At 32.7% G+C, this 511146-nt stretch overlaps 5 protein-coding genes across 5 annotated transcripts; 2 read left to right on the plus strand and 3 right to left on the minus strand.

Annotated features, from left to right (window-relative positions):
- The first annotated feature begins 71214 nt into the window (after positions 1–71214).
- LOC128996764 (zwei Ig domain protein zig-8-like) lies at positions 71215–363571 on the plus strand. Its single transcript, XM_054422217.1, has 7 exons — positions 71215–71330; positions 355694–355887; positions 356778–356879; positions 357404–357512; positions 357918–358078; positions 358873–358996; positions 361983–363571. The coding sequence occupies exons 1-7, from the start codon at positions 71255–71257 to the stop codon at positions 362090–362092; spliced, it is 876 nt and encodes a 291-aa protein (XP_054278192.1). The 5' UTR covers positions 71215–71254; the 3' UTR covers positions 362093–363571.
- A 2189-nt stretch (positions 363572–365760) lies between these two features.
- LOC128996277 (transportin-1) lies at positions 365761–398962 on the minus strand. Its single transcript, XM_054421483.1, has 21 exons — positions 398617–398962; positions 392812–392887; positions 389388–389644; positions 388512–388645; positions 388094–388175; positions 387515–387637; positions 387046–387225; positions 384945–385113; positions 382523–382675; positions 380211–380386; positions 379772–379921; positions 379155–379316; positions 378919–379026; positions 377534–377692; positions 377079–377166; positions 376721–376819; positions 376468–376563; positions 370795–370870; positions 368716–368890; positions 366240–366360; positions 365761–365833 (listed from the first exon to the last, which is right to left on the minus strand). The coding sequence occupies exons 1-20, from the start codon at positions 398719–398721 to the stop codon at positions 366253–366255; spliced, it is 2676 nt and encodes an 891-aa protein (XP_054277458.1). The 5' UTR covers positions 398722–398962; the 3' UTR covers positions 365761–365833; positions 366240–366252.
- A 4736-nt stretch (positions 398963–403698) lies between these two features.
- On the minus strand, positions 403699–431692 carry LOC128996312 (DNA replication licensing factor MCM4). The gene is made up of 19 exons (XM_054421556.1): positions 431541–431692; positions 430250–430466; positions 429811–429932; positions 421686–421849; positions 421121–421348; positions 420678–420776; positions 419867–420002; positions 417592–417834; positions 416702–416826; positions 415781–415884; positions 415090–415284; positions 414603–414779; positions 414403–414490; positions 410497–410657; positions 410144–410261; positions 409361–409471; positions 405457–405587; positions 404950–405160; positions 403699–404161 (listed from the first exon to the last, which is right to left on the minus strand). Exons 2-19 carry the CDS (start codon positions 430462–430464, stop codon positions 404066–404068), a joined length of 2724 nt encoding a protein of 907 aa, XP_054277531.1. The 5' UTR covers positions 430465–430466; positions 431541–431692; the 3' UTR covers positions 403699–404065.
- A 3521-nt stretch (positions 431693–435213) lies between these two features.
- Positions 435214–441054, plus strand: LOC128996952 (peptidyl-prolyl cis-trans isomerase F, mitochondrial-like). Its single transcript, XM_054422501.1, has 8 exons — positions 435214–435417; positions 435571–435732; positions 436312–436434; positions 436794–436966; positions 437339–437491; positions 438330–438451; positions 439495–439631; positions 440897–441054. The coding sequence occupies exons 1-8, from the start codon at positions 435355–435357 to the stop codon at positions 441020–441022; spliced, it is 1059 nt and encodes a 352-aa protein (XP_054278476.1). The 5' UTR covers positions 435214–435354; the 3' UTR covers positions 441023–441054.
- A 5875-nt stretch (positions 441055–446929) lies between these two features.
- LOC128996716 (repulsive guidance molecule A-like) lies at positions 446930–487156 on the minus strand. The gene is made up of 4 exons (XM_054422161.1): positions 486949–487156; positions 459267–459367; positions 456109–456593; positions 446930–449961 (listed from the first exon to the last, which is right to left on the minus strand). Exons 2-4 carry the CDS (start codon positions 459313–459315, stop codon positions 449302–449304), a joined length of 1194 nt encoding a protein of 397 aa, XP_054278136.1. The 5' UTR covers positions 459316–459367; positions 486949–487156; the 3' UTR covers positions 446930–449301.
- Positions 487157–511146: the final 23990 nt, after the last annotated feature.

Raw genomic sequence — 511146 nt, forward strand, 5'->3', positions numbered from 1 at the left:
CACCTTCTCAGAAAATTTAGGAATGAATTGTGAATAGTGGGAGAACATACCAAGAGCTCTGTGAAGAGAGTTTGAGTTGGTTGGAATGGGAAGATCTCGAAGTGGTTGCAGACGATCTGGATCTGGTCTTATTGATTTATGGCTGATTACATAACCTAATAGATGGATCATGGCTGTAGAAAACTTGCATTTATGTTTGTTCAAGGTAAGATTATATTTGGAAACAGCTTTCATAAAATTGCTCAAGTTCCTGTCATGTTCAGCCTGATCATTGCCACAGATTGTTATATCATCCAGATAGACCTGAACACCTTCAAGTTTTTTATAAGTGATTATGTTGGTTAACGTACGTTGAAAAGCAGGGACACCATTACGAACTCCAAAAGGCACTCGTGTGAATTGGTACAAATTCCCGCAAGCTTCAAATGCCGTGTAAGGTTTGTCATTTTCTGTTATTGGGATTTGACGATAGGCACTCTTAAGATCAATAGAACTATAAACTTTGTATGAAGCTACTTTGTTGACTATGTCATCAATCCTAGGGAGTGGAAATGCATCAAGTTCTGTAAAACGATTAATTGTCTGTGAATAATCGACAACCATTCTCCGTTTGTGGTTATCTGATGAAACAACAAGGACTTGTGCTCTCCATGGAGACCTGCTTTCTTCAATAATACCCTCTTTTAACAGTAATTGAATTTCACTTTCAATAAACTGTTCGTCAATTGCTGAGTGCCTTCGAGATTTTCTTGCAATAGGCTTACAATCTGGAGATAGATTACGAAATAGTTCTACTGGCTCAACATTAGCTAAAGCCACACTACATATGTTGAGAGGCGACTCTTTTCCTCCAAATTGTACTTGTAAACTTGAGTGTCTTTTTAGAATGTCATGTCCTATAATAATGTCAGAACATAAGTTTGTGAAGACCACATTCTTGTAAGTATGATCTTGTAATTTAAGATTGATTTTACAGTACCCTTTTATTGAAGAACGCAGAGTTGTGGAAGCCATTGATACCTCTCCCCCATTACATGGAATGACAGGGATGTTGAATCTAAGTGCTGAGCTTTGATTGATAAAACTACCAGAACTACCAGTATCTATAAGAGCGTATGCATCGACTCCATTTAATTGTACTGGGACTACAGCTTTACTCAAACACGATGGTACTGAGGCAATACAATTTGACTGATGGACTGATGCGTTTACTGTAGAAGTTGGTGTTTTGGATTTTCTACATACCTTTTGGTAATGACCTTTAATGCCGCATCCTCTGCATATAGCTTCTTTAGCTGGACAAACAGCTCTATTGTGTTTCTTAAAGCCGCAGAAGTAACATGTCTGATTGAGTGAACACGCTATATTTTCTTGAGATGGATACGATTCTGGCTTGGCAGCAGAAGGTGTTGGATCAGGACTGGACAAGTATGGATTCTTTTCAGTGATAGGTTTTGAGGCTGCAGCGTTGATTGTTGGTAAGCACTTGTCTAAGTTGTACTGTTCAGAGTGATATTTAGCAAGTTCGAGTGATCTGGCTTGAGAAACTGCTTCATCTAAAGACAAAGTAGAGCTTTCCAACAACCGTTGACGAATGTGAGGTACTAGCAAGCCATCAATGAATGTGTCTCTGATATATTCATCTCTACTTGATACAGCATTGACAGCTTTAAAGTTACAATCTTTGGAAAGTCGCTTCAGAGATTCTACGTATGTATCAATGCACTCACCAGACTCTTGTCTTCTGATTCTTAGTTTATGACGTGCATAAATTGCATTGACAGGTTTCAAGTACAACCTTTTTAACACATCAATTGCTTGTTTGTATGTTTCACAGTCATTTACATATTCATAAACGGATGGTGAAATGAAATTGGTTAATACTTTAAGCCTCAATTCTTCACTGATTTTACTAGTTTCAATAAAGTTTTCAAAAGTGTGAAACCAGTGTTTCCAATCTTGACTTGCATTGACTTCATTAGGATTGGCATTAAATCTTTCAGGTCTGAGTATCCGTTCCATGAAAAAGATTGATGTATATTTTAATAAAATCTTCTATGTTCAATAAATTGTTGTAGATTGAATGAATAAAACCATTATAAACGAAATTACCTTTAGTTAGGCTTTATTGAACATATAATCTACCATGATATAGAACTAACAATATGAAACAAACTAACATCATAGTAAACAAAAACAACTTCTAAACATTTGAACAGATGTTACAATGTATAGATAGAAAGGAATTATATGACAGAGAGGATGGTGATAATTTAACAAAAAAAAAAACTCTATAAATGAATAGTATTTGACTGTAGTCTTTTTTATGTCCTCAAAACACCACTGCAACCAATTTAATTATACACCTGTACATATGTCAAAGTGACATTATTGTCGCTGATCTTATACTTATTGCATGGCAATAGCTTGAATGATTTAAGTGCAATATTTCATAGAAAATTCTACTATTAATCCAGATTTCAGTAGGGGTACCCTAAAGATAGCCAACCTTCCAACAGTTAATTTTTTCCCACAGGTTTATTAATTATGCCAGGCTTCTCGACGCATTAACTTATTTTCTGCGTAATATCTGGCAACTTTTATAGTCATAAGTTTCCACACTAAGCGTCAGCTGGAGACAGCAGATGACGTCATGTAACCTGTTTTCGAGGAAAAAATTCACTCTTTCTAACCAAACACTCTAAATATCGTAAATATTTAAAGTTAAATTGTGTTACTGTACCTTAGGCTATTGCATCCGTTAACTAGTTTCATTGATGGAAAATTTTTTGTATAAATGAAATATAGTCAAATTTTAATGAATACCTTCCAGTCTAAACGTTTCAAACAACAGACTTCACTGTTTGAAAAATTCAGTTTTCTCTGTTAAAAAAGCAAAATGAGTTAAAACTGGTTAGTTTTAATATATACAGGGTTTAGTAAACTAGGAAATACAAAACAGCTGTCTAAGTAAAAGTATCTTTGTAACTTTAAGTTATTTTACTCATGATTCCAAATAAGATGTTCATGAGAGCTGTTCATGTTAGAGCTTACATCATGTTTTATTTTAGAGAATTGCAGTATTGGTATTGGTAAAATGTTAAAATCGATCATATTATACAAAAATTAATTCATTAAAAAGATAATCACAAAAAAACTAAATCGTCAATCTTGCTGTAACGGCGGATAAAAAGATTAAAAATTAAGACGGAAAAAAGTGAATAATGCCTAAAAAAGAGTTATTGGAGAGTTAAAAGAACTTATAAAAGTAATTTACTCTAAAGGAATGAACGAATTCTGCCAATAATGGAGTTTTATCTTCAAAGCGAATCCTTCCCAACTGAGAGGAGTAGTTGGCTTTTTTCGTTCGTTTGTTACTATAATTTGGTAATCATGAAAGTCGTCAAATGTACTTCTTTTTGCTCTTACAAAGAGAGTAGATAATTATTATGGATAACATACTAATTTTATAATAGTACTACGATAGCGTATAACCATCATTTTAAGTTTGAAAGAAACTTAGGAAGAATTAATCATTTTATGAGTTCACTTTTTGTTATTTGAAAGCTAATAAAAAAGACCAATGTTGGTTATGATGTTACTATTTACATTAATTTGTTAGTGTGCATAGCGAAAGATAAATTAAAGGCAAATCTGATATTTATCATCTTATCAGAATTTCACGTAACTTTGATTTGTTCTTGCATCATCCCAGCAAACAGTTAAATGTATTTGTAAACTTGTTAAATACATTATATTCAACATAATACTTAATATTGGTGTATCGAAAACTATCAAACTGGTGAACACAACTGAAAGGCAACAATTTATATTGGATCCCCCGTAAACTTCGAACAATTTGAAATTTATTATTACGTTTGTGTTCACATTAGGTTTTGTGAATATATCGTGCTCTGTTTTAATTATTTTCTCTCCTGTTAATAGTTATATATTATTTATTTTAATATAACTCCCTTGTACCCCCTAACCATACCTTTAAGTGCTTCAACTATAAAATTAAAAAAATATGTAGCATTGGATGTTAAAATGACATTAAGGTTAATTTAAACTTATTTCAAATCTTTTTTCCATTGGTATGTCATTTTTTGTATGCAGCACAGAAACACAAAATATAGTGTGTAAAACCCGTTAAACTAAAAATATTTATATTCTTTACTTCAAATAATATACATCTAAATGTAAAGATTATTGATTTTATCAGAATATTATTTTTTAACTTGTCATTAACTCTATCGTGTGAGAATCTGGTCTAGTGGTTAGAGCGCGGGACTTCGGTTCCTGAGGTTCCGGGTTCAAATCCCGCCAAACCACCAATGGATTTTATCTAAGTGATAATGCCACAACCTCTAGATCTAGCCTGAAGTAATTTGAAAAACAATCCCGGGCTTTCAAGTATGCTCATTGAATCAAAAGTGTTGATAAAATTTATTATATGAAATATGCATCAAATAATTATGCAGCACGTTGATATCTGTAAAATATTTAATATAAATTTCTTCAGAATTTCGTAATTAATTTCATTTTCCGCTCAAAGTCGTTGATGAAGACCATCTGCATTCATTAAACATGAAAATGAGCGATTATTTGGTGAGAAATTGCTGTAATTAACTTCCATTCAAATTGATGGGCTTCGAGATTTTTATCCTTAATGTTTGCTTTACTGATTAATTTGTAACAACTTTCAAACGTGTTGTTAAGTTAATATTTAATTTAAATGTTATATATTTACACACTTAAATTATTCTTATTTGGAAGTTACGTTAAAGTATTTAGGATGCGTTAGATGGTTTAGTTTCGGGTTTATAGTGTTCACTATAAAATATTTTCTTAAAGGATTTAGCTGTATTTATAACAAAACTTAATTGTTATATGTTGAATATAAAAATTTAGTATGTACAGACTTCCCTAATTTTGATTTAGATTTATTTACTTTGTTCAGTACCCATTCAACACATTAAAGAAATATTTTGAATAATAAATAGTTTAAGTAATTAAAAATAAATTTTTTATACAAAACATTACTTGCTCTTGGTCTATTGTTTAATATACCTTGAGCCTGTGCATGCCTTTGTTTAAACATAGGTTCAGGATAAGCCTGCTTTGATAAAGGCCAATGAAAGAGATATAAGAAGCTTTGCTATAGCCATAATACTCTCTTACATGTAGGTAACCATTATGTATCAGGATTAAACTTGGTGTTAAGGATGTATTTTAGAAAATCCCTCATAGATTTAAGCTTTTACCTTTAAACACCACCCCATTGGCATTATATATTTCCCCCCAAAAAATCATCGTCATTGAGACTTATTTGTATCTGATACTAAAACTAAAATTTCCATAAAATAATATATTGTTAATTAAAAATGAATTAATTTGTGCAATTCAATACATTGGTTAGAACTATATTTATATTGTCACCCAAATATGTCTATGGCTGGAGCTCCCTATAAGCACTATAGAACTTTTATGAATAGTTCAGGGCTCTTCTACAGTAGCATTTAAATGTTAGATATGCTCACGTATCTAATAAGATCTGTAGTAGTTCTTGGTGCATATGAAAAGCATTAGAGTTGGCTATAAAGGTATTACGTTTTATTTAATAGGTTTAATGCAATTTCAATCTTCCTAGAATTTTAAAGATTTGTATTTGAATAACTTTCAATACTTTTAATTTTCTTTTTAATACATGTGTTTTATGTGATCAGAGGATCAGGGGAACAAAATAAGTATAGTATTTAAAATGAAATCATATGATGGTAAAAAAATCCACTAAAAACTCATTTAAATCTAACATCTAACAGCTGAATAAAACATAAGTACAAAACATTGATGTAGAGATAAGACTTGGACGGGTCTGACTTAGGGGAGGTACGAATGAGGCATTAGTTAAAAATTCCTCCGTGAACGGCGCTGTAGTAGAGAGCACTTTGGCAATGAAGGTTTACTAATCGCAAAAATAGTTCTGATCATAAAATAAAATTATAAATGCCTCATTATTCAATTTTATAATTTTTAATTTATAAAACTACTATCATAACCTAACCGAACTAACCAAACTTGCTGATAAAGAAATAATATAACAAAAGTTTAGTAATCGGAAAAATAATTTTGTTCATTAATTAAAACTAGAAATTGCTCAATTAAAATTTTATAATGACTTAATAATAAAATTAAACTGTCATAACCGAACCAAACCAACCAAACTTGCTGATAATTAAAAAAATCCCAGACAAAAAGTTAATGATGCCAGAGAGATTCGAACCTGAGACCTTCAGCATATCAGCCATGCACGCTAACCACTAGACCACTGAGGCCGATGTCTACAAACCGTATTGTTACGGTAATGGTGTTCCCTCAGCTAATAAGAAGCCCGCAGCTGTCATTGTATGCTCTTCTATACCTCCCTTGAGTAAATACCGACTTGGACACAAGTGTTTCTCTCATAAAATGATAAAACTTTGACAACAGCTGTTGGTCACGTGACCACAATGTGATGACGTCATTGCCAACTTAACCTTTAAATTTTGAGGGACAATGCGTATTTTAGTCGATTATTATATTGTATTTTTCCACCGTTTTACGTTTAATGGCTTTTACTACACTTTTGGTAGAATTTCGTTACTCTGTTACCTAGAATAATTTTTTACAAAATTACAGTAATCAAAATCCTTTTAAATTATTCATTGTAAAAAAATATTATTTGGTTAATAATAGTTAAAACCTATAAAGCACAAATACAACATATGGCTATACACGTAAGAGCCTTTTTTTACAGTATAACATTTTATTGGGTGTAAAACATGGCAACTAAAAATATTTTTTTTAATATTAAGTTTTATGTATCAGTATTTAAATGAAAAGCTTTATGAAAGACAATCAACGGTCTTATCCCAAATTAATGTAAGCTATGGTATGGTATGAAAAATAGTGATGTGGTAGTGGTCTATTGGCAGTGGTAATACTATTTAATTTTTCTCATAACCCGAGAAATAAAAAAAAAACCTTTCATATAATTTACTTATTTTTTTTATACCGTTGTTTTTTAATGCTAACTTCACAGATGTACTGTAGGACAAAATAACAGGTTCGAATATTAAACACGAAATATCTCCAATCGTGTAGTACTTAGAGTTCATATTTTCAAATATTTCATAGAAATTTCCAAAATGTAAAACCACTTAGTTTTTAAATCAACTTAAAAGCTCTGTGTTTTCTCCTGACTTTTCCCCTCCATGAAGTTAAGATGTAATTTATGTAGAAAGCTTCTTGGCCAACTAAGGGGGACTATTTATTAATGCTTAGCCCTTGCTGTAACAGCTGGATGTGGCAGTAGAAAAACAGTAATACTGTAGGGGCACTACTTAGTGTTGGGGAGAAATATTCGATTATAAACAGCTATAAAACTGCTTCATCCACCTTATTTAATGCAACCACTTTCCTTGAAATGCGTTTGTAAAAGACGTATTAAATATAGCCTTTTTTAGGCTTGATCAATAAGAAATTAACCATTTTTTACTTCATACTTGTTACTATGTAGTCGTCTGGCTACTAAAGATTTTAGTTCCACTCAGTATTACTTATAGATCTTTTTGTTTATATCACTAAAAACCACTGTTATAAAAATAACAAAGATGAAATATAAATTATTTTAAGGAATTACAAAATGTTTGTTATTAGTTCCAGTGGGTGCTGAAACATTTGGGCCGTAAACCTCCGCTTTATTGTCCTTTCATAAAATAGTATCTTTAAGTATTTTCAAAACATATAAACTTTATTCCCTTTCACCTACGTCAACATTAATTAATTAATTTTATGATTATTCCAAAAATCTTACATAAACATTGTTTAGCATGATTTACCGAATATGTATTCCTTAAACATACGAGGGTTATTCTCTGCATAATAAAGTTCTACTCTTTTAAAACACAAATAGTTTTATTGATACTTAATTTAAATAATATTTTCTTCGTGTGAAAAATTTTAACTGCATTTGAAATTAATTATGACACCTGATGTATTAACTTTTTTTTAGACCAATTTACTTACAAAATGTAAGCCGTGAATATATATCAAAATAGTCATCAAAGTTAAATGAGTGCAAAGAACTTACAAAATATTTTAAAGGTGAAATAACAACGAAGTTTACCAAAGGCTGAGTTTACACCACTACAACACACTGTAATAAACTGTAGGGATAACATATAAGGAGCTTGGAGGGATTTGTGGTGTCTTCAATGGCGGGATCAAGTTTTAATGGCCGACCTCTTAGGTATAGAAAAGTAGCTTCCTAGAACTGCTTACAGTATGCAATATATTGCATATAATGTTTTCGGAATATTTTATTAGAATATTTTGCCTTTAAAAATTAGGTAAATTTATTTTTTAATATTTTAAAACATTTTATAGTATGCCTAACCGAAATGCAGGTGCTAAAATACTTGCACATCATTCCCAATCCTGCAGTCATATAAACCCGCCTTTTATCCATTTACATACATTATTTCGATTTCATTTTATCAACCAATCATGAACTTCCAGTTTGGCTCAGTTATTGGAATTCCTTGCCAAACACGAAATACAGCTGTTGATTGATTTATTTTAGCTCCTGCTATTGTCTAGTTATAAAGGTATTTTTTACAGTTCACTTAATAGTCAGGGCAGTTGAGTTTTAGCTTTAAAATTTGAAAAAAGTTCTAATGATCCAGATTCTGCAATAAACTTATTACCAAATTTTATTTTATTTTATTATTTTAAGTTTTAGTTCATTTTGAACTATCAAATTATTGAACACAACTGAGATACAACTATTTATTTTGCTGTGCCCGTACTTCCAACAAACTCGAGTTAGGATAAGTTTAGTTTCGACATCAAGTTTTGTGAACATGTCGTGTTCTGTTTTATCAAACTTTTCGCTTCTATTTTGGCTAAACTATCACTGACACTATAATGAAAACGTCTAGCATATAACTATTTATATTTATTTTTTTTAATTTTTCCATTAGGCCTACATTTATATTTATTATTTTTCTAGGTCACCATTATTTTTACTTAATGGCTGAAATTCAAAAGTATTTAAAATTTGTAATTATATTTTTCATACAATTTGCATGCAATAAATATTACCATATTTAACCCGTAATATTGTATTTGTTAATGTATATTTTATATAATCCGTAAACACATATTTATAAAATATTAAAAATGTTAATAATTCTGTTGGTTTAACACATAACAGTTGAGGTTATAGCACTGACGAGTATTTACTTCTTACAATATCCCATTAGGCCTAATTAACTACGGAAAACTACCAATTAACTAACTACAGAATACGTTAACATTCATGGCAACACTAATACAATTTTTTATTCTTATGTTTATCAATAGAAATGACTCAATATACTTAAATTTTGTAAATAAAATTGACAGAACTATTAGCTCAAACACAAAGGCCAAATATTAAATAGAAATTCCCTTTGATTTTAGTAATTAATTTAATTTAATTAATTCATTAAAGTCGTTGATGAAGGCCATCTGCATTCATTAAAGATGAAAACGAGCGATTATTTGTTGAGAATCACTGTAATTAACTTCCATTCAAATTGATGGGCCTGGAGATTTTTCTTCATAATGTTACTTTACTTTAATTGCTGGATGTACCTAAATTCAAATGTGTTGGCAAAACTAAATTGTATAGTAAATATTCTACATTTTGATTTGTAGGTGCAATAGACTCTCTAAATTCTTATCAATTGTTTACCCTTACGACTGTCTTTTTAGTGTTGTGGATTATGGTATTTTTATTTTTATACCCTAAAAAACGTTTGAAATTATAACACGTATTTTTTTTCTAAAACCCTACCTTTTATTCCATCACTGTACAGTACTAAATACCTTTGAAGCCCAACAATTTACATGCCTTTGTTTAAGCATACATAGGTTCAGGATAAGCCTGCTTTGATGAAGGCCAATGAAAGAGATATAAGAAGCTTTGCTATAGCCATAATACTCTCTTACAGGTTGTAAACAATATGTATCGGGACTATACTTGGTGTAGAGGATGTATTTTTGGGGTATCCCTCATAGGTTTCCGCTTTAGGTTTTAAAATCATGTATTATGATTGAAGTATTATTGACGTGGGTCCAGCAGTTTTCCATAATATACTTAATTGATTTATTTTAGGCAATGTATTTGTGTATGTTTTAGATTTTATACTGAAAATGGACACTACTATAGATCAATGATCTATTAACAGGTAGTATTGATACATTTAATGTACTGATCTATGACACTTCAATATTATGTTAACTTGGGTTCATTTAGTATTATAATGTTTAATCATTCAATTTTATGATTATAATTCAACATAATAGAACTAAGCAATGAAGAAGAAAGCATGTATGCATTTTAATCATCATCTTTAAAAACTTTCTGTGTTGTTATGCATCTACATACGCGTGTAAGCTTGGCTGCAAGAATGAAAATATTTACTGTATATTCACTTCGTAGATACAGGGCTCTTACATAAATAAGCGTGATCAAATTTCTATTACGTATATTGGAAATTACACAATAGTGTTTAACTTGCCGGTAACGATATGGTTATCTTACATGAACAGGCGCATTCAATAATTCTTCGCCATTATTTTAAAACAAGCACTTTTGATCTCTGTTAAAACTGTATCATAAATAATGCTTAAATTACCTAATTCGAACTTCATAAAATTTTTACTAATTTAGTTCTCCTTATTTGTATTATATAGCATAGTATAGTATATGAGCTATTAGTATTCAAATTTTGTTTGTTTAATTTAATACAAAAAATATAAAGTTTTTAATTATATTTTGTATAAATCTAAAGAACTGTGTTTTTTTTTTTAAGTCTACGATCAAGGAAGATATTGCAACAATGAAATACACCGTGCCCGAAAAGGAATGGATCAAACCTACAGCTAAATAACAAGGGTTGTAGAAAACTTATCTATGGATGATTTTAAATCTGGCACCTTAAGCACAGTGTATTAAATGGTCTGTTGAGACAACTGTGGTGTGACTGTGGTCTTTTGACTGGGGGTTTGTGAAAGATAAAATATCGTTTGCCGATCTCAAACATAGATAAAATAAACACAAAGATGAAGCAAAGGGAAGCCTTTGAAAAAATATCTAAAAAAAATGCGCCACAATTTGTGGTCAGAGCTGGAACACTGATTCGCTCTTCTTCGAGCAAATAACAAAGAACATGTAGATGTTACGCGGTGAAACCATGGTAGGAAAAACTTAGGAAGTTAAGGCAAAATTTTATATAAATTTTACTTTTTATCTGTAATAATAAAGTTTTTATGCAAGTTTACTTTTGATAACTTTTTTGGGACAACCGGTACTATAGATACCATATTGAGGGGAATTCGACTTATATAATTGATAATTTTGTAAATACAGTGAATAAAAACATATAAAAAAATACTATTTTGAAAATCTTAAATAGCAAAAAAAACATTTTGGGTGTTCGTATGTTTTTATAAATGAATATTTTACAAACATAAAAATTCCAATAGTTATGGAAAAAATGTATTAGTTATGATATAACCCGAACTTTTTTATTTAAAACTTGAAATTCATAGCTAAGTTGTTAAAATTCACTTTTGTACCACGTTAGGATATTTTTGTGAAATGTTTACTTTAATTTCACACTCCAAAGTTAGATTTCAAACTGCATAGATGATAAAGTGGATCTCTTTAAAACAAATTAATTGATTCTAGCGTTAAAACTATCATTTAGAATTTTTAACTAACATAAGTTATTGCGTCCACCCTAATCTGGGAACCGAGCCTCAGGTATTGGACGGGTCGCAGGTGGCGGATGGCGAACGTTCCATCAGATATGGTGGACAGCTGCGAATAAGGGGTAACCCGAATAAGTAGTCCCGGACCGAGGCGGCAGCACCAGAGGGCGTGGGAGGGTGATCTGTGGCAGGGTCACACTCAGCAAATACACATGAGCCCGATGATAGTGTTGTGTCATGGCGAGGAAGTGCCGCCATTAAATAAGCACTGCCCGTACTGCCTTGTACGATAGGGCTTGGATGCCCAAAGGCTAGGAGAAGGACACTCTGATCTAACACCAAGGCCAGGCCAACGTCTTAAAGCTGCAGTGAAAGCAATTGGCCTAGGAGAAGAAGACTCTGATCACAAACTCCTGGTCCTCCAGGTTGGGGGTTGAGCGTTGGGCCGACAACCCGCCTCGGAAAAATCACAATGTTACGTATCACCAACAACAAGCCTCGGAAAATGGACAGGATTTACGGATAACGGAACGGACCCCTCAAAAATCACTTCGATTTGGTTCATGGAACATAAGAACCTTGGCTGTGCCAGGTGCAAGTGAAATACTCTCAGAGGAATTGAATAAATATAAATTGGATGTAGTTGCTTTACAGGAGACAAGATGGCCGCAGGCAGGCAAAATAAACACAAAGCATTATTGTATATATTATAGTGGCTGTGATGAAGATAGATATTATGGTGGAGTTGGTTTTGCTGTGAGTAAAAAACTAGCTAAATCTGTGATTTATTTTGAGGCAGTGAATGAACGAATGTGCAATATTAGGATTAAGGGTAAATTTAAGAATATTTCCATTGTAACTTTTTATGCACCTACTGAAGATAAGGACGAAGAGGAGAAAGATGACTTCTATGAAATGATGGAGCAAGTGGTAGACAAGTTACCAAATTACGATATGAAAATTATAATGGGAGATGCAAATGCGAAAATAGGAAAAGAACCTATATGGAGAGAAGTCGCAGGTAAAGAGAGCCTACATGATATAACAAGTAGTAATGGAGTAAGATTATGCAGCTTTGCAATGGCAAAAGACCTCAGAATTATGAGTACGTCCTTTCAAAGGAAGAATATACATAAAGAGACTTGGATGTCTCCTGATGGGAGAACCAGAAATCAAATCGATCATGTGCTAGTAGATAATAGAAACAAGAGTAGTGTGTCAAATATTAGGAGTATTAGAGAAGCTGAATGTGGATCAGACCATCATTTAATACTTGTCAAACTCACTCAAAGAATATCACTGGAGATAAACCACAGCAAACAAGTTACAGAAGTTTTAGCAGTAGAAAAACTAAAAAAGCAAACCACATTAGTTAAAGAATTTAGGATCAAACTACATAACCGATTCCAAGTTCTAGGTGACACGGAAGAAACAGAGAGTATGGAAGACATAGAAAATAAATGGGAAACGTTCAGAAACAGTATACTTAACACAGCAAAATAAGTTTGTGGTAAAAAGAAGAGAGCAAGGAAGAATCCATGGTTTGATGGAGAATGTGAGCAAGCTATACTGGAAAGAAGCGAGAGGAAAAAGAAGTGGTTGAACAGTAAGTCTAACGAAGATAGAGAAGAATATTTTAGAGTAAACAAAGAAACCACAAGAACCCTGCGTAAGAAAAAGAGAGAGTACTTGAAGGGATTACTAGAAAAAGCAGAAAGAGATCAGAGAGCACAAAATGCCAGAGACTTTTATAAATGTGTTAGGCACTTCAGAAGTGGATATACAGCAAATGCATTTGGCATTAAGGACAAAGAGGGCAATATTTTAGTACAGAAACAGGAAGTGACCAACAGATGGAGAGAGCACTTTGAGGAGTTACTAAATGGGGAAGAAATTGACAATAATGAAGAAATCCCAATATACCATGATGTACAACCTCTTGTTGAGAATCCAAGTATTGAAGAAGTAGAACAAGCATTAAATTCCTTAAAGGATAACAAATCTCCTGGAGAAGATGGTATAGTAGCAGAATTATTTAAAAAAGGTGGCAGGACTACACTAGAAAAACTCCATGATATAATATGTAGAGTATGGAACGAAGAAAAAATGCCAAAAACATGGAAAGAATCTATAATAGTGCCAATATATAAAAAAGGAGACAAAGGAATATGTGGAAATTACAGAGGAATATCTTTGCTCAGTCATGGATATAAAGTTTTATCAAAGATTATTCAAAAGCGACTCGAGGAATACACAAGTAGTATAATAGAGGATCACCAGGCAGGATTTGTAAAAGGGAGATCTACAATGGACCAGATTCACATACTTAAACAAGTTATTAGTAAGCACTGGGAATACAATAAAGAAGTACATGGGCTTTTCATTGATTTTTCGAAGGCCTATGATAGCCTTGACAGGGGAAGAATATATCAGCAGATGGAAAAGTTTGGGATCCCCAGAAAACTGATAAAACTAGTAGAAATGTCCTTGAATGAATCAAAATGCAAAGTAAAAATAGATGGAGAGTTATCAGAAAGCTTTGAAGTAAGAACAGGCGTAAGGCAAGGAGATGGAATGTCACCTATACTATTTAACATAGCCTTAGAAGAGGCCCTCCAACAAGTAAGACAAACAAATATAGGCTTAGAAATGGGAACAAAAATAAACATCCTAGCTTTTGCGGACGATGTAGTAATTCTGTCCAAAAACAGGAATGACCTAGAGGAGCTAACCAGACTGTTCATAAAAAAATCAGAAAAAATGGGCCTAAAGATTAATGATGAGAAGACAAAATATATACACTTCACGAGACAGCCAAATGAAGTGAGGACAAATGAAATTAGTATAGATGGACATACTTTTGAAGTTGTTGAACAATTTAAATATCTAGGGGTAATTATATCAAGCAGCAATAGTGAAGAAATGGAAATAAATTATAGGATTGCTCAGGCCAATAAATGTATGTATTCTTGTAAGAAATTGTTGACTTCAAAGATTCTCTCACATAAAACAAAAATAAAAATATATCATAGTATAATTCGACCAGTATTAACATATGGAGCTGAAACTTGGATTTTAAATAAAAAAGAAGAAAACAAAATGATTGTTTTTGAAAACAAAATTTTAAGAATGATATATGGACCAATACAAGAAAATGGAGAATGGAGAAAAAGGCATAATAGGGAGATAAGGAATATGTACAATGATTATGATGTAGTAGCACACGTGAAAGCAAGGAGAATAAGGTGGGCAGGACACGCACTACGGAGAGAACGAGGTTCACTACTAAAAGAAGCAAGTATAGGAAAGCCAGAAGGGAAACGACCATTAGGAAGACCCAAGAAGAGATGGTGGGATAGTGTTTCCAAGGACGTCAGAGAAGTGGGGGCAGAAGTGGAAGAGGCAGAAGATCGAGAGAGATGGAAAGCAGTTGTTGGTGCGGCCAAATCCCGCCTTGGGCATAAATGGCCATGGGAGTGAGTGAGTGAGTAAGTTATTGCGTTGCTATTTGGGATTTAAAATCGATGGTGAAACACCATTGTTGAAAAGTACGTAGGAAAATACTGTACGCTTTAAATACTCAACATATCAATGGAGTAATATTTAACGTTTGCAGTGACGTCATTACATTGTGGTCACGTGACCAACAGCAGTTTTTCAAGTTTTGTCATTGTTATGAGGGAATCACTTGTGTCCAAGTTTAACTTTCCTACAATCTTTTACACTTATGTTTTATTCAGCTGGTATAAAATACTTTGAACACAAGTTGACCACAGTGTTTAGGTGAAAAAAAAAACATCAAATGATGTTGAATTCTTCTCTGTAAAGGGAAAAATACTGAACTATTCATGGGTTCATTTATGCAAAAATACTCGTCTGTAGAAGATTTTTTAAAATTAATATATACAATTGGGCTATTAGAGTTCCTAAAGAAATATTTTAATTAAAGATAGTTTTTAAAATCTCTTGAGAAATTCATAATATAATAATTTTTTAAGGACTTTCATTCGAAAGCAAAAGTTTCCGTCTAAATAAATGAATTATATAATACTGTATTAATATGTGTAACTAGTGTGCGAAGTGGCACTTTGCTGTAGATAAGAGAAAAATACTTGTGTGTATAGCAGTGATAAGGTTTATTCCATACATATTTATTATCACCATTAGATTTTTTTTAACATTCTAAACAGTTAAATATCTGATAAATATAGTCAAATTTATGTAGGCTGCCTAGAGATTGATTTAGGTGAAGCATATGATACAGTTCTACCAAATCACATGATATAGTAGATGAAAAGCTGCAGTTTGATGAAGTTAGATACGTAAGGAATGCAAACAGCATTTAAAAGACGTTAAAAATATGTACACAATATATTAGAAAATAACTTTAATGAAAATAAAACTAAAGATTTGAGCAGAAAGCAACGAACAATGATAACGTAGTTCCTGCCTTTGGCAAAAGTAAAAAAAAAAACAACATTTTATTGAAAAATAAAATTACACTGTAAGCTATACATATTTGTTGTAAATAAAACACATTTAGAATGCATTTTAAATAAAACCAAGCTTAATGCTGCAATTTGTCAACTAATGGGTTGCTTTATTCTTTAATATTAAATTATAGTAATTAAATGTAACGATTAAACATTATAAGGTTTGATTATACCAACTGGCATATACAGAGTTGTTTCAGCATAATAAAATGAAATTTATCAGTAAGATAAACAAACAATATTATAATACTGAAATATTCATTAGATTAAAGTGTATTGTACAATACTAAGCCAAATTTGAAAATTAAAAAATAAATTATCATAAACCTAAAATGTATCAAAGACTGTGGTTAAAACAATGTAAGAGTTATTCATTCGAAATATTCGTAATTAAAAGTAGAAACTGAAAGCTACTTGGGATTTTCCAAAATACGTTCTTCACAGCAAGTATAATCCCGATACATAATGGTTACCTACATGTAAAGGAGTATTATGACTATAGCAAAGCTTCTTATATCTCTTTCATTGGCCTTTATCAAAGCAGGCTTATCCTGAACCTATGTTTAAACAAAGGTATGCAAAGGTTTAAACTTCAAAGATATTTAGTACTGAGCAAAGATAGAGTAAAAGTACCGGTTTATAAACAATATTACGGTCATATTAATAGAACTATTTATTTGTGTCATTATTTGGAAAAATGTGTTATAGCTTTACAGACAAAATTAAAATATTCACAATAGAATATGGTTTTACCAATACCTTTTAAATTAGGTACGATTAAAAAATTATTAAGTTAAGAAAACATAACTGAGAAAAATTGTTAAACCTATTAATTTGAATGGAAGTTAATTACAGTAATTCTTACAAAATAATCGCTCGTTTAGTTCTTTAATGAATGCGGATGGTCTTCATCAACGGCTTTGAGCAGAAAATTAAATTAATAATAATTTATATGGGAATTTATATTAATTATTGTGCCTTTATATTTGTGTTCGTAGATAAGTTTTGTTGTGTTCAATAGTGAGTTATATCTAGTGATGAAACTTAAACGTAACTCTGCATTAGTTCATGTAATGAATGAAATGAAATATGAGAAATTTTCTCAATTTTAGGCCTTAAAGCATTTTCTAAAATGTAATTACTACTTATTTATAAAATCGCAACAGTTTTACTATTCTACCACCTTTAATGTATTTGTTAAGAAATTAAATAAAGTTCTTAGAAATAATTCTATAAATATCGTAACATAACATAACGTGCAAATACATATTGAAGAAGAGAATTACAAACTTCAAATAGGTTAACATTTCAGTCCTAAATGCATTTTTTACTTCCTGAGTATAAAAGTATAAAATATAAATGTTTTCAAATAGATCAAATAAAAAAAAAATTATTCCAGTTACATGGTAGAGGTTTCGGTTGTAGAAAAAGTGGTATAAGAGCCGAAATAGGCAAACAGAAAAAGTAGTAGCGAACAATTTAATAAAACAGAGCACGACATGTTCACAAAACTTTATGTCAAAACTAAACTTATCTAAACTCGAGTTTGCTGGATGTTTACGGCGTAGCAATATAAATAGTTGTCTTTCGGTTGTGTTCGCAAATTTAATCGTTTCCAATAGTCCCAATTAAATTTTTCAAAAATGTTATCGTTATATTGATAAATAACACTCTTACTCACCTTAATGTGCTTCGTACGATTGTTTAATTTAATATCTTTACAGAATATGCTATTGCTAGAAGGTTTTCAGTAAACCATTTTTTGACGTTAAACCATTCGACGAAAGAACATTTTTGTGTTTTTATATAGTGAAGTAATTTGGCGTTATAACTATTTTACATGAACATTATATTATATTTTCAGCTCTTAATGCTAAGAGCTTACACATTTTTTTAGAACACTTGATTGTCCTGAGCAAAAACTATCGAGAGCTGCAAAACAATTTTGATCCGTGGTACGAACGCTATTTTTCACCACACTAATTTTCTATTGCCACTATTCACCACAATAATAATGCACACTAACAGAATAGTCAACACAACTACAAGTTTGAGGTTATGTGAATAAATTATTTGAGGAATCAGCAAAAATAATAATAAATAGTTGCTAGGCAGCGGTGACAGTAAAACAAGTCTATGCAATGCTATTTATACAGATTGTGTATTTAATATGCATTTTAATGTTTCAAAGTAAGTAAGCGAACAGCGGATTTTCTGCCCTAAGGATGTTAATACCTGCTCGGTCCCCAAATAACAATGGCAGCTTAAGGCTGTGGTTTCCTAGACGCGTAATAGATGCGCAGCGTTTTAGATGCGCTGCGGCTTTTATCCAGGTCCCAAAACGCAGCCGCCGTGAGTGGTTTCCTAGACTGCGTATACACACGGTTGGTGCGTAACATAAGTTCACGGGAGATATTACTAGTGGCTACTATGATGTTATTATAGGATGATTTAGATATAATGAAATAGATACTTTGGTATTAAAAGCTTCGAAGAAGCGTAAGCAGTGAAATGTACATGATTAGGAACTGTATGTGGCCCTCACGGATGTTTTAACCGTAGTATTAAAGCAAACAGGTCAATTTACAATGTAAACGATAAATCTTAATTAACCCTCTCCAGCTTTTGCTGTTATTATGTTTACCTATTCGGGATTTACCGAATAGACGAAAACACATTTTACGAGTGTAACTGCAATTTAAGCATTTCATACTTAATACTTATACGCCAACCCCGTAAGAAGGACGGGCACTCTGCTAGTAATTAATATAGGCTTATTACTAAGATGTTCAGGAGTTCTTAAAATAATTATGGGGGCTCTTATATTTTGGAAGTTGGTGTTATGCTGACTTGAAAAGAATATTTGCCAACATTTGGTTTATTTACAAATTATAGCAATTAGAAAATATGTGGGGACAAATCAATTGTAGGGAACATTTAATAAGGGAATTAAATATTACACATTATGGGGAAATTAACACTACATATTGAATCATATGAAATGTAATACTATAAAAATTTTAATTGTATGAACAACGTACTTCCATTATATGCCATTACAAGAGACAAATTCAATCAATTTTTCGTTGTTGTTGGGAATTTTGCCTTCTGGATAAAATTTACTTCCGAATCCATTGCACAATACATGTCTAAAACGCAGCGTAACTCAGATTCGACTGCTCTGAAAGCAGTCGGTCAAAAACGCAGCTATTAATGCGCGCGTATTAGATGCGCGCGCATTAGATACGCAGCCTTGGAAACCGCTTACACGAAACTCCATAAGACAAGTGTGCTGCGTCTTAGATGCGCACACGCAGCGCATCTATTACGCGTCTAGGAAACCACAGCCTTACATGAACAGCAATACGTAGTTTTCGGCCTCCATCGTTTGTAAAACGGCTAAAACATCGTAGTGTGGTGAAAACTATCTTTTCATCATGCTGTGTCTAATGTAAACGTTGGTAATTATAAAGTGACTTTTAATACTGCCAAAGAGATCTGAGAATAACCAAAAACAAAATATAAATGATTCACAAGGGGCTTGACGAATGGTGATTTGTGTTGACGCGTTTCCAATAATTAAAACAGCTGTTTGATCATCGTTTGTTTGAATTGAAACAACAATCCGACATTGCGTTCGTTTAGAAGTTAAAAACGATGCACTTTACCATCGAATATTCCCCTCATGGTCATTCATGGATGAAGGAAGAAAGAAGATTCAGTGAAATTTTGCTAATACTGTAACTTCAAAAGTTATCAATCCAGTGCTTTTAAAGTAAGATAAAAATTGTTGGCAGTATAGTTTTGTTTCTATTCAATTATGACAGTTAGCCGCTTTTAGCAAATTTTTCTTATAGGAAATAAGCTATAACCGTAGTAATCACGGTAATATGTCCGTTAGCACGATAACTCGAGCAAAAATGACTCGATTTTGATTAAATTTTGTATAAACGTGTAAACCTACATTTATTCGAACGAGTTGGCGAACCGGCATGATTGGACTATGGGAACGGGGGTTTATGGAGGGTTTTATGTGGTAAAAATAGGTTTTTCCAATTTTTGACCCTGAAAACACAAAATTTCACGATTTCTTTCGAGACCATTTTGTAGAGCTAAAAAAACTAATAATTAAGTATATTGAAGCGTTATTGTGCGCCTAATGGTTACGGAGACAGCTCCACCAGTTTTAAATTTAAAATTCCCATGTTATTCTTATGAAGAATAAGTCAACTGTTGTAGTTTGCTTGTTTATTAACATATTTTGATCAAATTTGGAAAGTACATTCATTTCTTACTAAGTTATTGACATTTTACAACAAAAAACCACTTTTTACCCTCCCTGTTGCAGAAATCTTGTACTTATTAAACTAATTATATTTTAATAGGGAATAAAGGTGATATTTTAAATGAGGCATTTTAGTTTAAATCCAATCAATGGAAATTCGCTTAGTCTGCAAGATTTCTGCGGCGGGGGTATTTTAATACTTCGACTTTGGATTTGTTTATGTCTGATGAGTCTAGTTTCAAAATATAAACAAAAGTTATTCATCCTTGGTGTTACTATAGCTATGATACTATAACTGTTGAAACCCATAAAAATGGCTTATAACATTTTATAACAAGCATAAAAGCTATGTTCAAAAGTGTGATTTTAACTAATGATATAAGCTTCAGTTAAAATATTTAACTTAACAGCTAACTTCCTAGCAAATTTTAGACTTTTTAGTAAACTTAGTGTTCTTCTTCTCCCCTCATTCAGTTTCTGACCACGTATCGTGTTTTGTATTCCAGAGTGAGTCTGATCTTCTAACCCTATTTAATGAAGGGACTGACTTGCACTCAATATAACTTGTAAATTTGGTCTTCGTTTTTGTGTGTTTTTTACCAACTATTTACATATTTTTAACGCTATTAGTGTAAACGTAATCTCATATGCCACACCTTTATGTCAACTTAATTAACACAAATTTAGTAATCACCAAATACAGTGAGATGGCGGACAATTAAATATCCCAAAGTTCAGTTTTGAAAGTGAATTTATGTTAAAGATATTGTGATATGGTAAAGTAAAGTGCTAAACAATATCATTAATATGAAAAATTATAGTTATCAATTATGATCGAATATGTTTCTCTGGATAACCTTTTCTAAAAAAGGGATGGGAACGTTTATTTATAGTGAGTTTTTGAAGTGAATAAAAAAATGTTGACTTAACTGGTTGACTACTTAAAATATTGAGTAAAAAAATTACAACACAAATCGGTATGCAAACGATTACGTTCAAAATCCTTTCGTATTCTTATTTCTTGTTCAAATATATATTTAACATTTGAAAATAAAGATTTCTTCTTGTAATATATGCTTATCTTGTAAATAGCTTAACAAGGTTTAACAACTAACTACTTGAACAACAAGAAGATTAAACGTAGTGAAATGTACTGTAAAATTCCAGCTGAGATCGTTAACTAGATTTCAAGCCCTTTGTGGTATTAACTCGTTATTAAACCATTCATGGGGTAAGCTACATTTATTTTGTTCCACCTGCACATACCATAAAGCTAGTTCTAGCCCGGAACTGTTTCACACACTACTACAGGCTAGTCCTAGTGGGTTGCGGCATCATCGCATTGACAAAATCCATTGGCTATTTGCAGGATTTGAAAAAAAAAAAATTAAATTAAAAAAATAATTTAGATTGGGATTTAAATGACTAAGACAGAAACTAAGGATACTCAAACTTTTAATAACAAATAATGACTCCTTTCTTATTTTTTCTTAGATTTACATTTTTATTTTGTGGTCCCCATCAACATTAAATAAAAGAAACACGCCTCAATATCTTCCCTGTAGCAGCATACCTAAGTACTCACCAAAATAATGTTATTTAGATAGGAAATACATCTGACCATTTTTAGGAAATATTTTAGTACAAATCCAGCCAGGTAAATGGAAATTCGCTTAGTCTGCAGGTTTGCTGCGGCGGGGGTATTTGATTTTTGATGTACTAATAAAAAACAGCCCAAACATTGTATGCAAACGCAAACACAATATCAAATGCAGAACACGTAGTTAACTAAGTTATATTTGCATATTTGGGAAGTACTAATAATTTGTATTATTTTGAATACCTCTACACAATTGTACCTTTAAATGTTTTAAAAGTTACCTCTTATTTATCTGTGATTAGAACTTAATTACTTACTAGCCGATATAAAAGAAAGCAATTAAGCTCTATATTTGATTTCGAGAAGGATTTAAATTTAAAAGTTGAATTATTTATTGAACATATGCCATGTAGTGAACCGATTTAATTCATTTATCAGCCTGAACAGGACAGATTGACAGTTTGTGGCTCGACAGATTGTTCCGTAAAGTAGAACACGTGGTCAGTTGCATATGTTATCAAACTGTACAAAGTAGAACACTTCTCGGTGAGTTTAATGTGTTACAAGACTGTACAAAAGTGTGGGGGTGGACTGTTTGAAAATTTGTTTGAATCATTTTCGCTTTCCTTAGCAACATAATTATTTTGATCGAAAATTACTATTTTTCCTAAAAAATATCAATTAAATTTATGCTTTTTTATTACAAAATATTCTTAGGAACCCTATAATTAGCTATTATTAGTGGTTAATAATAAAACAATCAAAATATCTCTTAGCAAAGATTTCAGATTATTTATTTTTGTTTTATAACTAATTATAACCATAGTTCCTATAAAGACTGAATAAAATTACAAACTATTACATTTTGGCATTTCATGGATTGGTTTGGGCCTTTAGATTTTCTGAATTTCATTGCTTATACATTTGGCCAACACAATAAGTAGACTAATTTTAGGTAAACTAACATAAAGTTTGTTACACCTGGTACTTACTTAGACCTTACCTGACACATTACGTTTATTTAATTCCTCAATGGACATATGTCTTAGTAGCATCTTCGAAAATGGTATATATATTGAATCCATGTATTGAAAAGTTAATTGGGTTCAATAAATTGTCCTTGTTAAGCCATTGTAACGCACTAACTACGTTAAATGTGCAATTACTACGTTATTAGCTGGTTAACACATTTTCAAACTTAATTAATGATTTTTGCGGTAGCGCTCAATTTCTTTCCCAAAAAGTAAACTTTGAAATTCGTTGTCACGGATATATCAAACACATGTGTTCAAGTTTTCAGTATAGTTTGAGCCAAGTGTTTCTCTCATAACAATGACACAACTTTGACAACAGCTGTTGATCACGTGACCGCAATGTAATGACGTCATTGTCAACTAAAAACCTATCGTTATAAGTGCATTTTAAATTATATATTTCGTCAGAGGTTTGTTATTTCAGATAATCAGCTGATTGTTATTTCATTATTGTAGTTTGTGTTTTGATTTCACAGTTTTAGTTAACTGTTTACATGCTCAACAAAATGAGTTCATTACGTTAATAGAAAATATGTTATTTTATTGTAACACGACAGCTACTTATAATTAAATCTATTCTGACAATAAAGAAAAGTAGATGTTAGTATTAAGTAGCTCCTAGTATATGTAGATTTTGTTATATTCTTCACATTATTGTATTAAAACCCTTGTAGCATGTGCCTTTGTTTGGGAAACATAAAGGTTTGATCCAAGGTTAAAAAATAATTTTAATCGGAAATAAACTAAACAGTTGTTTAAGACATTATGCATAATATTAAATATGTTGCTGTTAGGTAACAATTCCTCGCTTTGGAGTTTACTACAAATTACATTTGATTTACATTTGAACTAATTATTATATTTAATCAATATACATTTAAGGTTTTTAAGAAGGCCTTTATGTTATATTCGCACTCTTTTGTACCTTGTACAGTAGCAGCCATACGGGTGATTCCATGCCCGAAACTCGCGCCTAGTACGGTGCGGCCCCTACAGTCGACCTTGGGAACTAGTCTCTTGAACTGTACTGCATTATCGTAGAACAGCGGCTGTAGTGTAGAACCGCTGTTTTCGCTCGCCTCAAGTCCTCATACATGTGTTTATATCACTCAAGGGGTCGTTAGTAAAGACAATTTTCAATCAATTTATTATTAACTATTCACTTTTTGTTTTTAAATAAGCTGTATATTTTTATCCTATAACCGTACAATATAGGTAATTAATAATAATTACTCTTAATGTCCCAAAATAAAAATAAAATCATTTTAGCAGTTTAAATTTTTATTTTTGCATATTTAATTATATTTTATTATTTAATTATATTTTATATATATATATATATATATATATATATAATTTGTATTTTTTAGGAATTCATTGAGGTTTTATGAAATACATTGAGGTTGTATAAAAATATATTATAATACAGTATGTATTTTGTAACTTTTGGAAATATGCAGAAAGGAAAAGAATTTCAATTTATCTATTAAATTGTATTATAAATATTTCAATACGTTCAAATAAAGTACGTTATAATACAAAATTGCCAAAACTTTAAATGAAATCTAAGCTAAAAAAATACAGTGGTTTACTATAACCTCAGAGTCTATAACATTATTCACTTACGTTAGTTCCAACTTTTGATTCCTCTGAATATGTTTTCTTTTCTCGGCCAATGATCTTGATTGATCGGTCAATGAAAGCGGGGTTTTACGGGGGGTTTCATAGAGTACAAAATGTTTTTTTCGCATTTTTGATTCTCAAAACACAAAATTTCCGAATTTCTCTCTAGACCTTTTTAAAGAGCTTAAAAACAAAACATTTATTTTATCAAAGTGTTTTTGTACGGTTTTTGGTAACGGAGAAAATTCCAAAAAATTGCATTTAAAATTACCATGTCATTTTCATGGAGAATATTGTTAAATGTTGTAGTTTGCTTGTTTATGGATATATTTTGATCAAACTTGGCAAATTTATTTATTTTATACTAAGCTAATAAAATTTAACAGAAAAATATACTTTATTAGTTTCTTGTAGCAGCAAACCTAGATACTCATTAAACATAATGTTATTTAAATAGATTTAATTAAATATCAATTAAGACATTTGGAAATTCGCTTATTCGGCAGGTTTTATCGGGGGTATTTATATGTATAGTGTAGCTACACTGCAGCCTACCATATTAACGAAGCCCTCTTTAAAAATCCCATTATAAAACTACAAACCTATATCGAAAGAAATAATATTTTTTTGTTAAGATATTATGATATATCTATATCTATAAAAGAGGAACTATGTATGTATGTATGTATGTGTGTGTGTGTGTGTGTGTATACGTTATGGACTCCGAAACCGCTAGACAGATTGTAATGAAACTTTCAGGCATTGTTAAGCATCTTTCAAGGATGGTTCGAGTGAAGTTTGGTGATGATCCGTGAAAAGGGCTCTGCCCTAGAGGGTTTTAAGTGGGCCAATGTCAGACTTTTTGATTTACAATGTTTACAAATAAATATAATTTAAAAGCAGATGTTTACTTTCACAAACTGTTTTGTAGGTTTGAATAATCACAACATTCTGTAGTCATGATTTGAAATAGTGCCACAGTGTTTCTACAGAGTGCAGCACAGAAAACTATTTTACTTCTTAATAAGTCAAAATGTATTAAACCCCAATCGCAGCACACCTGTGCACTCAACAAAATTCTCCAATGTTAAATATTAAGACATAAAAACCTTTATCAAAGTATTATAAACAATAAAAGGGATGACTTTTTTAAATTTATGACAACAGCTAATTTGTAACCAAAAGGTGAGTGAGCGTAGCGAATGAAGTTATCAACCTGGAGATGAGTAAGCGTAGCGAACGAGCTAACCTGAAAACAAGTGAGCGCAGCGAACGATTTCCAACCTGAAGGTGAGTGAGCGTAGCGAACGAACTTCACCCAGGACGTGATTGAGCCATGCGAATACTTATGAAGTTAAGCGGGGCAAAGCCCGCGGGTACAGCTAGTATTATTATAAACACAATAAGATACGCGTAGATACCGGGCAACATATGCACCGCCGTACTAGGTTGCCTTAAGGACTGTTCACACCGGCGTAGCCAGACGTATTAAAACTTTTTCGAAATACGTAGCTGACATAGAGAGTGTTCACACCTACAGCGCTGCCGCTACGCCGGTTAGCTACGCGTAGCTCGCATAGCCGAATACGCGCATGCGCACTAGCACACCGGGCTGTCATCAACACACTTTCCCTCCCCTCATAATTAATTTATTAGTGGTAGATGTTGGACTATAACATAAAAATTCACTTAAAAAATTATTAAATCGTATTATATCTATGACATTCAAACTAGACAATAACGAACTGTATAGGGCCTATGATCAATATAATAATACTTCATCATACGAGTACCTAATGTATTTTTGTTTGTTTATAGTTGCACATCTCCTTATCAAAAACAATGTCTCTCTTAATATGGTTTATTATGGTTTATTATTATTATTCATATAGTGGGCTGACATTTATGAAACATTATTGAATTATATCTAGACATAGGCCTACGTCTTACTTACACCATATACTATTTCATTATGTAATCCTTATGCATGAGCAAAATTATTGCATGTTTTCTGGTAATATGTTTTAATATGATTTTCATAATATAGCGCTAATCTTATAGCCTACTATATACGGCCTAAAATTAGAGTGAAATATTTTTGTCAACATTAACACTTTAATCACACACATAATTAACACATAATGACTTTTCAGGGTAGGTACCATAAAAGCTGCAATGAACCTACCAATCTTATCTGAAATTCATTAAACACTTATGAAAATAAACAATAAATTAACAAATATAAACAAATATAAAATAATATAATGAAATAAACAAACAACAGCCGGCTCACCGGCGTAGCAAGACGTCTGCAGACGTACCTGCGGTGTGAACCAAGGCCCCACTGTGGGGCCTTGTGTGAACAGTGCACTGGCGACGTATTAATACACCGAATACGTCTGCAGACGTCTTGCTCAGCGAACACAGAATGCTACGCCGGTGTGAACAGGCCTTTAGCGGCGCCGATGTATACCAGCGCACGTCACAGAGGAGGGGTGGGAGAGGGGAAGTAGGATAGGGCGGCAGCCGCTAACATCAAAGGAATAGGCTAACCGTTGTATATCTGAATACAGCTGAATAGAGCGGCCGTCACGTTTGGGTGTGAAAACCATTTTAGAGCAGAGCTTCTCAAAATTTAGAAGTCGAGAAGCAAGTGATCCCGGTTGAGGAAGCGTGTTTTCGGTTGTGTTAAAGTTGTTTTATGATGCTGTTGTTGTTTTAACAAATTTCTATCGTGTTAATGTTACGGGTGAAGTTAAAAAAAAAAATTAAAAAAGGGAGCCCCGCAAGCTTTAAAATATAAAAAAGTGATTATTTTATAAGTATTTATAAATACATGCTTCCATAGCCTCTCGCCTCTGTATACTTAGTAGGTGCTTAAATAAATATGTTCATACCCAAATGCTGTGTTGTAAAATGCAATATTGCATAAAATTTGTCCCCTAGGCACGAGCCCGGCATTGTTTTTCACATTACCTGTAGAACCAAAGTCCCGCGCTCTAACCACTAGACCAGATTCCCACTATAGTTTACAAGAATACCACGCATGGTATTAAATAAGCCCGTTTTTAACTTCACTTGGTTTTGGATTTTCTTACAAAACGTGATCGGGAATGATCCATTCATCCAAACCGCTCTTCATTACTTCATATTATGTCATATTCTCTAAACGGATGAGTATATATTAATTTTTCCTACAGTCACCCGACAAAGTTGGCTTCCTTGTACTGTTTTTAGTACAGAAAGCTGCTAATTGCTGCATATTTATACTTTGCCGTACGGTTTATACTTTGTCGTACGGTTTATACTTTGCCGCACATCAGGATTCCAACGAAACAACACAACACAGCGTGGTTCTATTATGCAAGTAATCAAGTAATCAAGTAGTCAAACACAAGATACACTAAAAAAGTTAGGTTTTTCAAATTTCCAATAAAAAATCCAAAAATATTATGTGATGTGTGGGTTACAAATTGTGCCAATGCGGGATATTAGACTTGAATGTCTCTGCGCTGTCTTCACGAATTGTGTGCGAACGTCATTTCGACAAGAGTTGTTTTGCTAGTCCTTCTCCAAAGAGCAGATCAACAGGAAATGTACAGTGAGTAAATTTGTATTTATACAATGAAACGATTCTTGCCATCCAACTAATAATAATTGAACAACAAGAATAGTTACTGGATTTTAAACCAGGTATGAATGCCTGTGAGACACCAGAACTTCGGGTCACAACAAAATAAAAACATCTTATTCCAGAAAAGATTTATTACAATAATAAAGATTAAAATCAAAATAAAATGACAATTCTCAACCAAAACTAACTAAACTAATTTTTCTCTCAGTCAAATCTAATCAATTAAATATCTTCCTATAAAACAGTATCTCCCTTAAATGTGCAGTATTATCCCTAAAATTTTAAGTTACACACAATCTTTATCAAACAACCAATGAGTTCTTTCGATATCGAGTTATCTAGGGGCCCCAACTTAAGAATATCCACTATGTGGTACTCATCCGAAGTGTTCCGAAGAGAGCTCGATCCTTGAGTCTGAGGTAACGCCCAGGTTTGTAGACATCATCCACACGAGTCGTCGACACAGGACCAGAACCACTGGGATCAACAACACCACGACTCCTCCAGCTGGCAGACCACCTTCCAAGGTATCCTTCGCCTCGGGCTGTATCGTCTAGGTCCAAGGGCAGTCTAGGCAGCGGTCGATGTTACCAAAGACAGACGAGCAAAGGTGCACTTCCGGAAGAAATCCATATTCCACAAGATTGAACCCTGTGAACACTCCCCTTGCTTAGCCTTCCGATTTTATTTAAATATATTTAACTCCCTGGTCCCTCACTCCTTAGTATGTTCCCCATACAGAAACTAAATAATACATTTATTAATTTCATTGGTTTACACTTATTTAAAATTGATCTTCATTGCCAATGGCGTAAACTCAAAATTATTTAACCTCAATACTGCACATAAGATATGACCATACAATTTTTCAAAATAATAATAACTAGCCTCAAACTGATTGACAATCACAGTTACTTCTTTCCTTTTACTGAAATAAATTATTCTTTCCAACAAGGTTGAATTTACTGTTCATGACCCTAGGTGACAATGCAATATAGCCACATAGTTACTTCAGCATACTGCACACATTTCAATATAATTGATTTATTACTGTGGTTAATATTTCTTTACAAACTAATTGCTCAACATCTTAAACGTGTTTACATCTTTAAACGCAATATCCTCAATAAAATAAGCAGTTTTTTTAATGAAAATGGACCTGAAAGAACAAGTTTGCAACCATGTGCTCACATATTTACAACTCAAATTACTATTATTTACACATTTTTATCTGGTCAATCTGGTTCAAACTTTTTAAATTCATTCCTGGAATAACTTTTTGTTTTAAAATTATCCTACTAAAATAACATAAAAATTCTTACCTCAACTTGAGGGTTAAACACTTGTAGATATACTTCTTTACAGGACCAAGAGCACAAGATAAAAGACTTTGCATTGGCTAGGGACCCATATATATAACCACTGTTCCCAAGGCACTCAGCAAAAAAAAAAAACTAACATCTGCCAACCAACAAATTTAAGTCTAACACATCCACTGTCTTAGCAAGAACTACCTTGGCCCACAGTTATCAATAGCAAGTTATCCCTCTCCCTCACACACACTCTCTGTCTTTCTATCTCACTTACTATCTCCAAACCCCAATAATAACTTGTCCTGCTAGCACTGAACTAGCTTAATTGAAATTAAAACAAAACTTTACTTTAAAATAATATTTTCAGCATTTTCTTAAACAGTAAAAAAAAACTTGTAACAAACCAATTGTTACAAATCTCCCCTTTCAAAAATAAAACTTTGTTTTTCTACACATAAACAACTTTTTATTTTTCATAAAAACTCCTTTTTTAATGTAAACAAGGAAATCAAACACTACTCCCCTTATTCATTGATAAGTCACCTAGTAAAGGATACTTTTCCCAAAAGATAACCCCATACCTCAGGCTGATAACAGCTTACCACACCAACTGTCTGTCCTTATCTTTCATTCATTGCAGTTATCATACCTATGTTTATTGGTTCTTAATTGAGACTTCTTTCTCATTTCATTCAAAGTTACTTTTAGAAATCATTTGACCTCCAAAATTATGTTTAAACTCCTAGTCCAACCTCTGTTGACACATTATGTTTACATAATAACCTTTCATCTCACTCCCCTTTCATCATCATAACATTGTTACACCACAAATCCGTATTATTTAAAACAACTATATACAACATCATTACATCTTCAATCATCAACTAAATAATCATCACTTTACAAATAATGAAGGTGTTATTTCTTTCCTTTGTTTAATAGAATCCTTAAGACATTTAATTAATTTTTTTTTTTATATATCAGAAGTGTAGACACATTACAAGATAGTCTTCTCCCTTCTTGTATCTCAGATAAGTCCCTGGCCATGAACTTATCCTTAACAAGGCAAAGTAGATTATTGAAGACAAGATAGATGTTTAAGTTTTATGCTCGAAGTCCCTGTGCACCGAGACATCCAAAACATACTCCTTATAATGGTCCTACCTCCTAATTACCACCTTTATTTCCAGATTAATTGTATTACAGAATAAAACCTTCTTTATTTACCATTTCATCCTTATAACCTAACTTGACTAACTACTATTTACAACCCGGGTAAAACCTTTTTACGCTTTTTTCAGCTGATCCACATGAGCTCTCTGGATAGATTTATAATCATCCACCTTCTGAAGTAACACTGTTACAGGAGTCAAGAAATGAATAATTCTAAATTTCTCAGACCACTTGTATGCTAACTTCGCTTGAAACTTGGCAGCTTTATTACTTATGTGATGGAGCTTTACATACACACAATCAAATAAGTTAAAGGGATGCTTTGCCCCCTCCTTCAACATCCTTCGCTCCTTAGTTTTTGCATGGGCTAACTTCAGATTTTTAAGCGCATTATTGAATTTACTTTTAACGCCTTCCTTATCTGATGAATTTCCCACAAGATCCTTAATACCCCACACGGTAGATAGACCACAATTAGGCTCAAAATTATACATCAATTGGAATGCTGTATGTTTAGTGACATCATTGACTGCAGTGTTCAGTGCAAGCTGAATGTAATGTAGATTAGTGTCCCACTTATCATGACAATCATGGTGCAGAGCTACCATACTTTGTTTCACTGTTTTGATGTATCTCTCACTCTTATTTGACTTAGCATTATATGCTACAATTCTATGCAATTTAATCCCATATTTAAAACAGAAGTCCTTGAACCCAATACCTCTAAAATAACTTGCATTATCAGTTATCAGCATTTCCGCTGTACCTACATGTTTAAACACCTGAGTCTCGAGCGCTTTGACAATACTTGAAGTTTTTGCATCCCTCAGGGGAACCAACCACACATATTTTGTAAAATCATCCACTGCTACCCATAACATGCTATTTCCATTCCGGCTCCTAGGAAAACTGCCTGCTAGATCCACATATAATTTACCCATAGGTTTATCGCACTGGTAATCAACTATTTCCCCTTGATATATCTTCTGGGCTTGTTTTGATCGAGCGCAAACCTCACACTGGCGGACATACTTTCTTACGTCCTCATTAAGTTTCTCCCAGTAGTATGTGCTTCTTATTTTATTTGTAGTTTTAGACATGCCAAGATGACACCCACTGCTCACACTATCATGATAATAATGTAAAATCATTTTCTGCAAATTTGTAGGTACAACAATCCATCCCTTTTGTTTATTTGGTGGTTTAAACATCAGAACTCCTTGCTGAATTACAAAATGAGATATATTCTCTCCCCTTTGTATCCTAGTCACAATATCTGTGATCTGCTTATCATTCTTTTGATGTTCCTGTAGATCAGTGAAAGCCAACTGGTAATCGGTCAACACATTGACGTCCTCCTTCTCGAGCACCTTATTTAAGTTATTTACAAACTGAGTCATTTCCATTACTTTCTCTTCTGACACCTCCTCCTCCACTTCAATGCTAGGGTAACCTTCATACATCCTAGATAAACAGTCTGCAATCTTGTTTTCCTTCCCCTTTATATGCTTTACCTTAAAAGGGAGTCCTAATATTAGTTCAGTCCATCGCCCTAATTTTCCCAACTTATTATGATGTGATAGCACCCAGGATAAACTCTGATTATCAGTTTCTAGGTAAAAAGGCATGACTTCCAAATAACTTCTGAATTTCTGTATAGACAATACAACACCCAGAGCCTCCTTTTCATAGACTGACAGATTTAACTCTTGCTTAGTGAACTTCTTGGAGTAATAGTGGACAGGGAACCTCACTCCGTCAATCTCCTGTAATAGGACACTTGCACAACCAATCTGACTTGCATCTGTTTGTAAGATAAAGGGTAGTTCATAATTTGGTAGCCTTAAAACTGGAGGATTACTAATACACTCCTTTAGTTTTTGGAAATTGGTTTCACACTCATCCGTCCATTTAAATTTGGCGTTTTTCTTGCGTAGTTCATTTAATGGAGCACATAACAGGGCAAAATTCTCAATAAATCTTGAATAAAAGTTTATCATTCCTATGAACCTACTTAAGCTCTTAGAGTTAGTTGGACTTTTGTACTCTTTAATTGCCTTAGTTCTGTCACTATCAATCTTCAATGAGTTGTGCGATACTCGATGACCTAAGAAACTTATTTCCCTAGCTGCAAATAACACCTTCGAGGGGTTGACTGTAAGATGAGCGTTTGACAACCGCTTGATAACTTCAGTGAGATGTTGCATATGCTCTTCTGGATTTTTGGAAAAGATGACCACATCATCAACAAAGGAAATTACACTGATGAACTTCATGTCGGAGAATACTCTGTCTAAATAGCTCGATAACAATCCGGACCCTAAATGTAATCCATACGGGCACCTAGTGTATTGGTACAGGGAATATGGCGTGCTGAAAGCTGTCAAATGTCTACTCTTAGGGTCCAAAGGTACTTGGTAATAAGAATTGTTCAGGTCGAGTACGGTATAAATTGAAGCCCCACTCAAGTAATTAAAGGATCCTTGCAACTCTCCGATCGGATGTACAATAGGTTCAATCTTTGAGTTTAATTCTTTGTAGTTAGTAACCAATCGATGACCTTTGCCCTCCCCTTTACTCACTAAAAAACTTGGAGAAGAATAACTAGAGAGACTTGGCTCTATAATGCCTTGTTTTAACAGTGAATCGGTTATTTCCCGCATTATCTTCATATTTGGAGGTGACACAGGATACGGTCTTATTTTAACAGGTGTGGTATCCTTTAACTTAATTTCACATTGGAAATCAATTGCTTTCCCTATCTCATTTGTGAAGACCCCTGGATTTTCGTCAATTAATTTTACTATACGTTCCTTTAACTCTTCACACCCTATCTTAAGTTCTTGTACCCCATCCTTAGTTGGTATTACAACCGGATCCACGCTTACATTTAACTGAAATATATGTTCTGGATCAAAGGTAAAATAACCCTTGTTTTCCCTTAAATTCAGTACTAAACCAGCTTTCTCCATAAAACCCATTCCTAATATCACATCCATATTTAATCTCTCAGCAATCACAAACCTTAGCACCCATGCCTTATCTTGGATTTTTATCTTGAGATTACAGACCCCTAATATTTCAACTGACTCATTTGTAGCAGTTAAACAACTGATCTTATCTTGAGAATAACTCTTTATCAGTTTCTGACCTACTAATTTGTCATATAACTTCCTACTTAACATATTTACAGAGCATCCTGTATCCAATAATGCACATTGTTTTACATCTTTACCGAAATCTATATCCAACATAGGCAAGTTATATACACCTCTCTTTGTCTTAAACCAATGTTTGTTCCTTTCTTTTCTAGCTTTATTTTTTAATTTGATTTTTTCTACTTTAACGTGCTCCTTTACACCTATGTTGTTCAAATAACCTGGGGAGTTACGTAATCTAGTTTTAACCTTCTTCATATTTACATTTACTGTTTTAGGGAAGGCACTCTTCCTACAACCTAGTTTCCCTGTACCTGACTTCCAGAGGTGTCAACAGACTCTTTATTTAGGTTTTCCCCTTGACCCCCTCTATTAAAACTTTGTCTATGATTTCCAGATTGGATTTCACTCTGTCGTTTCCAACAGTTCCTAATAAAGTGACCCGGTCTAGAACAATAATGACAAACTCTATTATTTAGTTGACTACTCTGTTCCCTGGGCTCTGTGATATTATTTACACCATTTCTTATTTGATAACCTCCCCTTGGTTGTATTCTTCCCCTCCTCAACTCTTCTCTCTCTTGGTCATGATAATCAATATTTTGTACAAACATACACATCCTCTCTAGATCTTGAAAGGTTTTTGGAATTCCCTGAAAAACTAGCTTACTCCTATCATTTTGATTAATACCCATTATAATAATGTCAATAAGCTCAGCTTCAGAATAGTCACACAATAAAAGCTCTACATTGTTTTTTATTTCACCTACATACATTGAGAGTGGTTCATTTATCTGTTGTGGTCTGTGGACCATGTCCCTCTTTAGCTTCTCATACATTCCACGTGGTATAAAATACCTTAGTAAGGCATCTTGAGCAAGCCTAAGACTTAATCCAGATTCAATTAAATGATTAATTCTCCCAAGCAAAGGTTCACTTACATAACTAGCTACCACTTCAAGTATCTGTACATCACTCAACTTACCGTGTCGTTTGATTTTATTAACAACATTTATTAAAATTAGGAGTTTCTTGTGATCAAGACCATTTGTGTTTGGCGGAATTTCCTTTAAAATTCTTTCTAAAGGATTAGCTAGTTTTGTAAACAACTCTTGACCATGACTGACAGTAGTTGGAGTTAGGCAACTGTTATCAGTGTTCACATTACCCACAATGTTATCTACCCTTTGACTCTCCCTTGACTCTAATGCTACAGAAACACATTTATCCCTGGGATTCCCTGACCTAACATCTGGGTCAAAAACATCACCCCCCATTTCACTAACATCTACCTCAACCTTTTCTTCCTCCTCCTCATGACTCTGACTTAATTTTCTTAAACTTTCCTGCACTACTTCTACATCAACTTCACTTAACCTCTTACCTAGCAAAGATTCCCACTCTCCCGTTTCTGTCACCCACTGATCTACTATTTTTCTCAACTCTAAACCTAATCTCGACTCCCCATTCTCTAGCAAGTTTTGTAGCCTACGCCTAAGGTGACTTACTCTCTCTTTCAATCTGTGCAACTGCACAGCTTCCTTTACCCCCTCTACACCCTCTAACACACTCTTAAGCTCACCTATCTTCTCCTTACAATTGTCAAACTCAATAGAAACCCTTAGCACTGTAAGATTCTGCCAGTCAGTAGGCACCCCAGTCTTTAAAGCTTTCCTTAATTTCTTTCTCAAAATGGGAACTGTATTATTTACTGTTACGGGGAACCCTCGCCACTGCAATTCATATATCAGCTCATCCTTGAGCAGTAGATCTACATTAAACGACATGACTGATTGATTTACAACTGCACTCATTAAAAATTATTTTGCTCTAACCCAAGCTCCATAGCTAACCCACACACATTCATCCTGATCAGCAGAGTGGCGCAACTTGAAACGATTCTTGCCATCCAACTAATAATAATTGAACAACAAGAATAGTTACTGGATTTTAAACCAGGTATGAATGCCTGTGAGACACCAGAACTTCGGGTCACAACAAAATAAAAACATCTTATTCCAGAAAAGATTTATTACAATAATAAAGATTAAAATCAAAATAAAATGACAATTCTCAACCAAAACTAACTAAACTAATTTTTCTCTCAGTCAAATCTAATCAATTAAATATCTTCCTATAAAACAGTATCTCCCTTAAATGTGCAGTATTATCCCTAAAATTTTAAGTTACACACAATCTTTATCAAACAACCAATGAGTTCTTTCGATATCGAGTTATCTAGGGGCCCCAACTTAAGAATATCCACTATGTGGTACTCATCCGAAGTGTTCCGAAGAGAGCTCGATCCTTGAGTCTGAGGTAACGCCCAGGTTTGTAGACATCATCCACACGAGTCGTCGACACAGGACCAGAACCACTGGGATCAACAACACCACGACTCCTCCAGCTGGCAGACCACCTTCCAAGGTATCCTTCGCCTCGGGCTGTATCGTCTAGGTCCAAGGGCAGTCTAGGCAGCGGTCGATGTTACCAAAGACAGACGAGCAAAGGTGCACTTCCGGAAGAAATCCATATTCCACAAGATTGAACCCTGTGAACACTCCCCTTGCTTAGCCTTCCGATTTTATTTAAATATATTTAACTCCCTGGTCCCTCACTCCTTAGTATGTTCCCCATACAGAAACTAAATAATACATTTATTAATTTCATTGGTTTACACTTATTTAAAATTGATCTTCATTGCCAATGGCGTAAACTCAAAATTATTTAACCTCAATACTGCACATAAGATATGACCATACAATTTTTCAAAATAATAATAACTAGCCTCAAACTGATTGACAATCACAGTTACTTCTTTCCTTTTACTGAAATAAATTATTCTTTCCAACAAGGTTGAATTTACTGTTCATGACCCTAGGTGACAATGCAATATAGCCACATAGTTACTTCAGCATACTGCACACATTTCAATATAATTGATTTATTACTGTGGTTAATATTTCTTTACAAACTAATTGCTCAACATCTTAAACGTGTTTACATCTTTAAACACAATATCCTCAATAAAATAAGCAGTTTTTTTAATGAAAATGGACCTGAAAGAACAAGTTTGCAACCATGTGCTCACATATTTACAACTCAAATTACTATTATTTACACATTTTTATCTGGTCAATCTGGTTCAAACTTTTTAAATTCATTCCTGGAATAACTTTTTGTTTTAAAATTATCCTACTAAAATAACATAAAAAATTCTTACCTCAACTTGAGGGTTAAACACTTGTAGATATACTTCTTTACAGGACCAAGAGCACAAGATAAAAGACTTTGCATTGGCTAGGGACCCATATATATAACCACTGTTCCCAAGGCACTCAGCAAAAAAAAAAAAACTAACATCTGCCAACCAACAAATTTAAGTCTAACACATCCACTGTCTTAGCAAGAACTACCTTGGCCCACAGTTATCAATAGCAAGTTATCCCTCTCCCTCACACACACTCTCTGTCTTTCTATCTCACTTACTATCTCCAAACCCCAATAATAACTTGTCCTGCTAGCACTGAACTAGCTTAATTGAAATTAAAACAAAACTTTACTTTAAAATAATATTTTCAGCATTTTCTTAAACAGTAAAAAAAAACTTGTAACAAACCAATTGTTACAACAAGGTGATCGATTTAGGCCGGTAATAGCATTCACTATAATAATTCTATTACATAATATCCATTGTCATATGTCTTTGAAGAAAAATATTACAGTGCAATGGAACAATTATTATAATAGTTAAACAAACTATATGATTTGATGTATATGAGAATATTTTCTCCTCTTCTTATTTCTCTTCTTCTATTTTCTGAATTGGGCCTAATTTGATACTGTAACATTAATTTTCCTATTAAACATTTCACTTAGATTGTCAACAAGTTTTTTTCCTTTACTTTACTAAATACTTGTAATTTTCGTTTTATATGCTGATTTATGTTCTGTTTAAGCACCAGAATAAACGTTAATCTGCCGTTTAAACTGAATTGTGGTTGAAAAATTGACCAAAAATATGTAATGAATGGACTTATTTATTTTCAATGTTGAGGGAAATGTTGAGATAACAGTTGTAGAGCTAATTATCCACAACGTTCTCGCTGGAAGTGTGTTTGAACCTTAAAATTAAAACATATTTCCACAGGGCGAATGTTTTGAGTTTTGTTACCTCTTTAACAATCTCAATCTATATATATAATACGCTAAGCCGGTTTTCGTGAACAGAACTCCTCCCTCATTTTTGGACCGATTTTGATGATTAAAGTGTAAAAAAAATTGCCCTGATCTGTAGTTTTGCTAAGTGTTTTTAGTTTTTTGATATCTTTATTAGTTTTGGCAGGATCTCCCATAAAAGTTGGATTTTCTCCCATAAGATGAAAATATCCCATTTTTTTCCCATGGGGGAATCTAAATATTTATTTGGAAACTTTGTCTCCACTAATCTGAGAAAACGGCTGGGCGTAGAAACTTGGTAGAGGTGTCCAAAGAAAGGTCTTTGTCTCTAGATGAGTTATCAAAAGAAAAACTACGTAAATTAGCTTAGGGCTTTGCTCCAGAAGCCTCTAAAGATCCGGCAACAGATTTGTTTACATTTTGGTCATGTGGATAATACTTTTTAATAAAACAGCTGTTAATTTTAAAATTGTATTTTAAACAACACACATTTATTGGGAGTTACAAAATAGCCCAAAAGAAGTATTTGCAATGTTATTTTCTGATTTTTAAACTCGCGTAAGCCTTGAAAGTATCCGTCGATTTCGACGGGTTTCACCTAGTATATAATATTTGTTTATTGGCAAATTAAACAAAAAAGTGTACACAGTTTTATTCAGCGTTTAACACCATAATAAATATTATATAACTTTTACATTAGGTGTATTAAACGAGAAGGGCACAGGGTGTTGTGTTGATATCACTATGATATCACGCTCGACAGTCGGACGGACGGAACCGCGAGCTCTGCAAGTCGGTAAAGCAGTATTTTTTACCGCTACAAGGGCGCACTCTCGCCCAGCGCCGACGGAACTAACTGTAGCGGCCCAGAGGCCGGCTACAAAACTGCCATTTAAAAATGGCTGGGGCTGCTTCTCTGTTTTGTTTTATTACTCTGAGCTTGTACCAATATATCGGACTCCTGAGACGCATATAAAGCCTCTGATATCATCGACCTGTAAAGTTTGTACACTATAGGTCCTGATGGTCTACACTGATTATAAACTATAATATAGTATAAGGTTACACCATACTAATGACAGCGCGAATGTGACGCCTAAGTCTGCTAAGGGTTATTCGTAAATTTCAGTAGGATTGAATGGTGTATATAATCATATTGTTATCATAATTCTCACAAAAATAACCAGCTTCTATAGCCAATAACGCAAACCAAAGACCAGAAATTCTTCGAAAGAAATAATGATTTACATTTTCTAGAAAACCTAGTCATCCTAAGTGCATCGTCGGTTTGTGAATATTCCTTTGTCCTTTAAAGCTATTTTCAGATTTATTAAACAGTAATTATTAAATACCCTTTTGAAAAAAATTAAGAAATAATTCAAGGTTTTCTAATCTATCTTCTCAATACACAATTGTCTGAAAACACTATTAAACTAATATTCACAAAGAGCGCCGTTTAATTCAACATAAGGTATAAAGGAACAATGGGTTTAAATATTTCCCAAATTTAGCAAGAAAATATTTTGAACAAATACTATACTCAAGCATTGAACATAATCGCTTAAGTTAAAATAAACCTCCACTACTTAACTAGTTTGCAGAGCGTTTGACCTTTTAAATTCCCGTACAACCACCTGTGTTAATTTAATTAACATGCTGCATTGCTGATATATATTTATGCTCATCATCGTTTGTTGAAATGCTCCAAAAGTGTGTGTTTTATTTATTTATTTTTTTTTTTTTTGAGAGTTTGCATCTAATAATATTTTAATACAAAACAATTTAATTGAAATTCCTCGTTTCAGTGTGTGAAGAGCGTTTGTAGTTCAATGGTTTTTATAAATTTAGAGAATATCCAAGGAAGAATTTAAATAATATTCTCGTCAAATCGATTGTTTTGCTTATTTTATGAAATACATAGAAACAGTTTTTGTTACTAAGATAAAGTCTGAGATTTTTTTTTTAACTAGTGGTGAATTATGAAAGTACTTTTAGACAAAAGCAGATGTGATACTCAACCCTCAATAGTTGTAGTCAGTGTTTGGCATAGAATTCAACTATCCGAGCCAAACTGATGTCTCGAGATTGATTGATAAAATTGCACAAGAATAATTCTAGATTCTCATTTAATGTTTTTAAGTTATGTTGTATTACTTTAAGTATTTATTACATAGTCCTCTGTGCACTTATAATCATAACTTTTCTAGTACCCATCATGCTGTACCAAAAAACGCTGTTCAAAACCTTTTGAGCATTTAGGACAACGTACTTTTTAAAATAAGTAAGACGAGCTTTAGGTATGTACGTATGTTCTCAACTAAGTCGTTTAGAGGGAGGGCACAACGAGTGCTGTAGGGAGTTTTAGTTATATATTTGTTCAATTTCAATTTTTATATCGGCGTGTTAGCTACATTTGTCTTTGATAGTGGGTGTTATAGTAATTATATAGTTCTTTTTACCAAGAAAATTAAATGATATAATGTATAATTAATGCATATAGCCTTACTTCCTTCTACCAAAGGAAAACAATGTACTGAACATTGAGAATTTACTTAAGAACTCTTATTATAGACAACTCACTAAATGAGCCAACATTAAAAGTTTATTTGTAGACTAGCGTTTTTATAAATAACCAGCATCGGTCCTAGTTTATACAAGTAGTGAAAGGAATTGCTGGGTTCAGAGGAGTCCGGATAGAATAAATGCTAACACGGAGTTTGGAACGCTCCCTTTAAAGCGCAAGAAAATCCCATTGGCATAGAAAATTCAGAAAAAAGTCTCTCATTAATAAAGTAGAATTAGAAAAAGAGCATGCTAACTTGAGTCTAAACTCGCTAACATCAGGTGAAACCCCCCCCCCCCTATGTTAGGATTTACCTATTTTTTTCATCTCAGGATTATAGCGTCTATCTTAGAATAATTTTAACACACGTAATACTTCAGACTAGGCATATAATATTACTGAGCTATCATACAGCTGGGACCATTGGTGATAGTCGGGATTTGAACCTGGGCACTCAAGGACAGAAGCCATGCACTCTACCACTATGTCAGCTAGATCCAGAGCTTACTTACAGTAAAGATGTATTTTAGAGATATTAGAAGTCTTCTGACATCTTTAATCAACATGAAGTTTGTCATAGATAAAGAGACAATTTACGACGTTTAATCTTTCCTTCCACTTTAATTATCGTTCTCATAAAAAAGGTTTACTCATATTACTTAAAGGCGAGAAATGATGCACTTTACTTGTACAGTTGTACCTTCTTTACCTGTTATAACAGTATGGGGCACTTTTTGTTTCAGCAGAAAAAATTTGAAGTTAAAAGACAGATTAATAGAAACTTATCAACAATAGAAATTCTATTTACTATTCTTTATTTGGAAGTAATCTAAATACAGTGTCATTTTAAAACCATATCTTAATTTTACTATAGAGGAATGGTATGTTGCAAAACTGGATCAGAACAATGTGTCTGTGACTTATAAACTAATAATATTATACACATTTCACATAGATATTATGTGAACATTACTGAAACCTTTGACTTGAGCTGCGTGATTGTTATTTAAAGGATTTTTCCGTACAGAATATGGTGTACGATTCCCATAATTTATCCAGAGGCTCCCATATTATTATTTTTAATAAGCCTAAGCAATGGCATCTGTTTACCTCTGATTAGCAACAAGGCATAAGTGTTCACTAAGAATACTGATCTTCGTGGTATGGTTTAATTTTTACTAATACTCACCGTGAAAAATCGTTAATTTAAAAACTCTTTGCTCCAAGGATCTCCTAGTTGCTCACTCTAGATAATTCAAAGGCATGAAAATCCACTTGTAAGATTTTCTCGTGGATATTTCTTATCAACTTTTAATAATAAATTTGACCTTCTGTCTATTTCAAAGACAATACTGAGACATTATTACTTAAAACATTGTATTTACATAAAGATTGTAATTAGCTCAGATTGGTATACAAACTTATTTTAAAATAGCCTAAATTTAATTACCTATTGTACATTTTTGCAATATCCATCCAATACCTGGTATTAACTAAACTAACATATAAAGCCTAACACGTGTTTCAGTAATGTAAACTTACCTTTGTGTATCACCTCCCACACACACACCTTTGTTTAGTTTATTGGAGTAGAAGATTACACATGAATGGGTGTGAAAAAAGGGGTTCAAAAGTATATTGTGTTGAAGCAATAGAATAGGTATTTTAAATAAATTTATCATACAATTTTTTTGTAATGGTATTTTTCTAATTATAAGAGCTTATATTACTAATGCATTACTCATGGTTGAAATGTGTCTAAAACAAATATCTGTAGAAAATAGTTTTGTTTACTGTAAAGGTTAGGTATAAATGAAAGAAATATGCCTAAAACAACATTTAAATGAAATATTAGTAAAGTAATATGTCCTAGACTTATTTAAGGGATACAAACAGTTTTGTAAAACACGTTCATTGTTGTAAAGTATGGTTATTTATGCGTATTTAATACATAACATATTTTAAAAAAAATTGTCTATTGTATTTGTTTTGATGATATATTGTATTACGTAATACCATTGTCAAAAAGAATGAAATATAGACTGTCAGCCGTGCTGCACTTACCAGGGGTTCTGAGGCACACCACTGGGAGCGCACTACGTAACTACACGGCACTCATAGCGGTGTGAGATAGATAATATTTTAGTAAACACAGATACCAAAATAATTTGCTAATAATTAGATATTTTGTAATATTTAGAATGTGTTTGTGTGTGTGGTTTGTCCCAAAACAGGTTACTTGACGTCATCTGCTGTCCCCAGCTGACGCTTCGTGTTGGAACTTTTAACTGGAAAAGTTGCCAAATGTTATGCAGTAAATAATGTCATCCGTCAACAGCCATGGTCACAATTAAATTTGCGGAGAAAGTTTATTAACAACTAAGCAAGAAACAGTGAAGTTTATGAATCATGTGATTTACAGTTTCAATTACTTTTATTTTCCAGCTTGAATTATAAGGGTATTTTATTGGCTTGTACGCTAAAATAATTAGCAAATCCTTTATATATATCCTCAGGCGATGCCACGGATATTAGAGGAGACATGGGATGAATCATTTAACATAAACAAATGACGTCACTGACCTGATAGTAAATACGTTCGTATTATATTTAATTTTTTTTTTGTCCTAGAACACTAGGCACGAGCCTGGAATTGTTTTTCACATTACTTCAGGCTAGACCTAGGGGTTGCGGCATTATCACTTCGATAAAATCTATTGGTGACTTGGTGGGGATCGAACCCGGGACCTCAGAGACTGAAGTCCCGTGCTCTAACCACTACGCCAGCTCGCTCCCCCCAGATTATATTTAAATGGAACTGCCTAAAAAGCGTCCAAACTAGTTATAAGTATACGATGCAATTTATATTTGACGTAATTCAATCTTGTTTATGATCCATAGGTACCACCTTAGATAAAACACAAAAGGAGTATGTCCTTGAGGAGTATGTTTTATCTATGGTAGAAACCACTTCTACCATTTTCTACATACAATTTATTTCTAGTGATTATTTTTTTGATAATTATCGCTCAGATAAGGCTATACATGAAAAAGAAAAAGTGAAAGTTCATAAAAATGGAAACACTCTCATGCCAAGCGTATCTGGTTATTTTAAATATTTGGAAACTATTAAGATTAGTTATGAAAACCTTTATGATGTACAATGTGTTTATTACGCTATTATTATCTATCTTCTATCTATATATTAATAGGCAAGCATGTTTCTTTAAAACCTTTTTTCTCAGCTCGTGTTCGTCGTAGGGAAAATCTACGCATACCGTTAGAATACTATTTTCCTGTAGGTGTGCAGAATCCCTTTATAAATTTAAATAGGCCCAAGGATAAGCACAAAAAATGAGTTTAAAAATTTGAAAATATTAACATGGATCTTATGCGTTGCCATGCTGGTAACGAAAATAACAACGAAATATAAACAGAAAACCAAAACAAATGGAAGAAACTCAAATCACATGTTTTATTTACAGTGTGGGGTGAAAATAGATAAGTGAGTACATTACGTATTTTTGGTCGAGTTTCGACCACTGGACGACCTCTCGTATACATAATTCAGTGAAAAAAATATAGATGACAACAATAAACCGAAAACATAAGATAAATTAATATCAAATAACAGGTTATAACATTTTGAGTTGATTTATTTACAAATAGATGAATTAGTGGACTAGTTTTAGCCACTATCCTTCGTAAAACATGTCGGTAATGTATTATGCGTACGATAATAATATATATAAGGTATGTAATATGTAAACCTATTTCATGTTTGACTGCACTATTAAATTAAAATCTTGCAATAAATAGGCCAAACGAGTAAATGATCACAACAATTAATAACAGATAATTACTTCCAGTTATTGAATGACAACCAACTAGAGGAAATTAATTACTGGTAAAAACAATTCATATGCAAAATCAATCAGCTTGTATCAAAAATAGATATGATAGTCCCTTCTGCCATATTGGTAAGCCTATTTATAGTACACTTTTCATAAGATGAAAAGATTAAGTATGATCAATTGTTAAATTGTCAATTGTGAAGATCTAACATGGACCATTCGTCTATATTTACCTGGTACTAAACTACCATAAAAAACTGGTAAAATTAAATTGTTTTTATTGTTACTTGACTTGTTATCCAAGGTTTTGCTTTATCATCATATTTGTAGATCTCTTTGTTACTTAAATTTCCCACCAATGATAAATTAAAACATGATTGATATGTTTGGAATAACCTTTCTCAAAAGCTAGAAGGAGAAGTTCAATACAGTCAATTAAATTAATCTAGAAACATCCATTAAGAATATTTGTCCCTTGTCAGAAACTAATAGTGATTGATGTTTTTCAACTTTGAATGGTCAAAAAACATATTCGAAAGGCAACTGTTTACTATGACATAAATGTTTTAGTTAAATGCCTTTAAAAACGAATAGATACTTTGAATGACCACAGTTGAAGTAAAGATTAATCACCCTATATTGTTCTTTTGAATAATCAACACCTTATTTTTCATTTCTTGATTCTTAACTCTACTTCAATCGAAAATATCACCTGTCTTGCTGCTGAGAATTAGTGCAAGAGGGACGCATTTGGTTTGGCTAGAACTGTTGTGTAACTTGTTGTTTGATGTGATTTATATTCAATCGCTAATCGAGTAAATTATTTAACTACCAATTCATTAAAATAATGATTGTATTTATTTCTTTTTGTGCGTTTTCTACGCCAATGAAGTTTCTTTAAGTTTTTAAAAGGGAACGGTCAAAATACTGGCCTTGTTACTACCCTCAAACTTTTTGTTTGATAACATTATTCATAGCCCAATGACAAATGTCATCTGGGTCTGGAAACAATCTCGCATGTATTAGAACCAGCGACCTTCATATTTGAAGGAAAGAATTGTAGCACCACGGATACACAGACAATTAATTATCTGAAATTGCTGATTCTAAATGAATGGTAAAACGCCTGACTACTCGTTTTACATGGTTAAAGCGTCCTACAAGTCATTATTATTCAGACAGCCTCGCTATCTTTTATTGTGGGATGCCTTATTGCTTTCTTGTCGATTCCGTCGCCTTACTAAGCCACTTTAATGGTTTGCAAATTAACTTATCGTATTAGGATGAATGCAAAATGATACTAATTTATTCTTGAAACCTAAAATGTTAAGAATAGAATTAAATGTGCTAAATATTTAGGATTCAATAAACTATTACACAATTATATAGACTAGGTGTCGTCCAAAGTTCAAAAACTGGACAAAAGATTTGTAACGTACAGAATTCTTTATTTCCACCTCACACTGTAAATAAAACATTATATTGTAATTACTACCATTTTGTTTCGATTTTCTGTTTAAATTTCATTGTTATTTCGTCACCAGCATGGCAACCTGTAAGGCCCATGTTATTTTTTGTTTATTTTAAATTAATTTTTTGTGCTTATGTTTATTACAAAAGGATTCTGAACATCTACAGGAAAATATATTTCCAATAGTATGCGGAGTTTTTCCCTGTGATGCACACGAGCTGAGAAAAATGTTTTAAAGAAACATGCTTTCCTATTAATATATAGATACAGTAAATATGTTTCATAATAGTGTAACTTTATACAAATATATAATAATTACAAATCATACGATATATGAAAGTTTCAAACAACTTTCCAACAAAAAATAATACAATTTCAAGTTTATTACTAAATCTTATTATTAAAATTGGAGTATGTTTCATTATTTTACTTTACTTATACTAGCTATTTACTTATATACCTACTGTACTTACATACTTGTTTATTTCTTATTTTATATACTACTTATTTTATTGTACTCCTCATAATCTTTTAATTATTTTACTTTCAATATTCTCCTGATACTATACAGGGTGTCACAAAAAAGTGTGATGGGCTATACAGGACCTAATTCTACATGCAAAAATAAGTCAAAAATGAAGAATAAAATTTTTTGGATTTCGGCTTAGTTTAGCCGTAATCCGCCATTTTGTTTTTTGGGGAAAATATTTATTATTTCAAAATCCCTTTGAGATATTTTTACGAAACTTGGCAAAATTGTTTACACTATAGTAAGTAACATTCACAAAAAAAAATATTATTTTAACTTTCCAAATTTAAAAATGGCGGCCGTTTGAATTTTTTAATGCCAAATTTCATGAAAACCGGTACCTAAATCAAAATTTTGTAAGACACAAAAGTTTTAGTATTTATTATGACAAATCCAACAAAAATGAATAAAATCGGTTCATAAATAAAGAAGCTGTGTTTATTTTAGTAATTTAGACTGAAATTACTTAATACGTTACATAAATTATTACATTACATTTAATACATTTTAATATTAATAATTTCAGTCTAAATTACTAACATAAACACAGCTTCTTTATTTATGAACCGATTTTATTTATTTTTGTTTTGTTGGATTTGTCATAATAAATACTAAAACTTTTGTGTCTTACAAAATTTTGATTTGGGTACCGGTTTTCATGAAATTTGGCATTAAAAAATTCAAACGGCCGCCATTTTTAAATTTGTAAAGTTAAAATAATAATATTTTTTATAAATGTTACTTACTATAGTGTAAACAATTTTGCCAAGTTTCGTAAAAATATCTCAAAGGGATTTTAAAATAATAAATATTTTTCCCAAAAAACAAAATGGCGGATTACGGCTAAACTAAGCCGAAATCCAAAAAATTTTATACTTCATTTTTGACTTTTTTTTGCATGTAGAATTAGGTCCTGTATAGCCCATCACACTTTTATGTGACACCCTGTAGAAGAATTGCTTCAAACAATACAGGGTGTCCCGGAACTCTCTACCAATATTTTAGGGCATTGTTCCTGGGTAAGAAACATATCTAAATATCATATTTAAATTGTCCGGAAGTCCTTACTTACTCAGATAGCCGCCATTTTGTTTTTTTCACTTATTAATTTTTTTATGAAAATTGGTTAAAAATACGAAGTTGAAACTTTGCACAAACATTTATGACAACTAGACAAAGCTACAAAAAAATTATGACGATTTTTCAAATTCATAAAACAAAATGGCGGCTGTTTAAAATTTTGTTTCTTAAATTACTCGAAAACCGTTGATGTTACAAAAAATTTACAGGAATAACTTTTTTAAGGCAATTTTATTACAAATCGATCGACACCTTATTCATTAAGATCGGACGAGTATTAACTGAGATATGGCAGTTTTAGTGATACGTGACCGCTTTCAGCATGCACTGCAACTAATATCCGGCGGTCACGTATCACTAAAACTGCCATATCTCAGTTAATACTCATTCGATCTTAATGATTAAGGTGTCGATCGATTTGTAATAAAATTGCCTTAAAAAAGTTATTCTTGTAAATTTTTTGTAACATCAACGGTTTTCGAGTAATTTAAGAAACAAAATTTTAAACAGCCGCCATTTTGTTTTATGAATTTGAAAAATCGTCATAACTTTTTAGTAGCTTTGTCTAGTTGTCATAAATGTTTGTGCAAAGTTTCAACTTCGTATGTTTAACCAATTTTCAGAAAAAAATTAATAAGTGAAAAAAACAAAATGGCGGCTATCTGAGTAAGTAAGGACTTCCGGACAATTTAAATATGATATTTAGATATGTTTCTTACCCAGGAACAATGCCCTAAAATATTGGTAGAGAGTTCCGGGACACCCTGTATATTTATGCATTATAAAGGTACATTTCATCCATGAAATAATATTGTATTGTTTAATTGTGTTTGAAATTTCTACAAAAGCTAGCTTTGTTCTTTAAATAATGGAAATGAACTATGTAATTTCAAGTCAGCTTAATCAGCTGAATTCTCTAATCATCATTATTTCGCCTAGGTTGTTGTTTAACACAATTCTTTATTAACAAGATTTAGGATGTCCTGGTCATACAAAATTATAGAACTAATTTTACATCAACTATGAAATACATTTATAAGTAAGTTACCGCAATATTACTATTAAAATATAAAAAACTTGCTTAAGACAAAGATAGTTTACATAAAGGATAACACAGGTGAGTGGTCATTCAGATGAGAATGCGTGGATTGCTTTAGTAAACATTCATAGTTAGTTAGTGGATGGATAGTATGTTGTAATAACAATACATTGTTTTCAATTAATTAAACGTATGTGATACATAGCATATATCTTGTCCTACAATCAGATTTTTCTTGCACACTATATTTGGTTGGTTAAATTTGTTTCTCGTCCTGTTTAATATTTGGAACATGATTGTAAACACACTAATTTAAACCCTTATCTTTCCTGTACCAAAACCTTTCCATTTGGCAAAAAGGGATTTATTGGCGTTTATTTAAATGCTGGTGGTGTAGCTTCATTGATATTCTAACAGAAACCCAAACTTTTATTGTAAAGGTCTTATTGCTTCCCTATCGATTCCGTCACTCAATGGTAGTGATAGCCCTTCACGATTCTGTTTCAAATATATTTCCTTGAACTGGTTTTCGTTTCCTTTGTAACTATTGTCGGATGAATAAAACTATAAGGAAAGTAATTACATATAAGTTATATTAGTTCTAGTTTTCTCTTGTCAGGTTATTTGTAATATCTTGTTAGCTCTCATACAACTCTATAAAAGCACATAATCAAACTAAATTGGGGACAATTAGGAATGGAATTGAAATATCTAGTATTGATAATTCATTATTAAATATGTTAGAGGTTGTAATGATCAATACCATGTCTAAAACTATAATATCAGATGTATCAGAAAATATCTAAATTTTTCAAAAATTGAAAAAATAAAGGTTTGATAAAATAATGTGTTTAAATTACTAGATTCCGATCCCTATTGAATAAAATGGCCGATTCTTTTGTTTTGTAGGCAGAAAGCTGGTCCTTAGGTTGAGCACTAGACTCTTGTCAGACTATTTCTGATTGTGCCTCTATCCTCTGGACCTATGTAAAACGGCCCCGATACAGAGCCAAGTGATCTAGACTTTTAAGGTGTGACTTAAAAAGCTGTGGTTAGTGGTTTATGGAATTAATAAATAAAAAAGCTATTTCTGTACCTTGACCATTGGCGACAAACTAAATAATTTTATCTTAACAATTTAACTGAAGTTTAGAGTATAACTACATGGTTAACGCGTATCATTACAAATACGTACGTACGTGTATTCTCTACAAGTACGTCCGTACGAATATTAGGTCTAACCTGTTAAGCAAAATGTGAGTAATCTATTATATTATTAATATATTTATAAATCGATACCACACTGAACAGTGACATTTTGACAGATTCCGATTTTGATGGATTGTTCTGTGTAAAATTTAACATATCGGTTAGATACATGTCACATTGTGTGATGCCAGACTGGACCAAACGTGAATACTATAATTTTGATTTATAACTATGTTTACGTTTTTTAGTTCAAATCAATAGTTTAATATTGAACTATTGAAAATGGTAAAGGAAAACGAAAATTATGATCTATGGTAATAGTAATAGTCGCCATACCACATTCATTTTCACCTTCTCCATTTATAAATATTTGATTAAGGTTTACACCAAACCAAAATATAAAATCAACTAAAAGATTTAATTTCCTAACATTAAATACTAACTGTCGATGCTAATAGTTTTTCAGACACATGACTTTTTTATATTGACAATGCGTAGCTTGCAATTATTAATTTGGGACGATTGGGACAGATTACAAGGAATGATGCGCCATCTGTTGGAGGGATCTTCATGAGAAACGTCCAATATGTATGATGATTAGCTGTAAACTGATCTCGGTCAAACATACTCGTATAAACTTATTCCCATCCCGTGAGGAAAGTAAAGGCAGTATAACCTGTACTGTCTGTAATAAAATAATTGTATCAACAACATTATCACAAACCCAAAATTTGAAAAAGTTTCAAGAATTAAAAAAAGTTTCCTATTACTAAACAAACAGCTTAGTTTTTTTTTTTTTTTTTACCAATAATACCAGGAAAAGCAAAATAGTAGGACTTGCAAAACGTAATTGGCTAACGATAATAACTATTCATTGGCCAAACAATTAAAAATACTCTTGTTATGAAATAAGTGCCTGATGCAAGCTGCCTCAGAACTATTTTTTTAATTTTTTTTGTACTTAAAAAAACCCAAAGAAAAAAATACTGCAATAAATAACAAATATATTAGAATTTGATACTGATATAATTCCAATCTTACTGATATAATTCCAAAATAAATACAAACGTCTAAATAGCTCTTCTTTCGTCTTGAAGCACTGCTAATTACAAGCTATAAGCCCAGTTTAAGTAAAACTACTTGTGTAAACATGTACGTAATGTTTTTTTTATTAAATCCCAACAAATTTACACAATGCATCTGACATTTTCAGTCATCGACGAAGCAGGCAAGTATCAATTAAGGTTGAGTAACTTCGGTATGTGTCTGGGAAGTATGGTGCTTGAGCGATGTCCAATATGTATGTTGATCCTCTCCCCATTTCACAACCCCTAACTGATCTCCCACCCTTCAACCCAACTTACTTACTTTCAGACGATAGAGGGATTTTTCCAATTGTTTTTGATAATCGTGAAATTATATATAAAATGGTCGTAGATTTATATAAAATGATTGCTATCGTGTTAAAATGTTCTTCACTATTAAGATCTTATATTAATATATTTTAATGCACAAAGGTATTATGGCTTGTAAAATTATGTCACTCCCGAAAAAATTACCCTATAATAATAAACATTATTGAGAGTTTAAATATCTGAAAAAGATCTGTCAGTAGAGGTGTGAGTGTGTGAAACCTAATGATGAAAGTCAATTGAATAAAGGATTGAGAGGAAGCAATAAGCCTTTAACGATAAAGGCTGAAGTTGCTGTAGGAATGGCAAAACCCTTGTCAAACTTAGTAGTAACCTTACTTAAACGAACACTGTGTTGTTATTCATATGTGTTTAAAAACATATGATGTTAGAATATTATTTGTTTAGTTTTTGTTGGTAAACATTCGGGATCTTGATTTATTGTAAAAGCTACCTAATAAAGTATTTGTCTTTTTAAAACTATATTTTAATTTAAATTACGATAACACTACAAACACTTACTGTTTCAAGTCATCAAAAACATTATTTTTAAATTCTCCCCTTATTCAATATGTCTTAATGCAACAATTTTTCGTCAAAGCATAGATATTATATAACTGACGTGCAAAACTTTGCGTTCATCATTATTTTTCTCTTCAAGATTTAAAAAATTATTTAACTAATGACTTTCCCAGTACGATGTATATTTGCATATTCTGCTCTATAAGAATCATTGAGTTATTAAGCTCACATACTTATCTAAGTATAAGAAACTAAGTAAGCAAAATATTGAAATCTAGGTTAAGAGTTTTGATTATTAAAATTTTTGCCAATTACTATTTAAATAACAGAGAAGTTGCGTAATGTGTTAACAATCTGATAAAAAAATATCCAGATAAATCTGAAACTGACCTCAAAAATATCTTTAGGCCCTTCAGATTTAGAACAAATTTAGAATCTATTTTGGAAATTATTTTCACACCACCTTAGATGGATCCTTCCACTCCAATAAACAAAACACAGGAGTGGGTGAGGGAGGTGATGAGCTAAGTTTACATTAGTGAAACACGTGCTGAGTTTAATCTGTTAGTTTAGTTAACAATCACGTTATGATTGATATTTTGGATGTACAACCCATTGATGGATTATTAAATTGAGCGGTTGAAATTCAGTTTACTTGCTGCTAATAATATACTGTTTGTTTTACTAGAAACGTGTTACAATGCTTAAACAGGTTGGCGTGTTGCTAGTTTTCTTTGGAGACGTTAAAATGTAATTACTTTTTTTTGTAAAGTATTAAGTAAGTTCACTTTTTACTGTCCGGATGGAATTTTCCGAGATATAAAAATGTTAAGACAACATCAAGCTACGTACAAAATGATTAACTTAGCTTTGTTCCTTGGAACTGCTTTAGATTGGGGTAATGGTTGTAGTTTTGTAGTTAAAGCTAGTTTAGACACATAAGAATTATCTAAAGAATCTTCAAAAGCTCTCATATGACCAGATTATTCTTATCCATTCCTTCACCACAGTCTAGCGTTCTTTTTAAAAAGCTTGAAGTTCAGAAAGCAGAAACTGAGTCATGGTTACAAAGATTTTTCAATTTGACATATTTTAATTTTCTTAGAGGGAAAAGTATCAGGACAAGAACAGTAATATAAATAAATAAATAAAAGAGCAAGTTAGCAAACAAGGTCGCGGGTTCGATTCTGATAGAACTCAATAGAATTTTGATTGTTCAGAACTATACCCAGCTGTCCCTGATAATAGGGCCTTAAATAAATGACCCTGACTGATGAAACAGCTGGTCTGAGTCAGTAAAAAAGCTACACAGGTAACATCTCACAACATTCTACACTCATCTGTACTCATATTGGGTTAAAATATGCACCTAGGTGGCGTCCCCATCCAAAATAATTGGATAATTGATACAATTTTTACCTGACTGCTAATGTGTGGATATTTAAAATTATTGTAAGTTTCAAAAACCCATCTAATATTAGAAAATGAAATTTCAATCTATTTTTTAACTACATCGTCTTATAAAACAGACGTAGATCATCCCAAATGCAACTTATATATTGGGTAAGTTTCACACACCTCAACAGATGGCACACAGTTTGCACTTCGGTCACTGAGTGATTTATGACTTGGACTTAGACTTGGAGTAATAGTATGCTGAATTGTATGTAGCAAGATGTAGCAAAGAAGAAATGTATTGGAATATATGTAATAATTTTTAAAATATTGTAGGTAATTTATTCTAGAGCATTTTTAGTGAAGGTTTATTTTGTGACCGTAGACATCTGATATCAAAGTGAAGCTGATAATATTGTCAATTGTTGAAATGTTTTAGGAGAAGGGTTAGCACCTTCTGTTAGTTGGATTAAACGAACGAGAATTGCTTAATATATATGTTGATGTCGGTTCCCCTAATCTCTCGTAAAATACTACATGGATATTCGACATTCTTCAGGAAATAATAGCCTAATTCCAAGTCTATAACATTTTCTTAAATTACGTGTTTTAGCTTAATGCAAATGAAATAATAAAGCTGTAAATTGTTGGATGTTGCCTTAAAACTACAGAAAAGCTCTCAATGTAAATTAAGATTTAACAAAACGAATTGTTAGTTTTAAAAGCTATTAGTCTCATTACAACCTAAAATTCGGATACAAATTAAGACCGAGGTGTAACTGAAGTTCAACAGGCTTATTAGCTTAAAGGTTTTTAGTAATAGTAGTTGGATAAACAAAATAAATTTCGTTAGGTAATATCAGCCCAATGCCGTCACCAATAGTATGTTACACTCTTTTGTGTATTTTACCTTTTTTCAAGTATCGTAGTTGATTATATACTTTCCTGTAGATTTATATACCATAGTATGTTACAGCTTATATCGATTTATAAACCATCAATAAGCGGTTTGTCATATTATAATCGTATAATTTTTTAAATATATCAAATCCTCATTGGTGTACAATGCATATTAAGTGCGTTGATATTGGAATACAATGAAAACCATTTTTTACAGAACAAAACGATGTGATTAACAAATAAATTGTAATAAAACAATATTCAGACTATACACCTCAACATTTAGTTAGTATAAATTGATAAATAAATACGATCAATGTGTTAATTGTTGTAATTAGAAATATTAATCTAAGAGTTCTGTAGTCGTAGCGCCTTGAAACATAGTTAAGAAAAACTATTTCCGACAACTGTAAAACCATATTGCTACCAATGTAGCAAATTAGTAAAATAAAAACCACTCAAATTGGTACTATAAAAGTATTGATATTTATTAGATAGTTTGTATGCAGTTGCAACTTTTCGTATGCATCGAAGAACACTCATGAATAGTCCAGTGTTTTATTTCTCTGAAGCTAAGGATGCAACATTCTACTTGTGGTGAATTCTGTCACGTATGTAATAAGTGTGAAATGCATTACTCTGCACGTGCACGTCTTGCAGTAGACTATATTGTGGTTAAAACATTATATTTCTACATAAACAAACTTTTTCATCACTTCTTACCGAAAATAAATATTTTCGATAACAGATTATATATAAGAAAGTAGTTGCTTCCCAAGCTCTAATTTAGAGCGAGGGAAAAACGTTCAGCTGATTTTTCCTCGCTCTAAATTTACTTTCCCTCGCTCTCGATTAGTTCTTCATTTATTCACTATGCACGCTAGTGTTTTGTAAGGTTTGTTTTAATGATTTGAATTAGCTGTTTTTATTGTTGCACAAACTAAATCTATACAGAAACACGTATTAATTTGTATTACTGTGTTTTTACCATGGTGCAAGTTTGAAGTTGCTCAAAGTATGTCTAACATTACTGTTGATTTGATGAAAACAGCTTCAGAGGTAATTAATCACTTTCCACCAGATAAATCACGGGAAAGATAAGAAAAGGAATACAGAAAGCTCATAAACTGGAACAAATTACAAAACGTTAAGTCAATTAAAGTAAGTGACGAAGTACTTATTAATATATTTATCTAAAAAAATCTGCAATTATGAAACCATATATGCACATTGTGAAGTGTATTTTAAATGATAAAGAGTGGTCTAAAACTATTTTAATACCACTGAGATATGTTATTGTGTTCGTGTGTATTTTTGCGTCGTAATGAAAAAATCTTTCATAACACGTACCGAATGCAATTTTCCGACACTTGCTCCATTATTCCCGTCCTCGGCTTCGCCTCGTACGTGAAAATTTTTTGATAAAACTGCCCTGCTAAGCACAGTTGTGGTAACTGACATTTTTGGGGAAAATGAGATATGGTTTCCATGTGATTCTACACATGCTTAGGATCATATAAATAGCCTTAAATGCCTTATATGTTGTTGTATTTATTTATAAAATGCTTATTTTCTTTGCCGTATCTGCAGTTTAGGAGTGTTTTACCAAGCGCAGTTGTTGTAACTTACATTTACTAGGGTATTTAAGTTGTATCCAACAACAGATACAACAATTTCCCTTAGGAATGATATGTTACCACAAAATGCTTTAGCAATCCATCAGTTACGGCAATTTAGTTTAGCATCATCCCCATTATTGGCCGAGTATTCCTATATAAGTGCCGTGTTGTTGGAATCAAAGCTTTTGTCTCTTTGAATTGAGGCGACCTATTATTATCATATAATGAATTTAATTTCCTTTATATTGACATTCCACTTGGTAATATTGATAATAGTATAATTTTTGACTGCAAAATTGTAATAGAGTATCTTGTAGGCCTATTAAATGATGGGCCTTTCTTTAGAAGAGGTCATTTATTCTGTCAATAATGTAAGCATAATAAATTAGGCTGTAAGTTAAGTTTTTACAGGCCAATCTGATGATATAAATTATGACTTGAGTGAAGGGGTTTATGGTTTAGATAATGTAGGCTTGATAAATGAAATTGAGATTTTAAAAGGTCAATCTGATGATTTTAATGAAGATGTACCTACTTATGGAAATTACTCATAACAAAAACGTCTCAAAAAGTGGGTAGTATTTTTTTTACAACCTTGTGCTATAACAAAATCAATGATAGGATTATTCAAGATATGTCTAAGGAAAATGGTGTCTCACCAAAACCTGATGGGAGGAAAGGATGCCCCATAACAAGATTGACAGATCGTCGATTGCTGATCCAAAATGACCATACAAATTGTAAAAAAAATTCAAAAGTTGTATTACAATAATATTGTTTTACAACCATTAAAAAGCATTTGATTTAAACTTCACATTGCAACAATTTTAATGTAAGATTGAAATTATCTTTAAATTGTTTAACAATCAGTTTTATGCAGTATACAAAATAAGTTTTAATACAAGTTGTAACTATTTTAAAACAATTTTAAAATTGTTTTATTTTTAGTTTTGTTATAAAGAATTTTAAAACAATTTTCCAAACAATATTAAAATTGTTTACAAAAGCATTTAACAATTGTTTGTTTAGGTCTAGTTCTTAAAAAAACAAGTTTCAAAAATTTTAAAATCTATTTTTTTACAATATTTAAATTGTTTACAAAACTATTAGACAATAGTTTGTGTAGTTCTTAAAAAACAAGTTTCAACAATGTTGAAATAAATGTTTAATTTGTTTGATTAACTATGAGATTTTTAATCTTAATTAATGGGTTTTATCCCTGTTTTGGCAATTTTTTAAGTCGCATCCATTTAATTTGGATTATATATACTAGCTAAATATGTTTTATCATTCATGTTTATATAACAGCTTATAATGCTTAAAATCTTTTGTTTTAAAATGTAATGAAGTAGTTGAAAAAGTATTAAAATAAAATAAAATATGTTTATCATTATTGCACAGTTAAAGCATGGTAATTAATTAATTCTTATAAAGAATTTTTTTGGAAAATATAATACATTGTTTATAATTTTATACCAGTTATGTAAGAACCTACATGGATTAACATACATATATGTAGTGTCGTGTGCTTCTATATTATAAATAATTATTTAAATAGGAAAATTCATAATGCATAAGTTACAGACTTTTGTGATAAGTTACCGATAACGTTGTGATAGTTGCGATACTAGATACAGTGGTGGAACACCTGCTTAACATATAATAATTAATAATAAATACAAATATTTTTTTTATTATTTAAATTTTCTAACTTATTTGAGAAAAGTTTTAGTAGGTGTTGAACAATTTAAGGGGGAAGATTAATTAATCATATAACAATTATAATAACATCACTAATGGTATAATTCATATATATTTAAATACCAGTATCCTCTCCAACCCCCCATAAAAACAATTCCACAACTTGTTGCCAAAACAGAATCATAGTATCAAAAATATTTCAATCCAGAAATTTTGTTTATTTTGGGATCCTTATATTTTGTTGCATTTGAAACAATAACCATGATTTTGCTGGACCAGTTTGTGGCATCTGCAGAGATACAACATATTGGCTTAGGAAAATTAAGTTGCCACTATATGGCCAAGTATATTTAATTGTAATTGATAAGAACTAAAGCATTATATAATTTCTTAAGTATTTAGAAGGTTTTCATGTTAAAAATAATTTTGGAAAAAGATTTAGCGTTAAAAAATACATAAGATGTGACCAAAAAAATTGTTTTAAGTCAATTTTTGACTGTAGGGCATAGTTTTAAACATACTACCCTTATTTTCTCAATTTTACCCAGATGTCAGTTACCACAACTGTGCTTAGCAGGGCAGAAAACTTGGCGCGCGTCGGAAAATGCCACTTTCGGTCCTAGTAATGAAATATACTATTTTTGGCATTACAACTTTCACTTTGTAAAAAGTGTATCATAGGTTAAACTTGATTGTCTTAATTATACATAGTAGAGTTACAATATATTTTGGCAATACAATTTACTCTGACTCTGTATTACACACTATTGTTATTTAAAGAAACTACAAAGCAAAATGATGTACAAAAAATATTTTGTTCATTAAAAGAGAGGAAGGTGATAATTTAACAAAATACTCTCAACATGAATTGTACGATGCATGTTTTTTAAGTAAGTACCGTTTTTAAATTTCTCCGTTCCAACACTACGACTGGCAATTTCGACATTTGCGCTGTGTGTGGGCATCTATTGGTAAGACCTAGCCGGAAATTTGAGAAAAATCAGCTGTCTTTACATCTGGTTTCAAGCATTCAAAATGGTTCCGCCAATTGACACTGCCGCCGACTGTGAAGTGCACTCTGTAATTAGATTTTGAAGTGCTTAAGGTGTGAAAGCTATGGAATATCATTGACAGATTAGTGAAATGTATGGCGAGAACATTATGAGTCCCATGATGGTACGGAAGTGGATAAGGGCATTTAAATACGGCCCCACCAACGTTCATGATGAGTAACGCACTGGGTGGCGTCATTATTGTTCCCGTACTCAGTGCGTTGCTCATCATGAACGTTGGTGGGACCGTCTTAAAATGCCCTTACCTACTTGCGTACCATTCCGTCACTTATAATGTTCTCGCCATACATTTTTACTAATCTGTCGATGATATTCAATAAGCTTTCACACCTTAAGAACTTAAAAATCTAATTACAGCGCGCACTTCACAGTCGGCGGCAGAATGCTTGAAATCGGATGTAAACAAGGCCAATTATTCTCGAATTTCCAGCTAGGTCTTACCAATAGATGCAGATACACAGCGCAAATGTCGAAAATGTCAATCGCAGTGCAGGAACGGAGAAATTTAAAAACGGTACTTACTAAAAAAAACATGCCTCGTATTTGGCTGTAGTCTTTTTTATGGCCCTCAAAACACCACTGCAACCAATTTAATTATACACCTGTCCATATGTCAAAGTGACACTTTTGTCGCTGGTCTTGTATTTATTACATGACAATAGCTTGAATTATTTAAGTGCAATATGTTAGAGAAAACTCTACTATTGACCCAGATTTCAGTATTGGTATCCTAAAGATAGCCAACCTTCCAACAGTTAACATTCCCCACAGGTTTATTAACTATGCCAGGTTTGTTGGCGGTTGAACTTATTTATTGCGTAATATTTGGCAACTTTTGTAGTTATAAGTTTCCACAAGAATCGTCAGCTGAGGTCGGCAGATGACGTCATGTAACCTGTTATCGAGGAAATATTCACTCTTTCTAACCAAACACACTCTAAATATCGTAAATATTTAAAGTTAAATTGTGTTACTGAACCTTAGGCTATTGCATCCGTTAACTAGTTTCATTGATGGGAAATTTTTTGTATAAATCAAATATAGTCAAATTTTAATGAATACCTTCAAGTCTAAACGTTTCAAACAACAGACTTCACTGTTTGAAAAATTCAGTTTTCTCTGTTAAAAAAGCAAAATGAGTTAAAACTGGTTAGTTTTATTATATACAAGGTTTAGTAAACTAGGAAATACAAAACAGCTGTCTAAGTAAAAGTATCTTTGTAACTTTAAGTTATTTTACTCATGATTTCAAATAAGATGTTCATGAGAGCTGTTCATGTTAGAGCTTACATTATGTTTTATTTTAGAGAATTGCAGTATTGGTATTGGTAAAATGTTAAAATTTATCAAATTAGGAAAAAATGTATTCATACAAAAATTACAAAAAAATTGAATCGTCAATCTTGCTGTAATGACGGATAAAAAGATTAAAAATTAAGACGGACAAAAAGTGAATAATGGCTAAAAAAGAGTTATTGAAGAGTTAAAGAACTTATGAAAGTAATTTACTCTAAAGGAATGAACGAATTCTGCCAATAATGGAGTTTTATCTTCAAAGCGAGTCTCGTCCAACTGAGAGGAGTAGTTGGCTTTTTTCGTTCGTTTGTTACTATAATTTGGTAATCATGAAAGTCGTCAAATGTACTTCTTTTGTGCTCTTACAAAGAGAGTAGATAACTATTACGGATAACATACTAATTTGATAATAGTACTAATATACAGGGTGGCTAAAAGTAACTTACACCCCACCCCCATAACTTTTCAACCATTTGAGATATTTGAAATCTGTTTGAGGCAACCTTCTTAGATATGAGGGGCTACAATAATTATGGTCACGTTCAAAACTACTTTTAATAACCATAGTCTTAATCATTTTTAGCTGCCATTTTGTTATTAATGATCTGATTTCTATCTTCTTTATGTTAATTGTTATGTTTCGTCAAGACCTGTAAAAGGATACCAAACTCGACTATACTTGCTATCGAAAAATTTGAGCTACCCAATACCACCACTACCCCTAAGGGAAAAATTTTCAAAACTGGCCATAATCATTGTAGCCCTTCATATCCAAACAAGCTGTAGAAAACCGATTTTAAATATCTCAAATAGTTAAAAAGTTAAAGGGGTGCAAGTTAATTTTCGGCCACCCTCATGGTTATTTGGGTTTGAAATTTTTAGAGCGCCATTTCGTTGTTAGTGAGCCGATTTTGGTTTTCTTTATGTCAATTTTTATGTTTTGTCAAGACCTGTAAAATGATACTAAACTTGACTATACTTGTCATTTGAAAAATTTTGAGCTACCCCCTACCCCCGCTACCCCTAAGGGCAAGATTTAAAAAAGTTACCATAATTATTGTAGCCCTTCATACCTAAGAAGGTCGCAGCAAACAGATTTCAAAAATATCTCAAATGGTTGAAAAGTTAAGGGGGGGTATAAGTTACTTTTCAGCCACCCTGTATATCAGTTAGCGATAGAAGAGAACCGTTATTTTAAATTTAAAAGAAAAACTTAGGAATCATTTATCATTTTATGAGTTAACTTTTTGTTATTTGAAAGCTAATAAAAAAGACCAATCTTGGTTATAATGTTACTATTTACATTAATTTGTTAGTGTGCATAGCGAAAGATAAATTAAAGACAAATTAGATATTTATCATCTTGTAGGAATTTGAAGTTTCACTTACTGCGCGAATTATTCTTTATACATCTGAGCAAACAGTTAAATTAGTTTTTTAACACGTTAAATACATTATATTAAATATAATACTTAATTGGTTTATCGAAAACTACCAAACTGGTGAACACAACTGATAGGCATCAATTTATATGGGACCTACCAAAAATTTCAAACAGTTTGACATTTATTATTATGTTTGTTTTTACATTAATTTTTGTAAATATATCGTGCTCTGTTTTTAATGATTTTCTCTCCTTTCAATAGTGGTATATTATTTCGGTACTTTCCTGTTAAAGGAAACATTCATTATTATCGATGATTTTTTCGATGTATCGATATTTTTGTTTTCCGATCCATTACAAATTGACAACAACTAACTACTGATCTTGTTAAGGCTAAAACAGTCTATTATATGGACTAAGAAATGAAACTGTTCTAAGCTAACCGTTTGATAACAGAAAAGGCAAGTTAAACATGGAATTTTTAAATGTTACAGCAAGTTTGGTTAGTTATGTTAGGTTATTTTTTTTAGACCGGTTTATTTTATTATTGTTTGTTGATACTGAACAATATTTATCGTAGTTGTCAGCTGATATGTTTCAATTTGTTAATATCGATATATCGAGAAAAAAACCATCGATAATAATGAATGTTCTCTTTAACAGGAAAGTACCATTATTTCCATTAATATAACTCCCTTAATAACCCTACTTAAAAGTACTTAAACAATCAAATTAAAACAAAGATATGTATGCAAAATTAGATGTTAAAATGCCATTAAGGTTAGCTTAAACTTATTTCACAGCTATTTTCTATTTTTATGTCATTTGCGTGCTCAAAGAACAGAGCACAATACTAGAAACTCAACCTAGTATGTAAAACTCCTTAAAACTAAAATATTTACATTCTTTACTTCAAATAATATTCATCAAAATGTAAAGAGTATTGCTTTTATAAAAATATTAATATTTAAAGTGTCATTAACGCTATAGTGAAAAAGCTGGAATATCTATTTCACCATCAACTAACTGTTGCACTACTCGTTAATGTATTAATAAAATTTTATACATAAAAAAGGGTAAAATAATGTAGCACGTTGATATCTGTAAACTATTTAATACAAACTTCTTCAGAATTTCGTAATTAATTTGATGTTCCGCTCAAAGTCGTTGATGAAGACCATCTGCATTCATTAAACATGAAAATGAGCGATTATTTGGTGAGAAATTGCCGTAATTAACTTCCATTCAAATTGATGGGCTTCGAGATTTTTATCTTTAATGTTCGCTTTACTGAGTAATTTGTAACTAATTTTAAACGTGAAGTAAATATTAATTTAAGTTAAATGTTTTATAGTTACATACTTAAATTTGTGTTATTTGTAAGTTATTTAAAAAATAATTAGGATGCGTTAGAGGGTTTGATTCCGGGTTTATAGAGTTCGCTAGAATATTTTCAAAAAGGAATTAGCTGTATTTATAACAAAATTTAATTGTTATATGTTGAATATTAAATTTTAGTGGGTGTATACCTCCCTAATTTTTATATTGATTTTCTTTTCTTTGTTCAGTACCCTTTCAACACCTTAAAGAAATATTTTGAATAATAAATAGTATAAGTAATTAAAAACAAAGGTTTTATACAAAACATTACTTCATCTTGGTCTATTGTTAAATATACCTTGAGCCTGTGCTTACCTTTGTTTAAGCATAGGTTCAGGATAAGCCCGCTTTGATAAAGGCCAATGAAAGAGATATAAGAAGATTAAAAAAGGTTCAAATACCTGCTATTAAGCAATCCAAATTTGTTGTTAGAACAACTAGTTTCGGTGTCTGTGTGACACCATCATCAGGCTGCACAAGGACAGTTTTCTTTCTTCATACGAAGAGCGTCATATTTACACGAAAAATAAATAAACATTTACAGACGACACAAACACGAACACGAGACATTTATGGTAACTGATCAGTTAAGAAAACAGACGACGCTAACCCGGCGGAGTTTGAGTCCAGACTGCGGGTGGTCAGTGCAGTGGTGTACGTCCGTTATCTTATCATCCAGGTTGCGTCCTGTCAATCACACCTCCCCTCTCCAGTAAACCGATGGCAGTGTCATACATAAAATTAGACGAGAAAAATTGTTGGTCATTTAGTACATTATGGTGGTCGGATTTTACTGCCTTATATATCTCAAACTCTTCCAATGTGTTAAGTTTATATCTGTCTTTACAAAAATGTCCGTTATCTTATCATCCAGGTTGCGTCCTGTCAATCACACCTCCCCTCTCCAGTAAACCGATGGCAGTGTCATACATAAAATTAGACGAGAAAAATTGTTGGTCATTTAGTACATTATGGTGGTCGGATTTTACTGCCTTATATATCTCAAACTCTTCCAATGTGTTAAGTTTATATCTGTCTTTACAAAAATGTACATTTTTGTAAAGACAGATATAAACTTAACACATTGGAAGAGTTTGAGATATATAAGGCAGTAAAATCCGACCACCATAATGTACTAAATGACCAACAATTTTTCTCGTCTAATTTTATGTATGACACTGCCATCGGTTTACTGGAGAGGGGAGGTGTGATTGACAGGACGCAACCTGGATGATAAGATAACGGACGTACACCACTGCACTGACCACCCGCAGTCTGGACTCAAACTCCGCCGGGTTAGCGTCGTCTGTTTTCTTAACTGATCAGTTACCATAAATGTCTCGTGTTCGTGTTTGTGTCGTCTGTAAATGTTTATTTATTTTTCGTGTAAATATGACGCTCTTCGTATGAAGAAAGAAAACTGTCCTTGTGCAGCCTGATGATGGTGTCACACAGACACCGAAACTAGTTGTTCTAACAACAAATTTGGATTGCTTAATAGCAGGTATTTGAACCTTTTTTAATATTATTTGGCAATCCGGAGGCTAACAACTACAATGGAGATATAAGAAGCTTTGTTATAGCCATAATACTCTCTTACATGTAGGTAACCATTATGTATCGGGATTATACTTTGTGTAAAGAACGTATTTTGGAAAATCCCTCGTAGATTTCAGCTTTTACACGCTTTTACACGACTGACCTAATCGGCATTCTATATTTACCCCCACAAAATCATTGTCATTTCAGTAAGATGAATATGTTTGAGGCTTATTAGTATCCGATATTAAAACAAGGAATTCTAATAAATAATATATTGTTTGTAAACTTAAAAATTAATTGGTAGAATTCAATAAATTGGAAATTGATAGCTGCCAAAATTATTTTTCTTTTTGAAAAAGTTGTGTTTTGCTGCTAAAAACACTGTTGTACATACTTTTAGTAATATCAACATATTGTAATGTTTTGATTTGAGAAATAATAATATTCCGGTAAGTAAATAACGCTATTACACAGTTTTTTTTATATATCAACCTAGTTTAAGCCTTTGATCTATTAGATTGTCTTAAGAAGGAACTATATTATTATAATCTTACTCGAATATGTCAATGGCTGCAGCTCCCCATAAGCAGCAAAGAACACCTATGAATTGTTCAGTATTTGGTTCATCTTCAGCGAAGATTGCAGGATCAAATTAATGTTAGATACTCTCACGTATCTAATGAGAACTGTAGTAGTTCTTGGTGCATAAAAGAAGTATTGAAGTTAGATATAGACCAATTAAGTTTTTCTTGAATATATATTTATAATGTTATTTAAAACTTCTTAGACTTTAAACATTTTTATTTGAATTATTTTCATTGCAATTTTTTTTTCTTAGAGATGTGTTTTGTGTGATCAGAGGATAGAGGAACAAAAAAGTAAAGCTTTTAAAATAACATCATATAATGAAAATATCCACTATAAACACATTTAAATCTAATGTCCAAAAGCTAACATCGCATTTAACATAAGCATTTCTGTTTCTGGTATTGTCATATTTTCTTACGCTGCTCTAACGGATGGGTAGATTACAAAAGTAATTACTGTAAGAATTTCCAATGATTTTAATACCAGCTGAATAAAACATAAGAACAAAACATTGATGTAGAGATAAGACTTGGACACAAGTGTTGCTCATAAAATGATAAAACTTTGACAACAGCTGTTGGTCACGTGACCACAATGTGATGACGTCATTGCCAACTTTAACCTATAAATTTTGAGGAACAATGCGTATTTTAGTCAATTATTATATTGTATTTTTCCAACGTTTTACGTTTAATGGCTTTTAATAAACATGGTAGAATTTCGTTACTCTGTTACCTAGAATCAATTTTTACAAAATTACAGTATCAAAATCCTTTTAAACTATTCATTGTAAAAAAATATTATTTAGTTAATAATAGTTAAAACTTATAAAGCACAATTACATCATAATTACACGTAATAGAGTAAACAATTTTATTGAGTGTAAAATTTAGCAACTGACAATAATTTCTTTTACATTTTACATTTTTTTTGTATCATTATTTATATGCAAAGCGTAATGAAAGAAAATCAAAGGTCTTATCTCAAATAAAGTAAACTATACTATTGTATGGAAAATAGCTATATGGTAGTGGATTACTGGCTATTTAAATTCTACATAGTAAATTGTAAATTGTTTTATAATACTATTTAATTTTTATCAGAATCCAAGAGATTTTAAATAAAAGTCCTTTAATATTATTTACTTAAGACAATTTAATATTATCTTTTTTTATTCCTAACATTCACAGATTTACCGTAGGACAAAATAACAGTTTCGAATATCTAACACGAAACATCTCACATTGTGTAGTACTTAGAGTTCATATTATAAAATTTGTATTAGAAATTTCCAAAACGATAAGAACACTCAGTTTTCAAATCAACTTAAAAGCTTCGTGTTTTCCCTGACTTTTCCCTCCATGAAGTTAAGATGCAATTTATGTAGAAAGCTTCTCGGCCTACTAAGGGTGGGACTATTTATTAATGCTTAGCCCTTGCTGTAACAGCTGGATCTGGCAGTAGAAAAACAGTAAAACTGTAAAACTGTAGGGGTGCTACTTAGGGCTGGGGAGAAATATCCGATTGGAAAACAGCTGTAAAACGGGTTCATCCACTTTTTTACTTAATGCAGCCACTTTCCTTGAAATGCGTTTATAAAAGACGTATTGCATATAGCCATTTTTAGGCTTGATCAATAAGAAATTAAAATTTTTTTACTTCATACTTGCTACGATGTAGTCGTATCTTTAAGTATTTTCAAAACATATAAGCTTTATTCCATTTCACCTACGTCAACATTTATTATTTAATTTTATGATTATTCAAAAAATCTTACATAAACATTGTTTAGCATGATTTACCGAATATGTATTCCTAAACATATGAGGGTTATTCTCTGCATAATAAAGGTCTACTCTTTTAAAACACAAATAGTTTTATTGATACTTATTTTATATAATATTTTCTTCATGTAAAAAAAGTTGTGACTGCATGTAAAATTAATTATGACACCTGATTATATAATTTTTTAGACCAATTAACTTTAAAAAAAAATATGCCATGAATAATTGTTTTCAAAGCTAAAGGAATACAAAGAACTTACAAAATATTTTCAAGACTGAAATATCAACGAAGTTTACCAAAGGCTGAGTTTACACAGTTACAACACACGGTAATAAACTGTAGGGATAACATATAAGAAGCTTGGAGGGGTTTGTGGCGTCTTCAATGGCGGGATCAAGTTTTAATGGCCGACCTCTTAGGTATAGAAAAGTAGCTTCATAGAACTGCTTACTGCAGTGTATACCATGCAATATTTTACATATAATATTTTTTGAAAGTTCTATGATAAGTGATTGCGCTTAAATATTAAGTAAGCACCTTTAGCTTTATAAGTTATTTAAAAATTATTTATGGGTATTCAAGTAAAATAATACGAATAAAGTTTGTCAAAGCTGATATTAATTATTCAAGCATTAAAATTATTTATGGAACCACAATTATTACAATAATATGTTTCCATCGTAATAAATTATAAACGGAATTAAGTTTGGTTTCAGAGTATTTGTCATACTTTTTTGTTGTCAAAGTTTCTTAAATAACTTCTTGATATTCTTGAAGGTTTTCTTATCATATTAGCACGATTATGTGTTTTAAATATACAGTTTAAAACGTACTAATTTTATAAAGCAATAAAGCTTACCTTATAGCAATTGTGATTTGAAAATTAGACACTTAGAAGATATGAGTATTATTTTATTAAGTATGTTGTTTTATAAATAAATCCAAATTTACCAATACAAATATTTTTGTACGTTAAGTTTCTGTGGAGCACAAATAAAAGAAGAAAGCAACAGAATGAAATGTGAGACCTCAGACGTAAGGTAGAGTTTCTTGCAGTAAATCTCTGAACCACTTGTCTTGTGATCCGGGCTTAACTGCGATAAAATTAGATTTATTCCAACTTGTTGAGATAGTGGCTTCGGATTTGGTGGAAAGTACAGTACTACTTCAAAACCTGACCAAAGGTATACTAAAATAGTAAAACCAGTGTGTGGTAAATTAATAATAGCCTAAAGATTAACAGGTTGAAAATTTACCTTTGGTAAACAAATTAATTTCATAATTGTTTTTTTATTCGTTTAGCTAATGTAATGAATAAAGAAAAAAAATGTTTCATGGCATAAAATGATCTCGTTTATTTGGATTATGTGTTTTGACGCTCATTTTGGTTTGTATTAGGTGGGACTAAAAGTTATTTCTGCTTGTATTTTAAAAGTTAACAGGCTAGATTTTTAAATTAATCATGTGAATTTGTTTTTTTTCACATGGGTGTTTTTATCGAATATTGAGCTTTCATGGTTTTTTGAAGGGTCCTCGTCCTTATAATATTTAAAGTTTATATTTTGTTTGATAGCATTATAAATCATTATCCGAATAACAAACTGTGACTGGAGGGTTAAGAACAGTACTATTTTTATCTAGCAAAACATTAGCCTTTAGATCTTTAACTGAACACAATGATTACTGGGTCAGACAATACCAAAAGAAAGAAACAAACGTAGGTTTATTATTACCAGAATAATCCAAATAATACGTGTTCTATACACTCGTGTTCTGTTTCATGTTATGTTGAGTTACTAGATTAAATTGAGTTAATTTTCTAATTTGTCTTAAATTAAACTTGCTTTATGTGTATCCTTGCGTGTACAGATTTTGCTGACTTGATCCTAATCTGAAGAGTGAAAATAAGTAATTTACTTGCATAACAAACTTTATTTCTTAGGATAGTTATGTAGTTGTGCAACTAGTGTGCGAAATGGAAATTTTGTAAACGAGAAAAAATTTGGACAAAGAGGCCTGCGACGTGTTTAAATTTTGTCCAGTTTTAAAAATACTCTTAACGTGATTTTGACAATATTTTGAGTGCATAGTTTTTTTTATATTTTGTAGCTAAAAATACAATTTGCGAATCAAACGTTATTATGATGTTGTTAGGGTGTTTTGTGTCAAACTGGCATTGTTGAGGCGACTGGATAACTAACATCATAGCCAACCTCAAAGATAGGTAAACCCAAAATACTATCAAACTAAAAAAATTCCACCATTTTCATACATAAATATTTATATCATGTATGAATTTGAATGTAATTTTTATCAAGCATTAATGTAATATACATATGGTACATTTCCTGCTGGTTGCTATTCAATTAATATACATACTATGATATATTCTGCAGATATTCTGAAGTTAGGAGGAAAAGAGATAAAAATAGTGTTTCTATTCTCTTGAGAAGAAGCTTAATTTTTGTATAGGTTCTAAGCACATAAGTATTTAGTCACCAGATAAGGGTAGCCTAATATTCATAACAATGTGTGTTGTGTTTAAATACCCGTTAAAGCACCATTATACTTGAGGGGTGCAGGTAAGGCTGTGCTGGTATGATAACAATACAGTTTAAAGAAACACTTCAATTATTTGTTACTGTAAGAGTAAGATAAGCAGTATATTTAACATTAGCTATAGGATTTATAAACATTTATTTTTCCTCAAGACAAATTTTTCCTAAACATTTATTTTTCCTACAATGCAAATTCAGAGTTATTTCTAAGAACAGCCCACTTTTACTAAGAACATATGTTATGTAAACTATAAAGAAAAAATGTACAAAGTCTAATCTAATGAATATAACTAATATTATAGATCATAAACGTATACAAAAATAAATTCACTATCTCTTTTTGTGCAAAATTCCAGTCCTACGAATTTCATTCACCAGGTGTACAGCCCACAACTCCTTCGCCGACGTCTATTTTTCTTTACACACAAATAGGTATAAGCCAATAAACAAGAATCCATCTTGGGTCACTGTCACTGATGATGGCCAAATGAACAAAGTTGGCAGCACTGACAACCCCCACCGCGGGAATCTTAAAAAAAAACAGCGGATTCCGCTCGGCGGAGAAACTGCATAAAAGGTACATAGATTCCGCCCGACGATTTCGCCCGACCGAAAACGTCGTGCATAAAAGAGACCTTAGTGACTAAGGCCGACATATTCCTTGGACACAGCTGTTAATTAATAGCCCATACATTGGCAACTTAAGGGACCTGTAGTTTATAGTGGAATCCGAACCACATTTTTGACTTAGTATTAACGAATTGTAGAGTGTTTCCCATCGCAAGGGATAAGAATCTATACTACCCAACAATTTCGATTACTGCAGAAAAAAACATCGGTCTTTGTTGGAAAAATATATTTTTCGTTAAACAACAACGTAAATTTAATTTATTTCAAATGAAATAAACAAACATAAAAGATGAAAGAAAAGAAATGTGAGTCCTCAAACGTAAGGTAGAGTTTCATGCAGTTAATCTTTGAACCACTTGTCATGTGATCCGGGCTTAACTGCGATAAAATGAGATTTATTCCACAGTGCTGCGAGGGGTTCGGGTTACAAAAGATCTTCAGAGAAGAGTTGGTTTGAGAAGGTCAACCTTGTTTTTAGTTCTTGTAAAATATCATAAATAATAGATAACTTCATGGAGAGAAAGTGTGAAAGGTATTGATAAGTTTCAAATTATCAATTTTGTTATCAATTACCTTTGTCATTAATTCACAAAGAAACTGTATTGCAATTTGAACAATATTGGGTGATATAAAAGCTCATTGCCTGGTAATCTGCAATTCACAAACTACAAGTTAAACGATAAAATCGTCAATAGGAAATTGTACCAAATATCAATTTCAAATACATTGCAGCTTGATTATGATTAAAACAGCCAATCATACAAACAAAACTTCCATTACTTTTCCAATTTACATTAAAACGCATATCATCCAATACAGCGCCATTATTACACTAAATAGAATCCGAAGTGTGTACAATGTGCCTCAAGCGAGTTTGAAATGGAACGAGAAAAGTTAAACATCATTAGTTGATTGTTGTGTAGTTACGGAAAGCGCCGCGTGCAGCGCTGAACGCGCACAGTACAGTCAGTATGTCTCCGAATACCGTGGAGGAAATACCTGCGAGTTTTCTCTCGATTTTCCGCTGGTGACGCGCCACTCTCCGCAGAGTTTCCATTTAGCGACCCTTATCGGAAAACTTTCGGGATTTTTCACCGGGTGAAATTAATTGTTGAAGTTACTTTCTTCGTGATTTATCTAACTTTCTGCAGTTAGTGTAGATTCCTTTTCCAAAAGTTTATCTAGGGATTTTTAGTATTGTGCATGCTGTACAGTGTGATATAGATTTACCAGTGCTTAAAATAAAGTGTATAGGATGTTTATCAACGTAATTATTGAAAATTTGTTATTTAAAACATATATATATTTGAATATCCAGTAAATATTATGTGTATTGAAATCGTGTTGTCTAAAGTGTAAATATATTTAATTTTATTCGGTGTATCTAATAGTGTACGTAGTTAAGTGAATGTGAACAGTGGTGTGTGGATATGAAGCTGGCCGTTTTGGTTATTCTACTTCTGGTTACTACAGAAATTGCTGGAAAACATCATCACAGATTAAAAGGTAACGTAATCAACTTTTCATAAAAATATTTATGAAATAATTTGAGATTTTATTATTTTTCAAGAATCTTAGCTGCAGTATAATTTGTTTGCCACACTACACTGCTACACTGTTTTAATAGACTTTCCAAGCATTAAATAAGTCCGGAAAACAACTGCTTGCTTCCTGCTTGATGAAATAGGGTTTAATTACGTGATACTGTACTGTAATTAATTTTTACCGGACACCAGGTGATTATTATTCGCAATAAGTCGACGAATCAACAAACAAAAACATCATCCCTCTGAGAAGATATGAGTTGTGAGTGATTGTTAAGTTCTTTAGTCAGTGGGAATACATAACGGATTTGTAGAGTTTTTTAAGTTATTTTAGAGCAGTGTGCTGAAAATATTGTACGTCACTAGTCCAAAATGTGTTTACCGTACTCGAATGGTAATACCGTTCAGGTAAACACCTTTTTTTCTGGACTAATAACATAATATACTATTACCAGACATGAACTAATTATAATCGGTATGTTTTTATAGTATCAAATTTCGCAAACCATGTCCTGCGACTATTCCATATAACTGTAGTTCAATGCAACTGGAGAACATTGTCGTATAGATAAAATTCAATCTTTTTAAGGTACCTATTTAAGGACATCAAGTACAGTGTGCCAGTTAAACAAAAATATAATCCTTAGTCTAAAAATGTGCATGCAAAATATTATACACAGTAAGAAATAAACTTTGGTTAATCGTGAGAATAATAAAAAAATAAAAACGCATTAATAATTGAATAATACATTTGACTTTTTAATCCTGCTCAAGTGGTTATCAATGTCACATTATAATCACAGGTTTTATCAAATAATTTATGTCCTCCTAATATGACCTGATTGATGGAATTAATTTGTTGCACGCTATCATTTAATTGTGTTTCATATGATATTTGACTGAACTTAATTTTGTTCAGTTTAATTAATAATTTTGATTTTCACCTTTCATACGAGGAAATAATGTAAAGTCTAATTAATAAATAAACATTGAATTTTACAAAATCATTTCAAAAAAGAACCTCATTATTAATTACAGTCACCCATTAATACGACGGTTAACATCAAGTTTGACTTTTTCAACGTGATTAATAGATATTTAAATTAAGAAATTGACTATATACAATATGAACCATCAAAATGTATATATGCGATACATGTTTATATGGCTTTTTGATATTTTCCATATGGTCTGTATAACATTGCCCTAACTTTTTACGTGTATAATTAAATTTACCCCTCTATTCTCATCAACCACTATAAGTAAACACATTATACTCTGAAGATTTTTATATGATTGTTCCAGTGAAAATATGCAACCGAGGAGGCCTAAAAAATGTTTCACATTTAGAATAGAGGTTTGCATTGCAAAACACTCATTTTTGTCTACAAATAAATTGTAGTCAATACAGTAATTGATTATTGGCTTACACAAAAGGGTTACTTACAAAAAAGAAAATATCTTAAAATCTCTTTTTTGCATATACAATGTAAAAATAAATAGTTTTTCCTCAGATATAAAGCGAAAACACAGTGCACTATTCAACATTATATCAAATCAGGCTAAGAGTTATGTCTGCCGGTTATTAGACTAAATTGCGTTGAAAGTGTTACGTTTACCAACTTGCATTTTGCTAACTTTGATTATTTCTGGGTGTTGTGGAAACACGTTGGTGGTAAAATAATTTCCAAAATAATATTGTGAACTATGGTGATTCAAGCTTTAACTATTGATACAACTTGACATTTCATCCTCATGTTGAAGCAGTCACCAGTGTTTCAAAAACAAAAACTGTGTTTGGTGGTAGCTGGTCCATATAAGATGTCTACTCCATGTAATAATCAATAATCCATGTTAACAACTAAAGAAATCGAATGTGTAATTTTTTTCCAAAAAGACATTTTTTTGGGATAAATTCTGGAAAGATCCGTTTGATCAATTTACATTGAAACCAGCTTATGTTAAAGCATTAATGTTCATGTCAACCTCAGTAGCTGATTCTACCGTCCTAATATAGGCTACCTTTCATATTGCACATAATTTGACCTCTAAAGCCTAAAATTGAACAACAATTTTTAAACTAGAAAATCTAACCCAATGTGCTAAGTGTTTAGAATCCAAAATTTCGCATACTCTAGAAAACGAATAATGGATCATGAAAGCCACCAATAGGTAATAAATTTCTTTGATATATTAATTCAGATATTCTTCCAATTAGCTACTTAACAAATCGTCCCATCTCAAAAAAGCTCAACCTCCCTACACTGTTACAGGTAATGCCATGCATTATGAAGCATTTCAACCCAGGAAAGAACCCTAGAGGCCCTAGAACGTTTACAATATTTCAAAAGTATATTATGCAATTAAAAGATAAATTTTATATGTATGTGTCAAATACATAGGTAAGCCGTATTTAACAATAAAAATGTCTATATAAAGATTAATTGTATCATACTATAAAGATTGCAAAACCTCTTATAGTACAGTGATCAAATACAGTAAATCTTACTAGGTAATCATCACCATACTTATGGATCGTTTAAACCATTTAAAAAATCTTTCAATTATTCTCCAAACGACATTTACATAATTGTCAACCACATTTACTCACGTTACTGAATTAAATTTGTTAACTTTACAATGTAATTAAAATCTTAATAATTTTTGTAGAAACATCAGAATTAGTTAAATATTCATGTTAATTAACACAGTTTAGCAGTTGTTCAGAACTCAGTCTAAACTTCACAAGACATCCGTCACAGTGATGTTGGATTTGCCCGCATTTGCATATTTTTCCAATTTCAACTTTCTCAATAAATCTCACTCCTTTCCCGGAAAACGGCTGTTCTCTACTGTAAATACTAAATCGGAATATCACACTTTTATACACTCTCAAACACCTTTGTGAAGCAAATAGTTGGGATGATTATTTGTACTTGTAAAGGCTACATATGTATTACTTATACTTTACGTTTTGAATTATGTTTTATTTACAACGGATCTATATTATAATGAGTTCTTCAAAGTGATATATGTGTGTGTGTGTTGGTGACTTTGTTTGTGTGTGTATGAAGGTATATAGAGCAAAACACTACACCCGTGGTCCTATTTTGACGAAATTTGGTATGTGGGTTTTAATCAATTATGCATATGGTTTTATTTTTTTAATCAGAATTTTCGATGGTTCAAATGATTTTGATATCAACCTAATGTTATGGTCCTTTTAACCCTAAATCAAATGGTGTTAACCCCAATGCCTTAAAATGTATGGTTAAAAAGTAATTGCAAGCTATGTGGTTTTACCCATATAATATCATAGTTACTCCCACCACTTACCCATTATGAGACAAGCTAATGGGAGAAAGTATATTTCAATTTGCAGAGACTCATTAATGACTGTTATATTTACTTAATTAGCCATACATGTGCTAACGCATGAAAGATATTTAACGTACATTCGTTGCAAAACTTGGAAAATGTTTCACTTTCAAGTATGGAATTTTCACATTACTCAATTTCAAATTAAATTATATTATGTAAAATTTGTTTGTTCAAATTTTTATTGCATGCGTTGTACTTTTCTCCTTTAAATAAAAATAATAAGATTAAAGCGATCTTACTAAAAGATAAACTGTGTTTGGAAAGAAATATCCTAAAATCCTAGCTAAGACAATATTTTACATTACTATAGTATTGTCTTATACATTAGGTGTTTAATCAACAACAACAGTAAACAATACACATAAGTCATTGCTGTTTTATAATTATGAAAAACATCTTCAGTTAGCGGTCTATTTACAAACTGAAAATTTATAATAACAACTTAGGTTGTTGTTCGAACACTGTATGAAATAATTACGTCTTAATAATTTTCATTCAATGTAAAAGTAAAAGCCATTACTTAGACAACGTAACATGAAAGTTTACATTTATAGTTGACGGTTATTAGACTAAACTGTCACAAACACTTATCTTCTGCAGCTTTTAACTTGCATCAAGCCAACTGTCTTACATTGAAATTTCTCTAAAATGACCTATTTAAAAAATAATGAAATAAATAGATACAACTATTCTGATTTCAACTATTCTGCTTGGTTTTTCTGGGTGTTCGAGATTTCTAAACATTTACTACGCTATTTAATTTTTAAATAATACATATAATATGATTTATAAGTGTTATTGAAACAGAGATTAACAATGTTTCAACGGTTTGCATATACGGTGTTTATTTTACAGAAAATACAGTATTTCTATTCATTAAAATACAGAGTGTTAATGTGATCCACGTGAGTAAATTGTCACAAACTCAGCAACTCCTTTGAAGAATTTAACAATTATCTGTGCTTATTAATCAACACAAAACACTTCAAACGCAGATAAATTTGGTGTTACTCTTTAGCAGTTATCTAATATTTAAATTATAAATCATCACTAAACATTTAAAAAGATCAAATCCTTAAATTAAAAATGTCTTGAACATTTATTTTTGTAAGATTTTAACTCTTTCACTTGTCGCAGTTGTAACAGCTTGCTAGATACTTTGTCTTAACTGCTTTGAGCAACAAAGTGAAAAAAGCTGCAGTCATTTAAGTTGTTTATTTGATCCGTGTATTTTTGTTGTAGGTTATTGTTATATTAACTAATCGTATTATTTGTTTATTTATTTACGGACAATCCATTTTACAAGAAATACAAAGTGACTGTTGTGCTCATTTCACATATTACATACAAATCAACAATACAATCAAAAAGGTGCAACAACAGTGCAGTTATTTAACATAATAGTACTTAAACTTAACAATGAGAGACTTGTGACTAGAATGTAAAAATAGAACAGCTACGATATTACAATAATTTGGCACATAAACACATATATAACTTATACATATTTAATTAAAAAGGCGGACGAGACATAAAAATTATTGATTACGATGAGAAATATTGATTGTTTACTAAGAAAACATCATTGAATTTATAAAAAAAAATTATTTCACAACTTAATACCCAGTGTCATAGAAGAATATTGATCTATGCTCTAACTAATTAAATGAAAACTATATGATTGGTCATTTTTAATAGATTTACTAGAAATGTAGATACAGCCTATGGGTGATTTTAGAAGTGAAGAAAGATAAAGACAGAATATAGTTCAGTTTTTATAACACCAGACTATTATCAAAACACATAATTTTCCATAACATTAAAAGGTACTTTCCTGTTAAAGGGGACATTCATTATTATCGATGATTTTAAATCGATTTATCGATATTAACGAATTGAAACCTATCAGCTGACAACTACGATAAATAAATATTGTTCAGTATAAAAAAAATATTTAAATGAAACTGTTCCAAACCAACCTAACAAAACCAACCAAACTTGTAACATTTATAAATTCCGTTTAATCTTCCCCACATGCCTTTTCTGTAATCAAACGGATTTTTTTTAATGGCACAGCAAGTTTGGTTGGTTATGTTAGGTTAGCTTAGAACAGTTTTAATCGATATAATAGACTAGATTTTAGCCTAAACAAGATCAGTTGTCATTATAATGGATTGTAAAGGGAAACAAAATATCGATATATCGATTAAAAATCATCGATAATAATGAATGTTCCCTTTAACAGGAAAGTACCCATTAAAATATACCACTTTATTAAGTAGATTGTATTTATTTCAGACAATCCATACAATGAGAATAATTATACAAAAGTTACAAAACTGTGGAATAGTTTGGCGATTCACAATTATTAGGAAATTGCACTACAGTTAGTTGGGACAACGAAAGTTTGCAGTTGGCGGCAGCCAATCACAAGACAAGGCTATTGTGACGTTGCCATATCGCCTGTTGACGACACTAATTAAAATACTAAATAATATTTTCAAATCAGCCGGTATTATTAGACTTGGCAACACCGCACTGACCTCATTGGCTCTTTCGAAGTCACGTGGTAAATAGGCTCCTCCCTCAACTGCAGACTCTCGAGGTCCCGACTGTAGAAGGTTTGCTACTATAAACCTATACATTACGTGATGCATCATGTAAAGGAAGTCTATGACTCGAGGGAAATATGACATGTTATGATTGTATATGCTTCGTGGTGATTTTGGCCAAGATACGTTCTCTAATCTTTTGAGAGAGGAATAACGCTTGTGACCTCAAGAGGCTGAGAAAAGATAACTATATTGATCAAAGGGAACTGATGTGTCAGTACAGACAGGCCAAATATATTAACTTACACGTGCAATAATTTGAAATATGATATTGTAATCACAATCATGATATTGTATTTCCAAATACAAATATTGCAAGCTCATGTAAGTTGAGTTTCAACCACATAGGCTATGCAAGTTATTATTATCAAACTGGAGGAGCGAGCTGATGTAGTGGTTAGAGCGCATAACTTCAGTCCCTGGTTCAAATGCTGGCAAATCACCAATGGGTTTTATCTAAGTGATAATGCCCCAACCCCTAGGTCTAGCCTGAAGTAATGTGAACAAAAAATTCCAGGCTCGTTCCTATCGTCTTCGAAAAAAAAAACAGTTGTTACTAGAAAAAAGTTGTTTAGCAAGTATTATGTGTTAAATGAAAGCTCTTAAGTTTGTTAACGATATTTGTGATGTGAAAAGCGAACAGGGACCTCTTGTAGGGAATTTTCGATTTTGAGTTATATATATATTTGATTTCCTTATTAAATTCCGAATCACTGGATGCAAGTCCCATGCATCTACGATTTTTTTTGTTAAAGTTAGGACTTTGAAATTTTGTTATGGTAAAAAATCATTTCGATCAAAACTATTAAGAAAATTTCAAATACGCATAAAAACTGGTTTTACCTACGACCGTTTTTTAAAGTAGCCGTTTCAGTACAGTTCTTAGAATTGAAAAGTATCTCATAACAGCATTGTTTACTTTCATAACAGCATAGTTTTACTCATAACAACACGGGTAACGGACCAATGAGGTTCAAGGATTGAGAGAGGAGAAGCAAAATTGAAATGATTCGAAATTCAACTAATCCGCTGTTCAGGCCAATTTAATTGTTGATTGGTGCAATTAGTGAATTAGTTTTTGATTCCTTGCTTCACTGTCAGTGGCAATGAGAGGTTATAAACAAAAACATAACCTCTCTTAGAAGCTATGAGTATTGATTTTTAGTAATTAAAACAATGTCGTAGGTAAAGTAGTGTACGCAACTCACGTAAATAGTGTTAACGACACTCGTAGAAGTTTTTAAGGCACTCGCCAAGGCTCGTACCTTAAATTTTCTACTCGTGTCGTTAACACTATCTTTACGCAATCGTTGCGTAAACTACTATTTTGTGGTTAAGAAACAATTGTGTTTTATCAAACAAAAAGCTTATAATGTTCTCTTTGGAGGAAATACCAATTTTTGTGTTGACTCACGGTAGTTTTAATTTAAATAATTGTTTTATCAAAGCTTGTCGTAAAAATCGAATTTTAGAAAAGGGGCCTCTTGTCGGCCCTATGTTATTTACCCATAAGATAAGAAAAGGTACCTCTTGTCGGGACTAAAAATTTGTGAGATATTTTGTTCTCCGTAAACTGAACTTTGTTGTAGTTCTCTAAATTACAACTAGAATGTATTAGAATTCATTTTTTGGACTGAAGTCTGTTTATAAATTGAATAGAAATGGGACCTCTTGTCGTTATGGCGAAATGACATTGAGCGACAAGAGGTACTTTTTCTCAGACCGTGCAGAGGCTAACAAAATGATTTATTTCGACCTTTACATCTTCAATTCGATATTTTAACCGATGACCTGTTCTATGTTAAATGATGTGTAACAATCGATAAAATCCCGAATTTTGATATTTGTTACCTCAATTACTTATATTGGCCGTACAGAAAATTTTGCATCGACGACAAGAGGTCCCTTTTCGCTTTCCACATCACATTTTAAGATATTTGCATGTCTGTTATTAAAGGGACCATGCCTTAACAAACAGTTTAGTAAGGAATAAGTCAAGAAAGTAATGTATGAATTTGCAAAACTTCTTTTACATACTTTGTGCTGGGAACTAGCAGTTGGGATTTATGGGGCAATGTTATTACATCTCAAAATTTACCTCCTTACCCTGGATTCTGAATCTTGCTGGGTTTAAAATCTCAACGTGTAAGCTTTTACAAAATGTACATCGATTGAATTAAACGTCCTAAAATAATTGGGGTACGCAATGTATTGGTACTACTGTTTAGGTAAATAAGTTTACCATGGTGTAGAAAGTTACGCTTATAAATGCATCACATTCTTCAATATAGCGATGGTTTTGCACTGATTTCCGGGTTTGTAAAACAGCTGTGTACAATTAATTATAAACTTTTTTGAGTATTTATTTCATTTATCAATTTTTATCATAATTGAAAAAGTTTAATTTTTCTTAGTAAGTAATGGCTCATTAAGTATTTTAACCAATTTCATATTTCCATTCAAAATATTTTCTTATACAAAATTATATTCTAATGTTTAATATGTGTGTAATTAAACTTAAATTTTGGTTTCGGATTTAATTTGATTTTCATCAATGTGCATTTTTTTATTGTATTAACCTGACACCAATAGCCAAAGCTTATTATGCCAAATGTCATTGAAAAAAATCTAATTATATTAAATTAAATGTAATTCTTATTAATTGTCCCTACAGTTCCCATCACATGATTAAGTTTTTTATGCCAAAATAAAGACAAAAAAACAGTGGAAATTAGCTTACAATGCAAGCAAATGTTTTTCGAACAATTTTGAAATGTATGTTACTTCATTCTACCTTTCTAGTGGAACTTTAAACTTGCACCTGGTCATTATGTTAATAATGAAGAGCCAATCAGGGCACGGCACGTGTCGACTACCTCCCTAAGTATTCTGCCAATCAGGTGAACATAGAGTTAGTTACTTGGCCTAAATTGAGTCCTGCTACAAATATCTTTGTCTTAAAAAGATTTAAAAAATTAAATAATTTAAATCGTACACCATCAAAAGATCTTTTAAATAGTTTACGTATTTAATGCAAACTTAAATACCTAGTTGAATTTAAAAAAAAAATAATGTAAACTGATCGAGAAATACAGGTTGCATCCACTGACAACGTTAATAAAAAAAAAATGTGTAATTCAATTAGATTGTATAAGGAATATTTAAAGTTTTATTGAACCAAAAATATTTATATTTAATGAGGTCATTTTTATTAAAAAAGTAATTAAAACATGGTTAAAATGAACATTAACAAGAAAATTGAGGTTGGTATTTTTTAAGCATTAATGAAAATTCCAAACGTTACATTGGCCAAATAATACTTTTTATAAATTTTATATACAAAAGAGTATAGTCTTGATCAAAGATAAATTCTATATTTTTTTATACAAAAAATTAAACACAGTATAAGACTTAAGTGTACTGCAGAAACTAGTATTCGTATTAAACAATGTACATTCCTCATAGAAATTATTGTTTGGAATTCTAACTTTCATACAATGCAAAAAGAATTTGAAAAAATCACAAAATTTTAAAGAATCGTATAAATATAAAAGTATAAATTTATAGTGTAATGAGATATCTTGTATTTTATACAACAAATTAATTTAAACCATTTTCAGTTGTAAATCTTGCGTAAAAAGCTGTAACTGTTGTAGTTTTGAAGGTAAACTTTAACACAGCGTATCTGTTGCTTCCATTTCACCAAAGAATATGAAAGGTTATTGACATCTGCAATCCACAGCTCGAACGATGAAATGTTGTCATGCTATCCAATTTCCAATACGGATATTACAGCTGTTCCCCTTCAGGCAGTTGAATGTTGCACGTGAAACACTTATAATCGAGAAGATATTGAAATATAACTTGCATTCAGCACAACTGCACATTAAATTTCTTATTTATTACTCTTGTCTACGCTGGATGCATTTTTACAGGATATATCTTAGAAAAAATGAATTAACCGCGTTTTTAGGGAGAGCGGCCCAAACCCATGTTGTAGATGTGATGGGAATTGAACCTATCCCTTGTGAAGTCAAAGACGCCAATCATTAGCATAGCAACACAGCATTAAACATGCAATTAGTTTTTATTTCAATCTTAAAAGTACAAGGATAACAATTATTTGTACATTTAGAAATAAAAACCACTAAGAGTTTCTTTTCTTTTAAAATAATTATTTTATTGAATCTCAGTAAGAAAAACTTATCTTTAAATTGATTTCAACTTTTCTATAGTGTGTAAATATTTCCAATATACTTGTAATTCAGTTTCAAAAGGTATATTCACCTACTCCCTCCCTAAAAAATTCAAAATTACTACATACATACAGGGTGAGTTTAATTTTGTCCACCCCAACTTCTTTCTAGATTTTCTCAAATACTAGAACTTTTTTTCAGACCACTTCCAAACATTGTTGGGTAGTAAGTACTTCATTTTAAAAAGGTGGTTATTTCCGGTCGCTATCTTGGATTCGCCATATTGGATGCAAAACATTTTTTCGAATGTAAATGCCCTGATAACAATACCATAAACCGTAAAAAATCTTGATCCATTCTAAAGCTATGAGGGCTTTTTAAACTTCATTTTTAGCCCATTTTAACATTGTGCATTTACAAAGTAAGACCATAATATCAAAATAGTGCTAGATAAAGATAAGTATACACTACCAGTCATGGGATTGATATTTGAAAAAAATTAGAAAAAAGTTGGGTGGGGGCAATTAAAACTCATCCTGTATAATCTACTTTTGTGAAGTGTAAGTTATGCTGACCTATTAAGTGCGAGGTGTAAATAAGTACACATTAAGCTATGTATTAGTGATGAATGTTTTAGAAGTAAAATACACAAACTTGCCAAGCAAAGAGACCAAACGTCAAGTGTCAAGTCGCAAAGGTCGTTCAACACATAACAATTACACGGAGACTGACTCTGCCACTTTCTAACACGAAGTTCACTCTGCGTTCTTGAAACTTGGAGATTCAGGTAGATAGGGAAAGTACCATATTGTGTCATGTGATAGTAGTTTTTGTAAAACTGAAACAACGTACTTTTTATTCTTTCTAAAATGTACACTTAAACAAAATTTTAACCAATTTACCATAAGACTCTTAGATAGGTTTTACCCGCTTTTTGAGGAATATATCATTAACTGGTTTTTGTTTTGATTCAAACATTTTTTCCAGTTTTTTTAAACTCGAATTTTGTTTGTTGATCATATATTGTTTTTGTTAAAAAAAATACTTAGGTAAAAAGTGCAAGAAAACTAAAAGTTGAACTAGAGTAACTCTAAACTAGGGGTTAGTAAACATTTCTCTCGTGTGCAGCAAAGTGCCACTTCGCCCACTAGTTACACAAATAACTATACAGGTCGGCCAACAATTTTAAAGATCCTGTATTACATTGTTGATATTACGAGTGAAATAGAAACTAGTTTTAAGCTTTGCTATATGAGAAGTAAAAATAACATAGTACAACAATGAAAAATCAGTGTATTATTTTGAAATTTGACAAGAAAATTTTATTTTACTAAAGTGTTTTATATTTGATTTAAATAAAAAAAAACAACGCAATTAATTCAGTTAACCTGGTCAAAAACGAAGAGATAGCATTAAGGGATTAATGCCACGACCATCTATTAATGTGGAACGGTTCCGGGCTAGATCCTAACGTCCTAGGATAGGATAGTAACACGTGAAAAATAATATGCATATGTTATATGACCTATTAAGAGATTACTACCAATAAGTGAAAATAAGTGCATCTACATAGGGGTATTCAAACAATTGTAATTTATGAACGAAAAATACAATTAACGTAATGTGTCTTCAATAGTGAAAATGGGATCACTTTAGACTAATGATATTTAGCCCAACAGTCTTCTAACTGTCATAATTATGGGCCGTGAAATATATTTTACGTGATATTTATCCAATATTTGTTCGTATATTTGAAAGTTTGGAAGAGAAGTAATATCGGGTTTAACCACGTTGAAGAGATAAGGTACAACACACTTTGTCCTAAATGGGATAACCTCCATAAACCTTGATATATGTACCTTGTTGTGATATGCCTATTCTACTTTAGTATCTGCTTTGGACTTCTAGATATAACACATAACATAAGGGACATAACATAACACATAAGGGACATAAGGGGGACTACATAAGGGATATTTTTTTACGTAACCACATAAAATATATAAATATATGAAATGACAAACTATTGTTCAATTATTGTTTATTATTCATCGTAAAATTAGGAGGGAAGTAGTCTATTTATGTATACCGTGAAGTACACATATATATATAGGAGCAATATTAACAATAAAGCCTAATTATATTAAATGTGAAATAAAAATTAAGTTTAGTATGGCTAACTCACTTCTAGTTACGGATTTATATTTAAAAACTTTATATTTATTAATAATCCACGCAAGAATGTTAACATACGAATTTTTATTTTGACTTTTATTTTATTACCTATGTTTCGGAACATTAAAACCCCTGGTCTATAGCAATATTAAATTAAAAACTGTTATGGCAGCAAAGAATTAAATAGTGTTCTTAATTATACATTTTAAAAACCACCCATTCTCAATATCGGATGTTTTAAAATTGATAGCTGAAAATAATCGTTTAAGCACTGAAGTACCAAAGAAGGCTTAGGACAAAGTTCGATTCCAATAAGTCTTAAAATATAATGATTTTGTATCTTTGGTTTCAGAAAGATATATTTAATTAATAAAATACTTGATCAAGTCTAAAAATAGAATTTTACTACATTTTATAGAAAATCATAAAACTGTTGTTTTTGGTTGAGATAGGGTTTATGGTTGGTTTGGTTTAGTACCCATATAAAACTGTACCTCATACGCACAGTTATATGCAAGTAAATCAGTAGTAAGAAACGCTGTGCACAAAAAAAGTAATACTAATATCAAACATTGATGTTTACTTTCCCCCTTTTCCTACGTTTATAAGACAAGTTGTGTTAAATTTTGCTCAAAACCCCATTCTTTGTCATTTATCTCTATGTCACGCAACCTTTTCTTTAAATAGTCCACCTCTACAAGTGTATATATGTCCGCATCAAATAGCAGCTGTTAAAAGCATAATGAAAAGGCGAGTTATTTTAGGCAATTCAAATCTAAGTAGTAAATGATAACTGTTCCCCATTAAGCTACAATTTCTGCTGCCGAATCAGTCATACACCGAATATTACTTTAGCCTAATGAGATGAAGAAACTTGGGCAGATTGGTTTAATGAATGAGCTGTCAACTTAACGAATCATGGAGCCAGTTTCTGCAAATAAATTGATTTCTTTGACTAAAATCAGAATGAATTGTTTGAAGTGAAATCCTTTGCAGTAAATAGTTTTGGTTTTTGTTGGGAAAGGACAACGGGGGTTTTTGGACAATTATGTTGCCTCTATATTCCAATTCCAATTTAGAACCTTTGACAAACCTGTTATATATGGCTATCGAAAGTATTGTTTTAATTAATAGAATAAAGGATTGGACATTTATTTAAAAAAATTATCGAGTTGGTCCGGGATTGCGCCAGTTATGTGAGGGTTGAAATTCTGGCACGCACCGGGACTGCACCAACCCTACCACAGGTAGCCGGGTAATCTGGTTGAAGATGGAATGTAACCTAACCTAACCTAACCAAACCTAACCTTACCTAACTTAACCCGCTAATAAAGGGAGGAACTAAAGTTGAACTTGAAGTATTTTCTGAACTTGAAGAACTGCTACATTGGCGCAATGACGGTACATTTGGGGGAAGGGTAAATTAGGCAGTGACGCTTTTCCGGTGTGTACCTGACCCTAGTGGCGCAATCCCGGTACACCGCTCTATGGTGCCAGATAAAAACTTATTGTTGTGAGGTTAGCAACATTGAGCAAGACTTATGGTTATCGTGTTAGCAAATAAAATAATTAACATTATTAGTAAAACTGAAAGGTGACCGAGGGAAATACCTTACCCTACTGGCATCTTTATAGACAATGTCGGACACATTGTTAATAATGCAGGTCCAATCAGGGAATAACACGGTCCTCTCTCTGGAGACCTTACTGTCTGTGGTACACAGAACTGCTTGGAGTAGTTTTGTACTGACCAAATTAAATTGTTAGGTCAAAGGTGTGTGATAAATAACTTATTTAAATATGCCTAATAAAGTTGTTTCCAAACCGGATTTTAAAGTTCTAAGTTTTAAAAGTCATACGGGAAACATTGGTATTTTACTGACATAAAAATACAAACTTGAACGAATAGTGAATTATGCTTAATTTTTTTACAGTAGTAATATTTTACAAAATTGTAAGAAAAGAAATATGTTTACAAAATTGTAGTTATCCAAAGATACTATGACTAAGTAGTAAGTATTACTATTAGTAGTGCATAAATAAATATTTCATTATTTAATGGATCTTTTAAGTTAGAACTATCTTAACTTACCAATGTTTTAAACATGCAAAAATAATGATTGACTCATAAACATCACGTAAAAGTATACTAGTAAATACAACAATGATAAACATACAATCATTTTAAAACCAAAAATTTAAATTACTAATATTAGGAAACGATCGGTGGGGAATGAACTGCAATTAAAATAAAATAATAAAATTCATAAGAGGAAGAAGAAATTTATGTTTTAAAAGATCATGAATTTTGAGGATGATTGTTTTGTTTATAATCAGCAAGTCTGTGTATCCTTTAATTTATATACCTATATCATAGTTTCCTAAGCATTCTACTTCTTACTCTAGGTTTATCAAATCCTTAATATCTTAAATGTAGAGAAACTTAAATGAAAAAATAACGTATTGGTTAAATTGTAAAAGAACCAGCAATGCAAGGTGCTATATGGCAACTAGAGTAAGATTTTCACTACTGTTGCCAGAATGTTATCCATATCCTGAGATTTATGCATAACGTGACATGCCTAGTGCGTCATCTCCGTCACGCAGGGGATATATTGAACTACTCCTTCTGCATATCGTTAATAACAGGAAATAACACCAGTTTCGTTTAATTTCTATATCAAACGTAGTTTTTAAACTTATTTATATATTCTAATTTTAATATTTGTGTATAGTATGCGACATTTGAAGACAATATTGTGACAGAATCGAGGATTGAATGGGATATCACGATTGACATGATTGGTGTAATGTTTAGTGGCATTAATACGAGCCTTGTATATTGAACTAAACGTCAATTACTATGATAACTAATATAACTAATAAATATTTTAATTTTCCACAGCTATAGTTTTTTTCTTTGTATAGTTTAAGATTAATAAAATGTGGGTATTAGTAAGACACTATTGCTATTGTCCGATTCAAAATGCTCGTTATAATCAACAAACATTATTACGTAAATGATTTTAATTGAAGACATAATAAATACAAGTTAGTTTGACTTATTGTACAAATCCTTATCACGTACTACGTAGAACTAAATATGCCCTATGTAGTATATTTTGTTGGTTATGATAAATTTAAATAATTGCAACACAGCTTTTGTATATAAATTCAGTTAACATACTGTCAGCTAAATACAGATTGTGACGTTTTATATACATATAATACCGTTCAATAATAATTTGAGTTTATATATAAAATGACTACAGGATCTACAAGATGTATTAAATAAAACAATATTTCTTTAATTAAAGAACATATAAAAAATAATCGTTTGAAAAATTATACAGAAACTCCATCTTACATTCCTAACTTTTAACATCTCTTGTATTACTTGTTGTTCTAATATTTTTTTACATTGTGTTCTATAGCCATATGAACTGCTATAAAAAACTACACAATTTGAAAATACAAATTAATAAAAATGTGCTTTATTTAAATAAATTAAAATGGTACACCATCATTTCATTGGAGTAACTTTGAAAATAATGCCATATTTTACTCTATTAAATGGATCTTTTTTCAAAATGTCATAATAGATCATAGTGAGAAATGGTCAAAAGCTTAATTGAAGCGTACATACAAGATACAATTATTTTAAAGTTTTCCAACAAATTTAACTTGTATATCAGATATTGCAATAAAAGTATTTATCCTAAAATACAAATAAAGGTAACTCTAGAGTTTTATTCAAGTAAAAAATAATGAAGATCTTTGTACTCAATTAAATGCTAGTATAAGCCAAAACATAACATAACACACGGTTGGCATGTAATATAAGAACAATGGTAAAAGTCAAGTAGGATATAAGCGGTACAGGGTCCGATATTTCCTTGTTTATGGTTCCATACGATATGCACCATTTCACCTTCGTGTTTAAGGGTTGAAGTATTTTTTTATACATTTTTAGTATGATTAACATATAAAATAAATTATTGAAATTTTTAATAAAAACAAAACACACGATTGAAATATCTTTACGTAAATAGGCGTTTCAATCAATCAATTAATAAATTAATTATTGAGAAAATAAAAAATTATTTAAACTGTAACACAGACATTTCATTGAACAGAGAAACTCAGGTTTTACAAAATATTTTGCTATGCTGGAGGATATTTCAATTCTAGTTTGTAAACCGGGAAAAAGATAACCTTTTGCTGCATCAACAATTAACAAACTCCGTGAGATGGAAGTAATGGGAGTGCGTTCTCGTTTAAAAGTTATAAAAGCTTCTCGTTCCTCAATATGAGAGCTTTCATATTTCCTCTAGATAGTATAGTTTTCAGCAACATTACAATGTATCAGCTATATATATTTGTATATGTAACTCTATGCATGTAAATCATACGTAATATATCTATGAGAATCATTCAAGTTGTGTTCGAATGTAGAAGAATAAGCGATTTACTGATTTATACTAATTTCAGTTATGTGTAAGTGAAATCTTGGCTTCAATCATATACATATTAAAAATATACATGTGCATACAATAGGTAGTTATATATCTTATATCTTAAAACTTATATCTTATACTTATATATAACTTATACAGGGTGGCTGGTCATCAGTGTTACAAAATTTTTTTGGCGTAAGTACTAAGTAAATGCAGTGTAATGATGCATATAAAAGGTTCCAAGTCCAAAAATTAGCTTCCCAAAGAATTATTTTATGTTTTTCAAAAATAACTATGTTTTCAAACTTAATACAGCTATTTCTCAATTACCTGTAAATGGATTTGAGTAGACAATGTCATTTTCGTGTTCTACATTAAATTTTGAATAAGAATAATATAAAATGACGGTGTATCAGTTGTAAAAACTCCATTGTAAATAGATTCAAAGATACAAATTAAGATGTTTGAAAAACATTTAAAAAGCATTGGTCTATTGTATTTGTTCACACCCTGTATACAAGAAAGTGTCCGAATATGTTAAAAACTGCTCCATTTTATAAGCTTTCCAACCATATGCTACACTATTGAAGTTTAGATATTTTGTTGTTTGTTTTAGTGGTTTGAATACCAGAAAACAGGGAACTTTTTTACTGTTTTTACTGTTAAAGCTGAAACAAAAATACAACTTTTGCTTAATACATACCGGCTTTCTATGTTTTAAATGTTAAAGACACCCTTTTTTCTGGTATTCAAACCACTAAAACAAACAACAGAATATCTAAACCTCAATAGTGTAGCATATGGTTGGAAAGCTTATAAAATGGAGCAGTTTTTAACATATTCGGACACTTTCTTGTATACAGGGTGTGAACAAATACAATAGACCAATGTTTTTTAAATTTTTTTCAAACATCTTAATTTTTATCTTTGAATCTATTTACAATGGAGTTTTTACAACTGATACTTTGTCATTTTATATTATTCTTATTCAAAATTTAATGTAAAACACGAAAATGACATTGTCTACTCAAATCCATTTACAGGTAATTGAGAAATAGCTGTATTAAGTTTAAAAACATAGTTATTTTTGAAAAACATAAAATAATTCTTTGGGAAGCTAATTTTTGGACTTGGAACCTTTTATATGCATCATTACACTGCATTTACTTTGTACTTACGCCAAAAAAATTTTGTAACACTGATGACCAGCCACCCTGTATATAACTTTAATTTATATATAACTTATATCTTAGTTATATATCTTATTATATATCTTAAAACCTAAGGTTCAATAAAACAAAAGGATGTAAGAAAGATAAATGCATTTAAAATAGTTCTAATTATATAAAATATTTAACACAAAAATGCTCACGTATAATAATTTAAATAATATAATAATACTCCTACCTTTTACCCAGCATAGCTAACACAACATAAATATTTTAATTATCAATATACACCTTTTCTAACAATGTTAAAATATCCTATTAAAAATACTAAAAGTTGAAATGTATCAGTTATGTTTTTGTTATTACTTGCAATTAATCAACCGTTTTTAGCATAGCAAATGGTGTTCCTAATTTTAACCTTAAAATGTGAAGACTAGACTAGAAGTAAAACAATTAGTGGTAAGGCGGAAAAAATTAAGAAATACATTTTCAAATACTTTTTTCACAAACATATTTGTGGGAACCAGCAGTTGGGATTTATGGAGCTGTTATATTAGATCTTAAGATTTACCTCCATTCTATCCAAGATTTCCTAGAATTTACAATCACTGCGTACATGTAATTACAATAGACTAATAAGTGTAAAATGGACATTAGTTATATTATATTAATACAGTAAAATTATACACTGTATACAGTTTTAAAAATAGTATAAGGATTTTTCTTTTTGCACAAATTATGACAAATATCACAATCGCTTTTATGATTATTTATCAATATTTATTTATAATGAAATAGCACACATTTTATACATGAAACAATAATGGTATTACATCCAAACGGTGATGCTAAGATATTTAATTTGTTTATTTAAAAATATGTAAATGTCCAACAACTAGATATTTATCCGCAAATTTTGTTTTGAATAGTTTCAAAATATGTTTATATAAGTAAAACTTCGTTATAAAATTAAAATAAAATAGCTTTGAAATACTATGTATTTATCTTGTATAACTAACTAGAGTAACACATTTTATAGCTAAATAATGTAAAATATATTTAATAATTTGTCAGAAAAAGAGTATTTCATCGTGAGAAAAGCTTTAACAAAGTTTAAAAATTAAGAACAGTCACCTTGTAATTAGTATTTACCTTCTGAACCTCTTAATTATTCACCTAAACGTTTAAGTTCCTTATCGTATTTTCCTAGCGCAGCTTTTATTCTTTACTACATATTTTCCTTTGAGGAATTATATTTTTCCTTTACCTTGTTTGGATTGCAAATGTTTGGTTTCTCCGATCAATAGTTTTATAAGTCAGTTTATAATCATTTTCACTCGTTACACATAATCAAAATATTCAATTGAATCAGTTTTATCACAAGGGAAAACAAATATATTATTCATGTTCATTAAAAATAAACTATAAAATAAAGATCCTGCTTATAATGTCATATTAAAATTTGTATAAGTTATTTAATCGAAACGATGTTTTTATTCGCCATGAAATTGGTCATCACAACACATTATCTTTTAATAAATAAAATACTTAATCTACCATAGCTATTTACCTTCTTGTTATCATAATGTATCAAAAGATACGTTTAAGTTTTGTCGTAGTAAGTCTCAGATTCAGTTTCAGTGTAATTGCATCTGTTGTAAGACCTTTGACACTTGACACTTGACGTTTAGTCTTTTTCTTTGGTGAAGGACTTGTATTTTACTCACGATAAATCTCAATTTATTGTATTTGAATATAACGTTAGTACACTATATGTTCAATACTACATTGATTGGACTGTTTCGTGAACTATGAGTACAAATTAAATCAAATTGTAACTACAAATAAAGTACAAAGAAATTGTAAGAAATTGTATAAATGAGAATTCATTTGGGGTGTTATTTATCTTGAAATCTTGTAAACGGAAAGACGAAGAAAATTTAATTGAAAGGTCTAATAGACTGTTGTTTAGTATTGAAAAAGCTAAAAAAACATAAATCTGTAGCAAATGCAAGCAAAGGTAAAAGAGGCCACCAACCTCTTAAAAAAAATCTCTTTCCATAACGACCTTTTACCGATATCCACTAGTATAAAGCGTTTTAGAAATGTTAGATAAGACCATTATAACAGGTGGCAGGACGAAACATTTCGTGTACTGCATTGTCAAATACAAATTATAAAACACAATTTACGTAATTATAAGTGATTAGTTACTTTGTTGTTAAGTTATTCCAATGAGTGGGGGGCTTCGGTGGCCGAGGTTACGGGTTCAGATCCCGCCAATCACCAATTCATTTTATCCATGTGATAATGCTGCAACCCACTAGCACTAGCCTGAATCAATGTGTAAACAGTTCCAGGCTAGAACTAGCGTCCTAGGTAAAAGTGGGACATAAAAATCATTTTTGTAATTTTAGTTTAAAAAGAAAGGCTCAAGAAGACATTTCTAATTTTAACCTAAAGATCGCATAATTGATGAGACATTAGCGGTGAAGTAGGAAATACCTAAAGTCGAAGTTGTCCGAAGTCGAACTTGTTAAGATGAACGACTGTAAACTGTCGTCAAACACAACTTAACGTCCTGATGTGTCTTTGCACAGGACTAACTCGAGGCAATTACATTACTTGGGTAAGACGAAACAGAAGACATACTTTGTGTAAATTTTACTATAGATTTTAGGAAAAAATCCAAGTTTTTTAACTACTCAACGTAAATCTTTGTTAAAAAGCATCATTAATTGACAACTAATGAAAATGTTTTTCTTAGTACAAAACTATCTGTTTGAAGAGCAGACCAAACTGTCAAATTTGAATGCTAGCCTTAAACGTATCGGCTACCTAGCCAGTTATTACCTATAAAGTAACTTCATCGGTGTTTAATACGTCAAAATCATAAATTTACTAAGTTGGACGTATTCAGTATATGAGGATAAGTCAAATCAGTCAAGAGCTTAAAACACATGAAGACATTTAATATAGGTTTCACTTTAACTTAAAAGGAAGGAGTTGGTCTAGTTGTAGAGCGCGGGACTTCGGTCCCTGATGTCCTGGGTTCAAATCCTAGCAATCACAAATGGATTTTATCGCAGCTGTAATGCCGCAAACCCCTAAGCTCTTAATTTGAAGCAATCTGAAAAAATAATACCCGACTAAAACCTAGTGTTCTAGAAAAAACAATTAGACTTTTAACCTTTTTTTATTTTATGACCCCTCTTCCACAGTGTTCTGGTTATGTTTGAAGGGTGTTGCAACATGTAGAAGCACATTCAACTACCTGAAGGGTAGAATCTGTAATATCCGTATTGGAAATTGGATAGCATGACAACATTTCATCGTACGAGCTGTGGATTGCAGATGTCAATACACTTGTGCTATCTTTCTCCTGTATGCATAATTTATGAAACATACCATATTGAGATATGTACTCTTTCAAAATAAAACTTTTCCAAATTTGTAATACATTGTACAAAATACACTTTCCTAAATATGACTGGTTATAGTAAATGGCAAAATTTCGCTAATCATTGATTGCCAACAATAATGGTTGGTTTTAATGGTAGACTTTTAATTTTTTATAATATTTTCACGAGGCATGTCACTTATAATTGGTGAATAAAATTCTTTTACCATCTTGAACCTCCATTCGATAAAACAAAACAGTATAATATACTAATAGGTCTTAAGTCATAAGTAATTTATTCAACCAGATTTACATAATTTACATGAATTGGTTATGTCTATAATAGCTATACTTAAGGTTGTAGCTCAGCTTAAGTAACAGCATAAAGAATACAAATTGGATAGGACATCAATTTGTATTATTGTAAATAGTATTTACTCTATTGTTCATCTATATAAAAACAAACTTTTTTGACTTCTGACTAATATAACTAAAATTGTAATTTTCTTCCAGTATAGACGCAAACTATAAACAAGACTCACAGAAGTTTGTCAATTAGTCAACGTCAGATTTCAATCAAATTTGTTTCACTTTAATAATTTCCCTTAACCAAAAGTTTGTTACAACGATTGAACGTGGACAAATGATATGAAATTGTCCCAAATATAATGTGTAATATTTCAAAAGAGAATCTTAATTTTTAAATAAAATGTCGCAAATATTTATGGTTATAGAATAACCCAAATAGTCGTTAGTACTTGAATGCCAACAGATAACATATTACCTGTCACTTGTTAATTTAATTTCTCAGTACTAAGCATGGATGTCGAAGCAGTAATATTGCCTAATAAAATACATGTTGAATAACGATAAACAAAACTATAAAATATATTTTCCTACAGTAACCTAACAATGTACACGTTCTCTCACTAATTTGAGAAAGCAAAGTGGCCAATTCGCTCATCAGTGAGACAATGTTAACATTGTCTCACTTTAATTACTTTGTCTCACTCCAGATTTGCAACGTGAAGGCACGAAATAGTGAGCGCGTAACATGCAGGCAACGTCGTATGCGCGCGAAATACGTTGGGAGCACTGGCTGTAAATCAGCTGGTCAGCTGTTGTACTGTTGTATTTGTCACTTCACATTAAATGTTATATTAAAAGTTTACTTCTGTGTAAAAATAGGTTATGTTTCTTCACAAATTTATTTGTTTTATGGTAACTGTAGGAAAAGTATAATGTGCAACTCGAGTTCAAAGTACAATTGCCTCACTCGAGAAACCATTCCTCACTCGCCTACGGCTCGTGAGTAAGGATTTCTCTCGAGTGAGTCAATTGCTCACTTTTCTCACTAGTTGCACAAATAATTATTTCATAATTTTACCGTACAGATTGCTAATATTTCAAATCTAGTATCGAAGAACTTATCTGAAATATTGATGTATACAGCAGAATGTGCGTAAAACAATGCTAAAGTTTCATCGTAAAAGATAAGTGGAACGTAAGCGAATGATTGTTCAATATTTTGCTGTTTACGAGGCCTATCTGATGTTTTGTAGCAGCTGACTCTTAGCTTTACCTATATTTATCCCCCTTAAGCATTGTATTTTACTCTTTTTACATTCTTTATTTGTGCTTCACCACTTAAATTATAACTCGTGGAAATTCTCAATAACCTATTATTATAAACGGTTAGTATTTATAACTCTTACAACACTTAAAAAACAGGTGTTATTTTATTTCACGGTTCTTAGAATAGATCTAAAAAAATGAAGAGGTATTTGTAAAGATTTTGCGTGAGCAGATTCATGAAATTATTATTGATCTTGTACAACAAAAAAGTACACTAAAACATGTTTAGTGTTTTACGCTGTGTTTTTGAAAATAGGCGATTGTGTCCGTTAGCACGATAACTCGAGCAAAGATGGTCCGATTTCGATGAAATTTGGTACAAACGTGTAAACCTACGTATATTCAAACGATTTCGCGAACCAGCATGATTGGACCATGGGAACGGGGTTTTAAGGGGTAAAATTGGGTTTTCTCGTTTTTGATCCTCAAAACATAAATATTCCTAAATTTTTTCTAGAAAATTTTGAGGAGCTTAAACACAATAATTTAGTATATTGAAGTGTTTCTGTATGATTATTGGTCACGAAGAAAATTTTAAATTAAAAATTCCCATGTTATTCCTATGGAGAATAAGTAAAATGTTGTAGTTTGCTTGTTTATGAATATATTTGGATCAAACCTGGCAAATCTATTCATTTTATACTAAGCTATTAATATTTTCTTAAAACACAGTAATAATATGTGGTAGTAACCTCCCTATAGGCAGTAAATCTAGGTACTCGTTCAACCTGATGTTATTTGAATAGATTTGATTGAAAATCAAATCAGGCAAATGGAAATTCGCTAAGTCTGCATGTTTGATGGAGCGGGGGTATTTTATATTAACAGTAATAATTGATTAAAAGTATCTACGCAAGTCATAACAGATAAAATGTTATAATTGCTACAAACCTACGTCAATTAAGAGTGAAGTAGTGCAATATAGCACTCTACATGCTAGGGCTTGTTTCATCGACCGGAAACGAGATAACACAGATGCATTGTTGCGTTTGTTGGACCGGAAATGAGCCCGGTAAACGCAATTGGTTTAAAGCTGAGTCGTTTGCTTTAACCATAAATCTAGTGCCAGTTGAATATGAAATAATAATTTTATATTAATTACAAACAACAAACAAATAGAATAACGAGATATTTCTACACAGAAACTTATAAAAAACAGACGAACTAGTTCATGGAGCAAATTGAGTGTTGCGCTCACTTCATTAGTTCAGATTTTCCTTTTCCAGCAAGATTTTCTCTGTGGCCATTAAGGTCAGATTGTTTGCAATAAGAAAAAAAAATACCAACACTTTCATGCTTATATTAATTTTTTTGTTTAAATCAGTGTGAAAAATTTCCATAGGTAGGTCTTACCATGCTAGGGTAATAACTTATTCCATTAATGGAAAGTATATTGAAGTGAAACTGTTCTAAGCTAAGTTTGAAGATATTAAATCAGGTGTACAGTATGGATAGTAAAGGGAAAAAATATCGATGTATCTAAATTAAATCATCGATAATAATGAATGTCCCCCTTAACAGGATAGTACCGAAAAAGGACAGAGACAAAACAGTCCAAAGCCATTTTTTTTGCCCTTTCGCCTTTTGCCCTTTTTTAACATTTACCCTTTTTGGCCCTTGGCCCTAATGCCCTATACCCCTTTTCGCCCTTCGTCCTTTTTGGCCCTTTGCAATTTTTGACCCATTTCCCTTTTTCATCCTTGGCCATTTTTGGGTCCTTTGCCATTTTTTGGCCCTTGGACCTTTTTTGCAATTTTGCACTTTTTTACCTTGGCCCTTTTTGCCCTTTGCCCACTTTTCCATTGGCCCTTTTTTGACATTTTTAACCCTTTGCTCTGTTTGGCCCTTTGCCCTTTTTTGGCCATTTACCCTTTTTGGCCCTCGACCCTATTGGCCTTTTCCCTCTTTCGCCCTTGATCCCTTTGACCCTTTTCCCTTTTTTATCATTGGCCCTTTTTTGGACATTTGCCATTTTTTTGCCCTTGGCCTTTTTTGGCCCTATGCCCTTTTTTACCTTGGCCCTTTTTTGCCCTTTGCCATTTCTTGCATTTGCCTTTTTTTCCTTTGCCCCTTTTGGCTCTTTGCCCTTGTTAACCTTTGCCCTTTTTGGCCCTTTGTTTTTTTTCTATTGGCCCTTTTTTGGCCATTTGCCTTTTTTTGTCATTTGCCCTCATTTGATCTTTGCCCTTGTTGGCCCTTTGCCCTTTTTGCCATTGGCCCTTTTTTTAGCCCCTTGCCCTTTTTTGCCCTTGGGTCTTTTTAGCCCTTGGCCCTTTCCCTTTTTACCTTGGCCCTTTTTTCCCGTTGCCCTTTTTGGCCCTTTGCCCTTTTTTGCCCCTGGCCCTGTTTTGGCTCTTTGCCCTTTTTTGCCTTTTTGTCTGTTGAGCCCTTGGAAATTGCTATTTTTTTGCCCTTGGCTCTTTTTGCCCTTTTGCCCTTTTTGACCCTTTGCCTTTTTACCTTTGCCCCTTTTTTACCTTAGCCCTTTTTGCCCTTTGCCCTTTTTGGCTCTTTGCCCTTTTTTGCCATTTGCCCTTTTTGACCCTTTGCCCTTTTATTGACCCTTAAGAAAATAACCAACACATACATTAACATTAACATTAAGTTATTATCGATGAGTATCTTGGCACTTTTTTCCCTTTGCTCTTTTTTGCCCTTTGCCCTTTTTTGCCCTTTGCCCTTTTTTACCTTGGCCCTTTATTGCCCTTTTCCCTTTTTTGCCCTTGGCCCTTTTTGGCCCTTTGCCCTTTTTTTGCCCTTTGCCCTTTTTTGCCCTATTTGGCTCTTTGCCCTATTTGCCCTTGGATCTTTTTTGCCCTTGGCCCTTTTCAAATTTTTTGCCCTTTGTCCTTTTTTTCCTTGGCCCTTTTTTGGTTTGGCAATTTTTGGCCCTTTACCCTTTTTTACCTTGGCCCTTTTTGGCCCTTGGCCGTATTCCCTTTTCCCCCTTTTTGCCATTGGTCCTTTTTGGCACTGCACATTTACCCCTTGGCCCTTTGCCCTTTTTTGCCCTTTGCCCATTTTGGTCATTTTATTTTTTGGTGCTTGGCCCTATAGCCCTTTTCCCCTTTTCGCCCTTGATCCATTTTGGTCCTTTAAGGCCCTTTGCCCTTTATGACTTTTTGCCCTTTTTCACATTTAGCCCTTTTTCGCCCTTTGTCCTTTTTTGGCCTTTGCCCGTTTTGTCCTTTGCCCTTTTTGGCCCTTTGCCCTTTTTTGGCCCTTTGCCCTTTTTGGCCCTTGGCCCTTTTTCACCTTTGGTCATTTTTTCCGTTACCATTTTATGGCCATCGGCTTTTTTTAGGCCCTTTGCCCTTTTTTAGCCCTTTGCCATTTTTAGCCCTTTTTTGCCCTTTCGCCCTTTACCATTTTATGGCCCTCGGCCCTTTTTAGGCCCTTTGAACTTTTTTAAACCCTAGCCCTTTTTTGCCCTCTGGTATTTTTGTCCCTTTGCCCTTTTTTGGCTCTTTTCTCTTTTTTCCCATTTCTTCTTTTTGACCCTTGGCCTTTTTTGGATATTTGCCCTTTTAGACCCTTTGCTACTTTTTGGCCCTTTGCCCTTTTTAGGCCCTAGACCTTCTTGGCCCTTGGCCCTTTTTTGCCCCTTTGTCCTTTTAGGCTCTTGGCCCCTTTTGGCAGTTTGCCCTTTTTGGCCCTTTGCCCTTTTTAGGCCCTAGACCTTCTTGGCCCTTGGCCCTTTTTTGCCCCTTTGTCCTTTTAGGCTCTTGGCCCCTTTTGGCAGTTTGCCCTTTTTTGCCCTTTGACCTTTTCCACCCTTGCCCTTTTTTGGCCCTTTGCCCTTTAAGGCCCTTGGCCCTTTTTCGTCCTTGGTCATGTTTGCCCTTGGCCCTTTTGCCCGTTGCCATTTTATGGCCCTCGGCCATTTTTAGGCCTTTTGTCCTTTTTAGCCCTTTTTGGCCCTTGATCCTTTTTTGGCCATTTGCCCTTTTCGGCCCTTGTCCTTTTTGACCCTGTGCCCTTTTTGGCCCTTTGCCCTTTTTGCCCATGGCCCTTTTTTAGCCCTAAGCCGTGAGTATGACCTACTATAATACTAATGATTTTATCAAGTTTCAATACACAACTAAATGAAATCCTGAAAACAAACTTAGTTTATAGCGATATTAAAACATTTGCTTAATATAGTTATTTGTGTAACTAGTGGTGAAAGTGGCACTTTGCTGCACACGAGAGCAATGTTTACGCACGAGCCGCAGGCGAGTGCGGAATGATCTCGAGTGCAGCAAAGGCCTTTTTCACTCGTGTTACACATTATATTTTTCCTACAGTCACTATAAAACATAAATAATTAGTCTTTCAAACACTATACAACACGTTTTTTAGGTTCAGCTAGCAACACAATTACACAAATGGTGCCCTGGAGAAAGTAGTACCCGTGGTCCGTATCACTCCGCTATTTTTCCTCGGCAAGAAATGTGCTCCGTCTTTTGAGAATATAGTTCCGTATGTTTTTGTAATTTGAAGTGGTTTCCGCGCCTAAAAAAAATGCTTTAAAGGTATTTTCTTGTTTATTAAGACCGTAGGAATGTTTTAAAAACGTTTAAAAGAAAAGTCCAGAAAGTTCAGAAATACCAAAACTATAAACACGAAATGACAGGTTAAATCGTAGTTATAATAGTCAATCAGCTGTTCATAGTATTATTATCTTTAAGTGTTGCCAATCTATTTCCAAGCGTACACGGATTACGTGCATAATAAAACCACGCTGTTTTGTGTTGTTTGGTTGGAATCCTGATGTGCGGCAAAGTATAAACCGTGCGGCAAAGTATAAACCGTACGGCAAAGTATAAATATGCAGCAATTAGCAGCTTTATGTACTATAAACAGTACAGGGAAGCCAACTTTGTCGGGTGACTGTAGGAAAAAGATATTTTATCTTGTGTAAGTTGGGTTATTCTATGGCTATTAACGGGGAAAAGGGAAGAAACATAGTAGATATTACAGCCCGTCGCTCATTAATCATGTTTTTACAACACAGTTGTAAAAACAATAGAAAACAGATGATCCATCAACTCACAACAATACAACTGGCTATTAGCAACGAGTTGCTCCCTGACAACAGTTGCCTAAGTGATTGTATTTATCTTCACTTAATGAGAAAGTAACCAAATACAGTAAAAAAATAACTTTTTGTATAAATACACCAAACAAAATGTAAATAAATAAACGATCGATTCAAACACTATTCTTTCCAATGAGTATTTAATCTGTAAATAGTTTTAAGATTTGATTTACTTTATTATATCTCATCCAAAATCTAGTATAGAAAGTTTTAATAAAAAAAATACCCACGACTCGTGAAAATAAAAAATGATTAAATATTACAAGGATAAAATTCAGACTTAATTTTAGAATATATAGCTTCGCCATCACGTTGTTTACTATTCATTGTCTACATATTTATGAAAAATGTAACTTTATTTTTTTAATTGTTTGTATTTGTATAGTAATTTTATTGTTTGAATGTTGATTTTAAAATATTAACAGTATACAAGCCAGCCTTAAGTTTCTTTCGATATCGACATACCCTGTACGACACGCTCAAACACTAGCCTGCATAAGAGCAGTTTGTTCAATTGTTGATCAATTTCAACATCTACTAATGTGTTTACTTAAAATTCATATACAAAACTGAAAGTAGTTCCAAAACTTTGTTATTAATATTTTAAACAATACAATTATATTTTATTACAGTTGAGACTTAAAAATAGGTAATAATAAGATGTTTTTCTACCTCTATGATAAGGTTCTAGTCAAGGCCCCATTAGAAAAACAGGCCATGCTGCAGCACGGGCAGCGCAACACTACGTCCCAGTGGTGGATAGTTGAACCAAACTCTTACCATTAAAATCTTACAAAACAATCAGCCAGCTTGCTTATTTACCCAAAACATATGGCAATGGCAATGAATTTATAAATGAGAATCTATCAACTAGTGTGACGTCACGGATCCTGCTAGCAGCATAGCCTGTCTTTTTCTAGTGGGGCCTTGTTCTAGCCCGGATATGTTTTGCACATTACTTTAAGCTATTCCCAGAAAGGTCGCGGCATTATTGCATGGATAAAGTCCATTCATAATCGGTGGGATTTGAACACAGGACCTCAAGATCTGAGGCCCCGGGATTTACCACTTGACTGGCTTGCACCCCAATCTGTTAAATAGCCATCAATAATTACTTAAGCATATACATAAACTATAGTTACATTCAATGTCTTACAAATATGAAAAAACACAGCGTTTTCACCTCCGTGTTTGTAAGGTTGTAATATTATTAAATATTGAAGGTGGAAAGTATTCCTCAAATATAAAGATGTCTCCAGGAGTACACGTTTCAGAATAAGTTTTTTAAACAAACGAAATTTATAATTTATTTGCTTCATAAACATAGAACAACTTATCAAATAACCTCCTCTTTCAGTTGTGAGGTTTATTGGGCTGCTTTCCTTCTCTCTACATTAACAATTTACGCGCACGTTTCCATTATGTGGGTCTGTGAGCAACGACTACTTTACATACAAGCTTCTAAGTATGTTTTAAGTAGTTAAGGAATAGTTTTCCGTTTGGATTAAATTATGATTGTTTTATGATTTAACGAATTATTAAATATCATTTTAATTTTCGTATTGTTTTCAGAACCTAAAGTATTTTTTTTATTTCCTACATATGAAAAATAGAAACAATGAGGCATTGCTAAATTAAAAAATAATAGCTATTAACCAGTGTTTTTTTACACAGACTTAGGATCAAATTTTGGTTTTTAAGACTTGTAAAAGCAAATAAAAATAAATATTTACGTTTTGTACATATATTTTTTACTTATTCATTATTTTCTGTTTATCTAAGCCTGTGGAATTTTTAAAGTTTTTAAAGGGAATGGTACAAATTCCGGCCTCCTTACTATGTAATATCGACGTGTTCTTTGAGAGCATCATTATTTAATAGCCAAATGTCAAATTGAATCTTGGTTTGGTGTCGATCTCGCTTGGAATCGATACAGCGACCATCAGATTTAATGTGAAAACTGTAACTAACACAATAATTTAATTACCAAAATTGTTTGGGAGTTTCCATTCACAATATACTTTATTTAAAACTTTCAATTTGGCATCTAGTTCACTACAGGAACATTAATTTATATATCAGATCCTAGTAACTGATATTCTTATCTAAACGAACGTGTTTTTTTTTTTTTTTTTTTTTTTTTTTTTTTTTTTTTTTTTTTTTTTTATTTGACAAGAGAGTTATTAATGAAACTTTTATCCATAAATAACATAAATAATATTCCTGTGCCTAGATCGAGTTAGTTATACTTTGAAAACATTCATATTTGCTCTTAAACTTCCCTGAATACACTTTGTAACACGCATATAAATTTTGATGATAAAAAATATAAATATAATTTATTAAATATCAAACACAAAATCAAACATTGTTTCAATTTTCTTATTTAGATTCCTTACCTTGAAGCTATTTAATATTGAAAATATTTAAGTAAAATGTATATTCAAATTGCGGTTTTTTTTATCATAACCCTACCCTGTATCTTTCTTGTTAACAGATCATATTATATGGGCATTTATTATAATGGAAAAATATTTTTACTTAATACTCGACTCTCTAGGAAACGGTGAGATTTTTGTTACGGATTTGTTAAGATAAATCAATGTTAAAAACATTTATCCTGCCTTAAAAAATACACATTACAATGCTTTAACATTACTCTAATACTTTCAAATTTATATGTTACCTACTTCTAAAATAGAAGAGAGCATTTTGTTATACGTTTTGATAATGCAAAATGCTGTAATTGTTGAATTCAAAATTAGTTTTTACATGCCAACAATTTAATTCAATTAACACTTTTGAAACATTTCTTAAAATATCGTCCTCCTTTCATAAGCTTATTTGTTATATTCAAATCAGAATATAAAAAAAATATTGTCATGAACCAAATGTAGTTAAAACAAAACTGTACTATGTTACTCTAGCGTCATGTCTGCCGATATATTTCTCGATTGGAAATCCGTCTGCAAAACCAATATTTATACACCGATACACCGCTTGAAATATGATTCATTTGACGTCACTAAATTTATCGTATTCAGGTTTATAAAATCTCCTTTTAATCGAATAAGCTCTTCTATTCTCTTCTATTCATTATAGCACATTTTTTTACTGTAACACATGTGGTGCACATTGGGACAAATTAATTAATCTATCTCATTAATTAATTATCCAATTAGGATTATTGTCTCAAAGGCATTAATGTCTAAGGTCATTGTACGCAATTAATGCCCGTCCCTAATGTGCTCCTCAAAATTTTAATTCGATATAGACTTTCCTAAGTAAATATTTAAAGCTATTGATGATTTATTGATTAATTGTATTTTCAGGTACGCAACGGAGAAATTCCGGGCCAGGTATTATACTAACTCTTATCCACATTAGAATCAAGGTAGGTTATATATATATAAAACCATATTCCATTCCAAAAAAATATAATCCAAGCAATGTAAATGGTAAATGGTAAGACGATTTTATTCAAACATATTCGTGTACCAACATTTTCAATAATTAAAAGCTATTTTCCATCATAGCTTTACTGATGATTAAATTATGTATCATCACGAAACATTTATCAAAATTTTGTTTGACAATCTCTTCACAAATTAAACTAAACATTTAACTGCAATTGAACTTTGTTCATGTAACTCATTTTGGTTGTTTTTTGTTGTTAATAAGTTAAGTTGAAGTTTGTCACTTTTATGTGTGAAGGGAGAAAATTAGTTTATGTTCAAAAATAAACTAATTTTGTCCCTTAACATAACCATGTATGTGATCCCTATTTGTAAAAATAACCTCTATAAGCACCCTATTTTAACATATTTTACACAACAACCCTATTGTAAAAAAATTTAAAACTAATCTTTGTTAAAATTATTTCAAGTTTTTTACACATAATGATGATGTTCAAAGTATCGATGTGGAATTTGTTTATTAAAAGCTCAGCCTAAAATAAGAAGACTGGACTAGAAATACAAGAAGCGTTAAGGCAAAAATAGATGAAGACATAAATTCTCGAAAACTTCTTTTACATGCATATTTGTGCTGGGAACTAGCAGTTGGGATTTATGGGGCAATGTTATTACATCTAGAGATTTACCTTCATTTTAGCCAAGATTCTGGCTTATGTTAAATTTACAATCTCCACCTTTGTTTCCTTACAAATCATTTATCACAACGTTATGCAACAACGAGTTAAAATAATGAAAAGAATATAGCAGTCTTACAAAACAACTTACTACAAAATCCACTTTTTACTATTTATCCTTATTAATTCTGGACTTTCATAAATTTCCCTAATCTCTAATTCACTACTATATGTGTCCTTATTTTTAATACCTTTTTTACATTATCTTGTTTAACTTTTCAACAATTTTGTTTCTTTAACAGGTAAAGTTTAAACTTTGTTTTTTCTTGTTTTAACTGGTAACATAATATTAACCAAGCAATCGAGTCAAAAAGGTGTGCCAAAATTAAATGTTCCTATTTTAGCTAAAATGTTGTTTTTTTTTAATCATAATTTGATTCTCAAAAATATATAACATACATTTTAAAATAGCCTTACCAAAATCAGGATTTTTAATTTGACAAAAATGCATCACTTCAGTATTTAAATGTTCCTAACATGCACACAAAGGTAGTTGCCACCAGAATCTCATTTTGCCAACATCTCAGTGTTAAGTTCGCCGTAGTAAATTTCAGAGTCAGTGTCCGTGTAATTGTCGTCTGCTGTACGGCCTTTGAGACTTGACACTTGACGTTTATGGTTGGGGGGGGGGCACACCTGGGGAAGGTTTCATATTCCACACATATCATGTTATATCATTTAGTTTTTAGTATCATTTTCTCATTTTATTAGCTGCTAAATTATTTAAGACAATATTTGTTTCCTAGCACAAGGTCCTAGGGGTATAGTTGATAACTTGTATCATTTGGTATCGACAGGAGTTAGTAATAGTACGAACTAAATTCTAAAATGGAGGAGAAACCTTGGGACAACCCCCACAGTAAAGTTGCAGACTTAGCAAGTTTTCATTTGCTTTACGAGCCTTTCATTGCCCAAACTAACTATATATAAACTTTTCGGATGTGTTCCATATTTAATAAATAATGTTTAAGGATTGGTTAGGTTTGCAGCCACAATGCACAGCGATATAAGTGTTTAGTGAAATATTAAAAGCTTGGTATGAAATAAATACAGGAACAGAATGTCGTCAAAATATATCTTTCAACTAACAGAGTCTTATGGTTGACTCATTTTGCAAAAAAAATAAAATACGTTGACATTAATAGATTTAGGAAATTGCATTTACTAAAAGCGTGAACCCAGCTTTACAATATTCAACTATATGTTGTTTTAAGCTCTATAAATGAAATATCAATCCAATTTCTCTGAAACGTTTGCGTTTCAAGTATATAAGATTACATAATTTTGAGGAAAATTTGAAAGCCTGAAGGGATATCCATCAAAAATATGATCATGGTTCGATATTGTAAACTACTTCTTGTAAAAAGTCAAATATTTTGGTTAAAGTATTTAAAATTATCAATACAACTTAGAAAACATAATTGTCAAATTGTTTCCAAGTACTACTTGTTTGTGGTTGGTAAACATGAATATTTATCATAACTTAACGATGAAAGTGCTTACGGTATGTCAATATGGACAGATAAGCACTGAAGATAAATTTTTGGAAGGCGTCATTAAATATAACTTAAGGTTTGAAAACTTCTCAACTTGTGTCAGTTGGGAAATAATGTGCAGCCTATTATTGAAACGGCTGCAAGTAAAACACGAGTTTTTTAAAGTAATTTTCAAGATATTTACTTTTATTCTCTTTAGCTTGTCAAATATACTCTGTAAGGTAACATAATGTTTCTATTTCTACAAAATCATGAACAATATAACGGTATAACCTTAACAATAATGTAATTTGTTAGGGAAAAAAACAGAACAGAAAACCAAAGAAACTTTTGACATCTGACATATATTTAAAATTCAAATTTTGCTTCCGAATGAACTGAAATTATAATTGGGCCTCTCCGAAGTTTTTCAATTAGTTGGCGTCACATTGCAATCAAATTTGTTTCACTTTTACAATTTCCTTTAAAGTTAAAAGTTGTATTGCTATAACAATGAAGTTTCAGCGTTATTTTTAAGTTGTTTCCCCAAAACAGTGTGGACAAATATGATAAAAAAATACACTCTCAATTAAATCCGAAGATAATATTAAATCCAACAAAGATTTATAGTATTGTATACAAGTAACAGAGAAATAAAATTGCTGTTAGCACTCGAATACTTACACCTCCCTTTACTCGCCCCATATATTATTTTAAAGTACCTAAACTATTATTTTAAAGCAAACCACATTTTAAATATCCGCATAAAATAACAATAAAATGTTATAGTTTATTCATAATTCATTCGCTTACCTAAACTGTGGACTTAGCATCAACATATTTGCAATGTATATCAATATACACAGTCAGGGTAAAACAATGCTAAAGTTTGGTCATAAAAAGCAAGTGGAACATAAGCGAATGATGGTTCAATATTTCGCTGTTTACGAGGCCTATCTAATGTTACACTTCCCTGGCTGCCAAGCTTTCTAAAACACTTCGATACTTTGCATCTTATATTGCACTTTTCCACTTTGCGTTATGATAACGGTGTTATTTCGTTGTATGGGTATTGTTTATGGTGCCTTGTATAACGGGTGATTCAAAACAAAATCTATGTTTTGATATACTTATAAAATAGGTGCTTTCTTTCATAGTTAATTTAACACAATGCAGAACGAAAGCGTTCTCATCAATTATACAGGATGTCAACCTACAATATTTTGTTGTTGTTATATAAATCGAAGATTACAACTTTGAAATATTTAAGTTTTGTAAATTAAGTTAGCATTTGTAATAAAACATTTGAGACATTATACCCTGAAAACGAAATGCCTCGGACAACAAATGTTTTTCATACAAAGTTCTTTTCTCGTGTCTGCAGCCAGTATCTCTTGTACCAATGATTCGATGTTTAGTCTATAATAGACCAGAACATATAAGTAAATAATTAATTAGGATTTCCGAAGAAAAACACTTTTATAAGTTAAGAAAGCTAATTTATTGCCTATAGATTTTTTACTTGGAGTAAAAGGATTTTTTCGTTTCTCAGGTAATGTTTAAACTACATGTATAATTTATAAGAATATTTTATAAATATAAACCTTTTATACATAGAGCCCTAACTATATTATCAATAGTTTTAAAGTATAAAGTATGTTAACGTGCAACGGTTTACGTTAGAGATATAATTAAAAAGTTTACAGCTTTTTAGTTGTAGCTGAAATATGTGGTTCTAGTTGTTGTTGGAGTTTTATTGAATATAACTCATGCTAATGACAAGGAATATACTACCGTGTTTTATATTAGTTAAATAATATTACACCCAATAATATTGTGCTATTAAGTCTTTGAATCACTTAAGGGACTTAAGTGCAATTGGTTAATAGGTTAAAGTAAACCTAAATAGTAAAGATTAAGTGGAATTTATTAGGGTACATACAATTAAACCTAATTTAGATGCAATTACATTTTAAACTGCAAATAAAGATTAGAGAACAGAAGTCACAAGACGTATTATCTGAAACTGTCGTTAAAGTGAATTTAGTCTCCCATCAGACTACCTGAAACATTCCAAGCTCTAATGTACCGTGTTACGACCTTTCTTGAGTTCGTTGCGGTTGGAATTGATTTTAAACGTTTTAAGTTATATTTTCTAGAGGGTAGTGAGACGGATTTCGTATCTAGATGACCAGATGATTGGAGGGTAGAAACACTGAATTTGCTCACTTTTTACATTTGGTTTATGAAGAAACTGTTTATAAAATAAAAATTACGAAATGTATATTTAACTTAGTATATTTAAGATATAATTACTTGTTTAATTCATAATATAGTTTGGATGCTAGGAAAGATAGTAGTTTTTGATATAACATGCTACAAAGATAAGCTTCAAAACCTTCTGTTTTAAGCCTTAACTCAGAGATATAAACCAATATTGTAATATGTTTATTTCATTTTTTTTTCAATTGGTTTACCTAAGAATACAACATAAAAATATGTTGCTATTTTAAGTTTTAGTAGTTTACATTCTTAATTTCTGAAAATCTTTGTACCGTATTATTACTATTATTGATATATTTATTTTGTATTCGTTCTGTAATTGTGAATTCAACACCAAAAAATATATTGTATATTCTAAACTGGATAGAATCAAGGAAACTGTATATTATGATTATGGTGAACGTGATAAGTAACATTCAATTTAAATGTATGGAAGGAAAAGAATAAATACCCCCGCCGCAGCAAACCTGCCGTCTAAGCGAATTTCCATTTGGCTGAATTAATTTTCAATCAATCTATTTAAATAACATTAGGTTTAACAAGTACCTAGGTTTGCTGCTACAAGGAAACAAATAAAGTGTGTGTTGTAAGTAAAATAATTATTGCTTAGTAGAAAATGAATATATTTGCCAAGTTTGATCAAAAGATATCCATAAACAAGCAAACTACAACATTTTACAATATTCTCCATAAGAATAACATGGGAATTTTAAATTTACAATTTTTTTAGTTTTCTCCGTAACTAATAACCGTACAAAAACACTTTGATATACTGAATTGTTTGTTTTTTTAACCTCTTTAAGAAGGTTTAGAGAAAAATTAGGAAATTTTGTGTTTTGAGGGTCAAAAGTGAGAAAAACCAATTTTTACCCCATAAAACCCCCCATAAAACCCTGTTCCCATGGTCCGATCATGCTGGATCGCGAACTCATTCAAGTTTATCCCGCCTTACACCTTCAAACCAAATTTCATCAAAATCGGATAAAAATTACTCAAGTTATCGTGTTCACGGACACATATATATATAAATATATATATATATCTATATATATATATATACATATATAAAAATTTGAACGAATGGTATTTTTGGCCTCTGGGGACATCAAAATGAAACAGTAAATCGGTCCCGGGCCTAAGTCTTACCATGAGACCTACGGTAATAGCTACTTCCCTATAGGGAAATTCGCTAAAACAATAAAAATATTTGACGTTGAAACTAATACAGTGTAGAACTTTGAAAAATGCATGTATTTATGTACGAGTTTAATGAATTACCACGCGTGGTGTTTTTACCTTTATTTGTGCATGAATAAAAAAAGAAAATTCTCCTGAATTGCATTTATCTTTTTTAATTCCGTATTAATGATTTAAATGGTTTAAAACACACCTTGATGATATTACACAAGCTTATTTCAAGTTTAAAACTTAAAAATGTTATTACAAAAACCATTACTGTTCAGATTTTATTTAGTTTAAAACGATATTTTGCGCAGTTAGATATTTCTATGTATGCTTGCAAAAAGCAGAAAGATAGCCATTCGTTGCATTAACAATTAACAAACTTCCCCAGCCTGAAGTAATTGAAAAGTTTTCTTGTCGGAACGTTTTCAAACCTGCTTTGTTCTTAAAATGAACTGGTTTTGTGATACAAAACCACAAGGATAGAAAGATTTAAGTTGGTAACTAGTGAAAGTTAGGGAAACATGTTAGGATCGAACAAGTGATTTTCATGTTGTTATATGATTACTATATCCCGTCCACCCATATAACTTTCTCATTTAACGTGGAATCTATGCAATATTATTAACACTGGACGAAATTGTCCTAAAGTTACCTAATTTAATTCCCTTCATGAATTCGTTACAACCTAAAAAGTACCCAATATACTACAGTCATCTTCATACTGGAACAAAAACATAAAACTGAATGTCAATGTTTTGTGTTTACTTGAAGGTAATATAATGTAGACAGTAAAAAGATAAGTGTCCTTTGGACAGCATATTAGAACAGAAAGTATTATTAAAACACTTTTCACTATAAATTGTGTCAGTTTTACCCAGGATTTCCCACACACACTATACCATCGTTGCGAAACCCATTTATAACTCAGAACAGTATGGGAGGAGTCCACGCAATATCTAAGTCTTTTATGATATACGACTCAAAATATGATCAGGATTTTTTATGTTCCGCCCCAACCACTGGCAATACGTTGACTCCTCGGGACAATACGTGTGAAAAAGGAGCTGTTGTTATCATATAATGCACTTAACATTTATTTTTTTAATAACAATAATTACATTAAACAATTATACATCACTGCATCCAATGTACAAACGTAAGTTATCCTTTTGAGCTTCACAATGTGAAGTGGAACAAGAAATGTAAGACTCATCAATCATGATTTTATCAACGCATTTGTAAAAACAATACAAAACTGACAATCCATCAATTCAACACTATACAACTGGCCGTTAGCTGTAGGATGTTCTCTAACAACGGGAACCTAAGTTGTTGGTATCTTATTAGTTTATAAGTGTTAATTTTTACAAAACACGTACCTAATTACAGTAACTGGAAAGGTGTTGTACGACAAACAATTATTGATACATGTAAATTTATTTTACAAAATGTAGACGGTGAGTTTTTTACTACTGTAAACATTCATATACATAGAGAAATAAAAAAAAGAATGAAAGATGTATCTTTCATATACATAAGAGAAATAATGTTTCTTTCTTACATGTCATGTATTAAACATGTTTTAAATATGTAACGCATTTAACATATATTTTAAACTTTGATTATGATTTATGGATTTAAAAGCCTTATATTGAACCGGAGAGAAGGATAGTATTTTACAGAACCAGTTAATTCTACTAGTCCATGCAGACTCGAATACGGATTTATATATTTTCATAAAAATTAATGCGAATCCAAATTACACTCTCCCTGGACATATTAAATATTGACAGAATAAACAGATTGTCATGAAGCTAAGGATGTTGTTAACTACAAAAAAAAAGGAAAATTAACTAAGAATATAGAAACTACTCAGATATTGAATTACTAGTGTGCTATCTTCTCGTAATAAACTAATTGGTTCAAAAATCACAATTTTCTATCCATCAGTCATAAGTTATACTATAAATTATAATATTTTAAAATGTAAACTTTTTAATATTCCTCCAATTCTTGCCTGTAGTGCAATCAAACATCTTTAATTGATGTAAATTCATATTTCCATTGTAATGAGTGTTATAAATTGTTATAATGGCTTTTATTTATAGTGTAATAAGCTCGAAATAAGTATTAGAGCTATACATAAAACATTTCTGTTCAATCATATATGGGGTACACATAGGGATAACATTGATCGATAATGTCTACTGATAATGTCCGTGCTCGAATGCAAAATCTACCTTAAATTCAACTGCAACATTACACGAATAATTGCTTTGATAAATAAAAACAATAAAACAATTACTAGCACTTAGCTCAACTTATCCAGGTAGAAGGAATCATTAATGGTTCGTGCACAGAATATTTAAAACTGTACAAGAAGTATATAGACAGCAAACTAAATCTATTAAAAAAAGAAAAAAAACTAGTTCTATTTATTAGTTACGAAATCAAGTCAATAACGTTTGTGTCAATTCAAACAACCAAAGGCAATGCAAAAAGGGGACTGTGACTGCCTATCTTATATAATGTTATCTATATGCCACATATCTAGTGAACTATGACAGGTAGAGCCTTAATTTTTTTTTATTTTAAATGCCATATGTTTATCTAGTTCCTCCTAGAATATTTTAAAAATATATTTACACCAAGTATTTTTTTTTAATTTTTAAAAAATTACAATTTTTTACATAAAAATTTAGTAAAAAAAAAAATTTTTACGACTCGTGGGTGTAATAAATCAAAAATCAAAACTAGTATATTAAGTATAAAATATGTGGTAAAAATTTGGATACTCTAGTCCTACAGATAGCTGAGAAAAGTGACATCAATGTTATAAAAAGCTAACTTACGGGAATCGTAGAAAACGTAGGCCCATGTGCAAGATAACTAAACAATTTTTTGTTGCTATGAGACCGGGTAAAAACATTTTATTTTATTTTTTTTACTAACTTCCAGTCAAGCTAGGAAAAAAATAACTATACCGTTGTAATCAGAAGATTTTAATTAATAATAAAAGACCAAAAAATAAAAGTGTCAATTGTAGATAATTTTTACGGTCACAGTCCCCTTTTGCGAAATGTAAGTATCGGTGTGGACTGACAGTGAATTTATAAAAACATAAATTTCAATAAAACTTACGCAAGCATCCCTAAAAACGACTTAACTTCTTATTTTAATAGACAGTTATAAAAAATATAATCTTTAGCTGTTAATAATATAAAATTAAATAATATTAAAAACATGACATATTTGTTTAATACATGTGTTATATACTTTACTTAAGTGTTAAGTGATATAATAAATACCATATTTAAAATATGTATGCATTTGCATGATTTTAATTATACACTTGCCACTGTAAAATACTATTTAATTTAGTTTTTGTAGAACTTATGTATAGAATATGAAATAAAAATATGAAATTGCAGATTATTTTCTTGAATTAAAATATGTATTGTTGGTTGTTTATTTTACCTTTTTACAAACTTCATTAAATAATTTTTGTCGGTGTCTGAGGTATATTGGTCTTGTTTTCCTTGTCTCTAAATTAAAAATTTACACGTGCTCCCTTCCATTACCTGGATCAATGAACAGCAACTTCTTTACACTTACAAACCTTTTAGTAAGTTTTAATAAGGTAAAAGTAGTCATATTAATGATTTAAATGTCCATTCTTGTTTCCACATCGATTAATAATAAATGTCAAATAAAATAAATGTAGCATCATAAAATAATATTAAAATCACATAAAAGTACCATATAAGTACCATGACATTAAATAAAAACGGACGTTTACTCGACTTACACCATTGGGTAGTTTTTGTCTGTCCAAGTAGCATGACGAAAACTAATCTCGATAAATGCCTCAATAAAGAAGGATTTTCATTTCATTCATAACGTAAAAAATAGAACTAATAACTTTGAGCAACTCCAAATATCCTAGTACCATTTTCCAACGTACTTAAGAAAACAATGAATGGATAATAAAGGAAGATGGTTCATGAAAGTAAACATTTCAAATCTTATTAAATATGTTTATAAAATTAAATTTAACGAAAAGTTGTAGAGATATGTTCACTCTTATACCACCACCAACAAATATAATTTCCAATGAAAAGTATGTAACAAAAAGCATCCATTTAATACTAATTATACGTAGAACTAATAAATAATTTAATTACCGTCTGTTGTTTAATTTAATTACTTCGAATGGTAACGTATTAAGAATGTAATTTTACAATGATGAATATTCTGTGTAAAGTTAGTAAATTGAATTTATTTACACTTTGCTTGATCACATCTACTCTGTAATGTTGTTTTTATTGTCAATCATGTCAATAAAATATTTTTATTGTAATCAATAATATTATGAAATTAGGTTTATCATTGATTAATCCATAAACACAACTAAGCTGGGCATTCCATTGGATTTATCCTACTGGGATTTTACCATATTCAGTTTTAATTGACAGATAAGTGGAGAATCCTCACTAGTTCATGATTCCATAAAAATAAAATAATATTTAAACGTTGTCAAACAGAGTAGAGTTTTGATTGCCAAAATTGTCAAATTATAAAAATATACAATTTTAATGTTATCACAGTAGTAAATGATTTGTTAAAACTAAACGTTGTTTTTTTACTTTTTGAATAAAAAATTTCTACGTAGGCCTAGAATATTTATACTAATCCACATTGGACTGCCCTCCATGCAAATGTGAATTCCTTTTTAGTTCTTGGAAATATTTTCTCATTATCCTATACAGGGTGTTTCAGAATTCGTGTCGGATATTTTAGGGTATTGTTCCTGGGTAAGAAACAAATCCAAATATCATATTTAAATTGACCGGAAGTCCTTAGTTACTCACACAGCCGCCATTTTGTTTTTTCACTTATTAATTGTTTTATAAAAAATGGTAAGAGATAAAAAATTGAAACTTTGCAAAAATATTTATGACAATTAGACAAAGCTACAAAGAAATTATGAATATTTTTTTAATTCATAAAACAAAATGGTGGCCATTTAAAATTTTTTTTTTTAAATTACTCAGAAACCGCTGAGTTTACAAAAGATTTACAACAATAACTCTTTTAAGATAATTTAATTACAAATCGATTGACACTTTAACCTTTAAGATTAGATGAGTATTAACTGCGTTATGGCAGCTTTAGTAATACGTGACCGCTGGAGGTTAGATGTAGTGCATGCCGAGGCATGCGGCCTAAGTCTGCCACAACAATGCAACTGTCTGCGTCCGCTTTGCAAGTTATTTATAAACGATTTTAGATTATTTCAAACAATAATAAAATATTACATAACCCCAAAAGTGTCTTTTTTATCAATTATCAATCATTAGGATGGCTCAAAAATTTCACACCTATTTAATGTTTTTAAAATTCACACTAAACACCCTAATTTTTTAAATCACCTGTGGTTAAATTAAACATACTTGTTTACAAACTAATCAGCTGATTTTATTTTTTCTAAAGATGTTGTTGTTTATTCAATGTAGTCAGTTACTCTAACTTTTTACACTTACTTTTAAAGTGTACTCTCACTGTATAAGGTTAGAGGTACTGACTACATTGAATAAACAATAACATCTTCAGAAAAAATAAAATCAGCTGATTATTTTGTAATCAAGTATGTTTAATTTAACCACAGCTGATTAAAAAAATTAGGGTGTTTAGTGTGAATTTTAAAAACAGTAAATAGGTGTGCAATTTTTAAGCTATCCTAATGATTGATAATTGATAAAAAAGACACTTTTGGGGTTATGTAATATTTTATTATTATTTGAAATGATCTAAAGTCGTTTATAAATAACTTGCAAAGCGGACGCAGACAGTTGCATTGTTGTGGCAGACTTAGGCCGCATGCCTCGGCATGCACTACATCTAACCTCCAGCGGTCACGTATTACTAAAGCTGCCATAACGCAGTTAATACTCATCTAATCTTAAAGGTTAAAGTGTCAATCGATTTGTAATTAAATTATCTTAAAAGAGTTATTGTTGTAAATCTTTTGTAAACTCAGCGGTTTCTGAGTAATTTAAGAAACAAAATTTTAAATGGCCACCGTTTTGTTTTATGAATTTAAAAAATATTCATAATTTCTTTGTAGCTTTGTCTAATTGTCATAAATATTTTTGCAAAGTTTCAATTTTTTATCTCTTACCATTTTTTATAAAACAATTAATAAGTGAAAAAACAAAATGGCGGCTGTGTGAGTAACTAAGGACTTCCGGTCAATTTAAATATGATATTTGGATTTGTTTCTTACCCAGGAACAATACCCTAAAATATCCGACACGAATTCTGAAACACCCTGTATATTACTATAATTCTAGCCGAAGGGATTACGCTATTAAATATCGTTATATACGTTGTATGCACCATTGTTGAGTTTTAGGTTTTAATTTTCAATAACCTTTCTTCACTGAGTGTAATTAATATAGAGATTAATCGAATACGTCATTAAAATGTAAAAAAGGAAAAATAAATAGCTCAAATAATATTGTGCTTGCTAGGTAAAAAAACAGCTGTTTTCCTTTTGAGACCCTTAAACTCAAGGTCACAAAAACGCTTATTTTCCATACTAGTGTAACATATCAAAAATTATCGTACTCTACTAATATTCTTATGTAAACCCAGGATATTATTGAACAAATTAAAGTTTGAACAATTGAGATATAAAAACAATTGAATCGTCCTATGTTTACCCATCAACATGTTTTCGTAACATGTTTCTCGGTTGGGAGTCGGTCCACAAAACCAATATTTATACACTGCCAGCTGTCTGATACGTTTTAAGTCACTAAATCTATCATATGGATGATTTAGTCTATCTCTTTTCTAGGGAACTTGTTGGTGTTTTAACAATCATAATTTATTTCAGTATACTAATGTCAAATAATATTGTTTATAGCAATAAACTCTGTAGGCAATGTAAACTACTTTGTAATTACGTCTGCTCTATATAGTTATTTTTCTTTTTTCAAAATATTTAATATAATATCATAATAAAACAGCTGAATCAAACAGGAGATGAATCCAGTGAGAGTGTAAGGGTAGACATACCTGATGCAGTTGACATCTTCATTGTGTTCAGATTAATGTTGTGGGCCTAACACAATATTGTGTGAGTTTATATGTTAGGGTGCTTTCCACCCTTATTTATTAAAATGGTTCCATGTGTGTGAGTTTATTATTTATCATTAAAACGGTCAAAACTAGTGATCAGTAGTGTTCGTAATTACTGTAAGATATTTGTAAAATAATTTATTTAAAGTAGCCCTTACAGTTTGTTTTTTAGTATTGAAAAGTTTCACATTCCAGCATTGTTTACTTTCATAACAGCATGGCTTTACTTAACAACACGGGTAACGGACCAATGAGGTTCAAGGATTGGGAGAGAAGAAGTAAAATTGCAATGATTCGAACTTTAACAAATCAGCTGTTTAGGCAAATTTAATTGTTGAGTGGTGCAATTAGTGATTGGTACAATGTTTCTTTGCATCACTGTCAAAGGCAATGATAGGTTATAAACGAAAACATAACATCTCTTAGAAGTTATGAGTAATGATTTTTCGCGTAAATAGTGTTGACGACACTCGTAGACGTTTTTAAGGCACTCGCCATTTTCTACTCATTGTAAATGAGTTTCAAAAAGATCGTGCTGCTATTAAGTAAAAAAATTAAATATAGTCGAATATTATCATAATCCATGTTTTTTAGCCCCGGAACTGGTTCTAAATTGAATACAGGAGCTGGCTGACGATGGTAATATTTCAATTTAGAATACTATCACCTTGAATAATCAAAGGTTAATTCGAACATTACCTGAAATAAAGATCCCAACAAACCACCACCAGCTTATACAACTTTTGATTAAAAATATTACTTTTCTTACAATATAGCAATATTTTGATGAAATGTTTATTACATATTATTGAGTTGTTTTATATACATAAAATAGTGTTATTTGAATTAAATGGTAACTTAAAATATAACAGCATAACTATAAGATTAACAGACATTGAGGCAAGGAATGTAAACATTAATTCTCGAAAACTCCTCTTACATCCATATTTGTGCTGGGAACTAGCAGTTGGATTTATGGAGCAGTGTTATTACATCCCAAGATTTGCCTCCTTTTTAGCCACGATTCCGGGTTTCATCATCATGCTGAAGAGATTGGAAAAATAATAATAAAATAAGAAGGATATTTCATAAGTAGTAAATAAAAACTATTGCAAACGTTCATTTAAATTATTGCCTTAGTTTATATAGGCTGTAACTCAACTTGGTACGGTGGATTTAAGTTTAGGATTTATTACCCCAAAAATCCAAGAAAAATTACGTAATTGGAAAACGGTTTTATGTAACATAGATATAATTTCTGTTCATGTTTCAAAAACTACTAAGCCAAATAGCCTAATACATATAAAATTATTCAAGAAAAGTTGACATTATAATCTAAAGTTTGATGATGGTGTAATGCAGAGTTTTCAGAAATATTTAATACAATTTCATACTTAAACCAAACTGTTTATTTTCTGATTACGAGATCCGTCCTGAGTCAGTTGTGTTCATCATATTATAAATATAAGTTTGATTAATAATTGTGATCGAAATTTTTCATCTAAAATAAATATTTTTCAATGAATTATAAGCTTTTGGCTAGCCGTTGCAATAAATATAGTTTTTTTTACAATACCCAGGGTTTTTTTTATAGGGTAAATAAAATACTTGTTTAACAGTTGGTGAACTAAGAGAAACCACAAAGAACATTAACTTTTGGTGGAGAGATGATGTTATATATCTTCTGCAGGATTCTAACGAAACGGAATTTCTCACTTGGATAGAAAATTTTTAACCAGTTGGATTCCTGAAATAGCGATAGTCGCTCTTAGTACATCACCTACTGTTTTAGCGGTAGACAATGTATTTTATTCACACTATAGAAATAACCTGGGTGTTGTATGGAAAAGTAAGTCATTATTATATTTTGGTCAAAATCTTCCATTGCACCGGCTAGTTGTACTTAAAAGTTAGGTTACAATATATATTTATTGTAAGTACTGATAAAATACTTCAACCTGGGGTTTAAATATAAACCTAATTGGGAAAATATAATAGTTTACGAAATAGGTAACGTTCGAAATTGTACTTAAAATATCTAAATAACCAAGCTACAGTTAACATATAACACAGTTTTTTAAGCGATAACCACAAAAATATCTAACATCAATCTTTTGAATTTCCTACAGTAATAGAAATAATTCATTAACACTCGTTTTAAGGTTGTTGTTGATGATTCTATTTTTGAACACATGGGATCGTAATGAGAAAATAGAGTACAACGCACCCTCACATATAAATACACGGTTCTGATGTGTCCGTGCCATTAATCTTAACACAATGAAGATGTCAACTGCATCTGGTACGTCTACTTACACTCACAATGGTTTCATATTCTGCTTGATTCAAGTATTTTATAATGAGCCGGTAATTGGTAATTTCCTTCTTATAATGAGTTAAACGTTGGATACTAAATCATTCTACCTTCTTTAAGAGAACTGACGTAATAGTTATTAAGAGAAACTGTTTTATCTTTACGACAGCAAATTATGAATACATTATTAGTATTATTTGTACTTTTAAATGTATTTGTCTGTTCAAACAAGAACAGTGAAAGATTAAATATTTTACTTTTATAATTGGGCTCTTCAAAATTTCGAATATTACAGAATAATTAATTAAAGGAAAATTCACTTTGACGACATTTTTATGTATTACATCTTACATTATCCTTATAGCTTTAAAAAACTAATTCATTGAAAACTATAATAAGAAACTAAACAAATTTGAAAAAAATTAGAATAAAGTTTCTCTATTAAAGATCTGTGTTTAAGGAATCCAAAAGAGCAGGTTTACAACGATGTTTGTTTATGTAGTCTATAATATAATAATTTTCATGATATTAGTATTATTCTCAGTCAGCAAATAACGTTATATTATCTTATGTGTCCGTTTAAATTTAACTAAAAAAACACTCTCCGTTTTTATTGTGTTTCTCATTCAATTTGGCAATCATAAATGGAGTAAAAAACGTTTTATTAAAATGAACTAGCCGTCTAAGTGGGGTTATTTGTTATGGTTATTTGTTGACCCGGACACGCTATTTCTTCTTAGATTGATTCATAATATAAGGAAATACAAATTCACTAACCTAAAATACTACCACTAAAATGTCTGATAAAAAACAGAAAAGATCAAATGTGTAGGTTCTCAGTTTCTATTAAGATGTCAAATTATTATTTATAGGAAGAATTTCGGAGCCCTTAAGTTCTATCACTTAAATAACTTAAATAAGTTATCATCATCAAAGTATCATAAGAAAAAACCCGATACAATCTATGACGTTTTAGTAGAAACAGTAGGTGGTATAAATAAATCAACAAACCCATAAAGTATATTCACCGTACCATTTAAGCTAGCCTCAACCTGACGGATATTTGTGGTCATTGTTAGTTTTAATCAAGCAAAATAACACAAAGCGTTCCTTATGGCGTTAAAACAGGTGGAACATTTGTGTTATTATTTGGCTACTGGTTTATCATGGGCCTTAAGGAGTTTACTTTCGTTCAATGTATGTCGTAATATTAAATAACACTGTACCAAGGTGTAGCAAAAACTTAAATAATTTAACTATCAACACTGTTTTCAGATTACTTAATGAAATAAGACTGCTTTGTGACTTTGATTTTAACGTAATATAATGATAAGTAAACTAAGTAATAAACAATTACGTAAACTACTATTTTACATTTTATACCTTAAATGAATATGCCTACGTTTCATTGTTGTTATAAGGAAAATAGGCTTTCCTCAGTAATTTTACCTATTATACCTCAAAAAATATGTTCAGATATGTCATAGGGCAAAGTTACGTAGTAAATAAGTTAAGAACACGTAAGCTCCTAAAATCTTTACTGTAAAAAAAAACTTTCATCATGCCATTATTTTCCTAAAATTTTAGTACTAAAACTTTAATAATAAACGTATGTAAAATATTTATCATTATCAATATTAATTGAGATGGGAAAGCCACCTAGGTGCGTATTTCTACCCAAATATGAGTGAAGGATGGGTGTAGAATAGAGTGAAATGATCTGTGTAATAATCCTGGCCAATAAAACAGCTGATGTTAGTCAGTAACAAAGCTACTGACTAAAATCAGCTGTTTTATTGGCCATGTTTAATTATTAAATATAGTAAAACATGTCCAAAAGGTTTGCTTTCCTGGAATGTAGGTAAATGTTCACTCTGCTATAGATTTAGTGACGTCAAATGTATCAGACTGCTGGCAGTGTATCGGTGTATAAATATTGGTTTTGTGGTCCAACTCCCTACCGAGAAATATATTACGAAAACATGACGGTAGGTAAACAAAGGATGGTTTCGTTGTTGGATTTCAAAATATTTTATTTTAGTAATAACACGTTGGTTTTATATAAGAGGATTTTAGGATTTTAGGTTTTTTAGGATTGTAGGTTTTAGAGGATTCAGTAGGTTCATATGTAAAACTATTTTAACATGTTGCACTTATTTATAGAGATACTGATAGTTTTTTGCATTGAGTTTGAGAAGACCTCAAAATATTGAGTTCAAATTATTTACATGAAAAAGAAAGGTTGCCGTTTCACATGCAGCAGTAAAAACAATCGCTATAACTAATTTATGTCTACTCAGTATAGTAATGTTTACAAATGAACCTAACATAACAATATCAAAGCATAACATCCACTGTTTCTAAATTGACCGATCTCAATCTGTTTTTTGCATACGTTTTCATCTATAATGTAGTCACCTATTTGATTGAATTCTAAAGTTTCTATCTTATTTTAAGGTAAAACTTGAATAGGTTTCATAAAGAATTTAGTTTGTATTTATTTGTAACTGGTATGTAAGTTATAAAATTATGTAAATACTAGCTGTTGTACCCGTGCTTTGCAACGGGAAGAGAACACAAAATAGAAACCTTTTAATCTTTACATCTGTTGCATATAATAGTTACACATCCGCCAACGCTTTTAGAAACAAAATTCAACTTTTATGGCCTTAATAGAAACGTTTAAGTTATGACTTTTAAATCTGGTAAGTAGTGGATACCACCATTTTGGTTTTTATTAATTTAATTTCAAATTTTGTGTAGGCTGATATGAGAAAAACTGACCAAATCTTCTGATAAAACTTTGACATTCATGATCGCTTCATCTCCCATAATTACATATATTTTAATTTATTATTGACATTTTAAATTTCAATGTTGAAGTTGCAAAAATACTAATTATTAAATTTAAATGAACTTTTATTTATTTCACTCTTCTTTATATTGAATCACAAATCCTTCCATCTTTAGTTACTTCACTCACAATAAATTATTAGCAAAACTAAGTCAGCTGTTATAAACTTTAGAAATATTGCTGTGCCTTATAAATACAGTCTTTTGAAATATTAAAGAAACTATATCTATAGGTACTGTAAAAATGTTTAACAAATAATTTAGCATTAAAGACAGCAGGCAAACCTAATATGATTATCAAAGCATCAAGTACTAAAAAATGTAATAGCAAATACAGTATATGTTTCATTGCATCTCTGATTCTACACTCTACAAAAATATCAACAAACAACTTAAAAAATATATATATATACAAACCAGTTCTTTTAATCAGTTCCATCATCCATTGCCTTTACATTTTCACACTTACCATTAAGTAAACATAGTAACAGGTATTTCATTGATTTTAGAAACAAAAGAACACTGTGTACTGCTTAGTTTTATGATATTTTCCTTGGTTTAATTTGATCAGTGGTGTGGCAAAACAAATAATAAATGTATCAAATAAAGTAAATGTGAACTGAAGCTATGTTAAGATAAAATAAGAGTATTTTGTATTGCCATTTGATAATTAAATATATAGGTAGTTACACATATAGGCTACTTCAGATGTTAGAAAACAAAAATCAACGGTACAATTTAGTTATTCGTAATGTTCTTTAGTTTAATTTAAGCATAGGTTTAGCAAAACACGATAACTTTAACTTACCTAAATATACATATAAAAAACAATGTGATGTGCAAGTTATGTTAAGTTAATCTAATATATGTTAAGCAGTTAGAACTTATTTAAAGTAGCCTAAAAAATTTATACAAAACATCTATACATTGTAACTGTCATACTGTTTCCATGAAAACGTATCAATAACATTATTTTCATAACTTAGACACTTTAAAAAATCCAAAGCAGAGCCGGAGTTGATACAGCAACGATTATAGAATCTTTTTATAGAATCTTTTTTTTATAATCATTGACATAGTTTCAGAATAAATAATCCATGATAAAAGGTTAGATTAAAATAAACCTACCTCATAGTTATAGGAAATATTATATTTAATTTCTTTGTATCAGCTGTCTGAAATATGCAGTTTAGCAGTTCTTCTTGTTTACATTTAAATGTCAAAGCAAATGTAAACAAACATTGTTAGTGTTATCATCGCAGCCATGGAGACCAATCAATATTTACTTTTAAAATGTTCACCTCAGAGCTTTATCGAAATGTGAATAGTCCTATAATGGTCCTTGGTATGGTAGCTATATTTTTATAAAATTTAAGCCCAGTTGGTTCAGTAGTTTTTGCACCTATTAGTAATACACATACAGACAGACACCATTAGATTTTTATATAATAGTATAGATTTTAAGTGTCAAATATTGTAAGCCGTGGTAACAGTGCATTTATATCAGTGGTCACTAAAAGTCAAGTGAGTAGCTTTCTCAGCTCATTGTATATTCACAAGTTGCAAACGTCACTTTGATTTTCCCTCTTATTCTTCACCGAGTGTAAATAAATAACGGTTACTCTATTGAAGTTTCATCCAGACAGGGTTAAAATAGTATGAAGTTCATCCCTGTAGTATTGCAATTTACCATCAAAGTATATTTAAGATAAAAGGCGCGAATAACTCAATGAGTACCAAGGTTTGTTGTTCAAAGTATATAAAATAAATTAAATGAATAAGAATTATTATGGCAATCAAAAATATACATAATTAAAATAAAAACTGTTTCTTTTTAAACATTCAGTTCGTAGTTTTTGAACTAACTGCAAGACGAGGTCTGTTTTAGTTTAGTATATACTCAGCAGTTCAGGGACTTTAAAATGGGATTTTAATGATTCCTTTTGCACTTGAAAACTAATTAAACAACTTGTGAATGTAAAGTAGTTTTGTTTATCGATCCAGACAACGGAGACGTGCCCTTGAATATTTAATGTAAAGAGACATCAACCAGTACAATATATCTTTAGAACTGAAGATGGTGATTTAATAAGGTTGAGAATTTTTGTAAGATAAATTACTGAAACATCTGGATTTTTTTCAGAATTTCACTCTTTAAACCTTAAGTTTCATTGTATTTTTTACCAAATTTTGCTTAAGTTTTTGTATTAAATAGCCTTTTATACAGTAATGTAATGATTAATTGAAAGCATAGTATGTGCAGTCAAATGTAATGGCTTTGTGTTACTACAAAGTAAAAAAAAATCGCTTTATTTATGGTGACGTTAGGACTAAGTCATAAAGAAAAACACAGCCGCTTGAAAAAATAAGTCTAAAGAATTAATTCAATATAATTCGCTGTTTAAAATCTCCTTTGATAAGTATTGAAATAAAATATCTCACGGTTTATTGTTTCAAAAATGCTTATTAATTGGAACAAAACCATTTAAAGTGATCCATATTTTGAATGAATTTATAAAACTGGTCCAAACGGTTCTTATCAAATTGTTTTATTTATATTTTTATTTAACTGAGTTAAAGGTTTTTATACTAAATCTTTTTCGATACGTATTTAGGCATGTGGTTAGGTAAAGGTAAAGGCATTAGGTAAAGAAATATACCAACACTTAGGCAACTGTTATTAGCAAGCAAACTGTAGTTAATGGCCAGTTGTATTGTCGTGAGTTGAAGGATCATCTGTTATCTATTGTTTTTATAACCGCGTTGTTATAACATGATGAATGAGCAACGTTTTCTTTATAATTGAACATAGCTTATATAGCTTTTAATATTGGGTATACTTTGTGTTATACTGAAACATATTTATATTTTTACACTTGACCAACACAGAAGGTAAAAATTTAATATAAACTCGTCCTTTTTACACTATTTACCATTATTAGTGGCGGATAAAGGAAAATACCCGTATACTTTGAAGGCTTATTTAGTTAATATATAAATGCTGTAAAGCTGCGCAATGGGTAAATAAACTTGACATTTTCATGGTGTTTTGGTGTTATTCGGATCAAGAAAAAGCGATTCAAATTGACATTTAGTTCAATTTAGCCACTCTTCGTGCTTTTTCTGCAAGTCGGTGTTGTAGGGGATATCTTTTTATTGACTGGTTAGTCATCAAAATATATCCTTACATATTCAGTAAAAATAAAAATAAGATATGTTTCTATAAGTTGCGTTAGTAGAAATTTGTCATTAGGAATATTGCTTGGGGAATATTTTTGACGGTCAAGAATTATAGGTCAATAAGAGTTTAAGGTATAAAATCATAATGACCGCTGTTTTTATCTGGGTTTTTTCAAGGGGTCATCTTTTAGCTGGAGGTTGGGGAACATTAAAAGTAAAATCCAGGTCATATTCCCCGCGTACATCATATAAAGGGTGAGTTATAGCGGAGCCCCTCCCATGTTGTGTACTTCGTGTTCCGCATTGATGGTGTGCGTAGGTCCATAGCAAAAATAACCATTCAAGTCATAAAATTTACCATAGCCAAAAAACATTACCTTTTTGTTTTGTGTTGCCTTGAAGTTTTTAAAAAGATAATTTGTTAAAACTGTTCTTGAATCTGGGTTATATTACAAACACAAAACATTGTTTTCCCAAATCGAGGTGTGCTCCTATAGCCTATTCATCTATAGTTCTACTTTAAACTTATAATGACTCATTAAAACGTTCGAATAAATACAAAACAGCTAACCTAAACTATCTGTATTTAGACGAATGGATACGGTAATTAGCATAATTTGAAATATTTTTAAGTTTTTACTTATTTATAGAGGAAATAGAAATTAATGCTAGTTTACTGTGAGGAACAAGTAAAGTACAGTTGTTTATTATTACCGCAGAAAGCATTTAAGATTAGAAACATAATAATTGATTCAGCTTATAAGATGGGCGAGAGTTATTTCATGAAAATTAGCAATATCGATTAAACATACCCCTAGTGTGTGTATTAACAGGAAATACACTAAATGAAGAAATTCTTCTCAACCAACCAATTACTACTAGTTGCTTTGTTGATTTTCTTTTCTATCTAGTTATTAATAAAATAAATGTTTCAATTGGTTAAACACAAATATTAACACTATTTGTTACGTAATTACTTAGGTTTCCTTCTAAGAGCAAAAACAAGTTAGGTTAACAAAGTTCTAAAAGACAATTACGAAAGTCAAGTAGTTTAAGAATAGGTTCATAATACATTAATAAGTTCATGGTACTTCTATAATTATCAAATAAAATGGTGTTCCTATTTATTATAATACTATTAAGGTGTTAATATTTCGGAAGCAAGCTGATCTAGTGGTTAGAGCGCGGTACTCCGTTTCCTGGGGTCCCGGGTTCAAATCCCGCCAAATACCAATGAATTTCATCTAACTGATAATGCTGTAACGCCTAGGTCTAGCCTGAAGTAATGTGAAAAACGATTCCGGGCTCGTGCCTAGCGTTCTAGGACAAAAAAATATTGATCATAAATGTTTTAGGCAGAGTTTACCTTAAACGTGCAAATTCGATTCCGACCGCAACGAACTCGAGAAAGGTCGTAACACGGTACATTAGAGCTTGGAATGTTTCAGGTAGTCTGATGGGAGACTAAATTCACTTTAACGACAGTTTCACATAATACGTCTTGTGACTTCTGTTCTCTAATCTTTATTTGCAGTTTAGATTGCCATTACTATTAAATTAGATTTAATAGTGTGCACCATCTTTGATTCCGGGTAATCCTTACTAATTGTTTTGTAACACTAAGCCCACTTAATTAATTATACGTAAGTCAACATTTAGAACCTTATTTATATAGCTTGGAACGAAAAATATTAGTGAGTTTTGTTCCTTGAAGTTTGAGCAACGGCACTGTTATAACATAGTATATGCTCTAATATGCATTATTATTGAATTCAATCTAAAACAACTTATAACTCATTTTAACTACAACCATATAGTTGTAACTGGTATAATCATATATCGAACAGAAATTGTTTAGTACTTTAACTTTATATGTACTGTGGATATTTTACTTAATACTATTTTATTGGAAAATACTTTTATGCTAACTTCATTTAAAATGTATAGCCTGTAAACAAATAGAATGTATATATTATTTAGAAGCTCGCTCAATAATGTAAAAGCATCACGTAGTTCTATTTTGTTTTTAAATATTTTACAACCACAAAAGTAAAAGAAGCTGCACGGATATATTCTTTTTAATCTTTTTTATGATTTTTTTCGAAAAGGATTTATAAAAAAATAATTATCAGAAGCTGTGGGTCAAAGAATATACACACATAAAATTCCATGTTTATGATTGACATATCAAGAAAAACTTAATATTTAATGTTACATTGCCGTGCTTTACAATCGTATAATTTCAACATTATTTGCAATCAATTATAGTAGTTACGAGATTACAATATTCTCAGATGTCTTAAATGGTTTAAAAGAACATGTTAAATGCAGTATTTTCTATTTTGAGGCCAGAAATGTGTTCATACATAATCATAGGCCAACAAAAGTAATGAAGAATTGCAAACAAACTTAGCTTTTATATTAGATAAAACATTGTCTTAAATATGTACGCTATACTATAAGGGAAAAGTTTGAGGTTACACGTTTGGCATTTGCAATCTGCAATCCATGGCTTAAACGATGAAATGTTGTCATGCTATCCAATTTCCAATACGGATATTACAGATGTTCCACTTCAGGCAGTTGAATATGCCTGTACATGATGCAACAAACTATACATTAAACAGAAATATATAAGATAAATCCTACTATCGATTTAATCTCTCTAAGATTTTATCAAACATAACTGCAAAGAAAACATACATAGCCACTGTGTACATTTTTCAATTTGTTTAATTTTTTTCATATTATGTATCTGTAGGCTTAGTATCTTGTTTTATTATCCATAACTTTAACGAAATTGAAGAAAAAAAATTATATCAACAGAGGACAAGTTTTATTGGTTGCCAAATGGTTATGATTCTCATCATTAAGGGGTTAATCCTTATTTTGGTAGAATCTTTATCAATTTGCCACTGTCATTTTTTGTAGGATGCTAGCCACGAGCCTGGGATTGTTTTTCACATTACTTCAGGCTAGACCTAGGGGTTACGGCATTATCACTTAGATAAAATATATTGGTGATTCGTCGGGATTTGAACCCGGGACCTCTTGGACCGAAGTCCCACACTTTTGAAGTCCCGCTAGACCAGCTCGTTCCCCGGCAATTGTCATTAGGCTATCCAATAATGATGCAATATAATAAAAGGCTGACGCTAGAGATTAGCTTATCATGTGTTTACGTAATACGTTCTCTTACAAAAACCTATGTTCAGTGTGTCAAGACGAAAAAGTTACATAGCTATGAAAAATTTATATGCCTAAACGAATATAAACAAGGGGTAAAAAAAAAACTCTAAATGATATACAACTACATATCTTCTTGCGATTTATTTTAGTCGAGATATCTACACGATGACATTAAATGCAGACAAGAAGTACAACCTAGAACTAAAAAAGAAAATTAATGTGACAAAAACTATAGTAATAGTATATTTTTATTTAACAAACTCATATTACCAACAACTTAACGACTGATATAATCCATACTCCCAAAGATTGAGTGGAATTTAAAATTAGGGTGATAAAGAGTTGGGTGTGTAATCTGCGGAAACTTTTGAAAAGTACTTTATCTTGTTCAAACAAAAAGTTCTGCTCGAGTAACTTGCATTACAATATGGAAGAAAATTAAAGGAAAATAGTCTTCTTTATATGATTTTGTGTAAATTATATTATTGACTAACATGTAAACGCAAAATCTTACAGCGATGATGAGACTTTTTCGGTATGAACCTTTATCATAACTTCATTTACGTCAGTTATAGTAGTTAAACATGGGAGAAGTGAGCTTATCTAGTGGTAGAGTTTGGGGCTTCGAGGCCTGAAGTCCCTGGATCAAAAACTGCCAATCACCAATGGATTAGATCAATGAGACAAATTCACAACCCCTAGGACTAGCTTAAAGTAATGCGTAAACATTTTCAAACTAGAACCTAGCATTCTAGGATGTGAAGGTGGGTCATACAAATAAAAATAAAGTTACGTAAGTAAAGTAACTAAAGATAATGATTTAGTAAAATCATTTTTATTGAAGTTATTAATATTTATTCGTTGAATTGATTTAATTTTCTTTCAATGTAAAAATGTATTGTTTTTTGTTTGCTAATTAAGAATACTTTGTGATCTTATGTTTGGACTTTGTCTCAAGTTTTAAGTACACGGTTCCAGTTAGATGTGGTTATTGGTTTAAACTAGTTGTATAATTGCCTCGAGTTAGTCCTGTGCCAAGACACATCAGGACGTTAAGTTGTGTTTAACGACAGTTTACAGTCGTTCATCTTAACAAGTTTCGCTTTGGACAGTTTTGACTCAAGGTATTTTCCAATTCACCACTGATGTCTTATCAATGGTTCAATGTTTGTGTTTAACAATAAGCTGTAAATCTTAAAGATGTTCTTTTTGGTAAAACATGTTTAGTGTGGAAAAGTTATTTTAATTATTTGTATATTATTGAACCTACCGTAATGGACAAAGCTATTTAATTACCTTACGGGTTACCTGTATTCAATAAGATATACAGTATTTGCCAAAATATTTTCCAAAAATAATAAGACATATATCAATTTTTCTATATTGCTGGAGCCTCAAACTTATTTATAACACAACTTTTCATTAAATTAACGAATCATATTGATTTTAAAATTAGGCATTTAAAACAGAAAACATTATGTTGATAAACTGAATACATAAAGGGGAAATGGACACAATTTTAAATATTTTCTATAAATCGAAAAACAAATTCTTTTACAATGAATTGTAATTTAAATGAATAAACATCCATATACCGTAATTGATTTGTCCTCAAATTTTTTTCTAGATTTCCAAACAATTTAGAATGTTGAAAGAATTTTCTAATATAACGTATGTAATATTAAATTTGTATTTTTGAAATGAGATTGACACACAATTTTTGTAGTGAATTTTAATTTAAATAACAAAACGTAAATAATGGTAACGGGAATATTTGCACGTACAAATCTTTTGCTGCTTTATTTAGTTTATAATTAAACCACCCTCAAGTAATTCCACATGCCCCATTATTGGTAGAAATTATCCTCCCTATAGAGAGGGGCACCCGTATAATGGTTCCCTGATTAGACCTTGGTTATTAACATTGTGACTGGTTTCCTGTCAAATATGGTGAAGAATGCAATCTTGATTAAATACACAATTTCATTTTTTAAATGGATGTTAATTAAAACCCTACGGGTTTCCTTGTTTTATGCTGTCATCCCGCTATTTTATTAAATAATTTTCAAAAGGGGGATAAAAGCTAGAGCCAACATTATTCTAACAAAATATGTTCAGTTTTGGTTGACCAATTAATGGTTTTTAAGACTACAGTGAAGATGGACTAAAACCCCGTTTGTTTTAAACAATATACAATATACTTTGTAACCAATGCCAATATATTTAAGATGCAAATTCAGTATAGTTTGCATTGAAATGGAACTTAAATTGTATTATTTACTTTAAATTTATCGAAAGGTGAAATTTTAATTGCAGGTAAACATACCCCTTCCTCCCTATTCCTTTTAATTTCTTACAAGTTATGTTATATGTTTTACAACCAAGGATTGATTAAGGGAGTATATCTACTGTATGTACTGTTTTTGAACGCTGTTATCAATACTTTAATTCACTAACAATTCTTTAAGTAAACACAAATTATTAATATAACTGATAAATTCTCAAAGTACAAAATACTTTTATATTTTTCGGCGTTTGTTATAAATTCTATATCGTTCATTTTAACGGAACGGGTAATTTCATTAGGGAGAAAATCCCAGCACATTCATTTTCAAGCCAATCGCCAAGCTTACACGCTTTGAGCAGATTTAGGCCATGCTCAGTTTACGCTATGCTTTTTGTTACTTTAATCCAAAATGGAAAAAGCCTCGAAACAGTTTACTGCTATAAATCAAATATTTCACAAGTTATGTCACCCTAGAAATGAATTTTATTGAAACTTGATCGTTCTTTTAAAGTAGGCGATATACTTTTTACTGTAGTGGACAACATTTGACGCCTTTTATTTAAATTTAAGAATACAATTTTAATTTTGAAACTAATAATTATTAATTTTCATTAATTTAAAGCCGTAAACAGTTTTTGCTGTTTTATAAATCCCAAATTATTAGAATTTACTGTAGTAGTTTACAGAACCTTAACTGAAATGTGAATGATTAGGACACATGTTGGATTCAAGTTTGCGTAAGCTAAAATTACGAAAACTGGAAAAATCAAATAAGGCAAACCATTCAAAGATAGGTCTACTCCATTATAAGTCAAATCAAAGATCATGGTACTTAGAGAAAGAACCTTCAAAACTGCTAAATAGTTATAAATGACGCTATGAATGTGTATGGTCTAATACCAAGACAATAATTATTCAGCACATATAATGTAATTAAGATGATGACAAATGGTGGTCTGTCTGTCAACAGCGATGACGTAGAAAGATGACAAATCGTGGGAAGTTTGCAGACGTCGCAAGATTACAAACTTTCACTTGAGGCAGAAGTGTTATTGATTATGACGAACGTTCTGAGATATAAGAAAATATTATAATCATTTAGATCGTGATACATAATGTATCTTAATATCAAATTTCGTAATACTACCCTTCATTTTTCTATGAGGGCGTTGGTTCGATTCCAAGTTAAATCGTTTCTAGACCCATATTGTATCCATCATTGGTCTATTTTTTGTCATAAGACAATAGGAACCAGACTAGGACTGTTTTTCACATTACTAGTTACTAGTTACTAGTTTTTCGCTAGACCTAGTGGTTGCGGCATTATCACTTGGATAAAATCCATTGGTGATTTGTGGGATTTGAACCCGGTACCTCAAGGACCAAAGTCCAGCGCTTTACCACAAGACCAGCTCACTCCTCATTAGCCTAAAATTCTAATATCTAACCAAAAGTTGACTTTAGATAAAAACAAAATCAATGTGTATTCTGTTCTAAAACGTAAAAACATTCTTATAAACACATAAAAGAAAACATTCTAAATAGTGTAATTTGTTAAATATATGAGAGAGTTTCTTTTACAATATGACTAGTTTTACAATTTTCATTCCGTTAATCTACTGATTTGGTCAACTAAGTATTAAAATTACAACTTTTAAAACTGCATTACTAAAATTGCTTTATCGTATCACTACGGTAAATAGAGCTTCTGAATGCTGTGCTAAAGGGGATTGGGCTCAACTTTCTTTTTTATTGTAGCGAATAGTCAGTCAATTCTTATCATTTTGCATACCTACAACAATATAAAAGCCCTTGCACACAATCTATGATAACAGAATAACATGTGGGGTGTAGCAGTCTTTATATTCATTGATTATTTATATTTCTTAATGTTTTAGCTTGTTGGTAAGTGGTTTAAATACATAATACTCTTTGTTGTTTTTACTATAAACTAGTAGTTAAATTTAAAAAAATAAGTAGCTTTATGTTCAAAGAAATAAAATGATCATTAACTCATTTTTCATAACTCATATTAGACTAATCCGTAAGTGTTTTGTTAAACTTATTTATAATGAGCTCATTAAAGCGATAACCAAATTTAATTTCTGTACAACAGTCGAGTTTATTAAATATTCAGCACATTTTAGATCAACCCATTTATTTTAAGTGCCAAAAGAAGAGCTACACGCAACTTTTCTATTGGATACCGTACTTTCACTGTTTACTACATATCATAACTAATCGTTAATTTAAAAAAAGTACATTAAAAAGTAAATATTTATGCATAAACCATGATCAGAAGAGATTTTTTTTTGTAAATGTAGACCCATGTAACCAATCTATACTTGGAACATTGATCAAAAAGATGTATAGGTTTAAATATGAAAGCTGTTGCAACATCTTATTACGATTTGAATTTAACTATTTTAAGTAGATATAATTTTTATAGAAAGGTATACAACATCATTATCCCCTAGGCCTTTTTTAATTAATAATTTGTGACGAAACTCATGTCGATATTAAACTCTTTTTATCTATAAAGTTCAGTATTTACAGTAAATAAGATTTCCTTTTTTTATGAAATGCAATTTATGGTTTGCTAATTATGAAATAAAAGATTCTTGTATTTCTTAAACAACCCAAGAAAAGGTAAAAAAAGGTAATTACAAAATGTAACACAAAGTGTAAGAAACAACTCGTTAAAACTCACTTTGTCCACTTTTTATCCTATTCTTGTGAAGGACCCGAAGGCGATACGCCAAGTGCAGTTAACCCTCGTAATATATTTTTTATGTGTAACCTTTGAAAAAAAATATTATAAATTTTCAGGTTTAAAGCTAAACGATTAAGAAATCGTTGGGCATGTGAAATTTTTAGACATAAAAACTGTTATGTAGTTAAGAAACAATACTTCTGACTTGTAAACCATATGCTTTTTTACTTTTTCTCCCTTTACATAGTATATGGAGAAAGTATTTTTATCGCAACAATTTTCATGTTTCAATTTTGTGTTGGTGGTTGTATCCCTTTTAAATCAGATTTTGTTAAAGGCGAATAAGGTTTTTGTATGCAGTTCTAGGAGAATATTATTTTGTTAGAATAACAATGAAACACAACAGGCGTAGTGTAGAGGTCGACTTAACAAGCCGATATGCTGAATATACCTTGCAGAATCGGCGATTTTTACCTCCATCGAAATAAGGGTTTCCAATAACCAAGGGAAAATAGAATTTCTAAGAAAGGTTAAAGGTTAACTAGTACTTTTAAGGTGTTACAAATTGCTATGCTATTAAGGTTGCCGGCCCAGGGAATGTGATCGTTAGTAAATTTTGTTACTTTAGTATGTTTCGGTTACTAATTTTGAAAACAACTTTGAATGCCGGATGTTCATAACTATTCACATAATCTTCACTTAACCTTTTGCATTAGGAATCATTGCAAATAAATATTTTCTTATATTATGTACCTTCATTCTTTTCTGATAGCACAGTAAAACACATAGTTAAATATAATATGGAATAGTAGAAAAAAGGCGATTGCATTTTATGGAAAATTCTTTTGTGGTACAAGCAACTTTGTTTCGTCTAATTATTTTCTGGTGTATTTATTTTATTTATTTTTAAATACGTATCTATTTATTTAAACTTATTATTGTATGTAGCTGTGCTTGTTATATAAATAAGTTATCAGATGTTTTCCTTTGTGAATTTTTTTCATTTGATTATCTTTGGATTATTTTTATCGATTCTAGTTGGCATAGAGAAATTATATTTACTAGTAAGTTTTATTGTTCTGGTGTAAAATGAATGTATACTTTGTTAAAGCATTAATGTCTATTATTGTTTTCAATTTGCATAGTGAATTATTTGGAGTAACTATTATTAAGTGTTTCTGAGCGTTTTCACTACCAGAACGGTTTTATTCATTAAAGAAACCAATAACACTGCTCAGATTTAACAAAAAAACGCTTCCATGAATCGTTTCATTACATTTTATTATATAGTTCTATTATTCTAAACGAAATGGTACCACTCCGTTGCTGTAAAATTTATGTATTATAAGTTAATGCAGCTTTTGTGATTTTCCCCAAAAATATCGAAACTACTCCCATCGATTGTTAGTACTGTACCGAGTATTTATTTTGTATATATAAAACCTTCATTTTTTATAATACTAACATATCCATTTAAAATAGTTTCGCCTTCAAAGCATAAATATTCTTTAAGTTAATGTAACATTAAAATATATACACATAGAGTTAATGAAGTTTCATACTAAACAGGAACGTAGTCATGAAGGTTAACTAAACAGCCAAAATATATTCATATTTTATAATTCAAAAGATCGCGGGAGTTAAATAACGTAAGTCTTTGATAGAAGGTAGATTCTCGTAAAGAGGATAAGATGTTTTAGTATTTGAACTCTAAGTCATTATAAGACGGAAATTAGTAATTACAAACTTAGGAATCCATATCTTAACTTTTAAGCTTGTTTAAGTAGAACCCGTTTCAGTGGTTTGGAGTTTGGGAATCGGATACATAATTCATATGCAAATCTGCTGGTTATATATCTACCATATTAATTTACAAAAAATTACATATTTTTGTCCAAGCATTAAAAATATGGTATTGTTTGGTAATGCAATGAACTTGCATTTTATATGAAATTTAGTTTTTGTTTTATTACTCAAAAGCTAAAAGACATAGACAGTGGGTGTACATTGGAAAGTTGTTTATCTTAACAAGACGCTTATTGTCGGGACCACGTAAGTTTGCAGTTGGTGGCAGCCAATCACTAGACAAGGTTAGTGCAACGTTGCCACATCGCACTAATTAAATATACTAAGCAATATATTCAAATCAGCTGGTATTATTAGATTTGGCAACACCGGACGGTTCTCATTGGTTCATTCAAACCCATATGGTAAATAGGCTCCTCCCTCAACTGCAAACTTATGTGGTCCCGACGATAAAACGTTATTTTATTTGACATATGTTGCTATTTGATTTTTTATTTACAAGGCTACCAACATAAAAAAAGAAGTTTTTAGTACATAATTACTCGTATCATTTTGAAAATAACTACATGTGATAACATAATTGTAAAGCTGTGTTTTCCAAGATAACAAATTTTTAATCAGAACTGAAAGATGTTAAGTGTTTTCGAAAATACATGGTAATACGGCAATAATCAAAAAATTCACAAAAATGGCTACCATTTTTAAACGAATTGAGATAATTGAGTTCTGTTTTCACCAAATTGTTGCTATAAGACCTTTCTAGGTTGACGAAAGGTAATTTCGAGATTCGAACCCGTGACCCTCATTTCTGGAACACTGTAACTCCCTGTGCTTGGATCATGTTCTAAGTATTTTAAATGGATTTTTCGTTTGTGATTTAGGGGGAATAATCTAATTTCGCGTTTCTAGGTGTAAAACGTACTTCCGTAAATGTATGTGGACGGGCGGTCTGATTCACCCTGTATAAATATGTAATGACTTAATAATGGATTAAGTATTGACGTCCATACTCTTATTGAAATTTACAGACAATACTCAATCCTTCGTAAGAATAACAGAAGAGACAACCATCATGTTCAGCATCTTACATATGTCAGTAACCAAAGGTTATTTAATGTTTTTATTGTAACCGGTACATGACAATAAGTGTGTAATAATAAATCCCATGGGTTTTATAAACCTTAAATTTTTCAAATCATATGTCCCAAAGCTAGTTTAATGTCCCATTTATAAAGTTAAATAATTAATAAACGTGGCAAGATGCAACCTTTTACATACTTCAACTGAAACATCTTTAATAATCGTAAACCTAATCTAATTTATAATGTAATTAAATACAAGTTTATTATATAAGCTAGTTATAGTGTTCTAAAATATAAGGTGCTTCATTTTGATACATCACTACGATGAAGTTTTATGTTCATATATAAAATTTATGATTCGTTAACTGAAGTAGATTGGCATAAAGAGCTAAGAATTTCACAAGAGTGTTTTCTACTCCCATCGGAAGTACAACAGCTTTAAACCGGAAGCTTTAACGTCATGCTTCCCTAGTAGTGTATGTTGTTGCAAATGCTTTTATAATTTGGGGTTAATATTTTTTATTGTTTCTTTTTAATTGTTTTTCCTGTATTACTTAAGATTGAGAAGCTACTAAAACAGTGTCTGTTTAAAATTTTGGTTTATTCATTAATGGGCCAAGTGGTTTTATTTAAAATACATTACCTACAGATCTATATTTAAACATACAAATTCATTGTTTTTGGATAAATAAAAAAATATACATAACAAGTTTTAAAAGTATTCTATGAAAAACTTTATTGAAAATGTATAAGATTGAGGATTTATTTGCGATATAGTGTTTCAAAATAACGTATCATAATAAACACAAATTATTGGAAAATAAAATTAATTATCATCAATTCAATCAAAATGCCTTTATTCTTGAGCACCTCAACAATACTGATTTACAGATAACTCACGTCTCTAAAACTATTTACAAGACGTTTATAAAATTTAATAGTGTAATAATCTACAGTGTAGTATACTTGTTTAAGAACTGTTTTGATCAATGCCAGGCTATTGTTATCACTCCCACTTACAATCAATTTCTCCAAACCCCACTTATCGTTCACAGATTAATCACCTTTCAACCTATGTTATAAATAGTTACCTTAACTTAATTAAATACAGAATTCGTGACCCCACGCTTTTAACTTTGATGTCCAACAATTAATTATCCTTTCACGGGATAACTAAATTATTCTATGGCAATAATAGAATAATCAATACTTCCTACAGTTTCCTATAGTAACTTTTTTACGTGCACATTTCTATTGCGTAAATCATATCCTTGAATTCATATAATTTTACCCAAATTATCATGAATATTTAATAGTTTCATAAAAACGTGTATTTTAATAAATCATAGTTTACAGAATGTTTTCAATGATGAAAATAACTCCATTTCTTTTGGAGAGAGTTATTATTAACTATGCACTATCTCACCTGGCCCAGTAGTAAAATTTTTACTTTATCTCAGATGTTTTTCACCAATAATGTAATTTAAAACTTTGTTACCTAATAGTATGTAATGAGCTATTAAGCAAAATTAAAAACTAAGGACAATGATTGCGATATTTTTAATTTGATAGTCAATTAATAACAAAATAATTATTCCGTTACAAAATCTGTGCTAGGTTAACTATTGTTTCGTGGCACCTTTCACCATGACATACCCCAATTTTTTTTTTCTAAATTCTACACATCATCAATGCTGACGTATAATTGGCATGCGTAGTACATGTAAATTTGATTCTAATTGTTTGGATGTTTTATACTAAAGAACTTACCATGCACATGTGTTATTTGTTTTCATTTGAGTAACCTCGAAAAGAAAGGAAACTTTTTTTGATTATTGAGAATGGGAATGAATGATTATTAAATATTTCCAGTTTTTGTTTACATTTATAACGCAAAATTACCATATTAGTAAAATATATCCAGCAAATCAATAAAATACAACAAATCAAAATTTGTAATGTGAAAATAAATGTAGGCATTTCAAAATAGCTTATTTATGTTCAGAGCGTTAATCTGTACAAGGCAACGTTACATTTATGTATGAGGTCCATTTAACTATTGAAGGACCATGTGTTGGCAAACTTTGCTAATTAGAGACGACCGAAATGTATTATCCAGATTTGTCGTGCATGTATGATGTAGTTTACAACTCCTAGTTTAATCCTACCCTTTTTCAAAATTTGCAAGGTACTTATTATTTTGTTATTGTGTATATTTTTGTTTTTTTCCTATTTAGGACATCGTTTATTGGACATTTTGGTGGAAATAGATTATTGGTAAGTAAAAAGGTCAACTGAATATTTTTAACATAAGGTATATTACAATCCATCAAGTCAATAATCAATTACCATAACTATGTTTTATTCTTAAGATGTATCGTCTGGCATTGAGAGTAAATTTATGATTTTGAACTAATATAGTAGAATAAACCAATGTTCTGTATAATTTTTTTCGTTACGATCTTAAGCTGAAAAGGATATATTAAAGTTATTAAAATAAAAAGGTAATAAACTAACACTAAACAATAATTCCACTGTAATTGTCATATTATAAAAGAAATTTCACATTAATATTAATTTTACACACAAAACTGTAACTTGCGTATAATTTAGAAATTGCCTTCCTCATTTTAATTAATCATGAAAAAATTAAAATGTTACAAAATTGGTATGCATTTGTTAAACTCTACGTCAAATAAAACTCTGAGAATGATTAGATAAGTGCTAATCCTTTCTTTAAAGTTGTAAGGTTTTATAGAAAACAATATTATCAAGACCTCCAGTCACGTTGTACTAATCTATCTCCTTGTCAAGTGCCTAGGTTTATAATTTGTTTTCCAGCTTTTAGTTGCATGTCAAGTTAGCTTCCGTTGTTTATCTCGTAGTAAACACAAATTATATAAGACAAACATCATTACATCCACTAAGTAAAAAGAACATTACAGTAATGTCGGCAATGATATTATTTCACATATATTTTACATTTTTGCAGATATAAGTTAGGTAATACAAATCTACCTCTTTTACTGTTTCAGGATTTTATACAATTTATATTGTATAACATATCGTAATAGTGTTTTTTTTAAACTTGCATCTTTATTTATGTACAACTAAAGATGTACATTTTTTTATGTCACCCCCCCTGCCCCTAACTAATTTTTTTTTAAATAGCAAGGTACCCCTTCCGACATATCAAATAAAAGAGCATGAAAAAAGAAAATGTTTGATGAAAAAAATTGAAAATCGGTTCATAAATTTGTGAGATATTCCCCCCCTTACCCCCCCGGAACTTATTTTTTTTAAATAGCAAAGTACCCCTTGTGACATATCAAATGAAAGAGCATAAAAAAAGAAAAAAAATGGTGAAATTTATTTTTCATTTGATATGTCACAAGGGCGGGTACCTTGCTATTAAAAAAACAAGTTATGGGTAGGGGAAAAGGGGGGTGATTATCTCACAAATTCATGAGCCGATTTTAAATTTTTTTTCACCAAAAATTTTCTTTCTCTTCTTTTTATTCAAGCCGTTCGTCTGTAATCTGTTTAGGACAGCTTAGAAGATTCACCCTGTATATATAATTTTCTATCTAAGAAATCAATTCTAACAGCTATAATTAAATAGAAAGATGTTATGATTATATTATACGTCAAAAACTTAAATAAATTATACATAGTATTTTTGCAATTGAAACCGTAATATATAGTAATGGCTTGTGTACAGATTAATTACCAAATCAAAAACTGGTTTTAATAATCTTAGTTTGTTAACGGTTGTATTTTTATTAAAAATCACCTATTTCGAAATCGATCACCACTAAAAGCTCATCAAGGGTTGTATCCAACAAAACCATTTAATGCCTCGTGAATTGTAGAGTTCTGCAATCAATAAATGTAGAGAATGGATATCTTGACAAAAATAACTACAAAACTGATTTGTAAATCACATTATAAATAATATTACTAGTTTGCAAGCAAAACACAAACCAGTAGTATTAATTTATATTTAAAATATTTACGGGTAATGTTAAAGAACAATCAAAAGAATGTTAAACGATTTCACAAAAAAATTTGGAGAAAAAACTATTAACGATATAATAACGGACGATTAACACCTGATATATTGGCCAAGATTAAGATAACTGTAGTATTACAGATAATTGTTTAGGGTAAAATTAAGTAAAGACAGCATCTATAATATAGACAATACTTATTGCATTACATAATAAATAGTTAAACCTTGTGTAGTATTTGTAAATTACTACCTTTAAAAAGAATTAACATGCTTTAAAGCCTAAATGGTTACCAAAAGATAATCACTTAATTTTACTAAAATTTAATACAGTAAAGTGGTATTGATCTTGTACACTAATTATTTTCTATCGCAAGATTGGTTTTTTTTCCACAACCCCTAGCCTGAAGTAATTTGACAAATAATCTCGGGCTCGTGTCTAGCGTTTTAGGACAAATAAAACGTTGATATTTTTAATTAGAACAGTTTTATTGAGCTGGCACAGGAGCTTCTGAAAGTTAAACTAATTTTATGGCATTTTTATGTTAAATGATTGTTTTTTTTATGTTATAGATTTAATAGCATAGTGGTAGTTAAAATAGAATAATAAAAATTTTCAGGAGTCAGTGTTTATTGTACACAATTGTAAAGAATCTAGTTAAATTAGAAACTGTTGGTTAGAATCGTATAGTATTTTTTTTATATGCAAAAACTTTCACTCTACCTAGTTTGAAATTGGAAAGGTTATTATAATGTTAGGTTTCTTTCAGTAAATTGTATTAGCATACATTACAAAAAAAATATCCATTAAGGATTGAAAGATACCAAATTGACAAGGATACATTAACAACGGGAAAATATGTCGTGTAAAAAGCTGTGATATTTTCTTTCTTGTAACAGGGGTAAATGTATACAAAGGGAAATACGGGGAATCTTTCAATTAAGCAAAATTACCCAGTAAACAGGGCAGGCGCTTCCCTTTTAGTAATTCAATTAAAAGCTCAAAGGTAAGGGCTTTAAGAGGCTTGGTGCAAATCGTCAGATCTTCAATAAATGTAAATATTCATTTATCTTTCATGTTATTCTTTTTGTTATTCCAAAATGCTGTGGTATGAATCTAAAGCAGTTATAATGAATTTTCTATTAAATAAACGTAGAAAATATTTAGATTGCATGTTATTTTTTGTTGTCATTTAATAAGTCTTTATTGAGGTTTTCCAAATTCATTTCCTCACTAACGTCAAGTTTGTTAAAAATCCTCCTCTTAGAACGAAGTTAAATTACTTATATTCTAAAAATGCATATTTATAGTCTGAGTAAATTAATTTTAACAAAACGAAGCAAACATTTTTAAAGTAGTATTCTAACATTAACTTTACTAATATAATTTATTAGAGCAATTTATTATTAAACAATTAAAATGATGAATGCGAAGGTTGGAATTTATTTAGTCAGGTTAAATCCCACAGATAAACTCAGACAGGTCGGTTCGCATTTTATCCAACTCAATGTCATTCCCTTCTTGACGTTGGCCATGAACAGTTTGGACATTGATGGAAACTAAATGACTGTACAGTGGACGAGTATTCGTTTTAATAAATCAAGTCCATCAAATGACAATAAATTCTAATATCCTGTAAAATTAAAAAATATTATTTATTTCCAGCTGACCAAAAAATATATTGGTTAACGACAGCGTTGAGTCAATCGTGTAGGAACGTGGCTTAAAGTTATAATTTGCGTGTATAAATAAAGAATCGATAATCAAAATAAAATTAAATGAAAATTAAATTTTTTTTTCTGAGGAAAAGCTAAAAAAACACGGCCACAAGGCGTTTCTTAAAATGTCTTGATCTTCAGACATACAAACAAGTTAGGAAAAATGGACGGCCATTCTTAATCTTAGAACATTTGACACCAGGTAAATTAAACCCTGCACAAAAAAAAAAATTTAAAATTTTATCCGGTATTAAAATTTGCTCAGGACCTAAAAATTGGGCGTTTTGAAAACAGCTTAACCGTTTTTTTTTTTAAGCCATCATGTGACCCCTCTATTCAAATTGAATTTAGAAATGAAAAATATCTGCGAAAACAAGAGGCCTCTATCTCGGCCCAGTACAACATGACAAATATTTGACTGTTGAACAAAAATAGCCTACATTTGGGTTCTCTCAGCCAGAAAACAATTCAAACATGTTTATATATCATCTTAAATTGTCAATTGGTAACACCACTTAAACTTAACTTTATTGTCTATAAGTACGTTATGTTAGTCTAAACCTGTACAGTACACTATATGAAATATTTATTTCTATTAATTTTAAGCAAACCTAATCACTGATTGGAAAGATGGCTCAAATTGTTATGTAAATTTAGTATTTGTCTTTCGTCTAAATATTCTTCTTAAATTTTATTGCGTTTTTCGTTCATCTGTTGTATGCAATGTTTTTAGCATTATTACTACATACATCAATACAGCATATTCGTGCATTGTTAGTAAATCATCTGCTGGGGTACACTTCCCTATCTGTTGTCAAAAACAACTGAATGAAGAATTATTCTATTATACAGTATTGATTATTTCAGACGATAAATCGTTTAGTTGGTTAGGTAAGGTTAACCTAACCAACCAAACGATATATCGAATGACAAAAATGACAAGTTGTTAAACCTACCTCTGAGGCAGAACACAAACTCATTACGTTATCAGATAACGTAGCTTTGGTACTTGGAAAGTTAAGTTAGCCCAAACGTGTGTTAAGCATTGTGTTTGAGAATTAGTGCTAATTACTAAGATACATTGTTAAACTTTTCAAACACTTGTAAATAGGTAAATTTAATTGTGTGGGTAAAGAATACATTTTAGTTGCATTGTACGTATTATAAATTTTAGTTACAAAATATTCAACATAATGTAAAGAAAATATAGTGGTAGGTCATGTATTTTTTAAGATTTGATTTAAATCCGTCAACGCTGGTTGTAGAGTGGAGTAATCGTGGAGTGGACAAAATCATTAACGTTGGTTTTTCATTGGTTTTTATCATTTATTTTACGTTATTGTCCAAGTTAGTTTGAACATTACTAAATAGCAATGAAGTAGTAATGAATAATGATTTTGAAAGAATCCTCTTATAAATGTGTTTCATGTTTAAGTGTCGTTTAAACGAATGAACAAGCTTTAGAAACACAATAGCCTGCCACTTAGCTTTTATATTTATGTGGATACTGAAATGTAATGTTTGCAACCTATGCTGTGTTGTAGGGTAATTAAATAGAACAATGCATGATTTAATAACACGTTTTTAAAACAAAGTAGGACCCTTTTCACCAGATTGTATCACATCAAACGGAGTTTAATTTTTTTTACAGAAATAATGTTTACAATGATAATGATGTTTTTCTTCAAATATAAATATGAAAGTGTTCGTCACTCTGTAAGTCTGACAGGAGACACAAAGCAGACAAAACAAACACCATGTGCAAATACGTCGTGTGTCTTCAAAAAAGCTAACATAACATAATAGAGATATAAACATAGAATAATATTTCTATTAAATATATTATTCTATAAAAAAATTGAATAAAACTTTGTAAATTGTTCTTTTGCTTTAAACAAATCTTTTAGTTTCTTTTGTAAATTTAGACTACGAGTGCTTTTAATTAAGAACAGATTCCTGAAATAGTAGGCCTATCTAGCCACATAAAACAAGATATGACAAACAAATTTTTAATTATTTTACATTTAGTGGTGAAAAGTTAAGTTTTTCACAAAAGTGAAATAAATAATATCAGTATTAACAATCCCCATAACTTACAGATACATAGCCCTTTTAACTGATATTCTTCTACAGTTTGAATCCATAATTTAAGTAAAAAATTCTATCATTCTTGTAATTGTATTTTAACACTCCTGCTATAAACAACGACAGCAGATAGTTGTGAACTTCAAGCGAACCACAAGAATGTTCACTCAAAGCAGTTTGACAACAATACAACGACGCTTGAGTAGTCAAAGTAACACAGTTTATCGTCTGCTTCGGTTCCAAAGGGTTTGGAAAGTTTGGAAAGTGCAATCAATCTTTTAAAGAACTTTCCAATTTAATTAGCCATACCGGTACCGTCAATTATACTACATAAAATACCTTAGGGTACAAACAGGTGTCTTCGAGTGGTAATTGTAAACTCCAGTTTTATTTTAGATTATTGATTTTTATTTAAGGTTAAAATAGTGCTTGAAGTAGGGTGCGTTTTTTTTTTTTTTTTGTAAAATACTAGCTGAGTTTTTCAATGTAATTTTTGTGCTACATAATAGTTGAATTACTAACCTATATTGCAAATCACTGTAAAATAATAGTAATTATATTGTAAACAATTTATCTATAGGAAGTAAGAACTGAAGTAATTGCAAAATTCTATAACGTTAAAACCCTAAAAATGACATCGACCATTTAACTGGACGACCTTTAATTAAAATTTACATGTTTTAATATTACTTTGTTACGTAATGTCACTTTTTGTTAACCGACTTCCCCACTACCAACAAAAGGAGGAGGTTCTCAATTTGTTTGTGGCGATGTTTTTTTTTTCTATGTATGTTCACCAATTTCTCTGTGATTCTTTTACCGATCAGTGTGGTTCCACCACCAAAATAACCAGGAGAGTTTCTATTTGGTACCTTATATATTATGTTTAAGTATAATATTTGTTTCAGTGAAAAATTCTGAAAACCTTAAATATTCAACATTTATTTTGTTTACATTTGTGCAGATTGTTTACATTTGTGCAGAGAAGGCAATAAATAATAATAACATTCCTACAGCTGTTAGTTGAAACCATTTAAATGAAGCTACAGAAAATTCTTCATGAAACAGTTGCTTCATATTGATCAATAAACTATTTCTTGCCATGGAGCCTAAATGAATTACATTGAGAAAAATTAATTTTGTTTTGGTTACTATAAAAAATGTATTTTAACGTTTGACCTGATTTGTGTGTACAGTAATTCTGTTTTTATTAGTATTGAATATTCTGACTTACAAAAACATGTATGTTTCAGTGAATAGCTGTATGATATTGACAAATAAAGGTGTATTGTGAAAACCAAAGCATTCGTAAAACAGGTCTAAATATAAATTAAATGAAATTATTCCTTACACGACCTAAGAAGTGTGACAGTGCATAATCGTCAATTGTCTTAAAAGTGTTAAATATTTTAATTACTAAACATGCATTTGCAGATATGGAATGTTTATTGATATTCTCTACCCAGTTACTATATCATATCAATACTATTATGCCTGCTTCGGAAAGTCCTAGAGGAAGATGATTTGCAATTTCGACTAGGCTATATCTTGATCAAACAAAACTACATGGCTTGCACCACTTTTAGCTGAACCAATCTTTCATATACATATTTCATTTGCAGATGTGGAATGTTTATTAATATTCTCTACCCAGTTACTATAACATATCAATACTATTATAATTTTCCACTTTTGAGAGATTTTTTAGTGCTGGTGGCTGAGGAATAACTTTCATATTGTTCCAAAAGGCTTGAGACGTTACTGTATTTCTTTTTATAATGTAGAAGTACTGTACACCGATTGCAGGAAACGATGATGTCTGACATTTCAATGTATCTAGAAAAGACAATTAGTTTTTCATTAGGCCTAATGTAATGGACAACTCTTTCTTTCTTAAGGAATATCTAAAAATGTTTATTTTCATACCCATTGATTATGTAACCTGAACAGGTGACTCAATCAGTTTTAAAATAATGATTGTTCTGTGGAACTTTTGATTGTTTCAAACAGTTTTGCTTATCAAAAAACCTCAAGTAATTAATACATAAAAAATTATACAGTCACTAAAAATCATGAAATAATTTATTTTTGTAAAAAAATACAACCGACTTCAAACACTCTAAAAAGAATGAAATAATTTCAATAAAGTAGACTTTTGTATTAGGCAAGCTCACGTATTTCAAGTCGGCGCGGCTCAAACTGCAAATATGATTGAAATTAAATATTGTGTGTGTATTTTGAAAATCAATAAATTGTAGCTGGATAACATCAATATATAAAAAACATACTGAACTGTTTTGTTTATACAATTAAAAGAAATATTTTCTTGTATTTTATGTTTACTTCAGAATAAATGCATTATGAAAATAGCACACACAAATGTTCTATATGAATAGGAAAATAATTTAGTTTGATATTATGACAGGGAAAAGAAGCTAGTTTAGTATTAAAACATTACTTTTCCAAGTTAGAAACATTTAAATGCGTTATAATCTTTTTAAAGATAGTCGTTAATACCACTATAATGCCGATCTCTGATTACGGTAATAAAATAACACTTAACGCATAACTATGAAACAGACATGCAGATTAACACCTTTAGTTATAGATAGTCACCTGCAATATGGACACCCTCTTTCAATTTTGTATCAAAAATCATCATAGAGCCGCGCCGACTTAAAATACGTGAGCTTGCCTAATACAAAAGTCTACTTCATTGAAATTATTTCATTCTTTTTAGAGTGTTTGAAGTCGGTTGTATTTTTTTACAAAAATAAATTATTAGTTTTAAGTGTTTATATAACACCCGAATATTCTCAATGGATAACTACAAACATTCGTATGTAACTAAGGTATACTTCAACACTTTAAGTTATATTTTATACAACAAATGGAAAATTGTATCCTATATGTATTATGTATATATATCGAAACAATTTCTAGGAAAGATCCTAACATCTTTTTGGCCTTTAATATTAAACATCATAAATACGTGCATACTTAACGATAATTGGGTATATTTAAATATGCACCTCTTCTCAAAATAATTAAAGGTGATATTTTCTACCAACATTTGATATTATTGATTGCCTTACTAGTTTCTTGGCCTTGTATTGACGTTTGATAACGCGTGCGTCATCGGATGTTTTCGTGATGTTGTCTTTCACCTATTTACCTACGAAGACACGATATCCTTTACTAAAATAACACATAATTACACCTTCATTTCTGTATGTATCAAACTTACATCTTTACAAGAAACCTGAAACCAGGTTGTTTCCCATATTGCCAAGGTAAACATTCATTATAATGCTCTTTTTTGAAAAAAAAACACACGTAGATATTTTTTTATGCATGATATTGTTTTCATAAAATATTTAATTGATACGACCTGGAAAGATTAAATGTTTAAAACCTTGACTTAAATTTCAAAAAGGCAAATTGAAGTTACGTTTGTGTATGTTAGAAAAATGGGATTGCATAATTTGGATTACATAAAATTTGGATAGCGTTAAATGGTATTATTATGTTAAAAATAAAATTATTAATTTTACTGAAACATTTATTTGAGTTTAAAATGGTTTCATAGGAAAGAATTTTTGTAAAAATATTTTATAAATATAATTTTATATTTATGTATATTTATGAGAATTGCGTAATTTAATTTTTTGGTTATAATTTTAGAATATAGCATGTATTTAAATATGCATAAATAACTGTTAACAAAAATTAATTCTAGTTTTTGTTGGGTGCAATAAGGCGTAAAGCCATGCGTGATCCATAACTCATACCAAACTTGAGTTTTTCAATAGATTTCTAAATATCACATTACTAGGCCCTACTTACATGTGCTATACTTTTATGAATAGAATTTAGATTCCACCAAATAATAAAATTATGTATTTTTCCAGGTATAGTCGGCACTATATCTAATTCGGTAAGTGTCTAATAATATGTGTTTGACAAAAGACTAATATTGAATTATGTATATCATAGTTTCGGATGAAAGTGTAATCAACGTATAACAATGTAAAACCCCTACCTATGTCCTACCTATGGCCAATGTTATTAGGGATATATATGAATAACAGTTAACTGGTTAAAACTTTGTTTTGAATTACATCAAATGCTTTTAAAGCGATACTGTATCAATATTATGAATTTTTAAATACTTTTTTTGAAATCTAACATATCTTGTACAAACATATTTTCAAAATCAGAGTTTTTTTACGGGGGTGATATTTTTTTTATAATTATTGTTTAATTTGTTTAAATCAATAATGAGAAATGTGTTAAAATTATACTCTTAAATAATGTAAAATTGCTCTAAAACAATGCTATGTTGGTTGTTGAATTTTAGCTTACGTTTTCATTTGGACAACTCTTGTTTAATATGTTTCAAAGCAAATGCTTTTGTAATTTGGGGTTAATATTTTTTATTGTTCCTTTTTAATTTTTTTCCTGTATTACTTAAGATTGAGAAGCTACTAAAACAGTGTCTGTTTAAAATTTTGGTTTATTCATTAATGGGCCAAGTGGTTTTATTTAAAATGCATTACCTACAGATCAATATTCAAACATACAAATTCATTGTTTTTGGCTAAATAAAAAATATACATAACAAGTTTTAAAAGTATTTAATGAAAAACTTTATTGAAAATGTATAAGATTAAGGATTTATTTGCGGTATAGTGTTTCAAAATAACGTATCATAATAAACACAAATTATCGGAAAATAAAATTAATTATCATCAATTCAATCAAAATGCCTTGATTCTTGAGCACCACAACAATACTGGTTTACAGATAACTCACGTCTCTAAAACTATTTACAAGACGTTTATAAAATTTAATAATGTAATGTTTAAGAACTGTTTTGATCAATGCCAGGCTATTATTATCACTCTCACTTACAATCAATTTCTCCAAACCCCACTTAGCGTTCACAGATTAATCACCTTTCAACCTATGTTATAAATAGTTACCTTAACACAATTAAATACAGAATTCGTGACCCCACGCTTTTAACTTTGATGCACAACAATTAATTATCCTTTCACGGGATAACTAAATTATTCTATGGCAATAATAGAATAATCAATACTTCCTACAGTTTTCTATAGTGACTTTTTTACGTGCACATTTCTATTGCGTAAATCATATCCTTGAATGCATATAATTTTACCCAAATTATCATGAATATTTAACAGTTTCATAAAATCGTGTATTTTAATAAATCATTATTTTACAGAATGTTTTCAATAATGAAAATATCTCCATTTATTTTGGAGAGAGTTATTATTAACTATGCACCATCTCACCTGGCCCAGTATTAAAATTTTTACTTTATCTCAGATGTTTTTCACCAATAATGTAATTGAAACCTTTGATACCTAATAGTATGTAATGAGCTATTAAGCAAAATTAAAAACTAAGGACAATGATTGCGATATTTTTAATTTTGATATTAAATTAATAAAAAAATAATTATTCCGTTAGAAAATCTGTGCTAGGTTAACTATTGTTTCGTGGCACCTTTCACCATGACATACCCCAAATTTTTTTTCTAAATTCTACACATCATTATTGCTGACGTATAATTGGCATGCGTAGTACATGTAAATTTGATTCTTATTGTTTGGATGTTTTATACTAAAGAACTTACCATGCACATGTGTTGTTTGTTTTTCATTTGAGTAACCTCGAAAAGAAAGGAAACTTTTTGATTATTGAGAAAGGGAATTAATGATTATTAAATATTTCCAGTTTTTTTTTTACATTTATAACGCAAAATTACCATATTAGTTAAATATATCCAGCAAATCAGTAAAATACAACAAATCAAAATTTGTAATGTGAAAATAAATGTATGCATTTCAAAATAACTTATTTATGTTCAGAGCGTTAATCTGTACAAGGCAACGTTACATTTATGAGGTCCATTTAACTATTGAAGGACCATGTGCTGGCAAACTTTGCTAATTAGAGACGACCAAAATGTATTATCCAGATTTGTCGTGCATGTATGATGTAGTTTACAACTCCTAGTTTAATCTTACCCTTTTTCAAAATTTGCAAGATACTTATTGTTTTTTTATTGTGTATATTTTTGTTTTTTCCTATTAAGGACATCGTTTATTGGACATTTTGGTGGAAATATATTAAATAGCTTGGAAGAAGAATGTTGATCCACATTACATTTGAATTTATTAAGGTTTAGATAAATATAACATACATTTATGATATTTATCTTTGAAAACGTACAAAGAAATTAATAAAATAAAAAAATTAGCTTTAGAACTCTAATACAACGTATAGACATTTTAAATGCAACAATTTTTTTCAAAACAATCAAATTACCTGTATAAATAATTAGATGATAACTAAATACTTTTAGAACTCAATCTTATATTTCAAAATATTTAACATAAATTCATGTATTTTATATAATTATTATAGAAAAGGTATAATTTTACGTACGTAGACATTCTATTGTAAAGTAAAAAGGTCAACTGAATATTTTTATAGCATAAGGTATATTACAATCCATCAAGTCAATAATCAATTACCATAACTATGTTTTATTTTCAAGATGTATCGTCTGGCATTGAGAGTAACTTTATGATTTTGAACTAATATAGCAGAACTGTATTAGTTTTTTCGTTACAATCTTAAGCTGAAAAGGATATATTAAAGTTATTAAAATAAAAAGGTAATAAACTAACATTAAACATTAATTCCACTGTAATTGTCATATTATAAAATAAATTTTACATTAATATTAATTTTACACACAAAACTGTAACTTGCGTATAGTTTAGAAATTGCCTACCTCATTTTAAATTAATCATGGAAAATTAAAATTTTACAAAATTGGTATGCATTTGTTAAACTCTACTCAAAACAAGTTTGAGTTTTTGCGTCAAATAAAACTCAGAGAATGATTAGATAAGCGCTAATCCTTTCTTTAAAGTTGTAAGGTTTTATAGAAAACAATATTATCAAGACCTCCAGTCACGTTGTACTAATCTATCTCCTTGTCAAGTGCCTAGGTTTATAATTTGTTTTCCAGCTTTTAGTTGCATGTCAAGTTAGCTTCCGTTGTTTATCTCGTAGTAAACACAAATTATATAAGACAAACATCATTACATCCACTAAGTAAAAATAACATTACAGTAATGTCGGCAATGATATTATTTCACATATATTTTACATTTTTGCAGATATAAGTTAGGTATTACAAATCTACCTCTTTTACTGTTTCAGTATTTTATAAAATTTATATTGTATAACATATCGTAATATATCGAAGACACGTTGAGGAAGCATCGTGTATTTAAGGTCTCGGTTACATATCACGACGTAGTAATTTAATGGTTTTCATTAACAATTGAATAAATAAACATATTGTTTGATTTAGAGTTGTTTTTATTATTTGATTTTCGCGTTTAACGTCTTTTGCGAATATCATTCATAACCTATAATTATTTTTCTGATCGGAATGATAAATAAAATAGGATTCACTGAATACAAACTCTGTAGTACCTATTACTTATTAAATTGACTATACAGATATTATATTATGAATCAAATTGTGATTTAAGTAGTTAGTAATGTACTTAGTCATCTATTTGTGACGTTGTATTTGAAATTAAACTGCATTAGGAAGTTACTTTTTAAATTCAGAATCATGAACCATGGTATATTGTTTTTATATTTTCATTGGACATTGAAGTACATTGAAAGTCGACACTGCAATAGGATTTTATATTGCGATCGTTAAAAGGTAGTAATTTAGTGCTTTTACTTTTATTGTCACTAGCTGTTAAATAGTGTACGGAGTAATTATCTTTTTAATATTGTACGTGTTGCTTTTACTACCTATTACTTAACAAAGTCGTTCAACTAAAGACAATAACTTGAGTACGTAGTTATAAGTCACAGTAATGCCGCAATATTTATTGGCCAGCAATCTTCCCCCTTTTTCATAGAACATCTTATAAAAATTGTTACAAGAGAGTAAAGTTGCATTTAAAAAGAATAATTACTTGATTTATCTTATTTATTGAATGATTTGTACCATGATACATATTTTTTAACATAGGGCCAGGCTTAAAAGTGACTATAGGATTGCATCGCAGATGGAACAGCTCATTGTGCACATGGTACATATTTGAAGATAGTAGAACATTTTTCACCAATAAGATAAGAAATGCATTGCCAGACTGGGTACAACAAGAGAACTTTTGCTGGGGAGTGAGCTGGTTTAGTAATGGTAGAGTGTGGGGCTTACGAGCTCGAGGTCCTGGGTTCGAATACCGCCAATCACCAATGGATTTAATCTATGTGATAATGTCAATGCCGCAACTTCTAGGACTAGAGTTGTGAAAACTGTTTTAGGCTAGAATCTCACTCCCAGGATGTGAAGGTGGAACTGTAAAATATTTACTAATTTTGTTAGTAGGCGAACTTGGTTTAGGCCTAATAGAAAGCAACATAATCAGTGATCCTATTTTATCATTCTTTAAAAAACTTGTAGGAAATATAACTAAAATGTCGATTAGTCATCACGTCTATGGCTAAATATTTTCAAACATTTAAACATGTATTCTTATATTTATGAAGCGAAAAAATAAATATGTAAATTTGTATAAGGGGGTTAAATGTATGCATCAATATGCACCAATTAACTATTAAAGGACCAGACAAACATTGCTAATTAGGGTCGACCAAAAGGGATTTTGTGGATTAGACATATATTTCTGATGTGGGTTTACGAATGCTAGTGTCTACTGCTTCTTTCTCAAGTAGACCATTTTATAGTGGATTTATTTTGTTATATTATTTCAAATTATAGTTTAAAACTATTAATTGTTTTTTTAGGTAGAGTAGTGTAATACCGTATTTAAATCATTAATATTTAACATTTTGAATAGTGTAAATTTTTATTTACATTTGTTGGATCTAAAAATCAGCATAAAAAACTACCCTAATCAATTTATCAATTCATCACAATTTTTTATGCAACTTTGATAAATAATATATGTCAATTAAAATTATCAACCTTAAACATGATCTATGTTTTTTTTCTTATCATCATTGTTTCCAAAAGAATTATGAAAAACCCTTGTTATAATACAGAATGCCTTTTTCTTAATTTCAAATTCAACATTTATTCATGTACACTTATGGTTAATGTATTTAAAAGTGAATAATTTTTCGTGATAATATGTTAAATAAGACATGTTGTGGGAGTATAAACACACACAAATGTGTCCTCCTTTTAAATAATAAATGTATACAAACATTTCTAGTAATTCACAATGAATAAAAAACTAAACATAAAAAAAACAGATTTCCCATGAGATGTGGTATTTCACCCAAACAGCCATTAATAATGTAATGCAATCTGGGAGAGGCCGGGCAATATCTCAACCTTTATATGACGTAGGCCAAGAAATATAAATCAAGTTTGTGGCATTACTGTTCTTTTACTGATTGTCATCAGGAAAATCTAAATTTTTTCTATTTTTTTAATATTTTTAGTAGGTTTTAGGCACATTAGATGCGTATTATTTATTTTCATTTGATCTCAGATTGAAAATGTGAAGGCAAAACCCCTTTTAGAAAATGTTTAACTAAAAGTTTAAATAAATGAACGAAACTTGATTTTAATAAACAACATTCAAATATATGTTCAACGAATAGTGCTTCAATGCTTACAGCACAAAAATCGAAAGTGTGAAAATCAAATGAAAAAAATTATAAAGTATAAATAATGGACGTTATAAAACTAATGTAAAATTCAGGCAAGAGGTGCACAAAAGGGATTTTAATACCCGTGTTCGTTATTCACCATCCCACTGGACCAATATTATTTTAACATTTCTAGTCAGCACAGAAGGATTATCCAACACTTTTAGTTTTATTATTAAAAACCACACCTGACAAATTTATCAATATTGAATATAAAATTGTGATTTTTATTTGTTCTGCAAATAAATAATTAATGAATGATCTGCTACTTGATCTTCTGGCTTTTAACCCTAACTATCCTTACGAACGTAAAATTAAGAAATAACATTCAAATGATCCATAAAGTATTTAATGAAACATTTAAATAAAGCCTTTTCAATTTATTGTCCCACGTATAAAATAACTATATAATGTTTGACGTGTTTATACCAGTAATTCACTGTTATGTATAATTTTCTATCTAAAAAATCAATTCTAACAGCTATAATTAAATAGAAAGATGTTATGATTATATTATACGTCAAAAACTTAAATAAGTTATACATAGATTACCGTTGATAAGGAAACTGTTGAATTATTTATATTTTAATTATATTCTTTATGTTTATTTAAGTGAAGAGTTACAATTTTTCTACAAGCTTCGTAGTTGAAACTAAATAATTTTATTGAAGTAGATTTTTCAAATATTCTAAGAAGTTTTTACCCAAATCAGTTTAGTAAATTATATGGATCAGTTTAGCCTAACAGATCCAATTGCCAAGATTTCAAACTTCATTTAGCTTAATCACGTAAAAGCTTGGATGTAGCATCCTGAATTTGTGATTACTGATATCCTGCCCTATAATTCCTTAAACTTCTGTAACAAATCAGTAGCCTATATTATCTTCAAGAAATTTTACGTTTTAAATATTTAATATACTCTATTTTTAGGATAAACCTTTCAAGACCAATCAACATTTCTTTGGATCCTTATCATCTTTATCATCCTTATCTTGTTCTGTTTGCAACATAAAGCATTTTAGCAACATTTCCTAGAGACCTAAATAAGAAGTTTCTCTCTGTTTTTATGGGTATTTTCAGATTTAATTCATCCTTTCGTTTCTTGAGGGCTCTTTTAAGCTTCAAAAGTTACAGTGTTCCACGAAGTACAAAGGTATATCCATACGGGCAATGTCGTACATAAATTCTCTGTCAAATTTAAAATAGTTTGTTAGAAATAATATGTAAAAGTTACACGAATGTTATTCAATTAGTAATACCAAAGTATATTCCTCTCATTGCAGTTTTTACCATATTAAATATTATGACTATGATAAATTAAGTATTTCTTAAGATACAAAGTATGTAAATACAGGTATATTAAAACGTTTCCTCAACTTCAATTAGGTACACATGCAGTGAAGCTTGATCGAAAGCTATTCATGTGAACTCAATTGCCTATACAGGTTCTATGATGCACTAGAAGCACTTTAAATGCGTCAATTAAACGAATGGAATTTCGTTTGTAGTGTTCAGAGTTTTGAAGTGGCTTTTTAAATATGACTCTTAGCTAGCCATATTTTCACTTAAAACTGAGTATTTATTTGCTACAGATATTACCGGTACCGTTTTTAATTTTTAGTTTTTACAGTGACCTCGTTTCAATTCTACATTTTCTTCTTCTGAGAATTGATTAAATAGCATTTTTATTTACAACTTAAATGTAATAAAACTCAGAGGAAAGAAAGTCAAATAAGTAAAATTTGATAAACAAAGTATTAGTTTAAAAACAGTTTTCTGCTGTCTGCAACTCATTTGACTTTTATTTGTTATGCAGGAAAATGACCCTTTGCCATCTAAAAAAAAAACTTTTACAACGCAAGATTGACAATACTGCGACCTGTAAATGAATAGGAATGGTATAGATTGGAGATATGAGGTAATTAAAACAAAATTATTTTAAAACCAATCATTGGTGTATATCCAGATAACAGAAGTATTTAAATACATAAGTGATCGTATTTCACCACACCAAAATTCTAATTATTTTACACTACGATGATTATTATAATTTTAATTCATTTCATTGGTTTGTTGGCTTAGAACACTTTCAAATGACTTATGATCTCCAGAAAACCTCTGTTACCTTATTTTTGTTTGGTATGTGATTAGTAAATGAATAATAATAACTTATTTTAGCAAACCTCAATCTAAGCCTATTTTTGGACTATAGGCCACAAAATACATGTTTTAGTGCATTAAAACGATATGGAAAAAAGTTAAATAAGATACACATAATCAGTAAGAAAATTAATTTTTTTTTTATTTTAATTTTTTATTTAAGCCTTTTGATTTTCAGCATAATAGATTTTAGGTTTTATACCTTTAGTTAACTCTTTTTTAATCATAATGTCACTTTAATAACATTACATGTAAACATTCTCCAATGCTAGGATGTATTGTCTTTAATGTTTATGATTGACGGTTATTAAAAAAAACGTTGATGTTTGTATTAGTTTCTCTTCAATATACATGAAAAAATATGTGTTGGAAATAAAAATACAAGCATTCCTGAACTGAGTGCAGGATTTAAATGGACGTATGGAATTAAATCAGGTCCGATGTAGCTTTATGTGACAATATACCAGCTCAACGAAATATTAAAACCTGAGTTTTGGAATGTCATTGAGTACTTTATGGTTATAGTAGTTACTCTTTTTAGCTTTGTATACATTTATAAATGTACAAAAGTCACTACTATACATTATTGTTTTCGTACAATAAAAATGTACGCCAGATCTCTGCTTTTTGGCATATTTAAGAAGGTTTTTTAGGTACTTTTTATAATCGCATCTTGTAAATATATATAAAGTAACTAAAAACAAAACTAATTACAAAAATAATAATGTAACATGATCTGTGAAGAACTTTTGAAGAAACTTATTTAGATGTCAGTTTGATTATTATTTTTCACTCTTTTAATATGAATATGACGAAATTTTAAAACCCTTTACGTGTTGTCCACAAACAGGAATAAAAATGTTTTACACTAATTTACCTAAAGCCAACATTATAGCATCATCTAAATTTAAATATATTTTGGATATTGCATTACTTGGTATAGGCTCAAGTTTGTATTAGACTGTATTATTTTATAAATTGAGCAAATCATTTAACTTGTACTTTTATCACAAAGTTAATACCATCATTTACATCATACTACACAGAAACAGGAATTTTTTCGTCTGTATTGATAGGCTGGAAAGTTGTCCTTAACCGTGCCTAAACACGTAAAAGTAACGTTATATACTTTTACCTAACCCGCCATGTTAAACTTCCCTATTCCAAGCGTGACGTATACAACTTCTTTACTTCTCGAGTGATGTAAAGTTTAAAATCTCACTCGGTGAGGTAATGAAACCCATTTAAATAACATTGAGTGCTTAACTTAAAAAAATATACCTCTATGGATACAACGACGTTCAACGCTAGAAATCAGCTGTGCGCTATTGTTATGTTTTGAAGAATTTTCCTAACCTAGCTTTTGTTTGAAATGAACGTTACTGTTAGAAGATGAGTGAAATGGATAGTGTAAAATATTGTTCGTAACCTCCTATATATTTTCGGGTCAGGTAGGCCTAAAATCTTTTACGTTACACATTACGCAAAAGCGTGTTTACATCACTTAGGTGAATTATGCAACTCGCTTCCGCTCGTTGCACAAAACTCACCTGCGTGATGTGAAAACGCTCTTACTACACTTGTAAGGTAAATAGCTATTGATATACTTAATATATTCAATTTTAATGTACTTTTGTATGTTTTAGCAAATTTCCCTATAAGTAGTTATTACCGTAGGTGGCACGGTAAGACCTAGGCCCGGGAACGATTTACGTTTTCATTTTGATGTCCCCATAGGCCAAAAACACCATTCGTTCAAATTTTTATATATGTATATATATATATATATATATATATATATATATATATACGTCCGTGAACGCGATAACTTGAGTAATTTTTTCCGATTTTGATTAAATTTGGTTTAAAGGTGTAAGGCGGGATAAACTTGAATGAGTTCGCGACCTGGCATGATCGGACCATGGGAACAGGGTTTTACGGGGGCTTTCATGGGGTAAAATTTTTGATCAAAGTGTATTGGTACGGCTAATGGTCATGGAGAAAATTCAAAAAATTGTAAATTTAAAATTCCCATGTTATTCTTATGGAGATTATTGTAAAATGTTGTTGTAGTAGTAGTGCTTGTTTATGGATATATTTTGATCAAACTTGGCAAATTTATTTATTTTATACTAAGCTATCAATATTTTACTAAAAATAAACTTTATTAGTTTCCTTGTAGCAGCAAACCTAGGCACTCATTAAACCTTATGTTATTTAAATAGATTTAATTGAAAATAAATTCAGACAAATGGAAATTCGCTTAGTCGGCAGGTTTGCTGCGGCAGGGTTATTTATGTACTTTTACTTGCACTGCACGGTAAAACACGTTTACAGTACAGCTGATGAAATAAACAGCTAACTGCATAGGCCTATTTTATTTTCTGCAATATAAAAACATTATAATTTATGTTACGTCCTAAATAAATTGTGTTATGCGTTTAATATGTACTAATTATTCTGTGTATTATGATGTAAAGTATCGTACGTTACTTCTCGGGTAAGCTTTAACTTACTCGCATGAAAATGTGCTCGCAAGGTAAAACACCACTTACCGGGCTAGTAACATAAAATACTATTGTGGGTTTTCAGTAAAAAAAAACATAAACGTATTACAAACGGTGACTCTTTATAGATGAATATTTGGTTTGGATCGCTTTGAGAGATTTATTACAACCAGACCTGCGTTGCCATCAGAGCCACAAAACCACCTCCAATCCCATCCCAACCACAGTAAATTAATATCCCTACATGCTGAACTAATAATATACTTTCACGCCACACTACACTGTTTTTAAAGAACTTCCCACGCAAGGATTTATTCCAGAAAACAGCTGTTTGCCTCTAGCTTAATCTAATACTACTGTACTGCAATGAGTTTTTACCGGACACCAGCTGATTATATTTGGCAATTTGTGGCTATAAAAAAATAACCTCTCTCAGAGGTTATGAGTAGTAATTGTTGGTCCTCTAGTCGGTGGGAATATAAGGTATTGTACAGATTTTTTATTGTTGAGTTAGCTTAGTTATTGTTTTATCTTAGTATGGGGTAAAATATCGAACACCACTCGTTCAAAATGTGTTTACCGGAATGGTAATTGAACACTCGTCTTCGTCTCGCACGTTTCCAGGACTAGTAACTTATTACTATTTTCATCGTCGTTGTCTTTCATATGGCTTGTTACATTGTACCGATTTCAAAACATTAGGTAATCTTTATTTAGCAGCAAGAAAAGGGATAGAAGATTTCTTACTTGCGATATGTAAGGTGTGAGTAAAAGAGCAAATGGTTATTCCATGACAGTTTATACAGTTTCAAGCAAATGGAGAGAATTTCACTACAATATTGAGGAGTCTAATGTTTTATTCAGGATGTAGAGACATTTGGCTTGGAGCAATAAGTCAAACAAGAATATATCGACAAATATTCCAAGCTGGAAATAACGTTCTCTCTTTTTCACAAATCCGTAATGTTTTCATATTATTCGTTGAACATTTAACCTACAGTTTCTACCTTTGTAGTTGAAAAGGTAAGGGTTATGTTCTCTTTTTGATAATTGGTAATAACAACCGGATACTAATGAGTATTGAGATTAATCTACTGTTGATTGCTACAAAAACAAGGTTACTGGAACTAAACAAGCTAAACTACCAGATTGTCAACGGACAATGGACAATGGAGTATCACACCGCAGTGAACCAATACTGCAGCGCCAATAAGCTGACAGCAAATACACCAGCGAAAACCGATGAACTGCCAATGTACAATGATGTATTGTCTCACTGTAAATCAATGTTTTGCTGACCATTTTCTTTTTTTTAATACTTTATGTATTACAAGAGTTCAACATAGAAATTATTCCATAATATAGATTTATAAACCGTATATATTCGTCAATGTATTTTCAATACTATCAAAGTTTCAATCTCTCCAACTTATAAATAGTATATACATCTTTGAACGACAGTACCGTTATATGAGAGGTCTACTTATAAAGGAGTTTGGTGTTTCAAAAAATATCTTTGGCACGTTAATCTGATAAATTAGATTTGAAAACTAAGTTTTAAGGTCCTATAGGGAAAATTATGTACTTTAACTCTACTTCACTTAATCTATTATAGTGTTTTCTGCTTTCCCTTATAAAAAAAATAAGTTTATGAGCTCATACAGTCCAGTTCCGAAACATTAAATAGCTAAAATTATCATATTGAGGTCTTAATTTGCTATGTGTCTGACTTACTAACAGATGAAAATGTACCTATGGTTTAAATATTTCATGAAACATGATTATATAAAAGAATTTTAGGCTTAAATCTATAAATTAGGAATTTGGGTGTGGAAATACGGAACCCATACAGGGGTGGATCCACAGCATAAATCTTATACAATGAAGATGTTGACTGCTTCTGGTTTGTTCAACCTAACCTCAGGGGTTATCTTTTGTTTGTTCCAATATATTTGTGGTTTTTTTAATAAATTTGCTCCTCGGAAGATTTAGTTGTATAATCAAATCTATCTTTAATGTACATTGATCAGGTTTACACAAATTGTTACACCATGTACAGCAAGAATCAAATAACGTTTAGAATAGAATGGGCAATAGGTAATAAAAACTATGTTTACATCCTTCATTCGATTAAACTCAGATGGATCTTTTGAGATGGGACATGTAACAATCACCATCAATGATTTCTACATTGAAATAAGTGGTAAATTATCCTGTTTTATGTGATTAATTGGCAAGAGGCTCTTGAGCATACCACAAACACATGTTCAAATTGTGTTGTACACTATCGAAAGGATACAATATAAGATTTCATATTTTATAATTGTATAAATGATAATTTCAAGACATGGGTGCAGAACATCAAGTTCCTCAAACGTCTCTCATTAATTAACTAAAACAGTAGCTTCCCTTTGATATATCTGTGCATTTCAGGAATACCCAGGGTTTTCTAATTACTTTTATCAAATGTTCAATACAGTTCAACATATTTGAACAAATTTTAAAATATGTTAACCATGAGTCAATGGTAAATGGTAAATTGCATAAGTGGATCGTCAAACAATAAGTATGTGACGCTTGTGAGATTCATCTATAAGATAACTATGTATGACAGATTTGTATGACAGATACTACAGGTGACGCTAACTGCTATGTTGTATTACATATCTGAGTCACGTGAGCTAGTTTGTATGCAGATCATCAGATAGATACTCGTGACCTTTGCTATGTACACCATATGTTGTATGCTAGTATATCACTGTTCATCTCAGCCTTGCTAGATTATCTACATCAATAATATCAATTATAAAATGAATGATTAAGGTAACCGTAAGCAATACAGTATACACCTTTTAACCGTATATTTAAATAAAAGATCTTGATTGAAAGCTTTTCCTGAAGGATCGTAAAAAAAAACCTCCCAAGAACACCAACCCGTAACTAAAGGATTTAATTACATAAAAAATATTGAATATTTGTCAGCTGATACATTATAATTTATTTATAACTCTTTTTACTTTCTCCCCCTATACTTAGTTTTTTTCAAAGTGTTGGAATTACGATTGAATCAACGTAACCAATCATCTTATTCCATTTCCAATTCCAAAGCAATATATTGTGTTACTGTTATTGAATCACTCCGCCGACATCATTTCTCATTTTCACCTTACGCCAAATAGATCCTTATGGAGTTCGTTGAATCATTGTATTTCTTTTATTTTATTTTTTACTTTTAAATGTTACAATAGTATAGCCTTATTATGGAATGCATTTATTTCCTTTAAACGTTTTTCAAATAAATAAATATACTCTAGATCTTTAGATGTAAACTTTAAATCGTTCAAATGCAATAATGTTATTTCCTGCAATAATGCTAGCTTTGCAGAATGGACCTTAGGAAACGAATACGTATTAGTTTATCAGCCTGTTAAGCTGACCGGTGCTCGTTGCATATTTTGGTTATTATATTTCCTCACAAAATAATATTCTTTTCACACAACCCCGTGTTTCTAATTTCAAATGAAAAAAGTTATATAAATTTATAAAATAAAATTGTAGTTAAAAACATAAGTCTTCATAGTCTACGTATAAATTCTGTTTTAGGACAAAAAAGTGAAGATGGATTTCTTTCACTAACAAAAATCTAATAAACATCTTTATCCCTCATTAAAAAAAAAAAAAAATACAAGTATAATTATCTTTCAACGGTTGTAAAATAAAATATCTTCCTTTTTAGTATAAAAAAGTATAGTTGGTTATTAATTTTAAAACGATCTACTAGAAATATAGTATTTGAATGTTGCATAAGGCATAAATCTATTGTATATACTCGTACGATGTAACAAGTATACCGTTTTTAAAAAGGGACATTAGTGTAAAATATATTTAAACCCGTAGAATACAATCAGTGTGTAATGAATTAGTTTTGTAGGTGCATTCACTCGAGGAGCTTGCTAAACAAACAAACAAATTAATAGAGTAAGGAACCGATCACTTGGCGAGAGTTCCTGATCATAGAAAAATTATGTGTGGTCTTAAAGATATGTTGTTCTTAACTGCAATTTATTTTAAATATTTCTTTTTCAAACAACAAAATTAGAAATGCTTAGAACTATTCTTAAGGAAATATTTTTTCCACAAGCTATACATTTAAACTCTGTACCTATCACGTCTCAATCGCTGTTTTAATTTTCTATTTTAGGTTTTCCCACTTAATAATTATTATTAATAGTTTTAAGGTTTTAAATTTTAAAACCTTCATTCTATTAACATATTTTTATCCACTTTACCTAAAAGATTGTTAATATACATTTTTTACTGTTTCAAGTGTAAAAATTCGTATAACAATTTAAAATTGGGTAATTTTTACATAACAAATAGCTGCTTTATTGAATCCGTTTGGCTATTGTTAAAAAAAAACATTTAACTCAATATTTTAGTTCTTTTTTTGGGATGGGTTGTATATGTCAAAAACTTTTATAAAAACGTGAGCATATTTTCTAGCCATAGGACATATAACGTAATTTTACTGAAATATTGAGCCACAGCACACCCATTACTAATGGAATATATAAATGGTTGTGACACAAAGATTTATAAAGTGTTAAATTGTCACAGACAACAGAGCTGTGGTGACAAAGATACAAAATACAAGATAAAATTGAGGCCGCTCTCCTTTGGGAATGGGACCCTTTCCCGATACCTGTTAGAATATTCAATCCAGGCCGTATTCATATGTGGTTTCTGTTTGGAGGGATAAAAATCCATCAGGAGATAAAAGTTTATTTATTTTCTGGACATTTTTCCTCATCAAATTTCCATAAAATCTGCAAGATTTAAATATTTGGCAAATTTTTAATACATCTATATTGATCTTGAGAAACACTGTAATGGTAGTAAGCTAAATAATAAATAAATTGGATTTAACTATTTCAAACCTTTACTCTTTGTCCCTTCAATTTTTGAATTGATTTGTTCCTGTAACCCAATTTATTTTAACTGTTATTACCTTGAGTAGGGTAAATAAAAAAATTTAAATGAATATGTAGAGTAATCAATTAGCATGAATATATATTAAACTATATTAATGAAATGTTATAAATAAATAATTAACTAGTAAAAGTGTAAAAAAACTTAAATTTTTTAAAATAGTTAGTTATTTTTGATTTTCAAGTAATTTGTTTAGCTTTTAAAATTAAATATTATAGAGGAATACAAGAAAGTATTATTTCCTTACACCAGCCTATATCGTAACAGCTGCAATTAAATCTAAAATGGTTCGAAGATTTCTTTTTAAATAATAAATCTTAAACTATGAACAATTACATGTAATTATTATACTGTTCAACCTTAACATTTAAAACACTTAGAATTGTATTATGTCTGTCCGCTCAATGGATCAGAGTATGGTGATAAGTTCCTATTAATATGAAATCATTGAATATAAGATTTGAATACGGTATAGGTTAAGAAAATGTGTTTTTATATGTTAACGATATTATTCATTTTTATGTATTTTTATTTCTTGTTTTAGTACTATTTCCTTATTGCGTAATAAAATAATAATACCCCCGCCGCAGCAAACCTGCAGACTAAGCGAATTTCCATTTGACTGATTGGTTGTACACTGAAATGTCTACTTAAAAATATAGCATTTATTCCCAATTTAAATAGAATTAGTTTAACAAGTACTTAGGTTTGCTGCATGAGGGAGGGTAAAACTATTTTTTATTTTTTTTGTAAAATGTTAATAATTAGTAAGAAATAACAACTTTTTCCAAATTTGATCAAAATATGTTCATAAACAAGCAAACTACAACAGTTTACTTATTCTCCATAAAAATAACATGGGAATTTCAAATTTACAATTTTTTGGAATTTTCTCCGTAACTATTAGGCGCATAATAATGCTTCAATATACTAAATTATTTGTTTTTTTTAAGCTCTACAAAATGGTTTGGAAAGAAATTGCAAAATTTTAAGTTTTTTGGGTCAAAAATGGGAAAAACCTATTTTTACCCCATAAAACCCCCCATAAACCCCCGTTCCCATGATCCGATCATGCTGGATCGCGAACTCGTTCGAATAAATGTAGGTTTACACGTTTGTACCAAATTTCATCAAAATCGGATCATTTTTGCTTGAGTTATCGTGCTAACGGACACACACACATATATATATATTATTTTCTTGCATTTTTAGGGCTACCAATATAATAAAATTAAAACATATATAACAAAGTACCCTTTTAGTAATTATTTTATTTTTCATGACGACATGTTTCGGAACTAAGTCCATTGTCAAGTCATTTTTACCATAACCTAATTCTTTAAACTAACAAAATTAAAAATATAATCATATGTAAAAATAACAAAAAAAATGTTTGTTTTACAAAAAAAACAGTTTTACCCTCCCTGATGCAGCAAACCTAAGTATACTAGTTAAACTAATTCTATTTAAATAGAGAATAAATGTTATATTTTTAAGTAGACATTTCAGTGTAAATCCAATCAGTCAAATGGAAATTCGCTTAGTCTGCAGGTTTGCTGCGGCGGGGGTATTTCAATTTTATCGTAGATAGGTTGGTTTAATTTTGGAATCATTGTGTTGAGTATGTTGTTGGGGTCCTTTTTGTTGTGTATATAAATATTTAGCTCTTCTTTTACATTAAGTTTCTCACGTTCTTTTTCAAATTCCAAAATTGTAAGATTTTCTTTCATGTTTTTATAACTGTGGTCTGTGTTCATTATATGGTCGGCGAAGTTCGACTTCATTGTGTTTGATTTTTTGATTTCAATGCTTGTAGATGTTCGGATATAAGGGTAAGTTACAGAACTAAGAACAATATATTCCAATTATAATCAATAAAAAAATCAAACACACAGAAGATAATGAAGACGAAAAGTACAACAAATCAGGAATCTATAAGATAAACTGTAGTGACTGTAGCAATTATTATATAGGTCAAACATCTCGAAGTTTTAAAACAAGATTCAAGGAACATCTACAAGCATTGAAATCAAAAAATCAAACATCAATGAAGTCGAACTTCGCCGACCATATAATGAACACAGACCACAGTTATAAAAACATGAAAGAAAATCTAACAATTTTGGAATTTGAAAAAGAACGTGAGAAACTTAATGTAAAAGAAGAGCTAAATATTTATATACACAACAAAAAGGACCCCAACAACATACTCAACACAATGATTCCAAAATTAAACCAACCTATCTACGATAAAATTGAAAAACTAAAGAAAGAAAGAAAAACATTCATATAGTATAATGAAAAAAAATTAATACCAAAATGTATTAAGATTTAGTTAACATATTTTATTATTTTTACATATGATTATATTTTTAATTTTGTTAGTTTAAAGAATGAGGTTATGGTAAAAATGACTTGACAATGGACTTAGTTCCGAAACATGTCGTCATGAAAAATAAAATAATTACTAAAAGGGTACTTTGTTATATATGTTTTAATTTTAATATATATATATAAATATATATATATATATGAATCTGAACGAATGGTGTTTTTGGCCTCTAGGGACCTCAAAACGAAAAAAAATCGGTCCCGCGTCCAGGCCTTACCATGAGTACTACGGTAATAGCTTATTCCCTATATGGGAAATTCGCTAATAATGAGAACTTTCTAAAAAAGGTAAATGATTAAAAATGGTATTTATATTTTAGATGCTGATAATATTACATTAGAAAATTAGATAGACACGGTTTTGGTTATTGACTTAAAAAAGGTAGCTTTGTTGAAAGATGTATTTTTATACCGTTTAACATTCTTTCACTAAACTAACTTACGCTAACCGTTAGAAATTATACTTTACCTCATCATTAAAATAGCCAAATCTTGTCCGTTTTATAAAACAAAAATTGATATTAGTATTCTGTCAGCTTATAAACACATTCTTGAGTAGACTAAGAAATAACTTAGAATACAAACGAATAACACATACAATGTTGAAAGTCTTTCATGCCATTAGTTTTCTATTCAAAGACATTTTATTCCACTTTTCAAAGTAGAAAATGTTTACAGTTCCACATTAGAACTCTATATTTTTAAAAGATCGCTAACAGGTAAATTTATTATTTTAAGCACAGTTCAGGAAATATTAAGTGTATTTTTTGCCATTGATTAAAGCCATTACTTTATGAAATAAATCCATATTGACAGGTTTGCCGTATAAAACAAAACACAGGCTTAACAACAATGTGTTTTTTCAAGCGCAGTTCATCATTGAATTGACAACCTCGTTATAGCCTTATTGTTATAGCTTGGAGATCGATAGCTTGAAACTCTATTCGAACAGCTTGAATAACTCGTTTTCTTTAGTTTTCTCTCTAAATCGGAAAAACATTAAAGTAGGAATTTAGATTACAAATAAGTATATTTTAATATTACCAAATGAACCCTTTTGAAGTTGGTATATATGTGTAGTTTAATCATAGCTATGTAGATTTTAAACAGTGTATAGCTCTGGCGGTACTTACATTTAACTACTATTAATTTTTGAAATGGCTAAACAATAATATACATAGTTGTGAAAAGGATTTCAAATAGCCTACACTTGGAGATTTTTTTCTCAAATACAAATAAAAATATCTTCATCAGTATTCAAACAATATTATAAATAATAAAATCTAAGTTCTTACCGTCAACGCAATCAGGAGTAATATTCCACTACGGCCGTTTCGGAGATGACTCCATCGTCAGGTGCGTAGTGGTACACTAAACTATAGTCTTGTCACATTTAACACGAGTTTTCTTCATTTGCATTGCGTCAGGGGGTGAATAAATAATACACATATATTTATTTATGTGTATTATTTATTCACCCCCTGACGCAATGCAAATGAAGAAAACTCGTGTTAAATGTGACAAGACTATAGTTTAGTGTACCACTACGCACCTGACGATGGAGTCATCTCCGAAACGGCCGTAGTGGAATATTACTCCTGATTGCGTTGACGGTAAGAACTTAGATTTTATTATATTTTCACGCAATCTGCCACACTCAAGAATATAATATTATAAATGGCTATTTCTGGCATTGTTGACCGTCTTTAATACTTTGAAGCTTTACTATGAAATGGTGAACTAATGAATGTAGGTATTTTAAGCCAAGTATGAATGGAGATGAGTGAAGGATGAGTGGCGCGATCTAGTCTTGTTAGTGACTTAGGCCAACATATTTCTTAAACACAGCTGTTAATTAATAGCCCATACACGACAACTAAGGGACCTACAGTTTAAAGTGGAATCCGAACCACATTTATGCCTTGTAATTTACAAACTGGTCTAATTATCAGTATAAGATTGCGAATAATCGTATTACTCAATAGTGCGAACGTTAATCCACACCAGGGAGCATCGCATCCACAGTGTATGCTTATAAATATCCACAATTCGTGACCTCCAAGTAGCTAGATTACAGGACCACGCTACCGTTCCGGTCTTAACAACACTAAAATGTAAACGCTAATATCCTATTGTATAAAACTCTTTTTATGTCCCTAAATAATTTGCTGCTGTAAAATATTTTGGCAAGAATATAGTACAACAGTTTCCAAATACTTTTAGTAAAATTATCTCAATAAATATATTTTCAAAGTGTCATCGATGTTGCCTTATTTGAAATTACTATTCACAAAACTGCAGTTTCTACAAATTCCACGTCGTTTTTGTTTGAGAATAGCAATATAAATGCAAATCAACTTCAGTCTGCAACTCATAAGCTATATTACAGCTTCTTTGTCAACTCTTAATTGTTAATTTGCAAACGCCTATTACAGTCAATTTGAATGTGAGATGTCTTTTTAATAGTAGAAAAAATTAATTTCAAATAATGTGATGATTTTTAAAATAATTAACGTAACTGCACTATTTTATAAAAAGCACTGTATCTATTAATACTAAAACACTGGTAAGGAAAGGGCTCTAATTCAAAATATTATTACTATACATACGAGTATAGTAGGTTGATTTTACTTCACACTGTCATAAAAATAAATACCAAATATTTTTAATTTAAAAAGTATGTTTTAAAAGCTGTTATAATGCCTTTGTATTTACTTTATCCTTCCATAGAGAATCGCTCAACTTAGCGTACATCAGTTCATGTAAGCAAAATAAATAATTTTTGTAAGCAAAAATTATTTGAAAATATTAAAACATAGATTATTCTTTTCAATATGATGATATCTTCATTCTTCTTCTTACCTATATTTGCAAAATTGTTGATGTGTTAAGAGTCAGAGAGGCCATGAAGAAAAAACATTACTAAACATGCTTTATTATTTTTATTACTTTAATTTCAACAGCACATTTCAAACTACACTAATAGTACGAAATATTTTGTTTGCACGTTTACATTCCGGCGTCCTAGATAAATGCACTATAAAACAAAATAAAGGAAACATTTATAAAACGTACGTCTAACATTTCTCCCCCAATATGAAAAAGTGTGTGAAAAACAATAATTATCTCAAATGCAACTTGCTAATCCACTCTGCTGCCAAGAGCTTCTAAGATTGTTCATGAGGTTGGTACTGTGAATTGTACTCCAGAGTAGAGAGTAGAACTATTTGATTGGTTTTGCTCCATTTTGATAGAACAATTTGTTTATTAATTAAATGCATGACATGTCAACTGTTCGTTATTAAGTATTTCGTTTGACTATTGTTACGACATTTTATCTCCATGTGTAGTTTGTCGCCAGTTTTAAAAAACAAAAATGTCGTAGTTCATGTGAGCCAGCGACGGATTTTGCTTATCTACATCACTGATTCCTGTTGAATACACGATTTTTTACCAAATCAAACTTACTCTGTGAGCTGTAGCAACTGTTATGGCACATAAACTTTGCCAGCAACAAACAATTACGTATAAAATAGAATTTTAGACACTAGCACATCCTGTGACTGACTCACACAACTATGTTCTTTTTAGTAACGAATTGATAACAGTTAATCCATATAGATGGGATGTCTACATTAGAATTCAATAGTCAATTGTCTCACGTTTCGAAAATATATAATTTTATAGACACTCTTATGTTATGCCGACTACACATCATTAGTTTAGGTTAACTAACCAAATTTAAAATTAAAATATATGATAGAGCGCAGGAGTATTGTCCCTGAGGTCCTTGGTTCAAATCCCACCAAATCACCAATATAATTTAACCAAGCAATAAAGCCGCAAACAAACCGCGCTAGTGTCCTAGGACAAAAACCTAATCTAACCAGATGTGGTGGAATATAACAGAGAATACCTAGTGTAGTTGGTATAATGGAAGAATACCATTTTATGTTAAATGTTAGTTTTTGTGGTCCAGTAAATGAAATAATATTCATGTATACTTAAATAAGTAATCCTAAAACTTCTATATCACATCGGAGATCTTTTTTGAATAAATATTTAAATGAATGGTTTTTTATGAGTGAATGTTTTAAACAACAAAAGCTAATTTGAAACTTTACTGAACGTACTTTATATCCAGTTATTTTCCCATTCTCACAACAGAAGTGTTTAAATACAATTTGCTATCTCAAACACAACTTTTAATCCTATTATATTCTCCCTTTATTGTAACAATAGCTTCAAATCCTGGAAACAGAGTAGTGCCATAGCTGATTTAAGTTTTTTTTCTTTTTTAACATTTTACAATGTTTGTCAAAATAAATTTAAAATAGGTTGTAAATATTTTACAACAATTTTCAGCGTCCCCCGAACTATTATTGGTTGATTATTGTTACTTATTTGTTGATTATTATGTATTAATGTTACTTAAACTTTAAATACTATTAATTACTGAATGGGGTGTTACAGAACATATTAACAATGTTTATTCTCTCGTTCATCACGTATAAGAATACGAATCAGTTTAAATATATTTCACTATAATGTTAAAAATAATGAAATGTAAACAAATAGTACATTTTGATATGACAAGGCCGGAAAATGATTCTCATAAATGTGTTTATAATTAAAAAACACCCGTCCTTTCTATGGTTTGACAAACCATCAATAATGCAGAAATCTGGAAGGAGTCCAAGACATAACTCTGCTTCAGCTAGACGTGACATTCCATAAATATTAGGGTACAAAATGAGTTTTTGGACTTAGGTGTAATAGAATACTGTAATATTCATGTTCGTTAAACCTGTAAGAATAATATTATACTTAAAACAAATTAACGTGGCTTCCTTTTCCTTTTTATTTTTCATTCAACTACCAAAGTGTTTTAATTTTTAATTTTCATGATAACTTATTAAAGAATATGTGGTTTTAATTTTCTTAACACTAGGCTTTTGCCTAGTAAAGTTCTACTTACTTTAGGCTAAGTTTGAAAAATTTGAATACAGGTCCCCAAGGAACGAAGTGGTAACTTTTGGGCATAAAGTAATATTAGCTCAATATAATACGTAAATTGTTGAATAACAAAACCCACAAAACTATTTTATAATGAAGCGTTGTTTAACAGTCCCCAAACAAACTAATTAATAATCATAAACATTTTGTCAGTCCTTATAGCAACACCCGGAAGAGAAATGATTCAATGTGTACCTTTATTGTATTTGGCCACCCTTATAAATCTATAGTATAATTATAAGAAGAGAATAAAGCAATTTTCTTTTTCTAAGACTCTAGTATGGATGTATTATACACATTTTTGGTTATGATATTTCAGATTATTGTTGTACATTGAAAAACAGAAAAATATACTAGTAGTATGCAGTGAACTGTGTAATATGCTTTACCTATGACCGTGTTTTACCCTTTCAGTTCAGTTCTACTAATTGAAAAGTTTCACATAACAGCATTGTTTACTTTCATAACAGCATAGTTTTACCCATAACAACAAGGGTAACGGACCAATGAGGTTCAAAGATTGAGAGAGAAGAAGTAGAATTGTAGTGATTCGAACTTCAACAAATCAGCTGTTCAGGCCATTTTTTATTGTTGAGTGGTGCAATTAGTGTTTGTACAATGTTTAGTTGCATCACTGTCAGTGGCAATAAAACGAAAACATAACCTCTCGAAGTTATGAATAGTGGTTTTTAGCAATTGAAACACTGTCGTATGTAAATTAGTGTACGCAACTTGCGTAAATAGTGTTAACGACACGAGTTGAAAATTTAAGGTTCGAGCCTTATTATAGTTATGAGAGTACATCTGTTCGATTAAACATTGTAATATGTATTGGAAAACTTTGTTTTTTTTTAGACGAAAACATGTTTTTAATTCTTTTTAATTAAGTTAATTTTTTTTATTAGGTTTAAAATATTTTTCCTACAGTTACCTAACAATGTACATGTTCTCTCACTGATTTGAGAAAGCAAAGTGGCCAATTCGCTCATCAGTGAGACAATGTTAACATTGTCTCACTCTAATTACTTTGTCTCACTCCAGATTTGCATCGTGAAGGCACGAAATAGTGAGCGCGTAACATGCAGTCAACGTCGTATGCGCGCGAAATACGTTGGCAGCACTGGCTGTAAATCAGCTGGTCAGCTGTTGTACTGTTGTATTTGTCACTTCGCATTAAATGTTATGTTAAAAGTTCACTTCTGTATAAAAATAGGTTATGTTTCTTCACCAATGTATTTGTTTTATGGTAACTGTAGGAAAAGTATAATGTGCAACTCGAGTTCAAAGTACAATTGCCTCACTCGAGAAACCATTCCTCACTCGCCTACGGCTCGTGAGTAAGGATTTCTCTCGAGTGAGTCAATTGCTCACTTTTCTCACTAGTTGCACAAATAACTATTAACCGTGATTACAAATAAACATTAGACCAGATATTGTATCCTTTAATTACAATTTATTTATACAACAAAGCTTGAATCACAAGTTTTGGCCTTCAGCATCCATATAATTGCTACAGTGTCATATTGTTGTTTGAAATAACCACTCATGTTGTAATTCTAGTCCACTCATCCGTGGAAACAGTTCTTTGTCTTGAATATACATTTTTTAAGTGGAAATAGTATCCATAAACTACCACTTTACAAAATATTATACCAATATGTAACTCATGTAAATATACGTTAGATCTTTACATAGGATACAAGATCAGCTGTCACTCAGATAGTCTGTAATTTTCTTGTAAAAAATGTCCACTAAATTCGTTGACAAAATAAAAAAGAAAAGGGGGTGCCTTACTCTTCTTGTCCGCAAAAAATGTATATTTATTTCTAAAAGTACAACCCTATGTTTTTAAGATAACAAGTATTGAAAACGAAATATCAGTATAATCTTTAGCCATGACTGAGATGGTTGTGGCTGGGGACTGAGTAGGATTATCAACAAAGTTTACATATTAGCTGAAGAGATAAATGACGACAAAGAAAAGTGAGTACATAAAACACGCTGAAAAATCACGCGTGTGGGATCAAGTTGATGCATTGAAGAGCTTAGTCCACGTCAACTGTCGTTAGGATTATCTGTGTATATTTGTCTCTTGCGCTTATTTCACTCATTATACAAGTATTTACCCCCTTCTTCAGCTAGTTAGTAGCTTAAGGACCAATTTGACAATTGGTTTTAGTTATTGTAGTAACAATATAAGTATAAATAACAACAATGTAATTTACTTCTTTTAAAGTTTAATCGAGAAAGAAGTTGTGAATTCAGCAAATTTTTATAATATTTCACATAATCTTTTAAGTAATGTGATATATATGTTTTTACCTCATCTAAGATACTTAGTATATTCAAATGACAAATAATAATGTACAATGTTCAAATATATTCCAACATTTATAGTAACGTATGATAAACTACCTTATATTTAAATGGATGATTGAAAGGTCTAAGCTTTTTATTTGTTGTTTTCTAAACCTTAATACAATTTGTAACTTATTTTTTACCAACGTACATATAGTTATAAGGATTAAATATTTCACAAAACATTAAAATCATAATATAAATTAGTAATTTTTTTACGGTTCGATAAAAATCCATTGAGATAAAATTTTTTTTAAGGTTTACTCGACTCAATGGAATATTTATACAAAATATGAGGTCGGAGGGATGAAAGAAAATTTATTAGATATACGAGTATATATTATTTCAACTGTGTAAGACAAAAATATTACTGAGTATGTTAAATTATTTAGCTTATACTCGTAGGCTATACCAACAATGAAAAATTATTGTAAAATCACTGATGAGTAAAATGATTCTTTTTTATAAATATTGTTTTCTATGAACTAAAAATACTTAAAAGTGTACTATATCTATTTTGTTAGATTTTTGTTTGAAACTTATAAGAGACTATTAAAAGAGATTATATGGACGTTATAATTATTTTACAATTTAATTCTTGTTTCAGTACCTCTAGATTGAATCACAGCTTGACAGATTCACAGTGACTCTCGGTCTCTGAGTTGTCACCGAACCAAACGTAATAGATCAGCTGTCTTCTGTGTCACTGATACCAGTAGATGGTTTGTACCCTGACTACAAACTATCAGTATATCGGTTTAACCTTACTACACGTTGACCAATTCCGTATTACAATTGAAAACATGTATAGTACTTAAAGTCATGTTCTTGCATTGTCCTACTTCAAATTAAACCTCATTGTTAATTAAAGCGTCTAATATAAACCGTGCTTTCAAAGATAACTTAATAAATTGCAAGCTGTTGTACACTATTAAATTTAGATCTGTCGTGGTTTAACATAAAAGTGAGGTAAAATTTTGTTGTAAATAGATAAAGCCTTGAAACAAAGTACCTTAGTAAAAGGAGAATTTACATAAAACTAACTCTACCCCTTGTTCTATGATAAAGAATACCCTTTATGGTCTCAGGAATACTATTAAAATTTTATAAATTACATTTTAAAACCCGTTTCACGCGTATTTTTACTTTTATCGTCAGTAAAATCTAGGAAAATATTATCTATTCTTGTTTACCTCCATTATATTTTAAACAAAAAATCATAGTATTTTTAATTTTTTATCATTTCTTTTTCCATTGCACTGTTATTATTTAGTTACATTAATGTTGGCCTAGTTAGGGTTGTTCAGACATAGGGTTGCTTTTTATTCATATACATGGATTATTATTTTTCAAATATGTAAATTTATGAAACATATTTCACATAACAGGTTTCGAATTAGGTATTTTATATTATCGTCAAGTTGCAAATGAGAAAATACTATCCCGGGTGACCTAAAAAAGAAAGTGAACAAAGAGTTTATTTCACAGTTCATGTAACATTGTTTACCTTGTTAATCATTGTGTCTGTTTGGTAAATCAGGTAATCTTTGGACAGTTTTTTTAAACCCTGCTCCTCTTAAACGTTAACTTTATAGGTCTATTCCCCTAATACAGTATATTCTAAAGATATAAGTCAATCAATTGACAATCAAGCTATTTACCCAAAATTATACACATCAATCAAAATTCAAACAACAATCAATTCAAAATCACGAATTTCCTACATGACATAGTCTCTGAGTTACTATTATATGTTGGGACAGTATAAAATACAGTATTACTTTTTTTGTTTTAAGAAAATAAATTTTAATTTAAAATATACAGTTTCACAAAAAAACCCTGTAAACCTCATCTGTAAAAATCTATACTCTTGACTGGTTGAATTTAATTTGTATTCGTCATCAAAACCGGATGTTTAAATACCAGTATGCATGCTATCGAATGTGATTGCGTATACTCATTGTTGTAATTAAATTGTATCCTGATAATTCAACTATATGTTTTCAGAAAAATGGTGTATTATAAATCCATTATTTGTTGCTAAAATATCCAATTAGAGTGTTTTTTTTTTTACATAGAACATTATTTTTGACGATTAAACTTTATACATTAAAATCACTGTAGACTAACCTGTTTAATAGTATTTTTTTGAAAAGGTAAATTATCCCTCATACTCAAATATAAAGAGTGTATTTAACCAACTTTACAACGTTTGTTTGTATTTTTATATGTGATATGACAATCACTAGGCCAACCATGACCTTGTCAAAATGTCCTTCTAAACCTACACGACCTTTCATGAATGTGTTTACATAAATTAAAATACACATAAAAAATTTATTAAATTTATTTTTAAGCCAAAAATATTTTTAATTTTGGACATTTTTACTAAACACGCTAATATTATAAAATATTTATTGTGAAAATATAATGTTTCGGATCAGATAATTGTTACCATACAATCAACGACCAGAAGTGACTCAACTATTTACACATTTAAAAAAATAACTTTATAATTTGGAATGGATTATGCCTACCGGCTACCATTTATTCCAAATACCACAAAGGTAAAAAATATATTAAATAAAATAAAAGATGATCAGTGCAGGGTAAATACATATAATTATAAATTAAAAACTACAAAACTAATTTAACAGTAAATTTGTAAATACAATGCGAAACACATGTTGGGCCCAACAAAACTTTCCAAGTACCAAAACCACGTATTCTGATAACGTAATTAGCTTCTGTTCTGCCTCAGAGGTGGGTAAAATTATCTTGTATTATCATTGCTATAAGGAAACAGTTTATATACCTAATGATTTGTGACTCTTGTAAATATATAGAGTATCCGTAAAAGGGGAATTTTGCATCAAATAAACTTAGCAACATAAAATTATATAAATAATTAATTACTGGGGCAAAAAAGTTTGAAATTTTTGATTAGAACAACCCCACTCTCAATTAAATTCACTTAATATCAAATTGTATAAGACATCAGTCTTGTGCGTTTCTGTTAGATGGTTACATTAATTTAATTATTGCTAAAAAAATTAATAGGTTAAATTTTAACTTCTCCTTTTTCTCCTTTACGATATTTCTTTAGCCTTTTTTTTTCTTTATGAATTTTATTTTTATAAAAAACTAAGGATTTTATTTTGAAATTGATATAAAATAAACTTTAGGAAGATCTCATAATTACAAGTAACAAATGAAACACTTAATCTGATAACTTGATTACTTTGTTCTTCCTCCAAAGCTGATTAAAATGTTGTGCGAGTGTCACTCTTTTAAATTTAAATAGGTGGGCTGGATGGGAGAGCAAGCTGGTCTAGTGGGTGAGACTTCGGTCCCTGAGGTCTCGGGTGCCAACTCTGCCAAATAACCAATGGAATTTATCTCAATAATAATGCCACAGCCCCTAGGTCTAGTGTGAAAAAATGTGAAAAACAATCATGGGCTCCTTGCGTCCTAGGTAAAAAAAGAGTGAGCTGGAAATAACTGTAAAATAAATGTAAGAGATTGGTCAATATAACATTGAATGCTTGTAATATAAACGAATACTCGTCCTCTGTGCAGTAATTTGGTTTCCATCAATGTCCAAACTGTTCATGACTACTGTCAGAGGGGCGAATCACATAGATTTAGAAAAAATGTGAATTCAACTATCTGAGTTTATCAGCGGTATTTATTCTGACATAATACAGCTGCTGATGTTTATTTTATTATTAGAAATATCTGATGTAGTTTATTGAGGAATATATCTTTAAAACCACCTGATATATTTGATTTTTTAAACCGGACAGATTTTGTTATTTAAACTGATCAAAATCTTATTTGGAAGTCGGTTGGTCGATATAATACCAAAGTACCAGGTCGGGTAATGGAACATTTACTTTATAAATATTTTAGAGATGTATTTGATCCATTGGTAGAGTAAAAAGACAGAGCAGTGAAACTTGTTTCGTATTATTTTCTGCTCTTCGTTTTTGTAGATATATTTTGGTTTTCATAACACGCTACAAATATAAAGAAAAGAGATTGAGTTTTCAAATGTACGGTATAGAAGATGCTCAAAACGTCTTCGAGTCTTTGGAAGCTTTAGCTGTTGAGCTTTTAATTGAAAGACAAAATGGAAAGTATCCACCTTATTAAGTCTGTAATTTCACTTAATTGAAAGATTTGCAACCACTATAATGCCGTATACTTACGAATTCACCGAGTTGTGAATAAAATCAACTTAACATCATCAAAGGTAAACCTTAAGCGAATTGAATTAGAATTTAGAATTTAAATGCATTAGTGATTTTTTTATAATTAAGTTGAAGTTAAATATAGCTTATTTAACAAAACTGCAGGTTAATGTCATGAAAAATTTAAGTTTCAACCAAAGTATGAATTTAAACGTATTCTTTCAATACTGGAACTCTTGGTATTTGCCAATAGTAAACTGTTAAAAATTATAACGTATGAAATCTCAAGTTAAAGTATTTGAAATAAGTTTATATGATATTTTGCTTACTTATAAAGGAACTAGTATACTAGAATTAACTAGCTAAATCCTGGCAGTTAAACACTGTTGAGTATAAAATTATATTATTTTAATACTGATTGAAGAAATTCAGTTAGTATATGTAACCTCTCACAATTTTTAGTTAAACTACTCCTCAGGGTGTTAAATCAAATTAAAGTCAAAACATTAAGTAACAACAGAAGCAAACACCGTTAAATTAGAGCAACTTTCAGAGGCTCCTGTGTCAGCTCAATAAAACTTTTCTAATTAAAAAGATCAACCTTGCGATGGAAAATAATTAGTGGACAACAGTGGGGCGACTGGGGTTAATTTATTAATAGATATAATAGTGATATAACTAGCTATTTAATAGTCAATAATATTAACAATGGTAACAACTTGACATATTATGCTCAACAAAACTACCTTTCGTTTCTAATAACCTTATTATTGCAATTGAGTAAATATTGTTTTCATTTCAAATTACGTTTGGGTCAATTGAGTTAGTACAGTTCTCATAAAAACCATATCTGAATTTTGAAGTTGAAAGTTGAAACTATTTAACTTAAACATCGTGTATATAGAAACCATAAATAATGTCCATATCGTAATTATTAAATATTAACAACATCGTAAATTGTACACAGCTGTACAAAGAGAACTTCATTCTAATTATTTTGTAGTATTTCCGGTTTCCTCCGATTGTTCCCAACGCAAAATAACGGATAATTGTGATAATGTTTAGAGTTTCTTTACTGGCAAACAAAATATTCTAAATCTACTAACAACAGGTTGACTTTACACAATAACATTTCGGACTGTTCCCTTATAAAAAAACTTTAGGTATAAAATGCCAATGGCATAGATATACACTGTAAAGGTAAAAGATAATTGAGTATTATTAATATAAAATGCGATTCCTAGTTCCACATATCACTCATAATCCTTCTTAATCCTTACATCATCAAGTTATCAGTACTTAAACGATTAGTACCAAAACTGTCTGAAATCTATTGGGCTGTCTGAAGAAATCTTGGTATTGTTATTTTTTTATGGTTATGGCAATAAAATAATTGTGTGTGCAAGGTTTAAATTGATAAATATGTATTCTCTTTAGTTTGCCAGATTTTTTCTAGCTTAAGACCGTCCAGCTAAAGAGCCTTTTATTGTAGTGACTACGTACTAACTTATAATGAATAAGAAACATTGCTATATAATCTAAAGCTGAAATTAAATGAATTGTTTTTTGCAGTTAATTAATTTAATTTTCCTTCTCCACCCTAATATAAAATCTTGTTATTTGATGTATACATATTTGTATGTATGTATGCTATACTAATTTTGTATTTAAAATATGATGTATATATATAGATGTTGGTTGGAATAAATTCATCGAGAAGACTTAGCCTATTGATCTCAGAGCTCTAGAACTCTCGTGGGATGAAATGTTCCTTGTCGGAAACAACAAGATCGTGATGAGCTTTTAGTAGAAGTTTTGATCTAAATTGATTTTAATACTTAGAGAATAATCACTTTATATATTAACAATGAGATTACACAAGTAATTCAAATCACGAGAAGTTAATTTTTCTTTGGTTCGTTTTCTAACTTTTATTTTTTTTTGCAGGTATGATGGACAATAGAATTCAATCACGTGGAAACTTGTAAGTTATTGTAAGTAGTTGAAGTTTGTCAGTTCAACAAGTTGGAGTTCTAAAATAACATCAATCACTGTACCATAAAGATTGTTCTTCCTTTTTACTTATTTGGTGGTTGGTTCACTTGTATAACCTTAAAATTACCTGTCAACATAGGCCTATTACCTGTACGTGGGACGTATGAAGCAAAGCAAGGGGTGAGTGCACACAGCATTTAAGTGTACTATACTGATAAATTTTATTGGCGGCAGCTAGATTCTAAACCACGACATTGCTGTATTATATTTGTTGTATTTTGCACTGTCTGACCACCGATTCACCAATATACTACAGTAATTCATTACTTTTGTAAAATTCTTTTCAAAAAAGGATATATGAATAATAAACAAATTCTAAAAAACACTCTTATTTAATAAACTTAAATAAGTTAATATTTTGTATGCCAACCACTTAAGTTCATTTTAATATTCCTGCAATAAATTAGTTATAGATTTATAGCATAGATTAAGCATACTCCCTGCCTAATCTATGGTTATAGTTACCAATAATAAATGCTAAAACATAGGAAATATTTTGCCAAGCACTTCAAATACAATGCAAGTATCTTAAGGTGGTCAAGTCGAACAGCATACAGATAAATCACATAAGCTATAAGGGAAGGTATCATACACCATGTGGTGTACATAGGAGAAGCCACGTATACGACATATCTGATGATCTACATACAAACTAGTACACGTGACTCAGATATCACCAGTTAGCGTCACCTGTTCGCGTCATATCTGTTATACAAATCTGTCATACAAAGTTATACACTACGTACATATTGTGAGGGAATACAACACTATACACTATACACTATACCCTATACACTATACATTATACATTATACACTTTACACTAAACACTACAACACTATACACTAAACAATAAACACTATACTCGTGTTTAAACACGGTGAGCTAACATATTGAACAGTTACCAATAAAAACAATGATTAACAGAATGATTAGGATACCCTATTTTCACAAATCACTTTAAAATATTGAACGGTTGCTTACAAGTTTTAGTAAAAAACTATTGGTTTAAACTACAATTAGTCAGAGTTCTGTGCCCCTATGTGCTTCACTTGAGGGCTGATAGTCAATTTCATTGTATTTTGACGAGCAAAATTATGAAACAAACGACACAAACAGAAGCTTTACCCAGAGGGAATGTAAGGTTTGGGCAGACCAGATGATGTTGACATCTTCATTGTGTAAGATTAATGTTGTGGAGCTAACTCATTCTTGTATGGGTTCCTATTTCCACAACCAAATTCCTAATTTATAGATTTAACCTTCATATATTTAATTTAACTATTATATAATTTAACTATATATTTAAATATAGTATATTTAAATATAGTATATTTAAATATAGTTTATTTAAATATAGTTTATTTAAATATAGTAGTATTTGATGAAATAAGTATCGGTGTTAATATATATTGATATTTTAGTAACTTAGACTCATAAAGACTTGAAGCCTTACATTTTTATTGACACATTATCATGGACACATAATTCATTTTGTGGGGTATTAAAAATCAGGCAAGTGTGTTGAGGGAAAGTATGTATAGTGCTCACGTAGTTTAATTATTAGGTTCCATATTCAACCCCGAATTGTTCCAAACATAAACTTAGTCAGCATGGATGACTGAGTTCCAAAAATATTCGTTACTATAGAAGCAGACAATACTATAGTACATAAAGTGATATAAACTTTAAGTAATTCAATTACATCATAGTCACGATTGAGAACCCTAAAAATCTAGGCACATGTCCATAAATTTTAAGATTAGAATGCAAAAATCTCTTTAAAAATTCTGAGCTTATTTATCTTGAGAAAGTATTAAGTTAACTTATTATTAAGTTAAAGATAATAGAGAACGTCTATCAATTAAATACCTACAAATAGTTTATGTTACGAATCTAAGAACGGCTGTATCCATCATAAACGGTAACAAATAATGTCATTGGTTCGAGAGTAAACATTATTTTATTATTTAAATCAAGCTGTCAAACCCAGTTACAGCTATTAGTATATGTATTGGGGCCAGTAACGTCATTTGTTTTTGTTTATGATGGATGCCACTCTCTGTTTAAATATTTGCGGTATCTGTGCTACGGACGAGCTACACAAGAATTATGTGTGTTAAACGTAGAAAATACATCCTAAATACGTTTAAAACAACATTGATTTACAGTGAGGCAATACATCATTGCCTATTGACAGTTCATTGGTTTTCGCTGGTGTATTTGCTGTCAGCTTATTGGCGCTGCAGTATTGGTTCACTGCGGTGTGATACTTCATTGTCCATTGACAGTCTAGTGGTTTGGCTTGTTTGATATCTGTTGGATAATATTTTTAAATCAATAATTGTTTACTAGAGTGTTATTTAACTTGTAGTTCACAACACTCGTTTTTATTGATAAGTTGCTGTGGGCTTATATTTGTAGCGTTATTGGTTCACAGTTTGATGTTTTATAGTCAATTTAGAGACACATGGTTTTGCAGTTAATTATTTATTGTCATCTATAACTCCATTATATTCAATATGTACATGGGAATTGTTAATTAAAAAACTATTTCAACAGTTTCTACAAGATAATAAAATTATTCTTTCTTCATTGCCTTCATTCTTCAATAATCTTTACAGCACCCTTGATGTCTTGGTCGTTTTACATCACGTCTCGTTGGAACAGCTCAAGATGGCAGTGGCCTTGAACATCAATTAATTGCATGTAATAAGTCACCTAACATGGTGGTTAGCTCTTCTTTATTTAATAATCTTTAGAGATTTAATTAGAAAACCTTGGTACAGTATATTATAAAAGTAACCTATGGTAACAAATAGTTAATAAGTCAGCTGTCGCAATATATAAAATACAGAGCATTCATTTCAAATTTAAAAAGTTAAATAACACCAAGAGTTTATATATTAAAAGAATAAAATGTAAACACTTTACACCTATGTAAAAAATTAAAGAACGTTATTTCCAGTTTGGAATCTTTGGCATTGATATATTCTTGTTTGACTTATTGCTCCAAGCCAAATGTCTCTACATCCTGAATAAAACATTAGACTCCTCAATATTGTAGTGAAATTCTCTCAATTTCGTTGAAACTATAAACTGTCATGGAATAACTTTTCCATCTTTTTGTGAAATCTTCAATTTCTCCAATAGAGAATTCATTCAAATTTTGTTCATGTTGGTAAAGAAAAGCAATTTCATATATAATTATCTATCTATGTCCTAAAACTAAATGTTTGTTGTATAATCAAATCATTATATGTGAAGTCTTTCCTAAGTTTATACTTATGTCTTTTAAAACTACATTATAATAGTCGATGAAATTAGGAATTGTAGTAATGTAAGTTTGTTTTATAGTTTTACTGAGTAATTAAATCCGTATGTTATTTATGTTTATCACTTTAAGAGCAATGTCAATAATTGGTTAAAATGTTATCTTTGTATAAATGTTATTTTACATCTCCAAAATACGTCAAATCTTTTTACCTTTCTCATACAAAGGGAAATACAAATCCTGTAACATGACGGACAACGATGTTGAAATTGTTTAATTAGTTTAGCACCGTTTGCAGGGATATTGAATTTCAGTGGTTGGTACGGGATTGAATGTGGTTTTTGTGGCTTTGATGGCTACGCAACGCTGGGTTTGGATATTATAAATCTCCGAAAGCGATCCAAGCCAAGCCATTCACAAATTTTAAAATATGTATAAAAAAAATAAAATTTAACGTATGAAATCCTAAGTATACTACTAAACAAACAATCGCAAGGCTTAACGGCTTTAAAATTATTTAATCTGAGTTAAAATAATATATTTATGTTATTAATAAATTGAAAATAATCTGGAAGTGAATTAAAAATAAAACTGTACTCTCTGAGATATTTTTTGATATTACATATCCCTGAAACCATAGATCAAGAAAATATTAACATGAAATAATTCACTGAGTTTAAATTCTATTCTTATAACCGTTTCAGGGTAAAACGTCAAATTCAATTATTGTAAGGTAAGGTTTCTGCTGTTTCTGAAATGTTCACTGCTTTTTACCTTTGAGGTTTTCTTTTAAAAAAAATAATGTTTTTTACGTTTAGGAAGACATTACAAAGATACCAGTTATAAAGATAATTCCTTATAACTCCACATTTTAGCGTATTTCCCATATGTTCACATTGTATTCATAGCAAACGAGTAGTGTCTTTTGGTTACGCTATACACTAGTGACCCCTCCGCATGTTCTTAATTTCAGGGTATAACGCTTAATTTTAACACATACACTTCAATATAATATAAGAGTCAATAAGCCTTTACTGTCCTTTATGATTGAGTCACTGACTCACAAAAACGGTTGAAATCCGGTGATCCATCATCCAACAATAAGCTCTCTGATACGCCTTACATGTAACTCGACACATAAATTGTCTATAGTACTTTGTTTTATGCTTTTGTTGGGTATATATGTTTAGCCTGTTATGAACTTAGAAAATCGTTATAAGGATTAATACAAAAATTATCATAGATTGTTTGATATATTAACAAGAAAACATTTTCAAAGAAAAGTAAGAAAACAAAATTATTTAATTGGGACAAATAAATTAAATTTTAAAGATTAGTAGTAAGTTTAACAACTTTATATGTCACTTTTTTATATGTCATTTTTATGTCATTTTTTAATATAAAAAAATGTGATGATACTATACTACACTATGACATATAATAGTACGTAATTAAGAACTTGTTTATCATAAATTAATGTTTTCATAAATAATCACAATATCCACATCGAATATAAATTAAAATGCTTTTTCTAATAATCAAATAAAGGTTTTGCATAATCCTGTTACTCAGACTGAAAAATTTAAAACAATATTGGCCCAGTGGGACGGTGAATTACAAACCCGGGTATTAAAATCTCTTTTGTGGGTCTGTTGCCTGAATATTACATTCGTGTTATATGAAACGTACATAATAAATTTGAACGTGAATTTTCATTCTTCTTGTTAAGAGGTCTGAATATTTTCCTAATCACTAAATATATTTTGAATTCAACCTTAAATTATAAAAATGTTTCTTAAGTTCGCATTCTTTTAACATATACAATCCAATTCACTGAACTCCAAATAAGTAGTATTTTATCAAATTATGATTTTAAAATATTTTCAAATATATTATTCTAAGATATGTATTATATTAAGGTATCAGTTACTTGCGACCTAAGAAAGGAAACTAAATATATCTTTCTATGACTTGTGTTGTTACAGTGACTACAAGGTCAAATTTAGTTAAAATATAGTCTGTGAAGTCTGACTTATATAACTTGGTTCCTGTCTGATGAAAACTGTCCCCTGACCAGTGACCCCTCGTCTATCTGGAGAATGACCAATGGTCTGGGCCAATCCCACGCAGGTAGACAGGTCCCATTATACAGACTATAGTCCATTAACGCCATTTGAACAAACGTAAGATCAGTGTTCTGCATCTCCAGGATTACAAAATATCAGTAATTATGGGATATTTTAGCACATACGTCTATATTGGTATTAAATTGTGACCTTTACATGTAATTTGTTCCAACTTGAATCAATAGGACATCAAACTTCGTTTAAATATTACTTGTGTATTTTACTTGACGTAATCTCTTACTACAAACATAAGGGTTGGGGTTAATTTAATGAAACATAATTTTTTAGCTTTCTCTTTATGGGTAATTTTACTGTTCAATATTCATCTGTTTGGTAGAGGTAAAAGATATAACTTTACACACTTTCAACTTAAAAGTCTCACCATTACTACTGGACAGGCATTTAATAATATACAGTAATAAATCACAGTAATTTAGCATTTTAATATCACAATCACTGAGCATTAGAGCAGTAATGCCACAAACATGGCTTATATTTCTTGGCCTACGTCATATAAAGGTTGAGATATTGCCCAGTCTCTCCCAGATTGCATTACATTATTAATGGCTGTTTGGGTGAAACACCACATCTCATGGGAAATCTGGTTTTTTATGTTGTGGTATTTTGTACATAGTGGATTACTGAACAATCTCTTACAAATGTATGTTTCCAAAAATTGCACACTACTCAAATTTGAGCAAAGGTAGCATTTTAAACTAACTGGTTTAGACACCAACAAAAGGAAAAACCTTGAATTCCAATTTAAAAAATATTGAAGAATTAATTCGCTTTTGGACAAAAAAAATATGTCTATATTTTTGTATAAAAGCCTGAAAGCTTGGCATGAGTTCTAGTTAAGTATCTCTCTCAGCAGGTTTTTGCCTATTGTATACAGTTTATTTACATTCGTGTTACACGATATAATATTGTCATTATAACCTTTTGAAGTGCAAATTGCGGCATTGTATTCTACTAAAAAGACCTTTAATTTGATGTGCATATTGACCTATGCTTCCATTTAAGATTTTCTTCCGACTCCTTGTGGGCCGTCCCCCTGAAGAATTATTGGATCACTGAATATGTGTTAAAATAGAGTTATATGCCCTGTAACTTTGTACCAAGTATTTTAGCTCTATCTGCATTATTTTTTAAAATATTTAACCGTTCCGGGACTTTTCTACCACACTGTATATTAACAGAGCAATACATAGTCTGTTACGTGCTACAGTTTAACTCCTGCGTTAAAACCAGGCTGTTCAAACTTCAATAAACTAGGTAACTACAACTGGAAGTAATATCCTGCATGATTCGGCAACTGGCTCCCGAAAACGGTTGAAATCCGGTGATCCATCAGCTGGATACAATAAGCCCTCTGATACGCCTTATGTAACTAAATCCATAAAATGTGAACACTGATAAAAGCACCATTTTATCTATTTGAAAAATTGTACAGTACTTTTAATTGTAAAACGACGGACCTGTAGTGTATATTTCATATGAAACAGGCCTACCAATATTACTGTACCTGGAGCGTGATTAAATCAAACAGAACCTTGTTCGTTAGTGTGGTTGTTAGTGGTTATTAGTTTGGTAGTTTGTTGACACAAACATACCAAAAAGATTTATGTTCAATAATTTTCAAAAACATATTTATTTTGTTTGGTTAAAATTGTAATTAGCCTTCAAAAACTATCACGGATGCAATAGAGTTGGCTAGATTCTCATTTTTATTTTCTTTTATTACTTATTACATTTAAATGCCAAGCTAAATATGTTATAGCATTGGACCTTACTCATAAGTTGTCAAATTTTATGTCTCATTTTAGCAATTAAAAGCTTAGTTTTTCCTTTAAAATACTAAAAGGTTTGCTAAATGTTTACTAAAAGTGTTTGGTATAAAAAGGTTTTGATAACCCAACTAGGTTGACTGAAGTTTTATAACAATCCCCCAGTGGAAAGGTGAACCCAAACTGACATTAGAATCCCTTTCACAACTCTCCTGTCTGGTTTATTTATATGAATTCGTATTTTTATTGTTTTCTAGTTAAAGAGTTTAAGTGTAGATTAGGATTCTTTAATTGCAAAATATATTGCAATATTTTAACCAGACAGGTGACCGTTGACGAGATATAAGTTTTAGCACACGATCTGTCATCAGGGTATGTCAAGTTATACATGGGTAATTCCCGTGCGTGATGCACGACATGGTAGTCGGACAAGAAACTCCGATAGATAATATACGGTTGACGAAAAACCATCAAACTTCTGTAGGAAAATTGAGACGCATTGATTTTTAAACATTGGTTCCACTTTTGGTTAAGTATTTAGTAAAATATCTTATTTGGTATACTTTGTTTCATTCTATTTAATTACTAAAAACAGCTGTCAATATAAATTACAAAAATAGTTCTGTAACCCATGTTTTTTTATAAACAATTTTTACCAATAATATGCTGAAACTACATAGGCTTTTATAGAGTTTTAAATACAATATGTTGGCTATTAGTGGTTGAAAATAATACATAAATATTTTAGTTACAGTTTTACTAACAAAGTGACTAAATTGTACAAAGATTTGTTAAAAAAATAATAAAACACCGTTTTTTAAACTATACATAAAACTTTTTATTGATGGCGAGGACTTTTTGGAATGGCTGAAAAAGTAAGAACTTTTACGTAAGCTTCAGAAGATTAAAGAACCACAATCAGTACTTCCCTTTTTATGTCTGGAGCATTTTCTGTCTACGATTGTTTTACAGATTCAGTTAAGAATGATTACGTAGCAATCACTGAATCTTTGAAGTAAGCTTTCTCTGCTGTTACCAAGCGTATGATAAGTATTAACAAAAAAAAAGAAAGAAAAAAGAAAAGAAATTATTCAAGGCGATTTCTTTTATGAGTCTGATTTGAACAGGTTGGCCAAACTAGTAGATTCGGTGGTCTCCAACGGGTGGATTACGAATTATTAAGAGTCATTGGTGTACCACATTAAACAGCAAATCATAAAAAATAATGTCGTATCTTATATTATTAAGTTAGCTAAAATCTAAATGAAGCTTTTGCCAACAAGGTAAATTAGAATTTCTTTCTTTTACAAAGCTAAAAAAATACTAAATGCTTAAACCAAAATGTATTCCTAAAAAAAAATCATCCTCATCATTAATTTAAAATACTCCTAATTTTTTAACTATTTAACTCAAAAATCTTTTCTAGTGTCTGCTAATTTTTCCTATATCAACCCAGTTTTGTCGTAGCCCAATCAACATCTAAAATCTGACACTTGATATTGTGACAGTAACATAACTCCCAGTAGACATGTTCAGGACAGTCTTTGTCAAAATGTCAAAAGGGCATTCCTTACAACAATATGAGTACTGTGCCATATCGAACCACAGACATATACCATGCAGTTGTGTTGTAAGTATTACAAAATAAACTAGGTTGTAATATAGTAATGGTAATAATTATTGTCAATAGTTGTAATACGTAAATTGGACATTTTTTAACTTTGTTTATGTGAAAACACTTATACAAAGTATTTTCATTTGAAATAAAATCTGGTCAAAATGTCTTAATTCACAAAAAATGTCGTTCTAATAACGTGTTGTTAGATTAAGGATTGTTTTCTTTGCTTTTTTTCTTACAACAAAGCGTTGCAAGCACTAACGTTCAGCATCTACATGAAAATAAAAGATTTGTCAGGCTGATACGATTCAAATGCTTATTAATTGTTGTTCAACAGTTTGAACCGTATTTAAAATGTGTAATGACATGATTTACCGTTTGTCAAATACAACTTTATTGTTGTTTGGGTTTTTTTACAAAACAATCATGATGTTTTGGCCGTACTCATATTTCATAAGCATATTCAATTAATATGGAAATTACTAGAGCAAATCAGTTTCCTTCAATGTCATAAAAGTTCATTAGAAACGACCAGAAGGTGAACATCAATAAGTTGACAAAAAAGGAACCCATCTGTCAAAACATATCGATGGGATTTATTTCTACAAAAAAACCAAGCCTATTTCTGACCGTTGCAATTTATTTTCAGTTTCGTGAAGTTCTAGCTGATAACGCTTAATATATTTTTACTGCTACCTTTGACGAGATAAAATCAAATCAACGTTTAGATATAAACTAGAAGTCGTCCAGTGGTCGAAACTCGACCAAAAATATGTAATGTGCAGACTTCTCTATTTTCACCTCACGCTGTAAATAAAACATGTGTCAGGAATTTCTTCCATTTGTTTTGGTTTTCTGTTTATATTTCGTTGTTATTTCGTAACCAGCATGGCAACCCATAAGAACCATGTTAATTTTTTTATATTTTAAATCCATTTTTTGTGCTTGTTTTTGAACCTATTTTAATTTATAAAGGTATGGCTTTTATATATATAGATTCTGCACATCTGCAGGAAAATACCTTTCTAACAGTATGCGTAGATTTTCCCTGCGATGCACACGAGCTGAGAAAAAAGGTTTTAAAGAAACATGCTTGCCTATTAATATATAGATAGATAACTAAATAGAAAGAAAACTTAAGAATGTTGGTTTGATATGTTAAACTTTACGTCTACTTAAACAACCACCCCCCATTGCGTTAAATCAAATTAAAGTCAAAACATTGAGTAACAACAGAAGCAAATTCCGTTAAATTAGAGTAACTTTCAGAGGCTCCTGTGTCAGCTCAATAAAACTTTTCTAATTAAAAAGATCAACCTTGCGATGGAAAATAATTAGTGGGCAACAGCACTGCCTTAATTGTATTTATTTTAATTAAGGCGAAGAATTTAATGGCCTATCAATAACTAATAAAGTCGCATTGAAGACGAATGTATTTATAAAACAAAGTTAACAATTTAAAAACACTTGGACATGAATATAGTTTAGAACTCTTTTCAAGTAAATAGTGTCACTGAGATTTTTACCAGGCAATCTTAATGGTAACATAAATTTTACTTAATGTATGTACTTTGTTGTGGCTAAAACATAAGGCTTACCTTACGATCCAATTTATTTTATAGTGGTCACCTAGGTTTCTACGTCAAAACGTTATCGTCAGTCCTTTGTCTCTTGCTGTTAGAAGTAAAAGTAATCACATCCCGACTTTGGTGGTTAGGCTTGGTAAAGAAGACCATGGCCATGTATCTAAGTTATTTCCATATATGTCTTTGTAAATATTTATGTGTTCTATGTTTGTAAAAATTATACCAAATCGACAATATCTCAAGTAAGAGATGGAAAACTAAATAGATAACCTATGAGACAAAGAAAAGACTGACGATAACTTTTCGACGTATAAACCTAGGTCTCATTTGAAAAAAAAATTGAATCGTAAGGTACGCCTTAGATTCAAATTCAAATTCAAATTCAAATTCAAATTGTTTATTAAGATGTTAACTATGTTCAACAACCATCCAGAGGATATTCTCTAAATGAAAACAAGTATAAACTTTGTTGTTGAAATTCCTTTTAGAAACATTGTTTCTAAAACACGTCTCTGTAAATAACTGAACGACTAACTAAAGAGCAAGAAACTAATAATGAACACTTATTAGTTGAATTGGATCATTTTACTCGGATGCCTGTTGTACCTGTAAATATATTTAACAATTAGTCTATTTTTATAAGTTAAATACCTCTTTACGAGGGGTATGCTGTATTACCCCAACAAAGTTGGAAAAAAAGTTACAGAATGCAATTAAAATTTGCTAACTAAATCTGTCCGGACTATAAGAAAAAGTCATGATCCGCTAGAACATTAAATGTCCTGCGAGATGTCACAAGATTATATTATCTGTTAGTATTAAAACTGTACTTAGTTAATTGTTTGTATAAACATTATAAAAAGTTATAACAAACTCATATCTAACACGGATAAAACCAAAAAGATATGTCACCTGATTTCTATAAAAGACCTTATGAATCTTTTAACATATAAAAAAAGGTAAATACAGCATAAGAATATTATAACTACCTTGTCAAACAAAGGAGTACACAGAGGTGGCATTAACCCCATGAGAATGCAATGTCACAATCCACACATAGTAATTACTTACTCCCACAAAGAATGTTACTAGTAAAACATAGTTACGGATTCTTTGAGACTTTTGTATGCTGCGAAGCTACCTAGGGGAATTACATCGTTGTTTTTGTTCTCAACACAATAAGGATGCAGTTCCCACTTATACATATTGTAAAAGTGCAGCCATTACTTCATTGACAAGATGAAACAATAGCGCCTTTTGAAACAACAAGTCCATTTCATAAAAAAAAACAATGTTTTGCATGTTCAAAATTTTGTAATGTTTGAATAAGGACGAATAATAACTTCTAAGCTACATTAAATTTCCTAACAACTTCGTAAGTCTGTCATCATCAATAACATTTCTATTTACAGTGAAAGTCTGTAATCTTGTAAGACTCGTCTGCGAAGTTCCAACACTTTGTCATCATTTTACGTCATCATTCTTGACAAATAATGAAATAAAACTTTCAAAATTCCACTTTTTGTGAATACTGTAATTAATTTCTTATAAAAATATTTAAAAATCTTTGATAAGGAACGTATTGTAATAAGACCAACACAGATATTGATATAAGCATGATAATTATACGTTCACATTTATAAAGTTATTTTTGTTATTGTTATTTACGAGTTATAACAATAATAATAATAGTTGTTATTTATTAAATGAACATGCTGGGATTTACCCTTTAAAATGAAATTACCCATTCAATGACTGATAAAGAAAGAGTTGAATAACGAATACCAAAATAGTTTAAGGTATTTTCAATTTTTTGGAATGGTTGAGTAGCAGTATGTTGTTTTTGCTAGATGTTTTTTTGTAAAATTAAATTAAAGGAATATTTTCCACGTCTCCATTTAACAATTGCATATGAACTTTAAGTTTCACTATAAAATAGTTGTGTCGAATTTTTACTGAGCAGTTTTTATGGCACTAAATAAAATTGGAATTAATTTAATAAATAGTTTATTTGGACCAATATTAAATTGTTTAAGTTAAAGTACTCGTAGAGTAACTTTAATTAAAATTGTATAACTTAAATAATTAAATTCAATGAACATAAAAGTAAACCATTTCTATTGTTGTGTCACAAAAGAAAAAAAAGATTGATTTGATCGCGTTACAAAACTCATCACGTCCAATCGCAGCGCGTAGTTATCAAGCCACAAACCACTAATCTGGTACAAACCACTATGATGTAATATCCCTACACAAGGTGCTACGTTTATTGTTTGATTGGCAATTATAAAATCGGAATCTTTCTAGAGGTTGATATATATAAAAAAAAACGCACATTTATACCTTGGTGATGTTGATATTTAAATTGGTTGATTTTTTACAAAATATTAATTAAAAAATATGTTTACATTCTAAGATCAAGAAGGGTTTCAACAAAGCAGTCTCAAATAGTTTTGTGATTAGTACAGATTCATGTTCAAATAGCGTTTTATGGGGTGTTTTTCATTAGTGCCAAGCAGGATTGACAATGATGAAGCATTTTCAATGATGTATTTTGTTGTAAAGTCACTAATGTTTTTCAATCCGAATTCGAATTACACATATTGTGTCAGGTAAAAAAAATGTAATTAGTTAAGTATTTTTTGATGAAGTAACTTATAAAAGATGTCCACCCCTTCAATATTTTATAATTCAAATCAGTTCTTTACGAAATACGTTATGTAATCGGTTCTATAAAAATAGTTCCAAACGGAACTAAATGCTACGGAATAGTAAATTTGATTCTGCTAGTTTAATCAAGTAAATTTGAAGAGCCCTTTATTGCTGTCGTACACTAATTATTTTCCATCGCAAGGTCCATCTTTTAAACTAGATAAGTTTAATTTACCTGACACTGGAGCCTCTGAAAGTTACTCTAATTTAACGGCGTTTGCTTCTGTGGTTACTTAAACTGTTGATTTAATTTAAGTTGATTCCCTGTGGAGCAGTTATTTCAATATAATTACACAATATTTATTTTTTTTCTAAGTTTCATCAGTCATTATAGTACGAATAATAGGAGAAAGTCTAGTTGCTGTACGCTGATTCTAAACTGTCTGGTTTTATTTTATTTCATCAACTCATTTTTTGGCTTACACAAGTCTAAGTAAATCTGTCCTGGGTTTATTTCTTAAGAAAAATTCACTAAAATAGATACGTATCAGATTTCACACCTTTTTTATAAAACTACCTCACTAATGTTAGTCATGTTCCCATTAAAAAAATAACATTTAATTGAACCAATATCATAAAAGTTAGAGTTCAAAAAATCAAAGCATATTATCTGAACATATTCACAATGTCAAGCTCTATGCACACGATTTTGTGGTTTCGATAGTGGCATGTCGTTAGAACCAAAAACCTCATTTCAGGTTCCATGTAAAGATGGATGTTCGATGCATACGGAAACGAAAATAAACGTGTCATTACGTTATTTGAGTAAGGATGTCGTGTCATAGGTAAATAGGGAAAACAACGTCACGAACATATCAAATGACGCACGCGTTGTCTTATAAATGACAAGAATAACCAAAACCAATCAATAGGCAATTTCTGTTTGGGGGACTATACGTTTAAGCTATGTCGTCATAATGTTTTCAGTTAAATCTGTGATTGAGATTTTTATAAGTCCTTGATTTTTTTGTGGCTTAGTCACTTCTGAAGTGCTACACTGTAGTCCTAATGAATGTGAATAATAGAGAAAGATCTGGTCTAGAGATGGATCAGGGGTACTAAGCCCCCAGGGTCTTGGGTTCAAATCTTGTCAATCGCCAATGGTTTTATCCGTGTGATAATGCCTCAACCCTAAAATTGGATACCGTTTGTGGCCTTAAAAGGTTTGGTACAACTCATATACGGTTACCATTTTTTGTCTCCTATATCACGTTTCAAGTTATGTAAATGTATTAAGGTTTTAAATTCTCCTTTACCTTTTAAATGAATTTATTTACATCCATCGTGGTAATTTTACTGAATTATTTATATATTTAGGCTCCAATACAGGTGGTCACGTAGTAGCGCACATTTTTTAATTGGATGTCATTCAAAGCTCGGACATACTCGAAGTTATTAAAGGGTGAGCCACTTCAAAGGGTGATGTTATTTTCATGTTTCCATTGTTTCGATGAGTACTCTGTTAGAGCTTTCAATTAAAATTCCAATAAATTCAGAAATTGTATGTAATAGTAGTGACGCAACGATTGCGTTAACACTAATTACGTTAGTTGCGTACACTACTTTAGCTACGACAATGTTTTAATTACGAAAAATCATTACTCATAGCTTCTAAGAGAGGTTATGTTTTCGTTTATAGCCTCTCATTGCCACTAACAGTGATGCAACGAAACATTGCACCAAACTCTAACTGCACAACTCAACAATTAAATTGGCCTGAACAGCTGATTGCTTTTATAATTTTACTTCTTCTCTCTCAATCCCTGAACCTCATTGGTCCGTTACCCGTGTTGTTATGAGTAAAACTATGCTGTTATGAAAGTAAACAATGCTATTATGAGAAGCTTTTCAATTCTAAGAACTGGAGTGAAACGGCTACTTAAAAAAATTGTCGTAGGTAAACGTTATTAATACGAAAACTTGATATTAAACTGTTTTTTTAACAACATTCGTTTAGAATATAATTTTAACTATTGCCGAACACACAGACTGTCCAACACAACAACTCAACATAATACTTAACTTAAACTGTGCAATAAACTATTAATGCATACCGCAATCAATTCTATATAGATATTTAAATGAATGCAAACAACCTATAATATCCCCAACTTTGAAAGTTTGGGATTGATTGTAATTTACTCAACTTTCAAACCCTTTGGAACCGAAGCAGACGATAAACTGTGTTACTTTGACTACTCAAGCGTTGTTGTATTGTTGTCAAACTGCTTTGAGTGAACATTCTTGTGGCTCGCTTGAAGTTGGGATCTTTCTGCTGCAGAATCTTAATGTTTAAGTTATAACAAGTCCGTCAGAAATAACAATAGTGCGATTCAATTAAGTATATTAGCCATACTTAAATGGACAATTCGTATAATTGTATGCACTAGCATAGTCTAATTAAAAATCTTATCTTAAAATTATTATTTACTGAAACCATTTAAAGGATTTTTGTATTTATGTCAAATTAGGATTGTTGACAGTTATGTTTATGTTTTTAATGTCATGAAGAATTTCTGATTTTTTGTGAATTCTTATAATTTATTTGTCTTTATTGTTTAGGTGATGTGGTAGAACATTATGGCTATGGTAGATGTGTAATACCATTAGTATACCTTCAATTCAAAGAAGCAAATTTTATCAAACTTTGTTTTAATAATAGCTGCAATAATCATTTTTAACTTATACGCCTACTAAAACCCACATCATTTATGCCTTTGTGTACACTGCACAGCCTGCAGGACAAACACGTGGTACAACCTCGTACGAAGTACGGGTACTCTGCTAGTAGAACCTAGTTTCGGAAATGGGTTGGTTCCAAAGTATACAGTAACTAATTGTTTTCAAGTTACTTTTAACAGACAAGTTCTTGTTGGGAAACTTTACCTCTGCTCAGAACTCTTTTTAAACATTGCATTTTCTAACTAGTTAAGTATAGGTTCTAGTACAGCTTTTACAATTCGATTTTTCTCCGTCTTAACCTACTGTTTAGGGTTTTTTCAACGATTTCTTTATATTTATGTTATAAATTAAACTAAACTTTAATTGTTGTTATTTAAGACTTGTTACTGAATTATTGAAGAACGTTAAAATAGTTAGTTAAGTTCTTTACTGTGTGGTAAGCTTGAAAACTACTGTCTTACTTTATAATTTTAGATCTTTTTCTTTAACAGAAAATTAATGGACATTATCCTCACTAAATATTTTTACACAGAATATTGATTTTATATACTTTTGATTGTTTTAGAATCATACTCAAGTTACCTTTGTATTGATCATCGCAGGTATAAAATACTAAACAAATCAAATACAGTAACAACTTAGATTTTTTTGTTCCACATATCTTACGAGATTTTATATCTAATGAATAGTTTTTTTGACAATCATCAATTATTTGTTTGTTGTTGAATAAAACATCATGTTCTAAGAATCGTAAACATAACAACTGTCATTTTTCCTTATATATTTAGAGTCACGAAAGGATAATTACATTTGACTTGTCTTGCCTTTGATCTTTGCTCAATAACCAAATATAAGTTGTGAGCCAGCAGTAAATATTTATATTTCTGACAACGTTTGTACATAGACTGTAACTTTTGGATACAAAAGTAACACTAATTACGTTGACGATAGCTTTACTACAATTTTCTTATTGACTGTAATAAATCGGGCCAGCTACGTATTCCTGATCAGGAAATTGTAATAATTACATTTTGCAATATATCTCAGAAGAGCTGTAAATTTTTTAATAATTTACTGGAATATAAAAATAATTGAATTTTGGTCAGATGTTTAACATGTACTTGGATGCATTTCAACAATGGTGTTACGTTACATTATTTGGTACATAGCCCCAAACCTTTTTAGTAGTAAAAGATGATGTATATGCAAAGGTATCAAAATTAGAGGACAAATTTAGCATTCAGGTCATGACAAAGCAAAGCCTCCGAAGTGGATCCTCGATGTAGCAGTAGTGCCTTTACGAATATAGAATATAATCTTGTGGATTCTATGGAGTATTGAAATAGCTTCCATCTCACCAAATGAAATAACTTCAATACACTGTTAATTTATTAGTAATATACGGTATTCTATATATTTATAAATGTGAATTATACATAGAAAATTGCATGGAACTACGTAGAAATAAATATCTCCAGAATATATCTTTTTATCACAGCCATAGAACTTAAAAAGAAAAAAACAAAGCCTTGTAATAATAGGTCTCTATAGATCACCAAACCACAACCCGTATGAATTTTTTGAAATCACCGACAGCTTTTTACAAAGTTTTTCAAGTAAAAGGAAAAACATAATCATCCTAGGAGATGTAAACTTCAAACTCCAAAACGAAAATGAAAATGATAGTGAAGTAGTACAACTTAAGAATCTTATAAAATCACACAAAATAAATTTGATAAAAACCGCCTATACAAGAATAACCCCAACTTCACAAAACCGCATAGATATCTGTGCAACCAACATAGAACCAAACTTTATACTAGCTAAAGCTCATCAAAACACCATCTCCGATCATGAAATAATATCATGCTTAATCAAAAACTTCTCACCCCTCAAAACTGGGGCTCTGAAAAGAATGCTCAGGCCTATAACTACACAAAATCTTGACTTGCTCAAACAAAAGCTAGGAGAGGAAACCTGGGAAGACGTATTCAACACCCACTCTGTTGAAAACAAATATAACGCTTTTATCCAGACGATCAGAATGAACATGGATGAAATAATGCCAAAAACTTTGAGAAGTATTAAAACAAAATGCCCAAACCGATTCTGGGATGACAACCTAAAAAAACTTAAAGATAGCCTAAACATAGCTCAAAATAAATATAACTTAACCGGACTAGACGAAGATAAAAACACCTACACCAACTTAAAGAAAATTTACGATAGTGAAATAAAAAAGAAAAATCAAATCACACTACAAACCGAATAAAACACTCTGGCAACCAAATGAAGGAAATATGGAATGTAATAAATAGAGAAACGACAAGCAAACCTGATGAAAATCATAGAACACTCTCTTTACAAATACATAATACTCTCTCAGACGATCCAGTTTTGATTAGCAACACCCTCAATAACTACTTTATCTCTCAGGGAAAAAATACTTTAGAAAACCAAAACGAACCTACTCTCAATCAACCGGCAACAAACAAAAACACAGGAAACTATGAGTTATCAACCTTCAAACCAGTAACAATGGATGAACGAAAACAAATATTTTCTCAACTACCACCAAAAACATCCTCTGGATTTGATGAAATCTCAAATAAAATCATCAAACATTGTCAACAAGAAATTGCTTTTCCTCTACTCCACATCATCAACTCTTCAATAGACCAAGCAATAGTACCGAACAGAATGAAATTGGTTACAGTCTACCCTAAACACAAGAATGGCGACAACACTCGTATGGAAAACTACAGACCCATATCAGTATTACCAACACTATCCAAATACCTTGAGAAGATTATCTACTTTCGAATTATGGAACATTTAAATAAACTAGAAATACTCTCACAACAACAACACGGCTTCAGGAAGAATAAGTCCATCAACACCGCCCTCAACAAACTTTGCGAAACAATCACCTCCTTCTGGGAAAACAAACAACATGTCTCTGCAATCTTTTTAGATCTGCAAAAAGCTTTTGACAGTTTGGACCGCAATATTCTAATAAATAAGCTAGAGCAATTAAATATTACAGGGAAAGCCCTAAGTTGGATCAAAAACTATTTTACGGACCGAAATCAACAAGTTGAAGTAATTCACTATAAAAACAACATCGAAACAAAAATTAAATCATCTACAAAACTCACCGAACGAGGAATTCCACAGGGCTCTGTCCTGGGACCTTTCTATTTTATCATCTATATCAACAACTTCCCAGACTATATGTCAACAGATAAAACTTGCATAATGTTTGCGGATGATACGACTATTCTCTACCCAGTATCTACAATACCTAATAGTGAAACAGAAGAAACCTTACAACTAGCTTCAGAAGTATGTTCCACACTGAACCTCTTGATTCTTGATTCTTGAGATAAATAAAACTAAAACAGTCAATATAAACTTCTCAACAAAAACACAGACTAACCCTCAGACTACAAGCTCAACATCAATCACAACTGTATCAGAAACAAAATTCTTAGGAGTCTTTTTGGATGAAAACTTATCCTGGCAAAAGCATATTGAACATCTAGAAAATAAGCTGTTGTCAGCAACATTCGCAATAAGAAGAATATACTCTATAACAGACAAAAGAACTGCAAAAATCGCATATTTTGCATTATTTGAAAGCCATTTAAGATTCGGCATCATAGCTTGGGGTTCTGCTGCAGACCATCTCATACAAAAACTGCTTACAATACAAAAGAGGGCCATAAGAACAATAGAACAGCTTCAATATGACGAACATTGCAAACCATTCTTCATATCCAATGAAATCCTTACCCTACCATCCCTCTACATTCTGGAAACCATCAAATTTTTGAAACTCAACCCCCAAAAGTCAGAAACGATTGCCATAAACTTAATTTAAGAAACTCGAAACTTAACTATAATGTTCAGCTACACAGACTTACCAAAACTAGTAAAAATCCTCAAATAATAGGGTCAAAGTTATTTAATATGTTACCAGAGAATTTAAAACAAATCCACGATGACAAAACTTTCTTGAAAAAACTAAAACAATATTTGCTAAACAAACCATACTACGACCTAAATGAATTTTACGTAGATCACAGCATCTACAATAGACTAAACCATTAAACTGCTCACAACCTACACTAATACAAAAATACACATATATACACTAACAAAAGAAGAATGACGATTCCCTGGTCTCAATGACTACGGTGAAGAGGACCTAGGTAAAGGTAAAGGTAAAGTTTATCAAAAAATAACAAATATAGCGTGGCTTCTTCATCCGACTGTATTGCAAAATATTATGCCATGTTGTGAAATCAATTTAAAGATGTTGCATTTGTGTAAACAATAGAATGGACTAACCAACACAAGTTATATTGTATATTTTATCTATGATAATTGTCTAAAATATTTTGAAAGAATACAAAAACACATCAATCTACATTAATGTACATATTTCCATAAAAAGGTTCAATGCAAAAACTTTAGGATCCAACATTTATTTATACATTCATCCTACTTTTGAACATTTTGACTAAGTTTTTGCAAAAAAAGATGGAACTGATAAATTATTTTAATCAAGTCAACAATCATTTATTAAAACGCACTATTTGGCCCATAAAAAAACAAAATAAAATTTAATAAGCTTTACACGACTACGTTAATGCAACATAGTATGTTTAACTTTTCGTACAGTATTACTTTTTTTACAACCTTTACAACGCACACCCACTCTTAAAAAATATATATTTAACCCCTTTATTCAGACTTTATTACACCTTAATTTATAGCCTCTTTAATTCAGCTTTTCTTTCTCTAATTTTATTTACAAAATATTTGGTCAAATGAAAGCATCCTATCTACGAATTCTGTTATAGTTTTGTTTTAGAGTAGCAATATAAATGCAAAACAGTTTGAACTTGTGGTTGATATGCTTTTGTATAGCTTCTTTGAAAAAGCAACTCTGCTTCTTTGATGGCTTGGTAAGTCATTTGTAAATATAATTTTAAAGAACCTGAAAAAATACAAATATATACGTCTAATAACATTCGTGATAATATATTTACACTTATACTGTTGACTCACAGGATGGTAAATACATATAACAGTTGTAATTGGTGATTGATTTCGATTGGACACTCGAATCATCATCAGACCCAATAGGCGAATTACAAGAATCCAAATGGCGTTCCTTATATACTATTGGTTATTGGAAGTACTGGTCAATAAGTTTTTATAAGTACAACTGGAGTCAAAATTAACTTGTTCAATTGTGAGTTTATTTCAAAGACATAACGGAAAATACCTTTTTGGTTACCATTCGCCCTTCTACTAGATCGCGAAAATGCCACCAAAATTGCAAAAGTGGTTTAAGTAAGACGTCTGAAAGGGGGTGAGACAGACAAACCCCTTATTTTGTTAACTATACAGATAGATAGATATGTGAATATTGCTTGGTTCTACATATCATCATTTTTTAAACTTCCCCATTCAATAGTGACGACAGCTAAGGCGGTTGTAATGAAGTATTCAAAGGCAGATAATGCGGTCACGTAAAAGGTAATTTGACCAAGTCACGAACATCGTAGCTACCAACTAAAAACCGTTTTGTACACGCATAAGATAAGTAATGCAATGATGACGTACGTAATAATGGTTTGGAGACATAATAGTCTTTAAAATATATAACAGTGTCTGCATTACATTTACATTTTTATGTAGGTGAGTCGGTGGCTCAGTTGGTAGCGTCGCGGACTTCGGGTCCAAGGCAGTAGTGTCGTGGGCTCGGATCCTGGTCACTGCCACAAACTTTTATCAGTACAGTTCACCTTTGTACTGTACCGGCTCACCCCTTGCTTTGATGGATACGTTCCACGCACAGATCTGTAGTCTATGTGGACGGGCAAATGCAAGGCCGCCAAACTCTTTTTTTAATTTTATTTGGATAACGTTTGATATTTTACCTACGACCGTTTTTTAAAGTAGAAGTTTCAGTACAGTTATTACAATTGAAAAGGATCTCCTAACATCATTGTTTACTTTCATAAAAGCATAGTTTTACTCATAACAACACGGGTAACTGACCAATGAGGTTCGATGATTGAGGGAGAAGAATTAAAATTGTAATGATTCGAATTTCAACTAAACAGCCGTTCATAGGCCAATTTAATTGTTGAGTGATGCAATTAGTGTTTGGTACAATGTTTCGTTGCATCACTGTCAGTGACAATGAGAGGCTATAAACGAAAACATAACCTCTCTTAGTTATGTGTAGTGATTGTTAGTAATTAAAACATGTTGTAGGTAAAGTTGTGTACGACTCTTGTAGAAGTTTTTAAGGCACTCGCCGAGGCTAGTACCTACATTTTCTACTCGTGTCCTTAATACTTATTTACGTAATCGTTGCGTAGACTACTATAAAGCTGCTACAGTAAATAAAATTACGTTTTTCAATAAATAGAAGATAACACTGGATATAAATGTATGTTTAACTTACTTAATTCACCTAGTTTTGCGATTCAAGTAGTATTCATAAAAAAGGCAAAAACAAAATTAAATTCACGAAGTGCAAAATCACAACTCCTATCCGCACTATGAATAGTTCACAAACTATTTTTTACCTGCACGAGGTGTATACGAAGTGTCTGACACATCCACATTTGACATCTGATAAAAATATTCAAAATTATATTGATACATATGTGCTCGATCGTTTTGAATTTTCAGAGCTAATTTAATGAAATGAGGTTACAAATTCTGGATAGTAATTTTCTATATTTCCCCCCTGGAAAATATTATACCAATCCAATATGCATCTTACCAAAGACAGTTGAAAAAGCTTATTAATTACAGTTAACAAATCGTTGTTAACAATAAAAAATTGGATTAATGAATGTAAAACAACCACAAAACTACTTTGAGTGCCGTTTTGAGAGTACAGAGAGTCGTTCAGTGTTGTTAAATGAAGTTCCCACTCATCGTTTAAAGAGTGCTTGGAAAATACAAACGAGGTATGCAGTTGAACATTTTTTTTGTACTTCAAACTCTGAAACAAATCAAACCCATTCCAGGTTTTAATCACAGATTAAAATACATTTGAGAACGGAATTGTTGTTTTCTTAGAGATATTTATGTGTATATCAAAGACAGTTCATTAAAAAGCTATTGAATTTAAAATTTGTTTACGCCCTCTGAAGAAAACTTTAATATATATCTTTAGCATTTTTAGATACTATGAAGTAAAAGAATACTCCTAATCAATACATGTAATTTAACATTGTCAAGTGAAAAAATAAATATGTTTTTATTTTCATTATAAATGAAACATGTTTGTCATTGTTCTATAGAGAATAGCTTTGCCATAGAAGCCATGGGAATATCCAATGCCAATGTTCACTGTCTTGAGATGTCTTGAGTTTTTCCTATATAGTGTACCAATGCATGACTATCATAAAAGTTCATATAATCGGTTAATACATTATTTGTTTCACATCATATTTATTTTGTTTCAGGTAAAAGGACCGATTCAGTAAGTTTTAAAACATAGAAAATATATACCGTAAGTTTTTACTTTATATTAAGCTGTGTAAGATTTTAACAAGAAGGCTAGTTTCATTTTAGTTTTTGTTTTAGGTTTAAATTAATTTAAAAATAATATTTTTAACACATGGAGCTACTTCTCTACTTCATGGAGCTTGTTTTCTTGGATAGTCTAGATTATTTTTTTCCAACTTTTAGATAAGTGTATGTTTTATTATTTATCAAGTGTATTATCGAGAAAATTTCGAGTTTATATTTTTTCTTCAGTATTATTTAATTATTGTTTGTAACACAGTTTTATTTTTACGTAATGGTATGCACGTTGTACTTTAATCGTTTGAAATCTTTGACGATTCGGGAAATATTGTTATCTGGACACTCAATATAATTCTTATAAATACATTAGAAAAATGTATATTAAGTCTAATCCTAAAGTTGGTAGAAAGTATGGTATTTTATGGGTAAAACCACAAAAGTTGCAATAACTCTTAAACCGTAATTTTTACAAAAATTTGGGTTGTAGCATTGGTTTAGAGTCAAAAGGGCTATAACATACTAAATAGCTATGTGTGTATGTGTGTAATAGCTATTTAGTGGATATGTACTTGTGAATTTACAAATAGACACACACACACACACACACACACTCACGCGCGCGCGCGCAAATGCACTCACACAGGAACGAGTACACTCGTTCGTTAAGCTAGTTCAGGGCTCTCGCATATTATGGACAAACTGACCATCCGCGTTGAGTGGCTCAACCATTTCCATAATGAGAATCGATCAGTTTTACCCTGTATTTTAGCTATTACATTTGTCATTTTTAAAATGATTATACTTCATAAATTATTTCAACTCATAAAATTTAAATTTAAAACTAATTTGATTTAAATTCAAATAAAATAAATTGTACGTTTCGTTAATATAATATAAGAAACTTTGTTATTGGCAATACATTACTTAACCATCAAATAATCAATCCAAGAACCAGAACCAATTGTTATTGTAAGGAAACGGTTTTGCAATCAACTTAATACAATTACCAACCGTTTCCTTACAATAACAATTGGTTCTGGTTCTTGGATTGATTATTTGATGGTTAAGTAATGTATTGCCAATAACAAAGTTTCTTATATTATATTAACGAAACGTACAATTTATTTTATTTGAATTTAAATCAAATTAGTTTTAAATTTAAATTTTATGAGTTGAAATAATTTATGAAGTATAATCATTTTAAAAATGACAAATGTAATAGCTAAAATACAGGGTAAAACTGATCGATTCTCATTATGGAAATGGTTGAGCCACTCAACGCGGATGGTCACACCTCTGTATGTAAATGTGTTTCGGTCTTTAGTTTAACAGAGGACATAAACCCCTTGGACTTGATTCCATTCCTAGATTGGTTACTGAATATTTTCAGGGTGTTTGTAAAATCACAGTGGGCTCAAGAATTGACAATGAAGAAGAGCTATTCCACTTTCTGTCGACTTCAGATGTTCTTGTGAATCATATTTTGAACTATTGTTCTTTGTTTGTTGTTGTTCTTTGTTGTCGTTGGTGTTGTTTTGTTTGTTGTTTGAAGGATTGAAATTCTTATACGGAAGAACACTTATACGGATTTTATCTAGTAAGTATCTGAGTTTAATCTTTTTTTATCGTCTTATCAGAAACAATGTAAAATAAATAGTATATTTAATAACAAGATTGATAAATGATATTTGGGACCATAAAATAATTCTAGATATATCAATCACGTTAAATATGATCAATAATATCTAATAACACTCTTTAACTCATGTTTGAAACGTTACTTTTCGCTACCTTATTTACATTTAAAATAGACATTATCTAAAGTTCAAATTTACATAGATCGTACCGTTTTTGTTGTTGCAAATTGAAACAGTTGATAAAACTATAACAAACGTTTGTTTGTTTTGCCGGCAAAATAAAAAAAATAGTAAACATTACTTTTACATAGTAAACAATGTAATGGCGAATTTTCGTAGGTGATGAGCATAACGAAATCAAATGATTTCACAGTAGTGTAGAGGAAATATTTATACAACATAAATAACACAAAGGACTATAATAATATAATAAAGGCTAATAATATAAAAAATAGGTTAGTGCTTTAATTTAGTTTTGCTTGTACAAAGTCATTGAGAAAACTATGATTTAAAAAACACAAAGAACCCTGTTTTTAATTGGTAAATAGGTGAGGCTAATACTTTTTTTACTTGCTTGTGTGATAATTACTATTGAGGTAGGTCTAATTTTCTGTGTAACCTATGTTGTAATAAACTTTATGCAGAATTATAACCAAAGGAACCTAAGGAATCAAATTGACGGACATGATTGAGGATTCAGGTCAGGACGCTACAGGACACGATGGCCTGAGTGGATTTTCAATATAGCAAGAGTCCCTCTACGACCAATATAATATTGCAGTGGCTATTCAATATAGAAACCACTTTCATCTTTTTAATGCATTTAACATACTTAGTGTGGTAGGTATATTTTTGACATAAATAAAACTACTTATTTAGTTAGTTAATAAGATACAGCTAAATTGTTAAAGAAAAACAAATGCATATATTTAAGACAAAACATTTTTGATACCACGCAAAGGAATCTGTGCAATATATGTGCTAAAATAACTAAACAAATTCAAATCTAAGGCTCACCTTACGATGGTTTTTTTATAGTAGGGACATAGTTTTCTACGTTATCGTCAGTCCTTTGTCTCATCGGTTAGCTAAACCTTTAGTTTTCTTTTACTTGAGTAATTGTCGATTTGGTATAATTTTTACGAACATTGAACACATTTATTCAAAGGACTGACGATAACGTTTCAACATAGAAACCTAGGTCTACACTTTTAAATAAATTGGATCGTAAGGTATGCCTTGGATGTTAACTATGTTCAACAACGATCCAGAGGCTTATAGCCTATAGTTATAGTTATAGCCTATAGTTTATAACATTTCCAAACGATTAAACAGTATGTTTTTAAATCCATAAAATAAATTGGAATAAATAAATAAATTGAAATAAGATACAAAAACATTATTCAAGTGCATATAACGAGTCTAAGAAGAAGTTCGCCATTATAAATAACCGTCCATAATGTTGTATAATTAATACTGTCATTGTTTGAGCTCGTTATGATGAAAAATGTTCTATACATTTGTCTCAGGACAGAACTGAGCCAACGAGCTCAAATTAGCATTTCAAATATCTTAATACTATGGTTATCATTATCAATACTATAAAAGTTTCAACAAAACAACGCAATTCGCTAAAATGTGTTTTACCGATAGGATTAATTTAATCAAGAATATGATTGTTTTAAACAAACTTCAACGATGCAGCATCAATAAAATTATCCTAATTAGCATTTTACCGTCAAATTGTACAACAGATTAAACTTTCGATTGTACACATGGTTGTTCTTTTTTTTCCATAAATGCATGACAAATTTATTAAGACTTTTGCTTTCTTGTTATGGCACATTTACAGTAAATAGATTCCTAATATAAGATTTTATTTAAAAATAATAATAATAAATAGTAAACTAGCTTATTGTTCCAGGCTCATATTCATTACGTCCCAATGTTTCATTTGTCTTTACACACTACGTTCAATTTACTTTACTTTACAATATTTAATTAGTTTTTGTTTTAAATAGGTTCTATTTTTAATCTTACCACCTTATATAACTTTTTAGGTTTTACCAAAAACAGGTTTCAAAATAACTGCTCACTTCTAAATGAACCTAAAATCTTAATATTTTTGTTACAAAAAAGTACTTTTTCATGGGTCCAATCGAACTAGAAAAGCAAGTAGAAACCTCCAAAACAGTGTGCAGAAACAGATCAGTCGATTTGCCTAACCATTATAAACTTAACAGAGAGCTTCATAAAATTAAACCAGATTGTCAGTCAAAGTTCCCTCCACTTTCCAGGCACAGAGCAGACAGCTGATTTATTTAGTTAGGTTAACAACAAACAAACAGTCTGAAAATAAAACTGTTGGGAAAAAAGCTATTCAACTATACTTAAATCTTATGAATGTTATTAATTTAAGAGTGAAAACTTTATGTTATCTTAGCTCAACGTTTAAAATTATTGTATTGTAAATGTTTTGGGCTATTTAATAGGGTTATTATACAAAGCAACCTTTGATTGTGATATTTTTTTAGATATGAATAGTCACGCTAAAGTTTACCAGATTGATTTTACAATAAGACTGTAGGAGAAGTTGTTCTGTATTGGACCAAGCAGCTAATTTTTATTAAAAAAATATTTTTATCTTTGCAACACAAAGTGTTGTAGGAACGTAATAATAAATATTTTATATGATCCCGCTTAAAGTGTAAAATAAAAAAGTCTAATAGTATTTGCATATAAATTTATTGACAACACACAAAATGTTTTCAATTTTATTTTAATTGTGTTTATTTTTTGTTTAATTTAATTTTACATGCTAGATAAAGTCAATATTTAAATAAGTGCAGAAAAAAATTATTACTTTTTTCCCACTTTGCGAAAATAAAGTAAATTTAAGGTACTGTATTTATTGATGTTTAACTTCCAAATTATCTAGCACATTACAGCTTAACTACAACTGATCGCATATCCAATGCAATCTGTTTATAACGCCATGTACTGGCGTCAATTTGTGCGAGGCAGTAACTAAGTTAACTGTAACAGTTCACAATAAATTTGATAATTTTGCACACATAAATTTAATTTTAATATAAATTTAATTCAGTATTGTAGCACAACAGAAAAAGGTCATTAAAAATCAGTACAACTATAGGCCTATTTATGTTCAGAAAATGTTAAGAAGGATTTTAAATATTTATTATTTATAAATATTTTTATCAAAAGGCTTGGAAATTAATAACTAATTATTTTAGGAATACATGCAGGCTTTATTTTTTGTTTATTGTGTCCTTTAAAATATTTTACAACCGATAAAAAAGTAAGTAAATTAAATATTGCCACAAATATGAATGCTGAACTTCAATAATTATTATTGTTGTACACAGACAACGGAATAAGTACGTTTCCTTGTCTATGTTGTATGTACGTACGTAATATTCAGTCCAAAAAAATACAAGTAGTTGGTCAGGAGTCACGCATGTAAGATAAAGTTGATACATTGAGTCATTTTGTCTATGTCAACTTACACCCAGTTTATCTTGTCAAGTATGCTCTATTTCTCAGAATACTTTTAGAATAATACATGAGCAAAATTAATTTTTAGTCTTTTAAATTACAATTACATCTTATAAACCATTATATTTGTATTAAAAACTTCAAATTAATAAAGATAACGGTATTTCTAAACTTTGATTCTATTAGTTGAAATCTATGTGAAATAGGTTGTAAATACTGTAAAGGTGTGACTTAAGTTTTTTCGACTCTATATTTATACAAATATTATGAATAAAGAATATTTTATTTATTATTTATTTTACTATTTATAGTTCAATAAAACGATTGTTTTGGCAGAACGTTAAGTATTGAGAACTTCTACTATTGATTATTTGTTTCTATTATATTGTTTATTTCTATTTTATTACATACTTAATATGTATGTGACCATAGCCACAATAGCAGCGTATTTTTTCCAATTAAAAGATTAAATGCTTTTATGAAGACATGTATTAAATTAACTTGAAGCTACTATGGGATTTGGGTTGAATTATTTGTATAAAATTTGTAAAACTATAGTTTACATGTTTTATCAAATCATTTAAAAATAGTTTTTAGATCTTCCAAAACCATTAAAAACCAAATTGTATAATTCCACTCATGTTTCGTTTCTGTAAGAATTATTTTAGAGTTACCAACATAAAGGTTACCAACATAAAATAATAGAGTTACATATAAAATTTATAGCTTTATAACTAGTAATTTATCCCACATTTATTGTAACTGTAAGTTTATCAAAAAGTTGTAAAATTACTATCAAAATAAGCTAGTAAATTCCAGTAAATAGCTTGTATACAGAGCTGTGTCCCTGTTGTGTATATATTTCACAAAATTGAATATCCTTTTTAATTAGATATTTTTGTAACCAAATTATATTTTTCGAAACTAAACTTGGTACTACACTAATTACTAACGTTGATAGACTTGTTTATGTATATTCAGCAAGAATAATTTATATTTGTGAATTTATACTTGGCGTAAAACTATCTTGAAATCACAATTTAATTTACAAATATTGGAATTTTCAGAGAAGTTTATAAATAAACGAAAAATAAAAATTATTGATGAATGATTGAAAAACATTTGAAATCAATTACTTATTTTATTGTTAATAAAAACACATAAAATATTTCGCAACTTATTGAAAATGTCAGTAGCAGCAATATTTAGACTGTAATCTCTTCGTTGAAAAGGGATTGGCATTTAATATCGGATTTGCAAACTGGCATTTCCAGTTTTTATCATTGATTGCATTTTAACGCTCAATTCAACACTAATTATTAATTCTATTAGTGTTCGTTCATTTCATTACCAAACAAAATATATGTTTTCTATTAATAACTTTTTGAAGTAAAAACGAGTTCAAAGAGTAACTTTACCTTTTGGCTTCCATAATTAATGGACGAAATTAGATTATATTTTGTTAGCTGATTTAACTGGTGGAATTATCGATATTTTTTAGGAGTGTTTGGTTAAAAATGTAATTTTTCCTTTGGCATAATAAATTAATGTTGAACACTGATACACACATACATGCTATTTACTGCATACTTATTTTGCCTTATACATGGAAACATACAAGTTATTGTAGTCGTTAGCCTTAAGGTCAGGATGGCTTCTGTTAATTTGAATAACATTACAATTTGTCGTTACCAAAAGTTACCTTCAACTTATTTATGTAAAATATGGTCCTTAGTTACTTCGTAGTGTATGAAAACATCTCGAGCAAAGCTGCAGAAGTGAGACGATAGGAAATTGAACCATTTCCTGTAGGAAGTCCGAGATGCTCTGTGTATCTCACAGCTGACCGGTCACATATACAGGTGCACTTTATGAAAAGTATTTAATTTTTTAAACTTAAACTCCATGTAATCTATATTATTCTTTTTTTAAACGACAGCTTTTATTTATAAATCATCTACCACTGACTGCATCATTATTGTATAAGTTTTGACGTATATTTTTTTTATAAATTATTATAAATACATAGGAGTATTTGTCAAGAGCAGTTTGCAGACGTTACATTAAATAAATAACTGATTATGTATTAGGCATTTTATTTTAAAAAGAATTAACTGAAATCATAAGCCAAATCACGTTTGGAATACGAAATATCTATTACGTAACAAACTTTAAGGCTATCACATTTTTTATTAAAAAGAAGAATTAATAGTTTTTAAATTTTTAAAAAGTTCAACTATATTAAAGTTGCTATGTCCATAAAAATAAAACAATTATTCTCTTTTTTATTTTCCTATAAAAAATCGGATGAACAAAAAACTTGTCCAAGCTCGTTGGGTAATTTATAAGATTATACACTGGATTTACACAGGTAAGGTGACACTATGAAGAGACAAAACCGTGTTAAGAGACTGTTAAGAAACCTCACTCTGTTTTATTCTATAACGTTTAATAACCAATTAACTCGCATTCCACTAGAGTTAACAAGCTATTGAAGGTTTGTGTTCATGGAATCTCATTCCTAGGTTGAAGGATAACAATACAATTTCATTATCAAGTTACAAAGGTCAGGATGGCTTCTGTTAATTTGAATAACATTACAATTTGTATTCCCTGAGTTCCTGAGGTCTCCTTGAATTCATAAGTGGTTTTATATTTTGATAATTATGTTTACCAAAATTGTACCTACTACCACGACTTTTTTGTACTGCATAACATGTTATGATGTTCATGTTTGTATGCTTTAGAGAATTTCCCATGTAAGGAATAATATTATTATTGATCTTATGGTTATACCTACACCCGGGACGGATGTTTTCGATTGGATGTATCTAGAGGGAAAACATCATCCGGTCAGAATCATATACATGGTGAGTTTTAATTGTCCCCCCCCCCAACTTTTTTCTACATTTTTTAAAATATCAATCCCAGACCACTTCCAAACATTGTTGGGTAGTAAGTACTTCATTTTGACAAGGTGGTCATTTCCGGCCGCCATCTTTTATCCGCCATATTGGATGCAAAATATTTTTTTCAAATGTAAAGGTGGGGTTGTGACCCATTATTTCGAACTAGATTTTTACCCTGATTACAATGCCGTAAACCGTTTTTAAAAAATCTTGATTCATTCTAAAGTTATGAGGCCTTTTTAAAACTTTATTTTTAGCCCATTTTAACATTGTGCATTTACAAACTAAGACCATAATCTCAAAATAGTGCTAGATAAAAATAAGTATACACTACCAGTTATTGTAAACCTATTTCCACTTATTTATGACTGATGTATTTTTTTCGGCCGCCATCTTGGATCCGCCATTTTGAAATGTGATAAATTATTTTAAATATAAAAGGGGTGTTGTGACCCATCATTTCGGATTACTTTTTTAAGCTGAACTCAATTCCATGGTCAATTTTTCATTTTCATATTTTGATTTTGAAATATTAACATTTTAAATATAAATATTGCAATGTTTCATAAATAAAACTTGATAACAAAAAATGGATTGCAGCATTGAGTTTAGCTTTAAAAAGTAGTTCAAAATGATGGGTCACAACGGTCACAACACACCCTTCATATTTAAATAATTTATCCCATTTCAAAATGGCGGTTCCAAGATGGCAGCCGAAAAAAAATACATCAGTCATAAATAAGTGGAAGTATTTTTACAATAACTGGTAGTGTATATTTATCTTTATCTAGCACTATTTTGAGATTATGGTCTTAGTTTGTAAATGCACAATGTTAAAATGGGCTAAAAATAAAGTTTTAAAAAGGCCTCATAGCTTTAGAATGAATCAAGATTTTTAAAAACTGTTTACGGCATTGTAATCAGGGTAAAAATCTAGTTCGAAATAATGGGTCACAACCCCACCTTTACATTTGAAGAAAATACTTTGCATCCAATATGGCGGATCCAAGATGGCGGCCGGAAATGACCACCTTGTCAAAATGAAGTACTTACTACCCAAGAATGTTTGAAAGTGGTCTGGGATTGATATTTTAAAAAATTTAGAAAAAAGTGGGGGGGTGCAATTAAAACTCACCCTGTATATGAATAAATCTGGCAATTTTAAGGGGATACTTTAGTAAAAATCTAACCAAGCAATTGCAAATTAGCTTATTTATCAAGGATAAATTAAACTTACATCAGATCTCAAAAATTCTATTTGATATGGATCGGTCAAGAAACTTGCAGGATTACTTAAAAAATATAAACATATCTTTACTGACAATACCTTTTAAACTGTTAAAAACCTTATGTTGTCTCTTACTTCATAATTTTATCCATATACTATTTTAAAATTATACCTACGCGGCTTAAAAGGTTACAAATAAACAGAATAATATAGTTTAAATATTTCATCTTTGATTATAATAAATCTACAAGGAGGCTGACCATACATAGAAGCGCGTGATATTAAAGTATGTAGATGAAGACCAATATGCCTTGCTGCTGCAGCACTTACTTTTGGATGCAGCACTTACATTGGATGCACCAACTTACATTTGGATGCAGCACTTACATTTGGATGCAGCACTTACATTTGGATGCAGCACTTACATTGGATGCACCAACTTACATTTGGATGCAGCACTTACATTTGGATGCAGCACTTACATTGGATGCACCAACTTACATTGGATGCAGCACTTTTATGCAAATATAGAGATAACTTAGAAATGTGATACTGTACTTACAAATGTGTACGAGGATTTTAAGAACGTGCATAAATTAACATCTGGCATTAAAATGGATAATTTTTCAAAGTTAACACTTGATCAAATACTTCAGATTAAATTAATAGCTCATAATTATGATTAAAAATAAACCTGTAAATGTATACAAGAATTTCAAAATAGCTAAGCTTTTCTTGTTTGGTTGGTTGTACAATTATTAATTTGTATCTAATTTATAATAAAATTTGGCTTATAACTTACTAGATGTTGGGGTTTTGTCTCTCGATGCTGAAAATTAAATAGAGATAATCGTGATTGATTGCCGAAATTTAAATTTGAAAAACTTTATTTAGTTAATCTGGTCAATTCTTTATTACCACTTCACAAACATATTTCTATAAACTTCTTGTTTCCTAAGATGAACCAGCATCACTTACGTAAATAAATTTGTACAAGTTTTATTATTTGGAAAAATTCTGTAGAGCTATCTAATAGATCCAATTTTGTATTGAGGGTCTATTAATTTCATTTATAAAATACGGACTGTATTCCTGGTTCTAACAATGATTTTGAATTGTCCTGTTCTAACAGTGTTTTTAATTGTATGGAAATAAAAGTAAACTACGCAAGCTTAAGGTTCAGCAGTTAAACATCATTGCTTCCAAATGTGTTGCAGTTGTATCAGCATTTGTGTTAATCTGGTTTTTAAAAAAGCAGAGGAACCCATTTTAATAAAAAAAATAGTGTCAAATAAAATAATCTTCGTTGAGATATTTGTCTAAAATAGTTAGGTTCCTTCCTAAAACACCCAGCTCAAATAATTTTATCAAATAATTATAGTTTTTACAGTATACCTGAGTGGTGATTTAAAAAAACATGTTTCTAAATTAAATTAGTATTTTGTAGTTAACATGCTTAAAACACTTAAAGACCATTATAAGAATGAGAAATAAAAACATAATATTTATTTCATAAGTAACATTGATGAAAAGCATAGGCCAACAAATACTATGGAAGTATGTTAAATCTATGATTAAAACCGTGGAATTAAACCTGGAATTAAATTCAACACAATTTTCTTTTATATACAAGAAATTTAACCGTTTTAAACGTATTAACAGTGCTTTAAAAGCGATCCATTAAATATTGCTGGCCAAATTTGATGGCCTTGGACTAATTAAATCGAAACAAAAATTATAAAATTAAGTTATGCATAAGGACAACACCTAAATTAACTTTAAACCTATTTATAGGTTACCACATGTCAACTTTATGCATAAACTAATAAATAAATAAATGACTCGTATGGTGGCGTTGTCCTGTAATCCAGCTACTAGGAGGTCACGAATTGTGGATATTTATAGGCATGCACTGTAGATGCGATACTTCCTGGTGTGGATTAACGTCCCGCACTAGTGAGTACTACGACTATCCGCAGTGCTATCCTGATAATTAGACCAATTCGTTAATTACAAGGGAAACATATGGTTCAGATTCCACTATTCACTGTAGGTCCCTTAGTTGCTATTGGTTGTATGGGCTATTAATAAACAGCTGAGTCTAAGGAACATCATTTCGGCCTTAGTCGCTTAAGGTGACTACAAGATCGCAGTGCGATCATCGCACCACTCGTTTACACTCATCCTTCACTCTTATTTGGGTTAAAATACGCACATAGAGGCGTCCCCATCTATAATAATTGCTATAATTGATAAATTATCTAAGACAATTATCCTATCGCTACAATAACCTATATTATTGTAGCCATTACTAAACGGCCATTTCTATCTCAAGTATATGATTCTATATAATAAAAGTAAGTAGCAAGTAGGGAAGTGATCACATTACAACTCTAGTATACCCTCGCAAGGTGATAAGGGTAATGTTGCAATGTTATGTTTGATCATCGGAGTGGTTTTCAAAGTGCATTAATGCAAATTGAAAATCAATACTATGCATACTTACTTTGATAATGAACAAAGATTGCAAGCGTGGTACTTTTTGTTAAACTATATCGTTATATAAGTAAACTCAATTAATAGATATTACTGGTTTTTTTTTGTTTTTTTTTTTTTTTTTGTTGACTTGCCAAACTTTTAAATTGATTGTGTTACTATAGTTTGTTTTCAAGGAATTGCATTTATCAATGTAGCAATATATGTTTGGCATTCGCTGGGTAGCTCAGTGGTTATAGTGCTCGCCTAGCAATCATAAGGTTGCCGGATCGATCCTGAGCAAAGTGTGTAGCATTTTGATGGTTTCGTACTGGACCCAGCTGTCCTTGGTCATTGGACTTCTAATAAATGATCCATGCTAATGAAACAGCTGATCTTAGCCAGTAACAAAGCTACACAAGGCATCACCATCCATTCAACACTCATCCTTCACTCATGTTTGGGTTAAATTACGTACCTCAGGGGCGTCCACATCCCAATAATTATTATTTGATAACAATAATAGATTTTTAAATTGAAGTCTTCTTTTGAATGCTTTCAGGCACTGCACTATGATTCGTTTACAGGTAAAATAATATAATTAAAATAAAATAAAAAATTACAGCAACCAGCAACAATAGCATATTGTTTAAGTATTTAAGGTGTACAAAAGGTGGTTTGCCATTATTTTGGAGGTAAAACATATTTTCTAATTCGGATTCTTATGCATAAACTTGTAAGAAACCCTGCGTCACAATAATTTCCACTTTACGAATCCAAATCGATTTATAAATGAAAACTAAGCCTTAAATATTTTAAAATTACTAAAACCATTCTATTCATACAAACCGGTAAAAATATAGATGCAATTTAAACTACGTATAAAAAACAATCTCCTACAAATCTGTTGTATAAAAAATCAATACTGTCAATAAATAGAGCTTATCCTGAAAACCTTATTTACATTCAGGAATATAACCAAGGGATCGTGTCCCAAATTACTCTCCTGTTGGAGAATGGATGCTATTATCGAGTCAATGTATATCTTTCAGCAAACTTAAGAAGTTCTTGTAATTTGAACAGATGGATTAAAGCCGTAATTCTTAAAGTAAAATTATTGATTATCACAAGATTAAAGGAGAAATTTTATTTGTTTCTATAAAATAAAAAACGATCATTATTTTAACACAATAATGCAATTATTGTGGATTGTTTTAATAGAAGGAGTGGGAAAGCGATGTCTTAGAAAGTTATTTTGTTTTAAATTTATATTAGGTTTGGAACTTAGTTATGTTATTATATTTAGTCCTATATTTTACGAAAATTAATAATCATGAAAAAATCTGAAATAGTTACAAATTGGGTGTTGTGCTCTTACATAATGCATTTTAGTTAGTAGGCTTTTTGTCTTTTTATATGTGTATTTCAAAATATATATTTTGTGGTAGTACTTGCATGATAAAGTGTTCTCGTGTAACTTAATATGTTAACACATATGTCATTTTTGTAACATAATATGTAACAAAAATGTGTAGAAAAATTTAACATTATACATTAATAGAACACGTAACATTTTAGTCATTACTACTGTTAGTTTAGTAATGAAACTACTGCTGAATATAATACTGAATACTTTACATTTGACCGTTTCTATTGCTAACCTGCTATTGTTGTTGGATTGGGTATTGGTTTGGTGTTTACATTGTTTATTGTTTCAGCAATTCATTGTTTGAGGAAAGCATTCGCCAGTTGTTAAACAACAATGTAATTTAATTATTATTTATGAATTCAATGGTCATTCAATGATTTGTTCTGTCATATTTTTTTTATATTTCTTCAGTAGTTAGCTAATGCTTTAAGCCGTTTTAATGTAGATAATTTGACGGTGTTGTTAATAATAACAATAAATAGTACCAAACCATAATTTAATTTAAATAAATCTTTTAATTTTAGTCATAACTCTTGAAGCAGTTTGTGTTAACACACATTAACACAGCACTCATGATAAATCGTGTTAATGTAGGCTAGTTATTATTCATGAACATCATTTTTTTACTAATGTTAATAAGCATTTATTGTAATCTTACAACGTTATAGTGGGTTTTAATTTTCTTTTTATAAAGAATTATTATTTATACATAGATGTTTTCAGAAGACGTCTATATTTTCCTAACACTGTAAAAATGTTCCTAGTCACAAATATAATTTGAGTTTGTAAAAACAGTTTAATAGAGCGATTTTTTTTCGTGCACTATAAACTAATTGACCATTGCGCAATTAATTTGTTAAGAATTGTTCGTAACTATTACTGTACAACGTGGTACAACTTATGTATGGCAATATTATATTTTCTTTATGAAATAAATACAATATTCACAATTAAATGTATAGGACGTCTTGTGTTCCGGCTAATCCAATGGAAAGTGAAACATAATTGCATAGTCCGTTTTTTGTTTACCAGAACAAAGATATAAACATGATAACGGTATTCAAATTGCTAGGATCTTGCTTCCGCCTACAATATGGTAATGAAGTTGTTTAGACCTTCCGTGTGATAATTGCTAAGGGTGTTGCATTTATTTACATTTTGACCTTCTGAAAGAGTTTAAAAGAAGAAGATTTTTTAGATAATTTGGAAGAAATAAAGGGTGCAACTCTTTATTTAATACATGATTTAATAGTGCGAAAATATACTTAAATATTTCATAATGTTAACGATCGTAAATATATTTTCTATAACAATACCCCACACTATGCTGCTTTATGTAGGAAAGGTTACCATTATGGATATTACATGTAAATCGAATAATTACAGTGAATAATACAAAATCTGCTATTTTATTTACCACTTGTATTTTATCTATATTCTCTAAAACTAGTTTTCTAAAACTAAAACTTAGAATTTACTTCACCAAGTTTTTTGAAAGTTACACTCTATCTTATTCCGTGGTACTATTTAGCACAGTGTAGTTCTACTCAGCTTCAGACAATTAGAATAGAGTTATGTTGGTAAACGGTGCTCTATTAGTAATCGAATGGCGCAATCATTGAGATAATGGCACTACTCCTCGAAGGTACTAAGTGATTTCGATGTGATTGTTCAGTTTATACATTGCAATTTTTTTATATAAAACCAATGTTAATTAAAATTAAAAATTAAATTAAAATTAAATCATATAAAATTAATGTATTAATGTTTACTGTCATTTAATAGCCATGCTCATTTGGAAAGGTTACGATAGCAATATATTCTGCATTGAAACTATATTAACCTCTTTTAAAAGATTTGTTACACGATGCACATGATTTTTCTAGGATTATATGCCTCACTTTTACTACCCTAAAATACTAGTTTATTAATTTAATGTAAAACCATTCATTTTTTTCATTATCCATATTATTTTTATACAGCCAGTATTAAAACAGTCTCGTTTTAATAAATCAACCTAAAATTTAAATAAAGTAGACAACATTGTATTTCCTAGTTGAAGCAAAACATTTTACCTGTTTCTAGCAAAGCGCATAATATCTGGGAATACTTTAAAACGTGTTTTGAAATATGTTTGGGGAATAAACTTGCGAATTTCCTATTCAGCTGGATATAATGTGTGGCAGCTCGAGCACAACCTTTAAGAGCTTCTTATTTGAATATATTTCAAACCATTCACCCGTGTCAAAATTAAGATAGGGTATTCAACTGTTAAGTGTATGAGTGGTGTTAAATCTGAGAGGGGATTTAAATAGTTATATTATTGAATTATTTATATTTTTTTCTCGTTTTCCATGCTCCCGACTTACATAGTGGTTTTATTTGCAATAAATTGAAACACGTTTTTATCTCATCGTTTCCACCACTTCATTGCACTATACAAAGTTTTCTCCTTGAATATTATTTATTTATCGTTACTCTCAGCTCTTTCATTTCTATTTTAATCAACAACTGGCTAATTACACTGCATCATCCAGTATTGACAATATGTTTATTGTATTTGTAAAATATAGAATATATTCCAATAATATTCAATCAGGCCTAATAAGTATTTAATAAATATTGTGTCTTAGTGTCAAATATTTATTTTGTGTATTTTTTGTTTGAAAGTAATATAATTAAAAGTTTTAAAATCTTATGGTAGGTTTTATCATCCTATACTGAAACATGTGATCACACTAAACAATAAATACTGTAAATCTGTTGTTCGTTTAATGTATAGCCAAATAACAGGGTACATATTTGTATCACTAGGTAAAGTATTTTCACTTGTCAAAGTTGTTATATTAATATAAAGTATCTAGGATTACTGTTATAATGCGGTTTTCCACCACTCGAGTCGTTACAGTTACGTTTGTACACACACAATGCCATGCATGATTGTGACACAATAGCAATAGATTATTCAACAGGCTGCACATTTCCTGTCTCATACATCTGCCTGCACAAAGCCTTTGTAACTATCAATGATAAGCCCGACATTTGTACGTAGTAATATATACATATGTGCGTTGTACTTGCAGCTCGGAATGTGTTACTTTGTATTTAGATAATGGAGTAAAGTAAGTTGCGAATTATATATAGCATTTCAATTTCGTATACCAACCCTTTACACTACCTTCAAGTGTGTCATATTGGAACATTATTGATAACTTAAAGAGCATTAAAAGCCTTATGACTTGTTACAAATATTAACATTTAATGTCATAACTTTTGTTAAAATTACTCTTTACGCATTGGGTAAACTAGACTGTGAACTCTTTTGGTTTTTATAGAGTATAAACGTTATGAAATTTAAACAATGTTGTCTCTTAGACAGATTTTTGCAGAATTATTTTTTCGCAATGTATTGACGGAAATGAGATAACGCAACAGCACCAATTAAGCATTTGTGGTGAGATATATATAGGTCCGGTATCGCTGTACCTTTTTTTGTTTAGGGTCCCAAGAAACTGAAAATACAATTTAATCTATCTATAACCATACACTTATAGGTTGAGGCTACAATTCAGCAAAAATAGTGATTTATTTTAATTATGATACTGGTTAAGAGAAAATATAAAAAATCAGTGTTATATTCTCTTAATTTTTTTTTTAACATTTTCTACTAGGGAGGGGAGCGATTTGGTCTAGCGTGGGGCTTCGGAGCCCGATGCCCCAGGTTCAAATCCCGCCAATCACCAATGGATTTTATCTTTGTGAAAATACCGCAACCCTATAGTACCTGCTTGGAGTAATGTGTAAAACAGTTCCGATCTATAACTAGCGTCCTAGGATGTGATGGTGGGGCAAAAGGTCTCCTACTGAAAGAGGAATTAGAACTAAATTCAATTAAATATATACGATGCCACAACAAAGTACTATTACTAAGTGCAATGGTAAATGTTCAGTTTCGAATTATTTAAAAGCGTATGATATTTTTAGAGCCATCATACTTCTTATTACTAAGCAAGCACTGTAGCAACTTAATTACTCAAACAATATAATGACCTTTAATCATTTGTAATGTTTTTCATATATATCTCTATATTAAGTTTGGATTAGCAATATGCAGGGCATACTAACACCTTTGAAGCGTAAAATAATTAAACTAAAAATCTTTTTTAGTCCCATAGAGAATAAACTATTTGTAGTCACTTAGTTTCTCCTAAAATATGTCTACAACAAATCTGACAAGAGGGTAGATTTAGTTAAGTGTAAGTGACCCACTAGTGTGTCATGGATGACACATACAGCTGCTTAGTGAACATACAGACTATCAGCATCTGATAACGAAGGTACGTCAGCATACATCAGCTGATATGTGTCGTCTGCAGCTGCATCAGCAAGATGTATTGTAGTTAACATTTCTGTCACTTATAGCTCATATTTACCAAGTAATTTAATTTGTTCATCTCAATATTTTCTTACCAGAGCAGTCTCAACTAACAAATATAATTGAATTTTGTTTCACGACCAAACATTGGCTCAACACTGATGAAATATTTTTTTTCGATATAATTCGATTTGTTGGAGAGCATAAAATACGACAATGATTTTAAAAACATATGTTTTTCAAAATGTTCTATAACATTTGTTATAATTAATCATTAAAAATATGTACTCAGTGTTCCAAATATTTAAAATATTTAGTTTTTAATCGCAAATGATGATAGGTCTAGAGTATAAAATATAGTAAAATACCTAATGATATATTTTATATGTACATAAATGTATGCGTGTTACATTACATGTAGAGACAATAATAAACATGTATTTAACGTGATATAATATAGATATTAATAGAGATTTTGTTCTTAATATTTTGTTAAAAAATACGTACTGTTTCCAATTTTTCAGTTCATTACAAAATCTGGAACTAATATTTTGTTTAATAATTCCCAATTCTTTTATCAGGTAAAATATAATTAGAATCATGAACTCTTGTATTTCTATAATATTTAATTAATTTATTACAATCAGTAAAATTCAATTTTTGCTTGTTTCAGGCAAGTAAACGTGTTTGATACAATTTTTGTTGGTGAGTTTATTTTCATACTACATGTAGAACAAAGTCCAACAGTAAAAGCGATATAAATTTAATTTAATTTAATTTAATATATTTAAATAATTGATATTTTTAATTTAATTTTGATCTTCTGGCAAATAATGAAATCCTCTTTTTACGAGTTTGCCAGGAGTATAATTGAACATTATAAATACAAGCACAAAGACACTCCCAAGTTAAAAGCCAAGCTGCTTTTTAAATTGAATTATGCCACTATCGTTAAACCTTTTAGCGTAATTTTCAACACGACCTTTTATTCTTATATCTGCTCTTTTGCACGTTTTTATTTTTGTTATTAGCTATTACGTTTGGAACACATATGGCTACGCATATTTGTTTGCATTAATTTAAATTGTGTTAAACATGATGTGTCACATGCATAGCAACAGTTGAAAATAAGTTTATTATTAGTTTTTAACAAAAATATATACAAAATAAACGTACGAGTGTATGGGTCGCTAGGTAGATCAGGGTTGCCTACACTGCTGTTTATTTTTATATATACCAAAGTTTCTGTTTTATACTTGTTATCATTCTAGTTTTTACTATACCACTAGCTTTTATCCACTTTTTAATCCATTCCTTTTTTATCTTTATAAATATTATAAGAGCAGTTACACTTTATTATTTAGGGAAATTAAATCAAATATCGTACAAAAGTGGATAGTTTGAAGTTTGCTTAGTTAACCTATTTCAAATCACCTAAATATGAATAAAATTTAATGACATTTACATAACTACCGTTCCTTACATTTTTTTATTTTTATTTTGGACCATTCCTTATATTTTCAAATTAAGAACTCTCGAATCTAACCTCATGCCATTACATTCTATCTAATTCCTCTAGTTTACAGTATAAGAACTTTAGGTTGACAAATGTGTGGATCATTAAAACATTCTTTAAGACGGTGTTCCGTAATTTACAGTTTACTTTCATACCGAATCATAACTGCTACATTTGTTTTATTTTCAGTAAAATACCATTTTAAACATTTATAACATTTTAAATATAACAATGTCCTTTGTATAAATTTTATCAGCCAAAAGTACTTCTAAAGCCATTGAAAGTATCTCGTTTTGTATTCAAGGAGCAATAATTGTTATTGTGCAATCAAGTGGAGAAATCGATACGATGTTATTCAGTTTTCAATTTATTCAATTGGTAACTATTGTACCGAGTCGAGAGCCTTGAATGCAGATATTGGGTACAAGTAGCTTAAAAGCTATTCATGCAGAACAATTACGACTGATAAATATAGATTTAAAATGTTTTCCTCGTTTTATACCGTGTTTAAGTATCTTTTTTTTACAGACATTTCTACTACGATAGTTACAAGTCATGATAATCTTTTCTCAATGCAAAATAATATGTTTTTTAATTGCATAAACAAAACTTTATAAAATTATCCTTTTGCTTACGGTTTGTACTTCAATATTATTTCAAAAGCTACTGTAAGACTCAAGAACCTGGAAGTCGTTATTCATTGAGTAGGATGAGTAAACTAAAAGGTTTTACTATTAAATAAAGTTTTATTTTTAAACTTTTTTACTATATTCTGAACTAATATAGATGAGTGGAATTGGAGGACTCTGGTGACTATTGGTCTCTTGGTATTATTATTGATCAGCATTGTTTGTGCTATTAAATTACCTGAAAGTAGAAAAAATACGTCAAATATTACTATAGTCCAGTCAAGGAATGAGGTGTAGAGTGCGTGAGCAGGTAACTAAGCGATTCCTTCAGAAACTTGTTCAGGGGGCTTAGGGTGTTAACATACCAAAAGTCCTGACTCCTAGGTGGTGAGCCAGGGGTGGAGAGGGGAAAAAGGGGGGGAGAAAGGTACGCATTTTGGGTTTTTTGATTATATCTCGAAAACTATCAACTTTTTGTATACTATGGTAAATTATAAAATTGAAGAAGATTAAATTTTCTACAAGAAAAGTATATAATGTGTTTATTTTGGTTCAACAGATTACGAGTTATAACTTATTTAATTGATATCTTATTAAAATCTTCTTCCATAAGAAATACATGTAAATTAGTATGCGAAATGGGGCGAATCCTATCCGCCTAAAGGAAATATAAATGATATTCTGGAAATCTTGACAAAATTTCCAGTAATTTGACACTTTAATCATTAAAATTGATCCAAAATTAAGGCGAGGGCGAGGTAACAAAATTTCGAGTTTTGGTGTTTTTTTATTGGAAATATAAAAAAAAACCTTAAATCATCCCATTTTTAAACGCTCACCCTCGCTTATATTTTTGACAAAATTTCATGATTAAAGTGTCAAATTACTGGAAATTTTGTTAATATTTCCAGAATATCAGTTATATTTCCTTTGGGCGGATAGGATTCGCCCCATTTCGCATACTAATTTACATGTATTTCTTATGGAAGGAGTATTTTAATAAGATATCAATTAAATAAGTTATAACTCGTAATCTGTTGAACCAAAATAAACACATTATATACTTTTCTTGTAGAAAATTTAATCTTCTTCAATTTTATAATTTACTATAGTATACAAAAAGTTGATAGTTTTTGAGATATAATCAAAAAACCCAAAATGCGTACCTTTTTCCCCCCTTTTTCCCCCCTCCACCCGCTGGCTCACCACCTAGGAGTCAGGACTTTTGGTATGTTAACACACTAAGCCCCCTGAACAAGTTTCTGAAGGAATCGCTTAGTTACCTGCTCACGCACTCTACACCTACTTTTGGATCATTCATTGACTGGACTACTAGTAATAAAATATTTACACTTATACTCTGAGACGGTAAATACATATAAGTATATGGTAAGTGGTTATCGATTTCGATTGGACACTCCAATCATCATCAGACCCAATAGGCAAATGACAAGAATCACAATGGCATCCCTTATATACTATTGACTACCGGCATTATTACAAGTGTTATTTGGCGTATTTTTTGTACCTTCTAGGTATTACTGTATTTATTACAAGATAAATGAAAATGGTTTACATATAGATATAAGTATGGTTTGTTTTAGTGTTGTTCTGCTTAACCTTAATTTTGAACTAGAAGTACTAAAGTACTGTATAATTCATACTTAAAAATGTTTGATAGCTTCAGGGAAAAAATCTATTTATATCTTCCGGGAGAAATTAAGGGATGAGAATGGTAAGGGTACATATGGCAATATAAGACCTAATATCAACAAATAGTAAGTCAGGCTCCTTCGATGTAACAAGACTCAAAGACTAGAGCCAAGATGTTTGTTAGTTACACATTAAGCTTCATATTCTGTATTTAAACAAGCTCTGTTCAGTTGAAACTCTTGAATTGTAAGTTTAAGTGGTTTGTATTAGTTAATAATTAAATTAAGTTCGTAGGCTTACGCATAAGTAATGCACGAGTAAATTAAAATTCAATATAAGAATTTAAATTTTAGTTGTTTTTACGTTAAAAGCAAATGCAGAATTTAAACTTTCTTAGACCTTCAAAGTTTAAAAAGATAGATAAATTGAGGCAATTAATTTCTTGATTTTCAAATTGTTTAAACAAAATCCTTAATTATAATTATTTTTTTTTTGAAAAAATTAGGTAACACGTAACGAGACACAAGGAACAGATATGTTTTAAACTGTAAATTATTCTATAAAATTTCTAGATAATTTAATAGGTTTTTTATATCGCATTGATAAAATCTGTTGGTAATTGGTGGGATTTGAACCCGGGACCTCGGGCTCCAAAGCCCTGTGCTCTACAACCAGACTAGCTCGCTCCTAATCATTGCATGATAAGCAGAAGAAACTTCATTTTATGATACCGTAAAATATATGTTAATTACTGTAACGGTCTTAATAAAATAAACGAAACATTCTCTACACAAAGGTAATAAAGAATCATTTGACGATTTTGAAGTGAGCAAAGACTATCAAAACTACTTTTATTACAAACTTACTTTATTACTTTTATTGCAATTGCTTTGCTGCCAAAGTAAGGTTTAATATTTAGTAAAATTACAGCGTTATTGAATAAATGTAAAAGAAACATATTTATGGACTAAGAAGGTGAATTAGAGTACGATATATACATTCGTTGACTCTATTTTTTGTAATGTAAAAGATAAGAATATTTACTAAAAGCACTACACCCTTTATCGTGCTGCATGAGAGCTATAAAATAAACGGGGTACTACTAAAGTGGACAATAAAATCGCACCTTCCTTCGTTTACTGTTATTTCTTTATCCGTTACACAAAGTTATTTGATGTTGGTCCTGTATTGATATTATTGGAGATAGCGAGAATTGTATATAATTGTAATAAACTTATAGTTTTCCAACAAAATTGGTTTGTTTTAAGATGCTTAAGTTTGTGACTGGTATGATTATATGGTGAAATGTACGTGATGTACAGTTATCTTCATAAGCCCCCTCTATAGAGTTCAAATGTTTTGAAGCATACTTGATCGTATTTCCAAAACGGATATTCTCTCGATCTAATTCAAGGTTTATCTTTTATTTCTTCCATTTCAACTCTTCGCCAACATGCAATGGGCTTGGGTATTTTAAAAGTAAATTAATAATACGAAGACTACTGGTCAAATATAGCGTAAATTGTTAATATTGTTAGTAACTTTCATTTTTAATTTATCGTTCTTTTGTAATTAAACTTTGGGTTTTTATTTTAATAATTTTTAAAATACCTTTTTTATCTGTAGACTAAGTAAAGTTTATTTTAAATTTATCTTTCTGTTATCATTAATGTTTTGGTTTTCTATAAACGCCAAAAAACATTTATCCGTAGCCTCAGATTATGATTGAGAAATTATTTTCGCATTTTAACAAAGCTTTTAAATGAATCTCCATAAGCACTTTTTTATAATGCAATAATGTCTAAAAAAAAACCCAATACAAAAAAAACTTTAAATCCTAGAAATGTTTACTTACTCAAAATTTCACTATCAGATAATTTTAATAAATACTACTATTGGATTCCTCGTAAATAGAAATAATCTCAGTACTAGGAGGCCATAAAACCTGCAAGATATAACACATTGATACATATTTCTAGCTTATAATTTTAATTGCCTATGTAAGAGATTTTAGGGAGTTATATTTTTATACAAAAACATAACCAGCTATTCGATTTATAAAACTATTTAAATCCGGTATTTTTTATAAAACAACAGCAGTATGGCCTAAACAATAAACAAGTTACAATATCTATGCCATAATCTTAAGAACTTTTAAAATATTTAAATATGTTTTGGCCATTTTTCTACTTTATTGTTAATAATAAAATATTATTGTAGTATAACTATAATTCTAAATATAGGCTAACTTGAAATTTTCGTATCATCCTCAATCTTAAAAGTTCTTTTATAATACTATTAAAACTTAAGTTTTCTAAGTATATTTTAATTAAACTCAACAGAAGAAGACAGGAAGCAATTAACCTTCAAAAGAAAGATCAAATTGCAATTAGAGTAAGACGATTAGGGTGACAATTCTGAGATCCAGACCGTCTTTTGATCCAAAACATATTGTCTGGTCCGATATTGGCTTGGTAGGAATTGATATCTTAGTTATCTACGAAAACTACACAAAATTTGTTTATATAATTATTTACTATTTAAATCATCTGGTAACTGGTGAGATCTACGAAAAATTTGTATTCCCTCTTTTGTGCGAAACCTAACTAAAACCTTTTATAATAGTTTAAAACTAAGTTATGCGAAAATAGAATTTTAATCACCTTCATTTCTCCTACTATAAACGAGGTAAGGCATTTGTATTCCTTGATTACAGGCTACCATTAATGTTAACGTTAATTTTAAATTGATATATATTTTTTTACTGGATCATCCAATTTTATTTTACATATACAGTAGTTTCTATATTACAATATTAACTCTATACATCTTCTATAAATGAGCTTGGGATTGGTTTAACACTAAAGCTGCTTAACAATTTGAAATATTATTGTAGACACGCTACTTGGTTATTTAAAAGACACTAGCAGATCCCTTAAGATATTTAAGTTTATATTATAGAACTAAAATATTACTACTGCCAATGAAAATGTCTTTCCATCTTATGTATTAATCATATTTTAGTAGTCAGAAAGTAATTTATACACTTCCCAGTTACATTTGATGACGTTGATTTTTATAATCACAGTAGTATAAGAAAATAAATAAAATCACATTTTCTTTGTGTTCTAAATGTTCTAAAAAAAAGGACAATACTTAACATAAATTGAACTTAAAATATGTTGAAGTGTTATCTTTGAGTTGAATTATCGCAGGTGCTCCTATAGACATTTTATCCATCTATTACCAACAGTTTGATCACGTGGTTTTGGAGCTGATCGATCATATTGATAGATCACTGAAGGTGATTTCACAGTTGTCGACAATGTAAACAAATCCATCAAGTTTTAAACACACCAGTATTCATGTCAAGATTATGTCGTTTTAGAGCGATTTTGTGTAAAACAAACTGTTTAGGGTCGAAACATAGATTAAAGAAATGATCTATGATTCAACTCAATATGTCAATGATTTAAATTAAACCTGTCTGTACTTGAATCTATGGTTGAATAGAGATTATATGAGATACAAGTTTTAATCGTGGGAATGTCTATAACCTAAAACTTGTTATGTTGATTGAGAATAGGACGAGAATTCATTTATTTTCTTGAAAGCATCATTTAATACATTTAAAAATTATGAACATAGATAGTGGTACATTTTTTATAATTCAAGAATACTATATATTAGGTAGTTATATTTAAACCCGTTTATAATCTATTACAGTAACTGTTTTTATCTAACGCGCTGGCTTTTTAATACTGTAGACCGAATTACCACCATCAACGTTTTATGTCAAGGATTAATTTAACTAGGAGATTTTAAATTGCATGCGAGTATAACATTTCGTTCGTTTTAATAGTACAATTTCGTGCCAATGTTTTATAACATAAGTTGGCTAACACTTTGGCTTTAAACTCTTCTTCGTGTGAACGTGATAAAGATAGAGTATTAGAACATTTTAACTAAAACACTATTTTTGAAGTGAAAATGTACACTTCGCAACAATAAGAATACTGAATATAATAGAGTAGAGTAGTAATATAATAGAGTAGAAGAATACAGAGTATAAAACAAAAGAAAAATTAATTATTTCATTCACTACCTTAACAAATCTTTCTAAGGTTTTTTTTTCGAGGACGCAATGGGTCCTTTGCCAGTTTTTTTTTTTCTGGGGATTTTCACATTACTCCAGACTACACCCACTGGTGTGTAATTATCACTTGGATAAAATGAATTCGTGATTTTGTGGGATTTGAACCTGGGACCGTACAGGCCGAAGACCCGTGCTTTACCACTAAACTACCTCGCTCTACCAGGTTAAGAAAAAATTAAATACGCCAATGTAAGCTTAACAGCTCGTAAATTGTGTCTAACGCTAGCTTAATTTAAATTAACGACCGTTGAATAAAGATACTGAGGTCTGTACGATTTGAATTTGTAATGTGCCTCTATTAGTCTCAAGACCTGAGGGTTTTGAACTTAAGTGTAGTTGTTTCAAAATTACTAATATTTTCCTATGGTTCATCTGGAAAAATGTCTGAACAATATTTTGATTGCTTTTTAGTAAATTAAGTTTTTAACGCTTTAGAAATAGGGGTTGTGGGGGGGTTACTACAAAACCTTAAGCTATTAACGTCTAATAATGCTAACTAAGATTATACGATTTGTAAAAGGACTTAAATAAATGAGTCAACGGATTGATTACAACCAATTTTGTCATAACAAAAACTTCAATGTAAATCAAAATATCGAATCTAATATTAAAGTTATATACATATTTGGTTTATCTTATAAGCTCCATTATTTGGTCATATCACCAAAAAAATATATCATTAGGTCTTATATTTTGAACCTACCAATGTAGGTTCACAAGCTCATTCAACAAAATAAAGTTATCCTGTAATCGTTAATATGTCAGTGTTGTGTATTTTAACCTGATTATGTACTATAGGACATATTGGCCTTAAATCCAAAAAGAAATATCCAAAGCGAACGTTTCACTATAAACTTCTTGGAAACAACTAAAATACTTTAAAGGACTTTTAAATGTATAAATTCGAATACAACTTCAATACAATTTTAAAGTATTATTTTACTTTTATTATTTTTTGTTTTTTTTTATTTACTTTTTAATATTTTTAATGTAGACCAAGACGAGCACAAAAATGGTAGGAATTTTTCTCACAACTGCATAGAAATAATTATCACATTGCCACATCTGTAAACAGTACGTAAAGAAGCTCATTTAAGCTCTAGAGTTGAAATGCATCATTCCCGCTCGCTAAATATGCAGATTTATGAAACTATAACTTTGTAACAAAGGGTAGGACATGTATAATTTAAATACCTAATATTTTTTTTACAAATTAATCCAAACAAAAAACATTCAATTCAAATTTATATAGCCTGAACACAAGGATTGTACACATTTGCTAATAAACCTGTAAAAAATTTCCATAATAAAACTTACATAATGCTTCGGAAAGAGGAAAACAGGTTGCATTTAGAGTAAGGCGATTATAGGTCGAGAGAGAGAGATAAGGAGGAGGAAAACCAAATTGAATCATTTGGCGTGGCTCCATCTAAACAATAGTATTTCGTGATAAAAGAAACCCATTCCTTCTTCTTGGAATTTGTAGTTTCTTTCAGGACAATATGACGTACAAACGGTAAAATACTTTTCACCACATGAATAAAATCGTTATCGCTAAAAATATTAAATTTTATTAAATGAGGCTGTGTTATTGCGTAGCGTAATATACAGGGTGATTGATATAAGTGTGCCAGCCGTTTTATTCGAAAGCTATAAGAGATATCAAAAAAAGTTAAATGGTAAGTGTCTTGGATTTTTTGTTAAACAAATTGTAGTCAAGTCGAAAAAAATATTTTAGCCGCAATTTTTCCAATATGGCCGCCAACTTAGATTTTTCTTAGGGAACACCCTGTATTTTATGAAAATGTAATTTTAAGGCGATTTTATTCTTGTAATTTTTTTCGTAAACCTAACCGTTTCAAAGATAATAATGGTTAAAGTTGTGAAATTTCGAATAGTTTTCGAATAAAACAGCTGGCTTGCTTGCTTAGGCCTTTATCGAAACTCTTTCTCGCGCCAAAATTTCAAGAACTTAACCATTATTATCTTTGAAACAGTTAGGATTATGAAAAAATCACAAGAATAAAATCGTCTTAAAATTAAATTTCCTACCGGAATACATCGTAAAATACGATGTAGCTAATATTTGTACTTACTATATTACTTACTTATATATACTGAATCTAATATACGTACTTAATATATGTACTATTACGTAATATATGAATTAATTTTAAAGTTGTCACAATAAGAAATATATTATTTTACCGTATTTATTATATTTGATAACACTTAATCGGATGATTATAATAAATATTCCACATAAAGTGTAAAGATCTGACGATATATCCTTAAAATTCAATATTTTAAGTTTGTAACTCAATAATCAATTTATTGCAACAAAGTAAAATTGGAATGGATTTCTAGTAGATGTACGATAAATTTTATTTTTTCCCGAGCTTTTGTGACGATGTTTGTATAGTTTCCTATTATAAGTCAATTGGTATAAGTGATTTGGTCATTGTTCAAACTAAAAATTCTACAACGTGACAAGTGCATAATTCAATACAAAAAAATACCCCCGCCGCAGAAAACCTGCCGACTAAGCAAATTTCCATTTGTCTTAATCGATTTTCAATTAAGTATATTTTAATAACATCAGGTTTAACGAGTACCTAGGTTTTGCTGCTACAAGGAAACTAATAAAGTGTGTTTTTTTTTGTAAAATATTGATAGCTTAGTACAAAAAAAATAAATTTGATCAAAATACAAAATATATCCATAAACAAGCAAACTACAACACTTGACAATATTCTCCATAAGAATAACATGGGAATTTTAAATTTGCAATTTTTTTAATTTTCTCCGTTACAATTAACCGAACGAAAATACTTTTATATACTAAATTAATTGTTTTTTTTTAAGCTCTTTAAAAAGGTCTAAAGAGAAATTGGAAAATTTTGTGTTTTGAGGGTCAAAAGTGAGAAAACCAATTTTTACCCCAAGATACAAAGATAGTTTAATAGACAAATTAATCAAGATAATGAAAAATAAGAAAACCCAAAATTTTGAAAAATAGAGAAGAAGGAGTTTATTTGTCTTCAGTACAGTTCGGTATTAAACAAACCAATCAGAAAAGCATTTCAAGCATCAAAATTCAAAATTAGCTATAGATCTAGAAACAACGCAATCTATTTAATTAATAAACTATCAAACAAGAACCCACATACAATTGACAAATATAACAAATCTGGAATATACAAAATTAAATGTCTAAATTGTCCCAAATTCTACATTGGTCAGACTGGAAGAGCATTTTCATGCAGATTCAAAGAACACATCCAAGCCATAAAATCAAACAATCAAATATCTCAACGATCAATGTATGCAGAACATATATTAGAAAATAATCATAATTATGGCAAATTAGAAGAGTGTGTAAAAATTCTAAATTTTGAGAAAAAGGGAGAAAAAATGGATATAAAAGAAGAATTACAAATATACCTTCATTCAAAAGAACACGGCGACCAAATTCTTAATATAAGTTAATGCAAAAACAAAAACAAAATCCAATTCATGAAAAAATCAGACAAATCGGAGAAGAATCTTACACATCTACATGTTAAAAAATACACCTAACCATTTAATCAAAATTTTACTATGAATTCAAACGTCATATGTTATTAACTATTTATTTATTTTAATTGTTTACATACTTTCATAACACTCATACTGTGATCATGGCCTTAGTGCCAAAATACGTATCAGTTTAAATAACAAATTAATTTCAGGGTACTCTGGTTTTTATTATTTTGCTTATTAATATATATATATATATATATATATATATAAGTATATATATATATATATATATACGTATATAAAATAACCCCGCCGCAGCAAACCTGCCGACTAAGCGAATTTCCATTTGTCTGAATTGATTTTCAGTTAAATATATTTTAATGACATTAGGTTTAACGAGTACCTAGGTTTGCTGCTACAAGGAAACTAATAAAGTGCGTTTTTGAGTAAAATATTGATAGCTTAGTACAAAATAAATAAATTTGCCAAGTTTGATCAAAATATATCCATAAACAACCAAACTACAACATTTGATAATATTCTCCATAAGAATAACAAGGGAATTTTAAATTTACAATTTTTATAATTTTCTCCGTTACTAATAACCGAACAAAAATACTTTTATATACTAAATTATTTGTTTTTTTAAGCTCTTTTAAAAGGTATAAAGAGAAATTGGGATATTTTGAGTTTTGAGGGTCAAAAGTGAGAAAAACCTATTTTTACCCCATAAAACCCCCCGTAAAGCCCCGTTCCCATGGTCCGATCATGCTGGTTCGCGAACTCATTCAAATTTATCCCGCTTTACACATTTAAACCCAATTTCATCAAAATCGGACCAAAATTACTCAAGTTATCGCGTTCACGGACGTATATATATATAAATCTATATATATACTAGCTGACCCGGCGAACTTCGTATCGCCTAAGTTATAGGTTTCCCCTAAGACAGACCGATGGAAAGAAAGTACCGTTACGTTTAATTTTCAAGATGATCTCGTTCGCATCGCTCAATCACGTCCTGGTTGAAGTTCGTTCGCTACGCTCACTCACCTTTGGGTTGGAGCTCGTTCGCTACGCTCACTCACCTTTAGGTTGGAGCTCGTTCGCTACGCTCACTCGCCTCTCTCGTTCGCATCGCTCAATCACGTCCTGGTTGAAGTTCGTTCGCTACGCTCACTCACCTTTGGGTTGGAGCTCGTTCGCTGCGCTCACTTGCCTTCAGGTTAGCTCGTTCGCTACGCTAACTCGCCTCCAGGTTGAAGTTCGTTCGCTACGCTCACTCACCTTTTGGTTGCAAATTAGCTGTTTTCATAAATGTAAAAGAAATAATAGTGCTGCACCCTGTTGGTAATCCTTGTAACTTTAATGCTATTGAACATCATAGAACAGAACCAACTTGTTTAATTGAAACAGCTGTTAAGATTCATTAATTCCATTTCTCATAAGGTTAACATGGGAAACTCCAGAGCCACTGGGGCGGAGCCCTTTTAAGAATTTCGAAACGGGAAATATTTTACGTCCGATTCGCATACCTACAGAATTTACACACCAAATTTCATAACGATCGGTGAAGTCGTTCCGGAGGAGTTTGCAGACAAACACTGTGACACGAGAATTTTATATATTAGATATATATATATACATATATAAAATTTGAACGAATGGTGTTTTTGGCCTCTGGGGACATCAAAATGAAAAAGTAAATCGGTCCCGGGTCTAGGTCTTACCGTGCCACCTACGGTAATAGCTACTTCCCTATAGGGAAATTCGCTAAAATTGAACGAATGGTGTTTTTGGCCTCTGGGGACATAAAAATGAAAAAGTAAATCAGTCCCGGGTCTAGGTCTTACCGTGCCACCTACGGTAATAGCTACTTAGAAATAGCTACTAGGGAAATTCGCTAATAAAGTAAACACGACATGTGATATATCGATATTTTGTTTTACCCAAATGTTATTCGTTATTTCTTTTGACTATGATTAAATCTTAGCACGAATATTAGAACGGAAGCGGTATGGATCATAAAATAGGCATTCAGGATGACGTAATTTGTTTATTTTTATGATCCATGTCACTTTATGTTCTAATATTCGTGGATCTTAGTGAAACATCTGTGAAATCACGCCGCTGCTTGCTACAGCAAACCAACGAACAGACTAAACGAACATTTGCTTTCTCTGTTAAACTATTATTTCAACAGGTTAGTAATAAATCAAAATGATAATACCCACAACCAGTTTTAATAACATTTGTTTATTAAGTACTTAGGTTTGCTGATGCATGCATAAAATATATTAAATAAAAAATTTAAAAACATTTCTATAGTAAGATAAGTTTTAAAGAGAACTAGAGAATGAATTCTTATCCAACTCATACTTATCTATTCGTATATGTTTATTTATTTATGAATCAAATCCTCGCTCACCATCGCCTCTTTTCACACCAACATTGGTTGTCCGGAAATCTGTTGTCACCATATTTCACATAGATTCACATGCCATAAATATTTATCAGTGGTTTGCAGAATCGATTGTCGATAACATCACCGTGTGTTGGAGTTTTAACAGATTTTACTAACTAGGAATAATAAAAACACTATGTGGAGGGACAATATGAAAGACGTACTCTCCCTAAAATAGTTTATTTATAATTTTTTATGTCCCACATTTACATTCTAGGACTCTAGGTTCTAGCCCGAAACTGTTTTACACATTTCTTAAAGCTACTCCTAGAGGGTCACTACATTATCACATGAATAAAATCCATTAGTGATTCTCGGGATTTGGACCCAGGACCTTGGGCTCCAAAGACCCGAGCTCTACCACTAGACTAACTCATTCCCCATAATAGTGGCATTGTTCAGCATATCTAAAACGTTTTTCTTTAAATATTTGAGTAACTTCTATTACAGTTCAAACCTATATCAACATATATTTCTTTATCGAACAGGTACAATAATAATAGTGACGCAGTTAGGTATTTCAGTCAATAATGCATTTAACTGGACGACGAATGATAAACATTGTCCAATCACCAACCGTATGTTTACATTACTCTCCAGAGAAAACTAATTGTATGTTTAACGTTCTGCTTATAATAATTATATGTCATCTCGATGATTTAAAATGTTCATGTTTAACCAAAATATTTTGCTGGAAATACAGCCGTAGAAGGCATTATTTATATTATTTGTGGGTGAATGTAAGGTAAATACATATATATATAATCATCATCCTTTTTATATCTAATACAACTAGATTGCAAATTGTTCTTTAATTCCTAAACCATAATTTACAATTTATAATAAAAACTAGGTATAATAGAGAAGTGTTTGAAGTTGGCTCTGAGAATTTATGATGATTTTCCTCTTCTATCAATTTAATATTTTACTCCACAAAAAAACCATTACTAAAAGTTACTATTTTATGTTACATCAAAATTTATATTCCTAAAAATACTTCTTTTATAACGTTAGCTCAGTATGATTGACAAGTTTCATTGTGGAAACTCTAAACTTACTATCTTTAGTATTAATTTTAGTACGCTTACCATAATGCACATGTGTTAGTATTAGCTTAACACTAGTACTGACCCAAAATAACAATTAACAATTTCCAAGATTGTTATCGCTAGTAATACAGTTCAAAAATGTTATACAGTTAATTATGATTCAATTATAAAACTCATCTACAATTAAATATTGTTTTTGAACCAAACCAAAATAATGGTTTAGGTTTTACTTCCATCTAGTCTAATTTGAATAGCTTCCCGGAAGGCAGACAGTTTATAGAACGATAATGTATCTGCTATATAACTTAATTTTCACACCTAGTCAAAAACTAATCACATGAACAACATTTGTAACTTGGCTCCGGTAAAAACTCGTACCAAACCTGTGTTATGAATCCCTAGACAATCTGGGGGCAAATAAACAAAACGTTGTTTGTAATCATGTTTGTCCCTCAAATGTGTTTTATACGTTATTTATACGTTTTAGCAGTGCACAGTAATTTGCAGCCATTTAGGCCTACAACGTTTCTAAATGTAGATGGCTACATAATTATGAACAACATTATTCGCTTTTCAATTTTCAACTTAAAGTTTTAGGGAAAAAATTCCTTATAAGGATTTTTTTGCGTCAAGTTTTCATTTACAATGTGTTTTAGTGAATTTTCCATCTAGGGAATAAGCTATTACCGTACGTCTCATAGTAAGCCCAGGAAATTTTTTTCACACTGATTTATAGTCGCTAAACACAAATTGTTAGTGTAAGCATGAAAGTGTTGGTGATTTTTTTTTTGTTACAAACAATCTGACCTTTAAGTGCAATAGAGAAACCCTTGCTGGAAAAGGAAAAATTAGAGCTAATGAAGTGCAACACTTAATTTGCTCCGTGTCTTCTATGAAGTACCTTGTCTGTTTTTTAAAAGATTTCTGTTTAGAAATATTTCGTTACCCTATTTTTTCTGTATGTAATTAATATAACATTATTATTTCATATTCAACAGGCACTAAAGAGTAGATTCATGGTTGAAGCAAACGGCTCAGCTTTAAACCAATTGCGTTTACCGGGCTCATTTCCGGTCCAACAATCACAACAATGCATCCGTGTTATCGCGTTTCCGGTCGGTGGAACCAGCCCTTGCATGTAGAGTGCTATATTGCACTACATGTACTTCACTCTTCACTGCAATAGGCAAATGCTTGTTTGTAACATTAATAACATTACAGTATCTGTTATGACTTGCGTAGACACCTTTAACATAAATTATTACTGTTAATATAAAAAGGGATTTAATAGGGAGTAAAAATACAAATAAAAAAATTGAAAAAAGTTGAAAAAATTTAAAAGATTTTCTAAAGCATTTGGATGATAATCACTACGTTAGGTTGAAAAAGGTTGCGTTAATATATAACAGCTGGAAGATATAGAATCCTTCAAATAACTATAGGTGTATGGTGTTGGTTATTTTTAAATATAATTAAAAAAACTCACAATGAGAGCCATTATAAAGCATCAACTATCCCATATTGATAAAAAAATTAATGTAATGACACTTTATTTTTGCATGTATTGCAAATCATCCCTTCACAATTTTAACTTAAGCTTTTTTTTAATTTCATCCACCTGTCTTCAAAATTTGAGATAAAGCATATGGAGAATAATGTACTATAAAATAAAAAGTTATATTGAAACATTTTTTTTCAGACTTAATATAATTCCTTATCCTCTGAAAGTTTCTTATTTCCAATTTCATCCAGTAAACAAGGTCAAGCAACAAACAGGTTCACAAATTGGATCTCAAAGGTTTACGGAAAAATTATAACGTATTATAAAAATTAATCTTTTCCCTTCAAAAACATTTTGTGTTTCATCATTTTTGCACCCAAATGAAATTGAGAGTTATAATTTAATAGAAAATTTATTTTTGCCTGAACGAGATAAATATTTGTTTTGTAGCATTTTTATAATTCATACACAGTTTTGTTGAATTTCTCTAGTGGTTGTATTTTTTTAAGCGTATTTTACTTTATGTGTAGATTAAGTAATATTTTTGCAGCTCTAGATTAAATCAAATGTTTTCATTATTTATTTTTAACATAATGTTAAAAAAAAGTTCCTTTTAATTACTCATTGTATGCTATTAGTATCCCCAGGTATATCATATGAACTCATTAACAATTCAATTAGCTAATTAAAACATTAAAGTAATTACAGAATAAAACACATGCAACTGCTCTCAGGAGAAAAATGGAAGATAAACAAATCCTAGCGTTGGTTTGCCTGGGTAATTAGAATTATGTACAAGTAAACTACGGTGCGAAAGTGTTAAATACCCCCGCCGCAGCAAACCTGCCGATTAAGCGAATTTCCATTTGCCTGAATTGATTTTCAATTGAATGTAGCCTATTTAATTAACATTAGGTTTTATGAGTACCTAGGCTTGGTGCTACAGGGAGAGTAAAAAAGTGTGTTTTTAGTAAAATATGAATAACTTTAATAAAATAAATAAATTTTACCAAGTTTGATCAAAATATATCCATAAACAAGCAAACTACAACATTTTACAATATTCTCCATAAGAATAACATGGGAATTTTAAAATAACATTTTTTTAATTTTCTCCGTAACCAATAGTTTTACAAAAACACTTTGATATACTAAATTATTTCTTTTTTTAAGCTATTTAAAAAGGTCCGGAGAGAAATTGGGAAATTTTGGGTTTAGAGGGTAAAAAATTAGAAAAACCAAAAGTAATTTACAGGCATCTATCGTAATGGCATCTGAATATTCACTACTGCACCAATCGTCAGCAAACCATCGTTTGATGTCAGATCACTCAACATTATAAGCCTCTTAGGCTTAGGCGAATAATAATCCTCCATAGCTTGTGGTGATCTGGACTTCCTGTTAGTCAGTTTACATCATAGTCCATGATGATCAGGGCAAATAAGCATTAAGTGTCTTATAATTTGAGATTTTGAAGAGAAATATCGTAAGACAAAAATTCTATAGAGGAGGTGGTACTAAAAAAAATATTAATACTATACTCTGCAATACCATTATCAGTTTCTTACCTTAATTTAATCCAATAAAAGGTGTTAATATTTTCAATTAGTTTTAGTTTTGCATTTAACTGTGATACAATAAAACAGTCCTATCTTTGTACGTTTGGTGTTAGATTTTTACATTGACATCGTTAAAATCCAGCGCATAACCAATACAATGTTTGTATTTTATATTCACTTTTATATTTCATTGTCCTTATGACGACGGTTCAAATCATGACAAACACCAATAGTGCTTCGCTGTGTGATAATACCCAATGGTTCGGAACCCACTTACCTTGTAGATCTTCTCATCGAGTGAACAAATTTAGATCCTCGTAGAGAGAAGAGAAACATTTCCTTATTTAATATATTTCTCCAAAAAAAGTCAAATGGCAAACAATTGGCACTTTGTACAAGTATTTATTTATAGTTTTTTATTTTTTTTATTACTAGAAAAATAGGTAAATTTGACATGAGACATGAATTTTACCATCGATCAATGTGTACTACCTGTTTGTTTATACTACTACTAAATAATTTAATTAACTAGTGTTTAATTACTATTTAGACCTAGTGTCAGAAACCATAAAATTGTATTTCGACAGTATAATGTCCTCTTGCTGTAACATATAAAATATACAGACAGCTGATAATGTAAGCCATTTACATCCCTATGAAATGCAGAACGAACACATTGAATAAAGATGTCGTCTCTTTCACCTCAATAGAAGCCTACGTCATCGTGCTAATGATATTCCCTCTACATCTATTCAAATAGAATTCTATTCCAATTATAATTTTAAAGGTTTTCGTATAAAATTATATTTAATCACAGTGTCGTCTAATTTTATAATCAATTTCTTTACAGTAAATACCGATACAAATCTGTGTCATGGAACGGACAATTTTTTAATAATGGATGTATTGTTATGGTTTTGTCCGGTTTTATATAGTTTTTAGGATACCTGGTTTATTCTTATAACCTCCAGTCATTACAATTATTCATACAATTCATACATTAGTCATACAATTATTTCCTAACGTTTATGCCTAATTTTAGCAGCCTAAATCATTGTAGTTATAAAATTTCGAAGTACACCAAAACAGAATGAGATAGACGGAATTTCTGCGTTATTTTTTCGTCACTGAGATTGTGGCTAATACCATAGATAAAAGGTGTGGAGACAAAGGTTAAATAGTTATATAATTTATGTGTCAAAGCTAAGAAGACATAGAGATTTATATCAGTCAATAGTAAGCACTTTCGTTGTAGGTGTTTAAAAAGTTTAATGGTTGGTTTGAGCATTTTATAGTTTTCAACCAAACAAATGGAATGACAAACTAGAAGATAATAATAATGTTTATGATTGATTAAATCTAAAAAAATAAGATCAATATAATCTCATACAAAAAATAAGTTACGAGTAAAAATCTTTTCTGTAGTTTGTGTAATTTGCGATAGTTTTTAAGTTTTTCATTTTGATTTTATTTTTCCTAATAAGGTGATATTAGGAAGTATTAGTTTGGAAAGCGAAACATGGATTGGGAAGAATACATAAAATGCATTAATAGTAGAGATTGCCGTAAATTAGTGAACTTATGAAAGAGGCGTGGAGAAGGAGTTGGGAATTAATTATCGAATTTAATTACGAATAAATTAAGATGAAGAATGTTGCTTATTTCAAAATTCAGAAAATAATTATATCATAAAAAGCTTGTTCTCCTATCTTATACAATTAATATTCATTGAAATTCAAATAGACTTTATATCTGCATAAACCTATTACCTATTTTAAAATAGATAAATAAAATAAACTTCATGTAAGCAATTGCAATGTTTTTTTTCGTATTGTATAAAATGGGTTTAGTTGGGTATTTTATTTGAGTTTGCTAGTAATCAAGTTTAATTTGTTTTATTTTTATTTCTAAAATGTTTCGTGTCTTTACATACAGGTGTGCTAACCAAATAGACGGTCGTAGACCATTGTATAATTAAGTATATTATGTTGTTATGAGAGGAATGTGTATTTGTAAATTAAAGAACTTTTTCAATTAATTCATTCATTCAAGATGTTGTCGATTATGTTTAATTAAAATAAAGTTGGTAAGTCTTCATCCATTACATGTAAGCTTGAAGACATTCAGTGTATTGGGAGTATTTCTGACATATCTAGAACAGTGTTCATCGGAGACTTGATGTCACTGCAGTGATATAGATTGAGACAGAGTCAGCTGTCAATAAAAGGAAATAGTATTTACAACAGGTACAATTTTTTTCTGTCGATAATATTTTTTTATTTCATTACTTTCCTATCATGTAGTTTGGGCATGGCAATAATATTTTTACTGAAGATATTTATCCTTAATTTAATACACAACTAATAATGACCAAAAACAATAAATGTCACATAATTTCACAAGGGAAGTTATTGTTTTACATCTGGTGTTTAATGTGATTAACTGTTGTCATAAAAGTATCTTTATCGTTACTTGCGTGACTGGTATGTGTCCATTTTTATTTTTATTGTTATTGTTTTATGTTGCTTTTGTTGGTGTAGCAATGTATCAGTATGTAGTATAGATCTTTAAATACAGATAAATGTATGTCCAGGTTATAATAACGTCTTCAAACTAGAGAAGCAGTTCATATAGTTCTAAATTAAAATTTGTTTGTAATTACTTAAAAGATACGTTATATTTTACATTTCTTTCTATTATGAAGATAAATAAAAAAATTTTAATGTTTTTTGTGTAATCAAGTGAGTTCGACAAAAACATTGTGCAAACTTCTCTATTTTCACTCAACGCTGTAAATAAAATATGTGATTGTAATTTCTTCAATGTGTTGATTTTCTGTTTATATTTGGTTGTTATTTTATCACCAACATGGCAACCTATAAGGCCCATGTTAATTTTTATTAGTTCAAAATTCATTTTTGTGTTTATGTGCCTATTTTAATTTATAAAGGGACTCTGCACATCTACATGAGCACATGTTTCCCTGTGATGCACAGGAGCTGAGAAGAAAGGTTTTCAATAAACCTGCTTGTCTATTCATACAGGGTGATTGGTAATCAGTGTGACAAAAATTCGGTGTAAGTACAAAGTAAATTAAGTGTGATGATGCATATCAAATGTTCCATGTCTAAAAATTAGCGTCCCAAAAAATTATTTTATGTTTTTCAAAAATAACCATGCTTTTAAACTTAATGCAGCGATTTCTCAATTACCTGTATATGGATTTGGGTAGAAAATGTCATTTTCGTGTTCTACATCAAATTTTGAACAAGAATAATAGAAAATGACGGAGGATCAGTTGTAAAAACTCCATTGTAAATAGATTCGAATATAAAAATTAAGATGTTTGATACAAATTTAAGAAACAATGGTCCATTGCATTTTTCACACCCTGTATACAAGAATGTGTCAGAATATGTTAAAAACTGCACCATTTTATAGGCTTTCCAACCATATGCTACACTATTGAGGTTTAGATATTTTTTTGTGTGTTTTAGTGGTTTTAATACCAGAAAACAGGGAACTTTTTTACTTTTTTACTGTTCAAGCTGAAACAAAAATACAACTTTTGCTTAATACATGCCGACTTTCTATGTTTTAAATGTTAAAGACACCATGCTTTGTAGTCTTCAAACCACTAAAGCGTACATAAGCAGATATAAAGCTCAATGGTGTAGCATATGGTTGGAAAGCTTATGAAATGGCGCAGTTGTTAACATATTCCGACACTTTCTTGTATACAGGGTGTGAAAAATGCAATAGACCATTGTTTTTTACATTTTTATCAAACATCTTAATTTTTATCTTTGCATCTATTTACAATGGAGTTTTTACCACTGATCCTCCGTCACTTTCTATTATTCTTGTTCAAAATTTAATGTAGAACACGAAAATGACATTATCTACTCAAATCCATATACAGGTAATTAAGAAATCGCTGTATTAAGTTTAAAACCATGGTTATTTTTGAAAAACATAAAATAATTCTTTGGGAAGCTAATTTTTAGACATGGAACATTTGATATGCAACATCACACTTCATTTACTTTGTACTTACACCAAAAAATTTTTGTCACGCTGAGTACCAATCACCCTGTATATAGAATTAGCCCCATGTTAAATCTTCATAAGAAAAGTTGAATTTCCATTTTTGACCATATTAACATAAATATTTTCAAAATGCAAATAAAACTTGCACATATAGGACAGATAACTTTTCTTTTGGTACAATCCGCGTGTAATTGGTCCAGTAGTATGGTGAGACTAACTGTCATAAGTTTTGCAAAAGTTGTTGTATAAGATTAAATGTTTACTGATGTACTTTGTGACGTCAGTTTGTGAAGTCACGTGATGCAATGTAGTGATTGTGATGTATCCCAGAGTCAAGTAGACATGTCACGTTCTTACACTTTCAGTGGTTTACTACGTGATCATTTAGAGTATAAAAATTTTAAAAAGGTAACAAAAACTACTTTAATAGGGTTATTTGTCAATAAATTAATCCTAACAAAGTTTTAAAATATTTACACCCTATGAGTAAGAGGTACGTATTTAATTTGTTAGTAGAATTTATATTTGAATAATTTAACTTTAAGAAATTAACATCATTCAACTGCAGTTTATTACACTATGTGTATATTGTATGCAGCATATGCGTTATGAATTTTCCGTAGTAATCGATCACTTAATAGAATGATAATATTCCACATGAATATACTGTGCCCTCGAATGTTTAGTAATAATTGCATTGCCTTGCTTAATTATTGTATACCGTTATCTAGAAAGAAAACTACTTAACTTAAACTTTAAGATTATTTTAAGGCTTCTCACAACACACAAAATAGTTTGGTTCAGTTTGCAACATAACTTCTTTAATTATTATAATTCATCGTATAAGGTGTTTACTTTAATTAAGTGAGTAACCCATAAAACAAATATTTTGCTGTAGAATATACTACATTAGACAGTAAACGGTTTTAATTTTTAAGAAATCCATTTTTAAGAAAAGCTAATTGGTAATTAATATTTATTCTAACTGTGTCTTCACCCACTAGAATATTTATCTATTACACCACATGGGGTACGGTAACAAACTTTCCACTAATTTCATTGAAACCTATGAAGGCTGAATCAAGCTGTGTAGTCCCGATGTATGCGACGCTTGCATTAATCAGCTGTGATAATTATCCGCTTAACACAAATGATCCGCATGGTTTGCAAATGTGACATTAATATGAGGGAAATGATCCTGAACTCATTACAAGCCATGTTCAGTTCATACGATGTGGAAATTTATCCATCATTTGGTCAAAAAAAATCCTTTCGATTTGAACCAGTTCGGTGGTTTAGCGGAAATTGATTTATTTACTTACCAGTATTACATTAGTTAGTTTAGAATAAAAACGTTATGGTTAATTTATTGATTTCATGTATACCACGCGTAATCCAGATTATAATCAATTACACAATCAACCTTTTAAAGTTAGAGTCTAATATATTTTAACCCTTTTTAAACTGTTAAGAAATAAATTACGATTTTAGAAATAAATTGAAATGTTAAAATGTTTTAAAATAATTAAATAATATAGAAGGAAGTAGCTCTTCATGTTATGAACACTACAACGTCAAAACAAGTTTCAAATATTTCATTATTAAAACATTGTATTTTGTCGTACGTATTTTACTGAACTTTAGATCATTACTAACATTTAACTTCATAAAAACATATTTTGTTTAATATTCATGGTTAAACTTTATTAGCGAAATTCCAAAAAAAAAAACTTAATATTGCGATTGTTTAGATATTTGATTATGTTTTTTTGAGTTTTCACTAATAATTACTGATCTGTTACAGGTTGGTCAGGTTGGTGTGGTTTGACGTATTGTTACGGATGTAAGTATGGAAAATCATTGGTGCATACATTTCATACGGCTTAAAATAATTAAAATTTTAAAATTATGCCTTCTCTATTAAATTTTCTGAATTACGTTAGTTAATTTCATAAATAGAAAAAAATTTACAATTGCTTTAAAGAATATTTATTTTATAATAGTCGAAACAACGCTATTTTCTAATAGAATAATTTCTTTGATGAAAATAACATATCCTAACATACAACTACGTTGATATAGTTAGTAATTATTATATTTTTTATCAATAAACCTTTAGGAAGATCTTTGTCATTGGAATTGGGCAGGGTAATGCAATAACCACCCTGACTTAATCATCGCATTACTCGTGGTTTAGGCTAGTCATTATTTTATCAGTTTATTGGCCAGTGTAAACCAAATGCTGTTTAATTTCCACACCAACAAACAACGCTGCATCTGTGTTATCACATTTCTGGTCCGTTGAACCAATCCTTGTGTGTCGACTATCTATTGTCTAACTGTATTGCAATACAAAGGGATGGTCAATTACATCACTGTAGCACCACTTTAGATGATAATACAGCTAGGCGTTTTAAGCTATTAGTTCATAACATAAAGGAGTATAGTTTGTTTATTATTACGTAAATAATCTCATTTCAATTGATAGATTTTGACTGCTCAAAGATATTCAGCAATGATGGCGAGCAGTTACGGCGGAAAAATATATGAGCTTAAAATTGTACACATGATTATAAACTGTCAAAGTGACTGTGTAGTGTCTAAAAGCTAGAATTTCAATAGATTGCCATTCATAACCAAAAATATAAAATTTACATCGTAAACCTCAAAATGCAATGGTTCCAATAGACTTTTTATTAATATTTTTAAAGTTATATTTTACATTTAAATGAATAATTTGTGTTTAGTGAATCAAGTTCGATTTAAATTGTACTTTCATAGTTAACTTTCAATTATTATAGTCGTGAGAGGGCCCACTTAAATGTAGGCATCCCCTGATACATTTTTTTTACGGATATTTCTATGAATATCACACTCAGTATAAACCTTTATAAAAAATAAAATGCACTTTTGATCGGTATCACAATACGACCGGAATGCCAAATTAGTGTATTTTGTGGTGCAGCTAAAATATTTTAAACGTAAAGCCTCATATAGTGACACCTCACTATAATGGACTTTATTACGGTATAGACGAATATCTACGAGAACCTGAAGTCTTTAGGTCATCCTAGTACAAAAATGTGGTCATCTTAAGTTACATCAGCCGGGGGAACCCAATAGATGGTAATTCACAATGACTGCCAAATCACTCTATGTTAAGATGGAGACCGCTTATTTTGTTGATATTCTTCTGTCATTCTTCTATATCCTTCTACATTCTTCTAATAAAAGACCTTTTAAATTATATGTTACTCAACAAAGATTTAATTTCAATATTTTATTGCTGCTCCCAAAATACCTAAGTTTGGGCTCCCAGAAATAAATAAAAAACAAAAAAGGCACTTTTATACCATATAGAGACGTGAAAAGCTTAGTCTCTCTGTTTTAACCTATTACAGTACTAGAGTGTATTAGAGTACCCATACACACTAGCATTGTACATTTTAATTACAAATAAATGGGATATATAAATGGGTTTGTTAATGGTGTTATAGTCACATAATAATTACAATATGACTATTAAAGAATTTTGTTTCGAAATATTACATTTTATTACGTTATGCCAAAGTAAACCTTAATCTCTCACCTCTGCTACATGGAGACACTCAGGTCTGTTTGACGACGCTAAAAGCATTTTATAGGGACGTCCTGTAACGATAAAGCAGATATTGGTTACTCTATTATTTTATGATATTTTGTGTATAATGAAATGTTATCATTTTCATTTACGTTAAACCATACTATGTAAGATTAATAATAAATAGACTAGCAGCTAATTCACTAAATAAATAAATATGGATTTTTACCAACAAATTTTTTTCAAAAAGAGGTTTCTTAAAAGTGTTGGGATAAGACAATTATCTAAGAGACTATTGTATGTCAGTATCATGTCTTTAAAACTATTTTACAGATACTTTATTTATGAACCTGAGTTTAAACCAGTATGTGTTATGTGTGTATTCTACAAACTACATGTAATTTAAAGTACTTCTTTGATGAACAACTCCAAGTGTGAAGGCAACACGTCAAACACCTTTCAAACGATTGTCCTGCCTTTTTTCATTGCAATCAACTCAAGGTGAAAAATTTTCATGTGTGATTTTTTGTTTTAAGAGTATATTTTGTGAAAGAAAATCATTAAATAGATCTTTTACTTGAATCAAACGAGCAGGCAAGAATCCCTTGGAAATACGAAAAGCTTGAAGGAAATCCTCACCTCTGAGTTAGATGATAGGTTTACCTTCTTCTTGAAATCTCTTTCTTTGAATTTTTATTTATTTTTATACAGTATTAGATGCAGTAGTATAAGATTTTAAACTCAAAATATACAATCAAGCAAGTTGTCATTACAGTAAACAATATAACAACTTTTACTCCTGGACCAGTAAAAATACAGTGTCAGCTGTTAAGCTAAGTATAAATAAATAATTTTTTTGTAAATATTTTGAACCAATGAGTTGCATTACTATACTTCGTTCACAATATTTAGGAGGTTTTATGGGGGAAATCTATCATCTCCAGTCTATACATACCTTTAAACTATAGCTGTTTGAGTAACATACATTAAGTAAAATACCCCCGCCGCAGCAAACCTGCAGACTAAGCGAATTTCCATTTGACTGATTGGATTTACACTGAAATGTCTACTTAAAAATATAACATTTATTCTTGATTTAAATAGAATTAGTTTAACAAGTACTTAGGTTTGCTGCATCAGGGAGGGTAAAACTTCTTTTTTGTAAAATGTGAATAGGTAGTGAGAAATAAAAACATTTTCCAAATTTGATCAAAATATGTTCACAAACAAGCAAACTACAACAGTTTACTTATTCTCCATAAGAATAACATGGGAATTTTAAATTTACAATTTTTTGGAATTTTCTCCGTAACTATTAGGCGCATAATAACGCTTCAATATACTAAATTATTTGTTTTTTTAAGCTCTACAAAATGGTTGGGAAAGAAATTGCTAAATTTTATGTTTTTTGGGTCAAAAATAGGAAAAACCTATTTTTACCCCATAAAACCCCCCGTAAACCCCCGTTCCCATGGTCCGATCATGCTGGATCGCGAACTCGTTCGAATAAACGTACGTTTACACGTTTGTACCAAATTTCATCCAAATCGGATAATTTTTGCTCGAGTTATCGTGCTGACGGACATATATATAAATATATAAATATATAAATATATATATATATATATATATATATATATGAATTTGAACGGATGGTGTTTTTGGCCTCTAGGGACCTCAAAACGAAAAAAAAAATCGGTCCCGCGTCCAGGTCTTACCATGAGTACTACGGTAATAGCTTATTCCCTATATGGGAAATTCGCTAAAAGTGGGGTGAACTTTATATCAAATCACCTAAATATTGTAAGTCAAATATAGTTTAGGTATGGTAAACGAGGGCCAATTTTGAGGCTAAAGGCTTAAAGTATATAAGGGTTATGGCCAATATAATGGATAACCGAGACAAAATATCAATTTTAAGCCAAAGTATTGCATATATTGTCTACAAAAAATCCACTCCAACGGGTACAAACTTGTTTAATATCAAATTAACTTGAATATAAGAATAATACACTGAAGTTCAGTAATCTATTGATTGTATTTTAGGTAACTATAAAACCTTATCACAAGTATATGTAGAAATTTATAGCTTCTAACCTTACAAAACAATAGTTCTATTCCAAACTTAGCCTTCACAATAGGTTGAGGCCTAACGTTGACATTGGAAATGAGCGGTCATTGTAAAGGCCGCCCTTCCATTAGAGTATAACACCCAAGGGTTACAATGGCAGACCGGTTATTTGTATGAACAATCATACGATTGTAAGGTTTAATCTGTAGTGAGTAACATCAGGGGTTGATTTACGAACAAAATTAATTTGTATGACCAAGGCTACAAAGGTAAAAAAGTAAAATAGAATTCTTTGTAGTCTTGTCTGTTCTTAACATACAACTGGGAAGACATCGTAAGTATAAAATACGTTTACTGCTTTACGAGCTTATTATTTGACCATTGTTTTCACCTCTATACATTCCAAAACCAGGGTTACTCTTACTGTAGCAAAATCAATCAGTTACAAAATAGGCTACACCCTATTTAGTTTTGTTATAAATAGTCGGTATATTACTCATACATACCGACATTGAAAACCGTTGCTTTACGGTCAATAAAAATTCTGTAGAAATTCCGTTCCTGATGTTATAAAGTTAAAGTATTTAGTAAAGTGTATCAGAGCTCAACAAACTAGGTCGAACTATCAACTGCTGCAACTATCGCGATTTTATGTACTCCAAGTTTGTCGCCAACAACTCAACTATAACTGAAATTTTTTTGGATATGTAGATCATGAATGCATTGTAAACTTTCGAGTGTTCATTATGTAATATTTTGCATATAAAATCTGCCTTCTCAATAATGTGTACATGAGATGTTTTTGTTATTGTAAATAAACACATATAGTTAAATAAATCTGTTGCTTATTTTCAAATAAGTCTTGTTGATGTTAAATAGATAATCACGATTCAAATAAAACAGTTAGAACCCCTACCAATATGCTCATACGTTAAATTTCTGATTTTCCTCAAATCAGTTTTACTATTGGTTCTTGTTTCCAGTAAAACAATGTTATAACGTTAAAGATTAGTTTTTAAGGTTTCAAACTGGAATCATTAAAAACGAATTAATTCATTCGAAACGGATTAAAATAGCTACAACTTTTCTTTTTAATTTACTTGGAAAAATATAACAAACATAAGAAAATATTCCAACGGCATCACCCAATATCTTAACATACAATATTCTTTTGTGTTCTGTATTTTATTTAGTAGTTTAATTACCTTTTGTTTTTGTCCCAGCTTACAAAATATTTGTATCTACCGTGTCTTTGACTTCAGTTACATCAGGGTCACGTAGGTCATGTCGAGAAATATCATCGTTATGACAGTCCGTCACTTGAAGTGTGTAATAATTATTAATGTATCATGCAAAGAGAAAAGTGAATAAAATAACAAACATAACTCAACATAAGTACAGTACCTAGGACAAGTCTCTTCAGATAAAGGTTACAATATAGAGAGCCATAAAACTTAATTGGGGTCACATGATACAAATGGAGGCCCACTACTGTTGTGCGGAAGATAACAGAAGACATAATACACACAGTTACTGGGTACCTTCTTTATCTTCTTTATACTTTTGGTCCTAGTTCTAATGTTTAGTTTTGTATGAAACTATTGTGTAAATCATTTGTTTGATGATCATTTTTGTTGATAGTGATTTTTAATTTTTGTAAAAAGATATTGATATTTCTTCTAATCGTAATGGGATGTGCGGAACAATGTGTTATATATATAAAACAGTTACATTTATAATTTTAAAAACTGATTTTCTATCTTTTGATACAGATTCCATTTACAAGTGTGTTTTTAGCTAAAAGTCAAATCTTTAAGGAATTGTTTTTAATATTACAGTATTAACCTCTTTTATAATTAAAACTTGAGTGTTTTAACAATCTCCATTGGAAGACATGGACACATGTAAACGTCAAACTAAAATATATCTTTTACAATATAAATAATAAATGTCCCACCTTTACATCTAGGGACGCTAGGTTCTAGCCCAAAACTGTTTTACTTCAAGATAGTTCTAAAGGGTCGCGGCATTATCACATCGATAAATTCCATTGGTGATTGGTGGTATTTAAACCAGGGATCTCGAGGATAGCTAAAAAATACTAAGAATCATATAACTTGATCATTTTTTAAACTCCGACGGAACCTATTTAGTATTTTTCATCCGAGAACCTTAAGAGTACAGTTAATGAGGAATTATGTACGAATATGGTTATGATGTTTTAAATACTGTAGCAGTAAAATACTGTCCAGTACCAAAATAAACTGACAAATAACGTATAAGACACATTGGAGTTATAAACATGATTACATACAACGTTTTGTTTATTTTCCACCAGATTGTCTAGGGAGTCATAACACAGGTTTGGTACGAGTTTTTACCGAGCTACAAATGTTGTTTATCGGATTAGTGTTAGACTATTTGTGAAAACCCGTGTTTTAACAGACAACGTTCCGTAAACGGTGTAATGTTTGCTCTTCTGGGAGGCGAAACTTGATGGCTTAGGATCAAAGTTATCCAATTTTTTTATCGTTTGGATACAAAAAACAACCGTTCTGTGTACACAGGTATTTAATTACCCGATTACTAACTTTATACGACGTTTAAATTCACATGTTTATTTCTGTGGAACATACTAATACGTACTTATGTTTTATGATGAGATTTTCTTTGTTAAATAGCAATACAAGTATTGTAAGTACAACAAATATGTTAGAGACCTAATTCCGCAACGAATTTAGATTATCACATTAAACTACTTTTTACAATGAATTTAACCTTAGTATTTAAAGTATTATGTAACATAAAAGTGTTACATTTTGTTACTATTTTGTTGGATTGACAGATTTAATCGATGGAAAAAAGAAGAACTTAGTAACGGGAATTGAACAATTACTATATAATAATATCCATCCAGAAAAGTACTGTAAACGTTATATTTTCACTGTCTGGTTTTTCAATACAATATTTTGTAACAAACTTTGGCATTACCGAACATCGAGATGAATTATTGTAAGTAAACGTTAAACATACAATTAGTTTTCTCTGGAGAGTAATGTAAACATACGGTTGGTGATTGGACAATGTTTATCATTCGTTGTCCAGTTAAATACATTATTGACTGAAATACTTAACTGCATTACTAGTATTGTAAATGTTCGATAAAAATATATGATTCATTGTTTATGAGTTTAAATCATAAGATAGGTTACATACTTATAGTAAAATGAAGATTATAATGTTTAAAACAATGTTACAGGGCACTTCTTATAGTTTGGGGGTTTATAACCAAAACCATTTTTATATCTGCATCAAAAAAAGTTTTTTGTATTACACTACTTCCAAGTTAGTAAAATCTGTTGAAAACTCAAACACATGATGATGTTATCGACAATCGATTCTGCCAACCACTGATAAATATTTATAGCATGTGAATCTCTGTGAAATATGGTGACAACAGATTTCCGGACAACCAATGTTGGTGTGAAAAGAGGCGATGGTGAGCGAGGATTTGATTCATAAATAAATACGTATTGACGGAAAAGACTAGAATCAAAAAAAAAATTGTTTCTCTAATAACTAAAAATAAACTTTTAAAATAATAATTTACTTTATTATATTTCATGTGGTGCTTGTATCAGCAAACCTACGGCAAGGGCCTCACGGCAATGTCATACATAGCCTACTCTTTTACAAGTAATAACAAATAATAGACATATACAGTATTTTAAATATTTTTTTGCAAAACTAAGATATCCTACCAAGCCAATATTGGACCAGACAATCTATTGGAACAAAAGACGGTCTGTATCTTAGAATTGTCAACCTAATCGTCTTACTGTAATTGCAATTTGATCTTCCTTTCCAAATTAAATTGCTTCCTGTCTCCTGCGGAATTGAGTCTAATTGTACATTCCAAGTGATGAATTCATAAATATAAACTGATAAGATGAGGTTTTACCATAGCAATCCTAGTCGATCCAACGAGATTGGTTTAAACCCCATAGGTTCATCAGTGGGGATCTAGCTTGGTCGACCAAATATCAAAAGTGGTATCCACCCGAAGGGTTTCGTAGAAGTTAAGATAACACTAAATATTTTCTAATAAACACGAATTTGACATATAAATTAGAGACAAAAACCAATGTAAGTTGACCTCACTTTTACTTGGAAACACGTTGCCGGCGTTGGAAACTCGATGGCTGAATAAAAGACTCTTGATTCGGTACAGTGGTTTTCATTGAATAAATTAAAAAATAAGCTACACCGTATTGTTTTCTCCACTTCATTGCACAATTACAATTATTGCTTCCTGAATATAAAACTAGTTGCTTTCAACGGAGTCAGAAGTACATTTACTTAGTAAATATTGAATTATGTCAAGTGCATTGTTAGGTAAAGTAAGTTTTTTTCATAAATATTGAAATCATTTTTAAAATTTAGTAATTTATAATTTATTTATGATTTACTAAGGCAGTAAATAAATTGATAAGTACCTTCATGCACATTATTCCCAAACCGATCTCAAGTTTCTGCCATATTCTAACCTTCGACACTATTAACTATATTTTTCGTGTACAATTAAGTACATTATGAAACGGATCATTTTGGTTTATAGATCGCAATAATCATTGATAACTCGGATATCATAGAGGTTATAATGAAGACAATTGTATATATATATATATATATATATATATATATATATATATATATATATATATATATATATATTACTTTTACTTTTAGATTAGCAAATACGCTTTTACCGTTTTTGTCTATACGTGTATAATATATTATTTTAATATGATTTAGTGTAATTCTGCAGAGTCAATGTTTGAGAAAAAAGATATTTTTCCTACCGACCCGTGAAAATTATCATATTGCCAAGCCGTACGCAAAATAGCTCATTTCCGCTCTAGAGCGGGAACACGATTGCACAGCCGTTTCTGCACCAAACACAGCCGCGGATCCAGTACGTTAGTTAACAACGAGTAAGCAAATACGATAACCTTAAAAAAATATAACCTAAAATTACATTTTATATGGATCTAAAAAGTTAAATTTACAAGCTAATTATGGTGGTAGGAAAAGAAATTATATGTGTATTACGAGCACAATGTCATTGCCCACTTTATATACAGATAGCTAAAATTATTTCATTCAAATCACTCAAATATACAAGAAAAATGAAGGTAATTTAATATAAGAACGAGGTGTTAGCCCGTCCTACGTACGGGAATTCAGTAGTCAGTTAAAACCGTGTACAATTCAGATCAGCTAGTTTACACATATAAAGACAAAGTTTCTTGCAGTTTTAATGTGAAAAATCATCTTGTAAACAAATGTTGTATGACCAAATATGTTTTTATTCCATCATAGGCCTATACGATATGCATTTTAAATCCGATAATTTTACAATAAAACAGCAATTCTGCAATTTTTACGATGTGAAAAGCGTTGAAGTGAGATTTGCAGCCGATTCGCACAGACGCACACTGATTATAAAGTAGCCTACAGTAGAGAGTAATAGTCAATTGAGAAGTGTATAGACCTAGTCAACGATACCACCTTCCATAGCATACCTGCCTCTTCCATGATTATTATCACCACTATACAACTACTATACACAATTTCCAGTAGGTCTGAATAGAAACGACTTAAAATAAAACGATAATATCCAATAAAGTTCACAGTACACATAATTTATCTTTGGTGTCCTAACATCAAAACTAATCGTCACACCTATCCTTTATATCAATTTCACTGCATTAATTGCTAAATAAATAAGTGTTAACAAAGAAAAGTAAAAACAATAACAGTTTGTTTTGAAACAGCTGTTTGGTTCAAATAACATTCATTTGAAAAAAAAGAACTGGGCACATGTAGCAGGAATATAAAAAGTAAACACGCTAGTAAAGCTAATGACGTAATTGTCAATGTTTATTATCCATACCGTTATCAGTTCTTTGGTTCTATCCTTGATAATTACCCACCCTCATTGAATAAATGTACATCGTAATTTCCCATATTAGTTAATTTAAACTACAATATATTCATAGTTGAAATAAAAGTTATAGTTTCACGTTTGGGGGTGCTGATATAGGCACCCCCAAACGTAACCACAACTGAACACGATTTCATAAAAGGATGGTTTGTCTAATTACAGTATCCTAGGTCAATGTTGACGTTGTGTTCAATCTATGTCATCCATCTGTTTATATTTATATAAAACCCGGCTGAGGTTGTGGTGATAATTATTATTATAATTATCTAATTATATAATTATATATAAAATCGTGATTCCTGATTATTCTTGATCTTCTTTTAATTACATCAATATTTCAGGGCCTAATCCTAACAAAGTTAAAGTAGACAAACATTAATTGTAAACAAAAAGCTACCATGAAGAATTAAAACATGTAAACATTGTTATTTTTCTATTCTATTCCTTGAAAAGTGGAGGAGTCAAATAATTTGCATTTATCCTTTTTTATTAAGACTCGTGTACAGAGCCTCGATTTGTACTGTGGTTTAATTAATTTTGGTCTAAACTATTTTAAACTGTGGTCTAATTATCTCTACTAATCTTACATATTTCCTATAATCAATGACAAAATAAGAGTAAATAAAATTACCTCATAGTTCCATAGTTTATATTTAACCAGCTGTTAGTTAAAACAACTTATATTGCTCTAAAACAAATCGAAGATTACAAAGATTGCTTTAAAAAATAATTTGAACATCCTAGTATTTTACTATGTATAATTTAATTTATCTGTCATCCTCTTACAGAAGAATTGAACGTATCAATGATTAGCATTACACATAGTATAAATAAGTCAACTCTAAGTATGTCTTTACATTTGTATCCAAATGCTGAGTTTGTGACACAAAAGCTTAATGTTTACAGCTGTTATGTTAAGCAAATTATTTATTTATGCCAAAAGCTAGTTTAGAATCTTAGCGTCGGCTGCTAGACTTTTTAAAAATTAAAACTTAATTAAAAAAAAACTGGGACCCTAAACTAAATTTATGGCTTCGACATTCCCTAGTTCTCAAAATTGTTTTTCTTTCAACACAAAAATCATGAAAATCCGTCGAGTGGTTGATTCAGAATCGTGAAATAAAAAAACACTGTTTCGTTTTAATATTATAGATAGATTAAAAACACACGTTTGAAATCATGCAAAGCTCAACGATAGTGGCATAATGTAATTCAAAAGGCAACTTGGCTTTTAGCTTGGAAGTGGCTCGGTGCTTTTGCTCTTAATCTACAATTACGCTGCTGGATAGACTTGGGAAAAGGAATTTAATTGGATTAATAAAGGGATGTAAAATTGGATATATCTTTAAATACAAATACTGCTGGTTGTTCAAAGTTAAAGTTTGTGTCATAAGAGACATTATTCCCTAAAATAAATAAAAATGGTGCTGGTAGATACGATAAAATATTTAAACTACATTTACTTTTTGTTATAAAAGCGGGGAGCTTTTTAAAAAGCATATCGGTTTACGTATTATAAAAACCTCTTACACCAACGTATGACAGAACGTAAATTCGAAAGTATTACTTATTGGTATATCATTTTGAAATATTTTTTTGCGATTAATTATTACTGTATTAATGTTTAAAATAACCCTTGGGGTTTTATTAAAAAGGGAGTTGTATATAACAATAATTTTAAATTTTTAACCTTAAAACTTATGACTTCTTGGTCTGAGACTCTGAACAAGTTAGTGGCAAATTCATAAGTAGTTATATTGGTAATTGTATACATTTGAGGTAATTTTATAAATACTTTTTAATTACTTTATACGTGAAGCATATTTTTGACAATATAATGTGAAAAAATCGTTAATGAAAAATTATACTCTTGAGAAAAAAACAAATTAACAAATAGTTAAGTAATAGGTGAATGTAAATAATTATAAGTGACAGAAATGTGAACTTCAATACATCTTGCTGAGTCAGCTGCAGACGACACATATCAGCTGATGTATGCTGACGTACCTTCGTTATCAGATGCTGTTAGTCTGTATGTTAACTAAGCAGTTATATGTGTCATACAAGACACACTACTGGATCATTTACACTTAACTAAATCCATTTGGTTTTTAATCAAACTAATAACACGATTTTTCTCATATATGGTTAGACCTTTTTTTGGTTAATAACTGTTTGTAATCCCTGGATGTATAAAGTACAACGTGTCAAGGACGGAATCTTTTACCATGTAGTTTAATGCAATTAGAATTACAACGTAATTTTACCAACACCACCGTGTTTTAGTTTTATTATTTCCAACTACTAACTAGAACTATATTTAAAACTGGTGCTATTCAACCCAAATGTATAGTTATAGTTTAACAGTATTAAGTTTAATAAAATACAAATACAAACAGCGTTAGACATGTAAAATAAAAATAAAACACCCAACTTCTTCTTCAACGCAAATACACAATGTGGGATGAGATCTACACTTACTCACTTAAAGATATTGTAAAGTGGTCCAACGTCTGAGAACATCTCTTTAATTTTTGTTCAAAGTAACATAGCTGTATGTACTTTATTTGACACAAATGTATAGCTTATGTCAGGTACAACGTTAAAGAGATGTTTGCTGCAAATGTCGGGCTTATCATTGATAGTTACAAAGGCTTTGTGCAGGCAGATGTATGAGACAGGAAATGTGCAGCCTGTTGAATAATCTATTGCCATTGTGTCACAATCATGCATGGCATTGTGTGTGTATAGATGTATGAGACAGGAAATGTGCAGCCTGTTGAATAATCTATTGCCATTGTGTCACAATCGTACTTGGCATTGTGTGTGTACAGATGTATGAGACAGGAAATGTGCAGCCTGTTGAATAATCTATTGCCATTGTGTCACAATCGTACTTGGCATTGTGTGTGTACAGATGTATGAGACAGGAAATGTGCAGCCTGTTGAATAATCTTTTGCCATTGTGTCACAATCGTACTTGGCATTGTGTGTGTACAGATGTATGAGACAGGTAATGTGCAGCCTGTTGAATAACCTATTGCCATTGTGTCACAATCATACTTGGCATTGTGTGTGTACAGATGTATGAGACAGGAAATGTGCAGCCTGTTGAATAACCTATTGCCATTGTGTCACAATCATACTTGGCATTGTGTGTGTACAGATGTATGAGACAGGAAATGTGCAGCCTGTTGAATAATCTATTGCCATTGTGTCACAATCGTACTTGGCATTGTGTGTGTACAGATGTGAGACAGGAAATGTGCAGCCTGTTGAATAATCTATTGCCATTGTGTCACAATCGTACTTGGCATTGTGTGTGTACAGATGTATGAGACAGGTAATGTGCAGCCTGTTGAATAATCTATTGCCATTGTGTCACAATCATACTTGGCATTGTGTGTGTGAACAAAAGTGCTGTAACTGTAACGACTCGAGTGGTGAAAAACTGTTATATAACAGTAATCCTTGATACGTTGCAGATAAAATGTCTTATATGATTCAAGTTAGATAACTGGAATTAGCGGGTTAAATGTAAATACAACGCAATTCAGCCAAAGTTACAAAATTAATTAATTATAACATCGGCCAACAGATGGGTAAAACTCAAAGATTACGTTATTATTCATAAATAATACATTACAAATATTCTATACTAAAATTTGAATGAAATATGCATGAATATTTTAACAAACACGTGCATTTCTACAAAAACAAAACACCTATTGTTTGTATTAACGATGCCCAACTGTATGCAGTGTAATCAAACATACATTGTCACCCAGTATTGTTTGTTGTTTATTGTTGCACTATAATAATGTGCATTGTTGTTTGTAACAATTAATGGCCATTGAAAAAGTGCTTAGTTATTTGGTTTTGCTGCAAAAAGTATTAGGCCTATAAAGTACTATAAACTTCGTAGGTTAAAAAAGTAGTTTTTATTTAAGCTTTATTTTAAAATACATGTTTGTTTTGCTCTTTATAAGCCTATAAAACAGTTTTATAAATAAATTTTTACGTTTATCTTGTTATCAAAACGTGTCCTCCTGTGATTCTATCTAAGTCTGGTCTGAAGTAATGTGTAAAACAGTTCCGGGGTAGATCCTAAGCGCGTCCTAGGATGTGGGAGATTAAAAATAATAAAATCACCGGTAGTGATTACTTACCGTTGAGACTAAATATAGAAATTTCAATTATTGAATAAAATATGTTTTAGTTTGTTTTAGCCCAGTTATTTTAAAATAAAGTCCCGTGTTACTAACAGACTAAATTTACAAACGTAAGAGGGTAATTTCAAATAATGTTAGTGATAGAGTGAGCATTCTCACAGTTTATAATGGGAGTTTTATGTTTTCGATAATTGCTGCCGAATACGACTAAGTAAGAGTATTTTAAGATTCGATTGCTGAGATGTTATACTGAATGTAGAAATACTTAGTTCTAGAAAATAACTTCCACCTAAAATTTACAAACCAATAACCCATTGACAGACAATACTTCGGTACCAAACTCTTAGTGTTTATCTAAAACAATTGATAAATTGACTAAATTACCTTTTAATTACTTTGAAAAAAGCTACCTAGGTTTTGTGTAATTTAAAAATGTAAAGTATGAAATAATATTGATTTCTACCATTACTAAGTTTATTTTTGCTAAACAAATAAATGGCCTTGTACAGAAATTTTAGTGATTCTTAAAACGGTGTATTTGCTGTTTAAGCAAACTGAAGATATAATTTGAGTATATTTAATATTTACACTCAATGTCCACTAAGCTAAAACACTTCTTCACAATTGTTCCGTTAACAATAATAATGCTTGTTTACTTTAAAAGTTCTTTCACAGATAGTTTTAAAAATATTATTTCCAAAATTAATACTTTTAAATATAAATACCAAATATTCATAATTATTTTTAAATAACATTTATTTATTTCGTTTTCGTCATATTTATTTGATTCACATAATTTTTATAATTTATCCGTTTGTTTAGGTTTTACTCTAAAATGAATATGTGTTTTTGACAACGTTCAACTCTGTTGATTAACATTTTTTTTTTCAAGATTAAGGTTGGCATCATTCATCAACATGGCCACGCCAAAACAATTACACCACCCAACGAATGTAAGTAAAAACGTACAAGATATATTGCTAAGTATATTAAAAAATGCAATAGAATAAAATAAATACACACCACATTTGAAATCCATCATACGTATCTTTTAGTATCATCATTCGTGTACCCGAGTTACTATAATATATTAAATATATAAGTATCATTTTCCCTGCGTCACTCTGCCACCCCAAATGTGTGCAACAGTGTGTGTGGTTTCATTAGTGTGTAAACGAACGTGTAATGAAGCACAGCATTGCATTGTTGTGTATGTAGCTTTGACACGCGTTGCTTTATATGATAAAATGTTTAGTGTTCTGAATGTGTCGTGTTTAACTGACTGCAGGGATAGTTTGAAATGCACACTGAAGTCTTTTATGATATAGATGAATGACAAATGTTCAAATTTGAATTAAAATTACAAAATTAGAATATCATTCATCTTTAAATCAGTAGATAATACTGTTATGCTAAAATTCAGCCTGTAGTGTGGGACTTAACGGGTCCCATCCCGTACGGGTGGTAAGGACTTCCACCCATATTGACCAACCCCTATTGAGTGAACCCACTCATTTTGAAGGGCTTGTCAAAATAAACACAATGACGCAAATCCGAGGTGAATACCTAACCCCTGGCCGAAATGGTGGGTATTCCAAAATGGGTGCTTTTTGGACCCACCATTTAGCCATTTTTTTCATACCCACCATTTAGGCTAGGGATGAATTATCTACCTCTGGTTTTCGTCATCGTATTTCTTTTGACATACTCTTCAAAATGAGGGCTCACTCAATAGGGGTTGTTATTGAAAACATAAATTACCACCATCCACTACCCTGTTAAAGGAGTTAAAAAATATTGTTGATTACAAAAATGGGGAACCTATGTTAATAATCAATTCCACAAACAGAATATTTCTAATTATTATGGTTTTAAAAATACAGATTCGTTTCCATATTGTCAAATTTGTGCTTTTCACATACAGTAAATCAAATTTTGGAATACCTGCCATTTTTGCTAGGGGTGCGTCATTGTGTTTCTTTTTAAACAATTTCTAAATTAGGGGTTCACTCAATAAGGGTTGTTATTTGAAAAAAATAAGTCGCCCCCTACCCTGTTAGGGGGTTAAAAAATATTTTTGATGTAAATTGTTACGGAACTTTGTTAACAGTCGGCACAAACAGAATATTTCTATCAATTTTGGTTAAAAAATACAGATTTGTTTCAAAACTTAATTTACACACTGTATATCTTGCTTCAAATTATTTATTTCATTTACCTTCGTTGTCTCTTTATGACCCGTGCTACGTTGTGGTGTCCTGTACTAACCAGTTGTAAATATTCGTACAGCCTCTCGTTATTTCCTTAAATATTTATTATTTTATCAAAGCAACGATTAGTGTTCCAGTTGGCATAACAAATGCAGTCAATAACGAAATTTGGGGGATCGCTATGCTAATCCCAGCAGCCAACCCCTATTGAACGAAGGGATTAGAGATTTGTTGTGCTTCTGTTGACGTTTTCAATGAGAACTAAGTCATTGTATGGATTTATATCCAAAAAAAGATTCAATAAGGACAACACAGTAACACCATTTATGGTATAGGGCTTCAGATTTATTTTCCTAAATAAACATTCAAATGAATTATTTTTAAGTTTTTCCGTTGATACAATTATAAGATATTGAAGAAATTGTGTTTTGGTTTTAATTAAATGCTTTTTATTTCAAAAGTTTTCTTTTTGTTGACAAAACTTCTACTGTATGTATTAAACAATTTTATACAAGTAAAGTATTTAATTTTAATTTGTCGACATTCCATTTACCTATTGATTGGTATGGTCCGAATTCAATAAATTGTAATCTGAAATGTTTATCAAAATAACACTATACAAATTTACTTCAAATTCAATACACTTCTGGCAAAATCGATCTATAAAACTATTTTATCCCTGTAAATGAATACTTACTCGCTAAACAACATTTTATATTCAGAAAATTCGTAGAAAAATCATTCAGTTACTGTACTATTTAGTTAGTAGTTAGGTCTAGTGCCGCTCTGTATAAATTAGCGAAGCTCAACAAACTAGGTCGAACTATCAACTGCTCCAACAATCTAGATTTTATGTTCTCCAAGTTTGTTGCCAACAACGCTTCTGAAACTAAAAATTGTATGTGTATTTTATATACATTATAAACTTTCTTGTTTTCATCCTATTAAATTAGGTTGTAAAACGTTTCTTCCCTTCAATAAGTAGCCTACCAAATAGTTTCTTGATACTGTAAAATAATCATCGAAAACAAATAGAGTACTTTCCTGATAAAGGAAACATTCATTATTATCGATGATTTTTTTCTCGATATATCGATATTAACAAATTGAAACTTATCAGCTGACAACTTTGAAAAATATTGTTCAGTATCAACAAATATTAATGAAATGAAACTGTTCTAAATAAAATAACCTAACATAACTAACCAACTTGCTGTAACATTTAAAAATTCCGTCTTTATAACTTGCCTTTTATCTCGTATCTTGTTTATCTTATATCTTTTATCTTAGAGGTTAACTGTAAGAAAGGACCGTGAGGTCCTAAGTTCGCCTCAATAAAGAAGGATTTTCATTTCATTTCATTTTATATTCAAACCCAAACGGAATTTTTAAATGGTACAGCAAGTTTGGTTGGTTATGTTAGGTTAGCTTAGAAACGGTTTCATTTCTTAATCCATATAATAGACTATTTTAGCCTAAACAAGAGCAGTTAGTTGTTATCAATTTGTAATGGATCGGAAAACAAAAACCACGATATATCGAGAAAAAATCATTGATAATAATGAATGTTCCCTTTAACAGGAAAGTACCACAAATGGTAATTAAATACCTTTGTGATTGTTTATTATGAATAAAACTAGAAAAACAGATGTCTTTAAAAATATAAAATCAATTCACTTCCCTTTTAGGTTCGACTGCCCACCTTTTAAATATATTTTCATCACTTCGTAACGAAAGTAACTATTTTCGATAACAGCTGACTTCAATGAAAGTAGTCGTTTCCCAAGCTCTTATTTAGGGCGAGGGAAAATCGATCAGCTGATTTTCCCTCGCTCTAAATTTACTTTCCCTCGCTCTCAATTAGTTCTCCATTTATCCTCTACGCGGCGCTAGTGTTTTGTTACTGTTTAGTTTAATGATTTGAATCAGCTGTATGTATTGTTAAAAGTTGTTTTATTCTGTTATTTTCATGTTTAAACAAAATGTATTGAGAAATATTATGTAGGTTTCCTTTTAGAAGATTTTATTTTATTTCGATGTTCAATCAAATTAATTGAGAAATAAAGATGTTGTAATATTACTATGAGGTCTGCTAATCTGTGTTTGTGTATTTTTGCGTCGTGATGAAAAGTATCGTTCATAACTCGTACCGAAAGTTATTATCCGGCACTTGCTCCATTATTCCCGTCCTCGGCTTCGCCTCGTACGTGAAATAACTCTCACGTATTCGGCTTCGCCTCGCACGTGAAATTAGGGTTCCCTGTGTTCGGCTTCGCCTCACACAAAAACTTGAGCGCGCGACGGAAAATGCAACTTTCGGTCCTTGTAATGAAATATACTATTGTCTTGTTAGATGATTTTGCCGCAGAGTTTTATCGCAAGCCTAAATTCGTATTTGATTTCCAATATACATGTTATGTTTACAGTACAAAAAACATACTTTGTCTTACAGGGTAGCTAAGTACTTAAAGTGCTCGCCTAACAATCAAAAGGTCAACTGTTAGATCTTGAGAAAGGTCAGTAGCTTTTTTTATGGTTTGAACCTGGACCCAGCTGTTCCTGATTGTTGGGCTTCAAATAACCTATCCTGGCTAATTAAACAGCTGATCTTAGTCAGCAACAAAGCTACACTGATAATCCCACTCCATTCTACACGCATTTTGGGTTATACATACCTAGGTGAAGAGCGAACTGTTCTAGTGGCTAGAGCGCGGGACTTCGGTTCCAGAGGTCCCAGGGTTCAAATCAGAATTTACTCATTATTTAATTACGTAGCCAAAGAATAAAGTTATCAAGCCATCCTGACACTTGAAAATATTACTGAAACTATGGAAGTGAAAAAAATTAATTATTTAAATAGGACACAAACTGAATTGTTTAAAATCTTGAGCAAACCATTTGGCCATTGATATTCAGCCCCAAGCTAAGGATATTGGGTGTTGGGGCAATTAACTTAAGGCGATTACAAAAGCCACTCTCAAAGTTTGTTCAAGCGTTGAATCTATTTATTCTGATATTGAATATTTTAGCCATATAAATTTGTAGTTAAATCACAAATACTGAATATTATAATTGTAGATCTTTGAATTAAGTATATGTTGTTGTTATATATATTGGTGCATGCATCTATTCTATTTATTTTAATTTAAACCATTTCATTAGCAAGCTAGCCACAAAAGGTAATTATTTAAATAAATTACTATAACATAAAAACTCTCCTTTCCTCTCATTTATTTACCCTACCATTTAATATAGGTAAGTTATCATATTTTTTGCTTGCCATTCGCTTGAGTAACAAATTGTTTTGAATAAAATACTATTTATTTAGGTTGTATGATTCATGAAGGAGTTGTATGAACTAGAAACTATCTCTTTAGATTTACAATTATTATGTATTGAGTTTAAAATTACCCCAATAAACAGTTGGATGTTAATTGTCATCAAAATATTCAAAAAAAAACCGAGCCGGTTTACGCCAACGCAAATCCATTTCGAGAACCAGTTATTATATATGCGGAAATGGAAATTGGAAAGACCTTTCCAAGATAGACCAGTTAAGTTTGTGTGCAGCCTAAGTGATAATGCAACTCTTCACCTGATACAATCTTTAAAATACTTATAAACCATTCTTTCAATTTTACTTACACATTATTTATGTTTTTTACTAATGAAAAGGTATCTTATGGTTCTTATCTTATGGTTCGATTAACAGTGTTTTATCTTTTATTATTTTATTGTTTCTTTTGGTGCTAAGAACTTCATAAGGAATTTTTTTTTAATTACATCAAAAACTTCAAAATTAGTTAATAGGCAGCTATTAACTAATTTTTACGTTTTTGGTGTAATTTAAACAAACCTACAGAACAGGAATTCTGTTCACAAACTCACCCCTATCAAAGAATTATACAAGATGTTTTATAACAAGCTAGATGTTTTTAATTAAGTCGGGATACGTGCTCATCCAAAAACTCAGTGTTACGTTAAGTTTTTACAAGCGTTAACAATAATGCGACAGTGATATTTAAATTGTTTACGACCAAAATAAATAGTTTCCAAGACCGCTACAACAAAGATAAAAAGTGTTCAAGCCATTGTTCTTCCTAGAAAAACGTTGAAAGAAGACAAAAGCCTCCACAAAATAAAGTTGAGGACCCTTTTCTTGCCCAGTTGACCGGGATTTTCCATGTACCTGGATGGAAGACCAACTTTTCCTCAGAACTTGTGCCTGCCTTTTCTTTGAGGTAAGTTAACCGAACTGCTTCGTCGAAATATTTTATTGTTTTCTACTCTTGTCTGGTCATTATAAATTTTCAGTTTGTTGACCTATCGAAACGAAAAGGCTTGATTATAGAGGAAGGCTGTATCATGTATAAAGTATGGCTGTAACAAAGTACAGTATTCTATTCATCCTCTTGACACTTTACATTACAAATGTTATATTTTTATGAAGTATAACCTACGTATTGTATATGACTTACTATTTACAACAATTACTGGTACAGCAAATAAATATTACTTCAAACGTTTCTGTTAAAGGGTGCTTAAAAATGCTAAAAAGAGATAAAGTTATAAGCAAACATGTTTTTACAAACAATTATAAAGTAATTCTTTAAACTTATGGGGGAAATTAGCAACCACCTCACAAATAAAATTATTCTCTAATATTTTTGAAGGTTCCTAGGGTTGATTCTTCAGCTTAGGTCACCAATAAGAAGCTGTATATTAACTATGTTTAATCGATATCCGTTTAAAAAATCTCATCGAGTCAATCATGAGTTACTAATCATCAAAATGTGTTAAAGATTTTACAACGAAATGCGAAGTCTACTTGCAGTATCTCAAATAAATATTATGGCTTAGAAAGCACAATTTCACGTTTATGTGTCGATAGTTGAAATAAGTTGTATGTTATATCAACAAACCTATTTTGGCAAAACTTTTTATTCTGCTGTTTGATATGCTTAGAACTTCTGATAAGGAACTGTATTCATATTAGTTATCACTTATCCCCTCATAAACTAGCATTGAATCTCTTATTCTGGTGTTTAACACAAACTTGGAGCTAAAACGTGTCCATCTATCTCAGTAAAGTTTAGCGACAGCTAACTCGTGACATGTCTGATGGTAGTATACTAGACAAATCACACGAACATGCCACTGTGTCACCTCGTGACAGTATACAAGAGTCACATGTTTAATGTGAAATGTGTTCTTTTTCAACTAGACTCTATACCAAATTGTTTTTCATATTAGTTCAGACTACGCCGATAGGTTGCGACACTGATGAATTCATTGGTGATTGGCGGGATTTGAGCCCGGGACCTTGGATACAGATGTGCACTTACGTTTTCACGTTTTTGCTGTATTACATAAATTTTATTAACTAAGCGGAATACCCGTGCTTCAATACGGAAACTTTCAGATTGGTTGACATTCTTAATAAATTAGAGTGATAATGAAAGTGAAGTAAATAAACACTCATCATCTCCTCTGATCACTATAAGTATTAACTTAAAATATTAAATGTCTATTTTCGTTTCCCAGACATTATTTCTTGGGAAATACAATACAATAGGTTTTTATAAACATTTTAGAAAAAAGAAAGTCGGTAAGTTAATGAATTACGCACTTAAAAAATAAAACTCCTTATTCACACACTATCCAAAATTATTTATTAAATAAACTTCCTCTTTTATAAATATAAATACAGCTAATAATGCTAAAAATTTATACAATTCATAGTGCTACACCCTGTTGGTACATTTTGTAACCTTTTAATGCTATTGATCATCACAGAATCAAATTGTTTAGTTGAAACAGCTGTTAAGATTCTTTTCACCACACTATGTTTTTGGCTGTGGTATTACATACGTTAATTGGTGGCTGAAAGTTACGTTTTGCTGGCCATGCCAGCTGTCATCGAAATTTGGGGACCGAGCAGGTTTTTACAGGCCGGGGCCGCAAAATCACCTGTCCGCTTACTTACTTAAAACATGAATGCATTTTAAATACACGATCAAAATCCATAGCATTGCAATAGAATTGTGTTATTGTCACCGTTGCCTAGCAACTATTTATTTTTATTTTTGCTGATTCCTCAAATTATTTCTTTACATAACCTTAATGTTGTAGTTGTGTTGACTATCAGTGTGCATTATTATAGTGGTGAATAGTGGTAATAGGGTATAGTGTGGTGAAAAATAGCGTTCGTACCACGGGCAGAAATGGTTTTGCAGCTCTCAATGGATAAATTCCATTGGTGATTGGTGGTATTTAAACCAGGGATCTCGAGCACCAAAGTTCCGTGTACTAGACCAACTTTCTCCCCCAAAAAATTTAACGTTAAGTAGGATAGCTAAAAAATACTAAGAATCATATAACTTGATCATTTTTTAAACTCCGACGGAACCTATTTAGTATTTTTCATCCGAGAACCTTAAGAGTACAGTTAATGAGGAATTATGTACGAATATGGTTATGATGTTTTAAATACTGTAGCAGTAAAATACTGTCCAGTACCAAAATAAACTGACAAATAACGTATAAGACACATTGGAGTTATAAACATGATTACATACAACGTTTTGTTTATTTGCCACCAGATTGTCTAGGGAGTCATAACACAGGTTTGGTACGAGTTTTTACCGAGCTACAAATGTTGTTTATCGGATTAGTGTTAGACTATTTGTGAAAACCCGTGTTTTAACAGACAACTTTCCGTAAACGGTGTAATGTTTGCTCTTCTGGGAGGCGAAACTTGATGGCTTAGGATCAAAGTTATCAAATTTATTTATCGTTTGGATACAAAAAACAACCTTTCTGTGTACACAAGTATTTAATTCCCCGATTACTAACATTATACGACGTTTAAATTCACATGTTTATTTCTGTGGAACATACTAATAGGTACTTATGTTTTACGGTGAAATGTTACTACATAAGTAGTAACACAATTATTATAAGTACAAAAATAGTTTAGAGACCTTCCGCAACGAATTTATATTATCACATTGAACTACTTTTTATAATGGATTTAACCTTAGTATTTAAAGTATTATGTAACATAAAAGTGTTACATATTGTCACTATTTTGTAGGATTGACAGATATAAACGATTGGAAAAAGAAAAACCTAGTAACGGGAATTAAACAATAACTATATAATATTATCCATCTAGAAAACTACTGTAAACATTATCTTATCACTGTCTTATTTTACAATACAATATTTTGTAACAAACTTTGGCATTACCAAACGTCAGGATGAATTATTATAAGCAGAACGTTAAACATACAATTAGTTTTCTCTGGAGGGTCATGTAAACATACGGTTTGTGATTGGACAATGTTTATCATTCGTCGTCCAGTTAAATAAATTATTGACTGAAATACCTAACTGCATTACTAGTATTGTAAATGTTCTATAAAAATAAATGATTAATTGTTTATGAGTTTAAATCATAAGATAGGTTACATACTTATAGTAAAATAAAGATTATAATGTTTAAAACACTGTTACAAGGCACTTCTTATAGATTGGGGGTTTATAACCAAAACCATTTTTATATCTGCATCAAAAAAAGGTTTTTGTATTACACTACTTCCTAGTTAGTAAAATCTGTTGAAAACTCAAACACATGATGATGTTATCGACAATCGATTCTGCCAACCACTGATAAATATTTATAGCATGTGAATCTCTGTGAAATATGGTGACAACAGATTTCCGGACAACCAATGTTGGTGTGAAAAGAGGCGTTGGTGAGCGAGGATTTGATTCATACATAAATACGTATTGACGGAAAAGTCTAGAATCAATAAAAATTTGTTTCTCTAATAACTAAAAATAAACTTTTAAAATAATAATTTACTTTATTATATTTCATGTGGTGCTTGTATCAGCAAACCTACGGCAAGGGCCTCACGGCAATGTCATACATAGCCTACTCTTTTACAGGTAATAACAAATAATTAAGGAACGCGGCAGCGTTCCGCCCCGCCAAGTCCCCCAGCGGTACACAGCTGCTGCAGTGTATATATACATGACGTGACAAAGTGGCTTTTTACTCGTCTATAGCTCTGAAGAAACAAAAGCTATTAAAATAATTGTTCATCCACTGGATAGGGGCAATCATTCTTGGCAAAATATAAAAAAAGAATTTAAAAAAAGGTTGTGTTTGAGCCAAGAAAAACTAGTTTGAAAATTCACAAATTTTCCGTGTCCTCCTTCTTCTCCTTAAATGTTGACGGACCTACAGCCCAAACCACTGGCTCAATTTTAATGTTTTTTATGTTGTTTGAAAGCCCTTAGCGTGTAGATGTGCCTTTTGTGGGTCACAAGTCGGTGCGTTGACCCATAAACCCTTGGCAAGCCCTCAAAGTACGATTTTGGCCCATTTAAATAACATGGGATTAAAATCAAAACAAAATAAGGATCAGCTGCGATTAAATCTCAATTAATTTAAAATGTTAGAGAAATTCATAGGATCAGCTGAAAAATTATTTTAAAACTTTTATAAAGTATTTTTTTCAGGTATACCGAATGATTTGAGCTACTTACTATATAAAATTACTTAGAGCAGTGATATTCCCCGATACTTCCCATTGAAAAATGCAGTGTACCAATGGTGCACTGGTACAGCAGCTCGTCATTTTTAACAGTTTAATACTACTTATCAAAACATATGAAACATAGGAACTTGAAACTTAGTACTAGTACTAAGGTTAGTTTTAACATTGTTTCTTCATAATATTGCCAAAATTTATTTAACTAAATAAGGTTAGTTTTATGTTTTGATATACTAAAACAAATAAAACAATCGGGAAAATCCGTCTACGTATGTTAAACAAGCAAAAAAGTGAATGTAAAAAGTGATATGTAAATTTAGGATAAATTGAGTTTTTCAATATTTGTTTTGCCTTATGCTATTTCTAACAAACCTAATCTGTTTGATTACATTTTTACTTCTCTAATAAGGGCTCAATTTACACTAGTCTTTAGATATACGGGTTTAATTATCGGAACACTTATGTAACACCAATGCATTTTATATGTAGTTGTGTCCTGGTCTATATATAAGAGAAAAGAGGATTTTATTTTAAATGTTAATTTTCTACAAAAATAAATACAATCTAACAAAAAACCACTAAGTGGTAACACTTCCCCCGCCAAGTCAGCAACCCAAAAAAGACAATAAATCACCACTTTTCCGCCAAGTAAAACAATGTAATGTATGTAAGTTTGGCCACTTGGCGGCAGACTTTTGCTTGATCACTTTAAAAAACACCATAAAATTAGTTTCATTGAGCAAGTATCTCTCCCAATAGTACATTGCTAGATGAGAGCTTATTTTACAAAATTTGACCTTATTTGTGTCACATTTCATAAAATCATAATAGTGATGGTTTTATATTTACTGATTACCTCGAAATTATTATACTTAGTTGGACTAATTAATTAGAGAAGTTGATTTGTGAAATTATCCACCAACGTAACTTTAATGAAAAAAAACAAGCAAAAGTCTGCCGCCAAGTTGCCAAACTTACATACATTACATTGTTTTACTTGGCGGAAAAGTGGTGATTTATTGTCTTTTTTGGGTTGCTGACTTGGCGGGGGAAGTGTTACCACTTAGTGGTTTTTTGTTAGATAGACATATACAGTATTTTAAATATTTTTTTGCAAAACTAAGATATCCTACCAAGCCAATATTGGACCAGACAATCTATTGGAACAAAAGACGGTCTGTATCTTAGAATTGTCAACCTAATCGTCTTACTCTAATTGCAATTTGATCTTCCTTTCCAAATTAAATTGCTTCCTGTCTCCTGCGGAAGTGAGTCTAATTGTACCCTCCAAGTGATGAATTCATAAATATAAACTGATAAGATGAGGTTTTACCATAGCAATCCTAGTCTATCCAACGAGATTGATTTAAACCCATAGGTTCATCAGTGGGGATCTAGCTTGGTCGACCAAATATCAAAAGTGGTATCCACCGGAAGGGTTTCGTAGAAGTTAAAATAACACTGAATATTTTCCAATAAACACGAATTTGACATGTAAATTATGGACAACAACCAATGTAAGCTTACCTCACTTTTACTTGGAAACACGTTGCCGGCGTTGGAAACTCGATGGCTGAATAAAAGACTCTTGATTCGGTACAGTGGTTTTCATTGAATAAATTGAAAAATAAGCTACACCGTAGTGTTTTCTCCACTTCATTGCACAATTACAATTATTGCTTCCTGAATATAAAACTAGTTGCTTTCAACGGAGTCAGAAGTACATTTACTTAGTAAATATTGAATTATGTCAAGTGCATTGTTAGGTAAATTAAGTTTTTTTCGTAAATATTGAAATCATTTTTAAAATTTAGTAATTTATAATTTATTTATGATTTACTAAGGCAGTAAATAAATTGATAATTACCTTCATGCACATTATTCCCAAACCGATCTCAAGTTTCTGCCATATTCTAACCTTCGACACTATGAACTATATTTTTCGTGTACAATTAAGTACATTATGAAACGGATCATTTTGGTTGATAGATCGCAATAATCATTGATAACTCGGATATCATAGAGGTTATAATGAAGACAATTATATATATATATATATATATATATTACTTTTACTTTTAGATTAGCTTTTACCTTTTTTTGTCGATACGTGTATAATATATTATTTTAATATGATTTAGTGTAATTCTGCAGAGTCAATGTTTGAGAAAAAAGTTATTTTTCCTACCGACCCGTGGAAATTATCACATTGCCAAGCCGTTAAAATAGCTCATTTCCGCTCTAGAGCGGGAACACGATTTCACAGCCGTTTCTGCACCAAACACAGCCGCGGATCCAGTACGTTAGTTAACAACGAGTAAGCAAATACGATAACCTTAAAAAAAAACAACCTAAAATTACATTTTATATTGATCTAAAAAGTTAAATTTACAAGCTAATTATGGTGGTAGGAAAAGAAATTATATGTGTATTACGTCATTACCCACTTTATATACAGATAGCTAAAATTATTTCATTCAAATCATTAAAATATACAAGGAAAATTAAGGTAATTTAATATAAGAATTAAAAACACACGTTTGAAATCATGCAAAGCTCAACGATAATGTAATTCAAAAGGCAACTTGGCTTTTAGCTTGGAAGTGGCTCGGTGCTTTTGCTCTTAATCTACAATTACGCTGCTGGATAGACTCGGGAAAAGGAATTTAATTGGATTAATAAAGGGATGTAAAATTAGATATATCTTTAAATACAAATACTGCTGGTTGTTCAAAGTTAAAGTTTTTGTCATAAGAGACATTATTCCCTAAAATAAATAAAAATGGTGCTGGTAGATACAATAAAATATTTAAACGACATTTAATTTTTTTATTATAAAAGCGGGGAGCTTTTTAAAAAGCATATCGGTTTACGTATATTATAAAAACCTCTTACACCAACGTATGACAGAACGTAAATTCAAAAGTATAACTTATTGGTATACCATTTTGAAATATTTTTTTAGCGATTAATTATTACTGTATTAATGTTTAAAATAACCCTTGGGGTTTTATTAAAAAGGGGGTTTTATAGAACAATAATTTTAAATTTTTAACTTTAAAACTTATAACTTCTTGGTCTGAGACTCTGAACAAGTTAGTGGCAAATTCATAAGTAGTTATATTGGTAATTGTATACATTTGAGGTAATTTTATAAATACATTTTAATTACTTTATACATGAAGCATATTTTTGACAATATAATGTAAAAAAAAAATTATACTCTTGAGAAAAAAAACAAATTAACAAATAGTTAAGTAATAGGTGAATGTAAATAATTATAAGTGACAGAAATGTTAACTTCAATACATCTTGCTGATGCAGCTGCAGACGACACATATCAGCTGATGTATGCTGATGTACCTTCGTTATCAGATGCTGTTAGTCTGTATGTTAACTAAGCAGTTATATGTGTCATACAAGACACACTACTGGATCATTTACACTTAACTAAATCCTTTTGGTTTTTTAATCAAACTAATAACACGATTTTTCTCATATATGGTTAGACTTTTTTTGGTTAATAACTGTTTGTAATCCCTGGATGTTTAAAGTACAACGTGTCCAGGACGGAATCTTTTACCATGTAGTTTAATGCAATTAGAATTACAACGTAATTTTACCAACACCACCGTGTTTTAGTTTTATTATTTCCAACTACTAACTAGAACTATATTTAAAACTGGTGCTATTCAACCCAAATGTATAGTTATAGTTTTACAGTATTAAGTTTAATAAAATACAAATACAAACAGCGTTCGACATGTAAAATAAAAATAAAACACCCAACTTCTTCTTTAACCCAAATACACAATGTGGGATGAGATCTACACTTACTCACTTAAAGATATTGTAAAGTGGTCCAACGTCTGAGAACATCTCTTTAATTTTTGTTCAAAGTAACATAGCTGTATGTACTTTATTTGACACAAATGTATAGCTTATGTCAGGTACAACGTTAAAGAGATATTTGCTGCAAATGTCGGTCTTATCATTGATAGTTACAAAGGCTTTGTGCAGGCAGATGTATGAGACAGGAAATGTGCAGCCTGTTGAATAATCTATTGCCATTGTGTCACAATCATACTTGGCATTGTGTGTGTACAAACGTAACTGTAACGACTCGAGTGGTGGAAAACCGTATTATTACTTCAGATAAATTTAGGATACGTTACAGATAAAATATCTTATATGATACAAGTTAGATAACTGGCATTTGTGGTTAAATAGACAACACAAATTAGCCAAAAGGGAGAAAATTAATTAATTATAACATCGGTCAACAGATGGTTAAAACTCAAATATTAAGTTATTATTCATAAATAATACATTAAAAATATTCTATACTAAAATTTGAATGAAATATGCATGAATATTTTAACAAACACATGCATTTCTACAAAAACAAAACACCTATTGTTTGTATTAACGATGTTCAACTGTATGCAGTGTATTCAAACATGCATTGTCACCCAGTATTGTTTGTTGTTTATTGTTGCACTATAATAATGTGCATTGTTGTTTGTAACAATTAATGGCCATTGAAAAAGTGCTCAGTTATTTGGTTTTGCTGCAAAAAGTATTAGGCCTATAAAGTACTATAAACTTCGTAGGTTAAAAAAGTAGTTTTTATTTAAGCTTTATTTTAAAATACATGTTTGTTTTGCTCTTTATAAGCCTATAAAACAGTTTTATAAATAAATTGTTACGTTTATCTTGTTATCAAAACGTGTCCTCCTGTGATTCTATCTAAGTCTGGTCTGAAGTAATGTGTAAAACAGTTCCGGGGTAGATCCTAGGATGTAGGGACATTAAAAATAATAAAAAATAAAAATGTTTAAGTGCAGTACCGGTAGTGATTACTTACCGTTGAGACTAAATATAAAAATTTCAATTAATGAATAAAATATGTTTTTAGTTCGTGTTAGCCTAGTTATTTTAAAATAAAGTCCCGTGTTACTAACAGACTAAATTTACAAACGTAAGAGGGTAATTTCAAATAATGTTAGTGATAGAGTGAGCATTCTCACAGTTTAAAGGGAGTTTTATGTTTTCGATAATTGCTGCCGAATACGACTAAGTAAGAGTATTTTAAGATTCGATTGCTGAGATGTTATACTGAATGTAGAAATACTTAGTTCTAGAAAATAACTTCCACCAAAAATTTACAAACCAATAACCCATTGACAGACAATACTTCGGTACCAAACTCTTAGTGTTTATCTAAAACAATTGATAAATTGACTAAATTACCTTTTAATTACTTTGAAAAAAGCTACCTAGGTTTTGTGTAATTTAAAAATGTAAAGTATGAAATAATATTGATTTCTACCATTACTAAGTTTATTTTTGCTAAACAAATAAATGGCCTTGTACAGAAATTTTAGTGATTCTTAAAACGGTGTATTTGCTGTTTAAGCAAACTTAAGATATAGTTTAAGTATACTTAATATTTACACTCAATGTCCACTAAGCTAAAACACTTCTTCACAATTGTTCCGTTAACAATAATAATGCTTGTTTACTTTTACAGTTTACTTTCACAGATAGTTTTCAAAATATTATTTCCAAAATTAATACTTTTAAATATAAATACCAAATATTCATAATTATTTTTGAATAACATTTATTTATTTCGTTTTCGTCATATTTATTTTATTCACATAATTTTTATAATTTATCCGTTTGTTTAGGTTTTACTCTAAAATGAATATGTGTTTTTGACAACGTTCAACTCTGTTGATTAACATTTTATTTTTATTTTTCAAGATTAAGGTTGGCATCATTCAACAACATAGCAACTCCAAAACAATTACACCACCCAACGAATGCAAGTAAAAACGTACAAGATAATATATTGCCAAGTATATTAAAAAATTCAATAGAATAAAATAAATACACACCACATTTGAAATCCATCATACGTATCTTTTAGTATCATCATTCGTGTGCCCGAGTTACTATAATATATTAAATATATAAGTATCATTTTCCCTCCTTCACTCTGCCACCCCAACAGTGTGTGTGGTTTCATTAGTGTGTAAACAAGCGTGTAATGAAGCACAGCACAGCATTGTTGTGTTTAGCTTTGACACGCTTTGCTTTATATGATAAAGTGTTTAGTGTTCTGAATGTGTCGTGTTTAACTGACTGCAGGGATAGTTTGAAATGCACACTAAAGTCTTTTATGATATAGATGAATGACAAATGTTCAAGTTTGAATTAAAATTACAAACTTAGAATATAGTTCATCTTTAAATCAGTAGATACTACTGTTATGCTAAAATTCAGCCTGTAGAGTGAGACTTAACGGGTCCCATCCCGTATGGGTGGTAAGGACTTCCACTTATATTGACCAACCCCTATTGAGTGAACCCACTCATTTTGAAGGGCTTGTCAAAATAAACACAATGACGCAAATCCGAGGTGAATACCTCACCCCTGGCCGAAATGGTGGGTATTCCAAAATGGGTGCTTTTTCACATAAATTAAATTTTAGAATAACCACCATTTAGGCTAGGGATGAAATATCTACCTCAGGTTTCCGTCATCGTATTTCTTTTGACAAACTCTTCAAAATGAGGGCTCACTCAATAGGGGTTGTTATTAAAAACATAAATCACCACCATCCACTACCCTGTTAAAGGAGTTAAAAATATTGTTGATTTAAAAAATGGGAAACCTATGTTAATAATCAATTCCACAAACAGAATATTTCTAATTATTATGGTTTAAAAAATACAGATTCGTTTCCATATTGTGAAATTTGTGCTTTTCACATACAGTAAATGAAATTTTGGAATACCTGTCATTTTGGCTAGGGGTGCGTCGTTAAGTTTCTTTTGAAAAATTTTTAAAAATTCGGGGTTCACTCAAGAGGGGTTGCTATTTGAAAAAAATAAGTCACCCCCTACCCTGTTAGGAAGGTTACAAATATTTTTGATGTAAATTGTTACGGAACTTTGTTAACAGTCAACGCCACAAACAGAATATTTCTATCAATTTTGGTTAAAAAATACAGATTTGTTTCAAGACTTAATTTACACACTGTATATCTTGCTTCAAATTATTTATTTCATTTACCTTCGTTGTCTCTTTATGACCCGTGCTACGTTGTGGTAAGTTCAGCTATTGTAATCTGAAATGTTTATCAAAATAACACTATACAAATTGACTTCAAATTCAATACACTTCTGGCAAAGTCGATCTATAAAACTATTTTATCCCTGTAAATGAATACTTACTCGCTAAACAACATTTTATATTCAGAAAATTCGTAGAAAAATCATTCAGTTACTGTACTATTTAGTTAGTAGTTAGGTCTAGTGCCGCTCTGTATAAATTAACGAAGCTCAACAAACTAGGTCGAACTATCAACTGCTCCAACAATCTAGATTTTATGTTCTCCAAGTTTGTTGCCAACAATTCGTCTAAAACTAAAAATTGTATGTGTATTTTATATACATTATAAACTTTCTTGTTTTCATCCTATTAAATTAGGTTTGTAAAACGTTTCTTCCCTTCAATAAGTAGCCTACCAAATAGTTTCTTGATACTGTAAAATAATCATCGAAAACAAATAGGGTACTTTCCTGTTAAAGGAAACATTCATTATTATCGATTATTTGTTTCTCGATATATCGATATTAACAAATTGAAACTTGTCAGCTGACAACTTTGAAAAATATTGTTCAGTATCAACAAATCTATATATTAATTTGAAACTGTTTTTCTTTGTCATAGCTAATTTGAGAGAACGGCTGGGCGTAGAAACTTGGTAGGGGTCTCTAAAGAAAGGTCTTGGTCTATAGATGAGCCATCAAAAGAGGAACGAGGTAAATTCCCTTGGGGCTCTGCCCCAGAAGCCTTTAAAGTTGCCTCTTCAAATTTGTTTACCATATGCATAATTCTACACTACTTTTTAATGCAACAGCTGTTAATATTTAAATTGTGATTTATTGAATTTTTCAAAATGAAGTACAGTATTTGAAATGGGTTTTTCTGATTTTAAAATCTATTTTATTCTGCATCGTGTCATGTTTTGCAATATAATGTTCTATTACCAAATCAGTGGAAAATCCTAATATCACAGTAACTATTAAAATTATTTCTTAAGGAGTTAACTTATATCTATTGTATGGCTTGGTTTCTGCCTTTTTTTACCACTTCTTGGAGATTGTACGTAGGTGATATTCTTTGGCGTATTGCATCTGTAGACGGAACTTGGGTTGGTGAAATTATTACAATGGAAAAAAGCGAGAAATCCTGGACAATTTGATATAGGCTAAAAATAAAACTGAATTAACAATATGCTACATTTCTTGAGCAATCATTGAAATAACCGATTTGCAAACAATGGAAACATAGAAAAAGTTATAGAACACAGACAAGTAGAAGAAAAAAAATATTTTTTTTTTCATTTATAATCGTTACTAGCTGAGTACCCGTCCTTCGTACGGGGTTGGTATACAATGCTTATTGTAGTTAAATACTCGTGCTTTGCATTTGCAATGAGAGAGGGCAGGGTTTGAGAAAATTTGGTTTACTATAATCTACGGTATACTATAGTATATAGAATATATCTACCATAGCCATAATGTTCTACCACTTCACCTAAACAATAGAAACAATTAAAGTTCACACACTTAGGTTTTGTTGCTGCTTGGTTCAAATTAGCTTTTGTCATAAATGTATAAAGAACTAATGGTGCTGCACCCTGATGGTAAACCGTATAACCTTTTAATGCTATTGAATATCATAGATAGTTAGATAGTTGAATAGTCATAGGTTTAGTGAAATAGGAATTTTATCAGTATTTAATTTATATGTATATGAATGTGTAATGTATGTGAAACAAAACATGACTAATACCAGTTTTCTTGGCCATAATCATACTTACAACACTAGGCACAAAAATAATTTGAAATTAGAAACACATAAATTAGAATTAAAAAAAAAGACCACATATAAGGGCGCCAAATTCTTTAATAGATTGCCAGAGAGTTTGAAAAGTGAGATTAATATTAAGAAATTCAAAAAAAATTAAAGGCATTCATGATTGAGAACACTTATTATTCAATTAATGAGTTTTTAAATAACAAAAATGGCGTTGTTGGTAAGATTTAGGTATATTGTATTATACTTGTAAATAGGCTAATTTTAATTTTAATGTACTTATTTTTATTTCTTAGAAATAAGATCTGACACCATTCATTGTACATAAATTGTACATATTATGAATAAAGACATATTTGATTTGATTTGATTTGATTAGAAACAAATTGTGTAGTTGAAACAGCTGGCAAAATTATTTAATTCCTTTTAAATAAGGTTAACATGGGAAACTCTAGAGCCGCTGGGGTGGAGCCCGAAAGGATTTTAGAGGTAAGAATATGTCTATATGTTAATCGAGAATGTGAGCTATCATCATACCAAATTTCAACACAATCCGATCAGTAGTTAATGCGTGATTGAACTTCAAACAAACAAACAAACAAACAAACAAACAAACAAACACACAAACTTTCACATTTATAATATTAGTATGATTATAGACAACCTAATGCGGCTATGAGAGGGAAAAATTTGTAGAAACACTAAAAATCAATATCAGCTTTTTGAGAAAAGATAAGATATTTACAAAAGATTTTGATTATATCTAACTGTTGTGTAGATCGTGAGTACTTCCATAATCTTCGTGAGTCGCCTGTAATGCTTCGCAATTGCTCGAATTCGAGCAACAGGTACACTAGTGATATATATTCAATCTAGTGTCAATTAATAATATTCTATTTTCCTATATTTTAATACCAGCTGACTGGTTAATTATTTATTGTTTTCTGTTGTGAGTCAGTTGTACAATTTAATGTTTTGTTTTCAGTGTTTGTACATTTTACAATGTTCAAATATATTTCTCAAATGTTTAAAGTTTATTTAATTTATACATAACATTGGCGACGAGGATGAGTGAAATACTTAAGCTTAAAAAGGTATTAACTGCAGTCAAAATTCAAATTAGGAAAGCTTACAATGCAATTGTACAAAATAAAACAGTTAGAGAAGACATTAGTAGTGATGAAGTCACAGTGCGGTTGTCTTCATTACGGACATATTGGAACAGATTCGAAAATGCTCAATCTGAACTCGAATCATTAGTTGATGAAGAAGATATTGAGCAATTAGCAACTAGCAGAAGTGAAATTGAAGAGCTGTACATTACAACCGAAGTGGTGTTAAGAAACAAACTGCAATCCCCAACCACAGTTACGAATCAGTCTTCAGTAGGTCTACACCCTTCTGTTACATCAAATATTGCTTTTGCTCCGTTCGATGAAGGAGAATCATTTACAAACTTCGTTAAAAGATTTGAAAACTTTATTTCCTTGAAGGAAATTTCTGATGATAAAACCAAACTTTGCACATTACTTGCAGTGCTTCCACCAAAACTACATGAACAGCTTCAAGACCTTGTTTCTCCAGATGATCCATACAAGATGAATTACAAAAATGTGGTAACAGTGTTGAAGGATTATTTGGAACCGTTACCTAGTGTTATATCTCTTCAACACAAATTTTTGTGCCATGTTCAGCAAGACGAATCAACGATGGATTTTTCAATGGAACTGAAGAGACTAGCAAAGGATTGTCGTTTTCAATGTGAATGTGGGAAATCGGTATCAGACATGTTATTAAGAATGCAGTTTGTTAGAGGACTTAAAGATAATGATGTAAGAGGGCAGTTACTACAGAAAGAAACAAGTACTTTCAAAGAATCAGTGCAAGCTGCAATTTCCTTCGAATCCTCAAGACTTGAGAGCAGCATTATATCTAATCCTAAAACAGCTGCTGTTCTTAAGCTAACAGGAAGTACTGAAAGAAAGATGCCGGAACAACAACAATATGCAAGCAAAGGCCCAACCAAGAAGACCGAAAGATATCATACATTGAAGAGTTGGTCAGAAACTGTAAGATATGTTCCCAGAAGAGAAATGAACCTCCAAAAGACAGGAATCACCCTTGGGAAGAACCATCTGGACCATGGGAGAGAATACACTTAGATTTCCTTGGGCCCATGAATGGAAATTACTTCCTAGTCATCATTGATGCCCATACTAAATGGCTAGAAGTATTACATACAAAATCTACTACAGCAGAATGGTGTATCAAAAAGCTACAACATCTATTTACAACGTTTGGTCTTCCAGTGACAGTCGTTACAGACAACGGGACACAATTCACCAGCACGGCTTTTAAAAACTATTTGAAAGAAAATGGAATTTGTCACAGAACATGCGCGCCATTTCACCCTTCTAGCAATGGACAAGCAGAAAGATTCGTACAAACAGTGAAGAAGGGGCTAAATTCAATGGTGGGGGAGAGAGGTGACATACAAACAAAGATCGATGCATTAGTCACACAGCTGAGGAAGGCACCAAGCTCTACAACTGGAATGTCTGCATACAAGATGATGTTTGGCAGAGACATCAGAACTAAACTAAACGTCATGTCAGATAAAACAGAATGGTTTAGAGTTGAACAAAGGAAGATGGGAAGACAGTTCAGTGTGGGACAAAAGGTGCAAGCGAGGAACTATGCATCCAAAGAAAAGTGGAGATTAGAAGAGATCATCAGTCGAGTGGGCAATGTCATGTACAGAGTAAAAATGGACAATGGATTGATATGGACCAGACACACTGACCAGATTCTCCCTCAGAATTAAGAGGGGAGAGTTGATATATATTCAATCTAGTGTCAATTAATAATATTCTATTTTCCTATATTTTAATACCAGCTGACTGGTTAATTATTTATTGTTTTCTGTTGTGAGTCAGTTGTACAATTTAATGTTTTGTTTTCAGTGTTTGTACATTTTACAATGTTCAAATATATTTCTCAAATGTTTAAAGTTTATTTAATTTATACATAACAACTAGTATTAATGAAATGAAACTGTTCTAAATAAAATAACCTAACTAACCAACTTGCTGTAACATTTAAAAATTCCGTATTTATAACTTGCCTTTTATCTTGTATCTTGTTTATCTTATATCTTTTATCTTTTATCTTAGAGGTTAACTGTAAGAAAGGACCGTGATGTCCTAAGGTCGCCTCAATAAAGAAGGATTTTCATTTCATTTCATTTTATATTCAAACCCAAACGGAATTTTTAAATGGTACAGCAAGTTTGGTCGGTTATGTTAGATTAGCTTAGAAACGGTTTCATTTCTTAATCCATATAATAGACTATTTTAGCCTAAACAAGAGCAGTTAGTTGTTATCAATTTGTAATGGATCGGAAAACAAAAACCACGATATATCGAGAAAAAATCATCGATATAATAATGAATGTTCCCTTTAACAGGAAAGTACCACAAATGGTAATTAAATACCATTGTGATTGTTTATTATGAATAAAACTAGAAAAACAGATGTCTTTAAAAATATAAAATCAATTCACTTCCCTTTTAGGTTCGACTGCCCACCTTTTAAATATATTTTTCTAGTTAGATGATTTTGCCGCAGAGTTTTATCGCAAGCCTAAATTCGTATTTGATTTCCAATATACATGTTATGTTTACAGTACAAAAAACATACTTTGCCTTACTGGGTAGCTAAGTACTTAAAGTGCTCGCCTAACAATCAAAAGGTCAACTGTTAGATCTTGAGAAAGGTCAGTAGCTTTTTTTATGGTTTGAACCTGGACCCAGCTGTTCCGGATTGTTGGGCTTTAAATAACCTATCCTGGCTAATGAAACAGCTGATCTTAGTCAGCAACAAAGCTACACTGATAATCCCACTCCATTCTACACGCATTTTGGGTTATACATACCTAGGTGCAGAGCGAACTGTTCTAGTGGCTAGAGCGCGGGACTTCGGTTCCAGAGGTCCCAGGGTTCAAATCAGAATTTTATTCATTATTTGATTACCTAACCAAAGAATTAAGTAATCAATTCAACCTGACACTTAAAAATATTACTGAAACTATGGAAATGAAAACTAATTTAATTATTTAAATAGGACACAAACTGTATTGTTTAAAATCTTGAGCAAACCGTTTGCCAATTGATATTCAGCCCCAAAGCTAAGGATATTGGGTGTTGGGGCAATTAACTTAAGGCGATTACAAAAGCCGCTTTCAAAGTTTGTTCAAGCGTTGAATCTATTTATTCTGATATTGAATATTTTAGCCATATAAATTTGTAGTTTCACAAATAGTGTTACTGAATATTATAATTATAGATCTTTGAGTTAAATATATATATGTTGTTGTTATATATATTGGTGCATGCATCTATTCTATTTATTTTAATTTAAACCATTTCATTAGCTAGCTAGCCACAAAAGGTAATTATTTAAATAAATGACTATAACATAAAAACTCTCCTTTCCTCTCATTTATTTACCCTACCATTTAATATAGGTAAGTTATCATATTTTTTGCTTGCCATTCGCTTGAGTAACAAATTGTTTTGAATAAAATACTTTTTATTTAGGTTGTATGATTCATGAAGGAGTTGTATGAACTAGAAACTATCTCTTTAGATGTACAATTATTATGTATTTAGTTTAAAATTACCCACATAAACAGTTGTATGTTAATTGTCATCAAAATATTCAAAAAAAGCCGAACCGATTTACGCCAACGCAAATCCATTTCGAGAACCAGTTATTATATATGCGGAAATGGAAATTGGAAAGACCTTTCCAAGATAGATTAGTTAAGTTTGTGTGCAGCCTAAGTGATAATGCAACTCTTCACCTGATACAATCTTTAAAATACTTATAAACCATTCTTTCAATTTTACTTACACATTATTTATGTTTTTTACTAATTAAAAGGTATCTTATGGTTCTTATCTTATGGTTCGATTAACAGTGTTTTATCTTTTATTATTTTATTGTTTTTTTTGTGCTAAGAACTTCATAAGGAATTCTTTTAAATTACATCAAAAACTTCAAAATTAGTTAATAGGCAGCTATTAACTAATTTTTACGTTTTTGGTGTAATTTAAACAAACCTACAGAACAGGAATTCTGTTCACAAACTCACCCCTATCAAAGAATTGTCTATAGATGTCATACAAGATGTTTTATAACAAGCTAGATGTTTTTAATTAAGTCGGGATACGTGCTCATCCAAAAACTCAGTGTTACGTTAAGTTTTTTCAAGCGTTAACAATAATGCGACAGTGATATTTAAATAGTTTACGACCAAAATAAATAGTTTCCAAGACCGCTACAACAAAGATAAAAAGTGTTCAAGCCATTGTTCTTCCTAGAAAAACGTTGAAAGAAGACAAAAGCCTCCAAAAAATAAAGTTGTGGACCCTTTTCTTGCCCAGTTGACCGGGATTTTCCATGTACCTGGATGGAAGATCAACTTTTCCTCAGAACTTGTGCCTGCCTTTTCTTTGAGGTAAGTTAACCGAACTGCTTCGTCGATTTATTTTATTGTTTTCTACTCTTGTCTGGTCATTATAAATTTTCAGTTTGTTGACCTATCGAAACGAAAAGGCTTGATTATAGAGGAAGGCTGTATCATGTATAAAGTATGGCTGTAACAAAGTACAGTATTCTATTCATCCTCTTGACACTTTACAGTACAAATGTTATATTTTTATGAAGTACTGTATAACCTACGTATTGTATATGACCTACTTTTTACAACAATTACTGGTACAGCAAATAAATATTACTTCAAACGTTTCTGTTAAAGGGTGCTTAAAATGCTAAAAAGAGATAAAGTTATAAGCAAACATGTTTTTACTAACAATTATTACGTAATTCTTTAAACTTAAGGGGAAAATTGGCAACGACCTCACAAATAAAATTATTCTCTAATATTTTTGAAGGTTCCTAGGGTCGATTCTTCAGCTTAGGTCACCAATAAGAAGCTGTATATTAACTATGTTTAATCTATATCCGTTTAGAAAATCTCGTCGATTCAATCACGCGTAAATCATCAAAATGAGTTTAAGATTTTACAACGAAATGCGAAGTCTACTTGCAGTAAATATTATGGCTTAGAAAGCACAATTTCACCTTTATGTGTCGATAGTTGAAATAAGTTGTATGTTATATCAACAAACCTATTTTGGCAAAACTTTTTATTCTGCTGTTTGATATGTTTAGAACTTCTGATAAGGAACTGTATTCATATTAGTTATCACTTATCCCCTCATAAACTAGCATTGAATCTCTTATTCTGGTGTTTAACACAAACTTGGAGCTAAAACGTGTCCATCTATCTCAGTAAAGTTTAGCGACAGCTAACTCGTGACGTGTCTGACGGTAGTATACTAAACAAATCACACGAACATGCCACGTTGTCACCCCGTGACAGTATACAAGAGTCTCATGTTTAATGTGAATAACATGTCACATAAAATAATAATGTGTTCTTTTTCAACTAGACTCTATACCAAATTGTTTTTCATATTAGTTCAGACTACGCCGATAGGTTGCGACACTTTGATGAATTCATTGGTGATTGGCCCGGGACCTTGGATACAGATGTGCACTTACGTTTTCACGTTTTTGCTGTATTACATAAATTTTATTAACTAAGCGGAATACCCGTGCTTCAATACGGAAACTTTCTGATTGGTTGACATTTTTAATAAATTAGAGTGATAATGAAAGTGGAGTAAATGAACACTCATCATCTCCTCTGATCACTATAAGTATTAACTTAAAATATTAAATGTCTATTTTCGTTTCCCAGACATTATTTTTTGGGAAATAAACGATACAATAGGTTTTTATAAACATTTTAGAAAAAAGAAAGTCGGTAAGTTAATGAATTACGCACTTAAAAAATAAAACTCCTTATTCACACACTATCCAAAATTATTTATTAAATAAACTTCCTCTTTTATAAATATAAATACAGCTAATAATGCTAAAAATTTAGACAATTCATAGTGTTGCACCCTGTTGGTACATTTTGTAACCTTTTAATGCTATTGCACATCATAGAACAGAATCAAATTGTTTAGTTGAAACAGCTGTTTAGATTCTTTAATTCCATTTAAATATGAATACTCAAAAGGTCCACATGGGAAACTCCAGAGCCACTGGGACGGAGCCCTTTTGACGGGTCTGCAACAAACTTCACACAAACCATCCTTGAATAATGCTTTATAATGCCTGAAAGTTTCATTACAATATGTCGAGCGGTTTCGGAGTCCATAACGTTCAAATATACAGGGTGGAACGAAGTTGGTGTTAAAAATTTTTATGTGTTTAACTACTAAGTATTGGTGACAAAATGGCACCAATTTAAGTTTCCATACCCTCACAGATAGGGAATAACGGACAATTTAAGATTTTTTCAAAATATTTGTATTTGCTTATATAAAATGGCCATAAGTGCACTAAATATTGTTTTTATTCCAAATTCATTGTCATTTTTAGAATCCTTGTTAAATTTCCAATATTAATAGTACAAATTCATTGAGATGAAACATCTGCATAAGCCCTTATTTGGCAATGGAAGTTTGAATTTGTGATTTTTTAGAAAAAAGTATTAACTTTTTCCAAAGTTTTTCTATACTACACTTGACTCTAGAGAGTGTCAAATATTACTAAAAACTTCTGTAGTTAATAACCTTTAAAATGATGTATATCTACTGTTCGTTTGATTTGTCGTTCTCAAATTTAAGAGTTTCTCTTCAAAAACACGGAATGGCCAAAATCGCCTCCCTTTAAAATAACATGTATTTGCTTAAATAATATGGCAATAGCTGCAATAACAATTATATTTGAATTGGGTTTATTGTAATTTATAAAATCCTTGTGAGATTTATTATAAGAATATTAAAGATCTATTAGGATTAACATCCATATAAACGTATGTTTTGTAAAAACATGTTAAACTTTTATTTATTTTAATTTTTTGAATACATTGAATATTGTTTAAAGTTACACATGGTACATTTAACTTAAGATTATTTTCTAAGCATAAGCAAATAAATGGAGTAACCTCTAAAATTATGTAGATACTACACTTTACAATGTTGTCAATATGTTCACCGAAAACCCAAAATTAATATAAGTAAAGTATAGCAATTAGATTGTAGGGCTTAGACCCATGCTAATGAAAATCAGCCTAGTGACTTATTTTTTAATAAAATTTTTGTTAAAACCTCATAAATACGTAGTTTAACTTATTTTCACAAAAAAAGTTAATTCTAAAACACACAATATTCGAAACTTAAATAACTGTTCCTTACTTTCCTTACTTCCTGAACGTTTTAATAGTTGCCTTCTATTTGATGCCAACTACTTGAGTTTTATTTTTTTTTTTCAAAATCTTCTTTATTTTCCCCGATATACAGCCAAGTTTTTTGCAAGTGGCACCAACAGTAACATTAAAATACAACGTTCCTCTGACTAGCACATCTGCATTCATTATCCAGTTTTAAATTTCCTTATTATCTTCCACTAAAGATGAGGAGACCAAGTACTCCACATAGCCACACAAAACAAGTCCAGTGGACTTAAAGTCTGGCGACCTGGCATGCCAGCAAATCACACCATATGACCCATCTTTATCATTGTTATCATTGTTCAAGTTGTGTATTTTGCATTAAGTCAATCTCGCACATCGGTTGAATGTACCATAGAACAAACACCGTAAACGATATTTAAGTTATGCCAATATAAAAGAAAAAAAACCTAAATGAAGATACATCACAAAACATAGGTTCATAAGGCGTTAATCCTAACAATACCTCAATATATTAGGAATTTTACAAGGATTATGAAAATTTCAATAATACCCATTTAAACATGATTTTTAAAGCAGCTGCTGCCATATCATTGAAGCCAATACATGTTTTTTTACAGGAAATTAAACATTAGCCGTTCCGTGTTTTTCAAGAAAAACTCTTAAATTTGAGAACGACAAATCAAACGAACAGTAGATGTTTATACATCATTTTAAAGGCTATTAACTGCCAAAGTTTTTAGTAATAATTGACACTCTCTAGAGTCCAGGGTAGTATAGAAAAACGTTGGAAAAGTTATTTCTTTTTTCTAAAAAATTACAAATTGAAACTTCCATTGCCAAATAAGGGCTTATACAGATGTTTTATCCCAATGGATTTGTACTATTAATATTGGGAATTTAACGAGGGTTCTAAAAATGACAATGAATTTGGAATAAAAACAATGTTTAGTGCACTTATGGCCATTTTATGTAAGCAAATACAAATATTTTGAAAAAATCCTAAATTGTCCGTTATTCCCTACCTGTTAGGGTATGGAAACTTAAATTGGTGCCATTTTGTCACCAATACTTAGTAGTTTAACAGATACAATTTTTTAACACTGACTTCGTTCCACCCTGTATATACAAACTTCCTCTTTTATAAATATAGATACGTGTATAGGAACATATTATGAAATATTTTAGCTTACAAATAAACCCACTAAATCCATTCGTCTTTATTGATTATATTTGTATGTCAAAAACCATTTCGGTGACTATGTAGGCCTACTCGTATGTTATTATTTTACTGCAATCTGCTCATATAATTACATTTTAACAACATCTTGTTGAATGTTTCCCATACCCTGTTTAAAAGGATATTGTCTCTAAGGATCTAAAACAATGAGTCTAAATCATTAGTGTAAGAGCTCATAGTCACTTCAACAACTCTTACAGGAATTGATTCGTTACTCGTAGACGTAGTGAAGGACTCGTTACTAAAGGCTAGGACAGTTAACTCAAACGGACTCAGACATAAGTTAGTTGTCATTACAAGTAATTGTTATTGCATCAAAACACATTTCCTATAGCTAAAAATAATGGATCTTCCCATTTAATTTCCTTTTCTTGTTTTTATCAATTTTATTATACAGTCAGTTGTATTGTATATAAGTGAAAGTATTTATATAGTAGGCCTACTAGCTGCTGTATTCGTGCTTCGCAACGGAGAAGATGTACTATACCACCTAATCCATACACTTAATAAGTAGGCCTAATTCGAATTTAAAAAAAGCCACAAAATTTATACAAAAGTGTATAGCCTACATGTAATTATCCTACTATTTGCATGAAAATATATCAAAAATATTGTTTCATAACTTAGATACTTTAAATCAAAATCAGAGCCAGGGTTGATATAGCAACGGTTATCAAGTCTTTTCGGTTTCCAGAATCAATGACATGGTTAGAGTTACATAGTATTCTACCCACGGCCGCCTTTAAATCCAGGCCGCGGCCTTCGAAGTGGCAACGTCGCAAGTAGGGTTGTAACAGCTGTTTTGTTTGGAAGCAGCTAAAGGTATTTGTGTATATACGAGCTTGGTCACTGGACTATGAAAATATTGACTCCGCTTTAAATGTACAGACATAGATTTTCAATTCATATTGTTTGGTTTTCAATTATGTATGTTTTATTTTCAATATTGTAATACATTTATGTTCATAAATTTATATCTAAATCAATAAAGTGCGATTTAATGAGCTGATGTCACCTGTCTTCCAGTCTGGCATGTTATCTTATGGGACGTCTGTCACTCAACAACCCTACTTGCGACGTTGCCAATTTTACCAGGCCATGGCCGTGATTCTATAACATAATTGTGTAAAATATTATATTTAATTTGTTTGGATCAGCTGTCTGAAATTGTCAAATAGGCAATTCGCAGTTCTGCTTGTTTACATTGAATTTTAAATGCAAAGCTAACCCTTGTGAATTTTCTCAAGCTTCCATGGATACCAATTACTAATATTTACTTTTGAAAACCTCACATCAAAACTTTGGGCGTCCAAGGGGCGTAGCCCGAAAGGAACTCTGGAAAGTGATTCGGCCTATGACTTTCCTAAATATGTGGACCATTTTTTGTGCTTAATTTTGGCTGTATCGGTTTAGTATTTTAGTCGTGACAGCTGCCCAGACAGACTGACAAACAGACACCACCTCAATTTTATAATGATATAGATTTAAACCTTTAATATATTTTGTAAAATATATGCGCTTGGATGCATAATTCATCATAATTGCTAATCTCTGTAGTAAGATATAGATAATATTGATATTGAGATATTGATAATATTACCAATCCTGTCAACGGGTAATGAACAATCAGTAATCAACTCTACATTGCCCTAAATATCACTTACGGCGAAATCACATAGCCTTATTGTATCTATTAACTAATTACGAATTTACAAATGAAGTTCCAAGTTAACCATGCAAGACAATGCATTAATTTTCAATGTTTCAAATACACAAGAAAATTTGTTTTGATTGCTATAAATATTTACTCATTGTTGTGGCTTGCCCCTGAACTGGTAAGACAAATATAAAATAACTCTTTGAGTGTTCTCCTGTCGGCTCCTGCGACGGTACAAATTCATTTTGGTTCACTACAGGCCTGTGTTCCGTCCACGAGAACCTTTTATTTTAATCAATGTACGTGTGTGTTTATGTCTGTGTCCGTGTTTGTGTAAATATGACGACGTCCAAGCGACCGACTATGACAAGATACTTCTCGACTTGCTAACTACGTGACCATGACGCAACTAGCGTCGAAACCATGGTTGTAGATATTACAACTTTTTATTGAACTGGGACTAAAGTAAAGGTAACCAAATCACTATTATTTTATGTATAAATATTCATTTTAAAAATCTTGTTTTTGAAAAAATTGTTTTTGAGAAAGGCCGTTGATGATTGGCCGGGTTTGAACTCGGGGCCTTGGGGACCGAAGCGCCACATTACACCATTAGACAAGCTCACTCCCATCCCTAACACTCCTCAGATTGTATTGTTACAATTTATAATTAAGATATTATTATAAATTGATTTTTCACCAACTGTCCATCATTATGAAACAATTATAACTGATGTCCCTTCTACCCCTATTTATTTCCCCTACCTTAATGATAAGAAGGTAAACAATGAGGGAGGGTTGTCTTCTCGTTACATCAAGGACTCATCAGCTGATGTTACTAGGCTTCGTCTTGAACTTTAAAAAATCATCTCGATCCGGAAAACCCTAATTTTCTGTCCTGGTCACGAAATATACTATTTTATCTCAATTGTATTTAACTGCTCTATTTAGAATATGGAGAATAGGTACTGCCACTTTCTAAGAAAAAGATACCTAATATACGAAAATAGTTTACGTTCGAGTATTAACTTTAAATATCGTGAATACCAATTAACCACCGTTTATCTGATGCAGTAGGTGGATATGTGCTTTTAAATTCTGGCCGAAAATTCGTCCGTTATATTGCATGACTTAAGGACTATTAATTAATTTGACGAGGTTAAACTGAAAAATTTACATATATCTTTAATGTACTCAAATGAATTACCAGTTTTAATAAATTGGTTCATATTGCTAATTATCATAACACATTACACATATAGCCATAAGAAAAACTGGAAATTAGACACTTTAAAATAGCTTATTAAATGAAAAAATGTATATACATAAATTAGTTGAAAATGTTGGATTCCGCAAAATTAACACCTACCATCCTGGTTTAGGGGTCAAAATAAATTATAAAATATATATATTGTTTATTATAGGTTTATTTTTATTATATTAACTAATGTTTCCCCACAGCTTAGCAGTTTACAACTCTACGTCTAGAGTACAAAATGTTTTGAATTACAAATAGTTAGACTCGTGAACAATATCAGGAAAAAGATTGCAAAAATTCCCAATCATCTTTCAAGTCCTCCAGCTACTTTTCAACTGTTCATTTTTCCTTGAGCTTTACAATGGAAATTTACTTATTCCCCAAATTACGGGGGAAGCCCAGACAAAATATTTGTACGATTTGTATTCAGTGTTTTTATTAGAAACTTAGCTACAAATTCAAAATAGACGTAAATTAGCACTAATTATGTATATTGTATATGTTCGTAGTTGAGCATTAAAATACCCCTAGGTGAAGAAGGATATCTTTGCCTAAAACATCTTTAATTTTTACCTTCTCCCCTCTTAGCATAGTATTTGTATAAAGCATGTCTATCATTTACTTGCAGAATTGGATGTACTTTTATCACAGAGTGTGTTTTACTTGTCAAACAAAATGCAATAAGAATGCAAATGACCAAGTCACCTGCATTAGCAGACACACCTGTGTTGATGTCAGGACTCTAATGGAACTGCGTTGAATATGGACTTTCTCTCCGAGACAAGCTTCAGTTTTCCCTGAGATTATTGAGAAAATTATATCTTCTTTTGAATTTCGTAGGAATATTTATATTAGGTAACGCTAATTATGTAACAGGTTTGGACATGTACATTGTACATTGTTAACCTAAAAATACAGTTTAATTGGAAATCAGTGAGGTTTTGAAGAATCTCGTACAGTTTTACTGTTTATAAGTCAAATTCACAAAAGATAAAGTGTTTACCAACCAGATATAAATGTGTACTTTAATGTTTAAAGGACACTATAAGCAGTATTGTTTTGTGAATTCTTACATCTGAACAAAAACTCTTTATCCTGGCCATTTACTAGAAATATATACTTTTTTCAAAATTAACTCAAAACTGAATCCAAATGTCCTCGATCGTGGATTCTTCAATAAGTTAATAGTTTTAAAATAATGATTGCTTTTTTACAACTCCATAAGTGTGAAATATATTTTATGAATAACAATGCTATATCCTACTTTGGTTTGTAGTTCTTTAGAGGTAAAGGGTAAGAATATCTGTAAGGGTGAGTTGAAACAAAAATAAGGATACGGATGTTGAACGCAAACAAAGCCTATGTTCCTTTATAATGAGGAATAAACAAACACTGTTGTTAAGAGACATGACACAACGATAAACCACCCTTAAAACAAAACGCTCCTCATCATCTTCCCTTTAGGATTTTCAACTGGTAAGAAAACAGTAGACTTAAAACTAACAATCCCGCAATTCGTTGATTTTGAACTTTTAATGGAGACATTTATTTTGAATAAAATATACACTAAAGTTACTAGTAGCTCTGCCACAAAAGACTAAACGTATTCTTCTAAAACGCTATTAGTCGGTTATATCTATGAATATATAAGGTTTGTATTCATTGGTTATATTGGATTATTTTATATTTTACGTACAATATAATCTCTTCTACTGTGTTTCCTTCAGGTTTGGCTTAACGAGGATAGCATGAGGAAAATTCCAGTAGAGTAAGTAATATTATTTATAAATGTAAACGTTTCCCATACAACATCATTTTTTTACTTAGGGTAGTATAAGTTTTTATTTTTGAGCCAAATATAAACCACAGTGCAACATTAAGCCGAATATAAACAGCCCCGTTTTATAGTTTTTATGGTTTAAGTATACATTTCAAAAGTTTACAGTGTAAAAGTCAAAGTAAAAACAATCAAAGCGTTAGAGTTAACCAAAGTATAAACGTCAAAGTGTTACAGTTAAGCCAAGAATATATCAAAGTTTTACAGTTAAGCCAAGAATATATCAAAGAGTTACAGTTCAACCAAGTATAAACGTCAATGTGTTACAGTTCAACCAAATATAAACATCAAAGTGTTACAGCTCAACCAAGTATAAACACCAAAGTGTTACAGCTCAACCAAGTACAAACATCAAAGTGTTACAGTTCAACCAAGTATAAAAATCAAATTGTTACAGTTCAACCAAGTATAAACATCAAAGTGTTACAGTTCAACCAAGTATAAACGTCAAAGTGTTACAGTTAAACAAAGTATAAACATCAAAGTGTTACAGTTCAACCAAGTATAAACATGAAAGTGTTACAGTTCAACCGAATATAAACATCAAAGTGTTACAGTTAAACCAAGTATAAACATCAAAGTGTTACAGTTCAACCGAGTATAAACATCAAAATGTTACAGTTAAACCAAGTATAAACATCAAAGTGGTACAGTTCAACCAAGTATAAACATCAAAGTGTTACAGTTCGACCAAGTATAAACATCAAAGTGTTACAGTTCGACCAAGTATAAACATCAAAGTGTTACAGTTAAACCAAGTATAAACATCAAAGTGTTACAGTTCAACCAAGTATAAACATCAAAGTGTTACAGTTCAACCAAGTATAAGCATGAAAGTGTTACAGTTCAACCAAGTATAAACATCAAAGTGTTACAGCTCAACCAAGTATAAACATCAAAGTGTTACAGTTCAACCAAGTATAAACATCAAAGTGTTACAGTTCAACCAAGTATAAACATCAAAGTGTTACAGTTCAACCAAGTATAAACATCAAAGTGTTACAGTTCAACCAAGTATAAGCATGAAAGTGTTACAGTTCAACCAAGTATAAACATCAAAGTGCTGGTTGAAATCGTCAGGTGGAAATATCGAGACTTCACGGCGCCTTGAACACCTTCTTTAGTCTCTTTTGACTGAGAGTCGTTATATAGAATTTTTCTCTTCTGTAATTCAATTTAATAACCGTTATGCATAATAACCAATGGAAATTTACAATGGAATTTTACAATCACATAATAGAACAATATCCCTTTACTGTACAAAAATATCGTACAGTAACCTGCTTTACTGAAAAAACTTTTCAACCTTAACTTCATAACTTAGATACTTTAAATCAAAATCAGAGCCAGGGTTGATATAGCAACGGTTATCAAGTCTTTTCGGTTTCCAGAATCAATGACATGTTGACAATTTTTAAGCTGATTGATGAACGGTAGCTGATAGTTATGATTGTAGAAACAGGGCTAGGTTAAGCTGTAAGCTTTACTGTCCTGTAATTCTTTTAACTTGCTTTGATGTGGTTTTCATTACAGTAGGTCAAGTAATCCATGAATATGTTATTTCATTTTATTCTAATCCCCCTTATATTTAACAAAGATATTTAAGATATTTAACACAATCTAGATATTTTATCGAATGACCTTGAATATTTTATACGTATTATATTTGAGTAAAATTTTCCTTAGTCCATCGTAAAATGGCAAGGTTAACTTACATTTGGAAGGATATAGAACTAAAGTGGTCTGGGTGTATTTGTATCAACGTAAATATTTTACAATTTATTGACTAATCAGGTAATTACTAAGCTGATATTGATTTACTCAGTAAGAAAACGTGAATGAAATATGAATAATTCGTAAATACTTTATCAGAAGGTTTAATCTGAATATTTGAGGTGTACTTAAACTAAATGTATACGAAAAGCTACCATGAGTTCGGCTTTTAATATCATAATAATTTCTTTTAAATTCTAAAACTATAGCCTCTCATTTGTGGATAACTACTTTCTGTTAGATGTAAAACAAATTTAAACACTTTTTTTAGTTGTCCACGCCGTTGAGAATTTACCAGAGGGACCAAATAGGGCATTTAGTAAATTTGTAAAAAGGCCACTAAGTGTTATATTTTATAGATACTGCAGCCTATGTAAACCCCAAGTATCATTTAACACAAATTTGGGTAAAAGGCTTAAGTCAAGGGCGATACTCAGAGTTATCTATCAAGCAGAACACTTTGTGTTCTCAAAATAAATTGAATTATCAGCTGAACAGCTTTGGTTTGTCAAAAGGCTCTTAATGCACAAGTTTGTGCTGTTAAGTGAACTTCGAAGTTGGAACTCTACCAAGACTACTTTGACAATTACAACTTGTAACTTGAAAATACTAAACTGATTTAATATATATATATTTTTATATAAAACACGATTCGCAGTACACTAGCCTAAACACGATACACGATCAGCCAAATACTATACACCCCTTTATGTTGATCCGTTTACATTCATAATCTATTCGGCCAACAAATATTTAACTGGGCACACATTTGCATTATACATTCCCTTTCGATCAATATTTAATGATGAAAACTATAGGGAAATCACTCCATTAATTAGAGAGAGTGTTAATAATTAATCCTTCGAAGAGTTTTTGTTTATACGTTATTCTTGTTTTCATTAAAAAACAACACCTCTGTTTATAATCTGTATAATATTTAAATAATTATGTTTGTATAAATATAATTCATCGTGAGTCCTGACTTCTACAAATTTTCATATGTTTGTATCGAAAAATATATTAATAATTGCATATACCGTACAAACATTATTGTAAAAAGTTTATAAGTATGTTTTTAAAAATTAAACACCAATATTCGTCAATACTTACCAACTACATATTTAGTTGATGAAAACTTAAATTACAATTAAAGCTTCTTATACACAAACTTAAGGAACTAGGCCAAACTATTCCAAGTCTTACCGCAATTGATTCTGACAAGTTATTTTATAGACTTAACAAAACCCTTTTGTTGAAATTAATTAACTGGGATTAGTATATTTTATTTATTTATTATTTTACTGATACAATACCATCATAATTGCCAAAAATATAATATATTGAATGAGATTATGAACGTTCAAAGACAGCCGTGGCTGCAAATAAGGAAATAGTTATTTGTGTAACTAGTGGGCAAAGTGGCACTTTGCAGTACACGAGAGAAATGTTTACTCACGAGTGTGGAAAGTTTCTCGAGTGCAGCAAAGGCAGTTTGCACTCTGTTACACATTTTCCTAAAGTTACTATAAATCATTTATATAATTATTATTTCAAACACTGAACAACACGTTTTTAGGTTAGGTTATATCCAAACATAGAACGAAATGGGAAACGCTGCACCCAACTTATTTTCAAGCGTACACGGATTACGTGCATAATAAAAGCACGCTGTTTTGCTGTTTTGTGTTGTTTGGTTGGAATACTGGAGTGTGCCAAAGTAAAAACTGTGCACTAAAGTAAGGCTTTCTGCACTATATAACCTGTGCAAGGAAGCCCACTTTGTCGGGTGACTGTAGAAAAGTTTTTCGTTATCAGATTTAGAAATTCAACGGTATATAATAAAACATTCTTTGTGTATGTGTACATTTCTATATAATGTTTAACCACTTAAAAATCAAGGAATTTGTTCACTGAATCATTCCATTCTCTCTGTTACAGGTTGGTCCACACGTGAAGTGTTTATCTGGTGATTACCTAGGTTAGTAAAAAATTAACATTTGTATGCAATATTATTACAGCGAACATTTTTTATGGTTGGTGTGGATGAAAATGATACATTATTACTACTTAAAGGGTACAGTGATTGTAGAAACATTCATTACGATTATTGAAACCTAAGTTTTTACTAGTCTGTCATAATTCCTTAATGAAATAAACATACCGTTCCAAAAATAACATGATGAATAATATTTTGTTTTACATATACAGTGTATTGAGCTTTATTATTCATGTCTCTGAAACCATCCTAGTAATATATTTAAAAAAAAAATATGATAAAAAGGAATTATTAAAAATGTTTATCTTTATCTAAGTTTATTACCTGTAGCTGCTTGGTCCAAGGTGGCAAGAAAAAAGCTCAATTGTATCCAACTTAAAGGCTTTGCCTCTTAAAACCTAAAACCCTGATAGCCTGTAGTGATTAGTAAAAAATTTTAAACACACACTAACGCGCGTAGTAGGCAAAAGATGAACTGATTGAGTGCAAAGACAAATAAATTTAGAGCAGAGGAAAATCAGCTGATCGTTTACCATTCAAGTTTATCATTAGGTAATAATGAGTCATCGTTGTTCAGTTTAAACAAACAATGAAATAAATTCAATTGCACCGTTCAATACTTCAAACAAGCTTTCATTGAAAGTTCGTTCTATTTGATCGCACATGAGAGGGAACTTGCCACATCGTCATATCAACATGGCACGTAATGAGTTCAGGATCATTTCCCTCACATTAATGCCACATTTGCAAACCATGTGGATCATTTGTGTTAAGCGGATAATAATCACAGCTGATTAATGCAAGCGTTTGCATACATCTATACAACTTGATTCAGCCTTCATAGGTTCCAATAAGCTTAGTGGAAAGTTTTTTATCATACCTTGTGTTGAAAATGGATAAATAATGTAAGAAATGGAGGAATAATAACCAAAACAATCATTTAAAAGAGTGGAGTATAAAAACGAATAAACCCCTCCCCCCACGGTTTTTAAATAACTTTGTTACCCAGGTTGACTAAGGTAAAAATCGTATACAATAAATTCTAATACAGGTTTTAAGAAAATTTAGCTTGTAATGGGTGGTGCAGTAAAACACTCTTAAATATGAAGTTTAAACAGTCCTTTTTTGTATAAACTACATTAATACAAGAAAAAATCTGGCAGTACAGTCACTAAATCTTACAATACAATATATCTGGCATGACAAAAGGTATAAATATACCTAGTAGAAGCTTTAATACAGATTTTGTAATTAGATTTATTAAAAATAGTGTGTCAACCTAAAAAAAACTCCTAATTGGCTTAGGGTACCTATCTTTGGTTTTATATTATAGTATAATTTGCTATCCATGAAAGTATTTTGGAATCTTTTCAAATATTTAGACTATTCTTTCAAAAACATCTTCTTAAATTTTAGACGAAAAGAACTTTTAATTTTTGAAATTAGGTTAAAGAAAGACTATCAAAACTAGTGATAACTATCGTAACTCAATTATTATAGAAATTATACTGACGTTTAAATCAAGGTTGTACTACTTATCTACTTAATTAACTGTTTATAAGCAGAGCAAATATTCAAATAACATAACACCTTCTTCACTGTATTTTAAACTTTTTCATTTGTAAATTCAGAAAAAATGTTATTCAAATTCAAATGTATACAAAGCTCTTCAAAATAACAATTTAAATAGTGTAGAAACACATTTGAATACATATGGAGGGAACACCATTACCACGATAAGGGTTCTGTTGAAGTGAAAGAGGCGACATCTTTATTCAATGCGGTTGTTCTGCATTTCATAGGAATGTAAATGGCTTACATTATCGGCTGTCTCAACCTTTTATACGTCAGAGCAAGAGAAATGGGTTTTCGATAATAGAATTGTATACTTGCTTACTGACACTGTATATAAGATATGCATTACATCATAATAAGATATTCTATCCATTATTATTTCTAACAAAACCTTTTTACAATTGTATTGGTCTTAAAATTAATGTAACGATACATTAAAACTTTGATTTGTTGTAAAATGAGTATGTAAACTGACAAACAGGAAGTCCAGATCATTCACCACAAGCTATGGAGGATTATTATTCGCCTAAGCCTAAGAGGCTTATAACGTTTAGTGATCTAACATCAAACGACAGTGTGGACGCATCGCACGGTAGTGAATAACCGAATACTGTAACATACTATCTTAGAGGATGAAGCTCAAATATTTAAGCGGTTTTGACGGTTAGTTTCAGGTTTATAAAGTTATAATTGGAGATTTTACAATTGAGAAGCTCTATTTTTCTTAACTAAAGCATTGTTTGTTTCACAAGGACCATGTTTAAAGCTAAGCAAATATCGAGTTGTCTTGTCAGGTTTTTATGCATTAAAAATAAATTTATGATATTATGATAAAAGTCTAATCTAGTTAGACTTGACGGTAATTTGTAGAATTTTTATACACTAATATAGTATGTTTCTTGACAAAGTTTGTTGAAAACTCATGTATTTTGGTACATAGCCTTAATGTCATTGGTGTATTTGCTACAACGAACCGTATATTCTCTGGTTATTTATTATACAGTTTTGAATTACTTTAACTGGTTGTGGGTACTCGTGATTTTTTAATTGAGCAAACAAAGATATTTATAATTCAAAATTGTATATTTTAAAAGCGTATGTATTATGCATCCATTACACTCACTCAAATCATAGTTGCTCCATACTTCTGTTCATAGGAATCATTTCTTTTCTCACAAGGTTTTAGCGACTAAATCAATCCTGTTGGATATATATTGTACATTTGTGTCCATTTCTTGTTTGAGCTGAATATCATTTTCAAATTAAATCAGCTGATTAAGCGCTGTTTGTTTATGCTAAAACATTTTTATTTGTAAAATTATTCGAACCCAAACTTAACCTCACTAACTTAGTTTACTAATGCCCATCTTGGCTTTTTAACCGGCCATCTTTTAACTTATATCTCTAACTATTATCTAAATAACGAAATAATAGAAAGTTAAAACGGTTATTTGAGGGAGACTATTTTTAATACACTCCTCGATATCCTGAATCAACGTCTTCTATCCAATTTCAGAACCTGTTTGTTGCTTGACCTTGTTTACTGAAGGAAATTGAAGAGAAGATTCTATTTGAGGATAAGGAAGTAAATTAAGTTTAAATTAACTGAAAATAGATTTATTTCATTGTGAAAAGGGTTTAAACCAATATTGCCAATACGAAGGTAGAAAATAATAAATTAATATTTTTAAGGTTGTAAGTATTAGTAATAGATGTGTAATATAAGTAATACAAATAACCATAAGTATGAATGTCTTCTTTTTTGGCCAATTCCTCCATTATCTATATATATAAAAGGCAAAGCCCTCACTGACTGACTGACTGACTGACTGACTGACTGACTCACTCACTCACTCATCACTAATTCTCCCACTTCCCACTTACCTAAGAGGCTGAAATTTGGTACACTGATTCTTTAGGCATTAAATAGGAAAACTAAGTGGTTTTTATTCTGATCGGACTCTCGGGCTCCGCCCCAGTGGCTCTGGAGTTTCCCATGGTAACCTAATGAGTACTCATATTTAAATGGAATTAATGAATCATAACAGCTGTTTCAATTAAACAAGTTGGTTGTGTTTTATTATGTTCAATAGCATTAAAGTTACAAGGATTACCAACAGAGTGCAGCACTATTATTTTTTTAATATTTGACAACAGCTAATTTGAAACCAAAAGGTGAGTGAGCGTAGCGAACGAGCTAACCTGAAAGCAATTGAGCGCAGCGAACGAGCTCCAACCGTAAAGGTGAGTGAGCGTAGCGAACGAACTGCAACAAGACGTGTAAGCGCAGCGAACGAGCTCCAACCTAAAGGTGAGTGAGCGTAGCGAACGAACTTCAACCAGGACGTGATTGAGCCATGCGAACGAGCTCACATATGAAGTTAAACGGGGCAAAGCCCGCGGGTACAGCTAGTCTATATATAAAGCCAAAAGTACCCATGAACTTTTGAGAAAACTACAAGTCACACCCCCATAAATTATATACTTAAAATGTTCGTCATGACGAGAAACCTTGCGCAAAATTATCCATTATTTCATAAATTGCCCGTTAAGGTCGTAATTGCTTTCCAAAGGGAACTTTCCATTTACCTAATGTTAAAAATACGTCAGCTGTTATTATTTGTTTGTATTACCATTACTGTATTCTGTTTTGTTTATTTCATCTTAACTTAACCAATCAATAGTTTTATTAATACTAATGTAGTAAAACGGGGTGGAGCCCGTGGGTAACAGCTAGTTTGCATAAGTATCGTTAATTTGATCATGATTATCAACCTAACTGTAATGATTGTCATGCTATTATCATTATGTTTACATGGACACCTTGCATAGTTACGTTGAAATTAAAGCAATTAATTTTCAATTGTTATGAACAATCTGACATTAAATTTTTTTGGGTTAACAGCTGGGAGGCCAACGGAATTGTCAAATCACCTACCAATAATTGTGAAATTGCCGTGAGTATTCTGTGCTCGTCTTTAAATTTGATGGTGGTTCGATTAAATTTTAAGCGAGACTGTTTCTAGATCCACATTCTATTTTTATTGTGTTGCCAATTTATTAATGATACCGTACTGAATAAAATTTCAACGTTAGGTAGTAAAGGACCATTGTACCATTCCATTGAAAAATAACCTTAAAATGACAAATGTGTTGATAAACACATATACATGTTACCCTATCAATGCCTTAGACAATTGTTTGTGTAATCAAATATTTGTATTTCTCATCCTTCCTCCAATCCTTCTTATGTCGACAATACAAGATTAATGTAAAAGTTTGTACAAATGTCATAATGGATATGAATTAATAATCATATTATCAATTATTTAAGATGGGGACGCCACTATATGCGTGTTAGCATACACGACCAGTATTATTGCGAAATATTTCATATTGTGCAATATTATTGAACGTGTATGGGTTAAATAGAAGACGAAAATCAGATTGTGCAAAATATTTCCTGAATACAAAATGTTTTGAAACAATATTTCATATTGCAAAATGCTATCGAACTTGTATGGGTTAAATTGAAGGCGAAAATCAGATTGTGCAATATATTGAGTGAAAACGAAATTTTTTAAAATATATTGCGCAATTTTCAATATATTGAATCGTGTATGGGTGATGTTGCACAATATCCTTTCAGTCTGCCATTGCATCTTTTCAAAATTGACGACTTGACTGAACCGTAGGTTGCACAATGTTATTGAGCTGTGTATGGTTACTCTTTTTAGGATTGTGCAATATATTGCACAATAAATATTGATCGTGTATGGGCCCCTTAACAACCCCCAACCGTTAGTGTGCAATGCAGAAGGACAATATAAAGTTAGATACATGCAAAGGTTGGCACTAGTGACCGGAAACGCGATAACACAGATGCATCGTTGTGTTTGTTGGACCGGATATGAGCCCGGCAAATGCATTTGGTTTAGTGCTGGCTTCTTTGCTTTAACTATGACCCTACTTTTTATTTTAGCTGTTAAAATAAAATAGGTATACAAATGTGTTTTAACAGTAACAGGGAATATAGAGTAATTGCTAAAAAAGCAAATGTGTCTGTGAAAAGACACAGGTTGTTTGTAAAAAACAAAAAGCTAGATGATTTACTATATTGGCTCTGTGTCCTACTTTTCCAGTGGGTTTATCTCGATGGCCTTCGAAGGTTATTGTAGATGTTAGGTGTGTTCAATCAAAATCATATCTGAAATCCACTTTTTATTTGCGGTTAGCAGGTAAATTTTACAATTGAAACCGAAATACCTGTTAGTCTTTGTTGGATTAAAGCATCGGTAAAAGGAGTAGACAGGTCGGTAAGGAGTATAAGAGTTGAATTTTTGTGGGGAGTTCGTGTCTATACTAAATTTTGCGACCTCGATGCTGAATTAAGTTTATATTTGTAAATGCTGTCTCTGGAACAAAAAGAGTATCCTCTCATTTTGATTGCTGATTGCAAATACACAATACACAAAAAATATACACACCTATACAAGTATGAAATTACATGAAAATATAAATCGTGCATAAAACTGTGCAGGTAATACTGAGATGGAAAATAGAGAAAATGTTTTTCTCAATAGTTTTCATTATTGTTAAGTGGTTCACCCAACACTTAAGCTGTAGACACAGCCATAAGTACTTAAAAATTTCAAATCTCGACCAAGTCATACATTAACTTTACCTAAGGAACCCTAAAGTCAGGAAAAATCAAGAAACGTTCTCGAATACTTATTTTCTGGTATTAGATAAAAGGTTAAGAGAATAAAAATATACCCTCAAGATAAATACTGTAGTTAATACAAGTCTCTTCAGATAAAGGTTACAATATAGAGAGCCATAAAACTTAATTGGGGTCACGTGATACGAATGGGGGTCCACTACTGTTGTGAGGAAGATAACACAAGACATAATACATACACTGATACTTTAAATAATCTTTTGTTATACTGTTGGCACTAAAGGGTAGCATTAAAATAATTGTGTACCACAGTTATATTTAACTTTCTTTCATTAATTCTTCTTCAGATTGCAGGTATGTTTGCCTTAAAGGCGAATGTCAGGGGATTTTTAAAAATATTACTTGAAAGGATAAAAATACGTCAAATAACATTTGAAAGACTATCAAATATTACCATAAAACTCCCTTACAAATAAAATCCAGGGAGGTTTTAATATTCTTTGTATAAAAGAAACTACAAAGTAAAATAAGTTTTGTTACAAGTTGGTGGCTACGAAGTAGACAAAAAATCGTGTAAATATTTTAAAATATTACTTAAGTCTACTTCTTAATATTCTTTCAAATTCCAATGAGATTAGATAAATAGGTTATGGATTTTTGTAAAAATACTTTAGATACTAGATATGCATCCAAAGCTCTGTGAATAACAGTAATACATTCTCCAATGTCAAATTGACTTAAAAATAATCCATAAAACACATTTGAGGGATAAACATGATTACAAACAACGTTTTGTTTATTTCCCCCAGATTGTCTAGGAAGTCATAACACAGGTTTGGTACGAGTTTTTACCGGAGCCAAGTTACAAATGTTGTTCATGTGATTAGGTTTTTTTTTACTATTAGTGAAAATATGTGTTCTGGTAGATATTAGTTCACGAAATCCGTTTAACCCTTGTTTATTATTAAGGTAAAGTTAGGTTGCTTCCAAACCCAATTGTATGGAACAGCTATTTTGTTTCATGAATACAACTGTGTTTTTAATTATTGCAACTCCTGTGTGCGTTTAAGTTAGAGGCTAAACACGTATCGCTGTGTTAAATGGTTTGTCCATCCAGAATTAGTTTAGATTATATTTTAAATAAAAATATAATGTTTCTATAATTTTAGAAATATAATTTTAATGAAATATTAAATTAGTTTTTGCTCCGCTTGTTTCGGTGTAATTAATAATTGAATAACTGATCAACAATAACAAACTCAGAGCCATTTTAAAAGGCTTCTCTTGCTTTTTGTATTACACTTTGTTAAACTAGGATTACCACACATTTAATTATCCAACACTACTCATTTTTACAATAAAATGTACCTGTTTCCGAAATATTTGTACACAAATTATAACTTTACAATTTTCTTGCTTGGCTATCCCTTTTAAGTAAAACAATTCGTGATCGACTTTGACTTAACCAAACATTAACGGACAAAATAGTATATAAAAGTCGAAAAATCTACAGGAATGTATTTTCTCTTGAATAATGTAAACATTCGGTTGTTTATTGGGCATTTAACACTTTTCATCCATTTAAAAATATTATTGACTGAAATAGAATAGGACTCTTAAATAGTGTAATGGGCTACTGAAAAAACATTAAATTATAAATGTGTTTAAATCATAATCAAAGTGTTATGTTACAGTATTGAAAACCATGCACTTTTGATAGGTAATCCTCCCAGATAATTATTATGTACAGTAGGTAGATAATTACTATTTGGAGTGATTCTTTAATAAACAGCCAAACTTCGGAAATAGTTATTTGTGCAACTAGTGAGAAAAGTGAGCAATTGACTCACTCGAGAGAAATCCTTAAGCAGCGGCTACACTTGCCCGATTCGGTCCGGTCCGGTCCGGTTCGGTCCGGCACGAATTTGTGAGGGGTGGCTACACTTGTACGAATCGTTTCGGTCCGGCCGGATGAGGTAGCTAAACTTGTACAATATTTTGGAGGACACACACGAGCACGGGGCACAAGCGCAGCAATACAGAAGGTGTTTAGCTAGGGCCGATTTACCGAATAGGCACGTGCCTAGGGCGCGAGGCAATTGGCTTTTTTGGGGGTGCCAAAAAAATGAAAAATAAAAAAAAATGGTGGTTGTATTTGCATGCAATCGCGGTAAACTTCCTATAATCCGTCGCGGCCGTGTAGACATAATTATCGTCTTCCATGATCGAGGCAATATATGAACATTATTGCCTAAATTCTTAGGCCTATGTCCTAGAAATAACTATTTTTCCTAATTTAATTCATCACTTTCATAGCCGAGTGCTCACGGAACCCCCCGATCCTCATCCGAATTTCGGGAGTAGGTGGCTACACTTGTCCGATTCGGTCCGGTCCGCCCCGAATGCTTCCGCCAAAATGCGGATGAATGCTCCCTGGACGATTGTTCCGCGCCGAACCGGACCGTACCGAACCGAATCGGGTAAGTGTAGCCACCTCCATTTAAAAACATGGGAAGCATTGTTCCGCATTTTTGAGGACCGGACCGAACCGGACCGAATCGGGCAAGTGTAGCCGCTGCTACTCACGAGCCGTAGGCGAGTGAGGAATGGTTTCTAGAGTGAGGCAATTGTACTTTGAACTCGAGTTGCACATTATACTTTTCCTACAGTTACCTTAAAACAAATAAATTGATGAAGAAACATAACCTATTTTTACACAGTAGTGAACTTTTAATATAACATTTAATGTGAAGTGACAAATACAACAGTACAACAGCTGACCAGCTGATTTACAGCCAGTGCTGCCAACGTATTTCGCGCGCATACGACGTTGCCTGCATGTTACGCGCTCACTATTTCGTGCCTTCACGTTGCAAATCTGGAGTGAGACAAAGTAATTAGAGTGAGACACTGATGAGCGAATTGGCCACTTTGCTTTCTCAAATCAGTGAGAGAACATGTACATTGTTAGGTAACTGTAGGAAAATTAATTTATTGTTTTATGGGATAAAGGGAATATCCGGAATATTTTTTTTTCTTTCCGTCAACCTGATGTTCACTATTTGTATTTTTACATAAACATTTTTTACATAAACAATGTTAAGTTAATTGTTAACAATTTTGTTACACATAAATTGTTAGATGGTTACAGATAAATGTACATGCTCCACAATATTTTTTCGAAAACAACGAACATATGTTTATCAAACTATTTAACTAAACCTTTCAAGTTTACAACTGTAAAACTCAAACACATGATGATGCTATCGACAATCGATTCTGCCAACCACTGATAAATATGTATGGCATGTGAATCTCTGTGAAATATGGTGACAACAGATTTCCGTACAACCAATGTTAGTGGGAAAAGAGGCGATGGTGAGTGAGGATTTGTGTCAATTTGTTGATAAACCTTAATACAGAAATATAAACTTGTGTTGAAGTATGAAAGATTTTCTAATTATTGATACAGATACTGAAATAGGAAATAAATTTACTATAAAAATGTCCTGAAACGTTTAACTGAGCTTAAGCAATATTTTTTGGAAAGGAACGATAAATTCCAAGAAGAAGGAATGGGTTTCTTTTATCACGAAATACTATTGTTTAGATGGAGCCACGCCAAATGATTCAATTTGGTTTCCTTCCCCTTAACTCTCCCTCGACCTATAATCGCCTTACTCTAAATGCAACTGTTTTTTTCTCTTCTCTAACAGTTTATGAGTTTAACATTTTGTCTGGCTAGTAACCAAATGTGTACAGTCTATATGTGTTTTGTGGTTTAAACATTTTTTAAAGATTCATAGATCTGTTTGCGATTTAAAATGTTAAATCGTTTTCTTGTGAATTTTTTTATATTGTTTAAGCAGTACGTCTGATCCTGCTAGTGGTTCTTGAAAACATTATTGACATCACTGACAAACAAAAAGATCGCTTTTTACAATGTTTATCTTTTGATAGATAACTAGATTTTCTAACGGTTTGTAAGATATATTTGTACTGATTTCGTAAAAGGTTTATCCACACCAGAGATCATACACACGTTGAAGAGTTCATATTGGAGACGAACATGTTTTCCGTGTGGTTTTCAAAGCTAGCAAGATAATTGTAAAACTGTATATTGATTTTCTGTTTTATACATGGGATATTCTTTATCGTATAAAATATTTAAGTAAAGTGACTTTCTAACTATTTTGTCAACTTGCTAAGGAACTATAAAAACGTTAAACAAAACTAAATACCCTGCTAGTTAATAAACTTTGTTGCAATGCTTTAAAGTTCTTACTCGGCACTGAATATAATACTTTGCAAACATATGTTAAGGTCTATTTTATTTATATTACGTTCTTATAATGTTTAAAAGTAACAGTTATCCTAAAAAGTTCCAATTCCTATGGACCATAACAAGGATTGGACGGAAACTAAACCGTTAAGAAGCATGGAACTCTTATTCTTTGAAAACCAAATTAACATCCATTCATTAAATGTGTCCCTAACCATGAAATCCCCCTAGGTGAAAACAGTTTTGCATCAATACTGACACGTTGAAAACTTGATGGATTTGTTTCCATTTTCGACAGCTGTGAAATCGTTGTCAACAATCTATCAATATGATGGATCAGCTGTTAAGCTCTGAAATCACGTGATAGAACAGCTGGCAATCCATGGAAAAGTTATGAACTCCATTATAAGGGTTTTCAACGGTTTCATGCAAAACCGCATTTCTTCTACTTAAATCATAGTAGTAACTAGGAATGGTATAGGTTCAGTTCAAATTATTTCACCTAAAAACGTCCTCATAAAGTAATCAAATCGATTGTACGGGAATAAGTTACATGTCGTAACACGATACTAAATGTATTCTGAGTATCCATTGAGCAATAAGCAATTCAAAGTTCTCATCAACACATTTCCATTTCAAATAGACGTATCAAATTGAAATGGTAAAGCAGTCGCTTTACAATAATTTTCACTACAACATACATACATAGGATGACATTGTTATGATGTTTATAAATTAGGTTTTTAGTAATTAGTTCAATGAATGTAAAGAGTCAAATATTATTGACATAGATAAATCATATAGATAAGGGGTGAAAAATATTGTAAATTTTTATTTTTAAACTACTAAAATATTTAGCCACTTATGCGAGTTTGTATGTAGATGTAGTGTCCTACCTGCCAGTATAAAAGAACATAACTTATTTAAAATCTACTAAATATACTCGCATAATAAATTCCTTGACCGCAAAATGCCTGTATATTAAGTGAACTTACGTAAACTTTCCTTAAATTGTCAAATCTTGGTCTTCGGGTGTTGACCGCGTCGTTGAATAAGTTACACTAGAGGCCGACGTTTCGGATGCGTAGCAGCTATCCATCTTCGGGGCGAACTACTATTCAACTCTGTTAGGCTATTGAATGCAACCAAAGTTTCCTTAAATTGTTTCATATTGACACATTGAATTTGGATATAATTATTATGTTGAAATATTTTATACTTTTTAAATTCTTTTTGGTTCTAACCCGGATTTTGTTTCTCATTACTGCAGGCTATGTCTAGAGGGTTGCGGTATTATCATTTAGATACAATCCATCGTGATTGGTGGGATTTGAACTCGGGACCTCAGGATCCGAAGACCCGCGCTCACTCTCATTTTACCTGGTAAGTGATGCGTAAACAATATTACAACATGAATTTATACCTTAAACGTATAGGTTCAAAAGATTAGCTTAGTATATCTGTTAAATATTATTTTATATCAATTAATTAGGAAAAAACGTTTCATTATCAGTTTAACGTTGTCGAAATAATTAAAGAAATTAAAACTCCAAATACTGTGTAGTAAAAAAACTTAGGTTTGTATTTTTAATATTTTACAGCCTAGCTAGATTAGATCAATTTATATTGTATGTTGACCAATTGATTGTCTTCATAGATCTGATAGTAATTGTAACACATGGGACCTAACTCATCGGCCTTGAGGATTAAACTGATTGGAATGTTGATCAAATACGAATTTTGAATTATTAAAGTTGCGAAGTATATCCATTTCGTATTTTTACAAAAACAAACAGTGACAAGAATCCAAAAACTGTTATGAAAACAAGATAATGTTTTACAATGTAAACATCTTACTTCCTTTTGATATCCAGGGTAAGCTTTTGGGTTACTCTTTTTAATCCTATTCTCAGATTTTTCTAATAATTTTTTTTGAAAAGTTTTAATAAGTCATCTCGTGTCGTGTCATTCCTGTAAATAGTTTTGAGTAGGAATTTATTACCTTTTTACTCTCATTTTACTCTCAAAAACGTCAATCATGTTTGGTACAAAAAAGTGTTCGCACTTTAGCGTTAGCAATAGCTTATTCTTTTTCGTTAAAACAGTGAAATGAGAAATATGCTTAATGTTGTGGACAAAGGCTATTCATGTAAATAAATTACAAAAGAACTCTAATGATGAAAAACAAATATTTGCAAATAATTTCAAAACAGCATTATTTCCTTGTGTGAGAAAACTGTGAAGTTTATATTATAACCAATTTGCTTAAAAGATATACAGTAGTACCTACGATAGCGATATATTACTAAGGAGTTTTTTTTTATGGATAACATTTTAATAAAATTCAAGCTTTTGCTACCTAAAATAAGTGCTATTTTCGAAGTATAAGACCTTAAGACTATAGACTTTGCAAAAAATAAGCTCCATATAGAAAATTTTAATGTACCAATTATCGCGATTAATTACGTATTCGGAAGAACAATTATTAATACCTTTTTATGATAAAATTGGTATAGTCTTTTTGAATACGATATTTTAGTTTGGTGCCATCCTAAACTAGTGTTAAAATAGCTGTGTACAAAGCATAAGGAAATAACAGTAAAAGAAGATAGGTGTGATTATGTTTTCCACCTAGCACCACCTCGCTTGTATAACAGCATTCACTTGGAACGATAAGGAACCATGTGCTCTTTGTAAATAGTCTTGTCTTTTAAACCACCAGTTTAAACATAATATTACACCAACAAATTCCAATAGTAGGATATTTTATCCAATAGTTTTATTTCATGAATTTATTGAAACTTTACGTAATTGATTGATCTTTCAATCGATACAAACAGTTTAAAATTAATTATATGACTTTTAATAGTTCGTTCTGAGCAGGCAGATATTAAACGAAGCTCTGTATGTAACTGACAAACATATTTTCTGTTAACTTCGTTTTGTATTAAAAGCGCTAGACTTACTGTTTGTAGATATTTATATCGCCCTTTGATTTAATGCTATTAATTCTAACTTATACCGTTCGTCTCCAACTTTCTAACCAAAGCTATGCCTTGGTATTTCTTCTATAGTCTGAATTGTTTATAGTTCTGTGTCTTAATGTTTTTAGAAAGTAAAATAATGTTGTTCGTTTATTCAAATTAATGAAAGTTAAAAGGAAGGCTTTTATGACGTCTCTAAGGCGATAAAATATAACAATTAAGTTATTTGGTGAACTATGCTAAAAGGCTTAACGATAATGGAGTAATTAAATTTTTAAGAAGCTAAGCTTTTAGCTTGGGAGGGACTCGGTGCATCTGTTTTCATAAGCTCCAATTATGTTATTGGGTAAACTAGTAAAAAGGGATTGTATTTTATTACTCTTCAATAGATGTTTAATTTAATGGCAAAACTTATTTTAAATTTGTTTTAATTTTCGAACTAACATATTCGTTACAAATATCACTAAATATTCATTGAAGATTGCTTGGTTAAATTTAATAATCTACACAAACAATACATTTATTGTTAATACGATGGTTAAAATCAGTGTATTCAAGCATGTACAAAACAAAAGGTGTTGTTTGTTGTGTATTGTTCACAATGATAATGTACATTGCTGTTGTAATAAAAATAACCATTGACTTAAAAATAAAATGATACAACAATGAAATGTGTGTTGTATTTACTGTTATTTGTCATAATTTTGTATTTAAAATCACTACAGATTTTAAGTTTTTTTTACAAAATTGAGTATTTTATTGAGTGAAATATCTGTGTGGTATGTTTCAATTAGTAACCGATTGTATTTAAAGTATGAAAAATCATTTATATTTATTATATTTTCTAATGAAATAGCTATTTGTGTATCAAGAGGAAAAACTACGTCATTACCAAGAGCATTTTAGGTTATGCTATATGCTAACCGAATGTTGAAAATACCAACAATGAAATCAGCTGATCTCTAGGACGAAAATGTAAAACTGTTAAAAGAGGTATTCTTAGAAGACAACTTTATACCCAATAACCTTTAGTAAATTCAACATGAAAGAAAAAGTAAACAAGTACTAATTTGGTCACATAACTTTTCCACCTCTTAAAACAAAGTTTAGTTTGATCTAAACGACCTAAAATTAAATTCAGAACTAAGAAGCTCATAAAAGTGGAATCTATGATAAACCCAGGTATGTGTTATCCAGCTGAATACGAAATCCACACGTTTATCCCCTCTCTTATATTCCGACACGCATTTCAAAGGTATTATTACTCGTGTGAGGTACTTTACCGGAGAAAGATCAACGCTTTTCTTATCATGAAAATAAATAATCTATTCTATTAGATTTGCAGGTTTACAGCTTTTCTCTTGTTAAATGGAAGATAAAACACTATCGTTTCAAAATTAGATATCTATGTTGAAATTAAAATGTATAGTTAGAATAAGGTTTAAATGCAATATTTTAAAATTGAACAAGGTTACAGTGACATTACTTTTAACGTATTCCCCACGAGAACAAAAAAAAAAAGAAAATGATAGAGTACAGCAATCAGTAGGAGGGTTTTAAAAGATTCGTTAAATATTCTACAATGTTTAGTATTTGTTTTATACAGGGTCTCTTCCAACAAGAAAAACACTCATAACTCCTTAACACTGTTTGAGCTACAGCGTTGAAATTCTGTAAAAATGTTTATGTTATTGACCACTATGTTTGTGCAAAATATGAATAAAAAGTAGCTTATAAATTTAACATTGTTTATATGAAGAAAAACTGTAGGTATCACAAGAAAACAAATTTTCTCAGTTATTCTTTGTCTAATCTAAGCTTATAGGATATCTTTGTAATCTGCATAATATTTACTAAATTTTGCATATCCTGCAAATATTTTGTAAAATTGACCGTTTTCATGGAATTTGGCATCACACAATTTTAAAAGTCACCATTTTTAAATGGTTCAAGAGTTGTTATTCATATTTTGCACAGACATAGTGGTCAATAACATGAACATGTTTACAAAATATCAATGCTGTAGCTCAAGCTGTTAAGGAGTTATGAATGTTTTTTGTAAAAATCTCATACAATCAGATAGAATGAGATGGACACACGTATTAAATTTTTGTTTCTTTTGACACGCTGAATAACGTGACAAAGGTTGTTCTTATGGTTGCAAGACACCCTGTATATTAAAAATTTTAAGACACCGTTTTGTATATCCATTTTGCGTCTGAGTTAGACTCAAGTTATATCGGTAATCGCTCTATTAGCAATCAAATGGCGCAATCAGTGGTATAATGGCGCTACTCCTGGAAGATAGAAGGTGATTTACATTTGATTGCTCAGTTGCCGCTTCGAATTTAATATTAAGCCTGAAATGTTTTATGGCATTGATTCAACCTGATGTTTTAGAATGTCATATTAAGCCTTCTTAGACAATTATAAAACTTAGTTCGTTGTTCATAGTTATTTTCACTACCGTATGAACTTTAGGGTTTTTTGTAAGAAATACATTTTATTTTGTACTCCTAATCATTATTTTTGTTGTTTTGAGGAAATAATTGTTTAGATCAAATATATACATACCTACGTTTTCCAAATTCATTTTTAGACTACTTTCTTAGTGTCTACAATTTAAGAACTAGGATGATTGTTTATTAAAAATTGGAGTAATAAACACTCAATTTAAAAATGATATAATATCTCAAATTCCGTGACATGTAGACAAGAAAGACTGTACTAAGCTTTTATGAACGAAACCTTCTGCAGTATAAGTAGAATCACTTACTGCAAGCACAGACAACCCAGTGACAACTACTTGAATGTGCATTGTTATGTTAATGGCTGTGACAACCATCTTGTTGTCATGGTTAGATGAGATCTGAGACCATGGTTGTTTTCAGAACAATATTAAACACAGCATTTTTAATGAATTTATAGTACAAATAATACCTCAAGTCTACAATTATGTAGTCGACAGCTTTAGAAAACTATATGACAAGCTTCCGATGACAAAATTATGTTTATATAAACTAAGTTACCCCAACACCTTTAATTAGCTATTTTAAAGGAGTTTTCTTAACCATCCGGTGAAATCTTCACCTTATTTTGGGACATTCAGGCAGTTTTTCCTTTAAAACTAGTGCCGTAAATCTTTGATACGTCAATAATCCCTTGATTAACATATTCTAAACATATTCTAACATATACTAAATACACTAGGCTACTTAACAAAAATTTGAAAAATAATTGTGATTATTTGACTCCATAAGTTACAGTCTGAGATGCATTTAATTGTTTTGTTCTATAGGTATAAGTCAAAATATAACATTAAGTGTTGTTGACCAACATGGAAACTCATTTGACAAACTAGAAATAATCTTTTTACCATATTTATCAACAGAAATTTGAATTTTCATTGAAAATATTTTTAAGTAATTAGTCTGTATTTGTAAAAAAATTCCTACACAAATAATTTGTGTCTCATAAAACGTTAAACAAATTTAATCACTGAATTATTAACAATCATTCACTCGACTTTTCAAAGTGATATTCAATATAATAAACTGATATCATTGACAAAATACCATCAGCTTCTATGTAAGACTACCAAATACAAATTTGTCTATCAAGGCCCTTATTTATAAAGCTATAGAATAACATCAAATACATCCTATTTTGGAGCCAGAATTCTCACAGTTTCATGAAGGGTTTTGATGTGCTCGATAATGGCCGTCGATCAAGTTTGAGTGAGAGTAATTCCGGATTCGATTGCTGGGTTGATATCCTGAATGAACAAATAGGTCAGGAATATCTTGAAACTTTAGATTTATTTGACAATACGGATATACTAACACCAAAGTAATACATCATTTTCAATCCTTTTTATATGCTAGAAATCTCTAATAAGAGTAATGTTTTATTTACTGTAAATTAAGCTACTGAATAACAGTACAGTTAAAATATCTTTTACACATTCGTCGTATTTATTTTTAGACAAATGTAATTTTGGAAGTTTTATGTAAATTACTAATCGAAAATTAAAATCGTGTTTATGGCTAGAAAGCTTTCTTAATATACACAGCATGACGTATAACATGATGCATGATGTATGTGTGTTGGAGCATGATGCATAAACAGCATGGACACAACCCTCGTTTTTATAATATTATACGAATGATATATTATATCACCAGGTGGTTGCCTTTTCTTTTTCAAATATGTTGTAAACCGTACAACATTTCAAAATATATTATAATTGCTTTAACAATCACATTTTGCAATTGCACATGATTTGCTATTCTCAAAGCAAGTTTTGTTCCCTTCCAAATATTCATGTATATTAATGATGTTCTGAAAACCCTTATTAGGATTAATTGTAATAGAAATAAGATATATGAAGGATAAACGTACTACAAATCATTGTACCCCTTTTCCATTAGGGAAATATATCTAACCAGATATATGGTATTATTTAACACCTTTGCCTTGCCAACCCAGTGAGTGAGGTTTCATTAGTGTGTAAACAAGCGTGTAATGAAGCACAGCACAGCATTGTTGTGTATTTAGCTTTGACACGCGTTGCTTTATATGATAAAGTGTAAAGTGTTTAGAAATTCTCATTTATTTTTAAAAACGAAATTTAGAGTGAAATGTACACTTTAGTTATTTATTTATTTCGACGGCAATCGTCATTTTACAAAATAATACATGAGATAAGACATACATGCAACAAGATACAATGTATAATGTTTAATATTGTATGTAAATTAAAAATTATTAAATTTTGTACAACAGTAGAAGCATAATATGTGAATATGTTGAATATGTGCAAAATAAATTAAATTATCCACGTCCATTATATGGTTTATTAATCTACTCAATTAAATTAGAATAATAAGGGTAAATTACATGTGTTCTGTGTCAGAGTAATCAGTTATCTAAACCAATTTCACTATGGATTCTTCATATTACGGGATAAAAGCAAAGTTTTGTTTTTAATTAACTTGAAACAACGCCTGAGTGCTTTTAAGCAGAGTGTATACCTCTAGAATAGCTAGTAATATTCATTTTGTACGCAATTATGATTTTATTTCAAATTATGTAATTTTTGCCCTGAAACCCGGGTTTCTTTTCTTTTCAACATTTGCTGGTTTGTGACAATTTAAATAATACTCTACTGAGTTATTCTAACAAAAAACTAATTGCAATAAATCCAAAATATGCTAAATCGTATAATTTGACTAGCACATTTATAGTTCATATTGGATGAATTATACATATATTTGTTTATTTGATAAGGAGAAGAGGTTTTTTGTGCACTTATGACTTTTGAGTCAATTGAAAATAGAATCTATTGTTATTCTCACTTTATTTCTAGTGTGTATTGCTTCACTTTATTTTTATGAATATGTCATTCTATTGAGCGTTAGTCTATTAACGAGCTAATTTATCTGTGAAAGAGTATTCCAAACTCATATATCTACTAGAACGATGATACCTTTACATAATATTACACCGTTATTAAGTCATTCTAAATAATTCCTCAAGAAAGGTATCATCTTTATCAAATTTTAAGGAATTGATCTTACATTAGTCGATACCCCGATTTTCTTTTAATGTAATACTTCACTTGAATCCTTACTGCAAATTCATACACAATGCCAAGTATGATTGTGACACAATGGTAGTGAAATATTCAACAGGCTGCACATTTCCTGAATCATACGTCTACCCATACAACAGCTTTGTATCAGTCTTTGATATATTGAAACATTTTATCTAGTGTAGAACTATATGCTTCTTGCTTGTAAAAAGTACACTATTCCCAAATAAAAAGGTCAAACTCCCATAATTATTATTGTTTTTGAAAAAAACCGGTTGAATATTATTGAGTGTAAACATTACTTAGACTTAAGCCTGCTTTTACGTACAATCATCAGCTGTTAAGGAATGTACGTCAGTATACATCAGCTGATATGTGTCGTCTGCAGCTGCCTCAGCACGAGATATTAACGTCAGAAACTCTATAACTCATTTTAGCAACGAGTGTCTTGCCTTTTCTCACTATACAACAATTTGGTTGTGGATAAGCAGAGAAATTTTATCTTACAAATGTAGAAAACGACATAGAAATCACAAATAATTCCTTAAATATTTTGGAATGGTGCTCACTTAATTATTCATGAAAATCACACATCGTTTTGTAAAATAGAAATTACAACGATGGAATGTATTTTATTAAAACTCTGTACACCTATGATAATTTCCATTACAAATAACGATTGTTCTGAATACCATTCAACAAACAACATTTCGTAACAAACAGGTTGCTAATGGCAATTACATTAACAATGTAAACTCCAGTAGGCGTTAACAAAGCTTGGGATAGTATGATACTTCTGGTGCTGAATGTTATATTCATTAATGTTTATTGATTTGACATGTTTTTCCTCATCTTGTTGTCCACACTCTTATAATCATGGTCTTGCATGAAATCAGTATACATTTACATATCCTTCTAAAACAATATATTGCTTATGATTCCAACCATTAAATGTCACATCATGCACCAGGATTCAAAAACATTCCTTCTTTGATATTAGTTCGTTGAAAGATAAGTCTTGACCATCCACTGCTAAACTTTTTTTATGTTTTACCGGACGGCAAAAACTTTTATGTGAAATAAGCCTTACAAATTAAACTTAAAGTTTTATTGGAGGATATTATATTGAATTTAGTGCTCTAACTGAATAATCACATCTTAATCACATTCTATCAGTCATTTGAAACAAGTGAGTATATAATTAATAAATTATTTGACTATAAGAATAAATAAAATTTAATTTTAATATGAAAATTTAAAATTCATGGAGAGTGGTGATAAGAACTACAGTATTAACAGCAAACGTTATTTTAATAACTAACAGAACCCCTACGAGATCATATAACAGCAAAACGACATAGCAGTTCCATAAAACATGTGATGATTTATATTGAGCTCGAAGCCGTAACTGCGCAATCAAAGGTAAATCACCTGAAATCTTCCAGAAGTAGCGCCATTATCCCTCTGATTGCGCCATTTGATTGCTAATAGAGCGCCGTTTACCGATATAATTTGATTCTAATTGCCTTTGTTGTGTAGAAATATGTTTCTGTAATGTCTTTGATTACTCTTTGTTAATTTAACTGATCAGCTGACTTAAGTAAATTTGTTTATTTTTTACTAAAACAAACATTGTAGTGAAGCATCAGAACAATAACAAAGAACAAAAATACCCCCGCCGCAGCAAACCTGCAGACTAAGCGAATTCCCATTTGCCTGACTGGATTTCCACTAAAGTGTCTCCTTAAAAATATCACTTTTATTCCCTATTTAAATTACATTATTTTAACGAGTTAGGTTTGCTGCAACAGGGAGGGTAAAAAAGTATTTTTTTTTGTTTGTAAAATGTAATAGTTTTGTATGAAATGAATGCATTTTCCGTTCATAAACAAGCAAACTTCAACAGTTTACTTATTCTCCATAAGAATAACATGGGAATTTTAAATTTACTTTTTTTTTATTTTTCTCCGTAGCCATTATTAGGCGCATAACAACGCTTCAATATACTAAATTATTTGTTTTTTTAAGCTCTACAAAATAGTTTGGAAAGAAATTGCTACATTTTAAGTTTTTAGGGTCAAAAATGGGAAAAACCAATTTTTACCCCTAGAACCCCCCATAAACCCCTGTTCCCATAGACCGATCATGCTGGTTCGCGAACTCGTTCGAATAAACGTAGGTTTACACGTTTGTACCAAATTTCATCAAAATCGGATGATTTTTGCTCGAGTTATCGCGCTAACGGACACATATATAAATATAAATATATATATATATATATGAATTTGAACGGATGGTGTTTTTGGTCTCTAGGGACCTCAAAACGAAAAAGTAAATTGGTCCCGGGTCCAGGTCTTACCATGAGTACTACGGTAATAGCTTATTCCCTATAGGGGAAATTCGCTAATAATGAACAAACTTATTTTAAAAGTCAGCTGATCAATTAAATTAACTAAGAATAATCCAAATACATTACAGTTTCCATAAGGCGTAACTTCAACCGCAGGTAATGTAGAATTAACCTGAGGTTTTATATTTTTATCAAAGATATCATATACTTTATATTTTATAGATATTTCATATACACTGGATCAAATTTTAAGTGCTAGTTTTGAGCACTATTTTTGAGTACGCTGGTTTTTGAGAAATTTTGATAAATTACAGTTAATAAGCGAAACTTAAATATTTACAGTAGAATGAATGTTGAGTCTTTAACTTTCTAAATTTATGAAGATCCAAAAATTCTTGTTTAGTTTATAAAATATACATTGTGCAGATAATTGGTTTATAAAATATTTTCATAAATATTTGAAAGTTTCTGAGCATAATAAATGTGTAACTAATATCTCATACCAAATATGCTATAAACAATCAATTATTGCATCCTAAAACGTTACCAACCAATTTCACACAAGTAGTTTAATGTTTTTCAAACTTTTAAAAGATCAGAATGTAAATAAATGCAACACCCTATGCAATTATCTCACGGAAGGTCTAAACAACTTCATTATCATATTGTAGGCGGAAACAAGACCCTTGGCCATTTGAATATCATTATCATGTTTATATCTTTGTTTTGGTAAACAAAAAATTGGGCCTAGAAGTTGTGAAAGTATACATTCATTATTGGTTTGGATATAAAAAAGATCAAATGATGTTAAATAGTATTCTACTTTTTCAACATGAACCATCTTTGACAAATTTCACAATATTGTAGGCAGTAAACATTAAATTATATAGCTTTTACAGGTTGAGAGAAATTTAAAGTATTTCTTAAATTGTTTCTTACGTTGTATAAATAAACTACAAAAGGTCAAAATACCAGTTTATAATTTAAGGTTTTTAAAATATCAAATTGTTTTGTGAGTAATATCTTACAACTCAAAATCTGACACCAAGTATGTTAAACTAATGAATACAAAATATGCACAATAAGTCGTGTAAGCTTTTATTCTAATATTAATTCAAGGTTAAAACTATATTAAATCAAATGTCATCTAAGACTGAACTATTTTGCATCTGTTTAAATACTGATTGCACAAAAACTACTTAACTTAAACTACTCATATCGTTATAACATGGCGTATTAGCTAATTGAAAGACAGAGCAATTATAATAACAGTAGAGATATTAAAAGTAATTGGGTAAATATCAGAATTAATTGCATTGTTGTTTAACTGGTGACTATTCCCCTTAAAAAAAGTTAAAATAGAGTTCACTATTGCATAATGACTTGATTTAAACAAATAAATATTTCAAAACATTTCTAGCCTAATAAAATGTATTGATTTCCAAATACTACGCAATTTAAAATACTTAAGTTACGCTTACGTTTTGTGTAATTAGACAAAAATTATAACAAGTTTCCATAAAAATACTTGAGTAGTTTGAACTTAAGGGATTAAAGTTTTAAGCATGTCCAAATAATAAGAATGCCTTAAGTTTGAAGGAAGATATAAATTGGCTTGATAATAGCATCCATTATTCGACGAAAGAGTAGTTTGGTTGGATCCAATCGTTTGGACTATATTCTTGAATTTAATAAGGTTTAAAGGATAAACTCTATTGACATTTTATTCAATACAATTCTTTGAGAATTGCTAGTAAAAATAGGTTGAATTGCAATTTATTTACTTCCAAATAATTTTGTTACTTATGTAGCATAAATAAATGTAAATACCTTTTGGTGTTTTAATTTCTTCAACACCTTTTTTGACAACAAATTATTTTTATATCCACGCATTTACTGTAACACATCAAAGTATATGTGTGTCAATAGGAACCAGTACAGTCTATACGTGATCAAATACGGATGCATATTGATTTTACATTCAAACCACTGATACCCTTAAACCCATATTGATCTTACTTTGAACACCACTCTGATCAAACATTCCATAAACAGCATTTCCAACATATCCCTTATCACCTTGTGAGAGTGTACTAGAGGGGTAATGTTATCACTTCACTACCCTTAACCTACTTACTAGTGCATCATGGGATGCAATCATTGATTAAATAGAAATATAAATGTTATATTGTTTGTATTATTACGAACAAAAATAGTTTTTAATCCAAGTCTGCCAACGTTTTGTTTATATCATGCTTAAGTAGGGTTAGGATGCAATATACAATTTTAAGATTCATATAGTTTTAATGAAACTATTTTTTTAATGGTGTCTTTATGGTGAGTGTTTAAAATAAAAACATCATGAAGACTTAAGATATTTTTCCAAATTAATTAGGTTAAACGAAACTGAAATATTTATCTGGAAAATTTTTTAATTTTTTAGGACATAATTGACACATGTTTTCTTCATTTTTTTATAAAAAACATCAACATTACCGATAAGCCTAAATCCACGCAAGATTAGAGGAGCGTAATTTAAAAACCTTAAGCTTTAACAATATTTAAAAATCAAAGGTAGCTCCCAATTATAATGTAATATAAAAAAAATATTCATAAAGCATTTTTCTGTAGCAATCATAGAGCACTGTGTATTTTAAATTTTGAAATCTATATATATATATAATACGTGTATTTATAGATATTGTTTCTTTTGAATCTATTTCTTTAGTTTATTTATATACTAATTAAAACTTCAGTAATTTGATGGAATTACCACACTTAGATAAGCGGTAGCAAGAGGTATAAATTGTCAAGTATGATTCCAAATCTATTGTAAATAGCTTTCTAAATAACTTAAAAATAAAATAAAATCAAAACTTTGATTACTATAAAATACTTGGAGCTAGTTATAACTTAGTTTTTAAACATTAATTGTTAAATAAATACTTACCTTAAAGGTAAGTGTTTATATAAAATTTCATTAAGAAAGGACCGTTTTTATTCCACATGTTAATTCATTGATCTCTCACTTTTTTAGTCTTTTACTTCGACACTCATCTTAAGTGCTGATTTGTAATTCACTTTATCTCGGAAAATGCTTGAAATCCATGTTTTACATTCACCAAGCTATTTCTACTACATTCGCATAAAAGTGTTACATTCAATGTAAAGTGCTACGGCAGTGGTTAACTGATATGGGTCCATATAAGACCTTCAATATCACGAGCTTCAACGTTAGCATACTTCAATATGATTCGTGTAACTTTCTATGATACTCGAGTAAGCTACTATATATTCTATTATAAACAAATTATGATACAGTTTGTAAAATAAACCTGAAATGTATATAATATGAATACATTGTTAATCTATGTTCTTCATTGCTAACAATTCATTGATTAGGCGAATGAAGTTTATATAGGTTAAAGGACTAGTTCAGACGTTTATCATGACTGATAAATTATGATATGATTTAAAACTGTGAAAATATATGTTGTCGGGACACATTTTTTCTAAACGTTGAAAACCAATCTAGGTATGTAGATTGAAAATAGACGTTATATAAGAGAACTCTTGGGAAAAGGATAAACTCTACAATTAGGAATAAGCAAAAATGAGTAACTCTAAGCTTATAAATACCTTACAATAGTTTTCAAAAGTTATACATTCATGAAAAATACAAATGAACCAGCAGATAAATAGAATAATGAATTACATTTGGATTAAAATCAAATACCTCTTTAAAGTTCCTAAATTCTAAGGGCACATTACAAAATCCAACTCTGGTACAGGTAGACTATGTTCTAAACAGCATACTGATAGCACATTTATAGTCCAAGTAAGCTACTGCAGTATCAAGTCTAATTTAACTGTTGAGTACGTTCCATTACAGCTGGATTAGTCTAGTTTAGGTAGACTTGTTCTATCATTTAGTTTAATGGAAATCAGGTCACTGTCTAAATAGTATACTCATAGCCTACAACTAATCTTTAAATGCGCAACATAATTTCCAGGTAGTTTTAAAAAGACATAATAGTTGTTTTTTTTCAGTTAGTAACTTTAAGTTTTATTTTAATCCCACCATTTAATCATACTTAAATCTATTGATGGATTAAATTCATCTATTTCGATAGAGCATTTGTAAGGAAATGATCTGAAAAACTTTTAATAATCATAGGTGAGACTAAACAAATAACAAATATTACTTAAACGAGAGAATCGATTGCTCTTTAGAACTACTACTAAAAAAGGATATAATATAGAGGTTTCATTCAGGATAACAGTTTTTAGAATAAGGTACAATTTTGGTAAACACAATTACCAAAATGTAGAACCACTTATGAGTTCAAGAAGACCTCAGGAACCCAGGGAATACAAATGATAATGTTATTCAAATTAACAGGAGCCATCCTGACCTTTGTAACTTGATAATGAAATTGCATTGTTATCCTTCAACCTAGGAATGAGATTCCATGAATGCAAACCCTCAATAGCTTGTTAACTCTAGTGGAATGCGAGTTAATTGGTTATCAAAGGTTACTGAGAGATAACGGAAACATTTTCCAATAGTTTATCTGCAAGGTTGTAGGTTCTTATTCTGATTTTGACTTGTGGTTTTAATGCACCATTTAAAAATGACAATTATTTATGAAATATAACATTTGTATTTTTTTATATTTTTTATGTTTATTACATTTTTAAAATAACAACTACACTTTGGTAAGTACACTCCTGTGGTTTTATGATCAAAAGATGCGTTTCAACGTATACAGGACAGAAAATTTACTCTACGCTGAATATGATAGAATTTATGTAGAATGGATTAAGATGATATGAGTAGCTTTGTTATTGTCTAGCTTTAGCAAACTCCTTAGCCATTGCTAATTTATTAAAATCCCAATGATTAATAACATCTGGGTAAATAAGAGTTTTTGACCCTAAAATGTTTAACCTTTTTAGAGTCGTTAAGGCTACCTTTAGATTTATAAGTGAGCTGGTGCCTACATCTACTCAGCTAAGGTAGGGTCGGAGCTAGGGTCTAGCTCTACTAACTCAGCTAGGTACTAACTAGCTAGCTACTAACTAGTCAGATAACAACGTTACATTAGATGTGTACGTTTCATAAATTATACTTCTTTGAATAAAAAGTTTTACAGGGAGTTTAAAATATTAAATACTTTTGATAAAGTATACCTGTATATGTGACCGGTCAGCTGTGAGATACACAGAACATCTCGGACTTCCTACAGGAAATGGTTCAATTTCCTATCGTCTCACTTCTGCAGCTTTGCTCGAGATGTTTTCATACATTACCAAATAACTACGGGCAATTATTTACATACTCTTTGATAAATGTAGGATTTGACAATGAGTTGTATCACTTAACTGTAAATACTTTTAACTGTTAATAACTTTTCTCCCAGTTTAATTTGTCGAATATATACAAATTTTAATAAGCCAATAGGTAGGATGCTACTTAAATGTAGTCTTACACCTATTGCTTCAAGAAAATTCAAACCATGTAATAAAGAATTCATGTGATTTAGGCTTGTCATCATGCATCAACATCATGGAGGGAACATTTTAAGATGCTTAACATATTAACAGTTTATGGTCAGTTTATTTTAGACACTATTTTGATATTTTTAAACAATAAGAAGGATACAATTTTAGAACAAGAAATACACCAGTACAACACGCGAAAAAAGAATGAAATCATACCCACTCACCATAGACTTGAATTTTACACAAAGGAGGCCGTCTTACAAAGGAGCAAGTTATTTTAGAAAATTGCCAAAAGAATTAAAAGTGTCAAATAAACAGTTCCAAATTCAAACTAAAACTAAAAACTTACTTGGTTTGCAAAGTATTATATTCCATAGAAGAGTATATAAACAATTAAGCAAATATTAATTTAAATAGCTAAGTTGACACTATTCAGATGTACTAACATGTACTTGTCTTGTACGAATAAAGATATTTTGATTTGATTTGTTCTAGAGTACTGTAATACCTGAAGTACTACAACAGTGGTTATCATCATCCACTGATATTCCAGAGTTCATAAATTGATATTTGTAGATCAGAAATGTTTCCTGTTAGACATAAATGACATTGATTGTTGGGGTGCAACATTATAATCATCGTAATGCGGGAGCAATTTGAAAAAAAAATCATTTGTTTTACCGTTGTAAAGTTTTTAAAAACTCTATAATTGTTGAATAAATCAATAACAATATGGATCCAAGCGAGACAAATGTACAGTATTTTATATTTTAATCCGTGAAACATGCAAACATGCAATTTTTTTAAATTTAACATTAAGTAAAATATGAAAACTAAAAAATATCAACCAATAGCCCTGAGTACTCAGCAAAAAACTCTTTTTATAAAACAGTAAATTAATAAGTAAAAATGTTTATTTTCTTGAAAACACTTCAATAGAAATCACTATTTTACTTTCAGCTTCAATGTTGAACAAAATTTGCATATTTACCCTTAGAAATGTTTGTTTTTTTAATTGCCCATGCCCCTATAGTGTACCTAACTGATCAAAGATTGCAACTAAAAACAATATGGATTTGTACTCATGAATTTCAACTATTAACATACATTGTAGAAAGTAAACTATAGTACGCACATATTTACTCTGCTACATCCACTATTGCTAAAAATAAATCTTACAATAACAAATACCTAAAACATTAAAACAAAAACCTAAGAATAACGAGGTTTATATAATTTAAATAAAATGTTTTTTAAGTAATGATTTAACTTTAACATTTCAGAAGAGATGAAAAATTGAGCAAATAATGAGAAGCTTGAAATGCCAGATTGCTAATCCGAGCAGCAGCCAATCCCTATTGAGAGGAGGGATTATAGATTTAATATGCTGCTTCTGACTTTTTTTTACAGAGCCCAGTTATTTTACATGTTCATATTATATCAAATAACCCCACCACAGCAGACCTACAGACTACGAACTTCCATTTGCCTGATTGGATTTACACTAAAATGTCTCCTTAAACATATCACATTTATTCCCTATTAAAATATAATTAGTTTATTGAGTACTTAGGTTTACTGCAATTGGGAGGGTAAAAAACTTTTCCTTTTTTATGTTAATAGTTTAGTAAGAAATTAATGTATTTTCCAAATTCAATGAAAATATGTTCATAAGCAAGCAAACTACAACAGTTTATTTATTCTCCGTAAGAATAACATGGGAATTTTAAATTTTTAATATTTTGGAATTTTCTCCGTAACCATTAGGCGCACAATAACGCTTCAATATACTATATTATTTGGTTTTTTAGCTCTACAAAATAGTTTGGAGAGATATTGCTAAATTGTATGTTTTTTGGGTCAAAAATGAGAAAAACATATTTTTACCCCATAAAATCCCCCATGGGGGTTCCCATAGTTCGATCATGCTTTTGAATAAATGTAGGTTTACACGTTTATACCAAGTTTCATCAAAATCTGATCATTTTTGCGTGTCCGTGTTGAGTAGTACGATCTTATTCCCTATGTGGGAAATTCGCTAAAAAACTTTAAAAATAGACAAAACAATGACTTCACTATTCATGGCGTCGAGCCTTAGTGATTTTGTTAAGGGACCTTTTTTTATCAAGGTTAAAAATGTTAAAAATGGTTAAAAACATTATTTTTCCAGGGTCACTTTAATGTAAAAATTTAAACATGTTTTAATAAAATGTCTATTTATACAAAATCCAAGCAGCGTAAGATCCAAGGGACGTATTCAATTTTAATATTTATTTTTTTTTATCTTTCATTGGCCACAATACATTGCGAAACCTAAATTATATATCGTTAAAACCATATATAAGTTTACTTCTCTGTGTGGTTTTTGTTCTTCTCTAATACTTTAATGGCCTGGTTATGACCAGAAAAATAATATTTTTATTACAAAAAAGAGTTTTATACATTAATTCTGGAGAGTAATACTTACTTATATTGATAAACGTTTCTCCACAGTTAAAGAATTCCACAGGAAAACCAGTTCCAAATCGTCATTAGTTCGCTTCTCTATATAAATCACCGAAGCTCAACAAACTAGGTCAAACTATCAACTGCTATAACTACCGTGATTTTATGTACTCCAAGTTTGTTGCCAACAACGCTTTCTTAAACTAAAAATTAGTTGAATCATGAATACATTATAAGCTTTCGAGATTTCATCCTTTAACCTTTTTAGCTTGTAAAATTTCTTATCTTTTTCTCCCGATGAGTACTAGATAGCAGTTTCTCTAATATGCGGTAGGTTTTGAAGTAAATGTAAGACTAGAAAGTACAGAGGGGTCTGTAATATTATAAAATCAACCCATGTCTACTGAATAGTTGACTACTAGTAGTTTTTTTAGTAGTTCTATTTACGTCCCCACTGCTCAATAATCAAACAACATGTCCTCTTTGATGAATTTGTTACATAACTTTACCACAACGTGATCGTAATTTTGTTCAATATGTCAAATATTTTTGTCTTCAAGACTATTGCTTATCATAAATTCATCACACGTTTAAAAACATACATTTTTGTTCACCTGAAAAATATCTCATTACAAAATATGACAATGCTAGAGCATTCTAAAGAACAATAGTGTTAATAGTTATTTAAGTTTTATGGCTGTAGAAATCATTGAAATGCTGTTTTTAAAATCAAGCAAGATTTTGATGCAGTATAAGAATATTGGGTGTTTTAGGACGATTACTTTAAAGCTATTACAAAAGCCACTTTCAAAATTTGTTCAAGCTTTGATTCCAGAACAAAGATATTTTTTTAAATATCTCTTGCTTAGTTCGGAGTTTATAAGTAAAACTGTACTATGAACGGTTTTAATTAAGTAGTTAGGTTAAATATCTTTGAATGGTTAGTTTGTTAATATATATAAATATACGCATATTAACTTATTACTATGACTTTGTCATTTTAAATCATAGATAATTATATATACCACTTTTGTGTGAAAAAAAAATACTTTGAACAAGTAAAATTACATATAAATCTTTACATTTTTCTTTCATCACTAAATATTAGTTTCTTTTTTATCTTATTTGTAAAACAACAGCCATTTTTTCTTAATAAAAAAGTGTAATTTACATAAATAAAAGAGTGGTTTTGAATAAAACACTTAATATTTTAGTTTTCCGATTTAAAGACTATAAGGGGGTTGTACGAGTTAAAAATTGTCCTTTTCCTTGTATAATTACAATAAATTGACTCCAAAATTACCCTAATAAACAGTTTAAACCTTTTGAATATTCCAAAACACAGAGGTAGTCTGCGCCAACACAAATCCATTCCGGGAACCAATTATAACATCAAATGCAGAAATGAAATTTGAAAAAGTAGTTCCCTAGAAAGACCAGATTATTTTGTGTTAGTAGGCGATTATGAAACTCGCCTTTGATTAGAGCCTAACGAATAAGTCTATTTTTGTCATAAATGAAATTTGTACTTTATGGATTATTTATTAGTAAGAACTTAAGCTTTCTCATTTAAGTGACAATCCATGAGAAAACTAAAATTGTATTTAAAATCATTGAATATACACAGAATATACTTCGCATGTAATGTAAAAATTGGTAGCCAAAAACGTGGTGCAATCTGTTGAGATGGTCTACCAACCAATGACAATATTCTGTGTTAAGTGATAAATCAATCATAGAGCGGAGGCTGGTCTATAACCCCCCTCCCCCCCTGGTGGGAATTTTTGAAATATACATTTTAGTGTTCGTATTGACACGTACTTTAAGATTTTTAGGTGTTTGCCACTTGTGAATTACATCATGTTCCAGAAAACACGAAAATATCATGATAGTTAGAATATATATACATAAAAAAATTTGTTCTTTCTTTTCCGATTTCGTTTGGCTCTTTTACCCGACCGATTTTTATGATTGAGGTCTCAAATTGAAGGTATGCACGCACAGATTTCACATCAAGCATCAGTATGTATTTATCGACAGTCCCACTCGGCTTATACGTAAATGAAATTTGCCCCCATGTATTTCTTATGGGAGTTAAATTTGTTTTTTTCTTTTCCGAGTTTCTTTGGCTCTTCTACACATCCGATCTTCATGATTGAGGTCTTAAATTGGTAGTATGCACACATATATTTCACATCAAGCATCATCGGATATTTATCTACTTTATTACTCGACCAAAAAACATAGATTTGATACATTTTTTTATTCGTGTTTCAATTTAAATTGTACGGTATTTTACCATTTATAATTGTACCCTATATATTTTGGTCTAAGAACCTTCAGTGAAATATCGGCTTGCATTTAAGATATTAGTTATTCAAATTGGACGGGTTTCAAGCAAACGCAAGGTGAAAATCCAACATAAAAAAAAGTTATATGGTTTTTCTATGACTGAATATCAATAGCTCCAGTATTGTTTACGTTTTTTATATGTTTTAGACTCAAAATAATCAGTCAGTTATAGGCTTTAATTTGAGCTATTGATCGTTTGAATCAGTTAAGTTTAAGATACTGTATTACACAATCAAAAATCATAAATTTGATTATTTCTCGGATATGATATTTATTTAAACGCTGCAGTGCAGCATGTGTCCTTTAGTATAGATTTTTTAGTTTGATTTGATTTGATTAGTCGATTCCTGTGCGTAGGACGGGCCCATAGCTAGTTAGAATTTGAAAATGCATGTATGGTGAAGTCATCAGATTGTTCTCACAGTGACATGCAAGCAAATGAAATGAAACGACTTACTTGATGCTTTTGAACAATGCATTATTCTGCTTGAAGTTGAAAACCGTGATCAGAATTCCTAGATGGTCTGTTTATCACCTGGAAGACCTGTACCCGAATCGGTGGAAGACAATTTATTTAATGTAGATAATCTAGGGAAAGCTGCATGCAAACAGATTAGTTGAGATATGAGCTAAAAGAAATATTTTTCTGGAGTTTTACTGCTGTCCCAGGAAAGTGATATTAACCTTGAGAAGCTGATGACATACCCATTAGATCCAGGACCATGGGCATTAGCCACTACCGATGGATGCCCAAAAAAAAACAGAAAAGGCCAAACTGCTCCATGCTTTGGAGAACAAGGTTATATAGTAGACGAACCTTTCAAGATTGAAGAATGTATGTATGTAATTGACGGTATGGCTTACTTTTAGGTTCCTACTAATATTCCAGAAACCTCTGATGAACTAGCACAGTGCCTTCAGCCGTTTTCGGAAATACAGCAGGATATACTTTATTAAGGATACCTATTTAGATGTATCTATTAAAAACATTGAAAGGGAGAAGAGGATTTGGAGAAACGTTTTTAATGAGAGGTCCAAAATCAAGATCCCACGGGATTGGAAAAAAATCCTAGCTAATGGTAAAAATAAGAAACAACGGGAAAACCTGCTAAATAATGAATGGTGTCAGCACAAATATGCATAAATTCAAACAAGTTTCAATACACGTTTCTATAGGGTAATGTAAGGTTCTTTTTGGTGATATTTTGAAATTCACCCCCACCTACAAACAGGGTTGCTAAGAGTAACTAAAATTTGTTTACAGGCAACCCATATCAATCAGCACATTATTTTAAAGAGATTTAAAAAGAAAATTATTGTCGCAAATCCGATTTTGATACGAGGAAAACGAAGTTTTAGACGTTAATTTTACTGGAACCTTACATTCCAGTAAAATTTACGTCAAAAATCTCTCAATAAAATGTATTTAATTTGAATAGAATCTCTTAAAATCTCTTTCCTAGAGGTTCTCGTTAAATCTAATGTTATTTAAATAGATTTAATTGAAAATCAATTCAGGCCAATTTGAAATCCGCATTGCCTGCAGATTTGCTGCAACGGGGGTATTTTATTAACTTTTTTTATTTTCATTTGAAGTCTTTGAATACATACTGAAGAAGTCCATTAAAAATATTTCACCAGCAATTAACGCAGGCTACCCTTATGTAATTTTAAAAAAACAGTTTTTAAATTTAACAGTTTTTCTTTATTTTCCGGAATACGCTGTAATTTAAAAGAAGCAAACAACTGAATTCTTAATCTGGTAGGTAATACCAACAAAAAAAAGTATAAGTCATAAATTCCCACGGGGGGGGAGGTTTCATATTGGTGGCTCATGGTCTATCAGCTGTTTGCTATGTTAGTGGATTTGTTTTATTTAAATTTAACTCAGTACACTAGTAAACTCTGGTGGGATGGATTTTGTAATATATTTGTTGGCTTAAAATGTTAACGTTACATGGGGAGTCTTTAAAATATTATAAGCATATTCAATACTGAAATAATAAGGTTTCCTTTAGGTTTTAATTATACCAATGCTCTGCGTGAGTAGTTTAAACTTTGAATAAGGTTACGTTAGTTCACTAAAATATAAGGATGCTAATTTTGAACAGCATTCAATAGAATTATTGTTCAAATAGCTCAGTACGTTTTAGGACTTTGGAAACATTTTACAGCCCATTTTTAAAATCAAGCAAAAATGTTATGCAGTATTTACAATTTATCTTCATCAAAAGATACTCTAATTTTACGAATTAAAGACGGATATATTAAGGTGAGGCGGAATCCCTTTCTCTGTATAATGCTAACGTAAGGTACATATTTTGGAAAAACTATATGGCCTATCACACTGAAGCTTTTGTCAGTGCTTTGTATACCTTTGATACATGGAATGAGTTTTTGCAGGCCTTCAAACTAATAAATAGCTTGTATAAGAATTTTCTTTAAGTACTTTTGTTTTCTTGTGTTTTTTTTTATCAAGTAAGATGGAATTAGGCCTTAAAAAACTCAGTTTGTACTATTACGTACATGTAAAGATAGTCTAATGTTACAAATTAAAGACGGACATCTTAAACAATCATGTGATATTTTCTTTGCATACAAAAAAGATAAATAGTGTTTAAGAATTTTCCCTACTTGGATAAATGTTGAAAGAAGACCAAAGCCTCCAAACAATAAAGTTGTGAATCCTTTCTTGTCCAGTCGGCCGTGGCTTTCCATGTGTCTTCTTTGAAGTTCCAACTCTTCTTTAGAACTTGTGACTGACTTTTCTTTGAAGTAAGTGAACCGAGCTACATCTCCGATTGTACTTTATTGCTTTTAACGCTCGTATGGTCCATTGAAGTATAAGTATGAGTTGTATAAAAGTAGAAGTATAAGTTCATATAAGGTATAAGTTTCATAGTTCTTGACTTGGTAAGGCGAAAGATGGTCGGTTAAAGGAATGGTATAACGTGAATAGGGCATGGGTACAGGCATTGACTATATTTACCTACAGTATGTTTCTATAGGTATATATAGTCACAGGTTAAAACAAAAGTAGTTTATACTCCTTTATTAGATATTGACATTTTAACTGAGAAAAATTTCCTTATTTTTATGTAGTACAAATAATCTGTATAATTCACGTCTACTTGTTTGCAAACATTTATGGTACACCAAAGGACCAACATTTTTATTTCATCTCTAAGGTCAATTATTGAGAGCCAAATTATAAGCTACGAGATTTTATTAACGGTTATTACGTGATTTGTTTAACTGATAACTTGGATGTATTATTTGATAACATAAAACTACCAAATAAATTTTACAAAGTTACGAAAATTACATTTTTAAGCTCAGGAATTAACATGTAAGTTGCTAAGTAGGAAAATTATAGTTTTAATATTGTATAGATTAACTGTTAACCCTAAACTATGTTCCTTGTCCGAATAAATGATTTGATCTAGGTACAAATAGTACATTTTATGTTCACTTCAATTAGTCAATTTCAATATTAAGCTTTTCACCGTACAAAATCAGCTCTAATCTCATGTGTTGTCCTCTGTTTTATTGGGGCTTTTCGTAATAAGTTCACCTACTCAAATAGAGAATATTACAGATATTATAAAATATATTATCCACCGCCCATTAAACCGCCGTATTAATATGAGTAATTTTGTAAGTATTCATATATTTAATTTGGTAAATGTGTTTTTGTTGAATTGTTAAAAAAACTAATATTAGAATTTCTTACAACAATTCTTTAACGCGTAATTTATTAGATTTCCTCATTTCTCTGAGGTGAGATAATGTAGCAATATTGATAAAATTGAGTGTCCAATCAATGGGTTGTGAAATATTGAGTGTCCAATCAATGGGTAGTGAAATATTGAGTGTCCAATCAATGGGTTGTGAAATATTGAGTGTCCAATCAATGGGTAATGAAATATTGAGTGTCCAATCAATGGGTAATGTAAGTGTAATCAATTCTCTATTGCCCTGAATATCACTTGCGGCTATATCACTTAGCATTATTTAGCTCGCTTATCAACCTATTAACTCATTACTTGTTTACTAATCAGACAATATAATATTGCGAGAGAATAAATTTCATTTGAACGAAATATTTGCTATGTAACATGCCATGATAACTTTAACTAATAATAATAATTATAGCAAATAAAACCCATTCAATGTTTTTGTAAATATTTTGTGATGGAGACATTGTTAAAAAAATATATTCAACAATGAAATAAGTATAATTTTGTACAGGTAGAACTTCAAAATCTGTTTAAAAATTCCAGTTAAACATAACACCAACTATTAATCACAACTATTAATCATGAAACCTTTTGACTCTTTTTTCATGTAACCATGAACATCGATACAGTTAACAAATGAAAAAAAAATTAAAAATGAATACTGATTTATAAGCACTTAACTATTAAATTTAATAGAATTTAAAAAAAAAAATTGGACACGTTTTTAAGGATAATTTTTTGTGAGACAGTCACACAGTAAACTTGCTTTCATTCAAACTCAGACAACACTGTTTTTGTTTTTTTTCAATTTTCATTTTCCAGCTTTGGTCATAGAAATCTTACTCGTGAATCCACCACCTATGTTACACATATTAGATTAAACCTTATGGTCTTGTGTTAGAAGCGATTCATACAAATAACTGGTTTTCCATTGTAACCCTTGGATGTTAGACCGTAATGGAAGGTTTCCCCTTTACGCATTATGTCCGGCCATTTCCAAAGATAACCTTACAAGTATGCCTAAAGCTATTGACTAAGTTAAATTTGTAGAAATATTTTTGTTCTGTATAACTAGTTGCTGTATTTTCAATAAGGGTTTGTTTGTGCTTTTAAATACAAACAATACTGTGTTCGAAGAACATTTACTTATACATGAAACATGTGTCTTTGTATTGTTTTTGTTTTTAAGTAAAACTTTCTTACGAAACAATTCTTCAAAAAATGTTACTATGAGTTACAATGACCCATAAACATTACGTATCTTTAGCCTTCCGAGTAACCAGGGTTTTAATCATTGGCTACCACTATTAAACCAGTTATGGATATACTTTTACATGTACTTTACAAAAGTAAAACCAAATAAACTCTGCCATTATATTGGTGTATGAATGAAAGTTAAACACTTATCTTACTATGATCAAATACTATGTTTGACATATATTCTTTTACATTTTTTTTAGTGTAGCTTGTAAATCAAATTTGTACTAAAATATAAATATAAAAAATAAGGCAAATAAGACCTTGGAGATGGCGCTAAACCTATCACCTCACTTAGAGGTGAGGATTACCTAAAGCTTTGGCCTATTTCCTAGTAATCCTTGTCTGCTTATTTCGTCTAGTCTAAAATATTAAGAGAATAGCTTATGTTACTTATTTCATACGAATGTAAATAAAACATAAATATAATTAAAATACAATTGCAAATTCATTATCTATACTATTATAAAGAAGAGGTGGTGTCTGTCTGTCTGTCTGTTTGTATGAGCTAAACTCAAAAACTACTGAACCGTCTGGGCTCAAATTGGATAAAAATAAAGCCACAGCTCCGAGGATACATATATAACTATTCCCACCTCAATATTGATCTAGGACTCCGCCCCGCGGGCTTTCAAAGTTCTGAGGTGAGAATTTTAAAACTAAATATTGATTGGTCTCCATGGTAACATAAAAAGGCCACAAAGTTTAAATGTGAACAAGCAGAATTGAGATTAGGTTTAAGCATACTAAATACTCCACGAATATTAGAACAGAAATGGTATGGATATGGGATATAGTTCAGATTTTATACTCATTTCCATATCAACCTAGGATCGTATCAATTTATGTGAATTATTTTTAGATATATTTTTGAGTAAACAGTAATAAAATACCCCTTCCGCAGCAAACCTGCGAACTAAGCGAATTGCCATTTGTCTGATTATAGTTTCACTAAAATATGTTATAAAATTACACTATTGACAGGTTTAGGACCATTATTAAAGCTTTTCGTTTATAGTACAAACCAATCAACATGTTATTTGAAACCAATCACCTTTATTTAATTATATTCATGCTTTGGGCTACTGTATAAAATATTGTAACGTCTTAAATATTTTGTATCTTTAGGTAATTGCAAAGATATAGCACATAACACCTTTACAGCCTGGATTAGTGTAATTAAATAAAAGTGATAAGCTTTTATTCTGTAAGGGAATATCATAAATTAATAGAGTAAGCGATATCTGCTTTATCATCACAGGACGTCCCTATAAAATGCTTTTAGCGTCGTCAAACAGTCCTGAGTGTCTCCATGTAGCAGAGGTGAGAGATTAGGGTTTACTTTGGCTTAAATACTGTAATGTAATATAAAAGTTTCTTTATAGACTACCTTACTACCATAACTCATTCATACAATAATTGCATATAACGTAATATATAAAAACAAGTTGATTCTTCAAATTTAAAATTTTCTCCCCACTATTATGGTGTTAAGTTTTATAATAATTTGCCTGATTTGATCTTCGGTTTCCCTCAAATCGTTTTAAAATCAGTAAAGTGTTATGCGATTAATGCTGTTATAAGGTAAATGATTCTTTCAGCTGACTCTTGTTCGGTTATTAAGATCTTTGTCTTGTCAAGATTATTGTATTGACACTAATAATAGAGCAATTTGATTTATTGATAAACCATACTTTAATTACTTTAATTTTTGAGCTATTGTTACCTTTAACCTTTGTTCTTGCACAAAGATTTTATATTCCTCCAATATATTTCGCTATTGGAGGAATATAAAATATTTCTGCAAGAACAAAAGCTAAGGTAACAATAGTTCAATAACTAAATATTCTTGTTCTTGTCATTGCGAAAATACATCTAACATACTTATTAACATTACATATAACATATCAACATTAAAAATTGTACTGGAAGAAATTAATAATAGAATGTTCATTTAGTAAGAATTAGTTTTATCCTATCGATTCTAGATAACAAGACAAAAATGCTTTGTTTGTTTTCAGCCAAGCTAAAATCTACAAGGCTTTAAGTATTATTTTGTCCTAAGACATTAGGCACGAGCCTGGGATTGTTTTCCACTTTACTTCAGCCTATAGGCTACCTAAGGGTTGCGGCAGTATCACTTAGATAAAATCCATTGGTGATTTGGCGGGATATTAACCCGGGACCTCAGGTATAAAGTAATACTTTTTCCATGCAGTGTATTTTTGCGATTCTCTATTTCAGTATAAACAATAAACTTTGTTGCTGCACCAAACTAAATAATAAAAACCCATAATCTTTTTTCAGGATTCATTCTGTTAATCACAAAAGCTAACAATAATGTGCGTTGTAATGCTTTGAACTTAACCTAGCTTCCCTTATTCATGATCAATTATTATAACTAATGTTATTATGATGTAATACATTTTTCTATAATATACTTGGTCTTATTCAGTACCAAACCTATCTTATATCAAATCTGTATTATGATGTATACGATGATAAATTATGCCTAATTGTATTATCATCTAAAGTGGTGCTGCAGTGATGTAATTGACCACCCCTTTGTATTGCAATACAGTTAGACAATGGATGGTCGACACACAAGGATTGGTTCAGCCGACCAGAAATGTGATAACACAGATGCAGCGTTGTTTGTTGGTGTGGAAATTAAACAGCATTTGGTTTACACTGGCCAATAAACTGATAAAATAATGACTAGCCTAAACCATGAATAATGTGAATAATGCGATTAAAACATCTGATTGAACGGTAAATCAGTTTTTACTCAACCTTTCTTAATCTTCGTTAGACAATTATTAATGTAAACTATAACAGTTCAGTCGTTATAGTGCTCGGCTGGTAATCCAAAGATCACCAGTTCGATCCTGACTAAAGTTAGTACTTTTTATGGTTTCCGGGTTGTTAACTAATCGTTATTTTATTTTTTAAATGGTTAGCCTATGGGTTAATAGCCAAAGACCTTCCAGAATACATTAATGATTTGAATCTTGATAGGTTCTTTAGTTTTCTCGGAGTAGGCCGCGTAAACTGGTCTATTGTAAGTTGGCAATTCGGCATCAGAGACGCAATGACAGAAAAACATGAGAAAATTTAGATAAGACGCGTTTTGGCCTTTCTTAGACTATTATACGTAATAATAACAAAAACTACATGATTCTATGCAATGTACAGACAAAACTGTAATTTTATTTATATAGATAACTTTTTGCATGGTGTTTTTCACACATCTTAAATCCACTTGTTTAATTTGTCTACTGATCCAGTGGTTTTAAGTTATTGACAAGTCTGTAAACATTTTATTCATATTGTTCTGGAATCACACTTGGAAACTTAATTTCAAACCTTTCTTGGCATAAAACCAATGATGAAATTGTAATTTCTTCTTTTTAATTCATCTTTAACCTTGCGAAAACACCACGTTGAGTTATTTACAATAAATTTAAAACTCATAGATAACAATGTAACAATGAATATCAGCTTATTGGTAATGAAATAAAGAAAACAAATACCAACATATGACCAACAAATGAGGTTGATTTGACGATAAAAAAGTGTCTTGTGGTATTTGTAATTTGGGTTGCGTTGCGTTACAACACCTAGTATAACGATAAATGTATTGTTAAATAGCGATGGTTCAAATCAAAAGTTGATTCTATTCGAGCATATGAGAGAGAAATTTCCACATCGTCATATCAACATGGCACGTAATGAGTTCAGGATCATTTCCCTCACATTAATGTCACATTTGCAAACCATGCAGATCATTTGTGTTAAGCGGATAATAATCACAGCTGATTAATGCAAGCGTTTGCATACATCTATACAACTTGATTCAGCCTTCATATGTTCCAATGTGCCTAAGGGAAAGTTAGGTATTTTATTATGGTACTATACTTTGTTTAGTTTATAATCGAAAAATTTCAAGAAGTATTTTGATTGATATAATTTTTAAACACTCTTATTGTTTTTAAGATTCCTCAACAACTACTAACACTGACAAAACAAATATTAAAATGCAAGAATTGTCTTAAAAACGGAAATATTGTTTACCACAAATTAACTAGCAGCAAATGTTTTAACGTATCGTAATAAATATTTACTTTTAATGACAGTTAACTCTGTCACAACCTATATCACTGCGGTGACATCAAGTCTCCAGTGAACACTGTTCTAGATATGTCAGAAATACTCCCAATACACTGAATGTCTTCAAGATTACATGTAATGTATGAAATGTGAAGTTCCTTATTTTATGTCAGCAAATAATTTAGATCAATTTTATCTTTGTAGTTTGTAGTACTTACTAGTAATTTTCAACATTTAGAGAGCTACTGCTTTGTATAAATTCTCCGAGCTCAACAAACTAGGTCATACTATCAACTAATGCAACTATCATGAAAGGATATTAGGTGTTAGGCCAATTAACTTTTAAGGCGATTACAAAGCTATTTTCAACGCTTTTTCAAGCTTTCAATATATTTATTCAGCTTTATTTTAGCTCTATCAATCCGTAGATCATTCAACAATTTTGTTACATTTTGTTACTCAATATCATACATTATAATTGTACATTACTTTACCAGTTTAAAAATCTTTAAAAATATTTAAAATATATTTCCGAGAAAAAATAGCTCTAAATGGCCAAAATTATTCTATATCCACACATACATATTTCCAAATATTGAATACTATTTTTTTTTTTTTTTATTTATAGTTGTAAAATAACGATTCGTCTATGTATAGTGTTTTGATAGTAAAACAAACTAGAGTACATGTTGCTCAAATTCGAGCAATAATTGCAAAGTATTACAGGAGTCATTTAAAAACCAATAACAGTCATATTTATAATGAGTAAAAGAGTCAACTCAAAGATTACCGGGTGTGTAACTCAGACCATGTTTATCTTTGTTATTGATAAACCATTCCGACCAGTTTTATTCTTCTCTAAATGCCTTGCTGTACAGGCAACACAGGTCATTGGTAGAGGGTCAATTATTGAGAACGAAAAGTCATTTTGGGGTATAGCGTTAGGGCGCATTTGTAACCTATGCGCCGCTGTTCTGTAGCTGCGGTCGTTATCACGATTACGCCTTCTGTCTATGTTTTGTTGTCGCGTCGGAGGCATTTAAAAGAAAAAAAATACAAATAAACAAATTATGGCTACTCATAACAACGATAAATGCACAAATTTAAGTTACAATCATGCTAACACGATCCCTCATAGCGACACAAAACAACGATAAATACACAAATTTAAGATTCGACCATACTAACACGAACCGTCTTGGGGGTTATGTTTACACAAACTCGTAGTAAATAAATGTACTCAATGCGTTTCATTGAATTGAATATAACAGCAATTAAACTATACAGCTGATCAAAATGTAAACAATCATGTTCTTCATAAGGATAACATGGGAAATTTCAAAGCCACTGGGGCAGAGCCCAAGGGACTTTTAGAAAAATGTAAGGCCAGTTTGCAAATCTACGCGACGCGCTCTTTCCAATGAGACGTCAATGGATAAAATCGGTTAAGAAATGGCGGAGGAGTTCAACCGACAAAGTTTCATGTAGCGTATTAATTATATAGACTAGTGTACATTTTGCTCGAATTCGAGCAATTGCAAAGTATTACAGGAGTTATTTCAAAACGAATAACAGTCATATTTACAATGAATTTAAAAGAGTCAACTCAAAGATTACCGGTGTGTAACTCAGACCATGTTTATCTTCGTTATTAATAAACCTAAAGCATTCCGGCCGGTTTTCTCCTTCTCAAAATGCCTCGCTGTACATGCAACACAGGTCATTGATAGAGGGCCAATTTTGAACGAAAAGTTGTTTTGGGGTAGTGTTAGGGCGCATTTTAACCTAATAGTTGAGCCTATTACGTGTCACTGTTTTGTAGCTGCGGTTGTTATCACGATTACGCCTCCTGTCTATGTTTCATTGTCGTAGCGTCGGAGGCATAGAAAAAACAACAAATAAACAAATTATATCTACACAAAGCAGCGATAAATTCACAAATTTAAGTTACAATCATACTAACACGATCTGTCATAGCGACACAAAACAGCGATAAATACACAAATTTAAGTTACAATCATACTAACACGATCTGTCATAGCGACACAAAACAGCGATAAATACACAAATTTAAGATACAACCATACTAACACGATCCGTTTTCGTTTTGGGGGTTATGTTTACACAAACTCAAATAGTAAATAAAGGTACTCAATGCGTTTCATTGAATTGAAAAATAAATAACAGCAATTAAATTATACAGCTGATCAAAATGTAAACAATTATGTTCTTCATAAGGATAACATGGGAACTTTCAAAGCCACTGGGGCAGAACCCAAGGGACTTTGTCAAAAATGTAAGGCCAGTTTGCAAATCTACGCGACACGCTCTTTCCAATGAGACGTCAATGGATAAAATCGGTTAAGAAATGGCGGAGGAGTTCAACCGACAAAGTTTCATGTAGCGTATTAATTATATAGATAAGAGACACACTTACCAGGAAACATATAGGCTCAATCGTTCTTATTGATTATTTAAATGAATATCTCTTAATGTATCACTATCATTTTATATAGTGTATTGCATTTAAAATATATGCAAAAGTATAATTCATTGACCACATGGCACCAAGAAACAATAATTATTCTCCTTGTAAACAAATTAAATTAAATAGTAGAACAGCATTTCTGACAACAGCTGGAGTTTCATAACAATGTTTGTTTCCCATGTTAATCTTATGGAGAAATACGAAACTTTAAAGGGCCCTAGGGCCTCACTCCCTAATTATTTCCCTAAAAAGAAAGTTTCCTGCACATCTTTACGTTACGCTCTTTCCAATGACACCAAAAACATGTCAATCGGTTCAGTAGTTTCGGAGGAGTAATTGTCACAAAAATCCTGCTTGCGTATTAAATAAGTATAGATAATAGCACTCGTCATTTAAGTTGTAAGATTAAAATATTGAAAACATGTTATTCCAACTAAACATTTTCCATTCTAGTAAAAAAGTGTATTATTATAAAAAGAGTTTAAATAGCACCTTCAAGCAGCCGTAGATTATGTTAATTGTCGTCAAAACATTTCAGAACATCGAGCCAGTTCACTCCAACGCAAATCCATTCCGAGAACCAATTAGGACATCAAAACCAGACATGGAATTTGTCAAAGTCTTTTCCTTGATAGACCAGTTCATTTTGTGTTTGTAAGTGATAAAAAAAGGTTCATTCTGATGAGAGCTTCAAACATTAATCATATTCCAGTGTATAATTATTATTAGTTAATTTAATTTGAGATTTATAGCAATAAAGGTGTAATATTATTACGATTGAATTTTTTTTCTTTATCAGTAAGAAAAAAGGCATTGGCTTAAACTATTCTGAATATATACATGGTAAAATAAACTAAATATTATTTTATAAAGTTTATAGTAATTTTACTAAAATATACGTACATGCCAAACAAAAATATATCGTCGTTTTAAATAACTATTTAAGATTTGAGACTTTAAAGGAAATTATTAAACAATCTATTGTTTAGACGAGAAAGGTATTTTTCCTACAGTCACCCGACAAAGTTGGCTTCCTTGTACTGTTTATAGTACAAGGAAGCTGCTAATTGCTGCATATTTATACTATGCCGTACGGTTTATACTTTGTCGTACGGTTTATACTTTGCCGCACATCAGGATTACAACGAAACAACATAAAACAGAGTGGTTCTATTATGCACGTAATCCGTGTACGCTTGGAAATAGGTTGGCAAAACTTAAAGATAATAATACTATGAGCAGCTGATTGACTATTATAACTACGATTTAACCTGTCGTTTCGTGTTTATAGTTTCGGTATTACTGAACTTTCTGGACTTTTCTTTTAAACGTTTTTAAAACATTCCTACGATCTTAATAAACAAGAAAATACCTTTAAAGCAAATTTTAGTCGCGGAAACCACTTCAAATTACAAAAACATACGGAACTATATTCTCAAAACGCTGAGCACATTTCTTGCCGAGGAAAAATAGCGGAGTGATACGGACCGGGCACTACTTTCTCTAGGGCATTTATTTGTGTTGCCAGCTGTACCTAAAAACGTATTGTATAGTGTTTGAAAAGACTAATTATGTATATGCTTTATAGTGACTGTTGGAAATAGTTATTTGTGTAACTAGTGGTGAAAGTGGCACTTTGCTGCACACGAGAGCAATGTTTACGCACGAGCCGCAGGCGAGTGCGGAATGATCTCGAGTGCAGCAAAGGCCTTTTTCACTCGTGTTACACATTATATTTTTCCTACAGTCACTATAAAGCATATAAATAATTAGTCTTTCAAACACTATACAACACGTTTTTAGGTTCAGCTGGCAACACAAATGGTGCCCTAGAGAAAGTAGTACCCGCGGTCCGTATCACTCCGCTATTTTTCCTTGGCAAGAAATGTGCTCCACGTTTTGAGAATATAGTTCCGTATGTTTTTGTAATTTGAAGTGGTTTCCGCGCCTAAAAAAATGCTTTAAAGGTATTTTCTTGTTTATTAAGATCGTAGGAACGTTTTAAAAACGTTTAGAAGAAAAGTCCAGAAAGTTCAGAAATACCGAAACTATAAACACGAAATGACAGGTTAAATCGTAGTTATAATAGTCAATCAGCTGCTCATAGTATTATTATCTTTAAGTGTTGCCAACCTATTTCCAAGCTTACACGGATTACGTGCATAATAGAACCACGCTGTTTTGTGTTGTTTCGTTGGAATCCTGATGTGCGGCAAAGTATAAACCGTACGGCAAAGTATAAATATGCAGCAATTAGCAGCTTTCTGTACTATAAACAGTACAAGGAAGCCAACTTTGTCGGGTGACTGTAGGAAAAATATAATGTGTAACACGAGTGCAAAAGGCCTTTGCTGCACTCCTCGAGATCATTCCATAAACATTGCTCTCGTGTGCAGCAAAGTGCCACTTTACCCACTAGTTACACAAATAACTATTTCAATACAGACGCGATAACATAAAACTTGTATTCGTCTAATAACTTAAACTAAGCGTAAAAGGTATGCAGTTGAAATAATATTTCGATCACTATATTTCTTTATTGGAAAAATATAAATCCCTTTTAAGCTGTTGTCCTTCTTTGATGAATTTTGATAGAAGACAAAAGCCTCCAAACAATAAAGTTGTGAATCCTTTCTTGTCCAGTCGGCCGTGGCTTTCCATGTGTCTTTATAAAGTTCCAACTTTTCTTTAGAACTTGTCTCTGACTTTTCTTTGAGACAAGTGGACCGAACTACGTCGTCGATTGTATTTTATTGCTTTCTACGCTCGTATGGTCAGTATAAATTTGCAATTTGTTGAAGCGAAAGATGGTCTGTTCTCAGAAGATTGTGTATAAGGTATACTTGTAACAAAGGTAGGAAGTCCAAAGTATTTTATGGAGTATAAAAAAGTACCCATTAGCATAACGTTTGTTCAAGCGCGTACAAAGGACGTGCAATTTGAAAGATAATTTCAATACGGAATATATGTTGGTTATAATCTCTAACCTACACAAAATCAGAGAACTGTCTACAGCTTCTTTCAGTTGCAAATTCTGTTAAGGATGTGGTGTCCAACATATATTTTTTATATTTTGAATGTACTTTAAAACAATTTAAATTAGGGATTTTAATCATTCTAGCACTGTATATTAGGGTCAGTAGAATCATTGATCATTGATATCGTTGAATAACATTTATTCGTGAGTTATACAGAATATCAATGTATCGTCTATACTAGAAGCGATCTTATCCCATTATAGCCAAAGATACATCACGAAGGCTTTGCACCCTGTAAATGTAGATAGCTGCCTTACTGCTAAAATACATGTATGTCAGCTAACAATGAAAATAATAAATATAACAATTGAATCTAAAATACTAAATTATAGCAGAAAAGTTATAATGGGGCTTCAAATAAGACGTTATGTTAAGGAAGCCAATATCATTCATGTATACTAACGAAATCACACAATGTTGGTTTAAAAGAACTATTTATCTTACTAATTACTTAGTTCATAGATGGTAGAGAAAAACATTGTAATGCATAACTCTCAATTGAATGTGAAAAATCATGTCGGTTAACTAGTTAACATTTTTATGTTACTTCAATATGTTCAAAGAATTAAACATTTAGCGTCTTTTTTTTTCAAAAGTACACCATATTCAGGTGTTAATGAGATAGTCATTAAGCCTGAATAACAATGAGTAACCCATTAGTGTAAGAGCTCATAGCCCCTTCAACAGCTTTTCCAGAAATTGATTCGTTACTTGTAGCCGTACTGAAGGACTCCTATACGAGCTAAGAAAATGTTAACTCAAATGGTCTCTTAACTTAAGCCAGTTAATTTACTTTGTTAATTTCATCAAGACTTATCACTAATATCCAAAAATAAGCCTAACACTGTACCCCTTTTTGTACCTCTTGTAACCCCTTTTTCATTACTACACAGCTGGAATGCTATTGAAATGTCAATGAGTGTTTTATCTCAATTGCAGAGTTGTGTTGTTTATTTATTTGTGTTTTTATTGAGATTTCTGTTTTATGCATTTATATTATTGGCAACTTCTTATTGAATGAAATTTACCATTATTACCTAGATATCTTAAGATATGCCATAAAGCAAGAGAGCGATTACGAATGTAAAATATTTTTATAGAGAAAAATATGTATAAATTTTATTAATATTATCTCAAATGTATAACTACTAATACATAACATATTATTGACAAATTGTTTGTTATCATTAAATATTATTTTTCTTTTCTTCCTAAAGGAAGGGCTCTACAGCACACCAGTTTAATATCATCAAGACATTTAAAAACGTAAAATCAATGTTCACAAAAACAACATTACACTTTACAAAACTAACTTTTAAACGCTTCAACCTTTTTTGACGATCAAATTTAATAATTATAACCACTTGAATTGATTGTTGTCTTGAACACTTATAGGTACATGTGTTCCAACGAGGGTTTTCTTCTTCTCTTTACATCAAGAGCTCATCAGCTGATTATCTTCCTGATTTGTTCAGGCTCAAAAAGTGTAGAAAGAATGTGTTTATCTTCACTTTTAGTGACTTGAGTCCCTCCTACAATTTACAGTTTTTTTAAGATATTATATAAATAGCCTGGTTGCAAAAAGGCGAAAGCTGTAGGTTTTTAAGGAAATCGTCTTTTTTACAATTTATTCAAAGGTTAGCAGTTTGAAAACAGAATGTAAAAATAATGAAATCACACTGCTGTGTTCACAAATCTATACCTTGATAGTGCACATTAACTTTTCATTGCACATTTACTGTTGATAAAGTACTTGAAATTGAATAGAAATTAATTTGTGTTACTATTAAGAAACGAGAATGGGGCTCGATAAATTGTTTAGGACAGGCAAAGTTGGCAGATTATTATGTGTTCAATCGAAAGAAAATCGAAAACTATTCTAACTTTTCTATCTCAGTTGCATGGAATTGTTCTATTTTTATGCAGAGTGAAGAAAATGTCAATTTTTATAGGTAACAGGCACAATATACGGAAAAGTCCCCGTTTTAGTTTAACCCTTGATTTTGAATAACATGAATACGCATAAGCGATTTACAAGCATCTGGTTTGTAGATAGGTGGTTTAAAACTCTCACAATTTTTCCAAGAGTCGTCCGATATATCACTGGATTTAGAAACAATTAGTAGACAAATAAAAATAAATATAATCATGTGTTTATGTACTGCACTCGTATAAGTTATGAGCTTTATAAATTGTTTCATATTCGTAATCATCATTACACGCTAAAAACGTTATTATAAAAATAAAATATAAAATATAGTTATTGTTTAGTTATTTTTGTTAGTAACTAATGGATAAGTACAATTTACTCATCTTACCAGTATATAGGGTACTAAATGTTTGAAGCATTTTGTGCACTTCATGTCAAACAAATCAAAATTCTCGAGGAAAATTATAAACAATCTAATACAATGTTAAGCTGTGAATGAAGACTTGTGAAAAACAGGAAACAGATGGTAAATAATCCAAATCATCTTTAAGTGCTTCATCAACTTTTTAACGCTATTCTTGCTTTAGCTTTCCTGTGTCGGTTTAACACTTAAGAATATTGGTAAAAAATCAAATTACTAGGGAAATGTAGACAGAAGATCTGAGCAAATAATTATTAACAACTTTTTATTCACACCATTGTAATATTTTAATGAGTGATTTGTTAACGTTTTCGTGAGATTTCAGCTATTTTTACACATTGTTTACCCTGTAATTATTACTATATCGGTTAATTTATGCGTTGATGGTAATAATCCAAATTGAACTATTCTAAGCACCTCTAAGCACAAAATAAAACCTTCCCCCAACATTGGTAGCTCACATTATTGGTAGTTTTAGTAATGAAACTGTTACATTGTTTGTTTACTTGCGTAAATACATTTTCATTACAGAGTGTTTTAGTTGTAAAAGTCAAATACAAAATGCAAATGACCAAGCCTACATTAACAGACACATGATGTGATGTCAGATCTGTATGTTGACAATGACTTTTCCTCTTTAATAAACTTCAGTTTTCCCTGCGAGAATTAAGAATGTAATGTTTTATTTTGACTTAATGTAAAATTAATTATATTATATGTATCTAGCTACGTAACAAATACAACTTCAAGTAGAATACGTACTTTAGAGTGATACTTGGAAATATATTTTCATCGGAAAATCAATAGTGTTTGGTGAATCTAAATATCGTTAATTTTTTGAAGTCCTAACTTGCAACAGGAAGTCGTTTAACCCAACCAAATATAAATTAATTAGCCAATTTCTAAGTAGTTGCAACCTGTAGTGGTGTTTGGTAAAAATATTTTACACATGGAATAGTCTGATACAATATTGCATTTTTCGAATTAAAACTCCTTTTTAGAGTTTTTACTAGAGACTTAAACTAGATCCAGCCGTGCTAGACAATTGAATCTTCAATAGGTATGACTGTACTGTAAAGCATATTAGGATATATCTTATAAACAATCTGTAAAGTATAAAATACAATTTATGAACAACAACGTCTTTTTCTTCCGCTGCATGGAAATGATCACATTGCAATTTCTATAAACAGTACGCAAAATGGCTCATTACCGCCCTAAAGCTATAATGGATCATTACCACTCGCTAAATCAGCTGATTTATCAGCTGGCGTTTCTACACCAACCACAGCTGCGGATTCGGTAAGCAAATAACATAACCTTAAAAAAAACATAATCTAAATGACATTTTATATACATCTAAAAAGTCAATCTGTGTGTTATTATGAGTTAATTATGGTGGTAGGAACAATCTTGTGTGTATTACGAGCAAAAATAGCTGTTTCCTAATCTATTATTGTTATTTTGTAGTTTTATAGTCTTTAGAGTATGGGTAAGTACTCGAAACAGGAAGAAGGAGACGAATGTTTTGAACGCAAACAAAGCCTATGTTCTTTTATAATGAGGAATAAACAAACACTGTGTCTACATGACAAGTCGCAACAATAATCCTCCCTTAAAATAAAACTTTACTTGTCTTGTCCTTTCTTTAGGATATGTGCTAAAGCAATGTCTTTAGACAGCTGAGATTTTCTTAATGTTTTGATTTTTGGTTTCTATGGAAATAATTTGTATTGTAAATAATACTGAAAGAAAGAAAGTTAACAAAAACTCAAACTCTTAATTTATTCAACTTATTATTAACTTAAACTTAGATTAAATGCAGGTAAACCTATACAACTTAAACTAATCCATGGATTCACAATAGGATATTACTTTTACAAAAAATCTCAAATTTTTAAATGTAAAGTACAAAATAACCCTAAAACTTTACAGTATTACTTATTTTGTACTTTACATTTAAAAATTTGAGATTTTTTGTAAAGGTAATATCCTATTGTGAATCCATGGATTAGTTTAAGTTGTATATTTCTAACAACCACAACTACAAACCACTTGGGGTCGATAGTCTACAATTTACAGTAGTGTAATGGCACAAATATTGGAAGTACTGGTTAATTACATAAAGAAAGATCCAACCAGTAATTAAGTGCGTAAATAATTCAATCCTAATACTTGTATTGCTATAAACATTAAAGTATAAACATCAAAGTGTTACAGCTCGACCAAGTATAAACGTCAAAGTGTTACAGTTCAACCAAGTATAAACGTTAAAGTGTTACAGCTCAACCAAGTATAAACATCAAAGTGTTACAGTCCAGCCAAGTATAAACGTCAAAGTGTTACAGCTCAACCAAGTATAAACATCAAAGTGTTACAGTCCAGCCAAGTATAAACATCAAAGTGTTACAGTTCAACCAAGTATAAACATCAAAGTGTTACAGTTCAACCAAGTATAAACATCAAAGTGTTACAGCTCATCCAAGTATAAACATCAAAGTGTTACAGTCCAGCCAAGTATAAACATCAAAGTATTACAGCTCAACCAAATATAAACATCAAAGTGTTACATATCAACCAAGTATAAACGCCAAAGTGTTACAGTTCAACCAAGTATAAACATTAAAGTGTTGCAATTCAACCAAGTACAGTATAGGCATCAAAGTGTTACAGTTCAACCCAGTATAAACAACAAAGTGTTACAGTTCAACCAAGTATAAACATCAAAGTGCTGGTTGAAATCGTCAGGTGGAAATATCGAGACTTCACGGCGCCTTGAACACCTCTTTTAGTCTTTTTTGACTGACAGTCGGTATATAGAATTTGTCTCTTCTGTAATTCAATTTAATTCTTTACTGTTCTGTAATTCTTTTAACTTGCTTTGATGTGGTTTTCATTACAGAAGGACAAGTAATCCATGAATATATTATTTCATTTTATTCTAATCGCCCTTATATTTAACAAAGATATTTAACACAATCTAGATTTTTTTATCGAATGACCTTGAATATTTTATAAGTATTATATTTGAGTAAAATTCTCCTTGGTCTATCGTAAAATGGTAAGGTTAACTTACATTTGGAATTTTTAGAATTCTCATCCTATAGTAAAGTCCAACCGTTTTATGAGTGTTTCATATTTGTCACGTTCTAGCAGTGGTGTCTACAAATTTTTCTCTGTTTTTGCAAGATAGATATTATTGTTTGTGCATTAATCTTCGGTAAAAATACCCCAAGAATAGCAAAGGTTTACATGGTTTTAGCGAATTTCCCATATAGGGAATTGATATATATTCAATCTAGTGTCAATTAATAATATTCTATTTTCCTATATTTTAATACCAGCTGATTGGTTAATAATTTATTGTTTTCTGTTGTGAGTCAGTTGTACAATTTAATGTTTTTGTTTCAGTGTTTGTACATTTTACAATGTTCAAATATATTTCTCAAATGCTTAAAGTTTATTTAATTTAGACACAATATTGGCGACGAGGATGAGTGAAATACTTAAGCTTAAAAAGGTATTAACTGCAGTCAAAATTCAAATTAGGAAAGCTTACAATGCAATTGTACAAAATAAAACAGTTAGAGAAGACATGAGTAGTGATGAAGTCACAGTGCGGTTGTCTTCATTACGGACATATTGGAACAGATTCGAAAATGCTCAATCTGAACTCGAATCTTTAGTTGATGAAGAAGATATTGAGCAATTAGCAACTAGCAGAAGTGAAATTGAAGAGCTGTACATTACAACCGAAGTGTTGTTAAGAAACAAACTGCAATCCCCAACCACAGTTACGAATCAGTCTTCAGTAGGTCTACACCCTTCTGTTACATCAAATATTGCTTTTGTTCCGTTTGATGAAGGAGAATCATTTACAAACTTCGTTAAAAGATTTGAAAACTTTATTTCCTTGAAGGAAATTTCTGATGATAAAACCAAACTTTGCACATTACTTGCAGTGCTTCCACCAAAACTACATGAACAGCTTCAAGACCTTGTTTCTCCAGATGATCCATACAAGATGAATTACAAAAATGTGGTAACAGTGTTGAAGGATTATTTGGAACCGTTACCTAGTGTTATATCTCTTCAACACAAATTTTTGTGCCATGTTCAGCAAGACGAATCAACGATGGATTTTTCAATGGAACTGAAGAGACTAGCAAAGGATTGTCGTTTTCAATGTGAATGTGGGAAATCGGTATCAGACATGTTACTAAGAATGCAGTTTGTTAGAGGACTTAAAGATAATAATGTAAGAGGGCAGTTACTACAGAAAGAAACAAGTACTTTCAAAGAATCAGTGCAAGCTGCAATTTCCTTCGAATCCTCAAGACTTGAGAGCAGCATTATATCAAATCCTACAACAGCTGCTGTTCTTAAGCTAACAGGAAGTACTGAAAGAAAAATGCCGCAACAACAACAATATGCAAGCAAAGGCCCAACCAAGAAGACCGAAAGATATCATACAGTTCGCTCTACATTTGACCAACTACGTGGACGGTGCTATCGATGCGGGGATAAATTCCATAAAGCTGACAGTTGCAGGTATAAGGATGAATTCTGCAATTCTTGTAATAAGGTCGGTCACTTAGCCAGGGTCTGCATGGCAAAGAACAGAGCTAGGCATATCAACCAGATCGAGGACAGTGAAAATGTAAGTGATATTGACCACGCAACATACGACACATATAAGATACAAATTAATGGTTCTGACAAGTTCATGGTTGAAGTTACACTAGAAGGAAAGCCAATTCAAATGGAATTGGACACAGGAGCAGCTTTATCGTCAATATCATACAAGGATTATAAGAAACTAAATTTGAGTAAAAAGCTATTTCAAACTCATGTACAACTAAGAACTTACACGGGCGAACTTATCAAACCAAAGGGGGTAGTGTATGTCGAGTTTAACTTCAAAGACAAAGCATACTTCGGTAAGCTGTATGTTATTGGACAAAATGTTGAACCTATTTTCGGAAGAGAGTGGCTTAGGGAAATCAACTTAAAAATTGGGGATATCCGAACTATTCAAGAAAACTCGTGTGATCTTTCTAAACTCCTTACAGAATTCTCTGATGTTTTCAAAAAAGAAATTGGATGTATTCCAAATGAGAAGGTTCATTTATCCCTTCAAGAAGGTTGCAAGCCCATTTTCATCAAACCCAGGCAAGTTCCATACTCACTTAAAGGAAAAGTAGAAGACGAACTCAATCGACTAGAGAATGCCGGTATAATCACTAAGGTAAACAATGCTCAGTGGGGAACGCCAATTGTCCCAGTGGTTAAACCCAATGGATCTGTAAGAGTATGTGCAGACTATAAAACTACACTGAATAAAGTGATACAAGACGACAAACATCCAATACCTAGGATAGAGGACATTTTCGCAGAAATGAATGGAGGCAAGCTATTTTGTACCTTGGACATAAGCAATGCTTACCTGCACATGCAAATGGACGAGGAAAGTTCAAATATGCAAACTATAAGTACTGAAAAAGGTCTTTACAAAGTCAACAGAATGATGTTTGGGGTTAAGGTAGCACCATCAGTATGGCAAAGGTTCATGGACAGAATACTACAAGGAATTAGTGGTGTTAAATGCTTCTTTGACGACATTATCATACAAGGATCAAATTATGAAGAAACTGTGCAAAGATTGAAGCTAGTCCTTGATAAAATGAGGGAACATGACCTTAGGTTGAATTTTGAAAAGTGTAAATTCTTTCAGAAAAGGATTGCTTACTTAGGCCATACAATTGATGAAAATGGACTTCAAAAAGGGTCTGAAAAGGTAAAAGCGATTGTTGAAGCAAAGCGACCTCGTGATGTCAACCAATTACGTTCTTTCATAGTTTGGCAAACTACTACAATAAGTTCATACCTAAACTGGCAGAGAAACTAAACCCATTGAACAAACTCTTACAGAAGGGCAAGAAATTTGAATGGACTGATGAATGTGAAAGAAGTTTTGAATCTGTTAAAATGGACATTGCCAAAGACAAAACTCTAATCCACTACAATCCGTCATTACCTTTAATACTGTCAACAGATGCATCACCAACTGGCTTAGGAGCTGTAATTTCACACCGGCTAAATGATGGAACAGAAAAGCCAATTGCCTTTGCATCTAGATCACTGAGTAAAAGTGAGAATCAATACAGTCAAATTGACAAGGAAGCGACTGCCATTTATTGGGGTGTGAAAAAGTTCTTTCCATACTGCTATGGCAGGAAATTCATTCTTGTCACAGACCACAAACCTCTTGTATCTATTTTTCATCCTTCAAAATCCCTACCTGCAATGTCAGCTACACGTTTGTTAAATTACGCTCTTTTCCTTGCTGGTTTTGACTATAAAATAGAATACAGAAAAACTTCAGACCACTCCAATGCAGATTTTCTTTCAAGATTCCCAGTAGAAAAGTTAGAAGAAGGTGAAGATCTCTATTCAAAATTTCAGATGAATCAAATATCTATGCTACCACTTACTAAAGAGACAATTGCAGAACATACGAAGAAGGATACTTTTTTCTCTAAAGTCAAGATAGCCCTTGAAAATGGAGATGATCTTGAGACAATGGGATTAAACAACGAGTACACATTACACAAAGGATGTGTTTTTCGAGGTATAAGGGTTGTGATACCTTCATCTCTTCAGAAAGAAGTACTCAAAGAACTACACGTGGGCCACCTTGGGATGACAAAAATGAAAGCAATGGCAAGAAGCTATTTGTACTGGAAGAATGTGGACAGAGACATTGAAGAGTTGGTCAGAAACTGTAAGATATGTTCCCAGAAGAGAAATGAACCTCCAAAAGACAGGAATCACCCCTGGGAAGAACCATCTGGACCATGGGAGAGAATACACTTGGATTTCCTTGGGCCCATGAATGGAAATTACTTCCTAGTCATCATTGATGCCCATACTAAATGGCTAGAAATATTACATACAAAATCTACTACAGCAGAATGGTGTATCAAAAAGCTACAACATCTATTTACAACGTTTGGTCTTCCAGTGACAGTCGTTACAGACAACGGGACACAATTCACCAGCACGGCTTTTCAAAACTATTTGAAAGAAAATGGAATTTGTCACAGAACATGCGCACCATTTCACCCTTCTAGCAATGGTCAAGCAGAAAGATTCGTACAAACCGTGAAGAAGGGGCTAAATTCAATGGTGGGGGAGAGAGGTGACATACAAACAAAGATCGACGCATTAGTCACACAGCTGAGGAAGGCACCAAGCTCTACAACTGGAATGTCTGCATACAAGATGATGTTTGGCAGAGACATCAGAACTAAACTAAACGTCATGTCAGATAAAACAGAATGGTTTAGAGTTGAACAAAGGAAGATTGGAAGACAGTTCAGTGTGGGACAAAAGGTGCAAGCGAGGAACTATGCATCCAAAGAAAAGTGGAGATTAGGAGAGATCATCAGTTGAGTGGGCAATGTCATGTATAGAATAAAAATGGACAATGGATTGATATGGACCAGACACACTGACCAGATCCTCCCTAAGAATTAAGAGGGGAGAGTTGATATATATTCAATCTAGTGTCAATTAATAATATTCTATTTTCCTATATTTTAATACCAGCTGATTGGTTAATAATTTATTGTTTTCTGTTGTGAGTCAGTTGTACAATTTAATGTTTTTGTTTCAGTGTTTGTACATTTTACAATGTTCAAATATATTTCTCAAATGCTTAAAGTTTATTTAATTTAGACACAATAGGAATAAGCTATTACCGTAGTAATCACGGTAAGACCTGGACCCGGGACCGATTTTTTTTTTTCGTTTTGAGGTCCCTAGAGGCCAAAAACACCATCCGTTCAGATTCATATATATATATATATATATATATATATATATGTGTCCGTTAGCGCGATAACTCGAGCAAAAATGATCCAATTTTGATGAAATTTGGTACAAACGTGTAAACCTACGTTTATTCGAACGAGTTCGGGAACCAGCATGATCGGACCATGGGAACGGGGGTTTATGGGGGCTTTTATGGGGTAAAAATTAGTTTTTCCCATTTTTGACCCAAAAAACATAAAATTTTGCAAATTTCTTTCTAAACTATTTTGTAGAGCTTAAAAAAACAAATTATTTAGTATATTGAAGCGTTATAATGCGCCTAATGGTTACGGAGAAAATTCCAAAAAATTGTAAATTTAAAATTCCCATGTTATCCTTATGGAGAATAAGTAAACTGTTGTAGTTTGCTTGTTTATAAACATATTTTGCCCAAATTTGGAAAATGTTTTTATTTCTTACTAACTATTAACATTTTACATGAAAAACACGTTTACCCTCCCTGTTGCAGCAAACCTAAGTATGTGTAAAACTGATTCTATTTAAATAGAGAATAAATGTGATATTTTTAAGGAGACATTTTAGTGTAAATCCATTCAGGGAAATGGAAATTCGCTTAGTCTGCAGGTTTGCTGCGGCGGGGGTATTATTTTATTAAAATGTGTTATAACGAGAATATAAAAGGTTAACAATAACAAGTCCTCTGCATAAATTGCCTATCATTTGAATTGCCTTTGCCTTGTCTATAAGGGTGATAATTCTATAAGGAGAGTGTTAAATACATCGTATTTTTATGACTTGGAATAATTATTGAATATTGAAGAAAAATGCTGAGTACATATTTTGAGTCTAGTGACCAATCAAGCTTTGAATAATATTCAAGGACTTATAATTTAACCCCTACTAAAAATGGTAGCAATCTTTAACATTTGATGTTTTCATACATGAACACAAAGCAAAGTTCAAACCCTTCCAAAGGACGAATGTTTAAATGTGCTCTCATCCTTTCTAATTGACTGTGATGACATTTTGTTGTTTCAAACAATAGTATTATCTTTATACATATTTTTACCGCAAGTAAGTATAAAAATTAGTTTAACTAGTTGAAAGACAATAACGAACATGTTACCATAGTGCTCACGTAAAAAAAGTATTTTAAAATATTAAGGAATTTTTTTTAATATGGGAAAAAATATTTTTGTAATTAGAGAGTAAGAAACCATTTAAAACTTATACTTTGGAAGGGTTTATTGTAACTTAAACCCAGCTTATTGTATAGAAACAACTTCTGTTTAAGACCGGTATTAAATTTTTAAGGGTTTAAATAATTGTTTGCATGAATATTATTCACCAGTCATGATTTTTAGAAAATTAAACATTTTGGTATATAAATTGAATATTAATAATGATATGCATAAAATAGGGTAAATGCACAAATAATTACGAGTCCCAAAGTCATGTTTTTTTTACAATAATGGTACAAAGCATAGACACATTGTGGGTGTAAAATCAGTTTCTGCAAAACAGTTCTTGATATTAAATAGTAGGATCTCTCAATATTTAGTAACTGCAAATTTCAAGTTTACAGAAACTTAAATTATAGCCCAAGATACTTATAAACAAGCTTAAGAAACCAGGACAAACTATAAGTTTTTATCAGGACACAATCTTAATTGGTTTTGCTGAGTTTACTGGGCTAACCAAAACATTTATTGATAAAATAAAATGATTACCTTATACAACCACAGTTGTTGGTATGACAGCTATTTTCCTTCCTTAGAACATCATCAGGTAATTTTGTATGCAACCACATCACCAATGTAGGTATCAATACATTGTGGTATGTCAATAGATTCTTTAAACAACTCTGTCTCAATCACAATAATTGAAACTTGTCATGTTGATAAAATAGTTCAAATGGAATAAAAATGTGTAAAATTGGTTAAAACTGTACAGGATGGCCAGCACTGCATTATCACTACCACTGACTAAATAAAACTGACTGAATCATGATGTTTCTTCTTCTCACCAGTGCCACCTGTATTTAAGTTTTTGTTTAGTTCTTCTTATTTTATACTCTTTGATTTTTTAACTTTTAAATATTTGTATCAAATACAATATTTGACTGGAAAGAAGTCTGATAATTTAAAATGTTAGATGGGTTGAGTTCTTTAGCTTTGTAGATGGTGAATTCTTCTTTAACATCGACTTAAAACTTAATTAAGTAAGTAATACTTCAACTATTTCCATGATCTTTTATATAGATAGTTGTGCTATTCTGATATCAATGTTCGGCATTCGGGTTGCTGATGTTGTGATCTTTTAGGTATATGTTCTATAAATCTTTGAAAGATCTTCCAGTTTGGCTGTTGTGTTGTATTACTAAGAACAGTTAACTAGTTAATAAAAACATTTATGTACATTGATTAACTTGGGCTTAGTATATTTTATTATAATGGTATAAAGTGCCCCTTGATACGAATATCACAAATAGAACCGATGAATATTTGAGGTAGCCAAGGATACAAAGGAAAATAAATTTATATATTTTTGTATTCAATTAGAATTTGCAATGATAAAGAATAAAAATCAAATCAACAAACCCCTAGCAGCTTTAAAGTTTATGTTTGATACAAACATAATCTACCAAACAAAAAATATTCTAAGTAATGTCATTGACTATTGGATACTGAAGGTAATGTGTAAAATCCATTCTGCAATGTTAACATCAAATTTGAATAAACCTTTGTGGGATTTTTTGTCAGTCAAAAAGCTGTTTTCAATTTACAAATGGTGGGTCAAGTGAATGGGTTGTAATGGAAACGCTCTGTTGGGCACACAGATGTTATGAGGGTAATCAGTCTGTATGTTAATGAGTATAACTGCCTTTGGGGCAAACAATGCATTCACACACACTGGAGAGGGAATATCACAGATGTTAATTAAAATTGTTAAACTCTCTGCCTTTTATGTAAAGTGGTCGAATCTGTTACATATTCAATCACCAATCCTCTACCACCAATCCCTACTTTAGTAAACGGGTAGTGATTGAATATCTAACGGGAAATATGTTTAATTTACAAAGCTATTTTGTGTTTGAAATAAATGGTTCTCAAAAGGCTAATTTCAGCTTTATTTTCAATCCTTGATTAGGTTTTTTTTTTATTGATGAACATTTTGCACTATAATTTATATGGTAAGGAAGCCTATTTTGGTTATTTAAATTACTCGGTCAGTAACATTGATACACAGCTAGTTAGTTTGATTTTGGTGTTGTATTTGTTGGTTCTGTGCATTTAAAATGAAGTGGCTCATCAAACTGATTACTTAGTTCTTAAATTATTTTCTATTAGCTGCATCGTCTTCGTTCATCAGATCTTTAAGTAATATATTTGATTAATCCTTATGTCTTCCTACCCACTGTCTCACCCACACTTCCCTCCTTTTCTGTTTGTCATCTTGCCTTCTAATTAACTCATTTTTAATCAATCTTGCTCCTACTAGAACCAACTCCTCCAACATTTTCGAATAACATGCGCACACAGAGCTGCTTTGGGTCAGTGGAGTCCTGGGCAAACCCAAGAGCAGCGCCCCCCTTTTTTCTAGTGGTGGCGGGTGTGGTTTGGGGGCACACAGCGGGCCCCCATAAACCACCGGCGCCCCTGGACATACGCCCAGTCTGCCTGTTTATAAAAGTGGGCCTGTGCGCACAAGCACAAGCAACTGTGTTCACACTGAGCTACTTCACACATACTAGAACTTAGTCAAAAGCTGGTGAGTAGGCGTGTTAATCGCTAGAGTAAACTTTATCCAGAGCTTTCTTGCAGCTTTTGAGCAAGTATGCCGTTCACACTGAGCTATTTAATGAACTGTGTGTAAATAAGCCTAAGTAGCTTGTAAGCTCGCCCTGTAAGAACAAAGTTTAGTCAACATTTCATTAATAGTACATGGATCAAACTGTGTCGGAGTGTCGGATGCGTATGACATATATTTCATAGTGCATGGTACGTAATAAAAGTGAAAAGCTCTGAAACACTTCCACTTAAAATCATTTCCCAAAAATTCCACTGCAATTAAACATTAACGTTTCACAAGTAAAATGACACATTTTGTTGCAGTGGATGACAATGATTGGTGGCTGAACGCTATCCAGCCGTACAGTCCATCCTCTGCAGACGACGGACTCCTAGTTTCCCCCACCCCCGGGCCGGAACATGTGGTCTTCCTGTCAGAGAACTGCACAAAGGTGACGGCTCAGACTGGCAGTACATCAGTCCTACACTGCGAGGTCGGAGGAGTCACTGAGTCCATGGTAAGTGGTGCGGGTGGATGGAATTGTTAAAAAATTATGTGGTGTACATCATAAGAAATTGTCTAGAAATGAAACAGCTGATATTAGTCAGTGAAAAAGCAACACTAATCGTCTCTCATCCTAGAAATACAACTGAAGGTAGTGTTGAATGAGAGTTGAGAGACGTTGGCCAACATATGTACTAAGGGTAACAGTCTTTTTTAACACAGTCTTCATAGTTGAAACAAGTTATAACTTCATGATGACGTAAACTGAAATTATATTTTGTTTCCGTGTTAAAAGAATAAGCTGACAATAAATAGTTCAGTGATCAAATAGGAAATATTCTTACAGGAATATGACTGTAAAGTTATAAAGTGGAAAGTAATATTCTGAAAGAGAATAACATTTCCTACAAAGAGTTTGTAGTGCTATTGCCAATTTCAGAAGATGCTGACAAAAGAATGTATTTTTTAAAGTTTGACACTGAAATCAGATATTCTTAATCATTGAGCTCTTGATAAATTCACCAATACTACTAGCCAACATTAGGATTATCCTTATTTGGTAACAACAATCTCACACAAGGCAGCTTATCCAACTCAAATTCACCATCCGTTCATACTGTAAAATACACTTAACTGGGTTGATGAATCTATTTGAAGGTATTATGTGGTCTTCTATAAATAGAATGTTAACGTTAAGTTAATAATCATACGTAGCACATATGGAACAGAAGGAACCTTCAATCTGTGACTTAGGAATTTTCCAAAACTCCATAATCTCTAAGACATTATTCAGAAACCTCCTAACCACCGAGATGTCAGTTAAAACCTCCTATACCTCCGAAAAAATTGTTACAGTCACCTAATCTCTAATTTGCATCTGATCTCTTTACTGGTTGGTTTCAGGTGTCGTGGATTCGTCGCACGGACTATCAGCTGTTGACAGTGGGGTTGGCAACATACAGCAGTGATGACCGTTTCTTTACAGCCCATGTGCACAACGAACAGGTGAGAGGATGCTACTAATCAGTGGGTAGACAGGACCAAAATCCCTCCCAACATAAGAAAGCCAAGCTTAAGCCTTTAGTTGATCACTCTCCTCAAAAATTATATTAACAAAAAGAATATTTTGATCTGTAACCTACTAAAAAAAAGTGTTTATGAAACGTAATGAAATGGAAATAATACAAACCAATTACCTACGACAGGTGCTTTTGCCGGATTGTGCTCATTGCACAATGAGTGTTTTTACTACCAAAGAAATGCTTTATGGAGAATAGTTTTGAACAACCACTATATTATGACAAAGAAACTGATTTTGCAACCAGAATTTTAGTAAACAGATAAAGCAGCTAAACATAAGCCAAGTAGAATAAGCTATATATAAGAGCTAACATAGCTTAACACTTTGTACATTTTTTAATCAAGGTACAAAGGAAAAGCAATTGAGTAGATCATGCAATATCCAATGAAACATTATTTAATTACAGTACTTCATAGATGAAAGGAAACATATATTGTATATTTTCCAGGACTGGGCTCTTCATATAAAGTTTGCTCAGATGACAGATGAAGGGTTGTACGAGTGTCAAGTATCAACTCATCCCCCTATCAGCATATTTGTCACACTCAAGCTAGTGGGTGAGTTAAAAGTCTATGTTCCTGTAAACTAATACTATTTTAGAAAAAGATATTTCCAAGCCATTCAACGTAAACATTAAATTTTGGAATTGCTGTTTAAAATGGAACTTCTCTGTACAAACTTTCTTTATCCTCAACAAATTTTTATCCTTTGATAAATCTAGAGGAACAAACCCAAAACTGAAGTTACCTGCCGCGACCTTTTCTCTCCATCATTTTGGTTTAGCACAACAGAAAATAGTCAGAATCACAGAGTATCAGTTTTTGTTAGGGTATATCTTTAAAATTGATTGAAACTTTAAATTCTTTACGTTACAGAAAACCATTCCTCTTTCTGTACACTCTCTAAATTGAGCCGTAGGCTGTTCTATATGTATATGCTCTACCCATTTATTAATTTTCCAGAGTCTAAAGCTGAGATCGTAGGAGGAAGCGAGAAGATGGTTCAGACCGGAAGCAGTCTTAGACTTATCTGTTTATTACGACACTCCATGGAACCTCCATCGTACATCTTCTGGTACCACGACTCTAGAATGATCAACTACGACACAGCACGAGGAGTAGAGGTCGGTAAACTTACAAATTGTCAGTTGACTGGGTAGATGATCAAATTTGAAGTTACTGTTTTGATTCTAAGATCTCAGATGCAAATTTATCATGAGACTATCAGCATTGACTATATAACACTACGCTATCAGTGTTACAATAATAGGTTGACGTAAGATGGTAATAAGACCAGGGGTCGGGTTTCCATACAATAGCGTTAAAAATGCCTCGGACATAAACACTCACATAAAGTATAACACCATGAAACAAGCTCAACTAACATTTTGATTGTAAAAAAAGGACAACTTTTGGTAAGGTTATTTAATTTAAGGTAAACTAATGAATAATCCCTTTGGGAAAAACACAGAAAAGAAGAACATCCATCCGCAATGTGTGTTTTTAATACTACCTACTCACACTAGAACTTCCCCTTTGAAATTACCAAAGCAAAATGTTTTCTTTAATGATTGTAACTTATTTGGCTCTGTCTATAGATTATCTAGATTCCATTCCAGTCCAACGTAAAAGAAGTAATAGCAAAATAACAAACAAAGTTGGCACACAGCTTTTATCCACCCAATTTCAACCAAGATTCCAATGTTTTCTTACCTAAGTAACTATTCCGCAAGTCGCACTGTCATTGAAAAATTAGTGCAAAAACTGTTTTCTACATTTACAAGATATGGAAGGCAGTGACTGATTCTCTACCATTGACTGATTCTGGTTTTCATTTCATTGTACAAAATAAACAAACCAGACGACTATGACTTGACTTAAAATTTCCAAAATATTACCTGCTTAAACATCCTTGCAGGTGACTCATGAAAGGTTTAGCAGTGAGCTGGTGCTGCCTCGGGCACGCAGTGATGATTCCGGGAACTACACATGTGTCCCTAGCAATGCTCAGGCTGCGAGCATCAGCGTACATGTCATTAAAAGTGAGTACCAATATTCCTGGGGAAATGGTCTTTGGATTGAACAAAAGTATCTTATCCAACGCTGACGCTGACCCCATTTTTTGCACACACGCCGATTTTGGACAGTGAATTACAGGAGACAGAACCTGGTACATGTCGACCACTGATTGGAATGTGGACAGTCGGTAAAACACCGTCCGTCCAAAATCGGTGAATGGAAATAGTCAAACCGATAAATTTAATTCTCCTCTCAATGGCACTAATTCTATGTATATTTGAGTATGGACATTGCCTTATCCTTTTTTAAGTGCTGTGGCCATCAATAAGTGCAAAATTCAAAAAAAATTCAAACCAACAGTTTCTGTTTGTTAGAGGTGTATGTTTCGGTTGGTGTCTGAAAGTATGTGGTAATTAAATAGCAAAGTGCATGATAGTACCAGGAATATAAATTTTTAAACCATTACGTCCACTGCTCAAGATGCCACTGTACTAATCAAGATATTTAAAAAACTTAATACACACTTAAGTAATCAGTAATAAACTACAACAGCTAACATATGGTATATTGATATATGGTATGGTGGTTTATATGATACTAGGTGAAACCCGTCGAAATCGACGGTTATTTTCAAGGCATACGCTAATTCATCTAACTGCGATAAATTGAGTGAAATTATTATTTTGAGCATTTAGCAATGTTTAAAGATTAATAAGTGTAAAAACAATAATGATATTAATTGCGTTAGTTACCAAATATGGTTGATCATTCAATGAATAAAATATTTCCCATACTGGACGTCATTGGAGTTGTTAGTATGCTACCTGGTATCTCTTCGTTTGGAAGAACCTTTAAATAGTATTAAAATCGTATTGGTGGATCTTTGTACTTAAACACTTCCGTGATTTCATCGGTGTAATGCAGATTAATCTATGATTTTATTTGAAAAAGAAATCTGTTTGTTGGGAAGACACGTTCTAACTTCAAAGAGAGGTATATCCGTTACAGTGTAAGTTTGATTTTTCCTTCGTCACGTCGCGTCAATTCGTATCGCACTTCTAAGCCAATGAATAACGCTCTAGCACAGTTTTGAGAAATTGGTGGTGAAGGTACTGTTAAAGCTGTCCTTGACATGGGGGATGTCAGTTAGTTGTCTCAGCCTTATCAGTTACATAAAGTTGTCAATATAATCTCTCTACGGAATGTTAGGTGTAGTGGAATATACTTGTAGTGAAGTTGGCTTTTATTCTTGATCTTTAGGGGCCTCCTCATTTATATAGTTGTGCAGCTTCATTGGCAAAAAATAATACGAATGACATAGTAATGTGGCATTTCCAAAAAGCAAAAAATTATGTTAATTGGTTGTTACCTGTAATCGAAGTAACCTCTCTGAAAAGTCTGCAGTATATTGCAGTTTTTCAGCTTAATGACTTTCTAAATCATGCACATATTTCTAAATAAATATTGTACAATGTTTTATCCAGTTGCTGTAAACCATTATTATTTTTTTTTTTATATGGACACGGCTCAATTTGGCACCGTCTGCACTTGTATTATTTTGAATTGTATTACACAATCGAAGATTTTTCCAATGATTGAAAGCATGTACAGTATGACAATAATCTCATGAACCTATGATGACCCGTCTAGAAAAATATGATTAAATATAGGGAAAAGTTGTGAAAAGGCAGAAATCAACCCGTAAAATAGATATAACATAGTTCAATAAGAAATAATTGTAAGAGTTATTGTCATAAAAGGATTTTCCACTGATTTCGTAATGGAACTTAATATTGGAACACATGACATGATACAGAAGAAAATCAATTTTAAAATCAAAAAATAACATTGCAAATACTTCTTTTGGACAATTCAGTAACTCCCAATAAATGTGTGTTGTTTAAAATACAACGAGAGCACGCCCCGTGGTCGAAAAATCGACCAAAAGTATGTATTGTACAAATGTCTCTATTTTCATCCCACACTGTAAATAAAACATGTGATTGGAATGTCTTCCATTTGTTTTGATTTTCTGTTTATATTGTGTTGTTATTTTGTCATCACCATAGCAACCCATAAGACCCATGTTAATTTTTTAAAATTTCAAATTCATTTTTTGTGCTTATTTTTGAGCCTATTTTAATTTATAAAGGGATTCTGCACACCTACAGGAAAATAGCTTTCTAACGGTATGCGTAGATTTTCCCTACGATACACACGAGCTGAGAAAAAAGGTTTTAAATAAACATGCTTGCCTATTAATATATAGATTTTAAAATTAACAGCTGTTTTATTAAAAAGTATTATCCACATGACCAAAATGTAAACAAATCTGTGGAGGGATTTTTAAAGGCTTCTGGGGCAGAGGCCCTAAGCGAATTTTCTTCGTTTTTCTTTTGATAACTCATCTACAGACCAAGACCTTTCTTTGGACACCTCTACCAAGTTTCTACGCCCAGCCGTTCTCTCAAATTAGTGGATACAAAGTTTCCAATTAAATATTTAGATTCCCCCATGTTAATCTTATGGGAGAAAACTAAACTTTGATGGAAGATCCTGCCCAAACTAATAAAGATATCAAAAAACGAAAAACACTTTGCAAAACTACAGATCAGGGCAATTTTTTTGACACTTTAATCATCAAAATCGGTCCAAAAATGAGGGAGGAGTTCTGTTCACAAAAATCGGCTTAGCGTATTATATATATAGAAGATTGTAGTAGTTCTATTTTGTACATGTACAGTTCTCATTCCAAAGATAGCAACGTACAACATAAAATATATGTTAAATAATAAAATGGCAACTTCAATGGTTCCTCACTATAGTGTGCTTTTGGTATTGAATAGTAGGAAGAATTCTGCCAAAAATAATAATGGAAATTAAAGTAATAATTGTTTAAAAAAACAAGGAGGTAACTAAATACCTTTTTGAACTTTTGAGATAGTCATAATTTTAAATGAACTGCTAGAAAATCTGTAATAATTTAAACAATTTTGCATCATATTTCAGGAGAAAAACCAGCAGCAATGCAGCACGAAAGAACTTCGTCGAGTAATCAAACTCGAGGCCTCAGCGAAGCAGTGATACTCTGCATTGCTTTGTTGTCCTCGATCAGCTGACGAAAACAATGATGTCATCAGTAAAACAGTGAAATCACCTGTGATCTTAACAAAAGCTTCGTTCATAATGTAAATGTACTAAGACTGAATCAATCGTGTATATATTTAGATTTATTTACAAAATCATGTTTCATATTTGTTCTTTGTTAAATTATTATTAGTGCTAGCTACAAAAACAACTTAATTGCAAACCAAAGTGCATGTTAAATAATTAGAACTTCTAATTTAATTTTACGATTTTTAAGACAATGAGATGTTTTGATTATATTTGCTCAAAGATAGAACCATTGGGATAAGTTATTTTTGAATCCTATATGTTTAGTTTTACTGCAAGAAAGTTATACAGAAGAGCGCCAAAGTAGGAAGGCCTATACCAAACTCGGAAACAAAATCTAAGAAAGAAACCAGAATAATTATAGGCTGAACACAATCTGTTGGCTCGTTCAAGATTAAAATGTTACCTCTTGTAGATTAATACCTACTTATAAATCTGTATGTACAGATACATAATAAAAGCATGAATTGTAAAATAGAAAAAAAAAACTATCTGTGTGGTATGGCTTGGAGATTAAAAAATAACACTACAAGTGATCAAAATAAAATCAAGAAAATATGGAATGTCTCTTTGCTGCAACAGTTGTATTGTTTTAAATGCCCTATATGTGTTCTTAACTACCAAGCCACTAATACTTTGTAAAAGGGGTTGTGGAGAATTTTTACAGATACTTTCCTATGATGTTGTTCTAACAAGCATTTAAATTTCGAACCAAAGATAAAACCTAATTCAATAGCAATATTTAAACAATTTTTCCTACAGTCACCTGACAAAGTGGCCTTCCTTGAACTGATTATAGCACAGAAAGTTGCTAATTACTGCATCTTACTTTTGCCGCACACCAGTATTGCAACCAGACAACACAAAACAGCGTGCTTTTATCAGGCACGTAATACGTACAGTTGGCAACACATAAAGATATTACGACTACGATCAGTTGGTGCAACGTTTCCCATTTTGTTCAATGTTTGGATTTAACCTAACCTAAAAACGTGTTGTACAGACAGTGTTTGAAAGACTAATTATTTATATACTTTATAGTAACTGTAGGAAAAATATAATGTGAAACGTGAGTGCAAACTGTCTTTGCTGCACTCGAGAAACTTTCCACACTCGCCTAAGACTCGTGCGTAAACATTTCTCTCGAGGTGCAGCAAAGTGCCACTTCGCCCACTAGTTAAGACAAAACTAAAACTATTGAAAAGCCTTCAGTAACATTTTGCAGCACAATAGTTTTTGTCAACATGAAAGAATAGCAAATTTCCATAGGTTCTATTATGTTAGCCTATCATATGCTCAGTAACATTTCTGTGGAAAAAGGTTGTTGCAAAGTATCTCATTATGTATGTTATTGTTTGTACGCTTCATTGACTATTATGTAAATATGTATATAACTTTGTTCAATGGTATTGATATTCATTAATAAAATTATTGTATAAATATAATTTTTTTTCTTTTTCCTAAGAAAATTTATGAGAAGAAAACAGATAGTCCTCAAAGGGTAACACGTACACAAGGACTCATTCAGTCATTCAAGTGGGTGATTTTCCTTTAACCATCCAACAGTGTAGACCTTGCTTCAAGTATCTTTCACGTGTTTCCCAAAATTACTTGGTTAACAGCATAGTGAATTAATGACATCAAGGAGCTCCTGTTACCACAGAGAAGTAAAATATAAAAATACTAGCATAGTCCCGTCCTTCGTACGGGGATAAAAATCCGTGCACTGTGGTGAAAAAGAGGTATACAAATTTATAACTGATAAAAAGCAAATACACGTAACATAACCTACAGCCAATGATATTAGGATACCAATAATATTAACATGAGAAGGGTGACAAAGAAGAAATTGTACATAAAATCATTATTTGTATTTATTCCACAAAATAGGAAGCAGTACATTTTAGTGATGTACAAAATACACATGAGGTTGTGAAAATATACAGTAACAGCTAACGATATTATTTAATAACAACGAAATTGTAAAATAATACAATTGAACTCCTGTCAAAGTGAGAGAGAAGTTTAACACAGATAATTCAATTGACTACCTACAATGATTGATATTGCTAAGAAGCAAAATATGTCAATAAATATCTCAACAAATAATCTAAAATATACAACGATTGGATCTACAATAAATAAGGTACAGCCAAAGAAGAAAGTATTTACAAAAATATACTATATAAAAACAATATTGAGCTAACATTTACGTTAAAATGGCAAATAAAACTTGGTTTCATTTAATGATCAACAGTTGAGTTAACAAAATTAAAAAGGTTAAGGTTCTAGTCAAAAATATTTACATACAGAACACTTTGCCTCATTAAAAAGTATAAAAATCACAGCTCTGAATTACTTTGCATTGAAAATACTATTATTCAAATCACAGCTTTAAATGACTTCACAAGAGTAGAGCAGTAGAGGTTAGTTAATACAAAACTGAACCAATTATAATATCAACAATGAATATCTCTGAAGACTGTTGATGTTGCTATCCCAGCATAAACAAACTTTGATGAAAACCTCAAAATGATTGTCAATAGTATTAGGTTGTTGGAATAAGCACATGAAATTAAATAACTTTAAAGACATCCTATAACAGGTGTCAAAATCAAATAGCAACTTGATATTCTTATAAAGTATTAGTGAGAAGAACAACAGACTAAACCCAAAACACATGTATAAAGTAAATGAGAACCCTGTACAAACAAATAAAGCTTTAAAAGGTTTGAACATTTTATATGAAACTGTGTCTTGTCCTAGTTCATCAATACTATACAAAACGTTTTTAAACATTAACTAATCACCTCTTTGCTCTACAACAAAATTTAAAACAAAAATAAAGTGTTCCGCATAACAAACAGACCAACACTGCAAAAATAACAGACTTCCTCTCACTTTGCCAGCGATATTGACGACGATAACAACGATTGACGGGGATCGCGAAGCCCATGGCGGGCCGATACGAAGATGAACGCGACAAACGCGAATTGACGACGCAACTGTCAACGCCCCCCGTGGCGCGACAGACAGACGAGAGAAACACGAGATACGACTCGCGAAGGGAAGGGGGATCCGATCCCGAGCTGATGCTGGGAGATTTGTGGCGATGCGACGGTGCAAACGCCAACTGATAACCGCGACGCGACAAGGCTAACACTTCAACCTACAGACGAAGCTATTGTACTGTATCTTAGTCTAAACTTAAAATTACAGCTATGTGTATCTTTTCAACTCCCCTCTAGAGGGGCTTAATTAAAATAACACTAGGTAATTTAACATTATAACTATTGTTAACTAAAATAAGAGAAATACTTTCGACGACGAATTTTGCCCAGAAAACTTTCCCTTAAGTTTCTTCCTAGATATTACCACCGTTATAGCTCTTATTCGGTATTAAATTAACCCTTATAGTTTCGTCCTGGATATTACAACCGTTTTAGCTCTTAATTGGTATTAAAATAACACATCTGCTTAAAACTAAAAATGATATTTTAACACGGCTGAAAAAGTATTTACTGGCATTTCATAATCCTTATCGGTTTACAGATGAAAAATAATTCCCTTTAGATGGCAGCTCCCTCCCCCCTCCCGGCCTCCCTCCCTCCCACCCACCCTGCTGCCAGCATGTAAATGAGACCCCTGGAGGTGGCAATGGTTTCACCCACCGTTCCCCACGGCACCTGCAACAACAACAACCACACATCACAACTATGCACAGCCTAGACCTAGGCATTCTACCTAATGTTCAGCTAACTCCTAACTTAAGCCGCTTTTTTACAACCCTCGTTTTTTCTCTTAACCAAGACCTACTGGTATGTATGGTACTCCATGCAATTCCTTGGGCAGAGCAATGGTGACACTAAATCTAGAATACAAGAAGGGTACAGCTCTTCTGACATTGGGACGAGAGTACAGTTAAGTGCTCAGCTCTTGTGTGATTGGGACAAGAGCACATTATAAGTGCTTGGCTCTTCTGACTTTGAACGAGAACACAATATGAGTGCTCAGCTTTTCCGACATTGCACTAAGAACACAATAGATGTGTTCAGCCTCTCCTGACTAGAACTGATGTTTGCGTTTACTCACCGACATGTGCCTTTCAGACCCCATACATGGTGGACAGCCGCTCATGCAGTTGGGCTGGGAACTGGTCAGCAAACCGCTTCCAGTTCTCTTCTCCCACTTGCGTTTTGAAACTGTGAAGTATCTGCAAAATCACACACAACGGTCAGCACTGATACACAAACCAAATACTTTATGGGAAAACATAATTCATTGTGTGGATGTTTCCTATTTTTTGTAATGTTTCCCCAATTTTACACAAATATCTAAATTCTAACAAAACGTCAGTGAATATAGTAAACATATACAGAGTAAACTGTATGTAAAAAATACAAATGACTGATCAGAGAGAGGTGTGTTCACCATTGGTTATGGACGGGTGTCTTCCACCAAGGTCAAGCTATGCCATGGACAGGCCACTAAACCTGACCAAATTAAACCCATCATCTACGGTTATCTCCTAGCAGAGCAGACCGTTTGGATGTTGATCAGACCCAAACGTCCACCACAAACCAAAACAGTAATCCAGTTTACAGCATTTTTGTTAAAACATGCTTTCAAAAGTGAATAAACTTTTTATTTTTACTATGTAATTTCATTTAAGTATTCAATTAATTTTTAGTTAAGCTGTTCATGCAGCTAGTTTTGTTCAATGAAAGGCTCTAGGCCAGGATTTTGAATTGTAGAAAAAGGAGGATAGCAGCTAGCTTACCTTGAAGCCATAGAACAAACAGAAGAGACAATGTCCCCTGGGAGATAAAGTATTGAGTGCATAGTGTCTCTTCTGTTTAGCCTACCTAAACTTCTCTTTGAGTTAAGCTAGCTGCTATCCTCCTCATTCTACAAATTTTTAAGCAGCTACTACGAATGTTGATATTTTACACCTCCACTTCAGTAATCCAAAATGCTCTGTAACCTGACAGATTAAATTCCCGAGAACTAGGGATGGACGGGTCCCGAAATTTCGGGAATTTTTCGGGAAAAAAATATTCCCGATTATCGGGACGGGATTACATTTTATTCGGGAATTTTTCGGGACGGGATTTGGTCCGATCGTCAGCGATTTTGCCGCTTCGCGAGTGCCGATGACGCCGCTATTGCGAGCGAAATGTCCGCGAACGCAGGAGACGAAGTCATTTCGACGATTGCGCCGTGATCGCGAGTCATACCAACGATCACGCCGTGACCGCGAGTCATACCAACGATCGCGCCGTGACCGCGGAGTCCTACCGACGATCGCGCCGTGACAACGAGTCATACCGACAATCACGCCGTGACCGCGGAGTCATGCTAACGATCGTGCCGTGATCGCGAGTCATACCGACGATCACGCCGTGACCGCGAGTCATACCAACGATCGCGCCGTGACCGCGGAGTCCTACCGACGATCGCGCCGTGACAACGAGTCATACCGACGATCGCGCCATGACCGCGGAGTCATGCTGACGATCGTGTCGTGATCGCGAGTCATACCGACGATCAAGCCGTGACCGCGGAGTCATACCAACGATCGCGCCGTGACCGCGGAGTCCTACCGACGATCGCGCCGTGACCGCGAGTCATACCAACGATCGCGCCGTGACCGCGGAGTCCTACCGACGATCGCGCCGTGACAACGAGTCATACCGACGATCACGCCGTGACCGCGGAGTCATGCTGACGATCGTGCCGTGATCGCGAGTCATACCGACGATCACGCCGTGACCGCGAGTCATACCAACGATCGCGCCGTGACCGCGGAGTCCTACCGACGATCGCGCCGTGACAACGAGTCATACCGACGATCGCGCCATGACCGCGGAGTCATGCTGACGATCGTGTCGTGATCGCGAGTCATACCGACGATCAAGCCGTGACCGCGGAGTCATACCAACGATCGCGCCGTGACCGCGGAGTCCTACCGACGATCGCGCCGTGACCGCGAGTCATACCAACGATCGCGCCGTGACCGCGGAGTCCTACCGACGATCGCGCCGTGACAACGAGTCATACCGACGATCGCGCCATGACCGCGGAGTCATACCGACGATCACGCCGTGACCACGGAGTTATTCCGATAATCACGCCGTGACCGCGGAGTCATACCGACGATCGCGCCGTGACCGTGAGTCATACCGACGATCATACCGTGACCACGAGTCATACCGACGATCACCCCGTGACCGCGAGTCATTTCGACCACGAGTCACAAGTTTCTATAGGTACCTGTAAATTGTTACCCATTTTTTGGTTTTTATAGATCAGTGCCACAAACGGTAAAAATTGATTTCGTATGTCTTTTTTGGTAACTGCAATACTTAAGACTTTCTTTTTATGCATAGAAAAAAATCCCGTCCCGTCCCGTCCCGAAAATCGGGAAGGAAATAAATATCCCGTCCCGTCCCGTCCCGAACCAAAAATTCAATCCCGTCCATCCCTACCGAGAACCTACCGTACATCGCTTCTTGTGCTAGCCACCAGAGATGATGCAAAACAAGTTCAACAACCTCTCGTAACTCACCTTGGTAAACATCTCCTTCAGATCGTCCTTGGGATTGACCCACGAGGCTACAGCGTCACAAAAGAAGATGAACTCTTGCACGATCCCGGCCGGGTTGACGGTGATCATCGCGCACATCCCGCGGAACGCTGAGTCTTTCTCGTCATTGTCCCGGATGTTACGAAGGGACATGCACCTGGACAAACAACTCTCTAATCCCTTCCACAGCCCAGTCCTTAGTCTAGTCAAGCTTCTCATTGGTTCAGAGGTGTTCAGCAAGTTAAAATCCTTTTTGTTTTGAACCTTCATGTATTTAAACTTTTAAGGAATGTATTACTGCAGAAACCTTTCAAACACTACAGTTTTTATACAAACCTTTTAATTTGATGTTTTACACAAAAAGTTTTATATTTTCACAGCTATGAGTTTGACAATTTCTAAGCCTGATTTACAGTTATGTAACTATAGAAAACTTGGTCACCCGCAGTTTCTAATTGTTGATTGTGTGTGTTTTTGCTGTTACACCATTATAAAATTCTTTCTTCAGAAAACATAATAATCTGCTCTTGCTTCGTCAACAACTTAACACTATTTACTAGTGTAATACAATTAGATTTTCTTTATTAATAGTTTATGTTGAAAATAATTCAACTGTGAACTCCTCTGAACCTACTTCTACTATTCAAAACTATTCAAAATAAGCCATAGACACAATTACAAATCAAGCTAAATAATCATAAACAGCCCTAATCAAAAAATCTTTGTTCTCATCCTTTAAACTTCAATTTCCAATTTTTGTTTTTGACTATGGAAAATAAAGATTTTGGGAGTAAAAGAAAATTTTAACTCAACAAAATTTAATAAATGAACAAATTATTGAATTTTAACCAAACGTTAACTTTGCCACACATCAGTGCATTTATATGAGTCTAAGCATGCTGTTAGACCACTCGTAACTTAATAATAAAACTATAAACTTAATAGATAATCAAGCAAAACTTAACTTAAGCAGCACCAATTTTCTGCCGACAAGAGCTTAGTTTTAGGTTATTAATCAATGAAGACTTTAATGTGTAATTTAAAATGTTAACTACCCCAGTTGAAATATACCAGCATTTCCCCATTGTTTCATTGATTTTTATCCAAACAAGCAAAATTAATTTTGACTTGGAGGCACTCCTAATTCAAATAACATTATGTTTAGAGTAGGTTTGCTAACTACCACAAGAAACTTCAAATTTGTGTGTTTTTATATTTTAAAAGTTATCACACTACCATCAATCTAAAAAAATAACTAAATCGAATAGTAAAAGAATTTATTAGCCTAAATATTTTTTATCTTTTGCAATAAGCATTTAAATCCTAAACAATAAAATACTCTCTTCTTCTCTTGTCAACAGAAATTCAGGATCAAACAAGCATAACTCTGCAATTTCACTTAGAATCAATAGGGAAAGACTTTTTTGTAATGTTTGAATTATTTGCAAACCAAACCAATTCAAACGGCCAGCATCAAAGTTAAATAAAAAGAAACAAATGTTAGCGTTTAAAAAAATCAGAAATTAGATCAAACTAAAAAAAAATTTTTTTTAACTTTAAAGGCACGCATAATTAATTAGGAACTTTATGAGGTAAACATTCAAGAAACCAAAAGTCTTTCCCTTAAATAATACTCTACACTATTTATTATATCAAATAAATATTAAATAAACATACAATACAATAATGATGTGAGTTTGGCAGATACAAAAATCATATATTTCAGAAAAGAATTTTTATCAATAAAAGTAGGTCCATTATACATGAAATTTTGTAAAATACTGAAGTTTTAAATAATTCAATATTATGAATAAATAAAGGTTTTAGTCTTTTAAGTGTCCGAATATCCCAATTAATACTTTTAGCCTTGTTTCCAATCCAAACTTTTTTTAACCCTTGATGTTTAATATAAAAAAAACTAAAAATCAATTTTAAAAATCTTCATCATCAAACCCAAAACTAATGTCTATTCTTCCCATTAAAACTGTTCAAATCCAAACTCACATGGAGTAAAAATTATAATAAATAGTAACAAATAGAATAAAAAATAGGGTTACACACCACTGTCGAACAAACTGGTGCAACATGGGAGCGACGTCATGAGGACAGACATAACCTAGCCGGCCAATTGTAATGGCTACGTAACAACCAGAAACAAAACAAAATCCAAACCAGGTCAAAACAAACAACACAAAATAAAAACAATAAATATCATCAATAAATACTAAACAATATGCGTAAATCTAAATGGAATCGGTTTTGGTTCGGTTTGGTCTTGTATGCACATGATCGTTTAAGCTGATACACCAAACCAACAGCAGGTGAAATAAGAGACAACGTAAAAAACTGGGTTAATAAGTTATTTACAAGTTTGAAAAGAAATTTGCCAACAGTCAACTGGTGGATTGGGCGAACTTAAACGAGAAAATATTCAAGGGAAAAAATGTTTAGACAATAAGGTGACATTATCTTTTTCCATTAGGTATTATGGTTAGATTTACCATAATATTACGTCAAGGAACTGATCAATTTGAATATAATAATGTTTTGCAAAATCCTACTTATCAAGTCATTAAAAAACTTTTATATAGTTGAGAAAGATTTCACATTTGGATTATTCAAATCACAATCAAAGAGCGACAATTGATAATGTCTGTCACATTGCAAATTTCTTTAAATAAAATTTTCAGTCCACCAATTACTGTTTGGCCAAATCAAGCCACAGCCAATACAGAAATAGTACTCCAATATTGCCAAACACAAAATGTGTTACAATATGCCAACAATATCTGACAAATAACTTATGTTTGCCAAAATAAAAAATAAGTGCTAATTTAGAGTGATGGCATTAAAAAAAAACACATATTTTTACCATTACCATACTTTTTTTCAAATATAACTTAAATTTTTACCCTGTTCAAATGTATTGCTGGATTAGACAGTATTTGTATTGATCCAAGTGTAAGAAAACCACAATCAACAAACTTTTGATGTCCTTTCAAAATCAATTAACAATTTATAAATAATACTAAACAACCCATAAATTAGTATTCAGGAAATAAGGATGTTAATAACTAATTTTAGATATATTTGTCTGGATTTTTAACTGATTAAAAAATTATTACTGTTTTGTAAGATTAATTAATAAACTAATAAAAAATATAAATTTCACATAACAAGTTTTAAAACAAAGTAAGACCAATTATATTTTTTGTTTGAATATTTGAAATCATGATATGATTTGATTTAAATATTTTTCAGCTAACTGTATCCTGAAAGGACATCTTCAATGTAATGTGGTATAATTTTGTGACTTCCGAACCAAAATCAGCCCAAAACTGAGCTAGTCAGTGCCAAAATTAACCTGCACTGACTAGCTACTCTACTTGTATGATGTAACCTATTATCACCCTTTAAACAATAAAAATATAAACAACCACCTGCTGAAAACTTATTTCATTTAATTCAAGTAAGTACCTGCAAGAAATATATATTTGTTCAAACTTGCACCTTGAAGATAAATTAGGTTGTAAAAATGGAATTTTTTCCTTCACAGCTTGCACATTTTTGTGCTTTGGTTTAACCAATAAAATGAAATGTTTATCACTTGGAAATATGTAGCATGAGAAAAAACAGTGACATCTAGTCTTTTTATCATGAAAATGTAAAATGCTAACATTAATCACTCTATGAAGAATTGATTGCTCTGAAATCATATAATAACCTACAAAAGTCAATGTGAACTCATAGCACATGTAATAAATTATGATAAATTAATGTCAAACGTGTAAGCGAACTAATCAAGGAAAAGCAAGCATCAAATGCATGGAACTAGAAACAAAATTTGACCTCTAAAATATTGATATTTTCACAATACAACATAGGTGTAATAATGTATCCAACACATTAGAACAATAATTTTATCTAGTACCAGATCAGTCGGGTGCAAAAAGGTGTTTTATCTTTGACTTTTTGAGTTCTTTCTCAAAAGTTCCTCTAATATACCTAAGTAATACTACACTAAGCAGGATTGTTAAATTTAGGTATGAATTTGACTAATGTAAAAGCAATTTTAAAATTAATTATTAAACCCATAACCATTAAATTTAATCCATTCAGTCCAAGATAGATTGTTACTCTCTAAACAGGGTTTAAGACAAATTTTGAGTAGAAACATTTCAGTCAAAGATAAAACATTTAAATGCAAACACAAAAACACATACTACACGGTATAATTTCTACAATTGCCTATCTTGAGGGTTAGATCAAATTATAAGTAAAATTACTGAGGGCAGACATTATTAAAACGAACAAATAGGGAAATATCTACTGTAATTTTGATAAAAACTTTTATGAAGTTAATATTTTTATTGGTTCTAAAGATACTTTAATATTACGGTTATTTTTTACTCTACTATTTTAAGGCAATTTTGTGTTTAGGTAGCTTAGCGTGAAGTGTTGTTCAAATGCCTACGCACAGATATGTTTACTAATGCCTTTACCATTTAATAATTATTCAAATTCAACTATTTATAAACTTCAATGGAAAATAAAACAATTTTAAAAGTTTTAGTTTTAAATGTGTTTAAAAAAAAGGTAAGATTTGAAAAATCAATACTACTGTCGGGGAAAAAAAGTTTAGACACTCGAGTTTGGAGCTCTACAGAAAAGTAACCAACTAACTTAGAAAAACACGTAGTATATATAAATTTTTGTTGTTTTATTCTACGTATTCCTGTGAAAACAAAAATTGTTTAGCTCGCTTAGGAAATTTTTTATGACATTTGGAAGGTAAAAACTGCCTGTTTTTAGAGTACCAAAAACCATCTGATAACTTTGAAAATTCGCACAATGTAAACTAAACAGCAGAACTTTATCAAACTTTAATACAATCTGGAAACATATATAATGAATTAATTTGTGTAGTTTCAGAATTTTTACTCTACCCAAAAAGTTTTTGTTGTAACTTTTGTAAATCAACTTTTTCTCAAAAACGGCAAACGCTAGAAAAAAAATTAAAAGCTTGTTTCGAAGGTGATTGTTTTTGTATTTGAAATATTGATACTGCTCAACCAAATTGTTACGCATGTTATTTATATAAATTAACAAAAAACTGGATGATCTCGCGCCTGCAAGGGGTGCAGACGCCATCGCCCGCTCTAGAATCCAGTGCAGTGTTGCCACGATGGACCTTGACCGAGCGTAAGGTGATTCACGCAGTGTGTGTCACTGACTGACTCACAGGAAATATCAGGTTTTGCATTCTTCCAAAGGGTCCAAAGTATTACCACCCCAAATATAGGTGCTAAATCAAAATTGTCAGATTCGGAATATGCAATGATTGTCAGTGCAATATTTTTTTTTTTTTTTTTTTAGTGTGGGAGTGACGTTGGGAGGTCCAAGCTCTCATTAGAAAAGGTGATGGGAAATGGTTAATAATTAATAATAACTGCTGTTCAGTTTTGACTCAACAGTTCGCAGCCCATCGCTGCTCAGTGTCCAGGTGTTCAATTTGGCAACACTGTACGGGGTATGCGCCCAGTCAGAGCCGGTGGCGGTCTGGAAGTGCCGTATTCGGCCTCTGCACTATCCAAATTAAATGTTAACTTATACTTATATAAATAATATGCGTAACAATTTGGTTGAGGAGTATCAATATTTCAAATACAAAAATAATCACCTTCGAAACAAGCTTTTAATTTTTTTCTAGCGTTTGCCGTTTTTAAGAAAAAGTTGATTTACAAAAGTTACAACAAAAACTTTTTGGGTAGAGTAAAAATTCTGAAACTACACAAATTAATTCATTATATATGTGTCCAAATTGTATTAAAGTTTGATGAAGTTCTGTCGTTTAGTTTACATTGTGCGAATTTTCAAAGTCATAAGATGGTTTTTGGTACTCTAAAAATAGGCAGTTTTTACTTTTTACTAGGGATGGACGGGATTGAATTTTTAGTTCGGGACGGGACGGGACGGGATTTTTATTTCCTTCCCAATTTTCGGGACGGGACGGGACGGGATTTTTTTCTGTGCATAAAAAGAAAGTACTGTATTGCAGTTACCAAAAGAGACATACGAAATCAATTTTTACCATTTGTGGCACTGATCTATAAAAACCAAAAAATGGGTAACCTATAGAAACATGTGACTCGCGGGTCACGGGGTGATCGTCTGTATGACTCACGGTCACGGCGCGATCGTCGTCATGACTCGCGGTCACGGCGCGATCGTCGGTATGACTCCACGGTCACGGCGCGATCGTCGTCATGACTCGCGGTCACGGCACGATCGTTGGTATGACTCGCGGTCACGGGGTTATCGTCGGTATGACTCCACGGTCACACCGCGATCGTCGTCATGACTCGCGGTCACGACGCGATCGTCGGTATGACTCGCGGTCACGGCGCGATCGTCAGCATGACTCGCGGTCACGGCGAGATCGTCGTCATGACTCGCGGTCACGGCGCGATCGTCGTCATGACTCGCGGTCACGGCACGATCGTCGGTATGACTTCGCGGTCACGGGGTTATCGTCGGTATGACTCCACGGTCACGGCGCGATCGTCGTCATGACTCGCGGTCACGGCACGATCGTCGGTATGACTCGCGGTCACGGCACGATCGTCGGTATGACTCGCGGTCACGGCGCGATCGTCGGTATGACTCCGCGGTCACGGCGCGATCGTCGGTATGACTCGCGGTCACGGCGCGATCGTCGGTAGGACTCCGCGGTCACGGCGCGATCGTCGGTAGGACTCCGCGGTCACGGCGCGATCGTCGGTAGGACTCCGCGGTCACGGCGCGATCGTCGGTATGACTCGCGGTCACGGCGCGGACGTCGGTAGGACTCCGCGGTCACGGCGTAATCATCGACATGACTTCGTCTCCTGCGTTCGCGGACCTGTCGCTCGCAATAACGGCGTTATCGGCACTCGCGAAGCGGAAAAATCGCCGACGATCGGACCAAATCCCGTCCCGAAAAATTCCCGAGTCAAATGTAATCCCGTCCCGATAATCGGGAATATTTTTTTCCCGAAAAATTCCCGAAATTTCGGGACCCGTCCATCCCTACTTTTTACCTTCCGAATGTCATAAAAAATTTCCTAAACGAGCTAAAAAATTTTTGTTTTCACAGGAATACGTAGAATAAAACAACGAAAATTTATATATACTACGTGTTTTTCTAAGTTAGTTGGTTACTTTTCTGTAGAGCTCCAAACTCGAGTGTCTAAACTTTTTTCCCCGACAGTAAGTTAGTTCTAGTTGATGAAGTATCTGAAAACTTATTTAAACACATTCAAATTTGTTATGACAAATGTGTTCTAAATAGAAGGGGACTGTACAACTAATTATTTAAATGTGTACAACACATCTGGATATGACTACAGCAGCAAAAATGTGCAACCAAATTTTTTTATGTTTAAGAGCTGAATTTTGAAGTTAAATATTATTTTCAATTTTCAAATTTTTAAAGATTTTTTATTTTAAACCACACATTATAAATTCTTTCTACATTTCGGACAAAATATCAAATACATTAAAAATGGGGGCTACTTAAAACCAAAAAATTATTGTTACCAATTTTAGTTTGATTTTAACAATCATGCATTTGACTTGCTACTACGGTACGGTATGAGAGCCTGAATCAGCTTAGAAATAACTCATTAGTATCGCTAAGTTCAAAGTTGTAACACAGATGTCAAAATTCCATACAACATATAGACTACAACTGACCTGTGTTTTCCAGTAGAGTTTTCGGAGTGTTTGGTTTGTTGATGATCACAGTTAGTTGAGCTAGAACCATTCCTACATAGGGTCTCATTTCCTCACCTGAAATATGTAACAAATTCTTTAAAAAAATACAGTAAAAGATTTAAGATAGCTACCGTCGAGTGAGTAGTTTTTCACTAAGCAACCGAGATCAAGCCTAAAAAGCTCAATTTCAAGCAGAATTTACTTCGCTCCAAGTACACTTTAGTATTCTTACCTAGTTTGATTGATATTTCTCCAATTGCCCAGGTAGCATTGTTACAAACAGATATCAACTCTGGATTCAAGTTTTGTCCAAGGATTGGAATGAAGTCAGCTGAAACAGAATAACGAATTTAGATCAATGTAATTAGAAGGAACAAATCAATTGACTATTCTTAACCAGGTATTTTTCATAAACACATCAATTAGCGCAAAGAGATGCCTTTTTTAGTGATCGGGAGTGACCATCAAGTGTTGACTATAGCAAATATTGCATGAGTGAAATCTCAGCTTTCTGTGTTGATTCAGATGACGAGTGAATAAAATATTGTTAATTGGTAAGTTTGTTTATCGAGTCAACTACTGGCTCTTACCTATACATGGGTGAACATGCTGGAAGCAGGCCTTGGTCAAATCTCCCAGCAGTGCGAAAGAACTTTGTCTCACCTCGGGCGTGGGGTCCTGCAAACAGAAGTGAAATGGTCATCTTACAGTCAAAGTTACAGGTCTACTAGGGTCTAATGACAAACAACTAGTTTATGGTCAAATATTTACTTTCACATTTGAGTAGTAATGATTGTATGCATGTCAGTCTCTAAAGCCACGTAGATCTTAAATCTTGTGATAGGTATCTTACACGAGACCAGTAGAGCTTAAATTTTATCACTATGGTTCAGTTAGGTAATAGGGGAGAAAGGTGCAAATATTTCTTTACTGTTCCAACAGCACCAAAAGAGGTCACAAAGTAATTGTTTACATTTTTGTTAACAAAAATGTTATGGTTATTAGACAATTGAGCTACAGATGAGTTTGTACTTTGTATGTTTACCTGCATACACTGGTAGAGCAGTTGCATCATGTTGGAGTTGACGACCAGTTTCTCAATGTGGCCGTCCAAGCCTTCTGCCAGTCCTGAGAGCAGATCCAGAGCCACTATCATGAAGTCCTTATCAGGGGCATCGAACTGGTCTGGGTGGGTTGAGTTGGCCTACAAACGTCAATGTAATCAGTTAGAATACTCTTAAGGATCTCCAAAATCTCAACTTTGTAAATCGCAGTTAAAATGAAAGTCAGTAGACGCTTTTCGGAGGTTTTGTGTCCAAAATTTGATTTCACAAGTTTTTGGAATGGCATGCTTGTTGTGTTTTATTTTGTACCCATTTTCTCCGCTGATATACTATAGCTTTGTGTATTTTTTTGTTCGATTTCTTATGAAGTTATTTACATATTTCAACATAGCCTTATTTTGATTGATTTTCTAAAACACAACTATTCTTTTACATAGTTTATATTGAAATAGATTTTTTTCATGAACTTAAAATTGCTTCATTGCGTATAAAATCTCCGCATGCACCCTTTCCTGTAACCACCAACCTTAAAAACCACTAAACACTCAACTATTTAAATACTCATTGTTGTAGTACAGTTTTAGTTGATTAAAACCTTATTAATCTGAGGTGTTTATCATTACAATTTAATCAACTAAAACTGTACTACAACAAGTATCCTAACATTTTGTGTTTTGGCTAAAGGTAAACAAAGATTAAATCATATGTTTTACAATACAATAGTTTTGAACAAATTAAACAAGGAACAGAAGGAAGGCAAAATATTATGACACTCATCATGGTAACTTATATCTCTCGTTTTAAAGGTCATGCGCCTGCTCGAGGGTTATACTGAAGAAGAAGTCCATAATGGGGAACTTGAAATGTATTTTCTCTCGGGTAAAGTTTTTAATAGGGATGGACGGGATTGAATTTTTAGTTCGGGACACGACGGGATGGGATCTTTTCTGTGCATAAAAAGAAAGTCTTGAGTATTGCAGTTACAAAAAAAAAGACATACAAAATCAATTTTTACCGTTTGTGGTACTGATCTATAAAAACCAAAAAATGGGTAACAATATACAGGTACCTATAGAAACTTGTGACTCGCAATCACGGTGCGATCGTCGGTATGACTCGCAGTCACGGCGCGATCGTCAGTAGGACTCCGCGGCCACGGCGCTATCGTCGAAATGACTTCGTCTCCTGCGTTCGCGGACCTATCGCTCGCAATAGCGGCGTCATCGGCACTCGCGAAGAGGCAAAATCGCCGACGATCGGACTAAATCCCGTCCCCGAAATTTCGGGACCCGTCCATCCCTAGTTTTTAAAAGCCAAACATTATCAAAATTAGTAAAAAAAAAGTGACACTGACTGTAGAACTTACAATGTGTTGTTGTAAGGTCTGCTCTACCAGGGAGACACATCTGCGATAAACAGGTTCACAGTAAGGTAGGAACCCGCTCTGTAGTGCAGTGGCGACACTGGACAAGCACTGTAACAAACAATCACCCTCAGTCTATAAGAAACAATTATAATTCCAAAACTTTAGTTTGATATAGACAGATGTTTGAATTAGCAGGATTCAGAACACAGAAATTGAATTGTCACAACTATATTTACCTCCAGCAGAGGGAAGAGATCCTTGTCCTCGTCCTTGAGCACGTTCCACTTCTGTATGAGAGGGGGCATCAGCAGGTTGATGTACTCTTGTTTGTTGAGATGGTGACCCACCGAGTCAGCCAGTGTGCCAATGGCGTCGTAGAGGATCAACAGGTTCTTGTGCTGCAAAATAAACCCATGCTTCAGCAATTGTTCAACTATTGTTTTTCCACTATGGCAGATACTCCACACAATATTTATTTTTACATTTAATTTTCACACAACTTTCATTGCATCCTATTCATTGCTGAACACTAGTTTTTAGAATGAATATGAAATGGCTAAATTACCAAGTAATCTGAACAACATTTGTAAAAATTTTCTAGTGACAAAAAACGGTGAGAATGTGCACAAAGGTAACACACTTAGCACGAGAGTTTAAATTGTAGATATACAGTCTAGGATTCAGTTCTACCGTGTATAAACATGTTAAGACTATTACTCAAACCTGTACTAACGTATACACTATACAAAGAGTGCACACGGACTATTGAAATTACTTGAAAAGCCTTGTAAATCATTATTAAGTTTTTATGCTAGTGCCATTGATGTTTCAAACTACTGTCTACGTTAATTACCTGATATTTGCTGAAGGCAAACACCAATGTCTCCAAGATGAAGCCCAGGTAAGGCACCAGTTCTGTACAGGCCTCTTCCTCTAAGGTGGCAAACGCAGAACACGCAGCCTCCTGCACTCGCTTGTTGGGGTCCAGCACTCTCTTGAGCAGCTGAAACAAGTAACAGAAGACTCATTATCCAGCAAAAACATCAGACGCTCCAATCATTGATTTAGTTTCAACTATAATCATTTAGCAAAATGAAGGGTAAGTTTTCATGGGTGGTGTTAACATTGCCTACTGTTAACTCCCTCACGTTTCGACACCTCGTGCTAGAATTTTTACAAGTCTGAACCATCAGAACTTAATCTTGAACCCAAAAATTTTCAAGACACCAGTTACAGTTTCGACACATCACTATAGGTATCAATTAGTAGTATGTTAATTTTGTGTATTTTACCTCAGTCATGAGTGGTTTCAAGTAAGTCTCATGGTTGGCCTGGCTGACGACCCAGTGTGAGTAGCGTGAGAGTGTCCAGCAGGTGATGGCACGTACTAGAGCCTTCTTGTCGGACAAACAGCTGATCAGGTACGGAATCAGCTCTGGCAGGTTGGGGATCATCCCTTGCATGCAGCCTGCAAGTGACAGATTGAGATTAGAACTGTCACACTATACATTGTGTTCAAACTTAAACTTAGCCTGCAGGGTGTATACTATTTTATTAAAGTGAAATTCCAGGTTTTTTCCTGGTTTTTCGAAGTTTTTCCAGGTTCCCGCGTATTTGTTTGCACTTAAACTATAATCAATTTAAGACTTGCAGCTTAAGTATACAATATAAACTTACATCAAATTTGTTTCAAAGTCCAGTGAGCTAGTGTTGAAAAAGTAATAATTCTTATTATAGTAATCATTTTCATTATCATCATTACTTAAGGACAAGGAAACATATCTTCTCTCTCGATAGCAGCAAAATCCTGAATATTATCTTCATTTTTTATGAACACATTATCAACGGCGGCAAAATCCTGAATATTTCCTGGTCGCTTCCCACAGTGACATAAACGTCATCACAGTCTTACATTATCATAGAAAAATCCTGGACATCTCCCGCGGTATGTATACATTATCGCCGTCTCTCGCAATCACGGAAACGTAATCATCGTCCTCCACGATCGCGGCAAAATCACGAAAATCTTCCGCGGCCGTGTGGACATCACCATTGACTCCCGCGGTCACGTTAACGTCATCGTCATCGACCGCGATCACGGCAAAATAACGAAAATGTTCCGAGGCCGTGTAGACACCATCATTGAGTCCCGCGGTCCCAAAAGGGTCTCGCTCTACTTCCGACTTCTTTTCTTGCTCATTCGAGCTACTTATCAAAGATGTGTTCAGGGTATTTGTTATAAAAGCCATCTTGTGTTTACCAGCGCATCGTGCGGCAAGGGGCGGCCCGGAATAGTCAGGAACGGGTATACCCCCGGGGACAGCGCCCCTACCCCAGTTCCCCGAGGCTCAACCTCCGTTTTCCCAGCACCGGATACCTGACGTGCCAGGGGTCACCCGTCACAATGTAGAGCCCGACCTCTACATCCATGCCGCACTCCCTGACCAAGGACCGAAGTGGCTGGCTTCTCACGACTCACTGAGAATACCCATCGGCAGTGCAGAGCACACATCAACCCCTGCAAACACAACAGGGGCACTCCCAAGGACTCCCAGTGAGAGCGTCGGTCACCCTTTTAGTCGCCTCTTACGACAAGCCCGGGAAGGCTGCGGTTCTATTCTAACCCCGAAACCGCAGGGGGATTTCTGTCCATATTAGTTCATAAGCTTTTCTAGTAATTGTGAATATTAAAAATTGCCAAATTTAAACAAGTTAACTGAGGCAGACCTTCTAACTTCTGTGGAAATGGGACATGGATTAAATAAACTCAAGAGTCAGATAAAATGAATGGTTACATAGGCCAGAATCTTAAAAATTATATTTAAAATTATTGGTACCGGAATGGAACCTTGTGATACTTTATATAGTTATTGAAACCTGTACAGATCCGCAAAACCAGGCAGAGCCATTAGGCCATCCTAGGTGAAGAATCTGGTTTTTGTTGGACAGAAACAAAGCAGAACTTCCATTAGGAAGTGTGCGGAACGATTATTCTGTCCATATTACCTAGTAAGCTTTTCTAGTAATTGTGATTATTAAAAGTTGTCAAATTTAAACAAGTACACTAGGCGGGTTAACGTTATAGCTTGGGAAGTTGGACATGGATTAAAAGACTTGGAGTCAAATAAAATTGATGATTACTTAGGTCTAAATATTGACCAATAAATATTAAAATTATTGGTCCCGGAATGGAACCTTGTGGTACTTTATAGAAAACTGTACAAATCCGCAAAACCAGGCAGAGCCATTAGGCCATCCTAGGTGAAGAATCTGGTTGTTGTTGGACAGAAACAAAGCAGAGCTTTCATTAAGAAGGGTGCGGAACGAGTATTCTGTCCATATTACCTAGCAATAACATGTGTTTTGAGGCACAACAGTAAAAATTGTATGATTGAAACCAGTAAACTGTATTAAACTATCCTTCAACTAACTTCCATGGAGGTGGAGCATGGGTCGGATAGTCTCAATGTCAGATAAAATAGATAGTTATTTACTTAGGCCTACATCCTAACCTTATTATTGATGAAGTGTTTAATTATTCTACTACTGTCCAAGCGAGAAGATGAGTTTGCTCTATTTTGTAAACTAATACTATGGACCTTACCTTCGGCAATGGCGCCCAAAGCGAGTATGCCGGACTCCTTAATCTCCCACTCCTGATGGAAAAGAGTCTCCTTCAGGATGGGGATAAGAACTGGCAGAAGCTCGTCCCGGAACACGTTTGCCAACACGTCCAAAGCTGCCGCACTGCACTTTCCTGTAAGCGTTTACAGGGTGTTATTTTCATGATAACGAACAGTCAACACTAGAGAGAATTGTAAACTGGATATTGTAAAAACTGTGACCAACCATATTTAATATAAACAGAACAGACTTAGCTATTACTAATATCTAAAAAAAATAGCAGGAAATGTTCATATTTAACTTATAACATGGTACAAACAAAAACACTACCTAGAGACTCTTAGGAATAGGCATTTAAAAACCAAACAAAGAGAGCTATCAGACTATTATAGTTAAAAGAATCTATACTTTATTTGCAGGAAAAATTAAGCTCAGGCACCATAGGGAAGAAAGTAGTTTTGTTTCTATTAGGGATGGACGGGTCCCGAAATTTCGGGAATTTTTCGGGAAAAAAATATTCCCGATTATCGGGACGGGATTACATTTGACTCGGGAATTTTTCGGGACGGGATTTGGTCCGATCGTCGGCGATTTTTCCGCTTCGCGAGTGCCGATAACGCCGTTATTGCGAGCGACAGGTCCGCGAACGCAGGAGACGAAGTCATGTCGATGATTACGCCGTGACCGCGGAGTCCTACCGACGTCCGCGCCGTGACCGCGAGTCATACCGACGATCGCGCCGTGACCGCGGAGTCCTACCGACGATCGCGCCGTGACCGCGGAGTCCTACCGACGATCGCGCCGTGACCGCGGAGTCCTACCGACGATCGCGCCGTGACCGCGAGTCATACCGACGATCGCGCCGTGACCGCGGAGTCCTACCGACGATCGCACCGTGACCGCGGAGTCCTACCAACGATCGCGCCGTGACCGCGGAGTCATGCTGACGATCGAGCCGTGATCGCGAGTCATACCGACGATCGCGCCGTGACCGCGGAGTCATACCGACGATCGCGCCGTGACCGCGAGTCATACCGACGATCGTGCCGTGACCGCGAGTCATACCGACGATCGTGCCGTGACCGCGAGTCATGACGACGATCGCGCCGTGACCGTGGAGTCATACCGACGATAACCCCGTGACCGCGAAGTCATACCGACGATCGTGCCGTGACCGCGAGTCATGACGACGATCGCGCCGTGACCGCGAGTCATGACGACGATCTCGCCGTGACCGCGAGTCATGCTGACGATCGCGCCGTGACCGCGAGTCATACCGACGATCGCGTCGTGACCGCGAGTCATGACGACGATCGCGGTGTGACCGTGGAGTCATACCGACGATAACCCCGTGACCGCGAGTCATACCAACGATCGTGCCGTGACCGCGAGTCATGACGACGATCGCGCCGTGACCGTGGAGTCATACCGACGATCGCGCCGTGACCGCGAGTCATGACGACGATCGCGCCGTGACCGTGAGTCATACAGACGATCACCCCGTGACCGCGGAGTCATACCAACGATCGCGCCGTGACCGTGGAGTCATACCGACGATCGCGCCGTGACCGCGAGTCATGACGACGATCGCGCCGTGACCGTGAGTCATACAGACGATCACCCCGTGACCGCGGAGTCATACCAACGATCGCGCCGTGACCGCGAGTCATACCGACGATCGTGCCGTGACCGCGAGTCATGACGACGATCGCGCCGTGACCGTGGAGTCATACCGACGATCGCGCCGTGACCGCGAGTCATGACGACGATCGCGCCGTGACCGTGAGTCATACAGACGATCACCCCGTGACCCGCGAGTCACATGTTTCTATAGGTTACCCATTTTTTGGTTTTTATAGATCAGTGCCACAAATGGTAAAAATTGATTTCGTATGTCTCTTTTGGTAACTGCAATACAGTACTTTCTTTTTATGCACAGAAAAAAATCCCGTCCCGTCCCGTCCCGAAAATTGGGAAGGAAATAAAAATCCCGTCCCGTCCCGTCCCGAACTAAAAATTCAATCCCGTCCATCCCTAGTTTCTATATTACTGACGCCATAACTGAGAATTACATTTGAATTATTTAAGATAATGACTTATGAGATTTTAAAAATTTGTTTTTAATCTAATTCCATCCATAAAAGTTGCACGATTTTCATATAGAAGTTTATGTCAAGATATTCCATAGGATTTGTCCCACGACGAAGCCTCTTCGTAAACCTAAATTTACAGCTACAATAAAATTGTTCAGATCCGCAAAGCCAGGCAGAGCCATTAGGCCATCCTAGGTGAAGAATCTGGTTTATGTTGGACAGAAGAAAAGCACTTTGACCATATGGTTAAGTGCGGAACGATTTATTCTGTCCACAGGCCACACTGTAGCCAATGAAATTGCTACTTACTCAGGTTCCAGTCAGACAAAGAGTTATCATCGTCAAGTCCATCGTCATCGTCGTCCCCCTCCTCCTCTCCGTTCTCTGTGTGTTTGATGGTGTGCGTCCGAGACTTGTGAAACCGAGGCCTAATATCCTCTTCTCTGTCCGGCACCATCTCGTCTTCTTCCACATCACCCTAGAATAAAAAATTAATTCAAGGGACATGGAAAAATTGCTAACTTCTTAAGTGTGGAAGTAGGTAGGCTACTAAAAGTAATTATTTGTTATGAGCTCAAGAAAATTGAACTAAAATGGAAACAGGTTATGAAATCAAACATTAAGCACAATGTATAATGTCTCATCAAAATAAAAGGCAAGTTTCAGGTTTACCAGGCTGAATATTATAAATTTCCCGGACTTTGAGGTCGGCTGGACCCTGATGTGTGTGAACAATTTTTAAGAATCTTAAACCAATATTTTAAGTAATTGTTTCAGAAAAGCTTTAAATAACAATTTGAAATGTTCAGATCCGCAAAACCAGGCTGAGCCATTAGGCCATCCTAGGTGAAGAATCTGGTTTTTGTTGGACAGAAACAAAGCAGAACTTCCCATTAGGAAGTGTGCGGAACGAATATTCTGTCCATATTACCTAGTAAGTTTTACAAGTAATTATGTAGCCTATATGAAAAATTGCCGAATTAAAAAAACTTAGGTCCTAACTAATGTAGACCTTTTAAAAAAAAAAAAAAAAAAGAGGTTGGCGGCCTCTTTAAACCTTGCGTTTGCCCGTCCACATAGTGCCCGTACGTGGATCGTTTACAGCAAAGCAAGGAGTGAGCCGGTACAGTACAAAGGTGAACTGTACTGATAAAATGTTATCGGCAGTGACCAGGATCCGAACCCACGACATCGCTGCCTTGGGCCCGAAGTCCGCGAAGCTACCGACTGAGCCACCGACTCACTAAATTAACCTTCAAACCTCTATGGAAAGAGGGAGATGGATTAAAACGACCAGAGAGTCAGATAAAATTAGGAGCTATCCAGAAATAAGTTTTAAACATTACGTGAAAATTAATGGTCCCGGAATAGAACTTGTGATCATTTAAAAGGTATTGAAAACTGTACAGATCCGCAAAACCAGGCAGAGCTATTAGGCCATCCTAGGTGAAGAATCTGGTTTTTGTTGGACAGAAACAAAGCAGAACTTCCATTAGGAAGCGTGCGGAACGAGTATTCTGTCCATATCACCTAGTAAGCTTTACTAGTAATTGTGCAGCCTATATAAAAAAATGACGAATTAAATTAACTTAACTAAGGCAGACCTTCTAAATTCTATAGAAGAGAGACATGGATTAAAACGACCCAAGAGTCAGATAAAATTGAAGGTTACCCAGGCCTAAATATTAAACATTAAATATAAAAATTACTGGTCCCGGAATAGAACTTTGTGATAATTTATTGAAAGGTATTGAAAACTGTACAGATCCGCAAAACCAGGCAGAGCCATTAGGCCATCCTAGGTGAAGAATCTGGTTTTTGTTGGACAGAAACAAAGCAGAACTTCCATTAGGAAGTGTGCGGAACGAATATTCTGTCCATATTACCTAGTAAGTATTACTAGTAATTATGTAGCCTATATTAAAAATTGCCGAATTAAAATAACTTAACTAAGGCAGACCTTCTAACTTCTAAGAAAGAGGGACATGGATTAAAACGACCCAAGAGTCAGATAAAATCAAAGGCTCTTCAGGCCTAAATCTTAAACATTAAATATAAAAACTACTGGTCCCGGAATAGAACTTTGTGATCATTTATTGAAAGGTATTGAAAATTGTTCAGATCCGCAAAACCAGGCAGAGCCATTAGGCCATCCTAGGTGAAGAATCTGGTTTTTGTTGGACAGAAACCAAGCAGAATTTCCTTTAGGAAGTGTGCGGACCGAATATCTGTCCACATAAATTTACTAATTAGATATGAATTAATTGTCTACTAAGAGTAAAGTAGAGAAACATCGCCATGTGCCTCCTACACTAAAACGTGCCTAATTTGAATTTTCCTTATCTAACTTTTCAAATTCAAATTTCAATACAGCTCCCATGGTGTTTGAATTTTCCAAGTTTCACTGTACCTTGAGCAGTATGATGTCTATCTCCGAGTACTTCATGCCATGTACCAACACAGGCACCAGTCTGGGCAGATGTTGGGCCAGTACTTCCTTGCAGATGGGCTGTTCCGCCAAAGACAGCCAGAATTCACAAGCCTCCAGAGCCACGCCGTCGTCCGGGTCTTGGGTCCTCATCAACATGTACTGCAACAGGCAGAATACGTCATACAAGAATGCGTTTTAAAAATCATACACAACAGTATCAAATACTGTACTTTGTAATGAACGATATAATTTAATCAAAAAATCCTGCACAACATTAAAAAACACTTGCCACCATAGCATTATAAAGTTTACAAACCAAAGAACTTAAAAACCAAATCAATCCAAGTGGTGACCTAATGACTTTAAAATTGGGGTTTGAATTTTATACGTTTTGTAAATATGCAAACCTACAGAATATGTGATTTTACGTAACTGGCTTGACACATACCTCGACGATGTTATGCATATGAGGTATAAGTCGGTCCATCCGAACTTCCAAGAGCATGACAAGAGCTCGACACACGTTCTTGCGCACCTCTGAGTCGTCATCCGAGGCCAAGTGGAAAAGATTCTATGACAAAGTACACATCAGCCATCAACAGCTCAATTGAGTATATAAATAAACAGCAGTATACACAATTTGATTTAGAATGCTTTGTATGAAATTTATTTTAAGATGAAAAACAAAACACTCTATAAAGAACTCATTATGAAATGATATGTACCTAGAATAAAGCTAGACACTGGGCTAAGTCCTCGATTCTGAGCGTATGTCTATTTCACAAAAGTTTTACAAGTCCTCGATTCTGAGTGTATGTCTATTTCACAAAAGTTTTACATTTATTTAGACTAGAGCCAAGATCCATTTGGGATTTAAGAGGACATTTATCTTGAGAAATCTCTTCCAAACATAGAATTGCAAATTGAAAATTTCTTGCCATATTACTCAGCAGGCTGATGTTGCTTTTGTTTGTAAAACTGTACCGTATTTTCTAAAAGTTTACATGTAGTTTTCTCAAATACTCACTTCAATGAACAGGTCAATATGGAGCATTAAAGCTTGTGTACGAATTATGATGAACTGGTTGACACAAGCAATGGCGTGAGACCTGTGAAAATAAATACAAATTAGAATTTCACAATTTTAACCAACCACCACATTTCCAATAAAGAATCAAAACTGGGATAATCATTACCAACCACAGACTTTCTATATTGTATTTTTATAAAAAATAAGAATACAATTAATCAATGTGTTAATTTAGTTTTTCCTAGGAAAAATCATTTGCTACAATATGGTATTATTAGTCAACCAGTTTAGTTTATTCTATAAAATTTGTATTTGTGCTTGATAATTATAGGCGAGCTTCTACGAGGTATGGTAGGTTAAATAACGACTAGTGTTTACAATAAAACACCTGTTTTAATCCAGCACAACTAATTACCTGATTTTTGCACTAGAGTGTTTGAAGAATTGTAAAAACTTGGGGATGAGAATATTTAGAGGCCTATTCAAAGCATCACTGTCAAGGTATTCGGTCGAGTCTTCACAGATTTTTTGTAGTGCACCAAACGCTCCCTGTAATCAAATGAGGTATATACAGTGCAAGAATTATACATTAAATAGCTATTAATTGCTATAAAAAGTCCAACATCGATGACTTGTGGGGAGTGATAAGGAAGAAGCTCCCAACACTGAGTTGCGCCATTAGAAACTTGAGATATTAATCCAACGATAGGTAATTGGAGAGATGACTGTGTGGCATACAAAATTTAAACAGTATCAGGAATCTGACACATACTTTCTCCGTTTAGCTTATCATCAACCTTTATCATGGGTAAGCAGTGGGAGTAACTAAGATATTTTATAGGGAACGTCACAAAAGTTACAATAACTTTTGAACCGCAATTTTAACAGCAATGAGGACTTGTGCTAGTTTGTTTAAAATTATAAGGACCATAACATGCTAATTTCAATCAAAACACGCTTATTTCAATAATCCAATTTTACGTTATTTTATCTTTTTTATGGGAAAATAAGATTAGCTACCAGTTTTAGAACTTTTTATGAAAATTGGACCACAGGTGTGGTCTGAGTAGCTCTGTACAAATCCATACACACTGACAGACAGAAAGACACATACACAGACAGACATCACTTTGAAAACCACTTTTTTGGGTCCAGGGGGACCTAAAACGGATATCCACTCAGAACTCAAAAATTTTGACAAAAACAATACATTCTCCATTACTATGGTATAAGGTGAGAAAGTAATACAAAATTACAGTGGTGGGGATAGGTTCTTATGCCTGCCACTCACCTCGCAAAAATTGTAGTCTGGATTGTCGAGCATGTTGCACAGTGCAGGTAGCAGTTCCGGCCATGTCGCCAGCTCTCCCTTGGATGCGATGGTTGTTATCAGTATGCCTACAGTAGCCCTTATCAGAGGACTAGGATCTCCTACCGCGCTCAGACACTCCGCCTTGATAAAGTCTGACACTTCCGGATGGAACTTGCTGTAGTGAGCCTTGACATTGTTCTTCAGAATCAGTCCGCTGAGTGATCTAGTGGGTTCGTCTGTGAAAAAAATACATTTTTACTCAGGCTGTATAAATTTACATCTAGGAAATATTTCATTCTATTTCTATTTTGTTTCAAATTAATTTCCGGAACTATACTTTACTAAAAACTACTTTTAAACTGATTTATAATGTGTAATACTTGCAGCAAATGTTAAGTAGTTTTTCTATGTAGCCCAAGGAAATTTTTGTACTTTTTTTTCTTTTTCTGGTTTACATTTTAAATGTAGGTATCGGAATTTAAAAAGTATTTTCAAACTAGAATTGTGTAAATATTGTAGAGTATTCTGAGCTTCTGTTAAGTAAACAATAGACAATAGACAATAGACAATAGACAAATAATCTTTATTTACACATTCATTAAGAATAGTAGTAGCGTCAATTTACAATTTTTTCTAAATGTTTGGTTGAGGTGTTGTTTAGTCAAAGACCTGTTGATGGTATTCTTCTAAGGAATAGAAAGGTCGATTAATGAGCCATTGATGCAAAGCTGGTTTGAGGTCATCTTCTGACTTGCTTCTTAGATCTGGAGGTAGCCTGTTGTAGATTTTCATTCCTGCGTATGAAGGTTTCTTTTCAAACTGTGCCGTGCGATGTTGTGGAAGGTTGTACTGCATGGTGTTTCTCAGGTTGTGTTGGTGCATTTCGCCACGCCTTGTAGGGTTATTTCTTACTGCAAATAACACAACTTCCTGGATGTAGAGTGCTACAAGGGTAAGTACTTTGAGTGACCTGAATGCTTCCCTGCAGCTGTCGAGTCTGTGGAGTCCTGCAGTTATTCTGACTGCCTTTTTTTGTTTTCTAAAAACTCTTTGCATGTTAGTGGCAGAGGTTCCACCCCATGCTACAAGTCCATATCTCATATGCGACTCGAAAAGTGCAAAGTATGCTACTTTTGTTGTCATGTCATCTGTTGCATTTTTTATATGTTTAAGAGCATAGATGGTTGAACTTAATTTTTTACATATATTGTCCACATGAGGGGTCCAGGTTAAATTCTTGTCGAGTGTGATGCCCAAAAACTTAGCTTCATCTTCCACTTCTACATCTGGGAGTCGAGGCACTTCTTGAGATTTACGGCCAAAAGCTATTTGAGTTGTTTTAGACGTGTTTACTGCGAGATCATTGTTATAGCAGTATTGGTAGGCCATACTGAGTGACACATAGGATTTTACTTCTAGATTTTCAGCTAGTGGTTCATTAAACACTAAGGTTGTGTCATCAGCATACATAAGAGTAAGGCAGGCGTCTCCTATTTGTTGCGGCAAATCGTTGGTAAAAAGAATAAACAGTACCGGACCCATAACTGAACCTTGGGGAACTCCTCGATTTATTGGTTGAAAATTTGATCTTGTTTTTCTTATTAGGCTGTTATCTCTGTGCCTTAGTTCTACAAACTGACTCCTGTCTGTAAGGTAGCTTTGAAACCATTCTCTTACTATCCCTGATACCCCCAGGGAATCCAGCTTTTTAATGATTAGCTGGTGGTCAAGGCAGTCAAATGCCTTACTGAAATCAAGAAAGATTCCTGTTGTTAGATTTCCTTCATCTAGGCTGTCAATCAGGGACTTAACCATCTGAATTATTGCTGTTGTTGTGGATTTCCCTTTTGTAAATCCATGTTGAAGGTTGTTTAGTAGGTTGTGATTTGTGCAGTGGTCTAAAAGTCTTTTTAACCAACTTTTTCGTATATTTTGGAGAAGGTGGAAACGAGGGAAATTGGTCTGTAGTTGCTTGCTTCTAATGTGCTACCTTTTTTAAATTTCGGGTATACTTTAGTTATTTTAAGTAGTGAAGGAAAGATGCCTTGTTTTAGGGACTTATTTATCAAATCAGCCAATGGTAGTGCTAGTTCATTGCAGAAATGCTTAAGTATTTTTGACGAGATTTCATCAATTCCAGACGAGTTTTTTGCTTTAAGTTTGTTTATAATCATTTTAACTTCCTTCTCGTCTGTGCTTTGAAAGGAGGAAAACAGTGGACCTGTTTGAGTTACGTCAGGAGTTTGAGCTGTGGTCTTTAGGTGTTTTTGTTTCTCTACTGTTTTTTCTCCTACTTGTGTAAAAAATGTGTTCAAATGCTCTGCAACATGGGTCACATTACTTATGAGTTGGCCATCTACTTGAAGGGTTATTTCATTTAGGGATGTTTCCTTTTTGGACCACACTGTGTTTATTGTTTCCCAGATAGCTTTAGATTTATTTTCAGCTTTCATCAACTGGTCAGAGTTAACCTTTTTCCGCATCGTTTTCAAGTACAGGTCATAGTTCTTTTTATTTTCAATAGAAACCCTTCTGTCATCTGGATTTCCCGTCACCTCAAACTTTCTTAGAGCTTTAAGAAATTCGGCTTTAAGTCTCACTGCTTCTGGGTCCATGGAGAATTTTAGTTTATGTTTTCTTTGTATTTTTATCTTCTTTTGGGGGCAGGCTGCATCCATAGCTACTCTCACTCGAGTGATTAACAGTGGAACTGTGACTTCTGTCTTTGAACAAGTCAGAGAGATAGAGACACTGAGATTGAGACAAAATAGGGAGCTGGTTGGCAGATTGGCAGCAGGAAGTATGTGTGCATTTGTGCGGGAGAGGCAGATAAGATAGTGATGCGGTATGTAGGCCTACTTTTAAGTGTATACGTAATAAAGTGAGATTATATGGACTATTTACTAGCAAAAATAATCAGAAAATTAAGCACTTGGAAAACAGCTATTTTCTATTTTAATAGTCGTGTTTTACAAAATCTAATTTTTGTGATTATATTTTATTTTTGGCCTCCGATTGCATGTGATTGGCTACTTTAACAAATACCGTGATGGGCTGGACTTTATTATACAAATTTATTTTATTGTTTACAATATAAGTCACAGTTCACTTCAGAAAGCCATTATTTTATTTTAGTTAAAAAGTAAATATCATAGCTTACACTAACTTAAATCTACGGTATCAAAACGTTTTTAATAAAAATCATTTCAAACTAATTTATCAAGAAGGTATTAAATTAGTCCAAGGAAAGTCAATTACCGGTACCTATTAATGACTTAAAAATAGTTTTATGTTATCTAAATATAAAAACAAATACTGAAATAAATCATAAAAAATTAGTAAACATGAATAAAAATAAGTCAACGTTTAACTAAATGGTAAAATAACAGGGTAGGCTACATACCTTCAGTTGTTAATTTGGTCAGGACAAAAATTAGGTAGTTGTTGAAGTCTGGAAATTTATTTAATTCTTCAAGTTTCTGACAAAATATTAAGGAAAATAACAATATATAGGCTAACTTTAAGTACGGTAAAACTTTGTTTTAGAAAAAGAACAATTTGAATGTTTTCCATTGCTTGAACTTGAACTTGGATGTGTTGCTAGCCTAGTGGTTAGCGTCTAAAACTTTGGTGGGAGAGGAACGGGTTCAATTTGTGGGTTTTCCGCAATAACATGTGGGTTAGGGTTAGGACTGCTTATCATCCTTAAGCGTTTGAGCACACATTAAAATGCTACTGGTAGACGAGGAAACAAGATTTTATTTTGCACCAGCCCATGTTTCATGAAAGACACATAAATATATTTGAAGAATGGTAAGCAATTAAAAACACCAATTTAAATTATTTCCTCCATTGAACTTAGGCTACTTATCAGTAAAACATATGTCAGTTGAAATTGATCATCCAGTAGTAGCGCAGCTTGGCAACTTGATAAGCCTACTACGTAACTTATGTTACTAGATTCTAAAGGGAGCCCAAATTTATCAGTTTTTCAATCCAACGCTTATGTTAGTTACGGTACGTTCTATTAATTAACAGTTTTTTTTTTTCATGTTTTGTGTCTTAAGTACTGGAAGTATCTAGGCATTATCCTGAGATACTGGAGGGAATTTATTTTTGTTTCCAGTGGCACAAGGTCAACTGAATTCTTTAGTAACTTAGGAGCTCACTAGTTCACTATGAGAGGAACAGTATGTTGCCCAGAATAGGCCTACAGTGCCTTGGACTTCCACGGCAACCTGGCGGGTTTTAGTAGAGTGGTCAAGCAACTCCTTGTCCATTAACAACAGCCTAGAAGCTATGTGGTGGTGGAAAGTGAGTTGAGCAGTTGGTCTTGTCGATACCTTTGAAGGGTCGTTCAAAGGTAAATTAAAGGTCCTTTAAAGGAAATTATTGAGAGTGTAGATTTAGATTGTTGTGTCAGGTGGCATCTCTAAAGGGCCACGCCTGAGCAGACTGATTGGTGCACAAGTGTTTTGTTAAGTAAAATATTGATAAAATAAAAAATATTTTTTTCTTCAAAACAGTAAAATCTCAATAGTTTGACATTCGATAGTTCGACACTCCCTATAGTTTGACACGGGCTGTCAACATGACACAGCAACGGCCAATGATGGGTTTGCCAAGGTAAAAAACAACAGCTATCTTCTTGTTTCCGCCGCGATCTCAATACATTAGCCATCCCATTACTTTACTTTTTTACATCAAAAGTACAAAACAGTTATTACAAACTATTTTATAGGCCTACAGTAAAAAGCACAATAATGTACAGTTGAGATGTAAGTTAAGTTTGTTTATGCAAGTCAAGTTTTATACTAGAGTAGGCTATTCATTAGGCTAAATTTGTTTGCTTTATCTCCTCCTTTAACTTTAGTTCCGACATTTCAATAATTTGACCCGCCCTTAGTCCACAGTTTCAAATTATCAAGGTTCTACTGTATTTTATATGTTCTTCGCAAATATTTAACCTAGCATATAAATAAGTTTATCATTATTGCTTATCGCTTAGTTGAATGATATGGTTAATTACTTAGGCCGAGATCAATTTTTATCTCTAATTGTTGTAAATTATAATAGGGATATAATTGATCATTTATCGTTTCTTTTTGTTAGTGGAATGTTGCCCATTGTTAATGACTTACAATATTTACTTATTTATCCTATAGGCCTATTTATTAATTTTAATTGTTAGCCTATGCCTGTTTTCCATGCAAATTCATAGTTGTTAGTAAGGGAATGGTCTAATTTTTTTATTGCTGAGTTGGATGTAGTTGTTACTTATTTTTTATTGTTTTGTTACCTAGCCTATTGTCTAAGTAGGCCTATCTTGTAATCATATTTTTAAGTTGTAATATGAATTAGTTTGGTAATAAATCTGTCATATTTTATAACAGTAATATGATTGCATTATTGATCTCATGCTTGTTAACATTAAGCAAATTGTACTGTAAAATACTAAAATATCAAAAAGGAATATATCCGTTGAAATAATAAACACAGGACCTAAGGCTATTCTCTGACAAAGTCTAAAATGCTGATTGAAAAAAAATATGTGAATTGTTAATCTGTTAAACATTTAGTGGAACTTTGATGCCCACTCCTTTGGATAATTTATTACAAATAGATTAGTCTTACTGAATTAATTGATCTCACAGATGTTTACAAGTTATCAATTAGGTAAATGTTATTTGATTTAAAACAACACATTGTGTAATTTATGTTAAATTCCACTATTCCACTCCAATGTTGCCACCATAGTGAGATGAAAAATGCATGCAGAATTCATGAGTTTCATTGGTTATTGTAGTAAAGTTACAAATTTCAAGGACGATGCTCTCATTATTTCAATACAAATGAGTTTTTCTGATTTCAGCAATTTAACACTAATACCGAAACCCTACCCAGGCTGACGCTAACAGAAACCCCCAGTCTGTGAGACTCCATTTGAAATTTGAAAATAATGGACCCTGCTTATAAAAACACACACCGAAATCCTGAGCCTGTGAAACCTCGCTTTAAAATACACTAACGATGGGCTTCTGAGACGCATGTTATAAACATACAACCTGTCAATGTCACAGCATCCACACAAAATTAACAAATAATACATCAAAACGTAGGGGAGAAAAAGGGGGGAAGGTATTAGGGCAATGGAATCCCCCAAGTAAACAAGTGTTGCCAACATGCGTAACTTGTGAAAATTCCCGTGGGCCTGACAGACCGGGGTTTTGGTATATAAGTGTTAAGTTTTAAGAGACAGTTTCTTTAATACTATTAAACTCTGTACAGTACATGAAATGCAACTAGCTTATTTTAAGTAAATTATTTAGCCTACGAACAAAGTTAGGCCTAAAAACAAATCAGGCCTTGGGAAGCTTAATGAAATTTTGGAGAAGAATTAAAAAATATTAAGTAGGCCCTATAGGCCTAGATCTTAGCAAAATATGAAATTTATACAATCAATAAACGTCAACCTATGGTTCAAAAACTCCTGACAAATACGTTTAAGTTTCCTGCGGAGTCAGTGAGTGAACTTAATCACTTTTCGCCCCATAGCGCTGGCGTCCCTTATAGCAGAGACCAGCAAGTGGTAGCACAACGCCATTTTTACATTCCGGAGAACAACCGGAGGGCGGGAAAGTTTGTTATGTGATCTTCAATCATAAACGATGTCCTCCAATGGAGGAATAAATGGAGGAAATATTGCTGCTGCACTCTTTTCGCAAAACTGGGAACTACCACCAGCCAATGCACTCTGTATTAAAAGGTGAATATAGTCGTCCACAGCGTTTTGAGCAAAGGGAATTTAGACTAGTAGGTCTATATTCGTCTACAGCACGGTAAGGATCAAAGCATACTGTAAAAAAGTGGACAGGTAGCCCTCTTCTTGAATAGGCTAAGTAGAAATAGGCCTAAGATCAATAACTTAGCCTATATATTCAACAACACATCAAAAAGTTAGTTGAATGAAGTGCCCAATTCAATAGGCTAAAACTTGGCCTATATTGAATGAAAATTTCATCCGATAATAAATCCTAGTCTACGTTCTCTGCAAACTGGACCCAATAAGCGTAATTTTACCTATACCAGTTAAGACTTTGACCAACATTTACCCCATAAGATGATTAAGTTCACCCTAAAATCGACTCCCTGCCACTCACGACTTCAGCTGGTCTTGACCATAGCCACCTCTAATGATAGGCTACAAGGCCGCAGTGAGACCAAAGTGGCAACGCAGCTTTCGCTGTTCTGAAACAGCTGTAGCCAATACTTTGTAAAGTAGGCATAATTTTTAAGTAAACTTAATAAACAATAATTAGGCTAACTTATGTTTCAAAGATGTTTTAGGGTACGGTAAGCTTAGTTACAGTTTCTGTACTGGGCTTAGGTTACTTACCCTACTTAATTTCAATTCAATTAGCCTAACTTAGTACTTAACACGTTCGCTGCGGGTTACCGCCCGGACGGTAGCTCCGCGCTCCGCCACGCTGCGGCGCGCCGCCCGGGCGGTAATGTGCACCCGCCAAACTTATTCCGTTTGAGTGCAGCCGCACTCCGGTGTAGGTCGGAGTATTTTTGTCCGTGCTTCGTGTATGACAGTGGCAGTTTTGTGGTGCAATCCATTTGTAATTATCGTTACTCGTTCCGAAACTATACCTGGTGGATTTTGACTCACTCATTACGTTTGTTAACTGTAATTTTGTGCTATATTCATCTTGTTTTATTGTAAAATAATGGCATCTACTATGGGTGTTACCGTAAGCAAACTACGTCGACTCTTGTCATGAAACAGGACATCACCACACGTTATTTGATATTCGTCATACCGAAATATGAAAGCCAACAGCCCGGCAATCAGGTTTGTTTGACGCTGCGGGCTGCGCCGCACTGGGGCTACGCTTGCCATTTCATGGACAGCAGCGAACGTGTTAAGTTAAACCTCCATTCAATTTTTCATCAGCATGTTTGGTTGGTTAAAAGGTTAGATTAGGCCTACTTAAGTTATCCTACCAGAAACCATTAACTTATTGATTTAATTTTAAAAAAGTAACTTAATTGATTGGTTAGGTCTATTAACTTTAGGGTTCAACCTATATTTGGATAGCCCAGTTAAGAAACTGCATGCCTACCTGTTTGTTATTCACTGTTATTAACTTAACTTAACATGGCTGGTGTGACTAAAAAAAGCCATTGGTGAATGGTAAGTTATTAGGCCCTAAGTTATTAAAAGCTATTCCGGTGCGACCTTGCCACACACCGACGCTGCGGGCTTGTAACAGAGGTGGCTATGTCAACGCTGTTATGTTGCCAGGAAACAACAACTAGGCCTAGCATAACAAATGCTTTGGGTCTGGGGAGAATATGAAATTTATCGCCTTATTTAAATCTTACAACTAACTTAAGTTAGTTAAGTTACAACTTTAATTAAATTACACCTTACCAATCTAGCCTGCAATAAAATAAGCCTATTAACTTAGCCTATACCACAGAAAACGTACTACTAACCCAGAATGCCAACCGCATGGTAAAAAACATTAAGCGGTTTGAGAGAGCTTTGCCTGTCAATCCGTAGGCAGCGCCACAAGCGTTGCCATGCAATAGCATAGCAACGCTGGTGGCGCTGCCTACGGATTGACAGGCAAAGCTCTCTCAAACCGCTTAATGCTTTTTACCATGCGGTTGGCATTCTGGGTTATAGTAGTACGTTTTCTGTGCCTATACATACTTAGCCTAGGCTGGGCCTAAGCTAGGATACTTGTATGCCTAACGCATGCGCCAAATGTATTTGAGAAAAAACAAGGCTGAGGCTAATCCTAAAACTCTGACAAAAGTGACAAAGTCTGGGAGAAACAAGAGTTACAAGTGCTTTGTTACTCAGATAGGACTAGGCAAGAGAACTACAGCAAATGCCTAGGCAAGCTTTCAATTGGCCATAAAAGGATCACAAGGCTATTCAAAAGAATATAAGTTAGGCTAACTTAAAGAACATTATTGTTAAACTTGGGTCTAAATTAGTTTCAGATCTTACTTAGACACAAATAAGACTTGGCTATCATATGTTAATTTGCTTCTAAAACTATATTTGATCGATTCAAATTTTGCAAGAACTTAAGGGCTGGGTTCAAAATTCGTTTTGAGCATCCCCCCAAGTTTATATTCTATTACACATGCATTCCAATGGTAGCCTAATATGTATAAAAAAGGATACTTGTTGAACTGATCGCTGAACTTCATTATCCGGCGACTGAGATTCTTTTAGAAGTTGTAAAATTTGTCGAAGACCATCTTCTTGAGGTGTCCACGCCATTTTCATCGTTGTCGAACCAGGCCTGTCTGCAGTCGAAGTCGATTGCAAGATCGCGCACACCTTCTAACCGGATGTCGAATAAAATAATTTTATTGATGGGTAAAATCAAGATTCTTCTACACAATAAGATTGAAACATAAATTGATTGCGAGTTACGATTATGATAAAAGTGGTTCTCGGTAAAATTAGGAATGACAATTTAGGTATGTCCGAGACTCGCAATGAATGATTGCAGCTTGCAGTTTGCAGACCTCAGACCTGCGAAGCGAGTTAAAACGGAAGTAGCACCATTGATTTTTCAAATACAAGGCTATTAACGGTTATAACAGCTGACTATTGAGTATTGATCGCCAGTAAGTCCTGTTAAGAAAATTTTCCAAAGTCAATGAATATTGTCAGCGGGATCTTAGATTATAAATGACAAAACATTAGTAATACCAATACCGTTAACTGCACAATATCTGTTCTAACAATTTATAATCCCAAATAAAGTTGCAAATATATATTTTTCAAGAAGTTATTATTTTAATATATGCCACTGTCCATCCGAACTTGGCTGGTCAAAAAAACACGAAGAGGAGGTAATGGTAAAGGTAATAAATAAATGGTTTGATTATTATAAATAGTGTATAAAGAACTGTTTGTCTCACAAATACCATGCTGGGAGCTGTATTTAAGATTTTACCTTAACTAAAAACCTCAAACAACAGAGGATTACGTTTATAAATATTTCATCATCATTCATCAGTAAGCTGAAATATGTTCGCACTATACGATGAAGCCCACAAAAAAACTAAAAGAGTCATGGGCCAAGGCCAAGTGTGGAATTTCACAAAAATATCATTGCAAGAGGGTGTTACATATAATAATCAATGGTATATGTATATGCCTACAAGTCACGGCCAACCTAAACTCCAATGTTGGCCATGCTACAAGTAGTACGTGTATACTAAGTGGCATTTTAAGCCTATAGAGAAGACCGCACTGCTGGGTAGTTGAGTTCTTTTGTTTTATTTTCTGTATCGATAGGGAAATGCCGTATCATCATAGGGTCTAAAGGCTCACTTTACCACCCTGTTGCTGGTGGTGGGACTCTCAACCATTAAAAACCTATTGGTCCAGCAGGCAATGTAATTTACCCTCTTGGAAAAGCAGTTTGCAATACTTCAAGAGGGTGCCTCCTACGCCAGAGATGTCGACATTTCAGCTACGATGTCCCAACTGGTTCAGCTATCACTAGTGCATAACAGCTGTTGGGTTCTCTTCACTTTTATAACCCCAGAGTTCCACGATTGAGGATTGGACATCAGCATCCAGATAAACAACTAACTGTGTCCGGCGAAATAGGGCCAACAACCATTTCGAAGTCTCTATTGACTACTTCCCACCTCAGGAAATAGAAAAAGGCGTGCGGTACGTCGTAATCGGGAGTCATCGTTTGATTTGATCATATGACATATGTTGATATCCGACTTTCCCTTCTTATGAAAGTATAGCCCCTAAAACAGTCCTGTCCGGTGAGCAGTTGTGTGAGATAGAAATTGTGTTTCTCAGTGCTATCACTCAACCCACCTACGGGGTTCCCCACCGAGATCTCATCGTCAATCTTCCTCGTTCATCCCCCTCCCTCCCAGCGATATCGCCAGTCTTCCATAGTGCGTTCTCGGGATTCGGTACGGCTCAAATCACACCGTTCCCATGTCTCACATCTGAAAAGAAGAACGGATGAGTACAACAGACATCAGCACCTGCTGCAAACTGGACTACCAACATTTCTCGTCATAGGCTGCTCAAATTAGCCACAATCTTTCTATGTTCCCGGAATGTGAGCCGGACCTTCAATCTCATGCCATACCCATGTGTTTTACAGCGGGTTCCATCGTGACTATCACTTCCCGCCCAACCAAGCGGTACGATTGGGTTCATCCTCTGTCTAGTGAGAAGCACAATCTCGGTCTTTTACGTCAACAAAGACAATTAAGTCATGGTCACCCATCCACCTCATCCGTTGACCCATGACCAAGGCCAAAATAAATATTCTTTTCCTACAGTCACCCGACAAAGTTGGCTTCCTTGTACTGTTCATAGTACAGAAAGCTGCTAATTGCTGCATATTTAGACTTTACCGTACGGTTTATACTTTGCCGCACACCAGGATTCCAACGAAACAACACAAAACAGCATGGTTCTATTATGCACGTAATCCGTGTACGCTTGGAAATAGGTTGGCAACACTTAAAGATAATAATACTATGAGCAGCTGATTGACTATTATAACTACGATTTAACCTGTCATTTCGTGTTTATAGTTTCGGTATTTCTGAACTTTCTGGACTTTTCATTTAAACGTTTTTAAAACATTCCTACGATCTTAATAAACAAGAAAATACCTTTAAAGCATTTTTTTTAGGCGCGGAAACCACTTCAAATTACAAAAACATACGGAACTATATTCTCAAAACGCGGAGCACATTTCTTGCCGAGGATACCTAAATAGCGGAGTGATACGGACTGCGGGTACTACTTTCTCTAGGGCACCATTTGTGTTGCCGGCTGAACCTAAAAACGTGTTGTATAGTGTTTGAAAGACTAATTATTTATTTGCTTAATAGTGACTGTAGGAAAAATATAATGTGTAACACGAGTGAAAAAGGCCTTTGCTGCACTCGAGATCATTCCGCATGCGTAAACATTGCTCTCGTGTGCAGCAAAGTGCCACTTTCACCACTAGTTACACAAATAACTATTTCAGTTATAGTTACGTGATATCATACACATAACCAACAAAGAAAGTCTTCCGAGGCATTTCCATCCATATGATCCCATCGGAACCCACTGTTAAATCTCTCCGCAACGCACAATTTGTTTTTCAGGATTAATTTTGCCAACAGTGTCATTTAGAGGCTTCTGATTGACTATAACCATAGATAAAACATACTCCCTTAGTAGATTTCCCATCCTTATGGAACAGCTGAAGCCAATTTTATTGTTAGTTCTGTCCGTTTTTCTGTAGAGGTCGTGTTTTGTTTACAATTTGTTTCCCGTTATTACAGCCATTTAAAACCTCGTTTAACCAAATAATACGATCTAATCATAAACAATAACTTGTCCCCTAGTTATATAACCAAACAGTAAAGCACAAATCAAGAAATTAGCCCTAAAATAATAGAAACAAAGTTTCGTCGACACTAGCGCCTTTGTGTCACGTACATGAACTAGACACGAAAAACGTTCTTCAAAATTTACAATGGGATGAGAAGTCTACTTGTGTTGGTTAGTCTATGCTATAACGAAGGTTTAGTAATTGAAAAATTATTTTTGTTCATAGAATAAAATTATAAATGCCTCAAATTCAATTTTATATTTTTTTATTATGAAACTAAACCCTCATAACCTAACCTAACCAACCAAACGTGCTGACCATGAAAAAATCTAATGAAGGTTTATTAATCGAAAAAATAATTCTGTTCATAAAATAAAATCATAAATGCCTAAAATCCTATTTTATAATTTTTTTATTCTAAAATTAAACTATCATAACCTAACCAAACTAACCAGACTTGCTAATAATAAAAAATTAAATGAAGGCTTAACCGAAAAAAATATTTCTGTTCATAAAATAAAACTATAAATGGGTCAAATTCAATCTCATAATGTTTTAATTATAAAATTAAACCGTCATAACCTAACCAAACCAACCAAACTTGTTGATAATGAAAAAAATCCAATACAAAAAAATAGTGCTACAGGTGGGATTCGAACCGGGTTCTTCGGATCATCAGCCCAGCACTCTATCCACTACACCACCGAGGCCGATGGCTTCAACCGTATCGTCGCGGTAATGATGTTCCCTCAGCCAATCAGAAGCCTCAAAATAATACTGTAGGCAACACTAATCCTGAAATAAAAATTCAGCCTCCGCAACTGTGTCTGTCAGAAGGGATGAAAACTAACTTCCGATCTCTTTAATAGCTCTGCAGTGCTCGAAACAGGTTAAGGGAATTGCAAAGTAATCCTTCAATGTGTCCAGCATATCAGCCAACATGGCTGAGTTGAACACTTTATTCGTCTATCGTAGCCAACATGAACTACATTGTGGGTCACTGAAGACTTAATGAGGGCAGTTGTTATTGTGAGCTCCACCTGCTTACACCTCTACCTTTTTCACGTATGTACCGGCTTATGAGTTTAAAATAGGGTTAGTTTAGAAGTTAAGAACCATACGGGATTAGCCACAGGATATCGCATGCCAAAGCTTCACACCAAATAACCATTAACTACCTGATTTTCTGCATAACCTCTCTGTCACAATATACAAATAATATATGTTCTTCTTCTCACTTCTAATTTCTGACAACAGCTGGAGTTTCAAAACAATGTTTGTTTCCCATGTTAATCTTATGGAGAAATACAAAACTTTAAATGGCCCCAGGGTCTCACTCTCTAATTATTTCCCTAAAAAGAAAGTTTCCTGCACACCTTCACATTACGCTCTTTCCAATGACACCAAAAACATGTCAATCGGTTCAGTAGTTTCGGAGGAGTAAATGTCACAAAAAACCTGCTTGCATATTAAATAAGTAATGATAGATACTACCTTTGTAATATATTATTTTTTCTGAATTCTTAGATCGAGCGAGTGATATCGTGATATCACACTAGCGTTTCCCTATTAAAAGCGAACATCACAACAAAATGTGTTAGCTTGGTAATACGATTATTTTTGTAACGATTTGTTAGAACTGGCGAGTGAAATAACGGCGATCGATTCTTCCTATTAACAGCAACCCAGCTTAAATGTCTTTGACAAGGAAGTAATAGGTGACAAAAAGTATATTTTGACCTATTACCAAAAAGGAATGTTCCTCACTATTATTATTCTGCAATGTAACGGCATTTGCCATCTCTACAGATTACATCTAGGTCTATTGCCAATTCAATATTATTTTTCTTATTTACACTTTGTTGGAAAAAATCACACAATTTCAGTAAAATGTTTATTTACAAATGTTTAACACAACTGGTATTGAGATAAATACAAGTAACTTAGAACACAATGTATGGGCTGAACCGTTAAAACATAATGAAAAATTCTTCTAAACATTCGTCTTTAAAAACTCAAAATTCGAATTACATTTACAATTCTGTCTCGTTTTGGTTCTATGGTACACTGTGGAACAAAACCAAGAGAGTATTACAACTCACAAGAACTTACAAGAACGCTAACCATACAAACATCAGTACAAAATAATTAATCTTAAACCTGTTTTTGCTCTTCGACCTGTACTAAAATATTTGTTTGAAATTAAAGCCTGAAACACATTAACTGTAACAATGCCCTGATGTAAAATTAGCAAACTCGGATTGTGTTTCGGTTAGGTAGGGTAACCACTCCTTCATCCTGAAGTTCCTTCAAAGAGTCTTCAAACATTTCTCTCGTCACCATCTGCAACAAAAGTAAACAAGAGGTAGTTATCTTATCTTATCTAACAGGTGCAGGCCGAGACCATGAAGCACTTCATCCGAAAAGTCAAATTCTTATTGCGCTCCCCAGACAGTTGGTTTAGTGATCAGACCCTACAGATTCAGGCATCCGATGTGAACTTTTCTCCTAATAGTTATATGGAATGGTCTTGGCTTTGGATTTAAAATTTAAATGAACATCATAGTTTCAGAGGGTAGATTCACATCAGTAAATGTTTCAGGGAAATTATGTAATTACTCTACTGTCAATTAAGATGGGGACACAAATGGATGTATGGATGTATGTGGGGAGTAAATGTGCAAATAAAAATAGGGGCAAAATCAAAATGCAAATTAATTGGTTGGATGTAGTGCACACCTAGCACTAAAGCAAGACTCGCATTGAATTTTGTTCACTTTTTTGCAGTTACGTATCTTTAAAGTTTAAACCAAATATCCCAATTAGAAACTTAAGTCTAATGCCATATAATTAAAATTTAAATCAATACAAGTTTGAAAAGGTGTTGTATTAACTTTTACTAGTGACATTTTCCTAATTCCCTACCAACTTATTTTTATATTTGTTCATATATTCATACATACTACATACATACATACATACATACATACATACATACATACATACATACATACATACAAACATACATACATACTATATTGTGAATATTTTTTAAAATTCCTTTTTCCTTCTGGGTGTAAGAAATGATGTAAAAAAATGTTATAAAATTATAAAAATCTTAAAATCCTTACGGTTTGAAAGGTTTCCTTGATTTCTGCCAACATCTTCTGGAAATTAAGGGAAGATCCTTTTCCTTTAGTTGTTAGAAGTTTGCGCAGACCATCTGTTAATTCCTGTCTGCGTTTACGAGCGGCTGAGCTCAACCCAGTCGTCAATATTCCTACGTCAATCTTCCCTGACAACGGGTCGGTGGCCGATTGCTTCAAGGCTTCCCTGTGCAGCCTGAGAACAGAAATTGTTCGTCATTCACATGTCATGGTGCAAAGTAATGTAACACATCAATACGAGATCATTAGAAGACACATTGACAATAAATATTTACAAAATGAATCATGTTTTCAGGATCCAATCTAGTGAACCTGGGATCTGGGTGGTGGGGAGGGGTTGATCTTGGGATTGGGAGACAAGGACTCTATCCGCGCTACTACTTATTTTGATTGGTTTACTTTATTCAGTTTTAAATGTTGAGAAATCAAAAATCACCCCCTATGTCTGAAGTCTAAAGTCAGTCAACTAACCTGTAAGCTTCCTCGACGTCTTCTTGTACAACCGTTAGAGAGAACCGCATCTTGGCGTGGGCCTCAGCCAGACGAATGAGGGACTCCAGCTGGCGAGGGTATGCTGACACTTGGCCCCGGCCACTACCAACCTAACAGGGATAAAAACAGTATAATAATCATAGTATGAGTTATTCATATCTTTGCAAAGTCTAAGACCATATGCATCCCTAGGATTTCTCTGAGAGCAAATTGGTTTGCATCAAATTATCCTCAGGACCGCAAGCAGTGGCGGCCCGTGATCGCTTTTTTTTTTGGGGGGGGGGCAGTGAATAGGGGCCCAGGGACTCTACCCGGGAAATATTCTAGGAAAAAAATGTTTTTCAAAATATTTAAAATTTTTCATGACTCTAAAACTTTTTTAAAATTCTAAACACTCCAAGGGCTGCATGCGGGACGAGTAGTGAGGATGCCTTGTATACATAATATAATCCATCTGAAGGGTAAGTGTTAACAACACTTGGTTGGCTCTGTCAACAATCTTTTCTATTTTTATGCCTTTACATCCTAGAAAGTTACATTCTAGCTCGGAATTGTTTTTACACATTACTTCAGGTTAGTCCTAGAGGTCGCGGCATTATCACATAAAGACCATTGGTAATTGACGGGATTTGAACCCGAGACCTCCATCCGACCGAGACCGAGAGGGATCGGAAGCCTTGTGCTGTACCACTAGACCAGCTAGATGAAAATAGAATTTCTACTTTTATCAACGGTGTAAGGTAAGTTACTAGTTAGTGAGTAGTGAACACTGTTTGTTGGAAATTGAATTCAAAATTTTGTTTCATGGTATATTTTTAATAGAGATGGGCCGATACCAAAAATTGTCGATACCGATACCGATACCACCAAAATACTCTCGATACCTATCGATACCGATACTTCCGATACCTATATTTTTTTGCACAGTTTCTTCCACTAATAATATTATAAACTGTAATACCATAAAAAAACACAATATGTATGTGTATCAAACTTTTATTTTGGTGTTAAAGGTTGATTATTAGTTGCAAAAATATGGAACTAAGTGTTTATTTTAAAATAGGCCTGCTGTAAATGTTTGAAACTGACTAAAACATGAGATCTAATAAAGTTTCCTCTAATTTATAAATAGGCTTATATAAGTATTTATCTAAGTAATTTATCAGTTTTTGTATTTATTTGAAATTGCATTAATTGTCTTAGTTAACTCATTAAGCTATAAATTAAAAAAAAATTACGGACATCCTGGCCTAACTTTTTGTAAAGGTAAGTTTTTCCCTGAGAGAGTAAAAACGAACTTCCTATATAATGACATTTTCTCACTAGTTGTATGAAAAACAGTTATATATCTTCAAAATTTGTTTAACTATGAAAGTCTAGCTGAAAACACCACATTCATAAATGAGGATATTTTTGAAATACAGAATAACTAATCAAACAACATTTTTATTTTCAACACTTTTATTTCTTAACATTTTTTCCTTGAAAATGTCAACAGTTTTTCATTTATTTTTAATAAATATTATCACTTATAATTTCTCAAGAGCAGACAAGAGACATACGTCACTGCCACAAAAACTCTTCTCTACTGTGAAGAATGAACTAAGTGTTTATTAGTGTGAAGCCCCGCCCACCATCTAACGGGACATGGGGTAGGGAAAGAGAAAGTTTGCTCTAAAGAGCATGCCCTCCCTCACCCTCGGCCTCAGTCGCTTGCAGATTTCCATTACACAAAAGTATCTGAGTGTTAATTATTTTAAAATACTGTAAATGTTTGAATTTGACTATGATGAGATCTAATAAAGTTTCCTCTATTTTATAAATAGGCTTATAAGTATTAATCTAAGTCATTTTACAGTTTTTGTATTTCTTTTTAAAAGCAATTGCAGTTGTACTTTAAAAAAAATTACATACATCTTGGCCTATAAATACTTTTTGTAAGGAGAGTCTTTTCTCTAGTGAGTAAAAACGATCGTGGTCAAGTAATGACTGTGCTAAAACAGCACATTGTCAATTTTTACAAAAACATTTTGACTGAAACCTGGTATTATTTATTGTAGAATAAGTCAACGTCTGTGGAGAAAAGTATGGCAATAGATAGGTTTAACTTTTAGCCTACAATAAAGATTATGTTTTTGGGACTAGAATCTCCAAAAGAGTGCTTTTATAAAACATTCCATTCCATAGATTTATTTAGTAGCCTAACAAAAGTGTTTGACTATGTTCCCGATGATACCAAGAGTATAGGTTCGGCAGGGCAGAGTGGATTCACTGTGAACCGGCCTGCCTCTGCCTGGCCCTTATGCACGACGTCACTATAAATTCCTTGTAGGGGTGTCAACAATGGATCGGAACAATGGATGTTTTGAACCTGTTTGTAACTAACCTAGTTGTTTATACTTTAATACTCATTATGTATAAACGAACACGTACTACATATCGGATCTCGAATCGCGATAATTATTGATACCCCTCCCACCAAAGTACATAAAACGATGTCTAAGTAATCGTCATTTGCTCCGTTGAAACACGAAAGTCGATTGGCTGACATGGTAGTGCATTGTCGCCTCCTGCCCAATGAGAACTGTTGTTACATACTTTTATTGTCAACATTCACCATTCGTTATAACATTACACAATCGACATGGACTAAGGCTTATGATATTTTTCAATAAATACATTATGTCATAGTAGCACTTAAAACTTCACTAAACTCTTTAATCAGGTAGATAGTACAGATAAAATATGGACCTACTTTTTGGCGCAATATAAAGCAAGCCTAGCCATACGACGATGACGATGTTAAAGTTTAATGGTTGAATATAATTTTTCGATGCGTATAATGCAGGGAGGAAACTGAACATTTTGACGTGTTTAGGTTATTTATTTTTCACTAAAAATAAAAATAATGTATCTAAATGTCTGGCTTATTGATACAGACATTGTTTAGTATAATTAATTTCGTGTTGGCAGGACATTCGCATTTGCGCGCCGGTTGTCTCTTGAGTTGAGTCTGACATCTTGAAACGTAGATTGTGTTGTGCAATGAGCTGAAGCTAAACAATGTCACCGGCACCGTCGCTGTTTTGAACTAGATAGTTTCTAAGTTGGCTATGAAAATTGTTAACCGTGATTACAAAACTAATACTGTAGCTATAAAGTAAATGTTAAAATAAAATATTTATCCCTGTCGGGTGTCGGTACCTATCATCGGAATCGACTTTTGACAATCGAGTCTTGGTACCGATACCAATGTCCAAGTGGTAACCAATGGATGGTGGTATCGATGACGATGACGATAATCGACACATTCCTTTTTAGAACTGCATCGTGACCAAATCGATGCATGCTGGACCGAATCGGGATTCGATGCATCGAACTGAAATTTCAATGCATCGCAGTATCGCACTCGCTGCACACCACTACCTATCACCCACCCAGTGTCAGCTCCAGCTGTAGCTGTCAGTGAAATGGATGACGCAAGCGATGTCTAGGTTGCCGGTTATTATTATTAGGCCTAGTATGTCAATATTGAAAGGGGTTAAGGGATTAAATAAAACTCAAACATTTTCCTTTCTTGTTATTTACTTGTCAAATATCAACGAAATCGGCTTAACCTCTACTACTCGACTCGAGTTGCGAGTAGGCAAACGGCTAGGATTCGTAACGGCAACGGCAATTTACCCGTTCTGACTGATCCGCACCAATTTGTAGCATTCAGTGTCGGTATCGGTATTGAACCCAAAACAGGCAAGTATCGAGTATCGACGAAACTTCGATACCGCTGGTATCGAGAGTATTTTGGTATCGAGTATCGGTATCGGCCCACCTCTAATTTTTAACTAATTAATTTTTTTTATCATAAAGGTTACCAGCAACATACCTTTCGCATGTCCACGTAGCACTGGACCAACCGTTGTGAAGCTTCCTCCGACAGTTTCGGTTGGATGTGTTCCTTAGCGTACGCAATGTAGTCTCGTAGCAAGGACATATCCTGAAAACATCTCTAATGTGAATCTTTGAGACAGAATAAGCCCAAAACGGAAGGCGAGGGAAAACATCAGAATATAAAAATTCCAAGACTTAAGTTGGTAAAAATCTTGTACATTTTTACACCTAAATTAGCTGGCCATGCTTAACAAAATTTGTATCTAATTTAACATTTCCTTTGAATTATCAAAACGTAAACAATGAATCTTTCATTATTCAGATTGAAATTAAACACAGTCTAATGTACGGTAAGCGATATGTTTTATAATGGCAAGTGTCATCCCAAACTCATCGTCCATTCTAATTTGGGTTGAAATTTGCCTTAGTTGAGTTACCATCTTTAACCTTCTGTTTGGTCGATTCATCATTGCGCTGCAGTTGACAAAATTGATGGTTTCAATATTTTTATACTTTTGAGTTGGAAAATAGAAACAAATGATCAGGTGATACAGCAACGAAGTTTAATTCTTCCCTCTATCAAATTTTTTGATCAATTATATTAGTCGATCAATAGTTTTCAATTAATAAATATAAAAAATCTGCTCTTTGATTTTGAAACACCCTGTACTTAACAGATGTAATCGACCGCAGCCAATTTTTTGGTAACTGCAACCTGCAAAAAAATTGTATTTACAACTGTATAAAACAATGTAAAAAATAATTGTAACCTTCATACCATAAATTCATCTTTTTCCTCGTCTTGAGATTTGTAATACAGCGACACCAAGTGACGGGCGAGTCTTCGATCAAACTGCTCGTTTTGGGGGTCGAGCATCAAGAAAATCAAATCAAACCTGTGAAAAAACAAGACTTTTAGATGTGGAAACAGTCAAATAATCTCTGATCATATTTTGAATAAGATAAAATGTTGGGTATGTTTATGTTTTGTTCAATGTGGTTGCTAAATTGTAGAGATGGACGTTATTTATCGTAATAGGATAATATAAAAACTAGCAAACCCGTATATGACTAGTTATATGTTGTTTTTATTGATAAATCAAATGATTTTGAAGTAATTGATAGAAGCACCTGGACATGAGGGTGTGAGGTAGCTGAATGTTTTCTATAATAGTTTTGTTTTTATTCCACTGAGACTCCACGGGGTTTGCTGCAGCTAGTATAGACGTCCTTGCATTCAGTTGACAAATTATACCCGCCTTAGCAATACTTAAAGTTTGCTGCTCCATCACCTACACAAAAACATAAAGAATTAAAGATCTTATCAGTAGTTTTGTTGAAGGAAAGGCTCTAGGCAAGGATTTCAAATTGTAGAAAAGGGAGGATAACTAGCTGCTTACCTTGAAGAAGTGTAGGTAGACCATAGAACATGCAGTAGTGTAGAGAAAGTATTAGAGTTTGAGTTTACAAAATAGCTGCTGTCATGGCTGTTCCAGAAATCATGACAGCAGCTATTTTGTGAACTCTACTTTCTCTACACTACTTGACAAAGTCCCTCAGGGGACGAAATATTGTGTGTACAGAACCACTCAATACCACTCAGAACCACTCTTCTGCATGTTCTATGACCTACCTACACTTTTCAAGGTAAGCTAGATGCTAGCTATCCTCCTTTCTACAATTTAAAGCTCTAATCAACTTACTTAACACGTTCAGTGCGACGGGCGCCGATCGGCGGCCGAGCGGTGTCCCGTTACGCGTGCGGCGGACGCCGATAGGCGCTTCGTGTAGCATCGTGTTTGGCGCCAAGATATCAGCTGATCGTTCATTTCACGTGTTTTTGCGCTACGGTGTGTTGTTGTTGAAGAGTTGGGTTATGTTTTAGTGGTGATCGTTCGTAGTTTTGCAATAGTTCGTAATAGTGAAAATCATGGATGAAAATCCAGGACCTTCAAACCGTAAAAAAACAAAAATGTGACAGTGATTACATCGATGTAGACAATCTTACTGTTAGTGAGATCGACCAATTGTATTACGACTCTGATGAAGATTATGCTTCATCACATGAGGATGCTTTTGATGATGGTGAAGATTGTGACTACGTCCCAGAAAGTGATTATGACAGTGATGACAGTCAACAAAACTGTGATAATAGTAGGCCTACAAGTGATTTCGGTGAAATTGACACAGTGTTCAATAACAGTAACAACCCGGTTTCAACTCAAGATCAACTGGAATCTGACCCAGATTACCCAGACCCCGTTCAGCCGGAAGACCGTCCAACTCAGGCAGCTTCAAGAGGTAGGCCTACAGAACACGACCCCGTTCTGCCGGACAACCGACCAACTCAAGCAGCTACAAGAGGTAGGCCTACAGAACACGACCCCGTTCTGCCGGACAACCGACCAACTCAAGCAGCTACAAGAGGTAGGCCTACAGAAGACGACCCTGTTCAGCCGGAAGACCATCCAATTCAGGCAGCTACAGGAGGTAGGCCTACAGAACACGACCCCGTTCTGCCGGACAACCGACCAACTCAAGCAGCTACAAGAGGTAGGCCTACAGAAGACGACCCTGTTCAGCCGGAAGACCATCCAATTCAGGCAGCTACAGGAGGTAGGCCTACAGAAGACGACCCCGTTCAGCCGGAAGACCGTCCAACTCAGGAAGCTGCAAGAGGTAGGGCTAAAAAAACTCAACCTCCTAAGTACAAATGGTCACCTAATTGTAACTTAGTTGATGACATATATTTTACAAAAACAAATGAGCTTCTAGTTCCCATACCTGGCAATAATACTCCAGTTGACTATTTTGAAATGCTAGTGGAAGATTCGTTTTTAGAAAAAATAGTAAAAGAATCTAACAGTTACGCCTTGGACACATTTTTTGGTAGATCAGATCTGTTGGAGCATTCCCGGATCAATAAGTGGACTGACATTACAGTAAGTGAGCTCAAAATATTTTTGGGTTTAATTTTACACATGGGAACAATCAAAATGCCAAGGCTTTCCGATTACTGGAAAACAGATCCATTGTTTTTGTCAGTGTTTCCCCAATACATGAGCAGAGATAGGTTCTTCCTAATACTGCGCCACCTTCATTTCAACAACAACAATGATGGGAATGACAAGTTGTTCAAAATTCGTCCAGTGATAGACTATCTGAACAACCGAATGTCCGAAATATATTATCCTAGTAAGGAATTGAGCTTGGATGAAGCGATGATTCTCTGGCGTGGACGTCTACAATTTAGGCAATACATAAAAAATAAACGCCACAAGTACGGCATCAAGATTTACACTCTTTGTGAGCCAAATGGCCTGGTCTTGAACACTATCGTGTATACAGGTAAAAGTGATGAACTTGGTGGCAAGGGACATACTAACAAAATTGTAAAAGCCCTCAGGTAGAGAGAACCACGGACATTCATTGTTCATGGATAATTTTTTTAACTCCCATGACCTGTCCAAAGAACTGCTAGAACAGGGTACCCACGTAACAGGAACCCTATTGGCCAACAGGCAACACAACCCAAAGGATGTTGTAAATTCCAAACTGGAAAAAGGGGAAACGACTTGCCTGTTCTCTGAAAAACATGTCATGGTAGGGAAATGGCGTGATAAAAGAGCCGTTCTCTACCTCTCTACTGAATTTGACAACACAATGACCCAAGCAACAAATCGGAGAGGTCAAATGTCTATGAAGCCACTTCCAATAGTAAGATACAACGCATATATGTCTGGAATAGTGGAATCGATCATAAGGATCAGATGATGGCATACTACCCAGCAGAGCGGAAAACCATTCGCTGGTACAAGAAGCTGTTCATTCACTATTTTGTAATGATGATGTTGAATTCGTTCTCTTTGTTCAACAAGTACACGACCTCAGGAAAACTGGCACTGTATGACTTCAGGCTTCAAATCATAAGACGCCTTCTTTCAGAAAAACAATTAGTAAGAAGGGAACCCACGCCCAGAAACACGGAGCATCTTCCAACCAAATGCTTAGTCGGCGAAAATGGTAGAGTAATGAGGAAAAAGTGCAGAGTTTGCAAAACTGAACAAAACAAAAGGAAAGACACTATATCTACCACTGCATTGCCTGTCCTGGAAATCCCGGCTTATGCTTGGAGCCATGTTTCAAGAAATATCACTAGTAAGAGAGGCCTATCACAAGGATCTTCATGTGGGATCAAACTTGCTTTATTATGAATGTTCAAAATAATGTCGCTTCTAAATGCAGCCTCCGTAAATGTTAACTTGTATGATTATTTTTAAGTATTATTCAGTCTTACTATTTTCACTTCATGTTTTGTAACCAATTTCTCATTCAAAATATAAAAAATAAAAAATGTAAAAAAATATATACATATATTCATCCACAAATGTTAACTTGTATGATTATTTTTAAGTATTATTCAGTCTTACTATTTTCACTTCATGTTTTGTAACCAATTTCTCATTCAAAATATTAAAAATAAAAATGTAAAAAAATATATAAATATATTCAAAGGAAAAAGGACTTGTTTTCTCTTTGTAGCAACAGGCCGTAATGCTTGTCAACCATGACGTCACGATAGAAGACGGCAATGACGTAATTAAGGTTATATTTTTGTTTTCGATGAAAATATTAAAACAAGCAGCTGATCACAAACGGCAAACATTACGTCATTGCCGTCTTCTATCGTGACGTCATGCTAGACGAGCATTACGGCCTAGCAACCGATTCATACAAGGACGCCTATAGGCGCCCGCAGCATCCAACACCAAAACTCTAAAAATTTCTTGCTGGGGGCTGCGGACGCACATAGGCGTCCATATATAATTGTTATATATATTGGCTATATTTTACATGGAGTAAAAGCTTTGACATAAATAAACTTATTTTAAATGTCTTTGACAAAAATAATGATGCAGCCACTGGGGAATGGATCGTGAATTCTTCCATAGCAGTGAACGTGTTAATATCACTTCACTTCAATAAGACAGTGACATATTGCATTTTATCATAAATTAAACTTAAGAATTTAATTACCTCATGAAGCACACTGCGTGTAGAATCATTCATCTTGTCGAACTCGTCAATGCAGCAAATTCCGTTGTCTGCCAACACCAGAGCCCCTCTGAAATGAGAACAAACTTCTGTAAAAAATTTCAGTGAGAAATTAAAATAATCTGTACAAGCGTATGATTTATCAGGTCATTATTTTGAGGGCAAAATTCAAAAGCACTTACGTCTGCAGAACAAGTTGCCTGGTTTCTGGGTCTTTGGAGACATAAGCTGTCAGTCCCACAGCGGAGGAGCCCTTGCCGCTGGTGTACTGACTGCGAGGCACCAGATCGTAAATGTAGGACAGCAGCTGTGACTTGCTGGTACCTGGGTCTCCACACAGCAGAATGTTGATCTCCGCTCTGTAACCGTTTACGTACAGATAGACCAAGAACTCTCCTATCTTTGGAAGGTAGTAAATAAATTCAAATTATTTTACTTTTTATTTTTTTTTATAAGTGAGATCTAGTATTCAAATCTATTTTTTTATGTCAAGTTACTATGTGTGTGTACCACAAAGGTACCACTCAAATATTTTGTATGTCAAACCAAACTAATGTAACAACTTTTTCCAATGTATTCAGCCCTATGACTAGTTATTCAAACGAGACAGTTTCAGCTTTCTTGATCATACTAATTAACATTTTTTATTAGCCTAAGTAAATTACCCACCTGAAATTTGCTCTTCCTGAACTGGTAAAGGTTTTCTTTGTTCCACCAAACAGCTGGAGTAGGATCCCTTTCTTGATGTCCTCGTTCTCGTAAATAGACGGAGCGATGGCACGGGCCAGTCTCTCGTAAATATCAGGCCGTGTACTCAGCTGTTGTAGCACCTCTACTCTCTCCGGTGGGAAACGATGGTCTTTGCTGTAACGGAAAAACATAAAATTAATATCTGGGTATGAGTAGAGTTGTCCTAGTAATCGAATGTTTGTTTGATCACTGTAATGTGGTTTTTTTGATGGTTCATATCTGGAACATTAGGAGAGCAGACACCAGCAGAGTTTAGAAAGGATAAAAAAATGTTACTTTAGAGGTTCAGCTATTTTTTTGTGATCATTTTTGTTTACATAATTGGAAACATAATTAAGTTATCTAGGGGCAAATAGGCTTCTTATGTTTTTTTAACTCAGTCCTATTTTTCACCATGAAAGATCTCCCATTTGATGAAGCGAGCTAGTTCAAACCTAACACCGATGTATTGAAGTACATATATTATACCATTAAAAAGAATCAGCGTTTGCCAGTTTCAATTGAACGAGTCCCATGCTTGAATATTTAGGTGTCATTATGTATATTTTGGCTTATCAGCAGCTTGATCAAGTTTCAATTGTTTGACAACTACATTTCCTAGATCACTTACCCATCCTGCTGGTCGTAAAGTCTCTTGGTATCAGTCTTACTGAAGTGAACGACATCAATGTGTGTACGGTAGACTGATCTGACATTACGCATTCGAGGATTCACCTGGAAAATACATTATTGTAGTAATGTATGGTTACGCTTCTCTTTGTTATAACCTGATACAAAATTTTTGAAGTATTTTTTCTAACTCCAATACATCTTGGACATAAGTTTTAACCATGTTATATTTAACTATGTGGCTCCTGGTTTCTACAGAATTGCATATCATTGTGATGATAGTCGGCACAATTTTCATTAAAGATATGTAGATCTACACTAAAAAGTACTCAAGATTCATTGAATTTTAAAATCAGATGTATAGCCCAACTACCAAATTGATTAAATAATTAATTGAAAGTTCTCTCTTCAGTCAAACAGGTTTGGATACTCTTGAAAACAGAAAAAGGAGCTAAATGAAAAATTCAATCAAGAAAACTTTTGATGTCCCCCATCTTGTTTTTAATTGTTTCAACTTCATAGTAGGGTCTAAATTTCCTTGAAAGGTCTTTGATGTAGATTTTGGTTGCTTTCAAGGTCAAAAGAGACAATTTAATTGAAAAGCTTGCGATTCAGTTGACAACCGCGTTGCTAAACTGTCAAAAATCCTAGCCTACACAGAATTGTAGCTTGCTCTAATGATTGGTAGCTGCAATGCCTCCAAATTTTCAGCCAGTTTAGCTACTTAGTCATTTTGAGAAGGCCAAGATTCAACCCAGTTCATCTAGCAATGTTCAATTTGTGAAAATTCTACCTTTTATATAGTGTGGTTTTGAAATGTATTAATTCATTTTAGCAATAGCTTGTTAAAGTTCAGACCTTAACAAATTGGCCTTTAAAGGTTAAATGTTACTAATGTCAGTTGAACTACAGCTTTTCCTACCTGCATGGGTATGGCCCGGTAGATGCCTGTGACGGTGACTCGGTCGCCGGGATGGACGGCGTCTACGAGATCGTTGTGAGCGAACAACACAACGGTGTGTGGCGTTTGACCAGCTGGCATATCGTCTAAAATACAACAGGTGATTTAAATATTAGGATCCAGCTTTAGGTTGCTACGATAAACAATCAAATTACACTTATCTTCAGTCAAAACCAGAAATTTAGAATTTCAAAACCAAAACCAAAACTTGAATCACGAACACCCAAATGCAAAACTTTTTAGTTGCATGGTTAGGGTTAGAACAAATTACAGGTAATAGGTAAAGTACCAACAATTGTTTACTATACAATCAAAACAGAAAGAAATTAACTCCTGGCCATGACATATTAACATGAATATGTGACTAATACGCTTTGGAAAAAAAAACTTAATTTTTTATAAAGAACAAACACTAAAACTAAACTCCCGACACTAAAATTAACTTGAATATTAGATCAATTATTTAAACAATAAGACAAAATTAATTTGTGTTAATAAAAAATTTATATGAAACTGTATTGTATGTAGTTCCAGTATCAGTATTTTATGATAACAATTGCAGTTCAGAATATGATTTACTTCTTTCATAAGTGTTAGTTGGGATCTGTTTGCCCCATTGCTGCCAGCTTTTATGTACTGTAAACGACGTTATAAGAACAATAATAATGATACAAAAAAATTCTGAAAATGTGTCTGTTCAGAGCTGTAATTGCCAAAATATTTAACTTCAAAACTTACGAATCAAGTTTCAAAACCAACAACTTTTCCAAAGTTATTACGGTTTTGAGAGTTAAGTTTCGGTTTTGACACTTCACTACAGATAATTATTATCCACCTGCTACTTCACTTACCTGGCGACTCTTGCAGTTTGATCATCTGTTTGTCAGTGAACTGAGATCGGTTGTGTATCAGAGTGAAGCAATGGTTAGTGTTACAGTTGCTACAGTTGGTCGGTTCAGCGATGCGTCCTCGGTCAATCTCCACCGACGTGGTCAACGCGCAAACCATGCACTTGAAGAACGCCTCGCGCATCTCCGGCATGATGTTGCTAGTGCGAGTGACCATGCCACTAACACTGATCAGCTGGTCGATATCTGAAACACGCCGATGATGTAGAATACCGAGTTGTGCTCGCAAAAGAGAGTTGGCAGTTTCTAAAACAAGTCACTAGCTTTTTGTAACTCGGCCCAGCTACTTAGAGTTGTTTGAGTCTTTTACCTAACCCGCCATGTTAAACTTCCCTAACCCAAGCGTGATGTATACAACTTTCTTACTTCTCGAGTGACGTAAAGTAGAAAAAACTCACTCGGTGAGGTAATGAAACCCATTTAAATAACATTAAGAGCTTAACTTAAAAAATATACCTCTATGGAGCCAACGACGTTCAACGCTAGAAATCAGCTGTGCACTTGAATGTTATTGTTATGCTTTAAAGTATTTTCCTAACCTAGCTTTTGTTTGTAAAAGAACGTACTGTTAAAAGATGAGTGAAATGGATAATGAAAAATATTGTACGAACCCCATGTATATTGTCGGGTCAGGTAAAATCTTGTACGTTACACGTTACGCAAGAGCGTGTTTACATTACTTAGGTGAATTATGCAACTCGCTTCCGCTCGTTAAAACGCTCTTACGACACTTGTAATGTAAATAGCTATTTTTGTGTATCAGTCCTGTGTATTAACCCCTGGACTCTAATTTTGTCAGTTAAGCTAGCTGAACTGTATTCTTTTTTATAACCATTATTGTACATTGTGTTTGAACATGGGCACCGCCGGGTTTTGTTGCTAGTACATATAAAGTACTGAGCTGTCATCAGATGATTGAGTGATAGTTGATAGTGCAGAGTATGTGTGCTTCAAGAATCCTAGGTCAAGAAATATTATTTTCAATAGTAAGATGCGGGATAAGTGACCGCAAGAAACTGGGCATAATATAATAGAAAAAATACTACCCATCCACTTAAATTAATAACAACTAGTTCATCATAAATCATAGCTTGATAGCATACACAGCTTAATCTATACAAAATATTTCTGAATGTCCATACTGCTGTTGTTAAAGCTAAAACGGAGGATGATTTATGGGTGAAAGTAGAAGACGCTTTAATGGATCTTAGAAGGTGGTTTGAAATAAACGGACTAAAATTAAATCCAGAAAAAACACAACTAGTAAAATTTAATACGATACAATCCCGAAATTTCACACATAAAACAAGAACCAAAACTGTCAAATGTACAAAATTTTTAGGTTTGTATGTTGATTCAAATTTAACCTGGGCCAAGTGCATTGAAAACATATTACATAAGCTTAATTCTGCCTGTTTCCAAATGCTTTGTTTGAGAAATATTTTGGATATGAGAACACGTTTAATGATATATTATGCCTATTTTTATTCCATATTGCATTATGGGATTGAATTTTGGGGATTCTCATCAGAAATAGAAAAGATTTTTAAAGTTCAGAAAAAATACTTAAGAATAATGACATTTGCTAAACGAAAACAATCATGTAGACCAATTTTTAAAGAACTTAATATAATGACTGTACCAAGTTTAATCATTTTTAAATCCTTATTAATGGTACAGTCAAATTTTGAAAACTTATGTGCGGAGAATTTTGACCATCCATATAACACCCGTTTCAAAAAGAATTTTCAGTTTCCGATTCACCGATTAAAATTAATAGAAAAAACACCAAAATATATGGGAAAGAAATTGTTTAATAAACTGCAACCAAAATATAAAGATTTAATAAACAAAACGTCTTTTAAAAGCAGCCTTGCCTCATTTCTTGTAAACAAAATATATTATAGTATTGACGAATTTTTGAATGATGGTAATTTTTTAAATTAGCAAATATTATGTTTTATAAAATAACCCAAATAATTATTTGTAAGAATCATTGTTTATTTTTTAGTATTTTAGGTACTTATGATATATGATTATATTGACAATGTCACCTGTTTTTGTAGCTTATGCTATGTAATCTGTAAAACGTTTATGTGACAATAAAGATATATTTATTTATTTATTTATTTAAAAAATAATTTTTATTCAGTAGAATGAGCCATAACAAATTTAGTAACAGTTTCAGCAATAAATTTAAATCAAAATGAAGTTTTACCTTCTGGATTAAGGGAGCGCATGTCTTTGGTTTTCTGAGCATTGAACGGCCGAACTTGGATCTGATGTTCCAAAACAGCGGCAGGATGTCTATCGAAGAACAACTCATTCACAGCCATGTCTAAAGTGGGAATAACCTAAAAGACAAAACACAATCAAGTTTTTGTTCATTTTGGAAAAGCGTTTAAGGATTCGCTTCGAGTGAAATTTTGTGTAAGACTGAAAACCCACGGCAACAATACTGTAGGGTAATTGTGCCACTTAAATGTGTCAGTTAATTTCTTTCTCATACTGACCGGCTCACCCCTTGCTTCGCTTGATTTTTTTCATGTACACAGTCCTGAGCAGGGTTGCCACCGGTCCCGCCTTCAGACTCTTTTGCCTGTGTTTATCCAAGGGGGCCGTCCGGATTTCTCCCTACCCAAAGGTGGCCAGCCTAGTCTGAGGCTTATGTGACAGGCAAATGCAAGGATATAAGAAGGCAACCTCTTAATGTTGCTGGGAATAAGATTTACCCTTGTATTAGGTACTAACTTTGACAATATTTTTTGTCACAATAGATTACTTTCCTACTGTTAATACTTAACATGCATACTGTTGACTATGATCCCGTTTTACTGCATGAGTTTAAAACAAAATTTAACTTTTATTTGATTTGTGCAAAAGTCATATTATGTTGCAAAATCGCAATAGTCATTAGATATCTTGGATAAGTAAGTATCTGATATGAAAAATGTTTCGGCCTCACAATTAATTGTCAATTAATGAATTAATCCTGCAAGTTAAAAATTAATCACAAAATGGCTAGTTACCTCCTGAGGATAGCAGATCAGCTGTTGATACAACTCAGGGTCAAATTTAAACAGATGTCCACAGTTGATGTTCAGGAAGGGCTCCTCCAACATGTGAATCTAAAAAAGATGCAGTCTTTGTAATTTATTGTACATTTTATATCACTTATTGTAATTTGACCAATGATGGCAATGTTTTTTTAGTTAGTGGTTGACCTGGATAAATCATAGAAGCAATGATAATATGTAGAGTAGGCCTACAAATATCTTCTGAGAAAAAAAATTAATAAATTCCAAATAGGATTATCAAAACTTTGCTCCTATGCATAGCCTAGGTTCTATGCTTGTGATATTAAACTTATCCAATAAAATACATTTGAAAAAACAAAATAAAAAACAGATAAGAAAAAATGTTTGAATTAAAAAAAAAACAAGTAAACTGTTTTGGTAGAATCCTGGCTTACCTCCTCAAGTTTCTGAATGTAAAGGGGCAAATTTGACTCGATATTTTCCGGGATGTCTTCTTCGTCTTTTTCCTCTTCATCATCGACAAAGTTATTGAGAAATCGCTTGAACTTGTCCTTACAACGGCTGACAACAACGTTTGTTCCCCAGATGACCAACGTCGGCCCTTGCTGTGATAAGCCCTCGCCTTCGGAAGACGCAACTCTTGCTACGTCATCTGCTGCTGCCTGTGGAACAAGGAATTTGAAATTGCGCTTCACAGATTATTCCCCAGTTCCAAAGATGCTTCTAAAAAAGTTGGCACCGTTAAAATAAAATTTTATTTATTTCAATAACAATATGACTTTTTAGCTCTCCTTACTGGCTATTATTTGATATTCTAAAGCTTAACAATATTTTTCATAGATGTTTTGATAAATTATTCATTAAGTGTCTCAAGTTCTCTAGGTTTAGCAAGAGACTATGGGTTTCAAAAATTTTCTAATCAGGCAATTAGAAATTCCACTAAGTTTGCTGCGGCAGGGGTATTTTTGTATGTAGGATTAACAATTGATTAACACTAACCGGGTCTGATGCAACATTGACTTGTCTCATCCGACGATCTGTCCGGATGTCAGGACGAAGCCGGATGGGAGTTCCTCGAATCCCGGATCTGGGGGTCCTCATGGAACCCATTGAGCTGGGAGTGCCGTAGTTCAATGGAGAACTTAAATCGATTTCACTCATTCCTAACAAGAGTAGTAAATGTTGAGTTTAGAGTTTACATATCCTATCCGAACGTAAATTAAAATACAGTACAAGAATTGTTTACTCTCCTAGCTTTACAAACATCTACTTCAACTATCTAAATCATATGTTTTTTACACAGTCTTCTGTTAAAAATTTGTATACACTCCTAACATTAACAGTTTCAAAAATCTGGAAAAAGTTCATTGTATAGCCTTTGATTACCAGTATTGATACAACTAACTGTAATAAGTGTATCCAAATCAGTATCCAATAGTCAATGGTATAAATTTCATTAGGCTAAACACAATCAATGTTAGTATTCAATATAACATAACAATATGTCAATATGACACTAGGTTGGATGTTTTAAAAATAAAGTATCATAAACGTTTTGGATATGTTCATGTAGATTTTTGTAGTGATAAGTGACGCAGGTGAATTCTCCGACTAGGGCTTGTTATTTATTTTGAGTCAATATTTTTCCAAGTGGAGAAAATATAAGCTGGTGAAATGAAATGTAAAGCACGGGTCACACTAGGCTGGCATCAGCGGCGAATTGAAAGAAGCCGCGACTGTCAGCTTAATGTGACCACAAAATTCGCAGCTGACACTGAGCTGACTCAGCCTGGATTGGTGAGCCGGTGATGCTGGTGCCAGCTGCTGATCACCAGCGGCTGGCAAACAGCCTAGTGTGACCCGTGCTTAAGCTTATGTGTATGTGCGCCTGTTAAGGCCAGATTTATTTTAGTTTCAAAAACATTTTATTTTAATCCCCTTTGCTTGACCAGAATAATTTCATTTTATTTCCCCAATACCTACAGCCAGTTTACCTATCCATCCTATAACCAGTATTCAAATTTGCCGCCATACCCCACTACCTCAAATCAAGAGTCACCTGGGAAGAACACTGGGTCACATGACCTCACTTCTTCAACATGGCTGGAACAACAGGAATCTACAGTATGAGGTATTCCTAATTTTAGCAATTCCTTTAGTTTCGCCACCTCCTACTCATTTTAATCATTCCTAATCGCTTTATTTTCATGGTCCTTCGAGTCTGATTCATAAATTTTCCTATTATTCCTGTTTTTTACTTCAAAAATTAGCAAAATCAAATCTGGCCTGGCTTTACATTCACTTGCTTATTTAAAGACTATTTGAAGAAGTATTTTAGTTATCAGCAGTTTTATTATCATTTTTAATCAATTTGCAATCAATTTCCACCAATTAAAATAGTTTACATCAAGATTTATTAGTTTTTTGGCAATTTGATTCACATGTGCAAGATTGCAGGATAATTCAGGAGTTTTGTCAGGATTGCAACCTGAGGGAAAAGTTCCCTGGAATTACCCACCAAGATTCCCCACAATTACCCCACACTGTGGAAATTTCCCCTGAAATATCTCTTTTGGGTAAAACTAAAGAAGAAATTTCCCAGATATGAAGAATTTATGCTGATTTATTTAAGTTGCTAAGAATTATTCTTTTTAAAATATTTGTTTGATACTGACTGTTTATTTTCACCATTTTGCATAAATATTGAAGAGTCTGGCACTTACAATAATTATTGCCACTGGTTGGTTTACTGTAAACAGAGAGTGCCACTTTAATAATTTTACAATTACATGCAGATTAAGAATACTATTTATCAAGACAACATAATTGAAGTTTTCTGCAATACTTAACAAATTATTTTAATTGAATTATCATACTCTCAGTCAAGTGGTAACTTATAAATATTTGTTGTGGAGTTTTTTGAGTTTCTACAGATCTAGGCTATTTGTAAATGACAATAAATAGCATTTACAATGGCAGATGCCAAACTAAAGAGAGATATTGATCTTCTGATTTATAAAAGAGATAATATTGTTCAAAAAATTGAGTTTTTGCACAATCAAGCTGAAACTTTGTCTATAGAGGCTAGCCCAATTGAATTATCAGAGTTCAAAGTTCGTTGTGATCGTCTCCCTGCCCACTATGAAAGTTTTGAGCGTTACCAATCTGACATAGTGAAAGGTTATGTCCAGCTCAAAGATACTTCTCAGCTGGAGGGAATTCTTGCCAAAAATAAGGTTGTAGATGAGAAATATTTTTTTATTCTTGCTACCAAAGACAAGTTTCTTTCACCTCTTGTTAGACAGGAAAATGTTGAAAATGTTAAGCCTATCGCCTCCACAGCTGTTAGACTCCCAAAAATCAATCTACCCACATTCGAGGGAGTTTTGAAAGACTGGCCTCATTACAAGGACCTTTTCCTTGCTCTTGTTCATAATAATGTCTCGTTATCCCCTGTAGAAAAACTTCATTTTTTACTTTCAAGTACAAAGGGTGAACCGCATACCTTGGTAAAAGGCATTCCCATTTGTTCTGACAACTATGAACTTGTTTGGACACAGTTAAATGAGAGATATGATAACAAAAGGTTGTTAGCAGCTAATTACATTGATGAAATTTTAAGTCTTACCCCCATCCATTTCGAGTCTCCTAAACCATTAAGAACTCTACTGGACACACTAAATGAGAACACTTCAGCCTTAAAGCAAATGGAGATACCTGACAGCTTAGGTGAATTTATTATCCTGCACGTAGCTCTGAAAACCGTGGACAGGCATACAAGACAGTTATTCGAACGCAAGTTCTCTAATAGGGAATATCCCTCCTTGTCCGATTTCATTGAATTTCTAAAGGAACACTGCAAGTCACTCGAAGCTGCAGGTGAGACACAACCTAACCTAAAGTTTGGACAGTATAAGGTAGGCTACAAAAATGCTCCAAACAAGACTACCTTTGCAAGTGCCCCGACCAAGAGGGTATTTGTTGTCAATAGCCCTACTACCAATCAATCTAAACCGCCAGTGACTTGTATTTCATGTGGTAGCCAAGAACATAACATTTATCGTTGCCAATCTTACTTAAATTTGTCTCCAACCCAAAGAAGAGATCTAATCAAATCCAAGGAAGCATGTTTTAACTGTTTAAGCATATCACATATGTTAAGCAAATGTCGTTCATCCCGCACATGTTTCAAATGTAGAAAATCACATCACACAACGCTTCATGTTTCTTATCCTGAATCTGATTCTTTGGTTAAGGCTACGCCGACATCAACTTCTAAGCAAGAAGAAAAATTATCCCCTGCTCCTACCTCTGCATTTACCTGCATTAGGCCTACATGTGATTCAAGCCCGAAAGACGAAACTTACTTTAAGCCTACAACCATTCTCTTAGGTACTGCCATTGTTCGCATTCTAGATGTTTGTGGTAATCCTCAACAGGTTAGAGCATTAATTGATGCTGGTAGCCAAAGTTCCTTCATTACTGAATCATGTGTCAGTCAGTTGTGTTTACCGAGACGGAAAGTTGTTCAACCAATTTTAGGATTGTCTGAAGTGTCTGTTTCCAGCAACAAAGGACTAGTACCCTGTGTAATCAAGCCTTTGCATCAAGATAACCCTTCACTGAGAACGGAAGCCATTGTTTTAAATCGAATCACTTCACCGCTACCTTCTACTGCTCTTGATGATAAGGTTAAAATGTTATTTCAAGGTTGGGATTTGGCCGATCCGGAGTTTTACCAACCTGGAAGAGTTGATCTTCTTATTGGGGCTGATTTGTTCCCACAGCTTTTTGACGGTGGGCGGCGTGATACGCCATCTGGATTCCCTACTGCCTTTCACACCATTTTTGGATGGTTGCTCATCGGTGAATCACGTTTGCCAATTCCAACGACTCAGTCCGTTTCTGTTAATTTAGCTATATTAGACCAAGTATCACTGGAGTCGAATCTGCGCAAGTTCTGGGAAATTGAAGAACCCCCGATGAATCATTGCCAAACTAGCCCAGAAGATGAACGATGTGAGTCAATCTACGCGTCAACAGTTCAAAGAGATTCAGCTGGTCGTTTTGTTGTTGACCTGCCCTTTAAAAATGATTGTCCCGACCTTGGAGAGTCGTACAGCAAAGCCAAGCATTGTTTTTTATCTCTGGAAAGAAAATTCAATCAAAATCCTGATCTAAAGGGAGCCTACTCAACATTCATGAATGAATATAGAGATTTGGGTCACATGTCCGAGGTTGTAAACTCTGTAACACCAGCTTACTACATCCCGCATCACGGAATCTTCAAGAAAAACTCCTCTTCGTCAAAACTACGAGTAGTATTTAATGCATCAGCTCCAACCTCAACTGGAAAATCACTAAATGATGAATTGTTAATAGGTCCGAAGCTTCAGACTGACATTTGTAAAATTCTTTCGCTTTTTCGCCTTCACTTGTATGTATTTACAACCGACATTGAGAAAATGTATCGTCAAATACTTGTCAACCCGCAACATAAGTCTTTTCAAGCAATTTTGTGGAGAGATAGCCCAGAGAAACCTATGTCTACCTTTCTTCTCAACACAGTAACCTACGGTGTATCAAGTTCGCCATTCTTAGCCTTGCGTTCTTTAAGACAGCTGGCTTTGGAAGACTCCGAAAAATATCCTCTTGCAAGTGAGGTTATTTTAAACTCAATGTTTGTCGATGATGTCCTTACAGGAGGTGACTCACTTGATCACACCCTGAAAATAAAATCTGAACTAATCAGTCTCTTAGATTCTGGTGGATTTAAACTTAGGAAATGGTCCAGCAACAATCATAAAATATTAGAAGATGTTCCATCTCATGATCAAGAATTCATTTTTAAAGACGAAAGCTCTGCCGATCCCTCTATCAAAGTCTTAGGCCTTAAATGGAATCCAAATTCAGACAAGTTTTCTTACGATGTTCACATAGGACAACCACCTTCTACCAAACGTGGCCTATTGTCTCAAGTATCCAAGGTCTATGACCCGCTTGGGTTAATTACACCTGTAGTCCTTTGGGCAAAATGTTTGATCCAAAAAATTTGGACTCTGGGACTCGACTGGGATCAACCGCTGCCAATTGATATTGTTCGTCAGTCTTCCAAGTTTTTTGAAACTCTTCCTCATCTCAGCAACTTAACCATTCCCCGACTGGTTCTGCTTCCAGAAACCACTGACGTTCAGCTCCATGGATTTTCGGATGCCTCGGAAGTTGGCTACGGATGTGCTATCTACTTAAGAGTTGTTAATTCTGATGGAAAACCTCTTACCAACCTTATCATGGCCAAATCCAAAGTTGCACCCTTAAAGAAAATTTCAATTCCTCGCTTAGAGTTGTGTGGAGCAGTTTTACTTAGTAAAACAATGTTTTTTTGTAAAAACATGTTAGCCTACAAATTTGGAAATATACCCACTTTCGCCTGGACCGACTCTCTAGTAACGCTACACTGGATCCGCACCGCACCTCATCAGCTCAAGACTTTTGTGGCTAACCGGGTCGCTGAACTCCAGACATTGCTCGAACCCGCTTGCTGGCGACATACACCGACAGATACCAATCCTGCTGATTACGCCTCAAGAGGGCTACTACCCCATGAAATCTTAAGAAATTCTCTATGGTGGATTGGACCTAATTGGCTCATGGAGGAACCAATGTCTTGGCCGACTCAACCTTTACCTGCTCTAACACCCAACGAGTCACTGCTTGAGTTTCGCCCATCTGCGACATGTGCACTAGTTGCCGCCAAAGACACAAAGAATGAGTTCACTGCCTTAGTTGAAAAACATTCACAGTTCACCAAACTACAATCTTGTATAGGATGGATATTAAGGTTCATACATAATTGCCAAAAGAAGAAAGAGAAGATTACTGAACCATTTCTTACTTCTAAGGAACGTGCATCAGCCCTACACCTACTTGTGAAACTAACTCAATCAAGTTACTTACCTGATCACATTGATAAACTTGCTACTGATCAGACAAGTCATAGTCTTCAGCGGTTAAGTCCATTTTTAGATGAACAAGGACTCATTCGTGTGGGTGGACGTTTGAAAAATTCCCAGCTACCATACAATGCTAAATTTCCTATGTTGTTGCCAAAACAATGTCACTTAACCAACCTACTTATAGACCACTACCATCTCAAGCACTTGCATGTAGGCCCAAGAACCTTGCAGTCACTACTGTCTCAACAGTTTTGGATTATTTCAGCTAGGCAAGTCATCCGTCATCGATTATCCAAGTGCCTAGTTTGTGTTAAAATGAAAGCTAACTCCATTCAACCATACATGGGTAACTTACCTGGCTCACGAATTACGCAAAGCCGCCCTTTTCTCCATGTAGGCATTGATTTTGGTGGACCCTTTACCACAAAAACGGACAAGTTGCGCAAACCACAGTTACTGAAGAGCTATGTATGTTTGTTCATATGTTTTAGTACAAAAGCAATCCATCTCGAGTCAGTCTCGTCTCTCTCTACGGAAGCATTCTTAGCTTGTTTTGACCGATTCGTCTCAAGAAGAGGTCTTTGTGCACATATCTACTCAGACCAAGCAACTAACTTCGTGGGAGCAGATCGAGAACTCCAAGAACTTCACAGTCTACTTCACAAGACTCCAACTTCAGATGCCGTTCTTTCAAAACTCGCCCAGATGGGAATCAGCTGGCACTTCAACCCACCTGCTGCACCACATTTTGGCGGACTATGGGAAAGTGGAATCAAGTCCATGAAGTATCACTTAAAACGAGTTGTTGGAAATCAGATTCTAACTTTTGAAGAGTTCTCAACATTATTGACAAAGGTCGAAGCAGTCCTCAATTCTAGGCCTCTGTGTAGTCTTTCAACTGATCCCAACGAGTATGAGACTCTAACCCCTGGACATTTTCTCATAGGAGAGCCTTTGGTAGCGATCCCCCAGACTGATTTAACAAACCTTCCACAGAATCGTCTTTCTCGCTGGCAAATGATCCAACAGGCACAACGATCCTTTTGGAAAGTATGGAGTCAAGATTACTTGCATCAGTTACAACAGCGATACAAATGGACACGTGATTCACCCAATTTGAAAATCAATGACTTAGTCCTAATAAAGGACAAAAACCTTCCCCCTTTGAAGTGGACTACAGCTCGTGTCATCCAGACACACCCAGGGAAAGATGGCATCGTCCGAGTCGCCACTCTGAAGACACCAGCTGGACAACTTCAGCGACCAGTCGTGCAGCTGTGTCCCCTTCCTCAAGAGAATTAATTTGTTTTTATTTGCCAAGAAGATGTTTTTCGTTGTGTTTTTTTCCTTTTCAAGAAATTTTGAGTTATTTACATAGAACTATGAGACATAAATTTTGTGTGAAAAAGACTAAATCTTTTTGGTGGGCGGAAATGTTAAGGCCAGATTTATTTTAGTTTCAAAAACATTTTATTTTAATCCCCTTTGCTTGACCAGAATAATTTCATTTTATTTCCCCAATACCTACAGCCAGTTTACCTATCCATCCTATAACCAGTATTCAAATTTGCCGCCATACCCCACTACCTCAAATCAAGAGTCACCTGGGAAGAACACTGGGTCACATGACCTCACTTCTTCAACATGGCTGGAACAACAGGAATCTACAGTATGAGGTATTCCTAATTTTAGCAATTCCTTTAGTTTCGCCACCTCCTACTCATTTTAATCATTCCTAATCGCTTTATTTTCAGCGCCAGTGATAATAGGATGATTTTCAATTGGGGAAATATCACTTGTTTGCTAAAGCACAGTTTGTAAATTACAGCTATGTACCACACATTTGAATGTTTGTTTACTGTACCACAACTTTTAGAGGTTACAGTGCAATGTTATAAAGAGTACTTTAAAATACTATATTACTAGGTCTAGGTATATTATGTCCATATTTAAAGTAAAGTGTTGTAATGTAACTAAACCACAAAATTATCAAAATTGTTCTTGACTCAGTAACTTAGTGGTAGGCCTATGCAAGTAAAATTACCCATCACCTATGAAATTTGTTTGAGAAATCAAACATCAAACATTAAGTAGGAGTAAAATGGTTTTTAAACGAGTGTTTGTGGTTAATGCAAAAGTTAATTCTTTAACATCATATCATTACTTACCGATGGCAAATGGACTGGTTGGGGCGAGGTTGTGGGGCGGAGAAGAGGATGGCTGAGAAAGAGGATCTGATGGTTCCACGACATTGTCTTGACCAGCTGCTGGCTGTCTTTGGGCTCCAAACCTGTCAAAATCAGCTGATTAATAGCTGTGATTTACTTTAAACAGTTTTGACAGCTGGGTGTAAAAAGGTTCAACAAAATAATCTCCTAAAGCTAAAAGAATCAAGTGTATTATCGGGAACAAATATGGACCTATTCTCCTTAAATTGAAACAAGAAAAAAACTAGGTATAACTTTTTTTATTTTACTTCAAGTGTTGTAACAATTAACTTAAAGTGGTTTTGCAATTTTTTGATACCGGTATATGTCACTGTGTTATTACAACGGAAAAGTTGAGTCAGTATTATTAGTATCACATTCCTGGATGCAACAGACCTACCTGAGAGGTGTAGACGCTGGAGTGGTTGAGCGAGAGCTCCGTCGAGGGGTAGGGGAAGATGTTTCTTGACTCTGTGACTGAGTTCCTCTACGTGTACGGGAGCTTGGGGTACGGGGAGCGACCGGCTGGTGCTGTGGCGTCCCTGGAGCTTGGTCCGGCTCCGAGCCATGACGAGACGGAGTCCTCGACCCTCTAGTTCTTCTAGGACTCGACATTGCTGTAAAGTATCCATGGTTAGAGGGTGTAAGTAATGGTCTAGGCTTCAATGTTGAGAGTATAACGGAAATTCCTTCATTTAAAAGGATAGGCTAGGCAACAAATTAAGTTAAAAGACCAATATCTGAATATTAGCTGTATGTAGGCCTATGTAGAAATTAAACTAATAGGCTATAACTTTAGGGCAAATTCAAATCCTACTAGGCCTAGTGTGAGAAAGAAGACAGAACAGCATTTAATCTGAATAAAACTAAGGGCATAGGCCTACCCTCGAGGACTAATATTTAGCCTAAGTGCAGCCTAACACTTCTTGTCAAACGCTTGGGGCTACAATTAACAGCTTAGACCTAGTCTACTGACGAGGATAACAAAAAAGTTTGTAAATGACTCTTTTTCTTTAATTTATTGCCCAGTGTTTGATCAGAATCAGAATGAAGATGAACAATACAATACATCCTGTAATTATAAATAGGTACCGGTACCTCCTTATTTTTTTCAAAAACGATTAAAAGCTAGAATTATTAGGCTACTGTCATGTTTACTTGCAAATAAATGTGTGCCTAAAAGCAGGCTTACCGTACTGCTATCTCTTTATTTAAAAACAGGTGATCAGATGTGTACGGTAACTTACGACCCTCCAGATAACTGGTCTGTGGGGGCCAAGCATCCCGCTTACGCTTTAGTCTAATAGGCCAAGTAAAATAGGCATACCGGTATTTAATATTGTCTTATATTGTTGACTTAGAGTTATATTTTGTTACGGTCTTTCCTGAAGATTTCGGAGGATTGCGTTGTTTCCCCTAGGCCTATGTGTGTTGTGGTTTGATAAGACACTGCATATGATAGAATAAAAAGACCTCGCAAAACGTACAGCATTTTATTTGTAAAATTTTATTTGTTTGTTTGAAGACAGAGAGAATTGTCATTTTATAAGTGCTACCATTGACTATTTATAGAACTACTAACTATAATTATTAGTCTAACTTAGGACAGGAATATAGTCTAACTAAGGCCTATTTAGCTTAAAAAAGAAATGTTACCTATCTAAATAAAAATCAGGTATCATATAACTTACTGCAGTAGGCCTAAAGCTGTCCTTTGTTCCGTGGTAACTTAACTTGTAAAGTTATTTCCAATGAACACACAAGTATGTACAATTAGTAAAACAAATTAAAATTTGTCAACTTCACAATCACAACTTGTTGCTGTAGAGTGTGAATTGTGAAAAAGAAGGTAGATGGAGTGGAGACTGCAGACAAGAGGATTTGGCGGGTAAATTCCATAGTTTTACCACCTCCAATGTGTTAGACAATTGAAGTGGAATGAACTTAAACCGACCCATTCTAGTCCCAAAACCGCTTAGCTGCTATGCTGGTATGTAGTTTACGGTACGTTGCATCAACCAGATTCGTTCAGTTCACTCTCAGTGGATTCAATTCTGTTCAGAATAAACTAAAAAATAGCGTTTTCGCGGTTTTCCAATTTCTTGTTCTGCTTTGGATATCTGTATGAAACCTGATACCCAGTACTATATTTAATGACAACTGTAAAACTATATTTTTATTATATTTATATTAAATGTTAGTCCAGTGAAGCGGACGGACGGTTAGCAATAGTGAGTAAACAATAAATAAATCCATAGATTTCTAGGGTCTGGTATTTTTCGATCTTTTAAGTTACAGTACCGGTACTTCTTTGAATGTGATCAACTTCACAACTATTATAGGTCAAATACAATGTCTAGGCCTACGTGTTTTCTTCTTTCTTTTGACAATTCTCTCTGTCTTTCTTTTTCTTGACTGTCTTGTGCATTTCAAGCGTCCATGACAAGATCGATTGCATGTAATTTTGCCTAAAGATCATTAAATTAATGTCTTTAAATGTCTTTTGAACTTATGCCGTGTGGTCTTGAAACGGTCTCATTTTGTGGTCGTTCGTTACTTCCCTTACCGCTATAAAAACAGAAGAGTCCCACTCCCACCCCACAAGGTTCTATTACTTGCCATCTTCCCCCCGGATCCCCCATTTTGGGGATGTACACGAAGTGGCGGTTATGCCCAAAAAGTACTTTAACATGCCAAAAAGGTGAGCAAAGTTTAGTTTTTCTAGTATGGGGTGTTAAAAAATTGACAGGGGTCTGGGGTCTCCAGACTTTTTATTAACCCTATGTATGCATATACCCTTATCTTTATGTCCATTTGACGAGTTAAACCATTTATGTCCATATTTGAATTCGACCACCCTCTTTCTACTGAGAAGCACGAAGCACAATATACAAATTAGTCTGCTTAAACTAAAACGTGGTTCTAAGACATCACAGTTCACAAAAAAAACTATACAACTATGGTTAAACATACTAAATGCTGGTTTCCAAATGAATTTGAAGACATCACTCACAAATCATGCCATTCAGTTCACTTTTGGCAAGCACCAGGTCTGCTCTCCTTTCATTACAAGCCATACGAAATATATTGCCAAATTAGGAGAACGGTGACCGTATTTTCTTAATAAACGTGTATTTTCCTACTTAATGCTGGCTATGTGGGTCATCCTATAATCCAACTACTTGGATGTCGCAAATTGTGGATATTTTATAGGCATGATCCGTCCCTGGTGTGGCTGTAACGTCAGCACTAGTGAGTATTACAACCATCCGGTCTATCATCTGCAGTACTTTCCTGATTATTAGACCAATTGTAAAGTACAAGGCAAAATGTGATTCGGATGCCCCTATAAACCCCTGATTCCCTTAGTTGCCATTGGCTGTATGGGCTATTAATTAAACAGTCCATTAATTAAACATTGAACAAATCGAAAACACAACCAATACACCATCTCTTTCAAAATTCAAATGCATATCAGAAGATAAACTAAAAAAACTTTTTACCCATATCAAGTCCAACAATGCTGCGGGCTACGATGAAATCACGGGAAAGCTGCTTAGGTACTGCAGAGAAGAAGTAACGGAACCTTTACTCCATAATCAACACCTCACTCAACAAAAATCAAATACCTAAAAACTTAAAAATCTCAAAGATTCACCCAAAATTTAAAAAAGGAGACAAAGAAAATCCTGGAAATTATAGGCCCATATCTAACCTACCAACAATATCCAAACTATTAGAAAGAGAAATATACGACCAAATCATTAATCACCTAGAAACAAACAACCTACTCACAAACTGTCAACATGGCTTCCGGAAGAAACGAGGAACAAATACCGCAATTGTAGAACTCAGCGAAGACTTAACAAGTATTTGGGAAGACAAAAAAAATGCATCGGGACTTTTCTTAGACCTTCAACAAGCGTTTGACTCATAGGACTGGGATATACTTCTACAAAAGCTAAAAAAATTACATATTGAAGGAGAAGCATTGGCACTAATAAAAAACTATCTTGACCATAGGTACCAATATGTTGAAACCGATCAGCAAGTGAACAACATAATAATAGCATCCAAATCACCACTTAAACAGAATACAAAAGGCATCCCTCAAGGCTCCCTACTTGGCCCACTTTTCTTCCTGATATATATAAATGATGTACCAGAAAAATTATCAAAAGAATTCAAATGTATTTTATTTGCAGACGATACCACCATACCAGATAGAAATAAAAATAACCAACAACTCATAACCACAGCAGTAGAACAAGCAACAACAATATGCAATAACCTAAATATAAAACTTAATACCAGTAAAACTACACACATCAATTTCAAACCAAGCAACAACCTAGAAGATCAAAGCGACTGGACCAACATCAGTATCACAACGCAAGAAACCACTAAATTCCTGGGAATAATTGTTGATAAAAATTTATCCTGGCAGCAGCACATCGAACATTTGTGTACAAAACTGGCCTCTGCACACTATGGCATCAAACGAATTCGCACCATAACCGACGAAGAAACCACCAGAATAGCCTACTTCTCGCTTTTTGCTTCTCACCTGAGTTACGGAATTGCAACATGGGGATCATCATCTGCAAACAATATGGACAAGCTACTTATCCTACAAAAGAAAGTACTACGGACGATATGCAGGACACACTATCTGGAACATTGTAGACCCCTATTCATCCAGCTCAAAATCCCCACCGTTTTCTCACAATACATCCTAGAAACCATAATCCTAGCAAAAAAATCCAATCCAACACTCCGGTCATATTATCACAATCACAACACCAACACCAGACACAAAAACAATATAAACCTGCCACAACACAGACTAAAAAAATTCAGCAACACCCCAATATACACAGGATCTAAATACATAAATCTTCTGCCAGAAAAAATTAAAAATATTTCAAATCATACCACATTTGTAAAGACACTAAAAAACTACCTTATAAACAAACCATATTACTCAACAAAGGAATACATACAAGAACACACTTACACTGGGCTAGCTGAAAGGCTGCCAAGAAGATGAAGAAGGAGAAATTTTGACGACTCCCCGATCTGAGGATTGTGGCGAAGAAAGAAGAGGTAAAAGGTAAAAGTCCTGTCTAAGGAACATGTCGACCATAGTCAGTAACAAGACTACATCGTGCCTTACTCATCTCCGATCTTTATTCACTTGGCTTACAACACCTTCCTTCATATGGTAGTTAATAAGTACCTAAAGTACAACCTTTGATTATTAATACTACAACAGTAGAATATATCCCTATTCTCCTCCTTGACTGAAATGATAACTCAGCTGATATAAAAGCATCATGTCAAAACGTTGACACATATCATTCCAGTTGGTATAAAATTTTAAATATCAAACTTCAAGAAGTCAGTAGTAAATTTAAAATCCTCTGCCAAAATTATAGGAACAACCTTATAATTTATAATCTTTATAACTTTTATTATATTTAATTTGTGTCATTTTTGCAAATTATGGCTGGTCCTCGTGTTAGGGAAGGAACTTTAGCGAAAGTTTATGAAAAACATCTCAAGAATGTAAGTTGTATTTTTCTTACTATTTGTATGAATCAAAATTAAAATAAAGAACCACGCACTATTCATTAATGAATAAGTAATATGGGTTTTCTTTGAAATTACCCCATTATACTAGAGCAATGCTTTTCTAATTGACTATGTTTATATCTTAAGGTAAAAACTGTTGCTGCAAAAATAGACAACTCGGCACCTCGCCTGCCTGTTGCAGTCTACGTTAAAGAAGCGAAGTACTATGCAGATATTGCCAGGTTGCGGAACCTAGATGTGGAAAACCGAGGACTGATTAAACGGATCAATACTATATACAGAATCAAGGTATGCAATTGTGTTTACTGCTGTATTTTTTGACATTTTAAGTAATATGGGTTTCACCAAAAAAGTAATAGCATTGACTAATGACCATGTACCATTAGTCTTTGGTAATAGATAGAGAATATTTTCTATTGCAAATAACATAGGCCTATATAAGTATTTTTATCATGGACTTCTATTTTAGTGTACAGTATCAAAATACTGTACAATTATTTTGGCATAAAATATTAATTTGTTAATAAATCTTAAATATAAAGGTATAAAGAATGAAGAAGGTTATGGTTAAAGGGAGCTTTCATTTTCCTATATTAAAATGGGAAAACTTATGATCCTACCTTTTTCTTATTGGTATTTACAATTGAGTAACTGTAGTCTTTAATGTTCCATTTAAAACAGAGATAAAAGCGATCAGCTCAAAAAATTTGAAGCGTAACATAACGTTTACAGCGCAGACGGGGTGTGGTATGACCTTAACCAAGGAGTAAAGGAAGATGTGAACTCCTAGTTATCCCAATAAATCTTTAAAGATTAGAGGTTTTTAAGATAAAATTTATTGTTTAGATTATTAATTTATTTGTGTAGGGAAGGGTGGATTGCAAACTTGAGAGGTACAGCAGGCAAAGAACTATTTATAGCCATGAAGCTGAAGCTGTGGAAAAACAACAAAGAAGAAATGCCAAGTTTTTGCAGAAGTTAGATTCGAAGGTATGTGTGTCCTTTCAATGATGAATATCCAGTATCCATTAATGTCTTGTAATTTTCACACTCTAAAAATTCCAATCCTCCTATGAAAAAATCAACATTTTAGATTAACAAAATAAAGAGGTATCCAAAACACACCAGGATGCTTATTTTTATGGAAAAGGAGTAAAATATGAATGAGCCGAGCATTTTGTTTCTGATTAAACATTTTCCATTAATTCATTGAAAAAGTATTCAGGCCTCCAATTAAGTGATAGTCTTAAACTAAAACTAACCATAAAAGGATCCCCATATAGCTTTCTTTCTGTTTGAGTGCTAGAACCAATTTTTAATGTTCTATGAGAAGATTTTATTTTTTACAGTTTGTAAAATCTGAATATAACCAAGAGTACTTATCAAAAGACTGGAAGAAGATGTTAAAGGCAATGAAGTTCTCGGCGAAATATCCAGAGTTTTACGACATTAAACCCTCTCGTCTAGAAAGTTGGTCGCTCTGCCCACCGAATGTTTCTTCCGATCCAGCTTCTCATCAAGTGTAATGGATGTTTATAGTAACTAAATCATTCAAAAATATTGTTTAGTATGCACCTACAGTACAATCCAACTTCACTATTGCAATCCTTTTAGTAGCATCTGCAAAACCTCTAAACCAAATCTACTGAATATGAGTAGCTTTTATCGTCTTGGCCTCGTAAAGCCAGACATTGAAGATTTGTGACATGCCTTTGCATCCTGCACCACCTTATCACTGTACTACTGTTTACTTGAGACAACATTGGCTCGTCCATATGATCTATAAAATGAGTGCGGCAAAAGTAAGTAAATGCAACAATTAGCTACTTTGCGTGCTATAATCAGTGCAAGGAAGCCCACTTTGTCAGGTAACTGTAGGAAAAATACTTTTCAGGTGTTATTTAGACCTGAAGATCGGGGATCTGCCACAAGTAAGTCGGTTGGAGATTGAGGTTTACAGTGACATTGTCCCAGCCACTGCGGCCAACTTCGTAGCGTTGTGTCAAGGATTTGGCAAACTCGGCTACAAAGGATCTCCCTTCCACAGGTAAACACTGCTAGGAGAAACACAAAATATGATGAAACTAAAAACTTTTTGTTGAAAACTAAAGCTTATGATACCGCTTATTACTTAAAATATGTTTGATCGATCTTTGTTTAATGGCCGAGCCATAGTTGTATCAGTGGTTTAGCCAATTTCCCATATAGGGAATAACCTATTTTTTGTTTAAAGTAATAAATTCATTTAATCACTTGTTTGACATCTATACCCAATAAAGGTATTCGGCCTAGCCAACTAATTGCCTCCACTTCAATTATATCCTGCATTTCTTCTTCTTCAGCTCTCTACCTTCTCATGTCTTTGGGTACTTTGGCTATGCTCGATATCCGATAGTCACAGAATAAAGAGCCATCTAGAGATGTCAACTCCCTACTTGGTTTTGATTTTGGAAACATATCTACTTTCAATCAGAAAAAATCTCAGGATTGTAAATTAATTACACAACGTTAACTCACTTAAGCCAACAAAATTTTTTAGACTGTAAAGTCTACTCCTTAGTAAAAATAAATATCAAATTGTTCTAGATGAGTAACCATATCAAGTATGCATTACAGTCCTGCTTTAATGGTAATTGAAAGTCTGCTTTGGTTATCTATAGTCAAATGACCGACTAACCTTGTACCTTTTCATACCCCTTTTTTGTTTTAGCTGAGAGTGAGAGCTAAGAAAAGTTCAAGTTTTTTTTCAGAGATTGTTAAGTAAATCTATGCAAACAAAGCATGTATTTTAAAAAAATGTGCTGCAAACTGAATTTTATTCTCTGAATCACTCAATGTCTATTGCTCTATTCAACACCATAAAACACATCCTCCATAATTTCCAGGATAGTTCCGAATTTGTTCTGTATCGGTGGAGACGTTGTCAACCATTCTGGAACTGGCGGAATGTCTATATATGGTGCTTCCTTTCCAGATGAGAACTTTACACTGCAACATAATGGACCAGGTATTGCCGATTTAACTTTTAATTAAACTAGCTTTCAATTAAGTAAGTAAGTAAGTAACAGTAGAATTAGATGACACAAATAAGGCAAATTTCCACCCACATAAGTCAATGATCATGGAAGCCATGATCCTATCAACAATCTTTACATGGCTATATTTTCATGTCTGGATTCTAATTTTATATTTGAACAAAATAATAAGTTCATGACCAAAGCTTTTAAAACCAGTTGACAAAGGCGGTATATTTCGTCACTAGGGGCATAAAGTGACTCTTTTCAACGTGAAATAAAGCTTTAAATGAGCAAGGGTTGAAAAGACACTTTTGCCCATGTGATGCACTATTTTTTATCATATTGCACCATTATTTAAGCAAACTAAGTTTAAAAAAAATAGTTTTCATTGAAAGAGAAGCTTCCAAAATAGCTTCCACCCTGTTCTCAATTTTGCTATTGTAATTGTGAACAGGCAGCTGTTTAGTATATGGAATCAATTTGATTGTGTTTGTGATAAAATATCAATTAAGTGACCCATTTGCAGTGGATGTGGCTGAACGTTCCATAACATCTCTCTTTGATCAGAAAGATAAAAAGATTGGCATAGGTACTAATCACATTAAATAGGTTACAGTTCTGGCACCTCATTTATAACAAATCGAGTACTGAATATCAATTTCTTGGGCATTCAGTCCAACTATTTCCTTGTGTCAACCATCTTTTTATAGATTCAATGTAAAAAAAATTGAATCCAGCCTATGTCTAAAATAATGCAATAATGAACTATAACATTTAAAATGGAATAATCAATAATAGAAGTGTTACTTTTAATACAACTGTTACTTTTGATACAACTGTTACTTTTGATACAACCGTTACTTTTGTTACAACTGTTACTTTTTATACAAGCGATGCTTACAATCAAAGTTAACAAGTGAGCAAAATATACTGCTAATATCGACTCCAGATGATTTTCACTCCCTAGGTCCAAGGGAGAAAAATAGCTACTTAAGACCTGCCCATGTTGCAGTATGACAACAATTTTTTTCAGGGGTTGTCGCCATGTACTCCTCCACTCCAGACAACAACAATTCACAGTTTCTTATAACATTCAAGCAGCTTGTAACCTTAAATGGAAAGTTTGTGGTTATTGGAAGAGTCAAGAAAGGTTTCAAAGTTCTTAGAATGGTGAGTCTATGATATAAAATCTAGTTGAATTTGTTTAAATGATTCACCCTTGACATCAATATTGCTTGTTCGTCATCTATAAGTATAAAAGAGGATGTTTGTATATATATATATATATGTTTGGCAGTGATAAACTCAGACACCGCTGAACCGATTGCCACGAAACTTGGTACATACGTGTAGAATTTCATGGAATAGGTTTATACACCATCAATTTCGTGATCCGTCCAATCGGCTCCACCCCAGTGGCTCTGGAGTTTCCCATGTTAACCTTATGAGAAATGGAATTAATGAATCTTAACAGCTGTTTCAATTAAACAAGTTGGTTCTGTTCTATGATGTTTAATAGCATTAAAGTTACAAGGATTACCAACAGGGTGCAGCAATATTATTTCTTTTACATTTATGACAACAGCTAATTTGCAACCAAAAGGTGAGTGAGCATAGCGAACGAACTTCAACCTGGAGGCGAGTTAGCGTAGTGAACGAGCTAACCTGAAGGCAAGTGAGCGCAGCGAACGAGCTCCAACCAAAGGTGAGTGAGCGTAGCGAATGAACTTCAATCAGGACGTGATTGAGCCGAATAGAAAAACCAAAAATATTGTCTACCCACTAGCATTAATATAAGAGCAATAATAATAAAGAATCGGATATCGGGGAGCGAGCTGGGGGGGAGCGAGCTGGCGTAGTCGGTGTAGATATTAAGTCAATGGTAGTGGTTAGAGCGCGGGACTTCAGTCCCTAAGGTCCCGGGTTCGATCCCCGCCAAGTCACCAATGGATTTTATCTAAGTGATGATGCCGTAACCCCTAGGTCTAGCCTGAAGTAATGTGAAAAACAATCCCAGGCTCGTGCCTAGCGTCCTAGGACAAAAAAGAATCCACCTAAACTTTACAATTTTACCGATAGGACACTAAGTGCTCGGTTTCTATAGTGAAAGTTATTTAGATTTGTGACAGGTACTTTTTTAAACACAGTTTGAAGCAATTCCCCCATGTTATAAGTGGTGTCAGCGGCGTATGGCCTGTGGCTGACTCCCGCGCCCTCTTAAGTAAAAAAAAAAATATATATATATATATTAATGAGGGGGGAAATTTTCATTCAAGAACAAAAATTTGGGGAGTTCAAAAATATTAATTGTTTACACTACTGGTGAACCAAGAATTTGGAACTAGATAGTGATTGAAGTTTAGTTAAATTTCTAACTTCTCAATCTATAACAGTTTTCAGTTGACTGATTGTGTTATTATTTTTTTTTTTTTTAGATTGAGAGCTGTGGAACAAAAGGTGGCAAACCTTTGGGCACAGTGAAGGTCGTTAAAAGTGGAGTTTACAAAGAAAACAAGAAAGAAACCATCTCTACCCCAATAAGTGGATGCCAAGGGCTGTAAAATATACATTTGATGTTATATATAAATATACTCTGAGGATAAAAATAATATTCATTATTTTGATTTATTAGGTTTTGCTCTAAAAATGGATTCACTATAACTTATATTAATTGCTCATAAACATTATTCTCATGTACTAATCCCTTTCAAATTTACAATAAAAAAAGTATGCTTAATTCATTATTAATCTAACGTACAAGCTAAGGAAAAAAATAATGTTGATACTAAAGGAAAACAAATCTCTACCAATGTACAATAACTTCTACTAGAACACTGCTCTCCAATTTGAGATGAATCATTGGAAACCCGGAAACCCTGGACATGTCACTTTTATAACTTTTATCTTTTGTTAGAACTTAAAAAGCATTAAATAGTCTCAACTGCAAATCGTGTGTTTTACAGGTGTATAAGCTAAAGGGGAGTTTTTGTTTGCACAACTGTTATTTATTTATTGTTTAACATATTTTAAAATTATCCACACATTCTATTTTCTTTTGAGTTGACACATTCAATGTTCAATCCTTATTAACAAAGTTATTTGTCCAAAGTTTTGGAGATGGTAAGCTTAGATTATTGCCACTATCTTCCATCACGACTAGTACAAAACAAAATTCATTAGTACTAGTGGAACCCCGTCGAAATCGACGGTTAATCTTGAGGTTTTATGTAAATTCAGCTAACTGCGTTGGATAGAGTGAAGTCATTAAATTCTTAGTTATATGAAGGGAGGATAAGCAATAATTAGTATGACGATTGTGTTCCCTAAAAAACGTGATTGATGAATTCGTTTAACACAATATTTCCTACCTTTCTTTTTATCGGCTTTAGGTTGCCCAAAAGGTTTTTTAGGAGTCTTATAATTGTTTGTTCATGAGTTTGTTTCATACCAAAGCCACTTCATATAATTAGTCTATCATGTTACGGAAAGAGTCAATATTTATTACTAACCACTAATTCCATCTGCTTTAGGAAAATCAATCAGATTGTATTCGGATTTATAAGTAAATCATTATCTTTTTTTTGATAAAAATATCTGATTCTAAAGAAAGCAGTAACATTCTTACTTTGATCTCAGCAATTTTAAATCCTTTTCTTGCCACATCGACCCATGTATTTAATCATCCTGTTCTTACTTGATAATTCATTAACTTATGGGGTAGTTTTGCCTTGGCCATATAGATCACATAAAGCTGTGCATGTATTTCGTGGATTGGAATGATCATAATTGTAGGAAATTTTATCACAAATCTTGAACATTTGCGGAACCAAATCCATAACCTAGTCCAGCATTGGTAACAAATTATGCAAATGCGATGAGATGTGATGACACTGTTGTGTTTCCGAATGTTTTGTATGTAGTGAGGTTTAGATGCGTTGTTCAACCTAGCTACATGTGTACATCAAAGTAAAAACTGTGTACACATTTTTTTTTTAATATTTGAATTGACATTAGTTCACCTACTTTACCAAAACCATAGACTCCGTAGTTAGTCTATTCCAAAACTTGAACACAGCTCTCATCCTCAACGTACTCACCTATGAACAATTATCAACCCGATTATCAAAAACTGTTATACCAATAAATGAATCTCAGGTGTTCTTTCTTGAATTTAAAAATAAATGGTGATTGAAAGTAGGAAAAAAAGGCAAGTGCCAACCTTACAATATGTATAAGCTAACCCGATAAGGAATAGTTATATGTTCCTTTGAAATTGATAAGTCACACTTATTTCATAATTTAAAATTTTCTAAGAGCAATAAAGCATCGATTTTTGAACAAAACATTTCAAACGTATCATAAATTCATCATTTTGTTGAAACTATAAAAAACTTGCCATGCAGTGGAGAATCCATTTAAAATAATAAATAATATTGTAAACATTTAATTTTGACAGTTTCAGTAGACCTTTGAATACAATATTAATATTAACAGCTGGTTCATTAAAAGTAGTGTAAAATTATCCATATGGTCGAAATGTAAACAAAATTGCAGAGTGAACTTTAAAGGCCTCTGGGGCAGAGCCCCAAGGAAATTTACATCGTTTCTCTTTTGAGGGCTCACCTACAGACCAATACCTTTCTTTAGACACCCCTACCAAGTTTCTACGCCCAGCCGTTCTCTCAAATTAGCTGTGACAAAAACCTTGTTTTCCTCCATAAGAATAACATGGGATGGGAATTTAAAGGCCACTGGGGCAGAGCCCCGAGGGAATTCTCCATGTTTCTCTTTTGATGGCTCATCTACAGACCAGGACCTTTCTTTAGACACCTCTACCGAATTTCTACGCCCAGCCGTTCTCTCAAAATAGCTGTCACAAAGAAAAACAGTTTCAAATTAATATATAGATACGAGGGGTGTTCAATAAAGACTGACAGTAGCTTACTTGTAAACAAACAAAGTCAAATAATTACGTTTTTATAAGTTGGTATGAAAGATTGAAGTATTACCAACCACGAAATCAGCTGTTAACATCATAGCATTGTTGCATTGTTGTCATAGCATCCGATTCATAAACAGTTGCACATTTTTGCCTCTAAGGTTTACTATGGCTGATTTTCGTGAGCAAAGATATGCGATAAAGTTTTGTGTAAAATTAGGGAAAAGTGCTACGGATACTTACAGCGACTTGGAAAAAAGCTTTTGGTAATGATGCAATGAGTGAAAGAACCTGTTTTGGGTAGCATAGAGACTTTAAAAATGGACGGGAATCATGTGAGTTGGAAGGTGGGCCTGGCGCCCCTGTTTCTGCCCTTACCGAAGAAACTATCAACACTGCTGGTGTTATGATTCACACTGATCCACATTTGACTATTAGACAGCTTCCTATACTGCTCGATAACCAATTGGCAGTGTCCATACACTTATGCATGATCATTTGAATATGACACTTGTCTGTGCCCGTTGGATACCACGTCTTGGCCCCCATGTTGCCAATACTGTGCTTCAGTTTCTAGCCAAAAAAGAAGTCGAAACTGTGCCACATCCACCATACAGCCCTGACTTGGCTCCAAATGACTTTTTTCTCTATCCTCAGGCCAAAAAGGAGCTCAAAGGCCGCCGTTTTCCAACTACTATTGCCGCTATTAAGGCTTTAGAGGTGATTTTGAAGGTCCTGACAAAGGAGGGCTTTGAACACGTCTTCAAGGAGTGGCAGAGGCGCTGGGACAAGTGTGTGGCTTTAAATGGTGACTACTTAGAAGGAGATACAAGTGTGAAAGTACCTATAAGCTTTTTTATTAAAGGTATTAAAAGAGTACTGTCAGTCTTTATTGAACACCCCTCGTAGATTATTTTTAACTATTCGTCATGGAAAGTGGCTGCAGTAATCTCTTGAATAACAAATGTAAAATTATTTGATGAAAAAATAACAGTTAGGTTCTTATTTTTGTAGTTAAGGGTACTCTTTTGGTTTGGGTGAAATTTTGAAAAATAATTTACGATCCAAATATGTATGCACATTTCCTTATTTGGCTGAATGTTATGTTTTATGAATGGTATTTAGAATTTACAATCTTCAATCAAATAGCTGGGTAACTGTGTGGATATTGTCTTCACAATAATCACAGGATCGTTGGTTCAATTGAAAAATTTCAGGATCCAGCTTTCCTTGATCTTTGGGCAAATAAATGATTATGACTTAAGAATCAGCTTATCTTAGTCAGTGACAGCTGAACATTTCGTTCATTACTCATCCGTCTCTCCACCTTATAATCCAACGCAATTAACATTATTCTCTGTATTTAATCGTTACTACCCTAAATCACATTGATATTTGAATATTAAATAGACACACACCAAAGTATACCTACAACAGTTCAGGCCCACAGAAATCTTCTTAGTACGAGTAACCAAAGTGTGAAATACTCTTCCCTTTGAGCAGCGAACCGCATACTCTTCTAATTCCGCTCCAAGAATTTTATCGCAGTCGGTTCACATGATGAACTGCCACCTCCCATATTTTTGGCTATTTGAAAGACGAATGTTATTAAATATAAATGTCGACGCGCATTACTAAAATAAATTTATGCTCATGGAAGAGAGCCATTCCAATTAGTTTGGGTTTCCGCTTTAAATCAACTGATGCACTTTGAGCTCACACATTTTTAACAGCTGTTAACCCTTCCCAGATGATATAAAATATGTATACATACAGAAAAATTAATATATATATATATATATCCCTTTTTTACATCTGAAGTTTATAGAATGTTGTAAATATTTTACCTATGCAGAAATTTAGTACAAAATAAAATAAATTTTTTATTTTTCTAGAAAAACATTCCTAGTACATCGGTTAAAGATATAATTGAATAAAAGACCGTTTTACGAAAATTAATGTTGTGGTATATACAATCAACTATAACAATAGATGTCGTAATAATCGGCGGGTATATGCCGTCTGCTATGCACAAAATGATTCCCTATATTCCTTCCGGGAAGGGTTAATATGGGGGAGGGGAAAAATAGGTTTAAATGAAAATAATTTAGATAATATTTAGGTTATATTTTAATCTAAATGGAAAATTTGTATTGTTTGAGAAATTTTTAGCTTTTAAATAATCGGTAAAAACAAATCAATCAGGAAAATTTCAGTATTGAAAAGTAAATGTCTCTTTTTGCAAAACCAAACCTTGACTGACTGATAATAATACATTATAATTACTATCCTTGGGACTCAGGGTTTTGATTGCTTTGAAATATATACCAAATTTCTAATAGGTCTACTGTTATACTGTTAAATGTATAACATACAATTTCTGATATATTCAATGATACTATACAATTTTGATGAATGTTTTGGTTACTTTAAAGGTAATGGCAATTTCCTTCTCTTCTCAGCCAAGAAAGTTTTTGTTCATTTATAGAATAATGATTTTGATCTTCATTACACTTGTTGCCTCTGTCTGCAGAAAAATAATTTTCTAAACCTCCAAAGATAGATTCATCATCTGTATCTCAAAATCTCAATATTTGTTCTATGTGAAACTCATATTTTCTGCTATGAAGTTATGAATCTATATTGAATATTTGGTTTTTTTATTATTCTAGTTTTTTATGAAAATTGATTACTTCTCAAGTTTTGCGTGGTTTCAAACTTCCTTCTCCACGACAAATTTCATAGTTAAATTATTTTATTAAATCAACCATAATAATAATTCTAACAGGATCTTTGGCTTCATAAAAATGGAGATTAGACTTAATGAAATAAAGTTTCTGATTAGCTACATTGACTTTATAGTTTTTACCACAGACATTAAGACAACGGCCATACAAATAGTGCTTAAAAAGGATAACCGCTAATTATTACTTTAATTTAAAAGTAGTTTTCAGGTGAATTCTAGATATATTATCAATTCATAAATTGTATTTGTTAGTGGTAGAATTTTATCCATCTTGTTTTGTTGCTTGTTCGTGTTAAGTTAAATAAAAAAAAAAAAAACTATAACCACAAATTAGATACACAAACTAGCATGATATCACCTAGACCCCTTAGCATTATTAATGACACCCCAGCTTTCTATTTAATGCTCCTTTGAGTTAAAACAATCTTTTTGAACGATTTTTGATATTTATTGACTATTTAATAATAACTTAGTAGCTGAAAGTATAATAGCACCTCACAACCAGAAAATCACCAGTTTCATCTTGATATAAGTATTTTTTGAGAGTTTAATCCATCTGTCCTCAATCATTAGCATTACAATAATATGTTGATCTGGCTAAATAAACAGCTGATCTTAGTCAGCTGATCTCAGCTGATTCTTAGTCCATTCATTCTACTTATCCTTCATTGTTATTAGGGTAAAATACACCCATATGTATCTCCATAATTGGTAACAAAGTGAACTTTTAAGCTCACACAAAGCTTTCTTTAGCAAAAAATTAGGTAAATAATAAAACGTATGATCATTATAACTATTTTATTATATAAGGTCAGTCTCTAGATTGGCTCAAATGTGTCATAAAAAGATAATCAATAAAATCACTTAATCAATACTGAACAATCACTCAATACATCACAAAAACAAGAAATTGATGACAGTCAAAGTTTCCAAAAGATAAATTTATCAACTCATTTTACATTTTGAAGTTCGGCAAATCAATAATGTTATGAAATGTGTGTATAACAATAATTTAACCTTGACTAGGTTATTCTAACAATTATTAGTAGAGCAGTCTAAATTGGTTCTACTTAAAATGGAAGAAGTAAGATGTTAGTCCCAGTTAAATTACTAAGAAATAATATTGACAACAAATACAATAATGTAACCACAATCTTTAGTTTGTATTGTCTGAAAGACTCGATTTCCCAGAACAGGGCTTATATGTATATATGATTAAAAATAATGAAAGTATAAACATTGTTTACTTTGAAAAATCTTATTAATTTATACATTAGATTATGTCAAGGAGAAATCCATTAATGTTTTTTCAGTTTTTAAAATAGTAAAAGTGGGCTATAAAATCAATTTCCAAAATAAATTTTATCGCAAAACTAAATTTGAAATTTTTACTGAAAATATTTTTTTTTTACTCCAAAACTGTTAATTAGGATTATAGATATAGACTAGACATCTTACTTTCTTAATTACACACGGTTACATACAAATTCAGTTAAATCTCTATATTTATGAAATTAATTTTTAACATGATGCATCCAAGTGAAGTATAGTATAACTTTCGTATCTTACTAGTGTTTGTAACAAGTGAATACTGTCGTATCTACAATACTGGATGGGCAATGTAAGAATATGAAAATAGCAACTTTAGCAGGCACAAAAATATAAGGCATAGGCAATAAATTAAATGGTTGTCCTTTAAATATTTGTAAAGCTTAATTATTTGGAATGAGCAGAAAAATCTAAGTGGATAGATGAGTATTTTAAGTGTTTTTCATGATCAATTACTAATTAACGTAACCGTAAGGCAAGCATTTAAAAAGTATTTTTTCACATCAATGCAAAACAACCTGGCTTAGGTATTTCTAAAACTTTGTTTGTTACACTAAATTACATTTTGTGCATTATAGATTAAAAAAAAGAAAAATGAAAGTGCTGTGTAGTTTCAGTTTTGTTAGAGAAGTGAGGGATATTTTTCTATCCATTATATTAAGAATTTTAAAGATTTCAAAATTAAAATTTATTTTAAGATAGTACAGGTGTATTGTTGAGTTTTTTTCAATTGGCAATTCAAAGGACAACCTTATCAAGCTCTCAAGTGCAATTTGGAAATTACAGGATATTAAAGTCAAATATGATTTTACAATATCAAAGTTTTTTTAAGATTGGTCTTTTTTTCAAGGTTGAAATATCAAACCAGATCAGAGACAGTTTAGATTTACGTGTAGACTAGGCACGTACAAGCAGTTTTTAGATCACAGGCTTACGTTTTTCAAAGGCTTTGAAAATCATATAAAGCATCTCATAAATTATAAATACTATATACACAGGTATCTAGGTACTTCCAGAAACAAATACGCAGAAATTTAAAATTTCACTAAAATCTACAATAGAATACTCTGGAAGTTCCAGTCGACCTCGATTTTCTCTATTCACATAAATACATCCATACTCGTATTAACATTTGTACACGGGTTGACTTACAAAATTAAAAACAAATGTACATAAAAATTAAAGCTACACACCAAAGTTTCAAATCTCAGAGCAGCGAGTGCTCGAGAATAACAAAATATTAGTAACAAAAGAAACATTGTAAACTTAGAGGAAGACTGGGTAAAAAACAAGTTAATAAACAATTTAGTAGTGAAACTTAAAATTATAATACAAGAACCAGTGGGATTGTTATATTAAATACTTTGGTTACTCTACAGAATTATGATACAGAGTCTATGTACAGACATTCACAATTATCACATTTAACAACAATGTCACGGGTTCCCCTTCTAAACTAAGTCCTAAATTACATGTAAGTAGTTTTAATCTAGGCTGAGACTTGAGTCTCGCTTTGTACTAATAAACCTGACAAGTGATCTACACTATTGTTTAAGACTTTGTAACGTGGTAGAAAAAAATTAGTAGATTATTATTACTATTAATTCCACTCTTTTCGTACCACCTTGTGAAATAAAATGTTTTTTTAAGTGCAACGAAATAACAAAATTTAATCTTTAGTAATCAGTTTTCAAAATAATTTTCTATGCTGAAACATAATTAGTAAGTTATTGCAGGATTTAAAACGCTATTGAATACAGCAAATTAGTTTCTCCATTATATGAAGTGACAATGTTACTTGTGGCAAGTTTCACTACCTTAGTACTTTACAAGAACTGCCTGAGAAGTATCATCAGCAGTAACAGCACAGCTGATACCCTCTGCAGGCTTGCTGCCGAGGGTGGAGCCTGACTCAGCAGCAGGCTCGTCCTGTTCTGCAGCGACGAAGGATCTAACCTCAAAACGTCTGCTTGAGCGGAATGCGCCGCCGCGGTGAAGTCAAATTCCACGCCGGCTGTCATCGCGTCAAACACACACCAGTCTAAGTAGTAATCCGTCAAGTTGTTGACGATATCGTTACTCAAGTCCTCGGTACTTCGACACTTCTCTAACGCTGTTTCCCACGACACCTGGTGTCCCCGAGATGTCACTAAGTCTAAACGTTCCGTCACCGGACACCCTCGCGTGCAGAGTTGAAGGGACTCTGGGTCTTGCTGGAGAGAGTTCTCGACCAACTCCTCTGGGAGTTTTGCCGAGAATGCTAGATGCTTCCCAACTCTGCGGACGACCAAAGTTGTGTCGACGTAACGTAGGAATATCTCCACCCTCTCACTTGCGCCGTTGCTGGCTGCGATCACCACACTCTCGTCAGGCCCAGACCTGTAGCTGCCGTCTATGAAGGTGGTGGGGAGAGGAGCGTCGGCGACCGCCTCGTACGTCTTCTCAGAAGTACAAGGGGTGCTGCGGCCTTTGATGATGATTGTGACCTGAAACATTAAACAGATGTTAATAATATTTGCAATAATATTCTAAAAAAGATATAATATTTTTACTCTTTCTTACATGTTCTAAAAGAAATATTGAACAAATAATCCCTTGCCTTGAAGGATGTTACTTAAGAGAGTGTTGAATTGTATCCATTCTTTGTCCACATTGTGTTATTAAGTTATCTATCAAGTTCAATACAATTTTTATTTACATGAACGCAAAAATGATTTTGGGTCTTATTTGCACAAATAATGAAGTAGGCCTAAATATTATGTAACAGTTTGTCAACATTCATCCATTATCAAAATCCTATGACCAATATTCCTCACCTCAAAGATAAAAAACCATTATTAATATCAAAATCATTACTTGGATGCATAGAATATTTAATCATCAAAGATTAAACAACCAATATTCATAAAGAGCAACATAAAGATGGAAGATTCTTGGTAGTGTAACTATTTTGAACCCTTTTATCAGCAGGTGCATTGGGTTGCAGCTTTGCCAACTTTATTTCATTACCATTACCCCACATCTTGGACGTCTCTCAAGAGATTTCAAGAGATAATATCAGTTGGTTTCAAAAGAGAATCTGTTGGTGAATAGTGCAATATAATAATAAATAATAGTGATTGATTAAGTAAAACAATGCTTTTGTAGCTGAATCAGATCGAATATTTCAAGTGGAATTCATAAATTAGGTTTCAATTTTTTTTTTATTGAGGATTTAAAATCCTCTATTAGGATACACAGCTTCAAGTTCAACAAGTTGTGTAACAAGCTTATAACTTGAGACTGCAACGTGAAATGTAATGTTTTAGTGACCATTATTTTGTGATTGAAGATAAACCTAAAAACATATACAATTCATATTTCATAATAATTTAAGTACCTGGGGACCAAGCTTTGCTCGGGAAACTTTTTTAACTTTATTTTAACTTTTTTTTTACTTTATCACTACACTATGCTTCAAGAGTATTCTTTGGTCAATTTAAATCTATCCCAAAAATATTAATTTGCGGTCTATTTTTTTGACATCAATTTAACTTCTATTAAAATAATAATATCATAGTTTACTGAAATGATGAGATAGAAGAGTTTTTAACAATTTGTTTGGTTCCCCTAAACGGCCAAAACCATAGAAAATGCCCAGTATTTTTCACGCTGAATTCGAAAAAGGCTATCAGCAGTAAGAAAAATATCTTCTCACATTCCTTCTTTTGAAGTATTAGTCACGGCAAGAACTTGGTCAGGAACCTTTAATTTATCCTTAATTTTTTAAATGTAATAAGTTACAATTATCCGGACACTCAGGAATCTTTCCGACTGAAAACAGTTACATTTTTTTATTTAGCAAGAAGATCTCAGTAAAAAAAAACTTTGCACAAAAAATCAATTTAGCCTTTGTTTAAAATGATTTATTTTAAAATGTAGTGTATTTAAGTATGTAATGTTAATTGCAGATTCAAATAGTTCAATATTATACATACGAAAATTTCAATTATGTATTTACTATCAATCAAAACATATTTTTAGTTAAAGTAATAACGACGGATGATTTTCATGTGACACTACGAGTTTTGAGAGATCCAATCTTAAACAAAATACAAAAGAGTCTAACAGGACGCTTCACATTGGACTTGTTTACGTAATTAATTCTAGCAGACAGCGCGGCTGCATGACAATTTCTGCGCCCACCGACTGCCGTACAACCTCGTGTATCTCCGGAAGCGTTCGTACATCGTCGGCAACACTCGTGTGTCTTCGCCTTCGGCAACGTTCGTGTCTCGATCCTGCTCTACCTTCTCAACCCACATGTCGCCTCAACACCTAGACTTTTATTTTTAATCGCCACTTCCTCCGCGACAGGATAGAGGCAATTTGTTCAGTTACGGTCTCAGTAACTGAATTACAACCTGCTGGACATTGATTTAAATTGCGCCGACTCGCAGTTACAGTTGGGTGACGCCATTTTTGTGTTCGCGTCCAACAATAACTATTGTAGTGTTGAGAAAAGTCAAAGAAACTTTCACGAAATGATGAATGCATCTATTTATTTTAGATAAAAATCGTGTTATTTGTTTTGAATTCAATAAGGTAAAAGAATTGCATTGTTCAAGAATAAAATGTAAAATCAATTTCATAGTTGTCCAGTTTTCATCACGATTCTCAACATTATTTATTCTCCCTCTAGAAGATGCTTTAATGAAAACGTCAACACTTCGCTGTACTGTATCAATGTTTAGTCTAGTTAATATTGTACACACGTGGTTCGTGATTTTTTATCGTAACAAGCAAGAGAAAGTTTCCAGTTTTTTTTTTTACATAATCTTATACAAAGATATTTACAGCATTTGTAAATATTCGGATTAGACATAAACAAAGGAAAGAACTCTGATTCGAAGTAAGTTCCAAGTGTAGTTATAATCCGCTCCCTCTCCCTCGTATTTCTCGTTTCTCGTCGTCGCCCGGAGCCTCTGCAGATACGGACGGACAGACAGACAGGTCTATTACGCGCCAATCATGACTGAGATTACATATGACGTCAGGAAACTCATTCCGCTGATCTCTTCAACTCGGACTTTCATCCCATATGTTGCTGGAATGCGCTGTGAAATGTGTCAGCTGATAAAGTGTAGAACGTTTTGCAAATTTAAAAGGGCTTACTAAACAGCGACTCATAATATTATATTTCAACACTAGGGTGTAAAAAGACTCTTTTCGACACGAGCTCATGTTTTACGACCGAGGGTTGAAAAGACGCTTTCTGCTGGTGTGATGCACAATTTCTTTTCTCATCATATTGCAATATTTAACAAACTACGCTAGAAAATGATAATACTTATCATGTAAAAATATAAGCTCTCAAAGAACTTGTATGTTGTCAAAGAATTTTGTTGTGTGTTGTAGAAGATGTTTGTGTTTTCAACCAAGACCTAAATATGTTAAAACATTCGTAATGGAAATAGTATAGTGTATTGATTGAAAAGGAAACGCACAAATGAAGACAATTGCTACTCAAGTTTTTGGCGAGCAAATTGGAAAATGATTTGTCCGATAGCTAATCAGAAATGTAAACACAAACAAAAAGCGAGTTATGTCTTAGCGAGAGAGAGATGGAGTTGTCCGGATGTACAAAATTAGTTAGTTGGCGTCCAGCCCACGACTTCTACCAGCAGATCGTTCGGCAAACATAGCAAAACTGTTGGACATTGTCTGGTTAATTAACTCGTTTTTTGGATGGTTACACAAGAAACTGATTAATTAGCTAGGAATGTAAATATATTATTTAAAAAAAAACACGCAGATAAGCGTCAAAACCAAAACACAACACTTTAACTCGTAGAAGTAAAAACTTGAGAAATGTTGGAAATCCAATCAGAATGTAAAACAACTGAAAATGAAAAAATCGAGAAACGCAATTCAAGAAAATTTACATCAGTTCCGTAACAAGCAATGTGAGCAAGACAGGTTACGTAGTAGAAAATATAAAATTACAACAATCGCGTACATATAAATCAGTATTAAAAAGTTGCTGAAAAAAAGAACCCAAACATGTATGTGTTCTAAAAACAAACCGGTATTATATCAAGACTAAGAACTTGCTAGGGATAGACGGCAGAAGGATCTAGCCAACGATCACATAAGACCAACTAGTAGGCCTACATCTTTTAGCAAAGCTGGACAACAAAGAATAACTAATCGAATAACCTGGCTCGATGCTGAAGAACGAAACCCCCCCCAAAGGAAAACTAGAGAACAACCGATCTCACGTCCATCCAAAAGCCGAAGATGTGAAGGTATAGGAAAACTAAAGATAAAAAGGCTGAAGAGTTAATGTTTCAGAGAGCAAAGAACAACCAATCGAATAACCTCGATGTATCCTTAAGAACCACTCAAGAACAAAAGAACAACCGACCTAATTCCCCAAAGGTTTAGGAAAACTGGAGAACAAACAACTAATACATTAAACTCGATAAAGGCTGAAGAACAAAGAACCACCAACTCAAGTCTAGAACAACCGGAGAACAAAGAACATTCAATCGATGAACCTCGCTGCCGAAGAACGAAGAACCATCATGGCGTGCTGGTGCCTGTATCATTACCTGAGATGAGGCTTGCTGATATCACCACGGCCGCGCTATCGATGAGTTTAATTCTCGCGGAGGATTTATAATGACGGAGGAGTGAGAGAGACGGAGGTAGCTGCTATCTGGTGTCTGCATCATGAATTTCTCGCCGCCGGACAGTTCAGTGGACCGTGGTGCGATCTGTTGAGCGTCTGGTGTAACCAACCGACATTCCACTCCACACACCTACAGATCTTGAGATCTTGAGGTCGTGTTACATCCAGGGTCAACACTGGGGGTGGTCAAAAAATGGCATGAAGACTTGAGGAAGAAGTGCCATCTTGGTCCATGATTATGAAGATGCATTCCGGAATTGCTTTTTGCCAATCGAATTACATTTTAAGGTCCTTGTGAACCGAAATTCTAACTTTTAGGGTGGATTGAAATTGAAGTTGGGGAAATGAAAACTCTCTTCACGATACCGTGATAACGACGACGCTTGTTTGGAGTTTTTTTTGTTTTTTTTTTTTTTTTCAAAGCCAATCAAATTGTTGTGTTTCTAGTCAACGTGAACGGTTTGACCAAAGTTTACACTGACTGACTTTCTCAAGAGAGTACAGAGGATTGTTATGTATTTACTTGATTTGACCATTTCAACGCTGCCAAAAATCTAGTATAGTTAAATGGAAAAGCAAAGTCAGATCTTACCGGTTAGGTAATATCCGAGAGGGTGCACAAAGATTCTAGCTTTTGGGTTGGATTAAGATAACGGGCGCTTCGAAAAAACTGTCTGTTGATTGTTATGAAAAGATTGTCGAACAGCCAGAAATCTAGTAGAAACAACTAAAAGAGCAACGTTAAATTTCTCCTAGTCTTATAGCCTACACAACGTAGTGCACAAACAGTATAGACTTCAGGAAATTAATTGTTTCAAACCGGATTATGAATCTGCATAATTCCGCAGTAACGCGGCTCAAGCGGGCGGGAAATCACGAGCGAACTTAGTGGAAATGATGGGATGTAACAATCTATTCGTAATTAAACTTCCGACTCCACTAACATTGTATGTCAGTCTTTGTGGTGTAATCGGCTGATCGCTAATTTAATAACCGGGAAATTAAATTATAATGGATAAACAACAACGATGAGCATTTTACGAATGTCGTCAAAGATATCGTGCGTTTGAACGTCCTTTTGGTCTCGATTGGTTCTTCCTTTTTATAAGTTAAAACGCTTCAAGTTCGTGTTCTACTTAGGTTTCGATCAAAAACATGTTTGCATACATTTACACTAACAGCCGACCCATTACAATTTCGAGAACGGCAACGGACTGCAAACATGCGTCGGAAAACATCCAATTCCCAAGTCTTGAACTCGCAGACGTCGCGTTTATTTCCACTTCCACTCCCACTGTCGTGCGTCGGGGTGCGATTTATCCTTGTTTATAACTATCCGGTGTGTCCACACTGTTTAATAACCACTTAGTATTTATTGGGCCGCGATAAAACATAGGATGATGACAAATGGCCGGCGGCGACGACGATGCCAGCGGGTCTTGCCAAGAGACGCTGCCAGCCTCCGCCACTTCGAGACTAGCGCGGAACTGATACAGAGTGGAGCCTTTCAACTTCGTCAATAGTTTCTTCATAGCTGAAGTTTAGTCAAGACATAATCAATGGAAAGGGAACAGCTTTAAGACAAATGAGATCATGCTGCAAAATACATGAGCTACGAAGTTACAGATTCAGAACCGATACAGATGAGGAGCAACGAAAAACTGAATTTGATCGAGGTAAAGAAACATATCTAAAACATGGACAGAGTTTGTACAGTCCCAAGTTTATTCACAATGGCCCATTATTATGGGGACTGTATGTAAACATAACACATCCTCTTCAATAAGGACTAAAGATAAGGACTAAAGATTCCAACATATAACTGTAAGTTTGTTCATATGGCAATGCATGTTTAAAAACCTATAAATAATGCAGTAATGTGTAAGGGTATAGTGTGAAATCTTCCAAAATTACACAACACTAGTTTTTCAAATCCGGCTCGAAGGACCAAAAATCTCACCTTAGTAGGGGCAGTAGCCGGCGATCCTTCCACAACCTGCTCGTTAGTCACTTGCACGGCGAGGTAAGCGTTGTCAATGAGAGGCCACGCGCCCTTCACCCTGCACGTCTGATACTGGTTGTCAAACGTCTTGAGGTGGGGGTCGCCGAACAGGCCGCAGTGCCTGAACCTCTGGCGGCCGTGGAAGCTGCATTGCGGAGGCGGCGGCGGGGGCGGTGCGGCAGTGCTGTGAGGACGGAAGTGCGTGCCGCCCCCGCTGTGCTTGGTACAGTTGTAGCGGATCTTGAGAGGGTTGAGGGAGCTGAAGGTAGTGTGGAACTTCAAGTTCCCCCGGCATGAGCGAGTGGTGGCGTGCACGCAATGGCCGTAGGCAGCCAGCACGTTGCAGTAGGCGGGCGACGCCTCGGGCTCGGGGATGTTTTCCTCTTCCATCTTCATGTTGTAGATCCTGACGCACTGGTCCAGCTTGCACGCCGCACACCGACCTGGAACAGACACGGGGATATGAGGAGGCTGGTTACAAGAGTTCAAATGGTTAGGTCAAGCAAAAAACCCACCAATGAGCTTTTAAAAGTGAAGATAGCAACAAAATTAAGCCGCAAACATGTTAACGTCCAGAAAATACTGCCTTAAATAAGTTAAGACTACTCCCAAACATGCCTTAAATTCTTTTTGTACGCTTCGTATTAAACACAACAATTTCTCTCCGTCTCGACATCAACGTAGTAAAGACGTCCATCGCTCCGGACTCCGCAGCTATTACAGAACAGTTTCCAATTCAATTGTTCGACTTCCGGGCACTAATCTGAGTCAATTGCAGCCCACGGTGGCCATCGCGGTGATTATGGCTAACAAATATATCCGGTGCCTGATAACAAGAGTGATATCAACTCGGGGCCCATCCGACACGGAGAGTGACTTGGGCGTCATTGGCTGGAGTAGTAGCTTGTCATGAGTCGGAGTATTTATCAGTAGTCAAAACTAGAAGTCTGAATTTAGAATGTCCACACCGTACTAGTGAGTTCAACTACAAATTGAAGTGATCCATAGAGTTTTTTGCATCAAATTAATACTAGATGGAATTTAAAAGTAATCTAGTGGAAGAGTCGGAAATTCACAGCAATAAAATACACCATAAATGGAATCAGTGAGCAGTCAACGGCATTGAATATTCATGAGGTGTAAGAGGCGTTCATCCATTGATTAACTTAATCGATCAACAAGAATGGATGCAATAACCTATTCGAACAATTAGATAAGGGGACTTATGCGAGTAGGCAAAAAAGACAAACAAGGGGTCAAGGGAGCATGAAAACATCTAAATGTCTAATTGTCTCCCACAACCATTTCTGTGTAATGCTAATAGCGGCAAGTAATTGTGCGCTTCCGGCAGCGGACACCTGTAGATCTGGTGATAGAAGTGATTCAGTGGAGCGGCAGGAAGTACGGGGTGTGGGACGTAACACCTGTGAGCGCGCCGTGGGCTCGGCAGCGTGGGCCGCGCTAGGCGAGGATAAGGAAACATCCGCACACGTCGTGCTGCCTTGGCGATAAAGCCTCGTCCAGGATTGGCTGCTGTCAGGCGAGGCTGGATACGATGTTTATATACCAGTCGCTAACAGCGTGTGATTTGCTTCCAAGGAAGAAATGCATGATTGTTTTGTGGCGTGATTAGGTTGGAGGATTGGGTTTATCAAAATCGAAAGCTATAGTGTACCGTATGTATGAATGTTTTATCACAAAACACTAGTTCATAATCATGTGAAGTATCATAGACTTTTCGACAATAAGAGTCGTTTACTATATAATCTTTAAAGACTTGTTTGAAATACAAATTTGATGTAAAATGTTGACCCTATGCGTTGGATCTAAAGTTTTAAGTGTGCCAGATTTTTTAGCAAAAGTTCACGGATCTATTTATAAAAAAATCAGTTTCAGACAGTAAAAAATATTAGTTTACTTGGGTAAAGATTGCAATAAACTATGTAAACAATTAATGAATTAATTTATGTCAGTATGAATTTTTCTTGGACATGAAATGCTTTCATAACACACTTCACAAATCAAAATAAATTGACTCAACAGAAACGGCTGCTATTGACAGAATGCTGACTTGTTTCGACAATTTAAAGTAGGTGAGTACGCAAACACGCGACAGTTTCGTTTTAGACCGGAGCGAAATTTCGTCTCGTCTAACGCGAGATAACGGAATATCAAAATAACCTGATGACGAGGAAACGGAGGGAGCGACGAGACAGGAAGTCTTGATTTATTGTCGGCTGCAGACTCCGTCCGAATCCATCATAACAACCATCATATGGACTACGAATAAAACCAACACCAATGAATTATGACATTGGAAAACGTAACATACATCATTGCACGACAATTGATGAGGATGAGGTTGGACAAGATGTCGCATCCTACACAAAAAGTGATCTGCCAATTAAGCCGATACGGAGAAATCGGCAGTTGATAAGGAGAAGTCATTAGTGATGAGGTTATCGTTTGGGTGACAGTTGGGAATGTCACATTTCCGAGAAGATTCCAACACTTGAGGTTGATGTTGGATAAAGTTGTGGAAGTGAAAAATATCCCGTCTTGTGTGACGCTAAAAATCCACCATGACAAAGTGAAGTACACCCCGTATGATAGTCGACAAAATGCATAAGTCATATATTCAAGAAAGCGTCATATATTCAGGAAGATAATTGAAACGCGTATCAGTATATTTGTTTTCTTTGGACTAGTAGCGTCAATATAATTTCAAATTAGGAAGGTAAATAGATCAATTTCCACCCAATAATCCTGCAGTATTTATTAAAATGTTTAAAAAATTTCGAGAAATTTAACAGTTGAAATTTCACGCAGAAGGCATAGGATAATACTGGTAGAACAAAGAAAACAACCCCTTCTATCGGGAAAGCTATGACTGACAATAATTCAACCACACCTTGAAAACTTCCAATATAATAATAATCCTTTAGCTTGGAAAAATGTTATTTATATTACTGATCACTCAATCAAGTAGTTCCCTTTTGCAACAATTTTTTAAGTAATGGGTGGTAGTTTATGTTATGGCATGACAATAACGATTGCTGTGGAGACCTATACAACTAAATGTGAATGTTAAGTTAAATATACGAAGTGGTACTTACTGATGGTGAACAGGGCGAAGAAAAGAGTGAGCCAAAAAGCCCGGGCCATCACGGGACTCCTCCGCTTGGTCCGGTCATGCTGCTGCTCCCATGCTACGTCCCTGTGGACAACCATAATTGTTAGGAAACCTCATAAATTGATGGCTAAGTAGCTACGTTCTATTACAAAATGATACTGTAAACTAGAAATGCTGAGAGTATTATCTCGGGAAGTGCAATCCCTTTCGAAAGTCTTTTCATGTAGCGTCAATGAAAATTAAGACTCGAGTTGTCTTATGTGGGAATTCTAAGAAAATGTTTTTAAATTTATGTCTGCATTTCCATCACGATTTGTAAAATGAAAAACGTATATCGATCTGTATGTCGATTGCAGGGTTTTCAAATTAAGCCAGGGTTCCCGTGTGTTCACATGAAGTGATAACAGATTAGAGGTTTATTGCTTCACAAACATTTCCATCGTACTAAGCCACATGGAATACACCCTTTGTATGCAATATAATAGATTTCTGGTGAATCGCACACTTTCTTTCCCTGGCTAAGTTTAAATATCAACCCAACAAATCGTATTTAAATCTTCAAACGTATTCACAAACAAAATGAAATTTCCATAACGCCGAAAACAACAAAACAATAATCAGTGATACAATCAGCGAGCATCCCTTATAGTATAAAATTGTATCCCGCAACAGTTGGCAATGCTTCTCCAGCTGATCAGATACCCATGATTTAGCCGCGCGCGGGAGATGCTATCTGCAGACAGCACAATGGTCGAGTTATAGCCGTCGTTTGCGGTTTTTGCTCGCACCGTCCGCCATTTTCAGAATGTTCGAATCGCGGACCGGTCGTCGTTCGTCACTGTCAAATTGTCGCGGACGCGGTGATTGTCACAATTGTCACACCAGTGTTTACATTGCCACGACGCGTCAAGCGTTCATCAGGTAATTGGAGCGACCTTGCGTTTTACGATTTACGCGGTTTGCTTGAGGTCGTGGTACTATTAACCCCCCCCCGTGTACAGTAGTTGTAAAAGTGAAATGTTTAACGTTCATGTCTAGCTACGTTTAACGTGAAGAGTTAAAGCCACGTTAATAACATTCGACATCAATTTCAAGATATATCACGTTCAATAACAAGATGAAAATTGGTCCAAAATTCTCCACAGACCACAATGCTCCATCTGTGATACGCAAGACATATTGTTCGAAAACGCATAACTCCGAAGGTGACTGCTCCGAAAAAGATTACTCCAAACGTCACTTCTCCTAAAAAGATTACTCCAAAGGTCACTGCTCCGAAATGCATTACTCCGAAAATGTGTTTCGGAGAAGTGTTTTTCGCAGGTATTCCTTTTACAACAATGCATGGGCCGATGAACCCTCATATTTTATCATAGTGTTTGGTCATTGTGTTCGCTTGACAATCAGAATCTAGTGTCAAAATTAAATTTTATACCTTGGCTAAATAAATTGACTATTGATAGTCAATACAAAATACACGAAGTTGTCGTTTTAAATCAGTTTTACTCCACTCTGAAACAGTGTTTACGTATTACGACTGTACTTTATTAAATTCATAACACTCAGTAGAACAGGTGCAAAATTATTCCGGCCAAAATGTGTACAGCACTGTGAATGATATAAAACTAGTTTTCTTCAACTCAAGTAGAAGTCATTTTACACTAAACAATCAAAGTGATTATCACTCGTTCCAAAATTAATTTAAATATCCATTTGTCTTGGATAAAAGATCAAAATGTGCAAACCTACACAAATTATTAAATGAAAAACAATTCGTAATTGACATTCCATAGGAAATATCCTACACGTGGAAATATCTACATAAAGTATTTGAATAGGTTGATAACACAGCCATAACTCGGTCAAATATGCACAATAAGCCCTTTCAATCAATCACAGATAGCGGGAGTGTTATGCCTTCAATGCTTGTGAGAGAAAAAACAAGTTGAATGTGTCGTAGAGCAAATGATCAATATGACACTGATAGCACACAAGGCTTACTCTATGTAATTTGTCTAATGTAGTGCTTAACTGTGTCTCAATCGATTGCAAATTAAAACTTCACTAGATGTGTTGGATTTAATACCACGGATTAAAACTAATTTAAAACCTATTCGATATTACACTCTTGATGTAATTATTTATACGATTTTACGTATGTATTCAATTTTATTGGCTATTAAATTTTCTTATCAATAAGTCGTAAGTTAGATCATGTGCATACATGCTGTAGTGTAAAGGAATTTTTTGTTCATTTTTATTTCGATCAGACAAATGGTTTGTGAAGTACTCATTTACATTAGCACAAGGGAATCTGGTCATGTGGCATGTATAGCTTACGTCCCATAGTGAAAAATATCCAATTGTCAAGCTGTAACTATGTAAAAGGTACATTGAATCAACCAATCGATATCTTCCTTGATTAACACAGAGTAATATTAATTTGTTGATTGTTTACAACCTTATACATCCGAAATATGATTATATTATACTCACATTACCTGCTATAAAATGTAAAATTTTACTATAGGCAAAACATTGACCAGGTATTCTATTATATTGAACACCTAAGTCACTCCTCGAAACTCCCATAAAAGTTCACAAACCCCATGATCCTATTTTAAACACATAAACTATAAAATAAACAAAAATGAAAACACACCTCCCATACATGAACCACTCATGTATTCTGACCCCGAATGTCACCACAAAACCCCCATAACAGTACAAAACCCCCATGTAAATCGTAAATAGCCCCGGCCGTGTTCCCACTATCCCACAGGACTCGCCGTGTCCTGGACCATTGTCCCGTGACAGCTGCCATCAGGGTTTCCAGATTCCAGAAAGGAATTCAATCTCACGCCTGTGGAAGCAGCGTGTCCAAGCGATCGTCGGGTTTTTCTCCTGACAAAAATTCCCGTTCCACTTCGTGATGGGCCGATCGTGATATCAGGATGGAGTTTCAAACCAGATTGTTGGAGTTTGTTGGTCTTTTCGTAATTTCCGTTATAAACGTGCTAATAAACATCGTCCGATTTGCAATAACACATTGACTGACTTAAACATAACTATTTTGTTACCTATGTAGTTTTTATGTTATTTGAGTCTATTCACTACAATGATCCATTATTGAATAACAATTAGTTTTGTGAAAACAAATGACGGCTGTCCAGGTAACTTTCGTGTTTTGGAAATTTTCAACGTGTTATTTTAGTTTTTTTTTGTCCAGAAATTATGTCTCAAAAGATTAGTAGAGAATTTGGGGACACCCTGTATAAATTTCTAACAACGACAGATATTTTTCTAACCTAAGCTATAAGTATCGCACTGACATCACTATGTTGTCATTGAATGTAATGTTAAATAGCTAAATTAACCCAGAAAGGTTTGCATTTAGTTTATACAGACTTGTGCTGTTGTACCTGTATAACTTTCCTTGAAACCATAAAATTATCTGGTTGCACTTTATCACTGTAAAATTTACACTCTTAAGTAATCATCTTCCAACAACATTAATACCTCATATCAACTTACAACTTGCTTAATAAATATGTGCAATTGTTATGTTAAAGTTAATCGTTTAAAGATGTTCTTGAAATCGCAACTTAATCCAAACAACGCACACCACGATTGTGTGGTTTTTGTGATCGATGATTTAAAAATTAATTTAGACCTAGATAACCAAAAACAATCAACGGGTAACGAGTGTTAACTTTGGTCTATACGTCTATCATCACAAGTTCATAAAACTAAACAAGCCCAAAAATTAAACTTCAACATATTTTTCTTGCGGTCGTTTCTCGGTAGCTGTTGCTACATTTCCAGTTATCACTTATCTGTCATCTGTTATCACAATCATGAATGACCAGATGATGTAAAGGTTTCCGGTGACCTTGGGGTCGCCTATGTTGTCCTTGCGGCTCAGCTGATCAAACAGCTGATTTTACATCTTCTCTTTGACTACCGTTGCTAACATGTGATTAACTCCAAACATTCTGACTTTTCAGTTTTCCTTCATCACAAGTGGGGAAATACTTTGTGTATTGTTTAATATTTTTCGTAGGAATATATTTCGCTGTTAAGGAACTGTAAAATACACAGTAAAATAGTTAGTTAACTTCAACGTAACGTTATTATGTGAATTCAGGGGCAAAAAGTTAACTAACGAATGATTAACGTTTGTATAAATGTACGGAGTTACGCTAGTATGGTTTTTGAACTAATTCGACTTCATGAAATAATGAATCTTTTCGGATATTTTTGTTCAATTGTCTAAATAAATATTTACATAATCCACGTGTTAAGTCAATGTTAACAGGTTTAAAGGCACATAGAACGACGATAGACAAATCTATTTGAACAAAATCGTGGTTGCGTTATCGTGTTTTTGTTACCATGATACTAAAAATTAGGGTACGAACGCAGGACGCATTTAAATCCAATAAAGGATGAATCTAGCTTTGTTACTCAGAACGGATTATGGCAATGCCATATGGATTGAACCGACGACACGAGCACTATTTACACTTAGCTTCGTGATGAGTCCAGGGAGCCGAAACCCCACCGGACTGAGGCTGTTCTAGGAGGGCGGGCATTAATTGCGCCAACTAACCTGAATTGCGCCAACTACTCCAGGGAGCCACCCGATACGTTCCGTAAACACCAAGTGGCCCTCTTTTACTGTATAATTGAGTAGGTTAGGTTAGGTTGGGTTTAGCTCAGGGTTAGGTTAGGATGACCCGTAAACAACATTCCTTCTGCCGGCAACTTACCCCTACCTGGCTTGGGCTTGGCGCAACTAAGGCACTCTTTGGCGCAGTCAATGCACGACCTTATAAGACCATGTGAGCCTCTATTTCCACTCAGCTACCCTAATCCAACTTGTTGTCTCACACCTTGAGAATATCCTATAACCTCATACAACGCACCACAATGGACAAGCCGAGGTGGTGCAAACTAGCAAATGTCAGATCGCACATGACTTACAGCGATATAAATTATCGTACCCCGTCCCTTAATGATGCCGCCACGTCTGTGTGTGTAAACGCGTATGTGTGTGAGTGGATGTTCGTATGTGTGCGGCTGGCGCCCGCGACCGGTTTGGGAATGCAGTCTTCATTTCGTTTTCATTTTATTCGTACCGCTTTCGGATGTTTGGCGTTCACATTTGTTAGGGCTTCGCCGCTGGGTGCGAACTCGGCGTTCTTCGCGCTAATTGTTGTTTTTGCGCTTCCCGCACGCGCATGCACCCGCCCGCGCGCCATCGCCGGCGACAAATTGCATTGATTGCTGCAATTAGGGATCACCGCGGTGAAAGTATTAAAGATTCTAAATTCGCAGGTGAACGCGTAAAACCATGTCAACATAAAAATGTGTACAACAACATGTAGATCATGTGGGCTCTTACAAAAAATATGTTATTTATGCTGGGTTAATTATACGTACGATGGATGAAAATTGTATTAGAATTGTATGCTGATGAGTCCTAGCCAATGCAAAATAAATATGGGTAAACACGATAGCTAAAAACGTGTTATCGTGTTCACAATAACTATGGCAATTTGCCAAGTCGTCAATACAATACGAAAAACCACGACCTTCTAAAAGTACTGTAAAATTAATATTTTATTTTTTTACACGTCAATAAAATGTATGGAAATATATAATACAATATCTAGACTAAAGACGTGTTAAATTTTGCCTGTCTATATTTTAGCAATGAGTATTAACATCACGACCCCTATATTATCAGTATTTTAAACTAGAAGAACTTTTGACTGCTGCCATATATTACCATTAGGCCTACATTAATCAATGTAAAGTATATTTTGATGTCATGCCTAAGGGTAGGACATTTTGGGGATTATTTCACAATTTGCTTTCTTCGAGGTCGCAAAATGCATTGAAACAAGAGCAAGGGACATAATTAAAAATCGTGACCTGATTGAGGATAAACTATTCATTAAATTCTAGGTTGCCAATAACGAACAATGAATTAATTTTATTTCAATCCAGCTCTCTATAGCTTCACTAATTACAATAATTAACCGAGCAAGCTTTTAAACCACTTTTACGTGCCTAAATTAAAATGGAGAATCATGAAATGCAAATTTCTTTATCTCAATGTTGCGCGGAAACCCATGAGGACGGGGGATTTAAATATAAATGGCCGCATTTGTTAATTTTTACAATCCATGAATTTTTATGCTCTTCCACAAGGAATATTTTTATCAAAACCTTCAGTATGAGGGGTTTTTTAACAATAAACAATGGCATTTATAGGTGCATAAGTATGCGTGCTTACATTATTGCAAGGAGTCATTGGTAACAAACAATGTTTTTCATACAGTTTGAATAATTAAGTACAATTATTATTATTCAGATTACATAACAGCCCTTATGAGGGAAACCCTTGTGTTTGGAAGACGCTTACCAGATAGCCTACCCCTATTTCTGAAACACAAAATCGTCAATGCAACCATGAAAATGCTTCAAACATTATTTTTCGTGCAATTTGGAAACCGTATTCAAACCATTCCTTTGAACACTTGGGCCGACAGAAAGAATAAAGAAAACAAAACAAGAGAACGGAGATTGATATAAGGGACACGAGAAAACGAGGGGAATTCATCAAAAGCAGGGATAAGGGGGACATTTCCATTGACATTAGCACACAATGTTCCTATTACCATAGAATACAAGGCCCAATCAGCGTTGAGATCTGGGAGTCTGCGCCGCAGCCGTGTGTCTAGAACGAATCGGAGAACACTTTATAGGCCTACTTGATGACGTGTAAAAATATTTAGAAACAAAAAATATTTATTTACCTAAGGTTCTCGTATATTAACTTGTCCTATAGTTACCTGACAAAGCGGGCTTTCTTGCACTATACAGTAGCAAGCAAAGTAGCTGATTCAGTGATTCATGAGTTTACTTACTTTACCGCACTCATTTCACTTTACCGCACGTATTTCACTTTGTCGCACTCAGTTTACTTTCCCGCACTCCCGAGAGAGAAAGAATATAGCGAATAGTTACAAGCTATATTACGTTATAGTGCTCGCCAAGCAATCTAAAGGTCTCCGGTTCGATTTTGAAAAAAGTCAGACACTTTTTGATAAGTTAGTTCGAAACTAGAATGTACTTTCCTTAAACATTGGACTTTCAAATAAATCGAACTGGTTAAAAGACACAGCGTATCTTGTGTAACATAGCTACAAAATGTATCCAACTCTATTCAATACTACAGTAGTTTTAAATACATAATATGCGAATTCCCATTTTAATTAAATTAATAGTTAATTAATTCAATTGAAATTAGACACTGCAAGTAAGTTAGCTTATCCTAAAGTAAAATTTGAAGGTTTGTAAATTTGTTACATTCTCGTTTGCGCTCGATTACGCTAATGTCAACTTAACATTTCTATGTTAAAGTGGATTTGACAGTGTGACTTTTATTCTTCGTTAATCATCCAGGAGGTTAAATTTAACATATAAATAACAAAAATAAATCAAATTATTCTATATAATCTACTAGTTTTCAAGTTACTTAAATAACAGACTTTTAAGGGTAACACTATTACAATATTACGCTGAAGAGAAAAATTATTGTCAACACCCGATCCATGGATTACAAATCTATGAAGTAAATAAATTATCGGTCAATTAAACAGCTGATCTTAGTCAGTAACAAAGCTACACAGAACACCTCACTCCATTCTACACTCCTTCACTCACAGATTAAAATACCCACCTAGGTATCGTCCCCATCTCAATTATTGATAATACGTTGTTAATTTAAATTAATTCGTTCTAAAAATAAATACTGTAATATTTTTACAAGCAAAAAAAGTAATGGCTGACAGATAGCTAATATTTGAGATGTGATTCATCATGGATAAAACAAGGATTAGTCATATTCGCGCCTTCAGATCATCAACGCAATCTGATCACTGTCACTCAATTGCCTAACTCTTCAACACATGGTTATTTCAGGGGCTCCCTGCAACCACAAGTCCACAGTCTATTATTTTATTAATTTACGAGAGTACAGTTTTTTGGAATTATTTAGCTCTAAAAGATGAAAATAATATTGCCACAGTAACGCTTGAGAAAGTTTTAATGTTTTTTTTTAGACCCAGGGGACCAGAAAACCCTATGAGCTTATAACCTAGGTAACATTAATAATTTTAACTGGTTTAAGGATTCGTTTCTAATATTAGCGAATTTCCCTATAGGGAAGTAGCTATTACCGTAGGTCTCATGGTAAGACCTAAGCCCGGGACCGATTTACTTTTTCATTTTGATGTCCCCAGAGGCCAAAAACACCATTCGTTCAAATTTTTATATATCTATATATAGATATATATATATATATGTGTGTGTGTGTGTCCATCCGCACGATAACTTGAGTAATTTTTGTCCGATTTTGATAAAATTTGGTTTGAAGGTGTAAGGCGGGATAAACTTGAATGAGTTCGCGAACCAGCATGATCGGACTATGGCAACGGGGGTTTATGGGGGGTTTTATGGGGTAAAAATAGGGTTTTCCCATTTTTGCCCCTAAAAACACGAAATTTTACAATTTCTTTTTAAACCATTTTGTAGAGCTTAAAAAAACAAATAATTTATTATATTGAAGCGTTATTATGCGCCTAATTGTTACGGAGAAAATTCAAAAAAATTGTAATTTTAAAATTCCCATGTTATTTTAATGGAGAATAAGTCGACTGTTGCAGTTTGCTTGTTTATGAACATATTTTGATCGATTTTGGAAAATACTTTTATTTCTTACTAAACTATTATCATTTTATAAAAAAATCTTTTTTACCCTCCCTGTTGCAGCAAACCTAAGGTACTTGTTAAACTAATTCTATTTAAATAGGAAATAAATGTGCTATTTTTATGGAGGCATTTTAGTGTAAATCCAATCAGGTCAATGGAAATTCGCTTAGTCTGCAGGTTTGCTGCGGCGGGGGTATTTTTTCAACTACGTTAATCTTTTAAAACACATCATAACTCTTAACATGGGGATGGGATGACAAGTTCTATCAATAGCCTAAGATTATTCATAAGTGATGATTATTATTATTCATGTTTGCAATGCTCTTACTTCTGTTTTTGTTCAATTTACCGATGGGTCTACGTAAGCGCTACAAAAAAAGTAAGCGGTTTGATTCCTTGGCAGCCTGAAGGAAGGAGAAGGAGATTCGACCAGCTGTAGCGCTGTAGCGACGACCTTGACACTCAAGCAGGGCTGCCAATTACGCGCGCTGTAACCCGTAATTTCCCACAACTACTGCAATTGAACCGAGATTTCCCCACTCGAGTATCCACGGCACGCGGAAGAGAAATTCCACTCAACATTACACAGCGGTCGTGGTTGATAGTTGACTTTGTTGAATCTAGAAAACCAACTAAAATATCTGTACGACCTAGGATCTACCCAAATATTCGTTATTTATTAGTAAATAAACAAGATTTTTCATGGTTTTGGTCAGTACAAAGGACCGAAACTGTCACACACAACTTTAAAGTATAATAATTAATCTGGCTTAAGTGTTAAGAGTGTTTAATCTTTATGAAATTTTATAGGACTTTTCAGTCAACACCCACAACAGCGCAGTTTTGGATAAAGTGACAGTCCTTCGGTAAACCCAGTTACCTGGCAGCATGAGCGATGCGATCACCGTGGGTCAGTACTGACCCACCCGCAGCGAACGTGTTAAGCTCAAGGTCTATTAAGGCAATTTGTGGGCGTAATTTGTAATCTTTGTAAAGTGATTAAACATTTTAAACATCAACACCTACAATTGCGCAGATTTGGACGAAGCGCTCGTCCTTCGGCAACCCCAGCAGCCGCAAGGTCTATCAATTTCGGAGTCCGAAGCCAATTTGTAGGCGCAGCCTCTCCACAATAACTATGCATGAGCAGCGTGGGCCGAGGCGAGGCTTTTTGATTTGTGGGGCTACAAAAACTGGCTTGGCCGCGCCGTGCCCCCGGCCACACGGCTTATCTACAAGATCATCTCAACATCCAACCTTTGGATCCAACCACTGAGGAAAGGTGTGCCACGGAGAAGAAGAAAACATCCTATATCACCCTGAAATACAGAAAGCTGCCTTTGATCCTTTGTCTTCAAATGGATCTTACTTCACAAACTTCAGTATATTAAAGAACTAGCATCGCATGCCTTGATCAAGTATTTTGAAGTAGGCCTAGCTAAAGTCAAATTGTCGATGAAGATAGTAGAACGAAAGACTATTGCACGTAACTAATTTTCAATCTTCCCATTTTTTTCAAGTAGAAGTTCGTACTTCAAAAATGTTAGGCAATAAGCTTTGATCAAATAGGCTTTTGAAATCACGTCCAAATTTAAGAGGGTTGAAAGAAAGCGTATTCCTTCGTCGTGATGTTCCAGTCCAGTGCGCTGAAGCCCTGGAGTGAGGATGTTTTAGGACTTTGTCCTCTTCAGCCATATTGTCCTCATTACTTGTAATTTGTATGATATACACGTTAAAAACCAATGTAATGTGATTGAACCGATATAGATGATTTTCAACACCTGATCTGACACAGAAAAGCTAACCTAAATTGATTTTAAATAGTCATTACATACAAAAACTCTTGCCATTATCAATTAGCACCTTTGCCATGCTAACGACCTAAATTCCTTTCCGTGCATAAGCAAAATCCATCAAGACTCATGGACATTCTCAGCAGAACCACTGAAAACTATCCATTTCTTTTGATGAACTTGCTAAAGAAGAAGCAAAACTTGTAAACAGTGCTTGTCAACTCCAGACTGACGGGGGTGTAGATATAGACGGAGATAGCTACGACAAAGGTGGAGCGAAGCGAGTCAGTCGGTTATTTCGGGCCGTCAATGACATTTGGTGCAGAAGTCTTCAGACAATCTGGCGCGTTGAACGTCTGAGTACTATTCCGTCTCGAATCGGTGGGACAAATTCGGTATCCTCGGCCAACTTTTGTCTATCCTAGGCCCTTGCTTATCTTAAAACTGGATATTTAAAATTATATTAGGGTACATCAAAAGCTGGATAAAGAGCTGAGCACGTTCCTTTCAACTCCCTTGAAAACTTCAGTGTCTATTGGAGTTTGTAGGCCAACAGGATTAATTATCATCACCGTCTAACATTTTAATACTTCACGCATAGCACCCTCTAACTAGCTGAAAATGTGAGGGATTAGTATACCCCTTCCCCGCTTCCCCCCCTTCCAAAAATTTGGAATTGTGTCCCAGCCTTTTTTAACTGTTATCACAAAAATTGTAATATTACCAATATGGGACGCAACTGAGCTTTTTGAGCCCCAATGAATTAAGCATGTTCGTAAAATGTTGTGTAGCTTTGTTCCTGACTAGACCAGATGTTGCTTTAACCTTCAACCAGGACCATTTACAGCCTACAGTAATAATCAAGGACACTTGGCCCAGTTAAAATCCATCTGAAGCATTGTCTTTGTCAGTATCTAACCAGTACTGACAATTCACCAAATCATAACGGAATCCTCAGGAACGGGTGAATTCATAAACTTGCCAAACAAAATCCTGGTGGAAGTAGATTGCGCATGCGCGTGTGGTCGCGTAAAACAGGCAGCCAACAGGTTCTCATTCATATCAGGTTAATTGCCGAAGGTCGGTTGTATAGCTTGCAGCGATCGGGTCATCGGGTAGACGGCGCCATGCTAACCTGGTTCTGGTTGCTAGCGATCAAAACACTACAGTGTCCAGTGTACGAAACTCCGTATTCTCTAACTGGGAAGAAAAGAAAGTTTTAAGCTATTTTATATTTTTATTTAATTTGATCGACGTCGATACAACAGCAGTATTTTGAGGCGGAGGTTAGGATTGCATGGTTGGTATCCTTGATCTTTGTGCTTTTAATTATACTGGCTAAACAGATTGTCTTAGTAACAAATCTACTGCATGCATCTCACTTCTTTCTACACTCATCCTTCACAACACACACCTAGGTGGCGTGCCCATCCAAAGCCAATTTGTTTACTATGGAAGCAATTATTACAGTAAATACTATTGGAAAGCCTTAGTGGTTTTTGGTACTATTATAGCAACATTATATAGTTAATGATTAATGTTCACACAGTGTTATGAAGTAAATCTGCATTGTAGAAATGAATGTACACAATCTATACTTAAACAACTTACGGAGTTCAATTTCCCTTTCATCAAGAAATGCGTACTGGAACTTACCTGTAAGAAAAACAAAGCGTTAGTACATGTGTAAATACATCACAAAGAATATGGTAACTCACATATAAATAAAGTCTTGTATTCATGTAAAGTAGTTTGTAATCTATAAGTATACAAAGTTTGATAACACAAATAATTAAAATAATAATTAGACTCCTATTATTATCCTGCGTATGTGTTAAAAGCTGCGCAAAACACGTCATTGGATGTATTTCTATGTCACTAAATCAGAGAAAACCCGAGAATAAAAAATCCCCTATAAAAAATCCGGAACAACAAATATAGTACACAACGGGAAGCACAACAGTAGACGTGGCAACGTCGCAGGTGGGAGAAGATGCACGATCTGGCAACGCCGCACTCCGCGCGGTCCAGGTCCAGGTAGTGACAATGGCGCTCCACAGCTTCTAAACGGCGATCAGCCACCCCCTCATCTGATACTTAAACTCAATACCCTACAATTTACAGGCTCCTCCCAAAACTGTGACAATTCCAAGACCCTAACCTCTATAACAACTCTTTTTGGAACACGAAAATTGAATGGTCTTCTCACGTGGTGAACTCTGTTGTCAGTAAAGTAAACTGAGAGAGGCTGGTTTGGTAAGTAGAGGATGAACCACCAAAGGAGTATGGAATCAGATTTCCTAACCTGAAAGGCCTATAACCTAACCTAACATATCTAACCTAGAATCTCGTTCGAAATAAAAGCAGTAAGCCAAACAGATACACCTGACTCCTTCTACAATTATTAAGTACACAAAGAAGCTCAATCAATCTCCTTATCTGAAAAAAAAACGATGCGTACTGGCTTGCTTCTTCTCTTGCCTCTTATACCACTCTAAAAATTCCACGATTATTAAGAGGAAAAGTCTGTCCATGAAAATATTATGCTTGTAGTCCCTCTTCTTCAACTTGCCACTACAATAAAGCTGGCTTAGCACGCTGTACACAAACACCTTGATAAGACACGAGAGCTGTTATCTTTACTACATAATTGCAGGTTATGTAACGTCTCCCGCCTGGTGCCTGCCATCGTCGGCAAACGGAGTGAAGCCTGCCTAAATGCATTGGTTTTACCGAACTGCGATCTTAAAAAATAGCTTGTATCAGATGATGAATAATAGTAAGCTCGTGGGTGTGTTGTACAACGTTAGTGGGAAGATTAAGAACTACAACGAAACAGAAAAGAAGGGATGTGTGAAAGAAGGGAGACGAACCAGCTGTTGTAAACACCCATCATGTGCCCGGAAGTATCAGTTCCGACGCCCCAGACGTACATTCAACTCGGCTGTTTCCGTCACCTTACACAGAGTAGTCTAATCAGTGGTTATTTCAGTGTAGAACTGTGTATTACTCTATGCATCTTGGCATAATTGTATGAGGACCTTCACTGGTTAATTTGCAAATAGATCACAACAATTAAAAGCTTATTCGATGTAATCTCTTATGCACTGTAGGGAATGTATATGCATACACCATAATGTACAGATATGTTTGATATGCACGCTACAGTACGCTGTTTACTCTATGCCACGGACACACATAGCCTACTCTATGTGTTGTGTGCAGTATCACAGAAAACGTACTACATAGTAGTACGTTTTCTGTGGCAGTATACGGAGGGCCTCCGACAACAAGATACGCAGATCTTTGATATACATTTACTACAGTACGCTGTATAACTCTATGCCCCAGCCACTTACGCTATGTGTTGTGTGCGGTATACGGAGGGTGTCCGACTACAAGATGCCCAGATATGATCCTCTCGCCGCCAAACCGGTTCCCAAGATTTACGCCTCGCAGCCAACAGCTAACGCATCCGACACCAGACTCGACCTTTTTGTTCCACCCAACTAGAATTTCATTAATTTTATGCCCTCCGACGCGGCGACGCTTGTGGACTTTAATTGTCATCCTCCTCGTTAACATATCTGAATCCGAATGCCGAAATCCCAACGTACCCCATAAATATCGGCTGCCTTTACTTTTCGTCTTAAGCGTCGTCAGTTTTTTCGAGACTTTTTTTCTTAATTAGAATATATTTGAGAATTGTGTAGAAATTCTTGAATAGACTCAACTTACTGCTTCCAGTAACTAAATATTTTGGTCAACTACAGTCAAAACTGAACCATGTGGAAAAATTTGCAAATCCCCTTGAAGAAATTGCAAAAACTTACATAAACACTTTTAATAAATTGATTAATCGGATGACGCCTTGCTAATCTTATCAATCAGTGGCGTCTATTTATGGCAAGGTAATGCCAAACGAATAGTGTTTTGATACCAGTAAGTGCTTTGTTGACATCATAAGTAAAGCTGAAACCTTCAAAGTTGTCGGCTTTTAACAACACTTCCAGTGCTGAGGTTAATAGACATTATAATAAGTCCGGAATAGGGAGAAAGTCATCCACACAAACTTAAATAAATTTCAGGATACTAAACAATATTTCAAACATATTAAGTTTGCATCACCATTCTTCCTTGACTTTACAAAAAATTTCAACGAAGAGGAATAGACCGATCAGTCTAGACTGCATGGCGGTTAATCCCCCAACACCCAGAGGGTAATTGAGTCGTTGATTATTATTACTGTACACCGACTACACTAATGTGATTAATTAGTGTAGTAGCTCAATTAACTAATTAATCTTATTACAGACTTTGCCGGATATTATCCATTTATCCCCACTGAGACGAATTGGTGCAAGAGGTGATTGAGCCTGAAAGTTCTAGAGTAGCTTTGGAGAAAAATAACATCATTATAAACGACAATTCAGTGATGAGTGGGTTCCAAATTAGGAACACTGAACAAATACACTATGTTTCCTCGCACTTGCATTCATTTGTATTTCTGTATTCCAGTGATGAAACACCGCTATCTCATTTCCACAAAACCTTAAATTCTCAACAGGAGAATCATTGTTATTAAACAATTAAGCTACTGGTCGTATTTTCATCCAAATTTGACCGAAGTATGAGTGCAGAATGGCACGAGAAGATATGAACGACTTGAATATGTATACTTCTGGCTAGTCTTACCAGATAGAAAGGTTTTATTGCTCTAGCAGCAATTGCGTGAAAGTCTTGAGACACAACCGAAGTAAATTGAACATTACCAACGAGACTTGTAAACCTTTCACCACCAATCTACCTTTCAGTTACAGTACTCAATAATGAACATGATGTACATTTCTGATTTCTTAACACATTGCTGTCGCTCTAAACTCAGATATCAGAAATACTTTCGCGCCGTCCGACTCTCAGGCTGGCAAGTTTCTTCTGCGCTCTCTGAAGAAGGACAATCGTGAGGACCGGTCTGATAAGTTGATGATCTACGGGTCTGACAGTGTTAGTATGCCGGACTGACGGAGTGTGCGCGGAATACCTAAGTGCCTTGTCTCTAACTAGCCTTCCTTGGAAATCCTAACATCCTCTGAGCAACTGTTGATTCTTCGGGTCAGTAACGGGGACAGTTTGATTTCACATCGATGGTTTGTCGAAGATTTGTAAAGCTCGGTTGCCAATGTCTACCTAAAGTGGGCAACTCTTTGACAGTATGAAACTCAGCTGTCCTTGATCATTGTGCTTTTGGCTGAAGAACCAGCTGATCTTTGTCGACAAAGTTTTATCCACTCTTTTGAATAAAAGATGAATATCTTGCATTAAAATCGTACCCTGGTTTTTCGGCGTCTAACATTCAAATATCTTCTAGCACTTCAAGTCAGATTTGATAGCATCAAGTGATTTCCACACGAACCTTCTGTACATTATTGTCCATTTAATATACTAGTTCCACAGGAGTTGTCCAAGAGATAATTTAAGATCAACATACTATATTCATCAAAGTCAGATATGACAGTCTTTGAATTATTTCTGCCTCTACCATTCTAGAATTATTCATTCAAAAGACAAGTTAACAGAAATTGTCTAATATATTTCACGATCAAGACGAAGTCTTCTATCATTGTTTTCTTTGAGGTCGATGGACCAATGCAATCCAACCTTCAACCTCTCTTCAAACAGATCCAGGCGGATCCACATATCAGCAGCAATCACAGTCGACGATTACAGAAACGACGGCTTATCCAAACCTCAGTAATTGTGAGGCTGACACCCGACTGGGGGAGAAGAAGAGAAAGGTCTATTGTGGTGGATGACTATGCAGGCGCCGCGCTGCTACGGACCATTTGTTGCTCTGTTCTGTAGTCTGCTCCGCCAGGTACTGGGAGGTGATCCTGGACAGGCTAATTGCCGGATCATACATCATCTGGTGGAAGCGTTAGCCCCTGGCTACTGGGAGCTTGCACGGATACTGGAGCTGGAACTTGGAGGAAATACAATGCATGTACTACGTATCGTTCAAGATTCCCAGGATTCGCTATAAATCGACGCATTGATGACTTTCTTGTCTCAACTACAAAATTAGAACAGGAAAATACCAAAAGGATTCGCGTGTTCGGTAATTTTTAGACTCCACCTATGTATTTGCAGAATATGAATGACTTATGAGTGAAGAATTGTGTGAGACGATCTGAGTAGCTTTGCTATTGACATAGGGGGTTTTAACATTAACCATGCCCATTTAATAAAAGCCTAATGATCAAGAGCAACTGGGCTCAGTTTGGAACTTTAAAACTACTTACGTCTCTCATGATGTAGCCGACAACTTATTGAATACCAGGCAAGCACTGTAATCATTAAATGTAATGTTTTCTTGTCTAGCCTACTCAGAACTATGGGTGATACATTTGCTGTGTGAGCAAATGAAAAAGAGCCAAGTGTAAGGTATTGACTTTCATAAGTACACAACATAGACTACTGTGGATGAGTTATCAACCGAAGTCACTAGTCAAACTTGGAACGTACAGCAGCGTGATTGGCAGACAGTACAGGGTGTTCCACAAATAGAGTCACACTCCCAGACTGCGGGTCTCACATTCCGTCTGCCTCTGTCTTCTTGACTGTCTTCCATCTCGTTCTACCGTTATCGAAACAGCAACAGGTGCACTTAAAAATGGGGTAGTTTTGAAAAAAGAAAAAAAATAGTGGTTTTTAAATTGGCTTATTTATTTTTGTGGTTAGCTGAGTGGTTAAGTTCTCGCCTAAAAAGCAATTGGATACTGGTTCGATCCTCAGTAAAGTTGAAACTTTATTGGTTCGAAACTGAACCCAAAAGTACTCAACATTTTAAATGATTCTGCATAAGGAAATAGTTTTTCAAGGCTGTTCAAGGTATCTCAGCTCATTCTACACTCATCCTTCGATGTGTTAAAAATATGCCCATTTGCAATTTTTATTACAATAGCATAGCGGTACTACACTAAATGTGCAAAATCACATTATTTTGTCTTAGACTTTACTTTACAATCTTTTGTAAACCCCCAATAACCTCCCGAAAGGCAAAAACACAGATTTTCACATTGCAAACTGCACTCCAACAAGCTAAATCTAACAAGGTTATCTACAAGGTAGCAACTCCAAATCACAGACACGACCCAACAAAACCCCTCTGTCTTTCACGCATAATGAACACTGGAACTAACGAGGCCCAAGGCAGATAAGGTCCTGGACAGTCACGACCAAGACCAAGACCGAAGTCTAGATAGGAAGGCGGAGGCGGGTGTTGCAAGAACAGCTGTTGCAGAGACTGGACATAATGTCACAAGCTCCTCCACGCCCTCGCACTTTCCCCGGGAGATCATACGATAACGGCGCGAAAATAGAGCAGATAATCTGGAGGGAAAGCGCGATGGAGCGAATTGTGGAGAAAGATTCGTAGTTGTTGTGATTGTGGCTCAAGAAAGTATAAGTGGCTTGAAACACGGCGTAGTGTGTTTGGCAAAGATTGGAGAGCTTTGGAGGATTAAAATGTTTGCCTGCAGTCTTTTTACGTTTAGAATCTGAATATTGGATTCATACGACACCAGGGCATACAGTATTTGAATACGAGAGAATCAATTGTAGAATTGATGAAATGATAGCTTTGTGGCTGACCACGAGGTGCTTCTTATTCATTAAAGCCCAATAATTCATAGGCATTTGAGATTTGAGTCAACTTCAAATTAGACACAGTTTCTGATTTCAGAATTGTTCCAAGACATTTTAAGATACTTCAAAGAACTTTCTCTAGTTCATAACAGCCTTGCATCTCTATAAACGTTCCGATGAAACAACAATGTCCTTGGGGGTGATCAATAACACACTATCACACTAGAATCTGCGAGCGAGTGACACTACAAGATAAATTAAAAACTAAAAAGTCACGTGATACAACTTTTCATGTTTATAAACGGATTTAATTAGCATTTTCAAAACACACGCCTTGTTCAGACCTAATTATTCCCATTAGCCAGTCTAGACTGGGCACCTACAGGCGACTGCTATGTTATGCACGCGTACCTTGACATTTGCCTCTAGAATGTGCCTGGCCTAGCCTCTATATATACCGCGCAGGTGTCTTCCCATGGAAACCATCCAAACCCTTCACCTTGCCAGATAAATTGTAATGGGTGTGTTTAGAATTATGTTCATCAGAAAAATCTTTGAAAAGGGATGCCAAGAGGATGGTTTAAGACTGCAGATATTACTCAAATACACCTTCAAGTCCTTCTCCAAGCAGAAAAAGGAGACACATGGCCAAATGGAAAGGAAAAGGCAAATTCCTTGTCTAAATAATGTAACCAGGTGTGTTTAGAATGTGCATGTTCATGTGAATCATTTTCGGAAAAGTGATGCCAAAGGGCTCGCTATTACGTATTTTTCTTCAAGACTTCCCCCTTACGTGTCATTGGATTCAGTCCAGCATACAAACTCAAACAAAGCAGACCAAAAGAAAAATTAATGGAAATTTCAAAGTCTCTATCTTGGTCTGAAAAGTTCAACTAGGTGTGATTAGAATTTGCACGGAGTTCATCCATCAATTGTTTCAGGAAAAGGGATGGCAAAGAGAAAGTTCAAGATTGTGTTGCGTCAAGGTTCATTGTTTTTATTCAGCATACAAACTTAAACGAATCAGAGATCAAGGATCTGGTTATGGGAAGCCCAAATCTAAGAATTTAGGCATACAGAGATGACTAACGAATACAATAAGAATCCACTTTGAAAAGAAAGGTAGCCTAATCGGTTTTACTCGGTGAAGAAAGGGCACTGACAATTCAACACAGCCAATACTCTGGAAATCCCCGTAATCGCACGAAATCACCACTCGTCAGGTTAGCTTATTCCGCGAATCAGCCAATAATTAGTTGCATAGCGGAAAATGTAGGTGGAAGAACCCAGCGGAAATCTTACACACTCGGTTACGCTGCGACTCGCAGAACTAATTAATCGTACAACAAAATTAGCTTGCAGATCTTGGCTTGATTTCAGCAAATTATTTTAATCCAGAGTACTTTAATATACAGTAATACTTTGAGAACAGCATCTTACTTAAAATGTTCTACAGAGATTATAGCTCAAAGAATAATCTCTTTTACCGTCTGATTTCTTTCTTTCAATCTTCAAAATGAGGGCCACCACTCTTTAGTGCGCTGCGGATGTTCGGTTTCGTGATAATGACTAGTATTTTCAATGTGTACTGCCTAGGGCTTTCACAATACATTCAAACGTGTTTTCAAACAAAATCAATCAACAAATTCAAATCCGATTGCGCAATTGCAAAAGCACACTTCGTGCAACACGTGCACATAGAAAATCTGAGAACATAATGAGGTCAACAAGAAACCCCAGCTAGGCACGTAATACTACTGTTCAAGACTTGAGAAACCCGACACTGGCAACACGTGTGCACTACAATGCCTCAGGCTCAGAGCTGTAGAACCCACAGCCTACAGGTGTCCTGCACAGTCTGGCAACCCTGCTGTCAATCTGACGAGGGTTCTTTTTGGAGCTCAAAAGCATCCCTCGCCGCCCAACCCTCACTCTCACTCGATCACACACGCACACACACTCGCCAACATATGTGCCCAACACCTCTCCCGCCCTCATCTCCAATTACCCAGTTTGTCCCTCTAACAGGCTAGTTAGTTGGAAGGGTCCCGTAGGGGGTTTAAGTAGCTGAAATGAAATGGCTCGATGGGAAAATTGTGTGTTGGAATATTGTTGCTTATCTCTTTTGCACCGAATGAGAGTATTGAAGTTTGAAAATTTGTTGCAGCTTTCTTTTGCAATTATTGTGAAAGGAGGATAGAAAGAGTGGATGAAGAGAGTGAACTTGTTTAGGAAAACGTGTAGTTTAGATTGGATATCGAAGATGGTTGATACTTTTGGAAATGTTTCTGCACCTTTTTAATAACGAGAAGAGGATCGAGTGAGAGAGTTACGGAAAAGGAATTTCATTTGGAAATGTTTATACGCTCGATGGGTTATTAATGATTGTTAATTTGGGATCAACTTGCACAGCTATAGTGAAAACGAGGAGAGGACCAAAAGAGTGAAGTGGGGTAGAGACCTTCAATGTATATAGAAAAACGTTTAAATGATCGATGGGATATACTGTTACTACATTCGAACACTTTTGCATCTCTCGGTGGTGAAAACAGTATCAAACAAAGATCGGAGGCAGAGATGGATTTAATATTTATCTATCTGAAAACATCTATCCTACGACTATTTTGGAAAATTTGCCTAGTCCCTCAAATACAGCATTTCAATACACCAGCTTTTTTGTGCGTGTAAAGTATAGTTTCACTTATAGACAAAACTACAATCATCCAATACCAATGGACAGTTTGCATAGCAGAATTTCATCCACAGGGTGTCCAAAAACGAGCACAACTGGCTTCTTGTTTTGCCCACTAACTGCTGGGATCTCACACGGGTAATCTCGACTTCCGCGCCGACAAAGATGGAATGCGATTTCCGGTGTCACACATGTGTTGATGAAGTGTCAAATGAGACTAGGAAAACTCTTGAGCTGGACTGTCCAGACAGATTTCTGATTAAAACCATCTTTAAATTGTATGCTGAACCTAACGTTCATCGTGGAGTCTTGCATAGATCTAAAGAACTTCTATGTTCTTTTTGGAGAATCTAATAAGTTTTACGTTTTTATAAATTATATTTGTCACTAACATGGTTCCTAAAAATCACACATACAAAAACGCTAAGAAGGATAACAGAATTAATTTCTTTTTGCATCGTTTTACTTTATTTTTGTATTATTTGTCAATAACCCTAAACTAAGAATTTTATCACAATCCACAATCTACACCGTTCACAAAAACAAAACGATGCAAATAACATCAATTAACATCGGCGATAAGCAATCTACAGCATAACACGCGGTAGTGAAAGGAAAATCACAGTAATTTAGAAAATTACAAGAAACATTACAAAACATGTAAGTGCCGATACAGTGTTGAAAACCTTGAATGTCAATCAGGAAAATAACTAATAAAAACGTACAAGCGCTTAGGGCGAGTTAAATCAATATGAGAGAGATAAAGGTAATGGCTACTTATGGTATCGGAGAATATGTCAAGGCGGGTTAGGCCTTAGGTGGTTTAAGATAATCATCTTGATAGGACTGTTTAGAAGTGAGTGTTCTACCATCTTTATAAATTTTATCTTCGGCTTTGAAAAAACTGTTTGTTGTTTTTTTTTTAAATAACATTTTAAAGGTAAATCCTTATCCTTATAGGCTATCTTAACTACGATAGTGTATTTCATACAATGGAATTTAGTTAGCCCTCACCTTAATCACCTTAAAAGGCCCCGGCCACACGAGGCGAATTTAAGCCGCGCGGCTTATCTTCGCGCGAAGTTAAGCCGCGCTAGGGGTTCGACAACACATTGAATCAAATGAGAGTGGCCACACGAGGCGAAGTTTAGCCGCATGTGCGGTTGAGCCGCAACATGTCGTCCCCCGACCGCGCGAAGTTAAGCCGCGTTGGAGGGGATGACACACGTAGTCTTATGAGAGTGGCCACACGATACGGTTCGACCGCGCGGCAGCCGCGCTTATTGGAGATATTCTCCGGACATTTCCAGTGGTTTTTGAGTTTGTTTTGTGTATTTTTTACCGGTTGTGTGGTGTTCAAACAATGTTTGATACATATGAACTCCGAACTATGGTTTCGAATGTGCTCGTAAAAGGTTTGGAACACAAAAATTTGTTTTTCCGTTATGAAGGGATGGACCCAATGATTTATGTTAACGTTCCAGATCACCACACGCTTTTAATGCACAAACTAACATAAGTGTTTTGCCGTTGACTAAAAAGAGTGAACTGAACTATGTTTTAATAGAGTACTGATACTGGGAAAACCAAACAGGAAGCGGTTCATCCGCCCCGTGTGGCCAGGCACTTCGCGCGGCTTAACTTCGCGCGAAGATAAGCCGCGCGGCTTAAATTCGCCTCGTGTGGCCGGGGCCAAACACTACAATATATGACGATCCTACAAATTTGTCTTAACGTTCCACAAACATGCGGTGCTTTTTAAGCGGATTTCTATCACAATGTCATTCGCCTATTGGGTCTGATGATGATTGGATTGTCCAATCGAAATCGATCACCACTTACCATCTTTTTTGTATCCGTCTTGTGAGTAACAGTATAAGCGTAAATATATGTTTTAAGTGTTATAAGACGTCTCTTTAATTTAATCTCCGATCACAATTCCCACAAAACATATTTTACACCTAGCATGTGCTTCATAACATGAATTATCAACATACATTTTCACAAGCAAATCTTCTCACCTCCACAATACACCATAATTCTAAACCATATGTTTGCAACCCAATACGGTGCTTGTAGCGATATTCCCGATCACAATGCAACTACAGTAACAACACAGGCGATTCTGGTCAACCAAGACGACTACAGTACTTGCCTGATCGACGGTCTGGTTTATAGCCAGCTTTCTCTGTACTCCATGTACGGCAACTTGCGTCTGTACTCTGTGTACTCGGTTGTTGAACGCGCCAGATTTATGGAGGGAAACCGCGCGGAGCATACCGTCAACGTGGCATATGGTGTTGTTTTGTAATTAATAAAGGTTAGGCGATGCGTTCTCAAGATGAAAGTTTTATGTTTCGAAATGCAAAGTTTTAGCCACGATTGGTTGAGCTTATTTGAAAACAATAAGACATTAATATTCATCGCAATGTGTAGTGTAATTTTCACATCCACAATAAAAAAATACTTTGCTTGAAGCTACATATACAGTGCTTCCTATTACCTTCAATTTTGAAAATATATTAGTTTTATGCGTGACTGTAATTTGGCTGGACATTTAAACAGCGAGAAAAAGTTGAAATTTTGGATCTTATTCGCTTAAATAAACTAGTTATGAAAAAATCACATATTTGAGAGTTTTTTTTTTTTTTTTTTTTTTTACTTTACTTAGCATTAATTTAATGGTGGATACGTGTAATTATTGAAAATGGTAATCTATGAAGTGTTAGTGTGACTTTAAACACTTGTAAAAATATACACACATATCCCCATACTGTACTCAACTAAATATCACCTACACGAAACTACGTTTTAGAGACTGTATTCCCATAAAAATGCAATTACAAACTTAATTAACCGTTATCTTATTAATTTTGTACAAAATCCAAAGTCCACGAATGTGAATTTTCCTAGTCTCTACTCAATGCCCACCAACGGCGTTCCGAAGCGCGGGACCCAAAACTCATTAGCCCTTCCATTCCCGCGGACAGCGCCCGCCTGATTGGTTTTGACGGTAAAAACTGGCGGGAGATCTGGCAGACAAGCGGTTCTAACTGGGATTCAAAATATTAATTGGATTTTTAATTCACGGGCTGAAACCTTAAATGTATAATCTACTGGGTTAAGCGTGTAAAAATATGCAACATGTTTATAGACACCCGCAGCGTGAAAAAACATTGCATTTTATTAATCCTCGATTATTGTTCGCAAGAAAGCTTTACTGACTAAGATCAGCTGTTTTTCAAGTCATAAAAACAGCTGATCAATCAATTGCGCGTCCAACAGTTATTACTTCACGTGCTTCCAAGAATCTTGTTAATCAGTTTGCACTAAAAATTAAAACCCCTCCTAGTGAATGGTATACAGTATACAAATGATACGCTGTAAAGGTCAGCAGGCCTGGACGCTATATTTGGTTAAATAGGTTAGGAACGACGGAGAAATCACCAACAGATGGCAACAATCCACATCAGCTGATTGTATAATGTCACGTGATTACTGTATTCTACACAGTGTCTAGATGTTAACGGTGAGTCGTGCGCACGTTATGATGACGTCATTGGAGCGTAAAGTGGGATGCAACGTGTTCTTCGCCACTAAACAATTTGATAAAGCAGAAATAATCATATGATGTCATGGGGTTAATTGTGTACATCGAGTAGGGATGAGTATGAGGAGAATTTGAATTAACCTATTATTTACAACTAAATAATAAACCAATGTTTTTGGGAAGACAATGAACAGCAAATTATTAAAACTGATGTTTTGAACAACGATATATGAATTACCAATCAACTGATACTAAATACCATCGTAAACTATTTTGATGCCAATTGACAAAAACCCCCTATTGAGAACAATTGCAATAGTCACATCCTTCTAAAAATTTTCCTTCATTGAATACCAAATATATTGTATACCAATTGAATTACAAATTTTTACATCAGTCGGTATGACGAGGACACCATAGAATCCGGAACATACTTTATAAATTATACTGTATGATCGCCATTTCAATGGAAAGTATTAAAAGTTTAAAAGCTTAGAATATTTATTTTTGGTGTAATTATGTTGTGTGACGAAAAGTTGTGTTTTTGTTAAAAGTGAATTCCTTATCCAGAACCCGCAAAAAAATCCAAACTAAATTCCTACCCCCAAATTCAGTTTTGGACAAAGCCAGGATAAATCACATTTACAAAATCCAATTTCAAACGTCCCGGGGCCTCTAATATTTCAACTTTACGAGACAGCCAGGCGCAGAAGGAATGACTCGGAAATTCTTCAGAGGCGGGACAGCTGCTGGCCAACTGGTGAAAAACACCCAATGATCCATGCAACAAAGGCCCCCGCAGCTCCTTTCGTCCTACAATAGCCATAGAGCATAGAGTAACAAAACGCGCACCGTCCCTGGGCTTTCATACTCTTTGTCTAGCATCCGGTCAGTTGTACATAGCCTGTAGCTTCTTCTTCTTCATCAATCAGAGTCTTGTTGTCTTGTTTATGTCAACTAAGACAATGTGCGTATATTGTACGTACATACGTAGACGTAGACACAGAATTAAGTGGCAATCTCTTTTGTTTGTCACAGTAGCAGCTAGTGCATGTCAGTTGTACCATGTTGTACCTATTTACAACATGTATTGTTTATTTGACCGTATCTCTAGCACCTATTTTAGAGATTCTCGTCTTAAATAAATACATTTGTAATGTTTACGTCTGTAAAACTGTACTGTCTTCAGCAGAAGACTATAGCGATGCCTCCAATTCAGGGCCATGACTTGTTTGAAAGGTTACGGTATTGCCAAAAGTATAAATGTTTTTACAGTATTAATTTTTTATTTGATTCCGTATCGTTTTATTGTGATTATCCTCCAACCAAACATCCAAAAACACCAAACACCCTATAGAAATTGGAAATTTTACAAAATAATGTGCATAGAAAAAACTACGATGAAAACATATTAGGCTAAGTACATTCTGCGCATTGTATCTAATTAAGTTCTGGCCCGTTTACCTCGAATAATAGAACAGAAATTTATGTTGTAGGCTAATATTCGTGGTTCACAAAAAATCGGGGCTCACGATAGAAAATTCTAAACTACAATGAATATACAGCATTATGGCATTACTATCATCTCAGAGTAATAAAACATAATTACCTATGTTTTATTACTCTAAGCTATCATCAATTAAAATGGTGGACAATTGAGTACCTAATTTATAGGACAATAATCTTTATATCCACGATTACACTAGTAAAAACATTAAAACTCAGATATTCAAAGCAATGTAATTATCCACAATAATTGACCTACTATAACTTAAGAGAGTTAATTACAATTTGTATTGTGAATGGTTCAAATTATGCAGTATCACAGGGAAAAAAATTATTGTACTAATGCCCCAATACAATATCTACTGTACTTTACTTTAGCACCTTGTCAAACCCTGTTAACTGAAAGAATTCGGACTGATACCTTCATTCTTTTCACAGCTGGTTGATGATTAATGGGCTATATTACAACTAAATTTTGATGGTATTTTTGGTATCATATATACATTTTTATAAATAGACAAAGCATGTTTCTTTAAAACCTTTATTCTCAGCTCGTGTGCATCGTAGGGAAAATCTACGTATACTGTTAGAAAGATATTTACACGTAGGTAGTTGTACAGAATCGCTTTATAAATTAAAATAGTCTTAAAAATAAGCACAACAAATTCATTTTAAATTAAAAAAATAACATGGGCCTTGACAGTTGCCCTGCTGGTGACGAAATAACAACGAAACTTAACAAAAAATCAAAACAAATTAAAGACATTCCAAATACATATTCCAAACACAGGTTTTATTTACAGAGTGGGATGAAATAATGAAAATAAATAAGTTATTTCGTCGAGTTTTCGACTACTGGACGACCTCTTTTTTATTTGGGCTAATTGACACCCCCCCAACGCAAGATTTGTCTATTTACAATGAATGGTTTCATAACAATTTAAATTTAAATAAGAATTTATTTGGTTAAGCATTCACTTAGAAATATGCGCTGTTACAAAATAGGGTGTAAAGAGGATAAAAAGAGATTTTTGAGGAGACACCCCCTTTCAAAGCACCGATTGCCATGATTGGATCCAGCTGTTTTGAAAACCCATTTAAATATGGCAATTAAATAATCAAAATGTAATTAAATATCAACATTCTTATCGTACATGCGGCAAGATATACACAACAACTAAGTTAGCAAGAGTGGTATTTTATTTTATGGTGGAATTTTATTTATTACAATATAGGCTACACAAATTTAGTAATTTTACTTGGTTAATTGGCTTTGAATTTAAATTACAACACATCAGTGCAAATGCATTCTTAATTAACGAATAAGCATGAAAACATTGTCAACAAACGTCAAATATGCATTATTTATTTTGTTAAAAAAAAATACAGCCCAAATTCAAACCATACAGAGTAATAAAAATATGAATGAGCAAGAAATAGGCTTAAAACGATCACATAGGCTACATATAACTAGATAAAAACTTAGCTTCATGTTGAAAACCATAACACATGTTCCTCCTAAGATTAATTTAGGTGAGTATTGTTAAAACCAATGGCTTAAAAGTCATAACAGGTTAACTACAAAGTGAGAAATTATCATTACCAGTAGAATTATAATGACAACTTCAACTTGCTTGATCAAAATAGGGAAAAGCATTAGGCCTACATAAAATTCTAACAGGTACAAATTACTTACGGTTCTCTCAGGGCGAAAAATCCCGGAACACAAGCGAAATCACAAAGTCCTTGACGTCATAAATCCCACTTTTTGAAACACGAAGCCATAACTCTACTAACACATGGTTTACGCAACTACCGTATTAGTTTATGTTAAACAGCGAAGAACGAGCGAAAATCGACCTTCCTCTATGGCGTTCTAACCTCAACTGAACTGAAACTGAACCGAACTGAAACCAAACACTGGACTGAGACGGCATCTCAGACGAAAGTAGGGGAGGGGATTCCCCCTCCACCGGTCCAGCCACTTCCCCTCCACACCTACATGTTGAACCTTTTCATCTTTCGAACCGATTCTCACAATCTCAACCTCAACGCAGCTGCTTTCTCGTCTATTTCGTGCTTCTGTATTCTGTTCTAATGGTGTATCCAGGAGGGGATTAGGGGTTCAAGCCACCCCATTGACCTTAAAACGTGATTTTTACAATAGAAACAATTTTTTTTACAATAAAAATATGTTTATTGTGTCTCTTAATAGCTTAAAACACGAGTTTATAGTTCTAATTTTCATATATTTTTGAACCCTCCCCCCCCCCCCCAACTGGAGGAATCCCCAGGACCCCCGGTGTAACCCCCACCCTTTACGGTCATCTTAGAAACGCCTACGGCTTTAACTATACTGGTTGTAACAAAAAATGTGTTATATTATTTTAACAAAATATTACAGTATTGTAAAATACGTATCCGTTTTTATCAATGAACAAATTTACCAAGAAATACCTGAAATAAATATTTTGGCTGTAAGAGTAACTACAGTCCTGTAATTGTAAGAGTACTAAGTACAGCCCTTTATCGAACTGTAAATCTATCAAGTGCATATTCCTGTTATGCAAAGAAACGATTTACAAATCGATTATCGATGGCAGACTACTTTACTGCTTGGCACTGGCTGATTATTCTTCTACCAAAAGTTCATTCAGAAGTTCTGAAGTTCATTGGCTGAGTAAGAACTTCATAAAAAAATAAACAAAAATACCAATACCTTAAAAACCAAACTTGACCGAAACTATCTGTTGATAAGCCAATGATAAACTACTGATAATCAGTAATTGATGCGTCATAATGTTTGGTAAACGTCACATATGTTCAGAAAATAATTATTACGTACAAACAAATGACGCCAGTACTATCGCAATGTTTACATGTAAACAGCTGTTCTGAACATGTGTTTCTTGACGTAATTGTCGTACTCTGTGATCAATACTAGGGCTTTAATTAGTGTAATTAATTGGAGTAATTGTGAACAATTAATTTTGGTGTTTTAAGAGACTAATTTAAGTCGGCGAGCTTTATATAAAGTTTTGTGAATATAATTACAGTTTGATAAATGATGTAGAGCATCGTTTGGTGGGAATATTAGGATGATTTTATGGACTATAAAAAGATTGATGTTTACATAAACAAACAAATAAACTCATAATTATTTGTTTTGTTTAACTATTTTAATTTTGAATTGTTTATTTACTTCATATTTTAGTCTAAATATTAGTATATTGCAATTATTCCAGAAAAATTATTGATCTATTAATTTAAAAGTATGTTTTACAACCACTTTTTATCATTTAAATTTGTGTACAGTTGGGGTTAATAGAAAATGATTATTTTTTAATTGTTCTTTTAAAAATCGTATCTGTTCGAATAAGTAAAATAGTATAACACACCGCACTATGATTAAAGAACATATTTAACATAAATTGTTTTATCATTTTTTGTCCAGTCCTAGGGTTTTTTTGAAAATTAAAAATCTTATTTAATATAATGTAGCAAATATAACATAATATGACAACAAATGACCTTAGGCCCCCTACTAAAAATTTTACATAGGTACTATAATTTAGTAGGATTTAAAGAATATCTATAATAAACAAGTTGTATAATAATTATAATAATCTGAATTTAAATTTTAAATGTAGTAAAATTGGAACTAATGTTTGTTCCTTATTAATTTAATGTTTCCATATGATGGGGGGGGGGTTATAACTTGTATTAATTAAGTTCAAAAGTTATCTAGGGAAGCTGTAGAAATTGATGGTTTACAAAAGTAAATATATTGTGTTTTACTATATATTTCACAGTGCTGTGGACAATTATTTAAAATAAATATAAACATTCAATAATTTCACCTACAAAGCGATTTAAAATCTTTTTCCCCTTTGGATTCACCCGTATTCTGAAAGTGGTCACAATATCCCTATGGACTACGACGGGTGCGCCTGTGAACCAGCCGCGCAGGAACGACTGTGAACTGGACGCCCGGCTCTTTGTTGAGCGCTAATTATCATCACACCTTATTGGAGGGAATCGCTGTGTTTAGCGGCACGCCCCTACACACTGTTCTTCTCTCTACGCTGGTTCGTTTTGTGTATCTTCCATTTTATTTTATAGTTTAAACCCACTCTGGGGGTTTTCATTGGGGTTTTTTGATAACAGAAATACTGGCTTGTAATAAGTTTCAGTGAACACAAGCATTTTTTCTGTCACGAAAATATTTTAATAAAATTGAATTGAACTAGTAAATGTTGTGGTCGGAATGGTTTTGATGAAGTAGTTTTAAGAACAAACAACAAAGAAACCACGATATCGTTGAGTAATAAAATAACTCCTCTTATACTCTTTTTCATCAAGCTTTCTTCATAACAGAAAATGTAAATTCCCAAGAACTTGAAGTAAATAACCAAGCAATTTTCCCCATTGATACTAAACAAACTATCAATTGTATTTTTATTGGGTAGAGACGTATTAATAAACTTGGAATAGTCTTAACAGCCAAGAGTAAGATCTTAATATTTTATTTATTCATTCTGACATAGACTAAAGAATGGACATGAAAAGTCATGTCAAGGTGTACCCCAAAAAACTGAACAACTTTGAAGCTCAATACAGTCTACAGTATTTAGGAATCCATAGATCATTTTTGAAACTAAGAGGAACTCATAAAGAGCTTTTCAACATGATTGCAAATCAGCTGATCCATTGATGTCGCTCAAAGCATAACCTATAGTACGGCAGTCGTCATGAACGTGCAAGAGAAAACTCAGTGTGTTGAATATCACATTGAAACAAAATCTAACACAATGTCATTTTTATGTCTGGGGTTTTGTCAAAGACCCAACTCGGTTACAAGTCAAAAATCTCCAATTTTGGAGAATTAAGATTGAAAATCAATGCAACCTTCAGAAACATCACCGATAAAATGCGACGTAGAGTGTGGTCAGAGTTAGATAACCTATTGACTGTCTTTTTGCCAAATATGGAAGCCATGTTGAAAATTTTAAATTAAACTTACATCCAGAAAAACTTTAGAATATGTGTGTTACTTTACATTTAATAAAATTTGTATAAGCCTGTAATTAAAATATTTACACGGCAACAAAGTTGTTCACTTTGGTTGGGACACCCTGTACATTAAATTAAAATACTGGCTAAGTACAGACGTTGAGGTAGGCCCTGGCAACAATGTGGATTCTTGTTCAAAATGTACACCCATTTGATTTTGTACTTATATAGATTTATGTGGTCAAGTAAGTGGAGTATTCAATCAAGCTAATGTCTTCTCCCCAAGGGTTTCACATCCCCTATATTGATATATCGGATATCCTAGCTAAAAGGGAGCTTTCCATCTACAAAGTGAATAAATCCAAACAAACTCTTATCCGAAACATCAGCTGGCGAATTATAGGATTTGGTCTTTGTCAGCATCCCCCCCGAACTGACAGACCCTCCAATACTTCTTCTCGAGCCCATTTAGTACGCAATTGACTTTGATTTAATCTTGGGAAAATAGTGAAGTACGATTGATACATGTTTCCGGGCCAATAAGTTTTCTTGAGTCCATTTCGAACACAATTGCTTTGATTTCGTAATTGGAAAGGTTTTGTACGATCAAATGAGCTTTACTAGTTAATTGTCCTTGAGTGAAATTATTGGTACGCCATTATCTGATTATGCCAATAGAAAATTGTAAGTACGACCGTAAGATGTTCCGGGCCAATACGTTTTCTTGAGTCCATTCAAAGACAATTGACTTTGATTTCGTCATTCGGAATTGTGAAGAATGATCGAAAAAGTTGTCTGCTAATGATTAGTATGATTAGTTATGATCATTTTGAATAGTTTCTGCTGTTGTTTCTTCAATAACCATCTCATTCACCAGTCACAGAAACCTTATGAGAGGTGCATGTAAATATCACGGAGTGTAGATTAAGTTACAAGCTAACCTTTCCCAAATCACAAAGATGGAATATTGCAAATAGTACACAATTGTATTAATCGACGAGAAATTATGAAATATTATCTATTGATTAATTTGTGTTGATCACTAAGTTATGACTGACTTGACGGGTATTTTCCCTAGTTCAAATTTATCGACAAAAATTACCGAATTAATATTACCATTGAAAGTAAAACAGTCCCTTTAGTACCCTAAATCTCAATGACTGCAACTGAGCAATTCAATTCCTAAAATTGAGAGTTAATTTATTGATTATGATAAAAAAATTATCAATAATTACTGTTAATTTTTCCAAATAATGTTTGGCATAGTTTTAGTTAATCAACATACTAGAAAAATCAACAATTTCTTCAGTAAGACAAACAAACTTCTGAACCAAAGGGAATGTTCATACCTTACCATTATGGTCAAAACTTTACAATACCTCACCACGATTGTGAAAAACTTCACAATAACTCTAAAGTTCTGGGAAAAATAGCTCAAGATTATGATGCAAAACATCGTAACAACTCTGAATTCTGGTGTAAAACTTTGTAATGCCTCACCATTATGGTGTAAATATTCATCATACCACATCATTTTGGTGCAAAACCTCATAATACTTATACTATTATGGTTCTTAACCAAAATACCTCACAATTGTAGTTCAAAATCGCTCGAAAAAAATAAACAACTTCAGCATTTAAGTGAAACCGATTTCAGTAAAGTAATGCTACAAATCCAATGGAAACCCTCACTAACAAAACCTAAACTGTTAATCTATGATCTTATCCGTGTACACCCTTCGCTCTGGAATCTAAGATAGACACTGTATGGGGAGTCTTCGGCTGCAACCTCCTTAATTGGTCTTATCTTGTTGGGAAGTCATAATGTCCGCTCAATACTCCTGCGTTTATGTCCAGCCACTTATTAACTACTTGAGCACCTTGTCGTGGATGATCTGGCAACATTCCAAAGTTCCGATAGGAATCCTGGTGACGTTTATTTGGTTTGAACGTTGGTTTGAACTCGTTATCCCATTTTTGACGTTTAGGTCCAATGTGGACACCGATCGATCTCACTACTTTCTAGATATTTCTAAATGCTGAAAAGATTCAAAACACCGACGTGTAATACGCAGGATAACACCGTCCAGATAAACATGAAAATGAACGGACTTTTACGTGTTGATTTAATCATATACATATTGAAAAGGTGAGCACGTACATGCACTGCAAATTCACAACGGAGAAATATTAATTTTGATAGGTAACAAATTAATACCGGTATGTGAATAATTGGTTTGTTTCACCCAGTAGCAAAAATCTTTCTAGATATAAAGAAAACCCTTTGACGAATCATTTTTCGTGATAGTAGCCTAATTCGATAAGTCTATTCACAAGTATAAAATAAAAGTTCTTCCAACAGTTTTGCAAACTTTCTTCAATCCTTTATTTTTTTCAATGAATGAGAATGTTAAGAATCTAAATATTCCGTTTGAATTTAATTAAATCATATTACGTTCCTTAATTCTGTACCAATTTTTAAATTGTAAAAAAAATTATTCTTTATTTTCAGTATAAAAACAAACAAATTGTGCTTTTTGATTAATAATTATGTTGAAGGATTTTCTTAAAATGTTTGAAACAAGAAAAGAATTATGCAGGAAGTAACTAAGACATGTTAGAGCTGTTTCATGAATCTTGTAAAGATGAACTAAGAGCTAATCTGATTGGTCCAGTTCCACCAATCAGGTTAAGCAGTCAGACCAGTATAAAAGACTAGGTTTGCATGTTAGATCCCTCTTTAAGTCAGAATGTGTTGCACAGTGATGTTGTTTAGAAAAGATTAAGTTTTTAATATATTTTAGTGAGATTTCGGCCCAGGAAAACTGGTATGTAAAGTTATTTTATTAAAAATTTAGTTCATCTAGTAGGTCTGTGAAAAGAAAAATGTTTCAACTTTGATTGTATTTTAAAACTATTAAACTTGTTTGTTTTTAGGGCACATGATTGTTGGTAACCAAAAGCAATTTAAATTAAAGAATGATGGTGAAGAATTTGTAGTATATTATTTTCAATCATAAAACCTATTTTTCAAAATTAATTGTAATGAAGATAATTGAATCAAGAATTTTAGGAAGAAATTAAATTAAAACCAAAGTTTCGTTACAATTCTCATCATATTATTTACAGCCAAAATAAAATCACAGGCTGAAAACAGTGTTCATGATTAAGGCAACCAAAAGACGAATCACATTTTGCGAAATATTGATTAGGGTCTAATAACATATATATAAAAGATGTGTGAGTGTGGATTGTTTTGTGAACCACTTAATGTTTGGATCTACGATAGGATAAAATTCATTGCTTCACGTTCAATTGAAGTTTGGAAATATTCCGTTTGAACTAAACCTAAACCTAAACCTAAACATTTGAACTAAAGGTCATAAATCCTTGATCCTCATCTTATCAAAGGATCAAAAATCTCTGACACGACAAAGTTTCTATGATTTATGGAAGCCCAAAGACAAATAAAATTCCATTCCATTGTTAATCGATGAGGGTTCATTCACGAATACTAAAAAATGAATGAAATTGTTTTGTAATGATTTACTTACACGCTACCATGTTTAGATGGACGAGAAGACGAACTTCATTGTTTCAAGTTTAAGTTTCTTAGTTACTAATAGTTCCATACAACGATCCTATCTAACGATCATAACTTGAACAGAATACCAATCTCTAAAAGTATTCTTCACAAAACGTACACCCACCACTGCCCAAATGAGCCCTCACCTTGAACTCTGTGTCCAATCCTCTAATAACTGGAGGTCTTTAACTTTAATGTCCCCTATGATTTATCCCCCGCGCCATTTTGCCGTCTGACGGACGCCTAAGCCTAATTAGGCAATCTATCACCCGAGGTGTTTTACCAGTCGTTTTGTCAGCTTCATTCGTGTCCTGTCTCGTTTTTCATCCAACACCTCCGCGCCTCCGCAGCTCCGCGGCTTCGCGGGTCTGAAAGATTTGGATTTTGGCCAACCAAATCTCGTAGAAGATCTTTTGTGCTATCCCACCCCCGCCTTAGAAAGCTGGAAAACGGGACGAATTAATTAGAAACTCGTTTCTTCTTCGCGATTTTGGACATCGGACGAGTATTTTGATTTGTTGACCATTTCGTTTCATAACTTTCTCCCCTTGTTGGGTGGACCGGTTGTGTGCAAAGGTTTAATGCGTTTTACGTCGTAGTTGAGTGCCTAGGGTGCTTAAGCTGAGTACTTAACAGTATTAAGATCATTTCGCAAACCAGACAAACGTTCTGCTTCTTGATGTGATTATTCAAACATCTCAATCTTAAATTTCAATTTAGCATTCAGATCTCGACCAAATCAGACAATCCTTGTTTTACGTCCTTTTGCCCATCCCCATATACCTTTTTATATGGTCTAATTAACGGTCAATCTTACGTGGATCCTGCTCCTCAGTATTTTTTTCACTTGTCAAAGACATTAAACGATATTATTTTTTAACTCGATAATCACGAAATGGATGAAAAGTACACTATTTTGTAAGATCGATAAGTTTAACAGAGTAGAGCTACTGTGTATAACCAATTTTCCTGAGGAGTTAAAATTTTTATATTGACTTTAGTTTAAGTATTAAAAAGAGTGAAGTAGCTATAGAAATTGGAATTAACCCCAAAGATATCACTCTATCGCGCATGCAACACTTTTACGGCGTCCTACAGGGTAGCGGTGTGGGGCCACTTTTATTCCGGCGAGTGCGGGGCGCGGGCCCTCAATTGAGGATACCGCCTATTACACCGCACTTATCCTCTTAATCAATGGCCCTTACATCCCAATTAGCCTCATTGTCGTGGGACGACCCATGGTTTGACTTATTGAATCACCCAGATTGCGAAATGCCACTGTAAGCGACCACCGTGAGTCGTTAAACCCATTAGAGGGTTTGGAATTCATTTTTACACAAAATGGAAATGCTGCAGTATCCGAAGAGTTGTACTGTAGGGTCAGAATTTCGGTTTAATGGGAAAGTGATATTTTTATAGGTGGTTTCCGAAAAGGATGTTGAACAATATTGTGCCCAAGAAAATACATGCGATTTGACTGGTATAATGATAATATCTCTATTTTTCCAAGGTAAAATAGGGCTGCTAGATGGAGTTACCCAATAATGAAATGTTGAAGTTACCGATGGATTAACGACCAAGGAGATGCCCTAGTGGTGCATTCCCGGTGGATTGATCCAAACCAATATCCGATTTAAAACTCATCCTTTATTGCCAAAATAGAAGTCATCCGAATGACGAGACCTATCAAACAGTTTCTTGTTAGCTCACTTAACACCTTCATGGCGGCCGGTTCGTGACTAATTATGGGATTGGCATGCTTCCTGTGTTACGCCTGGTTGACTGAAACACGAGTCGGACTAATTGATACACGAGATTTGATTGGCTAGTGATAAAACCATTTTCTACAGACATATATCTGAAAATGCGAAATACATTCCAAGTGAGTGTAGGAAATGCAAAGTCCTTGAGAGAAAAGAGAATGTGTTTGTGAAATCAAAGCGTGCCCGATGTTGTCTGCTTGGATCCATTTTGAGTGGATTCTTCATAAGTTGCAGGTTCTTAAAAAAATGTGTTCTTGTGATTTGAGCCAGCACAATAATTTCAGGGTCTTACGTTGAACAATATTAAGTTAATCCTTTGAAGATTGTGCCTCTTTCCTTCTAATGGGGAGCATTCTTTCTCTTACTATTACTGTACTATGAATCTTGAAATATCTAGTTTTTTATTGAAGAATATAAAGTCCTAAGGCCTTTCCTGGATCTTAAATTGTGTATCCTAAGGACAAGGAGATGTTCTACAAAAAAGTCCCAAAGTTTTGGTCTGGAGAAGGAAGCCGGGTGTAGATAGTAAACATCCGTCAAAGACAGCGACTAAACGATTTTCATTCGAACTAAAGAATTCATAAATTGTTCTTCGCTAAAACATATCTCATGAATGGCCATAGAGAAAAACATGTCGAAGACACTAATTGCTCCCCACAAAACCATCCCTCTCCCTCTACGAGCTTGAGTGCCACAATTCGGCTTACACTATCAAACATAAATCACTATAGAAAGTTGCCCCATGAACCATGCGACATAGGAGTAACAAGTGTGATTGTTGCAATGTAAATCAGCCCCCTCGTAAACATCATGGTCAGTTTATAGGCGACTCCCACAACTAACCGCCCTGAGCTGTGACTGGACTCGTGAGGTACGAAGTGGAATTTGATCTGATGGTCACGCGCGGCTGACCGCAACCGGAGTGAACTACGAACTGCGGCCAACCGCTGCGGCCAACAGGGCACAGATCACTCCGGTGATTTAGCTTTATTATTTCAAGAAATGGTTTCTAGAGATTTTCTTTAGTTCTAATGTATTCTCAAGTGGTAATCCATAAACGGGGGATGTCGAAGTCCACAATAAAAATTATCAAATTTCTGCCAAGAGGATCACTGTTTGGGTCGCCAATCTTAATTGGTAAGGTAATTGATCACCTCAACATTAATCTTTCAAGTAAAAACTTAAGACACCTTTTCGACATCCAGAGTCTCGTTTACTAACTTGACATATTACATTGGGTGCTTAGCCCAAGAGTCTGAAGTATCCTCTCGTACTACATAGAACAGAACAGGATAGGGTATTTTAAAACAGTATTGCAAGAAAAACGTTACCGTATAGATAATATATATGATATATATATGAATATATATAATATGTTTATTTGGCTGTGTGCTATCCAAAAAACCCATACAAGACGGAAAAGATTAAATAACTGCAAATTAGTGGACATTGGCGAATAGGTGTCACATCTGCTTTTCGTTTAACACAAACTATCCAAAACTTGAAACCAATTTCAAAATTGGGTTGCAGGTGACCAACCCCAGCAAGTGCTCAATCCTACGCTGAACCTCACGTTTTCTTGTTCCTCGGACCCGCTAATCCCCCGTGTTCTCGGGTCTGCACGCTTGGACTTCCCACCTGAGGGCGCAGTCTAGGTACAGCAGGTGTGAGCTGACCTATTCTTGTTTGTCCCAGGTACCATTGTGCTGCGTCCTGCATTGTATCCTTAATCCTCCCAGACTGTACCGGGCGCGGCAGCGACTGTACCGCCCGTTTACGGCACAAAGCGGCCCTTCTAATGAATTGGACGTATGCGGGGCCAGGAAATATAATTTGTTAGGGTCCGACACCTCCACAAGGTCGAGAATCTCTCACCAGGCGCGCCAGAGTCGACCTTTTTGCCTGTAACACCTGACACTTCTACTAAATCTTATTCGTTTTTTACCCGACGTTTCTATTCAGAACGGTTTAACCTTTCCATATTTTAGCCATCATGTCCCCCCTCCCTCTCCCCTGCTTGTGGTATTGTGTAAGATGACTTGCTCGCAGCGGATCCGATTATGAAAGTTATGGGCTGTAATTTTACATATCGTATTAGTCACGGTCGCTGGCCGCGTCCCACGGAATTCGGTTTTGTTCGGGATTCGTTGGAAATGTCGTTTGTCAGCTTATTGTGATATTTATGGTCATCCTATTCGAAATGGGCTCAAAATATTATACCTACTTAGATTAGAAACCTCCTCAATCATGTTCTAGCGACAAAATGACATCCGTTTGAAATCATGCATGTATATACCTTCATTGACTTTTTGGATACTCATCATAAACGTATGAGGTATACGGGCCAGCAGTTGCCAATTTTTTAATTGAAAAAGAACAAAGATTGGCGAGCCAGTCACATAGTGTGTTAGTATCAACAAAACAAATTGTATACTTTATTTTGGTTGCAGATATAGCCAAAGGAACAAGATACTCAGGCTTTCAATATGAAATTTGCTCTATTAGTTTAACTTTGTTAAAAAAATCATTATTGAACTTGTAAACAGGATCAATCGGAAATTGAAAAATGCTTAACAAGTAATGACCTTTGAGAAAAAAAACACTAAATATTCATCAAAACATTTTTTATACAGTTCCCCCTAATAATATGTTATTTTGGAAATGTTAAAGTTAAAATAATTATATTCCAACAAACACAGGTTACGCGTGTTGCAATCCTAACAAAAAACTGCATTGATATTGACATAGACAACATTTTTGCGAGTATAAAATGATATAGTCGATTTCATACTGTGCAGAAACTAGAATGGTATTGAGGATACATTTTGAGAAACCTGTAACTAATTAACAGGCAAAACCACTAACGATATAATAAGTCAGTGGGTTAAAGTATTAACGTTTGAAAACCTTTTACAGCTAAACAGTACTCGAAACTTGCAAAATACTGACAAGCGTGACAAAATCGAAACAATCGTATCTATAAACTTCGACAATTGCACCTCTTGCGTAGTGAAACCTGAGTAACGTAATGCGATATCGTAATCGTATCGCAATCGAATCGTAATTGTATCGTAATCGTACGATTGACCCTTGACCTCTCTTAAGCAAGGACATGCTTGGCTACTGCGAGTTATGTAGAGAACGCAATACGAATACAATATACGATCTATAAAGAATATTGTAAATAGACCAACCACCCGCTGCTAGTGAAAGGTACACCACTGTATTTTGTATTGGACTCGTTAAGTTCTCCCTTACTTATAAGCATAGATAAAACATGTACTACCTTAGTAGACTTGTCATCCTTATGGATCAGCTGAAGACAGTTAGTTAGTTCTGTTCGGTGCACCGCAGTGGTCGTGTTTTGTTACAATTTGTTTCATGTTATTTCAGTCATTTTAAACCTCGTTTAGCCAAATAAAATGTACTTATCATAAACAATAACTCGTCCTCTAGTTATATAACCAAACTGTAAAGCACAAATTATGAATTTGACCCTAAAAAATATATAAAACGCGATCAGTGTCACTAACATGAACTAGGCACGAAAACGAGCTTCAAAAGTTTACAATGATATGAGAAGTCTACTTGTGTTGGTCTAAGGTATGAGTTTGGATGCATTTCTATGTATTTATTCCGACAGTCATAATACAAACTTATGGCAAGGATGAAATTAGGTATTCAGATTTAATTTACAAGTAGATAATCCTCTTATTTCATGCACGTTTAGGTGCATCAAAATTCACATGATAGTGTAGGTGAAAATATTATAGAATGATTGGTCTAGTTTAGACATCATAGCGGTAGATATTAATAAACGTGTGTGGCCCTCAAATTCGTTTTTTTTAGCATTTAGGATAAAAATTCATGTAGAGACAGTTCGTACATACATTTACGTTAATATTAACCACTTGGAGATGAATGTATAAAATTAATGAAAAGTGATTAATGAGATTTATGAATAAAGAAACTCTGTTCCATCCGAAGATATGAGTTTTGGTGTTGTCAATCGTTCATTCAGTAATCAGTCATTTTATTCTATAGACAAAAGAAAACAAATTTGTTAAATATAATGTAAAGCTGAAATAAACAGCTTGCACCCAAAATATTAATGTAAACTCTACATTACTGTACATCCTAAAGATCGGACGTCTTGCCAATTATTTGCCCGAGAATCGATTAGTATTCAAATGAGCGGAAACTGGCGCGGTGTAATAATATAATAACATAATCAGCTGATGCATAGTCAGCTGATTCAAAGTCAGCTGATCACATGTGAGTTATAACGTGTGAAGTAATGGATATTCTACAGTGATTACAAGGCGATTGTGGCATGATTTACAGCTGGTATTAAGTATAATTGTAGCGCGATCACTTTACAAAGAGATTTGCATTTTCAATAATCGGATTTTTAATATTGTAAGTCAAGTATGGAAGGTTAGAATAAATTAGCTAGGAAATTGTGTAGGAGTAAATTATTCAGATTGTTAGGTTTTGCAATATTTCTGAGCTTAAAATCATTCTAGGACTATATTCTAGTTGCAGTTCAAAGAGGCGTAATTATCTAATATTGTGTTTCTGTTTTTTTTTTATTTTTTTTTACATGTATATCAGTCCTTTTAGAGTAATGTTAAATCTTAGAGATAAACTTTCAAAGTTCTTGAATCCAAATTTTTGATGGATTATAATATTAACAATAACCTACAAAAATAATATTGCAAATAGAAAAATATAAGAGTTATATTAATTTCAATTAAATTCTTCAAAAAGTGTTTAGTCTCAAATATCGAACCAGAAATCTTCGGAGTGCTGATTGGGTGAGATGTCGAACGCAATCGAGTACCCAAAATTATTCAGTTTTTAATTAAATAACGCCTATTATGTATAGTCATTGATTATTGGATACTGAAGTTGTATCAATACTCAAATGTATAGTATACGATCATATGTACTGTAGTATAATGGGACAAATACATCGAATTGACATTAGGCCAACCCAGCAGACGGCCGTATGACCATAGTATGTACTCTATGGAACAAAATTACTGTATTTTATTGCATTCACTTAAATACGACCATATTTAGTATCATGGGACAAATATTGAATTTACATTGGGCCAACCCAGCACTGTCGTATGACCAATGTTGTATGTGCTCTATGGACAAAAATTACTGTATTTCATTTCATGTACTTAATTATGTAATCAATAATGTACTTTTTCTATTCCATTCTAGTATCAAGGCGTAGGCATTTCATTACTATGTAAACATTTTAGCAAGTTGAACAAACTTAGTTAAATTGATCCGCTGATTAGCAAGATATAGTTGACTTTCTTAACATCAACTAATTCATTCAAACTTAATGGGCAACTAATTGTTCATACAATCTGGCAACCATCAACATGTGTTTTAAAATTATAATCTTATAGGTGACGTATTATTTATGTGTGAAAAAAATTGGGCTTCACTCACCTTTATTTTTTGAAGCCCATAAATTTTTCCACAAACAGACCTTATTAAAAAAAAAAAAACAAAAACAACAACAAAAAAACAAACTCCAACTAATAGCTTTCGTACTACCTCTCTGTAAGATGTTTATTCAACTATGTACTCGAAAAAATGGTCACTGTTGTTTTAATACAGAAGAGATGTGTAGGTGGTCTACAATAGAGCAAGGTCTCAGCCCCCGAAGTCCCAGGTTCAAATCCCACTTGTATCCAAATAATTTTTGTGAAAATGCCACTTTACTCTCTAAAGCTTTTAAAGTAATGCAAAAAACTGTTCTGGTTGGACTCTAGCGACCACGTAAGAATATACCATCAAACCGCAACCTACGTAAGATAAATAAATATGGTGTTATCCGCAACCCTGGAATAATGTTGACAGCTGACTACACAAACACAGATGTTTTATCAGTAATTCCAGTGACCATCTGTTGAAAGGAATGCGCATGATCAGTGGTTCAGTGCGCTCGCTCACTCACGCACAACGCATGACTTGCACATCCCTTGTAAACCAGACCCGCCATTTTGTTATCTCAAACTTGACATGATAGCATGATTGCCGAGTCAAGTGAAAAAACGTCCCTTCGTCTGAAAGCGGCTGATTTGGATTACAAACGATTTCGATTGGAATGTGCTTCTCGTGGATGAATGATTTTGGTGGGAATTTAGACACAGATGAGGCGTTATGCTGTGTACAATATAGTTGAACGTTAAATTTATTTCAATTTCTGACAAGTTAATGTACGATAGTATCTTAGTACTTATTCAGACTGTCCTGAAAAAAAAACCTTTTATCTCTACGTACTAGAAATCAGTTCGTCGAAAGAAAGACGGGCACTTACCCATGTAGGCCAAAAGTATCCAGATTTGTTTTTTTTATGTGGTACAATTTTTCAAGTTGTGACCACAGACCGAATTGACTTTTTATGAGTTAAGGTTAAACATGCATTAAACATACAGCAAAACAATTATTTTAAATCACCTCCTTCATTGATTAACATTTTACTTGTGAATCAAGCTTATTTTGTATAGTTTGTATATTTTTATCCACACCTTTTGCAATTTTACATTAAAAATTGACGACACACAATCTATCAATCGATAGACACGTTGTAGGAATGGTGCATTGTCTAAAAAGAACCTTAAGCAAAATACTTAATACCCTCTTTTCTTTTCCCGCACTAAATTTCCCGAAATGAGCAAATTTCCCTTTACGTGAAGACATCCGGCTCGAAGGACCAAAACAATGACCCGAGGCACGCCGGGTAGGGCTGGGCACGATTCATATTGGTCCATCTCTCGGATTCTCTTTTTGCCCAATAATTGGTCCCATTTTGTGGTCATCAGACTGCATTCCCATTGTAATCGACCGCACATTCGTTTCCAGTCGTCCATATGATCGACGCAGGCGTACCAACCACCATCAATCTGATCAGTGGTGCCACCACATGAGGGATTGAAGGTTACCCGCCAAAACCGCCACTTACGCGCCGTTTTGGTGTGAAAATCACACAGTTCGTGAAGATTTCATCGACGTAATCCGCCCAATTTTCAAGGGCCATCATCGGATTATGTGGGAATGTATCGTTTAACCATATGGTTGCGTGGGATGTGTTCGATGGAACGATAGGTTATGTTAAAAATGTTGAGGTGTAAGAGCAGGTATTACTGGTATTATAGGGTTGTGTGACGGAATACAGGGTGTTACCGTGTAGAGCAGGACTTTTGAATATACGGTTGAATAATACAGAGACCCTAATATTACAGTAAGTTTTAGTCACTATACAAAGGGAGAAAATTCTGAATTGAACATTTTATGTTATCGTCTAAAACCCTCCCTCAATATCGTACAACTGTTTTAAGACTCTTATTCGAGAATGGTTTGCAATTAATTATTTACTACAAAATGTTTGAGAATTTTTTTTAATTGAGTCAACACCGATATAGCATTAGAAGTAGTAAATATAATTTATTTTTGAACTATGTAAAACGACAACTTGTGAAAAAAAGGTATAACTTATTTTATTTTAAATTGACATAATTTATAAATGTAATTATTTTATGGGCGATCAAGAATCAAATAAACATAAATCTTTACTTTTTTGTCACGTTGGTGGAAAACAAAAATTACCCCTTAAACTTAAAAATAAAAAGTTACGAAAAAGGTTTTATAAAGGGACCAAGGTAAAAATTAATAACAAAACACATCATGTTGTTTTGTCAAATCAGAAAAAATAGAACTGTTCTCATAAATTAATAGAAACTATTAATGAGTATAACGAATCGAAATTGCCTGCAAAGGACTTAATAATAAGGCAGAGTTATCCTAAATTAAAAAAGGGAAATCGTCTAATAGGCAGTTCGAATTGAAATTAACCACTAACACAAATCGAACATGTCTTCGAATAACAAAATAGTTGCACATGTCAATGTTAGGTCTATAATAAATAGTATGTGCTGTCAACATACACTTCTCCCTGCTTGTAAAAAGACTTGAACGCCTGGATGGACAGGAATCGACGAGGAAGGTAATTATTCATTGATTAGTATTAATCTTACTTGATTAGTATTTTAAATTACATTAGTCATCAATCATAAAGAATATATATGAGAGAACTATTTACAAAGTTATCTTAAATTAGTAATCGAAACAAAATTGGTAAGTTTTCAATGTGGGTTTTTTCCTGTATTTAGATTCAATGAAAACATCTTCCTTCCTACTGTAAGAACTCAATACATTGCTCCTGGAAGCAAAGGATAAAAATGCCACTGTTCTCACAAATACTGAGATATAATTTGGCTATTTAATATAATAGTTGACCAATATTAACAGGCCTACTTCAGCAGTAAATTACAATATTTGAATGAAAACATAAAATTGTATGCTCATGAAGAATATTAACAGTACATAATTCTCAATGCAAACACATCCTAAAGCACAAACAGGAGAACGTTTTGATGAATCCTAATCTTGTCTTCCTCTATAAAGAGTGTTATCTTTTTTGTTTTTAAAAGCTTCTTCCACTACCAACTCCAAACTTGATCCTAGGACGGAGAAGAGATTCTTTTGTGGATCTCTTAGATCTCCGGAAGTGTTATCGAGTGAAGTCAAGGTAAGACAGTACTTAGACAGATACCTTTAATTTCTTCTTCTAGATCTAGAAATTGTAGAATAAAATCCACTTCCAACTCCACCTCCATTCTCGATCCATGGATGACGTAGTGTCCCTCTTTTAAACACATAAGTTTAATATAGCCTTTATATTGATTCTTCTATAGCTCAAGGTAGATTTTGCCGAGCAAATTGAAAATAGTAGAACCTTTTGACAAATACTTATCACTACTTCCTCTAAAACTAGAGTGGTTTTAAACACTAATTCCACTTACTTCAGACTTGATCCCTTGGACGAAGAGGAGGTTCTCTGGCGAATCTCCTAGACCTCCAGGAACGGACGTTGCCGAGTAAAGTGCAAATACAGGGTCGCCGGATTTCTACCCCCGGATATTTACCCCCATGAAAAAACGCCTACGTCATTTTGACGTCACGAGGGGCGGGGCCTATACACGGTCGAGAAACAGCCCGCGACTGGAAATCTACCCCCGGACATCTACCCCCGGACATCTACCCCCGGACATCTACCCCCAGACATCTACCCCCGGACATCTACCCCCGGAAATCTACCCCCGGACATCTACCCCCGGACATCTACCCCCAGACATCTACCCCCGGAAATCTACCCCCGGACATCTACCCCCGGACATCTACCCCCGGACATCTACCCCCGGACATCTACCCCCAGACATCTACCCCCGGAAATCTACCCCCGGACATCCACCCCCGGAAATCCACCCCCGGACATCTACCCCCCGTGGTCAGCTCTGTCACGTATCGGCCAATATTCATTGTTGTCATTGATTTTATTGACTTGTTTATTTAAATCAACGGCTCTTTGGTTAGTAATTGCCCTCTAATATCTAGTATTACGCATGTGATATGTCATTGTCTTGTTTAACATTATCTATCTTCCTAATGAAATAAGCTGTAACAGCCCTTTTTCACCCGAACTAGTTCACAGATTTTTATGATTGAGGTGTAATTTTAAATCTTAAGATCTAGTGCAACGCAAAATGGTAATTAAAACGATATTTTGATAAAGGGCTTAAAAAGTTTGACCCTTAAGCAAACCTTTAAAAGTTCACTTCCCAGATTTGTTTACATTATCGTCATATGGATAATTTTTCACTACTTTTAATGAAACAGCTGTTAATATTAAAATTGTATTTTAAACAACACATAGAGAGTTACTGAGTTTGTCAAAAAGAAGTATTTACAATGTAGTTTTCTGATTAAAAAATTTATTTTGTTCTGCATCATCTTATGTTCTGCAATACAGTATAACGTTCCATTACGAAATCATTGGAAAATATTACATACGGTAACTATTAAAATTATTACTTATTGAATTATCTTATAACTATTATACGGCTTTGTGTCTGCATTTTTGACCACTTTTGCCAATATTTTGTCATATCTAAGACAGTTCATCATAGGTTCATAAGATTATTTTCATACATGTTTTCAATTATTGGAAAATATTTCGATTGTGTAATACATCATAATACATAATGGATCATCTTCAAATGGTCCAAAGTCGTTTGGTCCACAGTTTATATTGCCGTTCGTTTGGTCCAAAATCGTTTGGTCCAACAGTTAAAAACTCGTTCGTTTGGTCCAAAATCGTTTGGTCCAACAGTTAAAAACACGTTCGTTTGGTCCAAAATCGTTTGGTCCAAAAGTACAGGCCAAACTAGAAGTAAAATGTTGCATTGTAGAGTAAACTTATGAAATATACTGTACGTTTATATTGCCGTTCATTTGGTCCAAAATCGTTTGGTCCAACACATTAATACGAGTTCGTTTGGTCCAAAGTATAAACTATTGCGTCCCTCACATTGAAGGCGTTCAAATATCCGCCGTCGTATACAATCTATCTATCTATATATTAATAGGCAAGCATGTTTCTTTAAAACCTTTTTTCTCAGCTCGTGTGCATCGCAGGGAAAATCTACGCATACTGTTAGAAAGATATTTGCCTGTAGATGTGCAGAATCCCTTTATAAATTAAAATAGGCTAAAAAATAAGCACAAAAAACGAATTTGAAAACTTCAAAAAATTAACATGTACCAACTGGGTTGCCATGATGGTGACGAAATAACAACAAAATGTAAACAGAAAATCAAAACAAATGGAAGAAATCCCAATCACATGTTTTATTTACAGTGTGGGGAGAAAATAGAGAAGTCTGTACATTAATTATTTTTGGTCGAGTTTCGACCACAGGACGACCACTAGTATAATTAATACGCTACATGAAACTTTGTCGGTTGAACTCCTTCGCCATTTCTTAACCGATTTTATCCATTGACGTCTCATTGGAAAGAGCGTGTCGCGTAGATTTGCAAACTGGCCTTACATTTTCGAAAAAGCCCCTTGCGCTCTGCCCCAGTGGCTTTGAAAGTGCCCATGTTATCCTTATGAAGAACATAATTGTTTACATTTTGATCAGCTGTATAATTTAATTGCTGTTATTTATTTTCCAATTCAACGAAACGCATAGGTTACATTTACTGATTTGGTTGAAATTAAATATTTGCTACTTTAATTTACATTCGTACTTTATTCCAATGTAAAAAATCGAGAAAGCCTGGGCAATTTGATATATTTTACCAAAAAAGAAAAATGAATTGACAGGGTACTGTCAGAATAAACTGAAAAGAACAGAAAAAACTGTATTTCTTGAGCAATAATTGAAAGAACCGATTTTTTACCATGGAAACATAGGACACCACATAGTCATAGAACACCACCAAGTAGAAAAAATAGAGATTAAAAAAAACTATTTACTATCGTTATCATCTATATAAACTAGGGTTGCTTTCAGAGAGGTGAAAGCCAGTTGAGCGGAACAAACGTGATTTTATATTTGTATAAGTAACTAAATGTAAAAAAAGTCAATAGATGCTGGTTTTATTGATTAAAATTATAATAATTCATATTTCTTTTTACTACATCTTGTTATTCAGATACCTCTTCCAAAAGTGCATTATGGTAGTTTTGACCAGGAAAATATTATCAGTTTATTTGGTGCAACACAAATAAACAACCCGATCACCTACCTATAATCTACACTTTACCTTCCTAATCTAACCTTACTTCAAAACACTTAAGTCACGAATACTCATAAACCCCGACCTACCTTCCCCACATACCTAAATTAGATCAGTGTTCAATCTGCGTTTTATTAATAAGTGTAATAACTTACTGAACCGTCGATGTAATTCAACATAATATAACCTGTGATGTATTATCGGATTAAATATCAATTTCGATTCGGTTCAACATATCGCTTATTAAATCCTGATTTCTAACATTGGCTGTTTCTAATCAGCTGGCAACACAAATAGGTTCCCAAGAAAGTAGTCACTGGTCCTCCACTTATGGTTCTCTTGTTTACATTTTTCTTGTAAACATAAAACTGTCATATGGCTACTTTAGTCCCATAAGCCTAATGTTAAAATTTGGAAATTATAAGTTCGTTTTAAATTTCATTAGCATTATCTAATTGAAATTTGTTTGTTTATTAACCATCTCACTATTAGTCTAAGTAATCTTGTTAAGTTTAGCTGAAATGTGTTCTGCCGTTATTGAGTGATGTTGCTTTATTTGTTGCATTGAAGTTGATCCCAAAGAGCTACGCTCGCTTCGCTCGCTCCGCTCAATAATCCTAAATAATGAAGAGCACTTACAATATGAAGATTCCCACAAACAATGAACAGGGATGTTAGCCAAAGTGTTACTATTTTTTAAGTTTACTACAATAGTGAATCGAGTAGTCAATATAAATCACAACAGGTAGCCAAAGACACAAAAATTTCGTAGTAAATATAATTTACTGACATCTTCAATAATTGAACAATGTTTTACAGAAATGAAATGTTCTAACATGACTTAACATTTGATGGCAAAACATAAACTTAAAATGATTGTATGTACTGTGAAACTCAACTATACGCAAGTGTTTTCTATGTATAGTAGTAAATTGCAAATTTAGTGATAACGCACATCCTTTATGGTAAGGGAAAACTACATTTTAAAGTTAAATATTATGTCTGCGAACAACGACAAACACAACATTTGTGTAAACAAAACATTATTAACATAAACATTTACATGTAATTTAATTTGAAACCACCTTTTCACTTTTTAGAAAAAACAACATGGAACTACTTTGAACTGTTTAGTACGCAATTTACACTTATTTTTATAACACAGTGAAGTTAGCCTTAAGTACGGTTATGACCTCGACATCCCCTTCATTTCTTAATTATCTATCATTCTATTTAAATTCGTTAATATCCGTAAAGTGGTTCAAAATATCAAAATAAAAAACGCGTTTATATATATATATATATATATATATACAGTATCAGACTAGTATTTATCCGGCACGCGTTGCAGTACTAAAAACTAACTATTAAATGTATACAAAAAAATATAATAAAATTTAAAAATATAAAATATAAAAATATATAAAAACTAGCAGAGTACCCGTCCTTCGTACGGGGTTGGAATATAAGTATAAAATGCTTATTGCAGTTATACTCAAGCTTTGCGATTGCAATGGGTGGAGGACACAGTTTAAATTTTTTAAATTTACAGTATTCTATAGTATTACACATCTACCATAGCCATAATGTTCTACCATTTTACCTAAACAATAGAGAAAAATAAATTATCAATTCGCAAAATATCACAAATTATTCATGAAATGAAAAACATATACATAACTGTAAACAATCCTACTTTGACAGTTCTCATTGCGAATCACAGTTTTTTGTTGCTGCTTAGTTCAAATTAGCTGTTTTCATAAATGGAAAAAATATAGTGCTGCACCCTGTTGGTAAATCTTATAACTTTTTAATGCTTTTCTATATCATAGAACCAACTTTTTTAGTTGAAACAGCTGACTAAATTCTTTAATTCCCTTTAAATATGAATACTCATAAGGTTAACATGGGGAATTACAGAGCCACTGGGGCGGAGCCCGAAAGGATTTTTGAGATAAGAATATGCCTATATGTTAATCGGGAATGTAAGCTATCATCATGCCAAATTTCAGCCCAATCCGTCCAGTGGTTTATGCGTGATTGAACTTCAAACAAACAAACAAACACACAAACTTTCACATTTATAATATTATATATATAGTAAGATAAGTCAAGATAAGATATAAATATTTAAAAATATAATATAATTTTTATAAAGGTACAACAATTACAAACCCTTTTCTTTTCAATAATTTATTCACGGTTCTCATGGGGAGTAAACATAACATTTTGGAAAGTTTTACAAATAGGATATATCTTCGAAGAGAAATTAACTTTATATATTTGTATTATTAACTACATAATTGTTACAAATACCACGACAAACAAACAACAAACACAGATTGACTTTTAATATATAGATAAATTAAATAAACCATCTGTTTAACATTAAATGCAAACTCAAAGCAAATTTAATATTTATCCACAGTTGTTTTAAGATTGACTGGGGATAAAAAGTAAACATTACACAAACACATTATATATAAATAAATATATGTATATGTACGTGTATATAAATGCAAACATATCAATTATTTTGAAACGTAACACAAAACAACAAATAGGCCTCGGAAGGCAGGCGGTTCGGCTGACGACGTGACGGCGATTATTTGAACGCCTTCTATGTGAGGGACGCAATAGTTCATACTTTTGGACCAAACGAACTCGTATTAGAGTTTTGGATAAAACGACCCGATCGAATGGTCCACAGTGAAACGTACAGTCTATTTCATAAGTTTACTCCACAATGCACAATTGTAATTCTGGTTTTGCCTGTACTTTTGGACCAAACGATTTTGGACCAAACGAACTGTTTTACAACTTGTGGACCAAACGATTTTGGACCAAACGAACTGTTTTACAACTTGTGGACCAAACGATTTTGGACCAAACGAACTGTTTTACAACTTGTGGACCAAACGATTTTGGACCAAATGAAATACTCCCAATACAAAATAATACAAGTGCAGAAGGGCATGTTGCCCATATGAGCCGTGTAATATTTTTAAATTAATAGTGGTTTACAGCAACTGGATTAAATTTTTAATAATTTTTATGAAGAAATATGAGCACGATTTAGATAGTCATTAATCTGTCAAATTGCAATTTATTGCAGACTTGTTAGAGATGGTACTTTGATGTATTCATTCAGCTTAGTGAAAACACAATAGAGCCTTTGGATGTTATTAAACTAACTACATACTACAAAAAAGGTTCAGGACAGGGCTATTTTAATGCGCTTGGATTGAGATATTTATTAATCCGGCTTATATTTTTCTTAGCCAACGAATTATTTATCTACAGAAGAAGTTCATTGTGCTCTTATCCTGTCTACTAAGACACATACATCCAACACATCCAAACACAATAACACATATGACGGACGGTATAAGAAATATGTTATTCATTGAATGATAAACCATATTTTGTAACTAACGCAATAGTCATTATTGTTTCTACACTTATTTATTACTCATTAAACAATGCTATGCGCTCACGTTTTTTTATAATTTCACTCTGTCACAGTTAAAAGAATTATCGTAAGCCTTTAAAGCAACCGTCGATTTTGACGGGTTTCACCTAGTAATTAATTAATTTATTGATCAACCAGTGGCAGGCTTTTTATCAAAATTTAATTGCACTGTATTTTTACCTCTAGTAATCAGAAAATAACCTCCTTCAATGATATGTATTAAATTTCACGATCTGCGCTCGTGCATGCGCCATTAGCTGTTACTGTGTGTGAAAGTTGGTCAAACATTTAAATCACTGTCTAGACATAAATCAAATGCTTAAGGTCCAAACTTTTGAAGCCCTTTATCAAAATGTAGTTTTAATTACCATTTTGCGTTGCGCTAGA

Source organism: Macrosteles quadrilineatus, unplaced genomic scaffold (assembly GCF_028750875.1).
Source record: "Macrosteles quadrilineatus isolate MER2022 unplaced genomic scaffold, UCM_ALF_1.0 Scaffold_6__1_contigs__length_79288215, whole genome shotgun sequence".
Lineage (NCBI taxonomy): Eukaryota > Metazoa > Arthropoda > Insecta > Hemiptera > Cicadellidae > Macrosteles > Macrosteles quadrilineatus.

Excerpts from the sequence above, each read along its gene's own strand:
- LOC128996312 (XM_054421556.1), bottom strand. The coding sequence starts at position 430,464 with ATGTCGAGTCCTAGAAGAACTAGAGGGTCGAGGACTCCGTCTCGTCAT. Across the intron at positions 429,933-430,249 it reads CCAGCGTCTACACCTCTCAG|GTTTGGAGCCCAAAGACAGC; the intron begins GTAGGTCTGTTG and ends TGATTTTGACAG. Across the intron at positions 417,835-419,866 it reads GCGCTCCCTTAATCCAGAAG|ATATCGACCAGCTGATCAGT; the intron begins GTAAAACTTCAT and ends GGCGTGTTTCAG.
- LOC128996764 (XM_054422217.1), top strand. The coding sequence starts at position 71,255 with ATGAAGCTGGCCGTTTTGGTTATTCTACTTCTGGTTACTACAGAAATT. Across the intron at positions 356,880-357,403 it reads CCCATGTGCACAACGAACAG|GACTGGGCTCTTCATATAAA; the intron begins GTGAGAGGATGC and ends TATATTTTCCAG. Across the intron at positions 358,079-358,872 it reads ACACAGCACGAGGAGTAGAG|GTGACTCATGAAAGGTTTAG; the intron begins GTCGGTAAACTT and ends ACATCCTTGCAG.
- LOC128996277 (XM_054421483.1), bottom strand. The coding sequence starts at position 398,721 with ATGAAAATGGCGTGGACACCTCAAGAAGATGGTCTTCGACAAATTTTA. Across the intron at positions 389,645-392,811 it reads GACCAAATTAACAACTGAAG|ACGAACCCACTAGATCACTC; the intron begins GTATGTAGCCTA and ends TTTTTTTCACAG. Across the intron at positions 379,317-379,771 it reads TTGCCTTCAGCAAATATCAG|CACAAGAACCTGTTGATCCT; the intron begins GTAATTAACGTA and ends TTTATTTTGCAG.
- LOC128996952 (XM_054422501.1), top strand. The coding sequence starts at position 435,355 with ATGGCTGGTCCTCGTGTTAGGGAAGGAACTTTAGCGAAAGTTTATGAA. Across the intron at positions 435,733-436,311 it reads ATACTATATACAGAATCAAG|GGAAGGGTGGATTGCAAACT; the intron begins GTATGCAATTGT and ends TTATTTGTGTAG. Across the intron at positions 438,452-439,494 it reads ACTGCAACATAATGGACCAG|GGGTTGTCGCCATGTACTCC; the intron begins GTATTGCCGATT and ends AATTTTTTTCAG.
- LOC128996716 (XM_054422161.1), bottom strand. The coding sequence starts at position 459,315 with ATGGCCCGGGCTTTTTGGCTCACTCTTTTCTTCGCCCTGTTCACCATC. Across the intron at positions 456,594-459,266 it reads CTTCGCCCTGTTCACCATCA|GTCGGTGTGCGGCGTGCAAG; the intron begins GTAAGTACCACT and ends TGTCTGTTCCAG. Across the intron at positions 449,962-456,108 it reads CGGCTACTGCCCCTACTAAG|GTCACAATCATCATCAAAGG; the intron begins GTGAGATTTTTG and ends TTAATGTTTCAG.